Source organism: Hyperolius riggenbachi, chromosome 2 (genome assembly GCF_040937935.1).
Source record: "Hyperolius riggenbachi isolate aHypRig1 chromosome 2, aHypRig1.pri, whole genome shotgun sequence".
NCBI classification, from domain to species: Eukaryota; Metazoa; Chordata; class Amphibia; order Anura; family Hyperoliidae; genus Hyperolius; species Hyperolius riggenbachi.
In genome coordinates this window covers 528,402,369-528,956,275 of record NC_090647.1, presented here as the reverse complement: position 1 = coordinate 528,956,275, position 553,907 = coordinate 528,402,369, and the positions used below count along the sequence as shown (strand labels likewise).

At 44.8% G+C, this 553,907-nt stretch overlaps 4 protein-coding genes across 22 annotated transcripts in view; 3 read left to right on the top strand and 1 right to left on the bottom strand.

The window, feature by feature from the left end:
* EPHA6 (EPH receptor A6) overlaps positions 1 to 53,809 on the top strand; it is a 1,277,595-nt gene extending 1,223,786 nt beyond the window's left edge. For 10 of the 16 annotated variants that reach the window (XM_068270648.1, XM_068270650.1, XM_068270649.1 and 7 more), the window contains 4 exons: positions 16,931 to 17,080; positions 34,345 to 34,538; positions 45,434 to 45,583; positions 48,781 to 53,809. In XM_068270648.1, coding sequence (XP_068126749.1) covers positions 16,931 to 17,080; positions 34,345 to 34,538; positions 45,434 to 45,583; positions 48,781 to 48,895 — 609 coding nt within the window. In that variant the 3' untranslated portion in view covers positions 48,896 to 53,809. The remainder of the gene's footprint in view (positions 1 to 16,930; positions 17,081 to 34,344; positions 34,539 to 45,433; positions 45,584 to 48,780) is intronic. The other 6 variants (XM_068270656.1, XM_068270657.1, XM_068270659.1 and 3 more) reach the window with 1 other exon arrangement.
* Positions 53,810 to 132,902: 79,093 nt separating this feature from the next.
* Positions 132,903 to 223,331, top strand: ARL6 (ADP ribosylation factor like GTPase 6). 3 transcript variants are annotated; one of them, XM_068270639.1, is made up of 9 exons: positions 132,903 to 133,052; positions 138,756 to 138,894; positions 166,773 to 166,834; positions 173,172 to 173,240; positions 180,018 to 180,112; positions 204,902 to 205,031; positions 206,696 to 206,751; positions 207,783 to 207,795; positions 222,825 to 223,331. In XM_068270639.1, exons 2-9 carry the CDS (start codon positions 138,772 to 138,774, stop codon positions 222,856 to 222,858), a joined length of 582 nt encoding a protein of 193 aa, XP_068126740.1. In that variant the 5' UTR covers positions 132,903 to 133,052; positions 138,756 to 138,771; the 3' UTR covers positions 222,859 to 223,331. The 3 variants fall into 3 exon arrangements, with proteins under 3 accessions (XP_068126740.1, XP_068126742.1, XP_068126741.1); XM_068270641.1 differs by lacking the exon at positions 207,783 to 207,795; XM_068270640.1 differs by lacking the exon at positions 132,903 to 133,052 and having other exon boundaries at positions 138,641 to 138,894.
* On the top strand, positions 222,869 to 517,507 carry CRYBG3 (crystallin beta-gamma domain containing 3). Of its 2 annotated transcripts, XM_068270638.1 has the most exons (23): positions 222,869 to 222,956; positions 226,784 to 226,885; positions 341,956 to 342,025; positions 361,887 to 362,290; positions 393,656 to 400,340; positions 414,466 to 414,513; positions 420,548 to 420,663; positions 425,950 to 426,097; positions 436,296 to 436,429; positions 439,653 to 439,767; positions 442,346 to 442,381; positions 442,487 to 442,626; positions 444,313 to 444,439; positions 454,890 to 455,032; positions 472,582 to 472,708; positions 474,851 to 474,883; positions 483,684 to 483,793; positions 486,934 to 487,060; positions 489,295 to 489,434; positions 504,589 to 504,712; positions 508,122 to 508,280; positions 509,860 to 510,019; positions 512,652 to 517,507. In XM_068270638.1, exons 2-23 carry the CDS (start codon positions 226,839 to 226,841, stop codon positions 512,738 to 512,740), a joined length of 9,282 nt encoding a protein of 3,093 aa, XP_068126739.1. In that variant the 5' UTR covers positions 222,869 to 222,956; positions 226,784 to 226,838; the 3' UTR covers positions 512,741 to 517,507. The 2 variants fall into 2 exon arrangements, with proteins under 2 accessions (XP_068126739.1, XP_068126738.1); XM_068270637.1 differs by lacking the exons at positions 222,869 to 222,956; positions 226,784 to 226,885 and adding an exon at positions 262,633 to 263,428.
* A 23,343-nt stretch (positions 517,508 to 540,850) lies between these two features.
* RIOX2 (ribosomal oxygenase 2) overlaps positions 540,851 to 553,907 on the bottom strand; it is a 29,132-nt gene continuing 16,075 nt past the window's right edge. Inside the window, exons 5-10 of the mRNA XM_068266150.1 lie at positions 553,402 to 553,505; positions 552,026 to 552,128; positions 550,648 to 550,837; positions 548,695 to 548,780; positions 547,772 to 547,864; positions 540,851 to 543,241 (exon numbers count right to left, since the gene is read on the bottom strand). Coding sequence (XP_068122251.1) covers positions 543,071 to 543,241; positions 547,772 to 547,864; positions 548,695 to 548,780; positions 550,648 to 550,837; positions 552,026 to 552,128; positions 553,402 to 553,505 — 747 coding nt within the window. The 3' untranslated portion in view covers positions 540,851 to 543,070. The remainder of the gene's footprint in view (positions 543,242 to 547,771; positions 547,865 to 548,694; positions 548,781 to 550,647; positions 550,838 to 552,025; positions 552,129 to 553,401; positions 553,506 to 553,907) is intronic.

Here is a 553,907-nt window from a genome sequence, read left to right as displayed (position 1 = left end):
ATTGTAAAAATTAAGCACTTTTTATTACATTATTTTCACTGGAGTTCCTCTTAAAAGCATCAAGAAACTTTTTTTTAAAGAGCATTTATACCCAATTATAGAGTCATTCGTATAAGGGCACTTTCTTTTGCTCTCAAAAAAGTCTTATCAAGACAATAAAAATAACAGATTTTTCTTTCCATACATTAGTGAATTGGGTTAATCTAGGATGGAGATCGAACCAAACATTAAAGTTGTAATCACAACACTGTATACCAAGAAATTAGTATAAGTGTCTAGCGGTAAAGAGGTAATGAGGAAAACAACTCAAAACTAAATCTATAAATGGAAATGAAATTCAGAAATTAGTAATTAGAGGAAGAGCTATTTTTCAGTCTACTCTGGCAGGAGGAGCTGGTGTCTTGTGCTTGTTTTTAGGAGGAAATTGAGACTATAATTGGGAACTGGGGGGGAGTTTAGACACTCATGCCAAGTATCCATGACGGTATTAGTATTGTCCTGGAGGTAGCTGGTCAGATATTCATTTAGACATACAGTATACAGTTTATTTTTGAAATTAATTCCATTCCAAATCTTCAAGCAATGGAAATTCAGGTGGCTGCTAAAAATGTCCGAAGTAACTTATTCTCTGAATGGCTTAAATTGGGAATGTTTAAATGTTTATAAACTCTGGACCAAATATGCCAAAAAGTTCCAAGTGTTTGACAGCCTCTAGAGCAGGGGTCTCAAACTCGCGGCTCGCGGGCCATTTGCGGCCCTCGATACAATATTTTGTTGCCCGTGCTGGCAAAATCTTCCTTATAGTTCGCTTCAGTGCTCCCAAGTAATCCGCTGCATCCCTGCCGCTAAACGAGGGCTGCAGAGCCCCCAAATCACCCGGGGGGGGGGGGGGGGGCAATTTGCCGGCATTTCCTGGAAGGGGCAGAGCTTTCAGCTTCAGCTCTGCCCCTCCTGACGTCAATCGCAGCGCATCGCCGCCTCTGCCAGCCCCTCTCACTCTTCCTTCACAGAGAGGGGCAGGGAGCGGCGGCGATGCGCCGCGATTGACGTCAGGAGGGGCAGAATGGGAGCACAGAAGCGAACTATAAGGTAAAATAGGCAAAATAGTTCGCTTCATTGTGAATTTGATTTTGAAATAAAAATCAATGCAAGGGGGGGAGGCGGGAGCTGCTGATTGACTTTTTTTGTGAAATCTCTGCGGCCCAGCCTCATCCTGACTTTGCCTCCTGCGGCCCCCATGTAAATTGAGTTTGAGACCCCTACTCTAGAGCAATTCAGATCAACACTATTAAAAAATTTGGATCTTCTAACTGGGGTCAAGTATTTACAGTGTAACACCTTAACTGAGCTTTCAATAAGATTAACATTACTGGAACACTTAACTGTATTCAATCACAATTTTGATTCCATTGATCAAAAGAGATAGCGTTTCCCATTGGGATTGCGTCCTAGTCTGAGTCAGGAGATCAGCAGAAATCATCGAGAATTTATATATTATAGAGGTAGTAGTAGAGAGGAGTGAGTGTGAAAAATGTGCCTTTTCTAGAATACCTAGTTTAAAGGGAAGAGGCGACTAATCGTGTCATTTTATGATAAAAGGTACTTTTTATAATAATTTTGAGAAACACTCATCTATGGGATGAACTGGTCGCTAATAATGACCACATCTGACATCTAGTGGTGTAATGGATCTTTGCAGGTGACTAGACGTCAATGCTGCTAGCCTCAAGCAAAAAGATGGAATTGTATTTAGTTCACCAAGAAAAAGTTACATTCATAAGAAATTGGATACACTGAAAAATGATCAAGAAGATGTCATCATTTTAAACGGGTTCATTTGTAAAAGGCTGCTATCTGAAAACTGATCAGTTACTTTAAAGGGAATCTGAAGTTAAAATAAACTTATGAGATAATGATTTGTATGTGTAGTACAGCTAATAAATAGAACATTAGTAGCAAAGATATGAGTCTCATGTTGTTTCCAGTACAGGAAGAGTTTAGAAACTTCCGTTAATATCTATGCAAAAGAGCTTCTCTGACCAACATAATCAGAGAGTTCAAAGAAGACAGTGCTGTTTTCTGAAGCATTTATCTCAACTTGTCTCTCACAGTTTCTTGTTTAAGGTTTTACTGCAGGGCAGTTCAAAGGGCCATCAGCTCTGCTCTGTTTCATAGTTTAAAATGCAGAGCGTACTTTGTAAAGTAACTCTTAGAGAATGATCTGACGTTATAAAAATAACGATATATAACTGAAAATAAAATTGAGACTCTTTTCTTTGCAACTAATGTTCTATTAATTATCCGTACTACACATACAATTCATTATATCATACTTTTTTCAGCTTCAGTGTCACTTTAAAATCCTTATTTATATAATGCTTTATATAATGCTATATAACTTTATAGATAAGTGACTGAATAGTGTACTGTTTATTTAACCACTTGAGGACCACAGTGTTAAACCCCCCTAAGGACCAGGCCTTTTTTTACTACCATGGCCACTTAAGGCCTCACTGCAGGACATGAGCGCACAGCCTGCGCGCGGTCTCCTGCAAAACAGAGCCCCAGGACTTTACGTGAGGCGGTCCTGGGGCTGCTGCAGCGGCCACGCCCAACGACGCTATCGGCTAGTAGTTAAAGAGACACTGAAGCGAGAATAAATCTCGATTCAGTGCTTATATTCAGCAGGAGCATGTGTGCCCCTGCTAAACCGCCGCTATCCCGCGGCTAAACGGGGGTCCCTTACCCCCCAAATCCCCCTCTGCAAAATGAACGACCAACTTGGTCGTAGATTTTGCTGCTGTTGAGGCAGGGCTAACGGCTGCAGCCCTGCCTCTTAGCGCGTCTATCAGCGGCGCAACAAAGGAAGACTGAGAGGGGCGGGGGAGAGGCGGAGATACGTGCTGACAGACGCGCATGAGGCAGGGCTGCGGCCATTAGCCCTGCCTCTATGCGGAAGAGATCCCCGGCGAGGACGGAGGGGATTTGGGGGGTAAGGGACCCCCGCTGTGCGGCGTGATAGCGGCGGTTTAGCAGGGGCACACATGCCCCTGCTGAATTTGAGCTCTGAAGCGAGATTTATGCTGCCATGTTTATTTCCTTTTAAACAATACCAGTTGCGTGGCAGCACTGCTGGTCTGTTTGGATGCAGAAGTGTCTGAATAACACCAGAAACAAGCATGCAGCTAATCTGTCAGATCTGACAAAATGTCAGAAACACCCGATCTGCTGCATGCTTGTCCAGGGGCTATGGCTAAAAGTATTAAGCCCTATCTACACGATACGATTCTTTGTACAATTCGATTACGATTCTATTTACGATCCCATTAAATCCGGCATGTCCGATCAGGATTGCAAAAGAATGTCAAATCAAACTGAATCGAATCCCGATCGGACATGTCGGATTTAATCGGATCGTAAATAGAATCGTAATCGAATCGCACAAAGAATTGTATCGTGTTGATGGGGCTTAAGAGGCAGAGGATCAGTTGGATAGCCAGGCAACATCCGAGGTGAAAATTAACTGATGAGAAAAACAATTGTATCTATCCTCAGTCTCCTAAAAATGACTTTTTTTTTTAGATATCCCACAGTTTTATTTTACAGTTAAATCTAGTTTTTAAGTTTTTACTGTTTCATTGTCTCTGCTCAATGACACCTTCATTATAGTATGCCAGAATCTATGAATTATTAAGCCTTTTGTCTATTGCTGAAAGCATTAGAGGCAGAAAGTCAGCAGGGCTGCCAGGCAACTGGTATTGCTTAAAAGGAAATAAACATGGCAGCCTCCATATACCTCTCTCTTCAGTTGCCCTTTAAGCTCCATACTCACCACCCGATGGGTTCAGCGAGGTCCCCTTGATGACGGTCATTAGTGATGACTCTTCTTGCTGGCGGGTACGCATGAAGTCAAGCGACGTTATTTATCATCAAATAATGACCGTCATATCGGATCTCTAAGATAACCAACGACTCCTGTAGTAAGTACCGCGATCGCTTGAAGTCTCGTTTGCGCCCGTCCTGTAATGTCATGTGACTTTGCACTTACCCTGCTGGCAGGAGGAGGTGTAGCTGACGGAAATTTTCCCGGAATCACGGAAATTTTCAATGGTGTTTTTTTCTGTATGTGTTTTTGTAGAAACTATTTGCAATCCAATAGTTAAGGACTGCCTTTCATAGACTGGAGGACATTATTGTTAAGGAAACTAAGGTATGGTGGGATTTGTCTAGTCTAAAACAGTATGTGGCAGAGGAAATAATTCCTCGTGGACTTCGCATCAAGAAAGTCCCGACTACCATTTACTCGGAGCAATTCGTTACGGAGTGGAATGAGATTCTCACAGATTGCTCTTTAAGACTGATGCGCCTTATTATTGTTTACGAGGAGAACAAACTCACTGAACTTAGATCAAAGGTCATTGATATCAAGAATAGTATAGGTACATCTTACAATGTTGAAATGTACAGTGACCTTAACAAAAAGATGCTAGATAACATTTTTAAGCTTGAAATGATGATTACAGAAATGAAGCGCTCCAAATATATGCGAGATACTGAGGATTATGATAAGAAAATAGTATATGAATGGGGGCGCTGGGAGGGGGCACCCAAGTCACCCATGTCATATCGACAACGATCACGGTCACGAAACAGGCGGCCCAATCCAAGAAGGGTGAGTTTTAGCTCCCCTGAGGCCACAGAGGTCCAACCTGTCCATTCGGTTGGTCAAGCACATGTGCGAGGGGCGGAGGGTGGTGGGGTTGATGCTTCAAAAAACGGGGGGGGCCAACCAACCTACTACCAGAAACCCAAACGTTACAACAGGAGGGGCAGGGGGGGAAGAGGAGGACGAGGAGAGCAGGTGTCAAGAACCGTAGACTAAGTCACTTTTCTTCAGACTTGGAACAGGTTACCAATGTTGTGAATTTGTCTAAATATGCTCTTAATGAATCTGAAATAAAGGTACTATCCAAGGGATTGTCATTCTCTCCCACTCATCATTTAAATGTTTTTGAGACCATACTTGATGTAAATCGATTTGTCAGATCTCTACTTCTGAGGAAACATTTTGGGGATGTGGGGCAGGGTAGAGGTGTATCACATATTTGCGACATACCCGACATTGGTAACTTTACAGACACCCGCTGCAGATGGATGTTGGATGCTCTCTCATCAGCTAGCGGTGGTCTAGTTACCCCAGAGGATGTTGAGTCGATCCGGGTGAGAAACCCGGACTTCTATCCTTATGCCTCCAGGTCCCCATGTGTTGATACCTTTCAGGATCTGGTGGAGAGGGATCTTTTGCGGCTGTCGAGGGGGCCTCTCTGTGCGGTCGCTTCCAATCTCACCTCTGAGGAGCGTGCTGCCCTGAATAAACTGCAGAATAATCATGATATTATCATACGCAATGCAGACAAGGGTGGCTCGGTGGTGGTTTTGGATAGGGACGCGTATCGGATGGAGGCTCTCAGACAGCTGGGGGATGTTGATACATATTTGGGCCTAAAAATAGATCCCACCCCTGAATTTAAAAATAGACTATGTAGTCTTCTTTCCTGTGGGGAAACTATGGGGGTCATTGATTCTAGACTAAGGAATTTCTTGGAAATTAAATCCCCCATCATTCCCATTTTCCACCACTTGCCTAAAATTCATAAGCCGGGCTCTCCCCCAGAGGGCAGGCCCATTGTGGCTGGCATTGGGTCCCTGGGGGAGCGCCTAGGCTCCTGGGTCGATTCCCTACTCCAGCCTTTGGTTAGACGCCTTCCAGGCTATCTAAAGGACACTAAACATCTCCTAGCCAGTATGAGAAGTGTGGAGTGGAGGACTGACTATATATGGATTACAGTAGATGTCAAGTCTCTGTACTCCTGCATTCCACATAGTTTGGCATTAAAGGCGTTGGACTTCCACCTCTCCAGGTACTCCGATTATTCCGAAAATCTCCGTGTGTTCATTCTTATGGCCGTCGAGTACCTCCTGGCCCACAATTACTTCATGTTTGACGGCAGTTTCTTCCTCCAGAGACGGGGCGCCTCGATGGGCGCCAAATTCTCACCATCCCTTGCTAATCTATACATGGGGTGGTGGGAGGAACATCGCGTCTTTGGGGGGGACTGCCGTCTACTGGAGGATGTTGTGTGGTACGGGAGGTATATCGACGACCTTCTGATTATCTGGAGAGGTGATGCCCCCAGTGCAGTTTCTTTGGTTGAATACTTCAATCAGAATAATTTAAATCTACAGTTCACATACACAATAGAGACTATGTCCATTAATTATTTGGACGTTACCTTGTGTGGCGATGTGGACACTAGGTCTGTCAATACCATAACCTACAGGAAACCGTGTAGCGGCAATGTAACTCTTAGGGCAGACAGTTGCCACCCGGCACATACCATTCGAGGCATCCCTGTTGGCGAATTTGTAAGAGCCAGACGGAATTGCTCGAGGGAGGATCATTTGCCGGGAGAGTTGGACATTGTCGAGAGACGATTGAAAGCTCGTGGCTATCCATCTAGGTTAATTAAGAGGGGCAGACTCAGGGCCATAGAAAGGTCACAATTGGACCTATTGCAGAATGAGGGCGGCTTGGCCCAAGATCAATGCAAGCCAACTTTCGTCACCACTTACTCAACAGAGTACAGGAGTGTGACCAACATTATCTCCAAATATCTTCCCATTTTGGAGGGAGATGTGGGTCTCTCCCCTGTCCTGAAAGATGGTGTTAGATTTTCCAGCCGACGGGCTCCCACCTTAGGACAAATGCTCTCTCCCAGCCTATTCACATCTGGTGCTACAACGGACACTTGGCTGACAGTCAAGGGATCCTATAAGTGTGGGATCGCGACATGCAGGTATTGCCACTTACATAATAAAACTAAAACAGTTGTTTCTGCCTATAGTGGCCAAATTTACAATCTTAAACAGTTTATTAATTGTGGCACCTGCTATGTAGTGTATCTAGTTGACTGCACTTCTTGTTCTGTACAGTATGTCGGTTGCTCCACCAGGCCTCTAAGGCAAAGAATAGCCGAACATTATCTGGGGGCAGGGTGGTCCACTACCAACATCTCTAACGTAGCCAGACACTTTAGGGAGGTGCATAGGGGAGACATGAAAGGTTTCCGGTTTCAAGGAATAGAGAGAGTCATGTCACCAAAAAGAGGGGGAGACTTATACAAAATTCTCCTTAAAAAGGAGGCCATGTGGATACACCGCCTGGGGACCAGGTTACCCCATGGCCTTAATGCAAGGTGGGACTTAGCGCTCATCACGCATTAGCTTGGTTTATTTCCCTGTCTTCCCTTCCCCTCCCCCCCTCCCCTCTTTGGACTGTTTCTCCCCCCGCCTCCCCCCCCCCCCTCCCCTCCCTTCCCCCCTCTCCTCTCTGTGAGTGGGACACCGTCACCTGCATATATATATACCTTGATCTTTCCATCCACGGATAGGGCCCACATGTGTCTTATATGCTTATATGCTTCCATGTTATGTTGTGATTGATCACGCTGTTGCTTTTTGCCACTTTTTTATCCATTTTTTGGTACATTACACTCTGTATCTTGTATTTTATATTGATTTTAATGCATAGTGTGTTTGCCTCTGTATGGGTTTTCTCACAGGTAATCACCTGTCTATCACACCCAGACCACCTTTTCAACTCCCCCCTTTTTGGGGTGGGGCTTTGAGTGGCTGGAGTGGGATATCCTCCTATATATAGGAGCTTTGCCATTTTGTAACCAGCTATGATTAAGAGCTGAGACAGCTCGAAACATGTCAGCGTTGTGATGCATGTGCATATTTTACATTGGATACGTCCTAAATAAAACTGTTTCTGGAATCCTGGATTGGTGCGGACCTTTTTGCTGTACTCTGTGGACTTAGCTGATCCGATCGAGCACACTCCAGTGTATGCACCCAATGGTAATTCACATGCAATGAGCAAAGTTATGCTGAAAATTAGTCATCTAATAAACTATTTAAAAAATCAGATTCATATGGGAGCAAGAGGTTCTCTGTAAAGCATCGTAAAACAATACAAATCTCATAAAGCCACAATCATTAACACAGCTGAAGTGTTACTTTTGACAAAAGCCTGGTGTGCATTTCACGGTTCACTGCCTGCTTCATTGGAGGCAAATAATTACATATAGTAAAAGTCGTGCTGAGTCAATAAAACAATCTAGGAGCCAAACATAATGTAGGAAAAAGAACAACTGGACTACTGTATCCAAAACAATGCATGCTATCCCAGAGATGAATGTTGCCATAGCATGGTGTCCACTTACTCAGCGGCATGTAACACGGGCATCACCCATATGCTATTCAGCACTATTGTTAGGGCGACGCCTATCTGTGGAATTATATTAATTTTTTAGATATACTAAGCAGTCCAGCTACTCTGTCGCCTACATTATATTCAGTTCCTGGGTTGAGATTATGTTAGTGACACAGCAAGACTTTTATTGTATGTAATTATTTGCCTCTGATGAAGCAGGCAGTGAACCGTGAAACGCTTTTGTCGACTGTAACACTTTGGCTGTGTTTATGATTACGGTTTTATGAGATTTGTATTGTTCCATGATGCTTTGTAGAGAGCCTCTTGCTCTCATGTGAAAATAAATGGAATGATGTATTTAAAGCTTATTATGTATTAAAAGTTTTATGTGGGCTACTTGTACCGTCTTAAGATAGCCAAACGAGTATTGATTTTTCTGACAGATTCCCAGCCAATTCGATCACTCTAAAATCCTCTCTAAAATAAATAAATAAATAACTCGTCAGCACTAAACTGTAGGTAAAAATTCATTTTGAGTATCTTCTTATTTGCTGGGGCTTTAAAGTGTACTTGGGATGAGGGGATCAAGAGGATTTTTACTTTCCTTGGGGGGTTTTCCAGCCACCTGTAGTCATTAAGCTCTCTTAAAGTGGATCCGAGACAAACTTTTGCAGTTTTCATTTTTGTGTCCCTTACATATAGTTTCGGGGCATTCTTCCCCCCCAAATGCTTGTTTTTTTATTACATTAACAGATAATACTAATGTAAACTACTGGAGCCACTCCCAATTCCTCCAACGCCTCGGCGTTCAGTCCCATGCTGCAATTAATCATGGGAGCTGAGCCCGGCGAGGAGGATCCTCCTATTCTCATTTGCCTACCCCACTGTGCGCTGATTGGTGGAGGCGCACAGTGGGGCTGGAGCAGAGGCAGGAAGCCGATGGGCGAGGAGGGGGCCATGGGCAGCACGCATTGGCATCTCAGTGGGCAGCCGATTCCACTGTAGCTGTGGGACGTGGAGTTCACAGGCTGAGGAGTGGAGATACAGAGCAGCTTTGCCTGTGTGTGTGATGACAAGCAAAACATGGCCGTGCTAATTGTATCACAAGAACTGATCATATAATGTAAATGCAGTTTGCTGCTGGATTTACTGTGTAAACCATCTAAATTTTAGGTAAAATATATAGACAAGTTTCTAGCTATAGTTATTTTTTATCTCGGATCCGCTTTAAGGTGGCCATACACTTATAGATTTGCAGCAGATACGACCAACAGATTTCTGTCAGATGCCTGTCAAGTCGTATCTGACAGGAATCTATCTGATGTGGGCCACACACTAGGAACAGATTTCCAATAGATTTCAGAATGAAATCTATTGGAAATCAATCTAAATGCATTATTGGACCATTAGATCCAATGCAACTCTATGAGCCAGATCGACCTAGATTTTCCATCCTGTCAAATAGATCAAATCGGCCGCAAATCGATAGATTTGATAGAATCGATTTCCGATCAATGCCATAGAATCGATCGATGGCTGTGTATGGGCCCCTTCAGTGACCTCTTGGTCCGCTCTGCTGTGCTGCTGTTACCCCCATAAAAGCCCAGGACTGACTAGTGGGCATCCGCTGTCCCGGCCACGCACCTCCTCAATCGCACTTTCCAGGCTGGGAGAGTTCTGCGCATGCGCAGTTCTTACAGACTTGTAACTGCGTATGCGCAGAAAACTCCTGGCCATGGAAGCGCGGTCGAGGAGACGCGCAGTCCAGAAGAGCGCATCAGAATCAGAATCAACTTTATTCGCCAAGTACGGCAGGCGCCGCACCCGGAATTATTTGTGGACACATGGCAATGGCAATTTACAATGGTGCAATAATGACAAACATGAAAAACAATAATAGCAGTAATGCAACAAATAACACTCTTGGTGCGTTTAGGCAAGACAATTTATTGAGCCAGACATGGCACGTTAGCATGTGGAGCAGTGCAACCAGCCGCGGACATCCCGGGAGCTGCGTACTCTCGTCCGCTGGGGCGGCTTAGGGAAATTTGCGGGTGTCAGTTTAGAGAGAGCTTGAGTTGAGTAGGAGGACTGCTTGGGGGAAGAACGTGTTTCTATGCCTGGTTGTTTTGGTGAGAATGGACCTGAAGCGGCGGCCTAAGGGAAGGGGGTCGAAGAAACAACTGCCAGGGTGGGAGGGGTCTTGCATAATCCTATTAGCCCTGGAGGTGATTCTAGCTGTATGGAGGAGGTCCAGGGGGGGCAGGGGAGACCCGATGATCCTCTCGGCTGCACTGATTACTCTCTGGAGTTTGTGCTTGTCTTTTGCATTTGCCCCGGAGTACCAGACGATGATGGAGGAGCAGAGGACAGACTCAATGATGGCAGTGTAGAAGTTAGTCATTAGTTCCCGCGGCATTCCAAACTTCCTCAGCTGCCTGAGGAAGAACAGCCTCTGCTGGGCTTTCTTTTGTGTTACGGAGGTGTTCGCATCCCACTTCAAGTTGTCAGTGATGGTGGTACCTAGGAACCGAGCGCTGTGTACCCTGGAGACCTCAGTGCCATCAATTAAGACCGGGCTGTGGGGCGGAGCATTCCTTCTAAAGTCCACAATCAGTTCCACAGTTTTTGCCGTATTTAGTACGAGTTTGTTTTCCTTGCACCACCTGTGGATCTGCTCGATTTCCTTACGGTATTCATTCTCCCCTTTTTCGTCAATGAGCCCTAGTATGGTGGTGTCATCCGCAAACTTGATGACTTTGACAGAGTTGGCAGTTGAGGTACAGCTGTTCGTGTACAGGGAAAATAGGATTGGTGAGAGCACACACCCGCATGCGCAGTAGTCCCTGAGTTGCAGACTTTAGTTTGGCTGGACACAGAGGGAGCCAACTGACTACAGGCAGCTGGAAGAAGACCCAAGTAAGTAAAAGTCCTCTTGTTCTCTTCGTCTCAGGTTAGCTTTAAATACATTATTGATGAGGAGAAAACTCAGGAGAAAAGCTCATTGAATACGGGCAATATACTTTGGTCCTCTTACATAAGGTGCGAATACACCTGTGAAGTGTGTCGCCCGTCGAGAATCGGAACCCAATTCCCCTGGGCAAAAATCGCTGGGCTGGGCTGCACAGACGCGTGTCAGCTGTGTAGGTGACAATGTGTACAGTTGCTATGCGGGGTTGGAGGGGATGTCAGAGCAGCATGTGCATGACGTCATGCAGAGGGGGAGGAACAGTAGGATCAAAGAAATTGCCCGCCACTCGGGTCAGTTGATCCGCCAGGCGGTACGCTTTCTGGTCAGCGGTTTGGGGTCGTGGGCTGCTGTACACTAAGGTTTTAGTGCTGTAACGTTCAAAGAGTCATTACTTCTCTTTGTATTTTAGCTCAGAAAGGCAAGTTTGTCAGGGTTGCTGTTTAGAATTAAAGGGACTCTGTAACAAAAGTTTCAGCCTTATTTCTTTTATCCTATAAGTTCCTATACCTGTTCTAATATGATCTGTCTTACTTCAGCCTTTCCTAGTTGCACAGTGGCTGTATTATCTCTGTTATATAATCTAATCTTTCCTTTGTCAGCTTTGTCAGCTGAGGCAGGAATGTGCTGCTCTGCTGTGATAGGTAGAAGTTATACACCCCCTTCCACTCCCCCTCCAGGCTCTGCATTAATCACACACTGAGCTTCTCTCAGCCTATCACATGCTGGTTAAGAGCCATGTTTTTTGTTTGTAAACACTGCCTAAAAGTGGCAATTACAAGCCAGGATTGCAGCAGGGAGTGGCAGAAACAGCACAGAGGGGCCCAGGAGAAAATAAGGAATAGAATGGTATGCTTTTTATTGTAAGAATTTTAGAGTACAGATTTTCTTTACGTCTTAGGCTTGGTTCACACTTGTGTTAGTGGCAAACGGATCCATGAAAACGGTCAATCGGATCCGTTTGCGTTCCGCTGCTTCCGTTACATTTCCTCGAATGGATGGATGTGAACTGATCCATTTGCATCCGTTCTGATCCGTTCCCTTCTGATCTGGGAACTTTTTTAGCACTAATGTGAACCGGGCCTTAAAATGAAGCCCTTAAACTGAACATAAAAATCTGACAATCAGTTCTATGTTATCATTACCTATTATTATTATTATTTTGTATTTATATAGCGCCAACATATTACGCAGCACTGTACAATGTATATATATATATATATATATATATATATATATATATATATATATATATCTTGTCACTAACTGTCCCTCAAAGGAGCTCACAATCTAATCCCTACCATTGCCATATGTCTATATTATGTAGTGTAAGTACTGTAGTCTAGGGCCAATTTTTTAGGGGGAGCCAATTAACTTATCCGTATGTTTTTGGAATGTGGGAGGAAACCAGAGTGCCCAGAGGAAACCCACGCAGACACAGAGAGAACATACAAACTCTTTGCAGATAGTGCCCTGGCTGAGATTCGAACCAGGGACCCAGCGCTGCAAGGTGAGAGAGCTAACCACTACGCCACCGTGCACATACAAGTAATCATCTTATTAGTTTTTCACCTCAGTTTTGCTTTAACTGAATCAAAACCTGTGCTTACATGGCCATCCAAAGCAAAGGATGGTAATAATAATGCATTCATCTGAAAAGGGCGCCTGGAAAAAAGGGCGCCTCCTGTAGCCGAGAAACGTAAATTCGAGTATAAAAGGACACCGGATTTAGCTGAGTTTTTTTCTGGCTATAAAACGGCGTTGGATATAGCCAAAAAAAGTAATATAGCCGAGAAAATTCATTACCAGGGGCGTAGCAATAGGGGGTGAAGAGGTTGCAACCGCATCGGGGCCCTTGGGCCAGAGGTATTAGCTCTCTATTGGTCCTGTGCTCATAATAATCACTTCTATTGATACTTTGAATAGTAGTAATCATGAACAAACGTTTCCCCATCCCCTTCTTGCACCTCTGACACTGTAGTTGCCATTGGCAGGTTTTGGTGCGCCATATCAATTGTTATGTATTTAGTGCTTGGGGGGCCCCAATGTAAAATCTGCATCGGGGCCCACAGCTCCTTAGCTACGCCACTGTTCATTACTATGACCTAACGTCTCCCTACTACACAGAATGCTCCCCTTGTGGTGCCTAACCCTAAGACCCCGCCTCCTTGTGGTGCCTAACCCTAAGACCCTCCCGGTGGTGCCTAACCCTATGACCTTAATCTTCCTCGTGATGCCTAATCCTACACCCCCACCCCCGGGGGTGCCTAACCTCAGCTATATCTGGTGCCCTTTTTACACAGACAGCTCAGGCGCCCTTTTCAACTGATACCAGTAATAGCAGCAGCAATAATCACATTTCCTGGCTGATAGCGACACATATATTCTCCTTTCTCAACAACACTTTTTTTTCCGTTTCATGGCAGTTTATCTGTTGTGGAGTTAAAAGCGTTGAGAAATTAAAACCTCTACAATTCGGAGAAAAAAAAAATAGAAGTGAATTAATATTTTAAGATGCACGATGCACTTTCTCTTGTCAGGCGTCTCCCACGACATTCTTCCACTTAATTGATCATAACAAAAGCATAATGAGACAAGAAAGTGCTGCGAGGAAAGGACTACGTTTAATACTTTCTTTATGCTCGGTGGAATTTGAGAACTGTTGAAAGTGAACTTCTCTCTCTCCGGCGACGGCCCTATAGCATGGCACCTGAACTCTGACACGGCGGCTGGGAGGCCCAATCACACGGCACCTGAACTCTGACACGGCAACGGCTGGGAGGCCCAATCACACGGCACCTGAACTCTGACACGGCGGTTGGGAGGCCCAATCACACGGCACCCGAACTCTGACACGGCAACGGCTGGGAGGCCCAATCACATGGCACCTGAACTGTGACACAGCGGGGAGACCCATGTCACGTCTGTCTTCCAGAAGTGATGCGCCGCGTGGCTCGGTCCGCGTGACACTCGTATCCTCATTAGTGCAGATCCTTGACAGCCCTCTGAAATTTGTCATTTAATTATACGCCGGGGCTAATTCAGCATTGTCACAAGCCAGAAAGCACTAAACAGCCCAATTCATAAGCGTTTCAATGGCCGGGTTAATGCCGTCTATTGCTCAGGCATCGCATTAGCATTTTTCTCCGGGTTGATTATGGTTTTATAAGCAGGGCAGGAATGTGCCATCGACCTGCTCAGCAGAGAGAACGCTTGTTATCTGTGAGGACTTCTTGAGGAGGAAAATGACAGGTCTGATGAATCCTCTTCAGCGCTTGGATCATTTAGGAGTCTATCCAAATGGCGAGCAAGCAGAGAATGTGTCACAAATAGCTTGTCAGGATTATACAAGCCTGCTATAGCAAGACAACTGCAGCTACTGAAATAATTCAGGCACCCAAGACTATAAAAAATTAACCAAATGCACAATGGGAGTGTAAAGATTTACACCCTACGTCCTAAACTCCGCCCCACAACACAGGCTACACCCCCAATCCCAGCCTTTATTTTCTTACATCACTTCAAGTACATGAACCTAGCAGCGGTGTCATTAAAAGAGTGAGCCTGCCCAGCAAAATCTTGGATAAGGCCCTTCTATTTTAATAATAAAAAAAATTATAATAATTATATACCGTATATACAGTTTATGGCCCTTGTTACCTTACAAAACCGTCAACACACAATCGGAGGCAGGGCTACACATTATCAGGGGCTACACACAACTAGGTCACAACCTTACATTGCCGCAAGCCCACCACCCACCAAGATGAGAAGAGCAGGCAGCAAATGGCAGTTTGTATGGCAGCTAATGCGCTGCAGGGGCAGAGGGAGGAGGATGCAATACCCACACCGCCCTCCACTCTACTCTCATTTCCACAGGAGGCACTGATTAGCCTTGGACCTTCGCCCCTAACTATTTGCCTACAGCTGCCAAACTGGAGTCGTGTGGTGAGTGAAATCGCTCTCTGGCGGCTCTGCTGAGAGAGGGGACATTCAGGAAGGGAAGGGAGCCGTCTCATAAGGCGCCTGTGGGCACGTGCCTACAGTGTCTTATGGTAAATCTGGCCCTGTGTGTGGCAGCTACTGCTAAAGCCAGTTGCATGTGGTAAAGTATTAGACATGGAGAGAATCCAAAGACATAACAAAATTTGTTTAGGTGGTACCTAAAATGACTAACTTACAAGATTTCTTTGCAAGCTTTTCGAAAACGTCGTTTCTTCGGGCATGTTTCAGAACTGGATCGGTACCATACAACTTTGCTGTTATGTCTTTGGATTACTGCGAAAGAAAATACAAGTAATGTAAAAAACAAATACAAAAAAAAAAAAATATTAAGCATGGGACAACACGTTATGTGGCTTCCGCCACTTCCTTATAAATTTTGGTGTTCAGAAATTCATTCCAAATTCACCCAAACACCGTTCTTCAGCACCATTCATCACCGAACCTGCAGACTTGGTCAGGGAGAGGGAGAGTTCAATCATTTGGACTTCATGGCACGTTTCAACTCGATACGTCCTCCTTCAACTTTGGAGCCATGAAGCACAAGTAAGTGAACTCCCCCGTCCCTGTCCACAGGCTCAGTGCTGAACGGTGCTGAAGTGTGGTGTTCAAGTGAATTCGGAACAATGTTCCAAATGATGTTCTGTTTTTGAACACCACACTATTTCTTATGTCTGTGTGTGAATGGACAGATTCACCAGAAGTATTACTCTCACGACTAACAATGGCCGTAATTACCAAATTTTGTACAGATTTATGAATGTATTCCACGTTTTTGAATTCTGGATGAGCGTTGTAATAAAAGCGCAGGAGATTTGGATAAATGTCTAGTAAGCATGCTCAAGGAACATTAAAATTGTAAGCGAAACTGCAAAAAATTCTAAGCAAAATTGTTATGGAATTTACAAGTGGGAATCAAAGCTCACCTTTTCCAACAGGCATACATTCTAACTTAGGCCATTCCTCCTTCGACCTCACGTCTAGTTTTACTCCTTACTAAATAAACACGCCCTGCCTGTATGTATACTGCATGCTTCCCCACCTCTTGTTTCCTCCCATTCCTTTAGATTCAGGGCTCTCTCACCCGCTTGTGTCTTGGAATTTGTTATCCATTACATAGCTCACACTCTGTTATACACCCCACTGCAGCCAAATAAAAGTCTATGGGGCCGTTCATACCGACACAATGTGACACGATACAACGGAAGTGACGAGTCTATGGCGGAGCAGGGTCTTTTAAAAATGTACGCGGTGGTGGTGCACCGCACAGAAGTGTAATTTTACAATACGCTTCCGTGCACTTCCGTATTTCCGAAACAGGAAGTGACCCCAAGAGAGTGTCACTTCCTGTTTGGCTGTCAGCCAGAAGGGTATTACCGCATTATTAACACAGTAATCCCCGAAGGCCTGTTTTTGGCAGTGCGGTGTGGCCCCCGGGCTGCACCGCACCGCTAACGCCAATCCTTAGTGTGCAACCGGCCTCAGGATCAGGTGTTTCATCAGTTTTCACTTGCATCAAGCCAGAGTGTTTGCAATCTACTGTTTACGGGATGACCTAGCTTTTGTATTAATATGTGCGAGGAGTTAGAAAGAACTAATTATATATGTATGGTTCATATTTAAATGACTCCTCCCATCCAAATTCAGACTCATACGTTTAAACCTACAAATTCTACTTTTAGGGAGGAAAAATTCCGATTCGATGGACGGCACCAGAAGCGATCGCTTATCGCAAGTTCTCCTCTGCCAGCGATGCCTGGAGCTACGGCATTGTCATGTGGGAAGTCATGTCCTATGGGGAGCGGCCATACTGGGAGATGTCCAATCAGGATGTGAGTAACCTTACTGCGCTTTATATTATTAGATTTTCCTGTGACCTATTTCACTTAATTGGTTTCTGTAATTAGCTATTGTTATAATGAGTCTTAAGCCTGTCACCAAACTTTCAACGAGAAAAGTTATTTTGCCGGAAGTACCAGACCTAGACCTCGAGAACAAGAAGACTAGTGCTGAAGAAAGGCAAGTTTGGGGTTAGGCGGTTACTGGTGCCCCGCCCCCCCCCCCCTCCGATGCGTGCATGAAAAAGGGCACAGTGAAAAAGGCTTGGCTTGATAATGAAATGGCCCAGGTGGATAACGAAATCTGATATCGATAAACATCGTTGTCAACCTTGGTTAATGATAAATACTATTGTAATTACAGACGGGAAATAATAATGAAAAGATATTAACGTTAAAAATCATTACGTAATTCAACAATACAGCTTAACCCAACCCTACTCTCACACAGAACCCTTCCCTGGTGATGCCTACAACTAGCCACTCCCCTGGTGGCGCCTAACCCTAATTACCCCCCCTCCCCCAACCCTAATTACACCCCCTGGTGATGTCTAACCCAAACCCCCCTACGGTTGTGCCTAACCCCAACCACCCCCCTGATGGTGCCTAACCCTAACCACCCCCCTCCCTCCTGGTGTTGCCCAAAACTTTTATTCTTTTTCTGCCGTACTAACGATAATTGCATTAAAGTCTATGGCGGTGCCCTTTTCGTCCACCCTCAGCTGACGCCCTTTTTTCCTGCTACCCCTCAGACCGGGGCTGGTGCAGTGTCTCCGGAGGACAGGCACAAGTCGAGACATCGGAATGTCTACAGACATCCTGCAGCTCACCGCACCATGCTGCTGCCTGCACTATGTGCTGCCCCGCCCCCTTTCTTTACCAGTTATAGTTGACTTTGGATGTAGCAGTAGTGTGTTTGCAAATTATGGAGCAGCTCTGGTGAACTTGATAGAGCCCAGAGCCAGGTATGAGCCAGGTATGAGTACAGCCCTGTGCCCCTGCTGTGTGCTAGTAAAGAAGGAAGTCAGCACCATGCAGAATGCTTCAATTTCCGTTTCGTTGATGTTGGCTGTCCTCATGGTTATCTGTATTCACTGAATATGCTGCAGAGGCCATTGGATACAGTTACAGCTATTCTATAGAAGCCTTTCTTCTCCTTGGGAGAGTATCTGTTTTTTTGTTTTTATTTTCGCTTCAGACTCCCTTTAACATCCTGTGTTTACCAGTACTGTGGCAGTCAGCTGACACAGGTGAGGGATCAAATTACAACTTGTGCTTAGTTATAGATGAGGGGGAATTAGACAGGCTAAACTCTATAAATACATACCGGGTGGATTTCTCTGTTTTCCTTCTGTCCTGTGCAAGAGTTCAGGTCCACTTTAACAGCAAAAACAATCTCAGTTTATACTTGAGTATATATGGTAAGTGCATTTGATTGTCCCCTTGCAAGCTGCATACAATTTGCTTTAAATTTGCATGAAAGACAGATTATCAGGATCTCAATGTCTGTCTCTACTGATCAGACCATATTTTAAAGCATACCCGAGGCAAAACCCAGGTCAAAAGTTAAATACTTGCCTAAGGAGAGTGGAGCCTCTGGATGCTGTGGAGGCTCCCCACGCTGTCCGTTGGTTCACCGTTGCTGAGCGCGGACCTTCCAAAGGAATCCAAAAAGCTCTTGTTGGATTCTATGCTTGTGACCGCGCTCCTCTTCAAGTACGGGGCCACTCCAAGCCTGAGCTATGAAGAGGAGCGCGGCCACGATGTGCAGGAGGGTCCTGGGTAGCGGCGGAGGATGGCATGGAAAGCCTCTAGAGCAGGTGTCCCCAAACTTTTTCGGTCACGGGCCAGATCAACATACTTCAGACTGCTGGGGGGCCGGAACATACATAAAATGATGTTGAAAAACATTACATTGAATCTAGGTATTGATTGCCCCAATCATGCCCGAAGGAGAACTCCCAGCAGCAGCCATTCAGTCATGCGGCACCCAAAGAAACTCCTTGTGCACCAAACGGTGAAGCATACCCAGGTGACAACCTGCCGTCCACCTGATGCAGAATTGGATGCCAGCGAATGACTGCCTGCTGGCTTCTACAGTATGTGGATGGGTGGGTATATGCGGGCCGCTGATATTTAACAGTGCAGTGGGCCACATCTATAAATTATACATTTTGTGTTTGGAGGCCAGTGAAAAAGCTTCAGGGGGCCACAGGCCATAGTTTGAGGACCACTGCTCTAAAGGATCCAGATGCTTTCCTCTCCTTAGGTAAGTATTTCATCTGAGGTTCACCTCAGTTTACCATAATGCTGGGTACACACGTTACGTTTTTTCATGCAATAGATGGATCAGATACATAAAATCCGTCATGTCCGATATTGCTCTCGACCGTTTCCGCGCTCGATTTCTCATAGCGGTGAATGGAAAAAGATAAGAAAAACGAATGAAGATAAGAGAATCGAGCGCAGAATCGAGTGCAAATTCGTGCTGCCAAAACGATCGGGTTGGAGAGTCGCACTAAAAAACATAATGTGTATACCCAGCATAAGACCTTTTTATTAGACCAACATATAATTACAGTAGTAGCAGTAGGGTATTGTTTCAATTCTGTGAGTATTGTGTAAACAAGGAGTCTTATCTCAGCTAACAACCTCACACCCCATTTAGATGTTCATCTTAATGACTTTGTATTTATGCTTGAAACAAATCTATGTATCCCCTTTTGATGTTGCATGTATAGAGCTGTCTGTTCCAACAGCTTGCGAGCAAACAGGATTGAAGTCTGATGAAGGCTCCACAGCCAAAAGCTTACTTTTATTCTTTTAAGTTAGCCAGTAAATGGTATCATCCTGATCCAAAACTTCTTGATATAATTAGTGTCACTTTAAAGAGAACCCGAGGTGGGTTTCTGACATCAATATTAGGACACAGATGCACATTCGGCATACAATGCCCAGCCTCTGTGTCCTTACAGTGTGCCCCCAGGCCCCCCTGCGCTCTGCTGTCCCCCAATATAAAAACTGCCAGGCTAGCGAGACACAGATTGTCGCTAGTCGGCTGTTTAGCTTTCTGCTGCCACTCACCACCGCTCCCCCGCCCCCCTGTATAGCACGGCTCCCTGCCTCAGTACGTTCCCTCCCCGCCTCTGTAAGCCAATTGGAGGAAGCTTACGGAGGCGGGGAGGGAAGGGATACAGGCAGGGATCCGTGCTATACAGGGGTCGGGGGAGCGGTGGTGAGTGGCAGCCAGAAGGTAAACAGCCGACTAGCGACAATCTGTGTCTCGCTAGCCTGGCAGTTTTTATATTGGGGGACAGCAGGGGGGGGGGGGGGGAGACTGGGGGCGCACTGTAAGGACACAGAGGCTGGGCATTGTATGCCGAATGTGCATCTGTGTCCTAATATTGATGTCAGAAACCCCCCTCGGGCTCTCTTTATGGCCCCTTTTACACTTGCATTGAAAACCTACGTTGTGTTATCCTGTTTTATTGCAGGGGAATGCAACAGCAATGCAAGGCAATGGGGCATAGCACACTTACCATGTCGCGTCACATTGCACCGGAAGAGTCAACAGCGCATTACCGGGCGACTTCCACGGCAATGCAGTGGCGGAAGGCATTGAAGTCAATGGGCAACACATAAATTTTAATGTTGAGCGGAACGGGAATACAACAGGGATCCCTGGGAATCCCAATGACATACTTTCTGTCCAGTAGGGATTGCGTCACTGGGCAAGGGGTGGGGAATCCCAGTGACATACTTCCTGTCCAGGAGGGAGTGCGTCACTAGGCGAGGGGCGTGCGGGGGAGCGGGTCTACGCATATGACTCTGTTGGCGCACTCTGCTGCAGGGCCATATGTTAGTCATTTTTGCGTTGTGGTGGGATGCGACAGGAGCAACGTATCCCACCACAACACAAAAACTAGATGTAAAACTGTCCTTAAAGAACTCTTCACCACTTTACAAACTAAAGTGCCATTCAGAGGGCTTTTGATTGGAAGGTGGTGTTGCAGCAACTAGAGTACTGAAACCTAACACCATAGAAACTTTGTAAAGAGACACTTTTAAGTGCACAAAAGATTGCGCCAAATGTTGCAGATCACTCCATCACCGAATAACAGGTCGCAAAACACAAAGAGGACACAGAGAAAGCCACTTTTACAGAAGAGTTGAAAGTTTTCTCAGATTAGAGGCTGTTGTTCCCCCTCAGAAGGTGCCATTTTTCCCAGAAATCACACAGAAATTTCTTCTCAGAAGTGTAACGTTCGACAAACGTTTCAAATCATTTTTTGTGTGTGTTGGTAGAAAACAAAAGTTCAGGCAGAGAGCATCTTTGACAAAGAACAACTCTAAAAGGCTTCTTTCGATCTGTAAGCGAATGTATAAATTAGTGCGCTCTGTAGGGCTCACCGATCATCTTAGAGGGGGAGGGGGGGAGCAGTTAATGGATTTCAAACAATGCTGACATAATTGCCTGGGAAAATTGAACAAAGAGCAAGGCAGGCTGTTCGCAAACGCCGCGTCTCCCGAGAGTACGAGCGGATCCAAAGGGAATGTCGCCGCATTGTTCGGAGCACTGAGGGGAAAAAAGTGCAACAATTTCCCCTCAATTTATTCATCAAAAGCCTTTTTTCATAGTTAAATCTACAATACACGCCTCCAGAGAGGGGAAACGCAGCGCGGGCGATAATTATGAGGAGATAATGGAATTACTTGGTAAATGAACTCGGGGGCCGCTGGGTTTCACCATTCTTGGCCATTGTTACACGTCGATGTTGTGGCATTATTTTTATTAAGCTGCATGAGAGAAATGCATTAGTAACTCAGTCTGATTTGCTGAAACTGTATCCTGAATCCATAGCAGTTCATTATCGCTGCGCAGGAAATATACGGTTGAATAGTGACGAGTGTGAATATCGAATAATCGTTATTTTGCTTTGTAATTACCATGTAAAATCATAATACAAAATTTTGGGGAAAAACATAATTCATTTTGTTCCTAATCGTTATCAGTGTCTGTAATTTCTCAATTACGAATTACTGGGAACAAAGCAGTCCTGGCCCCTCGCTGTTGTTCCGCTTATCTTCCTTCAGCCAATGTGCCCTTCCTAAATCTGGCCAACTCAGCCAGTTGTGGGCTACTGTGTATGCAAATTCCATTGGCTCCTGACCTCGTGAACACTGTGAGGCAATCTCATTGGCTCACATTGATCACAGGGTCAGGAACCAATGAAATCGGCTCCTGGCCAGCTCACAGAGCTCTGCTGTCATAGCGACAGCAGGGTGAGTGAGCCTAAATGACAGGGGAGCAGCATGATCGGTGGGAGAGTGGATCCGTGCGGCATGTCGTCGGTAAGCCATTTTTTGCACCAGCAGTCTCTGGTCCTTAAGAGGCTGGATCCAATGAAATTGGCTCCTGACCGCCTCACAGTGCTCTGCTGTCATACCGACAGCAAAGCGAGTGGGCTTAAGTGACGGAGAGCAGCGCGAACTTCGACACAGACTGGTCCGTGCGGCGGGACATCGGTGAGCCCCGTTTTCTAACCCAAAAGTCACTGGTCCTTAAAGAGAAACTCCGACCAAGAATTGAACTTTATCCCAATCAGTAGCTGATACCCCCTTTAACATGAGAAATCTATTCCTTTTCACAAACAGACCATCAGGGGGCGCTGTATGACTGATATTGTGGTGAAACCCCTCCAACAAGAAACTCTGAGGACCATGGTACTCCTGGCAGTTTCCTGTCTGGAAACCTTGCTGCATTGTGGGAAATGGCTGTTTCCAAATGCCAAAAAAACATGCAGCAGCTACATCACCTGCCAACAGTAAAAATGTCACCATGTAAAAAATGTCAGAATGTAAATCAGGGAGAGGAAAGATTTTACAATGGGCAAACACTGACTAAATCATTTATACATAATTATTGTAAAAATAAAGCACTTTTTTATTACATTATTTTCACTGGAGTTCCTCTTTAAGGGGTCCAGAGACTTCTGGAACTGAAGTGGTTAAACAACACCTCAAACATTTTACAACGCTAATTGCATGAGAAAATAAAATTGCTGGGTCTTTAAAACTGCCAGTATTATTGACAGACAAGCTTTTTATCACTCAGGCAAGTGGAAACAGAGCCGCAAGGCAGAGTCTCTACTAATTGCATCAGGTGAAAGTACTTTCGCCTGATTATCAGCTGCTGCTGCGACTGCTTCACTGGCAGTTAACTCCAGCGATATTTGTAATTGTATCACGCCCACGTCTGTTAAGTGGCATGAATACCGTCAGGAAATGGATTGCACAAAACTCTGATCAGCTCACAAGTTTGCAAGGTCTATATTCTCCCCCATTAGCTAGCATTTCAGAGAAAATTCCCTCCACCAGACCCCAAAAAACAGCCATCGGTGAGAATCACCATTATGAATATAGATGAGTTCTTGTCCTTTTGGGCCCACCTACAGAGCAGTACCCCTGACTCACCCCACTACAAACCCATGTTGCACAATGAAGACAAAGAAAAGCCATGTGCACCGAAAGAAAGGGTCGACTCTATACTCCCTCCAACACCAGAGCCAAAGATCCTAACAAGAGTCCAGATAAAACACACCACCAGTGATGCTCGGATACCCCTTTTTATTATTCGAGTTTGGTCGAATTCGAATAGTAAATTATTCGAATTCAGTCGAATATTCGAGTCGAATATTTTTTACTATTCGATTCGACCTCGGACTTCGAGCTCACTATTCGAGTCGGTATTCGAGCTCATTATTCGAGCTGACTATTCGAATTGGCCTTAAATAGCTTCCAACACTTGTTTTGAGGGTGAATGATGCAAGAAACATCTTTTTTTCCAAGTAACAACAGCAAGTGATTATGTGGGGATGTTCCTTTAAAAAAAAAAAAAAGGTGGAAAGAGAAGTTGTGTCCAGAATTTTGTTCAGTACTGTATATACTTCTTCTTCTTCTTCTTTATCTTCTATATCTTCTTCTTCTTCTTCTATATCTTCTTCTTCTATATCTTCTTCTATATTGTCTTCTTCATCTTCTTCTTCTTCATTTTCTTCTTCTTCATCTTCTTCTTCATCTTCTTCTTCTTCATCTTCTTCTTCATCTTCTTCATCTTCTTCTTCTTCATCTTCTTCATCTTCATCTTCTTCTTCTTCATCTTCTTCATCTTCTTCTTCATCTTCTTCATCTTCTTCTTCTTCATCTTCTTCATCTTCTTCTTCTTCATCTTCTTCATCTTCTTCATCTTCTTCTTCTTCTCCTTCTTCTTCTTTTTCTTCTCCTTCTTCTTCTTCTTCTTCTTCTTCTCCTTCTTTTTCTATATCGTCTTCTTCTTCTTCACTTATTTCTCTTTTATATTTTTTTTTAAAGAAATGCAGCTATTTTTGAGCGTAACAAATAGCTGGTTGCGCACGCATGTTGAAAGCGCCATTGTATGTGCTCCCTGGCAGTGGAAACACACAGACAGCAGGAGGTAAATTCAGCAGCAGGAGGAGGAGGATGAGTGTGTGGCAGCAGGCAGTCAATGAGGCAGGCAGCGTGACATAATAGCCCTGGTACCTAGCGGTGATACCAGGGCTGTAAATAAACACAGCAGGCAGGAGGTCCCAGACAGCGGTCGTGCAGCCCACATCGTGTCCAATACACAACTGGGACAACACAGTTTTCAACCCGGGCACCTCTGAAAAATTAAACCTTTTTTTTTATGGTTTTTTGGTTTTGTTTGTAAAACAAATTACACAGATATATAGCTATTGTTTGACGTAATAGCTGGTGGCAGAGTGGCAGCAGAATGTAATTCTTCTGTGTACCCTGGCAGTGGGAAACACAGACCGACAGCAGCAGCAGCAGGAGGAATGGAGGAGTAGTGTGAGTGTGGCAGCAGGTAGGCAGCGTGACATAATAGCCCTGGTACCTAGCGGTGATACCAGGGCTGTAAATAAACACAGCAGGCAGGAGGTCCCAGACAGCGGTCGTGCAGCCCACATCGTGTCCAATACACAACTGGGACAACACAGTTTTCAACCCGGGCACCTCTGAAAAATTAAACCTTTTTTTTTTTTTTTTTTTATGGTTTTGTAGTTTTGGTTTTACAACCAATTACACAGATATAGCTATTTTTTGACGTAATAGCTGGTGGCAAAGTGGCAGCAGAAGGTAATTCTGTGTACCCTGGCAGTGGGAAACACAGACAGACAGTAGAAGGGCAGTACACAGCAGCCCACTGTAGGTGTAAAATGTGTGGCTGCAGGCGACGTAATAGTCAAAGTGAACCAGGCTGGCTTAGTTAGCAGGAGCCAGGAGGTGGTAAAGGGTGGTAAGGCACATTAACGATGGTTCTAAGTTCCGGCAGCCAGTTCATGTCCCCCTCTCGCCGACAACAGGGGCCAGGAACTCGCCTTCCACCCACGCCTGGTTCATCTTGAGAAACGTCAGTCTGTCCACAGACTTGTGAGACAGACGTGAGCGTTTCTCGGTGACCACGCCACCAGCTGCACTGAAGCAGCGCTCGGACAGCACGCTGGAAGGGGGACAGGACAGCACTTACAGGGCGTACTGCGCCAGCTCGCTCCAGATCTCCAGGCGCTTGACCCAATACTCCATGGGATCAACAGGGGCATCGCTGTCAAGCCCGCTGTAGGACCCTATGTAGTCAGCCACCATACGGGTCAGGCGCTGGCTGTGACCGGAGGAGGATGCTGCTGCATGCACCTCCTCTCTAGTCACTGCTGCCGGAGCCTCTACAGTCCTGTAGAGCTCGTTGCTGAGAAACAGCAGGTCTGTGGGGCGCTTGCTGCTGGATGCAGGCACCTGCGGCTGCCTCTGTGCTGGCTGGACAGTGGGGGTGGAAGGCTGGGGGAAGGCTTCCTCCAAGCGCTCAACAAGGGCCTGCTGCAAGCTCCTTATTTGTTGCGCTGGGTCTCCTCCTGCAGGCGGCAGGAACTGGCTCAACTTCCCCTTGAGGCGTGGGTCCAACATCATGCTGATCCAGATCTCCTCCCTCTGCTTCATCTGGATCACTCTGGGGTCCCTGCGCAGGCACGCCAGCATGTGCGCTGCCATTGGGAAGAGGCGGGCCACGTGTGCTGGCACATCGATGGCAGTGCTGCTGTCCTCATCCTCCTCCTCTGCCGCCTCATCCTCTCTCCACCCCCGCACCAACTCAGCTGCGCTGTGCTGATCCCCCTCATCAGCAGCAAGGTCAGGGACCTCCACCAAGTCCTCCTCCTCCTCCCCCTCAGAGGTGGACTGTGCAGCTGCATGACGCTCCTGCTGGTCCAAGGCTGCCGCTCCCTGTTCCAGCAAAGCATCGAGGGCCCTGTTCAGCAGACAAACCAGGGGCACCCACTCGCAGACCATAGCATGGTCCCTGCTCACCATGTTAGTGGCCTGCAGAAAGGGAGCCAGCACTAAGCACACCTGCTGCATGTGCCTCCAGTCATCATCGGGGACGCTGGACGGGATGTTGCTGGTCTTGTCCCTTCTCTGAGCGGCGGAAACAGTGGCCAGGGCAAGGTACTGGTTGACAGCGTGCTTCTGTTCAACCAGACGCTCCAACATCGCCAGGGTGGAGTTCCAGCGAGTCGGAACGTCAAGGATCAGCTGATGGCGTGGCAGCTCCAGCTCCTTTTGCACGTCTTCCAGGCTCGCACAGGCTGCAGCCGAGCGCCGGAAGTGACGCACAACGTTCCTTGCCGTTTCCAGCAGTTCGCCCATCCCCTGGTAGGTGCGCAAGAACTTCTGCACCACCAGGTTCAGCACGTGGGCAAGACAGGGGATGTGGGTCAGGTTTCCCCTGTCTATTGCGGCAACCAGATTGGCCCCATTGTCGGCCACCACCTCTCCGACTCTGAGGCCTCTGGGGGTCAGCCAAATCCTCTCCTGCTCCTGGAGTTTGGCCAACACATGGGTTGCCGTCAGCTTGGTCTTCCCAAGGCTGACCAAGTGCAGCAGCGCTTGGCAGTGGCGGGCCTTCACGCTGCTGCTGAGGCGGGGGGTTTGGCCAGGTGTGCCGGAGGATGGCAGAGGATCGGAGGAACCTGCTGCAGTTCCCCTGACCCTGCGGGGTGGCACCACCCACTGTGTTGCTGCTGCTGCTGTGCCCGCTGCTGCTCTCCCATCCTCACCCCCTTCCACCAAGCTGACCCAGTGGACAGTGAAGGACAGGTAGCGGCCTGTCCCGAAGCGGCTGCTCCAGGAGTCCATGGTGACGTGGACCCTTTCACCAACCGCGTGCTCCAGCCCTCGCTCCACATTGGCCATCACAAAGCGGTGCAGTGCAGGAATGGCCTTGCGGGCGAAGAAGTGTCTGCTGGGGAGCTGCCAGTCTGGGGCTGCACAAGCAAGCAGCGCACGCATGTCGCTCCCCTCCTGCACGAGCGTGTACGGCAGGAGTTGGGAGCACATGGCCCGTGCCAGCAAGCCGTTCAGCTGCCGCACGCGACGGCTGCTGGGAGGCAGAGCCCTAACCACCCCCTGGAAGGACTCGCTCAAAAGGCTCTGGCGTGGCCTTTTGCTGGCACGGGAATCAGCGGACACAGCAGAGGAGGCCACTGAGGACTGGCTGCCAGAACAGGCCTCAGTGTCGGCGGCAGGAGTTGCAGAGGGGGGAGGAGCAGTGCGTTTCCGCACTCCTGCTGGTGCTGCTGGAGGAGCAGGAGGGCGGGTGGCTGCTGTTGCTGCTGCTGCTGCTGCTGAAGGCTGTGCAGTGATGGGTGTGGTGCCACTGCCAGCACCAGATGCCTTCGGCCTCTGGAACTCCTCATGCTGGTGGAAATGTTTCGCAGCAAGGTGGTTGATGAGCGAGCTGGTGCTGAACTTTAAGGGGTCTGCACCTCTGCTCAACTTCCGCTGACAGTGGTTGCAAGTGGCGTACTTGCTGTACACTGTGGGCATGGTGAAAAATCGCCAGATTGGTGACAAAAACAACCCCCTACGGCATGGAACCGCTGCTGCCTGTCTCCCTGTGGTGGTTGGGGGGGGGGGGGGCTTGGGTGCGGCTGGTGGTGGTACTGGCAGATGCTGCTGCTGCTGCTGAGCCTGAGACACCAGCAGGCTGTGGGACCTGCCTACTGCTGCCAATGCTTGCAATGATGCGCCTCCTTGCAAGGCCCACAAGCGCATCCTCCTCCTCCTCCTCAGAGCTGCTGATGACGACATCCCCTGGAGCTGGTGGCACCCAGTCTCTGTCTGTCACCGTGTCATCATCATCCTCCCCCTCCTGAAACATGTCCTGCTGGGATGATGACCCCCCAAACTCCTCTCCTGATGCATGGATGGGCTGCTTGACTGTCGCCACAGTCTTGCTGTCCAATCCCTCCTCCCCCAAAGTGCCCATCAGCATCTCCTCCTCAAAATCGCCAACAACAGCAGACAATACCCTGATGGTGCCTGGGGTAAAAAGACTGCTGAGTGACAGGTCGGCGACTGACGGTGAACTGGCCTCCTCCCCAGGCCCTGCTGGGCGGCTGCTGCGAACAGGGGTGGTGGTGGTGGTGGTGAGGGTGGAGGCCTCGGATGCAGAGCTGATGGCGGGCTGCTCATCCTCCGTCATCAGTTGCACCACAGTGTCTGCATCCTTTTCCTCAATGGGACGTTTCCGACCCGGCTGGAGGAAAATCGGAGCAGGTGCTACACGCTGCTGCTGCTGTGTCTCTGCAGCGTGAGTTGCAGATGCTCCTGCTGGGCGGCGCCCAAGGCGTCCACGGCCAGTGGCTATAGGAGGAATGTTAGCCACTGACGCTGCTGCTGCTGCGGAACTGTGTATGGTGGCGCGCCCGCGCCCGCGGCTTGCCACAATGCTGCTCCCTCTCCTCCTGATTCCCTTGCTGCCCTTCCCCTTGCCCAAACCGCGCTGGCTGCCACTTCCAGACATCTTCGATGTTTTGGGCGTACACACAAAAGTTTTTTTAAAAGGGCGGGTGAAAAGTGGGGTACTTTAATGGAGTGGGTTGGTGGGCGAGGTGACTGAGTGAGTGTCTAGTACAGTAAGTAAGTAGTAACAGTCAGGAAGTACAACTAGCAGTTACAATAATCAGTAGTAATCACAAGGAAATAGAGTGTGTGTACACTACAGACAGTGAGTGCACGCACGCGCAAACACGCGCAGGAGCTAGCCTATGAACAGAGACTGAGTGTCCCTAGTACAGTAAGTACGTAGTAACAGTCAGGAAGTACAACTAGAAGTTACAATAATAAGTAGTAATCACAAGGAAATAGAGTGTGTGTACACTACAGACAGTGAGTGCACGCACGCGCAAACACGCGCAGGAGCTAGCCTATGAACACTGACTGAGTGAGTGTCCCTAGTACAGTAAGTAAGTAGTAACAGTCAGGAAGTACAACTAGCAGTTACAATAATCAGTAGTAATCACAAGGAAATAGAGTGTGTGTACACTACAGACAGTGAGTGCACGCACGCGCAAACACGCGCAGGAGCTAGCCTATGAACAGAGACTGAGTGAGTGTCCCTAGTACAGAAAGTAAGTAGTAACAGTCAGGAAGTACAACTAGAAGTTACAATAATAAGTAGTAATCACAAGGAAATAGAGTGTGTGTACACTACAGACAGTGAGTGCACGCACGCGCAAACACGCGCAGGAGCTAGCCTATGAACACTGACTGAGTGAGTGTCACTAGTACAGTAAGTAAGTAGTAACAGTCAGGAAGTACAACTAGCAGTTACAATAATCAGTAGTAATCACAAGGAAATAGAGTGTGTGTACACTACAGACAGTGAGTGCACGCACGCGCAAACACGCGCAGGAGCTAGCCTATGAACACTGACTGAGTGAGTGTCCCTAGTACAGTAAGTAAGTAGTAACAGTCAGGAAGTACAACTAGCAGTTACAATAATCAGTAGTAATCACAAGGAAATAGAGTGTGTGTACACTACAGACAGTGAGTGCACGCACGCGCAAACACGCGCAGGAGCTAGCCTATGAACACTGACTGAGTGAGTGTCCCTAGTACAGTAAGTAAGTAGTAACAGTCAGGAAGTACAACTAGCAGTTACAATAATCAGTAGTAATCACAAGGAAATAGAGTGTGTGTACACTACAGACAGTGAGTGCACGCACGCGCAAACACGCGCAGGAGCTAGCCTATGAACAGAGACTGAGTGAGTGTCCCTAGTACAGAAAGTAAGTAGTAACAGTCAGGAAGTACAACTAGAAGTTACAATAATAAGTAGTAATCACAAGGAAATAGAGTGTGTGTACACTACAGACAGTGAGTGCACGCACGTGCAAACACGCGCAGGAGCTAGCCTATGAACAGAGACTGAGTGAGTGTCCCTAGTACAGTAAGTAAGTAGTAACAGTCAGGAAGTACAACTAGAAGTTACAATAATAAGTAGTAATCACAAGGAAATAGAGTGTGTGTACACTACAGACAGTGAGTGCACGCACGCGCAAACACGCGCAGGAGCTAGCCTATGAACACTGACTGAGTGAGTGTCCCTAGTACAGTAAGTAAGTAGTAACAGTCAGGAAGTACAACTAGCAGTTACAATAATCAGTAGTAATCACAAGGAAATAGAGTGTGTGTACACTACAGACAGTGAGTGCACGCACGCGCAAACACGCGCAGGAGCTAGCCTATGAACAGAGACTGAGTGAGTGTCCCTAGTACAGTAAGTAAGTAGTAACAGTCAGGAAGTACAACTAGAAGTTACAATAATAAGTAGTAATCACAAGGAAATAGAGTGTGTGTACACTACAGACAGTGAGTGCACGCACGCGCAAACACGCGCAGGAGCTAGCCTATGAACACTGACTGAGTGAGTGTCCCTAGTACAGTAAGTAAGTAGTAACAGTCAGGAAGTACAACTAGCAGTTACAATAATCAGTAGTAATCAGAAGGAAATAGAGTGTGTGTACACAGACAGTGAGTGCACGCACACGCAGGAGCTAGCCTATGAACAGTGACAGTGAGTGTCCTAGTACAGTTACAGTATATAACTACAATACAAAATACAATCAATCAGTAGTAAAGGACAGCAGAAATACTGGTATAGATGAGAAATAAACAGAGGACAGGAGAGAACAGCTGCCCACACAGGCAGGCCCTGAGGCCTAAAGCTGTAAGCCTGCAGCAGCTGTCTCTCTCTATGTAACACAAAAGCTACTAACTAAAATACAATGTCTATCTAACTAACAACAATATAGGTGTATATAGGAGGTGTATGTGAGCAAAAACGCTAGGTGATTGACCACAATAAAGCTCTTGCTAAGCCAAAGCACAAAGGAGCAGATCTCTCTCTGTGCAAAGTCAGGCAAGGACAGAAAAACGGAACATGGCGGCCGCTATTTATAGGGTAGGGGCTGGCCAGGGTCCCCCTCTGTGATTGGCTGCCGTCAGAGGGCCTGGGAGCCCTCTGATTGGCTCTAAGGACATCAATCTGGGCTATGACGCTATTCGAGCTCGGTATTCGAGCTCGAATAGCGCTGTTAGCTCGAATAGCGCGAATAGTGAATGGGCTATTCGAGTTCACTCGAATAGCCCATTCGAATAGCTCCAGCTATTCGGAGCTCGAATACCGAGCTCGAATAGCTGAAAAAGAGCTTGAATATTCGAGCTACTCGAATATTCGAGCTCTGCTGAGCACCACTACACACCACAGCCAAGAGCAAAGAGGACTATGTGGGAAAATGGAGGAGTGAAATAACAGTCACAGAAGCTAACCATATACCAGTCCCTACAGAGAATATAAAATGGCCCCATACCTGGAAAAGCTCCAAAACTCTCAATAGAGGCCAATCCTGAGTGTCTACATACTGAGTGCTCACAACCTTGAAATAGAGCCTGGGAGACACAGACAGACCCAGGGAGGAGAGACTATGCCAACACTATGAGCAGAAGACTCTCGAGGACAACAATCACGTCCTACTGCACTGCCCCAAATATACTGCAACCAGGAACACTTACTTTAAGAAATTGATGGAACTATTCCCAGACTTTCTCACATTAGAAGATGAGAGAAAAACATATATCTTACCGAGAGAAGAGGAATCTACAGTGACGATCGCTGCACACTATGTCACAGCATCCCACAGACTGAGAGGAGCATAAGGGAACTGTAAACCTAAAAACATCCACAGACTGCTTGGCCATTGTTCCCATACCCCACCCCCTTCCATGTTCCCCTATTCCCCCTTGCTTTGGCAATGTCTGTATGAATCTTGCTCATGCTAATAAAGCTATCTTTAAAAAAAAATATAGGTAGAGAAAAGTAGACGGGCACTACACTGCTAGTGTGCTTTCATCAAGGTATATAAATGACATTTAAAGGAATCCGGAGTAAGGCTATCTTTGATTGGATGAGTCCTTGATTTGCCGCAGTTGCCTTATCAACTACATACTGGTGCTTGCTTATTCAATTCACTGTTTCTCTTAGGTTTTCTCTTAGGATAATATTTTTCATCTTCTGTTTTTTAAATAACTTTTCAGCCCCCTGCAGTTGAGAAAGTGCCCAAAAAATAGGTGCAGATTTACAATCAGAATTATGTTGAATCTTTTCTTGCTTGCTCAGTGCAACTTACCCAGGGTCAGTTCTAATCTTTTTGCTACAATCCAACCCCCCTCCCCCCCCCCCTTTCAATTGGAAATGATAGAACAGCACCCGATAATTTAATCCACTTCACGTAATGTTCTCACATGACATGCTGCAGCTCCACACAATACACATTGGATGGCTGTGAGTCTGTGACAAACAAACTGCTCACCCTCAGCCAGTCCATTCCTCATCAGTCAGGACAGCAGTGCCACCTCCTCCCTTCTACTGTTTAAGTCAAATGAAACAATGCTGCTCTCCTGCCTCCCTTCTACTCACTCACTGTCAGATACCTCACACAGCACAACAAGCTGCTTTTCCCCTAAGATGACCTCTTCACCGCGCTCTCCTCTTGCTTCTCCTCCTACTCTGACTGCATGCTGTTAGTGTAAACACAGTACAAACATGCTGCCCTTGTTATCTCTGAGCCTGATGCAAATGTTTCACCTTGCTTCATGAGAGAACCGGCCCCGAACTTACCTGGGGCTTCTTCCAGCTCCCTGTAGTCCTTCAGGTCCCTCCATCTCTGATCAGTACAGCAGCTGTGTCCCTCTTAAAGTACTAAGTTCAGTACTTAACTATGGACAGGGAATGCTCTGAAACCTATACAGCCTTACCTGTCCTCTCTTGTACCCCTCGTTCCAGGGCCGTCAACCCCATTTAACCTCGGGCAGCTTTGAAAGCACTTTTATACCCGAGTGCTTCTGAAGACGGCCGACTCCTTACTGCGCATGCGCGGCTGAACACATTTGTGCTCACGCATGCGCAGTGTGGAGCCCCCTGTCTTTGGAAGCATTTGGAGACGCGGGTGCTTTCAAAGCCTCCTGAGGGCTTACAGAGGTGACAACACTGGAATGAAGGGTACAAGAGAAGACAGGTAAGGCTCTGTAGGATCCAAAGCCTTCCCTGTCCAACAGTAAGTATCTAACTTTTTTATTTTTCAGCTTCACAGTCACGTTTAAGTGGATCCGAGGTGAACTTTTACTCATTGCATAATTGTGTTCCTTTCCTATTGTTTATAGGGCATTCCTCAAGCCAAATACTTTTTTGTTTTTGTTTTAATACTCTAATTCCCTATAAACTACACAAGCCACACCAACAGGTTTTCAGAAAGCCTTGGCAGTAGCAAGGGCTCATGGGAGGCTCAGTCTGGGCAGGAGGAGGGGGAGGTGTTACTAGCCATTGATTTCAGAGGCAGAGGGGAGGAGGGAGGATTAGGTTTTTTAACAGGCTGAGTGCTCAAGATGCAGATAAGGTTGCCTCTGTGTAATGTTTACAAACAACATGCCTGCTATCATTGTATCACAGGAAGAGATATTCATATTCTAGTAAAGCTGTTTGCAACTAGATTTGCTGTGTAAACTATCTAAACTTTAGATAAGATATATAGACAAGTCACTTCTTATAGTTAGTTTTTTTATCTCGGATCCGCTTTATCGCTGGACAACTGAAGAAGAGGCCCTAGGTAAGTTACACTGGGCACCTTAGGTTTACTTTAAGGTTCTTTTGAAGGGCATGTTATTGATAAGTTGTGAAAATATCACCTTGGAGAAAAATTGAATTGAATAAGGGCCAATATGTTCTTAACTAGTTTTTCCACATTTGTTTGCGTAGCCATTTATTTTGTACTGTATATGTTATATGTACGATACGCTCTACGCATGGCTGTGTGACACCATACTTATTTATTTGCCTCTTTGCCCAGGTCATCCTGTCTATAGAAGAAGGCTATCGCCTGCCTGCTCCAATGGGCTGTCCGGTGACCCTGCATCAGTTAATGCTTCACTGCTGGCAGAAGGAGAGGAATCACCGGCCCAAGTTCTCAGACATCGTGAGCTTCCTAGACAAGCTCATCCGGAACCCCAGCACTCTCAACATACTAGTGGAAGATATTCTGGGGTAAGCTGTATAAAGGAAGGGTGGTGTCTTATTGTGAAAATGTATCAGACATTTACTGTGTACTTGTTCACAGTCCTGGCTGATGGAGCCTAAAGCGCACAGCCGCTGACCTCTCTCTCCCTCCTCGCTGTTTCCTCAATGCTCAGTGACGCGATTAGTGTCATTAGCAGAAGCCAGTCACTAGGGGAACAATAAGGAGTTAGAGATAGGTCTGTAGCTGTGCGCTCCACGTCCGCGCTGGAATTGAGGCATAGGTAAGCCGCTGCTTGTAGATGTGCGGGGGGACGGGATGAGCGGAGGACAAGGGGGTAAGGAGAGAGGGGTGGGCGGAGTCACCATGATCTGAAGTCTGGACTGGCAGGGAGGGAGTACGAACCTGGGAGGGAGGCTCTCGGGGCACCCAGCCTTAATGGATCCGGGGCACCATGGCAACAGGTTCGAGGGTGGTGCCCTGGATCAAACCCCCTAGCGACGCGCCTGATGGAGACAAAGAGACGTCCAGCTACCATTGTTCTTCTAGGTTATCCTTCCGCTGGATTGGTCATGTTTCCTCTTTGGAACATTAGCAAATTACAGTACATAGTACTGTCTGAGTAGTAAACAAAAAAATTCTACCAACAGTGGGCCTTATTCAATTAACGTTTCCTGAGTTTTTTTCTAGAAGATATAACTTATCGGTAAAACGTGGGGTAAAAATCCCAAAATAAGTTTGCTATTTCTATGTTTTCAAAAGCATTTCCAGTTTTTCTGTCAAAATAGTATAACACCAGCCAGCCTTCCAAACTATACTGGCAGTTAGACTTAGCGACTGCCGCTCAGGAAATGCTTTTGAAAACAAAGAAAACCCCGAGAATCCCCCATGAGAAGATGGACTAGTCCAAAACCTGTCGGTTCTGACAGATTTTAACTGCTTACTTTTTACTCTGTTCCTTTAAAGTTCTGCTTTAATAAGCTCTCAGGCTGAGGCTCATAACGGTATTATCTGAAGGAAGTGATCTTCTGCTTCTTTATCCTATTCCTTCTCCATAGGGATTCTCAGTGAAAGTGCCAATTAACAGTACAATTTTTCACTAAATGTGATCTTTCGATGCGATTTTTTACGATCGAAAATAATCGGAAGGTGATTATCCATTGTTTACATTTACTGAATGATTCTTTCTTCAAACTCGATTATAAAATCTAACTTTTGGATCGATTTTACCCTATTTAGCAATCGACCAAAGAATCGTTCCTTATCGATTGCCTTCATAAATGGCGAATTTTTCATACAATTTGATCATTCAAATTGCAAGATCGCATTTGGTGAAAAAATTGTAACATTAATGGGCACCTTTAACCTTTGCATTCATGTGTAAACAGCAGTCAGCAGATAGATGGTAAGATGGTATTCGTAATGGGTCAATTACGAGTACGCAAAATTTCACATTGTTTTTCACAATTACGCATACAGCATACTGCGTTTGTGAATCGTAATTCCGCTTGTAATTAGGCAAATACTCTTAATTCACATTCAATGCGTACAAATATTCGCATCTATTCACCAGTGTACTACGCATGCGCAGCTATTATTGAAATATTCAATGCAAAAACCCATTCGTATACTAAAAAAAAAGTGCGTTCATAAGCCAGTATACTGCACATGTGTGGCTATTATTGGAATATCCAATGCGAAAAATGCGTCCGTATGCATAAAAAAGGTTGTGCCCAAAATTACGCATAAATTATGCTAACATGCTTAATTACGGTTAGCAATTACATTTACAAGTGCATTTTTTTATCCACAAATTTAATATTATGATTGCGATGTGTAAGGCTTCACACTAAGGTAAAATCTGTAAAACCTAAACGCGTTTTTTTCCCCTCAAAAAACGAATGGCTGCAGCCAGGACCCCAATAGATGTCCCCCAGGCAGCCTGATGAGCTAGCAGCCAGGACCCCAATAGGTGTTCCCCAGGCAGCCTGAGGGGGAAGCATCCAGGACAGGGGGTAGCGGGCACAGCGGCGGGGAGGGTGGTCGCCTCCTCCTACCTCACCGTGTCCCCCATCCCCGCTCCCCCTCCAGCTATTTGCGGCAAAAGTGTAGCGAGCGAGTGAGCAGCACCTTACTTCCTCTGCTTGCCCTGACTTCCTTCAATGCCACCCTCTAGTGGATGGCATTGCCGGAAGTCACATGGCAAGTTTGCGCGCGCAAAGTTTTGCGCACACAGATTCATGTGCAAAATCAGCCGCTTCACGTCCTAAGTAGCGTGATGATAAGCATGAAGTGCGACCAGTGCCATTTGATACAGGCATCCGAGGAGGCTGGCAGTCGCACCAGTGGACGGGTAAGAGTTTACAGATCATGGCCACCGCCGGATGGACACAATGAAACATTGAATGGTTTGGGTGGGCGAAGGAGGAGGCGGCGGCGGCGCTAAAACCAACATTTTCCAGCATCTCTGATCACTGCTTTCAACTGATTTTTGACTGAAATCAATCAAAACATAGATCTGGCTGACATATTGCATCACCGATTTTCATCCAATTCAATAAAATGATTGAATCGGATGGTCAGTATTGGTATGGCCACCTTTAGGCTCCATGTGTAATTTTTCTGCTTACTAGACGGGTAAATACAGGCAAGGGTTTTATTTTCAATTGTAATGGTATGAAAATGGACAGAATATTTTTAAAACTTGTGCAAGCACTTTATTGTTGTCCTCACATGCTGTCCTGGTGACCACCATGGTGCACACTGGAGACCAGGTAGTCAGGGAGACAGGAAGTCACACAGCAAGCAGAGGAAAAATGGTAAACCCCTCTCGCTCGCTCGCTCCACTTTTGCCACAAATAGCTGGAGGGGGGAGCGGGGACGGGGGGACGACCCAGGTGAGGGAGGGGGAGGCGACCCCCCCCCCCTCCCCGCCGCTGTGCTCACAGCCTTCCGTCCTGGCTGCTGACGCCTCAGGCTACCTGGGGGACACCTATTGGGGTGACGTGAAGGATCTCCCTCCGTTTTGTGTGTAAGAATAGCCTGTGTAGACGGAGAACCGTTTTTGCACTGCTCTCCACTACCCCTCCGTGTATCAGGATCCAGATGCGTTGTGGAAAAATGCAGCAGATCCGGACTAGTGTTGGGCGAACATCTAGATGTTCGGGTTCGGGCCGAACAGGCCGAACATGGCCGCGATGTTCGGGTGTTCGACCCGAACTCCGAACATAATGGAAGTCAATGGGGACCCGAACTTTTGTGCTTTGTAAAGCCTCCTTACATGCTACATACCCCAAATTTACAGGGTATGTGCACCTTGGGAGTGGGTACAAGAGGAAAAAAATTTTTAGCAAAAAGAGCTTATAGTTTTTGAGAAAATCGATTTTAAAGTTTCAAAGGGAAAACTGTCTTTTAAATGCGGGAAATGTCTGTTTTCTTTGCACAGGTAACATGCTTTTTGTCGGCATGCAGTCATAAATGTAATACATATAAGAGGTTCCAGGAAAAGGGACCGGTAACGCTAACCCAGCAGCAGCACACGTGATGGAACAAGAGGAGGGTGGCGCAGGAGGAGAAGGCCACGCTTTGAGACACAACAACCCAGGCCTTGCATGAGGACAAGAAGCGTGCGGATAGCAATTTGCATTTTGTCGCCATGCAGTCATAAATGTAATACAGATGAGAGGTTCAATAAACAGGGACCGGAAACGCTAACCCATCACAGATGTTCATTGTTCATGTTACTTGGTTGGGGTCCGGGAGTGTTGCGTAGTCGTTTCCAATCCAGGATTGATTCATTTTAATTTGAGTCAGACGGTCTGCATTTTCTGTGGAGAGGCGGATACGCCGCCGATCTGTGACGATGCCTCCGGCAGCACTGAAACAGCGTTCCGACATAACGCTGGCTGCCGGGCAAGCCAGCACCTCTATTGCGTACATTGCCAGTTTGTGCCAGGTGTCTAGCTTCGATACCCAATAGTTGAAGGGTGCAGATGGATTGTTCAACACAGCTACGCCATCTGACATGTAGTCCTTGACCATCTTCTCCAGGCGATCGGTGTTGGAGGTGGATCTGCACGCTTGCTGTTCTGTGTGCTGCTGCATGGGTGTCAGAAAATTTTCCCACTCCAAGGACACTGCCGATACCATTCCCTTTTGGGCACTAGCTGCGGCTTGTGTTGTTTGCTGCCCTCCTGGTCGTCCTGGGTTTGCGGAAGTCAGTCTGTCGGCGTACAACTGGCTAGAGGAGGGGGAGGATGTCAATCTCCTCTCTAAAGTCTCCACAAGGGCCTGCTGGTATTCTTCCATTTTGACCTGTCTGGCTCTTTCTTCAAGCAGTTTTGGAACATTGTGTTTGTACCGTGGATCCAGAAGGGTATAAACCCAGTAATTGGTGTTGTCCAGAATGCGCACAATGCGTGGGTCGCGTTCAATGCAGTCCTAGGCCGAAGAGATCATAGCCTAGGGTCACAAAACCTGTTTATTGGGCAATTTCAATGGTGGCGAGTCTGACGTACATAAATCGCAGCAATGGCCGTTAGCAACGTCTGAATCTCACGAAATGTCTCATGCAGGTAGAAGACATATTGTTAGACTTGGGCTCCAAAGATGGGTTCCCTACATCTCTGCAAACCAGAGTTACAGGGCTCCAAATTTGGTAAAATCCCCCATAGGCTTTTATTGGGCCTCCTATTTACAGTTCCAAAATCTCACATCTTTTCAAAGGGCAATTACTCAGCAGTGGCAAATTTTCTAGCATTGTAGGGACCCTTAGGGGGAACATGACTGGTGAGTTTCGGGCCCCTAGGCCGAAGAGGTCATAGCCTAGGGTCACAAAAACCTGTTTATTGGGGCTATTTCAATGGTAGTGATGGTGACGTACATAAATCGCAGCAATGGCCGTTAGCAAAGTCTGAATCTCACGAAATGTCTCATGCAGGTAGAAGACATATTGTTAGACTTGGATTCCAAAGATGGGGTCCCTACATCTCTGCAAACCAGAGTTACAGGGGTCCAAAATTGGTAAAATCCCCCATAGGATTTCATTGGCTCCCTATTTAACTTTCTAAAATCTCACATCTTTTCAAAGGGCAATGGCTCAGCAGTACCAAATTTTCTAGCATTGTAGGGACCCTTAGGGGGAACATGACTGGTGAGTTTCGGGCCCCTAGGCCGAAGAGGTCATAGCCTAGGGTCACAAAAACCTGTTTATTGGGGCTATTTCAATGGTAGTGATGGTGACGTACATAAATCGCAGCAATGGCCGTTAGCAAAGTCTGAATCTCACGAAATGTCTCATGCAGGTAGAAGACATATTGTTAGACTTGGATTCCAAAGATGGGGTCCCTACATCTCTGCAAACCAGAGTTACAGGGGTCCAAAATTGGTAAAATCCCCCATAGGATTTCATTGGCTCCCTATTTCACTTTCCAAAATCTCACATCTTTTCAAAGGGCAATGGCTCAGCAGTACCAAATTTTCTAGCATTGTAGGGACCCTTAGGGGGAACATGACTGGTGAGTTTCGGGCCCCTAGGCCGAAGAGGTCATAGCCTAGGGTCACAAAAACCTGTTTATTGGGGCTATTTCAATGGTAGTGATGGTGACGTACATAAATCGCAGCAATGGCCGTTAGCAAAGTCTGAATCTCACGAAATGTCTCATGCAGGTAGAAGACATATTGTTAGACTTGGATTCCAAAGATGGGGTCCCTACATCTTTGCAAACCAGAGTTACAGGGGTCCAAAATTGGTAAAATCCCCCATAGGATTTCATTGGCTCCCTATTTCACTTTCCAAAATCTCACATCTTTTCAAAGGGCAATGGCTCAGCAGTACCAAATTTTCTAGCATTGTAGGGACCCTTAGGGGGAACATGACTGGTGAGTTTTGCCACTGCTGAGCCATTGCCCTTTGAAATGGTGTGAGATTTTGGAACGGTAAATAGGAGGCCCAATGAAAGCCTATGGGGGATTTTACCAATTTTGGACCCCTGTAACTCTGGTTTGCAGAGATGTAGGGACCCCATCTTTGGAATCTAAGTCTAACAATATGTCTTCTACCTGCATGAGACATTTCGTGAGATTCAGACGTTGCTAACGGCCATGGCTGCGATTTATGTACGCCACCATCACTACCATTGAAATAGCCCAAATAAACAGGTTTTTGTGACCCTAGGCTATGACCTCTTCGGCCTAGGGGCCCGAAACTCACCAGTCATGTTCCCCCTAAGGGTCCCTACAATGCTAGAAAATTTGGTACTGCTGAGCCATTGCCCTTTGAAAAGATGTGAGATTTTGGAAAGTGAAATAGGGAGCCAATGAAATCCTATGGGGGATTTTACCAATTTTGGACCCCTGTAACTCTGGTTTGCAGAGATGTAGGGACCCCATCTTTGGAATCCAAGTCTAACAATATGTCTTCTACCTGCATGAGACATTTCGTGAGATTCAGACTTTGCTAACGGCCATTGCTGCGATTTATGTACGTCACCATCACTACCATTGAAATAGCCCCAATAAACAGGTTTTTGTGACCCTAGGCTATGACCTCTTCGGCCTAGGGGCCCGAAACTCACCAGTCATGTTCCCCCTAAGGGTCCCTACAATGCTAGAAAATTTGCCACTGCTGAGTAATTGCCCTTTGAAAAGATGTGAGATTTTGGAACTGTAAATAGGAGGCCCAATGAAAGCCTATGGGGGATTTTACCAAATTTGGAGCCCTGTAACTCTGGTTTGCAGAGATGTAGGGAACCCATCTTTGGAGCCCAAGTCTAACAATATGTCTTCTACCTGCATGAGACATTTCGTGAGATTCAGACGTTGCTAACGGCCATTGCTGCGATTTATGTACGTCAGACTCGCCACCATTGAAATTGCCCAATAAACAGGTTTTGTGACCCTAGGCTATGACCTCTTCGGCCTAGGACTGCATTGAACGCGACCCACGCATTGTGCACATTCTGGACAACACCAATTACTGGGTTTATACCCTTCTGGATCCACGGTACAAACACAATGTTCCAAAACTGCTTGAAGAAAGAGCCAGACAGGTCAAAATGGAAGAATACCAGCAGGCCCTTGTGGAGACTTTAGAGAGGAGATTGACATCCTCCCCCTCCTCTAGCCAGTTGTACGCCGACAGACTGACTTCCGCAAACCCAGGACGACCAGGAGGGCAGCAAACAACACAAGCCGCAGCTAGTGCCCAAAAGGGAATGGTATCGGCAGTGTCCTTGGAGTGGGAAAATTTTCTGACACCCATGCAGCAGCACACAGAACAGCAAGCGTGCAGATCCACCTCCAACACCGATCGCCTGGAGAAGATGGTCAAGGACTACATGTCAGATGGCGTAGCTGTGTTGAACAATCCATCTGCACCCTTCAACTATTGGGTATCGAAGCTAGACACCTGGCACAAACTGGCAATGTACGCAATAGAGGTGCTGGCTTGCCCGGCAGCCAGCGTTATGTCGGAACGCTGTTTCAGTGCTGCCGGAGGCATCGTCACAGATCGGCGGCGTATCCGCCTCTCCACAGAAAATGCAGACCGTCTGACTCAAATTAAAATGAATCAATCCTGGATTGGAAACGACTACGCAACACTCCCGGACCCCAACCAAGTAACATGAACAATGAACATCTGTGATGGGTTAGCGTTTCCGGTCCCTGTTTATTGAACCTCTCATCTGTATTACATTTATGACTGCATGGCGACAAAATGCAAATTGCTATCCGCACGCTTCTTGTCCTCATGCAAGGCCTGGGTTGTTGTGTCTCAAAGCGTGGCCTTCTCCTCCTGCGCCACCCTCCTCTTGTTCCATCACGTGTGCTGCTGCTGGGTTAGCGTTACCGGTCCCTTTTCCTGGAACCTCTTATATGTATTACATTTATGACTGCATGCCGACAAAAAGCATGTTACCTGTGCAAAGAAAACAGACATTTCCCGCATTTAAAAGACAGTTTTCCCTTTGAAACTTTAAAATCGATTTTCTCAAAAACTATAAGCTCTTTTTGCTAAAAATTTTTTCCTCTTGTACCCACTCCCAAGGTGCACATACCCTGTAAATTTGGGGTATGTAGCATGTAAGGAGGCTTTACAAAGCACGAAAGTTCGGGTCCCCATTGACTTCCATTATGTTCGGAGTTCGGCCATGTTCGGCCCGAACCCGAACATCTAGATGTTCGCCCAACACTACACGTGACCCGTTCGGCCAATCACAGCGCTAGCCGAACGTTGGGGTAACGTTCGGCCATGCGCTCTTAGTTCGGCCATATGGCCGAACAGTTTGGCCGAACACCATCAGGTGTTCGACCGAACCCGAACATCACCCGAACAGGGTGATGTTCTGCAGAACCCGAACAGTGGCGAACACTGTTCGCCCAACACTAATCCGGACCTTCCGTTCAGGTTTTGAAAACAGGTCCCCGCAAACACAGACGGATCCATTTCTTTGTTTGGGTGAAGACAGCTGCTATTTTTAACATTGCTATCCGTGGCTCCGGTTTTGATCAGGTTTTAAAAACGGAGCCACGGATTTGTTTCCGGACCTTGTGCCCTAATTGTGAATTACGATGTGTAATTTTTGCCCACCACTAGGTAAGAAATCTGGCTTGTGCTTTGCACATTTGACTGTCATGAAATATCTCCACCATGCTTCACTGAACAACCTTGTCCAAGCCGCCAACGTCTGGTCAGGTTAATCTAACGGTGTACCTGAGAAGATGCTCCTGCATTCATTGTAGAGAGCGGGGATGAAAGGCAAGGTTGATAACATAATAGCATAAATGATGCGTGCTGCAAAAGGCCAGTGGAACACAGATCACAGGATCAACATCATTAAATTTCACCTACCTTGACCCGTGCGCGGAGAAGTGAGTCAACGCACAGAAATGTAAGAAACCACCTTGGCAGTTATAGCTGCTATTAATCTACATGCACAAAAGCTAGCTTATGATTAAGAAGAGTGACAATGCATAATGGCTTAAGTGTGCCCTCTGTTCAGTTGCAGGGCTATTTATTCAAGTCTTAGCTGGTCAGTGGAGTAGCAGAACGTGGCAGGGCTTTCTGTTCATTTACAGCATGCCGTTAACCTGAAGGATCTCTTAATCATGGTAATTGCAGCTATCTATAATAATAACACAGTCCTTTCAGGTGCGAGCCGTGCCCATTAGACATGGCGGTCACAGCTGTCAGCATATATGAATTCTGATTTTCGTGCGCTTGGCAGACAGCAGGAGCTCTGCTATTGGTCGGGGTCTTTGTGTTAACACATCATCAATTCATTCTAGGCTGCTCTGCGATTTAGACTCTATGGCAACGGAACTGAACGTAAGTAGATAAATTAGAAGAAAACAAAAGGTAGCAGCAGAGGAAGCAGAACTGTAGGCGAAAAGTGACACATGCAAACGCAAGGTATAAAAGTTAGCTGGCTTATCTTGCAAAAGATTTATAATCCCATCATGGTGCGCTTGTGAGCCGCACAGTCCTACCATACTGCACAGTCCATTAAGTTGGCCACACATCAGGCAATACAAGGGCAGATCGACCATGAGATAGATCTCTCTGATCGAATCTGAACAGAGAGATCTGCTGCCTGCCCGTATACTGCCGGAGACCGATCTCCTATATATTTTAGCAAAACTGCCTTCTCCCCCCCTTCCCCCAGCGTTAAATGTTGTCATAGTGATTGCAATCGCTCTACAATTGCGGTAAAATGCTGTAAATGCTAAATGTGAATTGGAGGCAACTGCAGCAGTGAGATCACTGCCATATACTGTACTTAATATTGCGCTAGTGCTTTAAAAAGCGATAGCGATCACTAGTGGTTCGATGATTAGTAGTAACCGCCTGCTAATCGCCTGAGTGAGAACAGGCCCTTAAACTTGTGTAAGCTCTTTATTGTTGTCCTCACATGCTGTCCTGGCGACCCCCATGGTGCACACTGGAGACCAGGTAGTCAGGGAGACAGGAAGTGAGAAGTAAACAAAAGAATTGTTTTCAAAGAAGTATACAATGAACAGAGGCGCAAAAAGTATAAGATTAGATTAAATGAGCTTAAAAACCAACTTAAATGGCAAAATTGAAGGAGGAAGTGGTGGTCTTACCTCCCTCAAGCAGACACGACAACGACTGCGATTCAGACAGTCAAACACATTTATTAGGAACTCCAAAAAGAAATGCAAAGCGTTTCGCAGGTTCAACCCCGCTTCATCAGGCAATATAGGGAGGAGTATCAAACAATCTGCACAAGGATTCAAATTAAGCGCTTATGATACTCTCTGCACCATTACGCTGCTGGCATCTCTGTGGCCAGATTTTACAACCTCTCTCTTGTACAGTGTACCTCAGTTGTTAAAATGTATTATATTTCTAGCTCAGTACCTATCTACTGATATTTAATAGGTTGTCAGCCTTTTATTATGTTATAATTGTCACTGCAAATGTTTCATTGCTTTCATTCATATGAGAGTGGTGGCTGCCGTATTTATTTCCTTTTAAACAATACTGGTTGCATGGAAATCCTGCTGATCCTTCTGGTCAGTAGGGTCTAAATCACACACCTGAAACATGCATGCAGCTAATCTTGTCAGATGTGTTATAGACATTTGATCTGCTTGCTTGTTCAGGGTCCATGGCTAAGGCAGAGATCACACTTGTTTTTCAGTTTTCAACTCAGCTTTTTCTGCGCACATTTTCTGCACACCAAGTGTGTTTCTATGCAGAAAAATGTGTGCTTTTTTCACAACAGTTAATGTAATTGATACAGAAAACTGACAAAATGAGCAGAATTATCATCGCAATTTTAGTATTTGCCATGGGCTCTGTCTTGCCTAGATACGCCACTGATTTTCAGAAAGCTTTCTGTCAGCAAGACTTGCAACGAGACCCAACTTGTGATCATTTTTCTTGCCTGTGTTTCTCTAGATTGCCAGAGTCACCAGGGGAAGTTCCGGAATATCATTTTTTTGTCACAGTCACGGAGTGGCTAGACTCCATAAAGATGGGTCAGTACGCCAGTATCTTCATGGCAGCGGGATTCACAACGCTGGACCTGGTCTGCAGGATGAGCATTGAGTAAGTCATACAGATGGAATAGAGAGAATATTAGAATTCTGTCAAATAAATAAAAACAAACTGGTGCCCTGCTCTATTTTGCTGGAGGCCGGGTTCACAAATGACATAGCGTGAAAAAGTAGTGTTTTAGGATGGTGCGTTTGTGATTTTACATTGCTTTTTTGGTGCGTTTTGCGGTTTTTTACGCAAATGCGTTTTTTTCATGCGTTTTAATGCCTTTGCGGTTTGCTAATGTACAACACACATGCGTTTTGTATGCCTTTTTTTATATAAATTTATGCAAATCACTAGGAAGACAACAAAAAGCGGAAACGCATGAGATCTTTATTTTTTTAATCAAAAATGCATGCAAAACGCTATGCATATGCATTACCATTGACTTTCATTATGCACGTTTTGGCAGCCATCCTGCATAATATGCAACACTACCAGCATTTGCAAAACGCATACTGTAAAAAAAACGCAGTAAAACGCAGCTTCTTCTGTGTCCTGTAGACTAACAATGCTGCATAAAACGCAGCGTTTGCTATGTGTGCACCCAGCCTTCTCAGCTTTGTAATTACCGTATTTTTCAGATCATAACACACACTTTTCTATCCCAAAGGTGTGTGTGTGGGGGGGTGGGGGAGTCACTGCGTCTTATGGTCAGACTGTGTGGCACATGCAACCCTACCCCCTCCCCCACATCCCCAAAAGTCACCGGGAGCAGTACCTGTGGAGCATCTCCAAGTACTTCTGGTTGGCCAGTGTGGGGATCAGGAAAACTGCAGGCAGCATGCCTCTGATTCAGGAGGACCCACCCTAAAGAGAATCTGTACTCTAAAATTCTTACAATAAAAAGCATACCATTCTCTTCATTATGTTCTCCTAGGCCCCTCTGTGCTGTTTCTGCCACTCCCTGCTGCAATCCTGGCTTGTAATTGCCATTTTTAGGCAGTGTTTACAAACAAAAAATATGGCTTCTAACCAGAGTATGATAGGCTGAGAACAACTCACTGTGTGACTCATGCAGAGCTTGGAGAGGGTGTGTAAAGCTTCTGCCAATGACAAGCAGTGCTGCACATTCCACACATTCCAGCCTGAGCCCGACAGAGCCGACAGAGGAAAGAAGATAAGATTTATTACAGAGACAGTGCAACTAGAAAAGGCTGCAGTAAGACAGACCACATTAGAACAGGCACAGGAACTTATAGGATAGACGAAATAAGGCTCAAAATTTTGTTACAGAGTCTCTTTAACCACTTGAGGACCCACTCTTTACCCCCCCCCCCCCTTAAGGACCAGCGCTGTTTTAGCTGATCTGTGCTGGGTGGGCTGTGCAGCCCCCAACACAGATCAGGGTGCAGGCAGAGCGACCAGATTGCCCCCCTTTTTTCCCCACTAGGGGGATGATGTGCTGGGGGGGTCTGATCGCTCCTGCCTGCCTGGGTGTTGCGGGGAGGGGCACCTCAAAGCCCCCCTCCACGGCGAAATTCCCCCCCTCCCTCTCCTCCCTCCCTTCCCCGGAGATCCGAGGCTGCACAGGAACGGATCTGTCCTGTGCAGCCTCTAACAGGCTCCTGCCTGTCATGTGACAGCGATCCCCGGCCGCTGATTGGCCGGGGATCGCTGATCCAGTACAACGCTGCTACTGTTAGCAGCGTTGTACGAATGTAAACAAAGCGGATTATTTCCGCTTGTGTTTACATTTAGCCTGCGAGCCGCGATCGGCGGCCCACAGGCTATTCACGGAGCCCCCCGCCTTGAATTGACAGGAAGCAGCCGCTCGCGCGAGCGGCTGCTTCCTGATTAATTAGCCTGCAGCCGGCGACGCAGAACTGCGTCGCTGGTCCTGCAGCTGCCACTTTGCTGACGCGCGGTATGAGTGCGCGGTCGGCAAGTGGTTAAGAAGGGTCCGGCAGATGGTTGGAGAAGTATGTTGTGGCGAGTGGCCACTAGCAGATTGAAATTGTATGAGTTGCCGCTGAGTGGAGGGAGATGATGCCCCTGGGAATGTAACAATTCCAGTACTGGTGTAGACAGGTGGCCCGGAATAGCGTTCCTTTCATATCAGACACTGCACTGGTACCCTCCGACTCCTGTCACTCCCTGCTTTTATGGAAACGCCCCCTTCTGGATTAGCTGACAGCCCTGCAGGACATGGGAATGGCGAAGACCGGACTTCTAGATCCTGCCCGTGGAGATATCGGAGCCAATAGTAATATTCTATTGTACTAATATTCTATTGTGTTCTGTTGAAATCTGGTACAGTTAGTCATTAAAGGTATCACCTAAAAAACGTTTGCTGTTATGTCTTCGGATTTAAAAGGCTGGTTGTGCTCTCCCTATAGTTAGTTTGCACTCCAGAGCCTATATACAATTAACTTTCTTTCCTGAATTCTCTCCTAAGAGATAATTTTTCAATTTTTGTTTAAAATGACATTTCAGCATTCAGTAATTGAAAAAGTACCAACAAATAGCTGAAAGCGTTATATCACAATTTTGAGTGTTTTCTTGCTGGCTGGGGGTTTAAAATTCATTTTTTGATAAGTTGTCATAATATCACCTAGGCGAAAACTCAGGAGAAAAAGTGAACTGCATATGGGTTTCTTTGTTTTCTTTGCTCCTTCTGTGGTTGGCAGGCCCGGCCCTTGACTTTTTGCTGCCTGAGGCAATCTTTAAAGAAATTGCCGCCCCCCCAAGCCGTGGGTGTGGTGGGCCACCCGAGCTGGAGGGGATAGCGGGCAGGAAGGGGGTATTGGGCCTAGCGGCGGGGGGGGGGGGTCGGACCCCCCCCCCCTCCCTCGCCTGGGTCCCCCGTCCTCCGCTCCCCTCCAGCTTTAAAAAAGTTAAGTTGCTGCCTGCAGCTATTGTAAGAGGCAACGGGCGGGGATCACTCACCTCTTCCTCGTTCCAGCGTGCGCTCCACTGACGTCACTTCCTGCTACGCCCTCCACACCCACGGACAGACGGGTGCCGCCCCCCCAGAAGTGCCACCTGAGGCAAAAGTTTCACCCCGCCTCATGGGCGGGCCGGTCCTTTGGGGTCGTCAACTCAAACTGCAACACACCAATAGCTCAGATCAGTGTTGAAAGCGGTAGTGCGTCAATTTATATTTTTTATACTTTGATATTATTACATCCCCAAAAAAACCAAACTATCTACAGCATTTTGCATACTTAATATGTATATTTTTATTTTTGTTTGTTTCCTCCCAGTGACATCCGGCGAATCGGAATAGTGCTCATCGGACACCAGAGAAGAATAGTGAGCAGTATACAGACTTTACGATTACAGATGATGCATATACAAGAAAAAGGATTTCATGTATGAAAGTAGTAGATGCAACTGTTTTGTGCCTCAGTATTTCTTTATCAGAAGATATTCTTACACTCTAGACTTATGGGGACTCTTCTCAAGAGACACGGAGAGACAAACCTGACACTTCCAGACTAATGTTTTTGAAAACTTTGCATAGATATGTCTTCAAGTTACTGACAAGTAGAATCCTGGGCCCCACAGCAAGACGTCTGGCATCTGGTGTATGGTGCGGCGTGGGTGTGGCCACCTCTTCCATTGGCTCATGGACTCTAGCGACTCCGCCCAGAGTCTAGCTTTTATCCGCTGTAGAGAAACTAAAGGGTAATGGTTTAACCAATTGGCTGAAGACCTGTTTTTTTTTTTGTTTTGTTTTTTTAGACATTGTAACCACTAATAAAAGTGTTTATTAAGTAAGAAGATACATGACTTAGTAAAGCACTGTTATAAATGAACATTAAATCCAGAACATACAGGACATGATGTATTAAGGTTCTCACAAGATGTAGATCATAAGACCTTATAAGTGATTCTGCACATCTGGCATGGGAAAATAAAGTTTGTCCACTATTAGGTGACAGCAGTTTGTAGCCCTCACTTGGATCCTATCAGGCCATAAGGAGGAACGGAACCTGAACCCTCAGTTGACATTGCTGGGCTGAGGCAGCACAGACGTGTAGTTAGCCAGAATGCTAACGATGTGTTCTTTTGTAATGTGGGGGAGGCGGCCTGAACAGAGCAAATGTGACATCACGTCGGAGGAGGGGCCATTGCTTTGCTGAATCGATTCGCGTGGTGGATCGCTGAGCGGGTGGCAGTCGGGGTCTGCTGTACCCACAACGGATTATCGGCAGAGGCGGTCATTATCAACCGTCTCAGTCAACTTTAATCTAGCTTGTGTATGGGCCTTTAGTGGTCGTGTAATTGCATCCACCCAAATGCATCCACAGTGAGAACTTCATACTAATAAGTTCAGGCTCACAGGCTGTCCTCGATTTATTTACAAAAAAGTCCCTTCTGCATGTGACAGTGACTACACAACCTCCAATTCACTAACTTTTCAGCATCTCCTGATGTGGACTGATATGACCCTGCAAAGGATTACAGACTCTTGTGCAACCTAACAAGCGATCATTTTTAATAAATCCCGTCCAGGATTGCTGGATCACTTATAATGCGCTATGATCTCCAGTCTTGCAGAACCACAGCTGACTAGGAACAAAAGGGGCACATTCAATAAACTCTGGTAAAGTTTAGGGTTGTTAGAGTTGCATAGCGTGCGTTACTCTAACAACCATGTTGCCTAGTAACGTGGATCCCGCTGATTTGGCAATGCATGCTATCTTGTCAATATACGGTAAGTAACAGTAAGATTGTAGTGCGTTCCCTGCGCATGGTAACTTTACCAGAGTTTACTGAACATGCTACAAAGTGTACCTGTAAATGCTATTGAATGCGGCAATTTTGTTCTGGCTTTCCATCGTGTGAACAAAATGAATTGTTCCCACAGTCTGGTTACCTATGAGAATATGAAGATATATATTGGGCAAAAAAAGTATAGTGGGAAGAATAAAGCAGAAATCCAGGCAAAAAAAAAGAAAGAAATAAACTAAAATCGTCCAGCAAACAGTACTGTATATAACATAAGGGTTAAAGTTTTGCAATCCAGCAACCAACGTTACACACGGTTCCTTCCTATTCTTTCTGCCTGAAGAAGGAGCAGGGAAACATGCATTTAGTTAATATTAGCCTATAGGGTGAAGCTTCACGCCTGGTGCATTTGCATATTCACATCCCTCAAAGCTCATTAGGGCTTTGTCAGTGAGTGAAGAATGTGAACTGGCAGCATGAGTCACTTGCTTCAGACTTGCAGGTAAGATAAGCAGGAAATACATGGAAAAAGCTGTCTGTAACTCTGCTGTGGCTGGGTTACAAAGTCTAACACATGTATACTTTGCTTTATATATAAAAACACAATCTACTGAAGGATTTCAGATTCTGCTCGGTAAGCTTAAAGTGGATCCGAGATAAACTTTTACTCATTGCATAATTGTGTTCCTTTTATATAGTTTATAGGGCATTCCTCAAGCCAAATACTTTTTTTTGTTTTGTTTTAATACTCTAATTCCCTATAAACTAAACAAGCCTCGCCCACAGCTCCTTTTGTGCCTTGGCACTAGAGCAAGGGCTTATGGGAGCTCAGTCTGGGCAGGAGGTGGAAGAGGAGGTTACTAGCCATTGATTTCAGAGGCAGGGGGGAGGAGGGAGGAGGAGAGGGGACTGAATTTACACACAGCCCTCAGCCTGTGACAATGTGACAAACAGAACATGGCTGCCCTCATTATATCACAGGAATAAATAATCATAAACTTTTGAAGCTGTTTGCAGCTAGATTTGCTGTGTAAACTATCTAAACTTTAGATAAGATATATAGACAAGTTACTTGTTATAGATAGATAGTTTTTCATCTCGGATCTGCTTTAAGGTGTAAGACAAACAGCTCCCTCATGTATTCCAAAGGGTTTATATTTAAGTAAAACATGCAGTAAATTAAAACCCCGGGCACAACTGTATTTCCTGTACTATATAGCAGTCAGAGCTTATTTGTGGATACGTAGAGCTGAAGACTGTGATATTTATTAGCTCTACTTGGGTCCTTCCTCTTTCAAAGAGGAACTTTAACCCAGGACTGAACTTCATTCCAATCAGTAGCCTTTCCCATGATAAATCGTTACCTTTTCTCGAATAGATCATCAGGGACATCTGTGTGGCTGATATTGTGGTGAAACCCCTCCCACAGTGTGACGTAAAAGCCATGGCCCTGACAGTTTCCTGTCTGTGAACCTCATTACATTGTGTGAAATAACAGCTGTTTCCAACTACGAAGCATGCAGTATCTCCCACTGTGCATGTATGTATTAAAAAATAACCTTTAGCCTATCACATTGTTATTGGAGATAATGACAGCTGATGCTTTCTGTTTTATTTTTTCCTTGTCTGCCAGCAGTAAAGATGATGACCTGCAGGCTCACGGTCAAACAACATGTAGGAATTACACTGCGGATATCAATCATTTTTTATCTATCATCTATTTTTTTTACCCCTACTACTATCATTCGATAAAGTTCCTCTTTAAAGTGGATCTGAGATAAACTTTTACTCATTGCATTATTGTGTTCCTTTCATATAGTTTATACGGCATTCCTCAAGCCAAATACTTATTTTGTTTTGTTTTAATACTCTAATTCCCTATAAACTAAAAAAGCCTCGCCCACAGCTTTTCAGAGAGCCTTGGCACTCAGTCCCATGTAGCAAGGGCTTATGGGAGCTCAGTCTGGGCAGGAGGAGGTTACTAGCCATTGATTTCAGAGGCGGAGGGGAGGAGCAGAGGGGACTGAATGTACACACAGGCAAGCTGATAGCATCTCCAGCCATCAGCCTGTGACAATGTGACAAACAGAACATGGCCGCTCACATTGTGTCACATGAATAAATAATCATAAAGCTGTTTGCAGCTAGATATGCTGTGTAAACTATCTAAACTTTAGATAAGATATATAGACAAGTTACTTGTTAAAGTCAGTTTTTCATCTCGGATCCGCTTTAAAGCCTGAATAACATTTCTGTTCAGCCTGCCGCAGTCCCGCCCTCAGAGCCAGCTTTTTGCTCCTTCACTTGGGATGCTTTAAGTCACACGAATGAATTTTTAAAACAGGATCTGTAGCTGCAGATGTTTTATACTGCACATAAAGGAAACATTCATGCATTCTGCTTACTAAGATATCAGATGCTATGTTTACAGTTAAACTGTGCCTGGAGATGAACGGAAAGCTTGCCTGAAAATCTAAACTTACAGCACAGCTGGTGTAGGCAGTAACTAGTATCTCCCGAAGCTCTAGACAAGAGAGAGAGAGTGAGAGAGTGAGAGCACGCACCTCTTTTATAGTAGGAAAGATTCATAGTATATTAGAACAAGCTGCAACTAATGACATTCCCTCAGGAAGTAGCACAAAAATGCTCCTGAATAACTGTGTATAGAAAGAAACTGTTTTGGTAGGACAATGATTAGAACACTGCTGCTATACAGTGTTCAGTAACTGATAGTAACTGGTTGGCAGTGGCTTAAAGAGGTACTCCAGTGAACATTTTAGTGTTGGCAGGTGATGTAGCTGCTGCATGGTTTTTGGCAGTTGGAAACAGCTGTAAACAGCTATTTCCCACAATGCAACAAGGTTCACAGACAGGAAACTGCCAAAAAAGTATGTACTTTTCTTGTGGGAGGGGTCTCTAGTGGGAGGGGTTTCACCACAATATCAGTCATACAGCGCCCCCTGATGGTCTGTTTGTGAAAAGGAATAGATTTCTCATGTAAAAGGGGGTAACAGCTACTGATTGGGATCAAGTTCAATTTTTGGTCGGAGTTTCTCTTTAAAGAGGAGCTTTAGCGAAAAGGGGAAAAAAATAAATAAATCCATTGCAAAGCAAAAAGTTAAAAAATAGAAGAGAGATCAAGAAATGATTGATATCTGCCATGTAATTTGTTTTTTTATCGGCAGTCAGCCTGCACGTAAACATCTTTACTACTTGCAGACAGGAAAAAAACAGCATTAAATGCCATGATCTATAACCACACCCCCTAACAATGTGATAGGCTAAAAGGTTGATTTCTTTTATAGCAACAAGGCTCCCAGAATGTGATGTCAGGACCTAGGTTCTGACATCACACTATGCCAGCCTTGTTGCATTGTGGAAAATAACAGCTGTTTCCAACTGACATCACACTGTGGGAGGGGTTTCACCAGAATATCAGCCATACAGCGCCCCCTGATGATCCGTTTGTGAAAAGGTAAAGATTTTTCATGGGAATGGGAGTATCAGCTACTGATTGGGATGAAGTTCAATTAGTTGTCCTTAAAAGAGAACCAGAGACGAAGCACCCTCATGTATTTTACCATATATATCAGTGGGAACATTAGAGAAAACACCTACCCTGCTCTCCGTTTCATCCTCACTGCTAAAAGTGTCTGTTATCAGCTGTGATAAGAATCCTGGACTGAGCATTCAGTCTGGCTTTGCTGGGAATGATTATAGCTGAGTCATTATAGCAGAGCCACAAGGGGGCAGGCTTAGGCTTGAAAAGACACCAGAGAAGACAGACTCAGCTATAATCTTTCCGTAGCAAAGCCAGACTGAGTGCTCAGTCAGGGATTCTTACCAGAGGTGATAACAGTCAGATTAAACAGAGAACAATGAAGCAAAGAGCAGATTAGGTGTTTACTGTCATGTTCCCACTGATTTATAAGGTAAAATACATGAGGGTGCTTTGTCTCTGGTTCTCTTTAAGGGTGAATTTGCACAGTTGTAGTTTCAGATTTATCATTACTTGTTCTTTAAAAGAAACGCCAAGCGACAGCAGGGTTCAGTCACCATTGTGAGTAAACCCTAAGACAACCCAGCAAAATATTGCAGAAAACTATAAGATCTGCATGTATGGCTTGTTCATACTGGTGACTGATAGGACCACTGGCTGAACTCACAACCAGGGATGAGGACTTATGATGGAATGAGTTGAATTCAATGGGAAGAACGGAGTTTGGAAAATCACACAAATTCCACTTAAATAACACCTTCCCCGCTGACTTCAATACATTCCACCTAAAATTACAAATTCCACTCTCCCTATTGACTTTAATGCTTTCCAACATTTTAGACTTATTTCACACTGCAAAAGGCAATCTCGATCGCCAAGCATTTAGCAACACACTCATTGCGTGACACCGCACTATCGCTTTGCCGATCGCCCCCAGTGTGAACTAGTTCTAAGTTCCAAATATTACCTTCCCCACTGACCTAAATGCATTCTACCTAAATTCCAAATTCTGCCACGTATGCCTATTCATAACATGTTCACATAAGTGAGCCACACCAGACCCGCCCATAGAATTCAAGGAAGGATAATCAACCAATCATCTCAGTCTGCCTCTGAATGGTAAGGGGAGGGGCTTTCTGTGATTCTCTGGAATGCTTGTCAAAAAAAACCCTATTAAATGTTGATCTTAACCACTTCCCGACCGCCTAACGCCGAAAGGCATCAAGTCCTGGGGCCGGGTATTGCGCCCTCCGCTCCGTCATCAGCCTACCAGCCGTGATCGCCACTATTAAACTGTCTAAGAGTGAAACCGCTGTCTATGTACAGTGTACAGATCTGCGATCTACGGCAGCGCTATACTGGGGACAGTCGTGTCACTCGGCTATCCCCTGGAGGATCAAAACAAAGGCTCGCTCTCAAAGGCTGATGACTATGAGAGACGATCCAGATGATTGGCTGTTGAGGAGGGAGGGGAAAGTAAATTTAAAAAATGAAAATAGAAATTAATTAATTAAAAAAACAAAAGCCTGCAGCAGCGATCAGAGCCCACCAACAGAAAGCTCTGTTGGTGGGCAGAAAAGGAGGGGGGGGGGGTTCATTTGTGTGGCTTTGCAGTGAGCCATCAAAGCTGCAGAGCACTTATTTGTAAAAGAAAATAGCCTGGCCACTAGGGGGGTGTAAGCCTGTGGTCCTAAAAGGCCTACAGCAATAAAAAAAAAAGCAGATATCAGATAAGTGTGAGAGGAAATGTGTTCACTGTAGATTTCTCTTCTTCCCTTATCTTTTTCTGGTGTTGATTTTTTTTTTTTTTACTTTAGACTGTCTGAATCTACTTTAGTGAAAGGGAAATCATAATATGTGCTGTCCTACTTCATTCTTGTGCTTCACAATGTGTATAATAAAACATGATGGAAAAAAAGCCAAAGAACAAAATGGCCGCATTCATATAGCCTGAGGAACACTTTAGAGTGAAACGAAAAGGGTTTTTTTCAGCTGGGTTGAGGAGAGGATAGAACATCTGTCAGGGTCACCAACTGAAGTGAACTCTCTTCAAAGGTAACACAGACATTAATATAAAAAAACTTTTCTTTTGCAGTGGGAAAATATTAGAACATCTATGAGTTAGAACATCCATGAGCTTTTTATTACAGTCTGTTTCCTCATTGCGAAGAAACTCCGCCTCCTGCATCACCAGAAGCAAGACAGATGTTCTACCCCTTCCTCATGCTACTAGCAACTAGATTAAAAATATTTCTAACTAGCATTCCATTACCAGTGGCTTTTAAAATCACACGCATAATGAAGAAAACCAAGATTTATAGGACCAATCTCTTTAAAATTGTCAACAGCTGCCTAGGTAAAGGGTCCAGATGTGAGGGCAGGAGCTATATTCACCTGAACAAACCTTTCCCTCTGCCTTACTTATTAATAAGAATATGCAAAATAGACTAACTGTTTTCCGATCCACTGTCGTACTCAGTCCAACAATGAGCAATATGGCTGCCGCTGGTGGTGCTCAACAGTGTAATGTTTAGACCATTTTGAGATGTACATAACCAATGCCAATTATACTTCCACGACGCAATCATTCTTGTAGTGGTAGGTCTGGAGTCTCATACCTTACCATTGGTGGGTGCATAACCTGGTTGTCAACCCACACCCGCATAGTAACTGGAAAGTCCAAGGTCAGTTTGCACACGGTTTTGTAATGCTGAAGTGTTTTACTCTTAAAGGAGTACTATCGATTGAAACGACTTTTTTTTTTTTTACTCTATATTAGTGTACACATTACCACTAGTGCTAAGGGCACTTTATTTATTCACCCAGGTCTCTCTCTCTCACTATCCCTGCTTAAAAATGTATTTCTCACACAGCTCATAGTAGTTTGGGTCACCCTGAGCTGCTTGGTTACTCTGTCACACAGCTCACAAATATATGTCACTGTGTCACTCACAGCATGCAGCAGACATGAGGAGAAATAGGCTGATCTGAGGTGGTAACAGGTAACTAAATGAGCTGGAATATTGCTGGAATATAACTAGCTATACCAGGAGTCTGTGTTTACACTCAGACTGGCTGCCTGCTTGAGGCATTCACTCCAGGCTGCATCCACTTTACAAGCTGCTGAGAGGGGCAGACCACTGTCTACAATTAGCATTATTAGTATCTTTATCAGTAAAGAGAAGCAAAGATAATAAACACACATTGCTAGAATCTTTAACCCCTTACCACCATATCAACAAGATTCTTTCAGCAAGGTGATAATTAAACTATAAACTGAGGAGTTGATAGCATCTCCCCTTTGCAGAGACATGGTCTAGCCTTCTGGGAGCTCAGTATTAGATACATTTTGTATCCAACACTGACGCCAAAACTGACGGAGGATTTTACAGCTGAGAGGAACAGCTGTGTGAGGAATCAAATTGCTTCTAGTACTTGCCCTAATGTGTGCTACAACATACAGCATTTAAAAATAAATGCATACATCGATAGTATTCCTTTAAGTCAACACAATAATTGACAATTGTTTCAGGGTCATGAAGGGAACCCTTCATCAGATAGTCCAGACAATACTGCATTGTATCTGTATTATCTGTACTATCTGATGAAGTGCACTCTTTGTGGCCCCGAAACAATTGTCAATTATTGTGTTGACTTATGCCGTGAAGAATAGAACACTTCAGCGTTACTAAACGGTGTGCAAACTATAACCTAGGATTTTCTCAATAATGCTTGTCGAGGATATTAGAAACCATCTCTGTTTTGTTGTGGAAGCTTGTCAGGGTCTTCTAGAAGGCTGTTTCAGATAAAAACTTGATCTGAAACAGATTAATAACTGTACCAAAAAAACAGGATGGCAAAAACCTAAAAGTTTAAAAAATAAACAAAATTGTAACAGTAGAGGAGTGTAGAAGGCTGACACTCCTCCCAATAAATGAAAATAAAATACATTTAAATAAAGCAGAAATTCTTTTTGAAACACGGCAACAAGTTTTTGTTCAGTCCACTCCCCTCTTCATTAGGTAATTGCTACAATTAAAGTAGCTGATAAACAAGAGCACCTCAAATCTGATTTATTTCACCTCTAGGCGACCGCGTCACGTTGATGGGCGTGGACACGGCGCCAGCCCCAGGACCACCTAACGCCGATTGGCGTAAAGTCCTTGGGGCGGAGTTTGCAGGGGATCGCATCCCGGATTCAATGACGGAGCTCAGCACTGCCATCAGCCTCCCAGCGGCGATCGCCACTAGGAGACTGTTAGACGGTGAAACCGTCGTCTATTTACTTAGTACAGCGCTGTGATCTACAGTAGCTCTGTACTAAGGACAGCCAAGTGACACGGAGACAGGAGTGATTGGCTGCCATAGGCTGATGCCTATGACAGCTAATCACAGTGATTGGCTGGTGGGGGGAGGGAGGGACGGGTACAAAAATAAATAAAAAATAGTAAAATTTAATAGAAAAATAAATAATTAAACATTTACTTAAAAAAACATTGGGGGAGCGATCAGACCCCACCAACAGAGAGCACAGTTGGTGGGGAGAAGGGGGGGGGGGGGAAATCACTTGTGTGCTGAGTTGTGTGGCCCTGCAGTGATACCTTAAAGCTGCAGTGGCTCCATTTGAGAAAAATGGCCTGGTCTTTAGGTGGGTTTAACACTGCGCTCCTCAAGTGGTTAAAGCCCTGTACTATTAGTTTTTGGTAGTAAGTCACACTTATGCTCCTTTTGTGGTTTTGCATTTTTTAATCTTTTTGGCATGCCTAACCTATGGACACTTACTTTCTCAGACCTAATAGGACAAGGCAGAAAGCGGAAAAAAAAGTCCTCTCCCACCCCTGCTTACCACTTGGTCCCTCTGCCTAGGCAGCCACATATTTTATCGCATGAACCTTGTTTTTCATAATGCTGGATTTCTTCCACTATGCGTGAGGTTTATTTTAGCAGCTCATGTTACTAAGCAGATCAATTGGTTCTACAGAAATTCTCCTCATGGAGAATCCACAGAGAAAAATATGAACAGTTATCATATGAACAGTTACATCAGGTGCTTAACTTGTAGCTCTCTGATTGGCTGTGTATACCAAAACAGGAAGCAGAGGCAAATCCTGTGTTCACGATCAGCCAATCGGAGTGGTACAAATGAAACACCTGATCGAACTGATCATATGCTTCTTCATGTATTCTCCTTAGGGGGAGTTCCTATAAAATAAACTGATAGCCTCTAGTAATGAAGTCCCCATTTGTGAGAATTCAGTATTAACTAATACCTATTGGATATCTGAATGGTTTAGTTTAAGCGAGACTGTGTGTGAAGATGTGAGGTCAATAAACAAAGTGTACTTTGTGAGGCCCAGGATTGAATTGTCCATGTAATCAATACTCTATATTCTTGTACTTTTACAGTTTAGAATCAGAAAAGAAAAAAAATCTTTGTCTTCTAGTGTTTTTACTTTATCTATGCCTCTCCCGAACTTTCCAGAAAAAAAAAAAAAAAAGAATGATGCAAGAATGGAAGTTTTGGTAGTACCGTAAACAGCCAGTTGAGGGCAGCACAGATAGGACTTGCCAATCCTGTGTTTTATAGAGACTATATCAAAGCACATGGTATAATAGAGAATAGGAAATAGATGATATATATAAATGTTTCAATACTCCATGTTTTATTTTCATGTATGATTATTGAATATATCTTTCTTCTTTAGTTTGCTCAGAACCACGTTGCTTTTCTTACCATTCATGTACAGCGGCATCTAGTGCCTTTTTTACAGGGTCTGTCATAATAACACTAAACTGCTGCTTCTGAATGACCCAATAAAAGTTACCCTGAAGGTCACTCAAGGTCATTTCAAGTTCACTTCTGAGCAGTGTTTTTGTACACTCCTCCAACCAAGGAGGGGAATCTCACATCTGAGTAGAGATGTCGCGAACATCAAATTTTGGGTTCACGAACGGAGAACCCGAACGTCCGCAAATATTTGCAAACAGGCGAATCTGGCGAACCACCATAGCCTTCAATGGCCAAGTAGATTTTAAAACCTCCTACAAAGACTGTTTCTGGCCACAAAAGTGATGGAAATGTGGTTTTGAGGGGTCTAACACCTGTACTGTGGCATGTCGAAGGGGGATTCATGCCAAAAGTCCCACTAAAAATTACAGAGGTGACGCAAAGTCGGGTTTTAATCCCTAAAGGGCAGAAATCACATTATGCACAGCTGTGGGTATCAGTGGGCTGTGGAGTGTCACACACAGAGAAATGCAATAGTACTATCAGAATACAGTGAAATAATAATGCACTGGAGTGGTACTGTGCCTGCAACTTAATGTAGCAACAGCAGTAGTGTGCACAGCTCTGGGTGTCAGTGGGCTGTGGAGTGTCACACACACAAAAAAAAAGACAGGAGACCGATGTGCTAGCCTTCAAAAGGGCTGTTTGGGGTGCTTTCACAGCAAGTGAGGAACAAGAACACAGGCCTAGCTAATGCTTTTCCTACCTATCTGCAGCAAGTCTGACCCTGCTCTCACTAACAGTCAGCAGCCAGCAGAGAATGAATCCAATAGGGCCACTGCAACTGCTTGCTGATAGGGGGTTGGGGGAGGGGATCCAGGAAGGGGTGCTAGCTGATTGGCTGCCATGTGTCTGCTGACTGTGAGGTAAGGGGTCAAAGTTTAGCTCAATGATGATGTATAGGGGGCAAGTCAAACATGACAAATGATTGCAAGTATGAACAGCGGAAGTTTGCAGAATACTGTACGCCGGCGAACAGTTCGGGCCATCTCTACATCTGAGTTAAAGCAAACCAGAAGTGAAAATAAACTAATGATATAATGAATTGTATGTACAGCTACGAATTAGAACCTTAATAGCAAAGAAAAAGAGTCTCATATTGTTTTCCAGTAGAGGAAGAGTTAAAAAAAACTTTAGTTGTCATCTATGCAAAAGAACTTCTCTGAGCTCTTCGACCCACTGGGGCGAATACAGTCCTGTTTTCTGAAGCACTTAAACAGCCAAGAAACAGTGAGAGACAGCTTGAGATAAGGTTTTACTGCAGGAAAGTTCAAAGGATCATTATTTCTGCTTTGTTTTATAGCTGAAAAGACAGAGGGTGGTTTTAAAAATGCAACTGTGACCGTATGATGCAATGCTATAAATAAAGCTATACAACTGAAAATAAAAAAAAAAAATGAAACTCTTTTCTTTGCCACTAATGTTCTATTTATTATATGTTACTACACATACAATTCATTGTATCATACTTTTTTTTTTTTACTTCAGGTTTGCTTTAAGGGTACACTCCGACTCTGGAGCAAACTATTGGGAGGAGAATTCACCTGGACTGCACACAAACTTTGCATTGTGCTAATCAGATGTGGAAGATTTGAATAGTCGTTCTGCAGTTAGGTATCAATCATTAAATTTCCAAATCTGATATGTCCTGTGCAAAGATCTTGCCAACCCAAGACAGTCAATGCTCTTTGCAGAGCAACAAGAACTGACAAGTTGGAATCCAGATTTCACTTCTAACGGCAATGCCTTGTGAGCTGAATCCTCTTGGAAGCATCCGTAAATCTGGAAGGGGCCAATTAGTAATGTGGTGTAATATCAAGCTTTCCAAAGCTGTAATGTCTCCACATCTCAAACCACTTCCTCGTTGTTTTTTCATCACACAATGATTTAAAGGATACCTGAACTGACATTTGACATGATGAGATAGACATGTGTATGTACAGTGCCTAGCACACTAATAACTATGCTGTGTTCCTTTTTTTTCCTTTCTCTGCCTGAAAGAGTTAAATATCAGGTATGTAAGTGGCTGACTCAGTCCTGACTCAGACAGGAAGTGAGTACAGTGTGACCCTCAGTGATAAGATGTTCTCCTTTTTATCTTTTTCTTGCTCTCAGAAACCATTTTTCTGCTAGAAAAGTGTTGGAATTTCTTATCAGTGAGGGTCACACTGTAGTCACTTCCTATCTGAGTCAGGACTGAGTCAGCCACTTACATACCTGATATTTAACTCTTTCAGGCAGAGAAAGAAAAAATTAAAGGAACACAGCATAGTTGTGTGCTAGGCACTGTACATACACATGTCTATCTCATCATGTCACATGTCACTTCGGGTATCCTTTAACACATGCTGATATATAGTAACAATTTTACTCTAAAGTGATGGAAATGGTCTCTTCACCTACACATTGCAATGGTAGAAAAGCGGCAAAAACTTGCAACGGCCCATCTACTGTGATGATAAAAGGAACAAGTGGTAAGAAGGTTCCGTTGAATGAAAGACCAGAAGAAAAAGTTGGGTAGGAGGTTTTAGGTTTACGCCAATGTAATTCTGGGCACACAGGTACAAGGAAGTCCACACTTCATCCAGAGTATCTTGAGATGTTCTTCCACCTGGGTTTCAATGGGTTTCTTAATGGGGTATGAGAAATATTCTGAAAGTATACCCAAACTTGTGTGCAGTTTTTGGTGACCTCAACAACCCAGACAGAATCCTTCCAACTTGAGTTTTTCTGGTGGTCCCAAGTTTTAAAGCACTACAGCTTTGTCCACTCCTGCAAGTTATGCATCAGTTTTCTATCAGTTTTACCTGGCTGGACTGGATATGTACACCTTTTATGTGTGAACACACCCATAGAAACACATACAAAACTGACAGGACTGGATCGGACTGGAAATGTACAGAATTATGTGTAAACACATCCATAGAAACATATACAAAACTGATGCTAACTGTGAGAAACTGACAGGACAGGAATGAACACCTTCATACAGGGGCGTATCTGGGTAATATAGCGCCTATGGCAAACACTGAAATTGCGCCCCATATCCATACTGGAGGTCTTCCTTCAGTATGGATATCCAGAGTTGTGTCCACCCCAGTATAGGTAGCAACAGGTGCCCCCCTCCCGGCATAGATATTTAGACGAGTCTCCCCCCCATGTAAGTAGCTTCCGGAGTAAAGGTTGCTAGAGTTAGCCCCCCAACTATAAGTAACAAGCGGCATCCCTCAGTATGGTAGTGGAGCACGAGAGAGGAGGGGGCAGAGGGAGGAAGGGACAGCCATGGCGCCCATGGTGCTGTGGCGCCCATGGCATGAGCCATGCCTGCACCCCTCTAGATACGCCTCTGCCTTCATATGTGTGAACCAAACCTAAAGGTGGCCACACGCCATACAATGTTTTAAATATCTGTTTCATTCAAGAATAGCAATCAATTTTTCTGACTGATTGTAACAATTCAAAAATCTGACCAATGTACCATACACCTATGTTCAATTTTTAATTGAAAGCTCAGAAAAAATTGATTGGAACTGTACATTATGTAATTGACAATCCATCACACACCATACAATTCTTCATAAAGTTGGTCTAAAACTTCCAACATGTCCAATCTCCAAAAATCGAAAAAACAGGAAATCCGATCAAATTTCTCGATTGAAAACAAAGAAAAGCTCTCAATTTTTAAGGACAATTGATCGTAATTATCGAATTGGTGAAAAAATTGGATCTTTTAATTGTATGGTGTGTGGCCACCTTAAGGGCATTATTATGGGAGATGAAAATGGAGCTAATCATTTCAAACCATTAACTGCCAGTTTACTAACACAACTGGTGGCAACTGATTGATCAGAAGCTAGTAGTCAGTAGTTAAAACTTCACCATCTAATAACAGTGATGTGGATTTTGAATCTCACTGTCATCCATACTATCACCATTTCAAATGATTTCACCATTTTAAACCAGTTCCTTGCAATAATTCCCTAATACCTTTCAGCAGGGATTTCAGGAAGTTTTGGTCAGAGCTGGTGGTTAGTGTTAGTCATAGATGAGGAGGAAGGTTAGTGTTAGGTATAAATGTACAGGTAGGTTACATTTATACCTAACAGGGATTGCTCGGAGGTGAAAGTCAGACTTGGGGATTGGTCATACATGAAGATTAGCATTAGGAATTGGTCGAGGTGAAGGGTAGACTTGAGGATGGGTTAGAAATGAAGGTCAGAATTAGGGATTGTTCAGAGGTGAAGGTTCGACTCAGGGATGGGTTAGAGGTGTTAGGCTAGTGTTAGGGATTGCTTGGAGGTAAAGGTTAGACTTGAGGATTAGTCAGAGGTGAAGACTAGCGCTAGTGATTGGTCAGAGGTAAAGGTTAGAGTTAGGGATTGGTCAGAAGTGGAGGTCAGAGATAGAGCTTGGTCGGAGGTGGAGGTCTGAGTTAGGGATTGGTCAGAGGTGGAGATCAGAGTTAGGGCAGGTCAGAGGTGAAGGTCAGAGTTAGGGATTGCTCAAAGGTGAAGGTTAGACTTGGGGATGGGTTAGAGGTGTAGGCTAGTGTTAGGGTTTGGTTGGAGGTAAAGGTCCGAGTTAAGGAATGGTCAGAGGTGGAGGTCAGAGTTAGAGTTTGGTCAGAGGTGAAGGTCAGAGATAGGAATTGGTCGGAGGTGAAGGTCAGAGGTAGGAATTGGTCAGAGGTAAAGGTCAAAGGACTTGGTTGGAGGTGAAGGTCAGAGTTAGGGATTAAACAGAGGTGAAAGTCAGAGTTAGGCATTGGTCAGAGTTAGGCATTGGTCATAGGTGAAGGTCAGAGTTAGGCATTGGTCAGAGTTAGGCATTGGTCAGAGGTGAAGGTCAGAGTTAGGTATTGGTCAGAGTTAGGCATTGGTCAGAGGTGAAGGTCAGAGTTAGGCATTGGTCAGAGTTAGGCATTGGTCAGAGGTGAAGGTCAGAGTTAGGCATTGGTCAGTTAGGCATTGGTCAGAGGTGAAGGTCAGATTTAGGCATTGGTCAGAGGTGAAGGTCAGAGTTAGGCATTGGTCAGAGGTGAAGCTCAGAGTTAGGCATTGGTCAGAGGTGAAGCTCAGAGTTAGGCATTGGTCAGAGTTAGGCATTGGTCAGAGGCGAAGGTCAGAGATAGACATAGAAGAGAAGAAGGGATTGGTTGGAGCATCAGGCAAGATTTGAGGGTTAGGGAAAGAGTAAGTCAGACGCAAGTGGGTGGTATTTTTCATATTTTTACATTCGTAGCCTGCAGATGTCATAAGTAAATTTAAGCCTTCATTCCTCACCACATTTATATATTTACACCTATCTCACATTAAATGACACCATAATACTGGTATTGATAAACAATGATTAGTGAGATGCAAATTTTAATGCAATCTGTGAGCAGATAATGCTGGTTGGCAAAAGCAAGGTTATCAATTAGCAGCAGCTAAATAAGCTATTCTGGGCCATATGCAATTCACTTTTTCAATTGAGTTTTCTCCTAGGAGATAATGTTTCATCTTCTAGTTAAAATAACTTTCCAGTACTTTTCAACTAAAAAAGTACCAAAAAATAAATGAAAAAGTACTATCAAAATTATTTTGAGTATTTTCTTGTTTTCTGGTGGCATAAAAGGCATATTATTGACAACTTTAAAAATACCACCTAGGAGAAAACTCAGGTGAAAAAGTTAATTGCATATGGGCCTCTGTGTCCCATCTTCTACTTTGACCCCGGTATGCGCCAAATCCAATTCAGGGCAGGACCTAGCCATGCTTGGGGAAATTAAATGATTCTGAAATGAGGTAAAAGCATGAGCTTTTAACGCTTTCAGTACCTGGGAAAAAAATCAGATATTTTAACTGTTAATTAATTTTATGCTGTGTTTAATGTTTTAGACCATAGATTAAATTTAAGTATGATGCCACTTTAAAAGACCACTGCCATACTGGACTAGTCCATCTCCTCATGAAGGATTCTCAGGGTTTTCTTTGAGTAGGGAGGCTGGCTGGTATCTTCCTATTTTGGTAGTTGAATTGCCATTTAGGAAATGCTTTTGAAAACAAGAAAACCCTGAGACTCCCCTATGAGGAGATAGACTAGTGCAAAACCTGTTGGTTCTGTCAGATTTTAACTGATTACTTTTTTTCGCTGTAGTAGTCCTTTGAGTGCAACTAGGAAGTTTATAAAAGTCCAACTATTCTGCTGAAGCACACTAGGAGTAGCTTGAGAGTGGCCGCTAGTGGCTCTCAAGCACTTTGAGTCCAACAGGAGAAAACCACTTTACAAGTCCTAACATCAGCACACTCTGTACTGACCTAACTGTACCTGCGGACTGTTTGGAGGAAATAGATGGTTGCGGATAATAAATAGTATGTACAGGCAATTTCCTGCTTTATATTCACAAGAAAGAATTGAAAATAATGGCTTACTTGTAAAGTTCTCGCTCATGTGTGGCATTACGGAGGTGCGGGGGCCGTGAACTGTACACATGGCTATGCATTGTGGGAAATCAAATACAAAGGTGTAATTTCTGTCTTTTAACAGCTGAGCTAATGAGTAATTGGAACTACTCAGAAACACTACTCAGAAAAGTTATATAGAACCTTCTGTACTGTACGATGTACAATGCGTGCTTGTGAAAACACAATATGCAGGATGCTGGACTGTAATGTTTGAAGGAAAGTTGTAGAGCATGGGTGTTTGATTGTGTAAAGCATGACTCGTAGAGATGAATGTGATCAGTTTGATCAGCTGATAGATTTGCACAACTCTGATTTGCTGGTCATGATCATGATCACTTACAATTGAAGAGGAAGTGGAGGGGACCTTCAGAGGCGTAGCTTGGTAGCTCTGGGCCCCAGTGTGAGTTTTACATTGGACCCCCTCAAGCCCTCTATACAGAAGAATTGATATGGAGCACCCAACCTGCCAAGGACAGCTGCAGTGCCAGAGAGGTGTAGGCTGGAGAGGGGATCAGTCTGTTAAAGCGGACCTGATCTCAGAACGTCCTCTCTGCTCTAGTAGATACACAACAGCATAATAATCTTTAACCACTTGAGGACCGCAGTGTTAAACCCTCCTAAAGACCAGGCCATTTTTTTTAAATTGGATCACTGCAGCTTTAAGGCCACGCTGCAGGGCCGCATAACTCCGCACACAAGTGATTCCCCCGCTCCTTTTCTCCCCACCAACAGAGCTTTCTGCTGGTCGGGTCTGATCGCCCCCATGTTTGTTTGTTTATTTATTGTAAATATTTATCTTATTTTTTTTATTAAATTTCCCTGTTTTTTTAAATATTTTTGTATTCCCGCTCCCTCCCTCCCCCGCCAGCCAATCCCCAGCACAGAGCTGCCTTAGATCGCAGCGCTGTACAGGTCAGTTAGACGGCGTCTAACAGTCTCCTAGCAGCGATCGCCGCTGGGAGGCTGAAGGCCGAGCGGAGCTCCATCATGCATGCGGAGATCGTGCGATACACGCCCCAAGGCCCTTACACCGATCGGCGTTAGGCGGTCTTCGGGCTGCCGCCGCGGCCACGCCCATCGGTGTGATGACGCGGTCAGCAATCGGTTAAAGAAAAACATTTATTTTTTACAGTTGATACAAATCCTAAAACAAATCTGCACAGTTTCTACTTTCTGATTGATGGAAGGGCCCCTTTTCCTTCACAGCCAGAAGGAGCAAGTGGCTGTAGAGGTGAAACACAACATGGGAGGGCAGCACACAGAAGCGGCGGAAGGGTGAGTTTACTCCAGAACCCTAATCTGAAGTAGGATCTGAAAAATGCATGGTGTGTACCAGGCCTCAGTCACACACGTGTCCCATGTTTGCAGCCAATGGAGTCACAGTAGCTGATCTACATACTCCTCCTGGGCCAATGAACAGGAAGGTATTAGAAGCTGAGGATTGTTGCTGTAGTCATCCAAGTAGCATTTTCCAAAAGTCAACAATGGTGCCAGTACTTGCTCCAAACTCCTCTCATTCCAGGTCAGCTTTCAGAGAAACTGCATTCAGCACCGTTCAGCAGGAAACTTGCCATGGAGTCGTAGCTGGTTTAGTGAAGAAAGCCCATTAATCTGTGGGAAGTGGTTTATTAAGTGCGCACTGTTCTACAAAGGCACCAGAAAGGTTGTTTTCCTGGAATGGTGCATTAGTGCAATAAAGCGCCCTCCGCGGCTGAAGTACACCGGGTCACCGCGGACGCTTTCCTGTGTTGCCAAGCACCAACTGGCTTCTGGGGTCGGAACACATTTTAAGACTTTCCAGGTGAATGCGATTGAGAATTACATAAAATGACTTCACAGCATCTGAGGTAGCGGCTCCTGCACTATATCATTTGTAAGTGGGGAGGCTTTGTCAGAACCAGCGGAAATAAAAAGCACGTTCGATGTTTGAACGTCTGTTTATCTTACGTGTTTAGAAGAGTTCCACTGGTGATGGCTTTTTGCCATTTCAAAAGTAAGGGAAATAATTGCGTGTGAGGAGGACTGTTATAGTTATTATTGTATTTATTCTTTTATATAGTACCATGGTGTTCCCTGGTGCTGTACAAAGAAAAAACCTGTACATGGATTCTTAAAGAGGCACTGTAATGACATACAGAAGAATGTACTCATTTATATAGGATACCCAATTTTACAATAAACGAATGAGATAAACAATGGTATTTACTCCTGAAAATGACTTTTAGATATCCCGCAGTTTTATGCTATGTTTAAAGACGTTAAAAAAGTGAATTTCTTGTTGTGTTTCAGCTCAATGAAACAGCCTGTCTCTTGTCTCAGCATGCTAAAATATATGAACTATTGACTTTTTTATCTATTCCCTGCTCTCAGCTTGTCTGCCAGGAAAGTTTTTCATGGCTGTAATGCTGGGAATACACGGTTCGTTTTTGAGGTGATTAGATGGTTCGATAGATAGTTTCCGATCTCCCTTTCGATCCTTTCGCAGCTAGATTTCTAACAGAAGTGAATGGAAAAAGATAAGAAAAACGAGCGGAATCGAGTGCAGAATCGAGCAGCAAAAACAATCGAGAGGAGAATCGAGCGCCGGAAACGAATCGTGTATACCAGCATTATACTTATTCCTTATCAATGAGGCAATAGCGAACAACTGTCAGTTGCATAGCTAAATATTAACTCTTTCAGGCAGAGAAAGAAGCAAAGCAACATAGCATATTTATTTCCGTGCTTGGCACTGTACATACACGTCTATCTCATCATGTCATATATCACTTAAGTTTCCCTATAATGATCCTGGTTTCAGCATTAAAAGCACTTCCTGTATATTTTTGCTGTATATTTAGTATGTAGCCCCACCCTTCCAGTGATGTTTAGCCTAGGCTATTTAGTTATGCAGCCTCCACCCAGTGCAACTTGGGAGATCAGGGCCCATATGCAATTCACTTTTTTTTTCCTGAGTGTTCTCCTAGGGGGTACTACTGTATAGCCCCCTGGAGTGTTCTCCTAGGGGGTACATTTTCAATACTGCTTCCCTGGTGGTCTAGAGTTGGCCAAACATAATGCAAAGTGGGGGAATCAATTGGGGGCAAAAAGTGAGGCCAAATCTGGCCCTCAGAGCCATCAAACTCGGCACTCAATTGGTTCTCCATCTTTACATTATGTTTGGCCCACTCTAGACCACCAGCTAAATTAGGGTTAACGCCCTAGATAATCAGGCAAGCCATATGGAGTAGGGAGGGGAAAGCACTAGACACCAAGGAACTATTTAGGGGTGAGAGGGGAACCACTAGAGCAGGGGTCCCTAAACTTTTTTGGTCAAGGGCCAGATCAACATACTTAAGACTGCTGGAGGGCCGGAACATACATAAAATGATTGAATCATTGAATCTAGGTATTGATTCCCCCCAATCATGCCCGGAGGAGAACCAGTAGCAGCCATTCAGTCACGCGGCACCCGATAAACGTCTTCGTGCACCAGGCAGTGAAGCATACTCGGGTGACAACCTGCCGTCCAGTTGGACAGCAGTGTCACCTGATGCAGGATTGGATTGGAAGCTAGCGAATGACTGCTTGCTGGCTTCTAAAATATGTGAATGGGTGAGGCCAGCACTGCTATTCTATATGCGGGCCGACGATATTTAAAGGTGAAGTGGGCCACATCTAGAAGTTATACATTTTGTGTTTGGGGGCCAGTGAAAAAACCTTGGAGGGCCGCATTCAGCCCGCGGGCCGTAGTTTGAGGACCACTGGACTAGACACTGGGGAACTGTATAGGGGAGGGGGGCCAGTAGAAACCAGGGAACTGTTTAGGAGTGAAGACCACTAAACACCAGGGAACTGTATAGGGGAGGGAGATGGGCAACCTCTAGACACCAGAGAATTGTATAGGGGTTGGATGGGGGCCATTAGACACCAGGGAACTTCATAAGGGAGGGAGGTGGCCCGCTTGACATTGAGGTTGGCCTGTGACTTGGTCCCAGTGTTCCATTTGGCCCACTTCGTATTTGAGTTTGACACCCCTGCTCTAGTGGTATAATGTTTGTATGCACTGCTTTATGTAAAACGTTTCAATTTGAAAAGTGAATTACTAAAGGAAATACACACTGTATAAATTGACACTCAACAACACAATTACTTTGTAGAATTTACTTTGAGTTTACTTGTGATTTAAGTTAATTTTTCACTAGGATGATACAGGTGATAACAATGACAGCTCTGCTCCTTAAAGAGAACCCGAGGGGGGTTTTAAAAATCCTAATTGCACTCAGAGGCTGGGTCTGCATATAATGCCCAGCCTACGTTACTATATTGTATTCCCCCATAAATCAAACCGCCGTGCTAGCGACACGTGCCGCTAGCAGGCTGTTTACGAGGCCACTGTCACTCTCGTCGCTCCCCCGCCTCCTCTATAGCACCGCTCCCCGCCTGCGTCCCTTCCCTCCCCACTGATTGGAGGGAAGGGACGCAGGCGGGGAGCGGCGTAATGGAGGAGGCGGAGGAACGGCAGAGAGTGACAGTGGCCATGTAAACAGCCTGCTAGCGACACGCTGCGTGTCACTAGCATGGCGGTTTGATTTATAGGGGCCAGCAGAGCGCAGGGGGGGTCTGGGGGAGAACAATATAGTAACAGAGGCTGGGCATTATATGCAGACCCAGCCTCTGTGTGCAATTAGGATTTTTTAAACCCACCTCGGGTTCTCTTTAAACAAATAGAGTGATAATTTAAAAACAGTGTTTACTCACCTTCCCATAACTGAACATCACTTTATGTATAAAGGTAAGTTTCAAAAATAAGCAATACCAGAAATTAGGACGTGACAATGAAAAATACTTTTTTTCACCTTGGTTTATATTTTTTTTAAATACAGTAGTAGACAAACGAGACCACTGGGCCTGTTTTAACACACCTCCTTAGGCCCGGTTCACATTAGCGGTGGCCGTCCGGAATCGCCGTGCTGGAGCCGGACCGCTTGCAGAACGGACGGAACGGACGCACGGCATAGCAATGAAAGCCTATGCGTCCGTTCACATGCGTCCGTTCTGCCGGACCGGAGCCGGACCGGAGCCGGACCGGATCCGGACTCCGGCGTCCGTTCCAACATGCGCTATTTTTTGGTCCGGCTCCTCCGGCAGCCGTATCCGGAGCGGAGCCGGACTGCACCATCCGGCCAATACAAAGCAATGAGAGCCGGAGAGCGCACAACACACTGGCTACAAAAACCGGACGTTCTACCCCACTTCCTATGCATTTTGGATGGGGACCACATGGGCCCAGCGTTCAAAGAGTGGGGCAGCAGCGATTTTCATGCTGGAGCTCTTTTTGGCAGCAACATGTCTGATATGTCTGACAAGGAGGCGAACAACGGGAAGGAGAGAATTCCCAGGTTTACGAGTAAAAAATGCCTGGATCCATGGTCCCAACTGCAGTCTCTGTATCCACGGATAGTCTCCACACGTCCACCTGTCTCCAACAATGACCCCAGACCCTTCTGCTGACCTCCCAGACCCCAGGTATTTACAGGATGTTATCTCCTTAAGAAACCGGATCCGGACCGCAACCGTGTTCACACCGCACGGAAACCGGATGCAAACGGACCGGATCCGGACCGGATCCGGATAGGAACCGTACGGATCAGGTCCGGTCCGGATACGGTGCGGTCCGGACATCCGGTGCGGTTTTTACTAAACCGCAAGTGTGAACGGGGCCTTATTTGCTAGGATAACTTTACTGCAGAACGATAAAACATTTACAGTAATTGTCTGGCAGCAGTACAGTCATTTGTAGTGCATTTTACAGCATCAGATGAGGCATTTTGCGTGGCATTACCTAACAGACGCGACACGTTCGAGAGTACACCTCTTTTACTGTCAGCAATTATCGTCTAATCAGACCTCACATTAGTATTGATTGCAAGTGAATAATTAAAACATGTCTGGAATGGTATACGGAACCTATTTATTTTTGTTATGTTTATTATATGTGTATTTTCTACTGTGTTACAGTGGGATGCCCAAACGTTCACATCCCACTGTATATTTCTAGTATGAAAACTGAACTACAGGATCACTGATTTAAAAAAAATCGTCATATTGTTTAGGTGGTTACTGCTTTATTCAAAGGGCATCCAAATTAAAGGATTCATAAAGTGAAATATTAAATCTAGCTTTACTTACCAGGGGCTTCTTCCAACCGTCATTTGGGTCCCTCGCCGCAGCTCCGGTCCTCTCCAGGGTCCTCTAAGGATGGTCGTCTCCTGCACATGTGCGGGTGTGCTGCCATGTCACCGGGGAATACTGCACCTGCACAGTGGTACTGCACTCACGCTCTTTCAAAGTAACAGCGCTCCAGTGAACACGCTTTGAGCCCTGGCGGTTCCAGTGGCTTTCAAGAGAGTCTAAAATGATTTAAAAAACCTGTTTTTATTCAGCAGGCCGCTTCAGCATTATAATCCAAACTGATTTGCTGCATTCCCGGGGCAAAACGAGGGCTTAATCCCCACGAACTCCCTGGGTCAAAATCCTTCTATCCTTCCGGGTAGAGGCAGAGCTTTGTGCAGTAGCTTCAGTCAATCTCTGCCTCTCCCTGCCCCTCTCAGTCTTCTTTCACTGGGAGAGGCGGAGATTGATTGTACTGGAGGCAGAGCTACAGTGCAACGCTCTGCCTCCCCCGGGCAGCAAAATCCACGGCCTGGAAAGTCGTGGAATCTTGCCAGGGATTTCATTGGGATAAGACCTTGTTCTGCCGCGGGAATCCGGTTAATCAGTTTGGATTATAATGCCGAAGCGTCCTGCTGAATAAAAACAGGTATTTTCTATAGCTTCAGACTCTCTTTAATGGATGTGATCCCCACTCTTTGATTGGTCCAATAGGCTGCCTGTCACTTGACTTGTCACTTGTATCATCTCAGCATAAGCATAATAGGTGTATCTTTAAAGCTGGATTGTCAGCCACAAAATCAAATTCCATTTACCCACTACTAATGGTTACTTATGTAGTCTACATGCAGTCTGCATTGCCAGCATTCCAATATAATCATAAATGTTTCTGCTGTAATGAATCTCAGTCAGCCTGGCTCTATTCTGGTACATTGCCGAGGAGAGGAAAGCTTGCTGTCTCCCCTTCTACATTCCTGCTTCTCACTGATTGGCTGAGGGCAGTTCAGTGTGAGAGACAGAGGCAGAAGGGAAATAGACCTCACCTCTCTGCAGAAGCTGCTGAAATAAGATCCAAGCTGTGCTCACTACGGATGTCATTGAATGGTTCCTGAACCGTTCGCCGGCAAACTCCTCACCCTATACTACTTTCGGGTCACTTAGAACCGTAGTAGTACGGCTGCGCTGGGCCGGCGATGCACGTCTTTGATCGCGCACCTGTTGCCGGGCACTTTCTGCACATGTGCGTGATGTCATGCGAAGAGAGTGCCCGGCAACAGGCGCGCGATCAAAGATGCGCACCGCCGGCACAGCGCAGCCGTACTACTACGGGTCATAGTGACCCGGAAGTAGTACAGGCACATAGAGATTCGCTTGCGAACTGTTCGCTTGCATCTCTAGTGCTCACATGCTGTGTTTACAAAGCAAGCTAGATATGACAGTGCAGTTTCTTAGAGAAAAAAAAAAGTAAGTGAGGAAATGACATCAGGATTGGCTTCAGTCCGAGGCAGTAAAGATATAAAATGCCTGGAACAGTTTCCTCTTTATTTACTATATAAAATTCACTGAAATAAAAAATGGAAAGTACAATACATATGTTATGTAAGCACAACATGTATTTATCTACTTATATATGTGTTTTTTCCTGGGATAGTATGGCTGTCACTGCTACTTTCAGAATGTTGTAGGAGGAGATTGAGGCTACATTGGACCAAATCCTTCGACATGTCTTTAGATCAAACATTTCGCCCAGTTCTAATTCCCAAGCATTCGTATAAGCACAGCAGCAGTTTCGTGATCACACATGCTCCTCCCCCCACCCACCGGGAAAAAGTAAGTAGGGGAGGAGGGTGCAAAAATGGATTGGAAGGGGTTAAAATATTACCAGAATTAGACGGAACTTGAACTTTTGTCTGTTTCCATTTTACACTGTATGGTAATAGAATGTAAATACATAATCCATGTATAAATAAAATATCTAGTTAAACATGCAGCCTCCCCCATTGGCCTTGCGGAACAGCTCCGGTCAGCAGCGAGCTAAACATATTACCTCTAATATACATCCTGGCGTATAGGCATCCATTACACGCGGATCAATCCCCTCTATAATGTATACATCCGTGAACAAGAATGGAATTATGTATTCCTATTCAAATGTTTCCATCAATACATATGTATTTATTTATATTCGCTCAATCGGGGGAAAGAATATAAAGTAATTATGTTCTATTCCCAGGCTACATTAACATACCATTACCGCTAAATATGTTTCTACAGAATGGAATTAATTCTCCACGTTCTACATTTGCATAAGAATTTTATCGGAATGTTCGTTCGCCCGGACCGGGGGGGGGGGGGGGGGAGAGGGGGGTGCGAGAGGCTTAGTCACGTGATCGCGTGTGAAATAGCGCATCGTTCAGGTACTTCTGGGCTGACTACACACTGGAATGTGGAAGGAGCACTAAAGTCGCTATTTGATCTTTTATATTTGAAAATCATGTGCTGAAACAAGGCAGATTACTCTTGGTAATGGCTCCCTTTTTTAACCCTTTCCACTCCTATGATGGATTATGTCCAACAACGGCCTTTTCCTACACAGGTCCTAAGGTCGGACATAGTCTGACATAGAACAAATGGCAGCAGGGAGTACGCGGTGCTATGTGACCCTGTCAATGCTCTCTGCCGAACAGTGGCATAGCTAAGTGCAAGTTTTATCTGGTTCCCCCAAGCGCTCTACATAACAATTGATATGGCGCACCAAAACCTGCCAAGGACAACCACAGTGTCAGAGGTGCAAGAAGGGGATGGGAAGCAGTGTGTTAATGATTACTGCAAAGCATTAAAGCATCTATAGAATGGATTATTACCAGCAAAAGGACTAATAGAGAGCTAATACTGCAGTTGAGGGAAGGTCCCTCGGGCCCATCTGGCCCAAGGGCCCCAAAGCGGTCACAACCTCTGCAACCCCTATTACTACGCCACTGCGCCAAAGTGGGATATGATTGTCATTTTTTGTGTTGTGATATGGCAGGAACATCACATCGCAATGCAAAAATCAAGTTTAAAACCAACCCCAATGTGTTTTTCGGAGTCAGAAAAAAACTCACATGCAAACACACATAGTGTAAAGAAAAAGCATGCAGAAGTATTAACAGAAAACTGGCAAACAAGTGTGCTTCCACCCTCAAAGTACACCTGAAATGAGAGGGGAAATGGTGACTGCCATATTTATTTCCTTTTAAACAATACCAGTTTCCTCTTCTCTTTGGCTGTAGTAGTGTCTGAATCACACACCTGAAACAAGCATGCAGCTAATCCAGTCAGACTTCAGTCAGAAAGATCTGATCTGCATGCTTGTTCAGGGTCTATGTCTAAAATTATTGAAGGCAGAGGATCAGCAGAATTTCCAGGAAATGTGCATTGTTCAAAAGGAAATAAATATAGTTACATAGTTATTTGGGTTGAAAAAAGACATGCGTCCATCGAGTTCAACCAGAGAACAAAGTACAACACCAGCCTGCTCCCTCACATATCCCTGTTGATCCAGAGGAAGGCGAAAAACCCTTACAAGGCATGGTCCAATTAGCCCCAAAAGGGAAAAAAATCCTTCCCAACTCCAGATGGCAATCAGATAAAATCCCTGGATCAACATCATTAGGCATAACCTAGTAATTGTAGCCATGGATGTCTTTCAACGCAAGGAAAGCATCTAAGCCCCCTTTAAATGCAGGTATAGAGTTTGCCATAACGACTTCCTGTGGCAACTATGGCAGTTCAGATGCTAATGTTCTTCTGCCTAAAGCACCCATCAGTGTCCTGTACTCCCACCCACCTACACACTCACTTATTTATGCACTTCTGGATTTCCCAACATGCCCCATCACAGTTTGGCTTGATAAACTGTTGAAAATCAGTTTAAAAACAGTGATTATTCTCAAATGGTGCCGCTCGCTCGTACCCGCCGCCGATCATTAGATTAATGAATGGGAACTTTGTTTCCATTTATTCATCCCACCTCTAGGCCCCCGTAATTGCCAGCATCAATCAGATGCCTGCGTCACTTCCGACGTAACACAGCCGGGCATTACTTCATATTCGGCATACTTATTGTACGCTAATAGGAAATAATGCGCGAGGACATCTTGTGGCCAAATAGTAAAATTACACCTACATACATTAGGGACTAAAATTGTTTTAATATGTATGAAAAAAGGGTTATTTTATTATTAAATTATGTGCTTGCAATTAGCGATGGATGTAAAACTGAAAAATGCACCTTTATTTCCAAATAAAATTTTGTCACCATACACTGTACTAGGGATATAATTTAAACATTGCAATAACCGAGACAAATGGGCAAATAAAATTTGTGGCTTTTATCCACAGTAGTTTAATTTTAAAACTATAAAGGCAGAAAACTGAGAAATAATGATTTTATTCCATTTCTTTCTTATTACTCCCATTAAAATGTATTTAAAATAAAATGATACTTAGCATAATGTACCACCCAATGAAAGCCTAATTGGTGGCGAAAAAAAACAAGGTATAGATCATTTCGTTGTGATAAGTAGTAATAAAGTAATTGGGGAATGAATTGGAGGAGAGCTGAAATGCGAAAATTCCTCTCGTCCATAAGGTGGAAAACCATCTGCGGGCTGAAATGGTTAATATGTGTCTGCCAGTAAAGTCTGGAGATCCTCAGAATTTCCTACTAAAAAAAAAGGTCTATTTGGCAGAAAAGCTGCATCAATGGCTCTTTTAGGAGAGAGCCTATCCAATCCAAAGGCTACAAACAACATTTAATATTGGGAGAGTCTGCTCCTAGGAAACGGGCGTGGAACCCAGCCAAGTTTACTGCTAATAATTCCACGCTGCAGGGCAGGCGGTGATAGAAATGGCAGCGAGTCTGTACAGAAACTCAGTCATGTGCTATTATACCGGCACTGCCGCCCGGACTGACATCCCGCTGCAATGCATTATTGACTTGTGTAATTCTCTTGTTACAGCGTACTGTATATCTGCTGCATTAATGTCCTCTTACAATCCGTGAAATTGCCACTGGAATGTTACTTCAGCAATAAATGTTATTGAAATAATGATCATGTAAAATCCTCTATATATGGAAATGGAAGAAATCTCTTCATCTTCGGCAGAGGCTACTTCTACAACATCATTCCCAGCCTAATCATCAGGAAACAGGCTGGACTGTTTATCTAAATATCTATCTATCTTTCCTCTATGTGCAATTAAAGGAATACCAATACATAGGTGTCAGCACGTTTGCAAACATTTTCTGAGGTGTCCATACTCTCCCAAGAGGCTTCATCCAGGGTCGGATTTATCATAAGGCTCGGTAGGCACATGCCTACAGGCGCCTGATAATGGAAAGGTGGCTCACTCCACTTCCCGAGTGCCTCCCTCCCTCCTTCTCTATGCAGAGTCCTGATGAGAGTGTAAATGAGAGGTTACTCACCCAGCTCTCTGTATTCCACTGACCAGATCTCCCTTCAGTGAGGGGCACCTCTAGCTACTTAAAACTGAGGTTTCTCTAGCTTTATAATACTTGGGGGCACTTCTAGCTACTTAATATTGAAGGTTCTTCTGGCTACAGTACCTAATACTAAGAGGAACATGTAGCTTCCTATGATGGACAAGGGAAGTAAGGGAGAAGTGACAGCTCGGTCAGCCAGCACACTTGTGGTGCAGTTTGGTGGGTGTTTGTAGGTACATGAAGGGAGAAGTCAGGACATCTGTGCCTATAGGCTCCTGTGAGGTAAATCCGTGCCTGGCTCAATCTGCTTGTAAATCAGGCCGTGACTAAAATAAGTCGGCAACCTTTGAACTGGATCTAGTTTTGACTGACAGCCGATTTGTTGTGTTTAACGCTTCATCAGAGCCGAAAACAACTGTCAGGCCATAACCTTTTACTCCTCTTGTCCCAGCTGCAACTCCATATGCTTTCCGTATGTGCTTCTAAGACATTACCAATAAAAGGCTGGATTGAACCACACCTATGTGCCTGTTTTCATTCCACTGGGAGCATATGAAATCTACCTCTAGCTTTAGAAGCACCCTGCTTTTGGTCTAGTACCAGCACTATCTCTGCTCAATACTAGAGGGTGCTGGTGTCCAAAAAATATAAAATCAATAAAAACTGTTTATAAGGAGAGGTTTGTTTGGCTTACTTCTCCTGAAGGTGTCAAAGTAGCCAAAGTGACTTGATATTCCTTAAAGGATACCTGAAGTGACATGTGACATGATGAAAGTGGGATGCGAAAGTTTGGGCAACCTTTTTAATCATCTTAATTTTTCTTTATAAATAGTTGGTTGTTATGATAAAAAATGTCAGTTAAATATATCATATAGGAGACACACACAGTGATATTTGAGAAGTGAAATGAAGTTTATTGGATTTACAGAAAGTGTGCAATAATTGTTTAAACAAATTTAGGCAGGTGCATAAATTTGGGCACCACAAAAAAAGAAATGAAATCAATATTTAGTAGATCCTCCTTTTGCAGAAATTAAGTTCCAATGAGAGTTTGGATACTGCTTGAAGGTATTTTGGAACATTTCTTTACAAAACAACTCTAGTTCATTCAGGTGTGATGGCTTCCGAGCATGAACAGCTCTCATTAGCTCACACCACAGCTTTTCAATTAAATTCAGGTCTGGGGACTGAGATGGCCATTCCAAAACGTTGTCCTTCTACCTCTACATGAATGCCTTAGTGGATTTTGAGCAGTGTTTAGGGTTGTTGTCTTGTTAAAAGATCCAGCCCAGGCGCAGCTTCAGCTTTGTCACTGATTCCTGGACATTGGTCTCCAGAATCTGCTGATACTGAGTGGAATCCATGTGTCCCACAACTTTGACAAGATTCCCAGTGCTTGCACTGGTCACACAGCCCCACAGCATCATGGAACCACCACTATATTTTACTGTAGGTAGCAGGTGGTTTTTCTTGGAATGCTGTGTTGTTTTTACTCCATGCATAATGCTCCTTGATATGCACAAATAACTCAATTTTAGTTTCATCAGTCCACAGAACCTTATTCAAAAATGAAGATGGCTTGTCCAAATGTGCTTTAGCACACCTCAAGCAGCTCTGTTTGTGCTGTGGGTGGAGAAAAGGCTTTTTCTGCATCACTCTTGCATACAGCATCTCCCTGTGTAAAGTGCACCAAATGGTTGAACGATGCGCAGTGACTCCATCTGCAGCAAGATGATTTTGTAGGTCTTTGGTCCTGGTCTGTGGGTTGACTCTGACTGTTATCACGATTCGTCACTTCTGTCTATCCAAGATTTTTCTTGGTCTGCCACTTCGAGCCTTAAAGGGATACTGTAGTGGGGTCAGGGGAAAATGAGTTGAACTTACCCGGGGCTTCTAACGGTCCCCCGCAGACATCCTGTGTTGGCGCAGCCACTCACCGATGCTCCGGCCCCGCCTCCGGTTCACTTCTGGAATTTCAGACTTTAAAGTCTGTAAACCACTGTGCCTGCGTTGCCGTGTCCTCGATCCCGCTGATGTCATCAAGTGCGCACAGCGCAGGCCTAGTATGGTCTGTGTCTGCGCAGTACACTCCTGGTGACATCAGCGGGAGCGAGGACACGGGCGTGCAGGCGCAGTGGTTTTCTGACTTTAAAGTCAGAAATTCCAGAAGTGAACTGGAGGCGGGGCCGGAGCATCGGTGAGTGACTGCGCCAACACAGGATGTCTGCGGGGGACCATTAGAAGCCCCGGGTAAGTTCAGCTCATTTTCCCCCGACCACCCTACAGTATCCCTTTAACTTGAACTGAGCCTGTGGTCTTCCATTTCCTCAATATGTTCCTAACTGACAGCTGAAATCTCAGAGACAGCTTTCTGTATCCTTCCCCAAAACCATGATGGTGAACAATCGTTGTCTTCAGGTCATTTGAGATTTGTTTTGAGACCCCCATGTTGCTACTCTTCAGAGCAAATTAAAAGAGAAGGGAAACTTACAACTGGCCCCCTTAAATACTCTTTCTCATAATTGGATTCACCTGTGTATGTAGGTCAGGGGTCACTGAGCTTACCATGCCAATTTGAGTTCCAATAATTAGTTCTAAAGTTTTTGGAATCAATAAAATGACAACAGTGCCCAAATGTATGCACCTGCCTAATTTTATTTAATTAAATATTGCACACTTTCTGTAAATCCAATAAACTTAATTTCACTTCTCAAATATCACTGTGTGTGTCTCCTATATGATGTATTTAACAGACATTTTTTATTGTAACAACCAATGATTTATACAGGCAAACCATGATGATTAACAAGGTTGCCCAAACGTTCGCATCCCACTGTATATGTTACCAAGCTGGCGGTACAATAAGTTTCTCCCTATTCCAACTTTAATTCCATGCTAAGATAAACAGACCAGACATTTGGCCATGTTTCCTGTGTAGTCTTCCCTCCCTCTAATGTTTCATGGTGTCCTTCTTTATAATGAGACAGTTCTTCCACCAGAGAAGATGGAAGAGTTAGCAAGCTTTGGTAAGAAATCTTCTCACTGCCCGGAGAATATACGGTACATTTCTCGGCTTAGAAAAACGATGAAGATCAGATCCAGCAGAAGACACACATTGTGCTATATAAACGCCTGGCACTGACAGTAGAGAGTTTCCACGCAGCTCCTTCTCACCGCTGTGTGGTTTTATTACTGCAATAATAATCCCAACGATACAACTACATGAGGATTATTATTGTGTTTTATGAGCAGTGCGCTTATCCAACATGACAGCAGAGGAAAAAATAAAAGTCAAGAACAAAAGTTCTTTGTCAGAGAAGGAAGACGAGGGCTTTAATAACATAAAACATGTTGTATGTCTCTTCCTGAACCTCGAGCAAACAATCCTATGTGAGAAGCAGGCGGCTTCCTCAGAGTCGAGCTGTGAATCTTCCCCACCGGCGATTGCACATGTGCTGCGGAAATAACTGGCTGCGACGGATGTGAAGATTAACCAGCTGAAGGAGAGGGGGATACAAATCCAAATTCAAAAAAGCATTATTGGCAGGACCAAATACATTTAGTATTGCCAAAGCAAAACATTAGCATTAGCATGGGAAGGGCAGTTGTGGGAATAAGGGAAGTGTATAGGATTTGGGGTATATAGTCCATAAGGGAGTGGAGGATATAATGGACAGTATAGGGGGCTAGATGAGAAGGGTATAGGGGGCAACATAACGGATATACAGTCCATGCAGTCTGTGGGGTATCATGTTCCTCTTGGAGGCAGCCAGGTGGCGACATATCAGGCAGCTATTTGCACGGTTGTTTCCTCTTACCCAGCAGGATGTAGTTTCCTCTCCTGATCTGTGTAGGTACAATCCAGGATGTGGGCGGAGAGTCTCTGGAAGTGGGCAGTCCTCCCCTGTGTGTATTGCTGCAGTGTCATCCTCCAGGACCCCCTGGTCACATTGCCTGCACAGTCTCTCCTCCCGGGGCTTCCATGTCTGTCTGTGTCGCCCTGTCTCTATCTCCAGGCTGTGGGCACTCAGACGGTACAGACTCAGGGTCTGTTTGTCTTTGGGGTGGTGTAGCCTCTCCGGATACGGGGCCATTGTGCACTTCCTCTGCATCTGGATGCAAGGAGGAGAAACTTCCAGATACTTCAGTATATGGAGACAGACAGAGAGGAAGGGGCTGATTCAGTAACACTGAAGTGAACTGTGGATCCCTGTGCATCAGGGCCACCATCAGAATTTTCTGGGTCCCATACTGGGCAAACCTACTGGGCCCCCCTTACTCCCCTGTGCCTCCACATGTCAAATCATAATCTGATAGGTAACTTGTAATAGCAGGTAGGTAGTAATAGGTGTATTGTAGTGGTCAGCAGGTGTGGTGAGCGTGGCCTTTTGGTGTAGCAGGCCTCCTCCAACTGCCATAATAGACTCATAAGCATACCTCCCAACAATTTAAAATTTGAAATTGGGACACGGGCCACACCCCTAACCACACACCCCAGCCACGCCTACCATAACGGTTTTTAAATATTTTTTTAAATAAACGTTGATGGCCTTATAATTTTTTATAAAAATAACCCTCATATACCCTGCCCGTGGGTGGGGAGGAGGGTAAGGGTGTCAGTGGGTGTGGAGGAGGGTGAGGATGGGTGACACTGTAAAAAAATATGACCGATGCGCCAGCCGCGCCTAAGTGGGATGCGGGATGCCGGCAATACATTACTACCTACCTCCCTCCCTTGAAATCTGCCCCCTGTGTCCCCCCCCCCCATTAGCAGAGTGCGCAGGGCAGCGGAGCGGGCTGTCATCTTACCTCCGTCCATCGATGCGTACCAACATCTGGCTTCATTCAACTTCATGTGACGTCACAGGAAGCAGATTGAAGTTGGATACCGGTACGCATCGAGGGACGCCGGTAAGATGACAGCCCGCTCTGCTGGCCTGTTCACTCTGCTAACGGGGGGAAACACAGGGGGCAGATTTCAAGGCAGGGAGGTAGGTAGTAATATATTGCCAGCATCGGCATCCCACTTAGGTGTGGCTGGCGCCTCAATCATTTTTTTTCACCCTCTCTGCCCACTGCCGCCCGGGACTTGGGGGCTCATACCGGGATAGCGGGAGAGCCCCTCAAAATCGGTACAGTCCCAACGAAAACGGGACGGTTGGAGGGTATGCATAAGGGGTGGGGCCACATGCAGGGACAGGGCCACAGCATAACTGGGCAGAACCAGAGTGGATTGCAGTCCTCCCCTGCTGGTGGATTAAAGGGAGTCTGAAGCCTAAGACTAAACCTAAGGAGGGGGAATGCTCTGGGTCCTATAAAGCCTTCCTGTTCCTCTCCTCGTCCTGCTGGCTCCCCTGTTAGCAATCTCCAATCCCATGGGTCAGAGACTGCTCCCTTTCACTGTGGATGGGCTTCAGAAGTCTTCGCAAGCACTTGGGCTCCCGAAGACTGGTCGCTCCAAACTGCGCATGTGCGAGCACCCTCTCTCGCAGTACAGAGCTGCTCGTCTTTGGGAGCACTTGGGCTCCTGATGACTGACGAAGCCTCTCGCGGCAGGAGATTTAAACAGAAGAGCCTGCGGGGGAACGAAGGGACTGGGAGAGGAATTGTAGGCTCTGTAGGACCCAGAGATGTCCCTCTACTTAGTTAAGTATCTGTTTTTGGTGTTTTATGGCTTCAGATTCACTTTAAAAGGCATTTTATTGATTAAAGGAGTTAAAGAAAAAAAAAATTAGCTTTACTCACCTGGGGCTTTCTCCCCTTGCAGCCGATTGTCCCAAGCCGACCGCTCCGCTCTGCGCCACCGTCCCTGTCTCCGTCCAAGCACGGTGCGGAGGCTGACCCCGAGGTCGTCCTCACTGCGCCTTTGCTAACCGCTGCTGCCAATCAAGCCCACGTTGTATGCGGCTTACGGCACAGAACGTAAGCCGTGTACAACGTGGGCTTGATTGACGGTGGTGGTTAGCGCAGGAGCAGTGCGGACGACCTCGGGGTCCGCCTCCGCGGTGTACGGAGACCGGGACGGCGGCGCAGAGTGGAGCGGTCGGCGTGGGACAGTCGGATGCAAGGTGCTGGAGTAAAGCTCATTTTTTTAAATTTAGGCTGATAACTCCTTTAAGTGTAAAACAATATCACCTTGGAGAAAACGTACGAGAAAATGTTAATCTAATAAGGGCCTGTGAGGTTGATGCTCTAACTAGCAGTAATATTGCCGTGCACAGACAGGACAGGGCAATATTAGTGTTAGGACGGCAGTGTATACCGTGAGTTATGCTATTAGTGCGACCCACGGGAATCAAGTACTATGAATGTAGCTACGGTAATGGGTGTTTCTAAAGTTAATGTTTGCTAGTAACGCGCGTTACCATAGCAAGGTTCACGCTATTCCAATAGCACAGTTTGAGATAATAGTGTAGTTCACACTGTGAATACATGACCCCGATGACAATGAGCAGCAGGTGCAGTTTCAGGATTAGGTCATCTAGGCCCCTAGTTTCTCAACATGCGGTACGCGTACCCCAGGGGGTACTTCTGATGGTTCCAGGGGGTACTTGGGCTTGATATACTTAACCAAGAATAACAAATTTAGAGTTTTAAAAAATGATAAATCTTAAATAAACAACACCAAAATAGTATTTTAGATACCGGTAATTAAAAGCAATAGTTAAGGCTTGGAAATTGTTTGGTACAAATTATCATGTACTATAACTGAATATATATTTGTCAAGGGGTACTTGTGATAATGTTTACTATGCTAGGGGGTACTTGGTGAATTCAGGGTTTTAAAAGTGGTACATACCAATAAAATGTTGAGAAACGCCCACCAATGGCTTAATTTGTTAAGAGAAAAGTTAACCGAACAGGGGCCCTTAGTGGGAAAACTCAGAAGAAGAGATGATGAAAGAGACTCAAATAATTCCATCGTGATGTGGCTTGGGATTAGGCCAATCAAATGCTCTCCCTGCTAATCCATATTGCAAATCCTCCCCCAATGGGCTCTATTCACAACACTGCTCATAAATGTGTTATTTATCACCTAATTGATAAAAATAACCTTTCAGCACATTTACAAGAAAAATAATCACTCAAAGTAAGTTGTTCCTTATTAACTTTATTTCAATACTAGCTGGTCGCCCGGCGTTGCCCGGGTATGTAATTGGCTAGTGTTAGCTCTGCCCACTTTTTCTAATCCTAACACACAATTACTCAAGGATGACCTAGTTTGTGAGCTTTGCGGTCTTTGGCATCAATAATTGGCATTGAAATGAAATAAATCTAATTGGCTGTGGCTCCACTCCTTTGAAAATCAATAGGTGAATTTTGATTAGCTTTTGTAGGCTCCACCCACTTTACTGAATATTAATCCCAGTCACCCAGTGACCAACTGTGCAAAGTTTGAGAACCCTACCATTGACAGAGTAAGAAAAACAAAAGTTTGCTTTCTTAAAACAGAAAGAATTTGCGATAATTCAGGTTGGAGTGAGCTTAAAATGTCTCCCAGTGCATCACTGTTGAATATATGCAAATAAACCATTGTTACCCTTAAAAGCTAAACACACCTCCAGAACTGCTGGAATGAAATGATGTGTCAGTTTGTTAATTTGTACAGAACCATAATAATCCAACATGCATACAGACTGTTTTGGATTGTTTGATCCTCATCAGTGCATGGCATGGATTAATTTGGCTCTATGCAGTAGGGCTTGTAACACCGAGAGGTACAGACTAACCAGCAAGCTCATGGTGACCCAGAACTCATTGGAGTGGGTAAGGGACTGCAATGGTCCTAAAAGCCCCCTTACTAAGATGTTAAGAAAAACAAAAGTTTGCTTTCTTAAAACAGAAAGAATTTGCGATAATTCAGGTTGGAGTGAGCTTGAGATGTCTCCCAGTGCATCACTGCTGAATATATGCAAATTAACCATTGTGCACTTAGAAGCTAAACACACCTCCAGTGTAACAGTGTAAGAATGGCTGCAGTTTATATTTTCCAGTGAAATTTGTATTCGTCTCCACCCCCTTTTTGGTTATGGGAATAAAAAGTATCCTATACTTTATTCCAGGTAATGTACTATGTGTGTGCCAAATTTAAGTTTACATTCTAGCAGTGAAATTTGTATTTTTCTCCACCCACTGATGTCCTAATGTTTCCCGGGTATGTATTTGGCTGCTGTTGGCTGTGGCCACTTTTTCTAACCCTAACACACAATTGTCAATAGTCAATGACCAAGTTTGTGAGATTTGTGGTCTTTAGCATGAATAATTTTCATTGAAATGAAACACATCTGATTCGCTGTTTGTGGCCCCACCCCTTTTCTAAATATTTAACCCCAGTCACCTATTGATCAACTGTACCAGGTTTGAGGCTTGTGCCATTAACAGTGCAAAAATGGCAGCAATTAAATATTTGCCTTGAAAATCAATAGGTGAATTGTGATGGGTTTTTGTAGACTCCACCCACTTTTCTGAATATTAATCCCAGTCACCCAGTGACCAACTGTGCAAAGTTTTAGAACCCTACAATGAATAGTGTCAGAATGGCTGCAGTTTACATTTTCCCAGTGAAATTTGTGTTTGTCTCCACCCACTGATGACTTGGCATTGCCCAGGTATGTATTTGGCTGGTTTTGGCTCCGCCCACTTTTTCTAACCCTAACACACAATTACTTAATGACCAAGTTTGTGAGCTTTGCGGTCTTTGGCATCAATAATTTGCATTAAAATGAAAAAAAAATCAGATTGGCTGTTTGGGGCTCCACCCCCTTATATAAATGTAAACCCCAGTCACGCAATGATCAACTGTGCCAGGTTTGAGACTTGTGCCATTAACAGTGCAAGAATGGCAGCAATGAAATATTCCCCTGAAAAATCAATAGGTAACTTTTGATTGTTTTTTTGTAGGCTCCACCCACTTTTCTGAATATTAATCCCAGTCTCAGTAACCAACTGTGCAAAGTTTTAGAACCCTACCATTAACAGTGTAAGAATGGCTGCTGTTTACATTTTTAATTCCAACAGAGAAAGAACATGTGTGCATCAACCAAGTGAACCTGACAAATCTGGCTTTGCAAATTTGGCCTATTGGCTAATCACGAGACATTGCTCATGCAAATAAGCATTTGCTTTCGCATGCCTAAATATGCAGGGTCAAAAACCAAAAACCGCAAAACAATCGCCCTGCGGGAATTAGTTCATGCTATACAGCACTATCCAGGGGCGCCACGAGGAGGCTTCCCATTGCCCCCATACAACCGGGGGGCCGTGGGGGTCCCAGGCACTCTTTGCAATGCAGTATGTTTCTTTCTTCTGGGGGGTGTTGGTGGGGGGGGGCGCGGATAGGTCCCCCGGCAGTAGTGTTGCACCGGGGGTCTGTGTCCCCCCCCTCGCCCCTTTTTGGTGTGTTTGCTCCCAGGATGCGCATATGCACCACAGGTAAGCAATATTCGTAAGGTTAGGGCATCTATCATTTGGGGGGCAGCGTGGATGGTTCTCTCCGGGCGTAGGCCGCGTCTGGGGAGTATGCCGTTCATGCGTTCTCGCCCCCCCCCTGTGGGGGGCAGTTGCGGCGCTCCCGGGCAGTGGATGCTTTGTGGGGGCGTTTGCGCTGCCCTTCATTTCCTGGGGGTACAAGGAGGCCTATACGAGGCGCCCCTGTTGAGATGCAAGTATTTGCGTGGGCCAACTCCTGCAGGTATGTCAGGGAGTTAGCCTTAGATCCTGCACTACTGGTAGGCGTTTGCAGTTTGCAACGCTCTGCCATTTTAATTAGACGAGAGTCAGTTAAATTTCAAATTTGAATGAGTCAATAGACTTGAGGCAGCCAATATATAAGTCAGGTGAAACTGGTTAGATGCACACACCTCTGTTTCTCCCTTTGCAATGCTGTTTACATTTTCCCAGTAAAATTTGTATTTGTCTCCGCCCACTTATGACCCTGCGTTGCCCGCTTATGTATTTGGCTGGTGTTGGCTGTGCCCACTTTCCTAACCCTAACACACAATTAATCAATTACTCAATTACCAAGTTTGTGAGTTTTGCGGTGTTTGGCAACAATAATTTGCATTGGAATGAAACAAATCTGATTGGCTATTTGAGGCTCCACCCCCTTTCTGAAATTGAACTCCAGTCACCCAATGATCAACTATACCAGGTTTGAGGCCTGTGCCATTAACAGTGCAAGAATGGCAGAAATATTACCCTTGAAAATCAACCAACTGTGCAAAGTTTGAGAACCCCACCATTAACAGTGTAAGAAAAACAAAAGTTTGCTTTCTTAAAACAGAAAGAATTTATAATAATTTAGGTTGGAGTGAGCTTAAAATGTCTCCCAGTGCATCACTGTTGAATATATGCAAATTAACCATTGTTACCCTTAAAAGCTAAACACACCTCCAGAACCACTGGAATGCAATGATGTGTTAGCTTGTTAATTTGTACAGAGCCATAATAATCCAACATGCATATAGACTGTTTTGGATTCTTTGATCCTTATCAGTGCATGGCATGGATTAATTTGGCTCTATGCAGTAGGCCTTGTAACACCGAGAGGTACAGACTAACCAGCGAGCTCATGGTGACCCAGAACTCATTGGAGTGTGTAAGGGACTACAATGGTCCTAAAAGCCCCCTTACTAAGATGTTAAGAAAAACAAAAGTTTGCTTTCTTAAAACAGAAAGAATTCGCGATAATTCAGGTTGGAGTGAGCTTGAGATGTCTCCCAGTGCATCACTGCTGAATATATGCAAATTAACCATTCTACCCTTAGAAGCTAAACACACCTCCAGTGTAACAGTGTAAGAGTGGCTGCAGTTTACATTTTCCAGTGAAATTTGTATTTGTCTCTTTTTGGTTATGAGAATCAGAAGTATCCTATACTTTATTCCAGGTAATGTACTATGTGTGTGCCAAATTTCATTCAAATCCGTTCAGCCGTTTTTGCGTGATCGAGTAACAAACATCCAAACACCCGAACTTTCCCATTTATTATATTAGTAGGATTACTTTTCTTGCCTTAATTATATCATATTTTTGCTCTTCGGGAGTTTAAAATGTAACATAGAAAGACAAAAAGAAAGAACAATCGAGAGCCCCCAATAGTGTATTTTTGTTAATATAAGGTAAGCCTGTCCCCACTCAGGCTAAGAAGTCGCTCTCCGTAGAAGAAAAATAAGGGTGTACACACCCATCCACCAGGTGGATAATGATATTTGTAGTAGTTACAGAGGCGCCAGCAGAATAAAAATTAGTAGTCTATCAAAGCCAAATAAAAAATTGGGGACTGGGGTGGATCCGTCTCCCCAATATATATGACACAACCACCATATATGGTATCCAGAAAAATATATATTTATAATCAGTACTCTACATAAAATTATGCAATGCGTTCCGCGGGTCCCAAGCCCGCTCCCTCTGAGTTACTCCTGCTCTTGTATTTGCCTGAGGTAGCGGGCTTGAGACCCGCGAAACGCGTTGCATAATTTTATGTGGAGTACTGATTATAAATATATATTTTTCTGGATACCATATATGATGGTTGTGTCATATATATTGGGGAGACGGATCCACCCCGGTCCCCAATTTTTTATTTGGTTTTAATAGACTACTAATTTTTATTCTGCTGGCGCCTCTGTAACTACTACAAATAAAATGTAACAGATAATGTAAAAATAGAGGAAAACAGGTAAAAAAGCTTTGTGAATCATGCCAATTGTGCTGAGGAGCTAGTTACTGGTAAAACCTGCATTGCATTTTGTACAGAATGTTGATGTAGCAAGGCTGATTATGGGGTAAAGCAACTGGGTTCCTAAATAAGGAAGGCAATCATTAGGAGAATACATGCAATCAGTTTGATCAGCTGATAGATGTGTAAGGTTCTGATTTGCTGGTCATGATCATGTGTTCAACCAGGAAGTCATCACAGCAAATCAAAACCTTACAGATCTATCAGGTGATCAAACTAATCACATGCTTCTCCATGAGTTATCCTAAGCCTTGCCATCGCTATTCCTAAATATACATTATAAAGCCTGCACAGCTCAGCTACAACCAGAGCTTTTTATGGTTAAAGAAGTGCAGGTATTTTATGGAGGGGACAAATGTAGGTGTGCCGCCTGGAGTAGAGATTGTTACTGTGAAATAGCTTTAATAGCTCTCTTTTGTGTCTTATCTGACACTTACCGGTAAATGTCATTTGCCGATAAGCAGGCTGGAATCAATCCAAAGTTGCAGAAGATCTACGCCAAGTCACCTCACTTTGTGTAACAGAAACCATAATCATTTTCAAGAATCTATTTGTCAGATTTTAAAGAATTAGTTAAATTAGTAAAATTTGAGATACGTTTAGGGGTTATTAACAAAACTTCATCTGAAAAAAGGTCAGGCAGTAATTTTGTCTCAAAACTTGGGAAAACGTAACCATTATGCCGGTTTTGCATCTATTTTTTGCATTGCAGTGGGATGCCCTGCTCCTGCCTCACCCCACCGCAACGCATGACAAACATCACGCCCCCCCCCCCCCGGCAGAGTGTGCTGACAGGGTCATATGCATAGCGCAACCCCCTCAGTGACGTACTCCCTGAGCTCGGGGCAGGAAGTATGTCACTGCTGGGCAGGAAGTACGTCACTGGGATTCCCGTCGGTGCACAAATGTGCACCATGACACACTGTCATTCACACTACGCACGTCGGCCAAAGACTTACAGTACACCAAGCACCATGTGTTAGAGTGAACCTCCGAACTAAAAATCTACTCAGCAGAACTGAAAAGGCTTGGTGTTTCTTTAACAGTTTCACAGCATCAGAACTTTGTATTTCTTACCAAAGCATCATTTTTAGCTGCATTTTTAGCTAAGCTCCACCCATCAAAGAAAACTGCCCGGGCTTTTTTCCCCTGATGCTGTGCAAAGCATGATGGGATTTCATATGTTGTTGTTCACGTTGCCTAGCAACTGGGAGGGGTGATCAGCACACAGGACAGTTGGAACTGTGTCTCATGCTCCCTGTCACCTCCTTTCAACTAAAAAGATGGCTGCCCTCATGAAATCAAACATTTCCCTGTTCTTTAAAAACAGGGTTGGTAAGAGATTATATTACCCATCTATTTTAATTAACATAACTAATGTAACTTAATGACAGTATGTTTGTTTAGGCTGGAGTTCCTCTTTAAAGAGAACCCAAAGTGGGATTTAATTATATTAGTGGGGCACAGAGAGGCTGGTTGTGCACACTATCACCAGCCTCTGTTGCCCTATGGTGTGCCCCCAGGACCCCCCTGCGATCTGCTGTCCCCTCCGCCGTGCTAGCGACACGCAGCGTGTCGCCAGCACAATGTTTACCTATGTGGTGTCTGTTAGCGCCGCTCCCCCGCCTCCTCTGTATCGGCGCTACCCGCCTGCGTCCCTTCCCTCCCGCTGATTGGAGGGAAGGGACACGGACGGGTAGCGCCGATACAGAGGAGGCGGGGGAGCGGCGCTAACAGACACCGTATAGGTAAACATTGTGCTGGCGACACGCTGCGTGTCACCAGCACGGTGGAGGGGACAGCAGATCGCAGGGGGGTCCTGGGGGCACACCATAGGGCAACAGAGGCTGGTGATAGTGTGCACAACCAGCCTCTGTGCCCCACTAATATAATTAAATCCCACCTCGGGTTCTCTTTAAGAGTGGTGCTTGCTGTCACAGGCTGTTGTCCTTGTGTTGCTCGGATACTTCTGGCACACCGCAAGGGACCGCAATAAGTGTGAAAGTCTCCATAGACTTCCATTGCTTTTGAAGCCCCTTGCGGCAAAACTGTGGAATGCAACAAGTGCAAAAGTAGCCAGAAAAAGCAACTTTTTCTGAAAGATAGTAGTAGGGAGAAAAACCCAAATCTCAACATAAAATGAGAAGTTAAAAAATAGAAGTTAGATCAGAAAATGATTAATGCTTTCCACGAAACTCCTCCGTGAGCCTGCAGGTTACATCTTTAGCGCTGGCATGCATGAAAAATGAACAACACAAACCTTATCTATAAATAGATATGAGCTCAGCTAATAATAGCCAATCTCCAGAACAGACATCCAGAGCTTGGCTAATCATAGCCTTTATGCTAATGCCGATTTACATTGCGGTATATGGCAAATTTATACATTTGACAAAGGCACTCGTTGAAAAAGGCCCAGGAAATAGACTGATATTCTACTACTTCATTCACATAGTAAAATATCGATAATATTTGCAGATATTTTACTATGAAATACCTCTGATGGTGCCTAACCTTAACCCCCCCCCGTGCCTAAACTTAACCTCCCCACGGTGGGCAACAGATTTTAACCCTCTTCCTGGTAGCCAACTAACCTTAAACCCCATACTTCCCCTATCATGCTCCAATGGCATCTTGTTAAAAAGGGCACCCGCTAAAACAGCAAGCTCTGGGGCCCTTTGCTATGCACATTGCGGCTACAAATAGCAGGCATGAACTGCAGTTTGCATAATGGGCAGCCCCAACGCCTGCTATTTTAGCGGGGCACTCTTTTTAACAGGACGCGTCTTGCACCCTGTTCAATTGCTTCGATCCAAATAACCTGATTGACCTGTTGTAGTAAGTGATCCTGAGTGTGGACAGGATTACCAAATATGTGTATGCAATTACAGAAAAGCCATACAAAACAGTTTATCTACGTCAATGTAACGATAGGTGTCAGCAACCAGAGAGAGAATCTGATTCTTGGCAGTCTGCAGTATCCCCAAGAATACAGATATACCTGATTATTGAGGATCTGCAGAATCGCCAATAATCAAATATGTCTAACCTCTAGACACCTGAGTGTGTAAGTGTTTTGGTGCAACAGTAATCGTCGGACCACCAGGGTAGCAGGTGGTCCAATAAGTAGAGGAGACTCTACTGCAGTCAAGGACACCTGGAGAGGGAGTCCCTGACTGATAAGGAGCAGTGTCCCCTCTGTGAAACAGGGGACCCCTGCGGGAAGGCTGGACACCCTGAGGGGGGGATACAGCCAGAAGGTCAGACAGGCCGGGTCGGCAACAGAGTATCAGATATGCAAGGTACAAAATCAGAGATCAGAAGAATAGTCAGGAAAGCTACAGGTCATAACAGATATCGGAACAAGGCCTAGTCTGAGGTGTGAGGTCCGTGATCTCAACACCCTGGAACTATGCTAGAGAAACACACAGACAGGGGTGCAGCTAAGGTTTTTGTGGCCCCAAGCGGACTGTAGGAAGCGGCCCTATCCTGCGGCGCGGCAAAAAAATGGGTGTGGCTATCCCACATAAGTGGGCGTGGCCATGACATGTGAGTGGAGCTGGAGGGCGGATTGGGGCGGGGCTGTTTGCGGGGAAAATGGATGTGGGGGTGATTGAGGCGCGCGCAGATGGATTTGGCCATGACATTGTATGGGCGGAGCTTAACCGTAGCACAGCAAATATAGCCAACTATGACCATTAAATAATAAATGCAGCAACAGTTACCCCAGACACCAGAAAATAAAAACGCAATTTGTGCAACATTTCAGCAGAAAACAAACGCAATTTGTGCAACATTTCAACAGAAAAAAAACAGAATTTGGGCCACATTTCAGCAGAAATCAAACACAATTTGGGCACATTTTCAGCAGAAATCAAACGCAATTAGGGCACATTTTCAGCAGAAATCAAACGCAATTTGGGCACATTTTCAGCAGAAATCAAACGCAATTAGGGCACATTTTCAGCAGAAATCAAACGCAATTTGGGCACATTTCAGCAGAAATCAAACGCAATTTGGGCACATTTTCAGCAGAAATCAAACGCAATTAGGGCACATTTTCAGCAGAAATCAAACGCAATTTGGGCACATTTTCAGCAGAAATCAAACGCAATTAGGGCACATTTTCAGCAGAAATCAAACGCAATTTGGGCACATTTCAGCAGAAATCAAACGCAATTTGGGCACATTTTCAGCAGAAATCAAACGCAATTAGGGCACATTTTCAGCAGAAATCAAACGCAATTTGGACACATTTTCAGCAGAAATCAAACGCAATTAGGGCACATTTTCAGCAGAAATCAAACGCAATTTGGGCCACATTTCAGCAGAAATCAAACGCAATTTGGGCACATTTTCAGCAGAAATCAAACGCAATTAGGGCACATTTTCAGCAGAAATCAAACGCAATTAGGGCACATTTTCAGCAGAAATCAAACGCAATTTGGACACATTTTCAGCAGAAATCAAACGCAATTAGGGCACATTTTCAGCAGAAATCAAACGCAATTTGGGCCACATTTCAGCAGAAATCAAACGCAATTTGGGCACATTTTCAGCAGAAATCAAACGCAATTAGGGCACATTTTCAGCAGAAATCAAACGCAATTAGGGCACATTTTCAGCAGAAATCAAATGCAATTAGGGCACAGTTCAGCAGAAATCAAACGCAATTAGGGCACAGTTCAGCAGAAATCAAACGCAATTAGGGCACATTTTCAGCAGAAATCAAACACAATTAGGGAACAGTTCAGCAGAAATCGAACGCAATTAGGGCACATTTTCAGCAGAAATCAAACACAATTAGGGAACAGTTCAGCAGAAATTGAATGCAATTAGGGCACATTTTCAGCAGATATCAAACGCAATTAGGGCCACATTTTCAGCAGAAATCAAACACAATTAGGGAACAGTTCAGCAGAAATCAAACGCAATTAGGGCACATTTTCAGCAGATATCAAACGCAATTAGGGCCACATTTTCAGCAGAAATCAAACACAATTAGGGAACAGTTCAGCAGAAATCAAACTCAATTAGGGCACATTTTCAGCAGAAATCAAACACAATTAGGGCACATTTTCAGCAGAAATCAAACACAATTAGGGCACAGTTCAGCAGAAATCAAACACAATTAGGGCACATTTTCAGCAGAAATCAAACACAATTAGGGCACAGTTCAGCAGAAATCAAACACAATTAGGGAACAGTTCAGCAGAGAGCAGATATCAAACACAATTAGGGCACATTCTCAGCAGAAATCAAACACAATTAGGGAACAGTTCAGCAGAAATCAAACACAATTAGGGCACATTTTCAGAGCTGCAAAAAGAAAAGGATTTACTCACCTGGCAGTGGCACTTGCAGAAGTCTTCTCTCCCCGTCTCCTCTCCTGGCCGGCTCCTCAGGCGCGCAGTTCCCACGGAGCTCCCTCCCTCCTCCAATCTCCCGCGCTGATTGAATCAGGGCTACGGGAAGATGGCCACCCGAAGCCCTGTATTGGAGGCATATAAATAGTCTACAGAGCAGGGCTTCGGCGGCGGCCATCTTCCCGTAGCCCTGCTCTGCTCTGCCAGCCCCGCGGGGCTGCTGGGAAACAGTGACGTCACGCCGACGTCACTGAGCCGCCGAGGCCCCTATGATCTTGAGGCCCCAAGTGACCGCTTGGTTCGCTTTATGCCTCGCGGCGCCCCTGCACACAGATGATATACAGTATTCCTAGTCTGGAGTGTGAGGGCCGTGATCTCAACACTCTGGAACTATGCTAGAGGATAACACAGATGATATACAGTATTCCTAGTCTGGAGTGTGAGGGCTGTGATCTCAACACTCTGGAACTATGCTAGAGAATAACACAGATGATATACAGTAACTGGCTAAGTGTGGATTCCCAGGTCCTCCTGGTTCCACCACACTGAAAGATTTGACTAAGGTCTGAGTGCTAACACATAGGCATTTGCAACGCCAGACAACCAGCAACTGAACAGCAAGAGATATATATAGTAAAGCCCCCCACGGCGCCGCCCAGCTCCCATCAACCAATCCCTAGCTGAGCAGGAATCAGCTGACCGCCCTGACAGCTGATCTTCCTCCTATTGGTATAAAGAGCTTGTCTTGCAGCGCGTGCGCGCGTAGCTCTCCATCTGTGTGCACTACTAGGTCCAGACAACCCAGACGCATGTTGCTGCGGGGAACGCATGTTGCTGCGGCCCCCACGCCTTTCTTCCCATGTGCACCATTAGTTCCAGATAACTCAGACGCATGCTGACGTGGACAAACTGCCGCATCAGACGCGGAATCAGCCGCCTTACTGTCAGAACACGCGGCGGCTTTTCTGCTATTCATCACACTCAACAAGGAGGAAGAGAGACGCCATAGAAGGATAAAACCTCATCAAAATCACAATAAAAGTAAAAAAAAGGAGGTGGTTTACCTCTCTAATGACATTAATGAGAATGATTTTATTTGCCCAGACAACGCGTTTCGTGGGTACTCGCCCACTTCCTCAGGCCAATACAAGTGCCACTTTAAAACAGCCAAAGAGCCAGGAGCGCCTCTCAACTAACTTTAACTACCTGTTCCCTGGCCAATAGTAAAACAACAAGTTCTGGACAGAGTGCCACTTTAAGGCAGGGGAAGTAAGAAACCCTCTTGAAGACTATGATGATTTAGTGAAGAGACTGAGTAACATCTGTTGCAAAGAATGTGATTCCAGCCCTGGCACGATCTCCGGACACCCTGTCTCAGCATTAACTACAGAAGAAGAATTTGGCAGATGTTTGCACTCCAGAAACATATCCTGCAGGTAAAATCCAGCTCGTTTTAGAATATAAGATTGCTGTCATCTGTCAGTTCTTGTCGGAAGAAGTGAGATCCGCAAGGTGTGAGTATAAATATACTTCCCACAGCTGTTAAACTCCTAGTTGACAGAAAATACAATCTGACTGTAATGAATCTTCAGTTAAGAAAGAAAAAGTTTACATTCCACGGCAGCTAAAAATATATGTCTGGTTGACCAGAATATGAAGCAGTGAATTTGGGCGCAATTTGCGGCACAGGAATTTGGGCATTGCCATGTTAGATTAGTAAATTGCTGGGTATAGCTGGTAATTTGGGCGCCAGAGGTGTCTGAGAAAAATAGTGGCGGGGGAGTTGTGGTGGAACTCCGATTCCACTACAGGGACGGTGTTGGAGGGAGATCCGAAGTTTCGCAGGGGGCCCAGTAATTTCTAGTTAAACCGCTGGTCTGGAAAAAAAAACTCCATGTCAGCCTGAGTCTAAATAGATGTTAAAGCGGATCCGAGATGAAAAACGAACTATAACAAGTAACTTGTCTATATATCTTATCTAAAGTTTAGGTTTACACAGCAAATCTAGCTGCAAACAGTTTTAATAGAATATGATTATTTATTCCTGTGATACAATGACAGCAGCCATGTTGTTTGTAAACATTACACAGAGGCAAGCTTATCTGTATCTTGAGCCATCAGCCTAATCCCCTCTCCTCCTCCCTCCTCCCCTCTGCCTCTGAAATCAATGGCTAGTAACACCCCCTTCCTTCTCCTGCCCAGACTGAGCTCCCATGAGCCCTTGCTACTGCTAAGGCTCTCTGAAACCCTGTGGGCGTGGCTTTTTTTTAGTTTATAGGGAATTAGAGTATTAAAACAAAAAAGTATTTGGCTTGAGGAATGCCCTATAAACAATAGGAAAGGAACACAATTATGCAATGTGTAAAAGTTCACCTCAGATCCACTTTAAGTAAACCAAGACTCTTATTTGTTTGCCATAAATACCTCACAATCCTTGCAATTAGTGTGTTTGGGTGAAACTTTTATATGCAAAAAAATCTCTCCACCTCCTTCTGATTGTATGTTCTAACATTGTCAAGTCAGCAGGAATAGAGTCTGAAGAGCCTGAAAAAGGCTTAAAAGCTAAAAAGCTTACTGTTATTTTTTTTTTAAATTAACCAATAAACTAGAGCTTGTAACACAATGCTTAGCTACTAAGATAAGGAATAACACACACAGTGTTTCTCTCCCTCCTGCCTCTTCACTCTCCCCTAGCTTGTGGAGTCGTGAGACACAGGCCAGGGGCTGGAATGATTTGTCTGTAAACTGTCCACACAGAAGCAGCTTACTAGCAACTAAGGTTTAAACATGCCAACAAACTGCCAAGTACATGTGTAGGTAACGTTTCTTCAATAATAGCACCATCATTTGGACAATCTGCTCTGCTCAAAAGACTCTGAGCTCTATATGTGATGTTTACATTTGGTTACTATCATTGCTGAAGTAGTTAGCCTTAATTTTATCACCTGAGTTGGGCAAAAAAACGCTAAAGATCGCCACACAAACATTACTTTTGATCACCCAAATGGGCCCCACCAGCCAACCATCATGCCCCCCCCCCCAAAAAAAAAAAATATGAAGCTGAAACCACCACTGAGAATATCGCTTTAAGTACTGATGTGCTAGTATCGGGAAAAGGAGAATACTGGTAAAGCTTCCTGACCAAGATGCAGAAGCTCTGCTTTCACTAAGACAGCAGGGCAAGTGGTTGCAACTACGGAACAGTGGGGTGAACAGCATGATTGTGCGGCGGGGAATCGTTGGACTCTACGTCCTGTCAGAGCCACACTGCCACAAGCAGATCGTAGATTCCAACTACGCTGGTCCAAAAACGGTTACGAAAAACACGAGTTATCAGGCAAGACACATCACTTTTTTTTTATGAGATTCAAATTAAACAATAACACATCTCAAAATAACACGATCATTAAAGAAAACATAACAATCAAGAAAATACAGAGATGATCCTTGTTCAAAAGTTTGTATACTCTCATCCTTAAAGAGTAACTGTTAGCCCCCAAAGTGAAATTTAAATCTCTACAGCAATGTTTTATTTAGTATTAAAGTGATCCAAAAAGCCAATGCAGAACTTAAAAATCAATATAATTTTGTTACTATGTAGCCTTTTGCCCAAGCTAATGACGCAAAGCCGCATATCTGATACTGATGAGCATGCAGAGCATACCTATGTCTGCCCGACCCCCCTCTCCCCCCTCTCCCCCCCCCAGGACCAGGTGCCGATCTATTCGCACCACAAACAGCTGACCGCTCTGACAGGGAGAGAGAGCGGCAGCACTTCCAGCGCAGCCACGGCAGAGCAGCCGCCACCGTGCATCTCTCTCACATGTCTCACATGTGACTTGGTGGCGGCTGCTCTGCCGTGGCTGCGCTGGAAGTGCTGCCGCTCTCTCTCCCTGTCAGAGCGGTCAGCTGTTTGTGGTGCGAATAGATCGGCACCTGGTCCTGGGGGGGAGAGGGGGGTCGGGCAGACATAGGCATGCTCTGCATGCTCATCAGTATCAGATATGCGGCTTTGCGTCCGGAGCTTGGGGAAAAGGCTACATAGTAACATAATTATATTGATTTTTAAGTTCTGCATTGGCTTTTTGGATCACTTTAATACTAAATAAAACATTGCTGTAGAGATTTAAATTTCACTTTGGGGGCTAACAGTTACTCTTTAATACTGTGTATTAGCTCTTTAGCATCAATCACGGCTTTTAGACTTTTGTGATAGATGTGGATGAGGAGGAACTTAATTCTCTCAGATGGTAAAGCTCCCTATTCATCTTACTAAAAGGCCTCCTATTGCTGTAAATTCTTGGGGTGTCTTGGATGACTTGCACATTTGAGATCTCTCCAAAGTGGCTCAATGATATTGAGGTCAGTGATCTGTGATGGCCACTCCATCACAGCCAAGGCTGGGTCAATTTGGCCTTTTGTTTGGTATCACTACTATGAAAAAAAAATCCAATGCATGCACAGTTTTGAGACTGATGACTGCAAACGGTCTTCCAGTATTTCTTTAAAGTGATACTGAAGCGAAAAAAATATGATATTATGAATTGTATGTGTAGTACGGATAATTAATAGCACATTGGTAGCAAAGAAAATAGCCTCATATTTTTTATTTTTAGTTATATTGTTTGTTTTATAACATTGCATCAGTCTCTAATATTTGCAATTTACACACTACACTCAGCATTCTAAATGATTTCACAGAGCAGGCTAATGAACTTTTGAACTTAACTCTGCAGAAAAACAAAATACAGTGACAGACACTTGAGATAATAAGCTTCAGAAGACAGGGCTCTCTTTGACTTTGAAAGTCAGAACTCAGATAGGCTCTTTCGCATAGATAAAAACTGGAGTTTCTTAACTCTTCCAGTACTGGAAACAATATCAGATCCATATCTCTGCTGCTAATGTTTTATTTCTTAGCTGTACTACACATACAAATCATTACATCATAAGTTTATTTTTACTTCAGATTCCCTTTAAAAACACGCTACATTCATCCTGCCATCAACCCTGACCAAATTATCTGTGACACTGTAGCCAGCGGCGTAACAAAGGCCCATTAAAGTGCCCTTCTTTTTAGCCGCAGTTTTCACAGTGGGCGGCACCAGAGCCCACTATACCAGTAATTGCCGCTAATCCTGGCTATTAGCATAGGCAACTATGGCGGCACCTATATAAATAGCAGAGGAGATGGGGATTTAGAGTGGTTTTCCTTGAATTAGGCATCGGAGTTGGAGAGGGGGCTTTAGGGTTAGGCATTGGAGAGGGGGTTTTCGGGTTAAGAATCGGAGGGGGGTTTAGGGTTAGACTTCAGAGGGGTACGTATGTTATCGTTTACTGGGAGTTTAAAAAACAGCGAAAATAATACCTGGAATAATTTACTGCATTCTACTATATTATTATGATGTAATATTTATATAGCACCGACATCTTCAGCAGTGCTTTCTGCAGAGTATATATAATCTTGTCACTAACTGTCCCTCAGAAGAGCTCACAATCTAATCCCACCATAGGTAAATGTCTATGGGCTTGATTCACAAAGCGGTGCTAACCTACTTAGCACATCTAAAGTCTTTAGACATGCTAACCAGGGTGCTAAGTAGGTTAGCACCGAATTATCTGATTCAGAAATTCGGTGCTAACCTACTTAGCACCCTGGTTAGCATGTCTAAAGACTTTAGACGTGCTAAGTAGGTTAGCACCGCTTTGTGAATCAAGCCCTATGTATGTATCGTAGTCTAGGGCCAATTATAAGGGGAAGCCAATTAACTTATCTGTATGTTTTTGGCATGTAGAGGAAACTGGAGTACCTGGGGGAACACCCACAGACATGGGGAGAACATACAAACTCCATGCAGATGTTGCCCAGGCTATGATTTGAAACGGGGACCCAGCGCTGCAAGGCAAGAGTGGTATCCACTACATCACCGTGCTGCCCACTACGTGTCACTACAGTGTCCCTTTAAATAAATCTATGGAAGGTTTGCTGATCACCTGCATTCTCCGATGTTTAGCAGCTTAGGAGAACTTGGGTAAAGTGGGTCCAAGGCGGTCCTTTTCAGCTGTAGTCTGTATTTTTACATTGAGGCCACTCTTTGAGTCGTCTTGTGCATTTCCTTATTTTCCCACAGGAGACAACTTCAGAAGCACTTTTCACAGTTGGTTTAGCTGATGAAGTGTTTCCAATTTCCATTTTTGCGAGCGCAAGAAAATACCTTGCTGAAACCACTTCATCTACAATTGTCTCCATTTTCTCTGCTTGAACTTTTATGCTTCAGCGTAAGACAGTATAAGAGCTGATTTTGTTTTGCTATTAACTGCTGAAAGCAATAGATAGACACTAACAACTCGGTATTTGCATTTCTTGAGATCTTAGTTGTTCGGAAATCGCATTTCTCAATCTTGAAAGGTTTTTTGCTTTTTTTAGTTATTCTATTGAACAAAGCTAATCTTATTTCTGCCTTTCTTTTTTCTTTTATTCACTCTTTGTCTTCTGACTTATAGTATTACGTGCTGACTTGATTTCCTTACAAAATTTAGTGCTCTGCTTTGCAAAAAGTGAGGGAAAAAATAAACAAAAACAAACTATTGTGTTTCATAATCTGTAAAAGGTAACAAGGAAAAATAGATGTATAAAGAAATGCCTCTCATGCGTTGAGGATAAAAAGGATCAATTAATTTTGTCATTAATATACCTCTAACAATCCAAACCACTAATAGGCCTATTTAAAGAGACACTGAAGCGAAAAAAATATATGATATAATTAATTGGTTGGGTACTATGAATAATTACTAGAAGATTAGCAGCAAAGAAAATATTCTTATATTTTTATTTTCAGGTATATAGTGTTTTTTCTAACATTGCATCATTCTATAATATGTGCAGATTACACAACATTCAGCATTCAAAATGATTATTTCAGAGCAGTCTGTGAACTAATGACCTCTCCTCTGGCAGAGAAAAAGTAAATAGTTAACTAACAGTTGAGATAATAAAAGTCAAAAAACAGCCCTCTCCACGACTTTGAAAGTCGTAGATTAATGGCTTTTTTGCATAGAGATAACAACTGGAGTTTCTTAACTCTTCCTGTACTGGAAACAATTAGACTGATATATCTGATCTTAATGTTTTATTTCTTAGCTGTACTACACATACAAATCATAATATCATAATTTTTTTTTCGCTTCAGTGTCTCTTTAAAGGGAACCTGAAGCGAGTAAAATTATTTTTAGTTTCAAAGACTTTTATTGAATATAGCACAAGTAGAATATATCAGATTGCGTTAACATTAGCAAGTGTCTTACAGAGTTGGAGTACAGAGCTGAAGATTGTTGTTCGAAGGATAACGATATATAGCTATAACATACAATAAAAATGAAAAAATAAAGAAGATAACAATATGTGCAATAAAACAATATGCTTAATTATGGCTTAAAGTACGATAGCTCCTAACTTGTCATGGACTGAGGAGCTATATGGGGAGACACTCTATCCCACTTAGGGGAGTATGAGTGTGGTTAGGTTCATTAATGGTACAAGGGTGGAGGCCGTCCCAGGGGGGGGGACGGGGTATATAATGGGTAATTATGCTCTCTGTATTTATGTAGGTCAAGACGGTAACGTTAATTTAATCGTAGAATTTTATATAGGCTACTTTGGATGTTATATCCTTAGGTCTCCTCTCGTATGGATCTGAAAACTCCTCTAGAACATGCCTTGTCCAGCCATGGTTGCCATACCTTGGTAAAGTGGTCAAAGTGGTCGGATATTCTAGCGTTCAGTTGTTCGCATTGCATAATATAGTTAATTCTATCATAGACTTGTTTATATTTCAGATCTGGTTGGAGCCATAAGTGAGCTATATGCATTTTTGCGGCTAAAGCAATGAATTGTGTTAGTTTATGAAAGGCATAGGGGATTTCTAATGGTTTATAGCCCACTAAGAATATCTTAGGGTCGAAATCTATAGGGATGTTTAAGTCATTTCGTATAAGTGCATGAATTTTTTTTCCATATTTTAGATGCTTTTGGACATGCCCAGAATAAGTGATATAAGGAGCCTATGTTTGGGCAACCTCGGTAACACTGGGGGGATTTAGTATTATCAAATCTATGGATTTTTTGTGGTGTCATGTAGACCCTATGGAGCAGTTTTATCGAGGTTTCGAGCCCTAAGCTATAAAGACTTCCTTTAGATAATGTTTCCATACATTCTAGCCATGTGATATCATCTAGTGCTTCTACTATATCTAGTTCCCAGTCTGCTTGGTATTTATGACGGAAAGACTGTGGTGGCTGGTTAAATATTGAATAAAGTAGAGATAGGATTCCTTTCTTGGTTGGATCATTTAGACAAATACGCTCAAATTCAGTGGTGGTAATGTTTCCCCGGTGGGTAGAGAGGGACGAGGCGAAGTGATATATTTGGTAGGTGCGGAAAAATTCACTCTGTTGGTTAGGACTAATGTCCTTTAGTTGTTGGAGTGTTGGTAATTTATAGCTATAAATGATGTCCGTTATAGTGCATAGGTTAGCATTTGTCCATTTTAGGAATGCTTGATGATTGAGCCCTGTAGGAAAATCAGGGTTCCCACAGATTTCTACTAGCATTGAGGTTTTAGACTGTAAATTATACCTCTCTCATCCCCCTCCACACACCCAGAGTATGGAAGACAGTTGGAGCTAAGTCCTGCAGCAGGGTTGATTTCCAGGTTAGAGACCACAGCAATCCTTTCCAAGTTATTGGGCGAATAATTTCATTTTCCAGTTTAACCCATGCTGGAGTTTGGTCTCCAGCATATAGGAATGGGAGGGGGGCCAATTGGGCCACTTTGTAGTAGCGCATGATATGTGGGACCGAAAGGCCTCCTAGTGATTTATGAATCCAGAGTATTTTTTTAGCTATTCTGGCCCTCCTGCCATTCCAAATACATTTCAGTATATCATTTTGGAGAGCATTCATGTCATCTCTTTTAACAGGTATAGGCAAGACTCTAAAGAGATATGTCAATTTGGGTAGGAGAGTCATCTTGACTGATGATATACGACCAGACCATGATATGTTATATTTTTTCCAGGATTCTAGTACTTTCTTAAGGGATTGGATTAGAGGAGTGTAGTTAAGTTTATAGAGATTATGGCTATTGTTTGATAAGTTAATACCCAGATATTTCAGATAATGGCTTTTATATTGGAGTTTATATTCATCTGCTATTTGTTTAGCTGATAGTGATATGAGTATTGCAGAAAAGAGCTTCTGATTTGGTGGCGTTTATTTGTAGACCTGATAGTTGGCCAAAGTGGGTTAATGTTTGAGTGAGGTTAGGGAGTGATGTGTCAGGAGAGGTCAATGTCAGTAGGACGTCATCTGCGAATAGGCTGATTTTGTTCGTGTAGTTATTGATAGTGTATCCTAATATACCTTGATGTTGGTTTATTGCACGTGATAGTGGCTCTATGGCGAGGGCAAACAAGGCTGGGGACAGTGGGCAGCCTTGTCTGGTGCCTCTGGTTATGTTGAAACTAGTACCATCTGAGCCAGGTAATTTGAGTGTTGCCCTCGGGACAGAATATAATTGGTGCAGCCATTTTATATAATTCCCTGTAATCCCTGCATGATTGAGAGTGTCAAACATGTAATTCCAGGCTAGGCTGTCAAATGCCTTTTCAATATCTAATGTTAATAGCATTAGTTTATTTTTATATCTGTTGGAATGATTAATGATGGCTATATTTTTGCGGATGTTATCCGTTGCTTGGCGTAGTGGTATGAATCCTACCTGGTCCATGGACACAAGAGCTGGAAAGAAAGTGTTCAATCGAGTGGCTAGGATTGATGTCAGTATTTTATAGTCTAAATTGAGAAGGGATATAGTTCTGTAGTTTTTGATATCAAGGTGGTGCTTATTGGGTTTGGGGATTATACTAATTTGAGCATCAAGGTATTCAGTTGTTATTGGGGTGGGTTTGATTAGGTCATTTAGAAAGTCTGTTAGGTGTGGCATTAGTTCATCTCTAAATTTTTTATAGTAACCTGCACTGAACCCATCAGGGCGCGGGGCTTTTTTAAGTTTCAGTTTTTTGATAGTTTCTGACACCTTTTCTTCACTGATTTTACTATTTAGAAAATCTACTGATTTTTTATTTAGTTTGGGGAGATTTAAGATGAGGAGGAACTGTTGGATATCTGCGTGGCTAGCATCTGGTGGGGCCTGATATAATTTTTGAAAAAAGGCCTTAAAAGTTTGGAAGATTTTGGTTGGATTGCTAGTTATGCCTCCTGTTGTTCTAATTTTGTATATATTGTTGATATTATTTGATGGCGTAGTTTGGCTGCTAGCCATGAGTCTGGTTCGTTAAGGTATTTGTATTGTCTAGCCTTTGTCCATTTTAGGGCTTTTTCCACCTGGGATGTTTGGGTTATGTTCAGTTGAAGTTGGGTGTCTTTAATCAAAGCAGCTAAATATTTACTGGGGTGTAGTTGATTTTCTATAGTGAGTCTTCTCAGTTTATAAGATAGATTATCAGCTTTCTCCTGTCTTTTCTTTTTAGCAGAGGAGGCTAGTTTAATTAAGTAACCTCTAATGGTGGCTTTGTGCGCTAGCCATATAGTTTTGTGCGACATTCCTTCAGTTTTGTTCTCTCTAAAGTAGGTAGTAAGATGGTCAGCAATGATTTTTTTATTTTCTGGATTGATCAAAAGGGATTCATTTAGCCTCCATACATAAGGAGATTTTGGGTCCTCCAATAGATCAATTCCAGCTAATATTATGTCGTGATCTGATCAGGATACTGGGATGTGTCGTATATATAAGAGAGAGGGAACCACAGAGGTAGTTGTGAGTATATGGTCGATTGGTATTGTGAATTTGAGAGTAGTGGGTATAACCTCTTTTATTACCTTGTAGTTCGCGCCAGGCGTCTACTAGAAAGTTGCGTTCTAAATTTAGTTGGAGTTGTTTCCTCTGTTTTTTAGTCAGTTTGTCTGGTGAGGGTTTGGATTTTTCTAGAGATTCCATGAGAGTGAAGTTGAAATCTCTGCACCAAAGGAATATTGTGTTAGGTTGTATGTCAATTGTTTTTTGTAGTTGGGAGAAGAGTTGGAAAGCTGCTTCTGGAGGCGCGTAGGAGTTGATTAGATAGATCCTTTTTGAGTAGAGTTCACCATGTAAAATTATAAATCTGCCTTGCGTGTCACATTCTGTTTTAGTGATATTGAGGGGCAAGGTGTTTTTTATGAGGATTGCTGTACCTCTATGTTTTTTCTGTTTTGAAGACGACAGAATATATTGTCTATATTTGGTGTGGAAAAATTTTGGGTATGAGATACTAGAGAAATGGGTCTCCTGTATGCATATTATGTCTGGGTTGAGTTTAGTCAAATGTTGGAGTACCTGCCGTCTTTTTGTGGGCGCGTTAAGGCCTCTAGCGTTTATCGAGAGGACTACTAAGGAAGTTTTGTTTTTGTCAGTAGCCATTAGTCACCTGGATCTCTTGTTTGTATGATTATTTTTATGAGCATAGTCACCCTAGTGTACCGAGTTAATGAATAGAAGAACCAAAACCGTCCTCGTACCTCTAGGGTCGTGGACATAGTAAGGATATATGGGAGTGACCCACAAACATTGGGTCCAGTCCCTATTTCCTTATTTGGGGGCAACATGGGTTATAAACACTGCATAACAGCCCTTTTTATAAACAGAAGAACTATAACCATATAACAGAAAAGATAGGCTCACAGATGAACAGTAAAAGGGAGTAACTTTGACAGCAGATTAACCTGATGACTTAGGTTTTTGAATAGCATGGGCCCACGCTGTAGTTCTCACTGAGGGGATCTCTAGTGAGAAATTATCACACTAGGTTTGATCGTCCCTTGTTCTATCTACCCCTCTCCCCCCATTAGGATAATAGGGATATTATTTGTGTCTGCGCAGAGTCCCATGAATAGCAATCTTTATAGAAAAGGCTCTGCAGGCATGTCCATGTGGTTATGTCTCCTCTCCCCCCCCCCCCCCCCCCTCGAGCCCAGTGTCTGTAGATTTACTAGCGATAGGAGGCAAAAATAACTCTATTCTGGTGTAATGAGGGAGTCTCTGAGGCCCACTGACCAGCCTCATACTGCAGGCCACATGCTTCCGAGAAGTCCCCCACACACCATACTAAAAGTAGTGTACTGCTAATTTTTTAAATAACATCACTCATTAAACATATGATCAATTCTCTGGTATGAGCAAGTTTCTAATGGCATTAAGCAGATAGTATGGTCAGCACTCTAATGGCATTATATCAGGAGGCAAACATAACTCTATTCTGGTGTGATGAGGGAGTCTCCGAGGCCCACTGACCAGCCTCATATTGCAGGCCATAGGCATCCGAGAAGTCCCCCACACACCATACTAAAAGTAGTGTACTGCTAATTTTTTAAATCACATCACTCATTAAACATATCATCAATTGTTTGGTATGAGCAAGTTTCTAATGGCATTAAGCATATAGTATGATCAATACTCTAATGGCGTTAAATCAGCAGGCGTATGCGGAAATATTAAACAGTTCTGATGTCCACATCTGGTAGCTTATAATCGATGTGTAGGCGGAAAATGTAGCGTAGGGAGGCTGTAAGGGAACAATTCCTGTAGTTGGAGATATTTGTCCGTTCCGTTTCCATCAGTTTTTTTAGGGGTGATATAGTGCGTATATCGGATGGAAGGGACTGGGTAATACGGTGTCTGGCGCATGACTTGGGGCACTTAAAGTATGGAGTCAGAGTGTCATATAGTCCCGGAAGGGGAGAGGGACAAAAAAGGAGAAACATGGTAGTAGAAAAGAGGATTTGTACAGTACATACCCATAGACTGATTCCGTAGAATTATGCAGTAGTTTAGGATAGTGGAAGGGGGGTGTAGAGCGGAGCAAATGTCAGCGCGTCATGGGAGTTGAAGATAGATTCAGCGTGAGCCTTCAGAGATAATTCCTTAAGGTAGTTATCGAGATGGCGAGGATGTGCGTGATGTGGAGGATGACGATCTTTGGGATACCAGTGTCCAAACTCTCTCCGGCCTAGGTGACTGTTGCGGTGGCTGAAGGGATGGCGATGGTGGGACTACGGCATCAATTTTCAACGAAGAGCAGATGGGTAGTCCTTCTTCCATAGATTTGATGGTGTATGAAGACCCTTGATATTGGAATGTCAGCCTGCATGGGAAGGTCCAGCGGTATGGGATGTTCTCTTTTCGTAAGGCCTGGGCGATCGGTCTCAGTGACTTTCGTTTTTAAAGTGTGCCTGGGGCTAGGTCTGAGTATAGCTGGACGGATTCCGGAACTCCCGGTAATGTCTGCAGTTGGCGGGCGGCATTCGTTAGTTGATCTTTTGCTTCATAATAATGTAGTTTCATTATTACGTCTCTCGGAAGGTCTGGGTTGCGGGGCTTTCCCAGGGCTCTGTGAATCCTATTAATGCGGAATAGGCCGGGTTCTGCTTGAGGTAGCATGGTGGTGAAGAGAGTTCCAGCCACCTCCCTAAGTGCGGTATAAGATTCGGGGAGCCCGCGAATCCTAAGATTCGATCTGCGAGCCCGATTTTCAAAGTCTTCGAGTTGCTCCTCTAATTGGGCTATTCTTACGTCTTGTGCTGTTTGTACCTTTTTGTCAGCCGCTATGGCGTCCGCCATGTTGTCGCACCGAGTCTCCAGTGTATTAACACGAGTTCCGATATCCCGGATTTCAGCGTTGATGCTGGTGACTGCAACAGCCAATTCTCTTTTGAATAGCAGTTTGATGGATGAAAGCAGCTCCGGGTGTGTTTTGGAAGAGACCTCAGCCTGCGCCTCCATTGCCTCAGAGTCTTCGGCTGCCGGGGATGAAGAACAAGCTCCGTCCGCTATTTTGGTGCTTTGTCTGGTGTTGCGCTTCTGGAAGAAGTCTGGCAAGGTTTGTGTAGAGGCTGTAGAGAACTTGGTTTTATTCTTTTTTCCTCTCTGTGACATCCTCCATATGCGGGAGTCTCTCGAAGGTGTCTTTTAGCCGGTTATAGAGTGCTTTTAGGGCGTTTCATGCAGTGTAGTCACGGAGCTCACTCTGCCTGCATCGTTCAGGCTGGCTCCGCGCATGCGCCCCCCCCCCGTAAAATTATTTTTTTAAAAACACATGACTTAGCTTCAAATGAATATTACATACTTACCTCGCTGTCAGTTCCTCTCAGAAGCTCACCGTTTTCTTCTTACAGTGATCCCTTCCAGTTCTGACAAGATTTTGTCAGAGCTGAAATATACCAGTTGTTGTTAGTTATATATCAGCAGCTGTCAGTTACAAGTGAATGTGCAAGGTAATGTCCATGTTTCCCTATGGCTCAAGTCAGTGATATAGTTTAACAGTGTGCTGACCAGGAAGCTGTTATGGGGTAATGGCCATTTTTAAAACGTAGGATAGAGAATTCCATTGATCAGTGGACAAATGGGACCGCGGAGAGGAGAAAGAGATTCAGGAGTAGACTACACAAGAGGTCAGTATTACCTCATTGTATGGTTATTTTGACTTTTTATTTTCAGTTCAGGTTCTCTTTAAAGAGACTCTGAAGTCTCGCAAAAATGAGGTTTTTCTTTTAAAAACCTCATTAACATTATAGTCTCACCTAAAACGCCGCATTCCCGTGGCTGGAAACCCCCCGATCACCCCAAACTCCCGGGGGTACAGGGCAGTCTCTTTAAAGAAGCTTCTTTCCCTCCTGTTTTTTCCTCCCACACCTCTGTTCCTCTCTGATTGGCCAATATTTCTCATGCTGAGACAATGCACTTTCTATAGTGAAGGGCGGGCAATGCATGAACAATCAAGCAGAGGAAAGTAAGGGAGGAAATTACATCAGGATTTGCTTCAAAATAGCCACAGTTAAAATTGAAGATGCTAAGAAGGATTTGCTCTTTTTTTTTTACTGTAGAAAAATCACTAAAATCAAAACGTGGACAATGCAATACATATGTTATGTAAGTAGAGATGAAGTATTTATTTACTTAGCCATGTGTTTTTTTTTAGATAGTATGGCAGACAGTTCCTCTTTAAAGCTTGTACGTATTCACTTGATGATTGCTTTGTGAGTGCCTGTTGTTAACATGTAATACAACAGAATATTGAGTTTATTTGCTTGTGATGACTTATACATGTAAGGGTGCATACAGGCCAACAATTACTGCCATCCACAGGGATCAGGGCTCAATTCCTGGAAACCAGAGATAAATATACCCCATATGTATTTAGAGAGTTTAGCCTGTCTAATTCCCCCATTATTTGTGTCTAATCACAAGTTGTAATTTGTTCTCTCCCCTGTGTCACCTGACTGCCAACAGAGAAGCTCATTTGAAAGCACAGGCTGTAAACAATATGTCTGCTTCCATGAAAGCAGGAAGTAGAAGCAGTGCAGATGTATTTCAGGATTTGTATTAGCTGTAGGAAAGAAATGTTTTTCTTTAAAGGTTTGCTGTTGCGTATCTGTTAGAGCAGAGAGGAAGTTCTTTTTTTGTAAATCACAATTTAATTAGATCATAGTCACATCTGTACAATAACCAATCATATTCCGTCATGAGTACATCTTTACTATGCGAAGACCTGGAAGCCATTCTGTAAAATATCATCTTCCACAAACAATAGGTCGGTCTCATCTCATTAATAAAGGACTTCCCGTATTCCACAAAGACCTATATTTTTCCATTTATATTAAAACCTCAGTTTCTCAGAAAGAGTAGAACAAAGAAAGAAGGAGTAGGACAGAGAGAGAGCAGAGAAGGGAAAAAAAACACACACAGCCCCATACCTGACGACTTCCAACAAGGAGTTAGAATTTAAAGTTCTCTTGTTCTTTAAGACACACTAAAACAGGCACTAAATATACCAGAGTCTGTCCCTGCTAACACTAATTCCTCCATTCTCATTATATTGTTCACCGCATCTGCTAAATCCGCCTTCCCCATACTTCATCCCCCATGCAATGCTTGGCAATAAGATACATGACCGAGGCCATGCTATGACCAAGAATTGATTTCTTTGCCTGTTTAATTTTACCGGGGAACATAGATAATAGAGCTATTTCTGGTGAGTGATTAATTTGACACAAATTAATTTCTTCATATCACTTATAAGCTATTTCCCATAAACTTTGCACCTTTTCACAGTACCACCATATATGGAGGTAATCACCCTCTCGTTGACCACATCTCCAACACGCATCCACAGTTCCCCTCTGCCATCTACAAACATGAGTTAACCATTTACCGCCATCCTAACGTATTAAAACGTCATGCTTACCGCTATTAACAGCAACATGACGTTTTAATACGTCGCGCATTCCCGCCGCTGCTACCGCCGTGTGTCCGCCGCTACCGCCGCCATTACCGTCGGGATCCCGTGCTGGGTGATTGGGGAAGAGGACTGAACAGTCCTCTACCCAATCGCAGTGCCTGGAGTGAATGGACGTGACCGCGAACAGCGGCTACGTCCATTCACATAAACAGGAAATGTAACAGTTTAATAAAGTGTAAAAAAAAAAAAAAAATGAACACGGCCTATGAGTGTTCACTAGCGCCATCTTGTGGCCAAAAAGTATTACACCTACAAAATACATACATTTTCAAGTATATACACATCATTAATAAAATTACACTTCCAACCCTCCCCCCCAAAAAAAACACTTGTAAAAAAAAAATCAGCTTAAAAAAAATAAATAAATAGTTGCCTTAGGGACTCAGCTTTTTTTATTCTATATTTTATGGGGGAAAATTAATTTTAATTTATTACATAGGGGCTTGTAATTATGGCCAGAACAAACAGAAAAATAACCACTTATATTTCAAAATAATATACTGTCGCCATACATTGTGGTAGGGACATAATCTAAACGGTTTAATTATCGGGACCACTGGGAAAATAAAACGTGTTTGTTTTATCCACAGGAGAATGTTTAATTTTAAAACTATAAAGGCTGAACACTGAGAAATAATGATTTTTTTTCTTTTTTTTCTGTTTTTCTCATTAAAATGCATTTAGAATAAAAAAATTCTTAGCAAAATGTACTATCCACAGAAAGCCTAATTGGTGGCGAAAAAAACGAGGTATAGATCATTTTCTTGTGATAAGTAGTAACAAAGTTATTAGGGAATAAAAGGGAGGAGCGCTGACAACTGAAAATTGCTCTGGTCCGTTAGGATAAAAACCCTTGGGGGTGAACTGGTTAAAGTGCGGAACCAGCAGGTCAATATTCTATAATTCCTCTCCTGGACTGTACTTAACCACTTGAGGACCACAGTCTTTCTACCCCTTAAGGACCGGCCACTTTTTTTCCATTCAGACCACTGCAGCTTTCACGGTTTATTGCTCGCTCATACAACCTACCACCTAAATGAATTTTGGCTCCTTTTCTTGTCACTAATAAAGCTTTCTTTTGGTGCTATTTGATTGCTCCTGCGATTTTTACTTTTTATTATATTCATCAAAAAAGACATGAATTTTGGCAAAAAAATGATTTTTTTAACTTTCTGTGCTGACAATTTTCAAATAAAGTAAAATTTCTGTATACATGCAGCGCGAAAAATGTGGACAAACATGTTTTTGATAAAAAAAAAAACCATTCAGTGTATATTTATTGGTTTGGGTAAAAGTTATAGCGTTTACAAACTATGGTGCAAAAAGTGAATTTTGCCATTTTCAAGCATCTATGACTTTTCTGACCCCCTGTCATGTTTCATGAGGGGCTAGAATTCCAGGATAGTATAAATACCCCCCAAATGACCCCATTTTGGAAAGAAGACATCCCAAAGTATTCACTGAGAGGCATAGTGAGTTCATAGAAGATATTATTTTTTGTCACAAGTAAGCGGAAAATGACACTTTGTGACAAAAAAAAAAGAATCCATTTCTTCTAACTTGCGACAAAAAAAAATGAAATCTGCCACGGACTCACCATGCCCCTCTCTGAATACCTTGAAGTGTCTACTTTCCAAAATGGGGTCATTTGTGGGGTGTGTTTACTGTCCTCGCATTTTGGGGGGTGCTAATTTGTAAGCACCCCTGTAAAGCCTAAAGGTGCTCATTGGACTTTGGGCCCCTTAGCGCAGTTAGGCTGCAAAAAAGTGCCACACATGTGGTATTGCCGTACCCAAGAGAAGTAGTAGAATGTGTTTTGGGGTGTATTTTTACACATACCCATGCTGGGTGGGAGAAATATCTCTGTAAATGACAATTTTTTCATTTTTTTTACACACAATTGTCCATTTACAGAGTTATTTCTCCCACCCAGCATGGGTATGTGTAAAAATACACCCCAAAACACATTGTACTACTTCTCCCGAGTACGGCGATACCACATGTGTGGCACTTTTTTGCACCCTAACTGCGCTAAAGGGCCCAAAGTCCAATGAGTACCTTTAGGATTTCACAAGTCATTTTGCGGAATTTGATTTCCAGACTACTCCTCACGGTTTAGGGCCCCTAAAATGCCAGGGCAGTATAGGAACCCCACAAATGACCCCATTTTAGAAAGAAGACACCCCAAGGTATTCCGTTAGGAGTATGGTGAGTTCATAGAAGATTTTATTTTTTGTCAAAAGTTAGCGGAAAATTGATTTTTATTGTTTTTTTCACAAAGTGTCATTTTCCACTAACTTGTGACAAAAAATAAAATCTTCTATGAACTCACCATACTCCTAACGGAATACCTTGAGGTGTCTTCTTTCTAAAATGGGGTCATTTATGGGGTTCCTATACTGCCCTGGCATTTTAGGGGCCCTAAACCGTGAGGAGTAGTCTGGAAATCAAATTCCGCAAAATGACCTGTGAAATTCTAAAGGTACTCATTGGACTTTGGGCCCTTTAGCGCAGTTAGGGTGCAAAAAAGTGCCACACATGTGGTATCGCCGTACTCGGGAGAAGTAGTACAATGTGTTTTGGGGTGTATTTTTATACATACCCATGCTGGGTGGGAGAAATAACTCTGTAAATGGACAATTGTGTGTAAAAAAAATCAAAAGATTGTCATTTACAGAGGTATTTCTCCCACCCAGCATGGGTATGTGTAAAAATACACCCCAAAACACATTGTACTACTTCTCCCGAGTATGGCAATACCACATGTGTGGCACTTTTTTGCACCCTAACTGCGCTAAAGGGCCCAAAGTCCAATGAGTACCTTTAGGATTTCACAGGTCATTTTGCGAAATTTGATTTCCAGACTACTCCTCACGGTTTAGGGCCCCTAAAATGCCAGTTCAGTATAGGAACCCCACAAATGACCCCATTTTAGAAAGAAGACACCCCAAGGTATTCCGTTAGGAGTATGGTGAGTTCATAGAAGATTTTATTTTTTGTCACAAGTTATTGGAAAATGACACTTTGTGAAAAAAACAATAAAAATCAATTTTCCGCTAACTTTTGACAAAAAATAAAATCTTCTATGAACTCACCATACTCCTAACGGAATACCTTTGGGTGTCTTCTTTCTAGAATGGGGTCATTTGTGGGGTTACTATACTGCCCTGGCATTTTAGGGGCCCTAAACCGTGAGGAGTAGTCTTGAAACCAAATGTCGCAAAATGACCTGTGAAATCCTAAAGGTACTCATTGGACTTTGGGCCCCTTAGCGTACTTAGGGTGTAAAAAAGTGCCACACATGTGGTACCGCCGTACTCAGGAGAAGTAGTATAATGTGTTTTGGGGTGTATTTTTACACATACCCATGCTAAGTGGGAGAAATATCTCTGTAAATGACAATTGTTTGATTTGTTTTACACACAATTGACCATTTACATAGAAATTTCTCCCACCCAGCATGGGTATGTGTAAAAATACACCCCAAAACACATTATACTACTTTTTCTGAGTACGGCGGTACCACATGTGTGACACTTTTTTGAAGCCTAGGTGCGCTAAGGGGCCCAACGTCCTATTCACGGGTCATTTTGAGACATTTGTTTTCTAGACTACTCCTCGCGGTTTAGGGCCCCTAAAATGCCAGGGCAGTATAGGAACCCCACAAGTGACCCCATTTTAGAAAGAAGACACCCCAAGGTATTCCGTTAGGTGTATGGCGAGTTCATAGAAGATTTTATTTTTTGTCACAAGTTAGTGAAAAATGACACTTTGTGAAAAAAACCCAATAAAAATCAATTTCCGCTAACTTTTGACAAAAAATAAAATCTTCTATGAACTCATCATACACCTAACAGAATACCTTGGGGTGTCTTTTTTTCTAAAATGGGGTCACTTGTGGGGTTCCTATACCGCCCTGGCATTTTACGGGCCCAAAACCGTGAGTAGTCTGGAAACCAAATGTCTCAAAATGACTGTTCAGGGGTATAAGCATCTGCAAATTTTGATGACAGGTGGTCTATGAGGGGGCGAATTTTGTGGAACCGGTCATAAGCAGGGTGGCCTTTTAGATGACAGGTTGTATTGGGCCTGATCTGATGGATAGGAGTGCTAGGGGGGTGACAGGAGGTGATTGATGGGTGTCTCAGGGGGTGGTTAGAGGGGAAAATAGATGCAATCAATGCACTGGGGAGGTGATCGGAAGGGGGTCTGAGGGGGATCTGAGGGTTTGGCCGAGTGATCAGGAGCCCACACGGGGCAAATTAGGGCCTGATCTGATGGGTAGGTGTGCTAGGGGGTGACAGGAGGTGATTGATGGGTGTCTCAAGGTGTGATTAGAGGGGGGAATAGATGCAAGCAATGCACTGGCGAGGTGATCAGGGCTGGGGTCTGAGGGCATTCTGAGGGTGTGGGCGGGTGATTGAGTGCCCTAGGGGCAGATAGGGGTCTAATCTGATAGGTAGCAGTGACAGGGGGTGATTGATGGGTAATTAGTGGGTGTTTAGGGTAGAGAACAGATGTGAACACTGCACTTGGGAGGTGATCGGACGTCGGATCTGCGGGCGATCTATTGGTGTGGGTGGGTGATCAGATTGCCCGCAAGGGGCAGGTTAGGGGCTGATTGATGGGTGGCAGTGACAGCGGGTGATTGATGGGTGGCAGTGACAGGGGGTGATTGATGGGTGATTGATAGGTGATTGACAGGTGATCAGTGGGTTATTACAGGGAAGGACAGATGTAAATAATGCCCTGGCGAATTGATAAGGGGGGGTCTGAGGGCAATCTGAGCGTGTAGGCGGGTGATTGGGTGCCCGCAAGGGGCAGATTAGGGTCTGATCTGATGGGTAACAGTGACAGGTGGTGATAGGGGGTGATTGATGGGTAATTAGTGGGTGTTTAGAGGAGAGAATAGATGGAAACACTGCGCTTGGGTGGTGATCTGATGTCGGATCTGCGGGCGATCTATTGGTGTGGGTGGGTGATCAGTTTGCCCGCAAGGGGCAGGTTAGGGGCTGATTGATGGGTGGCAGTGACAGGGGTGATTGATGGGTGGCAGTGACAGGGGGTGATTGATGGGTGATTGACAGGTGATTGACAGGTGATCAGTGGGTTATTACAGGGAAGGACAGATGTAAATAATGCCCTGGCCAATTGATAAGGGGGGGTCTGAGGGCAATTTGAGCGTGTAGGCGGGTGATTGGGTGCCCGCAAGGGGCAGATTAGGGTCTGATCTGATGGGTAACAGTGACAGGTGGCGATAGGGGGTGATTGATGGGTGATTGATGGGTAATTAGTGAGTGTTTAGAGGAGAGAATAGATGGAAACACTGCGCTTGGGTGGTGATCTGATGTCGGATCTGCGGGCGATCTATTGGTGTGGGTGGGTGATCAGTTTGCCCGCAAGGGGCAGGTTAGGAGCTGATTGTTGGGTGGCAGTGACAGGGGGTGATTGATGGGTGATAGGTGATTGGCAGGTGATTGACAGGTGATCAGTGGGCTATTACAGGGAAGGACAGATGTAATTAATGCACTGGTGAATTGATAAGGGGGGGTCTGAGGGCAATCTGAGCGTGTGGGCGGGTGATTGGGTGCCCGCAAGGGGCAGCTTAGGGTCTGATCTGATAGGTAACAGTGACAGGTGGTGATAGGGGGTGATTGATGGGTGATTGATGGGTAATTAGTGGGTGTTTAGAGAAGATAACAGATGTAAACAATACATTTGGGAGGTAATCTGACGGCGGGTTTGCGGGCGATCTAATGGTGTGGGTGGGTGATCAGATTGCCCGCAAGGGGCAGGTTAGGGGCTGATTGATGGGTGGCAGTGACGGGGTGACAGGGGGTGATTGATGGGTGATAGGTGATTGGCAGGTGATTGATAGGTGATCAGTGGGTTATTACAGGGAAGAACAGATGTAATTAATGCACTGGCGAATTGATAAGGGGGGGTCAGAGGGCAATCTGAGCGTGTTGGCGGGTGATTGGGTGCCCGCAAGGGGCAGATTAGGGTCTGATCTGATAGGTAAAAGTGACAGGTGGTGATAGGGGGTGATTGATGGGTGATTGATGGGTAATTAGTGGGTGTTTAGAGGAGAGAATAGATGTAAACAATGGATTTGGGAGGTGATCTGATGTCGGATCTGCGGGCGATCTATTGGTGTGGGTGGGTGATCAGATTGCCCGCAAGGGGCAGGTTAGGGGCTGATTGTTGGGTGGCAGTGACAGGGGGTGATTGATGGGTGATTGATGGGTGATTGATGGGTGATTGACAGGTTATCAGGGAAGATAGATGCATACAGTACACAGGGGGGGGGGGGGTCTGGGGAGAATCTGAGGGGTGGGGGGTGATCAGGAGGGGGCAGGGGGCAGGGGGGGGATAAAAAAAATAGCGTTGACAGATAGTGACAGGGAGTGATTGATGGGTTATTAGGGGGGTGATTGGGTGCAAACAGGGGTCTGGGGGGTGGGCAGGGGGGGGTCTGAGGGGTGCTGTGGGCGATCAGTGGGCGGGGGGGGCAGATCAGTGTGTTTGGGTGCAGACTAGGGTGGCTGCAGCCTGCCCTGGTGGTCCCTCGGACACTGGGACCACCAGGGCAGGAGGCAGCCTGTATAATACACTTTGTATACATTACAAAGTGTATTATACACTTTGTAGCGGCGATCGCGGGGTTAACAACCCGCCGGCGCTTCCGTATGGCCGGCGGGATGTTACGGCGGGTGGGCGGAGCCAGTTGCCGGGGGAATCGCGCGTCATCAATGACGCGATCGCTCCCCCGGCATGCCTAAAGGACGCGCCGCCTGAAGGCGTATTGCGGTCCTTTAGGCGTCCACTTTGCCGCCGCCCATGGGCTGTGGGCGGTCGGCAAGTGGTTAAAGAGAATCTGTACTGTAAAATTCTTACAATAAAAAGCATACCATTCTATTCATTATGTTCTCCTGGTCCCCTCTGTGCTGTTTCTGCCACTCCCTGCTGCAATCCTGGCTTGTAATTGCCATTTTTACGCAGTGTTTACAAACAAAAGACATAGCAAGTGATAGGCTGAGAGTAGCTACAGCGTGTGCAGGGGGCCTGAAGAGGGTGTGTATAGCTTCTATCCAATCACAAGCAGCACAGCACATTCCAGCCTGACTGCCTAAGCCCGACAGAGGAGAGAAGGTTATATCATATAACAGAGATAACACAGCCACTGTGCAACTAGGAAAGGCTGCAATAAGACAGAGCATATTAGAACAGCTATAGGAACTTATAGGATAGAAGAAATAAGGCTCAAAATTTTGTTACAGATTCTCTTTAAGATAGAGGACCCGTGGGTCAGGCTCAATAACTTTTTCCACCCATAAGCAGAGAAGGATTTTTCTAAAGTTCACTTCCCATTGGGAACATATGTTTTCAAAAGGATTAGGTGCCAACTCTAAAAGAATCTGGTATATTTTGAGAAAACATGTTCTGGTCTAGATTCCCCAACACACAAGTCCTCAAACCCCGAGCACTTCCCCCAAGTCTCAGGAGTTGATACGGTGGATTTAACACAACTATGTAGTTGATAATGTTGTAACCAACTCAGTGGCCGAGAGCCACTACTACCATCCGCTTTAATATCAGTAATTGGAGGTAAGGATCCATCCACCTTCAGAACAGCCTCAATCTAGGTGGACTGACAGATCACAACTTCGGCCTTGAATCCATGGTCCTTAAATATAACCACGATGTCTCAGCCGCTTTTGACACCATAGCTCCCTTAAAGATTAAACGTTCCGCACCATTACATCATGCTCGCTGGTTTGACAACTCTATAAAGGAACTAAAGAAACAGGGACGCAGACTGGAACGAAGGTGGCGCAAACATCAGTCTCCTGATGACAAACTTTCCCTAATTGCTCACCTGAAAAAATATCAAACGATGATTAACAAAAAGAAGTCCTTATTCCTGTCTCACAAAATTGCAAATGCAGCCAACAGACCTGCCCAACTCTTCCGCACGGTTGACAGTCTCTGCAATCCATCTTGCAGGAAATCCAGCATCAGACCTTCACAGGAACTGTGCGAGAAATTTGCCCACTTCTTCTCAGACAAAGTCTCCTCCATACGATCTGCCATTCAATTCACAGCCCCAGAAACCCATGCAGAGCCATATAACAGGTGCAAAAATAGCCTACCACCATGGTATGATTTTAAGGTAATCACTGAAAAAGACATCTTGGATATCCTCTCAAACCTTCGCCAGACTACCTGCGATCTGGACCCTGGCCCCACTAAGTTCATGTTGAAATGCCCTGAACTATTTACACCGGCATTCCACAAAATAGTCAACGGCTCCTTACAAGAAGGGCGGTTTCCCTCTACTCTGAAAGAAGCAATCGTCAGGCCTCTACTCAAGAAACCATCCTTAGACCCAGATGCTCTAAACAGCTACAGACCTGTCTCAAACCTCCCCTTTCTGGGAAAAGTTATTGAAAAGGCTGTCTACCTCCAACTTGAAGCCAGGCTCTCCAGAAACAACATCCTTGACCCTCTTCAATCTGGTTTCAGGAAATATCACAGCTGTGAAACAGCCCTCACCCAGATTTGCAATGATCTGCTCATTGCAAGAGACAAGGGTCAATGTTCCATCCTAATTTTGCTCGACCTCTCAGCGGCTTTTGACACAGTCGATCATGAAATCTTACTCAACAGGCTACAAGAGTACTGTGGCATAGATGGCATTGTTCTCCGGTGGTTCAACTCCTTCCTGGCTGGCAGAACACAAAGGGTAGCCTTAGGGCCCTTCCTCTCCAACCCTGTACCACTAAAATATGGTGTACCTCAGGGCGCAATATTACCCCCTTTACTGTTCACCATATACATGCTGCCACTTGGAGAAATCATACAAAAACATGGCCTGACATATCATTGCTATGCTGATGACACCCAGCTATATTTGTCATTCAAACCTGACGTCACAGACCCTACTCCACAAATAAACGCATGCTTAGCTGAGCTTCAGGAGTGGATGAATAATAATTGGCTAAAACTTAATGCTGACAAAACTGAGGTTCTTGTTATCGAGGGCCAGGGCTCAACAGCAAAGCAGCTCCAGTCTCAACCAACACCGCTAAGGATAGGGAGCTCAGACCTGAACAACTCAGACTGTGTGCGCAGCCTGGGAGTACTGATTGATGGGAAATTAAGCTTCAGGAATCAAATCTCAGCTGTTGTGAAACATTCCTTCTTTCACCTAAGGAATATTGCAAGGATTAAACACTTAATTCCTTCAGAGGATCTTCCAACCCTAGTTCATGCCTTCGTCACATCAAGGTTAGACTACTGCAACGTCCTCTACACAGGCCTGCATAAGAAAGACTTACGCCGCATGCAATTAGTACAGAATGTCGCCGCAAGGCTGTTAACGAGCCAACCCCGCCATTGCCACATAACACCAACCCTGAGCTCACTCCACTGGCTACCGATAAAATGGAGAATTCTGTTTAAGATTGGCTTACTGACATTCAAATCCTTGCACAATCTGGGCCCTGGATACCTGAAGGACTTGTTGCAACTACATCACACCCCCCACAATCTTAGATCAAAAGGACGTAACACCTTGGTCACCCCCAGAGTCCACCTCAAAACCTTTGGAGACAGAGCCTTTTGTCATGCTGCCCCTACACTTTGGAACTCCCTGCCACACCCAATCAGGACAGCCCCATCCCTGGAAACATTTAAGTCTAAACTTAAAACCTACCTTTTCAGTCTGGCATTCATGAACATCTGACTATCTCCTCTGTAACACAACCCAGCCTGAAACCCTGTATTAATCTGAGACACAGCTATGCGCTTTGAGTCCTATGGGAGAAAAGCGCTTTACAAATGTTATTGTATTGTATTGTATTATCCACCAGAACCTTTCTCAATTGTGGCCATTTCCCCCTAGAAAAGAGAAGTTCTGAGTTCAGGTCCGCTTTTAGAGGAAACAGCTATGACAGCCTCCATATCCCTCTCAGTTTAGGTGTGCTTTAAAATAATTGAGGCACTAGTGATCAAGGTTTGGAGACAAGTAATTCTTGGGTTACTAGACTCACTAAAAATATACTGACTTCAACTTCCACCTTATATTCACTTAAGATTTAAACTCAAATATTATTTTACTCTTGAAAAGAAAGGTTATGTATCTGAGTTCATTTCTATTAAATGGAATTCTGTTAAGTTGTTTCAAGTGTTGAACTTTTTTTTTATCTTGCTTTTGTGTAGTTTTATCTTTGAATTCTTTTCAACAATACAAAGAGGTGTACTAGATCTGAACTAGTAGACAAAGATGTTCTTGATTTTTCTTTTACAGTTTCTTTCTTTTATATCACATTACTTTATACTTCATAGCCTTTTGATAAAATATATAACCCCCTCATTGTTTTCATTTCTTAAGTTTTGTACTTTTGTTTAAACTAGAAGGTTATTGAATGTTTGCACCTTCTTTTAAAGGATACCCAAAGTGACATGTGACATGATGAGATAGACATGGGTATGTACAGTGCCTAGCACACAAATAACTAGGCTGTGTTCTTTTTTTTCTTTCTCTGCCTGAAAGAGTTAAATATCAGGTATGTAAGTGGCTGACTCAGTCCTGACTCAGACAGGAAGTGACTACAGTGTGACCCTCACTGATAAGAAATTCCCCTTTTTATCTATTCCCTGCTCTCAGAAGCCATTTTCTGCTTGGAAAGTGTTTTATAGTTGGAATTTTCTTTATCAGTGAGTGTTTTATAGTTGGAATTTCTTATCAGTGAGGGTCACACTGCTGTGCTGCTGCTGCTTTCACTTATTCAGTAGGAGAAGAGGAGCACACGGGGTAGAGAAGGAGACATGGGGGACATAAGGAGACACAAGGGGGACACAGCAAGACACAGGCGGACACAGGAGGTGCAAGGGGGGAAAAATAATTGGGGGAGAACATTTACAAGAGGCTCTTGGACCATAGGCAAACCAGTGAGGGATTTTCCGTGACGGCACGTCAACGTTGTGGAAGAGACTAGTACTGAACAATCTGCGCGCAAACTGTTCCTGGAAGCTAACGTCCTCCATTTGCTGCATTTGTTTTTGAATGAAAGTTGTGTAACCTGCCCGTGTTTCAGACTCTGCACAACCATTGAGCTGGTTAAATCAGCTGCAGTCTGTATATGGAAGCGTTGCCATTTTTCTCCTGTTGTACAACATGGACGCACCAGGTTTAGTATATATTTTTTCAGTTTTTTGCGCTCTAAACCAACGTGCGTCTTATAGACTGTAGTGCCTTATATGCCAAAAAATACAATACTTCACAAGGCCTCGTCCAGGAAACATTTCATGTACACTAAGTTACCTCATGCGGTAAATGATCAAAAAACTCACATGGGTTTTTTACCTCATGCAGTATTTAATTCAGTATTTTAAGGAATTGTGGTATTTCATTAGGTATTTTGATGGATTCTTGCAGTGCATGAACAATAGAAGACAGATGTGATAAAGAAGATAGCATTTAATTATACTGACAAGGAAACTGCAAGTCCAAGCTGCATAAAATGAACATAACATTTGTATCTGCTCAAATTCACTAGTATCTTATTAACCAGTTTTAATTACTACATAATAATACTGTGGATGTGTATTATATACTACACAAGAAATTATGAAAATATGTTTTTATCAACTTTCTTAGTTACCTGAACATTTTAATTTGTTTTAACATTTTCTCTACTCTGTTTCTTTCCTTCCATAACCTTACAAATGTAATTTTACAGACAGCTCCAGGGTGAGGACAAATAATGAACATTTCACTTGTTTTACCTAATGCTGTAATCTTTATTAATTGACATTTAATGAGGCATTTACCTCACTACCCTTTCCCCGAAATTAAGACATCCCCTGAAAGTAAGCCATAGAATCAGAATCTCAGAATCAGAATCTTTATTTTTGCCAAGCACGACTGGGTCGTGCCCGGAATTGGTCTTGGCACGTACAGATACAGGTAGGATAGGGTACACAGAATACATCAAAAGGATCAACACTATATCAGATATTACATACAGAGACAACATTCAACACTCAATTTACATTTACATTTCCAAATTTTTGCATAGACACACAGCACTCAGGTGTGTGAGGGATATGTGTGGCGGCAATACATGATCACGTTGTGGTGGGGAGTGCATGGTGCGAGTTTAGTGAGTTTACAGCTGAGGGGAAGAAGCTATTTCTGTTTCTAGTGGTCCTGGTGTGGATGGACCGGTACCTCCGGCCCAAAGGAAGCTGGCTGAAAAAAACGGTTGCCTGGGTGCGAGGGGTCATTTACAATCCTCAAAGCTCTGGAGCTCAGCCTTGAGTGGTAGAGGAGGTCCAGGGCAGGTAGCGGTTTTCCTATAATACTCTCCGCTGATCTGCTGACTCTCTGTAATTTGTGTCTGTCGCTGGCGGAGGAGCTGGCGTACCAGACTAGGATGGAAGAGCAGAGGACAGATGCAATTGTAGCAGAGTAGAAGCTGGTCAGAAGTTTCGGGGACAATCCGAACTTCTTCAGTTGACGGAGAAAGAATAACCTCTGCTGGGCTTTCCTCTGTATGGAGGAGGTGTTTGCCTTCCACTTCAGGTCGTTGGAGATGGTTGTGCCCAAAAGTCGGACACAGGGAACTCTTTCAACTTCTTTGTCATCGATACGAATTGGAGGGGGGGCGCTGGCGTGCTTCCTAAAATCAACAATCATCTCAACAGTTTTTGCCGTGTTTAGGACCAGCCCGTTCTCCCTGCACCAGTGGCAGATGCTCTCAACCTGGTGGCGGTACGCTTCCTCGTCATTTTTAGTGATGAGGCCGACAATGGTGGTGTCGTCAGCGAATTTGATCACTTTGACGGAGTCCGCTGTGGATCTGCAAGCATTCGTGTAGAGGGAGAACAGGAACGGCGACAGGACGCACCCTTGTGGTGCTCCTATATTTGTAATCCGAGGATGAGAGGAGATGGTGCCTAGCTTTACGACCTGGGATCTGTTGGTGAGGAAGTCTGTGATCCACAGGCATAGAGTGGGGTGGTCCCAGAGTGCGGCAAGGTTCTCCTGAAGTATTTTGGGGCTGATGGTATTGAATGCTGAGCTGAAGTCAAGAAGGAGGATCCTGGCATACGTGCCGGGTTTGTCCAGATGGTCATGGACGAGCTCCAGGCAGATATTGATGGCGTCGTCGGTGGACCTGTTTGCTCTGTATGCGTACTGGTGCTGATCCAGCAGGGCCTCAGTGGTGAGCTTGAGGAGGGGGAGCACCATCTTTTCAAGAGTCTTCATGACGACTGATGTAAGTGCCACGGGCCTGAAGTTGTTGAGGTCGGTGGCGCCTTGCTTTTTGGGGACAGGGATGATAGTGGACCTCTTGAAGCATGCGGGGACTTTCCCACTCTGAAGGGACTTGTTGAAGATGGATGAAAGAATAGGCGCGAGCTGTCGTGCGCCGGTTTTCAGGCAGGCTGGTGACACACCGTCTGGGCCAGAGGCTTTCCTGACATTTATCCTCAACAAGTGTTGCAGAACATCCGCCTCGTTCACCGGTGGAGGGGGCGAGTTTGGTCTCGGGGCCTCGGAGGCAGGGGAGGGGGGAGGTGCCTGTTGCTGTGGAGGAGACTGGTTCTCAAATCTACAGTAGAATTCACTGAGATTCTCGACGAGCTCAGCACTCGGTGTTGCGTGCTGCGGGGGAGGCTTATAGTTGGTGGCGGCCTTGAGCCCTTTCCACACAGCTCGAGAGTCACTTGAGGAGAGGTACTGTTCCAGTTTATCCGCATAGCCCTTCTTGGCAGCCCTCAGTTCTCTGTTCAGGTCATTTCTGGCCCTTCTGTATTCATCTCGGTTTCCTGACTTGTGCGCGTCCTCTTTGCTTCTGCGCAGTTTCCGTCGTTTTTTTGAGAACCACGGTTTGTCGTTAGGGTAGAGTTTAAAGGTTTTCGTTGGTATGCAGTGATTCTCACAGAAGTTAATGTATGAGGTAACATTGTCTGCAAGAACTAGCCAAGCCATAGCAAGCCCTACCCTGCAAGTAAGCCCAAGTGGCAGTAACAGGAAGAAGTATGGCAAATTGTGTTTATTACTGGAGCCCAGAGACAAAAGCTCCCATACTTCTTGTCCATAGGCTGAAGCTTGAGGACACAGTGGCATGGAGATGGGCAAAAGAAAAGTATGCAGGGGGATATTGGAGGACTCGGGCTACAGCGGAAGACAAAGAGGAGGACACAGGACAGGGGATAGAGGAGGACATGGGCACAGAGGGGAAAATCAGGAGGACACTAAAGGTACAAGGGGACACGGGCAAACAAGAGGTGGATGCAGCAGAAGAAGAGGTGGGGAAGGCAGGACGACAGCCCAGGAACTTGTGTGTTCATAGAAATATAACACATCTCCGAAAATATGCCCTAGCACATCTTTTATGCAAAAAATAATATAAGACACTGTCTTATTTTAAGGGAAACACGGTAGTAGGTATTTAAATTTTCCATGCGGTAACTTTCTAAGTGAATTGGCATCTTCCAAAATGCCCCACATGACCATCTGTAAATGCTGTCAGCGGAGGCCAGGGCTCAGCATAGTCAGCCAAACGAATCAGGTCCATACACAACAATCTGCAACACATATTGGCCTTTATGCAATTAGCATTTTCTCCTACTGTGTTTCCCCAAAATGAATACATCCCCCAAAAGTAAACCCTAGCAGATATTTCAAGCATGCTCGAAATATAAGCCCTACCCCGAAAGTAAGACCTGGCAGCAGTAAAGGGAAAAAGTATGGCAACTTGTGTTATTAGTATCTGCAAAAGATCTGTTCCTGCCAAAAATCCATTCCTGCAAATTGCAATGATAGTCTATGAGATCTGCAGATCATCATACACACATGATTTAACTGACATTCATCTGCAGATCAGATCCACCAGGATGGATTTTCAGATCTGCCGATGATTGCTTGATCTGCAGATGAATGTCAGTTAAATCATGTGTGTATGATGATCTGCAGATCTCATAGACTATCATTGCAATTTGCAGGAATGGATTTTTGGCAGGAACAGATCTTTTGCAGATACTGATCTTTTGTGTCTGTACAGCATCTGTGTGTGCAGCATCTTGCAAAGATTTTTTTTCTGATGTGGAGTTCAGCTCCATAGAAAAGACTGTGTAGAGTATAGCTCTCATACTACATGAAGGGTGGTAAGATTGGTCTGTGATCTTTCATTTTGCAAAGACTATAGTCTGATGTGTGTATGAGCCTTAACAGAGGACGATTTATCCAGCTTATAAATGGAAGCTCTCTTCTCTCACTGACAAGAGAGCAGAGAGGCTGCCTATTGTAAATAACACACACAGGTGTGTGCATAGAGGGTGCGTGGAGGGGGGTGTGCATAACAGATCAACAACACTGAAGAGTTGGAAGCCTTCAAGACACAGGGCGACAAATCCGACAGGGGAAAGATAAGTTGATTTATTACAGAGACGGTGATGGTAGAAAGTTCTGCAGTAAACGAGAGCACATTAGAATAGGTTTAGGAACTTGTTGGATAGTAGAAAAAAGGATGACATTTTTGTTACAGAGTCTCTTTAAGGTGAGATCTCTAAAGTTAACTCTTCAATCCTTAAAATAACTCCAGAATTCTAAAGTTAAAGACAGGCTGTTAATTAACTGCATGTGAAAATAACTACAGAGGAGGTAACTTAAGGACTGAAGAAATAAGATAACTCTCTCACTGTGAAAACGTATCTCTACGCCTTAATCAGACAAGATCGATGTGTGGTGGTACGTTTTTTCTTGTCTTCATCTCCAGCATGATCATAGTGAATTGAGGCCACTGTCTTATTTTCGTGGAAATACGGTAGGTCATATTTTCACAGGTTGTCAATAAAATGCTTTTTTAACCACCAGCAAGAAGAACTCAAAAATATTTGTATCTTTCAATCTACTTTCTGGTGCTTTTTCAATTGCAAAGTGCTGAAAAGTTATTTTAAAAATAAGTTAAAAAATTATCTCCTAGGAGAAAACTCAGAAGAAAAAGTTACTTGCATATAGACCCTTGTATTCTCACACCTTTCTTTAATGGCCAGCACGGTTTTCACTATTTTTTTCTGAGATTTTTATTATTTAGTATTTAAATAGCACTGACATCTTCCGCAGCACTCCACAGAGCATACTGTCACGAAGTGTCCCCCGGAGGAACTCACAATCTAATTCCTTCCATAGTCATATGTCTGTACAGTATGTATTGTGTAGCGTATGTATCGTAGTCTAGGGCCAATTTTTGGGGTGAAGCCAATTAACTTATCTGTATGTTTTTGGGATTTTCAAAAAAAACGGAGTGCCCGGAGGAAACCCACTCAGTCACAGGGAGAACATACAAACTCCTTGCAGATGTTGACCTGGCTGGGATTCAAACTGGGGACCCAGCGCTGCAAGGCAAGAGTACTAACCACTATGCCACCGTGCTGCTGAGATTTGTGTGAAGGTCGTTTTTCTGTGGGATTTAAGCAGGGAAGATAACCTTTGCTTACTCATTCCTCTGTCAGACTTGGGCCCCCATGACCGTGACCAGTTCTCGTTTCTTGGATCAATTTTGATAGGTTCTAACTACGGCAAGCACCAATTGCACCAGTATTGCCCAGTATATCCTCCCATAGGTGCCATTGTAAGCCATCAATGTTTCTCACTTCAGTTTTCAGTGTCTGTATTATTGTGGAGTATAACTAAACTAACCCTTTAGTTTTAAGCTTCCTTTAAAGAGACACTGAAGCGAAAAAAATATATGATATAATGAATTGGTTGTGTACTATGAATAATTACTAGAAGATTAGCAGCAAAGAAAATATTCTCATATTTTTATTTTCAGGTATATAGTGTGTTTTCTAACATTGCATCATTCTCTAATATGTGCAGATTACACAACACTCAGCATTCAAAATGATTCTTTCAGAGCAGTCTGTGAACTAATGACCTCTCCTCTGCCAGAGGAAAAGTAAATAGTTAACTAACAGTTGAGATAATAAAAGTCAGAAAACAGCCCTCTCCATGACTTTGAAAGTCGTAGAGATAATGGCTTTTTTGTATAGAGATAACAACTGGAGTTTCTTAACTCTTCCTGTACTGGAAACAATTAGACTGATGTATCTGATCTTAATGTTTTATTTCTTAGCTGTACTACACATACAAATCATAATATCATAGTTTTTTTTTCGCTTCAGTGTCTCTTTAAGGACACCCAAAGTGAGAAGGCTACGGAGGCTGCCATACTCATTTCCTATTAAACAATGCAAATTGTCCTGCTGATCCTCTAATAATGTAAGTTATCTTTTAAAAATATGTTGTAGTGTTTGAGAAAATCGATTTTAAAAATGCAAACAAAAAATGTTTTTAAACTAAATTTTCTGAGTTGATGATCCAATTGTATGGCAATTCGATAAAAATGATTGGTTGTAAAGAAAAATTGAAACTTTTTTTTCCCATTAGTTCAAAAAATCTGATCGAATTTTCTTTTTTTTCTTCTTTTTTTTTTTTAAATAAAAGTTGGCTGGGAGTGGTGGACTTTTCTGACCAATGTTCGGGTAAATTGAATGGTGTAGAAGAGTTGTCAATTTCTTGATTTATAGACAAAAGGACTTTTTTCAGAGTTTTCAATCTTTTTTTCCATTGTTGGGGAAAAACTAAACATGTGTGTGATACATCGACCAGGAAAATGTATTGTGCTTCTCAAATTAAAAAGACATACGAAAAATTGTATTATGAGTGGCCACCTTTAGACTTCATCAAACCAAACCACAGTTTTTAGTCTGGAAATGTTTGTGGCTTTTTGCAAACACCAAGTTGGCTTTTATGTATCTTTTGCTTAGAGCAGTGGTGCCCAACCACACTTCATATTGAGATAAATTTTGCAGGCCGGAACACATACATACAAAATTTAACCTGGGTACCTGGGTGTATGTGCAGAGGCACGGATTGGTGCAGAAATGGTAACAGAGTCAGGAGTGTTACCGGGTGTATGTGCAGAGGCACGGATTGGTGCAGCAATGGTAACAGAGTCAGCAGCGGTACCGGGTGTATGTGCAGAGGCACGGATTGTTGCAGCACTGGTAACAGTCAGCAGCGGTACTGGGTGTATGTGCACAGGCACGGATTGTTGCAGCAATGGTAACAGAGTCAGCAGCGGTACCGGGTGTATGTGCAGAGGCACGGATTGGGCAGCAATGGTAACAGAGTCAGGAGTGTTACCGGGTGTATGTGCAGAGGCACGGATTGTTGCAGCACTGGTAACAGTCAGCAGCGGTACTGGGTGTATGTGCAGAGGCACGGATTGGTGCAGCAATGGTAACAGAGTCAGCAGCGGTACTGGGTGTATGTGCAGAGGCACGGATTGGGCAGCAATGGTAACAGAGTCAGGAGTGTTACCGGGTGTATGTGCAGAGGCACGGATTGGTGCAGCAATGGTAACAGAGTCAGCAGCGGTACTGGGTGTATGTGCACAGGCACGGATTGTTGCAGCAATGGTAACAGAGTCAGCAGCGGTACCGGGTGTATGTGCAGAGGCACGGATTGGGCAGCAATGGTAACAGAGTCAGGAGTGTTACCGGGTGTATGTGCAGAGGCACGGATTGTTGCAGCACTGGTAACAGTCAGCAGCGGTACTGGGTGTATGTGCAGAGGCACGGATTGGTGCAGCAATGGTAACAGAGTCAGCAGCGGTACTGGGTGTATGTGCAGAGGCACGGATTGGGCAGCAATGGTAACAGAGTCAGGAGCAGTACCGGGTGTATGTACAGAGGCACGGATTGGTGCAGCAATGGTAACAGAGTCAGTAGCGGTACCAGGTGTATGTGCAGAGGCACGGATTGTTGCAGCACTGGTAACAGTCAGCAGCGGTACTGGGTGTATGTGCACAGGCACGGATTGTTGCAGCAATGGTAACAGAGTCAGCAGCGGTACCGGGTGTATGTGCAGAGGCACGGATTGGGCAGCAATGGTAACAGAGTCAGGAGTGTTACCGGGTGTATGTGCAGAGGCACGGATTGTTGCAGCACTGGTAACAGTCAGCAGCGGTACTGGGTGTATGTGCAGAGGCACGGATTGGTGCAGCAATGGTAACAGAGTCAGCAGCGGTACCGGGTGTATGTGCAGAGGCACGGATTGTTGCAGCACTGGTAACAGTCAGCAGCGGTACTGGGTGTATGTGCAGAGGCACGGATTGTTGCAGCAATGGTAACAGAGTCAGCAGCGGTACCGGGTGTATGTGCAGAGGCACGGATTGGGCAGCAATGGTAACAGAGTCAGGAGCAGTACCGGGTGTATGTACAGAGGCACGGATTGGTGCAGCAATGGTAACAGAGTCAGTAGCGGTACCAGGTGTATGTGCAGAGGCACGGATTGGTGCAGCAATGGTAACAGAGTCAGCAGCGCTACCGAGCAGGAGCAGCGGGCAGGAGCAAACTTTTTGAATGCCAGACCGGGCAGGGTGTGATGTATGGCCCCAAGATGGAAATTGACAGGCAGGAGCGAACTTTTTGAACGCCAGATCGGGTGGGTGTGATGTACGGCCCCTGAGATGGAGATTGATAGACAGGAGCAGTGGGCAGGAGCAAACCTTTTGAAGGCCAGTTCAGACAGGGGGTGTTGTATGGCCCCTGAGATCAGGTGGGAGCAGCGGGCAAATAGTGCGGCGTTGAGTGGGAAAGGAGAGCTGAGGAGGAGGGGATTGTGTCATACGTATACATAGCGTACTGCCATTCTCCACAGTACCGCTGTGATAGTAACCAATGGTTGGTGCTGGAACCTCCCTCCAATAGGGATAAGGTCGATTCCTATTGGAAAGAGGTTCCTGCAGCAACCAATGGGTTAGCCACTAGGTGGGTCTCTTACTATTACTGCGGTGATCACGGTGATCGGTGAACGCTGTATACAATTATATATTTTTTTAAAAAACCTGATCGTCCCCACAATTGCGCGGGCCACAAAATCCGGCTTCGCGGGCGACAAATGGCCCACGGACCGTAGGTTGGGTACGGCTAGCTTAGAGGGTTTCTTCTGGCTACTCTGTCACATGGCCCAAGTGGGTGGAGTCTTTCTGGAGATAGGCGTTCTGCAGGTTTTTCCCATCACAAACAAGGTTCCCTGGAACTATTCCAGAATAAGCAGTTTGCTCTTGGTTACCTCTTTTACCAAGACTTCGATTTTGTACGAGCGGTCATGGTGCAAGACCTCCACCATATTATGGAAGCCACTGTCCTCTTCTGGCCTTCAGTGCAGTAGAATTTTTGTATGGTGATCTTTCCCTGCTCTGCTCCAACATACTGTATTTTTCGAACTATAAGACACACTTTTTATTCCCCAAAAATAGGGAGAAAAAGTCGCTGTGTCTCATAGTCCAAATACAGGGAGCCCTTAACTTACGAATGCCTGCCAATACAAACCAGCAACCCACTGCTACATGCTGGAATCATGCAGTAATGGAACCAATCATCAGAAAGTATGGCACCAGGAAGTACAGAGGACCGGAGCAGTAAAGCGGCAGGCCGAAGCAGTGTACTGGTATATCATCAGCTGCAATGGAAGAGTAGTGCATCTACATCAGCAGGACCAAAGTGAGGGGAAGAGGAGCACAGTGGCGGGATCAGATAGTAGCTTGAGGCAGGGAACACATTTGACTGTTTTCGTGCGCGTTTTCTGCACAGAAAAACTGAGAACGCATGTTAATCAATGGGCTAGTACACACTTAATATGTTGTTCGCGCACAGAAAAAAAACTGACATTCTGCATCCTGATTCTGCACATTTTGTCAGTTTTCTCTATCAACTACATCAGCTGCTGTGAAAAAACGCGCGTGTTTTCCTGCATAGAAACACACTAGGTGTGCAGAAAAAGTATGCAGTAAACCCGCGCAGCAAACTGGAAGACAAGTGTGTTCCCTGCCTGAAATGGTAGTTTAACTGGTGGGGCAGCAGGGGATAGTGTAGCGCAGCTGAGCAGTGTAGCTTACAGACAGCTTGAGGTAGTTCTTTAAGACGCCCCTGCAAAATATGTACACCAGGTTTAGCGTTTTTTGTTGCTAATCTTCGCCCTCTAAACTTAAGTGCGTCTTATAGTCCAAGCGAGGGGGGAGGCCTTAAAGTGTACCTGAGCAGTGCAGAACACTTACTGTAAAGCGCAAGTGCAATGCTGGTCCTTCTGCTTGCCATAGACTAACATTGCTGAATAAAGTTTCCCGATCCACAAGCGTTTCTGCCAGGTGTGCACCAGGCCTCATGCAGGCTTATGCAAATGTGCGCAGCTTGCAAAAGGACAGATCAAATGCAATCGGTCCGTTTTCAAGCTGCATAATCCTGCATCAACTGAATTAACACCTGAATTATTTATTGCCCAGCAAGCTCATATTGAACCAGAACTCCACCTGAATTCTGTGCATCTCATTGACCATCCCTAGTCTCCCTGAATTCTGAAGGACACCTCGTGAACTGGCAGCTCTCCCCACAGAACACCCAGAGCTCAACAGGTTTGAGTTACCATAACCTGCGGAAGAATAAAAGAAGGGAAAGGACAGTGAAGACCCTCTGCCCTGTGTGCTGGCAGAATCACACAGCGTCAGCTCAGCTGAGCATGCGCCACCCCGCCTAGCTAGCTGCCTAACGCTACCGCGCCAATCACCGCTTCGGCTACAGCGTTATACACCAATCACCGCTCTGGCTGCTGCGCCATCCACCAATCACCGCTCTGGCTGCTGTACCATCCACCAATGTCTTCTCTCCGGCTGCTGCGCCATTCACCAATCACCGCTCTAGCTGCTGCGCATGCGCGACATTAGACGGCTGTAACCGCTACAGTGATTGGCTGATGGGAAGCACAGGCATCTCTATCAGACGAAAAAGCGTTTCCACTGTTGCCATAGTGCCCGTCACTTCCGGTACTCAGCAGCTACAATCGTGAAAGAATATTCACTAGCTCAAACCGGGATTCTGTTGCTGCAGGTGAGTGACGGGATGGTATTGTGGGGGAGAACTTTCCTCTCACGTGACACATGTTCTCATCACGTGACTCCACTGTAGACTTTCATTCATTGTGCATCTGTAGATTACTTCGTCCCTCCACACATCTTCCCCTGCCCATCTGTACACAGAGTATATACAGTGCTGTATGTCTGTTACTGAATATAGAGCATATGTCTATTCCTGAGCCCTTGTGTGTAGAAGGTACATGTGTCATTGCTTGTATATAGCACTTGTAAACGTTTGTCTCTTTCCTTTGTATATACAGCAATGTCCCCATTATTTAGAACTCGGGCAACCTGAAGTCTCAACTAACTGGCATGCCTGAGGGGATAACGGGGACTCAGTTTCATGGTTTTTTTTTTAGGCCATAAAATACCAAGAGTCCTGCGCCATCTTCTAACCTTCCTGTCGCTCCTAGCAGCCTCCCAGCGTTCGTGCATGGGTCAGGTGACACACCGGGAGCCAAGCACGGAGGATGTCGGAAAGCTACTAGGAGCTCCAGGAAGGTTAGAAGACAGGACTGGACACTCGGTGAGTATTTAAAGGCAAAACTGGACTTACATGGGGCTTCCTCCAGCCGCCAATAGCCCGCGAGGTTCCTCTGGGTCCCCTCCGTGGTCCCACTGGTGGATTTGTAAACCTGTTGACTTTGGCTGAAGTCACCCGGCACCTGGCACATCATCGTGCCCATCCCCTTAAGGGTCCTGCATGGTTCAGTTTTTCAAATACCATCAGCAGGACCCTCAGAGGTGATCCTGAGGGTACTAAGGAGCCTCACTTGCTATGGGGGGGGGGGGGGGGGGCTGGAGGGAAGCCTCAGGTAAGTCCAAATTTGCTTTTTTTTAAATCTATTCAGGGTATTAGAGATGGGAAGTTCGGATCTTTTCAATGATTCGGATGATTTGAATCGGATCATTGAAAAGATCCGGATCTTTGATCCAAATCTCGAATCATTTTTACTAGGGAAGCATTCGGGGGTGGATTGACTATCAGGACAGGACTTTACCTGTGGTGGACAGAGAAGGCGAGGGGGGTGGACACACAGAGAAGGGGAGGGGGTTGACGGACAGAGAAGGGGAGGGTGGTGGACAGACAGAGAAGGGAGGAAGTGGACGAAGAGGGGTGAGCAGAGAGCAAAAATGTTTTTGCACACATTACCCACATGTTGCAATCATATGCTCACAGTGAAAGAAAGCATTCCCCACCCCATGTCCTGTTTTCACCTCCAACACGCATCATAAATTTAGGGAGAAGTGAAGTGCAGCTGTTTAGAGCAGAGTGCAGGAGGATCATATTGCACTGCAATCACAGTGCCTGCCCTGTTACTCTAGCCCAGCACGCTGTCTGCATAGTTACTGAGCTGTGCTTCTGAGCTAAAAGTTTCCCATTTGTTCACTATGCAGCACTACGGAACAGACAGCCTAAAAGCTCTACACCTATCTGGCAGTGGCACCGATGTCCCCTCTCTCATCTACCTGTCCCTGCAAGGTTGGCTCCCCTCCAACAGAGCGATCTATCTCTGATCTGCTTCCAGGACCCCGCTACCCGCTTAGAGGGGGGCGTGCCGCTCCTGGCTCCACCCCTTTTTGATCCGAATCATTCAGTTTGGTGATCCGGATGATTCGACTCACAAAAGAGATTCGGATAAAAGATCCGAATCGTTCATGATCCGGACAACACTACAGGGTGCTTTCAGTGTGTGTGTGTGTGTGTGTGGGGGGGGGGGGGACTGGAAGGTTTTCACTTTTTCGGACAATTCCTCAAGCAACTGGTAAGCACAGATACCGGGGACTTTGCTGTGTAGTGTACATGTGTCTTATATCTCTGTGCGTATTCGTCAAACTTACATACTGCAGAATGGGTAAATTAACGTATGAATATGTATTTTAAATGAGAGCGCTTTAACGAGAACCTGAATTGAAGATTGGGTTCAGAAGCTCGTACTTGCCTAAGCAGAGTGAAGCCTCTGGATCCTATAGAAGATTCCCTCACTGTCCTCTGCCGTGACTCTCCTGCTGATCAGGGCTGTACTCCTCTTCTGGCACAAGCGCAGCAGTGCTTGTACAGTAGCACTGAACCACTTGTACACTAAGAGAAGCAAGGCCTCTATCAGATTACCAACAAGCCCTTGTCGGTAATCTTTGAAGGGTCCGCGTGTGGTGATGGTGGGCTGGAGGACGAAGAGGGAAGCCTCTATGGCAGGGGTCCCCAACCTTTTTCAGCCCAGGGACCGCTAACCAGACCAAACTTTCCTCTGGGGGGGTGGATTGCGTGGTGGAGTCGGTGTTAACGGGGGAGGAAGGGGGTTGAGTCGGGGTTAGCAGCGGGAGTCCCCCCATTTTAAGTGTATAGATGGGTAGGTAGCGTGGTATAAGTGCCCCCTGTATAGGGTATCTAGGTATAGTTGCCCCCAATATCCTAGTATAGGGAGTATAGTTGACCCTGTATAGCTAGAATAGTTGCTTAGTATAGTTGCCCCTGCATAGCTAGTATAGTTGCCCCTGCATAGCTAGTATAGTTGCCACATTCCGGACAAAGGGCTCGATTTCACAAAGCGGTGCTAACCCAGTAAAAGACTTTAGGTGTGATAAACATTGCACCATGCTGGTGAAAAGCCAGTTTAGGCGTGATAAGTTTAGATCGCGCTCAAAGTCCCGTGCGCAAAGCAGCGCCATTAAACTCTATGCGAAGTGCACCAGACTTTGCAAGCGCAAAACTTTTGATCAGCTGTGCACTGCGGTGCTAACCCAGTTGGTGCTTAAACTTATCACGCCCAAACTTATCACGCCCAAACTTATCACGCCTAAACTTATCACTCCTAAACTGATTTTAGGAGTGATAAGTGGCTTATCACCAGGGTGCTAACAGTTAGCACTGCTTTGTGAAACAAGTCTAAAGTCTTCAACGCGTTGCCCAATGAGCCGTACCTGCAGAGCGTATTATGCAGCAATGCAAGTCACTTGGCGATGCGAGAAGGGTAAACAGGAGCGCGGTGTGATGCTGTGTGCATGCGCTGATGGGCGGTAGTCCCTGAGCGGGGAGTATGTCGCTGAGCGGGGGCGGCGCTATGCATATGACCCTGTCACTGCACTGTGGTGTGATGCGGTGCACACCGTAAGTGTAAAACCGGCCTCAAAGTTACCCTTACAGTATCGGGACTAGAATTTCCACACTGGGGTAAAGATTAAGTACTGTCTGGTGTGTATCAGTAACAAAGTGAGGATATGCTTACTGTCCCTATCAAATCTTTCATTGTTCATGTCTTAAGCCGGCCACTAACGGTCCAATTACTAGCGGAAAATCGTTCGAGCGATCAAAAGTTCTGATCGGACGAAAAATCGTTCACTACACCATCAACTAACCAATCATTGCTTCCTATCTATCACGACCAACAAGAAAATCCAAATTTTGCTTCGACGAAAATTCAATCGGACGATTGTTTTTATAATCGTTCATTATCGATTGTGCCCATCAACTGAGATTATTTACAACCAATCCAATCAGAATTTCTGATCGCTCTAACGATTTTTCGCTAGAAATTGGACCGTTAGTGGCCAGCTTTTGATGAGTTATGGAAATCCTGTTACTGGTAAAAAGAGCTCTGAACTTCCTGCTTTGTGCAGATTTGTGAGACAAGTGGACAAACAGGGATTCTGGGTATCTTTTACACAAAATTCATGTAGTGTTGTCATGGTTTCCAGCAAGTTTCCTAAAAAAAAAGTTAAAGGATAACTGAAGTAAATAGAATATGGAGGCTGCCATTTTATTTCCTTTTAAACAATCCCAGTTGCCTGGCAGTCCTACTGATCTCTTTGGCTAAAGTGTTTTAATCACACACCAGGAACAAGCATGCAGCTAATCTTGTCAGATCTGACAATACTGTCAGAAACACCTGATCTGCTGCATGCTTGTTCAGGGGCTATGGCTAAAAGTATTATAGGCAGAGGATCAGCAGGACAGCCAGGCAACTGGTAATGCTAAAAAAAGGAAATAAATGTGGCAGCCCCCATATCTCACTTACTTCAGTTGTCCTTTAAGGTATCTGCAGACTGAACTTGCTCATATTATTTTGCATATTTAATGCATAGATTTTTGTACTAAATTATAGCGTAACTTGTGACTGTTGTGCAATAGGAATAATCTAGCTGCTTTCCATTTGTTTTAAAGTGAACCTGAACTGTTGCACAGGACAGAAGGAAAACTTTAGCCTATCTAATTCCCTCTCATCTGTGACTAATCACAACTGTAATTTGATTCTTCATCTGTGTCGGTTGACTGCCACGGCAGAGTGGCTGATTTGTAAATACAGGATGTTAACAATGTCTGCTTCCATGAAAGCAGGAAGTAGAAACACTACAGATTTACTGCAGGAATTCTGTAAGTTGTAACAAAGAAATGTTTTTTATTTAAAGGTTATTATGCTGTTGCTTATGTTTTAGAGTAGAGAAGAAGTTCTGAGTTCAGGTCGGCTTTAAAGGTCAACTGAAGTGAGAGGGATATGTAGGTTGACATATTTATTTTCTTTTAAGCAATACCAGTTACCTGGCTATCGTGCTAATCCTCTGCCTCTAATACTTTCAGCCATAGACCTTGAACAAGCATGCAGCAGATCTGGTGTGTCTGACATTGTCAGATCTGGCTGGAATAGCTGCATGCTTGCTTCTGGTGTGATTCAGACACTACTGCGTCCAAACAGATCAGTAGGACAGCCAGGCTACTGGTAATGTTTAACAGGAAATAAGTATGGCAGCCTCCATATTCTTCTCACTTCAGTTGTCCTTTAAAGAGAACCAGAGATGAAACACCCTCATGTATTTTACCATATAGATCAGTGGGAACATTAGAAAAAACACTTACCATGCTCTCTGTTTCATTCTGCACTGCACAGCTTGTTTCTTATCAGCCCTGATAAAATCCCCGACTGAGCATTCGGTCTGGCTTTGCTATAATGACTCAGCTATAATGATTCCTGAGCAGAGCCAGCAGGGGGCAGGCTTGGACTTGAAAAGACATGAGAGAACACAGACTGAGCTATACATATTCCTGAGCAAAGCCAGACTGAATGCACAGTCCGGGGGTTTTATCAGGGCTGATAAGAAACAAGCTGTGTAGTGCAGAATGAAACAGAAAGCAAGGTAGGTGGTTTCTCTAATGTTCCCACTGATCTATATGGTAAACTGCATGAGGGTGCTTCGTCTCTGGTTCCCTTTAAGGTAGTGCTGGTCCACGTGTTTTTCTATTTTTTTAGCTGTTTATTATTGTGAAAGCAAGTTAGTATGAGTCAAAAGACAGAACCCAAATTACTAAAAAAAAACAGAGTAATTCAGCGGGTCATGGCTGTGGGTGCGTTGCGTGGGGGTCGCAGCTGTGGCTTAGTGCCCATTTTTTTAACGGGTGAGACTTCCTACTAGTGATTTATAATAGTTTTATTGTCTGTGTTTTACTTGTTCTCTGCTCATTTGACAATTGGATGAAGATTGTCTGCAGGGCAGTCTGCTCTCTGCTGCTTGTCAATCCTGATTACAATCCGCAGGCTCTTATTATAAGAGGCTTAGTCTCCTCTATACAGTCTGCATCTGCCATGACTTGACCACTCCCCTCCCCTCACCTAATGTTACCGGGACAGGCTGACGCTGAACTCCTCTCTGTACTCACAATTCTCATGTGATGTCTTGATGTCAGGTGCAGACTGAAGATCATGGGCATGTTCGACCGGCTGGCGGGCTGGCTTGGCCTGAAGAAGAAGGAAGTCCATGTCTTGTGTCTGGGGTTAGACAACAGCGGGAAGACGACCATTATCAACAAGCTGAAGCCGGCTAACGTAAGTGCAACACCGGGATTGTGTCGGATCGTATAGAGATTCTCAAGTTTCCTTTTAAACAAGCTGTTGAGATCTTTTGCTGATTTCTGAGAACTTAAAGGGACTCCGAGCTCATCTAAAAAATAAAAGTTCTACTCACCAGGGGCTTTATCCAGCCCAGTGCTGGTCGGGAGGTCCCACGCCGGCGTCCTGGCTCCTCTCCTTCTCCCCGCTCCGGAATGGCTGACAGGCCGCAGCCCGGGCGACACTCTCCCGAGTGTCGGGCTGCTTCTTCCGCATATGACGCGGATTACGTCACACGCCGGCCACCTCGCGTCATCACGGCGGCCGGCGTAAAAGTATTGCGCATGCGCGATTAAAGCGTGCATGCGCAGTACTTTCACGCCGGCCGCCGTGATGACGCGAGGCGGCCGGCGTGTGACGTAATCCGCGTCATATGCAAAAGAAGCAGCCCGACACTCGGGAGAGTGTCGCCCGGGCTGCGGCCTGTCAGCCATTCCGGAGCGGGGAGAAGGAGAGGAGCCAGGACGCCGGCGTGGGACCTCCCGACCAGCACTGGGCTGGAGAAAGCCCCTGGTGAGTACAACTTTTATTTTTTAGATGAGCTCGGAGTCACTTTAAAGTGAACCTGAACTGAGTAAAATCATTTAAAATAAACACATGGTGTATATTTCATACTTACCTCTCCGTCATTTTCTCTCAGAAGCTCACCATTTTCTTTTAACAACAACCCCTTCTGGTTGTGACAAGATTTTGTCAGATCTGAAATATAACAGTTGCTGTCGGTTATATATCCGATGCTGTCAGTTATAACTAAAAAGGACAACTGATGAGCTATGTAATGCCCATGTTTCCCTATGGCCCAAGTGGGGGATATTACAGTTTAAAGGATGACTATCGCGAAAAAAGTAGGCAGCTAAAATCTGACAGAACCGACAGGTTTTGAGCCAGTCCATCTCCTCATGGGGTATTCTCAGGGTTTTCTTTGTTTTCAACAGCATTTCCTGAACAGCAGTTGCAAAGTCTACCTAACAAAATAGTGTGTAAGTGATTAGGAAGGCCGGCTGGTATCTTTCTATTTTGGCAGTTAAACTGCGGTTCACAAAATGCTGTTGAAAACAAAGTAAACCCTGAGAATCTCCCATGAGGAGATGGACTGGCCCAAAATCTGTCGGTTCTGTCAGGTTTAACTGCCTACTTTTTCCGCAATAGTGGTCCTTTAAAGGGGCACTATTGCGAAAAATTGAAAAATGTAACCTATGTGCAAACAGACAAATAAGAAGTACGTTTTTTTCCAGAGTACAATGAGCCATAAATTACTGTGCTCCTATGTTGCTGCCACTTAATGTATGTTGTAGAAATCTGACAGAAGTGACAGGTTTTAGAATAGCCCATCTCTTCATAGGGGATTCTCAGCAAGGCTTTAATTCTTTTTAAATATATTCCCTAAAAAAGATTTAAACAATAATGCCGGCCAGCTTCCCTGCTCGCTACAATTTTTTTGGGAAGTTGGACAGAGTAACTGCCATTCACTAAGTGCTTTTGAAAATAAATAATTCCCTGAGAATCTCCTATGAAGAGAAGGACTAGTCCAAAACCTGTCGCTTCTGTCACATTTGGATTACCTACTGTAAGTGACAGCACCATAGGAGAAAAGTAATTTATGGCTCATTTTACTCTGGAAAAACGTACTTCTTGTCTGTTTGCACATATTTTAAATTTTACAATTTTTCGCTATAGTGACCCTTTAACAGTGTGCTGACCAGGAAGCTGTTATGGGGTAATAGTCATTTTTAAAATGGAGAGTGGAGAATTCCAGTGATCACAGTGGACAAACAAGACGAGGAAGAGGAGAAAGAGATTGATGAGTAGTCTACACGGGAGGTAAGTATGACGTGTGTATGTTTATTTTGACATTTCATTTTCAGTTCAGGTTTGCTTTAAAAGACAACTGAAGTGATAGGAATATGGCGGCTTCCATAATAATTTCCTTTTAAAGCGGTATAAAACCCTGACATACTATTTAATAAAAACATGTTTTCCTACTTTTTATATGCCATACGGTTATCATATTTGCTTTTGTGCATAAGTATTATTATTCATTTAGAAATTATACGTTCCCAAAGCACACTTTTTTTGTTTTCTCTGAGAGCTGACTTTGCATTGTATTTATAACTGCTTTATTCATATTCTAACGTAAGCAGAAATGCTTTTTGATTGTCTGACTTTGTTCGGCAGAGCCTGCAGTGTCAGAGAAGTGTTTATTTACATTCCTCACTTGATACAATTTAATACAAGATAACATTATCTAAGTTCGGATGCATCCAGCTTTGCTGGCAGGGAACTTCTAAGTCCTGTGTGTAACCCTTTGAATGCTGTTCTAGTAAAAAAAAAAATTGCTGGTTGCATATAATATGCTGTAAATAATCTATTAGAGCAAATAAGAAATGCTGGGTTTCATTCTGCTCTAAACAATACCAGTTGCCTGGCAGCCCTGCTGATCTATTTGGCTGCAGTAGTGTCTGAATCACACCAGAAATAAGCATGCAGCTAATCCTGTCAGTTCTGACAGAAAGGTCAGAAACACCTGATCTGCTGCATGCTTGTATTGAGTCTATGGCTAATAGTATTAGAGGCAGAGGATCAGCAGGACAGCCAGGCAACTGGTATTGCTTAAAAGGAAATAAATATGGCAGTCTCCATATCAATCTCGCTTCAGCTGTCCTTTAAGATTAGCCACTTTAGGACCAGAGCAAGTTACAATTGATGCAACACATATTGTAATATCCCCCAAAATTTCTTTTAAAGGTTACCTGCTTACAAAATAAGTACAATTACAGTGAAACTTGAAAGATTAGAATATTGTGAAAAAGTTCATTTATTTCAGTAATTCAACTTAAACCGTTGCTACTGTGGACTACAGCACAAACCATTGAGGGTGATGTCCCCATATGGTGATACAGCTTATGACGGTTTATTACTAGAGATGTCGGCGAATGGTTCGGGAACCGTTCGCCGGCGAACCCCCTCACCCTGTACTACTTCCAGGTCGCTATGACCCGGAGTAGTACGGCTGCGCTGGGCCGGCGGTGTGCGTCTTTGATCGCGCGCCTGTTGCCGGGCACTTTCTGCGCATCTGCGTGACGTCACGCTCATGCGCAGAGAGTGGCCAGCAACAGGAGCGCGATCAAAGACACGCACCACTGGCCCAGCGCAGCCGTACTACTCCGGGTCATAGCGACCCGGAAGTAGTAACGGCCCATTGAGGTTCGCCTACATCCCTATTTACTACAATAAGCAGGAAAAAAGTCCAGGTTAGCACACCATTGGAAGATGCAAGTTTCTTCAATTTATTGCTTCATCAAACGTTTGTTTGCACTATCTGAAGAAGGGGACCCGCCGTGGCCCCGAAACAATTGTCATATTTATGTGCTAATGAAGCAATAAATTGAAGAAACTTGCATCTTCCAATGGTGTGCTAACCTGGACTTTTTTCCTGCTTGTTATATTGCTGGATGCTTGGGCTCAGCATCCACAGGTTATAGCACCCACACCTAGGGTAAGGTGTGCCACCTCTACAACATAACTGCATTATTTACTACAATAAGGGGAGTGATGACCATAGCAATATTAGACATGTAAGTGATTGAGTTATACAGCTATGTTTATGTTTACATTGCATATATATGAAGGGGTATGATCTTTTAGCATTTGGGTGTTTTACACTGGGTATGGTATGTATATAGGATTGCACTTTTGGAAGTGTCACTGTATCTTTTTACACTATGCTTTAAGAAATGGGGCCCTGAAACAATTGTCACCTGTAAGTTTGGGGACTGCTGATGCAGTAAATTTGTAAGTTTGACACTTTTGCAAAATACCAGTTGTGCTGACCTGAATCTATACTGCTTTATACCCTGTTTAAGTTCATTGGTGTTCCCCAAATTTAGCATTGTTGGTTGACCCAGAAATACACATAATGTGGCAGATCCCTCACCCAAAATACACATAATGCTGCAGCATTTCCCACAAAATACACTTAATGCTGCAGCATTTCCCACAAAATACACTTAATGCTGCAGCATTTCCCACAAAATACACTTAATGCTGCAGCATTTCCCACAAAATACACATAATGCTGCAGCATTTCCCACAAAATACACATAATGCTGCAGCATTTCCCACAAAGTACACTTAAAGAGACTCTGTAACAACAAAAACCTCCCCTGGGGGGTACTCACCTCGGGTGGGGGAAGCCTCCGGATCCTAATGAGGCTTCCCACGCCGTCCTCTGTCCCACGGGGGTCTCGCTGCAGCCCTCCGAACAGCCGGCGACAGAGCCGACTGTAGCTTCAATATTTACCTTTGCTGGCTCCAGCGGGGGCGCTGTGGCGACTTTCGGCACGGAAATAGACGGAAATACCCGATCTCTGTCGGGTCCGCACTACTGCGCAGGCGCCGGAAACTTGCGCCTGCGCAGTAGAGCAGACCCGACGGCGATCGGGTATTTCCGCCTACTTCGGCGCCGACAGCCATCAGAGCGCCTGCGCAGGAGCCAGGAAGGTAAATTTTGCGTCACGGCTGTACGGAGTGCTACAGCGAGACCCCCGAGGGACGCAGGACGGCGTGGGAAGCCTCATTAGGATCCTGAGGCTTCCCCCACCCGAGGTGAGTACCCCCCAGGGGCCGTTTTGTCGTTACAGTTCCTCTTTAATGCTGCAGCATTTCCCACAAAATACACTTAATGCTGCAGCATTTCCCACAAAATTCACTTAATGCTGCAGCATTTCCCACAAAATACACTTAATGCTGCAGCATTTCCCACAAAATACACTTAATGCTGCAGCATTTCCCACAAAATACACTTAATGCTGCAGCATTTCCCACAAAATACACTTAATGCTGCAGCATTTCCCACAAAATACACTTAATGCTGCAGCATTTCCCACAAAATGCACATAATGCTGCAGCATTTCCCACAAAATACACGTAATGCTGCAGCATTTCCCACAAAATACACATAATGCTGCAGTGTTTCCCACAAACTACACATAATGCTGCAGTGTTTCCCACAAATTACACATAATGCTGCAGTGTTTCCCACAAATTACACATAATGCTGCAGTGTTTTCCACAAATTACATATAATGCTGCAGCATTTCCCACACAATACACATAATGCTGAAGCGTTTCCCACAAAATACACATAATGCTGCAGCGTTTCCCACAAAAAACACATAATGCTGCAGTGTTTCCCACAAAATACACTTAATGCTGCAGTGTTTCCCACAAAATACACTTAATGCTGCAGCGTTTCCCACAAAATACACATAATGCTGCAGCGTTTCCCACAAAATACACTTAATGCTGCAGCGTTTCCCACAAAATACACTTAATGCTGCAGCGTTTCCCACAAAATACACTTAATGCTGCAGCGTTTCCCACAAAATACACATAATGCTGCAGCGTTTCCCACAAAATACACATAATGCTGCAGCGTTTCCCACAAAATACACTTAATGCTGCAGCGTTTCCCACAAAATACACTTAATGCTGCAGCGTTTCCCACAAAATACACTTAATGCTGCAGCGTTTCCCACAAAATACACTTAATGCTGCAGCGTTTCCCACAAAATACACTTAATGCTGCAGCGTTTCCCACAAAATACACTTAATGCTGCAGCGTTTCCCACAAAATACACTTAATGCTGCAGCGTTTCCCACAAAATACACTTAATGCTGCAGCGTTTCCCACAAAATACACTTAATGCTGCAGCGTTTCCCACAAAATACACATAATGCTGCAGCGTTTCCCACAAATTACACATAATGCTGCAGCGTTTCCCACAAAATACACATAATGCTGCAGCGTTTCCCACAAATTACACATAATGCTGCAGCGTTTCCCACAAATTACACATAATGCTGCAGTGTTTCCCACAAAATACACATAATGCTGCAGCGTTTCCTACAAAATACACTTAATGCTGCAGCATTTTTCACAAAACTTAGGTAATCACTGTTATTAGATTGTTACCGAAACTTCAATGTCAAGGCTTACCCACTAACAGGCTGGCACATATTGCCATCATGAAAGACTTCAACATTCATGCTTCCTTTTGTACAAAGCCTTTGAAATGAATAATTTGCCATAAACCACAAGCAAAACCGCAGCCTGGTCATTCCTGAAATGGCTAAAATCTTGGTGGCCACATAAGTTTGGATGTAATTGTAAAACTACTCCAGAAGTGGACAAACCCAGCTTTGTCAGCTCTTCAGAATTCTCTGCCTGATACATTCTGGAGCAGTAAAAGATAGTAGTTGCAAGGTGCTGATCTTCAGTAAGCCCTACTAGTCCTCCTCTGATAGCTGACAAATTCTGCAACTAATGAAAGCAATGGCTGTTCTGCATTGTAGAGTAGGTGAAAGATCCTCCCCCCTCTTTAATTTTTGGCTTTTAAATACACTACATACATCCAAAATAAATAATGACATCAAGAGAGAGGGTTTTTTGTTTCTGTTTTTTCTTTCTTTTTTACATTTATTTTTATACCGCCAACACTTTAGCACTGTACATAGTACAAAACGAATATTGGGGAGCACAGATAGTTCATTCAAAACTCTGTATAATCAGAACATCCAACAATACAAATACATACATAGCTGATGTGTGGTTTGAGACATTACCAGTACTGGTACATGTTCTTATGATAAATTACAGCAGAATAAAAAACACTAGGAGGAGGTCCCTGCCCTTGCAAGCTTACAATCTAGACTGTAGTGTGGTGGAAACATTAGGGACGGAAACACAGGGGTAAGCGGATAAGGCAGTGAACCTCCAATGCTATATATAGCAAATTATAGGCTTGTCTGAGCAGGTTTGTTTTGAGAGAACATTTGAAGATTTCCAGGCTTCCAGCATGATGGACTGGCTGTGGGAGAGAGTTCCAAAGGAGTGGTGAGGCTTGTGAGAAGTCCTGGATTCGAAAGTGAGAGGAGTTGACTAAGTTAGAGAACTAGAGGGTCTCCTGGGAGGAGTGAAGGTTCCTGGTGGGATGGTATCTTGAGTTTAATGAGGAAATGTAGGAGGTGAACACTACAACACACCTGAATTGAATTAAAAAAAATTTTTTAGACCCTTACCTAAGTAGTTAGAAGCCTCTGAATAGCCAGAGGTTTAGAGAATCCCCATAGAGCCCACTGTTGCTGTGCAAGGTCCCGATACATCTTCTAGCCATGCCCTTAGTCATGGATGAGTGCATCTGTATGAGCATGCATTAGTAAAGTCCGCTCATGCCCAATTGAATGAAGCTAGTAGTGCACAACATTTCTGCTCTATGCACCAGCGCTTCATTCTACTGGGCATGCCCAGAGCTTACTTGCACTCAGGAATGGTATAGTACACTGTCACACTCACAGCCATTAGAAACCTATTCAACTGGCACCAGTCAAATAAGTATAGATGCACGCTGTGCTTGGATGGTGGCTTGTAAGAGAATCCATGAAGCCTCTGCACCATCCAGAGCTTATCCACTACTGAGGTAAGTATATAAGTTTATTTGTTTCTTGCTTCAGGTGTCCTTTAACCCATTAGCAGCTTCAATAGAGTTATCTCGTTTGAGATGAGTGCACCGCTTGTGACCTCAGTCTGCAGAACTCGTTGTGCTGTAAATTCTTGGAATGCTTTGATCTCTCTATGCTAGCAGAAAATATAGAAACTGAAAGCAGAAGTCCTTTGTTATTGTCTTACATTGACCCCTGGTGGTAAATGCACATTACAGCAGTACTAATTAAAAGCAAGGAAATGTAACTCATAAGAAATGGGAAAAAATTTGCAAAAATTGTCCTGGAACACTTGCAAGCCTCTAAATAAATTGGCTTCTAAAGGGTTAAGATCACAACTTTTTCTCTAATGCTGGGAATACACATTTAAACCTTCGTTTCGATTGTGCCTTTTGTCCTTTTCGATCCCGAAATAATCGACCGTAATATCACCACCCACGGTTTTAGTTTTTTTTTCGATTCTGATGGTTTCGTTTTTCCAATGATCGAAGGCTGCAAAGAAACGAAACGTAGTACAGGGACGGACGGCATAAACGAATATATAATCGATCTGAACAGCCATCAAGCCTACCATCGGCTCGATTAGATGGATAAAGAGAGATAATATCAAACATGTTCGATCACTAGTCGTTCGTTTTTGGGGTCTATTAATCGAAACTATAATGAGATTATGACTATTTTCACATACGTTTTCAACACTCGATTTGTTTACCGAACGAATCGAAGGCTAAAACGAAGGCAAAACCGAAACGTGCATTCCCAGCATAACGGTGCTTTTTATGCTTGCAGTTAAGCTTTTTTTTTTTTTTTCTACATTTTTTTTTTTTAAGCAGCTGTAATTTTATTTAACTTTTTTTTTTTTCTTACCAGTTTGCTAATTTTGCTACCTTTTTATTGTATATTGAAGTAGGCCTGAGTTGTTTGCGGAATGCTGACATATGTGATATTACTTGCGGGTGCTATTTATCTGCCGCTTTATGGAATTCTTTAATGGGTTCTGTAGTTAGAAAACCCATGAATGGCGTATAGTACAGGTAATCTTGCGGTGTACTCCATGCACTAAAGTTGAACCATTGTGTTACCCAGCGAGCAGTGAGGGATTTTACGGCCCTGAAGATTACATCTGCATGTTTTCAGTCCACAGGCAGTTAAGCACAAGTGTGTGCCAGCTGGATATACTCAGCCCGTTCTTCTGACTTCGTCCAATTATGGCACTATAAGAATCGGTGTAGGAGCCTCTGCAGTGGGATAATTGGGATTGGTTCTAACAGTGGGGCTTTTTGTGGTTACACAGAGTCACACTAAGGGCTTACATAGAGAAGGACACATGCAGTGCAGGTTTATATGATCTGTTATTAAGTATCCGAACCAGGGAAGACATGTAGTCAGCACATATGCTGTTAATGCTTTCCAGGAAAAGTCAGGAGGGCAGTGAAGATGAGTCGCTTCCCTTCACACCTCCAGTGACTTGCAGGGGAATTATTTTCATGTGATGTACTGAAATGTATGCACATTTACACATAACTTAACAAATTATCCACAGTGTCCCTTGATCTCCTTACAGCAGCAGGGACAACCATACTATCCCAGGGGGAAAAACACATAAATACTTGCTCTACTTGCATAACCGATATCTTTTACTGTCCACATTTTTATTTTAGTGAATTTTATATACTTTAGTAGTTAAAGAGAAACCTGTTTCAGGCATTTTCCATCTTTGCTGCCTCTGACTGAAGCCAATCCTGATGTAATTTACTCTCTTACTCTTCTTCTTTTTTTCTTTTTTTTCTTTTTTCTCCCAGAAACTGCACTGTCATATCTAGCTTGCTTTTTAAGTGTGTAAGTGGGAGGTAGGAAGGTGACGTGGTGAAAGGATAGATGAGCGCTTGGGTGAGGACAGGTGATATTGGACCAATGATAATCAGGATCATTTTCATTGTCTCGATATGGATCAGGATTTTAAATGCTGGGAATAGCCTCAAGTAGACTATCGGTAAAGTACAATATTGGTAATTTGTACCAATATTTTACTATAGCCTATCCTAACCTTATTCTCATACAGTCCTCCTTCTACCTATGCCTAAACCTAACCACCCCTCACCCCCTCTGATGCCTAACTCTAACTAACCTCCTCTGATGCCTAAACCTAACCGCCCTCCTCTGATACCTAACCCCCCCCCCCCCCTCCCCTCCAAGGCCTAAACCTAAACACCCAACTCCGATGCCTAAACCTAAACACCCTCCCTCCACTGCCTAAACCTAAACACCCTCCCTCCACTGCCTAAACCTAAACACCCTCCCTCCACTGCCTAAACCTAAACACCCTCCCTCCAATGCCTAAACCTAAACCCCCTCCCTCCACTGCCTAAACCTAAACACCCTCCCTCCAATGCCTAAACCTAAACACTCAACTCCAATGCCTAAACCTAAACACCCTCCCTCCAATGCTTAAACCTAAACACCCTCCAATGCTTAAACCTAAACACCCTCCAATGCCTAAACCTAAACACCCTCCCTCCAATGCCTAAACCTAAACACCCTCCCTCCAATGCCTAAACCTAAACACCCTCCCTCCAATGCCTAAACCTAAACACCCTCCCTCCAATGCCTAAACCTAAACACCCTCCCTCCAATGCCTAAACCTAAACACCCTCCCTCCAATACCTAAACACCCTCCCTCCAATGCCTAAACCTAAACACCCTCCCTCCAATGCCTAAACCTAAACACCCTCTCTCCAATGCCTAAACACCCTCTCTCCAATGCCTAAACCTAAACACCCTCCCTCCAATGCCTAAACCTAAACACCCTCTCTCCAATGCCTAAACCTAAACACCCTCCCTCCAATGCCTAAACCTAAACACCCCCCTCCGATGCCTAAACCTAAACACCCTCCCTCCGATGCCTAAACCTAAACACCCTCCCTCCGATGCCTAAACCTAAACACCCTCCCTCCGATGCCTAAACCTAAACACCCTCCCTCCGATGCCTAAACCTAAACACCCTCCCTCCGATGCCTAAACCTAAACACCCTCCCTCCGATGCCTAAACCTAAACACCCTCCCTCCGATGCCTAAACCTAAACACCCTCCCTCCGATGCCTAAACCTAAACACCCTCCCTCCAATGCCTAAACCTAAACACCCCCCTTCGATGCCTAACCACTCCCCTCCGCTGCCTAACCACTCCCCTCCGCTGCCTAACCATCCCCCTCCGATGCCTAACCCTAACCACTCCTATGCCGATGCCTAAACCTAAACACCCAACTCAGATGCCTAAACCTAACCACCCTCTCTCCAATGCCTAAACACCCTCCCTCCAATGCCTAAACCTAAACACCCTCTCTCCAATGCCTAAACCTAAACACCCTCCCTCCAATGCCTAAACCTAAACACTCTCCCTCCAATGCCTAAACCTAAACACCCTCCCTCCACTGCCTAAACCTAAACACCCTCCCTCCACTGCCTAAACCTAAACACCCTCCCTCCACTGCCTAAACCTAAACACCCTCCCTCCACTGCCTAAACCTAAACACCCTCCCTCCACTGCCTAAACCTAAACACCCTCCCTCCACTGCCTAAACCTAAACACCCAACTCCAATGCCTAACCCTAACCACCCCCCCCCCCCCTCCGATGCCTAACCCTAAGGGCCCATTTACACTTAATCAGTTGGTATGCGTTAGTGTATGTTTTTTCCATAGCAGTGCATTGATAAGAAGATTTCAGTTAAAACCCGTTAAAGAGAATACCCACCCTCCAATGCCTAAACCCTAACCACCCCCCTCCGATGCCTAAACCTTAACACCCTCCCTCCAATGCCTAAACCTAAACACCCCCCTTCGATGCCTAACCACTCCCCTCCGCTGCCTAACCATCCCCCTCCGATGCCTAACCCTAACCACTCCTATGCCGATGCCTAAACCTAACCACCCCCCTCCGATGCCTAAACCTAAACACCCAACTCAGATGCCTAAACCTAACCACCCCCCTCCGATGCCCACACCTAACCACCCCCCTCCGATGCCTAACCACCCCCCTCCGATACCTAACCACTCCCCCTCCGATGCCTAATCATCCCCCTCCGATGCCTAACCATCCCCCTCCGATGCCTAACCCTAACCACTTCTATGCCGATGCCTAGACCTAACCACCCCCCTCCGATGCCTAAACCTAACCACCCCCCGATGCCTAACCCTAACCACCCCCCTCCGATGCCTAACCCTAACCACTCCCCTCCGATGCCTAACCCTAACCACTCCTCTCTGATGCCTAACCCTAACCACCCCCATCCGATGCCTAACCACCCCCCTCCGATGCCTAACCCTAACCACTCCTATGCCGATGCCTAAACCTAACCACCCCCTCCGATGCCTAACCACTTCCTCTGCTGCCTAACCATCCCCCTCCGATGCCTAACCCTAACCACTCCTATGCCGATGCCTAGACCTAACCACCCCCCTCCGATGCCTAAACCTAACCACCTCCCTCCGATGCCTAAACCTAACCACCCCCCCTCCGATGCCTAACCCTAACCACTCCCCTCCGATGCCTAACCCTAACCACTCCCCTGCGATGCCTAACCCTAACCACTCCCCTCCGATGCCTAACCCTAAACACTCCCCTCCGATGCCTAACCCTAAACACTCCCCTCCGATGCCTAAACCTAACCACTCCCCTCCGATGCCTAAACCTAACCACTGCCCTCCGATGCCTAAACCTATCCACCTCCCTCTGATGCTTAAACCTAACCACCCCCCGATGCCTAAACCTAAGACAACCCTCTTCGATGCCTAAACCTGACTACCCCCCTCTGATGCCTAAACCTAACCACCCCCGATGCCTAAACCTAAGACAACCCCCTCCGATGCCTAACCCTAAGGGCCCATTTACACTTAATCAGTTGGTATGCGTTAGTGTGTGTTAGTGCGCATTGGTATGCGTTTTTTCCATAGGAGTACATTGGGAAGAAGATTTCAGTTAAAACGTGTTAAAGAGACACTGAAGCGAGACTAAATCTCGCTTCAGCTCTCATATATAGCAGGGGCACGTGTGCCCCTGCTAAAACGCCGCTATCCCGCGGCTTAACGGGGGTCCCTTCACCCCCAACCCACCCCCCGCAAACCTTGGTCGCAGACTTGGTCGCTTTTCCCCTCTTCCTGGAGGCAGGGCTAACGGCTGCAGCCCTGCCTCCCAGCGCGTCTATTAGACGTGCATCGCCGCCTCTCCCCCGCCCCTCTCAGTGAAGGAAGACTGAGAGGGGCGGGGGAGAGGCGGAGATACGCGTCTGACAGACGCGCGTGGGGCAGGGCTGCAGGGGTTAGCCCTGCCCCAATGCGGAAGCGCTCCCCGGCTGTACGGAGGAGATTTGGGGGGACAGGGACCCCCGTTAAGCCGCGAGATAGCGGCGTTTTAGCAGGGGCACACATGCCCCTGCTAGCTATGAGGTCTGAAGCGAGATCTATTCTCGCTTTAGACTCTCTTTAAAGAGAAACTCCAACCAAGAATTGAACTTTATCCCAATCAGTAGCTGATACCCCCTTTTACATGAGAAATCTATTCCTTTTCACAAACAGAGCATCAGGGGGTGCTGTATGACTGATATTGTGGTGAAACCCCTCCCACAAGAAAAGGAAGTACTCCTGGCAGTTTCCTGTCTGTGAACCTTGCTGTATTGTGGGAAATAGCTGTTTACAGCTGTTTCCAACTGCCAAAAACCATGCAGCAGCTACATCACCTACCAACAGTAAAATGTTCACTGGAGTTCCTGTTTAAAGAGGAACTCCAGTGAAAATAATGTAATAAAAAAAGTGCTTCATTTTTACAATAATTGTGTATAAATGATTTAGTCAGTGTTTGCTCATTGTAAAATTTTTAGTCTCCCCGATTTACATTCTGACATTTATTACATGGTGACATTTTTACTGTGGGCAGGTTATGTAACTGCTGCTAGCTGTTTTGGCTGTTGGAGACAGCTGTAAACAGCTATTTCCTGTCTGTGAACCTTGTTACATTGTGGCAAACTGTCAAAAGGTATGCGGTCCTCAGAGCTTCTTGTGGGAGGGGTTTCACCACAATATCAGTCATACAGCGCCCCCTGATGGTCTGTTTGTGAAAAGCAATCGATTTCTCATGTAAAAGGGGGTATCAGCTACTGATTGGGATAAAGTTAAATTCTTGGTTGGAGTTTCTCTTTAAGTGTGAAAGGTACGGGGCTTTAAATGAACATTTAGTCTTTTATTCTTCCTTAAAGTTTCTTCAAGATTGCGGACAACATGCGAACACAATTTCAGAATTCCAAATCACAGAAGGACTGCCTGACACGTGTTTCACCGTCAAAAAAACGCTTCCTCAGAGGCATACAGTGTACACATACATCAACTGTCGACCCTCCTGGGATATGAGACCGCAATCTGTTTAAAATCAAAGACTAGTGATCACTGACTATGTCCTGGACGCCATAGCATGTCCAGGAATGGCAAGAGACCATTCCTGGACATGCTATGGCGTCCAGGACACCGTCGGTGATCACTAGTCTTTGATTTTAAACAGATTGCGGTCTCATATCCCAGGAGGGTCGACAGTTGATGTATGTGTACACTGTATGCCTCTGAGGAAGCGTTTTTTTGACGGTGAAACACGTGTCAGGCAGTCCTTCTGTGATCTGGAATTCTGAAATTGTGTTCGCATGTTGTCCGCAATCTTGAAGAAACTTTAAAGAGACACTGAAGCGTTGTGTACTATGAATAATTACTAGAAGTTTAGCAGCAAAGAAAATATTCTCATATTTTTATTTTCAGGTATATAGTGTTTTTTCTAACATTGCATCATTCTATAATATGTGCAGATTACACAACACTCAGCATTCAAAATGATTCTTTCAGAGCAGTCTGTGAACTAATGACCTCTCCTCTGGCAGAGAAAAAGTAAATAGTCCAATAACACTTGAGATAATAAAAGTCAGATAACAGCCCTCTCCACAACTTTGAAAGTCAGTCGCAGAGCTTAATTGCTTTTTTGCATAGAGATAACTACAGTTTCTTAAATCTTCCTGTACTGGAAACAATTAGACTGATGTATCTGATCTTAATGTTTTATTTCTTCGCTGTACTACACATACAAATCATAATTTTTTTTCCGCTTCAGTGTCTCTTTAAGGAAGAATAAAAGACTTCATTTAAAGCCCCGTATTTATTCATGTGGAATTTGTATAAGATTATATGAGGGGTGGAACAACATTATTCTGCTTTTATTGTGATTGTATTGCTTTAAGTGTGAAAGGTGCAATAGAAAAACATGGACATTACTTTGAAAATCAATTTTCTTTCAGTTATAACTGAGAGCAACTGATTAAGTGTAAAAGTGGCCTAAGGGGTTGTTTTTACTACACACAGATTCTGGATGCAGAAAAACTTGACAATGAATGCCTATGGGAAATCTGCATCAGAAAAATCGCGTTTAGTGGAAAGAGGCCCATAGGATTTCATTGGTGTCAGTTATTCTGCATCCAGAATCCAGGTGTAGTGGAAACAGGCCCTTAAAGTGGCCACACACCATACAATTTTTTAAATATCTGTTCAATTTAAGAATTGCAAACAATTTTTCTTACTGTAACATTTCAAAAATCTGACCAATGTACCACACACCTATGTTCAACTTTTCCCCAATTATGATAAAAATGATTGGAAACTCTGAGAAAATTGTTTGGGCGTTGTAACGATCGGTGAAGCACAGAGAGGATCTGATTACCAGTGATCTGCAGTATCACAGTATCACAGGAAATACAGATGTATACCAGATTATACGTGATCTGCAGTATCACTGATAATCTGATATACTAGCTAACCTCTGTTCACTTAAGTAGAGTGTAGTGTTTGGTGTAACTGTAACACTTTGAGGACTGGCCTCAGTGCAGTAAGGAGAGCTGCACAGATTCCTTCCGCAAACCTGAGCTCTCCAAGGCGGGAGGAGTCAGGCTGCCAGCGGGAAGGATATACTGAAAGTAACCCTCTGACGGAAGGGTCACTTAACAGAACGAGGAACCGCCTCTAACAGTAAGGTCGGTTCTCGAGGTCGGACAAGCCAGGTCGTACACACACGGACAGATAAAGTACAAGATCAGGAGGCAAAGGCGGAGTCAAAGTACAGGCAGGGTTCAGCAACGGGGTATCAGAAATATCGGGGTACAAAATCAGGAGGCAGAAGCAGAGTCAAGGAACGAGCCGGGGTTCGGCAACAGAGTATCAGAAATATCGAGGTACAAGATCAGAGTTCAAAAGGGTAGTCAAGGCAGGCAGGAAGTCATAACAGACAATCACAATCAAACTAGTACTTTAGCTATCAAACAGAATCTAGCTAAGTGTAGGATTACAGCTCCAGCTGGTCCCGGCACACTTGCGGATCTGACTACGGATCTGGGTGCTTCCACATAAGTGATCGCACGCCAGACAAAGAGCAAGTGAACAACCAGCAGTATATATACTCTAGGACCTTTCCAGGACCTCCCTAATTGCTGGTCCAATGGGAGCAGTGGAATTTGTCAGCTGACCCAGCTGGTCAGCCGACTCCCTTCTAACAGCTATTTAAACTCTGCCTCTGTGCTCGCGCGCGTGTAAGTCTGAATCTTGGTGGACTATCAGTCCCAGCCACACCAGTACTGTCATGCAATGTATCTAGTGCGGGGGCCGCCTCTGCTGCGGATTCCGCCGTTACCAATGCGGATTCCGCCGCTCTGCCTAAGCGGCATGCGGCGGTTTTTTCGCGTTGTGACGCGCTGCTGAACGCGGAAACAGCCGCCTCACTGTGAGAGACGGCGGCTCCTCCGCGTTTCCTCACAGGCGTGTATTAATAAATTGACAATCTAACACACACCATACAATCAGAGAAATTGAAAAAAATATATCTGGCATTCCGGATAGATAAAAATCGAAAAAAAACGGGAAATCCGATCGAATTTTTCAGTCAAATGAAAAAAAAAAGCTTTGGCTTTTTTTCGGGAGATCCAATCATATTTATCGAATTGCCTCAAAATCGGATCATTTTATTGTATCGTGTGGCCACCTTCAGACAACCCTGGGCATTATCATAAGCGCCTATTGCAGCGCCAATTTTATATAATAATAAACTTTATTAGAGAAACTAAAATTCTTCTGTATTCATCTGTTTTTCATCTGTTACTTTTCCTCATTGCTTCTTTCTACTTGCCTATGTTTGATGGGATGGGTGATATCTTCAATTGCATAGGAAGAAAAGCGCTCTCTGGGCGCTTATATCATCCAAGCAAGCTCTTTACCGTCAGGATGGGTGCTATATGCAATTTCATTAGGCGATGATCCCGTCACCCGCAAGTTAGTGAATTGCATAAAGCCTTTGGACTCCTGTATCGTGTCCCTAAATACTTTGTAAGGTGGAACAAGATGTTATTACTGTATGTCTGAAACAATGCACAGCTAACATAGAGCAGAGTATGAGGCGCTCCCCAGGGCCATGTCACATGGGTGTCTCTGTTGCCATGACATTTCTCTAGAGGCGATAACATCCAGCTAACAATAGACTTTCATTAGTGATAGTATTACTCCTCAAAAAAACATGATTACTTTCAACCTCATTTTAAGAGCAGCAGGAATAAATTCATAAAACTTAACTAGAATATATTATGATAAAAGAGAAAACATCATATCATGAATATATGAAAATGTTGACAATAATGGTCAGCGATGAGAATGGATGCCAGGCACACGTTTCACAACCAGAACTTCTTCAGAGACTTTATGCAAATTCTGACATTGTCTTGTCAATACAAAGTTGTAAGTAAAGCAATGATGTGTTCTACAATAAGAAAGAAAAGGACCTGGGTTAGTTAACCAAGTCAAAGACTGAAAGTGGAGTCTCCACAAAAGTTGTGCAAGTATCTTAGTTACATCTCTCTTTAGTATGTAAAAGCCTCTGGAGACATGTCACAGCAGCAGTTATCCATGTAAAATAACACTAATGCCTTGTAGAAGCAAACTGCTCTCCTTTGTAGAAGCAGAGTACCCCTCAGGCCACTCCTATGTAGAAGTAGTGTACCTCTAAGGCTAACTAGGAGGCCACTCCCACCCACTCTGCACCTTTCCTCAGGAGATAGGCTTGCTCAGTGGCACACATAGAAGCAGAGTACCTCTCAAGCCAGTGAGGCCACACTAGGAGTCTCCTCCCACCCACTCTATTCCCCTCTCCTCTATGTGATAGGCTGGCTCAGTGGTAAAGGTAGAAGCAGAGTACCTCTTAGGCCTCACTATGAGACTCCTCCCACCCACAGATGACACAATCTCTTAAGGTGGCCACACGATACAATAAAATGATCAGGTTTTACAGAAATTCGATAAACGATCGGATCTCCCGAAAAAAATCTAAAGCTTTTTTTTTTTTTTTCCATTTGACTGAAAAATCCGATCGGATTTCCCATTTTCTTCGATTTTAATCGATCCGGAATACCAGATATTTTTCTTCAATCTTGTATAGATTGTATGGTATGTGTTAGATTGTCCGTTTATTAATATACACACCCTAGCAATTTTCTCAGTTTCCAATAATTTTTATCATAATTGGGGGGAAAAATTGAACATACATGTGTGGTACATTGGTCATATTTGAAATGTTACCATCCGTCAGAAAAAATTATTGCAATTCCTAAATTGAACAGATATTTAAATTGTATGGTGTGTGGCCACCTTTAGCAGTCTTTGCACAGGCATAAAACTGCCATGACAGTTTTTCAGAAAGGAGTGGCTAACCAACAAATGGACGTGTGAAAGGGCCTATAGGAAAGTATGGGTTCATTCTGCCTGTTTTTCGGTCTGCTGCCTTCCACCCTAGAAAACAGTCCAATAATAGATCTAGTGTAAATCCACCTTGTTATACATTCTCCACCCTTCTTTTATCCCACTTCACATAAAGCACCACGATTACAAAAAAAAAGTTGTAAAATGTAAACACATATAACTGTACATTTCATTTGAGTAACATACATTATACATTACTTTTTTCCCCATGTTACTGTCACTTACAGTAGTGAAAGTATGACAGATCTCCCAGGTTTTGGACTAGTCCATCTCCTCATGGGGGATTTCAGTTGTGTCTATATTTACAAAAGTGCTTGCCTGACTTCAAATGAGGAGGGATGGGGCAGTCATCTTTGTATAAATCCTTTCCAGGGAGAGGTTTTGTAAAGAATTAAAGCAGACCTGAACTCAGAACTTCCTCTCTGCTCTAAAAGTTACACAACAGCATAATAACCTTTAAAGAAAAAAAATTCTTTGTTACAGCTGATAGAGATCCTGCAATCAATCTGCAGTGTGTCTACTTCCTGCTTTCAGGGAAGCAGACATAGGGTAAACACCCTGTGTTTAAAAATTAGCTGCTCTGCCGAGGCAACCAGCTGACACAGCTGAGAGATCCAATTACTATGAATAGTCACAGATGAGGGGGAATTGGACAGGATGAGCGCTCTAAACATACAGGGTGCATTTATCTGTTTTTCTTCTGTCCTGTGCAATAGTTCAGGTCCACTTTGAGGTAATACTGTGAATTCCCATTAGGGGAATCCTTTCAGAACCGTCCGCTTTTTACTACCTACTGTTAGTGATGGCAGTATAGGAAAAAAGTAATTTACCGTGCATTTTACTCTGGGAGAAAATATATTTTATGTGTATGTTTTTTTAGATTGTACTATTTTCCACGATATGGATCCTTTAACCACCCCCTGGGTTCCAGAAAGGGCCTCTTCCATAACCAAAGTTTGTACATAGCAGGAACAGCTACGGCTGTCAAGCACTTCTGGCCTGCCCTCTGCATCAAGGGGGCGGAGACACATGAGGCAGACCAGGGTTGGCCCTGCCTGGGCATCTAGTGTAACGAACCACCATGTGGCACTCCCCTTTAGCTGCATGGTGGTTTGTTAAACTAGCCCGTGGTATGGTGTGATTGCAACTGGTTGGTTCAGATGCCCTCCCCTTTTTATATAATCTGTACAAACTATCTGGTTTCGTTCCCAGTTGGGCCCATGAGAATCTTATATATACAAAGGCCTGAAGAAGGGCATTACTTGCCCGAAACAAACTTGTCATTGCCTAAAACTATAACTTGCTAATTATTCCAAACCAAATTATATGCTCTGCCAGTGTCATGAAGAATTGATTAGTCCTGATTATGGTCGCTGATGCTGTATTGTGATATCCATGGAGACTGAATGCATGGATTAGACCCATAGAAAAGGGTTATTTTTATATTTTTTCAGCTAATAAAAGTGAATTGAGTTTTCTACTGAAATATTTTGTCGTGGTGTCTTGAAGAAACCATATGTCCTTGTAAAAGGATATAAGCTCTCAAAGTGGATTTAGTGCCCCCCCCCCCCCCCCCCCCCCTTGAAGGATTGTATGCTTTTTGCGCTTCCTATTTAAAGAGACTCTGTAACAAAATTTTCAGCTTTATTTCTTTTATCGTATAAGTTCCTATACCTGTTCTACTGTGGTCTGTGTTACTGCAGCTTTTTCTAGTTGCACAGTGGCTGTGTTATCTCTGTTATATGATCTAATCTTCTCTCTACGGCTCTGTCGGCTGAGGCTGGAATGTGAGGAATGTGCTGCACTGCTTGTCATTGGCAGAAGCTATACCTACCCTCTCCAAGCTCTGTATGAGTCACTCTCAAGCCTATCACACTCTAGTTAGAAGCCATGTCTTTTGTTTGTAAACACTGCCTAAAAATGGCAATTACAGGCCAGGGTTTCAGCAGGGAGTGGCAGAAACAGCACAGAGGGGCCCAGGAGGACATAATGAATAGAATTGTATGCTTTTTATTGTAAGAAGTTTAGAGTACAGATTCTCTTTAAATGACCTTTCCAAGTTATATATACAGGATTTACATCACAGGAGCCTATCGGCACAGATGTCCTGGAACCCTAGACCTCGCCCTCCATGAATCTACAAACCCCCACCAACCTGCACCACAAGTGTGCTGGCTGCCCCAGCTGTCACTCCTCCCTTACTTCCCCTGCCAGTCATAGCTACAGGTGTTGCTTAGCGTTGGGTAGCCAGAGGTATCCTCAGTATTAAGTAGCTAGTGGCGACCCCGACTGAAGGAAGAGCTAGCTCATCAGTGGAATGCCAAGAGCTGTATGAGTAACCTCTCATTTCCGCTCTGTCCGGGACTATGCATAGGGAAGGAGGGAGGGAGGCACTAGGGGAGGAGATTGCCTTTCCATAATTAGGCGCCTGTAGGCACGAGCCTACAGTGCCTTATGGTAAATCCTGCCCTGTATACATACATACACGTTTGTGGCAGCAGCACAAGAAAAGGGCTGTAAAGCCCAGCGGAAATGTAGATTTTTGTTAGGTAAGTATGTATTCACATGTAAGAATGTACCCCTCCTTTAGTGTGAATACACATGAAGCAGGAGGCTGACTTCTGATCCCCTTGAAGTAAGTTCAGTTCTTTGCTGAGCTGCAACCCGTTGGTGGTTGAGGATCAGAGTTAAGAAACTTGCTCAGTACATTAAAGTTGTGCAGCTGTAGAGATGCTGGGTTCAGAGTCATAAAATCTGCTTGCAGTTATCAGTGCATAAAAGTTTAGAGGACTCCGCTGCGTTAATGTCATCCCCGGCTTCTTGTCGCCTTGTTTACGGTACATCCACGGCAGTGCATTAGCGATGCTGAATCCTCCCGGGACCGGTGACATGACTGAAACAGTCTTCCAGCTTCTCCATCAGCACCGTCACCAGTAACCTCTGCCTAGCGCCTGTGACGAGACGCAGACATTGCCTGAATGCAGCCTCCCTTGGGACGAGAACTGGAGTAGAAAGTTTCTGATTCGCTGTTTTTATGTCCTCATTTCTCAGCAGTACCTCCTAATTACTATGAAGGGAAACAAAAATTAAGTTTCACGGGGAGAAAAAAGAACCTTTTGCTGTTTTTGTTCCTTTTCTAAACTACAACAGATATCATACTGAAAGAGTACTATGTACTGTAACACAGCACAGAGACTGTATTCGTGTGGTGTGATTTGTTATCTTAAGCTAAGTAACCACTGCAAGACTGAATCCCTGGAAACTGCAGATGAACAAAGATCTCTACCGATGGGATGTGGACAACAGTAAGAAGAGATTACCAACGATAGGATCGGTAACCACTTCATTCTATCTTGATGACTATAGTCATCCAGATAGAATCTTTTTAACTGTAACTGGATGCATAATTGCACCTAGTGTTACTGTTGCGCGCGCACACGCACCCACTGTTCATTCCCAGTGGCTTTTACAAGTTGACAATTGGTGAAGGGGAGCAAGTATTCCCCAAGCCAATTTCCGTTCCTGTAATGAATGGACATGACCCCGTTCACTGGCCATGTCCATTCATAATAATAATGACAGTAAAACAAAGAGTAAAAAAAAAAAATTAAACACTTCCTGGTAACCCAGTATAGTGTTTCTAGTGCCATCTAGTGGCAACAAAATGACATGCTCTCAATACATTTTTAATAAAAAGATGAATAAAATAAATCCCTTCCAAAGCCAACCCACGGTTACCAAACAAACTTTTAAAAAAATACATAAATAGCTGCCTGATGCTGGGCAGCATACATCTTTAGATTTTCTCTTATCAATCGAGCCGCTGATGGCTCGATTGATAATTTCCGACATGTCCGATCACCCCGCTTGATACCCGTGGGCGGCCAATAGCGGAAATCAAGCGAAAGATAAGGAAGCGCCTGCGGGGATGAGCGGGAATCGATCTGGGCGGCCGCGGGGACGAGCCCGCTGGATCTAACCATGTATGTCCAGCATTAGGGACTCAGCTTTTTTAATATGTATGTCATGAGGGTATATTACTGTTATTTTAGTAAATAACCCTGTAATTATTGGCCTGATCTGCCGACCACGTAATGCCAATGGGCGTGAATGTGGTGGCAGCCCTAGGACCGCCTAACACCAATTGGCTAAACAAAACAATGTAGAGTGCCAAAATTGTTAAGCCAAGATCCATGTCTCTGGACAAGTAAGTTGATCAAACACAAAAAGAAAAGCATCCATGACAATCAAAATCACTGAACAACCAGCTCCATCACAAAATATAAATCTTTATTAAGGGTTACACAATAAAACGTCATTAAAACCAAAAAGCAACAACAGGGTCTAACACGGGTGAGGTGGTACTACTAATACTAATATGCACCATATATATACAATATTGGTCCAATAACATATCAGCATATGTATCTTGTCTCCATTAAGGTGGTGTGTATATATAATGTAGGAACAAATTAAGAAAGAGTTATATAACAGACAGAGTAGCTGCCAGCGCCACCTATCCAATCTAACTGTACCAAAACTATCTAATCCACATGATAATTCACATGAATGTATGTGCACACTCAGATTTCAGCTCGTGCACTCACCCACAAGAATTGATGTCTGTCATCAGTCTCCCAGGGGCACGCCGTCTATCTACTCCGTACAGCGCTGCGATCTACGGCAGCGCTGTACGGGGGACAGCTGTGTTACACGACTGTACCCCTGGGAGGCAGGAGAGCAATCAGCTCTCATAGGCTGAAGCCAATGACAACCGGTTGCGCTGATTGGCTGGCAGGGGGAGGGAGGGTGGTTTAAAAAAAAAAAAAAGTGACATTTATTTATAAAATGAATAATAAACAAACACTGCACCACCAATCAGAACCCACCAACAGAAAGCTCTGTTGGTGGGCAGAAAAGGGGGGGGGGTCATTTGTATGTTGAGTTTTACAGCCCTGCAGCGAGGCCTTAAAGCTGCAGTGGCCTAAATTGAAAAAAATAGCCTGGTCACTAGTGGGATGTAAGCCTATGGTTAATACACTACTCAAAAATATAAAGGGAAAGCTTAAACAACATACTACAACTCCAAGTCAATAACACTTCTGTGAAATCAAACTCTCCACTTAGGTAGCAACACTGATTGACAATCAATTTCACATGCTGTTGTGCAAATGCAATAGACAACAGGATGAAATTATAGGTAATTAGCAAGACATCCCCCAATAAAAGAGTGGTTCTGCAGGTGGTGACCGCAGACCACTTCTCAGTTCCTGTGCTTCCTGGCTGATGTTTTGGTGACTTTTGAATGCTGCTGTTGCTTTCACTCTAGTGGTAGCATGAGACGGAGCCTACAAACTACACAAGTGTGCCAGGTAATGCTTCTCATCCAGGATGGCACATCAATGCATGCTGTGGCAGGAAGGTTTGCAGTGTCTGTCAGTGTAGTGTCCAGAGCATGGAGGCGTTACCAGGAGACAGACCAGTACATCAGGAGTAGGGTTGATCAAAGAGATGCAGATTCTTCTGAGTTTATGCAAATGTATGTAAATTTTTATGCAAATGTTTCAGTCTGGGTGGGACTTGATTGGTCCAATTTCAAGCTGCATGCATTTGCATAAAAAATTACATAAATCTGCATAAACTCTGAATTATTTGCATCTCTTTGATCATCTCTAATCAGAAGACTGGGAGGAGGTTGTAGTAGGCCAACAACCCAGCAGCAGGACTGCTACGTCTGCCTTTGTGCATGGAGGAACAGGACGATCACTGCCAGAGCCTTGCAAAATGACCTCCAGTAGGCCACAAATTTGCATGTGTCTACTCAAACGGTCAGACACTGACTCTATGAGGGGCTGATGTCCACAGGTGGGGGTTGTGCTTACAGCCAACACTGTGCAGGACGTTTGACATTTGCCAGAAAATGCCAAGATTGGCAATTCACCACTTGCACCCTGTGCTCTTCACAGATGAAAGCCGGTTCACACTGAGCACGTGTGACAGAGTCTGGAGACGCCGTAGATCATGTTCTGCTGCCTGCAATATCCCCCAGCATGACCGGTTTGGCAGTGGGTCAGCAATGGTGAGGGGTGGCATTTCTTTGGGGGCTGCACAGCCCTCCATGTGCTCACCAAAGGTAGCCTGACTTCCATTAGGTACCAAGATGAGATCCTCAGACCCCTTGTGAGACCATATGCTGGTGCAGTTGGCCCTGGGTTCCTCCTAATGCAAGATAATGTTAGACTTATGTGGGTGGAGTGTGTCTTCAGTTCCTGCAAGATGAACTTTGATGCTATGGACTGGCCCGCCCATTTGCCAGACCTAAATCCAATTGAGCGCATCTGGTACATCCTGTCTCGCTCCATCCACCAATGCCATGCTGTATTACAGACTGTCCAGGAGTTAGTGGATGCTTTAGTCCAGGTCTGGGAGAAGATCCCTCAGGAGACCATCCGCAACCTCATCAGGAGCATGCGCAGGCGTTGTAGGGAGGGCATACAGGCACGTGGAGGCCACACACACTACTGAGCCTCATTTTGCCTTGTTGTATTGAATTCAATAGGCTGTCCTTTCGCTTCCAAAACAGGGCCTTACAATTTTCCTGCCTCTAGGGCAACTTTCTTGTGGTTCCCTTGACATGTGCGGCAAACACCCCCCCCCCCCCTATGCAACCTTCTTTTCCTTGTGTAGCATCCATGTACTGCAGCACCTTTCGGCTTCATTCACAGCCTACTGGGGCAGCGACTACTGTACCTTCTGCCATGTGTTGCTTTCTCGTTTGCAGCCCCTTGTTCCATGTGCAGCAACCCCTCTTCCATGTCCAGCCCATGTTACGGAAGAACTTTGGCGAAAAGGGGGAAAAAAATGAGAAGTTATAAAATAGAAGGAATTATTGATATTCGCCATGTAATTTGTACTAGCCTGTTCCCCACTGGGGTTGTGTCTGTACGGAGACGAGTCCAGGGACTTTGCAGAGAGAATCAATAAAAAAGTAGCCCCTACTGACCATTCCAGCACAACAATATTGTTAGAAAATCTCCAAACTGTATTAATTTTAAATGCAAATGTACCCCATTAATAACAAGACTTGATCGTGAAATGTTCTTCATCCCTATGCGAATATACTTTAATACAATAATTAGATCCCACCTTGAGTGGCGCGCCAAGGAAATTAATATTGTCCTGTACTTGACAGGTAATAAATCAGTTCTAACTCGCAATGAGTTTGCCTAAGCAGAGTTACAGTGCTAGAGTCTAGACAAAAGCTATTGCCAGGTTTGTACACCATCTGCAGCAGGGGTCAGGAACCTTTTTGACTGAGAGAGCCATGAACGCCACATATTTTACAATACGTTTCTGAAGTCTTTTTGATAACGTTGGTATGCTGTTGCTAACCAATGATGAATAAAGTACTTCTTACCATTACTGCGACTTCTGGTGCTGCATGGTTTTGGTGAGGCCTTAGTAGACCGGTTGATGCGTGGTGAGCTGAATTGGGTGGGGGGGGGGGGTTTGATTCAGTTTGTAGGATGAGTTCCTCACACTTTGATTGGCCCAATAGGCTGCCTGTCAGCCTATTGGGCCAATCAAAGTGCGGGGATCTCGTCCCACAAAGTCACTGGACCTGACAGGGGCCAGGGTGGTACAATTGGAGCAGCTGTCAGTTTTGCGGGGAGTGCGAGTATGTTAGTATTGCATGCTACAGCAGTACTGAACTTACTGAAAATTTCACTCCCGCTGCAACACTAAGATTTGCTGCTTGAGCAGTGCAGCTTAGTGAATCAACCCCCTACTGATTTGTATGTGAGCCAGATGTAGCCATCAAAAGAGCCACATCTGGCTCCCGAGCCATAGGTTCCCTACCCCTGATCTATAGTGTTATTGCACTTCAATTAACTTAGGACCCTATCCCTCTGTTCTCTGTTGGGAGAAAACAAATAAGTTAAATGTGCCCTTGCCTTCCCTTTTAGACGCTCAGTAGATTATCCTTTGCTAGAGATGAGATCACCGCAGTACAGCCTAAAATGTTTCCCTTGTACGCTGTAGACTTCTGTGGAAAGAGAAAACCAATGACACAAGCATGTAAAGAATTTGAGGCGGCATAAAATAAAAAAAAGGACACCTAAAAAGAGGAAATCCTCCATATGCTTCCCACATCCACCTCTAGACTGCCGCAACTGCCTGGGACCATGTTGAAGTTTGTGCTTGTGCTCCTGTTTATGTACAAGCTCGGTTGCGCCGCACCTGCGTGCGTATGGATGGACGTGTCTGCGCACTAAGCTGAAACAGCTTGTATATGAGTAGCTTCAGCTTTATGTACAGGCACGGCAGCCTGTATTTGCGAAGTACAGCCAGTCTCACACGCCTGGGAGCATGGCCTCATGAACATATCCAAGAAGCTCTTGTCTGATATGTTCCGGGGTTCAGCGCACAGAAATGTGGGGAGGCCAAGAGGATGTGGGAAACCTCTGCAGGATCCAGAGGCTTTCCTCTTCCTAGGTAAGTATCTTTCTTTTGTTTTTTTATTGTATATCGCCTCGGGTACACTTAAGTCCTTTACACCAAATATAATTTATTCCTACAAAGATTATCTTTTTGTCAAGGCCATGCTACATCTAAAGCAACATAAGGTAGCTTATGAAGTCCAATCTAGAAGATGTCACATCACCCTAAAGGCGACTATACACAAATCAAGTGTTAGATTTTCTTGTTCTTGTGATCGATTATATAGAAAATTGAATGTAATTTTTTTTTCTGAGCCAGATAAATCAATTAATTTTCCTACAATATACAGTATTTTATAAGTAACTGTTGGCCTTGGTGAAAAATTTTGATTGATATTTGGCCGGGCTGTAGAGTCGGCTTTCAGGAGTCTGAGCAAATTTGGGTACCTGGAGTTGGATTTGGTGGTTTCATAAACTGAGGAGTTGGAGTTGGATGATTTTTGTACCGACTCCACAGCCCTGATTTTTAGGAGAAGATTGAATAGTGTATGGTGGACTGGTATAATTTTTCAAACAATTTAATCAATCAATAAAACTGATTGAATTTAAAAGATCTGGATACAATTATATGATCTATATCCACCTTCATAAATCAGATGAAGGATTTTTTTTTTTAGAACACAGAAAAAAGGTGTCTAGCTGTATCTACCTTATTTTCTTCAGTATACCAAACAGTATTGTTGTCATGGTTACATTGCAAAGGGATTCTGAATGTTTTAAAGTGTTTTTTTTTTTTGTTTTAATGTTTTTTTAAAAGACAATGAAGGTGTATGACCATGCAGTAATATTGCCATGTGCAGGGAGGGAGTACATGGCCATATCACTGATACTGACCAGCAGAGCATGGCAATATTACTGACATCGCAGTAGAAATGTAGGTTTGCACATCAAGTCCAGTGAGAGCAGAATTTATTTAACAAAAGTGAGTTTTCATTCGATATTCACACTTCCAAATCACACAATGATCTTTGTTTTTCCATTACTTTTCTCTTCCAGGCTCAGACTCAGGATATTGTCCCAACTATTGGATTCAGCATAGAGAAATTCAAGACATCCAGGTACCATATCCAACGTGCAGAGACCGCTTGGGTTACATCCGTGATCTGCAAACTTGGCTCTCCAGCTGTTAAGGAACTACAGGTCCCACAGTGCATTGCAGGAGGCAGCCACAGTCATGATTCATAAAGGCAAATGCATTGTGGGAATTGTAGTTCCTTAAAGGGACTCCGAGCTCAAAATAAATACGAAATTAGTACTCACCTGGGGCTTTCTGCAGCCCAGTGTAGGTCGGGACGTCCCACGGCGGCATCCTGGCTCTTCTCCTAGGCCTTAACAACTGGAGAGACAAATTTGCAGATCACTGGGTTACATGATGAAATAAACATGAATGTATGAAATACCAATCTTGCATAGAACTTGCCTCAGTTCCTGTTTTCACCTTCACTGTAGGATTAACAAGGGTTAATAAACCAGGGCTATACATGACAGTCTCTTTACAGTCAAATGAAAATTGAAAATGGATTGAGAACAAATATCACTAATAGACAGTTTAATGGTAACCCAGAACCACCTGAAAGATATAAAGAGCCAGATCCATCCATACCATGCACTGGTGAGGACCAAGAAGGCCAAAACCAGCTGTATGCATGTTGGATTAATGTGGCTTTGTAAAATGTATAAGCTACAGGCTCACTATACACCTGTGGTTCTGGGGGTGCAGCCTTGCTTTCAAGGGCATACAGAGCTGATTTGCATATTTGGAAGTGATGCATCTGTCGCAAAAATCTTAAAATTTAAAATATATGTAAACATACAGTATACAATTAAGAAGTATGTTTCTTTCAGATTAAAATGAGCCATACATGATTTTTCTCCTATGTTGCTGTCACTTACAGTAGGTAATAGAAATCTAACAGAACAGACAGGTTTTGGACTAGCCCATCTCCTCATGGGGGGGTTCACAGAGATTTCTTTATTTTCAAAATGCACTTAGTAAATGGCGGTTGCTCCATCCAACTGCCAAAAAAGTGTATGGAGAGCAGGGAGGCTGGCCAGCATCTTTGTATAAATCTTTTGCAGGGAGTGACTTTATAAAGAATAAAGGCCATGCTGAGAATCCCCCATGAAGAGATGGACTAGCCTAAAACCTGTCGGTAATGTCAGATTTCTACTACTTACTGTAAGTGACAGCAACATATGAGAGAAGTAATTTATGGCTAATTTTACTCACGTACTTCTTGTATGTGTTTTAAATTGTAAGATTTTCGCGACAGTTCCTCTTTAATAAGGACCTGTTAACACAGCACGTTGCATTTTTAGGCAATTAACGCCTGGTGTAGCACTTCCTACACTTTCAGTATATATAAGGTGAGCTGGTGCCTGCCACCACTGCCTGCATAACGCTGGGGGGTGGGTGGGAGAATTTAGTGAGGCGTTGGCAGACACTTGGTAGTTCCTATGAATGCTGGGGCCCTGGGGCAATTGCTCCCTTTTCCCATATGGTAGCGCTGGTGTTTTGTGCTGCCAGGAAGCAGCCTTCCTCACTGAGTATCATGTGTGCTCAGTGGGAACTTAAATATTATTCCTTCAAAATATCTCCGCAGCCAAACCTACACTCCTCAAATTTTCAGGGTAGAGAGGGGATCACTTAAACTACCTATGTGCCAAATTAGTTTACAAGATACAGAGGCGTCAAAAGAATAAAAGATAATTAAATGAACTTAAAAAACCAACTGGTTAAACAGAGGAGGCAGCGGTGGTCTTACCCCCTCCAAACAGACACAGGCAAGGACTGCGATTCAGACAGTCAACAATTTATTCGGAACTCCGAGCTCGCTGATATAATACAGATGCTGTGACTCCTACTGTATTTTGCCTAAGGAAGCGGGATGTATGGCCCGTGAAACGCGTTGCATTGTTTTTTGGAGTTCCGAATAAATTGTTGACTGTCTGAATCGCAGTCCGTGCCTGTGTCTGTTTGGAGGGGGTAAGACCACCGCTGCCTCCTCTGTTTAACCAGTTGTTTTTTTAAGTTCATTTAATTACCTTTTATTCTTTTGGCGCCTCTGTATCTTGTACACTACATTGAGTCCACCCTGGGTGGGTGGTTGTTACCCTATTTTCCTGTCTACAGAGAGCGACTTTTTATTCCTGAGTGGGGTCAGGATTGTTTTCCCCACCTGCCTATACAGTGGTTGCCTATTGGTAACCCTGGTTTGTAAGTATAAATTTAACTTCTCATTTATTTTGTTGACCCCAAGACGAATTACACTATTGGGGCTCTTGGTGTCCCTCTGCTTTATTTATGTGCCAAATTGCAGCCCAAGTCTCGGTGGGACACAAGATAGATTACATAAAGCTATCTTGTGAGCCAGCGGGATTCTGGGGCTGCAATTTGGCACAGAGGTAGTTCAGGGGATCCCCTCTCTACCCTGTAAATTTGGGGAGCGTAGGAGGTGTGGCTGCAGAGATATTTGGGCTGTTTAGCGGGGTAGCACAATTGAATAGGAGATGTGGCAGCACAGTCTCCTACTGCACATACAGGGCAGCGCAAATTTACAGGCATCGCAATCAGACACAACACAGGCCCTGTCTATGGGTGATGATTGACCAATAGGAAAAGCCCTCCCTCATCCTTTGACAAATAAGCTGTTGGTAGACGGACACGCTTGGCGGTGCCGGATCCAGTCGGGTTTTATTGTAGCTTCAGAAGTCCATTAACAAGCTGTATCTTCGAACGACGCCAACAAAATGAATAGCTTCCCAGGTGATGTGCAGTTTATTTTAGAAGTTGTTAAATATTAATTTACAGCCAGATCCACACAGAAGTGCCGGCTCTCAGGGGGTCTCCTCCAGCAGTATCGTCTCTCACTAGCCCGTTAAGTATTTTAGCAATAAACCGGCGACTGGAGCACAGCTGTTTTAACAAGGTATTAATCTACACCAGCACTTAAATCCGTAGCCGAGAAGCATTTACTATGGCGCTTCTCCTAGAGAACGGCGTTGTCCTCATCAGGTCGTCTTACAAAAGCCAGATCTTTAATGAAGCGACTTTTTCAAGCGTAATGTCTGCTCGGGACAGGCTATCGAAAAAACTATATGGAAACCAGCGATTAAGAGATAAAAAATAATGAGTCCCGCTGACATCCATATCTAGGAAAGCTCCGCTCCTAATTTATCCATCAGAGGTTTACAAGCGCTTCATTGCCCCTCCGCGACGCGCCCTAACGCCATCACCGCGGCGCATCAATCCCCTTCATCGGGACCTCTGTTTGGGCAAATTAATAACCTGACAAGTTTTATGGCAGAAAATGCTCGGTTCCGAGGGGTATACATTTTACTAATAGCAACAACCCCCCCCCCCCCCCATCACCACCGCTTGGCCAGCCGCGAGTGATAATTATGTGTCTCCCTTGGTGTCGCGCTATTTTGTGTAGATTGGATGAGCTGTGAAATGGCTTAACGAGAAGTTCTGCTTTTGCGAAAAATTGTTGTAAGAGTTATTTTTAAAAAATAATTATCTTTCTATTTCAACTTTCAGCTAGTTATGAAATCCCAAAACTACCTGCAGGGCTGCCATTCTAAATATTGTTTTTTGTTTGTTTGTTTTTTCTTTATGGTATTGCTTTGTTTAAAGGACCACTATCGCGAAAAAATAGGCAGTTAAAATCTGACAGAACCAACAGGTTTTGGGACAGTCCATCTCCTCATGGGGGATTCTCAGGGTTTTCTTTGTTTTCAACAGCATTTCCTAAACAGCAGTTTAATTGCTAAAATAGGAAGATACCAGCCGGCCTCCCTAATCACTTGCACACTATTTTGTCAGTTAGACTGCTGTTCAGGGAATGCTGTTGAAAACAAAGAAAACCCTGAGAATCCCCCATGAAGAGATGGACTGGTCCAAAACCTGTTCTGTCAGATTTTAAATGCCTACTTTTTTTGCGATAGTGGTCCTTTAAGGTGTTAGTGTGCTTTAAAAGGAACCAGAGGTGTGAGACCTATGGAAGCTGCCATATTTATTTCCTTTTAAACAATGCCTGGCAGTCCTACTGATATTGCTGGTCAGTAGGGTTTAAATCACTCACCTGAAACAAGCATGCAGATAATCTTGTCAGCTTTGTCATAGACCTCTGATCTGCTGCATGCTTGTTCAGGGTCTGTGGCTTAAAGTATTAGAGGCAGAGGATCAGCAGGACAGCCAGGCAATATCCATTATTTAAAAGGAAATAAACATGTCAGCCTCCATATCCCTCTCCCTTCGGTTCCGAAGAGGAACTTTAACCAAGGATTGAAATTCATCCCAATCAGTACCTGATGCCCCCTTTCCCATGAAAATGTGTTACCTTTTCTCGAATAGATCATGAGGGGGGTGTGTATGGCTAATATTGTGGTGAAACCCCTCCCACAGTGTGATGTCATGTCCATGGTCCTGACAGTTTGCTGTCTGTGAACCTTTGTATTGTGGGAAATAACAGCTTTTTCCTACTGCCAGGCCAGCAATATATCCCTCTGTGCATAGAACTCTCAGTAACGAACATTCTGTACAGATCACCTGGCAGAACTAAAAATGTCAGAATGTAAATCGGGGAGAGGAAAGATTTTACAATGGGCAAACACTGACTAAATAATCTAAATGAATACTGTAAACAATAAGCAATTTTGTTCATTATTTTATTTTCACTACAGGTCCTCTTTAAAAAGGAACTCCAGTGAAAATAATGTAATAAAAAAAGGTTCTTCATTTTTACAATAATTATGTATAATTGATTTAGTCAGTATTTGCCCATTGTAAAATCTTACATTCTGACATTTATCACATGGTGACATTTTTACTGTTGACAGGTGATGTCAGTGGAAGGAGATGCTGCTTGCTTTTTGGCAGTTGGAAACAGCTGTTATTTCCCACAATGCAACAAGGCTCCCACAGTGTGATGTCAGGACCTAGGTGCTGACATCACACTGTGGGAGGGATTTTACCACAATATCAGCCATACAGAGCCCCCTGATGATCTGTGAGAAAAGGAATAGGTTTCTCATTGGAAAGTGGGTATCAGCTACTGAATGGGATGACGTTCAATTCTTTGTTACGGTTTCTCTTTAAGTGTGCCGGAGGCAAACCTAAGGGCAAAAAAAAAAACCTATACTTACTTAAGAGGAGAGGAACCTCTGGATCCTGCAGAGGCCTTCCACATCCTCCTGGCCCCCGCCGTTGCCACGCACGGACCCCCAGAACATGTCTGACAAGAGCTTGTTGGATGTGTTAAGTGGCCACGCTTCTCTTCATTGCCATGCATGATTGCGGCCGTACTGAGCCTGGGCGAGAATGATGGCACCTGCGCATTGTCCACAAGCGGCTCCATGTGATTACGCAGGCGCTGCCATATTTGTTCTGGTGCAGCACTACCAAGCTTGTGCATGAAGAGGAGTATAGCCACGATTTACAAGAGGGTCCCGGGCACCGGCAGTTGTCTCGAAGAAGACGAGGGAAGCCTCTGGTGAATCCAGAGAAAAACAGGGAACACCAAGAGACCCAATAGTGTAATTCGTACTGGACAAGGTGGCAATAAATTTGTATTGCTAAATACTCACAAGTCAGGGTCACCAGCAGGCAACCACTGTAAAGGCAGGTGGGGAGATTGTCCTGACCCCACTCAGGATTAAGAAGTCGCTCTCTGTAGACAGGAAGAAAGGGTAGCAACCCTCCACCCAGGGTGGACTCAAAATTGTATACAATGAACAGAGGCGCCAAAAGTATAGGATTAGATTAAATGAGCTTAAAAACCAACTTAAATGGCAAAATTGAAGGAGGAAGCGGTGGTCTTACCTCCCTCAAGCAGACACGACAACGACTGCGATTCAGACAGTCAAACACATTTATTAGGAACTCCAAAAAGAAATGCAAGCGCTTAACTTGAATCCTTGTGCAGATTGTTTGATACTCCTCCCTATATTGCCTGATGAAGCGGGGTTGAACCTGCGAAACGCGTTGCATTTCTTTTTGGAGTTCCTAATAAATGTGTTTGACTGTCTGAATAGCAGTCGTTGTCGTGTCTGCTTGAGGGAGGTAAGACCACCGCTTCCTCCTTCAATTTTGCCATTTAAGTTGGTTTTTAAGTTCATTTAATCTAATTTTATACTTTTGGCGCCTCTGTTCATTGTATACAATCTGGGGAATCCAGAGACCTCAGTCTTCATAAGTAAGCGTCTTTGTTTTGTGTTCCAGGCAGCCTTGGGTTCTCTTTTGGCCCTGATCAATTAGGTAATACTGTATATTCCATTATTTGTTAACTATCAAATCTTGTATCGGCCCTCAATACTGAGTAATGTATTGCGCCCTAACTGTCTTCAGAGGAATTCTATAGGCCGTGAAATAACTGGTTGTCTTTATTTTTACAGCTTATCATTCACAGTTTTTGACATGTCTGGACAGGGGAGGTACCGGAATCTCTGGGAGCACTATTACAAGTAAGTGTCTGATCTGCTGTGTATAAGTGGGCTTGTGTGTCATCCTTGCGGTGGAAGTCTCCTGTCTGCCTTCCTTACAGCACTATTATATTATATGGAGCATCAAATCAAATAATCATCATGTTGATCAAAGGGGAGCTCCTCTACATCCTGCTTGTAGCCTCTTCTCTCCACCAGCGTGTAGATTTCAATAACCCAGCTCCATGCGCTTTAATCGCCGCTGAACTGAGCTGTCCAATGACAGCTGAGCACCGTGCACCGTTCAGGGATCAATTTGATTGGCTGCTGACCCTGTGGTCACTGTAAGCCGATCCCAAGGATTACACAGAATTTTTTTTTTTTGAAAAAGGCTCTGGTACTTGACAACTTTTTGGGTTTTTACCATTTAAAGGACTTCCGAGGCTAGCTTTATTTACCTGCCCCTTTATCTACCAGCCCCTAGAGGTCATTCGTGTCCCTGGCTACAGCTCTGGTCTTCTCTGGGGTCTCACGCAAGCTCAACACACACCATACAATCTTGGTTGTACATATTTACCAAATCTATGTAGTATAAGGGCCAACAGATTGAAAATACCTTGAATGATTGATTGAGTAAGCTATTATACTACATGAAAGTGGTAAGATTGAACAACCAAGATTGTATGGTGTGTGTTGAGCGTAAGGATCTTCTGTGTCTTCTGTGCATGCGCCCGCCATGCACAAAGATGCAGCCACGTCACCGGGATCATACTGGCGCATGGAGTGGGTGCTCGCATGCGCAGACGACACCAACCCATCAGGGAAGGGGGGGAGGCGATCCTTTAGAGGCTGCCAGAAAGACTCCGGAGAAGACCGGAGTGGTGGTGAGGGACACCAATGGCTCCTAGGGGCAGAAAGAAGCTCAGATAAGTAAAGCTAGATTTAATTGATTGCCTCGGAAGTCCTTTAAAAACCCTGACAATTGTGGCATTTCAGCTGTGTCATTATACAGCAGTAGTTTTTTTTTATTATTAAAGCCTCTAAAGTAATACATAAAATTGTGTGTTTTTTTGAGGGGGACAGGCTAGACTTTCTTTGAGTATCATTTTTTTTCCAAGAATTGTTTAATTATATAGGCATTTTATAGAGGAACAAAAATAGGCTTAAATGCAGAAAATACACTTTTCATTTTTACCCTTTCTAATTTTCACACAAGTGCTATGGTTCTGAAACACATCAAAATGAATTATTTGGCTCGTCCCGGTTAAAATGATAGCACATATGTCACATCTCATCACTATTTGGGCGTGTAGTGTACCATTATCGCCTGCCTGTGTGTCTCAAAGATTGGATGTGATCGCTAAGGTGCACAGTTTGGGGACCCTAGCGCAGTAGAGATACATTGCTAGGCAACAGTACAGCAATGCATCTATACAGCGTTGGCTCCCCGAGCTCTCACCCTAGTGATCGCATACAGTTGCTACGGACAACAGGCATAACTGGTGTCCACAAATTATAAAGGACAACTGAAGTGAGAAGAATTTGGAGGCTTCCATATTTATTTCCTTTTAAACAATACAAGTTGCCTGGCAGACCTGCTGATTTATTGGGCTGCAGTAGTGTCTGAATCGCACCAGAAACAAGCATGCAGTTAAAGGGAAACTGAAGTAAGAGGTAGACGGAGGCTGCCATATTTATTTCCTTTTAACCTCCTTGGCGGTAATCCCGAGCTGAGCTCGGGGTATGCCGCCACGGAGGATTTCTCAGGCCCTGGTGGGCCAATTTGGATAATTTTTTTAAACACGCAGCTAGCACTTTGCTAGCTGCGTGTCTTACCTGATCGCTGCTGATGCGCCACTACCCGCCGCGATACAGGCCCCTGTGACGTCACGACGTCGATGACGTCACTCCGTTCGTCGCCATGGCGATGGGGGAAGCCCTAAAGGAAATCCCATTCAGAACGGGATTTCCGGATGGGCTTGATCGCCGGCGGCTATCGGAGGGGTAGGAGGGATGCCGCAGGGAGGGGGGAATTATGTAGCTAGGGATAGGCAATCTACATGATAAAAAAAAAATTAGGCTAAAAAACCTCCCGCGGCCGTGCGGCTGCAAATCAATTGACCGCCAGGGAGGTTAATCAATACCAGTTGCCTGGCAGCCTTGCTGGTCTATTTCTCTGCAGTAGTATCTGAATAACACCAGAAACAAGCATGCAGCTAGTCTTGTCAGATCTGACTTTAAAGTCTGAAACACCTGATCTGCTGCATGCTTGTTCAGGGGCTATGGCTAATAGTATTAGAGTCAGAGGATCAGCAGGGCTGCCAGGCAACTGTTATTGCTTAAATGTAAATAAACATGGCAGCCTCCATATAGCTCTCTCTTCAGTTCCCCTTTAATCTTGTCAGATCTGACAATGTCATAAACACCTGATCTGCTGCATGCTTGTTCTGGGTCTATGGCTAAAAGTACTAGAGGCAGAGGATCAGCAGGATAGCCAGGTAACTGGTATTGCTTAACCATTTATGTTAAATGCACTCCTGCACGCGCGACCCCGTGCCAGCCCGGAGATCTAAGACCCCAGCAGAAAAACCTCTTTCTGAAAGAAAAAAAGTTTCCCATCCTCTTCGCGCTTCCTGGAAGCGAGAAGGACCAAAAAAAAAAAATCTCAATGTATAATAGTAAAATTACATCTACATACATTCTTCAATATAATAAACACACAATATTACATTTAAAATTAACTTCCCACACCAAAAATTACCCAAATAATAAAAAAAAAAACATAAATAGTTACCTAACGGTCTGAACTTTTTTAATATGCATGTGAAGATGGTATATTATGAATATTTTTTAATTCATACGCTTGTTAATAGTGATGAACGCAAAACTGAAAAAATGCACCTTTATTTCCAAATAAAATATTGGTGCCATACATTGTGATAGGGACAAGATTTAAATGGTGTAATAACCGAGACCAATGGGCAAATTAAATACATAGGTTTTAATTATGGTAGCATGTTTTATTTTAATGCTATAATGGCTGAAAACTGAGAAATGATTTTTTTTCAATTTTTTTCTTAATATTCCTGTTAAAATGCATTTAGAAAAAAAATAATTCTTGGCAAAATGTACCACCCAAAGAAAGCCTAAATGGTGGCGTAAAAAAACAAGATATAGATCAATTAATTGTGATAATTAGTGATAAAGTTCTCAGCGAATGAATGGGAGGTGACAATTGCTCTGTTGCATAAGGTGAAAAATCTCTGCGGGCTGAAATGGTTAAAAATAAATATATATGGTAGCCTCCATATCCCTCCTCCTTCAGTTGTCCTTTCAGACCAAGTATAGATGACAAGGGGTTAATTACTGTAGTTAGGGGTTAACACTTCACTGCACTGTCATTTTTAACTTTTTTTAAACTTTTAATGAATGATTGCTGCTACTTGCTACAGCAGCAATCATTCTGTTTTCATGGGTGCACGCAAGATTAATTATGAGTACATTTTGCAATAATTATAGATGAATAAATCCTGAAGATTCAGGCTCCCTGCACACTGCAAATCCGTATTCTGATTCTGATTTCCATTCCGATTTTCAATTCCGATTTCCCCTGAATACATTCAACAGAAAAACGGATCAAAAAAACGCAACATGCAGTAAAGATTAAAAATCGGAATCTGATGTAAAAACTGATTAAAAAGCGGAATCTGAATCGGAAATGCACGCAGTGTGCAAGAGGCCTCACAGTTGATTCCCTTTAAATGTTTCTCCCACTGCTCCTCGCACAGGTAAGATGTCTGGGCTGCCTCCGCTTTCAGTATGTCTGTAAGTGTCAGCATCAAGCACTTCAGAGTGTAGGCGGCTGATTTACAGCTGCGAGATCTACCTGCAAGTGTTTGGAAAGGCTCAGCTTCTCCCCGGCTGTATTTCTGTGTCAGGAAGTATCTCCCACATCATAAAACTGTCTCACAGAGCTCATCGTCTTGAAGGTTAAATATTTTCAGCTTGTTTACTCTAATCATAAATGTCACTCGGAGAAACAAAACTCCGCAAAGCTGCCCCGTAGTGTTCTGGGAAATGTTCAGAGCCGGCTCTCCGCTGTGTGCGGACGTAGCAGGAGGGATGATGTTATCAATGGAGGCTGCCTGGTACTTACTGCATTAAACTGTACAGAGTAGTATCACAGCCCCTAAGATATTATACCAAGTGTAATAAAATGGGACTCAGTATTTGGGCAGATCAGTCTTTTTATTCATTTTTTGACTAACGCATTAAAAGTATCACAGTGGGAAATGAATTTCCGCCTTAAAACCAAACTTGGGGCAAACAAATTAAATGCTGTATATGTGGAATGTTTCACGGTCTCAGGCAACTCGGGCACATGTGGCTTCTGGACAAATCAGACGCCGCCTTAGACTTTAATTGAAAATATTAGCAAGCCAAAGCCAAAAGGGGAATTCGGGCGCTAGGCGATGCCCGATGATTATTGCTTTTTGCAGGTTTATTCTCTTTTTTGAGCCGGCGACAAAGGGGAAATTCTGGCGCAAGTCGGCACCCAGTAATTATATTTTTTTGCTGTTTTTTTTTCTTTGAACCACCAAGAGGGGTCTTAGGGTTGGGCACCAGCAGGGGGGGAGTTTTAGGGTTAGGAGCCAGCAAGGGGGGGTCTTAGTGTAAGGGACCAGCAGGGGGGTCTTAGGGTTAGGCACCACCAGGGGGGATCTTAGGGTTAGGCACCACCAGGGGGTCTTAGGATTAGGCACCACCAGGAGGGATCTTAGGGTTAGGCACCACCAGGGGGGATCTTGGGGTTAGGCACCACCAGGGGGGGGGGGGTCTTAGGGTTAGGCACCACCAGGGGATATTTAGGGTGAGGCACCACCAGGGGAGATTTAGGGTTAGGCCTCACCAGGGGAGATTTAGGATTAGGCACCACCAGGGGGGTCTTAGGGTAAGGCACCACCAGGGGGGGGGGGGGTCTTAGGGTTATGAACCACCAGGGGAGATTTAGGGTAAGGCACCACCAGGGGGGGGGGGTCTTAGAGTTAGGCACCACCACCACGGGGGCTGTTGGGGTTAGGGCCCTTTTCCACTACACAGCTAAATCGCAAATCGCTAGTGATTTTTAAATCGCTAGGGTTGCTACTTTTATTATAGAAATCGTGAGAAGTATTTTCCACTATAGTCATTCGATTTAGAAATCGCAATCGCTTCCTGGAGCAATTTTAAGAGGGATAATGCAGTGCAAAAAATCGCAATCGCATAACAGAATGAAAAATCACAATCGCTGGCATTTGTGATTGCGATTGCTAGTGGTAAAGGGTCCTTAGGCATCGGTAGTTGACGGTTCTGTGTGAGAGTAGGCTTAGGTTTAGCTATAGTAAAATATTAGTAACAATTACCAATGTTTTACTAACAAAAATTAACACTTTAAATAGTAGAGTATCTGTAAATATACCAATATTCTACTATCGGCACTGTTCCTGGTCCTGATTTTTTTTTCATGGTGCCCTTATTTCACATACGTATGTTTCACTTCCTAAAATATAGTTAGATGGCTTCTGGCTGCTCAGCCAGATAGCACAGTAGAAATCTGACATCTGTTGCATCCACTGTATTCCTCCAGGAAAGACAAGCAGATCAGCAGCACAATGATGACTCATCACTAGGGATGGAATTGGCAGTGACATAGGTTTGCCAGCAGTGAACTTCCATCCCATAATGGCTAGCATGACCTCTGACTTGAAAGCGGTGCCAAACTCTTGCACAACACACAATGAAAAGTCTTTATTCCACATATAGTTGCTAAAGAAATTCACTGCTCTGTGGTTGTTTAGCCAGATCAATGTGTCTAATTAGTTCTTTTCAGCAGCTGTAAACAGACTGCAGAAGCTCTGCAAAGGTAGCTTTCCCCATACAGTAAACACTGAGGCTTAACACCTTCAGTGCTCCCTGCAAAGTGAAAGCAAATTGTAAACTCAGCCTTTTTTTTTCCTTAGGTTTTCCATAAATTGTAATGATATTTGTTATCACACTGTAGCTTATCTTTTAGAGCAGAGATGAAATTCCTAGTTTAGTTCTACTTGAAGTCAGCATACCAGTAGGAATGGATTTTGCTGCAGTGACCATGGTTGAAACCAGCGAACCCATTTGGACATGAAGGCTCACTAATGCCATTGGCCAGCTGACTTAAAGAGAACGTAAAGCGAAAATAAAACTTACAATATAATGAATTGTATGTGTAGTACAATTAATGAATAAAACATTAGTAGCAAAGAAAAGAGTCTTATATTTTTATTTTTAGTTATATAGCTGTTTGTTTTTTTTTGTTTGTTTGTTTTTTTATAACCTTGCATCATTCTGTCACAGTTACAGTTTTAAAACCACACTCTGTCTTTGATTTTCTCTGACTTTAAGCTATAAAACAAAGCAGAAATAATGACTTTTTAGAACTTTTCCTGCAGTAAAATCTTATCTCAGGCGTCTCTCACTGTTTCTGACCCTGTGGGTGGAATAGCTCTTTTGCATAGATAGCAACTGAAGTTTCTTACCTCTTCATGTACTGGAAAACAATATGAGATTCTTTTCTTTGCTACTAATGTTCCATTTGTTAGCTCTACTAAACATACAATTCACTATCTCATTATTTTCACAGGTTTGCTTTAAATAGAAAGTATTGTGAATTGACAGCAACCCTTTTAAAAAAAATAAATAAGTAAAAAAAGGAGACTAAAACAAGTAAGACCTCCTTTCTGTGAGCCCGCTGCTGTAAATAATTCACCCGACTATAAATCTCTTTCCTGTCTTTCCTCTCCGCAGAGAAGGCCAGGCTATTATTTTTGTCATTGACAGCAGTGACAAGCTGCGAATGGTTGTGGCCAAAGAAGAGCTGGAGACCCTTTTAAATCACACAGGTAAGATTACTCGACACCCCCCCCCCTCCTTCATTCTCATCAGACATTTTAGAGAAGCTCGTCTTGTCAGCACGGCTGACGGCTGCTACTGAAGAGCACTCTGCTCAAATGATATATGTCAGCGGTTCAAACACCTTAAGTCTTTCTTGACTGATTTTAATCTCGGCCTCTCGGGCTGTGACTGCAATACATTGCGGATCAGAGATGGACCAGCGGGCACCGTGATGGGCTGAGATGTGTAGATACAAGGAAAGGGCCGGTGCGGAGAGATTGCGGCACGTCACGCGGTGCTGACGGCAGAACAAGCGCCCCTCCGAATCATGAGTCTCAATCCCCTCTCCATACCTCATTACGCCGCTGTGTTTGCGTTCGTCTTTCACGGGTACTTTGCATGTTTACTTCTGTGGTAACATATGGATTCTAAATTAAGTTTATCAACACGGTTTGAACGAGATTTTTAAAAGCAGAAAACTGTTATTATTAATTAGAGATCACAAGCCATCTGCTGTCATTAACACCTCGCATATGAATAATAATTTACAGGAGAACTTTAAGGATGCGCATGTAAAGCCATCCTCCTAGCAGTACCAGACATTGCAATTTCTCTGAAAGCTGTTGTTTTCCTTACCTGTAATTAGTGGTGCTCAAATACCCCTTTTTAAAATTCGAGTTTGGTCGAATTCGAATAGTAAATTATTCGAGGTCATTCGAATATTCGAGTCGAATAATTTTTACTATTCGATTCGACCTCGGACTTCGAGCTCACTATTCGAGTCGGTATTCGAGCTAACTATTCGAGCTGACTATTCGAATTGGCCTTAAATAGCTTCCAACACTTGTTTTGAGGGTGAATGATGCAAGAAACCTCTTTTTTTCCAAGTAACAACAGCAAGTGATTATGTGGGGATGTTCCTTTAAAAAAAAATGTGGAAAGAGAAGTTGTGTCCTTAATTTTGTTCAGTAGTGTTACTGTATATACTTGTTCTTCTTCTTCTTTATCTTTCTTCTTCTTCTTCTATATCGTCTTCTTCTATATCGTCTTCTTCTATATCTTCTTCTTCTTCTTCTTCTTCTTCTTCTTCTTCTTCTTCTTCTTCTTCTTCTTCTTCTTCCTCTTCCTCTTCCTCTTCCTCTTCCTCTTCCTCTTCCTCTTCCTCTTCCTCTTCCTCTTCTTCTTCTTCTTCTTCTTCTTCTTCTTCTTCTTCTTCTTCCTTTTCAATATAGTCTTATTCTTCTTCTTCCTTTTCAATATAGTCTTATTCTTCTTCTTCCTTTTCAATATAGTCTTATTCTTCTTCTTCCTTTTCAATATAGTCTTATTCTTCTTCTTCCTTTTCAATATAGTCTTATTCTTCTTCACGTATTTCTCTTTTCAATTTTTTTTTTAAAGAAATGCAGCTATTTTTGAGCGTAACAAATAGCTGGTGGGCGCACGCATGTTGGAAGCGCCATTGTATGTGCTCCCTGGCAGTGGAAACACAAAGACAGCAGGAGGTAAATTCAGCAGCAGGAGGAGGAGGATGAGTGTGTGGCAGCAGGCAGTCAATGAGGCAGGCAGCTCGCCGTGACATAATAGCCCTGGTACCTAGCGGTGATACCAGGGCTGTAAATAAACACAACAGGAGGTCCCAGACAGCGGTCGTGCAGCCCACATTGTGTCCAATACACAACTGGGACAACACAGTTTTCAACCCGGGCACCTCAGAAAAATTAAACCTTTTTTTTTGTTTTAATGGTTTGTTTGGTTTTGGTTTTGCAACCAATATAGCTATTGTTTGACGTAATAGCTGGTGGCAGAGTGGCAGCAGAAGGTAAATCATCTGTGTACCCTGGCAGTGGGAAACACAGACAGACAGCAGCAGCAGGAGGAGGAATGGAGGAGTAGGCGAGCAGCTATTGTTTGACGTAATAGCTGGTGGCAGAGTGGCAGCAGAAGGTAAATCATCTGTGTACCCTGGCAGTGGGAAACACAGACAGACAGCAGCAGCAGCAGCAGGAGGAGGTATGGAGGAGCAGTGTGAGTGTGGCAGCAGGTAGGCAGCGTGACATAATAGCCCTGGTACCTAGCGGTGATACCAGGGCTGTAAATAAACACAACAGGAGGTCCCAGACAGCGGTCGTGCAGCCCACATTGTGTCCAATACACAACTGGGACAACACAGTTTTCAACCCGGGCACCTCAGAAAAATTAAACCTTTTTTTTTTTTTTATGGTTTTTTGGTTTTTTGGTTTTGCAACCAATATAGCTATTGTTTGACGTAATAGCTGGTGGCAGAGTGGCAGCAGAAGGTAAATCATCTGTGTACCCTGGCAGTGGGAAACACAGACAGACAGCAGCAGCAGGAGGAGGTATGGAGGAGCAGTGTGAGTGTGGCAGCAGGTAGGCAGCGTGACATAATAGCCCTGGTACCTAGCGGTGATACCAGGGCTGTAAATAAACACAACAGGAGGTCCCAGACAGCGGTCGTGCAGCCCACATTGTGTCCAATACACAACTGGGACAACACAGTTTTCAACCCGGGCACCTCAGAAAAATTAAACCTTTTTTTTTTTTTTAATGGTTTTTTGGTTTTTGGTTTTGCAACCAATATAGCTATTGTTTGACGTAATAGCTGGTGGCAGAGTGGCAGCAGAAGGTAAATCATCTGTGTACCCTGGCAGTGGGAAACACAGACAGACAGCAGCAGCAGGAGGAGGAATGGAGGAGTAGGCGAGCAGCTATTGTTTGACGTAATAGCTGGTGGCAGAGTGGCAGCAGAAGGTAAATCATCTGTGTACCCTGGCAGTGGGAAACACAGACAGACAGCAGCAGCAGCAGCAGGAGGAGGTATGGAGGAGCAGTGTGAGTGTGGCAGCAGGTAGGCAGCGTGACATAATAGCCCTGGTACCTAGCGGTGATACCAGGGCTGTAAATAAACACAACAGGAGGTCCCAGACAGCGGTCGTGCAGCCCACATTGTGTCCAATACACAACTGGGACAACACAGTTTTCAACCCGGGCACCTCAGAAAAATTAAACCTTTTTTTTTTTTTTATGGTTTTTTGGTTTTTGGTTTTGCAACCAATATAGCTATTGTTTGACGTAATAGCTGGTGGCAGAGTGGCAGCAGAAGGTAAATCATCTGTGTACCCTGGCAGTGGGAAACACAGACAGACAGCAGAAGGGCAGTACACAGCAGCCCACTGTAGGTGTAAAATGTGTGGCTGCAGGCGACGTAATAGTCAAAGTGAACCAGGCTGGCTTAGTGAGCAGGAGCCAGGAGGTGGTAAAGGGTGGTAAGGCACATTAACGATGGTTCCGGCAGCCAGTTCATGTCCCCCTCTCGCCGACAACAGGGGCCAGGAACTCGCCTTCCACCCACGCCTGGTTCATCTTGAGAAACGTCAGTCTGTCCACAGACTTGTGAGACAGACGTGAGCGTTTCTCGGTGACCACGCCACCAGCTGCACTGAAGCAGCGCTCGGACAGCACGCTGGAAGGGGGGCAGGACAGCACTTCCAGGGCGTACTGCGCCAGCTCGCTCCAGATCTCCATGCGCTTGACCCAATACTCCATGGGATCAACAGGGGCATCGCTGTCAAGCCCGCTGTACGACCCCATGTAGTCAGCCACCATGTGGGTCAGGCGCTGGCTGTGACCGGAGGAGGATGCTGCTGCATGCATCTCCTCTCTAGTCACTGCTGCCGGAGCCTCTACAGTCCTGTAGAGCTCGTGGCTGAGAGACAGCAGGTCTGTGGGGCGCTTGCTGCTGCTGGATGCAGGCACCTGCTGCTGCCTCTGTGCTGGCTGCTGGACAGTGGGGGTGGAAGGCTGGGGGAAGGCTTCCTCCAAGCGCTCAACAAGGGCCTGCTGCAAGCTCCTTATTTGTTGCGCTGGGTCTCCTCCTGCAGGCGGCAGGAACTGGCTCAACTTCCCCTTGAGGCGTGGGTCCAACATCATGCTGATCCAGATGTCCTCCCTCTGCTTCATCTGGATCACCCTGGGGTCCCTGCGCAGGCACGTCAGCATGTGCGCTGCCATTGGGAAGAGGCGGGCCACGTCTGCTGGCACATCGACGTCAGTGCTGTCCTCATCCTCCTCCTCTGCCGCCTCATCCTCTCTCCACCCCCGCACCAACTCAGCTGCGCTGTGCTGATCCCCCTCATCAGCAGCCAGGTCAGGGACCTCCACCAAGTCCTCCTCCTCCTCCCCCTCAGAGGTGGACTGCGCAGCTGGTTGCCGCTCCTGCTGGTCCAAGGCTGCCGCTCCCTGTTCCAGCAAAGCATCGAGGGCCCTGTTCAGCAGAGAAACCAGGGGCACCCACTCGCAGACCATAGCATGGTCCCTGCTCACCATGTTTGTGGCCTGCAGGAAGGGAGCCAGCACAAAGCACACCTGCTGCATGTGCCTCCAGTCATCATCGGGGACGATGGACGGGATGTTGCTGGTCTTGTCCCTTCTCAGAGCTGCGGAAACAGTGGCCAGGGCAAGGTACTGTTTGACAGCGTGCCTCTGTTCAACCAGACGCTCCAACATCGCCAGGGTGGAGTTCCAGCGAGTCGGAACGTCAAGGATCAGCCGATGGCGTGGCAGATCCAGCTCCTTTTGCACGTCTTCCAGGCTCGCACAGGCTGCAGCCGAGCGCCGGAAGTGACGCACAACATTCCTTGCCGTTTCCAGCAGTTCGCCCATCCCCTGGTAGGTGCGCAGGAACTTCTGCACCACCAGGTTCAGCACGTGGGCAAGACAGGGGATGTGGGTCAGGTTTCCCCTGTGTATTGCGGCAACCAGATTGGCCCCATTGTCGGCCACCACCTCTCCGACTCTGAGGCCTCTGGGGGTCAGCCAAATCCTCTCCTGCTCCTGGAGTTTGGCCAACACATGGGTTGCCGTCAGCTTGGTCTTCCCAAGGCTGACCAAGTGCAGCAGCGCTTGGCAGTGGCGGGCCTTCACGCTGCTGCTGAGGCGGGGGGTTTGGCCAGGTGTGCCGGAGGATGGCAGAGGATCGGAGGAACCTGCTGCAGTTCCCCTGAGCCTGCGGGGTGGCACCACCCACTGTGTTGCTGCTGCTGCTGTGCCCGCTGCTGCTCTCCCATCCTCACCCCCTTCCACCAAGCTGACCCAGTGGACAGTGAAGGACAGGTAGCGGCCTGTCCCGAAGCGGCTGCTCCAGGAGTCCATGGTGACGTGGACCCTTTCACCAACCGCGTGCTCCAGCCCTCGCTCCACATTGGCCATCACAAAGCGGTGCAGTGCAGGAATGGCCTTGCGGGAGAAAAAGTGTCTGCTGGGGAGCTGCCAGTCTGGGGCTGCGCAAGCAAGCAGCGCACGAATGTCGCTCCCCTCCTGCACGAGCGTGTACGGCAGGAGTTGGGAGCACATGGCCCGTGCCAGCAAGCCGTTCAGCTGCCGCACGCGACGGCTGCTGGGAGGCAGAGCCCTAACCACCCCCTGGAAGGACTCGCTCAAAAGGCTCTGGCGTGGCCTTTTGCTGACACGGGAATCAGCAGACACAGCAGAGGAGGCCACTGAGGACTGGCTGCCAGAACAGGCCTCAGTGTCGGCGGCAGGAGTTGCAGAGGGGGGAGGAGCAGTGCGTTTCCGCACTCCTGCTGGTGCTGCTGGAGGAGCAGGAGGGCGGGTGGCTGCTGTTGCTGCTGCTGCTGCTGAAGGCTGTGCAGTGATGGGTGTGGTGCCACTGCCAGCACCAGATGCCTTCAGCCTCTGGAACTCCTCATGCTGGTGGAAATGTTTAGCCGCAAGGTGGTTGATGAGCGAGCTGGTGCAGAACTTTAAGGGGTCTGCACCTCTGCTCAACTTCCGCTGACAGTGGTTGCAAGTGGCGTACTTGCTGTACACAGTGGGCATGGTGAAATATCGCCAGATTGGTGACTTAAACATCCCCCTACGGCATGGAAGCGCTGCTGCCTGTCTCCCTGTGGTGGTTGGGGGGGGGGCTTGGGTGCGGCTGGTGGTGGTACTGGCTGATGCTGCTGCTGCTGAGCCTGAGACACCAGCAGGGTGTGGGACGCTGCCAATGCTTGCAATGATGCGCCTCCTTGCAAGGCCCACAAGCGCATCCTCCTCCTCCTCCTCAGAGCTGCTGAGGACGACATCCCCTGGAGGTGGTGGCACCCAGTCTCTGTCTGTCACCGGGTCATCATCATCCTCCCCCTCCTGAAACATGTCCTGCTGGGATGAGGACCCCCCAAACTCCTCTCCTGATGCATGGATGGGCTGCTTGACTGTCGCCACAGTCTTGCTGTCCAATCCCTCATCCCCCAAAGTGCCCATCAGCATCTCCTCCTCAAGATCGCCAACAACAGCAGACAATTTACTCATGATGCCTGGGGTCAAAAGACTGCTGAATGACAGGTCGGCGAGTGACGGTGAACTGGCCTCCTCCCCAGACCCTGCTGGGCGGCTGCTGCGAACAGGGGTGGTGGTGGTGGTGAGGGTGGAGGCCTCGGATGCAGAGCTGATGGCGGGCTGCTCATCCTCCGTCATGAGTTGCACCACAGTGTCTGCATCCTTTTCCTCAATGGGACGTTTCCGACCCGGCTGGAGGAAAATGGGAGCAGGTGCTACACGCTGCTGCTGCTGTGTCTCTGCAGCGTGAGTTGCAGATGCTCCTGCTGGGCGGCGCCCAAGGCGTCCACGGCCAGTGGCTATGGGAGGAATGTTAGCCACTGACGCTGCTGCTGCTGCTGCGGAACTGTGCATGGTGGCGCGGCCGCGGCTTGCCACAATGCTGCTCCCTCTCCTCCTGATTCCCTTGCTGCCCTTCCCCTTGCCCAAACCGCGCTGGCTGCCACTTCCAGACATCTTCAATGTTTTGGGCGTATAGACAAAAGTTTTTTAAAAGGGCGGGTGAAAAGTGGGGTACTTTAATGGAGTGGGTTGGTTGGTGAGGTGACTGAGTGAGTGTCCCCTAGTACAGTAAGTAAGTAGTAACAGTCAGGAAGTACAACTAGCAGTTACAATAATCAGTAGTAATCACAAGTAAATTTAGTGTGTGTACACTCAGACAGTGAGTGCCCGCACGCAGGAGCTAGTAGCCTATGAACACAGTGACTGAGTGTCCTAGACTCCTAGTACAGTAAGAGTAAGTAGTAACAGTAAGTAGAACTAACTAATTACAATAATCAATCAGCGATCAGAAGGAAATGGAGTGTGGGTGGTGTGTGTACACTCAGACAGTGAGTGACCGCACGCAGGAGCTAGTAGCCTATGAACACACAGTGACTGAGTGTCCTAGACTCCTAGTACAGTAAGAGTAAGTAGTAACAGTAAGTAGAACTAACTAATTACAATAATCAATCAGCGATCAGAAGGAAATGGAGTGTGGGTGGTGTGTGTACACTCAGACAGTGAGTGACCGCACGCAGGAGCTAGTAGCCTATGAACACACAGTGACTGAGTGTCCTAGACTCCTAGTACAGTAAGAGTAAGTAGTAACAGTAAGTAGAACTAACTAATTACAATAATCAATCAGCGATCAGAAGGAAATGGAGTGTGGGTGGTGTGTGTACACTCAGACAGTGAGTGCCCGCACGCAGGAGCTAGTAGCCTATGAACACAGTGACTGAGTGTCCTAGACTCCTAGTACAGTAAGAGTAAGTAGTAACAGTAAGTAGAACTAACTAATTACAATAATCAATCAGCGATCAGAAGGAAATGGAGTGTGGGTGGTGTGTGTACACTCAGACAGTGAGTGCCCACACGCAGGAGCTAGTAGCCTATGAACACAGTGACTGAGTGTCCTAGACTCCTAGTACAGTAAGAGTAAGTAGTAACAGTAAGTAGAACTAACTAATTACAATAATCAATCAGCGATCAGAAGGAAATGGAGTGTGGGTGGTGTGTGTACACTCAGACAGTGAGTGACCGCACGCAGGAGCTAGTAGCCTATGAACACACAGTGACTGAGTGTCCTAGACTCCTAGTACAGTAAGAGTAAGTAGTAACAGTAAGTAGAACTAACTAATTACAATAATCAATCAGCGATCAGAAGGAAATGGAGTGTGGGTGGTGTGTGTACACTCAGACAGTGAGTGCCCGCACGCAGGAGCTAGTAGCCTATGAACACAGTGACTGAGTGTCCTAGACTCCTAGTACAGTAAGAGTAAGTAGTAACAGTAAGTAGAACTAACTAATTACAATAATCAATCAGCGATCAGAAGGAAATGGAGTGTGGGTGGTGTGTGTACACTCAGACAGTGAGTGACCGCACGCAGGAGCTAGTAGCCTATGAACACACAGTGACTGAGTGTCCTAGACTCCTAGTACAGTAAGAGTAAGTAGTAACAGTAAGTAGAACTAACTAATTACAATAATCAATCAGCGATCAGAAGGAAATGGAGTGTGGGTGGTGTGTGTACACTCAGACAGTGAGTGCCCGCACGCAGGAGCTAGTAGCCTATGAACACACAGTGACTGAGTGTCCTAGACTCCTAGTACAGTAAGAGTAAGTAGTAACAGTAAGTAGAACTAACTAATTACAATAATCAATCAGCGATCAGAAGGAAATGGAGTGTGGGTGGTGTGTGTACACTCAGACAGTGAGTGACCGCACGCAGGAGCTAGTAGCCTATGAACACACAGTGACTGAGTGTCCTAGACTCCTAGTACAGTAAGAGTAAGTAGTAACAGTAAGTAGAACTAACTAATTACAATAATCAATCAGCGATCAGAAGGAAATGGAGTGTGGGTGGTGTGTGTACACTCAGACAGTGAGTGACCGCACGCAGGAGCTAGTAGCCTATGAACACACAGTGACTGAGTGTCCTAGACTCCTAGTACAGTAAGAGTAAGTAGTAACAGTAAGTAGAACTAACTAATTACAATAATCAATCAGCGATCAGAAGGAAATGGAGTGTGGGTGGTGTGTGTACACTCAGACAGTGAGTGACCGCACGCAGGAGCTAGTAGCCTATGAACACAGTGACTGAGTGTCCTAGACTCCTAGTACAGTAAGAGTAAGTAGTAACAGTAAGTAGAACTAACTAATTACAATAATCAATCAGCGATCAGAAGGAAATGGAGTGTGGGTGGTGTGTGTACACTCAGACAGTGAGTGACCGCACGCAGGAGCTAGTAGCCTATGAACACAGTGACTGAGTGTCCTAGACTCCTAGTACAGTAAGAGTAAGTAGTAACAGTAAGTAGAACTAACTAATTACAATAATCAATCAGCGATCAGAAGGAAATGGAGTGTGGGTGGTGTGTGTGTACACTCAGACAGTGAGTGACCGCACGCAGGAGCTAGTAGCCTATGAACACAGTGACTGTCTGACTGAGTGTCCTAGACTCCTAGTACAGTAAGAGTAAGTAGTAACAGTAAGTACAACTAACTAACAATAATCTATCAGTAATCAGAAGGAAATAGAGTGTGTGTACACACAGACAGTGAGTGAGTGCACACACGCAGGAGCTAGCTAGTAGCCTATAAACAGTGACAGTCAGTGAGTGTCCTACTCCTAGTACAGTATAACTACAATACTATTAGTAAAGGACAGCAGAAATACTGGTATAGATGAGAGAAATAAACAGAGGACAGCTGCCCACAGAGGCAAGGCCCCCCTGAGGCCTAAACCTGTAAGCTTGCAGCAGCTGCCTGTCTCTAATGTAACACACAAGCTACTAACTAAAATACAATGTCTATCTAACTAACAACAATATAGGTGTATATGGCAGGTGTAGGTGAGCAAAAACGCTAGGTAAATGATCACAATAGAGCACTTGCTAAGCCAAAGCACAAAGGAGCAACTCTCTCTCTGTACAAGTCTCAGGCAAGCATGGAGAAACGGAACATGGCGGCCGCTATTTATAGGGTAGGGGCTGGCCAGGGTCCCCCTCTGTGATTGGCTGCCGTCAGAGAGCCTGGGAGCCCTCTGATTGGCTCTAAGGACATCAATCTGGGCTATGACGCTATTCGAGCTCGGTACCGAGCTCGAATAGCGCCGTTTGCTCGAATAGCTCGAATAGTGAATGGGCTATTCGAGTGTACTCGGATAGCCCATTCGAATAGCTACAGCTATTCGGAGCTCGAATACCGAGCTCGGATAGCTGAAAAAGAGCTCGAATATTCGAGCTACTCGAATATTCGAGCTCTGCTGAGCACCACTGCCTGTAATATGCCTTGAATTAGTGTCTTTTTTTTTTCCCGCTACAGAAAGTTAGTTGTATCATGGAGCAAGTTTAAATAGGAACTTTAACCAAGGATTGAGTTTTATTATCATCACTAGATCCCTTTCCCATGAGAAATCTTTACCTTTTCTCGAATAGATCATTAGGAGCGGTCTGTATTGCTGATATTATGGTGAAAGCCCTCCCAATGTGTGATGTCATGACCTTGGTCCTGACAGTTTGCTGTCAGTGAACCTCATTGCATTGTGGGAAATAACGGCTTTTTCCGACTGCCAAGCAAACCAGTATCTCCCTCTGTTCATAGAACTCTCAGTGACGAACATTCCGTAGAGATCACCTGGCAGAACTAAAGTTGTCACCGCCAGTGATACATTTCAGAATATAAATCAGGGAGAGGAAAGAATTTACAATGGCAAACATTGACTAAATATTCTTTAAATGAATATTGTAAAAAATAAGGAGTTGTATTCATTATGTAATTTTCACTACAGTTCCACTTTAAAGGGGTTCTGTGGGGGGAACCTGAGGATAAAAGCCGCCACTTACCTGGGTCTTCTACCAGCCCTCTGTAGCAGTAATGTCCCACGCCGTCCTTTTCCGATCACTTGTTCCCCGCGCCGGCCCTGGTCTAGCGCATCGTGCTGCCCAACTGCGGCTGCGTGGACGTGGCCGCTGCATGCTCGCTCCCACCCGCGTCATCGGAAGCTTACTACGCAGGCGCAGTACAAGAAAACGTCGTGCCTGCGCAGTACGCTTCCGAGGACGCGAATGGCAGTGCGCATTATTTGGCTACCAGGCGGCGGCGGGGAACTGCAGATCGAAAGAGGACGGCGTGGGACATTACTGCTACATGGGGCAGATAGAAGCCCCAGGTAAGTTGCGGTTTTTATCCTCAAGTTCCCCCCACAGAACCCCTTTAAAGGAACCCTAACATCAAATAAAAGAAAGAAATTGTACATACCTGGGGCTCCCACCAGCCCCCTTTACGCTGATTGCTCCCTCGCCGTCCTCCGCCTGGATCTTCTGCTAGGGGTCCCAGTAATTCCCGCAGTTGGAGCCTACTGCGCATGCAAAATGTGATAAAGCCGTTATTTCCCACAATGCAATGAGGTTCACAGACAGGAAACTGTCAGGGCCATGGCATCACACTCTGACATCACACTGTGGGAGGGGTTTTACCACAGTATCAGCCATACCGACGTCCCTGATGCACCATTCTAGAAGAGGTAAAGACTTCTCGTGGTAAAGGGGAAATTGACTGCTGATTGGAATGAAGTTCAATCCTTGGTTAAAGTTTTTCTGTAAAATAAAATTAAATATGTTACTTTTTAGATAAAGGCCCTGAGCTTGATATAAAATGTCACTTAGTATCAGCTTGGTGCTCTGACTTCCTCTGTTGCATAACCTCCAGCTTCATTCAAGGCATTCAGCAGATGTGTGTTACTATGGCTTCTGTACATTGAGAAAAAACGGTTAAAGTTTCCACTTTTCTAAGAATATTTTGCGGCCTTATTCCCGCCGGAGTGCTAATTTAGAGGCCATTAGCTGACACTGGCAATTGAAGTACCTGCAGGACTGTTTGGTCATCTCTGTGTAATGTAGAAAGCAGAGGTCCTGCTGCTACTGCAATTCTGCACCCGCCATCCAAGCACCTCATCTAGCAGATCAAAGCCAGCAGATTCCCTAGCGACAGATATTACACTCTGCTCTACGCTGAGAGAAAATAATGGCAGGACACTATGATGACACCCGGAATATGCCCTCTTCTTAAACAGCCGGATGCTAAGTAGGGCTGTACACGGTACTAATAAGCTGATAAAGCAGACCAAAAAGGGAATTTTAAAGTACCCCTCAACCTATTTTTTTTTTTTTTTTTTTTTCATGCATTTAATGATGTTTTATCTGTGTGGAGCCGTGACATAAGTCACAGTACCATCCTTACCCTGAAGCACCCCCCCCCCCCCCCTGTGGTCCCTGCTTTGCTCAACCATAAGATTGGAATAAGCAGATCATTGATTATGGGTGGGGATGAAGTGGCAATTCCCCTCCTCTCTGCCTGTCCTTAGAAACGCCCCTTTCACTTCAACTGCACAGAGTGGGCAGGAGAGCTGCGATGTGTGTTCGCTTCGGGATAGTTGTAAATGCTTGTGCAGCATAGTTCCTTATAGTCTGACCATAAGAAACTATGCTGCCCAAGTATTTACAACTATCACGAAGCAGACACACCTTGCAGCTCTCCTGCCCACTATGTGCACTATTGGGAACAATTCGTGTGTGAAAGGGGTGTTCCTGAGGATGAGGAGAGCTGCTACTTCCTCCCCGCCCATAATCGACATTCTGCTCAGTTGAATATTACGGCTGAGCAGAGCGGACGCCCACGTTCCTGATCCTCACTTATTGGCTGAGGGTAGTTCAGTGTGAAGCTGCTGAATTACAATCAATGCTGTGCTCACGTGTTTACAAAGCAAGCTAGGTATGACAGTGCGGTTTCTAGGTGAGAAAAAAGAGTAAGGGAGGAAATTACATCAGGATTGGCTTTAGTCAGAAGCAGTCAAAATGGAAAATGCCTGAAACAGTTTTCTCTTTATTTACTATATAAAATTCACTGAAATCAAAATGTGGACAGCAGAATACATCTGTTATGTAAGTAGAACAAGTGTGTGTGTGTCTGTGTGTGTCTGTGTGTGTCTGTGTGTGTGTGTATCCCCTGGGATAGTATGGCTATCCCTGCTGCTTTAACTACTTACTCCACAGCTCAGTATATCTACGCCACCTGTGGCATCCTCCAAGTCACCATGACGTAGATATACTGATGCAGCTTTCAGCCCTGCTGTGCACGATCGGGTGCGCTTAAGAGCGCACCCCCGGCACTATCAGCTGCAATACTAATTGGTGAAAGGGAACATGTTCCCTTGTAGCCAATTAGTCACCCCCCCCCCCCCCCCCCCGCAGATGAACGCGATCACCGCTGTAGCAAACAGCGGTGATCCTTCATCTCCCCCCTCGGTGCACAGATCAGTTGAATAAATTGAGCAGCAAGCAGCCCCTCTCCTTACCTCGTTCCAGCGAAGAGCCTGCAGCCCGAGCCTCCGATCCCGGCTCTGAACTCAGCCGCATAATGCCGAATATCCGGTCCCGGCTTGATGACGATACTTGGGACACATCTGACTATACTAGGGGGACATAAAACTGGCGGCATGGTTTTTGATCACAGTGGTGCTTTTTATTTTTAAATTGGAATTGGTAAAGACTGAGAAATAATGCATTTATTTTTTTTCCTCTTTTTCCCTTGAAAATGCCTAGAAAACAAAACATTTTGGGCTCTATTCATAAAAGGTTACCGCAAGTTTTCCGCTCAAAACAGCGGATTTTCCCGTCCATTTAGCAAAGTGGGAATTCATAAAAGCTGTTCCCGCATGAAAATCTACAATCCCCCTGCAGAGCGAGAAATTTCCGCCTTCTCCAGAGTTTTTCTAGATTTATCTAGAACAAAGTAACAAAATGGCCATTCATAAAGATTAGAGGAAGCGGTATGTGGACGGGAAATACCGCTTCCTCTGATTTTGCGGATTACATACAAGTGAATGGGACAGACCTCCCAGAGAGAGCAGTGCACGGAGGGACTCTGCCGGCTGAAGTGTTTCCGCATGCCTTCCGACAGCTTACCGCCAGCTTTCAGCGGGAGATCTCCGCTCTGCTATCGCAGCTGGCAAGATTTCTATGAATGACCACCCAGAAGTGTAAGATACCGCTGCGGTATTTTACCTCCAGGATTTTTTCCGACTCAGAAGTTTTATGAATAGAGCCCTTTGTTGGACTAAATACCCCCTATTGAAAGCCTAGTTTGTCTTGAAAAAAATGATATATATAGCAGATCATTTAGATGTAGTGAGTAGGGATAAAGTTATTGCTGATTAAACAGGGACATAGCTAAAGTGTCAAAACAGCTCTGGTCCATAAGGGGAAAACAAGGTCTGGATGCGAAGTGGTTAAATAGGATGTCTTTAGCTGTAAAACACAAAAACTGTGACGGTAAAGAGGTCGTACCATGCTTGCATTATGCATTGCGGTTTAGACAGTGGCTAGATGAGTTTAGTATGCAGACACAAGCAGCACTGCCTATTTTCCTTTCTTCCATGTTGTGTATGATTATGATATGATTCTTTGCTGCCTATTAGACCCCATTATTATACTACGTGTCATGTCAGGACTTCTTCCGTTCCACCCTGTGTGTCTCATTCCTCCCTCCCGTCTCTCGGCTGTATCCGTGACCCCCAGTCCCCTCCTCTCGTGGAGCCATGACCACAGGTCAGCTTCCTAATGGTCATTGGCGGATGAAAACTCCAAACATCAAGTAAATTGTTTCTGTCAGATGCTTTGATGTTTAAACCTCTCTCAAAGTCCCTCTTCTCCCCTGACAGAAAAATCAAAGCGCTGATATTTTCTTTCCTCAAAATTAATTTTGTTTGTCTTTTTTTTTTTTTCCCATTCTGTTTTTTTTTTTTTTCTGTCTCTGTTCTTTGTGGTGTCCTAATTCGCCTCGGTTCATATCCCTTGAGTACATTTTATTGCAGACTTCTTATATGACATCAGTAGCCTGACACAGTATTGCAAAATTGCCGTGAATCAACCATCTCCTTCTTCTGTTCTTCACTTTATGACTCCCGTAATATGTCTCGTATATCATCGCGCTGCATGCAATTTTGTTCATTTAGAGGCCGCAGCATTCTAGCACATTTTAACTGTATTCCGAGAAGAAATAAGAATTCTACATAGACATATAAAAATATGGAGATGTTTATATCCGCTACATCATAACTCGGGTACAGACTTTGGATCCAGGAACAATTTGGGCAGATTGTTTTTTTCGTTTCTGTCTCTCTGTTATTGTAAATCTAGTGTGAGCAGCTAAGGTTTAAAGGGGTTTTATGCTGTTTAAAGGGAACCTGTCACAAATAAGTATTTTAAATAATCTTACTTTCCACTCCACTAAAGGCCCTTACCCACAATGCGATTTTCCTGACAACCGTTGATTTTTTGAATGACAAACGATTGTTTCCACTATCTTGCGACGTGAGTACATATAGCGGCACGCTGCAATAAGACCGTCTTGGCAGCTCAGATCTTTAAGACCCTTGACGACTCTGCACGAAGTACCGCGATCGCTTACCTTCCTGTTTGCGCCCGTCGGGTGCTGTTATGTGTACCTGCCAGCAAGAAGATGGATCCTCACCAGGGGGACATCGCTGGATCCATCTTCCTCCACCAGCTGGTGAGTATTTGGTGAGTAACTTTAACCCAGGAGTGAACATCCTCCCAATCAGTAGCCCCGCTTTCCCACGTGAAATCTTTACCTTTTCTCAAATAGACCATCAAGGTGGTCTGTATGGGTGAAATTGTGGTGAAACCCCTCCCACAGTGTGATGTCAGGACCTAGGTCCTGAACAGTTCCCTGTCTCTGAACGTTGCTGCATAGCAGGACTAAAGATGTCACCACCAGTGAATGAATACAGAGATGGCGTAAGTGAGTTATAGAAGCACCGTGAGTGTTGTATATGTTATGGCCAGATCCCGAAATTGTCCTCTTCGGGATCTGGCCGCCCAATATCTGAGGTGGCTGAGCGATGCAGCCAATATACAAAAAACTTGTTTGTTTTTGACTTTGGCCTTCAAGAACCCAACCTGACAAGAGCTGGCCGGCCGAGTCCCGGAAATCGGTCAAGTTAAGCGGTTGCTGCAGTAGTGTCTACACGTCGCCAGGCTCCTCTAACCTCTCCACGCTGCCACTGTGTCCCGACTTCTGCTCCCCGTGTCCTCTCACGGTGATGGGAAAATCCCAGCAGCGCACCTGTGTGGCCTCTCCAGCTCTCCTTGCACCCCCTGTGTTGCCAGCATACGTTGCCTTATGAAAATATGGGCTTCTATCCGCTTGTGTCCGCATTTCTCAATCCATAACATTGATGTGTTGCTGAAAAGCATATGGAAGCACGCTAGTCAGTGGCGTAGCAATGGGGGATGCAGAGGTTGCGACCGCATCGGGGTTCTTGGGCCAGAGGGCCCCAAGGGGTCCACCCTCAATAACAGTATTAGTTCTGTATTGGTCCTGTGCTGATAATCACTTCTATAGATGCTTTAAATAGAAGTGATTATTAATACACTGTTTCCCACCCTCTCTTGCACCTCTGACACTGTGGTTGTCCTTGATCGGTTTTGGCGTGCCGTATCAATTATGTATAGAGGGCTTGGGGGGGGGGAGGCCCAATGTAAAACTTGCACCGGGGCCCACAGCTCCTTAGTTACGCCACTGACACTAGTGTCCTCACTCTCTTAGGGCTCAATTCTGTGTGCGTGATTTCAACCACGCCTATGGAAATACGATCACAGGGACATGAGAGAGTGCATAGACTGCACTGCCTGCTGTTTCGATACATGCCCTGCGATTTACTACTGAATCACATTGCATGGTTGCACGCATTTTGGCGCAGCAGTCCCATTCAATGTAAATGAATGGGATCGCTAGCGCCTCTGGAGGAATCACATCATGCAGAGCCGTGCGTGGAAATGAGCCCCAAGTTGTGTTTTGTTGCTGAATTCATGATGTTCACTACAGCGGAATTGTCGCAAGTACATTCTGTGTTAAAGGATACCCGAGGTGACATGATGAGATATATGTGCATGTAAAGTGCCTAGCACACAAATAACTATGCTGTGTTCCTTTTTTCCTTTCTCTGCCTGAAAGAGTTAAATATCAGGTATGTAAGTGGCTGACTCAGTCCTGACTCAGACAGGAAGTGACTACAGTGTGACCCTCAATGATAAGAAGTTACAACTATAAAACACTTTCCCAGCAGAAAATGGCTTCTGAGAGCAGGAAAGAGATAAAAAGGGTCAATTGTTCATAGACGTCCTTATCCTAAAAATGACTTTTTCAGATATTCCAGTTTTATTTTATATTTAAATCTACTTTTTAAGTTTTTACTGTTTATTGTTTTTGCTCAATGGCACATTCACTGAAGTATACCAGAGCTAGATAGATACAATTGTTTAGTTCATTTGTTTATTTTCACCTCGGCTGTCCTTTAAGAAGGCAAATCACACCAAGCATTGCTTTTTAGTAGGAGGGCTTTTCGCTCTCTTTTAGCCCCCATATACTTTCCTAGTGGTTTTGGGTCACCCTGAGCTGCTTGGTTACTCTGTTGCTGTATTGGCATAGGCTTCTGTAGTAACGGCTGCATTAGCAAAGGTGGCCACTAGAGGTCAGTTCACATCCATTACCTTAGGAATAAATTTGTCCTGCTACATTCAAGGTATGGTTAGCAGAGGCTAAACAGCAGCTGCAGTAAAACATGTTACACTGTTATAAATAGACCACCCACATGTATTTTAATATAATAAATGCACTTGGATCACAGGCAGAGGCGGGACAAGGTCCTCCAGCACCCAAGGCTGAGACATCAAAGTGCGCCCCCCCCCCCCCATCCCTTCCACCCCAGCTGTCACACACTGATTGCTATGGAAAACAAAAGTTTGCTTTCTTAAGCAGCCCATACACTCAGCCGATTTTCTGGCCGACCGATCGATCCCGATCGATCGATCGATTGATCGATTGCAAATCGGTTGGCCAATCGACCGATCGATGGCCGATTTCGATCGATTTCGATGGATTTCCATCGAACTTGCAGGGTGGAAAATTTAGGTCGATCTGAAGAGATTGCTTATCAGTTTGCATTGGCCTTAATGGAAATCTGATGGCAAAAAAATGCCATCAGATCGAATTTCAATAGATTTCAAACTGAAATCTATTGGAATTCTATCCTGGTAAAAAATGTTCTAAAAACGCATCAGATAGATCATCAGATGCATTTCTTATCTATCTGCTGCCAATCTGACGAGTGTATGGGCACCTTTAGAACAGAAAGAATTTGCGATAATTCAGGTTGGAGTGACCAATGCATCACTGCTGAATATATGCAAATTAACCATTGTTGCCCATGGAAGCTAAATACACCTCCAGAACCGCTGGAATGCAATGATGTGTCAGCTTGTTTGCATATATTCAGCAGTGATGCACTGGGAGACATCTCAAGCTCACTCCAACCTGAATTATCGCAAATTCTTTCTGTTCTAAGAAAGCAAACTTTTGTTATCCTTAGCATTTTAGTAAGGGGGCTTTTAGGACCATTGTGGCCCCTCGCACACTCCAATGAGTTCTGGGTCACCATGAGTCTGGTTAGTCTGTACTATACTGATTGCTATTAGACTAAGAGGGTTAACAGAAGCTGTTTTGTGCTTAACCCTTCCAGCGCTGGGCAGCTGCTGAATTGGCCTGTGCTGTATGGGCAGCCGACAGAGCTCTCTCTAATCAGAGAGAGATTTGTCTCTTGGTCGTAGCTGCCCATCATCGCTAAATGTATGGCTACCTTTAGGAATAACAACATATTTTGAAAAGGACAGGTTCTCTTTAAACCCTCTGACAGTTGTGCATTCCCTCTGTTCAATGCTCCCTGCGATGTCCCTGATAAGCACCCTCTGAACCCTGCTGAGATCCGTCATGATGATCCATCAGTCACTATAAGCAGAGCGTTAGCACTGTGTTCTGGAGCATTTCTTGTCTATGGAGGGATGAATGAGAGTCTCATTAAATCACAAGGATCCTCCATTTATTCACCTTCCATTTCCACCGGCTGAGACTATCATGAAAAAAGTGGACATCCCTCATTATGACTTTTTACCGAACTTGAGTTTCCAGAACTGTTCCAGGTGACTTTCACGGGTTATTGAAATCTTCTGTGCGTTGAATTGCTACAGCGGCAGCCGTCAGTGCTGTCGTGTTCATCGTTTGACGAGGTCAGTATCGCTGCTCATTTGATACTGGCCACAACTGCGTCAGGTTGCCGTGGCAACGGCTTGGTGGAGTGTTATCAAACTGCGATCTCCTATACTTGACAGGAGAATACAGCAAAAAGCTATAACAGCAGAAATGGGGTAAAGGTAAATTACTGCTGTGGCAAGATGTGAGGACTTATCAGTTTTCCTGCATTGCCTTAAAGTGAACCCGAGGTGAAAATACACAGATGAGATAAACCATTATATTAATCCTTCTACTCCTAAAAAATTACTTTAAGTATCCCAGGGTTTTCTTTTATATTTAAACATTTACAAAGTAGATTGAATGTTTTACCTTATCTAAACAGTGGCAGCCTATTAAGTGTCCCAGAGTTAGAAAAAGGTCAATAGTTCATGTATTTTATCTCTCCCTGCCGTCAGTTGTATTCTGCCAGGAAAACTTTTATGGCTTTAATTTTCTTATCAGTGATATATACTATATTCCCAACAAGGCATCGATAAGACAGAAGCTGTCACTTCCATGCCTAGAAATTAGCTCTTTCAGGCAGCAAAATAAAACAGCCTGGTTATTAATATGTTTTTTTACTGTACATACGCAAGTTTATGTTATCATGTCACATATCGCCTCGAGTACACTTTAAACCAATCAGATCCAAACCTGCATGGGAAAATAAGAAAGAGAAATTTTTAATCAAGATGTTAAAGAGCAATATATATCCATAAGGCAATTCTGGCACCCTCTTACACTATATGATTCTTTAACATTAATTTCATGTTCATTAATTAGCACTTCTTAAAGCAGACCTGAACTCAGAACTTCCTCTTTGCTCTAAAAAATAAGCAACAGCATAATAACCTTTATTCAGCTAAATTTTCTATGCATTTTAAAGGGAAAAACAAGGCAAAATGAAAAAAATACACTATTTCTCCAATTTCATCCCCTATAGTTTTAATATAAACACTGCTACTGTGCATAAAACCCACACATTTTATCTGCCTATTTGTCCTGGTTATCACAAGATTTGAATTATGTCCCTAGCACAAAGTATGGTGACAATATATCATTTGGAAATAAAGGTGTATTTTTTCTTTAGTGTTTTTTTTTTTCACTATTTTCACGTGCACGGGAATGCGCGGGAGCGCGCACAGCGGCAGCAGCACTGTCTGACTTATAAAAACGTCCTGGAGCCATTAAGAGGCCCTAGCAGGACATTTTTATAAGTTAGCTTGTCATTAAGTGGTTAAGGTCTTTTTTGCCACTACACACCTGAATCACAAAATCGCAAATCGCTACTGATTTTTAAATCACTAGGGTTGCTTCTTTATCATAGAAACCATGAGATGTATTTTCCACTATAGGGATTCGATTTGCAAATCGCAATTGCTTTTTGGAGTGATTTTAAGAGGAATAATGCAATGCAAATGAAAAATCGCAATCACATAACAAAATGAAAAATCGCAATCGCTGGTGTTTGTGATTTGTGATTGCGATTGCTCGTGGAAAAGGGCCCTAAGAGGACGTGGGAAACTACTAGAGGATCCAGAGGCTTCCCTCCTAAGTATCTTCTTTTTTTTACATTTACTTTATGATTTCATACAACTCAGCTGATAGAAATCCTGCAATACATCTGCAGGTGGGATCACCTGAATGTTTTGTAAAACTTCTATAGTTCTAATATGTATCCCAACAATAACCTAAACCCGACCATAACAATACAACACATTACCACTACATACTGTACCACTTCCCTAACCTGACTTGACTTTATTAAACCCCAAAACCAGGGGCGTAAGTACAAATCGTGGGGTCCCCCAGCAAAACATTGATGGCCCCCAATCTTCACTACCCCTTCCCTTGGCTACTCTTGGTGACCCTCAATGCCTGGAGGCCCATCTTGCAAGGGTCATGAGACAAGTGTGGCCATCATAATCTTCCCACCTATAACAAGTGTAGCCATAAAATAACCTGATCTGAAGCGTGGAGCCCGGTATTGGAGAGAGTGTAGTAGTAGTCTGGACCCCCTTACAGTTCTGCACCCCCCCCCCCCCTGCAGTCGCATGGGCTGCTCCCCTGTAGTTACGCCCCTGCCCAAAACCAGTGGTGATGCTTGCTATCAAATCAAAGATAGCTTTATTGGCATGTCTAAGCTTCAATACAGATTATTGCCAAAGCAGGGGGAATGGGGCACATGGGATGGGATCTCTATGAGCAACATGAAGGGCAGCTGCCAACTTTTGCAGCACATGCAATTCTGAAAAAAATAAATGTGTGTAGAGAAATTAAAATAAAACGCCTATGCAACTTTTCCCCTCTCCGCCAGAGCTGGGACAAGGTCCTCCAGCACCCAAGGCTGAGACACCAAAGTGCGCCCCTCCATCCCTCCCACCCCAGCTGCCACACACTGATTGCTATTAGACTAAGAGAGCCACAGGGCCCACAACCTCCCCAAAACCTTAACATCTAGTTATATGGCTTGCAGTCACTGCCATGTATCCCCTTTTCTTATTTCTTTCTGCTTCAAATACAATTAGGAATGACAGCTGAATGAATTCTGCGCCCCCTCCTACACTGCGCCCTGAGGCTGGAGCCTCTCCAGCCTATGCCTCGGCCCGGCCCTGCTCTCCGCTACCTTCCTTTCCTGCCCCAGGACCAGATCCAGTTATGGCCCACATGGCCGACTTAATAAAGGGTTTTACATTCTCCCCACTCAGTCATGAAGCTTAACTATGTGTGTCCTCAGGCTTCTGTATCTCTGCTGAACACAAGGCTGCGCTTTTCTGTTCACTCACCAACCTATTGCCAGCCAGTGTATTTTGTTCAGCGCTGTTACTTATAAATGCACACTGTTCTTGTGGAGCTGCAGAGGGAGGCAGAGTCTCTGTACTTGGAGGAAGCATCAAAGTGTATTGCAGAGGATATGCTGCTGCTTCCCGCTATTGTGCTCAGAAGACAGTAATGACCCGTGTGCTCGGCATTTCCTTCTCATTAGCGAGCAGGCGAGAAGATTTCACTCTCCAGCCTTGAGATGATTGGCGTTTTGGGCCGTGTAGGATGGAAACAGACACTCCCTGGAAGTTGTTCTGTTGGATATCACACAGTTATGTGCCTATTAGTGTGTGCTGCCTTTTTATGTCGGATTTTGGGTTTGAAGTTTATTCCTGTGTGTCTGATAGCGTTTAGGTATATAGAGAGGCTTGTTTGCCTAAACCAGCGCTAACAAAACTGGAGGAAAAACAACTACGAGTGCAGCCAGTCAGAATGCTTGTGTCATTTAAAGAGAACCCAAGGCGGTTTCTTGGGAGGCAGATGGAACACAGGCATGTTCTCTGCCTCATGACATGCCTCTGTGTCCCCACACCAATCTCTCTGTCCCCCACCACTGTGCTATCACCCCCCCCCCCTCCCCATCTCGGGGGTAAACATGTGGAAAAGCGATTCCCTGTTCAAAACGTCCGCCAGGAGCATTCCTGCAGGGTTTCCAGAGCTGCTTTTGGGCAGCTCGCTCTCCCTGGCCGCACCCCCTGACGCTCCCCCGCCTCCCTGCATGCTGGGAGAGAGACTCAATCTCTCCTTCCAGTGTCGTGACCCAGAGGTCACAAAAGTGAAAGTGGGCCAGTGTGGCCCACAGGAGCTGCGGTTTTGGTGGCTACCTGATCCGGGCTGAGCGGAGTTTTTTGGGGGGTTTTTATGAGCCCAATGATCCATATTTCTGAACGCTTCTTTCCGACTGATAGTATTAGTTATTATTTTCACTCTTCGTTGGTGGACCCCAATCGTTTCCGATGTATCACAAAGATTGGGCGGTTGATCATTTGGAAGATTGCACCATTAGTAAGCATCTTAAGGCTGAAATCACACAGTGCACGTTGCATAACGGTATGCACGCTTTATAATTAGCCTGAACTGCAATACAGATCAGACATAGACTTAAATCCAAAGTCTGCATGCAGCGAGTTAGAATAAAATGATCTGTTACAGCACAGAAGTGTGAACCGACTCATAGAACTGTATGGGCACTTGGCATGTAGACTTATTCTGCAACGCAACGGACGTAGTGTGAAAGGGCCCCAATACTTTTTGCCATAGACCCTGAAGAAGATAATGCAAGCATGCAGATAACAACAAACCGAAGCCTTAAGGCCCCTTTTATACTTGCAGGCCAAACCTGTGTTGTGTTACCGTTTTGCCGCAAAACCAATGATAGTCTGTAGAGACTTTCACACTTATTGCCGTCCGTTGGGGTGCGGCAGAAGTATCAGATCTGACGCAAGGACAACATCGCGTTACCGCAAGCACCGTTATTAACGCACGGTACTTGGGGTAATGGTAGTGTATGGGCGCTGCGCTGTGTGTAAACGATGGAATGCGGCATGCATGCGCAGACCGTCGGGAATCCCAGTGATGTACTTCCTGTCCAGCAGGGAGTACGTCACTGAGCGGGGGGCGGGGCTATGCATATGACCCTGTCGGCACACTCTGCCGCAGGGGTCATATGTTTGTCATATTTTGTGTTGCAGTGGGATTCGGCAGGGGCATCACATCCCCACCATAATGCAAAAAATAGGTGTGAAACCGGGATGAAGCACACCTATGTGTTCCCTGGGTCCAATTTGTATTTTTTTTATTTTAGTCAAAGCAAAAAAAACTGCATACTTTTAGGCCTTGTTTACATTAGGCAACGTGTATGGCAGTGTGTGTGGAACGCAAGCGCACCCAATCGCATGCCATCCGCGTTGCCGTGCGCTGTGCTGCTGATCCTATTCATTACAGTGAATGGCATGCAGCAGTGCGATAGCGCATTGAACTGCTGCACAGTGCTTATAGTCTGAACGTCAAAAGTGCTGTGTATGCACTTGTGATGTTCTTACTGATCACATACTATACACGCTGCCGAAATGCGCACGGAAGCACGTTTAGCGTGAACGAGGTCTAACGTTTACACTAGTTTTCAAGATGCTCTACAGAATTTCTTTAATGAACTGGTAACAATTGTGAAAAAAAGGTGAGGAGCCTGTATTTTTTTTTTTATTGTATTTGATCCTTGTGATCCTTTTCATCTAGTGCTCTCCCTCTTCCCCTATTAGTGATCTCAGCACACACAGCTTGCTGGTGTGCTTGCATGGTACATATGTAGCTACTAGCAGCTCCCTGGCAGGATTAGTTAGATGCACTATCTGTCCCAGGGAGGACGGTAAGGATAAATGCTCCTATTCCTTAGTTAGGTTTTGATGCTCTGAATGCATGCATGTTTGTGCTATGCATGTTACAGGGCCAGAGTTAGGACACATATGAGACTGGGCTACCTCTACGCGGTGTATGTGACTACGCAAGAGACTTTATTCTTGTAACGAACATACCAGCTTTTAACTTAGCTGTGGGGACAGCATTGATTGCTGCATGATTTTCGTGAATGGATTCGCATGAGTGTGCGGAAGTTCATTTTGACTTTAACAATTGTGACTATAGTGTCCTTTAGGAGCTTGCAATCAGAACTATTTTTTGTTTTTTATTTTATAAATAAAGCTATCATTGTACCATGGTGACAGGGGGGAACATACAGCCACCAATGAGACATCAGTTACAGTAATCAAAGCCTTATTTTTCATTGGCTGCTATACATTACCGCATTTTGATTTCGCTTTGTAAAAAACAAAAGTATCCCCAACAAACGCGCCTTTTCATGTCTCTCCGACCGTGTTTCAAGTATCGCACCTTTATTTTCCAGGGTTTCTGAATGCTCTTTCTTGTTAGTACAACCTGAAACCGTGTTCTAATTTCCGTTTCAATAACTTTTTTCTCTCTTTGTCCCCAGACATTAAACACAGGCGGATACCAATTTTGTTTTTTGCTAACAAAATGGACCTAAGAGACTCTCTGTCATCTGTGAAGGTCTCTCAGCTGCTGTGTTTAGAGAACATCAAGGACAAACCGTGGCATATTTGGTAATGGTTCTATTATTTTGAAGTGCGTATGTGTGCACAATAAAGATGTTTTGATTGCTTGAAGTAGCTATAAACCAGAATTCTGCTGTCCCTCTGCTGTACAATGCAGCAGCTCGAAGGCAAGGAATGTCTTCTCAGTATCCATATACTATAGCAGCGGGTAGCCTCAAGAGGCAAAAGGAGGTCATATACCAAGTTTAAAGGAACTCCTTTTAAAGGACAACTGAAGTGAGAAGAATATGGAGGCTGCCATATTTATTTACTTTTAAACAATACCAGTTGCCTGGAAGTCCTGCTGATCTATTTGGCTGCAGTAGTGTCTGAATAACACCAGAAACAAGCGTGCAGATGATCTTGTCAGATCTGACAATAATAGACATACCAACCAAGCGAAATCCCATAAAATATACCGCACCACATAAAGTAATGAAAGTATAGAAATGAGCTTAGTCACGTATCATTACAAAAATATAAAAACACTTAAAACAAGGATAGTCCGGGGTATACACAATAAATGAATAAGGATACAAATATCACAGTATAACCCATCCACTTCCTCATCCCTGAATATTGCACATCGGTATAGTATAAGGGGAGTAAAGTGCCCGTGCTAGCAGCATAAATGCAAATAAATGAGAAATAGAAAGTGCAAATAGACAAAAGTGCTTTGCAAACAGGTGAATATAAAAGTGAGAATGGTAAGTAGTGAACCAATCACCAAACAATCAATAAACCCCAGGAGGAGGTCCAGCAGGACCAACAAGCAGGATGGAAAAGATGCCCTCAGTTGAGGGAGGTGTGAAGAAGAAGCTCACCACATACAGCATGAGGGAGAGGAAGAGCGGTGTCCCCTGGACGGAGCCGTCACGATTCGCCGCCGACCGCGGCTTCAGCTGGGCATACATTGTTACCGGTATATACTGTGACACTGTATTTGTATCACAGTATATAACCATGTATGCCCAGCTGAAGCCGCGGGAAAAGTACCAAAAAATAGTTGAAAAAGTACTGCCAAAATAATTTTGAGGGTTTGTTTGCTTGCTGATGGTTTACAGGGCATTTTATCGACAAGTTTAAAAATCTCACCTAGGAGAAAACTGAAAAAGTGAATTGCATATAGGCCAACAAGTGTAGCCACAGAAACGTCTGATCTGAAGAATGGTCCCCTGTATTGGAGGGACGGAAAGTTAGTAGTTGAACACCCCCACCCCCGCGATCAAAGGGGCTGCTCCCCTCTAGTTACAGTACGTACCATGTGTTGAGAAACTAGGCTCTAGATTACTAGTGCGTATACAAGGCTCTTTCAGAAGGCTTTAATAGTCTCTGGGGAAATGAACCTCACTGTATTTGTAACCTGATTGTAACATAAAGCGGCAATGAGACCTTCATTAATGATAGGACTGACATGTTACATGTTTGCGTTTTTGTATAAAGAAATGAATGGGAAGCGGTATGAAGGTTGGAAAGCTCCCTATTCAGGGACATATTTCTAAACAAGGGCTTCTGTACAGCATTCATCAAAGAAGCTAATAATTAACTGCAGCTTAGGCAGTTTTCTGTTAAAGCAAATGCTTGTTATCTTGTCAGCTGTGTACAGTTAGTATAGTGCTTAATATGAGGCCTATTGTTCACTGTGTCCTGTGATTTGTCCTTCTCTTTGTTAGCGCGAGTGATGGACTGAAGGGAGAGGGACTCCAAGAAGGGGTGGACTGGTTACAAGGTAAGTAATGGGCATACATGTTAAAAAAAAGGCTCCGGGTAAAAAGGGTGGCAGATATAGCTGCTAGTAGAATATCAGAATTTACAGATATAGTCTACTATTTAGAGGGATCCTTAAGCCTACGAAAAAGAATCGGTTTTACTCACCTGGGGCTTCTACCAGCCCCCTGCAGCCGCCCCGTGCCCTCGCCACCAGCTACTTACACTTTCACCCGATAGGCTTACTGCGCCTGCGCAGGCTGGCCACGCGTCTCTTTCTACGTGTTCCTGTCCGCAATAGTGCCCTGCGCATGACGCTATTATGGACGGGAATGTGTAGAAGGTGACGCGTGGACAGGCCTGTCGGCGAAGTGAAATTAGCTGGCGGTGGGGGACAGGAGGATCTGATCGTGACTGTGGGGGCACGGGACAGCTGCAGGGGGCTGGTAGAAACCCCTGGTGAGTAACACTGATTTTTTTTGTGTGTACTCTTAAGTGTCTCTTTAATTTTTATTGTAGAATATCGGTAATCTTTACCAATATTTTACTGTGACCAAACCGTATTCTCACACAGAGCCCTCCCTATCGATCCCTAACACTAACCGATTCCCCCTGGTGCTGCCTAACCCAAAAACCCGATGGTGGTGCTTAGCCTCAGATCCCTTCCTGGCGCTGGCTAACCCTAAAAAAAACCTGGTGGGGCCTAACCATAATACCCCTTGCCACGCCTAACACTAAAGAGCCCAACCCCAACTTCCACTATTTTATTGGACACCCTGGCGCCCAAATGACTGTTGTTTGCTGATGAAACATATGGTGTGCCATTATCATACATCAGGTGACGTAAAAGCTTCTAATAACATTGTGCTTTATGTGGTGCCCTTTTTACCAGCGGCCGCATAAGCCCCTTTTATCTGTTTCCGGTTAGTGTGGTTGTCCTGTGGTTGTGTTGCCCCATCTCTCTCTATCACTGTCGCTCTCTCTCTGCCTCTCTCTTTCTCTCCCTCTCCTTTCTATCATTCATTTTATCATTTCCATTTCCTTTGCTATCAGATAAAATCACACAGTGAGTACAGCTGCATCCATTTGTTTTATTGTGACGCTGTCTGCATCTTGAAGACGTATTTTACAGCAGTTTGTTTTCACCATTTCTAATGTCCAAAAATAGTACTCTAAAAATGTTTTCTAAAATAAGTCTCTCTATGTCCCCCATTTTTTTATGTGGCCTGAGTGCCTTTTGCCTAACTGCAGAAACTGTTCAGTGACAGCGTGATTGTGGGAGCGTTTTTTGTTTTTTTGTTTTTTTAATATATAGCTACAGTGACCATCTTGTTTCAGCATGCCAATCCACACACACAGCGCGCAACCCAACACTCACCACACCCAGAGTAGTTTCTAGGCTAAATTGCACCCAGGACGAGGGTCTAAAAATTGTGCGCCCCCCACCCCCTGTGGACGCGCAAACCCTTAGGGCCCGTTTCCACTGTCGTGAATCTGCATGCATTTTCTGCATGCAGATTTGCATAACAAATACAAGTGGATGGGCCTGTTTACACTTGTCAGAAATCCTGTGCAGTTTTGTGTGCAGGAAAAAACCTGCACGGCAGAGCCATCAGAATATATCCTTCTGCCTGCACCTCCCTTCTTCTACTTGCCGGTCTGCTCCTGGGGTGCTCGCCCTGCTCGCACTGCCCAAGAAACAGCCCTGCCTACACCCAAAACTAAATAAGGAACCCGACCCGCAATTTGGGGTAACCCGTGGGTATCTGCGGGGACCCAACCCGATACAGGCCTCTAGCTGGGACAATACAGATTGGCCTCGATTCATAAAGCATTCCCGCATGTGGAAATGCTGAAAACAGCTGACTTTACCGACCACTTAGCAAAATTTGTATTCATAAAGGCTGTTTCCGCATGAAAAGCCGACATTCCTGAGCAGAGCGATAAATCACCGCCTTGTGCGATGATTATCGTAACAAATATAACAAAATGTCCATTCATAAAAATTAGAGCAATCGGTATGCGGACGGGGATTACCGCTACCTCGGATGTGGCGAGAAGCGTGCGGAATACATTGCAGTGAATGGGACAAACCTCCCAAGCAGCAGCAGAGAGCAGCGCACAGAGGGACTTTGCCAGCTTCTGTGTTTCCACAAGGCTCCCGACAGCCTACCGCCTGCCTACAGCGGGAAATGTCCGCTCTGCTATCGCAACTGGCAACATTTTATGAATGCCCACCCCCAAGAAGTCTGAAATACCGAGCGCGTTGTTTTCCCGCAAGGATTTACTTCACCGAACACACTTTTATGAATCGAGGCCATTGTGTTAGCAGTGAAAGCCTGGTTATTAGGGTTTTGACAAGTACAGTTTTGAAGTTGTTGGGGCTTCTTACCTTTTTAAGCAGTGTGATCCGAGCGTGGCGCCTCTGCTTTGCACCGCTCGTGCCATTCCGTTCTATAAAAAGATACTCTAAAGAAAGATTAGGATGCGTGCTTACACACATTGTAACAAGTGCTGGCGTACGATTGAGAGACACGCTGGGCACGAGTGGAAACAAACCCTAAGAGTGGGTTCACACTATGCATAATGTGGTGCTTTTTAATGTTCCTTTTAATTGCACAGCAATGCGCTGGAATGGTCCCCTTTTTTACATCATCACGTTCAGAAATGGTTTAAGAGGAAATGAGGCCCCAGGCAGGATAGCAGTTTTTGCCCATCGCTGATGGTTACTTGGCTTTTTTAGTAAGATTTGATGAGGGCTAGCATCCACCGGGCCCCTAGTCTCTCTTCAGACCCTAGGCAACTGCCTAGCTTTGCCTTGTGGATGATCCGGCTCTGGTCACGTCAGGACTATCAGGTTCCATTGTAATAACACAAGCTGTGCCTTACCGCACACCATGCATGTAATGCTTTATGAAGCAAGCGTTGCCTTGAGATGCCAGTTTTGAGATCCATTGTGGTGCGCTGCACACACATTGCAGCGAATGTAGTATGAACTTAGCTCAATGTTGGTTCTATGTGTGTGTAACCTGGGCCTGAAATGGATGGACAGAAGAAATGGTTGCACTGAGCTTCATAGCAATACGACTTCACACCTCCTAACTTTTTGAGATAAGAAAAAGGGGCACTTAAGCCACGCCCCTGCCACACTCCTAATCCCCCACGACACCCCCCCAGTCATGCATACCATAAAGATTTCATAAGAAAAATAGATACTTATATAAAAATAAGTTGTTTTTTAATTCAATCCATACTGGTCCTTTCTATCCTTGTCCATTATTTTTTTATATTACCATATGAAAATAAGAAATATATCAATTTTATTGATGGGAATAAAGTTAGGAGTCAATTAACCTCCCTGGCGGTAAGCATGGGCTATGCCGCGCAGGGGGATTTCTCAGGCCCTGCTTGGCCGATTTTGATAATTTTTTTTTTTTGCAGCACGCAGCTAGCACTCTGCTAGCTGCGTGTGCTCTCTGATCGCCGCCGCTCTGTGCCGATTACGCGGCGCTCCCCGCGCCGTGAGGCCCCCCCCCCCCCCCCCCAGACACCGTTCGCTGCCTGGCCAATCAGTGCCAGGCAGCGCTGAGGGGTAGATCGGAACTCCCAATGACGTCACGACTTCGATGACGTCATGCCGCCCATCGCCATGGCGACGGGGGAAGCCCTCCAGGAGATCCCGTTCTTTGAATGGGATCTCCTGATCGCCGGAGACGATCGGAGGGCCTGGGGGGATGCCGCTGAGCAGCGGCTATCATGTAGCGAGACTTTGTCTCGCTACATGAAGAAAAAAAAAAAGACTTTGCTGCCCCCTGGCGGATTTTTAATAAACCGCCAGGAGGGTTAAGCATATTGCAAAGTAGAAAAATACATCCATTTACAAATATCTGTACATCAGTCCTGATAGAGGGACAAGTGAGGAAGCAAGAGGGATAGAGGGATTTAGTTCTCAAAGAGGGGCTGTTCTTCCAAAAGAGGAATCAGAATCCTTTTATTTCGCCAAGCATGATTTGGGTCATGCTCGGAATTGGTTTTAGCAGCACAGAACACCTTAGACTTTGTTTACACAGACACACTGACAGTAGAAGACAGCAGTAAAATACAGCAAAAAAAAAAGATAATCAAAGTAATCATAAAAAACATGACAGTAAAGCAACTCATCAGCAGATACAGAGGCATTTCAAGAGGAGCAGCACAGAGAGAAGTAGAACACTAATATTAACATTGGGTGTGTCAGACTACGTAGGTGCTTCTCTGAGTGGCGGGCACCCCGAGGGGCTCGTACAGAGTTCAAGAGTCTCACTGCTGTGGGGAAAAAAGTGTCCCTGTGCCTTGATGTCTTGGTGGGGATGGCCCGGAATCTCCGCCCCAACAGGAGCCGTTGGAAGAAGTGATGGCCGGATCGTTGGCAATCCTTGTTGTTCTGGAACACATCCTGGCCTCATGAATGAGCTCCAGAGGGGGAAGGGGCTTCCCGATTATTTTCTCCGCAGTTCTGATGACCCTCTGGATTTTGTATCTGTCGCTGGCTGTGGCCCCAGCGTACCAGACAAGGTACAATTGAGAGCTATGACTGTCTAGTGTAGACAAAGGTTTGTGGAGTTTAAAAGTCCTTTAGCAGGAACAGATCTGAAAATGCCATTTAGTAGTACAGTAATGTTCCTTTTTGTTTGTTATACGAAGCCCCTGCAGATAGATACTATTTCATTTTTTAATCGCATAACTAGTGACTTAAGCCCGTTTAAAAATGGGCTCTAGGTCTGTCACCGCTGCCACAGAGCGCGCACATATAAGCTCCCACTCTAACTTGGCCTTAGACTGCAATGGATATGACTGTGGTAGGGATTAAATTGTGAGCTCCTCTGAGAGACATTTAGTGACAAGACTATACTGTATACACTCTGTACAGCGCTGCAGAAGATGTTGGCGCTATATAAATACTAATTAGTAATAATCATTCTGCTGTTCAGACTGCACGTGGACAGGCACAAACAGAATCCCTCAAAAGATTGCAGCCTGTGACAATAAAAGTCTGTATTACAGTAAGTGGCTGTTGTCACAGCTACTACTGAGTATTTTTAAGGCCCTATTTACATTTAATGTGTTGCATTGAGTTGCGTCACGTCCTATTTTGGCTATGCGACTTAACGCATTACAGTGAATGTTTACCATTATAAAAATCAAAAAGTCAGATACTAACCTAAGGAGAGGGAAGGCTCGGTCCTAATGAGCCTTCCCCCTCCTCTCCCGGTGCCCGGTCCCGCGCTGGATCCCCCGTGGCAGTATTCGACCAGTTCGGTCAAATACTGCCACTTCCGCAGCCTTCGGGAGCTTTCGGAAGCCTTCGGGAGCACTCGGGCTCCCGAGGACGGGCCGCTCCATACTACGCATGCGCGAGCGCCCTCTATGACGCACTCGCGCGTGCGTAGTATGGAGCGGCCCGTCTTCGGAAGCCCGAGTGCTCCCGAAGACCTCCGAAGTCCCTGCGGCGGCGGCGGACACGAACGGGGAAGCCAGCACAGCACCGAAGGCACCGGGAGAGGAGAGGGAAGGCTCATTAGGACCGAGCCTTCCCTCTCATTAGGTGAGTATCTGACTTTTTGATTTTTAAATAGGTAACCACTGGCTTTAAGTTTAAATAGGACCTTAAAGGGCCACTCCAGCAACAAAAGAAAGCAGTTAAAATCCATCTGAACTGACAGGTTTTGGACTAGTCCATCTCCTCATAGGGGATTTTGAGGGGTTTCTTTATTTTCAAAAGCATTTTCTGAAGGGCAGTAAGTAATAGTAAGATACCAGCTAGCCTCCCTACTCACTTGCATGCTATTTTAGCAGTTAGACTTTGCAACTGTTGTTCAGGAAATGCTTTTGAAAACGAAGCAAGCCCTGAGATTCCCCTATGAGAAGATGGACTAGTCCAAAACCTGTCGGTTCTGCCAGAATTTGACTGCTTACATTTTTCACTAGAGTGGTCCTATAGGTGATTTGACATACTCTAATCAAGTAGTAGCTTCTATCTATACAGACACAAATAAGGAATGCAACTGTGTTTAAATTCATACAAGTGACGTCATTCTGTCAGGTAACAGAGTTTAGATGTGCTTGTCTTTTGCCCCCTCTCCTATAGTTATACAAGCTGTTAACATGTCATCAGCAGGCAGTACTCCTTCCTGTTTATGTTCCTCTAATATTGGATTCAGGTGAATAATTACCCGACAGTCTGACATTTCTTCCTTGTCATCTGCCTTAAGCTGCTCTGACTGTGTGATTGGCAGATTTGTGGTGTCAGTCAGCGGGCACAGCTCTGCCTCTGGGCTTGTCTGTCATTTGTCTGCCTCTGAGGAGAACAGGAAGCATCACACTACAGCTCGTCAGTCACCTTCTAATTGGCACTGGAGTCAGCCAGGATAATCCTGAGAAATAATAAACAAAATGTAGAAAACTGGCAAAACTAGGTGATTACACTGATTGGCAAAAATATTCAAACCCCCTGCATAATATTATGTATGGCCCCTCTTGTGTCACAAAACCGTTCTGACCCATCATGGCGTGGTCTCCACAAGACTTCTGATGGTGTCATGTGGTATCTGGCACCAAGATATTAACAGCAGATCCTTTACAGCGGGATTGTCAGCCATAAAATCAAATTAAATTTACCCACTACACTGTGTTAATTATGCAGTCTACATCCGGACCCCGCATTGCAAGCATTCCAATATAATCATAAATGTTTCTGCTGTAATAAATCTTATCTCAGTCAGCCTGGCTCTATTCGGTACTTTGCTGGGGAGAGGGAAGCTGGTCATCTCCCCTCCCACATTCCTGCTCCTCACTGATTGGCTGAGGCAGTTCAGTGAGACATGAGGCTGAGAAGCTGCTGAAATACGATCTCTGCTGCGCTCACGTGTTTACAAAGTAAGCTAGATATGACAGTGCGGTTTCTAGGAGAAAAAAAGTAAGGGAGGAAATGACTTCAGGATTGGCTTCAGTCAGATGCAGTTAAGATGGAAAATGCCTAAAACAATTTTCTCTTTATTTACTATATAAAATTTACTGTGGACACTAAAATTCATATGTTATATAAGTAGAACAAGTACTTATATACGTATATGTTTTATTTTTTCCTGGGATAGTATGGCTGTCCCTGCTGCTTTAAAGGATAACTGAAGGGAAAAGAATATTGAGGCTGCCATATTTACTTCCTTTTAAACAATACCAGTTGCCTCTCTGGCAGCCCTGCTGAACTATTTGGCTACAGTAGTGTTTGAATTAAGCCAGAAACAAGCATGCAGCTAGTCTTGTTAGTTCTGACAATATTGTCAGAAACACCTCATCTGCTGCATGCTTGTTCAGGGGCTATGGCTAAAATATAAGAGGAAGAGGATCAGCAGGATAGCTAGGCCAAAAAAATTATTAGAGAGACTTTACCACTTAAAGCACACCTGAACTGTAAAATAAAAGTCAGATTGAACATATACAAATTATACTTACCTAGCCTACTCATCAATCTTTTTTTTTCTCCTCTCCCCCGTCATGTTTGTCCACTGTGGTTGATTTCTCCATCCTCCATTCAGGTGGGGGTGCAGGCACCAGACTGGCCATTCACAGCCACCCACTGCTCCTTTTACCATCTGGTGCCAATGGTCTTACAGATGTCACTGCTACTGACCGAGTGCAGTGATTTACTCGATTTCGGTGCCATGATCCCATCAGCACCCTTTATCCAAAAGATCAGCAGGCGGTTGTAATTGGCTGGTCTGGTGCCGGCACCCTGCATGATTGGTCGCGTACCAAAGCTTCCCTTCTGACTGGCCATGGTGATCTCTCGCCGGTGATAGGGTTTTACCATAGCATGCCTCGATAAGAGGCGACATCTCTCGTGCTTACGATGTCCTAGGAAAGTGCAGCAGGTACCACTGGTCGAATGAGGACGGGGATGTGTGGATGAGGAGGGTAGTGTGTGTGCCAGGAAGGCGAGTGGGTGAGTGGAGAGGAGGTAGGTGCCCCCGGTGGAATGAGGACGGGGATGTGTGGATGAGGAGGGTAGTGTGTGTGCCAGGAAGGCGAGTGGGTGAGTGGAGAGGAGGCAGGTGCCCCTGGTGGAATGAGGACGGGGATACGTGGATGAGGAAGGTAGTGTGTGTGCCAGGAAGGCGGGCACTAGGTGGCCTAAACTGTTTGCCCAAATGCCTCCCTCTAGATTTTGCCGCCCGAATCACGTGAATCAGGTAGTTTTATGGTAGGTTTGCCCCTGCGTGACAGGTTCCGAGTCAGCACTCCATTATCATGTTATATCACCCACTTGAGCCATAAGGGAAGCATGGACATTACCTTGCACATCAGTTGTCCTTTTAGTTAAAACTGACAGCTACTGATAATAGTGGAAAAGGGCCATAAGGCTTTTAAGCTTTCTGGAAATGGTGAGCTTCTGACAGGAACCGACGGCAAGGTAAGTATGTAATAGTATGTAATGTTCATTTTCAGGTACATCATATGTTTATTTTAAATAATTTTACTCTGTTCAGGTACCCTTTAAATGTTTAAATGCTGGATAGGAAATGATGGAAAAACTACGAATGGAGCTGTGTAAACACGCAAGCAAGCAGGGGGGAGGGGATGAGCCTCTAAAGAACTGCAGAGAGCTTGGGTCATTCCCTAGTTCCGTGTGATTTGCCTTATTAAAACAGAAGGAAATCTGCAATAATTCAGCTATAAGTGAACATTTGTGGTTACCCACAATGCACCACCACTGAATATGCAAATTATCTCTTTCCGCCCCTGTAAGCCAGGCAGGCATCCAGAACCGCTGGAGTATAGCAAGCCTATAGCTTTAAGTTTTACACAGCTACATCAAAATGTTTTTTAGTAGGAGAGCTTTTCTGTCTCTTTTATTCCCCTTATACATTCCTATAAGAAAATGGTATTTACAAATGTGTCCTTTTCATGGGCACTCTGTGGCACTGCAAAAAAATACCTAAAGCTCGCCATACAAACATGCTAGTGATGCTTTGTGCCAGCAGCACATTTCTGCTTAGGTTTTCTATACACAACACAGAGCTTATTGATAGATTTATCTCTAGCTTTTCTCTCCTGTGAATAGAATCCCCATATCAACATCACATCATGAAGAAAGGGATGATACTCGCAGCTCACACAGTCACCACTAGATGTCAGAATTGATTTACTGTTCATAAAAGCTATTGCGGCAAAATGTCACATTTTTATCTAGAGCACATCTTAAAGAATGGATCTCCCACAGAATAACAGGACCAGCTGGTATAAAAACTAAGGCTGTTATATCTTGTCTCATGTAAATGATAGGAATTCACTTTACAAAGTGGGGCACAATTTGATCCTTATACAAGTCATAGCATGTTTTTTTTTATTTGCATGTTAAAAGACGGCTACGGTAAAAAAGTAAGCAGACAGTCCATCTCCTCAAGGGGGATTCTCAGGATTTGTTTTGAAAAGTATTTCCTGAACAGCAGTTGCTAAGTCTAACTGCCAAAATAATAAGATACCAGCCAGCTTCCCTAATGATAGTTAGACTTAGCAACTACTGGCAGGAACAGGTGTGTTTTATCGCCTTGCTTGAAGGTGTCGAAGGAGGGGCCGACGCTTATGGGGGTGACGGAGTCCCAGAGAGTAGGGACAACTCTAGAGAAGTCCTGGTGTCTGGCATGGGGATGGGTGATGCTCAGAGTAGTCATGTGTAGATCATTGGAGGAGCGATCCAGTCATAGGAAAACATCCTCAGTATGTAGCCTTTCCTGCTGGACACTCTTCTCCCCCCCCCCCCCCCTCCCTGAACCTCCCAGTATCTTGTGGCACTACAAGTCCCAGTGCATGCTGGCAGCCTGACACACAGCAGGAGCAGGGATACCATACACCACCTGCCTCTGCTACTGTGTATCAGCATGCATAAGCTCTTCCAGTCGGGGAAGTCTGACCCTGGCTGGCAACTCATTAAAGGGCAGACAGCCGTGATTAAAAATGTTCCAGTCCTCCCCACATTTCAGGAGGTTACAGATACACTTCCACATGGGTGGAGCAGTTTTGTTATAATCAAGACCTCCACCTAAAGCCAAGGAATTCCATTTTGGAAATGTTGTTTTGATTTGCAGAGTTCCCCTGCCCTGAATTTAAAGAGGAACTCCAGTGAAAATAATGTAATAAAAAAAATGCCACGAAGCTGGCACCACCGAATGTAGTAAAAAGCTCTTTATTCAAACGTCATTAAAATGACATTCAGTCAATAATAAAAAATGTAGCAATGGCGAAACTGCAGATCTATGTTCAATTCAAGGAAGAAAAACAGCGTGTGTGTGTGGCACAACCCTTATAACTCAACTAGAGTGACAGATGACCTCAGGCTTCGTGACCATCCAGTGCCCTGTTTGTATGCCGCTTGCTGCTGTCAAAAAGTGCCACCCTGGCGTGTGCACTGCTCTGAATCAGAAGAAAATCATCACAGCATATTGTACGAGAGGAAAAGGATGAGCGTGCACCTTCCGTCCAAATACGTGGTTTATTGGCACAGTGGACTAGCATGTAGTATTGCAAGCGACTAAATAAGGCATACAGAAATGTGCACATTTCTGTATGCCTTATTTAGTCGCTTGCAATACTACATGCTAGTCCACTGTGCCAATAAACCACGTATTTGGACGGAAGGTGCACGCTCATCCTTTTCCTCTCGTACAAGAAACTGCAGATCTATGTTAGCAGTATGGCTTGACAAAGGACGTCAAGTTCGAAACAGCGGGCTGTCGCCATTGCTACATTTTTTATTATTGACTGAATGTCATTTTAATGACGTTTGAATAAAGAGCTTTTTACTACATTCGGTGGTGCCAGCTTCGTGGAATTTTTGTTACTGGGTCACTAGGTACTGTGACCATGAGCTAAGGCACACAAAGGTCTTCTTGCTTGGGTGCTTCTCCATTTTTGTGAATTGTGAATAAAAAAAATGCTTATTTTTTTACTAAAATTATATAAAATCTTGTAAATGTTGTAAAATACTTTCCTCTCCCTGATTTACATTCTGACATTTATCACATGATGATGACATTTTTACTGCTAACAGATGATGTCAGTGGAAGAAGATGCTGCTTGCTTTTTTGGCAGTTGGACCCAGCTGTAAACAGCTGTTATTTCCCACAATGCAATGAGGTTCACAGACAGGAAACTGTCAGGACCATGGTTCTGACATCACACTGTGGGAGGGGTTTCACCACAATATCAGCCATACAGAGCCCCCTGATGATCCGTTTGTGAAAAGGTAATGGGAAAGGGGGTATCGGCTACTGATTGGGATGAGGTTCAATTCTTGGTATCGGTTTCTCTTTAAAGGGAACCTGTACTGAGTAAAATTAAAATAAACACTTGAGGCAACTTCACATGAACATTACATAGTTACCTTGCCATCAGTTCCTCTCAGGAGCTCACCATTTTCTTCTGACAATGATCCCCTCCAGTTCTGACAATATTTTGTCAGAACTGAAATATATCAGTTGCTGTCAGTTATAGATCAGTTGCTGATGTGCCAGGTAATGTCCTTGTTTCCCTATGGCTCAAGTGGGCAATGTTACAGTTTAACAGTGTGCTGACCAGGAAGCTGTTATGGGGTAATGGCCATTTTCAAAATGGAGAACGGAGAATTCCATTGATCACAGTGGACAAACAGGATGCAGGAGAGGAAAAAGAGATTGAGGAGTAGACTACACAGGAGGTAAGTATGACTTGTGTATGTTTATTTTGACTTTTAATTTTCAGTTCAGGTTTCTCTTTAAGGCAGCGGCCTCAGATACAACTGAACTGCAGACACCTAACTGACTGTATTATTTCACTTATCACATGCAGTCTTCATTATGAGAGGGACAGCTTTAAAGCAGACCTCTGGTTTAAAAATAAAACCCACATGTCGGAAATTATCAGTTTAAACCGTCGATCTGACGGGAAATTGCATGGTGTGTACCTTGCATAAGGGGGGAGGGTGGATAGAGGGTGTATGCTGTGACCAGGCATGAGTGAGGTTTACTGCTGTTTTATTGGGATGGTTAATATTAGCATGTAGGTTATTTTGGGGTAGAGGGTTAAGGTTACTGTGATGATTCAGGGCATCGGGACCAAAACAGAAAGCAAAACGCTACAGTTGAACCTGACAGGCAGGGTAGATCGTTTATTCGGGGCAGACAATGGTTACACAACACACTAGTCATCACCGATTCTAGTAACAGATGGACTACAAATCCCAGCAATGCAGTAAATTAAGTTTGGGTTCTCTGCAGCACGCTTCTGGATAGCTAACAAGTCCCAGCAGAGCAAGCGTACTAGTCTCCCCTGCCTGATGCAGACAGTAACTAGTGGAGAAGAAACATACTGTACAAGTCTACATATATAATATGGTCAGATAATCCTGCCCACTGGCTTGTAAAACGGGCCGGACCCCCTGGTTGGTAACTTCGACCCGGAACCATCATCTATTGTGATCTCTGCACCTGTGCATTTCACCCGACTATGCCCACACCTGCGCGCTTTGTACCTCCAGGAGGCCGTGCCCCCGCCGATCTCCTGATAACATCCTGGAGATACACGCGCGGTGGAGCGCCGGGAGGGAGGGGAAAAGCACACAGACGCGTTTGCATTTTCGATTTTACGTGTGAATGAGGCCTCAAAGGCATCCCTGGTGTCTTTTTAGATCTGCATGCATGCCACTGTATCAGTCTGTACATGATCACATCTAATGCAGGGAAACCTCTACATATGTGCCCTGCTCCTTTCATCTCATGTTTTGTTTTCTTACTGTTGTCCCGCCCGCCAGTATATCAGTACCAGTGGAATGAGTAGCTAGACGGGGTGGCTCCTCCTATTGGCTGTCTCCCTTGCATGTTCATTTTACCGAATGGCTGTTTGTTAGTTACTGACAGCTCCAGGCTGGAGGGAAATACTTAACAACTGATGTTCAATAAAATCAGCTTTTTTTCTGCTTTACCGAATGCGGTAATGCTTAGTGAATAGAGTGAACATATGTGAACTGTTCGTGGGTTCGAAGGAAGTTTAATAGGTCAGTCTGCTGAAAAAGCACTGGACAGGATTCCATAACCAGTAATAAAAAAAGTTGTTCTGTTTGTTACAGTAGTTCCAGTTACTAATATATAAAAGTGACTAGCAAGCTTCCGAGCATTTAAGACAGGGGAGTCACTAGGGGAGAGCAGCCCTTGCAACTATGGGGGAGGGGAGTCGTGACTACACATTTTATGGATGTGAATTTGCTGATGGTCATGAGTCCTGTACCCAGGCAGTGAGGGTCACCAAGAAGAGGCACAGGAAGGGTTGTGGACACTAACTTTCCTGGCGGTAGCCCCGAGTCAGGCATGGGGTGGAAAAAGGGAGCCAAGAGTGGTAATCCTGAGCCTGACTCGGTTTAGCCACCGGGAGGTATGTAGCGTGGCGTGCAGGAATTTTGACTCGTCTCCCGGGGATCCAGATGCTGGCAGCCATTCATCTTCTGGTCCTCGGAGGCTCTGGATCCCTCGGGTGAGATCGCCGTTTGTCGTCATGATAGAGTAACAGCGCCACTTGGAGGGTGCTGGGCTGCCGCAGATCTCATTGCGCTATGATTTTTTTTTCCTGGTTTTAGGGTCTAAAACCGTGTGAAAAAAAAATTGTACTACTTTTACCCTAAAATCTGGAAATAATGACACCACCAAGGAGGTTAAAGGGCCCCATCAAAGTCTAGTTGGAGGGCCCCATGATTTGTAGTTCCGCCCCTAATTAGAGACCTTCCTAATGTCCTAAGAATATCCCCAGACTGGTACTCTAAAAGGCCTTCTCCCTCCGCCTCCGCCAGTCATTCCTCCTCTGCTAGCCCCATAAATCTGCAGAGCTAACTCTGGCTGCATATATGGTCTGAGGCTCCGATTATAGAGCCACTTCATCATGTTTGAGTTTTAATAGGCAGCGTTACTTTAATTAGCCGGTTACAGCGTAGATATTACTGCGCCGTTAGGCTTTTATACGGTTGCAGTACATGCTGTTTTATATGGGCTTTGAGAGCGATGCCATTTGAAGTGTTGGAAGGATGAGGCTTGTAAACGTCCGGGCCCTTAGTAAATAAATTAAAAAGGATTTTGCTCCGGATTTTACGGTTAATGGTGTTATTGATGACACTGTGATAGCACATGTCTATTAACCTCTCGCTAGCAGATCATTGTGCGGTGCTGTATGTGTAACATGGGCTTTAACCAGCTCACAGGGGCTTGGGCTCTGCTAGTGAAATGAGGAGGGCAGTTATAAATGCTGCCCGAATACCAAGGCTTTTGCTGAGCTATTATCTAAACTGAGACATCCAGATACCGTATTTTTTGGCATATAAGCCACACTTTTTCTCTCCCAAAGATGGGGAGGAAAAAATCATCGTGCCTTATGTGCCAAATGCAAGGATTCCCCGACTTACCAACGCCCGCCGATACAAACTGCCGCAATGTCAAAGACTCCTTGTACTGTCCCCATGTCTACTCTCCAATCCTCCCCTCCCCCTTCCCCGTGTTCTCCTCCCCGTGTATAATTATAAGCAGAGGCTGCACAGTTCACCTCAACCAGTGGTGATCAGAGACTTCTCTCCTCTCTTTCATTGCTCCCCTAGTGCTGGCTTCTGGTGATGATGCGATCAGCAGAAGCCGGCACTGGGGAGCAGTGAAGAAGAGGAGGGGTCTCTGATCACTGATGGTTTAGATGAGCTGTGCTGCTGCTTACATCTAATCAGGGGAGTAGAGGAGGACACAAGGTGGGGCAAGGGGACAGAAGGACACCCGTGGGGAACAGAAGGGGACATGTGAAGTACAAGAGGGACACAATAAGTGGGTGAAAACATCTACAAGACACTCCTGGACACACAAGGTTTATTTTTTTATTTTTTTTCATTTAGGCATAACTATGAATCATTGGGCCCCTCAAATTTTTGGGCCCACTTTGTTCACATCTTTATCCCTCTCCTTATTGTCACCCTGACAGCCAAGGGGTTCATCTGACAGGGGTCACTTAACGCGTACGCTAGTCGACCCTCTAAAATCGGATACTTGCCTAATAAGAAGGAAGCCTCTGGATTCTGTAGAGGCTTCCCACGCTATCCCCTGGAACTCCATTACTGCTCGCGGACCTCCAAATAAATACAACAAGAGCTTGTCTGTTTTCAGATCCAGGCCTCGCTCCTCCTCATGCACTCATGCGCCAAGTGCAGCCGTGCCTGCACAGCCATGCTCTTGCATTAAGAGGAGCATGGCTGAATCTCCCACAAGGAGGTAGGTTTCTGTCTTTTGACTCAAGGTTTACCTTCAAGCTTGACCATTATGACCCCCCCATAACAGTGCAGTCACCATGACTCCCCCGCCACCAGTTGGAATTTCTTATCAGTGAGGGTCACACTGTAGTCACTTCCTGTCTTAGTCAGGACTGAGTCAGCCACTTACATACCTGATATTTAATTCTTTCAGGCATAGACAGAAAAAGAGGAACACAGCATAGTTATTTGTGTGGTTGGCGCTGTACATACCCATGTCTATCTCATCATGTTGCATGTCACCTCGGGTATCCTTTAAAGAGAAACTCCGACCAAGAATTAAACTTTATCCCAATCAGTAGCTGATACCCCCTTTTACATGAAAAATGTGGTCCTTTTCACAAACAGACCATCAGGGGGCTCTGTATGACTGATATTGTGGTGAAACCCCTCCCACAAGAAGCTCGGAGGACTGTGGTACTCCTGGCAGTTTCCTGTCTGTGAACCTTGTTGCAATGTGGGAAATGGCTGTTTACAGCTGTTTCCCACTGCCAAAAAAGCATACAGCAGCTACATCACCTGCCAACACTAAAATTGTCTCCATGTAATAAATGTCAGAATGTAAATCAGGGATTTAAAAGATTTTACAATGGGCAAACACTGACTAAATCATTTATACATAATTATTGTAAAAATGAAACACTTTTTTATTACATTATTTTCACTGGAGTTCCTCTTTAAGATATGCTCTCTGAAGCTGTACTATATGCTTATAAACAGAGTTGTTCTTTTAATGCATCCTCTCTTCCCTTCAGACCAAATACAAGCCATGAAGACATAGGAAGATAGAAGATCTATGATCTCTGCCGCTCTCTCGCTGGGACCAAAAGAAATACTGACTGCTTACAAGGTCATAAGAAGGTCACCTGTTATATGTAGCCCCTCAGGTACACAACGTAAATCAAAAAACAGTGGAACGTGTTTATTAAAAACTAGAATTTTTATTATCAATTTATAAAGCGCCAACATACTCTGTGGCGCGGTACATAAGTATAAAGTCTCATCCTCCGGACCTTCTTTGCGCTCTGTGGAATTTTTTTTAAATTGCCCAGTTTGTAAATAAACACCAGTTTGGGGGTCGTATTAAATTATTAATTTATTCACACTTTGGAAAGTACTGTAATAAGTCTGTATTTAACTATGTGTACTTTAGTACCAAAACTATGGAATGGGAGGTTAAAGCAATATTCTGATGCGAATAATTAAGAAATGAAATTGTTGTATTACAGCTTAAACTGTATTCAATAAATAAATGAACTGAATGTTTTCTTTTATTTCTTTGTCTGACTTTTTGCCTACATACAGTAGTTTAGAAATGGCCTGTTTGGCCTCTATACTCTCACTGTCCACTTTACTAGGTACACCTGTTTAACTACTTGTTAAAGGGACTCAGAGCACCTCTCATGGGCTTGCCTTTAAGGCAGATGACTTCCGACAAAGTCGTGCTATGACCCCTCTGTAGGAGCGTCTTGCAATGGCCATGCGTGTCACTTCCTCTTCCTGCTTCATTCAGTGATGCACTTCTCTAACAGAGAAGACAGGGGCGACCCGGAAGTTATAACATAGCCAAGATGGCAGCCGCAATTTTTAAATTGTATTCAAACAAAAACTATTTGGTGTAGAACAGTGATTCAACCAACTGAAAGGGAGAGCACAAGCTACAGAATGGTATGCATCTTTAAGTACTTTGCAGTACTGGTCGGAGTCTTAAAGCCATGCCCATGAGAGGTGCTCAGAGTCCCTTCAAAGCAAGTCTGAAGCGAAACAAAAAAACTTATGATATTGTATGTGTAGTACAGCTTATTAATAGAACATTAGTAGCAAGGAGTCTCCTTTTTATTTTCCGTTATATAGCTTTATTTATAATATTACATCATTCTGTCATATTTGCAGTTTAAAAACCTCACTCTGGGCCATATGCAATTTACTTTTACACCTTAGTTTTCTCATAGGAGGTAATTTTTCATCTTTTATTTAAAATACCTTTCCAGCACTTTTCAACTAAAGGGATACCTAAAAGTATGTGAAAAAGTACTACCAAAATTATTTTGAGTATTTTCTTGCATTTTGGTGGCTTAAAGACGAACTTCAGCCTAAACAAACATACTGTCATTAAGGTACATTAGTTATGTTAATTAAAATAGATAGGTAATATAATCCCTTACCCACCCTGTTTTAAAAGAACAGGCAAATATTTGTGATTTCATGGGGGCAGCCATCTTTTTGGTTGAAAGGAGGTGACAGGAAGCATGAGACACAGTTCCAACTGTCCTGTGTCCTGATCACCCCTCCCAGCTGCACGCGCTAGGCAACGACATCAGAAATTCCATCATGCTTTGCACAGCATCAGGGGAAAAATGCCCCGGCAGATTTCTTTGATGGGGCGGAACTTAGCTTCTATGCAGCTAAAAATGAGGCTTGTGTAAGAAAAACTAAGTTCTGATGCTGTGAAATTGTTAAATAAACACCAAGCTTTTTCAGTGCTGCTGAGTAGATCTTTAGTCTGGAGGTTCACTTTAAAAGGCATTTTTGCAGAGTTAAAAATCACCTAGGAGAAAACTCAGGAGAAAGAGTTAATGGCATATGGGCCTCTGCCCTTTAAAGAGACACTGAAGCGAAAAAAAATTATGATATTATGATTTGTATGTGTAGTACAGCTAAGAAATAAAACATTAAGATCAGATACATCAGTCTAATTGTTTCCAGTACAGTAAGAGTTAAGAAACTCCAGTTGTTACCTCTATGCAAACAAGCCATTAACTCTCCGACTAAAGGTGGCCATACACTGGTCGATTTGCCATCAGATTCGACCAACAGACAGATCCCTATCTGATCGAATCTGATCAGAGAGGGATCGTATGGCTACCTTTACTGCAAACAGATTGTGAACCGATTTCAGCATGAAACCCTTCACAATCTGTTGTGGTGGTGGTGCTGCTGCCGCCGCTCCCCCCCCGCCGCATACATTACGTGCTCCGCCGGCGCGACTGCACCCGCTCGTCTCCGCTCTTCTCCGCTCTGGTCTCCGGCTCCAGCATGCTTCACTTCTTCCTGCCCGGCAGGAAGTTTAAACAGTAGAGCGCCCTCTACTGTTTAAACTTCCTGCCGGGCAGGAATAAGTGAAGGCATGCCGGAGACCAGAGCGGAGACAAGCGGGGGCAGTCGCGCTGGCGGAGCAGGTAATGTATGCGGGCTCTATTGCGTCGGTCGTCGGGCACTCGAACGCCGCTAGCGATGCGCTCTTTACCCGCCGGCGATCGACGGTAATTTTCCGCACGGAGCGATCGACGGGATCGGACGAAATGAATCGAAATTCGGCGTGTAGCGTGAACGATTGGCAGCAGATTCGATCCCAGTGGTCGAATCTGCTGTCGAAACGGCGGTAAATCGGGCCAGTGTATGGCCAGCTTAAAGGGATACTGTAGGGGGGTCGGGGGAAAATGAGCTGAACTTACCCAGGGCTTCTAATGGTCCCCCGCAGACATTCTGTGCCCGCGCAGCCGCTCACCGATGCTCCGGCCCCGCCTTCAGTTCACTTCTGGAATTTCTGACTTTAAAGTCAGAAAACCACTGCGCCTGCGTAGCCGTGTCCTCGATCCCGCTGATGTCATCAAAAGCGCACAGCGCAGGCCCAGTATGGTCTGTGTCTGCGCAGTACACTCCTGGTGACATCAGCGGGAGCGAGGACACGGCAACGCAGGCGCAGTGGTTTTCTGACTTTAAAGTCAGAAATTCCAGAAGTGAACCGGAGGCGGGGCCGGAGCATTGGGGAGTGGCTGCGCCAACACAGGATGTCCACGGGGGACCATTAGAAGCCACGGGTAAGTTCAGCTCATTTTCCCCCGACACCCCTACAGTATCCCTTTAAGTCTTGGAGAGGGCTGTTATCTGACTTTTGTTATCTCAACTGTAAGTGAACTGTTTACTTTTCCTCTGCTAGAGGAGAGGTCATTACTTCACAGACTGCTCTGAAAGACTCATTTTGAATGCTGAGTGCTGTGTAATCTGCACATATTATAGAATGCTGCAATGTTAGAAAAAACACTATATACCTGAAAATAAAAGTATGAGAATATTTTCTTTGCTGCTAATCTTCTAGTAATTATTCATAGTACACAACCAATTCACTATATCATATATATTTTTTTGCTTCAGTGTCTCTTTAAGCCATAAAACAAAGCAGAAATAATGATCCTTTGAACTTATCTGCAGTAAAACCTTATCACAAGCTGTCTCTCACTGTTTCTTGGCTGTTTAAGTGCTTCAGAAAACAGGACTGTATTTGACCCAGTGTATCAAATAGTTCAGAGAAGCTCTTTTGCATAGATAACAACTGAAGTTTTTTAACTCTTCCTGTACTGGAAAACAACGTGAGACTTTATTTTTTACTAATGTTCTATTTCTTAGCTGTACTACATACAGTATACAATTCATTATCACATACGTTTTTTAGCCTTACATTTGTTTTAACGCAAATAGCTTAACAGCCAATCACATGGAGCAACTCAAAGTTTTTGCAGTTCAAACAGAGCATCAGAATGAGGAAGAGAAGGGATCTAAAGGACAACACGACCGTAAAAAATTTAAACAACACATAGAGAATATAGATTTTACCCAGAATAACTAGAGAGGAGATGTACAGAGGAGAGAGATTGTGGAGAGCTTTGTAGGTTAGAGTTAAGAGTTTGAAATGTGTCCTCTGGTTAATTGGCAGCCAATGAAGAGCTTGACAGAGAGGAGCCACACAGGAGGACAGAGAAGAGAGATGAATGAGACGAGCAACCGAGTTCAGTACAGATTGGAGCGGTGCCAGTCGGTTAGTTGTTAGTCCACAGGCAAGATGTAGTAATATTTTACTAGTGTCCTAAGAAAGTAAAGGTTGGATGCAAGATATACTGTATTTTTGAGCTTGAGATGACAGAGTGAATGCGAGGAATAAATTAGAGAGAGGAATCAAATAATGGAAAGTTAATTTGGGTACAATCAAGATTGTATCATCAATGGGGTCCTTAAAGAGACTCAGAGATGAGTCAAGTGGCCGTTTTTTTACTTACCCCGGGCTTTCTCCAGCTCCATAAGCGCAGATGTGTCCCTTGCCGTCCTCCTTAGCGCCTCCGTTAAGTCGCATTCTTCTCCGGTATACGGCTCAGTGACGTCAGCGGGGGATCTGCGCATGCACGGACTTTCTGCGCAAGTGCAGAAGACCCCGACTGACGTCACTCAGTCAGATTGAGCCCGACTGACCCACGTACCGGGGGTTGATTTCAGCTGAACGGATGATTCCGGGAGGACGGCGAGGGATGCATCCATGCTTATGGGGCTGGAGGAAGCCTGGGTAAGTAAAAGAAAAAAAGGCCACTTGACTCATCTCTGAGTCTCTTTAACTACTTAACATCTCAGAGGGGCTCACAATCTTATCCCAACCATAGTCCTATGCTCACATAGTCTAAGAACAATTTTTGAGGGTAAAAGCCAATTAACCAATCTATATGTTTGTTTGGCATTGGGAGAACATACCAACTCTCTAAGTAGCTAGTGTCCTTGCCCAAGTTCAGGCCTAGCACCTCAGCACTACAAAGGTTGAGTGTTATCCACTATGCTACTGCACCACCCCAATTATGAGGCTAAGCTTAAAATTAGCTTCTCTCACCTTACAATACTTGCCAATGAGGGCATCTATCTTACCGTACTTCTTAACCTCCCAATAATGGAATTTGGGAGGTGAGATAAGAGAAAAAAAAAAACTAGCTTAATTTTAGTGGTAAGAACTCCATATATCTTGTTGGTTATGAATGCAAAATTAAATCCCATGAGGAGTTGTACAGAGTAACCATTCATAATCTAGCTGTAACAGTATAACAGAAGGCACCCAAATACGAATATATATTGCTAATGTAAAAAAAAGGATGGGGAGAAAGATTTACCTTCACGAATGAGTCGGACAGTATACTGTATGAACTATAGATTTTATTTTTTTTACCACTTGACGAGTTTGGTGATATTAAAGCGGTATTGTCACCATAAAAATCAAATTTCAACACCAACTAGTCTGAGTGTATTAAGTGATAAAGATGCTAATCCTGCATTCAAAACTTTTTCTGCTGTTATGGTTTGGAGTTATCACATACCTTAGGAACACTGGCCCTTTAATTGCCATTGCCATCAGTTGGCAAAACAGTTGCATGCTGGGGGCGTCTTTTTATCTATAACATATTCATCCTCTTCACTTTATTTCCCCTCTTCCCTTTATTTCCCCTCCTTCTAATGACATAAGACAGAGCACTTCCTACTATAGACCTCAGTGGGAGTGTCTCTGTAGACTCTGGGAGGAGGGTGGGTAATGAATACACAAATAGCAAGAGGAGAAAAGAAAGAGTGAGAGAGGAAATGATGTCAGGATTAGCTTCATTCAAAGGTAACCAAGATGGAAACTGTCTAGAATAAGACTCTCTGCTTTTCCCTTATAAAATTCACATGAATCATAACGTGGACAGTGCAATACATCTGTTATGTAAGTAGAGTTAGTATTTATCTATTTATATATGTGGTTTTTTTTATTTCTAGGTTAGCATGGGTGTCACTTGTTCTTTAAAGAGACTCTGAATTCTCTTTTTTTTTTTACATTTAACCCTGTTCAGCATTATATTCCAAGTGGTTGTGCCGCATTCCCCTGGCAGAAGGAGTGTTTTAAACCAGAGAAATAGACCTGCAAAGTTCACGATTGTGCTGCCCTGGGGAGTCAGAGCTTTGCGCTGTAACTCTGCCTCTTATCCAGTCAATCTCTGCGGATCTCTGCCTCTGCCCAGAAGACTGAGAGGGGCGGGGAGAGGCGGAGATTGACTGAAGTAGAGGCAGAGCTACGGCGCAAAGCTCTGCCTCTACCTGTAAATAGAATTTGCAGAGCCCAGGAATTTTGCCAGGATATTTCTCTGATATAAAACACTCGTTCTGCCGCGGGAATGCGGTGAATCCAGTTGGAATATAATGCTGAACAGGATTAGATTTAAAAAAAAAAAAAAAAAAAGAGACTTTAGAGTCTCTTTAAAGAGAAGCTGTTAGGTATAGGGTCTCAGAGGAAAAAAAAACACATATATCCGTAGCTAAATATTGGCTGTACTTACATTACATATGCATTTCACTGTCCACGTTTGGATTTCACAGAATTTTTATATAGTATTTGCAGAGAATGATGCTCCTGACATGGCAGGTTCCATGTTTGTCTTTCTTGTATGAAGCCAATTGTGATGTAATATCCTCCCTTACCCTGCTTCCTGATGATTCGACTCACAAAAAAGATCAGGATCAAAGATACTAATGGTTCATGATCCGGACAACACTACTGTGCAGTGAATATTAATTAGCCATGTGGCTAGGAACAATAGCGGACTCCTGCAGTATACTCTAACGGAACATGTGCCCTGTGAACAGCACATTGATTTTTCAGTGTTGTGAGCTGGGCTGCAAGTTACAAGCTGCTGTAACATGAGCCTGTAACTTCTCACTGTGAAAGCAGCCTTAGGGCGGAATTGGGAAATGAAGGGGCGGACCAAGGGAGTGCAGTGGGGAGAAGAAGCAGCCCCAGAATGCTTTGCAGTATCTTATGCTGCCTGCCGCCCTACTTAGGAGCTTGGGAATAAAGAGCCTTGCTGTTCAGCAAACATCAAAGTAAGAGAGATTTTTAACTTCAGTGTTGCCTTTTTGGCTTCCTTCTAAACTGTTTAACACAGGAGAATAGAGGTTTAAATTAGCTTTTGCAGCCTGACAGTTACTCTTTAAGGTTACTTTGTCAGGTCAGTGCCTGATATGTGTAAGGATATGGAATGTAAGTGAAAGACTTATATTAAGAAATAAGTCAGGTAGTACATAAGCCACAGACAAATGCATCAGCACCTGGCAATGCCTTTTCTGATATTACAGTCGCTTTGTCAAGTCAGTGTCTGTGGGTCAGATTTATCAAAGCATTACCAACAGTTTTTTCTTCTTAAACAGTTCTAAACAGCAGGGGAAAAGTTCTGCATGAGAAGAAAATTCTTAAATTCTACTTAATAGCGGAAGTTTAGTGTGAATTTTTAGAACTGTGGTATAGTTAAGAAAAGTGCAAATCCATTCCTAAACTGCCGCAGATTAAGAAATGCTTAATAGCACTTCTACACAGCTTGTGCAGTGCAGGCTAGGCTTGATTTGTGAAGTGCTCCTCCCCCCCGCTGAATCCTGTGCAGCGGATGTGTGCTTAATCCTTTCATTGTTGGGTAATGATGCAATACAGCAGATGTGTTAGTTACCTCAGCAACAGCAATTTACCTCACGCACTGCACTGTCTAAGAAACCTTTCTCCTATATACCAACAGTTTAAGAAGGAAACTGCATTATTTGATGGTTTCTTAATATGCCTGAGACAGTTCTGCACGGATTTCTAAAAACCTACCAACATTTTGTCCCAGACACGCTTGATAAATGCCCCCCTGTGTTGTGTAGGCATATGACGTGTAAGTGAAAGACTTGCCTACTGGGATATGTCAGGCAGTACATGAGCCCCAGACAAAACCTTCAACACTACCAATGCATTTCACAATCACTTCATCAGATCAGTGCCTGTGTTGTGTTTGGATATGGAGTGTAATGCTGGGAATACACGAGTCAACCCGGCGGCTCGATTAGCCGCCGGATCGACTCCCGCCGTGTCCCCGCAGGCGCCCTGATCGATTCCCGCTCGTCCCCGCGGGTGCTCCTTATCTTCCGCTCATTTTCTTCCCATTGTCCGCCTGCGGGGATCGAGTGCAGAATCGATCCAGCAGGGTATCGGACCTGTCGGGAATTATCAATCGAGCCGTCAGCGGCTCGATTGATAAGAATAATCCATCCATGTATGCCCAGCATAAGAGAAAGACTAAGACAGGCAGTACATGAGCCACAGATTAACGTATAACACCCAGCAATGCATTTCATGATATAACAGTCACTTTGTCAGGTCAGTGTCTGTGTTGTGTAGGGACAGGTAGTTTAAGTGAAAGACTTGCCTCCCAGGATGAATAAGGCAGTATATTCACCCCAGACAGATTTATTCATACCAGACAACATGTTTCGTGACATCACAGGCACTTTGTCAAGACCACTGATACAATACAAGACCCTGACTGCACAGAAAAAGGCAAGATTTTACTGATAGATAGTGGTCATTGCTCAGAGAGTTGCTCTTCGTTTTTTTTTCTTTCTTTATTGAATGAGCTTCTACAGCCTTTTTCCTGTACAGTAATAGATAACTAGCTGGCTTTTCCATTGCGGGGTATTATGCAGGGCTGAGTGCATTAAAAGCAGCAGCGTGTCTCTGCAAATTCATGCTTTAAACATGAGCAGAGCATTTTTCCCCATTTACCAGCCAGCCGTTTAGTTTATGAAAGCATCAATAATGCACATTTTCAGACCATTTGGCATGGAGTAGCAGATTATGGAAATGACTTAAACAATTTGTTTTAATGCGTAAGAATAATAGTAATTGGGATGTTTTCAAAATGTTGTATCTGTGGTAGTGGATAAAAGGCAATTACCGGGACTATAGACATGGAGAAGGTGTACCTAGCCTGCTGAGAAGGCGTAAAGGGAAAGTGTAGTGGTTTATTTGTGTAGTGTTACTCCACTATTTCCTATTCATGAACCCCCAATACTAAATACATAAGTTTAATCAAGTAAATATGAAATATTGCACAAGAATATTTCATATTTACCCATTTGACAAAAGAAGTAACAAGTTCCATGTGTAGGTTTCAGCCATATCACGCTAATTACAGAACAGACTGGCTCTCAGGGGAAGGACACGCCCCTTCCCTCTCGCACCCAGCACAGCAGACTAAGACTCCGCCCTCTGTTTCTAAAGTAATGTTCACAAGCCGATAAAGACTGCCTCAGGATTTATCATGTGTATGAGAGCCCCCCCCCCAACGTAGCTTAACGATCCAGCATTTAGTGACCCCTGAAAGAATTGTTCTCCCACCCCCTCTGCTCACCAGAAGTCACTGCAACATGAGTTGTGCATCATCGCTCCTCCGTGCTCCATAGCAACAGGCTGGTGACGCATCTACAAAAGTCGGCTCTGAACCATCGCCCGAGGGATCGAGTCTCGGTCCCTGCAGGTGACACCAGTATTTCAAAACATTCACAATTATTTGATTCTTACCACACACAGCATATCCAATTTTAATAGATTCCAGCAGTTTGATTTAATTACTTAGCGGTAATCACAAGTTCAGCTCGGGGTAGGAAAAACATGCCAGGAGCGGTATCCCCGAGCTGAACTCGTGCTAGCCGCCAGGAGGTCTATGCAGTGCAATGTGCGCAGCGGGCATTTTAACTCACCTCCCGGGGAGGATCCCAACATCGGCCGCCATTCTTCTTCCTCTTCTCCGAGGCTCTGCTTCTCCCTGGTGAGATCACCATCCGTCGTCATGACGACAGCCAGCAATCTCACTATAGGGTTACATCGCCACCCAAAGGATAGGGGAAAACTGCAGCGCTGGACCCCAGGGAGGTGAGTGCTGAGCTGCTGCAGATCTCTCCCTAGCAGCATGATTTTTTTCCAGGTTTTAGGATCTAAAAGCATGAAAAAAAATTGCACCACTTTTAGACCCTAAAATCCGGAAAGAATCATAACACCAAGGGAGTTAATGCTCCGCTATGGCCTATCGATCATCCACAACTGACCTAGATTTTCCGTCCTGTCCAATCTATACTTTTGATCGATTTTTGGTCAAAATCGATCAAATCAATTCCCATCCGATTCAATCAAGGTGATCAAATCTGCAGGGGATCTCGGTTTCAGATTTTGACCCCTTATGTGATTGTTTGATACCCCTGCTAGAGAGGCTCCCCAGGTCCTCCTCGCTCTTGTCACTCGTTGGGACCCTCCTTAACATCGAGCTGCGCAGTAGCACAGAGCTGCTTGTACTCACTTAGGTTCAGTACTGCCGCGCTTGTGCTTAAAGAAGAGGGCCACTAAGATCAGATTTTAACATGCCCTGGTCAGAAATCTGAGAGGTTCGCGAGAGGCAAGGAGGGACTTGGAGGATGCTGTGGGAGGCCTCTACAGCATACATGCCGAACTCTGGCCCAAGGGACTGATCTGGCCATCAAATTTGACCCCCAAATGGTTTCCCCACTTTGCATGATGTTTAGATCACCAGGGAAGCCATATTGGGGAGGGGGGGAGAAAGTCCTAGACACCAGGGAATTGTATAGGGGAAGGGCGGTCTCTAGACACCAGGGAACATTTTATGGGTGCAAGGTGGAACCTCTAGACAATGGAAAACTGTGTTCAGGGTAGGCAGGAGGCCTCTAGGCAGAGTGGAACTGTATAGTGGAGGGAGGGGGCCACTAGATACCAGGGAACTGTATAGGGGAGGAAGGGAGCCACATTGAGGGTGGCCCATGACTTGGTCCCAGTGTTCAGTTTTGGCCCACTTTGTATTTGGGTTTGACACCCCTGCCAGGATCCAGAGGCTTCCCTCTTTTTAGGTAAGTATTTCCTTTTTAACCTGAGCTTAGGCTCGGGTTCCCTTTAAATATTTATACTTATACTATACTTTTTTGCTAATTGTATTCAAATGTATGCAGATTGGACATGCAAAAAAAAAACAACAGTTGCTGCATTTGCATACAATTTTCATCAACTACTTACATTAGTAAGAGTACATAATTTTGAGTACAAATGCATGAGTCCCTTGTGAAGAAGCATGGTGGTGGAAATGGTGCCGCCATCTTGGACGCAGCATGTCCATACTGACTGTAATATCACCAGTTCACCTTCTTGCCACAGAGTCTATTTCTCATTTAGAAAAAACAGGTTGCCACGTCATAACAGGACAGCTAAGGAACCAAAGCCAAGAGGAAGGAAACCGAGAACGATTTCCACATCTTAACAAAATACTTCAGCAACTTGTAAACACCAGTGTTATTAACACTCATTAATTCTCATTAACACGTTGGCATATCTTCCTTACATTGGGAAACGCTAAATAGATTACTGAAAGCAAGCCTGAACTAAATTGTCCTCTACTTGATCTCATCTCTGCCATGTTCTGCGCACCTAAATAACATTATTTTGTTATTGCACCATGTCCTTTCACCTAGCTGAATACAGTTGTGTAATTGCTTTTTCTGTGTTTACCATATTTTTGGTACTACTAGACACACTTTTTCTCCCCTAAAAGTGGGGAAAAAAGTCACTGCATTGTATAATCCAAACGGGTGTGGATACAAGCTGTAGCCCCACCATGATGTTGGGGACTTTTTGTACTGTCCCCATGTCCTAGTTTGTCTCTCTGCGTCCTCCATGGTCCGGTCCTCCCCCCCCCCCCCCCCCCGAGTTAATAGCAGTGCCTCACGTGATCTGAGGGCATCTGCGGTGATCAGCGGCTTCTCCTCTCTCTCACTGTTCCCCAAGTGATACGATCAGCAGAAGTTGGCAGTAGCGTACAGTGAGGGAGAGGAAAAGCCGCTGATTGCCGTGGGCGTCCTTGGATCAGTTGAGACACGGGGCCTCTACCACTAACTCTGCACGGGGTAGGGGAGAAGGACACAGAGGAGACAAACAAGGAGTAGATGACACGACACAAAGACAATGGAGAACACTTGACAATAGAGGACACAAAGGGGCTCGAAGGAGGACTCAACAGGGACAATGGAGGACACAGGGGGACACAATAGGGCACGAAGGAGGACTTGAGGGGAACAATGGAAAACAATAGAGGACACAGAAGGACACAAAAGAACATGGAGGAGGACACAAGAGGACGGGGGGGGGGGCATAATAATTGGGCAGAGAACATCCACAAGACGCCCCTGCACCATGGATGCCCCAGGTTTAGTATATTTTTCCCCTGGTTTTTGTCCTCTAAACCTAGGTGGGTCTTATGGTCAGGAGCATCTTATAGTCCAAAAACTATGGTAATTGGGATCTGCCATAATGCTTTCTTTAGGTTACAGCTTTTACTGCTGGCAGTGTGAACAGCGCCATTTTAATGAAGAGGATCCCCAGGTAGCCACAGTACAGTGTGACTGGGTTTTAACTGTTCCTAAGAGAGGCTCACAAGCTACCAACTAGTGTTCCTACTGCAGTCTAGGACCAATTTTGAGGGGAAGCCTTACCGGTATGTTATTTTTGGGGGGGGGGGGGGGGGGGCTGGCCTGGGCCTTTGTGGCCTTCCCAGAAATCCAGCCCTGGTCAGCACTATGTAAAGTGCAATGTAGGGGTTCCTGGCCCCTTTCCCCTTCGTATGTGAGGGAGCAAAGAGTCATGCAACCAGAGAACCAGGCAGAACCATGATAAGCAATATTGTAGAAACCAGCACACTCCAATGAATAGTAAAAGAATCCACTGCGCTCTTATATATATATCAACCGGATGCAAGCCACCTCGTTTTCCAGGTGGGTCTCAGGCTTAATATGGTGTTCCACTAGGGTCCTCAGTGAATCACACCGCTCAGCAGGTATAAACTTTTTTAATCCTCATAAAACTTCAGATACAAAACATAAAAACTTCATTGCGCAGCAAGTTTTGACATTTAGCACATACTGCCGCGCTTCTCGCACCAATCTCCTACTTACAAGCTCCACAAAGAACTTTAGGCGTATCTAAACGGTGATCCTAGGACCCTGTTGGGTAAATGAATGTCTCCTTAGCGGCGTCCCGCACTACGACAATCCCCACACTCCTCGGGCTCCACTCCGTACACCGTTCCCAAGCGTGCTGATGTCACGCGTACTGGCTCCGCCCTACCAGGTAGTGGAACGAAAATCATACATGATTCCAAACATTTTTTACAAATAAATAACTTCAAAGTGGGGTGTGCGTAATTATTCAGCACCCTGAGTCAATACTTTGTGGAACCACCTTTTGCTGCAATTACAGCTGCCAGTCTTTTAGGGTATGTCTCTACCTGCTTTGCACATCTAGAGACTGACATCCTTGCCCATTCTTCTTTGTAAGACAGCTCCAGGTCAGTCAGATTAGATGGACAGCATTTGTGAACAGCAGTTTTCAGATCTTGACACAGATTCTCGATTGGATTTAGATCTGGACTTTGACTGGACCATTCTAAGGCCACATACACACATCAGACCATAGTCTTTTGAAAATGAAAGATCACAGACCAATCTTACCCCCTTCCATGTAGTATGAGAGCCATACTCTACACAGTCTTTTCTATGGAGCTGAACTCCCCATCAGAAAAAAATCTTTGCAAGATGCTGCACACAAAGATGCTGTACAGACACAAAAGATCAGTATCTGCAAAAGAGCTGTTCCTGCCAAAAATCCATTTCTGCAAATTGCAATGATAGTCTATGAGATCTGCAGATCATCATACACACATGATTTAACTGACATTCATCTGCAGATCAGATCCACCAGGATGGATTTTCAGATCTGCGGATGATTGCTAGATCTGCAGATGAATGTCAGTTAAATCATGTGTGTATGATGATCTGCAGATCTCATAGACTATCATTGCAATTTGCAGGAATGGATTTTTGGCAGGAACAGATCTTTTGCAGATACTGATCTTTTGTGTCTGTACAGCATCTGTCTGTGCAGCATCTTGCAAAGATTTTTTTCTGATGTGGAGTTCAGATCCATAGAAAAGACTGTGTAGAGTATGGCTCTAATACTACATGAAGGGTGGTAAGATTGGTCTGTGATCTTTCATTTTCCAAAGACCATAGTCTGATGTGTGTATGAGCCTTAACACTTGGATATGTTTTGTTTTAAACCATTCCATTGTTGCCCTGGCTTTATGTTTAGGGTCGTTGTCCTGCTGGAAGGTGAACCTCCGCCCCAGTCTCAAGTCTTTTGCAGACCCCAAGAGTTTTTCTTCCAAGATTGACCTGTATTTGGCTCCATCCATCTTCCCATCAACTCTGACCAGGTTCCCTGTCCCTGCTGAAGAGAAGCACCCCCAGAGTATGATGCTGCCACCACCATATTTGACAGTGGGGATGGTGTGTTCAGAACAGGCTTTCTCAACCAGGGTTCCCTGGAACAGGGTTCCTTGAGTACTCTGCAGGGGTTCCTTGGCATTTTCCCCCATCGTGGGGAAAGTATAATAGAGCACACTATAATAGGTGGTACTGTAACAAGAAGCACAAATTTGGGGGCTCAGGAGACAGTATAATGAGTGGCAGTGTAATGGGGGTAGTGAAATAACAGCCATGCATACTTTTAAAGACCATGCCTCCTGCAAAATAAATGCAGGGGTTTCTCGAGACCAAAACATTGTTTGCAGGGGTTCCTTGAGATCCAAAAGTTATATTAAGGGTTCCTCCAGGGTAGAAAGGTTGAGAAAGGCTGGTTCACAGTGATGTGCAGTGTTAGTTTTCCGCCACACATAGCGTTTTGCATTTTTGGCCAAAAAGTTCCATTTTGGTCTCATCGGACCAGAGCACCTTCTTTCACATGGTTGCTGTGTCCCCCACATGGCTTGTGGCAAACTGCAAACGGGACTTCTTTTGCTTTTCTGTTAATAATGCCTTTCTTCTTGCCTCTCTTCCATAAAGGCCAACTTTGTACAGTGCACAACTAATAGTTGTCCTATGGACAAATTCCCCCACTTGAGCTGTAGATCTCTGCAGCTCATCCAGAGTCACCATGGGCCTCTTGACTGCATTTTTGATCAGCGCTCTCCTTGTTCGGCCTGTGAGTTTAGGTGGACGGCCTTGTCTTGGTAGGTTTACAGTTGTGCCATACTCCTTCCATTTCTGAATGATTGCTTGAACAGTGCTCCGTGGGATGTTCAAGGCTTTGGAAATCTTTTTGTAGCCTAAGCCTGCTTTAAATTTCTCAATAACCTTATCCCTGACCTGTCTGGTGTGTTCTTTGGACTTTATGGTATGATTGCTCCCAATATTCTCTTAGATAACCTCTGAGGCCATCACAGAGCTGTATTTGTACTGACATTAGATTACACACAGGTGCACTCTTTTTAGTCATTAGCACTCATCAGGCAATGTCTATGGGCAACTGACTGCACTCAGACCAAAGGGGGCTGAATAATTACGCACACCCCACTTTGCAGTTATTTATTTGTAAAAAATGTTTGGAATCATGTATGATTTTCGTTCCACTTCTCATGTGTACACCACTTTGTGTTGGTCTTTCATGTGGAATTCCAATAAAATTGATTCATGTTTGTGGCAGTAATATGACAAAATGTGGAAAACTTCAAGGGGGCCGAATACTTTTGCAACTCACTGTATGTACATGAGAGAAAGTATCAATTTATTAATGACTAGTGACCTTAGCCCGTTTAAAAACAGGCTAGGTCTGTCTCTGCGCACCTACCACGCACATGCGGGCACCCGCCTGTCACACACGTCTGCTGTGGGTGTGCACCCGACGCACAAGCGCACGCACACCCGGCTGCCCGCTCGCACACCCGCCTGGCTCCCTGGCCCCGTCCCTGTCCTCCTGTCTTTGTGAGGCTGGGTCCGTGCTGCGCACATGCGCAGGACCAAAAAGCATGGACCCAGCTACACAGAGATAACTGTACGCATGGACAGTTGCCTATTATTATATAGGATTACCACATGAACAAAATGGCTAAGGTTTTGGCTGAAGGAGGACCTCCAGCATCCCCTTTGCTGTAGAAGCCCGCTGTGTTGTGGCACACTCCATTTCCTGCTACTTTTTTCTCACAGGGCAAGAGGTGTAGCTAGGATTGCTAGTCAGTGCCTGGGGACAAAGACGCTTTTGCAGCCCCCTCTGGACAAAATGGGCATGACCACATATCAGAATGTAGTCGTGGTTAGGGTGGAGTCAAATGTACAAATGTTGTTTAGCTAGCCAGGTGCCCCCTTCCACCCTATAGATAGCCATATGTGTCCCCCTTTAGATGGCCAGAAGTGCCCTCTATCCCCCCTTTAGATAGCCAGAAGTGCCCTCTATCCCCCCTTTAGATAGCCAGATGAGCTCCACTTTTTCTGCTGCTGATAATGCTTCGGCACTCCTCTGCAGAGGGAGGGAGAGAAGCAGGGGCACTTCAGGCAGCCAGCGAGCCACCTTTCATGCAGTGGGGGGGGGGGGGGGGCAGCGCTATGCTGAGCACCCTCACAGTGCCAGATCCGGGGATGTATGTCCCCCCTTGCCCCCCCTCCCCCCACCCCACCATAGCTGCGCCTCTGCACTGGACCCCATTTAGCTTGAGTAACTCTCAGTTCAATGAAGGGCAGCTATATTCACTCCACACCACCCAGCAATCACAACATATTTTCAGGAAGAACGGACAATAGTTAAGTCAACATGTATACATTTGGAGGCATGCACGTGGTATCAAGAAAATCTCTAGATATTTGTCTAGCTGAACTTTGTTCGCTGAGGCAATGGGTGAACGCTTTTTGACAGCTCGGCAAATATTACTCTTTAGTGACTCAGCCAGCCGAACCAGTTTGTCGGAATGCACGGAATCACTGCTTGTTTGCACAAGATGGCAGCACGTCCTAAAGACAACAAAGTAATGTCAGGCCAAGCTTCCTGATTCGCGGAAAGAATGTATCGATACAATATACATGTCACACAAGTTAAAGGCCGCAACTTAAACTTTATTGTCACTCATCAAAGGGGTTTACAGTGCAGGAGCCATCGGTTCTGCATTCTAGGTTTAGGGTTTGAAAAGATTCTTCTACTCACGAAAACGGGGCCGGTGTTCCAACATTTTAGCATACCTGACAGAATAGCATACAAATGCTACTGAGCATGTGCAAAGTCATGCAGGGCAGACATTAACCGAACACCGGGGTTGCCTTGTAGAAGATCTAGATCAGCTGTGTGGGTCAATTGAAAGTAAAACATTAGCAAATGAGTCCTGAACCTGCTGCTAAGTAAATATCATAAAGTCATTAGAGTGTAATGTGTCCCTCTAGAGAGTCACATTATGCCAGTAGCAGCTCAGGTAACTGCTATAGGAACCAGGGAAAAAGTGGGGACTGGTAGAGGAACTCCTTAGTAATGGGTCGTTCGCGAACAAGCCGGCTCTGAGAGCCAATTCTTTGAGGCGAATCAGAGGAGCCGATGCCTCAGCCACCCCACACAGCTTTGCTGTGCTCTGTAATAAAGGGCGCTGAGGCATGCTGGGAGATGTAGTCCTCCTCCTGTAGCTTGTAGGGGTGTATGGGGCGGAGCAGAGCAGGAGGGATTGCCCCACTCAGGGAAGCAGCCTGGAGTTGTCATGGAGACAGGGCGGGGCTTTTCTTCCGTATCTGAGTGGCATCTAATGGTATTAAATGAAGAGCCGTTTGAGAGCCATACGAGCCGGCTCTTTAATGGGGGCCGAGCCAAAAGAGCCGATGCTCTTAAAAGAGCCGGAATTCCCATCACTAGAAATCTTCAGTTTACTTTGTTATGATTAGGACATTGTTAACCCTTTAGCAGACAGTTTATTTAAAAACTTGCAAGTGCCCCAGGCCAATGTCAGGTGCGATTCTGGTGCGGAAAGTGCGGAAACGAATCCGCATGTGGAGGCGAATTTGTACGCATTTGTATGCAGATTTTTATGCGGAAACGCTCGCGGTTTGCGATTTTAACTATGTCAATGCCAGTATGCATTAACGCATGGAAAATCGCATGACGAATACGCATGCGATTTTTCTATCAGGGCCCGTTTCCACTAGAGCAAATCTACATGCGTTTTCTGCATGCAGATCCGTGTAGCCAATTATATAGGCAATGGGCCTGTTTCCACTAGCCCAAAAATCTGCACAGCAGAACCATCAAAATTTGCACACCGCAAGGCTAGTGTGCGATTCGCCTGTAATGTAATTGATAGGAAAATTGCATGGGTTTTCGTCATGTCATTTTCCATGCGTTTTCGCGTAAAAACCGATGTTAATACATACCGGCATTGACATGGTTAAAATCGCATACCACAAACCGCGAGCGTTTCTGTGTGAAAATCCACATACAAACGCCTATGAATCCGCATCCAATAACAGAGAACTTCTTCTTTCAGTTTGTACATTTTCTGGTAGTATAACATTGCATCATTATCTAATATTTGCAGTTTACAAACTACACTGTATTTTAAACTATGAAACAGAGCAGAGATAATGACCCTTTAAACTTCCCTGCGGTAAAATCTTATCTGAAGTTGTCTTTTCCTGTTTCTTTGATGTATAAGTGCTTCAGAAAATAGGGCTGTCTCTGACCCAGTGGGCCGAAGAGCTCAAAGAAGCTCTTTTGCATAGATAACAAGTGAAGTTTCTTAACTCTTCCTGTACTGGAAACAATATGAGACTCATATCTGTGCTACTTATGTTCTATTTCTTAGCTGTACTACACATACAATTCATTATATCATGAGTTTATTTTCACTTCAGATTCTCTTTAAAGCAAACCTGTGTGGTCCACTTTAGATACTTACCTCGGGATCCTACACAGGCTTACCCCATCGTCCTCAGCCAGGCCGAGCAGTGATGAGACCTCCGAAGTGTGGCCTGTGCAGTATCATGGACCTGCTTGGGCTCCAGCGAAAAAAGCTGAACCTGATCGGGTGATGGGTCCGTGTTACTGCCGAAATCTTTCAGCAATTAGTCTTGTGATGCCACCTCATTACCCCCTGGCCACAGCCCCTACATTGATAGTTAAAGTGAACCTCCGGACTAAAAATCTACTCAGCAGAACTGAAAAGGCTTGGTGTTTCTTTAACAGTTTCACAGCATCAGAACTTTGTTTTTCTTACCATCATTTTTAGCTGCATTTTTATCTAAGCTCCACCCATCAAAGAAAACTGCCCGGGCTTTTTTCCCCTGATGCTGTGCAGAGCATGATGGGATTTCCTATGTTGTTATTCATGTTGCCTAGCAACTGGGAGAGGTGCTCAGGACACAGGACAGTTGGAACTGTGTCTCATGCTCCCTGTCACCTCCTTTCAACCACAAAGATGGCTGCCATCATGAAATCAAACATTTGCCTGTTCTTTTAAAATAGGGTGGGTAAGAGATTATGTTACCTATCTATTTTAATTAACATAACTAATGTAACTTAATGACAGTATGTTTGTTTAGGCTGGAGTTCCTCTTTAACCTGTCCGGGTGTCCATACTCTTCTTCCGGATTTGCGCCGGATTTCACATTGGGCAAACACTGACTACAAACACAGAACATTTATATCGTGCTTTTCTCCTGGCAGACTCAAAGCACCAGAGCTGCAGCCACTAGGACACGCTCTATAGGTAGTAGTCTCCTACTGAATAGGTGCTGGCTTAGTGAACAGGAGGCAGGGCCGGGCTGAGGCAGAGGCTGGAGAGGCTCCAGCCTCAGGGCGCAGTGTAAGAGGGGGTGCACAATTCAGCTGTCCTTCCCAATTGTGTTTGAAGCAGAAAGAAATAAGAAAAGGGGATACATGACAGTGACTACAAGCCAGATAACTAGAGATTAAGGTGTTGGGGAGGTTGGGGTCCCTGGGGTACCTATTAGTCTAATAGCAATCAGTGTGTGACGGCTGGGGTGGGAGGGATGGAGGGGCGCACTTTGCTGTCTCAGCCTTGGGTGCTGAAGGACCTTGTCCCGGCTCTGACAGGAGGAGCTGAGATTCAAACCCTGGTCCCCTGCGTCAGAGGCAGAGCCCTTATCCAGTACACTATCCAGCCACTACTAAACTAGACTAGATCATTTATAAATGAATAGTGTAAAAAAAAAATAGCAATTGTATTCATTATGTCATTTTCACTACCGTTCCGGTTCAATATTACATTTTTGGTCCCAGTTCATGTACCCTTTAACTACTTTAGGACCAAGCAAATTGAAATCTACGCCCTGTTTTGGTGGTTACCTGGTTGTCAGGGCGTAGATTTCACTAAGCAGCCGCTGCACGCATCTGCCGTTTCCGTCGCTCCCTACCGATCTCACCACTAAAACCCGACGTCTCTCGCCATAGCTCACCGGCTCTGCCTGTCTCTATGACGGCAGAGCCCTGTGAGCGGGTCAGGAGCCAATTTCATTGGTTCCTGGCTCTGTCTTTCAATGTAAGCAACTCCCATTGGCTTACATTGATCACAGGGTCAGGAGCCAAAGAAAGCAGCTCCTGACTGGCTCACAGGAACTCTGCTGTCATAGAGACAGAGTGGGTGGCCCAGGTTCCCGATGTGCGGCGGTGATGGCGATTGCGGCGGGTATGCGTGGCGGGTATGGCGGCGGGTATGCGTGGCGGGTATGGTGGCAGGTATGCGTGGTGATTCGTAGTTATCCGTCAGTGTTCCGCCGTTTCTGGTCCTTAAGGGTGCAGAGACAACTGGTACGTAAGTGGTTAACTAGATTTTTTTTTTTCTACAATTTTTGCATTCCATATTACATATTAAGAAAGAAGCAGGAGGTTTCTGTTAGAATTTATCTAGGTCATGATATAGCCACATAGCTCTGGAGATCAGTAGTAAATCAGGTCTAGAGTCACTGACCTGGTTTACAAAAGCCACTGGGATGTAGGAAAAGTCCTGGTTGCAACATTTAGAAAAATGCGATGATGAGAACTGACGTCATTCATTTAAAGGATAACGGAACTTTTCGAGCCATGCAGGCTGTCACTGGAATTACAATAAATCTGTCTATCATGTTTATAATCAAATTTACACATGTACCATGTTTGTTTGTTTTTAACGTTTTTGATTGTGGAATTGCTCATTTTCCATCTGCTGGAATTTTGTGTCTACTTCAGATTCTCTAGTTAGTAGACACGGAGTAGTAGACTCCAAAAGTATGACGAATCTGCCCAGCAACAACATCAGCATTAAAGCGTCTCAGGTTCCATACTTACCTGGGGCTTCCTTAACCTCCCTGCCGGTTAGTTATTTTTGCCAAATAGGCAATCCTTTTTTTAAAAAAAATTTTTTGTTTCATGTAAAGCTACCAGAGTGGTAGCTACATGAAACACCACTAGAGGACGCATGTGTCCCTCTAGTGCGATCGTCGCCGGCATCAATAGCAAACAGGGGAACGCGTATATAATGCGCTCCCCTGTTTGGCTTCTCCTGTCGCCATGGCGACGATCGGAATGACGTCATGGACGTCAGCCGACGTCCTGACGTCAGACGCCTCCGATCCAGCCTATAGCGCTGCCCGGAACTCATTGGTCCGGGCAGCGCAGGGCTCTGGCGGGGGGGGGGGCTCTTCTGGCGATGCGTGCGGGCGATCGCCGCAGAGCGGCGGCGATCAAGCTGTACGCGCGGCTAGCAAAGTGCTAGCTGCGCGTACAGCACTTTAAATGGCCCAAATCGCCCCACCAGGGGCTGAGATATCTTCCTGCGCGGCATAGCCCGAGCTTACCGCCAGGAAGGTTAAAGAGAAACTCCCACCAAGAATTGAACTTTATCCCAATCAGTAGCTGATACCCCCTTTTACATGAGAAATCTATTCCTTTTCACAAACAGACCATCAGGGGGAGCTGTATGGCTGATATTGTGGTGAAACCCCTCCCACAAAGAAATTCTGAGTATGCACTCTTAGGGCTCGTTCCCACTATCGCGAATCTGCATGCGTCCAACGCATGCAGATCCGCACATGTAATGCAAGTGGATGGGCCTGTTTCCACTGTAGCGTTGTTGAGGTGCGTTTTTTTCAGCGTGAAAAAAACGCACAAAAGAGCCAACGATTTCGCCTGCGTCGGGAATCCGTGCGAATCGCCGCTAATGTATTTAATAGTAAAAACGCATGCGTTTGTTACATGCGTTTTTACCCGCGATTTTGCGTGCGATTTCGCACCTTTTTCAATTTTATTTAGCCCTGGCAGTGTCATGGTTAATTTCGCATGGCACCCTGCCATGCGAAATCGCATGCGAAATCGCGGGTAAAAACGCATGCGGAAACTCATCCGCATGCGTTTTTACAAGCGTCGGAATGCGGCCGAAATCGCGTCGCAACAGTGGGAACGAGCCTTTAGCAGTTTCCGGTCTGTGAACCTTGCTGCATTGTGGGAAATAGCTGTTTACAGCTGTTTCCAACTGCCAAAAAAGCAAGCAGCAGCAACATCACCTGCCAGCAGTAAAAATGTCACCATGTAATAAATGTCAAAATGCAAATCAGGGATTTAAAAGATTTTACAATGGGCAAACACTGACTAAATCATTTATACATAATTATTGTAAAAATAAAGCACTTTTTTTATTCCATTATTTTCACTGGAGTTCCTCTTTAAAGGAGTTATCAGGGAAAATCGCTAAAATGAGCTTTACTCACCTGGGGCTTTCTCCAGCCCCTTGCAGCCGACTGTCCCACGCCGACCGCTCCCCGCCGCTGTCCCGGTCTCCGTGCTCAGTATTCAGGCCGACCACGAGGTCAGCCTTACTGCGGCTGTGCGAAGCGCCACTGTCAGTCATGGCCACGTGGGCCGCGGCGAACTGCACAGGCGCAGTAGTTCAGCGCCTGCGCAGTTCGCCGCGGCCCACATGACCATGATTGACAGCGGCGGGGAGGGGAGCGATCGGCGTGGGATAGTGGACTGCAAGGGGCTGGAGAAAGCCCCAGGTGATTAAAGCTCATTTTAGCTATTTTCCCTGATAACTCCTTGAAGCCCCTCATCCCTCGCCATCTCCCCAGGTGGCTCCGGTCACTTGCAATTCAGCCCGAAAGCCTGGCCGAGTCGTGATCCATTGTGCATGCGTGGCCGGCCAGGCGTGCTTCCCCTTCTCGCTCCCACAGCTGAAAGCGTTCTGAGCTTGCATAGTACTACGGCACGGGCGCAGAAAGCTCCCAGGGACAGGAGCACGTCAGGGGAGTGTACCTGCCGCGCCACACATGTGCATTGAATCGTGACTCGGCCAGGCCTTCGGGCTGAATTGCTGGGGAATGGAGCCACCCAGAGATACGGCGAGGGACGAGCAGCCTCAAGGGGGCTTAGGGAAGCCCCAGGTAAGTATGGAACCTAAGACGCTCCTCCACTCAGGCACACTTTAAGCCACTCCCACTCCCAGGATTGCACACATTGTTAAAAAATAACAGCTGTGGATACAGTGCTGTATTGCTGTTCAGTGCAAACGGTGTCTTCTGCACTTCTCAGAAAATACTGACTGTTTTTGCAGTGGCATAGCTAGAGATTATGGGCCCCATAGCAAACTTTCATGGGGCCCTCAGATGTAGGCACTCTTTAGCAATGCCACCTGCCCCCACCCTATGGATAGGAGTTAATTGAGCAATTTGCATTCTCATGCAACCAGCCCTGCATATTGTTCATGGGCGCTGAGACAAAGTCAAAGGTGGAGGAACATAAGAAAGTGAATGAAAATAAGAAAAAAACTCAATAAACTTGTAATATTAAAAAAAAGGTACCACCTGGGCCCACTATGCTCCAGGGCCCCATAGCAGCTGCTATGGCTATTGCTCCGCCCCTGTGTTCAGGCTTGTTCAGACTATGAGCGTTTGCATATTTTTTAAAGCACTGGCGATATTAGAAATCGCCCTGAAAGCGGCTGTGCAATGTTTTCCTATGAGAGTGTTAACATGTGCGCGTTTCGATTTTTGACAAATCGCAAATGTGCTACATGTACCATTTTATGAGCGTTTTTGCACAGTTCAAGGTATAGGGAAATCACAAAGCGCTTGAAAATATTTAAATTGTGAAATTTTAATTAGATAGCAGAGGGAGGGGGGTGGCCTAACTTACCTTTGCTGCCGCCTATAGCTGATGCGTTCCACTTGAGGTCCACGTAACGCTACTACTTCTTCTTTCAATCCTGGAAGGAGGAAGTGGTGGCATTTTGTGAAATGCATCAGCTATAGGCAACAGCAGAGGTAAGTTAACACTCCTTTCCCGCGGGCAGCGCTATCTAATTTAAATTTAAATTTCGAGTAACTAACATCACTACTACAGAGTATTCAGAATATCCAGGGATTTCGAAAAATCTGCAATTCAAGCAGCTGCACAAACCAGACGGCACACAGAAAGCTTCTTCAAGTGATCTGTATTAACACCATACAGTTACAGAGCACACAACATGTTTCAGGCATAGCTCTTCCTCAAGTGCACCACACCTTTATACTCAGCCCATAGGAAGTCACATGACCTTTGGGTGGGGTATAAAGGTGTCATGTGCACTAAGTGTGGCACACCTGAGGAAGTCTTAAAAAAATAAGGCAGTTTTGCTTACCTATGGCTTCTACCGGCCCCCTGCAGACATCCTGTACTGGCGCCGGAACAAAACGATCCTCTGGTCCCCCACCACACCTCATTTTCACTTTCGCCAACTGATCCTGTCGCCGGCCACTGCGCGCGTGCTCGTTTTGTGCTCCCGTCGCCATGACCGCAGACACAGCATGAGAAAATCTCTACTGTGCTTGCGCAGGATGTTCCTGCCGACGGGAACGCGATTGAGGATGTGCGCAGCCAGGGCCATGCAGGCACAGTCACCAGCGACAGGCTTAGTATCGGCACTGGCACAGGACGTCTGCAGGGGGTCGATAAAAGCCCCAGGTAATTAAAACTGCCTTATTTTTTAAGACTTAAAGGAATACTATCGATGCCCAAGTGTTCGAAAAAGGCAATGTGCAAATAATGTCTAAGTAGCTGTGTAAACATTTTCCTACTTTTCATGTTAAATATCAGAGGCAAAAGCTGTAATTTATTGAGAAGCTGTGACAATTAGTTACATTTCCTCTGCTCTCTTCAGACAGGTCAGTCAGAAACACAGGACACAGGAGCTGCAGCTGTTTTCTCTGTCACACACAGAGTTACACATAGAGTTAACTAATCAAGTGTGAGGGAAATGTCCCCTTTCCTCATGGCTCAGTCTGCCTTCAGTTTTGTCAGTAAAGTTTTAAAGTATTTTGATAACAGTAAACAATGAAGTTGCTACTAAAATGTATACACCAGTACTTAGGGCCCGTTCACACTGCACGCGTTTCCATATGCGTTTTGGAAACGCGTGCGGGGGGGCCGACACGCAGGACATCAGACATTGCATAGAGTGCAATGTCTGATGTTCACACAGCATGCGTTCCGGACCTGTGCGGTCCGGGAACGCATGCTGCACGCAGATTTTACAAAAACGCGCGGCTGCCCCATTCACTTTTCAGTGATGGGATCAGCCACGCAACGCATACGAACGCGGATGGCGTGCATTTGTACGCGTTGCGGTCCGCATGCGTTGCGGTCCGCACTTTGTAGTCTGAACGGGCCCTTAGCAGCACTTCCCAAACAATTCCTGTGTCAATTGAAAGAAATATGTGAATCGATAGTATTCCTTTAAGTATCCTTTCAAGGAACAAAGGAGGCAAAGATAGGAATGTATAAACTCTAAATAGCATAGTCTCAAAAAGTATAAACTTCGAATTATAATATGTACTACATCAAAGGCTACACAGAATCCAGCCTATCACAGAGTCCCACAGTCTGATGGGCTACAAGGCAGAGGAATCCTGTCCTTACTAATAGCAGCTCAGGTTTAACAGCAAGCCTACGCCATAAAATGAGAAAAGTGTTTTATAATGTTTAAGAACTACAGTAAAACATGTTTTACAACTTTCTCAACTTGTTATACTGAACATCCAGCATGCGGCTATGTGACGTGCGTGTTATGGAGTAACTAGACTGTGCGCATTAGATAGGGCAGTTTTAAAATACTCCTTGACAAAGATGTTATATGGGAAGCAGAAAATTTGGGCACCTGCGGCAAATGTTCTATTTGGGGCAGCGCCATAGGCACTAATGCAAAATATCGGGTGCTGGGCCTGTCAAAATGAAATTTTTCGATTTGAGAATTATTGGTTTGCTAATTATGTTTTTTAAATTCCTTTTGTGAATGATAATTTTGTACATTTTGTAAATGATCATTTTTACATTTATTAAAAAAAACATATAGTTTTTGGTATTTACGCTATTTGCAGTGGAAGAAGGGGGGCTATAAGGTTGGGGGGGTTAGGGTTAGGCGTCAGGAAAGGGGGGTTCAGGGTTAGGCATCAGGAAGGGGCTGGGGTTAGGAATAGGTGTCAGGAAGGGGGGTTTAGGGTTTGACTTCAAGAAGGGGGGTTTTAGGATTATGTGTTAGGAAGGGGGGGGGGGGTTAGGATTATGTGTCAGGAAGGGGGGTTTAGGGTCAGGTGTCAGTCAGGAAGGAGGGTTTTAGAGCTAAGCGTCAGGAAGGAGGGTTTTAAGATTATGCGTCAAGAAGGGGGAGTTTAGGGTTAGGCATCAGGAAGAGGAATTTTAAAAGTCCCGGCAGTGAAGATTACTATTCCCCCTCCAGGCGCCATGGACTCTGGCAGCTATTGCAGCAATATTACGCTCTTTTAGTAATAGTAATTTGGGCTCCGTCTTTTGACAACGTTCAAATAAAAATATATATTCAGTAATCAGTATGTGCACTCGTGCATTGGTTGTGCGTCCCTGGCACAGAAGTAGGCGGTGATCACAATAATGCACCTCAACTCTGTATTTATTAAAGAGGAACCATAACGACACATAGTAGAATGCAGTAAATTATTCAGGATACCCACTTTTAGATTAAAGAAAACATAAAGCCAAAAAAGCCCCTCCCCCCTCAAAAGAAAACAGTTCAATTTACCTGGGGGTTCTACCAGCCCCCTGCAGCTGTCCTGTGCCCAAGCCATCCCTCCACGATGCTCCTGCCCTTGCAGGGCCCCTCTTTCAGCTGGATACATGGAAAAATCTCTACTACGCATGCACAGGACGCTCCGGGCAACAGCAGGTGCAGTGGCCGTTAACTCGCCCGGCTGAAAGAGGTGCAATGCAGGGGAAGGGAGCATTGTGCAGTGACAGCGATGGATGGCTGCAGGGGGCTGGTAGAAGCCCCATGTAAGTTATTTTTTTTTGGGGGGGGGGGGGCTTTGGGTTCACTTTAAATATCCTGGTTTCAGGTATTCATGAGCCAACCAATCAGAATTGATTATCCCATTTATATTGCATCAGTTGCTATTATTACATCAGTGGTGTAAGTAGTGCAGAAACATCCATAAATCCATTGCTGGTTGTGAAGAGGAGGAGGCAGCTCACATACCCCGACCAATTCTCAGGAGCAACTTTAAGTAGGAACACTTAGCCTAAGAGGCTGTAGGTCATTCATTAATAATAGAGGCCATTAGTGGGATTATCAGGTAATGATGAGCTGACATGAAGTTCATCCATCAATATAGATTCCTGAGATTGCTGATTTTCATAACAGAAAAGCAGGAAATAATTATTGTTCCATGGTGGAATTCAAGATGGACGCCAGAAGCTCTTTCCATGAGGGGGATGACGGCACGCCCAGTAACCGCAGGGCAAGTGTATTTCATCCATTCTATCCAGGTTCTGAAAGATGTATATCATATTATTCTTAAAGTGTAACTGTCGGGCATAAAATCAAAAATCATTTCTTTATTTTTATCTGGTAAACAAGTAATAAGGATGCTAACCAGGCAATCCAGAAGTTAAAAATCACTCTCATTTTTCTTTTCCATAAAACATTATTCCCCAGTTTCCCTGGCTCTTATTTGCTACATTGCTGCACAAAGGAAGTTGCAGGGCATGCTGGGTTGTCTTTTTTTTGCTGCTTTACTTTCCCCTCAGACTTAACTAATACAGCCTGATTGACTGAAGCCTCTTTCCCTCCTGTTTTGCCCTCCCACGCCTCTGTTCCTCTCTGGCCAATATTTCTCATGCTGAGACAAAGCACTTTCTATTGCAGAGTTGGGTGGGAGTTCCTGAAGACTGGGACGAGGGTGGGCAATGCATACACAATGAGGCAGAGGAGAGTAAGGGAGGAAATTACATCAGGATTGACTTCATAATACACAGTTAAGATGGAAAATCCTAAGAAGGATTTTTTCTTTTTTTTTTTTACTATAGAACAATCACTAAAATCAAAATGTGGACAGTATAATACATACAGTGGGATGCGAAAGTTTGGGCAACCTTGTTAATTGTCATGATTTTCCTATATAAATCGTTGCAGTAGGAGAACAGAGGCGCCAGTAGGATAAAATTAGGTAAAAACTTAAAAAATTTGCACGGAGGAAGCGGTGGACTCACCTCCGGAAAGCAGACAAGAATGACTGTTTTAGTAAATTATAAACACATTTATTGTAAAGTACCCCAAGGATGCAACGCGTTTCGCAGGCACAGCCCGCTTCATCAGGCAGTAAGTAGGGGACAAACAGAAATTCTGCAATATCAAGTGTAGCGCCTCTGTATAAATCGTTGGTTGTTACGATAAAAAATGTCAGTAAAATATATCATATAGGAGACACACACACAGTGATATTTGAGAAGTAAAATTAAGTTTATTGGATTTACAGAAAGTGTGCAATAATTGTTTAAACAAAATTAGACAGGTGCATAAATTTTGGCACCACAAAAAAGAAATGGAATCAATATTTAGTAGATCCTCCTTTTGCAGAAATTACAGCCTCTAAACGCTTACTGTAGGTTTTAATGAGAGTCTGGATTCTGTTTGAAGGTATTTTGGACCATTCCTCTTTACAAAACATCTCTAGTTCATTCAGGTTTGATGGCTTCCGAGCATGGACAGTTCTTTTTAACTCACACCAAATATTTTCAATTATATTCAGGTCTGAGGATTGAGTTGGCCATTCCAGAACGTTGTACTTGTTCCTCTGCATGAATGCCTTTTTGGATTTTGAGCAGTGTTTAGGGTTGTTGTCTTATTGAAATATCCAGCCCTGGGGCAGCTTCAGCTTTGTCACTGATTCCTGGACATTGGTCTCCAGAATCTGCTGATACTGAGTGGAATCCATGCGTCCCTCAACTATGACAAGATTCCCAGTCCCTGCACTGGCTACACAGCCCCACAGCATGATGGAACCACCACCATATTTTACTGTAGGTAGGTGTTTTTCTTGGAATGCTGTGTTGTTTTTCCTCCATGCATAACGCCCCTTGTTATGCCCAAATAACTCAATTTGAGTTTCATCAGTCCACAGCACCTTATTCCAAAATGAAGCTGGCTTGTCCAAATGTGCTTTAGCATACCATAAGCGGTTCTGTTGGTGCTGTGGGTGGAGAAAAGGCTTCCTCTGCATCACTTTCCCATACAGCATCTCCTTGTGTAAAGTGCGCCGAATGGTTGAACGATGCACAGTGACTCCTTCTGCAGCAAGATGATGTTGTAGGTCTTTGGTGCTGGTCTGTGCGTTGACTGTTCTCACCATTCGTCACTTCTGTTTATCCGAGATTTTTCTTTGTCTGCTTCTTCAAGTCTTAACTTGAACTTAGCCTGTGGTCTTCCATTTCCTCTGTATAACAATTTGAACAGAGGCGCCAAAAGGATAAGATCAACTATTAAAGGGTTAAAAATGCTTGGGAGGCAGCGGTGGACTTACCTCCTTTAAGCAGACACAACAAGCTGTGTATTTCAACAAAAAGGATATATTTATTGGTACACTCCAAAGGTTAATTCACAACGCGTTTCGCAGGCCTAAACCTGCTTCATCAGGCAGTAGGGGTCGGAGTACACAACAGCAATATGTCAGGAACACACCTGGCGCCTTTGTGTATCTATACCTATACATTTCCTCAGTATGTTCCTAATTGTGGAAACAGACAGCTGAAATCTCTGAGACAGCTTTCTGTATCTTACCCCTAAACCGTGATGTGAACAATCTTTATCTTCAGTTCATTTGAGAGTTGTTTCGAGACCCCCATGTTGCTACTCTTCAGAGAAACTTAAAAGAGGAGGTAAACTTGCAACTGACCCCCTTAAATACTCTTTCTCATAATTGGATTCACCTGTGTATGTAGCTCAGGGGTCACTGAGCTTATCAAGCCAATTTGAGTTCCAATAATTAGTTCTAAAGGGTTTGGAATCGATAAAATGACAACAGTTCTCAAATTTATGCACCTGCCTAATTTTATTAAAACAATTATTGCGCACTTTCTGTAAATCCAATAAACTTAATTTCACTTCTCAAATATCAGTGTGTGTGTCTCCTATATGATATATTTAACTGACATTTTTTTTCGTAACAACCAACGATTTATACAGGAAAATCATGACAATTAACAAGGTTGCCCAAACTTTCGCATCCCACTGTATGTTATGTAAGTAGAGCAAATATTTATCTACTTATATAAGTGTTTTTTTTTCTGAGGTAGTATGGCTGACAGCTCCTCTTTAAGAGGAACTGCAGTAAAAATTATATAATGAAAAAGTTCTTAATTTTTACAATAATTATTAATAAATGATTTAGTCAGTGTTTGCCCATTGTAAAATCTTTTCTCTCCCTGGTTTACATTCTGACATTTATCACATGGCGACATCTTTACTGCTGGTAGGTGATGTCTGTGGAAGAGATGCTGCTTTTTGGCAGTTGGAAACAGCTGTTATTTCCCACAATGCAACAAGGCTCCCACAGTGTGATGTCAATACCTAGGTGCTGACATCACACTGTGGGAGGGGTTTAACCACAACATCAGCCATACAGAGCCCCCTGATTATCCATTTGAGGAAAGGTAAAGATTTCTTGTGGGAAAGGCGATATCGGCTACTGATTGGGATGAACTTCAATCCATGGTTACAGTTCCTTTTTAAAAATAGCAAATTATTCTTATTACTCACAATATTCACAATTCTCTTTCTAATGCCCACACACCTGAGAATAACAAATCCAAAGGTTAATTCAGTAATCTTGGTGGATTAAAATTTTGGTAGACAGGGGGCACCAAAACATGATAAAACTTCTTCCCTCCCAAGAAGCATTCGTCAAGCATAGGATCTATTCAGAGATGTCCTGATATGTTTGTTCTGTCCTATGTTGGTTGCGTTCATTGCAGTGACACCAGATGGAAGGTGGACTTGTTATAGCTTGTCACGATCTGTCTGAGGCAACAGGTACAACCGAGCAACATCAGCACAAATGTCATTGTCCATGGCACAAACCCGTTGTGGTGTGAACCCAATCTTCTCCTCCCCATACCTCAGGAGCCAGGCCCGTGTATTACCTCAGATATAGAAGCACAGTGTTCTGTGTTTATACTATAGTCACAATTTTTGGGTAGCCAAACCCTTATGCAATCACTTGAAAAACATCTTCAGGGGTATACATTTTGTGACTGCCCTCTTACTGCTTGTGGTCTGGAGGCCTTGGCAGTTCCTATGAAACACCCTTCTGCCTCTAAAGAGGAAGCAGTGGTAGTGGACCCCAACTTGAGAGAACAGGATTTTATCCAGGGATTAGATAACTAGAACGTAGTGGTAATACAACAAGATTTGGATAAATTTATATGAAGGGAGTCTGTAAAAATCATTGTAGGTTAGAAAATGCCGCAATTGTTCAGAAGACTTAACAATGCGTTTCACCGATCTTCCCAGCTTCATCAGGAACAAAGTTTGTAAAATGCACATGCAATATGGAGGAGCACCTCCCCACACCCCACAATGACCCTCCTAGCATATAGGACACACTTTTCTCCCCCAAAATCGGGGATAAAAAGTCAGTGCATTTTATATGCCGAAGGTCTGGCCAGGTGTCCCCCCCACAAGCTCTTACCCTCACAGCCGTCTCCACAGTCCGATAGCTCCACACGGCGTCACGCATGACAGGAGCAGCTAGAGGGCACCAGGGAACCCCGGAAGTATGGAGGCCACACAGGATGAGTGTATTCAACAACGAATCAGATGTATACAGCGGCAGATATGGATGGAGGAGACGGAAGGAGGACACTGAGCCCGTCACTGGATTGGTAAGAGCATGCAGTTAGATGATAGTGTAGTCAGTGTAGCTGGCAGTGTAGTCCGTGTAGCTGGTAGTGTAGTCTGTGCAGCTGGTAGTGTAGTCCGTGTAGCTGGTAGCGTAGTTCATGTAGCTGGTAGTGTAGTTAGTGTGGCTGGTAGTGTAGTCAGTGTGGCTGGTAGTGTAGTCAGTGTAGCTGGTAGTGTAGTCAGTGTATCAGTGAGAGAAGCTGGGAGAGTAGTCATTATAGATGGTAGTGCAGTAAGTCAGTGTAGCTGATAGTGCATTCAGTGTATCTGTGAGAGTAGCTGGGAGAGTAGTCAGTGTAGCTGGTAGTGTAGTCAGTGTAGCTGGTAGTGTAGTGAGTGTAGATGGCAGTGTAGACAGTGTAAATGGCAGTGTAGTCAGTGTAGCTGGTAGTGTAGTCAGTGTAGCTGGTAGTGTAGTCAGTGTAGATGGCAGTGTAGTCAGTGTAGATGGCAATGTAGTCAGTGTAGATGGCAGTGTAGTCAGTGTAAATGGCAGTGTAGTCAGTGTAGCTGGTAGTGTAGTCGGTGTAGCTGGTAGTGTATTCTGTGTAGCTGGGAGTGTAGCTGGGATAAAGACAGTTGAGGGGGGGGGGGGGGGTCATAGGATGCCCCTGCACTATAGATAGACACACCAAGTTTAATATTTCTCTTTTTTTCCCCTGATTTTTGCCCTCTAAACCTAGGCTTGTCTTATATGCGGGTGCATCTTATATATGCCGAAAAATATGGTAAGTAGTGGCACCACCCAGCACCAAACTCATGATCACTCCACCACAGAGAGTATGTTCTGTAAATCTGGACAGTGTGATCTAGCTAGACAAGGATACAAGCGCTATTTGAGGAGAAAGGTGAGTGAGATCTGATTTGTCAGGAGTCTGCAGTGTGAGAACAGCGATGAGATTACCAGAGGAGCGATCACATATCTCGGAATCTGGGATGCGTCTCTAAGAATCGCTGCTCTGTGTTCATAATCCCTGCCATTCAAGAAAGCTGAATAGGGCTGTAACATCTGTAAGGGGATACTTCACTCCAGCATCAGAAAGCCAAAGGCTAAGCCATGTTTCTCAGCAGGTTGTGGGACAAAGTGTTCAGAACAGAACAGGTGTCTGTAGGTAGCGCGTCAGGAGGCAACTTTCTACATATGAAGGGCTTTTTAAGGGCAGACCAAAGAACCGCACATTTTATCAAGTGGACTGGCTTTAATTGTAAATATTATTTATAAAAGTTTGTTCAAAAGTCTGAAGAGTTGCTTTTTGCATACATAGCTTACTGCTCAGGGGAGTGGCCTAGGGAAGCTTCTGCCCATGGCCACATGGAAGAGTGGGATGCTGCATATGGAAGTGGCGGCCGCTAATGAAATAGGGAGGGTGAAAATATTAGGGCCCAGTCACACTGGGGAGCTTTTCACAGAGATTTCTGCAGCGCTTTGAATCGCTGGCAATCACTTGTGCTTTGGCAGTGATCTCACTGCAGTGATCTCTAGCGAAAATCAGTAATGCGGTGCATGCATCGCTTTTCTGCAATTTTGGAGATTGCGCTTCTGACCAGGGGATTTTCCTATGATCAGTGCTGCATGGGCTCTCCAGCCTGCAGCACAGATAAGGATTGAGCCAGGGCGACCAGACTTCCCCCTTTTTTCCCCACAAAGGGGAAGTCCTGCTGGGGGGGGTCTGATCGCCACCGGCTATTTCTGCTTAGCGGGGGGGGGGGGGGGCTCCTCAAAGCCCCCCTCCACAGCGATTTTCCGCCTCGCTCTGTTTCTCTCCCTCCCTTCCCCTGGGCGGCGCAGGACGGCGATGCGTCCTGCGCTGCCTCTGATAGGCTTCAGCCTATAAGATGTCGGCGATCCCTGGCCAATCAGAGGCCGGGAATCACCGATCTCCTTTACGGCGCTGCTGCGCAGCAGCGCCGTATGATGTAAACAGCGGGGATTTCTCCCCCGCGTGTTTACAATTAGCCTGCGAGCCGCGATCGGAGGCTCGCAGGCTGATCACGGAGACACCCTCTGTGAACTGACATGGAACGGCCGCCTATCGGCGTTAGGCGGTCGTTAAGTGGTAACGGGAAGTGCGATCGCTCAAAAGTCACATTTTTGTTTAATGAAGGGGGTGGTGAGGTGGCGTCACGGGGCCGATTGCCAAAAGATTTAATGCTGAAATCGGATGCGAATCGGCCTGCGGTTTAAGGCAGCCAACATATTTATCTCCTATCAGATTTTTCTATTTGTTGACCAGCTGCCAAAATCGGTAGATGTATGGTCACCTTTAGACTTTAAAGTTTACCTGAAGTGACATGTGACATGATGAGATAAACATTTTATCTATGCAAAAGAAATTTATTTTCACTTCAACTCCACTTTAATCTACCTGGCGGTATGATTATTTCTGGATTTTAGTTTTTTTTTCTGAACGTCTCAGACCCAAAAACCAGGAAAAAATCATGCTGCCAGAAAGCCAGCATCAGACCCTGCACTCACCTCCCTGGGCTTCAACGCTGCAATTTTCCCTTTGTCCTCCGGGTGGTGCTGTAACTCTGTAGTGAGATCACTGACGGCGATCTCACCAGAGTGATTCAGAGCCTCTGTGGAGAGGAAGTAGAATAGCTGACTGTATCTGGATCCTCCGGGAGGTGAGTAAAATCGCCCGCTGCGCTCCATTGCTCTGCATTGAGCTCCCAGCAGCTAGCCCGAGAGTAGCTCGAGGTTACTGCCTCCCTTAAAGAGAACCTGAGGCGAGTAAAAAAAAAGTTTTACACACGCCTGGGGCTTCCTCCAGCCCTCTTGCTGTGCTCCTCTGCCACCTGGATCCTCCGCTAGACAGCCCGGTAGCTTCGCAAGTTGGGACGTACTGTGCATGCACGGCGCCCTATCGTGCTACCGTCGCTGGGGGAGTTCTAATCCTGCGTACTACTACTGCGCAGGCACAGAATGCTCCCGGCTGTGGGTGTACAACAGGGGAGCGCATAGTTGGATGGCGCCTGCACCGACTTGAGAGATTACCAGGCCACCTACTAGAGGATCCAAGTGGCAGAGGAGGACAGTTAGGGATTGATCAGCCTGAAGGTGGCTGGAGGAAGCCCCAGGTATGTATAAAACTTTTTTTTTACTTGTCTCAGGTACACTTTAAGATGTGTTGTGTGAAGATTGTACAACGTGAGGCATGGCCGGGCTGAGGCAGAGGCAAGAGAGGCTCCAGCTTTAGGGTGCAGTGTAGGAGGGCGCACAACTCACTTATCTATCATTCCCCTATTGTGTTTGAAGCAGAGATAAATAAGAATAGGGGATACACGGCAGTGACTGCAAGCCAGATAACTAGAGATGAAAGTTTTGGGGGCCCTGAGGCACCTCTTAGTCTAATAGTAATTAGTGTGTGACGGCTGAGGTGGGAGGGATGGAGGGGCGCACTTTGGTGTCTCAGCCTTGGGTGCTGGAGGACCTTGTCCAGGCTCTGCCTGTGAGGACATCTGTATAGTGAAAATAATGGCAAAACTACAGTAGTGTGTTTGTAAAAGTTCACAAACATCTTGTAAAGTTACTATTCAGGCTCTGTTAAAGGTTCCCTCGGGCTACTTCTAACCAGTTAGACGTGTCACTGTACTTGGAATAACTTTAGAATACCTCCACTAAGCACCTCCTACACTCACAGACACTCCCTGACATGGAACACTCACTTTATCTATACGTGAATTGTAACAAAGAGATTCTGGACAGCTTCAGCTGCTACAAGGAGCTGTACCCGACACATATACAGTGAGGGAAAAAAAGTATTTGATCCCCTGCTCGTTTTCCCTGTGACCAAGAAATGTCCAGTCTATAGTTGTAATGGTAGGTTTATTGTACTAAGTTCATCTTTCGTTAGGCAATGGCATTCACATATTTATTTCATGCTCACAGCTACAATAAACCTTTTATTTTAATTATAGGCTATTTCTTGGTCAGAGGGCAAATATGGAAAAAGATTCCCTGTAGCTTCTATCGGGCATTCTGACTAAGCAAGGGGGTTGAGGACTGCCTCACAGGAGCATTATGGGAAACTATGCAGCACAGTGCACAAGTAATATTGTCTCTTTACAAATTACAAATTCCCAAAGTACAGTTTATCTGCTTTGAAAGCTGCCATTGCATTTTGTTGCATAGCTGCTCTATTTATATATTAAAAGCTGCATGGTGATCACGTCTCAGCTCTTTCTGCTTCTCAGCTCTGGCAGTTTGCTAATGTTTACTAAATGTATCTGACAAAGGAATGTAAACAAAATACGTCCAGAAGCTGCCCACTGAGGCAATGAGCTTTCCACTGCAGAACAAAGTGCTGTGTTTAACTGTTTGAATGCTGTTCTGCTACAGTTATTTTTGTGGTAGTAGATTTCATGCTGTAAATAATCTTTTAGAACAAAGAGGAAATGCTGAGTTTCATACCACTTGATAAGCAGATAAAATTACACAACAAGAAAACAATGTGGGCAGCGATCAGCATTTCTGCCTTGTAATCTGCAAGTGTTCCAGTAAGCAATGTGTAGTCACAGACAGTATACATAACCAGTGCAATAATTGCTGCAGCACACAAGGACTAAGAGTGGTCGGCAACCGCTATTTTGCGCTATTGCGCTTCCTCACAGACACATACTCTGTTCCATGGTGGGGAAAAGGCTTTTCCCCGCCATTGAACTGAGTATAGACACGTAAAGGGGTGGAATATATTAGGCAGCAAGCAAATAGTCAGTTATGGAATGTGATGTGTTGGAAGTAGGAAAAATGGGCAATAGGTAAGGACTTGATGGACTTTTAAAGGGCCGAACCGAGTTAACACAATTGAAGAATCTAAAAAAAAGGCAGTTTTTAAAGCAAACCTATATTAAAAATAAACTTACCGTATGTGTAGTACAGCTCCGAAATAGAACATTAGTAGCAAAGAAAAGAGTCTCATTTTTTCCAGTGCAGGAAGAGTTAAACTACAGTTGTTTTCTATGTAAAAGAGCTTCTCTGAGCTATTCGACCCACTGGATTGCACAGTTCTTAAAGCCAATGGGTACTAGTTTAAAAATAAAAAAGTCGGATACTCACCTAAGGAGAGGGAAGGCTCGGTCCTAATGAGCCTTCCCTCTCCTCTCCCGGTGCCCTCGGTGCTGCGCTGGCTCCTCCGTTCGCGTCCGCCGCCGCAGGGACTTCGGAGGTCTTCGGGAGCACTCGGGCTTCCGAAGACGGGCCGCTCCATACTACGCACGCGCGAGTGCGTCATAGAAGGTGCTCGCGCATGTGTAGTAAGGAGCGACCCGTCTTCGGGAGCACTCGGGCTTCCGAAAGCTCCCTTCGGCATGCGGAAGTGGCAGTATTTGACCGAACTGGTCGAATACTGCCACGGGGGATCCTGCGCGGGACCGGGCATCGGGAGAGGGAAGGCTCATTAGGACCGAGCCTTCCCTCTCCTTAGGTGAGTATCCGACTTTTTTATTTTTAAATTGGTAAACACTCACTTTAAACAGCCAAGAAACAGCGAAAGAAAGCTTGAGATAAGGTTTGAGTGCAGGAAAGTTTAAAGGGTCATTATTTCTCAAATTTTGGCCGAGGCACTGGCCACCCAAGCCCCCATGTGCTCTGCAGCTGTGGCCTAATTGGTGGCTGCTGAGCAGGGGGAGGGCCGCGACAAGGAGGGCAGCGTCAGGTGAGTCCTGATTAGGTTAGATCAAGTATTTAACACTGAGACACCCTCTCAACCCCTGAACCTGCAGCATTTAGGGCCCGTTTCCATGAGGGCAGTGAAAAGACCGTTGAACTCTCACAACTGCTTGCTGCTGCCTGGCAACTGCTTGCTGAGCACACAGTTCTCCTGCCTGTGGAAAAAGGGCCCTTATACCAGAGGTACTCTCTAATTGGCTTCTTACTCCCTTCACCTAACAGCATAGCACTATTGAAGAGCTAATACTGCGGTTTAGGGAGTGTCCCTAGTTTGCGGTTTAGGGAGTGTCCCTAGTTGGCCCCTCTGGTCCATATTACTACACCACTGGGTGGGGATTTCACACAATGACTGTGTGGTAAGGACAGTAGTTCTGATTCCATTTCAGGGACAGATAATGACATGAATTATTCAATAATAATAATAAATAATAATAATAATCCAATAATAATAATAATAAAAGGTAGAGAGGTTGGGATACACAGTGAATTGTAAGGGGCGGCACAGACCAGGCATAATGGTCATGTTGATCCATGGCCACCTCTGAAGGCACCTGCAGAGGACATGTGAGCATCAGAGCTGCACCATGGAGGAATGTCACCTGGCCTGACGAATCACAGTTTTATTGGTCTCTAAATTCCATACAACTCAAACCAACTGAGCATCTGTGCGATGTGCTGGGATCAGGGACGTAACTAGAAGGGAGCAGCATCTGCGATTTCAGGAGGCCCCGAGCTGCAGGGGGACCCAACTACTAATCTTCCCTTCCTCCAATACAGGGCACTTTACTTCAGATCAGGTGTTTTGGGAGCTACACTTGTCATGGATGTGAAGATCATGATGGTCGCACTTGTTTATGGCCCTTGTGAGATGAGCCCCAAGGCCGTGAAGGGCACCAAGGGGAGGCAAAGGAAGGGTGTGAACATTAGGGGGTGGGGGGGGCATCAAAGTTTCACTGGTGGGGCTTTATGAGTTGTAATTACGCCACTGGCCGGGATAACAAGTCCAATCCATGAAGGCCTCCGCCTTCAAACATTCTAGAATCTAGACGGATCAACTGCCGATACCGCAGGAGGCCTTCAGAGTTAGTGTAGTCGCAGATTGGGCTTGATAATGTGTGCAACGCCATAGACTTCTGTAGAAATTGTCAACACCAGGAAGGTTATTTAGGCACCAGTTAAATTGCGGCTATGGCAAGTGCTGGAGTCCTGCCATACTATTAGCCGATCTCCGGCTTCCAAAATTAGCAGTGGAGGATATGGATAGATAGCAGCGAAGGTTAATGTTCGGCATAGGTGGGGGGGGGGGGGTAGTGTCAGGTGTAGGTGGGGGGTAGTGTTAGGTGTAGGTGGGGGGTAATGTTAGGCATAGGTAGGTTGGGGGGCGGGGGTAATGTTAGGCATAGGGGAGGGGGGAAGTGTTAGGCATAGGTGGGGGGGGGGTAGTTGTAGGCATCGGTTGGTGGTAATGTTAAGCATAGGTGGGTGTATAGTGATAGGCGTAGGTTGGGGGGGATATTGGGCATAGGTGGGGGAGGGGGTATTGTTAGGCATAGTTGGGGGGGCTAGTGTTAGGTGTAGGTAGGGGAGGGGTAATATTTAAGTTACATGACAAAAGAATATCTGTAAAGTTATCGAAATCCTACTAAAGGCAAAAAGACATAGTAAAATATCTGTAAAGTTACAGATATATTCAATACATCAGGTACATCTGCACCCGTTTAAAGTTGCGGCTTATGTACGCATTCAGAGGAATGTGGGGTCCATGTCTTGGCAGGTTAGCGTTGTTGATCATGGGCACAAGGGGACCCTACACAGTACAAGCCAAGTGGTCTTAATGTTTTGGCTGATAAGTGTATTAATAAACTACTTAAAAAGTACAGGAATTCTTTCTAACCACAACAATCACCACAGACCCCCTATAATACATAGAAGCCTGAGACATCTCAACAGGGGTATGCATGCAATGGCAAGCATGAACACACAGAGACACTGTAAGCAGCAGCTGTGTGGCTTCCTGGTCTGCAGCCTGCTGTCACACTGTCCCCTCACACAAGTGTCCACACAAGGATGAACAATATTTATCATTGTATTATGTGATGGGCTCTGTCAGTGCTCTCAGCTCTTCAGTGGAGCTGCTGGGTCAGCCAGCTGTAGGGCTGCACCTCCTCCTTCTCCTCCATGCAGGGGCAGGGCCAAGGAGCAGGGGAGAGACAGGGCAGACCTCAGCTTGTCTTATTACACACTTTCTTCTCGGCAAAGTCACAGCACAGGCTGTCCTCCACTTGTTCCCTCTGTTTCCTGGAAGCCCCATGGAGGATCTCCTGGTTCTGTCTGGCTGATCTGCCAGAGCGGCTTAACTACTTGGAAACTTTAACAAACTTTGCCGTTCAGCCCGTATGTTCCCGCAGGACATCGGCGCGCCTGGGGAAGTCCTCCTCGGTGATCTCTAGGAGGACATGAGCGCTCCCAAGAGAACGGGCTCCTGGCAGGATGAGGTAGCCAAGGGCTTCTCCAGGCTCTTCTCTAGGAGCTCTTCCCAGGAGAAGGACGAGGAGGGACAGAAGAGTACAGCAGCAGCAGCAGCATCTGGGGCAGCAGAGGAGCAGCAGGACAGGAGCTTGTCCAGGCTCTTCTCCAGGGCTTCATCTCAGGAGAGGAAGGAGCAGCAGAGTGACAGCTCAGACACTGGAGAGGAGCAGCAGGAGAGAAGTCACAGTCCCTCCAGGCTCTTCTTCAGGAGGGTAACCCAGAACAGCAAAGCTGACAATGGATTGGCCAGGGGGGCTTCTGAGGAACAGGACAAGTCCAGGGGTTTGTCAAGGCTCTTCTCCAGGACCTCCTCAACCCAAGAGAAGGAGGAGGATAGCCCCAAGATCAAACTCTTCAACAGGACCTCAATGCAAGAGAAAGAGGAGAATAGTTCTAAGACTAGGCTCTTCACTAGGACCTCATCTCAGGAGAAGGCAGATGATATTCTGAGGAGTACAATTGGGGAGGAGGACCTGAACAGGTATTGCTTCCATTACTTCTGCAAACATTTCCACAGTAGTTGTCTTCTGATTTTTTTCTCACTGGAGGGGGGAGAACAGGATCTAATCAGGTTCTGGGAGAAAATGATTGAAACTGACAGCCTGATTAATTCAAGCTGTCACTAAGGCCCTGTTCAGACTGTCAGCGTTTGTAGAACACGTATAAATTCAAAGAAACGCAAGTTGAAAAACGCATGCGTTTTTCTTGCGTTCAAATGTGTTTTCTATTGAGTTTTGCACACACACACGTGACCAGGGAAACAGAAAAGAATTATGGGAACCGCAGAGGGAAATGTACGCTAAAAATGCAATAGTACGAGTTTTTGATATGTGTCCATAGACTTTCATTGCGTCCGTTTCTGTGCGTGACGCACAGAACTGCGTGCAGCAATGCGGATGAGAAACGTATGCGTCTCATACGCATACATGTGAACGAGGCCATTAGAAAACATTAGTAGCCGTTTCTGTGCATAAAATCTTTCTGTATGCGTTCTGTAAAAACGGCTAGGAACGCACATAGTCTGAACGGGCCCTTAATCATTTACTCAGAAATCTGATTAGACCCCGTGCAAAATTTAAATTCCGCCTCCTTTAGTTCTGGTTTTCGCAGATCCAAAATCTAAAGAAAGTGATACTCTAATTTCTGAACATTGGTTTTCATCACAACAATCAATATTACTGCCACTATTATGTTTACTACAATTGTATAGTAAGTTTTACTCCTCCTCCAACATTGCTCTAACTGATTTTACGACTACTGGTTTTTAGAATTAGTATTATGCCTGGTACACACCATGCAATTTTCCCATCAGATCGACAGGAAATTTACCGTTGTTTGATTATTTCCAGCATGTCCAATCTGCTTCTGATCGAGAAAGGGATCAATTTTGAGTTCAGAACTGCGCAACATTGATCCCTTGCTTGATCGTAAGCAGATCAGACATGCTGGAAATCTTCAAACAATGGTAAATTTACCATCAATCTGATGAGAATATTGCACGTTGTGTACCAGCCCTTAGAATAAGTAAACAACAAATTTCCAATGGGTTCGCACACTCTTAGATACCAAATCCAGTTTATTCAATATGGTACCATTCTGTACTGTTACCTTGACAAAGGGGACCCTGAGGGGCCCCGAAACGATTCGTTGGTTTTCTGGAATGGTGTGTCACGCATATTGAATAAACTGGATTTGGTATCTAAGAGTGTGCGAACCCATTGGAAATTTGTTGTTGACTTTAACACGGTTCAGCACCTTGACTGTGGTGTGCGATCCCATACTCTGTGCTTAGAATAAGTAATAGTAGGTTAACATTGGATCCATTTGCATCCATTAGGATCCGCACATTTTTTTTAATTTCTGCCAGTGTGAACTGGGTCTTATTATCAGTGATGGTACTGCTGTTACCAGCATAATTAGTGCAACTTAACTGTGATACACGAAAATGTTAGAACCAAGACAAATAATCTGTTTTGATAAGAACGGTAAAATCTTTTTAATGCCATTGATTATAGTCCAGCTCTGGCTAAAAATGTTCTTCCGAAATTTTGAGCAAAGTGGTTACTTTGGCATTCATATAGTGATACTCGCTCCCGCTGACGTCACCAGGAGCGTACTGGGCAGGCGCAGAACGTACTGGGCCTGCGGAATACACTCTACACGGCCACGCAGACACAGTGGTTTTCCGACTTTAAAGTCGGAAATTCCAGAAGTGAACCAGAGATGGGGCCGGAGCACCGGTGAGTGGCTGTGCGGGCACAGGACGTCTGCGGGGGACCATTAGAAGCCCCGGGTAAGGTCAACTCTTTTCCCCCCGACCCCCTACAGTACTTTTCGACGGGCGGCTAAACTGCTCGTTTGTAGGGTAATTCAGCCTCCCTGCTGCTGGCCACAAGGGCCATTTCATTTCATTTACACGCAGTTGAAGGTTTGGTAACACCGTGTTTGTCACGTCTGACATGTGATGACATTATATGGGGGTAAAAAAAGTCTGTTGCATCTGAGGACTGCAACTCACCATGCAACTTCATAGGAGCCACCTCTCCACCACTGTGCTGAGCGCTAGCAAGCACCCAGTCGGAAGTAGCTGACAGGTGATGAAAAGAGGCATTTGAAGACAAAAATTTGGTTACCTTATTTGGGTAATATCAGAACATAGTGAGGATTGTTGAAAGGTACGGTAAGTGTGATTGCGGTTTGTGTGCTTGCATCTGGAGTGAGAAATGTTTGCAACAAGTGCAGGTTTTATTGCAGGAAGTTTTCACAGCAGGTGTTTTCATTCCACTACAATAACAAAACCTGAGTTAGGCTGGCAAACATAAAACTCCTAGTAGCAGACAGTGGATAAAGTACCACTATCATGAACAAGTGTAACATTTAAAATATATACATATAAAATGTACTTCCAGAGTAAAATGAACTGTATCTAACTTTTAGCCTATGTTGCTGTCACTTACAGTAAGTGAACATCTTAGCGGTTTTGGACTAATCCATCTCTTCATGGTGGATTCTTAGTGTTTCTTTAAAAAACAAAACAAAAAAACAACACTGAAAAATAGTGCACAATCGAGTAGCGAGGCCAGCTGACATATGTGTACATCCTTTCCAGGGAGTGTTTTTGTGAAGAAAAAAGAAAATACCTAGAATCCCCCATAAGATGATGGAATAGTCCAAAATCTGTCAGATCTGTCAGCTTTTTACTACCTACTTTAAATGACAGCAACAACGGAAAAAGGTAATTTATTGTGCATTTTATATGTGTTAGTAAATCAGGGTCAGTGTGTGAGCCAGTCCAGGCTTTCTCCAATGTTTGTAAATCAGGGTCAGGTCTTGTACACATTGCGTTCAGCTCGCCTTGTCTATACGCTGTGGGCTTTTTTTCCGCGATTTTCTGTGCGTTCGCTCGCTTTTGTGGGCGTTTTTGTAAGCGATTTTGTAAAGCGCTTCCGTCTTTTGATCCGGAAAAAAAAAATCCGTAAAAATAAATACGATGTAATTTGTTTAAAAAACACTCACACAATCGATTGGCAAAGCGATTTTGCGAGCATTTTCCTATACCCTTCAATGAGGCAAATCGCCTCAAAAATGGCCCAAGCACCGTTTTTCAGAGCGGATCGCAAACGAACCGCTCTGATATGAACTCTCTCATGGAGAATCATTGCGCACGTGCTTGCAGGATGATTTTGAAAATCACCCGCGCTTAAATTTTTACAAAAACGCCTATAATGTGAACAGTGTATAAGCTAGTCCAGGCCTTCCCCAGTGTTCGTTAATCAGGGTCAGTGTGTGAGCCAGTCCAGGCTTTCCCCAGTGTTAGTTAATCAGGGTCAGTGTATAAGCTAGTCCATGCCTTCCCCAGTGTTCGTTAATCAGGGTCAGTGTGTGAGCCAGTCCAGGCTTTCCACAGTGTTAGTTAATCAGGGTCAGTGTGTGAGCCAGTCCAGGCTTTCCCCAGTGTTAGTAAATCAGGGTTCAGTGTGTGAGCCAGTCCAGGCCTTCCCCAGTGTTAGTTAATCAGGGTCAGTGTGTGAGCTAGTCCAGGCTTTCCCCAGTGTTAGTTAATCAGGGTCAGTGTGTGAGCCAGTCCAGGCTTTCCCCAGTGTTAGTACATCAGGGTCAGTGTGTGAGCCAGTCCAGGCTTTCCCCAGTGTTAGTTAATCAGGGTCAGTGTGTGAGCCAGTCCAGGCTTTCCCCAGTGTTGGTAAATCAGGGTCAGTGTGTGAGCCAGTCCAGGCTTTCCCCAGTGTTGGTAAATCAGGGTCAGTGTGTGAGCCAGTCCAGGCTTTCCCCAGTGTTAGTAAATCAGGGTCAGTGTGTGAGCCAGTCCAGGCTTTCCCCAGTGTTAGTACATCAGGGCCAGTGTATAAGCAGTTGGGCGCTGACTGCGGTGTGTTTAGTTATACACCTGCTTCCTGTGTGCCGGGATCTTAGCATGTGATATGGGGAAGTGCATTATGAAAGGAAACACTATATATAATTTCCTAGTATCCTGGCCACTGTGCCTTAAACCTGAGCTTAGCTCAACACAGATCTTGTCACCTGACCTGTACCTGTTATTATATATTTATATAGTGCAGAATTTTTATAGAGGTTAGCAATCGAATCCGTTATCGCTAACAAATCGCAAAACGCTAGGTATAACGAAACTGGTGGAAGCTGCGGCGACCATTACCATTAGTACAATCTGTATGCGTCACGATTTTCTCCTGAGTGCAATCGTGTCCTGCTCCATTTTAACTTTATGTAAAAGCTCAGGAAAATCGCACAGCATTTGCACCATTACGCTATTTTTACCACGATCCGGCAATTTTCCACTCATTTTTTTCTCCGGTGCAAATCGCAAACCGCAACACAATCGCACCGTACACCCGATAAATCGCACTCCAATCGCAGTGGTGGTAATTATAAGGAAGAGGGATCGCAGCGTGATTGCGTTTCTAAGAAAAGAGCCCTAACTGTCACTCAGAGGGGCTCACTATCTAATGTCCCTGCCAGAGCCTTGGCCAGGTAACTCCAGTGCTGCATGGTGAGAGGGCGATGCTGCGGGTTACACTGTGGGGATCCAGAGCTGTACAGACTCTTCGTTAGGCACCAGCCAAGCAGTGTGTTCTGTGTCTATGAAGAAGTGTGGAGAAGCAATGGCGGTGAAAAACAATAAGCATGCCTGCTGATTGTTGTTTAAAGATATATTTTAGCGTAAATACCGGGCTTTAGGCCTAATTTAGGTCCCACTGGCAATACTTGTAGCTATCATCACTGATCATTTTGTGTGACAGCTTTGGAACGATCACAGTGCAGACGTGCAGTCCAGTTCCGGACTAAGCTGTGTATTCTGCATAAACTAAAGTAACTGGGTGACAGCAATCCAGAGGAGAGACCAGTGGCATTAGGGCACACCTGTACAACGAACCCCCCACCTTATACCAAACCCTAATAACCACTAATACCTACCCCCTGCTCTACAAGCCTAAAACAAACCACCCCCTCCTGTAAGTGGCTAAAACCAACCTCTAAAGCTCAGCGCCCAAACGGCTGCTAGTTGTAGCTGTTCTTCTATGATTGGCTCCAACCATTAATTTTTGTGTAGTAGATGATCGACTACTAGCCGCATTGAGCGCCCAACACACCCCCTTGGGCACTCTATCACCGATAAGTAACACAAGCATCGATTAGAAGCAAATGACCTGATCTGTATGTGGTCTCTTAGGCTTGACGAGTGGCCACCAACTGAGAGGAACACGACACCCCACAGACTGTATGGACTGTATACCCCTTTTACTTCCCCCTATACCCTCCTCATCTAGCCCCCTATACTGTCTTTTATATCTTCCACACCCTTATGGACTGTATGAACCAACCCCCTATACCCTTCCCTTATTCCTACAATCACCCCTCCCATGCTAATGCTAATGTTTTGCTTTGGCAATGCTATATTTATTTGGTCCTGCCAATAAAGCTTATTTGGATTTGGCAAGACTATCCTTGTGCAGAGGTGAAATATGTCACTAGCGATATGCCTCATTGCATTATTTTCAATACCGTGCTGACATTTCATGCAATAACAATTCAAACTGACCGCTCACATTTGTAACAGCCTCAGAAACCATTTACAGGCAAGGCCCCGCCCGACCTAACCATAGTCTGACCCTCCCCTTGCTGTCTCCTACGTCTATCAACACTTACCTGTGGGAATGAAGAATCCCAAAACTGCATTTCTCCTGTCGCACAATTATATGGTGGCTGCCAAATTTAATTGCATTTTGTGTTCTGGTTTTAAACTTCCACGGAAAGCCATTGTTTTCAACCCTGAAAAACGCTGGCATTATTTAATTAATTAAACCCACAATGAAGAACAACCAGGCTAAAAATATCATGACGTTTCATGGTTTATCCTTGCAGAAGACAGGAAGGATGCAATGATTTGTGGCCCTCTGATTAAGTCACCTCCACTGCCTCTCGGACAAGTGCAATGTCATTGAACGATATTCAATAAGCTAAGGCAGTAAGTATGATGTGCCAAGTGCTGTCGTCGGTGACAGCGAATCAGAATTCACCTCTTTGCTGATTCAAGTGCACTAAAGTGAAAGCTGATTGAAAGCTATTGGTGATGGCACATACATTGCACTTAACCATAACACCTATAAAGAGCTGTCTAGGGCAATAGCCCACAGAAATATATCAAATGATTGTTTTAGGTTCCAGAATTTCTTTCTTTCTACTATACAGAATCTAATGGGAGCGAAATAAAAAGTAAGAATGCCATAAATGTCCATATAGTACTAGTATAATGTATGAGTTTCTGAGCATCATCTACTATATGCTCAATCGGGTGATTGAACAGGTGATCAAGTTGGGGTAAAGTATAATGGCAGTACTGCAGACAAGCAGCCACATACTTTGCACAGTCTGCCGACAGACTGTACACACGTCCTACTGTCGGCAGACTGTACACACGTCCTACTGTCGGCAGACTGTACACACGTCCTACTGTCGGCAGACTGTACACACGTCCTACTGTCGGCAGAACGTCCGCCCAGCCAGAGGGTCTGATGGACCCGTTGTTTGTTACAATAGTGCGTGTGTCTGCACCTTAAGACGCACCTAGGTTTAGAGGACAAAAATCAGGGGGGAAAATATATACTAAACCTGGTGTATCCTTGGTGAAGGGGCATCTTGTGGATTATTCCCCGTTGTACCTCATACCCCCTTGTACCTCTTGTGCCTCCCTGTGTCCTCCACTGTCCCCCATGTGTCCGCCTTTGTACCCATGTGTCCTCCTCTATGCACCTTTGTGTCCTCCTCTATGCACCTTTGTGTCCCAGTGTCCTCCATTAGACCCCCTGTGTCCTCCTCTATGCACCTTTGTGTCCTCCTCTATGCCCCTTTGTGTCCTCCTCTATGCACCTTTGTGTCCCAGTGTCCTCCATTTGACCCCCTGTGTCCTCCACTATGCACCTTTGTGTCCCCCTTGTGTCCTCCTCTATGCCCCTTTGTGTCCCAGTGTCCTCCATTTGACCCCCTGTGTCCTCCTCTGCATGGGCACAGTACAGGGAGTCCCCGACATTGCGGTGGGTTGGAGGTTTGTATTGGCAGGCGTTCACAAGTCAGGATCTCCCTGCATTTTGACCATAAGACACAGTGACTTTTTCCCCACTTTTGGGAGAGAAAAAGTGAGTCTTATAATCCAAAAAATACATTTTTTTACACTCGTTCGTTCTTCGATTGTATCAGCATTCGGTGTGGACAGTTCTCTTGGTGCTCCAGCTGTCTCTGTCCTAATTCACGCAGGTAATTGTAGTTTTATCTCCGAAGTAAGGCTAGATCTGGCCAAGCCTTCACTCTCTGCTCTATTAACTGTAACACCCATCACATCAGCCTTCACGGAAATGGCATTTCACTTTGAGGACGAGTGAATCCTGTTTTACCAGCATTCAGAGTGACATTTCGTTGCTGTGGCTTTTCTCCCCCTCCTTCATCTGCCATCATGATTAAAGCTAGTATCTATCACCCTCCATGCCCTCTATACAGCAGGGTGAGCAGCTTCTCCAGAAATCACAGCTGGTATAAACAGAGCCCCCAAAATACCTTCCCTGGAATAACTGCAGAAATACACAGAGCTGGGCTGGTTCGATAGTCTGCAGAGATCCAGCTGTAAAATGAGCTTTTAATTGCCTGTGAGCAACACACAGCTAGGAGCCTGTGAGGCCATAGCCCTGGCAGGGTATGAGCGCAGTGTCATGACTAATCCAACACAATGTGACTCACTGCTAACTGGACAGCATGCAAGAGGAAGTACAACTCTGCTCAGAGATGGTCTAATTCATGCAATACAGTTACTATTAAAAAAGGTTCTGTGTTTTGAGCAGTATGCTGGTATCAAGAAAAAGCCTAAAAGCTGAGAAAATGGGCCAAATGGGCCTTAAAATGGGGACACGAGTGCTGCCAATGCCTTACGAGGGCACCCAGAGGCGACACATTCACACCATGCACCATTTTTAGCACCCATGGCATCTCAAGAGCACAATTAATTGGCATGCCAACAATGTGGCTGATTGATTAAAAAAAACTTCAATTTTACCTCTTCTTTATACATTGAGGGCCCTTTTCCACTAGCAATTGCAATCACAAATCACAAATGCCAGTGATTGCGATTGCGATTTTTCATTAATTCTGTTATGCGATTGCGATTTGCGATTTTCAATTGCATTGCATTATCATTGTAAAAATCGCTCCAGCAAGCGATTGCGATTTGCGATTAGCGATTTCCAAATCGAATCACTGTAGTGGAAAATACTTCTCATGATTTCTATGATAAAGTAACAACCCTAGCGATTTAAAAATCACTAGCGATTTGCGATTTTGCGATTCAGCAATCACAATCGCTCTAGTGGAAAAGGGCCCTTAAAGGTTTAGCAGAGGGTTTTATTAGCCTGCTTCCAAGGCATGCCGACTGCAGAAGTTTCAGGCAGATAAGGACTGATGTAATTATTTTATTGCACACATTAGCAGAGAGCAAACAAAAGCTTTCATCTGCAGGGGTGGGTGGGTAGATAGGACACTATGGCCTCAATTCACTAAGCTTAACTCCTGTCTTTAATAACTCTTCTGAGCTGTTTCTACAGTTATCACCATTTATCACCATGGTGATAACTGTAGAAACAGCTCAGAAGAGTTATTAAAGACAGGAGTTAAGCTTAGGGATTTGAGGCCAATGCTTCAAACAGTTTAGAGAAGTCACAGATGCTATCTTCACATCTCTCCCTGGATAAATATTGGGCAGCTAGAAAGAGAACATGGCATCCCCTATAGCTATTCGAAACCAGGAAAAAAAGTGGTGTTTGGTTCCCTTTAAAGGCACACGTCACTTTACCAATGCTCATGTTACCTAGGTTCGCATTAGTTGTTCAATGCCTGGAACCTTGCCAGTGTGTTCAATGGTAAAATTGTGGTGTGCTCCTTGTGCAAGGAGACTTTACCAGCAGGGCTGTGGAGTCGGAGTCTGAGCCATTTTGGGTACCTGGATTCGGAGTTGAAGTCGGTGTCGGTGGTTTCATAAACTGAGAAGTCAGATGATTTTTGCACCAAATCCACAGCCCTAGTAAGTTTTAGACTAAGGAGTTGAGGAGTCAGAGCTATTTTGGGTACCTGGAGTCGGAGTCGGTGGTTTCATAAACTGAGGAGTGAGAGTTGGAGTCAGATGATTTTTGTACCGACTCCACAGCCCCGTTTACCGGACTTATGTGCATATGCCCCTAAGTATCTAAAATGGATTTACATTTTCAAGATGTGGCCTTTTTGTATATTATATCTTTTTCCGTCACATCTGAGCCTCTTTCCATACAAGTGATAGTCTTGCTAGCTTTAACAGGTGCAGTCTAGTAATGCTGTTACTGAGTCTACAGTCTACCAGAGCGCCCTGCTCCATTTGCATTCTGGGTGAATTAGACCCCTCCCCCAAATGATGTACAGTATGCAGTTTTTAGTCCCCAAGTCTACAGCCTTACACGCATCCACTCTGAGCCTCGCTTGCCATGTAATCACCATACCGCTTCATTTTTCTATGTCAACTTGTAAACGGCTCTGTAGTCAAATTCCTCAGTTTATGGTCTGCTGTAGGCTATAATGTCATTCCTGGCTGTAGACAGCTGAACAAAACATTTGTTTACTGCAACTCCCCTGAGCTCTGCCAGGCCTGAACATGTCCAGCGCTATGAGGCAGCCCCGGTGTGGACACTGCGTAGTGTTCCCAAACCTCTTGCCTTGTCCAGCTCTATAAGGCAGTCCTGGTGTGGACACTGCGTAGTGTTCCCAGATCTCTTGCCTTAGCCTGAACATGCCCAGCACTATGAGGCAGCCCTGGTGTGGTAACTGCGCAGTGTTCCCAGACCTCTTGCCTTGTCCAGCTCTATAAGGCAGTCCTGGTGTGGACACTGCGTAGTGTTCCCAGACCTCTTGCCTTAGCCTGAACATGCCCAGCACTATGAGGCAGTCCTGGTGTGGTAACTGCGTAGTGTTCCCAGACCTCTTGCCTTGGCCTGAACATGCGCAGCACTATGAGGCAGCCCTGGTGTGGTAACCGCGTAGTGTTCCCAGACCTCTTGCCCTGGCCTGAACATGCCCAGTGCTATGAGGCAGCCCTGGTGTGGTAACCGCGTAGTGTTCCCAGACCTCTTGCCTTAGCCTGAACATGTCTAGCGCTATGAGGCAGCCTCGGTGTGGACACTGTGTAGTGTTCCCAGACCTCTTGGCCATGTTCCTTTAAGGTGCCCATTCTTCAGATGGTGTATGTGCAGACCATGAGACAGATCTCTCTCTGATCCAATCTGATCAGAGAGGAATGTGTTGCCTGCCCATACACTGGAGACCAATTTCCTATAGATTTCAGTATGAAATGTATAAGAAGTTAGGATATAGGAAAAAGAGGCGCCCAGGAGTAATAAAATACTGTAAAAACAAATAAAATGAAAATAAGGTGAGGAGGCTTACCTCAAGGAAGACAAACTCACTTAAAGAGACTCTGAAGCCTCTGAAAGTGACCCTTTTTTTAGCCAGTCCTGTTAAGCATTAATGGGTTAGCTGAAACGCAGCTTTCCCGCGGCAAAACGAGGCTTTTTTTACCCCCAAATACCGGGGCAAAATTCACGACTTTCCTGGTCGTGGATTTTGCTGCCCAGGGAGGCAGAGCTTTGAGCTGCAGCTCTGCCTCTATTCATGTCAATCTCCCGCGGATCTCCGCCTCTTCCCCGCCCCTCTCAGTGAAAGAAGACTGAGAGGGGCGGGAGGGGGCGGAGATCAGCGGGAGATAGACGCGAATGGAGGCAGTGCTGCAGCTCAAAGCTCTGCCTTCAACAGGAAGGAGCCCCGCAATTTGCCCCGGGCATTACGGGGTGATTAAAGCCTTGATTGCTGCGTGATAGCGGCATTTCAGTTAACCCATTAATGCTTAACAGGACTGGCTAAAAAAAGGGTCATTTTAGGAAGCTTCAGTCTCTCTTTAATAGAAGAGTTTTTATTGCCTAAAAATAAGCAAATAAAAACTCTTCTATTAAGTGAGTTTGTCTTCCTTGAGGTAAGCCACCTCACCTTTTTTCATTTTATTTCTTTTTAAAGTATTTTGTTACTCCTGGACGCCTCTTTCCCCTATATTTTGTGCCATCACCCTCCTTTTGGAGGGAAAACATCCTTCTTGGGCCATTTACAGGTCATTTGAGGTTGTTGTTATTTTGTATCCAGAGGGAGACCACCATCAGCTCTGCCTGGTACCAGAGTGGAGTCGAGTTTGTACATCTCCACCTGCCGACAGCGGTTGGTTCCCCTTCTGCAACCCACCTTTGTGAGTATAATCTACCTTCACTCTTACAATATTTTCCTGCTACTGTGACATACTGCAGTATTTAGGTTCCTGTTGTCTGTGTTTTTTCCTCCTGTAGGGTGCAATTTTTTAATCACCTCCAACCTTCAGCCTGTATCAGAAATAAGCCTAGTGCTGCCTCCTTCTGCCTGCTCGGTGGTGGCCCCTCCTGCAAGAGACACCCCAGGCATCTGCCTGCTTTGCCTGTGCTTAAAAACTGCTCTGGCTGTGTATCACAGAGCATAGAAGCCGTGTAAATGAAAATTACCCAATTATGATTTTGCAGGGTAAGGAGCAGACATGCCAGCAGCACACGTATGGTCTCGTCGTTGTTTAGTTGGACGCAGGATGGGCCGAAAGATGGCTCACCCTGCTTTTGCAGAAAACTTGGGCGCCATGTAAAAAATGATTCCCCCCTCCGAGTCATAGCAACTCGAATTACTGTGATTTGGGGAGAAATCTCCCTGCGCCGCCATAGACTGTATAACATTACGGTGTATGGGGGTGCCCAAGTCAGGCGTTACGCAGCTGAGAGCGCATGTTGAGACTACCTGTCTCCTGCCAGCAGACTTAGGAGGTTCCAGCACATGGGACTTGGTTTTAAGTTGTACATGTTTACAACACTTTGAGATCCACTAGACTTAAAGGGGAACTGAAGAGAGAGGTATATGGAGGCTGTCATGTTTATTTCCTTTTAGACAATACCAGTTGCCTGGCAGCCCTGCTGATCCTCTGCCTCTAATACTATTAGCCATAGCCCCTGAACAAGCATGCAGCAGATCAGGTGTTTCAGTGGTTCAGACTTATAAGTCTGATCTGACAAGATTAGCTGCATGCTTGTTTCTGGTTTTAATCAGATACTACTGCAGAGAAATAGACCAGCAGGGCTGCCAGGCAACCGGTATTGATTAAAAGGAAATAAACATGACAGCCTCCATATACCTCTCTCTTCAGTTCCCCTTTAAGGCATGCTGGGAGTAAGATGGTGTGTGGTAGATTCAGATGGTGCACATTATTCTGCACAAGAAGCGTAATACAGATGGGATACCCAGTATCCATTGATCAGTGGGAAAGAGGACAATGTCTATCCATCTATGGAGAGGTTGTGGGGTTAAAGTGCCTCAATCTGCCATAATAATCACATTTATGAGCACTTCTATAAAAAGACGAATCACTGTAACCAGTAATTGTAGTTCGCCATTTATTTATCTATTGTACTTATAAAGCGCCAACATATTACGCAGCGCTGCCATGGACAAATGACTCTAGACAGTTGAATTCTGGTGATCATTGGCTGGAAAAAAAGAGAAATGGACTTCCACTAAAAAGAAATTTGCCACAGAACTAGGTTAACCATTCATGGCACTGTGCAGTATTACTGTACAGGGCTGTGGAGTCGGTATAAAAATCCAACGACTCCGACTCCTCAGTTTAGGGTTCCTCCGACTCCGACTCCTCTAATTTGCATATTACAATCTTGTTGATTGAAAGTATGTAACATGAAATTCGTCTCTTAACTGCCAACGCTTAGGAATTTTAAAAGACAACTGAAGTGAGAAGGATATGGAGACTGCCATATTTATTCCCTTTAGTCATAGACTAAAACTAGTCCTTGGTAAGAGTACTTTTAAAAGGTACAGACCGGAACAAAGAACATCTATCAGGCCCTAGGCAATGTAGCTGTGGGTACATGTAAGCAGGGCTGTGGAGTCGGTCCAAAAATCCACCGACTCCGACTCCTCAGTTTAGGATTCCACCGACTCCGACTCCTCGACTCCGACTCCTCTAATTTGCATATTACAATTTTGTTGATTAACAGTATGTTACGTGAAATTCGTCTCTAACTGCCAACGCTTAGGAATTTTACAAGACAACTGAAGTGAGAAGGATATGTAGACTACTATATTTATTCCCTTTAGACTAAAACTAGTCCTTAGTAAGAGTACTTGTAAAAGGTACAAACCGGAACAAAGAACATCTATCAGGCCCTAGGCAATGTAACTGTGGGGACATGTAAGAATGATGTGCAGGTACTCTGCAGGGGAATGAGGAGATTCTTCCTCTATTACACATTCTTCATGCGCAATCTGAACAAGTTTTATGGGTGACAGACAACACCTCTGTGTTCAATGTGCACAACATTCTCAGTGGATTCCCTGCAGCTCTGTGGGGAGAGCATATGTAGAGTATAGTACTACTGTGTAACAAAGTAAACCTGAGACAGATGAAATTAAAGTTTTATACATACCTGGGGCTTCCTCCAGCCCCCTTCAGGCTAATCAGTCCCTCGCTGTCCTCCTCCGCCACCTGGATCTTCTGCTATGAGTCCAGGTACTTGAGCCAGTCTGGTGTAGTGCGCATGCACACACACTCCGCCGCCGGGAGCGTACTACACCTGCGCAGCACTATTGCGCAGGTGCAGAACGCTCCTGACTGTGGAAGCGGCATGCGGACGGACTGCGCTGACTGGCTGAATTACCGGGACTCATAGCAGAAGATCCAGGTGGTGGAGGAGGACAGCGAGGGACTGATTAGCCTGAAGGGGGCTGAAGGAAGCCCCAGGTATGTATAAAACTTTTCTTTTCATCCTTCTCAGGTACCATTTAATTCGTAGTCACCAAACCAAATTTTAACAACATATCAAATTATTTGATTTCATCAGCAAAGGGAGTGCATACATTTGCATAAATCAGCATCAATGCAGAATTATTTCCATCTCATTGACCATTTCTATTAGTGACACGGCTACACATCAGGCTTTATACTTACAGCATAGATGTTATTTAGTATATATAAGAGATTCCTGTGTACACATCATATATACAGTCACAATCAGATGTGTATCTCTGACTTTAAAAATACGGGGACTGCTTTATTGAAGCAGCACAAGTAACTAATTTTGATTGGTTTACTTCATTTTTGTGGACTAAGCACAGCTATTACTGTATGTATACATTATTTATGATGACTATTATCTGAGAAATAGAACATTTTACCATATTTTCTATTTTAATTACAGTTTAAATTCATCAGGAGTCGGAGTCGGTGCATTTTTTTCCGACTCCAGGCACCCAAAATTGCTCCGACTCCACAACTCCGACTCCACAGCCCTGTTACTGTATTCATGTTTTTCTGGCTTTCTAAAGCAATTCTTTGCTATATGTGTCACAGTAACGTCTAATAGTTCAGGAGAAGAAAGGTGAAGATCTGTGGCCTAGGTCAGTGAGGTCAAGGAGGTCCTATCTCTTCAGGCCCCAGGTCGGTAATTGAGTAGTGAAGAATGCGTTCTGGACACGTTGCACTAGATCCTGACCTCCTGGCTCTACTCACCGGGGCAGTCCTGCCATGCTGGGGGCTGATTAATTATACCTGGAGGGAAAAGAACTGGAGCTGTTGGAAAGAACTTCTAACACATATCTAGCGATATAGGTCCAAGGTTACAAATGAAACACATACTCCCGGGATGCAATGGCTTTAGGGAACACTGATAAGATGACAGCCTCCATATTCAGTTGTCCTTTAAAATGGACCTGAACTCTTGCACAGGACAGAAGGAAAACGTAGAGAAATGATCCTCTAAAAACTGTCATATCTAGCTTGCTTTGTAAACACACGAGCACAGCATATATTGTATTTCAGCAGCTTCTCCCTTCTCAGCCTTGTGTCACACTCAACAGCCCTCAGCCAATCAGTGAGGAGCAGAAATGTGGGAGGGGCGATGACAAGCTTCCTTCTTTACCAAATAGAGCCAGGCTGATTGAGATAAGATTCATTACAACAAAAACATTTCTGATTAGATTGGAGTGTTTGCAATGCAGGGTCAGGTTGCAGGCTGCATAGTAAACACAGAGCAGTGGGTAAATGGAATTTGATTTTGTGGCTGCCAATTCCGCTTTAAGTAAAACAAAGCTTCCCTTCCAGTGGCATTTTGTAACTGGATACTTTAGCGTCTCCTCCTCCAAAAAGCACCGCTTCATTCCTCCGCTCATTTATACGAAAAGCCAAAAACCAAAACGAGGAGCGGAGATAACAGCCAAGACTTCACATCTGTACTTGGCACACAGACACATTGGCAGTATAACTCACTCCAAGGAAACAGAGCTGCGGGCAGTGCAGACGACTGTCAGCGTGAATTACTGTACATGACATGGCACAACCCGCCTGCATTATATAATATACATCGCAGGGAAATTAATGAGCTGTGAGATAATGTATAGCGCGTCGGCTTCTCAGCACTGGAGCGTTTCATTAATCAGAAGACTCCGATCAGCTCGGGGCGCGCTTTCTAATTAGGATTAAATTTGATCATATGATCTGAGTAGCAGGGAGACAAATTAGTCTTCCTGATATATGGGGCGATGCTGGAGCAGAACCAGAGCTCTGAGTCCGCGGAGGGACGACGCTGGCTGCCTGTGAAATCTGCGCGCAGAACGCTCTCCAGAAGGAAATCCGGCTTTTGGGCTGGTGCCATTATTATTTTGGCATGCCTTCAAGTGAATTCTGCACCTTCTGGACTATTAAAGGAATCCTGGAAGTGTATGGTTAGCATCCCAGCTTCTTCTGTCTCTGCTTCTCTGACTTGCTGTGTAAGCCAAATCGAGGATAGGATATCTGGGGGGCGGACAGATCTATATTCTAAAGCAGTAGACTTGTACAGAGGCGCCTAAAGAATAAAAACAAATTTTGTTTAAAATCATATAAAATGTAGTGGTGGACTTACAGTACCTCCCCAAAGGAAGAACAGAAAGTTTAGGTTTCAGTTCAATAGAAAAACCTTATTCGACTACTCCAGGGATGTCAAACCGCTCCTACAAGGGCCGAGATCCTCACACATTTTTGATACAGTTCAAATGAATTGATGGGTCTGAGTCCGGAAAGGTGGGGTCCATCAGGTAGAACACATTCCTCTCTTTCTCAGTCCATCCTAAACACTGGCATGGATCTGGCCCTCCAGGCCTGGAGTTTGACACATGTGGACTACTCCAAAATGCAATGCATTTCACAGGCACAATCCTGCTTCATCGGGCAATTAAGGGAGCAACTAGATCAGGTAAATGTGAAGCCAAGCGCCTCTATGAGAGGGGTTTGACTTAACATTTATCTGATCCAGAGGTGCTTGGCTTCACTTTTACCTGATTACAGAGGCGCTTGGCTTCACATTTACCTGATCTAGTTGCTACCTTAATTGCCTAATTAAGCAGGATTGTGCCTGTGTAACGCTTTGCACTGTGAAGTAGTCAAATAATTAATGACATTAACAATTATTGAACTGTACACATTGTACATTACCTGGAATAACATATAGGATACGTTTTATCCCCATAACCAAAATGTTGGTGGAGATAAATACAAATTTCACTGGGAAAATGTAAACTGCAGTCATTCTTACACTGTTAATGACAGGGTTCTCAAACACTGGGTGACTCGGATTAATATTCAGAAAATTGGGTGGAGCCTACAAAGCCAATCAAAATTCACCTATTGATTTTCAAGGGGAATATTTAATTTGCTGCCATTCTTGCACTGTGTTACGCTTGGAGGTGTATTCTCCACGGTCAGCGCGCGATGCATAAGCTGACGTGAAGGGGGTACACACACCAGCACAAGGAATCAGGATATCCCCAGTTTAGTGGAGGAGAGGACTGACTCCAATAGGAGATTGTGGCGCACAGAGCCGGTGCAGATCCGAACAGCCACAAACAATACTTTCGTGATAACGTCTCAGCGCAAAGTAGCGCTGAGCGCATAAACCAGGACTGAGGAGATCAGGACAGGTAGACAGAATGAACGCTTGCTTAACTAGCCACTACTTAGTGACAGCAAGCGTCCACAACAAGAAAGACTGGAATGAGGCAGCCAATGCGTTTGCAGCGATGGCGTGCCTCACAAAGACAGGACAGGATAGTCAGGAAATAGCAGGATCAAGATAGATGAACGTAACACAGATAAATATACAATAAGTATGTTTTCCTAGCGTATTACAATTACAGCTATCAATGAAACTATTTGTAACGCCTGACTAACATATGTATATATGGGCAATGAACCGATATATGACATAAGCAGGAACACTGACTAGAACTGGAGCAATACAGGGAACAGGACTCAGAAGGATTCGCTATCTCTTCGCAGAGATGAACGCAATCCACAAACGGAAACAGGACAGGATTCAGAAGGATTCGTTATCTCCTCGCAGAGATGAACGCAATCCACAAACAGGACCAGGAGCAGGATACTAACTCAGCACGGGTGATCACGATACGCGCAAACTACCAAAACGTGCTGGAAAACTGACTAACTGAACACAGGATATAAACAGTTCGTGTACGTATATATCAGCGTCACTGATGTATCAACATAACACGAATACAAGGAAAATAATAAACATGCTGGTATGCATATATATTGGCAATGAACCAATATATGATGCAAGACCAGCAAAGTATCTTTAGAACAAGAAACACGGTCTGGGGCTGAAGCAACAGCAAGACTAGCTACACTGAAACTATGATAGCCCAAGGAAACCCTGCAGGAAGCAGATCTTTATACTGAGGTCATCCAATGGGAGCAGACATGCAGATTCCCACACAGGTGAATGATAATCAGTCACAAGCTGACAGCAGGGAAAGGCAGACAAAGCTATGCAGCTTGCATGGAAAGAGATCAGAACTGCCTGAGCAGCAGCACTACTACTGCCAGCAATATCTGCTGCAGCAGCGATCATAACACACTGTTAATGGCACAAGCCTCAAATCTGGTACAGTTGGTAATTGGGTGACTGGGGTTCAGTGAGTGAACAGTTGCCAGGCAGCAACAAGCAGTAACCAGGCAGCAGCAAGCAGTTTCCAGTCAGCAGTGAGCAGTTGCCAAGCAACAGCAAGCAGTTACCTGGCAGCAGCAGCGAGCAGTTGCCAGACAGCAGCGAGCCATTACCAGGCAGCAGCAAGCAGTTGCCAGGCAGCAGTTATCAGGCAGCAGCAAGCAGTTACCAGGCAGCAGTTACCAGGCAGCAGCGAGCAGTTGCCAGGCAGCAGCAAGCAGTTGTTAGAGTTTGAGAGGCTTTTCACTGCCTTTCAACTGCTTGTGGAAAAGGACCCTCAATCTGAAATGGTTTCTTCAGCTACAGCACTGACTGGTGACTTTGGTCAGGCGGAAGGTATTTACCTACTTCTCATCCCATATGAATAAGCATGCACCTAATGATCAGAGCATGAACGTAATCTATTTTCTTTACTCTTACTGTATTAGTTGTAAACTTGGCCTCTCGTATTTGTTTGTTTGTAAAATCGGTCTATCTTTAGTTAGGCCCAGTTATATAGACACATGTGAGTCAGACCTGGGGAGCTTAAAGTCTTCAGAAGATCGGAATAAGTTATTGGTCATGGTAGCTAAATATTCTAGCAACATTGCCATTATCCAACACGCCTACAACGTGCTTTCATGCTGGTTGCTGGTTCCAGTCAGATTGGCGCTCATGTATGATAACATGAAAATGGCAGGCTGAAGCCTGGTACACACCTTCAATTATAGTTGGCCAATCACTGACCAACTTTACTACCTCCATGTAGTATATGGCCCCTTTTCCACGGGCAGTTGATAGGCAGTGAAAAGCCTCTCAAATTCTCACAACTGCTTGCTGCTGCCTGGCAACTTCTCACTGCTGCCTGGTAACTGCTTGCTGCTGCTGTGAGCAGTTACCAGGCAGCAGTGAGCAGTTACCAGGCAGCAGTGAGCAGTTACCAGGCAGCAGTGGGCAGTTACCAGGCAGCAGTGGGCAGTTACCAGGCAGCAGTGGGCAGTTACCAGGTGTGAGAGTTTGAGAGTTTTTTTGACTGCCTATCAACTGCCCGTGGAAATGGGCACTGAGCACGCAGTTCAGTTGCCTGTGGAAAAGGGCCCTTAGAACCTTTCACACTTGCTGATTGCAAAACGCTAGCGATTTTGCTAGCGTTTTGCGCTGGCGTTTTTTGGCGATTAACGCCAAAAAATCACCATTCACACCAGCCAATTTTTTAGCGATTGCATTTTGCGCTTCTATAGCACTGAAACCCGATTGCCGGGAAATCGCCTGAAAATGGTGCAGGCTACGTGTTTGCGTTAAGCGGTTTTGGGCGATTTGCGGCGATTAGTGCATAGACTTTTATTACCCTAGCGCTTTAAAAAGCGCTAGCGTTTGAGCGGTTTCCCGAAATCGCGCGGCAAACCGCTCAAGTGTGAATGGGCCCTTTTCCACAGTGAAATGCCTCTCAAACTCTCTGGAATTGTTCACACTAGGGGCGTTTTTGAGATTTTTTTTAAGCGCTGGCGATTTACAAAGTTGCCCTGAAAGCGCTTGTGCAATGATTCTCTATGACAAAGTTCACATCTGAGCGGTTCGTTTGGACCATTTTTGAGGCGATTCCGCCTCAATGGAAGGTATAGGAAAAACGCAAAACGCTCACAAAATCGCTTTGTGCAGCAATTGCGTGAGCATTTTTAAGAATAAATACATTGTATTTATTATTTTCCGGATCAAAGAGTTCACTTCCTGAAAATGCAATCGCTCTGCAAAAGGGCGCTTAACAAAACCGCGCAACGCACAGAAATCGGGGGGAAAAAATGCCTCAAAAAACTCCTATTGCGAACGGAACGCAATGTGAACAAGGCCTTAGAATTGCTTGCTGCTGCCTAGTAACTGCTCACTGCTGCCTGGTAACTGCTTGCTAAGCACACAGTTCAACTGTCTGTGGAAAAGAGGCATTTACACAGACACAATAGACACAATGCACAGGGCATGACTGTGCTGCATCACACAGAGAATTTGTGCCTCTCAGAGCCACCGTAGTTCCCGTTCAGAACACTTCAGATGAGCCGGCCAGGTCTCTTGTGTATTAGGAGCTAAATGTGGGTTTGTTTTTTGTTCTGAATATTAAAGCATGGCTGCAGGGCTCCAGCTGTGTGCGGTCTGCTGGGAGAGAAAACATTTTTTTTAAACCAGCATCCAAATAGTGATAATTAATTCAGGCTAATTGTACCATATGCAGGGTTATACATTATTGTTCATCCAGTGGAATCAGCATTTATACTTTAATTAGCTAATTATAGCTCAGTCGTCTTGTGACATAGTTCCAGTGTACTTTTGGAAAAGCAGAAAATAGAACAATTTATGTGGTCTTCGCATTTTTAACAATTGCGTACCCCTGCACAAATTTAAAAAAAAAGATGGCCTGTGTAAGGTCTGATTACAGGGTTATTTAAGTGGAAAAAAACCCAAAACAGTTTAACTTACCTGGGGCTTCTTGCAGCCCCCCCTGCAGCTGTCCTGTGCCGATGCCATCACTGAGCAACCTTCCAGTCAGCAGCGGCAACTCCCTCAAAGCTGGCTGGTTGTGGCCAATTGGAGGGCGTTGCGCATGCACGGCCTCAAGTTGCCCACACCCTGGTCGCACTCCCGTTGCCCTGAGTATTCTGCAAATGCGCAGTAGCAATTTTCCTGTACTGCGCATGCAAAAAATGCTGCTGTGCATGGGGATGGGATAAGGAGACCAGCTTTGAGGGGGTTGCTGCTGCTGACCAGAGGGTCTCGGAAGGACGGTGTGGGCACAGGATGGCGGAGGGCTGCTAGAAGCCCCAGGTTAGGTAAAGAAAACCCCTAAGAAAAAAAACCCTCTGGGGGACACTTAGAGTAGTTCCACACTACTATCGTTCCAGATCGGATCCGTGTCAAACAGATCCGGATCTGATCTGGATGGCAGGCATGTTCTGGTCTGCGCACGCGTTGAGCGCATCGGTATGTACGCGTCGCTGCTCACCTCTCGCTGCTTGTCCCGCCGCTCGTTCTGCCGCTTGTTCCCTTGCATAGCCCGGAGGCCAGCAGAAGCATGGCTCTCCATAGGCTGGAACAGGTCAATTCTGCCTAGCAACAGGAGAATTTGCATTGGTTCAACATGAACCAATGAGAATTCTTTCTGTTGCTGAGGATTCCCATTGGTCTGTTCCAGTCAATGGTGAGTCCCTGTGCCTCCTGTCGGCCTCCGGGCTGTTTAGAAGAACCGATCGGCGGTAATGGGCGGCGGGGGGCACATGAGTATACGTCATGGCGGCGCCGTGGATGCAACGAAAACGGGTGACACGGATGCAGCAACTAGCCTAGTGAGAGCAGTGTCCCTTCTCATAGGCTTGCATTGGACACATTTTACCATCCAGTCTGGGAAAATGTGTCCAGTCCGGACTCTCCGAGACATTTTCTTTCTGTGAAAGTGGAAGTGGGTCCTATTTTTAACATAGGATCCGCATCCTGCGTTTATAAAAACATATCCCACGAATAAGTTTTTAAAACAATTGTGAGCTGGTCCTTACCTCGGGAGGGGGAATCTCTGGATCCTAATCAGGCTTCATTAGGAACCAGCGCTGGAAGCCCCTGAACATCAGTGAGGTAAATATTTGCCTACCGCCATCCAGCACAGGCACAGTAGTGACTCTCCACTCAGGCTTCGGTGGAAATAGCTGAGCCCGATCAGGTCCGCTTTACTACACAGGTACCTAATTGAGCCCTTGCGACTAAGATTTTCCACAATACCTGATGGATCCTTTCAGGTGATTTTAGACAGAAATCGATTTTAATATCGATGGGGCAGCCATGCTGCAGCACCAGTTCTCTTCCGATTCGACAAAATTATCGGCCCACAAAAAAATCGAGTAATGTATGGGCACACTTATGGCCCTGTTATATGGTTATGTTGGCACGTACCAGTCAGGCTGAGCCTATGTGTTATACAGCGGTTACCCTGATCAATACATAAAGCCTTTAAAATATCTATAGATGTCAGCGAAAACAGTAAGCAGTTCAGATCTGACAGAACCGACAGGTTTTGGACTAGTCCATCTCCTCATGGGGGATTCTTAGGGCTTTCTTTGTTTTCAAAAGCATTTCCTGAACAGCAGTTTAACTACCAAAATAGTAAGATACCTGTCAGCTTCTCTACTCACTTGCACACTATTTTGTCAGACTTAGCAAATGCTTAGCTTTTTGTTCCCCAGTCGTTGTGGGACCGAGAACCTGTCATGAATACATTGTAAGGCTCCCATCTTAGTCATGCTCAAGAAAATTGATTTTGGTCGTTAAATTGGCGCTAAACATTTTTACAATCCTAGAAGTCTGTGGACAATTTTTAGACAAAAAGCATTAAGTTTAATATATGGATTATCCAGATGGACCCCTTTGACTTTATCAAACGTTCATATTGTATAATTCTATTACCACCCCATAAAATTAATAGGATATTGCAAATCATCTCAGAGTTTTATGACCTTTATAAACGTCCTCTGATGCTAGCCTTGTGCTTTTATGTGACTGTCAGACTCATTTTGTGCCCTATAATGTCTTTTTATAAGCCACTAGCTGATTGCCCGGCGTTGCCCGGGTATGTATTTGGCTGGTGTTGGCTCCGCCTACGTTTTCTAACCCTAACACACAAACACTCAATGACCAAGTTTGTGAGCTTTGCGGTCTTTGGTATCAATAATCAGCATTGAAATGAAACAAATCTGATTGGCTGTGTGTGGCTCCACCCCCTTTTCTGAATTTGAACCCCAGTCACCCAATAACCAACTGTACCAGGTTTGAGGCCAGTGCCATTAACAGTTCAAGAATGGTAGCAATTAAATATTCCCCTTGAAAAGCAACAGGTGAAGTTTGATTCACTTTTGTAGGCTCCACCCACTTTTCTGAATATTAATCCCAGTCACCCAATGACCAACTGTGCAAAGTTTAAAAACCCCGCCATTAACAGTGTAAGAATGGCTGCAGTTTACATTTTCCCAGTGAAATTTGTATTTGTCTCCACCCACTGATGACCCGGCGTTGCCCGGGTATGTATTTGACTGGTGTTGGCTCCGCCCACTTTCTAACCCTAACACACAAACACTCAATGACCAAGTTTGTGAGCTTTGGTGTCCTTGGCATCAATAATTTGTATATTCCCATAGAAATTAAACAAATTAGATAGGCTGTTTGTGGCTCCGCCCCTCTCCAGCATTTGAACCCCAGTCACCCAATGACCAACTGTAGCAGGTTTGAGGCATCTGCTATTAACAGTGTAAAAATGGCAGCAATTTAAATATTACACTTGAAAATCAACAGGTGAATTTTGATTGGCTATTATAGGCTCTACCCACTTCCCTGAATATTAATCTCAGTCACTCAGTGACCATCTGGGCAAAGTTTGGGAACCCTGAAATAAACAGTGTAAGAAAGGCTGCAGTTTACACTTTCCCAGTGAAAATTGTTTTTGGCTCCGCCCACTTTTTGTAACCTGGACACAAAGTCACTACTCAATGCCCAAGTTTGTGAGTTTTGGGGTCCTTGGCATCAATAATTTGTATTTTCCCATGAAATGAAACAAATCTGATTCACTGTTTGTGGCTCTGTCCCCTTTTCTGAATTTGAACCCCAGTGACCCAATGACCAACTGTACCAGGTTTGAGGCTTGTGCCATTAACAGTGCAAGAATGGCAGCAATTTTAATATTCTCCTTGAAAAGTGACATGTGATTTTTGATTGGCATGTTTAGGCTCCACCCACTTTTCTGAATATTAATCCCATTCACCCAGTAACCAGCTATGCTAAGTTTGAGAACCCTGCCATTAACAGTGAAGAAGGGCTGCAGTTTACAATTTCCCAGAAAAATCTGTTTTTAACTCCACCCACTTTTTGTAACCTTGACACACAGTCACTACTCAATGACCAAGTTTGTGAGCTTTTGGGTTCCTGGCATCAAAATTGTGCTAATGGAAGCAGTTTATCCAGCAAAGAAATCTGGCTGTTTTTGGCTCCGCCCCTTTACTGAATTTGAACCCCAAACACTTAACGACCGACTGTAGCAGGTTTGAGGCCTCTGCTATTAACAGTGTGAGAATGGCCGCAGTTTCAATATTCCCCTTGAAAAGCGATAGGTGAATTTTGATTGGCTGTTGTAGGCTCCACCTACATTTCCGAATATTAATCCTAGTCACCCAGTGACCAACTGTGTGAAGTTTGAGAACCCTGCCATTAACAGTGTAAGAAAAGCTGCAGTTTACATTTCCCCATGTAAAAAGTTAGTTGTTTTTGGCTCCGCCCACTATTTCTAACCTTGACATACAGTCACTTAATGACCACGTTTATGAGCTTTGGGGTCTTTGGCATCAATAAGTTGCATTTTACCATTGAAATTAAACAAATCTGATTGGCTGTTTTTGGCCCGCTCCCTTCAGAATTTAAACCCCGGTCTCCCAGTGACTGACTGTAGCAGATGTTAGGCCTCTGCCATTAAGAGTGCATGAATGGCAGCAATGTAAATATTCCCCTTGAAAATCAAAAGGTGAATTTTGATTGGCTGCTGTAGGCTCCACCCACTTTTCTGAATATTAGTCCCAGTCACCCAGTGGCCAACTGTGTCACGTTTGAGAACCCTGCCAATAACAGAATGGCTGAAATCAATCTAACAAATCTGATTGGCTGTTTGTGGCTCCACCCCTTTAGTGAATTTGGACCCCAGTCACCCAATTATCAAGTTTATCAGCTTTGGGGTCCTTGGTATCAATACTTTCTATATTCCCATTGAAAAATAAACAAAACTGGCTGTTTGTGCCTCTGCCCCCTTCCTGAATTTGGACCCTAGTCACCCAGTGACCAACTGTACCAGGTTTGAGGCATCTGCTATTACCAGTATAAGAGAATGGTAGCAGATGAAATATTCCCTTTGAAAATCAAAAGGTGAATTTTTATTGGCTGTTGTAGGCTCCACCCACCTTCCAAAATCTTAATCTGTCACCCAATGACCAACTGTGCAAAGTTTGAGAACCCTGCCATTAACGGTGTAAGAATGGCTGCAGTTTGTATTTTCCCTGTAAAAGCTGTTTTGGCTCCGCCCACTTTTTTGTAACCTTGACACACAGTCACTCAATGACCATGTTTGTGAGCTGTCAGGTTCCTGACATCAAATTTGTGTAAATGGAAGCAATTTATCCACCAAGGAAATCTGATTGGCTGTATGTGGCCCCGCCCCTTTAGTGAATTTGGACCCCAGTCACCCAATGACCGACTGTAGCAAGTTTGAAGTCTCTGCCATTAAAAAGTGTAAGAATAGCAGCAGTTTAAATATTCCCCTTGAAAATCAATAGGTGAATTTTGATTGGCTGTTGTAGGCTCCACCCACTTTCCTGAATATTAATCCCAGTCACCCAGTGACCAAGTGTGCCAAGTTTGAAAACCCTGCGAGTGTAAGAATGGCTGCAGTTGAGATTTTCCCATTTAAAATGAATGGCTGAAATTTGATTGGCTGTTTTATGCTCCGCCCACTTTTCCTGGAATTGTAACCTCGGTCACCAAGTGACCAACTGTGCCAAGTGTGGGGACTCTGGCTTGTTTACTGTGAGAATGGCAGCCTTTTAAATTTTTTCCATTGACATGAATGGGTGGAATCTGATTTGCTGTTTGTAGCTCCGCCCAGGTGTGCAGGGGGGACGCGAGACCCCCAGAACGTATCATCCCAGGTAGTAAGGGATCTGCATACCAAGTTTCGTTCAAATCGGTCAAGCCGTTTTTGCGTGATCGCGGCACATACACACACACACACACACATACACACACACACACACACACACACATACATCCGATTTTATATATATAGATTGTAGACTTATTATTACTATCAAAATGATAAATAAGAACCTTTTTTTTTCTCATTCAAAACTGGAAAAATAATGGAACAAGCATTGTCCCACAAACTACAGGTAGTCCCTGACTTACAAACACCTGACTTCCGAACGATACAAACAGTGAAAATAATGTGAATCTTGATTCTAGGAACAAGTCAAAAACATTGTTTCAAAATCAATTTTAAAAATTCAAACAGAAAATGTTTTTAAAACTGGTAAAATGACATTTTGCTGTGGTATGCTCAGGGTAAAGGGGGGCAGTGGTGACACAGTGAGGAGGCAGAGGGGGACGCTGAAGACACAAGGGAGCAGAGGTGACACTGGAGGCACAGGGGAACAGAGGTGACACAGAGGAGGGCACTGAGGAACAGAGGTGACACTGGAGGCACAGCGGAACAGAGGTGACACTGGAGGCACAGGGGAACAGAGGTGACACAGAGGAGGGCACTGAGGAACAGAGGTGACACTGGAGGCACAGGGGAACAGAGGTGACACAGAGGAGGGCACTGAGGAACAGAGGTGACACTGGAGGCACAGGGGAACAGAGGTGACACAGAGGAGGGCACTAAAGGTACAGAGGTGACACAGAGTGGGACAAAAGGTGACACAGAAGGGGAGAATAGGTGACAGAGGGGAAGACACTAGAGGCACAGGGGAACAGATGTCACAAAGATAGACAATTGAGGTTTAGAGGGACAGAGGTGACACTGGAGGCTTAGGGGAAGCAGAGGTGGCACAGAGGGGAACAATGAAGGCACAAAATACAGAGGTGACACAGACAGGGACACTGGAGGCACAGGGCTGCTGTCAGGGTCATGCGGCAATGATCTCACCTGGTCTGGGGGTCCTTGAGGTATCCTCCGTGCAGCCGGGCCGGATTGCTGCGGGGGAATCGGAGCGCCGTGGTTTGCCGCGGGTCGCACTTCCGGGTCGGGCTCTGGGCGGAAGCATCTGTTTGTGCGCATGCGTCTTTGGCGATGGTTTGGTCTCTGTTGCCAGGAGATGCGTGCAGAACTGGGCGGAAGCGGCGTCTGGCATGTTGTACGCGTGCGCGGCGGCAGGCGTACGTGATGACGCATGCATGGCGCCAAAGTCAATCCCAGAGCCGGCCCCCCTGCAGTATAAAAGGCAGCTGTTCACAGCACTCTGCGCTGATCTGTCTGTCAGCTAGTGTGTCTGTTCGCCAGTCCTGTTGTGTATTGTCTGATCTCCTGTTGCTGACCCGGATTGTCCTGACTACTCTTGATCTCCACTCCTCTGGTTTGACCTCGGCTTGTTTCTGGACCTCCCTGTCTGCTGCCAGCCCTGACCCGGATTATTACCCGTCTTGACCCTTTGCTGCCTGCCTCTGACCCGGATTGCCTAATTGTTCTGCAACTGTGCTGCCTGCCTCTGACCCGGATTGCCTAAACGTTCTGCAACTGTGCTGCCTGCCTCTGACCCGGATTGCCTAAACGTTCTGCAACTGTGCTGCCTGCCTCTGACCCGGATTGCCTAAACGTTCTGCAACTGTGCTGCCTGCCTCTGACCCGGATTGCCTAAACGTTCTGCAACTGTGCTGCCTGCCTCTGACCCGGATTGCCTAAACGTTCTGCAACTGTGCTGCCTGCCTCCGACCCGGATTGTTTAACCACTACATCCTCCTGTTATCTGCCACTCGGAGACATTTCAAGACTCACCTCCACATCGGGGTGTCCCCTGTTCTCCTATCCACTGTCGGGGAATTCCGGAGTGCAACCTGGTGAACAATAGGCAGCTGAAAGTCCATCGTCCCTTGCGGGGCGCTCTGGTGAACACCCGTGGGCACTTAGACTCTGCACTCTCAGGGTTCTCTCACCTCAGTGGAGTGGTCAACAGCGCACCACCGTAACAGTACAGATCAGCCACTATGGACGCCTCTGGAGGAATGTCTCCGATCGACCAACTTTGCCAGGAGATCGCTAATTTGACACTGTCCGTCCGAAAGATTGAGCAAGGCTATCAGCAGTTACAAACTCAAGTACAAGGAATTGCCACTTCACCTGTACAAAGCCCTCCTCCTAGCGTTACAGTAACTACTCCTCAGCCGGAGCCTAAAATGCCACTACCGGATCGGTTTTCGGGTGACAGGAGTAAATTTAGACTCTTCAAAAGGGCCTGCCAACTATATTTCTCACTTCAGCCAAGAACATATGCTTCCGAGGCTTCCAAGGTTGGTGCCATAATCTCTTTGCTACAGGGGGAGCCACAAGCCTGGGCCTTACAGATGATGGATCAGGGTCATGAGTCTGTTCAAACTATGGTCACTCTTTTTGAAGCGTTAGGAGAGCTCTACGATGACCCAGGCACGGCAGCTACTGCTGAAACTGCTATCCAAGCACTTCGACAAGGAAGACGTCCGGTCGAAGAATATGTCACAGAGTTTCGCCGTTGGCAGAACGACACGCAATGGAATGACGCAGCACTTCGATTCCAGTTTCGCAAGGGACTCTCTGATCAGTTAAAGGACGAACTGGCTCGGGTCGGAGTTCCTGCTACTCTTAAAGAACTTATTGCTCTCTCAATCCAGATCGATCGTCGCCTTCGGGAAAGACGTCTGGAAAGAGCTGGATGTGCGTCTTCATGGACTTATCCTATCCCTAGTTCAGGTCCTCCAGCATCTTCAGGAGCTTCAGCCACAGGGGGAGATGAAGTGGAACCCATGCAATTAGGTCTGGCTCGACCTTCACTCTCAGCTGAGGAACGCCAACGACGCCTTACCTCTCGTTTATGTCTATACTGTGGAGCTCCCGGACATTTTCGACAGGCTTGCCCCGTAAGACCAGCGGGTAAGAATCCAATGTCAGGAATTGATGGGGACCTCATGAAACTCCCTATCTCTACTCATGTTCCTTTGTTTTTGTTTCTTCAGGGCCCAGACGGAATCAGCGAGATTAAGGCTATTCTGGACTCTGGAGCTTGTTCATGTTTTTTGGATGTCACCCTTGCCAAGAGTCTCCACCTTCCTCTCCGTCAAAAGGAACAGAGTCTCTCCATTCAGCTTGCAGACGGATCCGGTATCAATTCCGGTCCAATCACTCATGAAACTGTTCCCCTCCTGGTTACTACCAATACTCACCATCAAGAATACCTCAGCTTCAACTTAATCAATTCCCCGTTATTCCCAATCATCCTTAGAATGCCCTGGCTACAGGCCCATAATCCCAGCGTAGACTGGAGAACTCAGGACGTCTCATTCACTTCTGAATACTGCAAGTCATCCTGTCTCCTCCCTTGTGGCCAACTATTATGTTCGGAAGCTAAGAAATTAGACTGTATTCCTTCTGTGTACCGAGAGTTCATGGACGTTTTTGATAAGAAAGGTGCAGATAAATTACCCCCACACCGGATTTATGATTGCCCAATTGAACTTCGGCCCGGGTCAGAAATCCCGTTTGGTCACCTCTATTCTCTCTCTGAAGCTGAACTAGGGGTGCTCAAGGAGTATATAGACGAAAACTTGAAAAAAGGATTTATCCGACCTTCTACGTCTCCAGCCGGGGCAGGCATATTCTTTGTGGAAAAGAAGGACGGATCACTGAGACCTTGTGTGGATTACCGGGAGTTAAATAAAGTCACCGTTAAAAATAGGTATCCTTTGCCTCTTATCACAGATCTTTTTCAAAGAGTACGTTCTGCCAACATTTTTTCTAAACTGGATTTGAGAGGGGCGTATAACCTGGTCCGTATACGAGAAGGCGACGAATGGAAGACAGCATTCCGCTCCCGCTTCGGTCATTTTGAATATGCAGTCATGCCGTTCGAATTGTGCAATGCTCCGGCAACCTTCCAACATTTTGTTAACGACATCTTTAGAGATTTCCTCGATGATTTTATGGTAGTCTACTTGGACGACATCCTTGTATTCTCTTCATCTCTGGAAGAACATCAGGGGCATGTTAAAAAGATTCTGGGAAGACTACGTACTCATGGGTTGTATGCCAAACCAGAGAAATGTGAATTCCACAAGGAAGAGATTCAATTCTTGGGACTGCAGATTTCTTCCCAAGGAGTTTCTATGGATCAAAAGAAGGTCTCAGCAATCCTTGATTTTCCAGTCCCAACCGATAAAAAGAGTGTTCAGCGATTTCTAGGATTTGCTAATTTTTACAGAAAATGTATTAAAAATTTCTCCACAGTAGTTCTACCCATCACTCAATTGACTAGGCAGCACCACCATTTTCAATGGACAACAGAGGCTCAGAGGGCTTTCGAGGAACTTAAGCAACTCTTCACATCTGCTCCAATCCTTAGGCATGCTGATCCTTCCTTACCCTTCGTGGTTGAAGTGGATGCTTCTGATAGGGCTATTGGGGCCATCATCTCCCAGCGTTTTGGCCCAAAGGCACTTCTACATCCTATTGCATTTTTCTCAAGAAAACTTAATTCTTCAGAAAGGAATTATGATATTGGTGACAAGGAACTGTTAGCAATCAAGTCAGCCCTGGAAGAATGGAGATACCTTCTGGAAGGGGCACGTCATCCAATTCTAATCTTCACGGATCACAAGAACCTAGAATATCTCAGAACAGCTAAGAGACTCAGACCTAGACAAGCAAGATGGGCATTGTTCTTCTCACGCTTCGATTTCCATGTAACATACCGTCCAGGATCAAAAAATGTGAAACCTGATGCCTTGTCCAGAATGTATTCCACAGAATCCGAGGAAGCAACTCTTGAGTCGCCGGACACCATTTTACCAGATCATAATTTCCTCTTATCCCTACCTGAAGTTATAGACCAGATCCGTCAAGCATCTACTGTTTTGCATTCAGAGTGGAAAGATCAATTTCAATGTAAAAATGGAATTTTTTATAAAGACCATCGGATTATTGTACCTGAAACACTGCGAACATCAATACTTCAATGGAATCATGACTCCAAGCTGGCAGGTCACTTTGGCTTTAAGAAAACTCTTGATCTCGTTCAAAGGAAGTTTTGGTGGTCAACAATGTCTAAAGATTGTAAATTATTTGTGGATTCCTGTGCTACCTGTGCTAGATCCAAAACACCTAGACTCCGCCCATGGGGTTTGCTGTCACCACTTCCCATACCCACCCGCCCTTGGGACATGATCTCAATGGACTTCATTGTGGAACTTCCTCCATCTCAAGGGTTTACCACAATCCTAGTGGTAGTTGATAGATTGTCCAAAATGTCACATTTTATACCAATGAAGAAAATTCCTTCTGCAGTCCTTACTGCTCAGACTTTCTTACAAGAAATTGTCAAGTTGCATGGATTACCCTCTGATATTGTAACAGACCGTGGAGTACAGTTCACATCCAAATTCTGGAAGGAGCTCTGTTCACAATTGGGGGTTAAGGTCTCATTATCCTCAGGGTACCATCCTCAATCTAATGGCCAGACGGAGAGAGTTAATCAAGTTTTGGAGCAGTATCTTCGATGCTTTTCCTCATCAGCACAGGACGACTGGGTAACATTACTACCAATGGCAGAATTTTCTTTTAATAACGCTGTGCATTCTTCTACGGGTCAGACACCATTTTTTCTGAACTATGGATTCCATCCTACCAATATTCCTGGGGTACTGGAAGAGACTTCAGTTCCTGAAGTACAGGACAGGATTTCTAAATTAAATGAAAATTTTAAATTGGTGCGAGAAGTTTTACAACAGACCCAGCAAACAATGAAAGAACAAGCTGACAAGAAGAGAAGGAAGGGTCCAGAATTATTGTCAGGTGATATGGTCTGGTTGGCTACAACTAACTTGAGGTTACTCTGCCCTTCCAAGAAATTGGGGCCAAAGTATATTGGTCCATTTCCAGTTGAAAAGAAAATCAATGAGGTAGCGTTCAAACTTACCTTGCCAGGTTCCTTGAAGATACATCCAACTTTTCATGTCTCCTGTCTCAAAAAATATGTTCCAGACACCTTTGGGCGCTCATCCAGTAGCCCTCCACAACCAATTCTGGTAGATGGAGCTGAGGAATTTGAAGTAGAAAGAATTCTGGATTCCAGGCTCCGGTCGGGAGTGTTGCAGTATTTGGTCAAGTGGAAAGGGTTTGGTGTAGAGGAGAATTCGTGGGAACCCAGTCAAAATGTACATTCTCCCAGGTTGGTCAGAGCATTTCACAGAAATCATCCCGAGAAACCCAGACTAGAGGTCATTTGGAGACTGCCCTTAAGGGGGGGCAATGTCAGGGTCATGTGGCAATGATCTCACCTGGTCTGGGGGTCCTTGAGGTATCCTCCGTGCAGCCGGGCCGGATTGCTGCGGGGGAAACGGAGCGCCGTGGTTTGCCGCGGGTCGCACTTCCGGGTCGGGCTCTGGGCGGAAGCATCTGTTTGTGCGCATGCGTCTTTGGCGATGGTTTGGTCTCTGTTGCCAGGAGATGCGTGCAGAACTGGGCGGAAGCGGCGTCTGGCATGTTGTACGCGTGCGCGGCGGCAGGCGTACGTGATGACGCATGCATGGCGCCAAAGTCAATCCCAGAGCCGGCCCCCCTGCAGTATAAAAGGCAGCTGTTCACAGCACTCTGCGCTGATCTGTCTGTCAGCTAGTGTGTCTGTTCGCCAGTCCTGTTGTGTATTGTCTGATCTCCTGTTGCTGACCCGGATTGTCCTGACTACTCTTGATCTCCACTCCTCTGGTTTGACCTCGGCTTGTTTCTGGACCTCCCTGTCTGCTGCCAGCCCTGACCCGGATTATTACCCGTCTTGACCCTTTGTTGCCTGCCTCTGACCCGGATTGCCTAAACGTTCTGCAACTGTGCTGCCTGCCTCTGACCCGGATTGCCTAAACGTTCTGCAACTGTGCTGCCTGCCTCTGACCCGGATTGTCTAAACGTTCTGCAACTGTGCTGCCTGCCTCTGACCCGGATTGCCTAAACGTTCTGCAACTGTGCTGCCTGCCTCTGACCCGGATTGCCTAAACGTTCTGCAACTGTGCTGCCTACCTCTGACCCGGATTGCCTAAACGTTCTGCAACTGTGCTGCCTGCCTCCGACCCGGATTGTTTAACCACTACATCCTCCTGTTATCTGCCACTCGGAGACATTTCAAGACTCACCTCCACATTGGGGTGTCCCCTGTTCTCCTATCCACTGTCGGGGAATTCCGGAGTGCAACCTGGTGAACAATAGGCAGCTGAAAGTCCATCGTCCCTTGCGGGGCGCTCTGGTGAACACCCGTGGGCACTTAGACTCTGCACTCTCAGGGTTCTCTCACCTCAGTGGAGTGGTCAACAGCGCACCACCGTAACAGCTGCATAGAAGAGCTACAGGGAACAGATATGACACAGTGTTCGACTTATGGATAGAGTCAGGTTAAGAACGAATCTACAGTCCGCTATCTTGTTCATTTACCAAGGATTACCTGTACGCCCTCTCCTCCCGCACCAGTCCCAGCCCTGGCAGAAAGTTTTTGGGTGTGACGGATTTATGTTATCGTGCTGATGGGAAGGGGGGGGGGGTTGTTTAGTCACTATTTATAAAATTACAATGAGTCGTGGAGATAATAACAGCCTTTGTTCCGCACGTGGACACATCCTATCACTGCTGACAGTTTTGGGGAGAAGACGTTGGACTAAACCTGACCAAGCAAGATGTGATCTGGAGATGTCATGAGCTCGGGATGTCATAAATTGGTAGTTGAAAATCCACATCATGTTGTCATAATCATGTTTATTAACTATATACAAGAGAGTAATGACACCTTGTTTCCCAGAGTCACATGTATGCTAGTGTGATAGAGTGTTCAGCATCACAGAGAGGTACTTTAAAAGTGACCACACACTCAATGTTTCTTTTCATCGATATCCAGCCAATTAGATAATTTCATCGAATTTACTAAAAATAGATGCTGCAAACTATCGGTTGACCGATTTCTGGCCAAAATCAATCAATCAGGTTGATCATGCAGGATGAAAAATTTTGATTGGTCGTGGACTGGGTGCGCGTCACTAGTGGCATTTGATTGGATGACCAAAGAAGCTACTCTCGCCTATCCACGGTGGGGTTCCGTTCTCCTATTCTCCTCACTGACTGTTTCTTCCTGTCCTTAAAGAGACTCCGTAACAAAAATTGCATCCTGTTTTTTATCATCCTACTAGTTCCAAAAGCTATTCTAATGTGTTCTGCTTTACTGCAGCACTTTCTGTTATCACTATCTCCAGGGGCGCCGCGAGGCATAAAGCGAACCAAGCGGTCGCTTGGGGCCTCACAATCTTAGGGGCCTCGGCGGCTCCGTGACGTCGGCGTGACGTCACTTTTTCCCCGCAGCCCCGCCGGGCTGGCAGAGCAGAGCAGGGCTACAGGAAGATGGCCGCCGCCGAAGCCCTGCTCTGGAGACTATGTCTCCAGTACAGGGCTTCGGGTGGCCATCTTCCCGACCCGTAGCCCTGCATGAATCAGCGCGGGAGATTGGAGGAGGAAGCCAGGGAGGGAGCTCCGTGGGAACTGCGCGCCTGAGAAGCCGGCCGGGAGAGGAGACCAGGGAGAGAAGACTTCTGCCAGTGCCAGCCTGCCAGGTGAGTAAATTCTTTTCTTTTTGCAGCCGCAGCCCTAATTGCGAATTTGCGATTGATTTCTGCTGAACTGTGCCCTAATTGCATTTGATATCTGCTGAAAATGTGGCCCTAATTGCGATTGATTTCTGCTGAACTGTGCCCTAATTGCGTTTGATATCTGCTGAAAATGTGGCCCTAATTGCGATTGATTTCTGCTGAACTGTGCCCTAATTGCGTTTGATATCTGCTGAAAATGTGGCCCTAATTGCGATTGATTTCTGCTGAACTGTGCCCTAAATGCGTTTGATATCTGCTGAAAATGTGGCCCTAATTGCGATTGATTTCTGCTGAACTGTGCCCTAAATGCGTTTGATATCTGCTGAAAATGTGGCCCTAATTGCGATTGATTTCTGCTGAACTGTGCCCTAAATGCGTTTGATATCTGCTGAAAATGTGGCCCTAATTGCGATTGATTTCTGCTGAACTGTGCCCTAAATGCGTTTGATATCTGCTGAAAATGTGGCCCTAATTGCGATTGATTTCTGCTGAACTGTGCCCTAAATGCGTTTGATATCTGCTGAAAATGTGGCCCTAATTGCGATTGATTTCTGCTGAACTGTGCCCTAAATGCGTTTGATATCTGCTGAAAATGTGGCCCTAATTGCGATTGATTTCTGCTGAACTGTGCCCTAAATGCGTTTGATATCTGCTGAAAATGTGGCCCTAATTGCGATTGATTTCTGCTGAACTGTGCCCTAATTGCGTTTGATATCTGCTGAAAATGTGGCCCTAATTGCGATTGATTTCTGCTGAACTGTGCCCTAAATGCGTTTGATATCTGCTGAAAATGTGGCCCTAATTGCGTTTGATTTCTGCTGAACTCTGCCCTAATTGCGTTTGATTTCTGCTGAAAATGTGCCCTAATTGCGTTTGATTTCGGCTGAAAATGTGCCCTAATTGCGTTTGATTTCTGCTGAAAATGTGCCCTAATTGCGTTTGATTTCTGCTGAAATGTGGCCCAAATTGCGTTTTTATTTTCTGGTGTCTGGGGTAACTGTTGCTGCATTTATTATTTAATGGTCATAGTTGGCTATATTTGCTGTGCTACGGTTAAGCTTCGCCCATACAATGTCATGGCCGCGCCAATCTTTCGGCGCGCTACGCGCGCCTCAATCACCCCAACATCCATTTTTTCCCCGCAAACAGCCCCGTCCCAATCCGCCCTCCTGCTCCACCCACATGTCATGGCCACGCCCACTTATGCGGGATAGCCACACCCATTTTTCGCCGCGGCGCGCTTCGCGCGCCGCAGGATAGGGCCTCTTGCTACAGTCCGCTTGGGGCCACAAAAACCTTAGCTGCACCCCTGACTATCTCTGTAATAAATCAATGTATATTTCCCCTGTCAGACTTGTCGGCCTGTGTCTGGAAGGCTGCCAAGTTCTTCAGTGTTGTGGTTCTGCTATGAACTCACCCTTTCTGGCCCCTCTATGCACACTGCCTGTGTATTATTTAGATTAGAGCAGCTTCTCTCTTCTCTCTTTTCTTTTACAAGCTGGATAAATCGTCCTCTGAGCTGGCTGGGCTTTCACATACTGAAGAATTATAGACAAGGGCAAAGCTGTTTGCAGGAGAAAAACAAGCAGCCTGAAACTTCAGTGCATGAGAACTGCAGGGGGGAAGAAACACACAATGATCTCTTGAGATTCAAAAGGAAGGGTGTATACAGCCTGCTTGTGTATGGATGTATTTTCTATGTGTGGACATACTGTACATCAACCTACTTCCTGTTTTGGTGGCCATTTTGTTTGTTTATAAACAAACTTTTTAAAACTGTTTTTAACCACTTTTAATGCGGCGAGGAGCGGCGAAATTGTGACAGAGGGTAATAGGAGATGTCCCCTAACACACTGGTATGTTTACTTTTGTGCGATTTTAACAATACAGATTCTCTTTAAGAGCCTATGTAATGTAATGTAAAGGCCAAATACTAGAGAACTCTAGTGGTCTAAGTGCCCCTAGTGTCTGTCCCCTGCATTACATTACACATGCACACCAGGACTCAGCAGTGAAGGAGAAGCCAGCGGGGAGAGCAAAGACCTGGACCATGCGATAAACAGGTGAGAGTCCACTACACCGCATAAGGGGGGGATGTCACAGGGAGGCACACACAGATTTTTGGTTTCAAAATGGTTATTGACCATTTCAAGTATATCTCTCTTGAATCGTCCTACTGATGCCACCTTGTCACCTCGCCGTCCCCTGGCGCTGCCCCCCCTCCTGCCGTCCCCTGGCGCGCCCCCCCTCCCCCCCTGGCGCCCCCCCCCCTGGCGCCCCCCCCCCCCCCCCTTCGGTGCACGTGCTTGAATACTTTACCTGTCGGTGTCCGCCGCTGTTTCCGTCCTCTTTCTTTTACACACATGCCCCACGTGGTTGCCAGTGTGACGTCACATCGGATGGTCGATTAGCTGCCAAGTCACCTGATGTATAGCCACCTTGTCTGTGGTCGCATTTCCATTACCTCAGAGTTCCAGGAAGGTTAGTTGAGTATTGTAATAATCTCATAAGGCCAGGATCTTTCCTCATTGTTTCTTGTCTTTGCCATACCTGTTCCACCAAAGCAAATATTAGCTGTATTGTCGTATGCTCCTGCTGTGCTATGCGCTGTATGCGTGTTTACGGTACCCGCACTTGTTGTTTGGTGCAGGCAGATAATAGGGGCTGTGTTGTGTGTTTTGTTACTAACGGATTTGAACTTTAACAATGCTGTGGATTCTTTCTTTCAGCTAAGCATGCAGTCATAAGAGTACACATATCTACCCACAAACATATCTTTTAAAGTAGATGATGTACTCTGAGTGACCCAAAAATTTGAGGCAACCTCTAATAACGAGTTGGTCCACCTTCAGCTTTGATCACAGCCGATATTCTTCTTGGCATTGACTGTTGCTGAGAAATGTTGGCCCATGCTGACATAATGGCGGCTCTGAGTTGGGTCAGATTGGATGGTGGCGTTTCCAAGCTTTGAAGTAATCTTTCAACTTCATCCCACAAATGCTCAATAGGATTCTGGTCAGGGGACTGAGCTGGCCACGGAAGCAGGTTACAGGACAACTGTAACGAGAGTGATATGGAGGCTGCCATATTTATTTCCTTTTAAAGAATACCAGTTGCCTGGCAGTTCTGCTGATCCTCTGCCTCTAATACCTTGGGCCATAGACCCTGAACAAACATCCAGCATATCAGGTGTTTCTGACATTATGCTTGTTTCTTGTGTTATTTAGACACTTCTGCAGCCAAATAGATCAGCAGGGCTGCCAGGAAACTGGTATTGCTTAAATGAAGTAAATATGGCAGCCTCCTTATCCCTCTCATTACAGTTGTCCTTTAAACTCCGATTGATGTTCCTCAAACCAATTTGAGACCAATCAAACACGGTGGCAAGGGCCCACAACAGGTATCTTTTTCTGTGATACCAAAGGCACTCTTGATGGTCTTCTGGTGCTAAAGCCCATCCTTTGCAAAGACCATCTTGTTGTGTGTTGGGATATGCTTTGTGATGCACCTGCTTTCAACTCAGCTGTAATTTGTTGAGTTATTGCCTTTCAGCTATGAATATATATAGAGCAGCCCTCTATGCTGCTATAGCAACATAGAGGGAGCTATTGTGGCTGGGAACGCGAAGAGTCACTCGCGTTCCCAGCCTGTCGGGTCCTGGCGGCGAAACTCGGAAGTGGTCGCCGGCGGGTCCAGGAAGATCGGAGCGAGGCTGCGAGGTCACCGGACAGCTGCAGGGGTCTGAGGGAAGCCCCAGGTGAGTAAAACTCATTTTTTTATAAGGTTTACTTTTTTTTTTTTATAGATTCTTTATTTTAAAATTTTTCAAAGAAATAACAGTACATGGAAGAAAGAAATACCATTCCCAACGTCACACTGTTACATACACATCAAATTGTATATTATGCATAAACATAGGAGCCAAGCAGCAGCTCCTTTCATATCAAATACGTAACAGAGCGAGATTATGCTTGCGCACTGATACTAAGTCTGATTAAGGAACTAAATGAAAACTGTCCCCTGTGAATAAGTGGTTACACACATCTGCCCCTATGTGTATATAGAGCGAGTCTCATCTTTATGCAACAAAGCAAACAAGTATGAGGGGGCGAGGGCCCCAGGGCCCATAGGGAACAAACACCCAGTGCGCCCACCCCCTACTGTAAACATCTAAGAGACTCAGAGATAGAAGGAGACATAGTCATATCTATCAGTGTTTAATCAAGTGTATGAAGAGGTAAGTGTGCAATAGTAATATAAAAGAAGAAGAGAAAAGGCAAGGAAGAAAAAGGTAAGTTGTAGTAAAGAAGATAGAAAGAGAGAAAGAAAAAAGGAAAAAGTAAAGATACGATCTGGATCGGACGTCTCAGACTCACCTGATGGGTCTGCTGAGAAAGATTCTCTAAAAGACAACACATGTCGCAGAGTATAAGTGACGCTACTTCAACGTCAGGGTATGTAAGGGCTAATAGCCTATTCCAGGGGTTATTAAGTTTTTGAAGGTATCGGTTTCCTCGAATTCCCACCAAGGTGACCACGTACGATTAAATTGTTCTAAACGATCTTGAATGGAGTGTGTAAGATCCTCCATATATTTAATAGATTGAATCTCTCCTAACCATTCTGCAATACGGGGTGCCTGATTTGACTTCCAGTGACGTGCAATAACTAATCTGGCAGCATTAATGAGGTGTTTTGACAGTGATTTCTTATATTTACCCAGTCTCCTCGGGGTATTGTGCAAAAGGTAATATGAAGGGTCATCCGAGGGTTCTACATCTGTGATTTTAGTGATGATAGATTTAACAGCGTTCCAGAAAGGCACTATGATTGGACAGCTCCAGAAGATATGGAGCAAGGTACCCTTGTGAGCCATACATCGCCAGCACAGAGGGCTAGAATTAGGGAACATCCTGTGTATTCTATCTGGAGTGTGGTACCAATGTGTCAGCATTTTGTAGCCGGACTCCTGTATACGTGCCGATATAGATGATTTCTGGGCTAGTATGAGAATCTTTTGCCATTGAAGATCTGAAAAAGTTCTATCAAGGGAGGATTCCCATTTAGTGCGTAATGAGGTTGATGGCCCGGCATCAGAAAGAAGCAGGGAATATATTTGGGAGATACCTCGACGGACATGCCCATCCCCACTACACAGTTTCTCAAAGGGGGAGAGAACTCTGGAGAACTCCTCAGCCCTCCCAAGGCCCGAGAGAAAGTGTATGAACTGGGAGTGGGACCACACATCCAGTGAGGGGGATTTCAGGCGAGTCCTGAGGGTCGACAGAGTCGCCCAGTTACTTTTTTCAAGCAGTTGACCGGCTCTAATGGGGCCGGAGTTTCTCCATTGTTTATAAGCATTTTTACATAGTCCTGGTGCGAAATCAGGGTTATCTAGTAGAGGAGTCAAAGGTGAAGGCAGAGTAAAGAGGATATTTGATCTATTAAGTTGGCCTAAAATCTTGAGGGTGCACTCAGTCAAAGGGGAGGCTTTGACTATAGGAGCCGCTGCCTTATTGGACCATGGAAGGTGCGATAAGTGGGGCGAAACTAAATCACTTTCCATTCCCACCCATTGCTTGAGGGCACCATGTCGATGCCAGTCTACAATCCGTATGAGTGACGAGGCCCCATAATAAAGTGAAAAGTCTGGGATTGACATACCTCCCTGAATTTTAGGTAGGATCGTTAGAGCATACTTAAGTCTAGGAGGTCTATTTTTCCAAATGAATTTCTGCAACAGTACCCTAAGTTCTTTAAAATATGAAGCAGGTGCCAATATCGGGAGGGCCTGAAAGATGTAGAGAAATCGTGGTAACACATTCATTTTGATAATGTTCACTCTACCAAACCACGAGAATTTTGCTACATCCCATCTTTTCAAATCAGTCCTAATCTTAGAAAGCAGAGGGACATAGTTAAGGGCGAAGACTTCTGTAAGGTTATTAGGTATTTTAGTGCCTAGATATGTTAATGCTCGAGGGGACCAGGTGAAGGGGAAGTTGGACTCTAGTTGAGACTTTAGGGTGGAGGAGAGGCCTACATTTAACGCCTCACATTTGCTATAGTTTATTTTAAAGTTAGATAGGTCGCTGTATTTGGAAAATTCCATCATAAGATTAGGGAGGGAGATGTGTGGGTTAGTTATATAGAATAAGAGGTCATCCGCATACGCGGCGGTTTTGTGTTCAACTGTCGGGAACTTAAGTCCACCGATGTCCGGGTTTGCTCTAATATTACGGAGGAGGGGTTCCAGGGATAAAGCAAAAATAAAGGGAGAAAGGGGGCATCCCTGACGGGCGCCATTATAAATAGGAAATGATTCAGATAGTTCTCCATTTATTTTGATCCTAGCAGAAGGGGATTTATAAAGAGCCATAATGTGATCTATCATATTTCTAGGAAGGCCGATGTGCTGTAAGGTAATATTAACAAAATCCCATCGGACACGGTCGAAGGCCTTCTCCGCATCAGTGGATAATAGCATCATGGGCGAGGCCTTCGACCGTGCCCAATGTACAGCCAACAGGGTTCTAAGGGTGTTATCCCTAGCTTCACGGGTGGGTATAAAGCCAACCTGGTCAAAGTGTATTAGACTAGCCATTAGTGGGGAGAGGCGATTTGCTAAAATCTTGGCATAAAGTTTCAGGTCAGTGTTAAGTAAGGAAATGGGCCTATAGTTTGAGCAAAGAGAAGGGTCTTTACCTGTCTTGTGTATCACAGTAATATGCGATAGTAGCATGTCCGTAGGAAAAGAAGTCGGTGTATCAGGGTCGGCTGTGGAGTTGAGGGCTTTAAGAAGAAAGGGGTGTAATGAAGATAGATAATGTTTGTAATACTCCAGCGTGAAGCCATCTGGGCCTGGGGCCTTACCTGATGGAGTTTGTGAGATGGCGAGTTTAAGCTCAGAGAAGGAGATTGGTTCACCTAATTCCTCTAGCGATCCCTCCGGTACCCTAGGAAGGCCTGACTGCTTGATGTAGTCTTGTATTCTTTCTATGATGGGTGTGCCTGGTTGGCTCGGTTTCTGATTTGGTAGGTTGTATAGAGACTTATAGAATTCCCGGAACACACGGGCTATTGAGGATGTTCTGTGGTGTTTTTTGGACTTAGAGTCATTTATATGAGGAATATAGTTTGCATTTTGTTGGATCCTAAGGGCTCTAGCCAAGAGACGGCTGCATTTGTTACCGAATTCATAGTACTGGCGCTTGCACCTGGATGCAGCGTATCTGGCTTTAAAATAAAGTAGGGACTTTAACTTTTCACGCTCGGCAGTCAAAGCTTCCAGGTCGGTACTTGACATGGAGCGCTTATGGAGCATTTCCAATCTGTGGATTTCCTCAAGGGCCCTATTAATCTCCTCTGTTTTTTCTTTTTTTATCCTACTCCCCTCCTGGATTAATACTCCCCGGATCACACACTTGTGCGCGGCCCACAATGTCATAGGGGACATACCCTCTACATCATTAGCTTTAAAGTATTCGGTAATGGCTGTCTCAATCCTGTCTGCTATATCTCTGTTCTTAAGAAGAGAGGTATTGAGCCGCCATGAAAATGGGCCTCGTCTCCCTTCAAGAATGGCAATTGAGACAGATACAAATGAGTGATCCGAAAATGGGCATGTATCGATCTGTGCTAGCGATGTCAGTGACAAGAGGTTATGAGAGACAAAAATATGATCGATGCGTGAGTAGATCCCGTGAGGGGTGGAGAAAAAGGTATAGTCCTTGACTGAAGGATTTAAAATACGCCAAGTGTCCACTAGTTGCCTAGAACGTAAAGCATTTTTACATTTATAAATTAGTCTATACGGTAAGGCTGTTTTACCTGAGGAAGTGTCAAGGGCCGGATCCAAGGGAACGTTTAGATCACCTCCAATAACCAAGCTTCCTTCAGCGAACGCGTCCAGCTCCTGCAGAAAGCGCTCCAAAAAGGTTTGTTGCCCTGAGTTTGGAGCATAATATGACCCAAAAGTAAACATCTGGTTATTGATTCGACCCTTTATTATAATGAACCTACCCTCCTGATCTTTACATATTTGAATCTGGGAAATGGGGACATCTTTAGATAGCAGTATTGCTACTCCTTTTGATTTGGAGTCAGGGGAGTTGCTCAGGAAAGCATTAGGGAAATATTTGTTGTCTATTCTAGGATGATCCTCACCACGTAAGTGCGTCTCTTGGAGGAAGGCCACATGTGTTTTAGTCCTACGGAGCTCCGCAAGTAGCGCAGATCTCTGTTCGGGAATGTTTAATCCCCTGACGTTAAGCGTCTGTATTTTAAGTGATGCCATTAAATTGTGTTATTGTTTGGCATATATGCCCTACCAGGGTCCCCGACGCCGAACCAGATCGCTTAGAAAAAGAGAAAAGAGAGACAGGAAAGTAGACAACAAGGAAAGTAACAAGTACAATAAGGTGGGGAAAAAATCCCCTGATACATGCCGTGTAAAGCGCAAGCTCCACACAGCATAGTACTCTCGTTAGGCCAGTCCCCTCGTTCGTAATCGAAGAGAGGAAAATTAACGTTCTGGCCAGAGAGATGAGGAGGAGGGAATGTACCACCATCACGGATGGAGTCCATTGCCCCCGGCCACAGAATAATATGGAGCGGTTAATTGGTATCCCTTAGTATAGGACAGGTATGGAGAACTGAAAATAGTAACAACAGTTGAGAGAAAGCTTTTAGTCTTGTAAAATTACAAAAGAAAGACCCCCCTATTAGAGTAGAACGACCCCATAAAATTGCTAGCACTCCGTAGCTCCCCCACCCTCCCCCGCCTCATCATAGTATCTAGCCCAGCCCCCTCCTAGCCATCAACCTCCCCCTCCCTCCTCCCCCTCCCCATATAAGACCCTCCATGTCACCTTTGAGTGGGGCTTTATACAAAGGTTATTGATTCATCCATGACGGTGCAGTTGTTATGCAATTACATATCTTTTCAAAACCTATACAATGGGTATACCAATCATGCTTATCCTGATCACATATGAATATAGACATATAGCAAAACCTTGTTGCAAAGAGGTGACATATCAAGTGCAATTATAGATAATAAGTCTCGTGCCAAGTGGGAAGCAAGGGGAGAGAAAGGGAGGACAGAGATCCACACCCGCGGCAAAGGGATAAGCGTATCTATATCCGGAGAAGTGCCAGGTATGTGACAGTAGTGTCCCGTGCGTGAGCGTAGAACAACCATTGATGATACGGAAAGGACGCTTCTAGTGCACAAGAAATAAAGTTTTGTGAGGTGGCGTCCGCGTCCGGAGAGGAGGCAGTACATTGTGGCAAAGAGCATAGCTGGGCGTGGGGGCGAAATAAAGGGGAGCACAGGAGAAGGCCCAATCTTACTAATATAAGCTCGGGGGGGCAAAGCGGACTAGGGGTCTTACCAATAGACGGTCCCATGAGGGGGAAGAAAGAGACTCCTATGTCACTCACATGTTAGAGTCTGTTGTAGGAGAGGCGGCGTCTCTTTGTCGTCTTACGCGTGATGATTTAGGCACAGTTATGGAATCCGGGTCCCACTCGGGTACGGGGACCTGTGCGATATTCAAGGTTGAGAAGAACTCTGGTAGATCCCTAGGGTGCCGTAGCGTAAAGGAGGTCTCATTCAAGGTTGCGTAGAGGTAGAAGGGGAAACCCCAACGGTAGGTGGCCCCAGCCTGTTGCAGGGCAGTCAGTATCGGCTTCAGGGCTCGACATTGCGCCAAGGTGGAAGGTGCTAGGTCCTGATAAAAAGTGATGGTAGCGCCATCAAAGTCATATGAGCCAGCAGAGCGTGCCGCTTTCATGATTGCGTCTTTGATGGGGAAGTCATGTATGCGGCATATCACATCGCGCGGAGGTTCTGCATTGCGGGGTGTTGGGCGTAATGCGCGGTGGGCTCTGTCCATCTTTATGGGAGTGCCAACTGGTCTGTTTAGCAAGCCATTGAAAATAGCTTGCAGAGAGGGCCCAAGATCTTCTTGCCTCGTGGCCTCCGGGAGCCCCCGCACTCTCACGTTGTTGCGGCGGCTCCGGTTCTGCAAGTCCTCCAGCTGGGCCCGTGTGTGGCTCTGCAAAAGGGTTTGCTTGTCCCGGGATTCCTTCAGCAGGGCAACATCAGCCTGTAGCGTCTTCACAATGTCCTCGAGTTCTGTAACCCGCTGCGACGTCGCTGTAATGTCTGACCTTATGGCGGCAATCTCCTCTCTAGTGGACCGGACTATCTGTTCAGTCTGGCGGGTCAAGTCTTCTTTGGTTGGCATGCCCCGTAGGAATGCCCACATCTCCTCCAGCGCTGTTGTTCTATCGGAAGCTCCCGGGGAACTTGCTGGGGAGAGGCCCGAGGCCGGGGTTTCCGCCATTTTAGGTGTGCTGCTCCGGGTGACCCGCTGGGAGAAAAAGTTATCTAAAGGTCCTTTAGAGGTCTTTTGAGCCTGCCGACGTCTGCTCTGTCGTCTGGGCTTACTTGCCATACCCTGTCGGGCTTCAGCTAGGTGAATATTGAGGGCTAAACCGGCTAAGTCTCTGTATGCGGCCGGGAGCTCTGGTACCACACGTCCTCACACTTCCATGGCACGCTCCGCCCCTATAAGGTTTACTTTAACTTCTGTGATAACTACGTCATTAGAAGGTGAGCGTTTCTTATATAAGCAACTTTGCATTGTTACATCACTTTACGTCACTGTTGGACTGGTTTACTTTCAAATAAGGGGTGTCTGATTTTTTTGCCACTCATTATGAGGAAGCCTGGGTGTTGTCTGATTCCAGAGGAACGGGTGCACATGCGTGTAAAGCGTATAAAATCTATCTAGCAGGGTCCATTGGGCAAGATGAATGCTGGTTCCTAGCTAATTTTAACCTCTTGAGGACCACAGGCTTACACCCCCCTAGTGACCAGGCCATTTTTTACAATTCAGCACACTGCAGCTTTAAAGTCAATGAGAACCGCTTGAAAAAAACAAAAGGAAATACTTACCTAAGGAGAGGGAAGGTTCTGGGTCCTAATGAGCCTTCTCTCTCCTTTCCCGTTGCCCGCTCCAGCGCTGGCTCACCCGTAGCAGCATTCGACCAATTCAGTCAAATGCTGCTGTCTCCGCCACCAAGAGGAAGACTTCAGAAGTCTTTGGGAGCCCTGCGAAACAACTTAGCACATAAATGAATCTTGCCCCCTCTTCTTGCCAAGAAACAGTGCTTTCTGTTGGTGGCATCTGATTGCTGCTGCTATGTTTATTTGTTTTTTTTTATTATTTTTATATATATATATATATTTTTTTTTTATAAAAGTGTCTCCCCCCCTCTCTCCCTGAGAGCCAATCAGTGTCATTGCCTCTCATCGGCATAAGCCTATGAGAGGGATCACTTTTGGAGCCACTCGAGGGAACAGCTCAGTGACAGAGCTGTCTCCGTACAGCGCTGCAGGAGATCGCAGCTCTGTGCATATAAATACCGTCTTTCTTTTTCTATTTTACAGCCTGTCAGCCGTGATCGCAGCTGGCAGGCTGAACACGGAGCTCTGCTCTGTGTCTTGGCAGGGAATGATAGCGCATGCACGCAAGCGTTTCCTTCTAATCCCCATTCACCTCTCTTGGTGATAGGTGGTCCTGCGGCTGCCACCCTCCCTCCACCGATCGGCATTAGGCGGTCAGGAGGGGGTTAAGATACTTTACTGAAATGAATCCAGGTCAAAGGCAGAAGGCCAAAGGCAGGGTAAAGGCTCGAATTGCGTAGATCAAGCCAAGTAGGTCATTGTGTGGGTCAAGTTTTTCCTCATTGTTGGAGGAGGTTCAAGTATTTGATACCGTCCATTGCAACCTCCTATGCTCACAATGTCCTTTAGAGGTTCCAGGCTATGCTCCATGATAACATTGAAGCAGGCCACGCCTGAGCCTGAGTGGATAAAGCCATAAAGGTCCAGGCAAGCTAATGGCTGACTGGTTCCAGGCTGACTTCCCTTATAAAGAGAGAATAGTATAAAAGGTTCACAGTGTTATTTTTGAGCTCCAGTCTAATTTTACAGAGATTGAAAGTAGAAGCTAAGCTGAACCTTTGACCTATTTCATAGTACCTGACAGAGAACAGATATAAATAACGTTGGAGCATTCTGTAATATTAAGCTGTGTCTGTTGCATATTGTGGGAGGTATTAGAAGCTACAGTACGTTTTATTAGAATGGGTCTCATAGGCAAACACAGCGGGGGATTACAGCTGCCCAGAATCCCCCCTCAGACCAGGGCCGGTGCTGTGTCTGGGGACAGGCACATGTTCAGACACCAGAATATCTGCAGGTATCCTGCAGCTCACAGCACTGCCCCCTTTCTTTCCCTGCTACAGTTGACTTTGAATGTAGCAGCAGTGTGTGTACAGAGCATGGAGCAGCAGCTGTGTGAGTACAGAGCATGAAGCAGCAGGGTGTGTACAGAGCATGGAGCAGCAGTGTGTGTACAGAGCAGGGAGCAGCAGTGTGTGTACAGAGCATGGAGCAGCAGCGTGTGAGTACAGCGCATGGAACAGCAGGGTGTGTACAGAGCATGGAGCAGCAGCGTGTGAGTACAGAGCATGGAGCAGCAGGGTGTGTACAGAGCATGGAGCAGCAGGGTGTGTACAGAGCATGGAGCGGCAGTGTGTGTACAAAGCATGGAGCATCAGTGTGTGTACAGAGCATGGAGCAGCAGTGTGTGTACAGAGCATGGAGCAGCTCTGGGGAACTTAACAGAGTCAGGTATGAGCACAGCCCTGTGCCCTGCTGTGTGAATGCTTCACTTTCCCCTTCATTAGCAATGTCGTCTGTCCTCATTATTATCTGTATCCAAACTGCCCCTGATCGTTCCCGTTGTCGATCGGTAGCATATCAAACATTTAGGAAATAATTGTCAGAGCCTGTCAGTCGGATGGGAAATTACATTATGTGTATCCACCAGGGCTGTGGAGTCGGTACAAAAATCTTCCGACTCCAACTCCTCAGTTTATGAAACCACGACTCCAACTCCGGGTAACCAAAATGGCTCCGACTCCTCGACTCCGACTCCTTAGTCTGAGATTTAACAGGGCTGTTGATTTTGTACAAAAATCACCCGACTCCGACTCCTCAGTTTATGAAACCACAACTCCGACTCCGGGTGCCCAAAATTGCCCCAACTCCGACTCCTCGACTCTGACTCCAACTCCGACTCCACAGCCCTGGTATCCACCATGGTGTCTTATCATATTACCGGTATTATACTGTATTGTGCGTGGCTGAGGTAGACTTTTCAGTAATCCCCCCATTGAAAATCCTGGGTTTGCCCCTGGGTCTAACTGGATGAAGATTCTATGGATATCCTCTTCATACATCTACAGCCCTTCTGGTTTTTGCCAGACTTGCTAGATTAGAGTTACCGTGGTTTTGGCCAATATCTCTATACCTAAGTTACAATGATGTACATACCACATTCTATGACAATAGAAGAAAAAAAGTTGAAATGACTTTGTACGGGTTTGTATATAACAGGAAGTAGTTATGGCAAATTCTATATCTGCGTTTTAAGATGCTTTCCTTGCATTGAAAGATAACCATGGCTATAATTACTAGGTAATTCCAGGTGGTTTTGTTCCAAGGATGATTGCCATTTGGAGTCGGGAAGGAATTCTTTTTCCTTTGCTACTGGCTTTAGAACTGTCAGTAAACAAACATATTCCACAGAGATCACCTGCCAGTATAAGATGACCCCGCCTGTGATACATTTAAGAAAGTAAATCAGAGAGAGAAAATATTTTACACAAACACTAACTAAATCATTTGGAAATGAATGTTGTAAAATAAAAAATAAGCAATTTTATTCATTATATTATTTTGACTACAGCGCCTCTTTAATGTGAGATGCTGATTTCAGAATCCTGAAACAAAACCTATGGAAACTGATTGTAAACAGCGCTTTGTGTAGCAGTTTTGGCCGGAGAAGTAAACTTGTAAAGTGTGGGTTGTCAGGGAACACAAGTGGGCGTATTGTTATTGTGGATTCTGCAAATGATTTGAAACAAACACAACGGTGTTCATTGTTCGTCTCACACTTTCCCCCCACTTGGGCGTCCCATCATTCTCCCAACACATCTGTATGACCCCGGCACCAACAGCAGCGAGCGATGGAATCCTCCATTTGTTAACTATTTAAAGCACACTGACAATATAAAACTCAGCTACGTTATTAAAGGAAATTTCTGCGGATGAAAAGAAAAGATCTACTTACCCGGGGCTTCCTCCAGCCTTAGTGTCCCGGGATCCTGTCCGTTGGAGATAAAAACCTCACCAGGTCGGCATCTTCTGCGCCTGCGCAGAACGCTCCAGTCCATGTGAGCGTGGTCACCATCGGGGCTCGCAGGCGCAGTAGATGACAACCTAGCGTGGCCAGCATCTCCAACGGAAGGGAATCCCGGGTCCCCGGAGCTGCGGCGAGGGCACAGGAAGACTGCCAGAGCTGAAGGAACCCAGGATAAGTAGATATTTTTTTTTCTTCCTCGGACATTGGGCCTGATTCACAAAGCGGTGCAAACTTTTTCGCGGACTTTTGTGTGCGCAAAGTGCCGCGATTCGCGCGATCGCAGACTTTTGCGTGCGCAATTTGCCACCAATCGCGCGAATCGCGGCAAATTGCGCGCGCAAAAGTCCGCGAAAAAGTTTGCACCGCTTTGTGAATCAGGCCCTTTCCCTTTAATGTTAGATTTTAGTAATGAAATGATGCATTTGTCAATGGAAGCAGTCTTGAGATGATCCCATTTTCATGTTTTTTATCTGAGCGTCAGGAGAGGTGAAGGGATTTGTATATTGACACATTGCTAAAGACCCACACTCGTGCTAGATTAAAGTTGGCAAAGGCAGCACATACCTCTGTACGTTGTCTGTTCCTCTCCTTGTTCCTCCCTTACCCATAATTACCCCTTGAAAAATGTAACTTTGCAAAAGTCAAAATTTTAGACAGGAAGAGGCAGGCTTGCCATGATGTTCCCTCCTTTCACTCTCCCATTTCCTCCCCTTCCCCACCCCATTGAGTTCCCTTAAAGTGAACCTGAGATCCTGGATCCTCTGTAAGGGCTTCTGTAAGTTTGGCATGTTCTGTAAGTTAAGCCTGCTCCCCCGTTCTTAATTCAATTATGCGCTAAAGTATCCTTTAAAGTGGACCTCCAGGCTAAAGATCTACTCAGCAGCACTGAAAAGTCTTGGTGTTTCTTTAACAGTTTCACAGCATCAGAACTTTGTTTTTGTTATGGAAGCCTCATTTTTTGCTGCACAGAAGCTAAGCTCCGCCTCATCAAAGAAATCTGCCCAGGCATTTTCCCCCTGATGCTGTGCAAAGCATGATGGGATTTCTGATGTTGTTGTTCCTGTTGCCTAGCAACTGGGAGAGGTGCTGAGGACACAGGACAGTTGGAACTGTGTCTCATGCTCCCTGTCATCTCCTTTCAACCAAAAAGATGGCTGCCCCCATGAAATCACAAACATTTGCCTGTTTTTTTAAAACGGTGGGAAAGAGAATATATTACCTATCTATTTTAATTAACATAACTAATGTAATTTAATGACAGTATGTTTGTTTAGACTGAAGTAGGCCTGAAAGATAAATTGAATTTAAACCGAAATCGCGATCACCAAGATCACAATTTCGGAATCATCAATGTGGAAATTATCGCAATCACGTCATTTCCACATGGTGGAAGTCTGAAGAAGTGGCTTCAAAGTTCCCCAAAGTCCCGGCACATGCGGTCCGCAGCGTTGGGTATACCTTCCGAATGAGTCCAACGCTGTCCGTCCTCTATCGCTGTCTGCCGGCTCTTGTGCTTGGCAAAACTCCGGGTTCCTGTATGTCACATGACATACAGGAAGTATTCAGTGCATTCTAGCCTGCAGGAGGCAAAGTGGATAGACGGGCATCACTGGACTCATGCCCGAAGCTATGTCCAGAACTGATGCAGCTTGGGGGACAGAGGAGGCACAGAGAGACACAGAGTGGGCACAGAGACAGAGCGGGCACAGAGGGGGCACAAAGAGAGACACAGAGGGGGCACAGAGACACAAAGGGGGCAAGAGAGAGACCGAGAGGAGGCATAAAGAGGCAAAGGGGGCACAAAGAGAGAGACATGGGGACAGAGGGGGAACAAACAGGCACAGAGGGGGAACAAAGCTTGATTTGAAGGAAATCGTGAATCGAATCGAAATTGCAGTTTCAGACAGAAATCACTCAATTAAATTTTTTCATAAAATCGTTTAGGCCTAGACTGAAGTTGCTCTTTAAGTATAGCAGAACCTACATCATTTTGGACCAAGTGGAGCTTCCTACTATTTAGAAGATATAAGTTTGAGTATATCAGGAAACTGTATAATGTTTTAACATTTTTCAAAGTTAGCCAATAAATGGTATCACCCCGACTCAAAGGTTCCTGTCCTCACCGATGGCTGACGCAGTAGTACTTTACCGTCACTGTCAGAAGTTGCAGCTATTTCAGCTTTACACATTTGCTGAGACTCTGCTTTTCATATTCAGATTTGCTGATTGAACCGCAGCCTAAAGCTGGTTATGTCTCCCATAGCTTCACTAGACTCCAAAGTAGACAAAAAAGTTCCCAGAATGACAGGTCTTAACCTGTTATTCCTTAATTTACCTTAGGCCTTTGATTGACAATGATAATGATGTGCTGAGACATTATAACATTTTCACGATTACCATTTTGGGGCTAGGGGCAATCTGTTTACTGCTGCTTTAACGTATTTAGATCACATCCTTTAAAAGTAGAGAAAGTCATATACACACGCCTCACTTAAAGAGGAACTGTAACCAATGATTGAACTTCATCCCAATCAGTAGCTGATACCCCCTTTCCCATGAGAAATCTTTTCTTTTTCTCAAACGGATCATCAGGGGGCTCTGTATGGCTAATATTGTGGTGAAACCCCTCCCACAGTGTGATGTTAGGACCATGGTTCTGACAGTTTCCTGTCTGTGAACCTCATTGCCTTGTGGGAAATAACAGCTGTTTCCAACTGCCAAAAAATCAAGCACCATCTCCTTCCACTGACATCACCTGCCAGCAGTAAAAATCGAAGAGAGGAAAATTAACGTTCTGGCCAGAGAGATGAGGAGGAGGGAATGTACCACCATCACGGATGGAGTCCATTGCCCCCGGCCACAGAATAATATGGAGCGGTTAATTGGTATCCCTTAGTATAGGACAGGTATGGAGAACTGAAAATAGTAACAACAGTTGAGAGAAAGCTTTTAGTCTTGTAAAATTACAAAAGAAAGACCCCCCTATTAGAGTAGAACGACCCCATAAAATTGCTAGCACTCCGTAGCTCCCCCACCCTCCCCCGCCTCATCATAGTATCTAGCCCAGCCCCCTCCTAGCCATCAACCTCCCCCTCCCTCCTCCCCCTCCCCATATAAGACCCTCCATGTCACCTTTGAGTGGGGCTTTATACAAAGGTTATTGATTCATCCATGACGGTGCAGTTGTTATGCAATTACATATCTTTTCAAAACCTATACAATGGGTATACCAATCATGCTTATCCTGATCACATATGAATATAGACATATAGCAAAACCTTGTTGCAAAGAGGTGACATATCAAGTGCAATTATAGATAATAAGTCTCGTGCCAAGTGGGAAGCAAGGGGAGAGAAAGGGAGGACAGAGATCCACACCCGCGGCAAAGGGATAAGCGTATCTATATCCGGAGAAGTGCCAGGTATGTGACAGTAGTGTCCCGTGCGTGAGCGTAGAACAACCATTGATGATACGGAAAGGACGCTTCTAGTGCACAAGAAATAAAGTTTTGTGAGGTGGCGTCCGCGTCCGGAGAGGAGGCAGTACATTGTGGCAAAGAGCATAGCTGGGCGTGGGGGCGAAATAAAGGGGAGCACAGGAGAAGGCCCAATCTTACTAATATAAGCTCGGGGGGGCAAAGCGGACTAGGGGTCTTACCAATAGACGGTCCCATGAGGGGGAAGAAAGAGACTCCTATGTCACTCACATGTTAGAGTCTGTTGTAGGAGAGGCGGCGTCTCTTTGTCGTCTTACGCGTGATGATTTAGGCACAGTTATGGAATCCGGGTCCCACTCGGGTACGGGGACCTGTGCGATATTCAAGGTTGAGAAGAACTCTGGTAGATCCCTAGGGTGCCGTAGCGTAAAGGAGGTCTCATTCAAGGTTGCGTAGAGGTAGAAGGGGAAACCCCAACGGTAGGTGGCCCCAGCCTGTTGCAGGGCAGTCAGTATCGGCTTCAGGGCTCGACGTTGCGCCAAGGTGGAAGGTGCTAGGTCCTGATAAAAAGTGATGGTAGCGCCATCAAAGTCATATGAGCCAGCAGAGCGTGCCGCTTTCATGATTGCGTCTTTGATGGGGAAGTCATGTATGCGGCATATCACATCGCGCGGAGGTTCTGCATTGCGGGGTGTTGGGCGTAATGCGCGGTGGGCTCTGTCCATCTTTATGGGAGTGCCAACTGGTCTGTTTAGCAAGCCATTGAAAATAGCTTGCAGAGAGGGCCCAAGATCTTCTTGCCTCGTGGCCTCCGGGAGCCCCCGCACTCTCACGTTGTTGCGGCGGCTCCGGTTCTGCAAGTCCTCCAGCTGGGCCCGTGTGTGGCTCTGCAAAAGGGTTTGCTTGTCCCGGGATTCCTTCAGCAGGGCAACATCAGCCTGTAGCGTCTTCACAATGTCCTCGAGTTCTGTAACCCGCTGCGACGTCGCTGTAATGTCTGACCTTATGGCGGCAATCTCCTCTCTAGTGGACCGGACTATCTGTTCAGTCTGGCGGGTCAAGTCTTCTTTGGTTGGCATGCCCCGTAGGAATGCCCACATCTCCTCCAGCGCTGTTGTTCTATCGGAAGCTCCCGGGGAACTTGCTGGGGAGAGGCCCGAGGCCGGGGTTTCCGCCATTTTAGGTGTGCTGCTCCGGGTGACCCGCTGGGAGAAAAAGTTATCTAAAGGTCCTTTAGAGGTCTTTTGAGCCTGCCGACGTCTGCTCTGTCGTCTGGGCTTACTTGCCATACCCTGTCGGGCTTCAGCTAGGTGAATATTGAGGGCTAAACTGGCTAAGTCTCTGTATGCGGCCGGGAGCTCTGGTACCACACGTCCTCACACTTCCATGGCACGCTCCGCCCCTATAAGGTTTACTTTAACTTCTGTGATAACTACGTCATTAGAAGGTGAGCGTTTCTTATATAAGCAACTTTGCATTGTTACATCACTTTACGTCACTGTTGGACTGGTTTACTTTCAAATAAGGGGTGTCTGATTTTTTTGCCACTCATTATGAGGAAGCCTGGGTGTTGTCTGATTCCAGAGGAACGGGTGCACATGCGTGTAAAGCGTATAAAATCTATCTAGCAGGGTCCATTGGGCAAGATGAATGCTGGTTCCTAGCTAATTTTAACCTCTTGAGGACCACAGGCTTACACCCCCCTAGTGACCAAGCCATTTTTTACAATTCAGCACACTGCAGCTTTAAAGTCAATGAGAACCGCTTGAAAAAAACAAAAGGAAATACTTACCTAAGGAGAGGGAAGGTTCTGGGTCCTAATGAGCCTTCTCTCTCCTTTCCCGTTGCCCGCTCCAGCGCTGGCTCACCCGTAGCAGCATTCGACCAATTCAGTCAAATGCTGCTGTCTCCGCCACCAAGAGGAAGACTTCAGAAGTCTTTGGGAGCCCTGCGAAACAACTTAGCACATAAATGAATCTTGCCCCCTCTTCTTGCCAAGAAACAGTGCTTTCTGTTGGTGGCATCTGATTGCTGCTGCTATGTTTATTTGTTTTTTTTTATTATTTTTATATATATATATATATATTTTTTTTATAAAAGTGTCTCCCCCCCTCTCTCCCTGAGAGCCAATCAGTGTCATTGCCTCTCATCGGCATAAGCCTATGAGAGGGATCACTTTTGGAGCCACTCGAGGGAACAGCTCAGTGACAGAGCTGTCTCCGTACAGCGCTGCAGGAGATCGCAGCTCTGTGCATATAAATACCGTCTTTCTTTTTCTATTTTACAGCCTGTCAGCCGTGATCGCAGCTGGCAGGCTGAACACGGAGCTCTGCTCTGTGTCTTGGCAGGGAATGATAGCGCATGCACGCAAGCGTTTCCTTCTAATCCCCATTCACCTCTCTTGGTGATAGGTGGTCCTGCGGCTGCCACCCTCCCTCCACCGATCGGCATTAGGCGGTCAGGAGGGGGTTAAGATACTTTACTGAAATGAATCCAGGTCAAAGGCAGAAGGCCAAAGGCAGGGTAAAGGCTCGAATTGTGTAGATCAAGCCAAGTAGGTCATTGTGTGGGTCAAGTTTTTCCTCATTGTTGGAGGAGGTTCAAGTATTTGATACCGTCCATTGCAACCTCCTATGCTCACAATGTCCTTTAGAGGTTCCAGGCTATGCTCCATGATAACATTGAAGCAGGCCACGCCTGAGCCTGAGTGGATAAAGCCATAAAGGTCCAGGCAAGCTAATGGCTGACTGGTTCCAGGCTGACTTCCCTTATAAAGAGAGAATAGTATAAAAGGTTCACAGTGTTATTTTTGAGCTCCAGTCTAATTTTACAGAGATTGAAAGTAGAAGCTAAGCTGAACCTTTGACCTATTTCATAGTACCTGACAGAGAACAGATATAAATAACGTTGGAGCATTCTGTAATATTAAGCTGTGTCTGTTGCATATTGTGGGAGGTATTAGAAGCTACAGTACGTTTTATTAGAATGGGTCTCATAGGCAAACACAGTGGGGGATTACAGCTGCCCAGAATCCCCCCTCAGACCAGGGCCGGTGCTGTGTCTGGGGACAGGCACATGTTCAGACACCAGAATATCTGCAGGTATCCTGCAGCTCACAGCACTGCCCCCTTTCTTTCCCTGCTACAGTTGACTTTGAATGTAGCAGCAGTGTGTGTACAGAGCATGGAGCAGCAGCTGTGTGAGTACAGAGCATGAAGCAGCAGGGTGTGTACAGAGCATGGAGCAGCAGTGTGTGTACAGAGCAGGGAGCAGCAGTGTGTGTACAGAGCATGGAGCAGCAGCGTGTGAGTACAGCGCATGGAACAGCAGGGTGTGTACAGAGCATGGAGCAGCAGCGTGTGAGTACAGAGCATGGAGCAGCAGGGTGTGTACAGAGCATGGAGCAGCAGGGTGTGTACAGAGCATGGAGCGGCAGTGTGTGTACAAAGCATGGAGCATCAGTGTGTGTACAGAGCATGGAGCAGCAGTGTGTGTACAGAGCATGGAGCAGCTCTGGGGAACTTAACAGAGTCAGGTATGAGCACAGCCCTGTGCCCTGCTGTGTGAATGCTTCACTTTCCCCTTCATTAGCAATGTCGTCTGTCCTCATTATTATCTGTATCCAAACTGCCCCTGATCGTTCCCGTTGTCGATCGGTAGCATATCAAACATTTAGGAAATAATTGTCAGAGCCTGTCAGTCGGATGGGAAATTACATTATGTGTATCCACCAGGGCTGTGGAGTCGGTACAAAAATCTTCCGACTCCAACTCCTCAGTTTATGAAACCACGACTCCAACTCCGGGTAACCAAAATGGCTCCGACTCCTCGACTCCGACTCCTTAGTCTGAGATTTAACAGGGCTGTTGATTTTGTACAAAAATCACCCGACTCCGACTCCTCAGTTTATGAAACCACAACTCCGACTCCGGGTGCCCAAAATTGCCCCAACTCCGACTCCTCGACTCTGACTCCAACTCCGACTCCACAGCCCTGGTATCCACCATGGTGTCTTATCATATTACCGGTATTATACTGTATTGTGCGTGGCTGAGGTAGACTTTTCAGTAATCCCCCCATTGAAAATCCTGGGTTTGCCCCTGGGTCTAACTGGATGAAGATTCTATGGATATCCTCTTCATACATCTACAGCCCTTCTGGTTTTTGCCAGACTTGCTAGATTAGAGTTACCGTGGTTTTGGCCAATATCTCTATACCTAAGTTACAATGATGTACATACCACATTCTATGACAATAGAAGAAAAAAAGTTGAAATGACTTTGTACGGGTTTGTATAAAACAGGAAGTAGTTATGGCAAATTCTATATCTGCGTTTTAAGATGCTTTCCTTGCATTGAAAGATAACCATGGCTATAATTACTAGGTAATTCCAGGTGGTTTTGTTCCAAGGATGATTGCCATTTGGAGTCGGGAAGGAATTCTTTTTCCTTTGCTACTGGCTTTAGAACTGTCAGTAAACAAACATATTCCACAGAGATCACCTGCCAGTATAAGATGACCCCGCCTGTGATACATTTAAGAAAGTAAATCAGAGAGAGAAAATATTTTACACAAACACTAACTAAATCATTTGGAAATGAATGTTGTAAAATAAAAAATAAGCAATTTTATTCATTATATTATTTTGACTACAGCGCCTCTTTAATGTGAGATGCTGATTTCAGAATCCTGAAACAAAACCTATGGAAACTGATTGTAAACAGCGCTTTGTGTAGCAGTTTTGGCCGGAGAAGTAAACTTGTAAAGTGTGGGTTGTCAGGGAACACAAGTGGGCGTATTGTTATTGTGGATTCTGCAAATGATTTGAAACAAACACAACGGTGTTCATTGTTCGTCTCACACTTTCCCCCCACTTGGGCGTCCCATCATTCTCCCAACACATCTGTATGACCCCGGCACCAACAGCAGCGAGCGATGGAATCCTCCATTTGTTAACTATTTAAAGCACACTGACAATATAAAACTCAGCTACGTTATTAAAGGAAATTTCTGCGGATGAAAAGAAAAGATCTACTTACCCGGGGCTTCCTCCAGCCTTAGTGTCCCGGGATCCTGTCCGTTGGAGATAAAAACCTCACCAGGTCGGCATCTTCTGCGCCTGCGCAGAACGCTCCAGTCCATGTGAGCGTGGTCACCATCGGGGCTCGCAGGCGCAGTAGATGACAACCTAGCGTGGCCAGCATCTCCAACGGAAGGGAATCCCGGGTCCCCGGAGCTGCGGCGAGGGCACAGGAAGACTGCCAGAGCTGAAGGAACCCAGGATAAGTAGATATTTTTTTTTCTTCCTCGGACATTGGGCCTGATTCACAAAGCGGTGCAAACTTTTTCGCGGACTTTTGTGTGCGCAAAGTGCCGCGATTCGCGCGATCGCAGACTTTTGCGTGCGCAATTTGCCACCAATCGCGCGAATCGCGGCAAATTGCGCGCGCAAAAGTCCGCGAAAAAGTTTGCACCGCTTTGTGAATCAGGCCCTTTCCCTTTAATGTTAGATTTTAGTAATGAAATGATGCATTTGTCAATGGAAGCAGTCTTGAGATGATCCCATTTTCATGTTTTTTATCTGAGCGTCAGGAGAGGTGAAGGGATTTGTATATTGACACATTGCTAAAGACCCACACTCGTGCTAGATTAAAGTTGGCAAAGGCAGCACATACCTCTGTACGTTGTCTGTTCCTCTCCTTGTTCCTCCCTTACCCATAATTACCCCTTGAAAAATGTAACTTTGCAAAAGTCAAAATTTTAGACAGGAAGAGGCAGGCTTGCCATGATGTTCCCTCCTTTCACTCTCCCATTTCCTCCCCTTCCCCACCCCATTGAGTTCCCTTAAAGTGAACCTGAGATCCTGGATCCTCTGTAAGGGCTTCTGTAAGTTTGGCATGTTCTGTAAGTTAAGCCTGCTCCCCCGTTCTTAATTCAATTATGCGCTAAAGTATCCTTTAAAGTGGACCTCCAGGCTAAAGATCTACTCAGCAGCACTGAAAAGTCTTGGTGTTTCTTTAACAGTTTCACAGCATCAGAACTTTGTTTTTGTTATGGAAGCCTCATTTTTTGCTGCACAGAAGCTAAGCTCCGCCTCATCAAAGAAATCTGCCCAGGCATTTTCCCCCTGATGCTGTGCAAAGCATGATGGGATTTCTGATGTTGTTGTTCCTGTTGCCTAGCAACTGGGAGAGGTGCTGAGGACACAGGACAGTTGGAACTGTGTCTCATGCTCCCTGTCATCTCCTTTCAACCAAAAAGATGGCTGCCCCCATGAAATCACAAACATTTGCCTGTTTTTTTAAAACGGTGGGAAAGAGAATATATTACCTATCTATTTTAATTAACATAACTAATGTAATTTAATGACAGTATGTTTGTTTAGACTGAAGTAGGCCTGAAAGATAAATTGAATTTAAACCGAAATCGCGATCACCAAGATCACAATTTCGGAATCATCAATGTGGAAATTATCGCAATCACGTCATTTCCACATGGTGGAAGTCTGAAGAAGTGGCTTCAAAGTTCCCCAAAGTCCCGGCACATGCGGTCCGCAGCGTTGGGTATACCTTCCGAATGAGTCCAACGCTGTCCGTCCTCTATCGCTGTCTGCCGGCTCTTGTGCTTGGCAAAACTCCGGGTTCCTGTATGTCACATGACATACAGGAAGTATTCAGTGCATTCTAGCCTGCAGGAGGCAAAGTGGATAGACGGGCATCACTGGACTCATGCCCGAAGCTATGTCCAGAACTGATGCAGCTTGGGGGACAGAGGAGGCACAGAGAGACACAGAGTGGGCACAGAGACAGAGCGGGCACAGAGGGGGCACAAAGAGAGACACAGAGGGGGCACAGAGACACAAAGGGGGCAAGAGAGAGACCGAGAGGAGGCATAAAGAGGCAAAGGGGGCACAAAGAGAGAGACATGGGGACAGAGGGGGAACAAACAGGCACAGAGGGGGAACAAAGCTTGATTTGAAGGAAATCGTGAATCGAATCGAAATTGCAGTTTCAGACAGAAATCACTCAATTAAATTTTTTCATAAAATCGTTTAGGCCTAGACTGAAGTTGCTCTTTAAGTATAGCAGAACCTACATCATTTTGGACCAAGTGGAGCTTCCTACTATTTAGAAGATATAAGTTTGAGTATATCAGGAAACTGTATAATGTTTTAACATTTTTCAAAGTTAGCCAATAAATGGTATCACCCCGACTCAAAGGTTCCTGTCCTCACCGATGGCTGACGCAGTAGTACTTTACCGTCACTGTCAGAAGTTGCAGCTATTTCAGCTTTACACATTTGCTGAGACTCTGCTTTTCATATTCAGATTTGCTGATTGAACCGCAGCCTAAAGCTGGTTATGTCTCCCATAGCTTCACTAGACTCCAAAGTAGACAAAAAAGTTCCCAGAATGACAGGTCTTAACCTGTTATTCCTTAATTTACCTTAGGCCTTTGATTGACAATGATAATGATGTGCTGAGACATTATAACATTTTCACGATTACCATTTTGGGGCTAGGGGCAATCTGTTTACTGCTGCTTTAACGTATTTAGATCACATCCTTTAAAAGTAGAGAAAGTCATATACACACGCCTCACTTAAAGAGGAACTGTAACCAATGATTGAACTTCATCCCAATCAGTAGCTGATACCCCCTTTCCCATGAGAAATCTTTTCTTTTTCTCAAACGGATCATCAGGGGGCTCTGTATGGCTAATATTGTGGTGAAACCCCTCCCACAGTGTGATGTTAGGACCATGGTTCTGACAGTTTCCTGTCTGTGAACCTCATTGCCTTGTGGGAAATAACAGCTGTTTCCAACTGCCAAAAAATCAAGCACCATCTCCTTCCACTGACATCACCTGCCAGCAGTAAAAATGTCACCATGTGATAAATGTCAGAATGTAAATCAGGGAGGGGAAAGATTTGACTATGGACAAAAACTGACTAAATCATTTACAGTTAGTCCTCGGGTTACGAACGCCCGACTTACAAACGACCTGCTGATACGAACGGCCCGATCCCGTCGCGATGACGTCATTTCTGCGTGGGGGAAGTTTGAAGAAGCGGCTTCAAACTTCCCCTAAGTGCCGGCGCGTGCAGCAACATTCTACTCACCTCTGTACGAGTCCAACTCTGTCTGTCTTCCTCTCTCGCCATCCAGCTCCCTCTAGCCCCGTACAGCACGGCTTCGCTTCCTGTATGTCGTGTGACATGCAGGTTACTGTATGTCAAATGACATACAGGAAACTGTGCTGTACACGGCCAGAGGGCGCTGAATGCGGAGAGAGGAGGACAGACAGCGGTGGACTCAAATGAAGGTGAGTCCAGAGGGGGCAAAGTGACACAGAGGGGGCAAAGAGGGACAGAATGGGCAAAGTGGCACACAGATGGAGCACAGAGGGGACACAGTGACACAGAGGGGGCAAAGAGGGACATAATGGGCAAAGTGGCACACAGAGCACAGAGGGGGCAAAGTGGCACACAGATGGAGCACAGAGCGGGCAAAGTGGCACACAGATGGAGCACAGAGGGGGCAAAGTGGCACATAGATGGAGCACAGAGCGGACAAAGTGGCACACAGATGGAGCACGGAGGGGCAAAGTGGCACAGAGTGGGCAAAGAGGGACAGAATAGGCAAAGTGGCACACAAAAGGAGCACAGAGGGGGAAAAGTGGCACACAGATGGAGCACAAAGGGACAAAGTGGCTCACAGATGGAGCACAGAGGGGCAAAGTGGCACAGAGGGGGCAAAGAGGGACAGACTGGGCAAAGTGGCACACAGATGGAGCATAGAGGGGGCAAGGAGGGACAGAATGGGCAAAATGGCACACAGATGGAGCACAGAGGGGGCAAAGTGGCACAGAGGGGGCAAAGTGTGGGCAAGAGGAAGCACAAACGGATTCACAGACGGGGCAAAGCGGGGTTAAGGAGGAAGTACAAACGGAGGCACAGAGAGGGTACTAACAGAGTGGGGGACAAAAGGAGGCACAGAGAGAGGACATAGACAGGCACAGAGTAACAAACAGGCACAGAAAGGGACACTGGAGGCAAAGGGGGCACATAGGATGCAAAGGGGACAGAGATGGCACAGCGTTTCAACTTAAGAACGGATTCAGGTTAAGAACGAGCCTACAGTCCCTATCTCGTTCGTTAACCTGAGACTACCTGTATACATAATTATTGTAAAAATGAAGCACTTTTTTATTACATTATTTTCACTGGCGTTCCTCTTTAAGTTGGCTGACGCGGCCGATAACAACTGCCTCATCTGATAATCTGGTGTGTGTATGGCAGCCCCCAATCCGCGAGCGAACTACCCATCGGATCTACTCATCCTCAGCAATGCCAATCTCCGCTGATCCCATTGTTCGCGCCACTCCCCTGCCGTCACGTACGCACTGCTCGTTATTCCTCCGTCACCGCCCCCCCCACATAGCAACACAACGCGTTGGCACAGCTGACATGCTGGTGTGCAGCCCAGCCTAGTGATGTCACTCAAGGGGATCAGGTCCTCATTGATCCCCAACGGGTGACATCTATCGAAGGTGTATACGCACCTTTACCTCAGTAGATGGAAGTCTCTGGATCCTCCAGAGGCTTCTCACGTCCTCCTCAAGGTGGAAAAAGCTGAGATGGAGTGGCTCCATGCTACCAGGCGGTTGCTCACAGACGGGAGCGTGGCCACACACACCTCTTGACAATCTCTTTTTGACGGGGTTTGAGGAGTCCCAGTGCTGGATCGATGGAGGTGAGGGGGATGAGTGGAGCCTCTGGATTGTCCATAGAGCCTTCCCAGTTTTCAATCTGTCCCGACATTCCCTCACTGTCTTCCGTTGAAGTTATTTTGTTCTGTTAGGTCAAAAAGCTCTTCATTACCCCTCAGGCAGTCTTCGGAACCACTCACACTTCCGTACTGCGCACACGCGATTCTTCCCCCTACGGAGGTCATCATCAAATCTGAAGCAGGCTCTCCAAACCAAGCATACCTTAACCAATCTGCAAATGGATAACCAATTTCTTGACCAACAGAGGACAGCAGGTTAGACTTGGGAAACATACTGCAAGCTCTTTGACAGCATACAGGCATGCAGCGGGACAGGTTTCTTCCTGGTACAGCAGCAACAACTTGGAACTTAATGCTCATAAGACCATGGAGATGATAGTAGACTTTAGGAGAACTCCTCCCAGTCCTTCCCCTAATCATTAATGAATCCACAGTGACCCAAGTAGAGTCATTCAAATTTCTTGGGTCCACAATCTCAAAAAACCTAAAGTGGGATAACAATACTGTCACTATCATCAAGAAAGAGCAACAGAGAATGTACCATCTACAGCAGCTGAAAAAGTTTGGCCTACCCAAAAAATTAATACTGCGATCATCAAATCCATCATGATGCCATTTATGACTGTCTGGTTCAACTCATGCTCCGTACGAGAAAATGTGAGACTACAGTGCATAATCCGATCTTCAGAAAGAATAATTGGATGTAGCTTACCTTCCCTGCAGGACCTTTACGATAGCAGGTACAGAAAGAGAGCCACCACGATTGCCTCTGATCCCCCTCACCCTGCTCACTCTATCTTCCAACTTATGCTTTCAGCAGTGAGATAACAGTCAGTCACAACAAAAACTTTCAGGTACAGGAACAGCTTCTTCCCTCGGGGCGTAGCCCTGCTTAATGCAAAACCACACTAGAGCTGCTAGAACTGAAATTACAACGTAGAACCGAAAATGACGACTTCTCAACCTGTTTGCTACGACTTTACCTTATACACTTGCAATTACCTACAGTGTGTCCTTGTATTGTTTGTGTCTGTTTTGGTTCAGCAACTGCTAAGTCAAATTCCTTGTAAGCGCAAACTTATTTGGCCAAATAAAATTGATTCTGATTCTGAAGTGAGTTTCCTCCCTTTACGTTTGCTTTAATTGCTTTATGCAGTGGCTCAGAAACGTATAGGTAGAGAAACATGCATGCCCTTTAAATACGGTAATCTTGTAAAGGGTGAGGCAAATGCGAAGCTGGTGTCTCTATTCCAGCATTATCGGAAATGACAGTTGTATTCTGGCCTGCTCTTCCAGGACTCTGTCAGGAAGGGAAAGTCTATCTAGAAGAAATAGATGGCTTTTATGGGCTGCTTTTATCACTTCGTTCTTTTTGGCATTGTGCTGGGCTTCCATGTGGGTCAGTTTACTGCACAATTCTGTTATGATATAAAGTGTTGTTTATCTGTACTCTGGGTTGTGAGAAAGCAGTTAGTGTGGTGACTGATAATGTGGCCTGCAGACATGTAGAGGGGATAAGAGGTTAGTGCTGCTATTATAGGACAGCATTGCTCTCTTGTAGCTTGTTTCCAATGTTTTGATTTTTACATTTATAGGCAGCTTGTACTTTATACAGCTGATTTTTATCTTTTAAAGGAAGCCCAAAGTGAGAGGGAAATAGAGGCAGTGCATTTTCCTGACAGTTTTCCAGATTTTGACAAAAGTACACTTTTTTGTATTTCTAATGCCTGGTACACACTATGCGATATCCCGTCAGATAGACAGGTCCAATCAGTTATTTCCCACAGGTCTGAACTGATATCCACTTCTTATTGATTTTCACTTCTATACAAAATCAATCAGAAAAATTATCGTAAATCAGATCGGAGCTGTCGGAAATAAATTATTCGACTGTCAATCTGATGGAAGATTGCATCGTGTGTACTAGGCATTAAAGGGAACCTGAAGTGAGAGGGATAAGGAGGCAGCCAAATGTATTTCCTTTTAAACAATACCAGTTACCTGGCAGTCCTGCTGATTTTATCGGCTTCAGAAGTGTCTTAAAGAAAACCTGAAGCCAAAATAAACGTAGGCGATAATGAATAGTGTAGTACAGCTAAGAAACAGAACATTAGTGGCAAAGAAATTAGTCTCTCATTGTTTTCCAGTACAGGAATAATTAAAAAAAAAACTTCAGTTGTTAGACAGAGCAAAATGCTCCGATACGTGTGAGAGGTTACCTGTACGTACCATGGTGTCGGAATAAAAAGTTCAATATTGCAATCCAGCCAGTTGGTGTAGCGGAACTACCAACTATGATTCAGCACTTGATTTCCTGCTCCCATTTAGTGTGATACCGGTGAGTCCTTTTCTTGGTTATAGGGTGTGGCACCTGCAGGTCTGTCTGGAAAAGATGATGCAAATGAAGACGGCACACAAATGGCTTCAGTTGAAAGCTGTATTAGATATCATGCAGAGGCACACACACGACATGTTTCGGGCGGAGCCCTTCCTCAGGTGTCCGGAGAAGATGGTGGAGTACCTGCTGCCCCCCAAATGTAACTAATACTTGTCTCTCCCCAATGGCCCACACTGTTTAGGAATCTTCCATAAGAGGAGGTTTTTTTAATATATTTCATTAAAGCACACCTGAACTTGCCCCCAAAAGAGGGGATTTTTACTTACCTTTGGCTCTTTCCATATCCCCCCCCCAGTCTGTCAAATCCCTCTACCTCTTCTGGGTCTACTCTGTTGCGCTGCTGACAGCTCAGAAAGATCAGCTGCTGGAACTACTGCGCGTTTGCAGTCCTGTCTGTGCGCCCTACCCGATCGCTCTTCCATCACCGGGAGTGTTCTGCGCATTCACAGTTCAATCTTTCTATAACTGCGCATAACCAGAGCGCAATCGAGAAGGGTGTGTGGATGGAACTGCGCAGACCTTTTGGAGCCGGAAATGGCACAACGGAGAGCACCCATAGGACACTGAGGGGCGTGTAAGTAAAAATTCAGGTTTGCATTAGATCAATGATCAGATCCCTTTAATGCTTCATTGAGCTTAGTCGTATTCCGATATGACCCAGGCAGGGGCTGTATGGCTTATTTTTTTCTTATAGCGACATTTATATAACATTATTCAGTACTAGAGACCCTCCATCACACAACTCTTATGCGTGTATAAATATGTGTTTTGCTTTGTGATGAGTTTTAGTTTCACTATAAGCCTGTTTTCATGCTTGTCCTGGAATGAATGTAACTCATTTCCTGTGCAGGTGAGTTTTCTCCTCCAGCCCTGGATATAAGCTGAGCTAAGCTTATTCCTCAACTGCCAAAAAGTTCAGAACTTAAGTCAGATGTTGGAGCGGTCCAAGGAATAAACCTGGAATGTGTTTTGTGTTCGTCAAGAGACGTATAAATCGGCCCGCGTTTTACTCAGGGATCTCTGTTTTTCTGTTTGTGTTGTAACAGAAAATAAAATGCAAACCTTGTGGTTGCCTTCTGTGTGCTCATTGTATTACTTGGGAGAGGGTTGTGTGTCTAGGTTTCTTCTTAGCTTTCTATTGTCCTCCATGCGCATGCGCTCAAGCAAGTGCAGAAGCTGCTGATCTAGTCAGGTCGGCGGCCGCTATGGTGAGGACCCCAGGAGACTGTCTAATAGTGGAGCTGCGGCGAGGGACACATAGGCTACTAGTGGCTGGAGGAGGCCCCAGGTAAGTAAATCTGATTTATTTATTTTTTTTGCATCATGCATCCTTTAAAGGGAACCTGAAGTGAGAAGTACATTGAGGCTGCCACATTTATTTTCTTTTAAACAATTCCAGTTGCCTGGCAGCCCTGCTGATCCATTTGGCAGCAGTAGTGGGTGAATCAGACCAGAAACAAGCATGCAGCTAATCTTGTCAGATTTGACAGAAATATCAGCAACACCTCTGATCTACTTCATGCTGGTTCAGGGTCTATGGCTAAACGTATTAGAGGCAGAGAATCAGCTGGATAGCCAGGAAACTGGTATTGCTTAAAAGGAAATAAATATGGCAGCCACCATATACCTCTCCGTTCAGGTGTCCTTTAAAAAAAATGGTAACCGACCTTTAAAAAAAAAAAAAAGCCAGAGACTTACCTGAGAAGAGGGAAGGCTCTGGGTCTTATAGAGCCTTCCCTCTCCTCTCCTGGACCCCGTTGTAGCGCTGGCTCCCCCATAGCAGCATTCAACCCATTTGGTCAAATGCTGCTGTCTCCGCCGCTGAAGCCCAAGTGCTTCGGAAGATGGGCTACTGCGCACGCCCAAGTGCCTTCACTCGCGCACTCCCGCGTGCGCAGTATGGAGCTGCCTGTCTTCGGGAGGACTCGGCTCCTGAAGACTTCCGAAGTCCCCCATGACGGGATTTGAAAGGAGGAGCTGCCGTCTGGACGAGAGCGGCGGGAGAGGAGGGGGGAGTCGCCTTCCCTCTCCTTAGGTAAGTATCTGGTTTATTTTATTTTAAACAATCCCATTAACTTTAAGGAAAAGTTTTAAAGGAAACCTGAAGTGAGAGGAATACGAAGGCTGCCATTTTCCCTCCTTTATATATGGATTGGCTAAATAGGGGTTGAGCAGAATACCCTGATAGCATTTGTTTTTAAAAGTGGTGGGGACTGAAGTAATAAAACAAGTTTTCTAACCAACTCAGTTGTTCATTCGGGATTGAAGATGGCAGCTTCCGTATTCCTCTCACTTCAAGCTGACTTTAAAGTAAGCCTGAGATCAATCAAAAGAAAAAAAGAATACATACCTGGGGCTTCCTTCAGCCCCTTCAGGCTAATCAGTCCCTCACCATCCTCCTCCACCGCCTAGATCCTCTGATAAATGCCCCATACTTTCCGCCATTTAGGGTGTACTGGGCATGCGCGGCCAAAGAGTGTTCTGCACGTGAGAACACAATGCTCTAGGCTACGGGAGCGTGTGGGGGAGGGCGCAAGGCTGGACTGTGCCTGTGCCGAATGGCTGAGAGAAATAAAAAGAAACATATCCAGGCACATCGCCTCTAGTTAGGACATTAAATAAGTTATTAAGGAAAGGGAGGTGCTGAATGGGGTGTGGCTAGAAAATTAGCAAAAATCAGTAACCCTTCTCACTCTCGCATGCAAATGTTCAAACAAAGTTTTTTGGGGGGTTTTTTGGCTGAGAGAAAGGTCATCTGTAGGAGGCTCTAGGTGGTGCCGGAGGAAAGCGAGGAACCGATAAGCCTTAGGGGGGCTGGAGGAACCACCAGGTACGTATATTTTTTTCTTTTGATTAATCTCAGATCTCACACTTCAAGACATATATGTCAAACTCCGGCCCACGGGCCAAATTTGGCCCTCAGAGCCATTAAATATGGCCCTCAAGTGGTTTCCCCACTTTGCATTATGTTTGGCCCACTCTACACAACCAGAGAAGCTATATTGGAGGTGAAGCCCTAGAACACCAGGAAAGTCATATGGGGGAGGTAGAGGGAAAGCACTAAACACTATGAAACTTTAAAGGGGAGGGTGGGGGTCTCTAGACACCAGGGAACTGTATAGGGGAGGGAGGACTACTAGACATCAGAGAACCTTATAAGGGAGGAAGGTGGCCAGTAGACATTGAGGTTGGCCCACGACTAGTTCCCAGTGTACAATTTTTGGCCCGTAGCTAGGTCCCAGTGTACAGTTTCGGCTCGCGACTAGGTCCCAGTGTACAGTTTTGGCTCACTTTGTATTTGAGTTTGACACTCCTGCTTTATGGGGTCTCAACCTTGGCCTTCCGATAAAGGGATACTGAGGGCAGCTCCTACAGCTACATGAAACTAGGAAAAAAGCTGCTTGGATCCCTTTAAAGGGAACCTAAACTGAGAGGGATATGGATGTTTCCTGTTAAACAATACAAAAACATTTGCTTGGCAGTCCTGCTGATCTCTTTGGCTGCAGTAGTGGCTGAATCACACACCTGAAATCAGCATGCAGCTAATCCAGTCTGACTTCAGTCAGAGCACCTGATGTGCATGCTTGTTCAGGGGCTGTGGCTGAAAGTATTAGATACACAGGATCAGCAGGAGAGCCAGGCAACTGGTGTTATTTTAAAAGGAAAAACCCATCCTTCCCAGTATAGGTTCCCTTTAAGACGCATTAGGTATCCTCGGGCAGATGTACTCAGCAAGAAAACACAAAATCTTCTTTATACGGTTGAGTATTAGGATAATAGAGTATGCTACATAAAAGTTCTACAGTTGCATTTTAGATGTATATTCAGTTTTTGTAGCATTTCCCAGAACCACTTGGAAAGTCACTCAAAGGGCCACTTTAGATCTGTCTGCGAACAGCAGCCGTCCATATCCTCTTGTCACAGGTCACATCATATGTTTATATACATAAGCACTTAGTGCATCTGTCTGAAGGATAGGCTGCCTTTACAAATGCTACTGTTGCATATTAAATATGAATGTTCCACGGACTGGAGAAAGTCAGGCTGAGATCTGGAATCGCCATTACTCTCCAGTGGAAATTAAAAGGAGTTTAAAGCGGACATTTATAATTCATAAGTGTACAGTGGAGTTTATTGCGGGAGAGATAGGCAGGCCACCAGAGGAGTCTCGGCCAGTGTTTCTTATGCTAAATACCGCCTGAATGGGCAGGCACATAAATATTGACCCAGTCCTGCTATTTTACAGCTTTTTTATTTTATCTTTGTTTTTACTGCATAATCAATATAGCCAAAAGAAGTTTTAAGAATATATTTCTGTGCAGTGAGCTGGTAGAACAACTGTGGGGCAGCAGAATTCCCGGAAAAAAAGTAAAATAAAGAGTAAAGATCCTCCAGCAGTCATTAGTGATCTCAGCTTGCTTGATTAAAAAAGGTGAACTGTAACCAAGGATTGAAATTCATCCCAATCTGTAGCTGATATAGCCCCTTATCATGACAAATCTTTACCTTTTCTCAAAAAGATCAATGGCAGGGGGGAGGTTGGGGGTCTGTATGACTGGTATTGTGGCATTGTGGTGAAACCCCTCCCACAATGTAATGTCAGGACCTAGGTTTTGACAGTTTCCTGTCAGTGAAACTTGTTGCTTTGTGGAAAGTAACAACTGTTTCCAACAGTTAAGCAACCAGTGTATCCCTCTGTGCTTATGTGTATCTATAAAAAACAACAACCTTTTAGCCTATCACAATGTTAGTGGGTGTGGTTTCAAATAATGGCAGTTGGCACTGTCTACTTTATTGTCTGCCAGTAGTAAAGATGACAGGCAGGTTGATTGTCGATCAAACAATGTGAACAAATTACTTGTCGAATATCAATCATTTATTGATCTCTCTTCTATTTTTTAACTTCTCACTTTGCAATGTATTTTTTTTTTTTTTTTACCTTTTTCGCTTGAGTTCCTCTTTAACAGTCAAGAAGTGATCATGTGACTGCTTATTTCCTGCTTCATGCAGTCTGTTTGCAGCAGAGGTTAGGAGTGCTCTATGCAGAGGCGACAATGCAGTGTCCCATACCGCATGGATGAGGGGGTGTGTCCTGGAGTGCCTGGTCTGGACCCAGCATATTTCCCATCAGACCTAGAGGGCTGGCATCTAAATCATTAGAGTACATCTCTCGCTTATTTTTGTGTGATATACAACTGTCTACTACATTAATCAGATTTTTTTTATATTGCTGTATTAAAATTCTTTTTTATTCTGCCCGACATAGGTGTCAATTCATAAAAGGCTGTGCGGTAAAAAAAATCTGGTCGGGAAAATACCGCATTCGATATTTTAGACTTTTGTGTGCTAATTCATAAACATTTTCACAGCTGCGATAGAAGTGCAGGGATTTACCTAAGTAAACTGGCGGTAAGGCCTGGAACCCACTGCAAAACGCAATCGCTAATTGCAATCGCTAGCGTTTTGTATGAGCAGTTTGTAAGGGCCCGTTCACACTTAAAATCGCAGAACGCCGGCGATTTGCGGGAGTGATTTTCCCGCGATTAGCGCGGAAAAATCACTGGACACTGCGGCGGTTTTGGAGCGATCGCAATTAGCGTGCTATGCATGCTAATCACGATCGCAAATCGCGGAACGCTCGTCGCCGGCAAACCGCTGCATGCAGCGCGGTTGCGGTTATTGCTAACCGCAACCGCGGCAGTGAGAACACTGCCACTCGCTACATTGTGTAGTGGTTCTTGCAGAAGCGCTAGCGGTTTGCCGTGAGCGGGAATTGCGCGATTCCCGCTCAGGTGTGAACGGGCCCTAAGTGATTTGATAAGCGTTTTAGGGAGCGTTTTTAAAAAGTGTATCATTTTGGCAGCGGTTGTGTAGCGATTAGCGATTAGCTTTTTAAAGTCTGATTGATCCTTTCAGTTAATTTTCATTTTGTTACAGTGTGCAGTAACTTCAAAACGCCAGCAAAATCGCTCCCTGCAGGTTTTGATGAGCGATTATGCCAGCAATTATATACTTTACATTGAAGCGCAAACACTAACAAAATGCTGCATGTCCTGCGTTTGCGATTTTGCTAATCCCAATCGCTTCTGTGGAATTTGCACCATTCATTTACATTAGCAGAGCGTTTAGGGAAATCGCTAGCGATTGATCACGCTCCCTAAGCACTCAAAAAAATCGCTCTAGAGGGTTCCAGCCCTTACATGAGTAGAGTAGCTGTCTGAGTTGTTACATTGCTGTTATCCGTGCAGAGACAGCATTACAATATAAAAGGCATCCCCAACTTCCCTTTAGACGTGCTTTTTTACACTGCCTGTGCTTGCTCTGAATCTGTCTATTAGTCTTTCTTAACATTCTATTTAATTGCCACAGCTTACTTCAAGAAACTTTACACATGCCATGTTTTGCGGTGTTCACCTCCAGCTTAAAAACAGGAACTCAAGAGGTTAAACGCAGCCTAAGTTATTCAGGGGAAACCTTGTTTGCGCCTATCTGCTGCTGTCTGGGGGAGATCTCACTGCTTCTGCTTGTGAGTCACACAGTCCCGCACAGACTTCGCTCTCTTATCACCACTTCAAAGCAGGTGGTATTCTTCCATTCCTTTATTGCCTGTTTTAATCTTTATGAATTAACATTTACTGACATGTCTTGAGCTAGTTACCGCACAAGTCGGTGATTTACCGCACTCCTCGGGAATTTCAGCTTTTCACGCGGTAACAGCTTTTATGAATTGACATTTTCCTAAGTGCTCGGTAAAGTCAGCTGTTTTCTGCATTACCAAATGCGGTAATGCTTTATGAATCAACCCCAGAGAGTGAGGAAAATAAGTATTTGATCCTCTTCTGATTTTGATCGCTTTCCCTCTAACCAATGACTGAAAATACATGGCAACAAAGGAGTGTCTCAAGAAGATTGACATAAAGGTCCTGGAGTGGCCTAGCCAGTCTCCAGACCTTAATCCAAAAGAAAATCTGTGGAGGGAGCTGTAGGTTTGGAATTGGCAAACATCAGCCGTTTAGACCTTACTGACTTGAAGAGGATCTGCAAAGAGGACTGGGCCAAAGTTCCTCTTGAGATGTATGCAAACCTGGTGGACCAACTACAAGAAATGACTGACCCCTGTGATTGGCAAAAAGGGTTTTGCCTCCCAGTATTAAAGCTCCCCCTATATCAGACGAGGTACGGGCAGATCAACCAAGAGACAGATCTCTCTCTGATCGATTCTGATTGGAGAGAGATCTGTCAGCTGCCCACTCATCGCAGGCCAATTCCCAATCAATTTTATGTTGAAATCAATCCGGAATTGGTCTTGTGACGCTGCCCCACCCCAATGTTAAATGTGCCCCTCCCCCGGTGTACAGTACATTACCTGCCCTTGTCCGCCGCAGGCTCTGTCCTCCTTTCATACACCTGCCCTCATATGGTTGACAGAGTAATGTGGCCTGGGGTGTGATGTCCATGCACGGCAACCGTGTGGGGCGCGTGCATGGACGGAGCCCGGAGCCAGTGGTGGCCACGGACAGGTAATGTATAGTGCACTGGGCACCGAAGGGGGGGGGGCACATTGAACATTAGGGGAGACAGCATCAGGGGTTTTGTCGCAATATCGCTCTCCATTTCCGCCGCACACTCGACCGACCTCTTGCAGCATTTCCGATCAACATGCTTGGCCCGAAATTGGTCGCAACGTCGATTTGGTATACACTTGACAGCACCGATTTTCATCCAATTTGATAATAACAATGGAATCGAATGGCCGATTGGCCACCAAAGTTGCTAGATGTATGGCTACCTCTGGTCTTCTTTTGATAGGGGACTACAGTGCACAACAAGCTCTGACTTTGGGGCAGTGAGTTTTTGAGGGTTATCTTGTTGTTATTTTGTCTCTAATGCTGGGCATACACGGGTCGATCCGGTGGCCGATTAGCCGCCGGATTGACCCCCGCCGCGTCCCCGCTCGTCTGCGCGCGGATCGATTCCCGCTCATCCCTGCCGGTGCTTCTTATCACCCGCTCGATTCGCCGCTATTGTCCACCTGCAGGGATCGAGCGTGGAATCGATCCCCGCGGTGATCGGACACGTCGGATATTATCAATCGAGCCATCAGGCTCGATTGATAAACCTCCCCTCGACGCTGTGTATGCCCAGCATTACAGCTTCAATAAACTAACCACTACAATTATAGAGTGGTCATTTCTTGAGTCAGAGCAACAAGTAAATGCAGCAGGGGATCAAATACTTATTTCCCTTGCTATATAGTTCCAGTACAAAGACTTCAATAGATACTGTTTTCTGTTTCACAAAATATGGCGCAAGGTACGGTTTATATAATGGCTTGGAAACGCCCACATACCACCATGGCGTGCCTTTACCCAGACAATAGAAATGCTACATACAAACGTATACAATGGAAGAATGCAGCGATTTGTTGTGTGTATTATACTAGATGTGGCCAAACAACATTGTTACACCAACTTCCTAGAAAACATTTCACCTTCAGCGATAACAGAAATAGCTGCTGATTGAGTCAAGCTCTATAGGCCGACCTGCCGCTCCATACGGTATGTTTATGTTCTGCATTCATGGCGGAGGCAGGTCAGGAAACTGGGAACCTCTGTTTCCTCCTCCTGTTTCAGGGAGGAATATTATCTCAGATGAGAAGCAGATGAATGTAGACCGCAATGGGCATTTATTAGCAGGCCGAGCGAGTTCCTAGTAGCGTTTGTGAGAGGTTCATCCTGTGCGATTCATGTGGTTACAGATATTTGCACAGTGAAGGGAAAGATCTGCTTTGAAACGCCTTTTTCTATAATTTACCTCAGGCGTTTTCCAAAACGCCTGAGTTCCTGGCTCCATTGCTGTCTGTTTTACGGGTTCACTCCTGCTGCTGCCGCCAATGTTTCCACATCCCTCTCAGTATCCTAAAGCAGTGGAAAATCAAGCAGAGATTTCATCCCTCGAAGGCTGAGGTGGAACATTCCCGAGGCAAACTAGGCAGGTGCCTGAGTCCTGGTTGGTGTCCAGGGGCCTGTCTGTCACCTTATCTGGTACCTCATCTTAACAAAAAATCCAAATGATAACTAGTGGAAGGCAAACCTGATACCCTTCCTTAAGTCCCATTGTAATTAATTTCTCCGCCAGAGGTTCCACCGGTGTGAATATAAAGTCATTCATTTTTCATTTAAAGTGGACCTGAACTCTTGAACAGGACATAAGGCAAACATAGAGATATGCACCCTGTATGTATTTAGAGAGTTTGGCCTGTCTAATTCCCCCTCATCTAATCACCAGTGTAATATGATCTCTCAGCTGTGTCAGCTGGCTGCCTCTGCTGAGCAGCTAACTTGTCAACACAGGCTGTTAACTTTATGTCTGCCTCCATGAAAGCAGGAAGTAGAAACATGGCAGATTTATTGCAGGATTTGTATTAGCTGTAACAAAGACATGTTTTCTTTAAATGTTATTATGCTGTTGCTTATCTTTTAGAGCAGAGAGGAGGATCTGAGTTCAGGTCTGCTTTAATTTCTTTTCTATTATGTTCTATTACAATATTCTATTTGTATTACCCTTTTAATTTCTCTTCAGATATCTTTAGAGTCTGTGTAAAGGTAGGTGTTGCATGAGTTTTGCTCACCTCTGTATATTATTATTATTATTTAGTATTTATATAGCGCCGACATATTACGCAGCGCCGTACAGTGTATATATATATCTTGTCCCTCAAAGGAGCTCACAATCTAATCCCTACCATTGCCATATGTCTATATTATGTAGTGTAAGTACTGTAGTCTAGGGCCAATTTTAGGGGGAGCCAATTAACTTATCTGTTAGTTTTTGGAATGTGGGAGGAAACCGGAGTGCCCGGAGGAAACCCACGCAGACACGGAGAGAACATACAAACTCTTTGCAGATAGTGCCCTGGCTGGGGTTCGAACCAGGGACCCAGCGCTGCAAGGCGAGAGAGCTAACCACTACGCCACCGTGCTGCCCCCAATACATCCCAGTGACCAAGTTACATTTAATATATTCACAAAACTCTGTATTGCTTAAAGTGGGCTGGCCAGGCCCAGGTGTTTTACTTACAATGGGGTCCCACCGTGTCCCCTGTTTTTCCCGTGGGTCTCTGGAGCATGCGTGCCAGGCTGTTCCAGCACTACTAGGGTTCGAATCCTAGCTAGGGTCAGTACCTATTCAGTAAGGAGTTCAAGGCAAGACTCCTTAACACTGCAGGGTGGCCTCCTGAGCGCGTCCCAGTGGCTGCAGCTCTTGATTGCTTTGAGTCCGACAGGAGAAAAGCGCTATATAAATGTTCGGATTATTATTATTACTACCCTGTCCTCTGCACCAATCAGAGGGAGTCACCTCAGCGACGTGGGCGGGCATCTGTGTTTGGATTGGTGAGTGTGGTGGGGACACAGATCCTGGATGCACAGCCACTTCCGGGCCTGCAGAATAAAGTTTTATTTGGCCAGGTAAGTATGGATTTTTCAATATAAACATTGCCACCCCTACACCACTGACTTTTCTGGCATTCCGAAAACAGCAAGTCCTTGAGTGCTACTATGGGAAGGCACAGGTAATGCCACAGCTCCCAAATGTCCCTTTTTTAGAGGGACAGTCCCTCTTTGGGAACCAAATCCCGCTGTCCCTTTTTCTTCCTCATTTGTCCCTCTTCTAGGGATGATGTACAGATCTGTGTAAATATACTGTATGCATTTTTGAATGATAAAACAACATCTTTGGCTTCTAAATTCTTTGTGGTATGCATGACAAGGGGTGAAGTGAGGGTGTGGTTAGAGGTGTGGCAGGGGTGTGTCTTAAAGTATCCCTCTTTATTATCTCAAAAAGGTGGGAGGTATGTGTAGTGCTCTGTAAGGGCCTACAGTGGGGAGGGGTCTATTTACTTAGGGATGGCCCTGCTTAGGAGAACTCATGGAGAAGCATGTAATCATGATAGATAGATCATGTTTCATCAGCTGATAGATTTGTAAGGATCTAAAGGTGCCCATACACTCGTCAGATTGGCAGCAGATAGATAAGAAATGCATCTGATGATCTTTCTGATGCGTTTTTAGAACATTTTTTACCAGGAAAGAATTCCAATAGATTTCAGTTTGAAATCTATTGAAATTCGATCTGATGGCATTTTTTTGCCATCAGATTTCCATTAAGGCCAATGCAAACTGATAAGCAATCTCATCAGATCGACCTAAATTTTCCATCCTGCCTGGTCGATGGAAATCCATCGAAATCGATCGAAATCGGCCATCGATCGGTCGATTGGCCAACCGATTTTCAAACGATCGATCGATCAGGATCGATCGATCGGCCAGAAAATCGGCTGAGTGTATGGGCCCCTTAATTTGCTAGTCCTGATGATGTGTTAAACCAGGAATTCATCACTGCAAATCAGGGCCTTACAAATCTATCAGCTGATCAAACTGATTACATGTTTCTCCATGAGTTCTCCTAATCAGGGCCATCCCTATAGGGAACCAAAGACCCAAGGAGAGCCCTGAGATTGCTTTGTATGGATTCTGTGACAACTCTGGGGAGAGGTTAGTAGTTCAGGCTAGGTTCACAGAGGTCAGTTGCTTAACGCACAAGTTAAAATGAGTGTGAACTGCAATGGAGACTGGGTATAGACTTTAATGCAAAGCCTGCATGCAGTAAGTTAGAATAACGCAATCCATTATTATACAGCACCATAGAATTGTATGGGCAGTACGTTGACATGCGGAATTTCTCTGCAACGCAACTGAGCACTGTGACCCTGGCCTCAGGCTTTCTGTTGCTTTATGTATATTTGGGTAGAGGAGAGCTGAGCAGGTGAATGGCTCGTTGGTCATTGAGTATTGATTAGCTTTTTGCATCACTTTCAGTTCCAGGAAAGCTAAGAAAGGAAAAAAGAAAGTAATTACTACACTGTAAAAATATAGGTGCGACATGGAGATAAGACGTGTTTATAAATTGGGAGAAACCAACCCTGTGTCCTAGTGAGGTCACTTTAGGTTACCTTAGCATTCTGCCTGATGACATTTTCTGTAGTGGATTGTGTAGAGTGCTACTGAGTTTATTTCCATCAGGTGATCATAACACAGGCTGGGGAGCCAGGGTGAAAATATTACACCACGAAACAGGGCTGTGGAGTCGGAGTTGCGGAGTTGTTTCCAGAGCAAATTTAGGGCACCTGGAGTCGGAGTTGGTGTTGTTATAAACTGTGGAGTCGAAGTTGTTTGATTTTTGTACCCACTCCATAGCCCTGCAAATGCTGTGAAGTCGGAGTCCGAGCAATTTTGGTTACCTGGAGTCAAAGCCAGATTCGGAGTTGGTGGTTTCATAATCTGAGGAGTGATTTTTGTATTGACGCCAGAGCCCTGCCAAGAAACCCTCTCGTCCAAGTTTTATTATTCTTTAAAGAGAACCTGAACTGACAATAAAAAGTCAAAATAAACATACACTACACTACACTACACTACACATACTTACCTCCCGTGTTGTCTACTCATCAATCTCTTTCTCCTCTCCTGTGTCCTGTTTGTCCACTGCGATCAATGGAATTCTCCGTCCTCTCCTTTTAAAAATGGCCATTACCCCATAACATCTTCCTGGTCAGCACACTGTTAAACTGTAATATCGCCCACTTGAGCCATAGGGAAACATGGACATTACCTTGCACATTCAGTTGTAACTGACAGCTGCTGATATATAACTGACAGTAACTGGTATATTTCAGTTGTGACAAAATATTGTCAGAAGTAGAATGGATCACTGTAAGAAGAGAATGGTAAGCTTCTTAGAGGAACTGACAATGAGGTTAGTATGTAATATTCATTTACAGCTAAGTCATGTGGTTATTTTAAATAATTTTACTCACTTCAGGTTCCCTTTAAGGCAAACCTGTTGAAAACCTGGGCAACCATGTCTAATAAAATGAAATACTTAATCATAGGTTGTACTGCATGTTAACATGATCAGTAGCTTGTACTGTTCTTATTACCAATATAGTCGTCCTGCCTGCCTTTGGGCTAAATGAATGTAATCTCTCTGAAAATCACAATTCTATAATCTCCCCCCCCCCCCCTTCACATTTAGCTACTACTGGAAGCTGCTGTGTTGCATAATAATTTAATTATGTTCAACCAGGAAGCTTGTTAGTCTGAACAGTATTTTTAATCAGTGTCAAGGTGCCCATACATAACTAGATTTGTGGCAGCAATCTCTGGCAGATTTGATCATAATGATTGAATGTGCCAGTGATAGATGCTGCAACATGGCCTACCAATCAATTTGCACACTAGAAAGATCACGAATTCTCTGACGACCAACTGACTCCAGTCTCCACCCATGCGTAATGTGTACCCCCCAGTAATGTAATGTGTACCCCCTCCCCCGGCTCACCTACCTGCTAGTCGTCTATACCACATGATCTGATGCCATGTATGTCGTCACACACATGCCACCGAGTCACGGGGTACAGGTACCCCTGGTAGCGATAGAGAGAAGATTCGGGACACTGGAGAAGGCGTGCTGGAGAATAGGTGAGTATGGTGGGTACATATCATATTACCGGGGGAAACACATTACATGGAGGGAGACCTGGGGCTGGGCAGGAGGAGGAGGCGGCATTAGTATGGACCATGTCCTGTGTGCAGAGTGTGGCCAGCTAATAGATCCCTCTCTAATCAGATTTGATGGTCGATCTGGTTCCCAACTTGTTTACAGAAGGTCTGTACTGAAGATCTAGGTCTTATCGCTTGCAGACTGAGATAAAAGAACAGCCTGGGAAGTTTACTGCAGTAGGCAATAAAAGTCAATGGCAACGGCAGCATTGTGCATGTGCAAATGGAGAAAATCAGGTAACACGCTTCCTGTACGGCAGTGCGCACGTGACTGAGGCATAAGACGTTTCTGTTGTTACTGAATGATATAAATACAAAATAATAAAGTGGTCTTAGATGGAGCAAAAAACATTTTTCATTAAAATGGCAATAAAATAATTCCCAAAAATGTATTTGTTTTCTAGACCAACGGAGAAAAACAGCAACACAAACTCGACGATCCAAGAAAGATTATCTTCCGGCCAATCAGAGGAGGTGGGTCAGCATACATACACACCTACACAATGCACACAGACTGTATGCAGGTGGTTTATAGACTGTCTTATCTCTGCTTTATGCTACTATAACAATTATAATAGTAATACTATATAATCACTGCTAATCATGCCCTTAAAATGAATCATGCTTGTTTCTATAGCGCAGAGCTTTGTAGAGCACTACACACTCCATAAACCTCAGCTTCTGTCTGCAACTCGCTATACAATCAGTGCATTTTATGCTTCAGCTTAAAGGGAACCTGAACTCTTTCACAGGACACAAGGAAAACAGAGAGAAGTGCACCCTGTATGTTTTAGAAAGAAGAGTCTAATTCCCCTAATTTTCACGTAATCATAAGTGTAATTTGAGCTCTCAGCTGTGTCAGCACAGAAATTCTACAGTCCTCAGCAGACAGCTAATATGTAAATACAGGATTAACCCTTCGTCTGCTTCCATGACAGCAGGAAGTAGACCCTCTGCAGATTTATTGCAGGAGTTCTGTAAGCTGTAACAAAGAAATGTTTTTTTTTTCTTAGAAGGTTATTATGCTGTTGCTTATCTTTTAGGGCAGAGAGGAAGTTCTGAGTTCAGGTCCGCTTTAAAGTGAACCTGGCTGCTGGCATCTTTACTAAATAAAAGCTATTTTTCCGCACTCTTCTGAAGCAAAATTATCCACATACTTACATTTACTTTATCTCTGTACAGTCCCATTCCTCAGATGCTCCCACTTTCTGCCTCTTGATTTGGTGCTAGTCTACAGGTAGAAAGTGGAATATGTTAGGAATGTGACTTCATAGAGACACAGTAAAGGTATGCAACCAATCATGATTCAGATGAGAACATGCATTTTTTTTATTAAAACCACAACAAAATTAGGATTACACTTTTAGCACCCACTCCATCCAATATGTTTTGTTTTTGGAGGGAGTGGTGTTGTGTAGCACAGCCGGGGGGAAGGGGGGGGGATGGGGTAGTGGGGGACGACTTCTGATTGGGCAGTGGAAGCTTATCGATGAGTCATGCTGCTCCTCCCACTGTTATGTAGTAGCATTGTGCAGTGATAGGACTCAGAGTGCAACCCTCCTTCTGCCATACCAAATGCTGCTGTGTAGGGGATTACAAGTAGCCGATAGAAAAATATAAATAAACCTATATGAGATGTAATAAAATACAGTGTAAATACCTCTCTTCCTCAGGAACTGCTTCCAAAAGCTTAAATCATAATTAGGCCCCAAAACAGCATGATTAAGCAGCATATACAGTACCACTGATTTCCCAAAAAACAATAGGTGGAGTGCCCCCTTGAAAAACATTAATAGGCAGCAGATCCTCCCAAACAACTCAATTAGGGAGAGTGTAAACCAGGGGTCTCAAACTCGCGGCCCGTGGGCCATTTGCGGCCCTCGATACAATATTTTGTGGCCCTCGCCGGCAAAAGATACCTTATAGTTCGCTTCAGTGCTCCCAAGTAATCTGCCGCATCCCCGCCACTAAACGAGGGCTGCAGAGCCCCCAAATCGCCCGGGGGGCAATCCGCCGGCATTTCCTGGAAGGGGCAGAGCTTTCAGCTTCAGCTCTGCCCCTCCTGATGTCAATCGCCGCACGGATCGCCGCCTCTCCCCGCCCCTCTCTGTGAAGGAAGAGTGAGAGGGGCGGGCAGAGGCGGCGATGCGCCGCGATTGTGAAATTCCTTATGCGGCCCAGCCTCATCCTGACTTTGCCTCCTGCGGCCCCCTGGTACATTGAGTTTGAGACCCCTGGTGTAAACAATATAAATAAGTAGTATTCACCCAAGATATCTGCTTTACCGATTCTGGTGTCTCTAAATACCAGAAGAAAGTTGTCCGCTGTCATTCTGGACGTGAGGTGTCAAATAATGTAATAGGTCAGTGGGAAGTGGCCCCTAGTAATCCTTGCAGGAATAAAGGTATAACCAAAGAGAGGAAAGGCATATAACACATATTACTAAACCTGATATTTTTCTTGACTGTAAAGCTATGGGGACACTGCAGGTTATCAGTTTTCAATAACAGAATCAATTGTCCTGAGCACACAGCTTCACACCCTGATCTGTATCTTCACTTACCCTGGAGAGCGAGAAATCTCCCATAATCCCTTGCTTCTTTGTGACAGTATTATGTATAGTACAGCCGCAGGGCAAAGCCAGTTATCCTCCATACTGGTATTTTGTGCAGGTGCTGAAGCTTCAGCCTCACATGACACACTATATACATTATTATTATTGGTCATTTATGCAGTGCCATCATCTTCCGAGGTGCTGTACAATAGGAGGAACAAACAGTTGTACATAATATCCAGGCATAGAATACATGACAGTGCAGATATTGTATTGGTACGATGTTGGTTGGCATGATCGCTGTCCTGGTGAAATGAATAGCAGCTGCTACAATGCTGGGCTGCTCTCTATCTGCCAGGTCATGTGATAGTCCTTCTGTGCTTTCAGATAAGATGCACACATAATATGACTGGGCATGTGGTTATTTTTCAGCCCTCTTTAGGTCAGAAACCCACTAGGAGCGATTTTCTGAGCGCTTTGCGATTTGAAGACTCTTGCTAATGTAATGCTATGGGTGCGATCCCACTTGAGCGATGTGATTTTATAAAAATCCCCAATAGCATTGCATTAGCAAGAGCTTTTTCAAATCACTAGCGATTAGAAATCGCTTCTAGTGGTTTCTGGAATTAGGCCGGTTTTACAGCTGGCCTATGCGTTAGCAATGCAAAAAATGCCTAATGTATGACCCTGCGGCAGAGTGCACCGTCATATGCATTGTGCCACAAGCCCCCTACCCGCACCTCCCTCGCCAGGGCCGCATTGTCAGATTTACCATAAGGCACTGTAGGCACATGCCTACAGGAGCCTTATTTAGGAGAGGTGGCTCCCCTCCCCAAATGTCCCTCTACCTACTGGGAGGCTACTTAATACGGGGGTAGGGACACACCTGGCTCCCTATATTGGGGGGGGGGGTGCACACCTACTACCTAGATTAATGGAGTTAACAAATACTGGGGAAAATGTGGCTACTTAGGGTAGGAGGATGCCAACCTAATATGGGGGTGTGGCCTGAATTGAGGGGCGGAGTTTAAGGCGCAAGAATGCCTGTGCCTCGGGTTCCTGAACTGTAAATCCGGCTCTGTCCCTTGCCCAGTGATGTACTTCCTGCTGGGTTTCCCCATCATATTCATGCCGTTCTGTGCATGTGCTCCCCAGTGTTGCCTCCAACATGTTTATTCATTTCTGCCTTGCCCATTGACTTACATTGCTTCTGCCACCGCTGCGTCACCATGGAAGTCTAACAGTAACGCGCTGTTGACTTTGTGGCAGCTCAGCGGCCGATCAGGCACTTCTGTTGCGACGTGGTAAGTGTGCTTGGCCCCATTGCCTTGCATTGCCGTTGCGTTACCTTGTGGTAAAACAGGGTAAATCAACGCGGAATTCCAATGCAAGTGTAAAGGGGGCCTTATAGTTTCCACACTTAGTAAATGTTTTTGGCTCTGATCATGTTTACACCGAGGTCCGCAGTTGGAGGGTTAAATGACTTGAACACCAATATGGATTATTTAAAGGAAACCTAAACTGAAAATAAAAAGATAGCGGTTTATCTTACCTTATGCTTCTTCCAGCCGCCTGTAGTCCTTCTGTGTCTCCACCGTCATTCCGCGACCCTCCGTTCAGCTGCAGCACCCTTCTGCCAGCCGTGTGCACAGCCCTAGGCCACGCCCCTCTGATCGCACACATGTGCATAGTGGCGTTCTGTGGTTGTGCAGTACATAAAATCTCTACTGTGCATGAACGCTCCTGTCTACAGGAGGGTGATCATGAAGTGCGTGGCCCGGGACTGTGCATGCCCAGTAGCCCGCGACTGACCAGCTTTCAGAGGGGTGCTTCGGGTGATTGGAGGGTCATGGAATGACAGCGAGGGCACAGAAGGACTGCAGACGGCTGGAGAAAGCCCCAGGTAAGTTAAATTGCTCTTTTTTCACTCAAGTTACCCTTTAAATTCTTACTTCATCCTCCCAGCTTGTTTATTGTCAGTAAGGGGCATAGTGGCTTATGACATTATTCATTTTAATGGTCAGTGCTTGAATGGCGAACGCTGCAGCCACCGCGTTTACATGCCCTTGTGAGCCGGCCCTAAGTGGGACACTCTATATGGAGCAAGCTTTGCCCCTCCTATAACGTTACCAAAGCTTTCACCGGAATGCTCCAGTCAGCATCAGCTTTGTTTAAAGGGAACCTGAACCAAGTATAATTATTTAAAATAAACACATGATGTTCCTGCTAATTAATATTACATACTAATCTCGCTGTCAGTTCCTCTCAGAAGCTCACCGTTTTCTTCTTGCAACCATTCCTTCCAGTTCTGACAACATTTTGTCAGAACTGAAACATATCAGTCGCTGTCAGTTATATATCACTTGCTGTCAGTTATAACTGAAAGGACAACTGATGTGCAAGGTAATGTCCATGTTTCCCTATGGCTCAAGTGGGCGATATAACAGTTTAACAGTGTGCTGACCAGGAAGCTGTTATGGGGTAATGACCATTTTCAAAATGGAGGACGGAGATTTCCATTGATCACAGTGGATAAACAGGACGCAGGTTGTTTTTTTTCCTGGCTCACCATTGAATGCTGAAGATCTCACAACGTAAACCTGGAAAAGAGGACATTTAGCATATAAATATGCAGGCGACGCTTGGCACTAAAACTAACAAAGGCATGATAGGCAAAAAGGCTGAAAATCACTAGTGTGGGTTAACAGCCACTTGATATATAAAATAAAAATTTCCACCTTAAACACACCTGATGTTGTTGAGCTGAATGTTCCTGTTATTCCTGTAATTTGTTGGTTTATAGCGTAATCGCTCTACACATCTGCAGAACACTGCCGTGGGCCAAGTGCATGTTTTATGTATATTGAAGAATATCAAATACCTTAAAACCTGACTTACTAATCAAAGCGTCTAAGTCTGCGTGTGAAATTCCTCTACATTAGCAGCTTGTTAGCAAGCGCTGTTACAGGGGGCGGACTGTGTGACAGAAACCCGCTTCAAGGGCACGGCACAAACATATACAGCTTGATTCGGATCAGCAGCTAGGAAATCACTATCAAATGGTGGGATTTTAAGAAATATGTTTGAAAGTTGAAATAAGGCAGGTAGTGGGCACCATTGATGTGTACCTGAGGTACCATGGCAGCATGTAGAGTGTGCAAAGCCAGATGTACACTTTTTTCTGCCTTTTGGCCAACTGTCAATTGTGCTGCAGAACTCCCCTCTCATTCCATGTACAGCCCCCTTTCTGTGTGTATCATCCATGTACTGCAGCCTCCCTCCCATTCCATGTGCAGCCCCCTTTCCATGTGTAACATCCATTTACAGCAATCTCCCCCCCCCCCCCCAATTCCATGTGCAGCCCCTCTTCCATGTGTAACATCCATGTACAGCAGCCCCCCCACAATTCAATGTGCAGCCCTCTCTTTCATGTGCAACATCCATGTACAGCAGCCCACTCCCATTCCATGTGCAGCCCCCTCTTCCATGTGTAACATACATGTACATCAGCCCCCCCCCCCCCCCCCCCACAATTCAATGTGCAGCCCTCTCTTCCATGTGTAACATCCATGTACAGCAGCCCCCCTCCCATTCCATGTGCAGCTGCCTCTTACATGTGTAACATCCATGTACAGCAGCCTCCCTTCCATTCCATGTACAGCCCCCTCTTCCATGTGTAACATCCATGTACAGCAGTAAATGTTCTCCTATCCCTGGGAGAGTGGGACACGCTGAGTAATGCCGGCATATGGAAATACAGTTACTCTCTGTATCCAACATGTTTTTCCATACATCCTCTCTGATCACTGGATCAGAAACCACACCTCATCATTAATATTCAGCTATCAGCAGTCTTCATTGTCATCTGCTGTGGATGTGAATACTGTGAACAAGTTATCAGACTTTCTGACAATTTACGCAGCTGTTGTGTTAATTCGCTGTAACATTCCTGACGTGTCTCTATATGAAGGACTGGCCGAGGTCCAGAAACGCAGACAGAGGGGCGGTCTCTGCAAATTACATCTGGCTAATGATTACAATGGGGAGTCCATGCTGCTTCTCTTTTGCAGTTATGTTTAACCACTTAAAGGGAACCTGAAGCAAGGAAAATTATTTAAAATAAACACATGACGTAGCTGCAAATGAATATTAAAAAAAAGTAACCTCACCGTCGGTTCCTCTCAGAAGCTCACCAATTTCTTTTTACAGTGATCCCTTCCAGTTCTGACAATATTTTGTCAGAACTGAAATATACCCGTTGCTGTCAGTTATGTATCAGCAGATGTCAGTTACAACTGAATGTGCAAGGTAATGTCCATGTTTCCCTATGGCTCAAGTGGGCGATATTACAGTTTAACAGTGTGCTGACTAAGAAGCTGTTATGGGGTAACAGCCATTTGTAAGATGGAGGACGGAGAATACCACTGATCACAGTGGACAAACAGGACACAGGAGAGGAGAAAGAGATTGAGGAGCGGACTACACAGGAGGTAAGTATGACCTGCGTATGGTTATTTTGACTTTTGTTTTCAGTTCAGGTTCTCTTTAAGGACCACAGGCTTACACCCCCCTAGTGACCAGGCTATTTTTTACAAAAGGGTGCTCTGCAGCTATGATGGCTCACAGCAGAGTCACACAAACGAATCATCCCCTCCCTTTTCTGCCCACCAACAGAGCTTTCTGTTGGTGGGCTCTGATCACTGCTGCAGGCTGTTATTTTTATTATTATTAATTTAATAGTGTTTATTTTTTATAAATGTATACATTTTTTATTTATTTTCACTATTCCCCTCCCACCCCTTGCCAGCCAATCAGGATGATCCCTTCTCATAGGCATCAGCCTATGAGAAGGGATTGCGATCGGAGCCTCTCTAGGGGACAGCCGAGTGACACGGCTGTCCCCAGTACAGTGCTGCCATAGATTGCAGTGTTGTACAATGTAAATAGATGACGTATAACAGTCTAATAGCGGCGAGCTCCGCTCCGCCATTCAAGCGGGAATGCACGCGCTATGCAAAGCCCAGCCCCAGGACTTGACGCCTTTCAGTGTAAGGCGGACCTGGAGCTGTCACCTTCCCGATGCTGATCGGCGTTAGGCGGTCGGGACGGAGTTAAAGAGGCCCTGAAATTTGGAGCTTCCTCTCTGCTCTAAAAGATAAGCAACAGCATAATAACCTTTAAAACAAAACATTTCTTGGTTACAGCTGATACAAACCGTGCAATAAATCTGCACCGTGTCTACTTCCTCCTTTCATGGAAGCAGACATGCCATACCCATTAGCTGCTCTGCCGAAGCAGCCAGCTGAGATCAAATTACAACTTGTGATTAGTTACAGATAAGGGGGAATTGGAGAGGCTAAACCAGGGGTCTCAAACTCGCGGCCCGTGGGCCATTTGCGGCCCTCGATACAATATTTTGTGGCCCTCGCCGGCAAAAGATTCCTAATAGTTCGCTTCAGTGCTCCCAAGTAATCTGCCGCATCCCCATCGCTAAACGAGGGCTGCAGAGCCCCCAAATCGCCCGGGGGGCAATCCGACGGCATTTCCTGGAAGGGGCAGAACTTTCAGCTTCAGCTCTGCCCCTCCTGACGTCAATCGCTGCACGGATCACTGCCTCTCCCCGCCCCTCTCTGTGAAGGAAGAGTGAGAGGGGCGTGCAGAGGCGGTGATGCGCCGCGATTGTGAAATTCCTTATGCGGCCCAGCCTCATCCTGAGTTTGCCTCCTGCAGCCCCCAGGTACATTGAGTTTGAGACCCCTGGGCTAAACCCTCTAAATACATACAGGGTGCATTTCTCTAGGCTTTCTTTCTTTCCTGTGCAAGAGTTCAGGCCCACTTCAAAGAGGCACTGTAGTGACATTCAGTAGAATGCAGTGAATTATCTAGGATACCTACTTTATGGTAATTTTCCTGGTCTCAGCATCAGAAGCACTTCCTATATCTAAATATTGTTGTATATTGGTATGTAGCTCCACCCTCCATAAGGATGTTTAGCCTAGTCTGTTTAGCTATGCGGAATTCTCCCAGAGCATTCTGGGAGACCAGGTATATTTTGTACTTGCTTCGGAATTCCTTAGAGACAGACATTTCACAGAGCTGCACCTGACAGGACTAAAGATGTTGCCACCTATACTGTACCTACGGGGGGGTTAGGGTTAGGCATTAGGTGAGGGGGTAGGGTTAGGCACCTACAGGGGGGATAGGGTTTGGCATTAGGTGGCGGGTTAGGCACCCAGAAAGGATGGTTAAGGTTAGGGTAAGGTTTAGGGTAATATATAGTAAAATATCAGTGTCTTCAATTACCGATATTTTACTATTTGCGGCTCCACCCAACGTCCAGCCGTAATATTTACTCGCCACTCACCAGCCCTTCTGATAGTGCCAGTTCTTTCACAGATCTGCCATTGCCAGACACTTCTTCTGATCAGCATATCGACAGCGAGGGATGAGGGCATAGTTTGGTTGTAGAATCTGCCACATGTCTCTGCTGTGCAATTGTTCCCAGCCACGGCTGCACTCATTCAAAGGTGCCACGGCCAACTTCTCCGCACCGCACCCTCACACCTCGGCCTTGCCATGATGTAGCTCAGCTTGCATGGAGGACTGCAGTGGGTAAAGGCAGCCATACACTGGTCGATTGCCACCAGATCGACCAGCAGATAGATCCCTGTGATCGAATCTGATCAAAGTGGGATCTATTGGCTGCCTACACTGCAAACAGATTTTAAATCGATTTCACTATGAAATCAATAAACAATCTGTGGAGCTGCCGCTGCCCCCTGAATACATTACCTGATCCGGCCAGGCGCGAGTCCCCCGGTCTCCGCTGGCTCTGGGCTTCAGCTTCACTTTACTTCCTGTCGGTGGAAGTAGAGGGCGCTCTACTGTTTAAACTTCCCCCGACAGGAAGTAAGTAAAGCCAGCCGGAGCCCAGCGCGGAGAAGGGACCGAGGGGACAAGCGCCGGCTGAACTGGTAATGTATTGCCGCTAGCGTCAGGGTTTTCTGTCCAGTGCACCCCCAACATCCCTCCCTTTAGATGTACTGTAGCCACCAGGGGGAGCTCTTCTGTATAACGGGAGACAGATTTTCAAATCTAAAAGGATGCAGAAAATCCTCACATTTGTCTCCCTCCCCTGGTCTGCCAGAGTGAAGTCCCACTTTTCAGGGTTTCACCAAATCAGGGTGAGAAGCAGGGCTGTGTGTCTCTCCCTATTGGCTGCCTGTCAATGTTACAACATAGAAAGAGAGATAGAGATATTTAGAGATACTGGCTGGTCAGAGCTGGAGAAAAATACCAAACACGTTTGTTGAATTTACTGAATGCATTCATCTTTGTGAATTGTAATTTCTTGACTTTCTTGAGGTATTTACCACACAAGTCAGTAATTTACCTCACAAGTCAGTAATTTACCTCAAAAGTCCGTAACTTACCTCACAAGTTGGTAATTTACCTCATTAGAGCCTGTACACACTGCTGCGCTTGCGCCGCGCTTTTTAATCGCAAGGTCTTTTGAAAAATAATGAAAATCGTGGAGACCTGTACACACTGGTGCGATGCGCTTTTCCTATTCTCATGAAGGCTTGCAATTTAAAAATCGCATGCGATTTTAAAAGTGCAGCAGTGTGTACAGGTCCTAAGTCAGTAATTTACCTCACAAGTCAGTAATTTACCTCAAAATTCAGTAACTCACCTCACAAGTCGGTAATTTACCTCACAAGTCTATAATTTACCTCACAAGTCGGTATTCTAATTTTCTGCACGGTAACAGGTTCCGTGAATTGGAATTTGGGAAGGTGATCGGTAAAATCAACTGTTTTCAGCATTAATGAATGCTTAGTGAATTGAGGCCATTGAGTTAGGTCTGGGCCTGGCATACAGCTGGGTGCTCGGAGCATATTTTCTCAGGGTCAGGTGCTTCCCTCTCTTGGACCTCCTCCAGTTTAGTGTGAGCTCAGGTCAGAGTTATTGTTTCGCTCTGCGATGTGATTAAACGGATGTCTCCCACATCGGAGCATTAGCTGTGAATTAATTAGCTTTAATTTCCATTTGCGGACAAGCCTGGCACACAGCGTAACAATGCATCATAAAGTCTCAGTTACGCATCTGGCAAGGTCCGCGGTGTAGCGGATGAGTCACCGCCGGGCACAGGAGAGGGATACGGGCTGATTCTGCCTCACCCGAGCCAAGACAGGCCGCAGCCGTGCACAGGCGACAGATCTCTCTAACGGGCGGGAAAACACATGAAGGACTTCGCGGCAGACTGTACTTCTGCGCTGGGATCGTTCCCTGCTGGGGAGAGATGTTGCTGTGTATGCCAAGGTTGCTATTTCTCAGTGTCGTTACTTCGTAGCCTGAGGCCACTTGGAGCCTTTTATGAAACATTACAGGTATTACTGGCTCATGCTGAGGTAATCAGTCACTGGTTTGGATTGTGGATATTCTGAAAGTAGCTCTGCTGTTTCCATATTGCTATACTGGAAGGTTTTTAAAATGGAAATTCTAGAACCTGTCGGGTCGCTTGTTGCTTGGCGCAGCTGAGGTTGTTTTCCGGTGTTGGGGGCTTTTATAATCCAGCTTCAGGGACTGGTGCTAGTTCTGGTGTAGTACGCTTCTGTGTGGATTCATATTATTATTGCTACAGAATTATATTTTGCGGTTTCATCTAACGGTAGTAATTTTTTAAGGATTGTTCAGATAATCAATTAAAGGAAATCTTAAAGTGTACCTGAGATGGTACACTGTGCCTAGTTTATACTTACCTTGGCTTCCTCCAGCCCCATGAGGACCGTGGGCTCCCTTGTCATCCTCCCTGGCCAGTCTGTTGTCACAGGATCGCCTCCAGTATCTTCTACAGTACGGGGCAGTCATAGTGGTCTGTGCCTGCGCGGCCAGGCTACAAAGGAGCAGAACAAGACAATGTAAGAAGATGTCAGAGATGATCCTGGGACAATGGAGCGGCCAGGGAGGACAGCGAGGGAGCCCACAATCCTCATGGGGCTGGAGGAAGCCCCAGGTAAGTATAGATACACCCATTTTTTCAATGCCCATTAGCTTGCAACTGGCTACGACTGGCCAGTTTTGAGCTTTTTTTTTTTTTGCTTTTTTTTTTTACTTAGGTAACCCTTGAAAGGAAACCTGAAGTGGTTTGATTCATACCTGAGTATAGGGAAGGCTTTGGATACCATAGAGTCTTCCCAGTTCCCAGTCTTTGGTCTGACCCGTCAGTCCTGTGAGCTCTTTGGCACTCAGTGGGCAGCCATCTCAACTATTCGCGCCCCCAATTAATTCTAAAGAGCTGCCCGGGGAATACCGAAGAACTTGCAGGACGAATAACTTCAACCAAGGATGGCGTAGGGATGATGGGACAAAGCAAGAATCGGGAACCAGGAGGGTTTTTTTTTTTTAACAAAGAGGCATCATCATATTTAGGAGGCATTCTAACTTAGAGGAATTAAGTCATAGTGCCACAGATGGTAGCTTCGCCCCATTGGCCCATCAGCCAAGCACATACACCATATATCTAAACCTACGCTTTCTCTCATACTGACCAGGATTACTACGGCAACACCACATCATCAGTAGGGTCCGACTAGCCTGTCTCATGACAGTGTAGAGCACACATGTCAAACTCTGGCCCACAGGCCAAATCTGGCTAAATTTGGCCCTCAAGTGGATTCCCCACTTTACGTTATGCTTGGTTTGCTCTAGACCACCAGAGAAGTGTCTTATCCTATTATCAGCAACATTCCATAGAACTTGTGGATCAGATCAGCCCCGGGTTATCTCGTCACTTCGGCAGTCATTACGTGCTGCCTTCGTTCTGATGACTTGATCTGAAGGAGAATGAGGCCAACTACTCCTCCCATCAGCTGTTCTACCCAGACGTTATAACAGGCTGTACCTGGGAGCGTTGTGTGTGTAGGTTCCTGCTGGTGGGGATAAGGCTGCAGCCTGTTGGGTTTACTCAACGCAGGTGCAGGATGTGACCCCACCCACCTACAGGTTACACCTGTCCCTTTTCGAGCTTCGTCAGCGTATGCGTGGCTGGGAATTACTAGACACCAGGGAACTGTATAGGGGATGGAGGAGGGCCACTAGACACCAGGGAACTGTATAGGGGAAGGAGTGAGGACCACTAAACACCATGGGACTGTATAGGGGAGGGAAGACCACTTGACACCAGGCAACTATATAGGGGAGGAAGGAGGCATTAGAGACCATAGAGTTGTATAGGAGAAGGAGGAGGGCCACTAGACACTAGGGAGCTGTATAGGGGAGAGTAGGAGGAGCATTAGATACCAGATACATTTATAAGGGAAGGAGGTGACACTGGCCACTAGTCATTGAGGTAGGCCTGCGACTTGGTTGCAGTTTTCAATTTCGGCCCCCATTGTATTCAAGTTTGACACCCATGGTGAGGATCGAGTGTTATATTGTGCAACCTTGCAGGAAAAAAGGGTGGTCTATATCATAGGTTCTCAACATGCGGTACGCGTACCCCAGGGGGTACTTCTGATAGATCCAGGGGGTACTCGGGCTTGATATACTTAACCAAGAATAACAAATTTAGAGTTTTAGAAAATGATAAATCTTATTTAAACAACACCAAATCAGTATTTTAGCTAATTAAAAGCAATAGTAAATGCTTGGAAATTGTTTAGAACCAATTATAATGTACTACGATTAAATATATATTTGTCAAGGGGTACTTGTGATAATGTTTACTATGCCAGGGGGTACTTGGTGTGTACAGGGTTTTAAAAGGGGTATATATCAATAAAATGTTGAGAAACACTGGTCTATATGACACAACATTGCTAGGTTAGATGATAATATTCATAAGTAAAACAAGGCTATTTAGGCATGTAGAACATTAACAAGATGAAATCAAGTGAAGGACGATTTAGTTCATGCCGACTAACTGAACGTTTGTTGTAACTTCCCTACAAAACGACATCTTACTTTTTTTCTCCCAAAATAGCTTCCTTTTCTTAGCAGAAGTGTAAAGTGTAAAAAAAGCCAGACCAAATGTAACCATTTCCAATAAAGATGATTTCTGGGAAGAATAGAGCCGGCACCCAGCACAGTGTGTACGGGGAGATTTATCAAGACAATGTTGTTAGTGTCAGTGAGTCTGGAGTCGTGGCGTGTAAAAGCGACAGGCTTGTCCGTTTTATTCGGTTTATTGATCTATAAACCTCAATTCCAGGGACCTCTGGTGTCTCCGGGAGAGGCACCGCTCCCACTACTCGCTCATAAACACGTATCGTCGTACCGCTGGCCGTCTCTCCCTTCATTGCTCACCCATGAAGAGAGAAAGGCATTGTCACCTACTGACTGGCTGATCGTTAAACAGTCACCTATGGCTGATAAATGGGACCAGAAAGAACTCCCAAGCAGTTGAAAAAGCTTCCATTAATTTCCAAACTGTTCAAAAGTGCTTAAAGAGCACCAAGCGCCAGATTTTTTTTTCTTTAGTTTGTCCTGGTTTCTAATAGCTATAGGAGCTGCGAAGGTGGTGTGAAGATAGCATCTGTGACTTCTCTAAACTTTCTCAAGCACAGTGTGCTATTTCAAGGTAGCTGTCCATGAAAGAAAGGGGCTGCTGTACATAGATGATACACATGGAAGAGGGGGGCAGCACATGGAATGGGAGGGGCTGCTGTACATGGATGTTACACATGGAAGAGGAGGCTGCACATGGAATGGGAGGGGCTGCTGTACATAGATGATACACATGGAAGAGGGGGCTGCACATGGAATGGGAGGGGCGCTGCGGCACAGGAAAGGGGAACCACAACACTCTTGGCCTAGGGCCACAAAGCAGCATGAGCGAAAATGCTGATATTCTTTTTGCGTTATTTTCGCAAAAATAAATACAATTTTCAAAATATGCTCGAGTAATTTAGCATTTTTTCGCTTAAAAAAAAAATTAGTTTAGCGTTTTTCGCTTTCTGTAAGGCCTACTATGGGGAGAGAAGAAATTACTTTCTATACGTTTTCATGCAAAACACATTTCGAATATGGCAATTATTTTCGAAAATTGCTATTTAGTCGAAAATATGGCACCTGTTTTTATATTTGCTATTAGGGCAAAAACGCCAAAAATGTAGTCTATTTTTGCAGAAAAGAACGCGAAAACTGCATTTTCGATGCGAAAATGACTTAGGTGAAAATTTGCAAGCAACACTGAATAGCACTTCTTACAAGTAGGGCGCACAGATGCTTGTTGTACTTATACCTAGTTGGGGTTGGCCTTGCTTCAGATGCCTAGTCCTAGCTGTTCCTGGCCCTAATCGATACCTTTCTCCATTAGGGTACACAGCTCTATCCTCCGTGGCATTCTGAACACTTTGTGCTGCATCCACAAGTCCCTCCCACCCTATAACCACACCCCTTGCAATTGTCATGCAATTCATAAGGGCCACTCACTGGCTCCCCGTTGGTTTTCCTGCCACCCGTGTTTGTGCAACTCTGGTTCTCTTGTCATGTCCCCCTAGCGATTGACAAGCCAAAGGTGACAGTGATTAAGCATGTGTACTTCAGTCACAGCAGACACCATATTGTACTGATTTCATGTATCCATGTGTTACTTTATGGTCCGTTCCAAATGTTCTCATTACAAGTACAACGGAAACTCAATACTGCATCAACATAATAAAGAGATTTAACAAACTGATTTAATGTAATTAGATTATTCTGCAATCACAAACAGCACTTTTTAATGATGCCTGAGCCCATTTCAACAAATTCTTAATTAATGGTAATTGGACTCTAAAAACCTAGTTTAGGAAACTGAAAAAAAAAAAAAAAAAGCCTGGAAGTTTTAAGTGAGAAACTCGATTAAGCTGTTCAAAGTCAAATAATAAAATAAGGAAATATTGATGGAAATAAATTAGGTTTTTAGAGGACTTTGTTGGTTGATTTAACTACTAAAGAACTCTTCACCGAGACGGGGAGTGTAAATATCTCTATGAGGACTTATTCTGAGGACTTATTCACACTGCAGGTGTTTTCGGCGTTATTTTGCCTGCATGTGGTTTTTTAAAAAGACACCGCGTGTAACATTTTTGAGGCGATTCCGCCTTAATGGAAAGTGTAGGAGGAATGCAAAACGCTCACAAAATCGCTTTGTGTAGCGATTGCGTTCGTGTTTTTAAGAATAAATACATTGAATTTTTGCTTTTCCGGGTCAAAGAGTTCACTTCCTGACTTGCGTCAGAGAGTGAATTACAAAACCGCTCGGCAAAAACGCTTCCAAAACCGCTAAGCACAAAAATGAATCACCCACCTAAGCGCCGGGAATCGGAAAAAAAAGGCGCCTCAAAAACAGCCCAATGTGGATGGACACGCGAGCCGAACGCAATGTGAACAAAGCCTTAAGATGACCATACATCAGGCGACTTAGGGGCCAATCGACCATCCGATTCAATTATTATAATCGAACCGGATGAAAATCGGTGCCGCCAAGTGCATGCCCGATTGACGACCCAAGCAATTTCAGGCCAAATTTGGTCACATTTATCGGCCGGACATGCTGTAAGATGTCAGTCTGTCATGGTCGGTTGGGTGCGTGGCATTAATGGCGAGCAAAATCACAACGAGCGACAGACGCGACAAAACCCCTGACGCTGTAAAAAAAAAAAAAAAAGTAGGCTACCCGATCTGGGGGGCTGAGTGGATCAAGTAGCCGCAAATACTGCAGTTCCTGTGGGCTGCAATGGCCAATTTTCATTTTTGTGACCTCTGGGGTCACGACACTGCACGACTGTGTGTCTCTCACAGCTTGCAGGGAGGCGGGGGAGAAGCAGGGGGCGCAGCCAGGGAGAAAGAGCTGCCCAATGACAACTCCAGAGACCCTGCAGGAACGCCCCTGTGAGGCATTTTGAACAGGGAATTCCTCTCCCCTGTGTTTACCTCCAAGATAGTGACAAATCTTGTCGGCAATCTCGGGGCGGCTAAAGCGCGGCGGTGGGGGGTGGGGGGGGGCAGAGAGTGGCGTCTGGGGGACACAGAGGCATGTCATGAGGCAGAGAACATGTCTGTGTCCCATCTGCCCCCCATCTGCCTACCTCGGGTTCTCTTTAAGAAACTTCAGTTGTTATCTATGCAAAAGAGCTTCTTTGAGCTCTGCGACTTTATAAAGTCCTGGGCAGCATAGTCTTTTGAAGCTTTTATCTAAAGGCGCGTACACATGAATCCTTTTGTAAATGGGTGAACTTGCTTTATGAGTCCCCCAAGGCTAGGGTATGTACAAATGGTTGGATCTCTGAGCTCTTCTCCCTAAAACGAGGCACACGTCAGGGGTGCCCTCTCTCTCCTCTACTGTATGCTCTAGCTGTTGAGCCCTTGGCATGCCGTGTTAGGTCCCACCCTCAGATTTGTGGCTTTTCCACTGCACACACGGAGGAAAAGATAGGGCTCTATGCCGATGACACGATCCTCTACCTTGCTGACCCTGGAGAGTCGTTGTCCAATGCCCTAGACACTATTGAAGAGTCAGGTTATTATTCTGGTCTTAAACTTAATAAAACCAAGTCGGTTCTTATGTATATAGATCGACCCTCTGTCGAAATCCGCCCACTTAACCATGAACTTCGTATAGTTCAATCCTTTAAGTATATTGGGGTCCAAATTAGTCTGCCTCCCTCCACATACTTACACACAGAAGTCCTCCCTCTGATACAATTGGTCCAATCCAAGTGCAAAACTTGGTCCAAGCTGTATCTATCAATTACAGGTAAAATTAGTCTGGTTAAAATGGTGTTGTTGCCCAAAATCCTATATATCTTGCACCAATCCCCTATTTACATTCCAATGCACTTTTTCAAGCGCCTTCGCTCACTCATATCTTCATTTGTATGGAACAATTAACGTGTTAGAATTAAGCACTCCTTGCTTATTAATCCCAAAGATATGGGTGGCCTTGCTCTTCCCTCAATGCAACATTATTACCTTGCGGCCCAAATGCAGCATATGGCCCCCTGGTTTGTAACAGGTGGACTATACAACGCTGAGGCCTTGGGATACAGCTTGGACCCCACCAAAGACAGCGTAGCCTTGGATACTATTAGTGGAGTAAGGCACACCCAGTACACCTCAAACACTATTCTAGTACAAGCCCATAATACCTGGAGACAGGCTAGTATGATGTACCCAGCTCATAAACACGATCCACATACCCCGTTGTGGAATACCCCCTAAGCTCCCTGAATTCACTACAATACCAGATCCTTTATACTGGAAGAGAGCGGGAATACATTTTCTGGGACAAATAGTAGACCAGGGGAAATTAATATCCATACCCAATCTTAAAAAGCAGTTCCCATCTTTTACCCCTCAGCAGTTCCGTTACACTCAATTACAGCACGCCTTTAATAGGCAATTTAAAAATGTACAAGTATGTATTGCTCCACACCCTCTCCTTGCAATACTTAAAAAAGGCCCCACCAAACACCTTATTGGTGACTTATATAAGGAGATGGTGTCGAGCGGTGCAATGGATCATATGGATCCAGTAAAAGAAAAATGGTCCAAAATGGGATTAACACTGCAAAATGATGACTGGGAAGATGCACTGGAAGCACCCCAAAAAGTCTCCATATGTATCAAAGACAGAGCCACGCAGGTGTATATACTGCACCAAGCGTACCTCACTCCAGGTAGACTAATTAAATATAAAAGAGATGCCTCAGATAACTGTCCCAAATGTGGATCTCAGTCTCCTACATTTCTCCACTTGATATGGCAGTGCCCGCCCGTTAAAGCCTTCTGGCTACAAGTGGTGAATTTTATACATGACAAAATGGGCTGCCCAGTAACACTCGACCCCACTTTGTGTGTGCTGAGTATTATCTCTGACGAGGGTTTACAACCAAATGTCAAAACATTTATCCATGAAACCCTATTCGCAGCTAGGCAAGAAATAGCACTGGGCTGCTTAGCAACCTCACCCCCCTCTTTTACTTTATGGCGGAAGAGGATAAGCAGGGGTCTCCCCTATAAAAAACTGGTATATCAACATCGTGATCGCTTGAAGCAATTTCACTTAATCTGGGATAGATGGAAAGACAGGTCCTGATTCTAGCTGCACTAATTAACTGCTGCAGATGTGTAGGAATATCTTTTGCACTTATAGGTCACAATATCCGTCAGAAGTGGACTTTCTTAGTCTTAGCATTATATATTATCAACATGTACATGTATTTACACCCTCAAATGCGGTATGGAGTTCACCCGTTTATCTAAAATGTGCATGTTGTTGCTGTTCTATTCTACAACTATGTAAGTATAAGTGTGGAATACCCTGTATTGACTACAATGCCATTCAACGACAGATCAATTTGTTAACCTGTATTATGATTGTTGCCCAGAATGTACCTTTGTATACCATGACATTCCTTTTTTTTTTTTACTGATCAATAAAACCTTTTTTTGTTTTAAAAAAAAAAGACGCGTACACACGCCGGATTCCAGTAAACGACGGGTCTTCAGACCCGCCAGCGGGGCAGCCGTTCTAGCGACAGTTTTCCTTTGTGTACAGTCTGTCAGCAGCGGATCTGTCAAAACCAGCCTTATCAGCCTGCCGACAGACTGTACACACAGAAAAACTGTCGCTAGGACACACAAAAAAACTGTCGCTAGGACAGCCGCCACGCGGGCAGGTCTGACGACCAGTCATTTGAATAAATCAGGCATGTGTACGTGCCTTTAACTGTCTCTCATTGTTTCTTCTTTGTTTATGTTTTTCTGCAGAGAAAAGTTAAAATTGGCTGAAGGTGGCTATAGACCTGACGACAAAGAGACAAATCCCTAATCGTATCTAAAGAGAGATGTCTTTTGGTCGATTGTCTGATGTATGGGCACCTTTAAGGGGCCCATACAATAAACAATTTTCCAGCCGATATACAGCAGATTCGATCACTGTGATCGAATCTGCTGTGAAATTGTTGCGCAAACGCTGACCGAACGATCGATTTACGTCTGAAATCGATCGTTCCCGTCTATCCGTCCGTGCGGAAGATTTCGCTCGATCGCCGGCGGGTCGGGAGTGCATCGATAGTGCGTCGATAGCGGCGTTCGAATGTCGGACGACCGACGCTAGCGGCAATACATTACCTGTTCCGCCGGCGTGTGTCCCTGCTCTCTCCGTTGTCCCTTCTCCGCGCTGGGCTCCGGCTGGCTTCACTTACTTCCGGTCCCGACAGGAAGTTTAAACAGTAGAGCGCCCTCTACTGTTTAAATTTCCCCCGGCAGGAAGCAAAGTGAAGCTGTAGCCCTGGAGCCCATCGCGGATAAGAGACAGCGGCCGGATCAGGTAATGTATGCGGGGGGGGGGGGGGGGGGGGTCGGCGGCAGCAACTGCACAGATTGTGAATCGGTTTCATAGTGAAATCGATTCACAATCTGTTTGCAATAAGGCCAGCCAAACGATCCCTCTCTGATCAGATTCGATCAGAGAGGGATCTATCTGTTGGTCGATCTGATGGCAAATCAACCAGTGTATGGCCACCTTAAGTCTGTTGTGGTGCAATGAACTATATCATTGGTTCAACAGGTTCAGATCTACGTGTAGCGCGTGGCAGGAATAGACCCCTCTCTGATCAGGTTCTGTTCAGAGAGGGATCTATCATTTGGGCACATGGGGGGGGGGGGGGGGGGGCAATCTGTTAATGTATGGCCTCCTAAGGGTGGGATTTAGGTTTCAGCCTGTGAGCACACTATGTACACTATGCATTGTTTACTGCAGATCATGTGACCCTGTTTATTTTTGTGCAGGTAAAGGAAGATGACTCCCCCGGCCCCCATCAACAGAGCAGCTCCCAGCCTGACGTGGAGAAGGACAGTGAATTCCGGCAGAACGTCAGAGTTCTGGACAGCGAGAAGCAATCCAGGGAGAACTTTTTCCATTTTATAGGGAACCTCTTCAATTTCTCAGCAAAGGCTTCCCCGGGAAATGGAAAGCAGCCTCCCAGCAGGCCGGACCCCTGCGAGGAACATGAGGACTCACAGGTTATAAATAGCCTGCAGGAGCAGACACAAGACGATCCCACCAGTGACACGGAACACACAGGAGAGTTTAGCCCGGTCCCCTTCACTGACGGCGATATGGAGAATCCTACCGAGACCCTCACTGAGGCGAGAAGACAAGAAGATCCAGATACAACCACTCTCAGGCCAAAGTGAGTAACCGGGGATGTCTGCAGTCATTCCTATTATTATGTAGAGACGTAAGTCACTTAAGGGGGAACTGAACTCTTGCACAGAACAGAAGGGGAGAGAGAAATGCACCCTGTATGAATTTAGAGAGTTTAGCCTGTCTAATTCTCCCTCATCTGTGACTAATCATAAGTGTAATTTGATCTCTCCCCTGTGTCACCTGACTGCCACAGCAGATAAGCTCATTTGAAAGCACAGGATGTTAACCATAGGTCTGCTTCCATGAGTCAGGAAGTAGAAACACTGGAGATTTATTGCAGGATGTTGATCAGCTGTAACAAAGAAATGTTTTTTCTGTAAAAGGTTATTATGCTGTTGCTTATCTAGAGGAAGTTCTGAGTTCAGGTCTAAAGTTACATACACACCGGTCGTTTGGAAAAATCAGACGTGTGACTGTGTATGTACCTTAAATAAGGCAAGGTAAGATTTCAGAGATACACAGCAAATAGATAACTATAGCAAGGGGCACACTTGTGTCCGCTGTGATGCAACACGTGCAGTGCAGCATACAGGCCACGCTTCGCTCGGTAAGGCACTGCATGCCGCACGTTAGCCCCTTGGAAGTAATAGCAGCGCAAATGTAACAGTGTGAAAGCCTCCATAGAAATGAAATTGCATGGCGTTTTGATGGGATTATATTGTCTGTTGCTTGTGTGATAGGAACCTCATGTTCACCAATAATATATGGATCAAGTGCCTTAGTTCATTGCCTACTTTATTAATTGGTTTTGTTAAAAGTGAATATTAAAGGACCAATATGAAAAATTTTAAAATTTAAAATGCATGTTAACACATACAAATAAGAAGTATGTTTCTTCCAGAGTCAAATGAGACATACATTACTTTTCTCCTATGTTGCTGTCGCTTACAGTAAGTAGTAGAAATCTGACAGGTTTTGGACTAGTCTATTTCCTTATGGGGGATTCTCAGAGTTTTCTTTATTTTCAAAAGCACTTAGTGAATGACGGTTGCGCAGTCTCAACTGCCAGAATAGTGTGAAAACAGGTGGGGGGACCTTTTTCTTTGTATAGATCCTTTACAGTGAGTGTTTTTAAAAAGAATAAATTAAATACTGAGAATCCCCCATGAAGAGATGGACTAGTCAAAGATCATGGACTAGTCAAAGACCAGCAACACAGGAGACAAGTAATTTATGGCTCATTTTACTCTGGAAGAAACATACTTCTTATTGGATTGTGTTGACATGTATTTTAATTTTCTTCACAATAGTGGTCCTTTAAGCTCCACATACTCCATGCTAACGCCACATAATAGCGGCTGTACGGATGACATAACGTTACACCGTGATCGAGTGTCAGTGGGTGTGTGAAAGTGTCTCCCCATTGTGTGACTTTCCATTGTTCGTATTTCCGCTGAGAGGGAAAGGATTGTCATTAAGTGTAATTTGTCTTGGCTGCACGCCGTAGTGTAATCGGAAATGGTGTTTTCAAGCAGTGTTCCCCAAGATTATTTCCATGTGTGTCCCCGTATGGAAGTCACCCCGTGTATAAATGATGCACAAGAATTACTTATGTCTTTTCCTGAACAAAAATGCTTATTTGTCATTTCTAAAACTCAAATGTTATACTTTTAAAGAGAACCCGAGGTGTGTTTAAAGAATATTATCTGCATACAGAGGCTGGATCTGCCTATACAGCCCAGCCTCTGTTGCTATCCCAAACCCCACTAAGGTCCCCCTGCACTCTGCAACCCCCCATAAATCACAGCCATGCTGTGAGGCTGTGTTTACATCTGTAGTGTCAGTCTCAGCTGCTCCCCCGCCTCCTGCATAGCTCCGGTCCCTGCCCCCGTCCCTTCCCTCCAATCAGCAGGGAGGGAAGGGATGCAGGCGGGTACTGGAGTTCTGCAGGAGGCGGGGAGAGCAGCAGACTGACACTATAGAGATAAACACAGCCAGCTCTGACAAGCTGTTTGTCAGCAGCGTGGCTGTGATTTATGAGGAATTGCAGAGTGCAGGGGGACCTTAGGGGGGTTTGGGATAGCAACAGAGGCTGGACTGTATAGGCAGATCCAGCCACTGTATGCAGATAATATTCTTCAAACCCACCTCGGGTTCTCTTTAAAGAGAAAAGGGAACCCGAGGTGGGTTCTAAGAATGCTATCAGCAAACAGAGGCTGGGTCTGCATATACTGCCCAGCCTCTGTTGCTATACTGCTCCCTCCACAGGCTCCCCTGCGCTCTGCTTGGCCCCTATAAATCAAATGCCGAGCTGTCGACACACAGCGTGTCACAGCCGGCTGTTTACATCTGCATCTGTCAGTGTAACGATCGGTGTAACACAGAGAGGGTCTGATTACCGGTGAACTGCAGTATCACCGAGAATGCAGAATATACCCGATTATTGGTGATCTGCAGTATCACCGATAATCAGATATATACTCTAACCTCTGGACACCTGAGTAACGAGTGAGTGTTATGCAACAGAAATACTTTGAGTACACACAGAGGAATGTTCCTTCCGTAGGCCTAGACTCTCCCGAGGGAGGAGCTAGGCTGAGAGTAGGAAGGACAGAGTGTGAGTGACACCAGTGAGGGTGTCACTAACAGGTCTGGGAACTGCCTCTAACAGTAAGGCCAGTTCTCGAGGTCGGGCAAGCCAGGTCGTTAACACACAGACAGATGAGGTACAGATTCAGGAGACAGATACGGAATCCAATGGACAGGCAGAGTTTGGCAACGGAGTATCAGAAGTAGCAAGGTACAGAATCAGGAGGCAAATACAGAGTCCAGGAACGAGCAGGGTTTGGCAACAGGAGATTAGAAGTAGCAAGGTACAGAATCAGAGTTCAAAGGAATGGTCAGGCAAGCAGAAGGTCATAACAAATAATACAGTTCAAATTCCTAAAGCTAAGGTGTGAGATCCTTGGCCGTCAACACCTTTGGAAACTATGCTAGTACACAGATACAGACAAGGTCTGAGTGCTACCACGTAGTGATCGCAACGCCAGACAACCAGAGAATGACCAGCACCCAGTATATATACTTCAGTGCTCTCCAGCACCTCCCTTAATCGCTGGACCAATGAAAGATGCTGCAAATGTCAGCTGACCTTCCTCTGACTGCCATAAAAGCCCTGCCTCTCTGCGCGCGCACGCGTCCTCCCAAACCAGTGTGGACTATCAGTCCCAGCCACACCAGTCATGTGTTGTAATGTAGTTGCCGTATGGGATGCGGAATCCGCCGCCACGCTGTCCGAGCGTGCGGCGTTTCCTCCGCGTCCCACCTCAATGAGAGAGGCTGGCCTATGCGTACAAACCGCCGCGTCAGACGTGGCGGTTTCTCTGCGTTCCTCTATGCCAGACGCGGAAACAGCCGCCTCATCTTGCGTCCATGCGGCGTCTTTTCCGCGTTTCTTCACAGTCAGTCTCTGCCGCTACCCCTCCTCCGCTGATTGGAGGGAAGGGACTCAGGTGGGGACCAGAGCTATGGAGGAGGCAGGGGAGCAGCAGAGACTGACAGATGCAGATTTAAACAGCCGGCTGTGACACGCTGTGCACTGACAGCACGGCGGTTTAATTTATGGGGGGCAAGCAGAGCGCAGGGGGGCCTGTGGGGGGAAATGTATAGCAACAAAGGCTGGGCAGGATATGCAGACCCAGCCTCTGTGTGCTGATAGCGTTCTTAGAACCCACCTCGGGTTCTTTTTAAAGCCCTAGTTCAGCATCCTATTTTGCATATGATAGTAAATTGGCATTATCTAGCAGCACAGATCAGATCACCTGACCAAGTCCAACTCCTTCCACTGCTGAGATAGACTACTGCAAATACAGTGGGCAGCTCTACCCTGTTGTACTGTCATTTGCATACAAGAATGTTTAACCCTTTCAGGGAGTAAAATAAAATAAAAATAGCTTAGCGTATTTGTATGCAGAAATGGCTCTGTACATACAAATGTTTACCTCATCATGTCACTTGTGGGTTCAGGTACCCTTTAATGGACACATCCAAAATCGTTTTAAAAAGCAAAAATCTACTTACCTGATTCCTCCAGCCCCTGGCAGCCGCCCTGTGCTTTCACCGCAGCTCCGGTAGAAGAGGCCTACTGCGTTCCACTGTGCTGCTCACGTAGTCGCGCTAACATCGTCCGGACTGTACTGCACAGGCGCAGTAGTTCTGCGCAGTACAGTACGGATGACGTCAGTGCAACTCAGTGAGCCGCATGGTGAAGTGCAAGCAGATGCCGACCTGACAAGGTCGGCATCTGCACCGGAGGGGACCGGGAGCCACCGGAGCTGCGGCAAGGGCACAGGACGGCTGCCAGGGGCTGGAGGGAGCCCCAGGTAAGTGGATCTTTACTTTTTATGTATCCTGGACCTCCCCTTTAGAGCGGATCCGAGATGAAAAACTAACTATAACAAGTAACTTGTCTATATATCTTATCTAAAGTTTACATAGTTTACACAGCAAATCTAGCTGCAAACAGCTTCAAAAGTATATGAATATTTATTCCTGTGATACAATGAGGGCAGCCATGTTCTGTTTGTCACATTGTCACAGGCTGAGAGCCGGAGATGCTATAAGCTTGCCTGTGTGTAAATGCAGTCCCCTCTCCTCCTTCCTCCTCCCCTCTGCCTCTGAAATCTCTGGCTAGTAACCTCCTCCCCCTCCCCCTGCCCAGATTGAGCTCCTATAAGCTCTTGCTACTGTCTGAAAATGCCAAGGCACTGTGAAAAGCTGTGGACGAGGCTTGTTTAGTTCATAAGCAATTAGAGTATTAAAACAAAACAAAAAATGTATTTGGCTTGAGGAATGCCCTATAAACTATATGAAAGGAACACAATTATGCAATGAGTAAAAGTTCACCTCAGATCCACTATCCGAGATGAACTTTTACTCATTGCACAATTGTGTTCTTTTCCTATTGTTTATAGGGCATTCCTCAAGCCAAATACTTTTTTGTTTTTGTTTTAATACTCTAATTCCCTATAAACTAAACAAGCCCTGCCCACAGTTTTCAGAGAGCCTTGGCAGTAGCAAGGGCTCATGGGAGCTCAGTCTGGGCAGGAGGAGGGGGAGGTATTACTAGCCAGAGAAGGGAGGAGGAGGGGGGATTCGTTTTTTTTCACAGCCTGAGTGCTGATGATGCAGATAAGCCTGCCTCTGTGTAATGTTTACAAACAACATTGCTGCTGTCACTGTATCACAGGAAGAAATAATAATATTCTATTAAAGCAGTATGCAGACAGATTTGATATGTAAACTATCTAAACTGTACATAAGATACAGTATATAGACAATTTACTTGTTATAGTTAGTTTTTCATCTCAGATCCACTTTAAGGGCCATTCTGTTTCATAGTACATCTTTCGTCACCCACTGGTACAGTGGTAGGAGTGTTATCATTCAGGCTGGGATCGCACTAGGCAGTGCAGAAAACCATGTGTTTTCTGCACTGTGTTTGTATTTTTTTGCATTTTTGTATGCATTTGTGTTTTTAAATTTTTTTATTTTTTTTTACGTTTTGTGTTTGCATTTTTTATTAATTCCCCTAATCAATAGAGTAAAATATCATAACCTAATTTTAAAAAAAACTAATGTAAAAAAGCATTCCCCTGCGTCTCCATTGAGATACATTATGTTCATTTTATATGCGTTCTAGAAAATTATGCAGCCAGTTGTGCGTTTTCAAAACCACACAATTTAAATGGCACATACTGTATATGCGTTTTTACATGCGGCCCCTAGACTTGCATCGTTTTCCACAACGCTAGTGTTTCTGCCTAGTGTGTTCATAGCCTCAAAAACAAAATCACTGGTATTCAGCTTTAAAAGGAATCCGAGGGGAGAGGGATATGGAGGCTGCCATATTTATTTTTTTCTAAAAAATACCAGTTGCCTGGCAGTCCTCCTGATCTTGTGTGTCTAATACTTTTAGCCATAGACCCTGAACAAGCATGCAGCAGATCAGGTACTTTGACTCCACCTACTCAGGTGTTACTGGATTAGCCATATGCTTGTTCCAGGGTTTTAACTCTGACACTTCTTATGCCAGAAGATCAACAGGGCAGTCAGGCAACTGGCATTGTTTACTAGGAAATAAATATTCAGCCTCCATCTCCCTCTCACCTCAGGTTCCCTTTAAAGGACATCCGAAGTGAAAATAACCTGATGAGATAAACAATTGCATCTCTCCTCCTTCTCCTAAAAAGGACTTTTTATCCCACGGTTTTATTTTATATTTAAATTAGTTTTTTAAGTGTTTACTGTTTCACTGTCTCTTTTCAATGACACGTGCATTGAAGTATGCCAGAGCTTAAATCTATGAACTATTGATTCTTTTTATCGCTTTCCTACTCTCAGAAGTCATTTACTGACAGGAAAGTGTTTTATGGCTGTAATTCCTTAGCAGTGAGGGTTATGCTATAGTCTGACCCAGTCCGACCCGGACAGAAACTGTCACTTGCATGCCTGATGTTTAACTCTTTCAGACAGAGAAAGGAAAAAAGGAACACAGCATAGTTATTTGTATGCTAGGCACTATACATACACATGTCTATCTCATCATGTCACATGTCACCTCGGTTGTCCTTTAAGTAAAAGGTCCAATAAGACAAGGACACCTGAGCCAGGCCAGCTAGCATTGTAAAGTCACCGAATGCGTCTTCAAGGTATCCATTGAACAGGAAATGCCGCAGTCTCATGGAATGTGCGAATCACAGATCATATTTCATTAGCTAGCACTTACTGAACATTTTATATGTGCTGCATAAGGATATTGAATTCACTGTTGAAAGCATTTTTTTTCTCTAATAAATAACATTAAAAAATGTTAATCCAATAGAAATTGATCAGCATAAGTGAGGCAGAAAAAAGTAAGTGTAGCATAATAAAGTTAGAAATAAATGATGAACAATACGGAATGAATGGACTGTGAGCGCGGGATCTGTCAATACACTGCTGTTTGGAGTTGGTGCTTTTGCCAGCCAGATATGGGTATTTAAAGGGAACCTGAAGTGAGAGGTATATGGAGACTGCCATATTTATTTGCTTTTCAGCAATGCCTGTTGCCGGGCTGTTCTCTTATCCTCTGCCTCTAATATTTTAGCCATAGACCCTGAACCAGCGAGTGGCTCCGATATCTCTGTGGGGAGAACTTAGCACTCTCCTCTCCACTCTCCTAAAGCTGGCCACTAATGATACGATCTTTTTCATCCAATCTTACCATTTTTATGTAATATAAGGTAACTGCCTAAATTATCTATTCAATATATTCACTCAGTGTACCCTTCTACTACATAGATTTGGTAAAACTGGATGAAAAAGATTGTATGGTTAGTGACCAGCTTTAGTTTTGCAGCAAGTAGGCCCACTCTGATCTGCACTACAAGTGAAAGTAGCCTGTACTGCACTACACATGCTACCAGGAACATGATCGCTAACAAGGGAAGAGATATCCAGGAGTGAGTTGAGTCCCGAGGGAGGACGGTGACGATACTTTTATCGGTGATTGCAAAGTGGGCGTGGTAACACTGCTTCCTCTTGTTTAGGTTGACATTATTCCTCATTTTCTCCAGGGTACTTATTTGTTCAGTTCTGTTTATCCAGCGCTGGCATCCATTTTGTCTTACAAATGTTATCAGGCATCATCGTGCCTGCAACCAGCCTGAAGAGAGCAGCCAATCGTGGGTTTCACGCTGACATACGACGCATGCGTCGCCCACTGTTTACTATATCCAGAGTCAGCGTCATGTAGGGCCCAAAAACCATGTTTACTATAACAGAAGTTTTATTATACCAGGCCTTACTCCCAAAGACTTCTAATGGAGATTGGCCGGGACCTGGACAGGTAGTTTACTATACCTGAAGGTTTACAATACCCGAGTTTATTATAACGAGATTATACTGTATAAGCATCCTCATGGAGATTGTAATGTAGAAAACAAAGACATTTTACATTTTTGTAAGCAATTTGTACCAAATGAATTTGATCCAGTTAATGCCTCCTTGTAGTCTGTTGTTTCCAAAAGACTTGTGCTGAGAGAGATTATAAACTTGCCAAGTATTGTCTCATGAAACCAATGCTTGTTTGGCTAGCTTCACACTAGAATTAGGCATCAGTGTTTTCCCATCGCTGGCAAAATGCCTGCGGAGAAGAGTAATGCTCGCGTTCACACTAGTGTTTGGTGTCGACATTCGAAGAACATCATGTTTGATAGGCACTTTCACTAAACGTGGAGAGGGATGACTCAGCAGAATGGAGCTGGGTTGACTATTGTGGCCTGATTTGTTCTTTCTGAAGTAAGTGGTGATGACTGGACTTGTGAGAAAAACAGGCCTGTGAGAAAATAAAAGACCATGATCATTTGCATGGTGGAAAAGTGTCGATCCTTGATGGTTACCCGTAACCTCCAATTATCTGTGGGATGAGAGAGACTAGGAGCCCAGTGGTGCAGTATTGTTGGACAAAGGGAGTTAAATAAGATCACTTGTGTAAGTAATATACTCACAAAGGTGGGTTGCAATGGCTTGCCACCACCGCCAGAGCCTGCAGCAAAATAACCGTCCCAGGTCTGTTGGTGCAGAAGCTGCTCATTCGCTCTCCAGAATAAGTTCGTTACTTGGGACCCTTAGGGTCCTTAGGGTAAGGACTGTACTAACACTGGTGGAGTGGCCATGAATGATATGTAACTAGTGGTTGTTATGTAGATGAGAAGGGTAGCGACTTACCTCCTCAGAAGAAAATACCATAAGTAATGAAAAATATATTTTGTTCTTCATGCACGTTGACTTGGAGGGAACATTTTCCACCTCTGCAGATGCTCCGTCGAGAATAATAACCAGTCCACATGACCTTCAACATGGGAAGGAGGTGAACCTTGTGGAGGGCCAATGAAATAGCAATATAAACCCCTGGACTTCATTACCAGATGCTCCAGAGGGCAGCATGGAGCTTGTCCTAAGAGCTCTTGTTGTCAATGGCAGTGGACATGGTATTTTGTGGGGCGGGGGAAATTTGCCAATCCCCTCCTCCCCCAGCTGAGCACTCTTATTGCTGATAGGCATAGAGTGGTAGTAAACAGAGCTGAGGGGGACCTGCACATTTGTGGGGTCTCTTACTGTTCAACAGCCTCTTTGTCTACCAACAGAAGCTGATATGGCTCAAGTGAGGAACCTCGTGCCATTGGTGCAGAACATTTTGTGTTAGTCGCATAGTATGTTCAGCACCTGGGAAAGCTCTCCTGCTCTGCCAATTAGGTCAGACAGTCACACTAGATAACAAGCAGTGCGAGAGTCATATGGCGTCTGGTTAGCATAAAAAATCAGGCTTGTAATGAGTTGCTGTACGCTGTTCTAATTAATGTGTACCATACAACATCCTTATTGAGCTTTAGTGAATCAACACAGTGAATCATCAAAGTCTTTTCATGGTGTAACTTAAAACTTTTTGCTTAGCTAATAACTAATGTGGTAGAATTATACGCTATTAGTGAAAGGAGCTGTGCAAACAGAAGGTATGTATGGAATCAGGATTGTAAGTGTTGTTGAGACATATCTTCTGTTGCAGCTGAGTTCCTGAGCTCAGCTACACTTGGTCATTCCCGGAGTGCATCTCAATACTTTTGGAACCAGAGCTTTCTGTCATACTGCCCCTACCGTTTGGAATTCCCTACCACACCCAGTAAAGACAGCTCCATCCCTTGAGGTATTCAAATCCATACTGAAAAGCCACCTGTTTAGCCTGGCATTTGCAGACTTATAGAATTCTTCCTCTTTACCAATCAACCATTTACTGGTCTGAGCCATGATTATGTGCTTTGAGTCCTATGGGAGAAGAGCGCTTTACATATGTTATTTGTTGTTGTTGTTGTTGTACACTCGGGGGGGTGGGTGTACTCTGTCTAAATCCTCCCCCCCCCCCCCAAATTGGCATTAGGGGCTGCCAAATTCGCCTGACATCCCACTAGGGGCCCCCACAGGACTTCTTACAACTTTTATTTGGTCCCCAGGACCCCTGAAGTGTAGCGACTCACCTGTTCCGTGCGACGCATGCACCTCCATTAGTCTGTGGCTCCCTGCACTCCCATCTTCATCCTCTCAGGGGCGCCTCTCCTCCGTGATCCCGCATATGTTTTTACATATAGCAGTTTAGCATGCCCCAGGTCACATCGGAGAGGCACGCTGAGAGGATGGAAACCGGACTGCACGGAGCCATGGACATATCAAGGAGAGTGGGCCTACTGTATCAGGTGAGTCGCTACACTGCAGGTACTCAGGGACCAGGAAAAAGTGTGTGTGTGTGTGGGGGGGGGGGGGGGGGGGGGCCTGGGAAGGGGGCTGGCAGTGCTGGAGGGTCCTGAGGCAATTGCCCTGGTTGCCTTTATGGTAATGCCGACCCCCGACTACACCATTACTAAGCATCCAAGCTGTCATTTATAAGTGGGCCTCTACTCCTTACCTCATGTTTGTATAAATGACTATGGCTATATTATTTTCCTTTTCATGTAGGCAGCACTATCTGTCCAGTGTGTCTGTCAGATGAAACCACATCGCTGTCTGACTCATGAGTCGGTGGTGTGTCTCTGACCTCATGTAACTCAGTATGCCCTCTTGGGTCAGTGGTTGGCCGCGGGACGTTGTGAGATATTCTTACCACCCATAGAGATCACATTATCATAGAGAGATCAGTTTATGTAATCTACTGAGAAGGGCTTCTGGATGTTATGAATAATACCTCAGACCTCGTACCCATTGTTTTGTTGGCACAGTCTTGAAAAGTCAAATAGTCTGCAGTTATAAATTTGTACAATATTTATAGGATATATATATATATATATATATATATATATATATATATATATATATATATATATATATACACTGTATATATATACATAGCATTTCATTAGAGTTTAAAGGGGAACTATAGTGAAAATAACAAAATAAATACATTTGCTTATTGTTTACAATATTCCTTTGTAGAGTATTTAGTCAGTGTTTGCCCATTGTAAAATCTTTCCTCTCCCTGATTTACATTCTGAAATCTAACCCTGGTGGTGACATCTTTAGTTCTTCCAGATGATCTGTACGGAATGTTCATTACTGAGAGTTCTATGCAAAGAGGGAGATACTGCTTGCTTGGCACTTGGAAAAAGCTGTTATTTCTACAATGCAACGAGGTTCACAGACAGGAAATTGTCAGGACCATGGTCACGACATCACACTGTGGGAGGGGTTTCACCACAATATCAGCTACAAAGACCCCTCTGATGAGTTATTCGAGAAAACTAAAAGATTTATCATGGTAAAGGGAATAATGGCTACTGATCCCGGGTTAGTTCCTTTTTAAGGGTGCCAAGTTTTCAAGCTATCGCTCACTGGACAACATTGTTTCCAGAAGTTCAGGCGTATAACATTGGGACTAAAATGCATATTTTATTGTCAAATTCCCCAAAAATACAAAGGCTGTGTGCCAGAGCAGGAGACTCAGGATACATCAACCATGTAAAGGAATTGCCAGTGCAAGCAAATAAGAAATGCACAGGAGATCGGTGATTGTTTTGCCCCTATATTACTGTATCATGGGTCTCCCTGCTTTGTCAGGGGCCAATAAACATTTACTGTTTCAAGGGACTGCTTGGTTCATTAGAGGCCAATAAACAGTTACTGTTTCACAGGTCTCTCCGCTTCGTCAGAGGCCAATAAACAGTTACTGTTTCATGGTTTTCCCCAATTCATTAGAGGCCAACAAACAGTTACTGTTTCACAGGTCTGTCCGCTTTGTCAGAGGCCAATAAAAAGTTACAGTTTAACGGTGTTCCCTGCTTCATCAGAGGCCAACAAACAGTTGCTGTTTTACATGTCTCCCCGCTTTGTCAGTGGCCAATAAACAGTTACTGTTTCACAGGTCTCCCCGCTTCGTCAGAGGCCAATAAACAGTTACTGTCCTTCCCATGCCTAACCCTAACTCTACCCCTAACCCTCATCACACATTCACTCATACGTAATAGGCTCACTTCCATGCCAACATCTGACCATCCCTCCCTAAGCATCCCCCTCACCTAACCCCAAGCACCCCATTCTTAACCATGTCTCCCATTGGCTGGAGCTGCACAGGGACTACATTAATCTGGCAGAATCACCTGTCTAATTCCCCCTTATCTGTGACTAATCACAAGTTGTCATTTGATCTTTCCCCTGTGTCAGCTGACTGCCACGGTAGATAGGTAATTGGTAAACACAGGATGTTTAACCCTATGTCTGCTTCCATGAAACAGCAAGTAGACGCACTGCAGGTTTATTGCAGGATTTGTATCAGCTGTAACAAATATGTGTTTTTCTTTAAAGGTTATTATGCTGTTGCTTATCTTTGAGAGCAGAGAGGAAGTCCTGAGTTCAGGACCGTTTAATCCAACAAAAAAGAAACATTCTATAAGCAGTGTTAGCATATGAATTGCTCTGCTGCTGCATGTTTGTACAGGGAAGGACAGTAAAATACTTGTTCATGTTTCCTTATGATCCTTAGTGCGGGTCACTTCCTACCCTTCCCTTTAGCTGCAATTAACACACTTCATTAGCTGGAATCATTGACTTGCAGCGCATTAGAGAGTCATTTCATGGGTTTGGTTCAGCTTCCAGAGGAAATGACATGCACATGTGCACAAGAATAGCTGATGGGATCACACAGGGTGGCTTCCCGTGTAATAGCGGCAGAGCAGGTGGGATTGAGCACGTATGCAGCTTCTAGTGCAGATAGTGCAGTGCCCCAAAACTGGATTGTGAGCTCCTCTGAGGGATAGTTAGTGGCAAGACTGTACACTATATGAAGCACTGCAAGAGACGTCAGCACTGTGTACTGGACAGCTAATACAGCACTTTATGATTACATAGTCATGTCACTGATTGACCTCACAAGAGCTCATAATGTAATCCCACTATAGTCATAGTCTAATGTCCTACCATATAATTATTATGTATTTGTATAGCACTGACATCTTCTGGCGCACATTACAGAGTACACAGTCATATCACGGCCTGTCCTCATAGGAGCTCACAATCTAATCCCTACCATAGTCATAGACTAATGTCCTACCACATTATTATTATCATGTATTTATATAGTGCTGACATCTTCTGCAGCACATTACAGAGCAAATAGTCATGCCACTGGCTGTCCTCAGAGAAGCTCACAATGTAATCTTACAGTCTTATGTCCTACCATATCATTATTATGTATTTCTATAGCACTGACATCTTCTGCAGCACTTCACAGAGTACATAGTCATGTCATTGACTGTCCTCAGGAGCTCACAATCTAATCCTACCATAGTCATTGTCTTATGTCCTACCACATTATTATTATCATGTATTTATATAGCACTGACATCTTCTGCAGCACTTTACAGAATACATAGTCATGTCGCTGACTGAGCTCACAATCTAATTCGTTGCCATAGTCATAGTCTTATGTCCTACCACATTATTATTATCATGTATTTATATAGTGGGGACATGTTCTGCAGAACTTACAGAGCACATAGTCAGGGTACTGTCCTCAGAGATGCTCACTATCTAATGCTTTCCATAGTCATAGTCTAATGTCCAACTACGTTATTATTATGTATGGTATTTATGTAACGTTGACATCTTCTGCAGCACTTTAACCACTTGCGTACCAGCAGTCTCTGGTCCCTTAAAAGGAACCTAAACTGAGAGGAATATGGATGTTTCCTTTTAAACAATATCAGTTGCCTGGCAGTCCGGCTGCAGTAGTGGCTGAATCACACACCTGAAACAAGCATGCAGCTAATCCAGTCTGACTGCAGTCAGAGCACCTGATCTGCATGCTTGTTCAGGGGCTGTAGCTGAAAGTATTAGGGACACAGGATCAGCAGGAGTGTCAGGCAATTGGTATTATTGTAAAAGGAAAAATCCATATCCTCCTCAGGTTAGGTTCCCTTTAAGAACCAGAGACTGCTGGTACCAAAAAAAGAGGCCTACTGACGTCTCGCCGCATGGACCCGCAACTCTCGGCATAGATTCTGCTCAATCATTGCTGCAGGTCGCTATGACAGCAGGGCTCTGTGAGCCGGTTAGGAGCCGATTTCATTGGCTCCTGACCATGGAAGCCAATGAAATTAAAATAAAGGACAAATGAAGCAAGAGGGATAAGGAGGCTGACATATTTATTTCCATATAAGGAATACCAGTTGCCTGGCTGTTCTGCTGATCCTCTGCCTCTAATACATTTAGCCACAGACCCTGAACAAGCATGCAGCAGATCAGGCGTTTCTGACATTATTGTCAGATCTGAGGCTGCATTTCCACTTGTGCGGTGCGGAATCGCCGGGGAAATCACCGCAGACGAAATCGCATGCTGGTGCGATTTTGCATGCGTTTTTTCCCGCGATTTTGCATGCGATTTCGCATAGGGTAGTTGCTGGGCGATTTTAACCATGTCACTGCCTGTGTAAATTAACATTACCTCCTATGCGAAATCGCGGGCAAAAACGCATGCCAAGACCGCATGCGATTTCCCTATCAGATACATTGTATGCGATTTGCTTAGCGGTGTGCGGGGAGCGAATTCTGACGGTTCTGCCGTGCAGATTTTCCCCGCACACAAAAACGCTCTGCACAACGCACAAGTGGAAACAGGCCCATCCACTTGTATTGGCTGTGCGAATCCGCATGCGGACAACGCATGCGGATTCGCTATAGTGGAAATGGTGGAAAACATCTGTATCGATGGTGCAGTGAGTCTATGCATTGCATGTTCAGTAAATTTTGTGTGTTAATGGGCATAGCCTAAATGTTGCTTACACTTATGTTCCCCAAGATGTTTAGATGGGTAGACATTGGATTGTAGTGCCCAAAATGATGAACTTGGACTTACCCCGAGGGGTTAATTCAGAAGTTGATCAGCTGATCGAAGAGGAGGGTTTGTTAATTTGGGTGTGGTCTAATGATGTTCATAAGGTGCTGTGTTGGTGAGGTTGCATGTACACTTGAGGAAGGGGGAAACCCCGAAACATGTCGTGTTTGCTACTAATTTGATAAACGCAAGTTTATACGCCAGTTGAGTGCCTCCTTCATTTCTACAGGGAGTGCAGAATTATTAGGCAAATTAGTATTTTGACCACATCATCCTCTTTATGCATGTTGTCTTACTTCAAGCTGTATAGGCTCGAAAGCCTACTACCAATTAAGCATATTAGGTGATGTGCATCTCTGTAATGAGAAGGGGTGTGGTCTAATGACATCAACACCCTATATCAGGTGCGCATAATTATTAGGCAACTTCCCTTCCTTTGGCAAAATGGGTCAAAAGAAGGACTTGACAGGCACAGAAAAGTCCAAAATAGTGAGATATCTTGCAAAGGGATGCAGCACTCCTAAAATTGCAAAGCTTCTGAAGCGTGATCATCGAACAATCAAGCGTTTCATTCAAAATAGTCAACAGGGTCGCAAGAAGCGTGTGGAAAAACCAAGGTGCAAAATAACTGCCCATGAACTGAGAAAAGTCAAGCGTGCAGCTGCCAAGATGCCACTTGCCACCAGTTTGGCCATATTTCAGAGCTGCAACATCACTGGAGTGCCCAAAAGCACAAGGTGTGCAATACTCAGAGACATGGCCAAGGTAAGAAAGGCTGAAAGACGACTACCACTGAACAAGACACACAAGCTGAACCGTCAAGACTGGGCCAAGAAATATCTCAAGACTGATTTTTCTAAGGTTTTATGGACTGATGAAATGAGAGTGAGTCTGGATGGGCCTGTGGCTGGATTGGTAAAGAGCAGAGAGCTCCAGTCCGACTCAGACGCCAGCAAGGTGGAGGTGGAGTACTGGTTTGGGCTGGTATCATCAAAGATGAGCTTGTGGGGCCTTTTCGGGTTGAGGATGGAGTAAAGCTCAACTCCCAGTCCTACTGCCAGTTTCTGGAAGACACCTTCTTCAAGCAGTAGTACAGGAAGAAGTCTGTATCCTTCAAGAAAAACATGATTTTCATGCAGGACAATGCTCCGTCACACGCGTCCAAGTACTTCACAGCGTGGCTGGCAAGAAAGGGTATAAAAGAAGAAAAACTAATGACATGGCCTCCTTGTTCACCTGATCTGAACCCCATTGAGAACCTGTGGTCCATCATAAAATGTGAGATTTACAAGGAGGGAAAACAGTACACCTCTCTGAACAGTGTCTGGGAGGCTGTGGTTGCTGCTGCACGCAATGTTGATGGTGAACAGATCAAAACACTGACAGAATCCATGCATGGCAGGCTTCTGAGTGTCCTTGCAAAGAAAGGTGGCTATATTGTTCACTGATTTGTTTTTGTTTTGTTTTTGAATGTCAGAAATGTATATTTGTGAATGTTGAGACGTTATATTGGTTTCACTGGTAAAAATAAATAATTGAAATGGGTATATATTTGTTTTTTGTTAAGTTGCCTAATAATTATGCACAGTAATAATCACCTGCACACACAGATATCCCCCTAAAATAGCTAAAGCTAAAAACAAACTAAAAACTACTTTCAAAAATATTCAGCTTTGATATTAATGAGTTTTTTGGGTTCATTAAGAACATGATTGTTGTTCAATAATAAAATTATTCCTCAAAAATACCACTTGCCTAATAATTCTGCACTCCCTGTATTTATAGTGGAAATGAGCCCTGACAAGATTAGCTGCATGCATACATGCTGGTGATATTCAGCCGCTACTGCAGACAAATAGACCAGCAGGACTGCGAGACAACCGGTATTGTTTAACCATTTCAGCCGCCCAGACGTGATCCTCACGTCCAGGCGGCTGCTCTGCTGCGTTGCCACGCGATCGCGGACGCGCTCCCGTGCTGTCCCCCGGTAGCCCTGGGATCAAAATATGCATTTGAAGGGGGTATACTACGGACATTTTTTAAATTATAAGCTTTTAAATAGTGATGGACGCAAAACGGAAAAAATGCACCTTTATTTCCAAATAAAATATTGGCGCCATACATTGTGATAGGGACAAAATTTAAATGGTGTCATAACCGAGACAAATGGACAAATAAAATACATAGGTTTTAATTATGGTAGCGTGGATTATTTTAAAGCTATAATGGACGAAAACTGAGAAATAATGAATTTTTTCCATTTTTTTCCTTATTAATCCTGTTAAAATGCAATTATAAAAGAATAATTCTTAGCAAAATGTACCACCCAAAGAAAGCCTAATTAGTGGCGGAAAAAACAAGATATAGATCAATAAATTGTGTTAAGAAGTGATAAAGTTATTAGCGAATGAATGGGAGGTGAAAATTGCTCTGATGCATAAGGTGAAAAAGCCCCGCGGGCTGAAACGGTTAAAAGGAATTAAATATGACAGCCTCCATATTCTTCTCACTTTAGTTGTCCTTTAAAGAGGAACTGTAACCAAGGATTGAACTTCATCCGAATCAGTAGCCGATACCCCCTTACACATGAGAAATATTTAGCTTTTCTCAAATAGATCATCAGGGGGCGCTGTATGGCTGATATTGTGGAGAAACCCCTCCCACAGTGTGATGTCATGTCCATGGTCCTGACAGTTTCCTGTCTGAGAACCTTGTTGCATTGTGGGAAATAAGTAATTTTATTAATTATGTTATTTTCACTACAGTTCTTCTTTAAGCATTTCTGACAGAACAGCTGAGAGTTGAGACTCCTGGCATCAAATACTGTAATTTCCTGACTTCCCAATGCAGCCCAGCAGTGTTCCTGGCAGTAGTCGGGGGAACGGGGGCTTCTATAGTAGTACACCACAGATATTTCCTATGGTGCACGCCGCATTGTTACTGACCCGCTCCCTGAGCATCCTTTCATAAAATGGCACATTTTATTACATTACAATTCATGGATGTGATTTCATTAGGATGCCAAGAGTGTGTATATTGTGATCCGTTAGTGCGAGCGACATCTGAATAGCTTGTTTAGGTCATGCCGGTGAACTGTATAATCCGGAAGGAGAGTAGCGAGGCGGTGCTGGGACCGGTTTCCTGTCACCCGGCAACATGAAAGCGGGAATCAGAGGGGTCAGCTGACACGGCTCTGTGGAGGGAAGCCCATGCTTGAGCACTTGTCCTGCCTGTTTCAGCACATTTACCAGGATAATAGTCACTCAGTATCAGCCAATCCGCAGTTCATATCACAGCACAGACTTTATTACAGCTGACCAGGAAGCAATACAAGCCTATATATTCAGAGTTAAATACTCCGACATTAAAAAGGGACATTATACTTAAAGTGACACTGAAGCGAAAAAAAAACGTATGAGTTGTATGTGTGGTATGGATAATAAATAGAACATTAGTAGCAAAGAAAAGGGTCTCATATTTTTATTTTTAATTATATGGTTTTTTTCTATAACATTGCATCAGTGCAGTTTACAAATTACACTCTGCATTTTAAATGATGAAACAGAGCAGAGCTAATGACCCTTTGAACTTCACGACAGTAAAACCTTAAAGCAACAAGAAACAGTAAGAGACGGGTTGGGATAAGTGCTTTAGAAAACATGACTGTAGCCAACCAAGCTTGGCAGGAGAGCTCAGGGGAGCTCTTTTGCATAGATAACAATTGAAGTTTCTTAACTCTTCCTGTACTGGAAAACAATAGGAGACTCATATCAGTGCTACTAATGTTCTATTTTTTAGCTGTACTACACATACAATTCATTATCTCATAAGTTTATTTTCACTTCAGATTCCCCTTAAGAAAATAATAATCTATTCAGTTCAGTTCTCTATATTGCAAGGATGAACAACAGAACAACAGATAGGATTTAAAGCATACCTGAGACAACAAAATGCATCTCTATGGAGACTTGCACACTGACACAGTGCACCGGAGGTATCAAAATCACTGCAATGCAGAGGAAAGGTTGCAGCATGTTACCGCATGATAACATACTTCCTGCTCATCAGTACGTCACTAGCTGGGGATGGCACTATACATGTGATCCTTTTACTACTATGGTGCAGGGCTATATGATGGCTGATATCTGCAGTGCTTGTGCCACATTGCACCGTTAATATTAGGTAACTGGCGTCAGGTGTGGAGAGAGAGGAGGTTAGTGTTAGGCAGAGGATAGGGGCAGGTTAGTGTTAAGCAGAGGAGAGAGGGAGATTAGTGTTAAGGTGGCCACACACGATACAATAAAATGATCCGATTTTACAGTAATTCGATAAAAACGATCGTATCTCTCGAAAAAATCGAAAGCTTTTTTTTCATTCGACTGAAAAATCCGATCGGATTTCCAGTTTTTTTCGATTTAAATCGATCAGGAATGCCAGATATTTCTCTTCAATTTCTACTAAAGATTGTATGGTGTGTGTTGGATTGTTAATTTATTAATATACACACTCTAGCAATTTTCTCTGAGTTTCCAATCATTTTTATCATGATTGAGGACAAATTGAACATAGGTGTGTGGTACATTGGTCATATTTTTGAAATGTTACAATCAATCAGAAAAATTGATTGCAATTCTTAAATTGAACAGCTATTTAAAAATTGTATGGTGTGTGGCCTCCTTTAGGGAGAGGAGAGAGGGAGTTTAGTGTAAAGCTCAACACACACCATACAATCTTGGTTGTACAGATTTACCAAATCTATGTAGTATAAGGGCCAACAGATTGAAAATAACCTGAATGATTGATTGGATAAGCTCTTATACTAGATGAAAGTGGTAAGATTGAACAACCAAGATTGTATGGTGTGTGTTGAGCCTTAGGCAGAGGAGAGGGGGAGATGAGTGTTAAGGTGGCCACACACGATACAATAAAATGATCCGATTTTACAGCAATTCGATGAAAACGATCATATCTCTCGAATAAATCGAAAGCTTTTTTTTCATTCGACTGAAAAATCCGATCGGAATTCCCGTTTTTTTCGATTTAAATCGATCCGGAATGCCAGATATTTCTGTTCAATTTCTCTAAAGATTGTATGGTGTGTGTTGGATTGTAAGTTTATAAATATACATACCCTAGCAATTTTCTCAGAGTTTCCAATCATTTTTATCATAATTGGGGAAAATTTGAACATAGGTGTGTGGTACATTGGTCATATTTTTTAATTTGTTACAATCAGTCAGAAAAATTGATTGCTATTCTTAAATTGAACAGATATTTAAAAAATTGTATGGTGTGTGGCCACCTTTAGGCAGAGGAGAGAGGGAGTTTAGTGTAAGGCAGAGGAGAGGGGGAGTTTAGTGTTAGGCACAGGAGAGGGGGAGGTTAGTGTTAGACTGAGGAGAGGGGGAGGTTAGTGTTAGGCACAGGAGAGGGGGAGGTTAGTGTTAGACTGAGGAGAGGGGGAGGTTAGTGTTAGGCAGAGGAGGGGAAGGTTAGTGTTAGGCAGAGGAGAGGGGAGGTTAGTGTTAGGCAGTGGAGAGGGGAGGTTAGTGTTAGGCAGAGGAGAGGGGAGGTTAGTGTTAGGCAGAGGAGAGAGGGAGGTTAGTGTTAGGCAGAGGAGAGGGGAGGTTAGTGTTTGGCAGGGGAGAGGGGGAGGTTAGTGTTAGGCCACACAGAGGGGAGGTTAGTGTTAGGCAGAGGAGGGGAAGGTTAGTGTTAGGCAGAGGAGAGGGGAGGTTAGTGTTAGGCAGTGGAGAGGGGAGGTTAGTGTTCGGCAGAGGAGAGGGGGATTAGTGTTAGGCAGAGGAGAGGGGAGGTTAGTGTTAGGCAGTGGAGAGGGGAGGTTAGTGTTAGGCAGAGGAGAAGGGGATTAGTGTTAGGCAGAGGAGAGGGGAGGTTAGTGTTAGGCAGTGGAGAGGGGAGGTTAGTGTTAGGCAGAGGAGAGGGGATGTTAGTGTTAGGCATAGGGGAGAGGGAGGTTAGTGTTAGGCAGAGGAGAGGGGAGGTTAGTGTTTGGCAGGGGAGAGGGGAGGTTAGTGTTAGGCCACACAGAGGGGAGGTTAGTGTTAGGCAGAGGAGGGGAAGGTTAGTGTTAGGCAGAGGAGAGGGGAGGTTAGTGTTAGGCAGAGGAGAGGGGGATTAGTGTTAGGCAGAGGAGAGGGGGGGGGGGGTTAGTGTTAGGCAGAAGAGAGTTTAGGGTTAGGCATGGATAGGGAGATTAGTGTTATGACTATCCTACATGTACCTCAATAGATATGTATCAAATCTAGTCTCACAATGGTACAAATGAAATCAGAGATGCTAGGCTCTGCCCAGTTACCGAAGTGAAAGAAATAGTGTGCAATATGCTTTAGAAAACATATGTGTACATCCTGTTCACTCATAAAGCAAAGCTCATAGTTTTAGGTGACGGTCTCCTTTAACACTTCCCAAACCCCCTTTTATATTCCAATGAAATCAGTTTTCTGCGGATCGCTGTGCATCTTGTAAATAAAACATACATCCTGCAGGGTTATATCTGCCAGCACAATTGATTGTATTGACAGCGGACCGTTTTAGAGGCTGCACATTAAATATTTAAGCCTTTCTTTATGTGTCTGTTGTGAGGTAGCCACTTCAATACAATAGGTACGCTTCAGAAGAACTTTATGTCTTTATATAGAGTTAAATTAAGCCATAAATTAAAGATTGGTTGTAATCATTAGTTCAGTGGTTCCAGACCGACTTTTTTTTCGTATTGTTTAAAGAAGAACTGTGATAAAAAACAGTGTAAATACCCTCTTCACCCCACAGGCTATTTTACCCTTACAGCCAAGAGCCATTTCCCCCTGTCAGTGTTCCTCCCTTTCATTTGGCCATAACTTTATCACTGCTTATCACACCTAAATGATCCGTATCTTGTTTTTTTTCGCCACAAATTACAGGTTAATAAAATTGCTTATTTTTACAGTATTTACTTATACATTATTTAGTCAGTGTTTGCCCATTGTAAAATCTTTCCTCACCCCGATTTACATTCTGAAATTTATCACACCTGGCAACATCTTTAGTCCTGCCAGGCGCATCACTGCGGAATGTTTGTTCCTGAGAATTCCGAACCCAGTGAAATTAATTGTTTATCTCAACAGTTTACAGTCTTATTTAAAGGGAAGCTTAAAACGGACCTGAACTCAGAACGTTCTCTCTGCTCTAAAAGATAAGCAACGGCATAATTTTTTTAAAAGAAAAACTTCTTTGTTACAGCTGACACAAATCCTGCAATAAATCTGCTTCCTACTTTCATAGAGGCAGACATATTGTTAACATCCTGCGTTTACCAATTAGCTGCTCTGCCAAGGCAAAGGAAATTCCTGAGCTGACATAGCTGAGAGATCAAATTACAGTGCGCAGATGAGGAGGAGTTTACACAGACTAAACTCTCTAAATACATACAGGGTGAATTTCTCTCTGTTTTCCTTCTGTCCTGTTCAAGAGTTCAGGTCCGCTTTCAGTGACAAGAGACATAATGAGGCAGACAAGTGTATGTGCAGTGAATAGCACACAATTCACTATGCTGTGATGCTTTTATTCTTTCTCTGCATGAAAGAGTTAATATGCAGCTAAGCAACTGATAGTTTTCCTCCAATCAGTACCTCCCGTAGTCTGACTACTGATAAGGCATTATGCTGGGAATACACGGCTCGATTCTGAGACATTTAGATGGCTCGATTGATCATTTCCGACACATCCGAACTCCGGCCCGATCGTTTCCGCGCTCGATTCTGCATGGCGGACAATGGGAAAAGATAAGGAAAAAGAGAGGAAGAGAATCGCCTGCAGAATCGAGCGGGGAATCGATCGAGCGGTAAAATCAAGCCGTGTATGCCCAGCATTACAGCCATAAAATACTTTGCTCTAGGAAGCCCAGTTCTCTGCCAGGAGAGGATAGATTAAAAAAAAGTCAATAGTTCATATATTTGATCATTTTTAGACACAGAGACCGACAGTTACATTCATCTAAGGCAAAACAATAAATCTGCTGTTTTTAAAGGGGAACTGAAGAGAGAGGTATATGGAGGCTGCCATATTTATTTCCCTTTAATCAATACCAGTTGCCTGGCAGCCCTGCTGGTCTATTTCTCTGCAGTAGTATCTGAATAACACCAGAAACAAGCATGCAGCTAGTCTTGTCAGATCAGACTTTAAGTCTGAAACACCTGATCTGCTGCATGCTTGTTCAGGGGCAATGGCTAATAGTATTAGAGGCAGAGGATCAGCAGGACAGCCAGGCAACTGGTATTGCTTAAAAGGAAATAAACATGGCAGCCTCCATATACCTCTCTCTTCAGTTCCCCTTTAAGTTTATAACATAAACTGTGGGATATCTAAAAGTCATTTTTAGGAGTAGGAGGATAGATACAATTGTTGATCTCTTCATTTGTTTCCACTTAAAGGACAACTGAGAGGTATATGGAGACTCCCATATATATTTCCTTTTAAGCAGGGCTGTGGAGTCGGAGTCGAGAAGTCGGAGTCGGGGCAATTTTGGGCACTCGGAGTTGGAGGTGGAGTCGTGGTTTCATAAACTGAGGAGTCGGAGTCGGGTGATTTTTGTACAAAATCCACAGCCCTGTTAAATATTAGACTAAGGATTTGAAGTCGAGGAGCCGGAGTTGGGGCCATTTTGGTTACCCGGAGTCGGAGTTGGAGTCGTGGTTTCATAAACTGAGGAGTTGGAGTCGGAAGATTTTTGTACCGACTCCACAGCCCTGCTTTTAAGCTATACCAGTTGCCTGGCTGTCCTGCTGATCCTCTGCCTCTGGTACTTTTAGCCATAGACCCTGAACAAGCATGCAGCAGATCAGGTGTTTCTGACATTACTGTCATATCTGACAAGATTAGCCATATGCTTGGTACTGGTGTTATTCAGACACTACTGCAGTCAATTTCGATCAGCAGGACTGCCAGGCAACTGGTATTGTGTAAAAGGAAATTAATATGGCAGCCTCCATATTCTTCTGTGAGTCCCATGCTGTCCTCCTGTGGTCTGCCATTCAGCCGCAATCACTCCCGGTAATTGCTTCAGTCGCGTTAGTCTGGGTCTTCTGCTCATGTGCGGGAAGTCCGTGCATGCGCAGAAGACCCAGACTGGACGCGGCTGAAGAAATCGTTTATGGGGCTGGAGGAAGCCCCGTGTAAGTATTGAATCTTTACATTTAATCATCTCTGGTACACTTTAATTTTCACTTTAAGAGCAGTCATATACAGGGGTTGGACTAAATAATGGAATCACCTTGAAAATCAACAAAACATATTTGAATATGGTGTAGGTCCACCTTTTGCGGCAATTACAGCCTCAATTCTCTGAGGTATTGATTCATACAAATTGTGAATTGTTTCCAAAGGAATTTTAGCCCATTCTTCAGTTAAAACACCCTCCAGTTCTTTTAGAGACGATGGCGGCGGAAATCGACTTCTTACTTGAATCTCTAATAACGACCATAAATGCTCAATGATGTTGAGGTCTGGGGATTGTGGTGGCCAGATGAGATGCTCAACTTCATTAGAATGTTCCCTGTGCCATTCTTTAACAATTCTAGCTGTATGGATTGGGGCATTATCATCTTGAAAGATGGCATTCCCCTCCGGAAACAGTTCTTGAACCATAGGATGAACTTGGTCGCTCATAATTCCTAAATAGTCTCGGCTGTTAATTCTTCCATGAAGGGAAATCATTGGCCTGGCGGATTTCCAAGAAATAGCACCCCAGATAATCACAGAACCCCCACCATGTTTTACGGTTGGTAGAAGGCAGTCTGGATGAAATGCTTCTTTCGGTTGTCTCCAAACGTACACTCGGCCGGTGGTCGGAAATAAGGTAAACGATGATTGGTCAGAGAAAATCACATTTTTCCACTGCTCGAGGGACCAATTCTGGTGGTTTCTACACCACTCTAAACATGAAACATTGAAACATTTGTCTTTGAGAGTAGAGGTTTTCTAATTGTAGTTCTTCCGTGGAATCCAGATTTGTGCAGCTCCCGACGAACAGTTTTTGTGAAAACTAGGTTCTGTAGGTGTTCATTCAGCTCTGCAGTGATTTTAGGAGCCGTGGTCTTGCGAGCTTTTCTAACAATTCGATTTAGAGTCCGACGGTCTCTCTCAGGCAACTTCGACTTTCGGCCACAACTGTGCTGTGCTGAGGACGTTTTTCCTTCTCTTTCAAAGGCAATCATTACTTTTGAGACAGTACCTCTTGAAATGCCAAGCATTCGGGCAGTTTCTGTTACAGTAGTGCCTGCCATACCAGCACCAACAATTTGGCCTCTGAAAGTCTGAGAGATCTGCCATTTTTATAAATTATAACTAATTTTGGTTTAAATATCTGAAAAAACTCCAATTATTTTAATTAAACATATCAAATAACAAAAATAATAAACAAAACAAAAATGTACCGTATTTTTTGGACTATAAGACACTCCTGACTATAAGACGCGACTAGGTTTTGAGGACAAAAACCAGGGGAAAAAATATATACTAAACCTGGTGCATCCATGGTGAAGGGGCATCTTGTGGATCATGCCACCTTTGTACTTTATGCCCCCTTGTACCTCTTGTGTCTCCCTGTGTCCTTATCTGTCCCCCTTGTGTCCTCCTGTGTCCCCCATGTGTCCTCCTCTATGCCCCTTTGTGTCTCCCTGTGTCCTCCTCTGCATGGGCACAGTACAGGGAGTCCTTAACCTCCCTGGCGGTAAGCCCATGCTGAGCACGGGCTATGCCGCCGGGAGGCACCGCTCAGGCCCCGCTGGGCCAATTTGCATAATTTTTTTTTTTCTGCACGCAGCTAGCACTTTGCTAGCTGCGTGCAGTGCCCGATCGCCGCCGCTACCCGCCGATCCGCCGCTATACGCGTCGCTGCAGCCGCACCCCCCCCCCCCCCAGACCCCGTGCGCTGCCTGGCCAATCAGTGCCAGGCAGCGTTGTGGGGTGGATCGGAGTCCCCTTTGACGTCACGACGTCGGTCCGGCCATGGCGACGGGGGAAGCCCTCCAGGAGATCCCGTTCTTTGATCGGAGGGGCTGGCAGGATGCCGCTGAGCAGCGGCTATCATGTAGCGAGGCCTCGTCTCGCTACATGAAGAAAAAAAAAATTTAAAAAAAAGAAACGTATTTGCTGCCCCCTGGCGGATTTTGACTAACCGCCAGGAGGGTTAATATTGTGGTGGGTTGGAGGTTCGTATTGGCAGGCGTTCATAAGTCAGGAATTTGCTGCATTTGGGCTATAATACACAGTGACTTTTCCCCACACTTTTGGGGGAGAAAAAGTTAGTCTTATGGTCCAAAAAATACAGTAACTTATGTCAAGTTTTGATTGCTTAAAACATGCCAAAATGTTAGGTGTTTCCATTATTTTGTCCAACCCCTGTAATTTGCAAGTGATCTGTGCAGGTATTCTGAAAACCGATTATAGAAGAGTGTTTACAGTATATGATCACAGAAAGTCATACCTGCCCAGTAATGTGTGTAACGCTATTCTGTATGGGAGGGTCAGGCTATGTCCATGTTATTCTAGAGAGCTTTGGTTTCAGGCAGATCATTTTCACCTTCTGCAGAGCGGAGTTTCGTGTCTGTGCAGTGCTCATCCTCAGCGGTTAATTCCTTGGATTGCGGCGCTGGAGTGAGCAGGAGCTGGCTGAGCTATTCATAGAGCTCGTAGATCTGCCTGTGTGAGTTGGACGCAGTCCAGAGCTATACACTTGATGCCATCTCACTCCTGACGTGATTTGTTTAGCCATACAAGCTGCAAAGAGATTGATCTGAGCTGTGACGGCACGCATATGGGGAAGTGCAACTTACAGGCTGCTGGAAAGCTTTATAATAAGGCTTATTCCTGTATAAATGTTTATTAAGGCTGCTTTCACAGTGGGACGTTACAGGCGCACGTTAGAGCAGCCTGTAACGCAGCCCACCGCACAGTAATGAAAAGTCAATGGGCTGTTCACAGTGCCCACGTTGCGTTACATTGTAACGCTGCACGTCAAGTGCTGCGTGCTGTACATCATAAGCGGCTAAGCCATGTTAGACTGTTTGCACATGCTCAGTAATGTTGGAGGAGGAGGTCTCCCCTCCTCCTCCTCGGCCAGCCACATGGCTAATTAATATTCACTGCACTCAGTGACGTGCAGTGTTTACTTCCAGAGCGGCCGCTCTGTGCGGCGATTGGCCGGGCAGGACCACGTGATGCCGCATGCGTCCAAGAGTACGCATCACGGCATCACGGACGCCAGAGTGAGCTGCACAACGCGGCTCAGTCTGACGTCCACATCCAACACCACCAGGCCTTGCGTTAGGTGCACGTTATGCGACCATAACGTCCCCTAAAACGCAACGTCCTGGTGGGAAAGTAGCCTAAAACTCATACAGGTCATTTAAAGCGGACCTGAACTAAGAACTTCATCTCTGCTCTAAAACATACGCAACAGCATAATAACCTTCTAAGAAAAAACATTTCTTTGTTACAGTTGATATAAATCCTGCAATACATTTGTACTGTTTCTACTTCCTGCTTTCATGGAAGCAGACATATTGTTAACATCCTGTACTTTCTAAGGGCTTGATTCACTAAAACAAATAGCATGACTTATCAGAGTTAACACGCCTTACCAGAGTTAACACACCTTATCAGAGTTAACATGCCTTATCAGAGTAGCATAGCGAGTGCTACGAACGTATGCCTGCTAATTGGCAATGTCGAGAGCTCCATTCGTCCTGCCCTGAGCCCCTGCGGGTCCAATCACTTTAAAAGATATTAACCCCGCAGTAGTTCTGCGCCTGCGCAGTCCGCTCCGGCCCACGTGGCGGTGATTGACAGCGCCGATCACGCGGCGCAGTAAGGTCGCTCTGACGTCATCGCCGGGGACCGGGATGGACCTGCGGCGAACGGCTGAAGGGAGAGCTGCGGCGAGGGACGTGCTGGGAGCTTGGAGCTGGAGGAAGCCCCTGGTGAGTAGCGCTTATTTTCTTAATATTTGCCTGACAACTCCTTTAAAAACGCAGCGGAGATAAAGCTCCCCGAACAGCAGAGATGTAAATATTTACCTTCCCGGCTCCAGCGCAGGCGCAGTATCGGCCCTCCACCTCAGAGATAGGCGGAAATAGCCGATTGCTGTCGGTTTGCCTTACTGCGCAGGCGCAAGTCGCCTGCTCAGTAGAGCGGACCCGATGGAGATCAGCTATTTTTGCCTATCTCCGTGCGGTAAGATGCAACTGCGCCCCCGCTGGAGCCAGGAAAGGTAAATAAATCAGCGCTTGTCAGCCTTGTCGAGGGAGGATTCCGGGCTACTTCGGGGGAGCCAGCGCTGGACTGCCTGCAGCTACAGGGGAGGGGAAAGCCTCATTGGGAACCTGAGGCTTCCTCTTCCTGAGGTGAGTACTCCCCAGGGGAATTTTTTTTTTGTTACAGGGTCTCTTTAAGGAGGAAAAGTCTGTGCAACACTGGGCATGTGTGAGTATGTTCCATACATGCCCAGAAGAATAAGGTTACTCATGCACGGCTTTTTTCCTCCATGCACGAGTGCTTCTACTGAACATGTGCGGACCTTACTTGAGCATGCCCAGTTTGGATGCGTTCGTCCATGGCCGTGAGCACAACCAGGAGAAACCCACTCGACTTGCTGAGTGGATTAGGTATAGAGGGACTCAGCACTGGAACTGTGAGCTGTAGAGGGCCCAGGAAGCCATCCAAAGGCTTCCCTCTACTGAGGTAAGTATCTAAATGTTGCTTTATTTTTTTACTTTACCATAGTTTTAATTTAATTAGGCTCTCACGTGTTTCCAAAATTTTAGCACATCGACCCAATAACGTCTGTACCAGGGCTGTTTTTCCTCTTTGTTGACTGCAAGGTGTTCACATTTGTCCATAGCCTTGTCTAGAGCACCTTGACCTGCTGCATGAATGCAAATCCCATTCCCATCCAGTACAGAGAAAACAAGCAAGGTCACACATTCAATTAGTCTCGTTACTTAAGCATGACTCACATTTTCCGAAAAAGTTAATGGCCCATTATTGCAATTGTGTGTAACGGTAAACCGGCGCTCTCGTTCCTGTTTTTTTTTTTTTTTGCCTTCAGCAGAAGAAAGTGAAACATAATAATATAAACAGAATATTGCGGCCAGATGCCCTCAGCTTATAGGACTATTTTTCCATCTCTCTGGCAGGCATCCCAGCATAACACATTTGTGACATAGGAAAACAGCTCCGGCCGTTTCTGCAGTCAGGATACAGGAAAAGACGGAAACATAATAAATAAGGAGGCTTTAGAGCGCAAATATATAATGTGTGACCTTCCTTTTCCTCACTCTGGCTTATCTAATAACGAGGGATCACATACTGACAGTACTTCCCAATACCCCTCATTGTAACCTGCTCAGCACTCACTGGCCTGTCTCACTCGGCTGCTACTGCAATTAAACATTTTCAATCCTATGTCAGACTATGTCCAACATAGACATTTTCCAATACAGACTCAATGTCGGACACGGGAAGAAATGGCTGCTGCCTGGGCCGTTTTTTTTTTAGCTAAAGGCATTCCAGGCCATTGCCTGGAGTGCCGTCGGTCCAGGGAGGTGCCATGCCACCCCAAATTAAGCCCATCCCAAATAAAGCCACAGCCTCCTGCAGGTGTTTGACCACATGCTTCTGCTGCATGTGTGTAGCAGGAAACTTGGTGTCCTGAACAGAAGCATACCAGGAGAGCAGACATCATAAGGTCCAGATAATGTGCCTTGTTCTGTCTCGCTTTGTGCCTCCTTCTGTCCTCCTGTGTGCCTCCTTCTGTTCCCTTGTTCCTCCTTCTTTCCTCCTGTGCCACCTCTGCAACCCTGTGTGTCCCTCTGTGCCTCCTTCTGTCCCCCTGTGCCTATTTCGGTGCCCTTGCGCCTCCTTCTGTGAAGCAAATAGATAACAAGAAAGTCAAATATTTCAAGGTACATTTCACCTTGCTATTCAAGTAAAATATTTTAGGAGTAGGATTAGAGATATAGAGCCTCACTTTTCTCAAAGTTTTCTCCTAGGAGATAATTTGTCATCTTCTGTTTTAAATAACTTTTCAGCACTATGCAACTGAAAAAGTACCAAAAAGTAGGTGAAAAAGTAGTCAGAATTATTTTGAGTATTTTTTTGCTTGCTGGTGGCTTAAAGAGAGTGTGAAGCGAGAATAAAACTCGCTATTTCCCTTATATTCTACATGGGCATGTTTGCCTCTGCTAAAATGCCGCTATCCCGTGGCAGAACGGGGGTCCTTTACCCCCAAATCCCCTCCGTGCTGTGCGGGGAGCGCTTCCTGCTTGAGGCAGGGCTAACGGCCACAGCCCTGCCTCTCAGTTCGTCTATCAGCGCTGATCGCCGCCTCTCCCCCCGCCCCTCTCAGTCTTCCTTCACTGAGAGGGGCGGGGAGGAGGCGGAGATCCTCATAGCTCTGCCTCCATGAGCAGCAAAATATACAACCAAGTTGGCCGTGTATTTTGCAGGGGGGGTAAAGGACCCCCGTTCTGCCGCGGGATGGCGGCGTTTTAGCTGGGGCAAACATGCCCCTGCTGAATATAAGGGGAAAAGCGAGTTTTATTCTCGCTTCAGAGTCTTTTTAAAGGGCATTTTAAGTTGTGAATATACAACTAGGAAAAAACTAAGAAGAAAAAGTTGAATAAGAGCCACAAGCCCATATGCAATTCCCTTTATCTCCTGAGCTTTTTCCTGTGAGATCATTTTTCAATAACTTTCCAACACTTTTCAACTGAAAAGTAGGTGAAAAAGTACTAACAAATTTATTTTGAATATTTTCTTGCTTTCTGGTGGCTTAAAGAGAACCTGTACTGAGTAAAAATATTTAAAATAAACACATGAGGTAACTTCAAATGAACATTACATAATTACCTTGCCATCAGTTCCTCTCAGAAGCTCACCATTTTCTTCTGACAATGATCCCTTCCAGTTCTGACAATATTTTGTCAGATCTGAAATATATCAGTTGCTGCCAGTAAAATATCAGTTGCTGTCAGTTAAAGCTGAGAGGAAAACTGATGTACCAGGTAATGGCCATGTTTCCCTATGGCTCAAGTGGGCGATGTTACAGTTTAACTGTGTGCTGACCAGAAAGCTGTTATGGGTAGTGGCCATTTTCAAAATGGAGGACGGGAAATTCCCTTGATCACAGTGAACAAACAGGACGCAGGAGAGGAGAAAGACACTGAGGAGTAGACTACATGGAAGGTAAGTATGACTTGTGTATGCTTATTTTGACTTTTAATCTTCAGTTCAGGTTTTCTTTAAAGGGCATTTTATTGACAAGTTTATAAATTTCACCTAGGAGAAAAGTCAGGCGAAAAAGTTAATTGCATATGGGCCACAGTTGTTCATCAGTTTATTCTCATTTCAGGTTTGCTTTAAGCCTATAGCATTTACATATGTGAATGTAAAATCCCCCTATAACACTTTTAACCATCTAAATATTTTTGGCAGGCTGAACAACTGTCCAGATGAAGCCCCAGCAGTAACATACGGCACCTACCGAGGATCTCGGCGAATCAGGAAGCTTCTCAAGAGACGGGCCGATGTGAATTCACCAATCCCAGAGAAAGAAGAGACTAGTGAAAAAGAAATAAGTAGCACGGGAGATGGTGACACGGAGAACTGTCATACGTTACAGGAAAGACTGAACATAGAGCCAGTTTCATATAGAAGTTCAGAGAGTGAGGTCTCACCAAAACTTTTTATAAAGATGAAGATGCAACCAAAGACTAAAGTTCCATTTCAAAACATTGACTTTACTTCATGTGAGGTTGAGAACTTGAGAAAAACCACAGAAACCAGTACACCAATTTCAAATAGCTTAGAAGCAAATCTTGTTGAAGGTTCAGACATTTCATTTCATGTAATGCCAAAAACTGAAGAGATCTTAAACATACCTAAACAATTAAATGCTGAAGTAAATACAAACATTTCACTAAATAATGACGAAGCCTTAAAGATCTCAGTTCCTTCACAGACAAGTGTAGAAATGAGCTTAGAAGACCTAGAACAAAACAATGATGTGAGCCTAACCAGTTCTGAGCACCTGAAAATAAATTTTGAGAAGACATTTGACATTTCTCTGGATCGATTGACACCTATTGAAGACATCTCAATAATTTCTGTCACACTGCAAGAAGATTCAAAGAAAGGATCAAACATGGAGGATTTAGAACCAAACAGTTTACAGCAGAACTTTGAGGAGTGCTCACCAGTTTCTGGTGATCTACGAAGCAAAACTGAAGAGAGGTCAGGAGAAAACATCCAGACAAATGTTGAAGAAGCTTGTAAGGTTCCAGAGCTGTCACCACCCAACACTGATGAGATTTCAAGGAATAAAAGTGAGCTAAAGACAGGTTTTGAAGAAGGCCCAGACACAACTCATACAAGCTTCATGGATTTACAGGTACTACCCTTAAAGAATGCAGAAACTGTAAACACATCAGAAAATATAAATCTGAATTCCAAAGACATTTCAGAAATTCAAGAGAATCAACAGAGAAGTGTTGAAAGTGCCTCGGGGACTGCATTTGACCCGTGTGCAAAGACAATAAAGACTACCTGTGTTGCACAAAGCCGACAAGAAGATGAAGATCTTCATATTAATACTGATAGTACCAAGGCGTCAAGTAAACCTCCAATGACCCTCAAGCAAAAACTGAAGAAAGCTGAAGAGTTCTCAAAGAGAAAAGTGGATACTGTAAGCCCTGTATCGGAAAGCACAGACATTCCTAACAGATTTTTAATGTCTGACAAAGCCTCAACTATAGAGAGGACTTGCAATGCAAGGGAACACCTCGATAGTCCACAGAATTTAGCGAACCATTTCATACAGCTGAATGAAGTAGATCATTGGGAAACTACAGAAAGTCTACCATTAAACTTCCAGGAAAATGGAAAACTTCCAGAAGAACCTCCACCAATCTTAGCAGAAAGTACAAAGACCAGACAAGATTTACAGATTTGTGGAACATTACATTCTAACATCACAACATGCCTACAGCAAAATGCAGATGAAAGCTCAAAATGTAAAGAAGATGTGCCTTTTAATGCTTCAATAGAATCTCACCAACAAATTAGGGAAACCCCACCCGTAAAACAACAGTTATTCACCAATGGGGATTTAACAATGAGGGAGGGTTGGAAACCAAATGGACCTAATAACACAATCATTTCAGAAATGTCACTAGTAAATGCACCGCTAAGTACAAAGGCAGAACTTGAACCAAAGGCAGAAGGAGGGCCAAAGATTGCAGAACAGGAGCATCCAACGTCACTGATTATGTCAAATTTTTCAGCAGTTCTGCTAGAAGAATTTGACCCAATATCAGAGACAGCCCCAAAAACTGCAGAACAACAAGAAACAGGTAAAAAGGTAATGCCCAATATTTTTGAAGTTCTCCAGTCAGAAAATTCTAAACCAAAAGCAAATGAAACTCCAAAACCTACAGAAGATAAACAACCAAACAGACAGGTAATATCCGATGTTACAGAAATTCTGCAGTCAGAAGAACCTGACGCAAAAGTAGAAGAAATCCCAAAAGCTATAGAACAATCACCAAACAAAGAGGTAGTGGCTAATATTTCAGAAGCCCTAGAGAAAGTACCTCAACCAAAAGTAGACAAGACCCTCAAAAGAACAGAAGAGACACAGGTAATATCTCATGCCCCACAAGCTCTACAGGTAGAAAAAGAAGAAATCACAAAAAACCCAGAACAACAAACAAGCACAGAGGTTATAGCTAATCTTGCAATAGATCTACAGCCAGAAGAGCCTCAAGCAGAAGCAAAGGAACCCTCTAAAACTGCAGAAGTTGAACAATCAAGTGGGCAGGCAATATCTGATATTTCAGAAGTTCTACAGCCAGAAGACTCTGAAACAAAAGCAGTGGAAATGCATAATTATGCGGGACCACACCAACCAAATAGATTGCTAATTACCAGTATTTCAAAAGATCACCAGCCAGAAGAATCTCGAGCAAAAAAAGAAGAAATCACAAAAACTTCAGAACAAGACACAAACAGCAAAGTTATAGCTAATTTTACAGACGATCAACAGAAAGAAGAGCCTCAAGCAAAAGCAAAGGAAACCTCTAAAACAAGAGAAGACAAACAACCAACTGGACAGGTTATATTCAATATTTCAGAAGTTCTAGACCCTAAACCAAAAGCACAAGAAATGCACAAATCTGCAGGATCACAACAACCTATTAGAGAAGTAATTCCCAGTATTTCAGAAGATTTACAGCCAGAAGAATCTCAAGTAAAAACTGAGGAATCTCCAAAAACTACAGATTATGAACAACCAAACAGAGAGGTATTAACTAATATTTCAGACGTTCTACAGCCAGTAGAGTCTCAACTACAAACAGAGGTAATCCCACAAACCACAGAACAGCAACAACCAAATGGAGAAGTAATAGCTAATAGTTCAGTGTATATACAACCTAGAGAACCTCAAACAGAATCAAAGGAAATCCCCAAAACTTCAGAACAACAATCATACAGAGAGGTAACCATTAATGTTCCAGAAGTTCTAAAGCCGAAAGAATGTGAACGAAAAGCAAGGAAAATCTCAGGAACTGCAGAGCAGCCACATTCACACAAAGAGATATCTAATATTTTGGACATACCACTTTTACAAGAATCTGAACCAAATGCAGAAGAGATCTCAGAAATGACTGAACTAAATCAACCATCTAGAGAAGAAATATCTTTTATCTCCGATATTCTACAGGAAGATACAGAGGGCATTTTAAGGGAAAATATAGCTCCGAAAGGAGATATACCAACTTATATTTCAAATTTGAACCTGTGCACGTGTACTCTACCTATCACCAGTAATGTTGCTGCTCATACAGAATCAGAAACTGAGGAACAGGAAAGTCCAAAAGTTTCAGATCTTGCAAATAATTCTTCAGTCGATGAAAGTAAAGTTAATGTAGTAGCTAGCTCTGGCACAATAAATGAATTTAAATTGCTGTCGCCTCCTACGGATAGCATTTCTAAGACTATTGAAATGAATGGCAATGCACATGAAGATATAATTTCTGGTAACCAGCCTGTGTCAGAACTTTGCTTAAGAAAATGTTCATCTCTTGATAAAACTCAGGTAACGGAAACCGTCAGGACTGTTTCATTTGACAATGGCATAGAGTGTCGATCACCTTCTCCAGCAGTTTCTGGAACACCTTCTTCTCCTGCAGATGGCATTGACTTAAGATGTGACAGCCCTCTTCCTCTTTCAGATGCCATTGATTCGGGAATGGTTTCCTCACAAGCCTACACTCCAGAAGAGCACATGCCAGTAAAAATATCCGAAATAGACAGCCAAATTATATCTGATTCCTTTGCAATTGTCCAAGAGGCAGAAGAAACTAGTCATACTGAAAATGTAGATAGCACGTTCCCTCCAGTAATTATATCCAAAGAGTTAGCAAGATTAATAAATGCACCATTAAAAGACGAAGGAGAAAGAAAAAAAGGTGAAAATATTTTCCCTAGGATTCAACGTGTATCTCTTGTAGACAGCTGTGAAAAAAATGTTGATGATGTATCAGGTAGATTTTCTGTCCATGACAGGATGAAAACAAACTTGAATTCAGATGTTTTTGTTACAAAAGTGTCAGTGAAGTCTGTTAATGTTGAAGAAGTAAAACTTTCTCCCTTCGGTATCTGTTCAGATATTATATCTGTAAGTAAAACTGAAAGTCCACATTTTGAAAAAGAGTTGATACACTTACCAACCACGTCACCTCCACCCACAGTGTCAGAACTTGACGACATATTCAAGGATCGTCAACCAGGTCCTGAAAATGCTGATGGAACTATAAACACTCCATCCGATAAAAGAAAAAAAGACGTAACTGTGAATAACGTGTCTTTTCAGGAACCGGGCCCACTTCCGGACATCAGAAATTATGAAGACTCTGATCATGGTTCGTACATGGAAGTTGAGAGGGTTTTGTCATTAAACAAGAAAAACGAGGCAATTGCAGATGTTATAAATATTTTTCCAAATGATTTTATCAGCAACAATATTCAACAATACCCATTTATCCAAAAAGGATTACCAACAATATCAGAAAAGTCACCTGATGAACTTATAGAAAACCTTAAAAATAACAACTTGACCATGGATACACGTGATGACTTCATCAATATATCGGTCCCGGCTAACACCACCGAAAATGATTTACCGAGTGGGTCATTACTGTCTAGTGATTCCCCCTGCAAGCTAAGAAGCTGTGATTCAGAATTCCACTCAATGGAATATGTGATTAATAAAGAACCACGAAACTCAAGTAATGTAATTCTTCATTCTACATTACAAAATGATGTATATTTTGTAGATGACATAGATTCATCAGGTTCCACAACTCCAAGAGCAATTCACAGCACTGAGCAATCAGATTTATCCAATGAAACGTTTGAAGAGAAAGCAAATGAAATTATTTTCTCTGTGTTGCATTCTGCCATTGATGAGCTTCATAGCTTAAATAAAAATCACATAAATGCACCAAGTTTAGCAACAGTCAAAGAAAAACTAATCGAAAATAATCTTCTCCAGCCGTTAGATGGACTTTCTACGAAGGATGACAAAGGACTTTCAGAAACTCCCACAAAAAATAGGCAAAGTTTGAGCAATGATCCTGCTGTGGCTGTAGCAACAGCAACCGTAAAGGAAGTTATAGGCTCACAGGAGTTTATAAAAAATGGGATGGACATTAATATTGACAGAAATAATGTAACAGGAATACATGAGGTCAAAGAAGATGAAACAGTAGAGAATGTGAGACACTCAAACCAAAAACATTCCTTGCTAAACACTGGCCATCCTGTAGACCTCAGCTCCTATGAAGTCAATTCCAATGAAATGTTACCAAGATATAAGCCCTGGAGCAATACATTGGAGCAAACAAGCAATGTAGTCAACGAGTCTCTAGATAGTAGTAACTTGGAAAGTACAAACGATATGGAGGAAAGCCTAAGTTATTTTAATCACTCACCTATAGAGGGAACAAACAGTGAAGTCAACAGGCAAGTTGACAACTTCTATAATTCTGAAGATGAGATACAGGGAGATGTGGGAAACACAAATGTGAGGTTTCATCTTGAAGATCTAAGCGACTGTTCATCTAAGTCACTTGAAACTGAAGGTTCTATGGAGGAGGCTATTATTATCAGTTCAGCTGATGAAGGTGAGAACATGCGCACTTCAGGACCAGAATATCTTGACCCGTTTCAGTTTTTGTTATACAGCAGTAAATATGTTGAAATAGTAAGCGATGATGAGTTAGGAGAGGATGATCCTAATGCACAGGATAACGCATCTGACTTATTTTTGACGGTACCATCAAGACGCGTGAAGGTCTATCCACTGTCTCTGTCTCCAATATACGAAGATGACAGCGCTTGTGAAGATGTTGTGTCCAGTGAAGGCTCGCCAATGTGTAAAGAAGGAGCAGCAGCAAGCAGTAGTGCCAGTGATCACACATCAATATTATCTCTGTTGCAGTCTGTTTCAGATCGTTTAAAGGAGGCCAACTTGAAAGCATCAGGCATTGAAGCAGCTGCTTTCAGTGACCAGGATAATAAGGACACATCAGGGAGACAAGGAGACATAATTACTTCAGCTAAGTCAAATCTTGATGCTCAGAAACGCACAGAGGATGAAAAAACATCTGGAGGAAAAAGATCTGGTTTGTTCATTACAAAGACAGAAAACAGGCCAAATCCAACCTCGGGTCGTCAGTCATTACTCCTTAACTTGACTTCTCAGTCTTTTACAAATAGTTCAAAAACTCCCCCAGACACCAATTCAACTCCATCTGTTTTAAGTGAATCGTCTCCTTCTCCAACAAGTGAATCCACCTCCAGTTCCAATAAAGACCTCACGCCAAGTGGAGCTTCATTCAATTCACCTTCTCCATTACAGATGCTGACAGATTCTGGATGGTCGATTCTGAAACCCGATATTGAAGCCAAATCACGACTTTCATCCAAAAGTGTTTATTATCAGTATTTCCATTCTTCTCAGAACAGTTTGCTTGGAGAAGAAAAAGAAAGCCCTACTCAGGAAAAAGTAGAACTACTTACCGAAAAAGAATCCAGGGAAGCAGAATATTCGATAACGGTAAGAACCTTTGATTTCAAGATCTTTGCTTGTCAGACCATACAGCTTTTATGTGCAGTATAAAAGAAAACAATTTCTGGTGTGTGCGCTCCCCTAGAATGAAAACTCCTCTAGTGATTAAATGTACCACTGTCTAGATGGTTCGCTACACTGTGGGGGGTATTACCACCCTATAGCTGTAAATGTTGTGAAATAGTATAGTGCTTAACACCTATCAGTGATCAATTGAACAGACATACAGAAAATACAGAATACAACATTAAGCAGCATAAGAACACTTTGATATAGATCATATAGTCCAACATATAATGTCCACTACGTTAATGCTTATCCAGGCTGGATCCCATTAAATAGTCAAAAGTCCGCTCACCAAATCAGTAGTGTTGCTGAAAATGTACCTGCTTGTTGCAATCAATGTGTTACAATGTAAAATAAGAAAGAAGTATTGAATCAGGATGATATTATTTAATGGCAAACTTAGAAGAAAATGAGTAAACTTTCAGCTATAATGCCTTCCATAACCGAAAGCTTACTCCTTTTCTTCTAAGTTAGCCAATAAATGGTATCATCTTTATTCAAAACTTCTTTGCTTTACTGATGGCTAAACGGTACAATGCTCCAATGTAGAATAAGGTCCTTAAGATTTTGCAATAATCATTGTAAAGTGCTCTAAATAGCTTCTTTGTAAGGGTCCCTGACCTTAAAACTAAATACTCACCTGACGACCTAGGAAGATGGATCACAGCAATGTCTCTCGACACCGAGCACTCCCTGATCCATCTCCCTGCAGCCGGGTACATGCGATGGCACCAGCACACAACTGGCACAAACAGGAAGTCAAGCGATCGCGGGTTTTTTTGTGCAGTTGACGGGGGATCTTAAAGATCCAATCCGCCGTGATGGCCGTTATTGCAGCGCATTGGCAAACATCATTTGTGTTATGGAGCGCCTGTACCCACATTGCGGGATTGTGGAAGCGCTCAGAAAAATCACCGGTCGTTAGAAAAATCACGTAGTGGGTACGGACACTTAGCGGCATGCACACACGTACTGTTAGTGTTATACATTGGAACAGAGCTTGGTCCTGATGGTGTAACTGTGAGGGACGAGTGCCATACACCCATGTCCATCTGCTATAGCAGAGCAACACTTACTGTTGCTATGGGGATGGGTTGCAGTGGGTGGTTTAGCAGAACACTATTGCCAAAAATCGAAAAGTTTAAGATACATGTGTACACATTCATTAAGAAGTACATTTCTCCCAGAGTAAATTGCATTATAAATTACTTTTTTTCTATGTTACAGTTGCTTACCGTCAAAATCTGAAAGGTTTTACACTAGTCCATTCCCTCATCAATGATTCTCTGTTCCTCCTTTATTCTATAACAAAGCACTCCCTACTAAGAATATAGACCATACATGTCAAACTATGGCCCGTGGGCCAAATCTGGCCCGCAGAGCCATCAAATTTGGCCCTCAAGTGGTTTCCCCACTATGCAGTAGGTTTGGCTCACTTAGAAACACCCGGAAAGTTTTATATTGGAGGTGAAGCCCTAGATCACCAGGGAAGCCATATGGTGAAGGGAGGGGGAAAAGCTAAAGACACCAGGGAACTGTATACAGGAGGGAGGACTACTAAACACTAGGGAACTGTATACAGGAGGGAAGACCACCAGACACCAGGGAACTGTATAGGGGAGGGAGGGGGCCACTAGACACCAGGGAACTGTATAGGGGAGAGAGGACCACCAGACACCAGGGAACTGTATACAGGAGGAAGGACACTAAACACCAGGGAACTGTATAGGGGAGGGAGGACCACCAGACACCAGGGAACTGTATAGGCTAGGGAGGCCAATTAGATACCAGGGAACTGTATAGGGGAGTGACGGGGGCACTAGACACCAGGAAATTGTATATGAGAGGGGAGCCATTAGAAAGCAGGCAGTTATATAAGTGGGAGAGGTGACCACTAGACATTGAGGTTTGCGTGTGACTTAGTCCCGTGTTCCGTTTCGGACCACTTTGTATTTAAAGCGGAACTGTAGATATAAAATAAACACGTTGTTTCACTTACCTGGGGCTTCCCCAAGCCCCCAGCAGCTGTCCTGTCCCGCGCCGCTCCTCAACGAGTCTCCGTTCCCCCGCCGCCACTCAGTCCCGTACCTCGACTTGTAAGTAGAGGCCAGCGCGGCTCTGGCCAAGTGTATCCATTCTTCGCGTTCCAATCTGCAATAGCGGGGAATGCGAAGAAAGGATACGCATGGCCAGAGCCGCGCAGGCGCAGTGGCCCGGCGGCGAAACCGAAAGTAAGCTGGCGGCGGGGAAGAACGGAGGCTCGTTGAGGAACGGCACGGGACAGGGCGGCTGCTGGGGGCTTGGGGAAGCCCCAGGTAAGTGAAACAATGTGTTTATTTTATATCTACAGTTCCGCTTTAAGTTTGACAACCCCTCCAACCCCTGTAGACTTGGATGTCCCTCACTGTCGTCTTCCTCGGTCATTCACCTTGGGTTACCCTCTAACCTTCCCGGTTACAGCTGATCTAAACAAAGATGTTAGACAGCCTCTCTACTCACTTGCACAATATTTTGCCAGCTGGACTGAGCAATTACCATTCAGTAAGTGCTTTTAAAAATATAGAAAGAAAACTGCAAATCCCCAATGAGTAGATAGGCTAGTCCAAAACCTGTCAGATTTGTACTGGTTACTGTACACGAAATGTACTTCTTGCACGCATGTATTTTAAATTTAACTTTTTTTAGCCATTGCGATCCTTTAAAGCGGACCTGAACTCAGAACTTCCTCTCTGCTCTAAAAAATAAGCAACAGCATACTAACTTTTAAAGAAAAACATTTCACTCCTCAGTTTATTGAAACCACCAACTCTGACTCCGAGTACTCAAAATTACTCCTTGACTCCGATGCCGCAACCCCGGTTACAGCTGATACAAATTCTGCAATTAATCTGCAGTGTGTCTACTTCCTGCTTTCACGGAAGCAGACATAGGATTAACACGCTGTGTTCACAAATTAGCTGCTCTGCCGAGGCAGCCCGCTGACACAGCTGAGAGATCAAATTACAGTGTTGATTAGTCACAGATGAGAGGGCGTTAAACAGGCTCTTCTTTTTAAATACAATAGAGTGCATTTCTCTGCACTCAGGTCCACATTAAGGTGGAGAACAGTGCACTTGAAGGTCACTGTTGTTTGGAGTTCCAGAGTGGGGACACTTGTACATTTGCTGGATCCCTGGCCAAGGCAGCCATCCACACCTGTCTTGGCTGAGTTTAGTATAGCATGTGTATAAAGCTTAAGTCCTACTTTCATAGCTTTTATATGAGGGACACACCTTTGGCTTTGCCTAATCTGATTGTAAACAAAATGCAACATGAGGAATACTGATGCCACACACTTCCATTCTGACCATTCAGTGACACTTTCTGCTTGTTCTAACAATAGCATCCATACAAAATTAAACTGCCATACTAAGAACAGTCAATTAATTATAATTGGCTTCAATCAAGTGTGACAATAGATGAGCGACCAACTATCTTAAAGCTGAGAATCCTTTGTACTGTATGCAAACTTAATGTTTGTCCCAGAAAAAAAAAACAGCAAAAATGAACAGCACTGTTCTTTAGCAGAAATACAAATACCTTTTTTTGTTCCGTCCACCACAGACATGTAGTTCTCAGAGAGGGACCTGTCTCAGAGCACATATCAAATCCTCTATCAAATCCTGGAGTGGATCTACTGAGATCACACTGTAGAGGGGAGAAATCTGAGGCTAAAATTGGAATACTACAAAATACAATTAAATTAATTTAAAGGGAAGGCCCAGGATAAATAAAAAGTAAAAATCTACTTACCTGGGGCTTCCTCCAGCCCCTGGCAGCCGTCCTGTGCCCTCGCCGCAGCTCTGGTGGCTCCCAGTGCTGATGTCGACCTCGCCAGTTTGTCTGATGTCATACAGACTGTACTGCGCAGGCGCAAAACTACTGCACCTGCGCAGTACAGTCCGGATAACGTCAGCGCGACTACGTGAGCTGGAACGCAAGTAGGCCTCATGTACCAGAGGGGACTTCAGGCCACTGACGGGGAGTGGAGCTCCGGTGAGGGCACAGGACGGCTGCCAGGGGCCAGAGGGAGCCCCAGGTAAGTAGAATTTTACTTTTTAATAATCCTGGGTGTTTCCTTTAAAGGGAACCAACAAAACGACTTCAAATGCAGAATTCACTGCTTCCTCAGTATACATTGGAAGTTGCTTTGATAATCTTAAGTCTCCTATCTACTAATATATTGCCTAGCCATCAGGGTGCACTTTGCTTTCAGTATTACCTGTTAAGGTGACCATACATACAGAATTCTAGTCATTCAACTAATAAAACAGTTGATCGAAATTAGGATTGATTGGTTAAAAGATCATCCAATGGACAGTTTGTTCAAGCAATCACTTATGTTTCTATGAATACCAGTTGAAGCTTTGATCGGTACAGTTGAAGCTTTCACATTTCTGCCAGTTCTGCCTGTTTTTGATTGACAGAAAGATGGCTCAGATGATGTGTTTGTTATGTTTGTGGCATCCGATACTGTTGTTTAATCAAGAATATGATAGGAGGGAACAGTTATGCTGTATCAGCGGAGGGCGAGAAGAGAAAAGGCCTGATTATAAGCTGATCTATACCATGCTGCTGGTGTCATGTAACTAAGGAGAAAGGGAAAACTGATAACCCAAGAATATTACATTACTGATATTGACATAACTTTGAATACATTCAAAGCCCCTATACCAGCAAAAACTTGCTTATAGCACAACTATAAATAACCAATAACCAAGCATTATAAAACTACAATGTTCAATGTCTTATACTTCCTACCAGATCACCTGAAAATAAGTCACTACATTTGCCTGTCTACAAAATCCTAGGTAACACTGTTTATTCATCTCTGAGCTAAAAAGGGCTACAGAGTTTAAAATCAATGGCAGCAAACCCCCCTCCTTCCCCCGGGGAATTCAGCTGCAGAACTACAGAGTAAACATGTGTAAAATAAATTGCAGGAGAAGAGAGAGGCAGCAGTGAGTAAAGTATAGAGTCTGTGCGTGATGGACACAAATAAACTGTCTTAACAAACAGAAGAGATAGATAAATAAAATGTGTGGGTTCAATGTACAATATAACTGTTTACATTAAAACTAAAATGGATAAAAATAGATAAATAGTGTATTTTTTCTTTTGCCCTTTTCCCTGTTTCCTTTTAAAATGTATGTATATATATTATCACAAAAAGCCTAATTTGTCCTAAAAAAACAACAAAAAACATATAAATCATTTAGGTGTAATTAATAGTGTTAAAGTTATTGCCAAAGTAATCAGAGCTGCGCTGAACTGTGTAAACTACCGCTGTAGTAAAGTGGATACCGTGTGAGCATTTCCCTACTTTTCATGCTAAAAATCAGAGTTAAAATATCTATGTTACTTTGTTTAAGTTTTAGCAGCCTTGGAATAAACCATTAGAAGAGTTGAGTGTGTGTTTTATGTGAAGTGTGACATCAACCATTACCGACCCCTGCACTTTTCAGAAAGGTACAGTGTGGGCTCCTTTCCACTGAAAATCATTCAGCAGATAAGAGATACTGTACATAACTTTCCTTCTGCTTAGCGTGGCACGAGGGTTTCATTGCAAGGCAAATCTTTCTTAAGCCCTTGCCCTCCCTCTCCAGCCGTATAAGATAAGAATACCTAATGTTTTTGTTGTTGTAATGGGTTACCCCTCTTCCTGTGTCCAATGTAGGGGTGCTGTCTTCTGAAAGGGCCCACGATAAATACCAGCCACAGATAGCCACTAGAAGAATATGGGTAAAATTACGTATGTTGTACTAGTTAATTCCAATAGTAAAATAGTCAAATTGTAAAATATCGGTAATCTTTACCAATATTTCACTATAACCTAACCTAATCTTCTCCTAACACTAGCTCTCCCTCTTGATGCCTAAAACACAGGGCTGCTCAAAACCGGAACCAGGAGACATCCGGATAGTTCTATCCGGATATCTCCCAGTAAACCTGGGGGGGGGGGGGGGGGTCAATCTTACCTGTCTGACATCTTCTTCGTCCGTCCCTCAGCGCTTCCCACGATGCGCTCCAAACGGCGGTCACGTGATTACAAACACTTCCTCCTTCCGGGTTGAAGGAGGAAGTGTTTGTACTCACGTGACGCGCGTGGACCGCATCGTGGGAGGTGCCGAGGGACGGACGAAGAAGACGTCAGACAGGTAAGATTGACACCCCCCCCCCCCCCGCACAGGTTTACTGGGAGATATCCGAGTAGCAACTAACCGGGTATCTCCCGGTTCCGGATTTGAGCAGCACTACTAAAATATAACCGCCCCCCCCCTCCTCGAACCCCCCTCCCCCTGGTGCCCCGGTGGTGACTAACCTTCAACCATCCCCCACCGTCTAACCCTTTCTGCTGATAGTCTCTGCACCACCGTAGGTGGCAATGCTTATGCGATAAATCAGTGGGCACCAAGGCCACTCATTATGCAAACTGTGGCTACAAATAGTGGGCGCAAAGCCATTTATACCTGCTTCAGTTTTAAGAACCCTAAAAAATGAGTATGCTTGTCAATAAAAAATCTTTTGTTTGGCATATATGTATTTTTATACATACCACAAAGTCCCTGGTATCTGGCACCGGCGGAGATAGCCGTATGCCGGATACATGTGCCTGCGGGTTGCTTGAGCCAGCCTAAAAAGCACAGACCCCCCTCCCCCGCATCAGTAAATACTTACCAAGCCTCCAGAAACATCTTCTAAAGCTTCCTGTAGCTCCTGGCAGCTTTCCGGCATCCTCCAAGTACAGCTCCTGGCGTGTCACCTGACCAGTGTCAGGTCACATGACCGGCCGGGACCCATGCACAGAGGCAGAAAAGCCGATAGGATCTACAGGAAGCTTAGAAGAGGCGCTGGAGGCTCGGTAAGCATTTTAATCCCTGCAAAATCTATCCTGTCCCCTCTATCCCGTCACAGGCATGCCGGTTGGTTGAGACTTCCGGTTGCCCGATTTCCGGATAACAGGGACTTTGCGGTGTATGTATTTTTTCATACAAACGTTGGCACACAACCTCCCAGTGAGTAGAAGCAGCCATTGCCTTTCCGGATTATCCAGCATACTGCTCCTCATTAGTGTGACTGTACGACTGTATGATGGAAATGTTAATTGAATATTATGGAGGAGGATCAAATGTAGCAGGATTTTCCGAGGCAATTACACAGTTCTGCTTGTGGATTACGCTCCCAGTTGTATCTCCTGCTGTAATATCGGCTGCCAGTAGGAAGCCTTTTGTGGCAGTGACTTAACAGAAAGACATCTGTTTTGGGAACCGTTTATCATTTTGTGATAAAACTCTGGAGAGCGGTGACAGGAGTGGAGGAACTCCTTCTCAGAATGAATTCTTAACTGCAGTTAAATGAATGCTCCCGTAGCTCAAATTCTGCTGGTAGATAGTGCTGTGAAAAATTAGCCATACCCAGGGCGGGATTTCTGGAAAGGCCACTGAGGCCTGGGCCTTGGGCGGCTGCTGCACAAAAAGAGAGGATGCTGAAGAAGAGGATGCTGGGGAGAAAGAGAGAGGCTGTAGTACATTGGGGCAGCTCAATGTAGCGCAACAAAAATGGGCGCGTGCTACACAGGGGGAGCCCGCTATGGGAACTGCAGCTACCATTAGAGGGTGCAAAGCATCTACTTTTGGTTGCATAGCGGGCAAACATTTTTGTTGCGGAGGGGTTTAGTTGTCCTGGTGAGTGATTATTAGTTATCAGGATGGGGTGTCATCAGTTGTCCGGAAGGGGGCTATTAGATGTTGGGATGGGGGGTTATTAGTTTCCTGGGGGGGGGGTTATTAGTTGCCCAGGGGGTTATTAGTTGTGGGGAGGCTATTAGTTGCCCGGGGGGGGGGACTTATAAGATGCTCGGGGGTTATTAGTTGTGGGAAGGTTATTCGTTTCCTGGGAGGGTTATTAGTTGCCTGGGAAGGGGGGTTATTAGTTGTAGGGAGGCTATTAGTTGCTGGGGGTGGGTTTATAAGTTGCTCGGGGGGTCATTAGTTGTGGGGAGGCTATTAGTTGCCCGGGGGGGGGGGACTTATAAGATGCTCGGGGGTTATTAGTTGTAGGGAGGTTATTCGTTTCCTGGGGGGGTTATTAGTTGCCCGGGAAGGGGGGGTTATTAGTTGTAGGGAGGCTATCAGTTGTTGGGGGCGGGTTTATAAGTTGCTCGGGGGGTCATTCGTTGTGGGGAGGTTATTAGTTTCCAGTGGATGAGTTATTAGTTACCCAGGGGTGCTATTAGTTACCCAGGGGTGCTATTAGTTGCCCTGGGGGATATTAGTTTTCCACCAGGGGAGGATTCTGGGTAAGAGTAGGGAGAAGTTACATCATAGTGAAATATTGGCACATATTATTGATATTTCATTATATCAGTTAAGTTGTAGAATATCAGTAGATTTACCGATTTTTGGCTGGAAATCGATCTAAATTACGATTTAACGGGCATGTTGAGACTTCGATCTCTTTATCACAGTGATCAGATCTGCCAGGAATCGACTGGTATTGGTCTGTGCCTGTGCAGTACGCTCCTGGTGACATCAGCCGCAGTGAGGACACAGCAACGCAGGCGCAGTGGTTTTCAGACATTAAAGTCTGAAATTCCAGAAGTGACCCGGAGGCGGGGCCGGAGCATTGGGGAGTGGCTGCGCGGGCACAGGATGCCTGCGGGGGACCATTAGAAGCCTCGGGTAAGGTCAACTCTTTTTCCCCCGACCCCCCTACAGTATCCCTTTAAGGTTCCTCTTCAATAGTAGCTTTATTGATATACGTGTAGACTTTGTGTTTCGTGGATATATACCCACCCTTCTTAGGATGGCAAAATGCCTGCAATGATTAAACAGACAACTCTAACTATAAAAGTCACTACAGTATAGTAATATAAACCTGCACAATAATCATAATCACAATCATCTCTATTCATCCTAGTGGCTATAAAAGCAGCATAAAGATATAAACAAAGATAATAAGCATTGGTCAGCAGAATGTATGCCACTTCTAGTCGCCCTCACAGTTTTAAATATACAGTAATACTCAAACATTATAGCAGATTAGGAAATAATATTATCCTTAGATGTTGTTCCTCAAGCTAAACCATCTCAATTCAAAACTGCATTTCAGACAAACTAGGAAAGATTATTTTATAAAAGCCTTTACAGCATAAAAATGTGTATGTCAATATACATGAAACAATAATATCAAATCATATTTACATGTTTGTATTAGCTATAAGGATACAAAGATTCCCCTTTGCAATAATATGTGAACACTACTGTATATGTAAAGGACAACCGACCCAAGGCAACGCTCAGATAAGCTCAGAGGTCTGTTCATGCAGGATCCACACACCTCTGTGCGTTGTCCATTCCTCTCCTTGTTTCCCCTGGTCCCTGAACTCACTCTTTGAAAAATGTGAGTTTTAGCTTAAAGAGGAACTCCAGTGAAAATAATGTAATAAAAAGTGCTTAATTTTTACAATAATGATGTATAAATGATTTAGTCAGTGTTTGCCCATTGTAAAATCTTTCCTCTCCCTGATTTACATTCTGACATTTATCACATGGTGACATTTTTACTGCTAGTAGGTGATGTCAGTGGAAGGAGACGCTGCTTGCTTTTTTGGCTGTTGGAAACAGCTGTTATTTCACACAATGCAATAAAGTTCACAGACAGGAAACCGTCAGCACCATGGTACTGACATCACACTGTGGGAGGGGTTTCAGCACAATATCAGCCATACAGAACATCCTAATGATCCGTTTGAGAAAAGGAATAGATTTCTCATGGGAAAGGGGGTATCAGCTACTGATTGGGATGAAGTTCAATTCTTGGTTGCGGGTTCTCTTTAACATAAGCAAGAGGTGGAGATTAATAATATTTACAGTGGAGGTGCGCTGGACATATGCACTTTCACAAATTATGGTTCTTATTTGATATACCAATTTATTAAAATTGTGTCAATACACTAAAATGCAGCATGGTACTTATCCGTTAGCCGGGCGCATCCTCTAGGTGGCGACAAAACTCCACCAGAGTTACATCTTTCCCTACTATCCATGTCGGCCTGGAGGGGGAATAGTAATTAGCGCCACCTGCCGGATGCGCCCGGCTAACGGATAAGTACCTGCAGCATTTTTTAGTATATTGACACCATTTTAATAAATTGGTATATCAAATAAGAACCATAATTTGTGAAAGTGCATATGTCCACTGTAAATATAAATACTATTGCCTTTTTTGGAAGGTGGAATAAGGTTGAAACTCCACCTGGCAGGTCTAGAGTTGAGCCGAAATTTTCGTAATTTCGCATTACTAAAATTACGCATGCGAAATTTGCGATTACGATGCGAAATTACGGTAGCGTAATTGCCATTAAAATCGTAATTGAAAATACCGTAAGCGTAATTTTCAACGCGTAATTTTGCGTTTCGTTCATGCCGTAATTTCGCATTTAACGCTACCGTAATTTCGCGTTAAACCGTAACGCTCCGAATAATATAAAAAAGCCGCCGACTTTAAGGGTTAATAGCAAAGCCCCCTTAAATGCTAAGAGCCTCAAATTTGGAGAATATATTAAGGAGATCAGGAGGAATAAGAGGAAACATTTTTTTTCAAAAAGACCTTATAGTTTTTGAGAAAATCGATGTTAAAGTTTCAAAGGGAAAAATGTAAACATTTAAAAACCCGCCGACTTTAACGGTTAATAGCAAAGCCTAATTAAAGTTTAGGAACACCAAATTCCCAGGGTATATTAAGGGGATCAGTGGGAATAAGAGGAAAAAAAATTTTTTCAAAAAGACCTTATAGTTTTTGAGAAAATCGATTTTTAAGTTTCAAGGGCGAAAATGTCTTTTAAATGCGGAAAATGTCAGGTTTTTTTGCACAGGTAACAATAGTGTATTATTTTCATAGATTCCCCCAAGTGGGAAGAGTTTTACTTACTTCGTTCTGAGTGTGGGAAATATAAAAAAAAAACGACGTGGGGTCCCCCCTCCCAGACCTCTTTAACCCCTTGTCCCCCATGCAGGCTGGGATAGCCAGAATGCGGAGCACCGGCCGCGTGGGGCTCCGCACCCTGACTATACCAGCCCGCATGGTCCATGGATTGGGGGGTCTCGGAAAGGGGAGGGTCAGCCAAGCTTTCCCCTCCTCCTCCGAGCCCTTGTCCAATCCAAGGACAAGGGGCTCTTCTCCACCTCCGATGGGCGGTGGAGGTGGAGGCCGCGATTTCCTGGGGGGGAGGTTCATGGTGGAATCTGGGAGTCCCCTTTAAAAAGGGGTCCCCCAGATGCCCACCCCCCCTCCCAGGAGAAATGAGTATAGAGGTACTTGTACCCGTTACCCATTTCCTTTAAGAGTTAAAGTAAATAAACACACAGACACTTAGAAAAAGTATTTAAATTGAACAAAAAACATAACCACGAAAAAAGTCCTTTAATATTCTTAATTAACCATTAATACTTACCTGTCCCTTTAAATAAATGATCCCTCGCAATATCCTCGGAAATGTTCTATCAGTTACAATGTAACAAAGTTATTACAATGTAACAACTTTGTTACATTGTAACTACGCCGCACCCGACGTCACTCACCGCCGCCGCCGCGTCTGTGCTGCAGGACCCGACAGAGCTCTGAGCTATAGCTCAGAGCTCTCTAAGCATCTTTGTATTTGGGCTCCAAGGAGCCCCATTGGTCCTTAGCAGACCTTCAGTTCCTTCTGATTTAAAGGAACCCCATTGGTCTGCTAAGGACCAATGGGGCTCCTTGGAGCCCAAATACAAAGATGCTTAGAGAGCTCTGAGCTATAGCTCAGAGCTCTGTCGGGTCCTGCAGCACAGACGCGGCGGCGGCGGCGGTGAGTGACGTCGTGTGCGGCGTAGTTACAATGTAACAAAGTTGTTACATTGTAATAACTTTGTTACATTGTAACTGATAGAACATTTCCGAGGATATTGCGAGGGATCATTTATTTAAAGGGACAGGTAAGTATTAATGGTTAATTAAGAATATTAAAGGACTTTTTTCGTGGTTATGTTTTTTGTTCAATTAAAATACTTTTTCTAAGTGTCTGTGTGTTTATTTACTTTAACTCTTAAAGGAAATGGGTAAGGTGTACAAGTACCTCTATACTCATTTCTCCTGGGAGGGGGGGTGGGCATCTGGGGGACCCCTTTTTAAAGGGGACTCCCAGATTCCACCATGAACCTCCCCCCCAGGAAATCGCGGCCTCCACCTCCACCGCCCATCGGAGGTGGAGAAGAGCCCCTTGTCCTTGGATTGGACAAGGGCTCGGAGGGGGAGGGGAAAGCTTGGCTGCCCCTCCCCTTCCGAGACCCCCCAATCCATGGACCATGCGGGCTGGTATAGTCAGGGTGCGGAGCCCCACGCGGCCGGTGCTCCGCATTCTGGCTATCCCAGCCTGCATGGGGGACAAGGGGTTAAAGAGGTCTGGGAGGGGGGACCCCACGTCGTTTTTTTTTTATATTTCCCACACTCAGAACGAAGTAAGTAAAACTCTTCCCACTTGGGGGAATCTATGAAAATAATACACTATTGTTACCTGTGCAAAAAAAACTGACATTTTCCGCATTTAAAAGACATTTTCGCCCTTGAAACTTAAAAATCGATTTTCTCAAAAACTATAAGGTCTTTTTGAAAAAAAATTTTTTCCTCTTATTCCCACTGATCCTCTTAATATACCCTGGGAATTTGGTGTTCCTAAACTTTAATTAGGCTTTGCTATTAACCGTTAAAGTCGGCGGGTTTTTAAATGTTTACATTTTTCCCTTTGAAACTTTAACATCGATTTTCTCAAAAACTATAAGGTCTTTTTGAAAAAAAATTTTTTCCTCTTATTCCTCCTGATCTCCTTAATATATTCTCCAAATTTGAGGCTCTTAGCATTTAAGGGGGCTTTGCTATTAACCCTTAAAGTCGGCGGCTTTTTTATATTATACGGAGCGTTACGGTTTAACGCGAAATTACGGTAGCGTTTAATGCGAAATTACGGCATGATACGACTGTAATGCGAAAATTACGCGAAAATTACGCTTACGTGAAATTTCGCGAAATCCTTCTTCATTACGATTATGTACTTACGGCCATAATCGTAATTACACTAATTACACGAAATTTTGCGAAATCGTAATTAGGTCATTACGCTCATCTCTAGGCAGGTCGCAGCAGGAGGCAGTTTGTTGTCTATTAGGAGAATATCAAGTGGATATTAGCACCGTACAAGATATTTAAGTGGTTGAACTCGATGGACGTATGTCTTTTTTCAACCATAATAACTATGTAACTATGTAACTGGCAGCGCTCTCCAGTGTTATTGGAAGATTAATAATATGTCCAAGGTATCCCTGGAAAAGTGTCTTGCAGTGTATATCAGGGTGGGACACCTCTAGATTTCTAACTTTCGCAAAGTTAAATTGATCGCTCTCAGATCAAATCAGAGAGGTCTGTCTGTCCCATCATTCCACCACTGTCCACTGATGAAGTTATTCAACCTGTCTGGTCGCACAGCTCTTCTGAAGTATTCATGTCCCATGTTGCATGCGTTCTTCTTGAAAGAAGGAACTTCACGTGTGCAGACCGCTTACGGTGACCAGCGAGCGAGACCAGTGCGCAGAGGGGCCACACATGCGCAGAGGCCCATGTCTTCAGCCGAAATCGCTGCTCTAACGGGGCGGAACAGAGCGCAGCCGGAGGATGCTGAGGGACTTCATCGACTACAAGGGGCTGGAGGAAGCCCCAGGTAAGTTCATTTGCTCGTTCTATTGTACTGCTCAGAGTCCTTTCAAAGGTTATTATGCTGTTGCTTATCTTTTAGAGCAGAGTGGAAGTTCTGAGTTTCGGTCCGCTTTACATTTGTAATGTGCACTCCCTTTTATTTTTGTACAGAGCTGTGTAATGAGCCAGCACTTTACCAATGATGATATTAGTAATGATATATTTGTACTGGGTGTTTAGAGACAGGATTTAAGCTAATTCTTGGCAAAAACTTTTGTCATTTCAGAACCAAGAGGATTCAGAGTCTCTAAAGTTCAATCCAAGGCCTGGAAAGGTAAATGTAATGACTAATAGTAATGATATAGGCAATAGGTATTTATATATGCAAGGCGCTCACAGGCGCACATAGATACTGTAGTGGTGGATAAAGTGGTTAATAACTATGTTAAAACCATAGGTTGTTACAAAACCTTGCTTGTTATAACGACAAAACAGTGGATTGAGGAAATGGTAGCAATAGACACCCCCCCCCCCCCCCCCCCCCACTGGTCGCTATAAGAGCCGAAAGTCTGCCATTTTCTTGTGATATGATGTAATGTATAGATAGACTTTAGCACAGAGCACTTCAGCACGAGCACTTAATGTACCCTTGACGAAGCCCCCAATTTTAGGGGGGTAAAACATGTAGGGTTATTCTGTTGGATGGTGTAACTATATCTGTCTTGCAGCGTGCAGTGAGGTTAAATCCCAGTGATGTTACCGGGGGGGGGGAGAGATAGAGTTCTATACACAGACGGAGATATTGCTTGCTTGGCAGCTGGAAAAAGCTGTTATTTCCCACAATGCAGCAAGGTTCACAGACAGCAAATTGTCAGGGCCATGGTCATGACATCACACTGTGGGAGGGGTTTCACCACAATGGCCTCAATTCACGGAGCTTTATCAAACGTTTGATAATTTACCTCATGGGTAAAATCTCATTTTGAAATCACTAAGGTGTTATATATTTATCAAATGTTTTATCGATGAAATGATCAATAAATATATAACACCTTAGTGAATTTAAAATTAGATTTTACCCATGAGGTAAATTATCAAATGTTTGATAAAGTGTTTGATAAAGCTCCGTGAATTGAGGCCTATATCAGCCATACAGAACCCCAATGATCTATTCGAAATAAGGTACAGATTTCTCACGAGAAAGGGGGCTATCAGCAACTGATTGGGATGAAGTTCCATCCTAGGTTAGAGTTCCTATTTAAAGCACACCTGAGGTGAAAATACACTAATGAAATAAACAATTGTGCTCTATCCTCCTTCTCCTAAAAATGACTTTTTAAGATATTCCAGTTTTATTTTCTATTTATATCTACTTTTTAAGTTTTTATTGTTTTTGCTCAAGGACACATTCATTGAAGTATGCCAGAGCTAAAATCGGTGAACTATTGAACCTTTTTATCTCTTTCCTGTTCTCAGAGGCCATTTTCTGCTCGGAAATAGTGTTGATCGAACACCCAGTTATTCAGGCTCAGGTTGGCTCGGTCGGACATGGTCCAGATGTGCGGGATATTGGGCCGAACACCGAGCCTAATTGAAGTCAATGGGGACCCGAGCATGCCTGCTATCCCGCACATCTGGACCATGTCCGACCCAGCCGACTCGAGCCCGAATAACTGGGTGTTCGATCAACACTACTAGGAAAGTGTTTTATAGTTGTAATTTCTTATCAATTAGGGTCACACTGTAGTCACTTCCTGACTGAGTCAGAACTGAGTCAGCCACTTACATACCTGATATTTAACTCTTTCAGGCAGAGAAAGAAAAATTAAACTTGGCACAGTTATTTGTGTGCTTGGCACTGTACACACACATGTCTATCTCACCATGTCACATGTCACCTCGGGTATCCTTTAAGTGTGTGATCAGAACTGCAAGAACTCGATTTGGCATCTGAAATTAGGTTACCTTGTTACACCCCGAAGTATTTCCATTTGCATAATCTGACTTATTGATTCTTCCGCGAGGATTTCCTCTTCTCTCATTTAAAAGCTGTTTGTTTCATTAGCGGCGCGCTGCATACTAATGGAACCCTCTCACTGTCAGAGCGCCGCCGGTTCATTACCAAACGCCAGTATAATTAACTTGTTCTGTTAAACGCCCGTCCTCGACAAATTACTCTGCGAAACAAGGCGAGCTCGTCTGAGGGTTCAAGGAGTCGCCTTTGTGATCTTTACACAACATGGCAAATTAACGTTTTCTTAGTAAACTACAAAGAAGCTGTTCTAATGTGCCACCGGCTGCTAATAAATAATCCTAATTGATTCCAGTCTGATTTATCTGTTTGTAGAACATGAGCAAGAGGCGGCGGTAAGAGATTAATAACGTGTCCTAGAGAGCCGCCAGGGGGCTGCGCTGGAAGAAAGTATCTTGCGGTATAAATCAGGGTGGGGCACCTCTAGATTTCTAACTTTCACCAGGAAGAATAAAGGCCCATACATACGTTCAGTGCATGTCACCCCTAATGATCAGAGCTCAATTGCCTAAGCTTGAGTACAAAATCAGATACTTACCTAAAGATAGGGAAGCCAATTCCAGTTTTATACCTATTCTAGATTGAACGTTTGCTAATTTAGGCTACAGGAAGAGGGGGGGGGGGGGGGATAGGGGGCTCCAGGCAGAGGCGGTCCCTTTTCTCTTCTTGCTTCTTCTTTCTTCTTCTTCTTCCTACTTCTTTCCTACAGCATAGTGTAACTGAATTTCTCTTACAATGGTCCAGCGATAAAAACTGTACTGAGATAATGAAAGATACTCAGAGAACCCAATATAGTGTAGTATGTACTGGTAATATGGGTGGGACAAAGTAAGGAATAAAGGTGGTGAATAAATCTATCTTGTATCTTGTAAGGATATGATATTAATACTCACAAACCAGGGTTACCATCCAGGCAACCAATGTAAAGGCAGGTGGGGAGATTAGACCTGTCCCCACTCAGGATTAACCTGCCTGGCGGTATGGACGAGCCTTAGCTCGTCCAGTACCGCCGGAGGCTGCCGCTCAGGCCCTGCTGGGCCGATTCTCATCAAATAAAAAGGAGCACACGCAGCCAGCACTTTGCCAGCCGCGTGTGCTACCTGATCTCCGCCGCAGCGCGGCGATGCGCCGCGTGCAGCGGCGAAAGAGGGCCCCCCCAAGCTGCCCGAGCCCAGCGCAGCCGGACCAAACAGTTACGGCCAGTGCTAAGGGCTGGATCGGAGGCGGCTGACGTCAGGACGTCGGCTGACGTCCATGACGTCACTCCGCTCAGCAAAACAAGGAGGGCCGCTCATTGCGGTCCTTCTTGTTACTTCTGATCGCCGGAGGTGATCAGAAGTACGCATTAGGAGCGACCTCTAGTGGGCTTTCATGCAGCCAACTTTCAGTTGGCTGCATGCAATAGTTTTTTTTTTAATAAAAAAAAAAAACCGTCTGGTCGCCAGCCTGGCGATCTTAATAGAACGCCAGGTAGGTTAAGAAGTCGCTCTCTGTAGATCGGAAAAAGGGCGTCCCTCCACCAAGGGTGGACTTAGAACATGTAAAGGCAAACAGAGGAGCCACAAGGATAAAAGTTGATAAAAAGTTTAGAGTATAGAGTTCAAACAAATATGTATTCACATACTCCAGAAAGTGCAACGCGTTTCACAGGCATATCCCGCTTCCTCAGGCTATGAACAGAGCATAAAACTCATGTAGGTCTAGTACAGAGCAAAGCGTCTCTGTGAACGGAGCATAAAACACAGAGATGCTCTGCTGTTCTAGGATGTCCTTGAGATGTTCAGTCATCACCCAAAAATGTATAATATACTTGTCATCTGGGAAAAAATTGTTCTGTTGCGTATAGCTATCTTCTGTTATACCATGTGAAAATTTTGTGAGGATCGGGAAAACTAATGAGAGAATTGATTGTGACCCTGGATTATGGCGATAAGGGAGGGCATATCTATGGTGCTGCACATAGCAACCAAACAGATTCCAACTTTTGTTTTGTACAGAAATATTAAAGCAGAATATGATTGGCAGACTTGGACTCTATACTTTTTACTACAAGCAACCATCACATACAGAGGATTGTTTTGAATATTTGAACTTTATGTTGAAACAAACGGCACACTTCAGATTAGCGGGTTTTTTTTCCGGATCGGAACCGGAACGTATACTGTACAAACGGAAGGGATGTGAAAGGATCCAATGTTAACCTATGGATCCAATGTTAACCTATGTATCCATTCACATGCGTACGTTGGTACGGATTTGTTCCGTACGTTCCGGTCCCTGGACCTAAAAATGCTGCAGGCCCTAATTTTCCGGACTGTTCTGCTTAGCGGAACGGATCCGGACAAAAATGCAGCAGCATTGGTGCAATGTAAAACGAATCGTTTCTTCACACTAGTGAAGAAACAGACTGTTCCACGGGGGATGGGGGCATGGGCCGCCGCGAACCTGAGCGACGGGGGGGGGGGTGAGGGAGGGTGCAGCAGCTGGGTGGGTGAGGGGAGGGTGCAGCAGCCTGGCGGGTGGGTGAGGGGAGGGTGCAGCAGCCGGGCGGGTGGCCTAGGGAGGGTTTATACATACCTAATGTTCTGTAGCAGCCGGCGGTAGAGGCTTCCCTCTTCTTCCGCCTCATGTGACTACATGACGTGTCATGTGACATTGATCAGATCCGTTTTCACTATGCGAACCGGGCCACGGACTGAGCCATCCAGATCCGGTGAAGCGGAGACCGGATCTGCTCACCGGATCCTTTTGGCTCATAAACGCAATGTGAACCGGGCCTTACAGTGGCTGACCATGGCAGGAGGTGACTGAGACTCAGCAACTTATCAGTTCTTCAGTCTCCTGTCATGGCAAGAAGCTTCTGGAAGTCTGAATTGCTCCTAATCTGTGCATGGGCTGATAGTGATGTTGGATGATGACCATAAATGAAGGCTGTTATCATGTAAACACAGTGTGCCCAGTAGTAAATCTAATTATTAAAATAAGATTAATATTAAATGTTGAACTCATTTGTTTACTGTGTGTTGTGGTATTAGGCCAACTACCCAGATCAGCTGGCTGTGATTCAGAGATAGCCAAGTTCCTTTTGATTATTCCTTCTTATGTTCATATGCGTGATAACAGTACGACTACCTTGGGCAGAATTCTTTAAAGGACAACTGTAGTGAGAGGTATATGGAGGCTGCCTTATTTATTTCCTTTTAAGCAATACCAGTTGCCTGGCAGCCCTGCTGATCCTCTTGCCTTTAATTCTTTTAGCCATAGACCCTGAACAAGCATGCAGCAGATCAGGTGTTTCTGACATTATTGTCATTGATCTGACAAGATTATCTGCATGCATGTTTCTGGTGTGATTCAGACACTACTGCAGCCAAATGGACCAGCAGGGCTGCCAGGCAACTGGTATTGTTTAAAGAGACACTGAAGCGAAAACAAAAATTATGATATAATGAATTGGTTGTGTAGTACTGATAATTACTAGAACTTTGGTAGCAAAGAAAATATTCTCATATTTTTATTTTCAGTTATATAGTTTTTTTTTATAACATTGCATCATTCTCTAATATTTGCAGTTTACACACTACTCAGCATTCTAAATGATTTTACAGAACAGGTCAGTGAACTTTTGAATTGTCCCCTGAAGAGAAAAAGAAAATACAGTGACTGACAGTTGAGATAATAAGCTTCAGAAGACTCTGCGACTTTGAAAGTCATGGAGCTCAGTGGCTCTTTTGCATAGATAACAACTGGAGTTTCCTAACCCTTCCTGTACTGGAAACAATATTAGACTTATGTCTCTGCTCCTAATGTTTTATTTCTTAGCTGTACTACACATACACATCATTATATTATAATTTTCTTTACGCTTCAGTGTCTCTTTAAGAGGAAATAAATTTGTCAGCCTCTATTTCCTCTCACTACAGTTGTCTTTTAAAGGCTACACAGACATACACAAGCACAGTTCACTTGAAAAAATATTAATAAAAAAAGTACAATTCTGTTTCCATGAGGGAGTAGCCAGGTGCTGAAAAGTTATTTTGTAGATAAGATGAATAATTATGTCCTAAGAGAAAAGTTGATAGAATAAGGGGCCGTGTGTGGTGACAGCCTCTCTGTTACAGCGTTCCGCCAGTAATGCAGCTCATACACTGTCAGGCCCGGAGACAGAGGGAATCATTGTGGAACATTTTTTTTCCGCATTACTTTGCTGTATAAATCCTCGTTTGATGTTTCTGAGGCATGGTTGTAATTTTTAAGTGCAAATGTCAAGACATGGAGAGCAAATCAACTGCCAAAAGCGCTCTACTAAATTATGTTGTATCTTAATTCAATGCAGGTGATCCTGTCAGACATTATCCATCATGAAGAGAAGATTGAGCTCAGCGGAGACGCTCTGGATGGCACGTCCTGGGAGTTCCCCAACGGAGTGAATATTCGTGTCATCAGAGGCTGGTAAGCAAAAAAAACAAAAGAAAACAGATTTTGAACTGCAACCAGACTCTGCTTAAAGAGACACTGAAGCCATCTAAGATTCTACTTTTTACTGTTCATTTATCTTTAGCAATATGAGCATAAGTGAAACGCTGCATTCCCACGGCAGAACGCTATACTTAAACCCCCCAAATACCGGGGCAAAATTCCACGACTTTCCAGGTCATGGATTTTGCTGGCCGGGGGGGCAGAGCTTTGTGCTGTAGCTGTGCCTCCATTAGCGTCAATCCCCGCTGATCACAGCCTCTCCCCGCCCCCTCAGTGAAAGAAGAAAGAGAAAGGCGGGGATCAGCGGGGATTGACGCTAAGCTCTGCCTCTATCAGGAAGCTCTCCCCACATTTTGCCTCAGGGATTTAAGGGGTTTAATGATATCATTCTGCCGCAGGAATGTGGCGTTTCACTTATGCTCATCTTGCTAAAGATAAATGAATAGTAAAAAGTAGAATTTAGGATGGCTTCAGACTCTCTTTAAAGTGAACCTAAAGCGACAGGGATATGGAGGCTGACATATTTATTTCCAGTTATATACCAGTTGCCTGGCTGTCCTGCTGATCCTTTGCCTCTAATACTTTCAGCAATAGACCCTGAACAAGCATGCAGCAGATCTGGTATTTCTGACAGTTCTTGTCAGTTCTGACATTATTGTAAGAACTGACAATATTTGCCGCATGCTTGTTTCTGGTGTAATTCAGACACTAGACAAGACAAATAACATTGATATCACCATTTTCTCCTGGTGGACTCAAAGCGACGGAGCTGCAGCCACTAGGAGGCACTCTATAGGCAGTAGCAGTGTTAGGGAGTCTTGCCTAAGGTCTCCTCACTGAAAAGTTGCTGGCTTACTGAACAGGAAGAGCTGAGATCCGAACCCTGGTCTCCTCAGAGGCAGAGCCCTTACCCAGTACACTATCCAGCTACAACTGCAGCCAAGTAGATCAGCAGGGCTGCCAGGCAACTGGTATTGTTTAAAAGGAAGTAAATATGGCAGACTTGGTATCACTCACCTCGGGTTCACGTGAAGGTAAAAAAAAGCGCCCCTAGGGCAACGCTGGGCAAACTACAGCCCGCGTGCACTGTACATTCTCCCCCCACCCTCCCTGCAGAGTCGCGAGGGGACGATTCGTGGGGGTAAACTCACCTACATAACGCTTCCTCTGTCACGTCTCCATAGTAACAGGCCGTCGCGTGACACACACCACATGACACAGCTGCGTATTACACGCTGGCTGCCAGTGTGTGGCACGCTGGCGTGTCATGTGACGCATACCACGTGACAGCCTCTTACTATGAAGACGGGATGCAGGAAGCGCTATGTAGGTGAGTTAACACCCACTAATCGCCGGCTCCGCAATCTACAGGGATGTGTAGGTGAGTTAACTCCCGCTAATCGCCCGCTCGCCACTCTGCAGGGAGGGAGGGGGGAAAGAGAGAGGAGGAGGCCAGGAATGGTAGGAATGCGGTCCGCGGAATACAGCCCGGGCCATGCAAAATTTGCCCAGACCTGCCCTGGGGGTACTTACCTCAGGAGGGGGAAGCCTCTGGATCCTAAAAAGGCTTTCCTTGCCCTCCTCAGCAGCCCCATTAAAACACTGAGACCCCCGAACAAGATCACTAGCACTGTTCTGCTCGGCTTTCTTAGGAAAAAGCTGTTCCTGATCGGTTCAGGCATGAGCTGTCTGCACATTAGTCCGGTCCCAGTCGGGCTTGGATATGTCTGCCTGTGCCCGACTAGCACACTTCAGGGTTCCCTAGCAATGGAACGAGACAGCAGAGGAGGACAGGAGAAGCCTCTTTAGGATCCAGAAGCTTCCCCTTCCCGAAGTAAGCATCAAGAAACAGTGCATTGCTAACTTCCTGGGATTGTGTTAAAGCAAACCCGAATGAAAAGTCGTCATTCCACATATAGTTGCTGAAGAGATAAGTAATTGGCTTTTGGTTAGGATGGGCATATATGACTAAGGTAGGGATTAGATTATGGGGCGTACATGTTAGTACCACATCGTTGAGTTGGGCGCAGGGTGACCCGAATGATGACTCTCCCTGCTGCTGCTAAACTCCCTGACGGTGTTAAATACTATTCCCCCTCCGAGTTGTCGCAACTCGCAGGGAGGTGTAATTCGTAGTCTGGAGATCTCCGGAGCCCCAAATTACTCTTACACCCCATGCAGCATAACATTGCTACTATGGGGCGCCTGGTTTTAGCACCCGTGCGCCGAAACCACCTGTTTCGCCTGTGGGGGACAGTCAGTGACATGGCTATGTATTTGGTAAAGCGCTGCAGAATATGTTGGTATTATATAATAATAATAGTCCCTGGTAGTGGCCTCTTCTCTGCCTTCTAATATCCCCTCTTATTAAAAACAAACCTTATACACGTTATGATAAAGTGTGCAGACATCAGTGGTATAATAAAGCCAATTTAAAAATATATTAGTGTAACTATCAGTACAAAAGTACAGAATATTCGAATTGGAATCTTCGTTGTCGTGGTAACTAGTGACTTCGGAACTGCAGAGAGAAAATCTGCATTGTGCGGGAGGAATTATTAGCCAGCGCACCGGAGGACCGGTAGGAGCAGTCGCCCCCTGTGAAATATATCACGTTCCCCCACAGAGACGCCCCATAGCAGGCTTATTAAGGCTGTTTAACATCAGTATTTATGGCGCGGCTTTGGAGTGACCACCTCATCTCTTTCTAATAATGTCTGGAAAGTGTTTATGGCGACCAAGGATTGTGCAGGATTTACGGCGCCGCTTTCCAGAGGAAATTGTTTATTTTCTATATTGGCCGTGTTTACCAAAGGGAGGAACTTAGCGGCTTAAGGGACCACTCCAAAAAAGTAAGCAGTTAAAATCTGACTGAACCGACCGGTTTTGGACTAGTCCATCTCCTCATTGGGGATTCTCAGTGTTTTTAAAAGCATTTCTTGAACAGAAGTAGCTAAGTTTAACTGCCGTTAGGGAGGCTGACTGGTATCCTAATATTTTGTCAGTTAGGCTCAACACACACCATACAATCTTGTTTGTTCAATCTTACCACTTTCATGTAGTATAAGGCTCAACACACACCATACAATCTTGGTTGTTCAATCTTACCACTTTCATGTAGTATAAGAGCTTATCCAATAATTCATTCAAGGTATTTTCAATCTGTTGGCCCTTATACTACATAGATTTGGCAAATCTGTACAACCAAGATTGTATGGTGTGTGTTGAGCCTTAGAATGAGCAACTGCCGTTCAGCTTTTAAAAAATTAATAAGGGCCTGTTTCCACTACACGCAGATTGGATGCAGAAAAACTGACTCTAATGAATTCCTATGGGCCTGTTTCCACTAAACGTGATTATTCTGATGCAGATTTTCCCATAGGCATTCATTGGAGTCAGTTTTTCTGCATCCAATCTGCATCAAATCCGCGTGTAGTGGAAACAGGCCCTTATAGACTCCAATGAATGCCTATGGGAAAATCTGCATCAGAAAAATCGCGTTTAGTGGAAACAGGCCCATAGGCATTCATTGGAGTCAGTTTTTCTGCATCCAATCTGCGTGTAGTGGAAACAGGCCCATTGAATCCCTCATGAACTTGTTGGTTCTATCATATTTTAACTGCTTACTGTTTTTTGGTGGCGTGGGCTTTAAAGGACTTCTATCATGAAAAAAAAGGAGGCAGTTAAAATCTGACAGAACCAACAGGTTTTGAGCCAGTCTATCTCCCCATGGGGGATTCTCAGGGTTTTCTTTATTTTCAACAGCATTTCCTGAACAACAGTTGCAAAGTCTAACTGACAAAATAGTGTGCAAGTGATTGGGGAGGCTGGCTGGTATCTTATTATTTTGGCAGTTAAACTGCTGTTCAGGAAATGCTGTTGAAAACAAAGAAAACCCTGAGAATTCCCCCATGAGGAGATGGACTGGCCCAAAACCTGTCAGTTCTGTCCGATTTTAAAGGACCACTATCACAAAAATCGTAACCTTTAACATACATGTAAACACATACAAATAAGAAGTATGTTTCTTCCAGAGTAAAATGAGCTATAAATTACTTTTTTCCTATGTTGCTGTCATTTACAGTAGGTACGGTAGTTGAAATCTGACAGAACCGACAGGTTTTCGACTAGCCCATCTCCTCATGGGGGATTCTCCCTCCCCTATACAGTTCTCTGGTGTCTAGTGCCCCCCACTCCATTACATTGTTCCCTGGTGTCTAGTGGCCCCCCTCCTTGCCCAGTTCCCTGGTGTCTAGTGCCCCCTCCCTCCACTATAGTTCCCTCAGGCAACTAAGCACCTGTAACTGAAAATATATAAAATGAACCTCCCCCTGTGGAGATGTACTCACATCCACGGACTACATCTCCCGGCATGCATTGTGGAGGTTGTGGGCGTGCAACTTCGCCAGGAACTTTAAAATGTGGCACAGCTGTGATCTCAGTTATAGGTGCTCAGTTGCCTTGAAATAGAAAACGTCAGTGCTACCATAGTTTAAAAGAAAATAAATCTGACGCACTGGGATGGATGAGAGATTGCTCCCGCCTCCCCCCACAACCCCCCAAAAAAGTAATTGTTAGCGCAAAATGTAATAGTGGTGCATTGTAAAAAAGTTAATTGGTTTCTGCATGCGGTCATTTGAATGTATTTTTTACTCAGCATAAAATCAGCTGTTTCTAGAACACCCCAGTGCTTGGTCATGCAAATGAAAGCTAACAACTACTATGGCTAATGACTCTGCCAGATCATGTCAATGTTGTAAGCAGGCAAAAGTCAGAAGATAGATACAAAAATAATGACGACTTTAACAATCCCCCAGACAAGACACAACATTTATATTGCGCTTTTCTCCTGGCAAACTCAAGGCGACAGAGCTGCAGCCACTAGAGCATGCCCTATAGGCAGTAGCAATGTTAGGGAGTCTTGCCCAAGTTCTCCTTACTAGATAGGTGCTGGCTAAACAGGGAGACCCAAGATGCGAACCCAGGTCTCCACTTACTATGAAGTGCTGTAGTATACCATATTAAATAAACCAGTATACATTAGATATAAATAGACATTGATATACTGTATACGGCCATAAGCGTTTGCACATGTCATGGTGTTTATACATTTCTGTGTGCCTGTATGTAGATATGTGTGTGTTTGCCTATCGGTAATGAGGTAACAATGGCTTCCAGATGGCTGTGAGAGCGATGGAGTAGATTATGTGCTGGGTCTGGCTGCATTCTCTCATTACACTGTTTATTCCTCCACCACAGCTGGATCCTGTATGAAAAGCCACACTTTGAAGGTCAGGCCCATGTCCTTGAAGAAGGAGAAGCCGTGTTACTGCACCTCTGGGACCGGCCCGGAGACGGAGCTAAGCCACATAAAATCCGCATTGGCTCAGTGAAGAGAGTGGCGAAGGTACGTAGGAACTATATGACGCTGTCCGTATGCATTGAGTTTACTCTTCTAATAACATAGGAATGCTTATGTAAACTTAATAATGCAAATAACAGCACTTCACTTAAGTGAAAATAAACTGATGATATAATGATTTGTAGGTATAGTACAGCTAAGAAATAGAACATTAGCAGCAAATATATGAGTCTCATATTGTTTCCAGTGCAGGAAGAGTTAAGAAACTTTACTTGTTATCTATGCAAAAGAGCTTCTCTGAGCTCACCGACCAAACTTGGTCGGCTACAGTGCTATTTGCTGAAGTACTTATCTCAACCTGTCTCTTAGGGCTCGTTTCCACTAGTGCGGTGCGGAATCGCCTGCATTCCACCGCGGACAAAATCGCATGCGGGTGCGATTCCGCATGCGTTTTTGCCGCGATTTCGCATGCGATTCCGCATAGGTAAGGCTGTATGCGATTTTAACCATGTCACTGCCTGAGTGAAATAACATTAATACCTATGCGAAATCGCATGCGATTTCGCGTCAAAAAACGCATGGTCACCCCGCATGCGATTTCCCTATTAGTTACATTAGCGGCGATTCGCGCACATTCCTTCTGCAGGCGAAATCTGACGGCCCTGCCGTGCAGATTTCTGCCGCACCAAAAAACGCTGCCGCAGCCGCACAAGTGGAAACAGCCCCATCCACTTACATTACCTATGCGAATCCGCGTGCAGTGCCCGCATGCGGATTCGCTATAGTGGAAACGGGCCCTCACTGTTATGGTTTTACTGCCAAAGTTCAGAGGGTCATTAGCTCTGCTCTGTTTCATAACTTAAAATGCAAAGTATAGTTTGTAAACTGCAAATTTTAGAGAATCGTGCAATGTTATAAAAAAAAGCTATGTAATTGAAAATAAAAATATGAGACTTTTCTTTGCTACTAATGTCCCATGGATTATTAGGACTACACATACAATTTATTATATCATAAGGTTTTTTTTTTCCGCTTCAGTGTTACTTTGAAGATGCACACTTATCTGACATATATAGGCCGTTTGTTTATTGGGAGTTTTAAAAACATGAACTAGAATATAATAAACCAATATCAACCACACATACATTTTCAGTGTAGTAGGTAGTAAAACACTGACAGATCTGACAAGATTCTGACTAGTCTTATCTCCTCATGGGTGTTGCTCAGAGTTATCTTTGTTTTCAAAAGCACTTACCAAATGAAAGTTGGTGAGTTCAATATAATGTTAAAGATACGTACACACGTCTGATATTTCTGAACGACTTGTCGTTCAAGCCGGTCGTTTGGACGACAATTTAGCGTGTGTACAAACGATCGTTAGACTGATCACAGCAGTTTTGACTGATCCACTTGGCGGATCCATGGACCAACTGTCATTCAAACGACAGTTAAGCTGGCCATACACTGGCTCGATTTGCCGCCGTTTCGACAGTAGATTCGATCACTGGGATGGAATCTGCTGCTAATCGTTCGCGCTACACGCACCCGCCGATCCGATTTCCTCCCGAAATCGGATCGGTCCGTCGATCGCGCCGTGCGGAAAATTACCGTCGATCGCCCGCGGGTAGGGAGCGCGTCGCTAGCGGCGGCCGATCCGATACAGGTATACATTACCTGACGCTGGCTCCCGGGCATCTTCTCCGCGCTGCACCTGCTTCCATCCCAGCATACATTAACTTCCTGTGTCACTCCAGTGACCAGGAAGTTCAAATAGAGGGCGCTTTATGTGTACACATAGTGTACGCTGGGATGCGGTGCGGGATGCTGGGATGCGGTGCAGCCCGGAGAAGAGGACCTGGAGCCAGCTTCAGGTAATGTATATGGGGGGGGGGGGACAGGCGGCAGGAGCAGCTCAAAAGATTGTGATTGGTTCCAGGCTGAAATCGATTCACAATCTGTTTGCAGTAAAGGCAGCCATACGATCCCTCTCTGATCAGATTCGATCAGATAGGGATCTGTCAGTTATACAAACGCCTTGTTGTTTGAAAGTGTATTAGTTTGATCAGTCATTTGATCTAGTCCATTGTTCTATCAAGTCCATTGATCAGTCAAACGACATGTAAATTAGCTGTAATTAGCATTTCAAACGTTTTGTCGTCTGTGTGTACAAGGAGTCTGAACTACTTTTTGTTTGAATGACAAGTCGTTCAAACGTCTGGTTTGAACGACAATCGGACATAAAATCCGACGTGTGTATGCACCCTAAGGCTGGGTTCATATTTGCGTTAGCAGTCAGGATTTTCCGGACCGGATCCGGAACATATACTGTACAAACGGAACGGACGTTTGGCAATCCAATGATAGTCTATGGATGCGTACATACTCGTCCGTTCCACGCGGACCGGATACGGACTCCGGAAACTTTTCCAACTTGCTCTATTTTTCACGTACTTTGGATCCGACCGCCGCACCCGGACCGGATCCTGACTGCACCATCCGCATAGCTGAACCAATGAGAAACGGAAAGGAGGCAACACACTGGCTATAAAAAATCTGGACGTTCTACCCACTTCCTATGCGTTTTCATGGGCCCGGCGTTTGAGGAGTGGAGCAGCAGTGACTTGTGGTTGGAGATATTTGGCAGCATGTCGGACGAGGTGAGGCCCTACACACCAAAGGACCTAATTCTACAGGTGCAGCAGCTACCTGCCTGGTGCACCCACCATCTCCTGCGAGGAGCACGCCTTCTTCCCACTTAGTATAGGTAATAATCAAAAAAGAGACAATTCCCAGGTAAAATGAGTACAAAAACACTGGATCCATGGTCCAAACTGCAGTCTCTATATCCAAGGATGGTCTCCACACGTCAGGCTGTCTCCAACAATGACCCCAGGGCTTCTGCAGACCTCCCAGACCCCAAGAATTTATATAGTCTGTATCTCTTTAAAAATGGATCCAGATATCAACCTGATCACCAACTGATGAAAAACCGGATGCAAACGGAACGGATCCGGACATCCGTTCTGTTTTTTGCAAAAACGCAAGTGTGAACGGGGCCTAAGGCAATTAGGGAGGCCAGCCATCATCTTTGTACAGATCATTTCCAGGGAGTGTTATGGTAAAAAAAAAATGAAGGCAATAGTGATAATCTCCCATGAGGAGTTGAACTAATCCAAAACCTGTCAGATCTGTCTGACTTTTATTACCTAGTGTAAGTGACAGCAACATATGAGAGAATGAATTTCTAGCTCATTTTAGTCTGGGAAAAATGTGTATCTCCTATGTATGTAAACGTGTTTTAAATGTTACATTATCCTCATTTAGTGTTCCTTTAAATAAACACTTCTAAGATTGGGAGGGAGTCTAAATGGGTTTTTTTTGTTGTTGTTGTCTTTGAAATCTCATCCACATTGCATGTGTAGGTATTTATGAAAACATGTTTTTGTTGCTAAAGAATGTGAGTGCCCTACCTGTGATACTTGTCCAACCACATGCACTGACAGGAAAATGTTCAGTGTGCAATGCAGTAATCGCTATTCATTTGTAAGATGCCGATTGTCAAAATGGACCAGAATGTTGTAGGGAAATTTAGACGCACAATGCACCCCCATAGGCCATAATGTGAATTATAGCTATAGCGGAGCTCAGGCAGAAATCTGGAAATTGGCCAGAGTTAGGACACCTACGTTTACATGGGTACTTCTGCGCAGTGTAGGTGACTAAGCAAAAGAATGCATTCCAATTGGCCGCCAGCAATAGCTGGAAGTCAAATGACATCTTTCCTCTGAGTCCATTGTGGCCTGGAGGGGAAATAGTGATGAACGCCGCCAGGACTTTCGCAGGAGCAGAGTGAGACAAATTTCCTGGAGCTGTTTTTGCATGTATGCGCTGATTGTGGCTTTCAGGGTGCAGAAAATCTTTAGAGCGATGAGGTTTCCTTGCTAGACACAGCAGCGATTACTTCCTGCCTGGCGAAGGCATTCACCACCTGAATCAGCCAGCGTGCAATTCCAAGGACTAGCAAATCAGGCCCCGTGTGTACTGTGACAGAAGTCCTCTTATGCAACCCTGAAGCCTGGCCTGAGGTGTGACCTATTGATTGAGGCAAGGTGTAGGTTCCTGTGAGGGAAATCCAGGCCTAGGCCTAGCAAATCAGGTCCCGTATCCATGTGTACCAACTGTGACAGAAGTCATTGCTGTGATGTAGTTCCTTACAATCACAATCCTTACATCAGGCCTGAGGTGTGGCCTATCGATTGAGGCGAGGCGTGATTTCACTCATAAGTTCCTTTGAAGCCATGGATACGCTCAGCTAAAACTCATTCAGATTTCTTGCGCACCTTTGTACAGCAAAATGTAATATTTACACACTGAACAAATGACTCTTTGTGAGGTTATCTGTGCTGGAAACACCGCAGTCTTACAAATATTAGTCACAAGTAGTGGATGTGCAAATATTACATATTGTTTTTATTTGAACAGTGATACAGCATGCTACCTCACACTGTTCTCAGATAGAAGCTCGTTTAAAGAATGTCAAATAGGTGTATGCAAAAATATGGGTATTTATTTACAGACTTTCATATAATCGTACAGGATTACTAATGGGAGATTTCTGTTTGTCTTTTTAGCTTTATATATTGTGCATGAGAGTTTGAATTAAAGTGAATCTGAGGTGAAAGTAAACTGATGAGATAAACAATAATATTTATCCTCCTAGTCCTATACATGACTTTTTTAAGTATCCCAGGGTTTTATTTTATATTTAAACATTAAAGCCGCATCTACACGAGTAGATGCGGCCGCGATGCTCCTTATCAATTGATAAGATCCGACAGGACGGATCTCCGCACCGCCGATTCCCTGATCGATCCCCGCGAGGGGACAATGGCAGGGAATCGTGCGGGAGATAAGCGGCGCCGGCGGGGACGAGCGGGCACAAGCGGGGAATCGAATGCGGCGCGAACGGGGACGCGGCGGGCACGCGGAAGAGGCGAGCCGCCGGATCGCTGCAATGTCCCTTCGTGTAGATGGGGCTTTACAAAGTAGGTTGAATGTTTTACTGTTTATAATCAATGGCAGCCTATTAAGTGTCCCAGAGCTAGAAAAAGGTCAATAGTTCATGTATTTTATCTCTCCCTACCCTCAGAAGTTGTATTCTGGCAGGAAACATGTGGGGTCTGGAAATCCTCTGGAGAAGCAGTAGATCTAATGTAGTACATAACAGGTGGGATCTGAAAGTCCTCTGGAGAAGCAGGAGATATAATGTAGTACATAATGGGTGGGGTCTGGAAGGCCTCTGGAGAAGCAGCAGATATAATGGCGGTACATAACAGGTGGGGTCTGGAATGCCTCTGGAGAAGCAGGAGATAGAATGGTGCTACATAACAGGTGGGGTCTGGAAGTCCTCTGGAGAAGCAGCAGATATAATGTAGTACATATCAGGTGGGGTCTGGAAGTCCTCTGGAGAAGCAGCAGATATAATGTATTACATAACGGGTGGGGTCTGGAAGGCCTCAGGAGAAGCAGCAGATATAATGTATTACATAACGGGTGGGGTCTGGAAGGCCTCTGGAGAAGCAGCAGATATAATGTATTACATAATGGGTGGGGTCTGGAAGGCCTCTGGAGAAGCAGCAGATATAATGGCGGTACATAACAGGTGGGGTCTGGATGGACTCTGGATAAGCAGCAGATATAATGTAGTACATTACAGGTCGGGTCTGGAAGGCAGATATATTGTAGTACATAATGGGTGGGGTCTGGAAGGCCTCTGGAGAAGCAGCAGATGTAATGATGGTACATAACAGGTTGGATCTGGAAGGCCTCTGGAGAAGCAGGAGATAGAATGGTGCTACATAACGGATGGGGTCTGGAAGTCCTCTGGAGAAGCAGCAGATATAATGTAGTACATAACGGGTGGGGTCTGGAAGTCCTCTGGAGAAGCAGCAGATATAATGTAGTACATAATGGGAGGGGACTGGAAAGGCCTCTGGAGAAGCAGCAGATATAATGTAGTACATAACGGGTGGGGTCAGGAAGGCCCCTGGAGAAGCAGCAGATGTAATGTAGTACAGAACGGGTGGGGTCAGGAAGGCCCCTGGAGAAGCAGCAGATATATTGGTGGTACATAATGGGTGGGGTCTGGAAGTCCTTTGGAGAAGCAGCAGATATAATGGTGGTGTACACATGCACACACACAAAATGTTGTGCATTTTACTTGTTATCTGTTTACTTGCCCACCTTCAGTTCCCCTTTAGGGCTCTTTTACACTACAGCCCTTTTTCAGTGTTTCAACGCAAAGTCGAAACTTTGCATTGACCAAGGTAAAATGAAAGTCCATAGACTTTCATTTTACCTTTCACACCCGCCGACACTGCGTTTTGATGCGTTGCAGTACGACGCACCCGGGAGCATTTTATCGTCGAGAATCTCCGTTTCCCTGTTGGGTTAATTAATTACTACTGCCACTACTCTGCATTGCACCACAGATTCCCGACGACACGCCACAGCCTATTCAACGCGTGCAGAAGAATGACTCCTGCACGCGTCGTCTAATGTGAAAGAGGCCTTATGAAGGAGGCCTCACCACTGACGTGCCACATGTCTGTCCACTAGGTAACTACAAATGTAATTTCTGATTGCCCATTGTTAGTTATAACCCTGCTCTGCTCTCTGGGATTTCATGAGCACTACAGCTACATAATGCAAAGCAGTATCTTCTGTATCCGGGTATTCATATTTATGATATTTAGAGTACCGCATTCCAGCTAAGTATACATTTACTTGCGTCTGAAAAACTAGAACTTGTGAAGAACATTTTTGCATATTTTTTCATTACACTTGGTATTGGTGTGAAATACATTTTAATAACTTAGTTAAAAGACTCATTAAAATAAAAACATTTTAAGCATATATTCAAGCAGGGAGATTGCCATGGGGACAGCAGACTTAGTTTTCAAGGCATTGGCTTTGACACTTCAAGGACATTTTAGAGCCATAATCGTAATTATGTACGGCTTGATCGTAATTATGTACGGCCGTAATTGCGAAAATGTATGTGAAATTTTGCGTAATCGTAATTAGCGGATTATGATCACCACTAGTGTAAAGCATTATCATCATTTTTCTTGTTTGCTGGGGGCTTAAAGGACAACCGAGGCGAAAATAAACGAATGAAATAAATGATTCTATCTATCTTCCTTCTCCTAAAAATGACTTTTTAAAATATTCTACGGTTTTATTTTATGTTTAAATCTACTTTTTAAGTTTTAAAGAGAACCTGAGGTGGGATTTAATTATGTTACTGGGGCACAGAGGCTGGTTGTGCACACTAAGGCCTGGTGCACACCAAAAAACGCTAGCAGATCCGCAAAATGCTAGCAGATTTTGAAACGCTTTTTGAAATGCTTCTTTTTCTGCAGCAAAACAGCTAGCATTTTGCGGTTTTGTGAAGCGTTTTTGGTGTAGTAGATTTCATGTATTGTTACAGTAAAGCTGTTACTGAACAGCTACTGTAACAAAAAACGCCTGGCAAACCGCTCTGAAGTGCCGTTTTTCAGAGCGGTTTGCGTTTTTCCTATACTTAACATTGAGGCAGAAATGCCTCCGCAATCCAAAATCTGCAGCAGCCCAGGAGTATGCGTTTCTGCAAAACGCCTCCCGCTCTGGTGTGCACCAGCCCATTGAAATACATTACCCTAGCGGATCCGCACCCGCAAGCGGATCGCAAACCGCAGCAGAACCGCTCTGGTGTGCACTAGGCCTTAGACCAGCCTCCGTTGCCCCATGGTGTGCCTCCAGGACCCCCCTGCGCGCCGCTATACCCCCCGCAGTGCTGGCGACACGCAGCGCGTCGCCAGCACAATGTTTACCTATGCGCTGTCAGTCAGCGCCGCTCCCCCGCCTCCTCCGCATCGGCGCTACCCGCCCGCGTCACTTCCCTCCTATCAGCGGGAGGGAAGGGACACGGGCGGGTAGCGCCGATGCGGAGGAGGCGGGGGAGCGGCGCTGACAGACAGCGCTTAGGTAAACATTGTGCAGGCGACACACTGTGTGTCGCCAGCACTGCGGGGGTATAGCGGCGCGCAGGGGGGTCCTGGAGGCACACCATGGGGCAACGGAGGCTGGTCTTAGTGTGCACAACCAGCCTCTGTGCCCCAGTAACATAATTAAATCCCACCTCGGGTTCTCTTTAACTGCTTGATTGTTTATGCTCAATGACACATTCATTGAAGTATGCCAGAGCTAAAATCTATGAACTAATGATCTTTTTTATCTCTATCCTGCTCTCAGAAGCCATTTTCTGCTAGGAAAGTGTTTTATAGTTGGAATTTCTTATCAGTGAGGGTCACACTGTAGTCACTTCCTGTCAGGACTGAGTCAGCCACTTACATACCTGATATTTAACTCTTTCAGGCAGAGAAAGAAAAAAAGGAACACAGCAGTAGTTATTTGTGTGCTTGGCACTGTACATACACGGCTATCTCATCATGTCACACGTCACTTTGGGTATCCTTTAAAAGGCATTTTATAAATAACGTGTGAAAATATCACCTAGGAAAAAACAACGGAGAAGAAGTGAATTAGGAGAAATAGTTTGGTTACTGTAGTGTCAGTGGATGATAGGAGCGCCTGACATGTGTAATATTCTTAGCTGTGTCCAATGAATAACATATCATGTAAACAGTCTTTCATTTCATTGACAGCGGATCATTCTCTTTAGTACTTCTGTTTGTATGAACTCAATTCATCTTTCAGCTCATAAACATTCAACCTCAGGATGAAATGAAAATCTGTTTATAGTACTTCCATTCGATTGTCCTGCTGGAAAATAACACTCGGCAACCTCATTTAATGGTGCTTACCAGAGAAAGGCCGTTTGTTAATGATTTAACAGCGTGCGCTCCTGAACCCCGTGTCCCTGCATACGCTTGCATTTTCATTACCGGTTTACTTCATCCAGTTGCTACACGGATTAGACTTTAATCATGTCGGTTCCCAGATGTATATTTTATTTAGTAACTTTAGTCGTGATTTAGCATAGTGCAGTTTTTAGTGTTTGGCCAGGCTAAACCCCAGGAAGTTATTAAAAGAAATACGAGGTTATAGACATTTGGAGGTTGCCATATTTATTTTGTTTTAAGCAATACCAGTTGCCTGGCAGTCCTGCTGATCTTTCTGGTCAGTAGTGTCTGAATCACACACCTGAAACAAGCATGCAGCTAATCTTGTCAGAATTTTGTCAGAAACATCACATCTGCATATGCTTGTTCAGGGTCTATGGCTAGAAAGATTAGAGGATCAGTAGAACAGCCAGTGTGTATGTGGTAGGTTAGATTGTGAGCTCCTCTGAGGGACAGTTAGTCATAAGACCTAATATACTCTGTACAGCGCTGCAGAAGATGTTGGCGCTATATACATACTATATAACAAAAATGGAGGTCAGAAAAGGTGCAGCCAGGCCCCTGAATATCTCGAATGCCCTAGGCAACTTCCTACCGTAATTTGCCTTATCGATAATCTGGCTCTTATGGGGGACACTTCGCACAAGTCAAGTGACATTCAGTAAGGCATCTGGCACTTTTGCAGCATTCAGGGCTGGGATCCACTAGGACAATGTTGGCAGCGTTTTTGGATCGCTGACACTCTACAGCTATTCCAAAAAATGCTTTGTCAATGTATTTCAATGGTGGGGAACCCACATTTTGAACGCTCAATGCTATTTATAGAAGCTCTGCAAAATTGCTTTGAAAAGCGAGTATGCGCCGATTTGGGGGCTGAGCGTTTGGAATTTTTTATAACGTTAATTATACTTACCAAGTGTCCCAATGTCCGTCTTCTGTCCATAGCCCCGCCCCCTAGCAGAAGACGTCACAGGGACTTCTCTGATTGGTCCTAGAGAAGCATCTATGACTTCTTCCATTAGAGGCGGGGCTTTGGATGGAAGCTGGACATCAGAACATTTGGTAAGTATAATAAAGTTTATTTAAAAAAAAAAACAACACGCCAATCAGAAGCGATGTACATCCTACTGTACAGCACTTCAAATTGGAGCAAAATGCTATAGCAATTGGCCTAGGTATCGCTGCACACAGCGACTGGGCGATTTAAAAGCGCTGCAGTGATTCCTAATGGGTTCCAGCCCATACTGTGTGATGGGAGGAGGGGAAACAGATGCACAAGTCATTTTGGAAACTGTCTATACACTTTAACCTAAGCATCTGTTATTTCTTTTCCGCAGGATTATCTCCCAGAGGTTGTAATCTCCTCACTGCAGGACACGGAAGACTCTCCCATTTATATCCGTACAGAGGTCCCGTCCTTAGAGAACCTAGTCGATAAACGTCCCCGATCGCTAACCGTCAATTCCGGAGTGTGAGTGACGCTTGTGGCAATGATAACTTTTCAAGACTTTTGTAAAATGTTATTTTTTTGATGAGGTTTAAATGAGAAAGCCAGAATCAAGACTGAAGTCTCCACTGATAAGGCCTTAAAGTAAACTTGAAATGAGCAAAGCAAAAGGATTTATACTTGAGTATACACAGAGTTTTTGGGAACAAAAAAGTGTCCCAAAACTGGTGGTCTCGGCTTATACTAGAGTCACTACCCCCATTGTGCACAAATGCAACCCCCCTCCCCCTCATAGACACAGCGGAACAGTGAGTGCTTCTGCTGTGCCTTGGGATCCTTAGACTGGCAGCGAAGCCATACGGCAACAGCTGTGTTCTGTCCTCCTTCCCAACCCCCCCCCCCCCCCCCCCCCCCGTTCTTGTGATTCATGTGGAGTGGCATGCGATCCTCTGGCATACTGGAATCCTCTCCAACATCTGAGGTCCGGGTCTCGGGCACTGCAGCCCCGTGATCGGGGGGGGGGGGGGGGGCGAGCTTTAATATATGCAGAGCAGTGAGTGCTTTCTTCTTTGCCTGTCACTCCCATCTCATTGCTATGATGCCCTCTAGTGGCTCCTCTACTCAGATGCAGTACTGCAGGGGTCAAATGCGACTGGATTGACAGGCTAAGGAGCGCAGCGCAGTGCAGACCAGTGGAAGCACTCACCACTTTACATTTGCAAAGGCCCGCCTCCTGACCACAGTGCTGCATTGACCCAGACCTCGGAAGTTAAAGAGGACTCTTGGCGGCTGTGAGTGAACCATGCAGCGATCTTCAGAGGTAACACATCTGTCGGTGGCAGGTGACAGCTGTTGCTGATGTTCATTTCTTAAAAGCAAAGGGTTTTTTTCACCTGGGAATATTTGCACAGCATTTTGTTCCTAATTGAATTGTGCAATTTTGTTTTGGCATGTCTTAGCCTATTGCTAGCCAGAATACAAGCAATAGTTGTAACTGAATGGGCTCACAGATACAGTATACGGGTCCTCCTCTAGTGATACCATCGCATCAGCTTTCCTTTAAAGAGGAACTCCAGTGAAAATAATGTAATAAAAAAGTGCTTCATTTTTACAATAATTATGTATAAATGATTTAGTCAGTGCTTGCCCATTGTAAAATCTTTCCTCTCCCTGATTTACATTCTGACATTTATCACATGGTGACATTTTTATTGCTGACAGGTGATGTCAGTGGAAGTAGCTGCTGCTTGCTTTTTTGGCAGTTGGAAACAGCTGTAAACAGCTATTTCCCACAATGCAACAAGGTTCACAGACAGGAAACTGCCAGGACCATGGTCCTGACATCCCACTGTGGGAGGGGTTTCACCACAATATTAGCCATACAGCGCCCCCTGATGATCCGTTTGTGAAAACGAAAAGATTTCTCATGTAAAAGGGGGAATCAGCTACTGATTGGGATGAAGTTCAATTCTTGGTCATGGACCGCTGTAATGTAATAGCTGATGCATTTGGTTAAGTCTCTAAGGGTTACAGAGGAACCATAAAGACAAATAGAATAATGCAGTAAATGATTTGGGATACCCACTTTTACAGTAATTTTCCTGCTTTCAGCATCAGACACGCTTCCTATAGTTATATATTGCTGTATATTGCTATGTAGCCCTACCCTCCCCACGATGTTACAGCTTAGCTGATTAGATATGCAGAATTCATATGCAGAATTCATCCCCCCATACCGCGCCATTTCCTTCCCTCGGCTTATACTCCAGTCAGTACAGTAACTTTTTCTGGTTCTTCAGGGTAAAATTGGGGGTCGGCCTATACTCGAATCAGCTTATACTCGAGTATGTACGGTACCTGTTTTTTTCTAGCCCCCTGTAGTCCATCAACTGTCTCTCTCTGTCCTCCCAGTTCCTTCAGCTTTCAGAACAGGTAAGTCTGTGTCTCGGCTGAGTCGCAGACTATTGCACGTGCGTTGTCCTGGCCGCGCACCACCTGATAGCAATCTTGTGGCTGAGAGCGTTCTGATTGTGAGCAGTTCATTCAGATTGTAACTGCGCTTGCACAGACCGCGCCCGGCCACGGTAGGGCAATCGGGTAGTGCATACTGCCAGGACCATGCATGCGCAGTGGCCCACTACCCAGCTGGTTTGTGGACTTCACAGGAGCAGATCGGCCCGGGAGGACAGGGAAGGAGCAAACTGGCTACTGGGGGGTGGAGGAAGCCCAGGTAAGTAAAAGTACCCTTGCTTTCTTCATCTCAGATTTACATTAACTATCTACAACTTAAAGGGAACCTGAAGTGAGAGTAATACAGAGGCTGCAATCTTCATTCTCTTCCAAACAATGATAGTTGCCTGACTTCTGTGCTGATGCTCCACCCCTTTGTCACTGGCCTGGAATGAGCATACAGATCAGATGCTTTGACTCTAGTGTGACTCCAGCAGCTGCTAAAGCCAAAGGCTCAGCTTGATAGCCAGGCAGCTAGCATTGTTAATAATGTAAGGGAATAAAAACGAAAGCCTCCATATTCCTCTCACTTCAAGTTCCCTTTAAAGTGGGATTATATTCATCAAGCTAATATTTCAGAACATTTGAAAGCATGCCCAAGTTTTCCCTATGCATACAATAATTTATTTTCACTGCAGAGAGCAGAAGCAGCTTGCTTATCTCTGGTCATTGGCAAAAGCAAGAATCTCCCTGTGCCTGTGTCTTCACTCGGCCCCCTCTTTTTCTGCTGAAGTGACTCAGCTGTTGCTAGGGTGATATGTCTATTCAACAGAGAGAGGGAGGAAGGGAGGCAGAGTGAAGACACATGCAGAGAGCTTCACCCAGCAATGATTACCTTTGCTGATAACCAGAGATAAACAAGTTTCTACTGCTCTCTGCAGTGAAAATAAAAAAAATACATACAGATAATGCTTGGGAATGCTTTCAAATGTTATTTTATGTAACTAAGAGTAATTACTGAAGTTTTAGTTTTGGGAGTATAATCTCAATTTAAATTCAAAATGGTGGTCACATGATCTATGGTGGCCACCTCTTCATCAAATTCAATGACCACCCTAAGCAGACAGGCTTTCAGTTATTATGACTTCCAATCTGCCATGCCGGGATGTCAAACCTGTTTCGCATTTTTCACTGACAAAGGGCACAGGATTCTGGACACACCTATGTCTTGTAATATGGAATATAGCTCAGTACTGTATAGAAACCGCATTGATAACTGCTTGAGGTCTCTCCACAGCTGGCTGGCGTATTCTGAACCACAGTATAGCGGCACGGTGTCAGTGTTAGAGGAAGGCTGCTCACTGCCACAGATTCAGGAATGTGGCGTCAAATCAACGCGGCCACTGAAAATGGTACGTAACTCATTCAAGTCATTTTTCTGTTGTGTGTATTAAAAGGGAGAGAGTTCTGATCAAATCAGCCAAGACCACTGACACTATGTGCTGCGCTGTCAGTTTTAACGCAACACACTTTGTGCACGATGCATATGGCAACATGAAAGTCCTTAGACTTCCATGTTACCATTCACACTACAGATGTGCGTTCCCATGCATTAACGCATCTGGGAGCAATTTATCGCACAACGCACGTTACCAGATGAGTACAGATGCCGATGCCTGTGCTTAGCGCACTCTGATGTGCATTCCGTGCGTTAACAGCGCATGCACGAAATCATGCTCGTGCATGCATTGTGTAGTGTGAATGAGCCCTTAGGCCTGTTACCCACGTCAAAGCACAAATCGATATCACAATTGCTCCTGATTTTTGCTAGCATTTGTAATTTTAGGAGCGATTTCTGGTGGTTTTTAAGATTTTTATTTTCATGCCAGTATTTTGAGAGCAACTGCAATTAGCAATTTACAATCTCACATTTGCAAAGGAGTCTGGGAAAAGCAGGTGATTCTGGGTAGTACAAACACAAATTTGTTCACAAATCACTTTATACAGTGATTAAAGTGTACCAGAGACAAGCATAGATACAAGATTTATACATACCTGGGGCTTCCTCCAGCCCCATCTGCACGGATCGCTGCCACACCGCCGCCTCAGCCTCGTCTGTCGCCGGTGTCGGGTCCCGTAACTTTGGCCAGTCGCAGCCAATCTGTGCAAGCTCAGTGTGCTCTCTCCGGCGGAGAATAGTACTGCGCAGGCGCAGTAGTAATCTCTGCCAGAGAGACGGAGGGAGCACACAGCGCATGCGTAAAAGTGGCCGCGACTGGTCGAAGTTACAGGACCCGGTACCAGAGCTGGAGAAGTCTGCGGACGGCAGCGTGGGAGCGATTCGTGCGCATGGGGCTGGAGGAAGCCCCAGGTATGTATAAATCTTGTATATATGCTTGTCTCTGGTTTCCTTTAAGGAGCGATTTTGCATCACACTTATCCTTTACATTGGAGCGGAGGAGACTCGCAGCATTATATATATATATATTAATATTACATTTGCTATCTGTTCCAGTGCTGCAGGTCTCCTCCATGGATCACAGCAGACTCTCTTTGTTGCCATACGCCGGCTCCCTATCACATGACCAATACGAGTCATGTGATCGGGAGCTCCGCAAAGGGCACCAGAGAGTGGTGTTGCCGTGATGCACTGAGATCCGCGGCGCTGGAAGCAGGTAAATAAGCTACACTGCATGGTAGGAGGAGGTTTGTATACCGGCGGCCTGCCTGGTCCCTTGGGGGTGGGGCTTTGGACCTGGAATCCCCATGCAATCTTTTTTTTGAAGAGGGGCCCCAGGGCAAAATAAACCTGGGGGGGCCCCCAACATATACCCCGGAACAAAAATCGGCAGTAGGGGACTTTTTTTGCAGCTGGTATAGTCAGGGTGTGAAGTCCCAATCGGTCGGAGCTCCACATTCTGGCTATCCCAGCCTGCATGGGGGACAAGGGGTTAAAAAGTTTCAGGAGGGGGACCCCACATAATTTTAAAAAAAAAATTCCCACACTCTAAACATAAAAAAAAATTGGGAAAATAGGAAAAAATGCCAGGGATCTTCATACAGCTATATTGCGGCTGTATAGCGATCCCTGGCCAAAGCGCTGCAGCTGCGTATGGACCCCCTGGAAACCCGTCAGGAAATTTATTGCGCTTTCGTTTGATACATGTAAAATTACACTACCGTTAGGTGTGCTACTAAAAGTGACATTTACCGCATTTAAAAGTATACTTTTTTTCTTCTAAACTTTAAAATCGATTTTCTCAAAAACTTTAAGTTCTTTTTGAAAAATTGTTATTTCCTCTTATTCCTAATGATCTCCTTAACATATCCTGCAAATGTAGGATTTCTAGCATTTAAGGTGGATTTGCTATTAACCATTAAAGTCGGCAGGTTTTTAAATGTGTATTTTTTTCCCTTTGAAACTTTAAAATCGATTTTCTCAAAAACTATAAGACCGATTTTAAAAAAAAATTCCTCTTGTAGCCACTGGGGGCCCCTACAAGCTCTGGGGCCCTGGGGCAGCTGCCTCCTTTGCCTCTATGGTAGCGCCGGCCCTGGCCCCATACATGATAGTTACGCCCCTGCTTGTATTGGAGCACAAATGCTCAAAAAATGGTGCGGCACCACGACTGGGATTTCAGGACATTGCAATCGCTACTGCGAGATCACCTCCATTGACTTTCATTAACCTGCGCTTCCAAAATGCTGCGGAAATCGCTTTAGTGTGGGACCCAGGCCTTAATATTGCTCTATTTTCCTACGCTCTGATCTTGGTAAATCAGCACTATGCTTTTCTCATTTTTTTCATTCATTTTCTAAAGACACCTTCCCCATCCTAACAATGTGTTGCCTGAAACAAAGCGAAGTTCACAGGCTGATCTACTGCAGACTTCCGTGGCTGGCAGTGATTGCGCTCTGTGACTTCAGCGTTCAAAGCCTAATTGTGTGGATGGAACAAATGTCTGATTAATTCTATTCCCTTCATTTTAGGGAGGATTAAAAGTGCAGATACCCAATGATCCGAAGGTAAGTGACTGAAGCTCCATGGCAACCGTGATGAATGCATAATTCTGCAGCGGGGCCTTCCCCTTTCCTATGACAGACGTCTGTAAATGAACATCTGTTTTACAGATAATTCTATATGAAAAGCCGCATTTGGAAGGGCGGTGGAGAGAGATCGCAGAGCATGTCCCCGGTGTGGGGGGGCTTCTGTGTGACGGAGAGGACGAGCCTCACCTCCAGGTTGGATCGCTCCGGGTTGTGGGTGGAATGTGAGTGCCCATTTGACAGTCTTTTGTAGAAGTTCGTAGAATGAATTACTTTCCTGGGTGGTTTATAGAGAGAAGGTTTCTGAGCAAGACCAGTAGTGGAAAAATAAAACTCTGTCTATGTAGCAACATATTTCCTACTTTTTATTACTAATATAGTTATCCTACGTGCTTTTGTCCCAGAGTAATATCACCGCTGTAAAAATCACAAGTCCCCCCAGCTTAAAGTGGACCTGAATTCTTGCACAGGACAGAAGGAAAACATTTAGAAATACACCCTGTATGTGTTTAGATAGTTTAGCCTGTCTAATTCCCCCTCATCTGTGACTAAGCACAAGTTGTAATTTGATCCTTCAGCTGTGTCAGCTGCCTGCCACGGCAGAGAGCTATTTGGTAAACAAAGGATGTTAGCAATATGTCTGCTTCCATGAAAGCAGGAAGTAGACGAACTGCAGATTTATATCAGCTGTAACTAAGAAATGTTTTTTATTCAAGGTTATTATGCTGTTGTGTATCTTTTAGAGCAGAGAGGAAGTCCTGAGTTCAGGTCCACTTTAAAGTACCAAAATGTTTGGAGCTACAATCGCGTAAATATGTTGTATGCAGCTCAATCAAACAGCCAAAAAGCTATTGGGTCAGACATTGCAGTGGAAAAGAAAAAGTAATTTTGCATTGGAATTTTTTTTTTTTTTTTTTTAGCATTTGTACATTTTGACAGCAGAGGAGCAATCAGTCTATTCAACCTATTTAAAACCGCCAATGGGATGGCTACTAGAACTGACACTGAGAGTTAGGGTACTGTCAAAGTAACATACAGGGGTGCTGCTAGGCCCAGGTAAACTAAGTGGTGGCTTGGGGCCTCATCCACAGCAAGGGACTCCCATGCTGCCACGGCTGCCCTATTTGTGACCTGTATGGCCGCTGCTGCCTCCGTCACTCACACACGGACCTTAGATCAGTGGCAACGTGAACAGAGGGGAGAGTGGTGCAGTGACCATGGAGTACACCTCCGATGTGAAAGTGAGGTCACTTCCTGCCTTTTACTGTGTACTGCTCTTCTCTCTTCCACTCACCTCTGATCTGCAAGTCTGTGAGTGTTGAAGATGGGGAGGCAGCAGGAAGCTACATACCCCCACTGGCACCAGTGCCCTATAAGGGGAGATGGGTGGCTTTGACTACCTATACTGGGGGTGGCTACCTAAATTGGAGGGAAGGTGCACCTTTGGCTACCTACCTATACTGGAGGGCTATTTTGTGGTGGGGATACCTTTCACAAGGGGCCTCTAACTGGGGGAGCTTTGTTTTACTTTGCTGACAATCCCCAGATTGTTATTTGATCACTAGTCACAGTAGATAAGACTGAAAAAAACACAACAGAGATTTTCTCTGTGCATTTTCTATGTAAATAAAAAAAACAGTCCGTTGGGTCAGTGACTGTAGAAGAGGAGAGATCATTTGCCTGACCTGATTGATTGCAATTGCAGCTCCAAACATTAAGCTGGGGAGACTTGTGATTTTTACACAGCTGATATTACTTTGGTAGTAAAGAGTAGGCAATACGTTTTTATTATATGTTATTATGCCGAAATGTGATTCCACTTTAACTTTGCCAAACATCCAATTATAGATGTTTTCTATAAAGAATTGTGCTGTTTCCTGCTGATTGAGACTGATTTTTCTTTGCTCTAGATGGGTGGGCTATGAAAAAGAACGCTATAAGGGGCACCAGTATCTGCTGGAAGAGGGCGAGTATGAAGACTGGCAGGCCTGGGGTGGATACAGCAGCGATTTACAGTCAATTCGGTATCTGCAGGCTGTAAGTACTTCTTGTCTACAAATTCTTCGTAGTGAAGCACCTATATCATCTTTGTAGGTTCTTCCTTCACTTCCACTGTTTGTTATATTTTTACTACAGAAGCCCTCATGTCATATATAGAGTAATATTTGGGGCATATGCACTGAACATTGGTAAAGTTGCCATACGCAGAGAGCACACTATAATTGTACCGTTAATCCCACTGACGAGGTAGCGCACGTTGCCGAATAAACTCGCCAACGTTGTTCGAAACATCCGGCAAGCGACAGATTTTGCCGATTGTATGACAATTGTTTGCCAAAATGTAGCCAAACGACAAAGATGAGCAACTGATATTGGGCGTTTTGTCCGATCCATCCGGTGGATCAACTCACACGACTGTTGAGCCGATATCGTGCAGTTGACCATGTGTGTACAAATGTCGTTGGAACTACATTGTTGTACCGGATGCAAACATTTTGTGCATAGTGTCATTTACGCTTGCGGGCGCAGGATTTGAATTAGTTGATCATTTGCAATATCAGAGTGCGGAAATGACAACTCTTTTCAGCTACGCCACCGGTAAAGTTGTTTCCTTGACTTTGGCCTCCTTTTTTCCACGACTTTCGTTGGACGTGTGTACGGACCTTTGGTCGAGAATTTAGGGTGTGCGTAAGTGCCCCATGAAATAATTTAGTGATCTGGCACACCATCTGGCACTAAACGGCAAACGTGTGTTTTGTTTTCATACTTACCCCGTCCATTGAAAGCCATTGCTTTTTGTGCCAACTGTTTGCCTTTTTTCTCCATGAAAAAGTGTACTCTGCTTGGCTACATCTGAGCAGCATGTTTGCTTTGCGCTTATTCCCTGCAGTGTCATCCTAACCAACAAACAGTGATCATTAGGGGCGACGCCGTTTTGACATCTGTACACAGCAAGAGACTCTGTAACAAAATGTTCATCCTTATTTCTTCTATCCTATAAGTTCCTATACCTGTTCTAATGTGCTCTGGCTTACTGCAGCCTTTCCTAGTTGCACTGTCTCTGTATTATCTCTGTTATATGATCTAATCTTCTCTCCTCTGTCGGCTCTGTTGGGCTGAGGCAGTCAGACTGGAATGTGCAGGGCTGCTTGTGATTGGATAGAAGCTATACACACCCTCTCCAGGCCCCCTGCAGGCTCTGTATGACTCACACACTCTGCTTATGTGAGCCTATCACGAGCTGGTTAGTTTATTTGTAAACACTGCCTAAAACTGGCAATTACAAGCAAGGTTTACAGCAGAGAGTGGCAGAAACAGCACAGAGGGGCCCAGGAGAACATAATGAATAGAATAGTATGCTTTTTGTTGTATGAATTTTAGAGTACAGATTCTCTTTAAGAGGATCTTTACCAAAAGTTAGTAATAGAGAAAAAGAAAATAAATCAAGACATTGCAAAGTGAGAAGTTAAACAATAGAAGAGAGATCAAGAAATGATTGATACTGGCCATGTAATTCATTTATTTTTTATCCAATGTGAGCCTGAAGGTCATCTTTACTGTTGGCAGGCATAAGAAACAAAACTGAATAGCACCAACTACCCTTATCTATAAACACACCCACTAACAATGTGGTAGGGGGAGATGCTGCTTGCTTGGCAGTTGACAAAAGCCATTTTCTTCCACAATGCAATAAGGTTCACAAACAGGAAACGGTCAGATCCAAGGCCCTGACCTCACACTGTGGGAGGGGTTTCAACACAATGTCAGCCATACAGACGTCCCTGATGATCTATTCAAGAAAAGGTAAAGGTTTCTCACAGGAAAGGGATATCAGCTACTGATTAGGATGAAGTTCAATCGTGGGTTACAGTTCCTCTTTAGATCTGCATGGCAAGCACAGCTACTCAATGGATTTTTGAACTTAAAACATTCCGTTCTAAAACAAATACTTATATTTTATCCTAATCAAAGCGATTGCTTTGAGAATTAGCCGTGATCACGTTTGGAATCAGAGGGGCCCTGAGGTGTCTTTAAGTGACACAGGATAATGTTTCCTGAAGTTTTACCGGAGGTGGTGTCCCCCCCGCAGTGCCTACTCCCAGCACTGGCATAATGCTTAACAGCCCAGAGGCTGCATGAGTCATTAATGAAGCCAAATTATACTTTACGCCTATAGCAGAGGGCATTATAAGTTTAACAACCAGGAAAAAAGTAAGTCTTGTTTGTTTTGATAATGGCTAATGTAGATTAGATTAGCCATAAAAGCGGATCGTAAAATGTAAGGCTTACATGAGGGTTATCTAGCGATGACATATGATCGCTTTATCCAAAGGTAACAAAATGACTTGCATTATACCTATCATACGGGCGTAACAATGTAAGAATCCATTGAAGAATCCGTTAAACTCATTAAGTATAATATTGGTCCTGAATTGTTAGGGTGCCCATACATCTAGCAAGGTATGGGCAGATCGACCGAGAAACAGATCTCTCTTTAAACCATTGGTGTCCAAACTTATTAGGCCAAGGGTTATATCGCGGTTCTTGAAAGTGCTAGGGGGCGAACTACTGAAATTAAACACAATTTTTGCTGATTGCTGTTAGGTACACTATCCCTGTGACATTTTGCTAGGTACTTGGAGGGACTCTCTGGCTAAGGGGGTTTGGGGTCACCTATAGCTGGCTATCTACACTGGGGCTTCTATAGCTGGCTACCTATACTGGGGCACCTATAGCTGGCTAATCTATACAGGGGCACCTTTAGCTGGCTACCTATACTGTGGCACCTATACCTGGCTAACCTATACTGGGGCACCTATAGCTGGCTACCTATACTGGGGGGACCTATAGCTGGCTACCTATACTGGGGCACCTATAGCTGGCTAATCTATATAGGGGCACCTTTAGCTGGCTAACCTATACTGTGGCACCTATACCTGGCTAGCCTATACTGTGGCACCTATAGCTGGCTAACCTATACTGGGGCATCTATAGCTGGCTACCTATACTGGGGCACCAATAGCTGGCTACCTATACTGGGGCACCTATAGTTGGCTACCTGTACTGGGGGCACCTATGGTGGGAGGGGATTCACTACAATATCAGCCATACAGACCCTGATTATCTATTCAAGAAAAGGTAAAGGGCATATCAGCTACTGATTGGGATATAGTTCGACGATCTCGCCGCTGTCTCTCCGCCACAGCTCACTTGCTCTGCCATCTCTATAACAGCACAGCCCTGTGAGCGGGTCAGGAGCTGATTTCATTGGCTCCTGACCCTGTCTATCAATGTAAGCAACTCCCATTGGCTTACATTACTATCAAGGCAGGGTCGGGAGTAAATGAAAGCGTCTCCTGAACAGCTCACTGGGTGGCTGAGGTTCCCGGTGTGGATGGCAATTGCGGCAGGTATGTGTGGCGATTCGTCGGTATTCCGCTGTTTCTTGTACAAGCTGTCTCGGGTCCTTAAGGGGGCAGAGACCGCTGGTACTTAATATCCATTGGTACCCCTTTGAATTGCATTCCCCTTTTGCTGCATAACTGGTGTTCAGGTAATCCCACAGTTTTACAAATGTGTCAGCTGACCTGACCAGTCACATGAGTTTCGCTACGAGCTCATCCCTCTACCCGGCAGGAGTGTGCCAGCTCAGCCGCTAACTGGAACGATTACCTCCAACTGTAAATATTTTTCCATGAAATACACCACGACGTAGGAAAGGTAGATTGGCTCCAAGCGTTTCATGTAATTGGTAACTATAAACGTGAATTATAAACCTTAATATAATAAGATTTCTGTAAATGAATTTATACTACCCACAGAAACTGCGTCAGTGTTACTGGTTAGATAAATTATTGCGTAAATAGTTTTATTCCTCTTCATAAATGGTTATCAAGGCGCTTAGGGCTGAAACGTCGCGTATAATTCAGGTTTTATTTGTGAGCGACTGTCTTGGTTACTGTTTAACTCTGAAAAGTACGATATGTTGGGCTCTGATAAGAACTGTCCGCTGGCATAGCTGCCGACACGCATTCCACTCGGATTAATCAGTGCTCAGATATGCCAATTAAGAACCACACAGAACCGGCGTTGCTTTTTTCCAGCGCCGCCTGTTTGATAAACAAAACAGAGGCAACAAGAATTAATCATACTGCATGAGATATAAACTATACTGAGGGCATCCCTGGCAAAGCCATCCAATACATCACACACTGTTAAGTAAACTGCTATTTTAAGTGTCAGGGTATTTATACTTATGTAGCGATTACATGTCTTTAAATGAGGCTTTAATGAATAAGGCCATATACTTTCATTATTAATCTTAGCTCTGTTTTAACCCTTATGGGTAGAGAAAGAAAGCCCATAATACAGCACCACTCAAGATATATTCAAAAATGTAACAATTTATTTCACATAATAATAATTGACATAATGGGAGATTCAAGTATGAATAAAAACAGTTAAAAAAGACCTCATAGTCTTAAATGACCAGCTGCAATAGTTCATATAGTCAATGCATAAGTTAATGATAACACATATGTAGCAAATAATCTACTAATAAATAGCAAAGATAAACCAAACTGGTGGGCAACAATTTAGAGCCCACCAGTGGTAGAACCCGGGTTCAGTAAATGTAAAGTGCTTAGTGATAATAATTGCATATAAATATATATAAAACTGTGCAATAATGATACAAAAAACAAAAAAAAACACAAACTGCATATACCAACTGTAACAATATGAGCAGCCTAATAGGTAAAGTGCATATGAGCAAGGGGTGAGAAGTGAAAAAAAGAGAAGTATACTTAGCCCAGGGTACTAATAATAAAGGCAGCTGGAAAAGACTGGGATCCCCTCAGACATTCCACCAGGTTCGCGGGCGTCACCCCGCTTTAACAGGGGGTGACGCCCGCGAACCTGGTGGAATGTCTGAGGGGATCCCAGTCTTTTCCAGCTGCCTTTATTATTAGTACCCTGGGCTAAGTATCCTTCTCTTTTTTTCACTTCTCACCCCTTGCTCATATGCACTTTACCTATTAGGCTGCTCATATTGTTACAGTTGGTATATGCAGTTTGTGTTTTTTTTGTTTTTTGTATCATTATTGCACAGTTTTATATATATTTATATGCAATTATTATCACTAAGCACTTTACATTTACTGAACCCGGGTTCTACCACTGGTGGGCTCTAAATTGTTGCCCACCAGTTTGGTTTATCTTTGCTATTTATTAGTAGATTATTTGCTACATATGTGTTATCATTAACTTATGCATTGACTATATGAACTATTGCAGCTGGTCATTTAAGACTATGAGGTCTTTTTTAACTGTTTTTATTCATACTTGAATCTCCCATTATGTCAATTATTATTATGTGAAATAAATTGTTACATTTTTGAATATATCTTGAGTGGTGCTGTATTATGGGCTTTCTTTCTCTACCCATATTGCTTCTAGTTGGGCCCTTAGCACGCTCTCATGTTTTGTTAGTGTTGCGGACGCATTGTTTTGCTATCTGTTTTAACCCTGCTCGACATTGGCACTTTCCAGTTCAGCATAGCTCCCAGCTGTCCCTCTCTTGGAGGGACAGTCCCTCTTTGGGGACCCAGTCCCCCTGTCCCTCTTTCTCCCCCATTTGTCCCTCTTTCAGGACTGATTTACAGATCTATGTAAATATATGTATTTTATCTACTGAAAAATGAGTTTTATTGACTCCAAACTTTATTCCCATCCTTTAAATTGATATATTTCTTATTTTCAAGTGTTAATATGAAGGAAAATGAACCAGGATAGAAAGGACCAGTGTGCTTTAAGTTATAAAACTTTTTTTGTGAAATCTTTATGGTATATTAGACTAGGGGTGTGCCAGGGGTGTGGCTTAAGTGTCCCTGTTTCTTATCTCAAAAAGTTGGGAAGTATGCAGTTCAGCACCAATGTCGGACATGGTCCGATACAGAAAATCATGGCTGCTGCTAGCGTCAGCCTCTTTCGATCACTTTGATCAGTGTCGGACTGGGAGGTGGAAAAGCTGAGGCAATCCACTTGCTGGCCAAGCAGCAGTAATCAGGTGTTGCCACTCACAGTGAAGACTTGCTGCAGATTACTATTGGGAGTGATAACACAGGGTTTCTGCTGTTTGGCCACCTCCCAGTCCAACACTGACTTTGATTATCATCGACCCATCATCCACAACTGCACCATGTAATTTAAATATTACGTGGGCACATGTGGGCTTGCTGCTATGGGAACTGTTGCCGGATCTATTTCTTCACGGCGTCTGGCCCCTTGGGTACCATGCTGCACCGCATAATATCATCATTGTACTGGTGTATGTGCAGGTTGGGCGGAGCCACAGCGCATGGTCTCGGGTGTCCCCCCCCCCCCCCCCCCCCTCCTCCACACTGGATAAAAGTAAGTACTGGAGAAGACATGCGTGAAAAGAAAAATGGTTTGTGGAGGGTTAAGATTAAAGAAGGCTTCTGGCCAGACCCACCATACTTGGTGTTTGCTGAGCACTGATCTACACAGGGACAAGGGGTGTGGAGGGATAGTTTACAAGTAGTGAGATGAGGGGAATGCTTTACAAGCAGTGGAACATTCCAGAAACATGTTTGTTTAAAGGATACCCGAAGTGACATGTAACATGATGAGATAGACATGGGTATGTACAGTGCCTAGCACACAAATAACTATGCTTTGTTCCTTTTTTTTCTTTCTCTGCCTGAAAGAGTTACATATCAGGTATGTAAGTGGCTGACTCAGTCCTGACAGGAAGTGACTACAGTGTGACCCTCACTGATAAGAGATTCCAACTATAAAACACTTTCCTAGCAGAAAATGGCTTCTGAGAGCAGGAAAGAGATAAAAAGGGGAATTTCTTATCAGTGAGGGTCACACTGTTGTCACTTCCTGTCTGAGTCAGGACTGAGTCAGCCACTTGCATACCTGATATTTAACTCTTTCAGGCAGAGAAATAAAAAAAAAAGGAACACAGCAGTTATTTGTGTGCTAGGCACTGTAAATACACATGTTTATCTCATCATGTCACATGTCACCTCGGGTATCCTTTAAACAGAATCTACAAGCACTGTAGATAGTTTATTATTTGTATTTATTTTATGTTCATATTGTGCTTTAGAGAGTATGTAGTTAGGTCACTAACTGTCCCTCAGAGGGGTCCATAGTCTAATGTCCTACCATATTCTTATTATGTATTTTTATAGCACTGACATCTTCTGCAGCCCTTTACAGGGTACATAGTCATGCCTCTTACTGCCCTCAGGGGGGCTCACAATCTAATCCCCACCATAAGCATAGCCTAATGTCCTACCATACCTAACTCTGTCTGCCGAGAACCTTTTGATGCAGCACCCCTCCTTTCGTATCACCACCCCCTCCCTCTAGATTGTAAGCTTTTGGCCTGACCCTAGCTCCTTGTGTATCATGCTTGATTGTTCACTCTGCCGAGAATAATGTGAACTTTTGGGACTACCACTCCAGTGTAAGATCCGGCATTGTATTACTTAATACCTGTATTGAGTTGTGTATCTTATTGCTTATTACCTGTATTGTGTTGTTGGTCACCCCTGTTATCATTGTCTGTCTGTAAACTTTGTATTGTACATCGCTGCATAATGTTATTCGCTTTAAAATAATGTTGGCGCTATATAAATCCAATAAATAATATTATTATGTATTTATATGTCACTGACATCTTCTGCAGCACTTTACAGGGTACACAGTCATGTAGTTGACTGCCTCCATAGGAGCTCACAATCTAATCCTGCCATAGTAAAACGTCCTACCATATTAATATTATCATGTACCGTATTTATCTAGCACTGACATCTTCTACAGCACTATAGAGAATACATACAGTGTCGTAGCAATAGGGGGTGCATTGGTAGCGACTGCATCGGGGCCCTTGGGTTACAGGGGCCCTGAAAGGCCCACCCCTCAAACACAGTATTAGCTCTTTATTGGTCTTGTGCTGATAATATTCACTTCTATAGTTGATTTGAATAGCAGTGATCATTAACACAGAGTTTCCCATCCCCTTCTTGCACCTCTGACACTGTGGTGCGTACGTTAAAAAGGGGCGCTGGGAAAAAAGGGCGCCGGGTTTTTAACGATAAGCATGGATAACGTTTAAAATTGTATTGTACTGTATTTCGTTTAAAATTAATGTTTTTTAAAGTAATAAATCATTAAATAATGTGCATTAAATCGGCAATTGTAAAAACGTTAATCTTTCGTTTAAATATTGAAACGTATAATAACGTTTAAAAAAAAAATTACTAAGTAACCCTCCCTGTACCTACCCCTAACCCCTAGACCCCCCTGTTAGTGCCTAAACCTAAGACCCCCCTGTTGGTGCCTAAACCTAAGACCCCCCTGTTAGAGCCTAAACCTAAGACCCCCCTGTTGGTGCCTAAACCTAAGACCCCCCTGTTGGTGCCTAAACCTAAAACCCCCTGTTGGTGCCTAAACCTAAGACCCCCCTGTTGGTTTTTTCGTTTAAAAATAATGTTAAAAAAAAAATGTACTGTTTTTCGTTTAAAAATAATATTTAAAAATGTATAAATCATTAAATAATGTGTAATCATGAGAAACAGTAATAAAACATTAAGTCTCCGGGCGCCGCTTTTAAAACGTTAGTTTTCTCCGGCGCCCTTTTTTCCTATCGGGCGCCCATTAAACGATATTTATTATAGGAGTGAATGGCGGCGCCCGATTTGTCCACTAGCCTCAGGCGCCCGAATTTACTGTTTCCCACTGTGGTTGTCCTTCATTGGTTTTGGTGTGTTGTATCAATTTTTATCTATAGCATGCTTGGGGGCCCCAATGCTAAACTTGCACTGGGGCCCACGGCTTCTTTGCTACGCCACTGAGTGCATAGTCATGTCACTGGCAGTCCTCAGAGGAGCTCACACTCTAATCTGACCACAGTCATAGTATAATGTCCTACCATATTATCATTGTGTATTTATATAGCAGTGACATCTTCTGCAGCACATTACAGAGTACATAGTCATGTCACTGACTGTCCTCAGAGGAGCTCATACTCTAATCTGACCACAGTCATAGTATAATGTCCTACCATATTATCATTGTGTATTTATATAGCAGTGACATCTTCTGCAGCACATTACAGAGTACATAGTCATGTCACTGACTGTCCTCAGAGGAGCTCATACTCTAATCTGACCACAGTCATAGTATAATGTCCTACCATATTATCATTGTGTATTTATATAGCAGTGACATCTTCTGCAGCACATTACAGAGTACATAGTCATGTCACTGACTGTCCTCAGAGGAGCTCATACTCTAATCTGACCACAGTCATAGTATAATGTCCTACCATATTATCATTGTGTATTTATATAGCAGTGACATCTTCTGCAGCACATTACAGAGTACATAGTCATGTCACTGACTGTCCTCAGAGGAGCTCACAGTCTAATCCCTACCATAGCCATAGTCTAATTTCCTATCATATTATTATTATGTATTTATATAGCAGTGACATCTTCTGCAGTACATTACAGAGTACATAGTCATGTCACTGACTGTCCTCAGAGGAGCTCACAATCTAATCTCTACCAAAGTCACAGTGTAATGTCCTACCGTATTATTATCGTGTATTTATTTAGCAGTGACATCTTCTGCAGCACTTTACAGAGCACATAGTCATGTCACTGACTGTCCTCAGAGGAGCCCACAATCTAATCCCTACCACAGTCACAGAGTAATGTCCTACCGTATTATTATCGTGTATTTATTTAGCAGTGACATCTTCTGCAGCACTTTACAGAGCACATAGTCATGTCACTGACTGTCCTCAGAGGAGCCCACAATCTAATCCCTACCACAGTCACAGAGTAATGTCCTACCGTATTATTATTGTGTATTTATATAGCAGTGACATCTTCTGCAGCACATTACAGAGTATATAGTCATGTCACTGACAGTCCTCAGAGGAGCTCACAATCTAATCTCTACCACGGTTTTATGTCCTTCAGAGCTGACCATAAGTGCTTCTATTTTTCTGGTCAATTTCAATCAAAAAGGTTAAATATGCCAGTAATCCATTGCTTCAACACGTCCAATCAATTTTCTTTTTATCTATTTTGTGCAGTTTGTTGATTGAACGTCTGATTCAACACATTTCCAAATGATTCAACAAATGTCCATGCACAGGGGCAGGCAGCATCAGAGAGGGATTGATGTCCCATAGTGTTACATTACCTAAGTAATGGGGTTGCACCAATTGTACAACACGTGCTACATGCCTGCTGTGATTAATAGTACAATTTTCCTGTGCAAGGCAACTTTGCCCGACATTCGTGCATATGCCCTATAGCGTGAGGGGGCCTAAATCTTTGTGCAGCTGGCAGTGGTGGAACTGGTACAGTTTGTAAAACATTATTTCTGTCTGTCGAATATAAAACTAGTTACTAACAAATGCCTTTTCCCGCTGCAGAACTTCTTGGAGGCCTGTGTCACCTTGTTTGAGACTGACTTTGAGGATGGCAAACACATAGATTTCTTCAATCAAGCGATCCCTGATCTGGAGCTGGCGGGATATAGCACCAGAACTCAGTGCATCCACGTTAAAAAAGGAATGTGAGTAGAGCTGTGCAGAACTACACCTGTCCATTGTCCACTTCTATGCCCCGCAATCTGACAGGGGAAGTGTATATTATAGAGTGAAACTGGTGGAAAGGCTGCTACACTCACGTTTCAACACATATGGGAGCCGGGAAGTTAAAGCCAAATCTTCAGAAGTCCAAGAAAAATCCTGCTGCACCAGATGGTGGGATGTAATCAAAAAGACCTTTATTTGTAATCCAACATCAAAGTAGCAAACAAAAGCTCGCGCGTATCGGAGCAACGGCTCCTTAATCATAGCTATGACATAGAGTATCTCACCACAATGACTGTCAGGATATATCAGGCAGCTAGTGAATGGTCAGTTCCTGACGGAGATACATTGTAAGCATGGGAATGGGCAAGTGTAAGGATCTGATCAACTTTGTCAAGGGCCAAATAATCCAATGAAGGTCGAATGGAAAACTGACGTCAACTTCATTGGCACCCAAGACTCATTGATGCATGTGGTGAGGGTTAAGACTAGCCTGTCTGGTCCCATTCCACTAGAGGGGGGAAAGGCTAACCTGTTTAGTCTGATCGCACAGGAAGGGGGGGATGACTAGCTTGTCTGGTCCAGTCCCACTGGAGGGGAGGAAGGATAGCATGTCTGGTCCCATTCCACAGGAGAGGAGGGAAGGCTAGCGTGTCTGGTCCAATCACATAGGAGGGGAGGAAGGATAGCGTGTCTGGCCCCATCCCACAAGAGGGGAGGGAAGGCTAGCCTGTCTGGTCCCATCACACAGGAGGGGAGGGAAGGCTAGCCTGTCTAGTCCCATCCCACAGGAGGGGAGGGAAGGCTAGCCTGTCTGGCCCCATCCCACAAGAGGGGAGGGAAGGCTAGCCTGTCTGGTCCCATTCCACAGGAGAGGAGGAAAGGCTAGCCTGTCTGGCCCCATCCCACAAGAGGGGAGGGAAGGCTAGCCTGTCTGGCCCCATCCCACAGGAGGGGAGGGAAGGCTAGCCTGTCTGGCCCCATCCCACAAGAGGGGAGGGAAGGCTAGCCTGTCTGGTCCCATTCCACAGGAGAGGAGGAAAGGCTAGCCTGTCTGGCCCCATCCCACAAGAGGGGAGGGAAGGCTAGCCTGTCTGGCCCCATCCCACAGGAGGGGAGGGAAGGCTAGCCTGTCTGGTCCCATCCCACAGGAGGGGAGGGAAGGCTAGCCTGTATGGTCCCATCACACAGCAGGGGAGGGAAGGCTAGCCTGTATGGTCCCATCACACAGGAGAGGAGGAAGGCTAGCCTGTCTGGTCCCATCCCACAGGAGAGGAGGAAGGCTAGCCTGTATGGTTCCATCCCACAGGAGGGGAGGGAAGGCTAGCCTGTCTGGTCCCATCACACAGGAGGGGAGGGAAGGTTAGCCTGTCTGGTCCCGTCACACAGGAGGGGAGGGAAGGTTAGCCTGTCTGGTCCCGTCACACAGGAGGGGAGGGAAGGCTAGCCTGTCTGGAAATAGGCTAGTGTAAGGACCTGAGCAACTTTAACAAAGGCCAGTTCATTCAGTGAAGATCAAATGGTGAACTGACGTCAACTTCCTTGGCAGCCAAGACTCATTGATGAATGTGGTGAGGGTGAAGACTAGCATATCTAGTCTGATCCCACAAGAGGGGAAGGCTAGCCTTTGTTACCTTTTATGATACTTCCTCCTCTGAAAGGGAGCTGTCTGGGCATTGCACTGACATACAGACAGTCTGTGTGTAGACACTGTTGAATGCTTATATTGCTGGTAGATGAAAGCTGATTAGTAGCACTTACACAATACCATCTATTGCACTGTGAATGGCCACTGGCTGGCCTTTATCTATCAGACTCACCCATAATAAAGTATCTTTCATCACTAACATGTGATTGCCCCATTTTGCTTCTCCTTTGATGTGTGATCTTCACGCTGCCTCTGTGGTGAGCACCAGACTATGTATAGACCATGTCCTCAGTTTTACCTGCCTGGGAGGGCTGCTCGGCCGGTCAGTCCAGGTTTTGTGGATGTTCTTCCCAGCTGTGCTGTGTTATTGGCACATGAGCTCTGGTTTCTTTGTGGCACAAATACCATCCGATGGTTGTAATTGATTTTATTTCGCCATTTATGTAGATTTGATGTACTGTGCAGCAATTTAAGCTACAAAGAGCCATCCGCATAATTTCCTTCCTTCGGAGGCGATGATAGCCTGATGCCAGCATGTACATTCTCTGTGTTTTTCTGATTCGCAGACATTAAACCAACAAAAGCTGATTCAGGTAATACCATTAATGATTAAAGTGGACCTGAACTCTTGCACAGGACAGAAGGAAAACAACGATAAATGTACCCTGTATGTATTTAGAGAGTTTAGCCTGTCTAATTCTCCCTCATCTGTGACTAAACACCACTGTAATTTGATCTCTGAGTTGTGTCAGCTGGCTGCCTTGACAGAGCAGCTAATTTGTTAACCCTATGTCTGCTTCCATGAAAGCAGGCGGTAGATACTGCAGGTTTATTGCAGGATTTGTATCAGCTGTAACAAATCAAATTTTTCTGTAAAGGTTATTATGCTGTTGCTTATCTTTTAGAGCAGAGATGAAGATCTGAGTTCAGGTCCACTTTAACTGTACATAGGGCAACTTGCAAGTTTTCAAAACTTTGTTTCTTGTTCAGGCAAAATTCTGTACTGGATTGGAACATTCAGCCTTTGTCCAGTTCTGATCCAGTTCTGTTTCATGCCTGTGGAATAAACCTAAAGTTTCTGAAAGCTTGCAAGAAGAGTATATTCATTTAGTCATTTAAAGCAGATCCAAACCAAACATTTTTTTAATTCAAAATATTTAGTTGCACCACTCTGACACATACAAAGATAAATAAACACTCCTTCAAGCCTATGAGCATTTCAGTGCATACTTTTCACCCTTCTCTTTCCATAACTAGAATTATACAGGTGGCAGCCATTAGCAATTCCTCCATTGCTGGACACCACCTACTCCACCAGTCTGTCGGATTCTGTCCCGGCAATATGAAAGGAATGGAAGGGTTCCTCCAATAAATGTAAAATATTTTATATTTGTCATCATGTAGCTGAACAAAGGCTGCTATTTATTATTATAATTTAGAAAATAGATTTTATTTCTGAAATCTTGTATTTTTAATTTGGGTCCACTTTAAGTTATTAACTGAATCAACTTTTATTGGTTCGATGTGTGCAGATCTTTAGCCAAGGTGTCCAGTTGGGGTTGAGGTGTTTGCATCCTTACTAGTGTCAGAGTTCAAATTCAGGAAACTGAATTTGAAAACAATCCCGCACACAACACTTCAGCACCCAAGTCGGAAGGATAAAGTATCGGAGTCACGTTTATGCCGTGAACTGCGAGTAAGTGAACTTCCTGTGACCGTGTCCACTTCTTAAGGTGGTGAAGTTTTGTTTGGTCTCTGAAATTCGAACAGCAACACTACTCCTTACCCCACCTGCCACATGCTGTTCTGTCATCCTTCCACTCTTCTCCATAGCAACAGAACATGTCACAAGGCAGTAGCCTAGGATCATATCTGTTACCTGAAGAATCAGGAAACCTACCGGAGGAAGGTCTCCGCCCAAAATATGTTCTGTATCGTCTTATAAGCTCCAATACAACTTGTTGCTGGTCACAGATTTTTGAGTGCTGTGTCTTTCTTTTGAATTGTATTGAGTGGTCTACCTGTCGGATATCTGACACCAGCTGGCTTGGCATTTGTCGGTTCTTCCTGAGGTAGAGGTAGTCTTACGTTTGCCTGAAGCATCAAGTCCTGATCTTTGCGAGCGCTGATTGATGTGCATGTGGAGGCATCATAGCAGTGGACCATACCTCACTGTGTTTTAAAAACAAGCAAGTTTCACCTTCAGCTAATGCTCAGTTCACCTTTTTAGCCCCGCACACACGCTGCGTAACCATCAGCCATGGCAATTGTGGTCTCAGCTGTCGCACTCGTGCTCCAAAATGTTGCCAGGGCAACATTAACTGACAGTATGTACAAAGCTTGAGCCAGCCACCTCTCGATCTGCCACCAGATCTACCATCAGCTCCTTCTTTGGTTGAATCTGATCAGTGTGAAATCAATTGGAAATCGCCCTAGCACCACTGCCTGCTGGGCCGCATCCCCCATGATATGTTGCATGCTTACCTGTCACACAACCGTAAAACTTAGCCTCCTCTGGTATCCGGCGCCATTTTGAATTGTCACCATGAAGTGCCTGTGCCACAACATGACAGTACATGTGGTGGTGTCATGTGGTACCGGCTCTCGTGTTGGCAATAAAAAAAAGTTGTCAGACACAGGAGGAGGCAAGGATTGCTTTTGACTGATTACAGCCAGAGAGGAATCAAAACGGGGGGCCATGTTGCAGCATCAATATCTGTCAGCATCGATCATTATGATTGATTTGGCCGGATATCAATGCTGAAAATAATATAGTAATATATGGACACCTTAAAGTGGACCAGAACTCAGAACTTCCTTTCTGCTCTAAAAGATAAACCACAACAATAACCTTTAAAGAAAAACATTTCCTTATTACAGCTAATAGAAATCCATACACCTGCAGTGTGTCTACTTCCTGCTTTCATGGAAACAGACATAGGGTTAACATGGGTGTTTATATATTAGCTGTGTCTGCCGAGCACTTTCAGATTTCTGTGCTGACACAGCTGTGAGATCAAATGACAGTTGTGGTTACTTACAGATGAGCGGGAATTAGACAGGCTCTTCTCTCTAAAAACACACAGGGTGCATTTCTCACTTTTTTCCTGTGCAGGTCCACTTTAACAATTAGCACAGTAAGGCTTTGTACACATTATAAATCGCCAGCGCTATCGCAAGCGATGAGCGATTCATTGAGCTTTTTTAAAATCACTTTTCCCTGCGCTTTGCACTTAGAAAATCGCTTTTGCACAGCAAAGTTTTTTTCACTTCCTAATGTCAGTCAGGAAGTGAACTTTTGTACCCGGAAATGAATAAATACAATCAGGGGCGTAACTAGAAATTACCAGGCCCCCCTGCAAAAATTTGGATGGGGCCCCCCTCTGAGAACCCCCCCACGTCATGAGAACAATTGTGCAGAGAATAGAAAGCTTTTTCTCTCCATGCCCACACTGCTCAAGCATTACTAAAGGACACAGCACTTGGAGAGGGGTAGAAAGGCTGGGGGTAGAACAGCTCTGTACACAAGAGCCTGCTCCCTACTGAATGGTGGCTGGATGGTGTAATGGTTAAGGGCTCTGCCTCTGACACAGGAGACCTGGGTTTGAATCTCGGCTCTGCCTGTTCAGTAACCCAGCAGCTATTCAGTAGGAGACCTTAGAAAAGACTCCCTAACACTGCTACTGCCTATAGAGCGCGTCCTAGTGGCTGCAGCGCTTGGCGCTTTGAGTCCGCCAGGAGAAAAGCGCGATATAAGTGTTCTGTGTTTTGTTTGTTTGTTTGAATAGGGATTGTCTACAAATCTTTGTCTGCAAAACTTTGTATGATTCCTTATCAGTGGCTGAGCAGATGCAGTCATTAGAACAATTGTGCAGAGAGCGGAAAGCTTTTTGTCTCCGAGCCCTTAGTTGTCAGTCTCTCAGGACAGGCCCATGTATACAATGTATGTATTCATAAAAGCGGTCAGGAAATCGATATACAAAGCGATTTGCGATTTCCCTATACCTTCCATTGAGCCAAAGCACTCAGAAAATGGTACATGTAGCGCGTCAATTAAATCCAAACGCTTACATGTGAGGCACCGTAACAGGAAATCATTGCACAAGCGCTTTTAGGGCAATTTGCAAAATCGCCAGCGCTTAAAAAAAATCAGCAAACGCTCATTGGGCTTGATTCACTAAACCGTGATAACTCATATCACGGCCGTTTTCGCGTTTGTGCGCAAAAAAGCATGCAAAAACAGCCGTGATATGAGTTATCAAGGTTTAGTGAACGAGCCCTAAGGGTTTCACACTGTATGTTACGTGTACTTCCATTACCACTCCCCGAGTTAGGAAACTGCTCTTATCTCTTGCCTTGTGCTATTGCAGTCTGAGTAACTGAGAACGCTTTCCCCCAAGTGGCATCTTCCTAGTGGATATCCGCTCTCTTCCTGATCCTCACACTTTCCCCTAATGTATAGATTTATCCAAGAGCTTTGTTAACCTCTTGGCAGTTATAAGGATACTCTCTCTGGCACAACTCCCAGCTGCTTGAGACAGTTGCTATGACTAGGAGGCAGGATGAGTAGAAGATTTATTCCTGAACGAATGGCAGGGACACTTTTCTAGTATGACTAGGACATCTGCTAACCTAATCTCTAAAGAAATAACATTTTCTGAATAAATGGGGCCTAACTGTGACAGAGCAATGTTTGTGCGTGCGAATTAGTAGCGGAAAACGCAAAAACAAATTTGCACGCGGATGCGAATTTTACCGCAAATTTTGCATATGTTAATGAGTTTGTGAATTTAACCATGTTAGTGCCTGTGTGCTTTAAATTGATTTTATGCGAAAACGCCCGCGAATTCGCAGTAAAATTCGCAGTAAGATTTGCATACGAAAACGCATGCGAATTTCCTATTAAATACATTGGGCTTGATTCACAAAGTGGTGATAACTGTTTAGCACGGGTGTGCTAAACAGTTAGCACGTGAAGTGCCATTCGCGGACTTTTGCACACGCAAAGGTCCGCGAACGCCACTTCACCTGCTAACTGTTTAGCACACCCGTGCTAAACAGTTAACATCGTTTTGTGAATCAAGACGATTGTATGCAAATTGAATTCTGAGGGCTCTGCCCTGCAGATTTTTTCTGCACAGAAAAAACGCTCAGAAATCCTGACAAGTAGAAACAGTCCCATCCACTTGTATTGTCTATGCGAATCTGCATGCAGGAAACGCATGCAGATTCGCTCTAGTGGAAATGGGCCCTTAGGGATGAGAAACTGTTGGTTACTTTGCTTTGAATTGGTACAGAGTTGTTTGGAATCAGAGTTTCTTTAACAGGTTGTTGGTTTCCACTTTCCTGAACTCCACTTGACCAAACTTCAGAAGTTACTAACAGTGGTTGCCAAGTCTACCAACCAAAGCCTGCATAGCTGACATGTTGAGGGGCTACGGTATGGGTGGGGGCTTAGTGTGGGCTGCAGTGGCTTAGTGTGGGCAGTGCAGTTGTGGCCGGTGGTTTGGTGTGGGCAGTGCAGTTGTGGCCGGTGGTTTGGTGTGGGCAGTGCAGTTGTGGCCGGTGGTTTGGTGTGGGCAGTGCAGTTGTGGCCGGTGGTTTGGTGTGGGCAGTGCAGTTGTGGCCGGTGGTTTGGTGTGGGCAGTGCAGTTGTGGCCGGTGGTTTGGTGTGGGCAGTGCAGTTGTGGCCGGTGGTTTGGTGTGGGCAGTGCAGTTGTGGCCGGTGGTTTGGTGTGGGCAGTGCAGTTGGTGGCGGTTTGGTGTGGGCAGTGCAGTTGTGGCCGGTGGTTTGGTGTGGGCAGTGCAGTTGGGGGTGGCGGTTTGGTGTGGGCAGTGCAGTTGAGGGTGACGGCGTGGTTATGGTGAGAATTGGGAGTTTCCTAGTGTTTTACTATAGCATAGGCAAAAAAAAACCTCACTGCAATTTTTTTAAATATTTTTTTATTTTCATTTTGTTGCCAACATTCATACATAATGCCACATCAGTATTCAAGCATCACATACAAGTGACGCAGTAAGAACAGTAAGCTGGGATTTTGTAGCCACAAAAATAATGAGAAAGCAATACAATCCTACTAATATAATAAATGGGAAAGTTCGGACGTTTGGATGTTTGTTACTCGATCACGCAAAAACGGCTGAACGGATTTGAATGAAATTTGGCACACACATAGTACATTACCTGGAATAAAGTATAGGATACTTTTTATTCCCATAACCAAAAAGGGGGCGGAGACAAATACAAATTTCACTGGAAAATGTAAACTGCAGCCATACACTGTTACACTGGAGGTGTGTTTAGCTTCTAAGGGTACAATGGTTAATTTGCATATATTCAGCAGTGGTGCACTGGGAGACATCTCAAGCTCACTCCAACCTGAATTATCGCAAATTCTTTCTGTTTTAGGAAAGCAAACTTTTGTTTTTCTTAACATCTTAGTAAGGGGGCTTTTAGGACCATTGAAGTCCCTTACACACTCCAATGAGTTCTGGGTCACCATGAGCTTGCTGGTTAGTCTGTACCTCTCGGTGTTACAAGCCCTACTGCATAGAGCCAAATTAATCCATGCCATGCACTGATGAGGATCAAACAATCCAAAACACTCTATATGCATGTTGGATTATTATGGCTCTGTACAATTGAACAAGCTGACACATCATTGCATTCCAGCAGTTCTGGAGGTGTGTTTAGCTTTTAAGGGTAGAATGGTTAATTTGCATATATTCAGCAGTGTTGCTCTGGGAGACATTTTAAGCTCACTCCAACCTGAATTATTGCAAATTCTTTCTGTTTTAAGAAAGCAAACTTTTGTTTTTCTTAACATCCTAGTAAGGGGGCTTTTAGGACCATTGTAGTCCCTTACACACTCCAATGAGTTCATGGTAGGGTTCTCAAACTTTGCACAGTTGGTTGATTTTCAAGGGGAATATTTCTGCCATTCTTGCACTGTTAATGGCACAAGCCTCAAACCTGCCATTCTTGCACTGTTAATGGCACAAGCCTGAAAACTGCCATTCTTGCACTGTTAATGGCACAAGCCTCAAACCTGGTATAGTTGATCATTGGGTGACTGGGGTTCAATTTCAGAAAGGGGGTGGAGCCACAAATAGCCAATCAGATTTGTTTCATTCCAATGCAAATTATTGTTGCCAAACACCGCAAAACTCACAAACTTGGTAATTGAGTAATTGATTAATTGTGTGTTAGGGTTAGGAAAGTGGGCACAGCCAACACCAGACAAATACATAAGCGGGCAACGCAGGGTCATAAGTGGGCGGAGACAAATACAAATTTTACTGGGAAAATGTAAATAGCAGCCATTCTTACACTGTTAATGGTAGGGTTCTCAAACTTTGTACAGTTGGTTACGGGGTGACTGGGATTAATATTCAGAAAAGTGGGTGGAGCCTACAAAAAACAATCAAAAGTTACCTATTGATTTTTCAGGGGAATATTTCATTGCTGCCATTCTTGCACTGTTAATGGCACAAGCCTCAAACCTGGCACAGTTGATCATTGCGTGACTGGGGTTTACATTTATATAAGGGGGTGGAGCTCCAAACAGCCAATCTGATTTTTTTTTTCATTTTAATGCAGGCTATTGATGCCAAAGACCGCAAAGCTCAAAAACTTGGTCAGTGAGTAATTGTGTGTTAGGGTTAGGAAAAGTGGGTGCAGCCAACACCAGCCAAATACATAATCGGGCAATGCCGGGACATCAGTAGGCGGAGACAAATACAAATTTCACTGAGAAAATGTAAACTGCAGCAATTCTTACACTATTAATGGTAGGGTTCTCAAACTTTGCACAGTTGGTCACTGGGTGACTGAGATTAATATTCAGAAAAGTGGGTGGAGCCTACAAAAGCCAATCAAAATCCACCTATTAATCTTTAAGGGGAATATTTTATTGATGCCATTCTTGCACAGTTAATGGCACAAGCCTCTTGCACTGTTAATCACCTGTACCTGGTACAGTTGGCCATTGGGTGATTGGGGTTCAAATTCAGAAAAGGGGTGGAGCCACAGACAATCAGATTTATTTTATTTCAATGCAAATTATTGATGCCAAAGACCGCAAAGCTCACAAACTTGGTCATTAAGTAATTGTGTGTTAGGGTTAGAAAAAGTGGGCGGAGCCAACACCAGCCAAATACATACCTGGGTAATGCCAAGTCATCAGTGGGTGGAGACAAACACAAATTTCACTGGGAAAATGTAAACTGCAGCCATTCTTACACTATTCATTGTAGGGTTCTAAAACTTTGCAGAGTTGGTCACTGGGTGACTGGGATTAATATTCAGAAAAGTGGGTGGAGCCTACAAAAACCCATCACAATTCACCTATTGATTTTCAAGGCAAATATTTAATTGCTGCCATTTTGCACTGTTAATGGCACAAGCCTCAAACCTGGTACAGTTGATCATGGGGTGACTGGGGTTAAGTATTTAGAAAAGGGGTGGGGCCACAAACAGCGAATCAGATGTGTTTCATTTCAATGAAAATTATTCATGCTAAAGACCACAAATCTCACAAACTTGGTCATTGACTATTGACAATTGTGTGTTAGGGTTAGAAAAAGTGGCCACAGCCAACAGCAGCCAAATACATACCTGGGAAACATTAGGACATCAGTGGGTGGAGAAAAATACAAATTTCACTGCTAGAATGTAAACTGAAATTTGGCACACACTAGTACATTACCTGGAATAAAGTATAGGATACTTTTTATTCCCATAACCAAAAAGGGGGTGGAGACAAATACAAATTTCACTGGAAAATATAAACTGCAGCCATTCTTACACTGTTACACTGGAGGTGTGTTTAGCTTCTAAGTGCACAATGGTTAATTTGCATATATTCAGCAGTGATGCACTAGGAGACATCTCAAGCTCACTCCAACCTGAATTATCGCAAATTCTTTCTGTTTTAAGAAAGCAAACTTTTGTTTTTCTTAACATCTTAGTAAGGGGGCTTTTAGGACCATTGTAGTCCCTTACCCACTCCAATGAGTTCTGGGTCACCATGAGCTTGCTGGTTAGTCTGTACCTCTCGGTGTTACAAGCCCTACTGCATAGAGCCAAATGAATCCATGCCATGTACTGATGAGGATTAAACAATCCAAAACAGTCTGTATGCATGTTGGATTATTATGGCTCTGTACAAATTAACAAACTGACACATCATTTCATTCCAGCAGTTCTGGAGGTGTGTTTAGTTTTTAAGGGTAACAATGGTTAATTTGCGTATATTCAACAGTGATGCACTGGGAGACATTTTAAGCTCACGCCAACCTGAATTATCGCAAATTCTTTCTGTTTTAAGAAAGCAAACTTTTGTTTTTCTTACTCTGTCAAAGGCAGGTTTCTTAAACTTTGCACAGTTGGTCACTGGGTGACTGGGATTAATATTCAGAAAAGTGGGTGGAGCCTACAAAAGCTAATCAAAATTCACCTATTGATTTTCAAAGGAGTGGAGCCACAGCCAATTAGATTTATTTCATTTCAATGCCAATTATTGATGCCAAAGACCGCAAAGCTCACAAACTAGGTCATCCTTGAGTAATTGTGTGTTAGGATTAGAAAAAGTGGGCAGAGGTAACACTAGCCAATTACATACCCGGGCAACGCCGGGCGACCAGCTAGTCTAACAATATATCATAGTTGACTTATTTTCTATAGACATCAGTATCGTCCATCATTCTGGATATTGGTCAAACTTCCATATTGACTTGTCTTAGACAAAAGTTAAGTTAAAGTGAATCTGAGATAAACTTTTACTCATTGCATAATTGTGCTCCTTTCATATAGTTTATAGGGCATTCCTGGAGCCAAATACTTTTTTTGTTTTATTTTAATACTCTAATTCCCTATAAACTAGCCCTTAACCCTTAGCTTCGGCACTCTGAGCCTTAGTAGCAAGGGCTTATGGAAGCTCAGTCTGGACAGGAGAAGGAGGTTACTAGCCAGAGATTTCAGAGGCAGATGGGAGGAGGGAGGAGGAGAGGGTAGTGAAGTTTTCACAGGCTGAGGGCTGGAGATGCACCGCAGCGTGCCTGTGTGTAATGTGACAAGCAGAATATGGCTGTTCTAATTGTATCACTGGAAGAAATAATCATATACTGTTGAAGCTGTTTGCAGTTAGGTTTGCTGTGTAAACTATCTGAACTTTTGATAAGATATATAGACAAGTTACTTGTTGTAGTTAGTTTTTCATCTCTGATCCACTTTAACAATATAACTTAACATAGAACTATTAAAAGAGGCGTAGCTGATATGAGTTAAAATTAAAATACTAAACAGTAGCCACCACTTCTGTTGGTCGAATGCAGTGGGCTTGATTCACAAAGCGGTGCTAACTGTTGAGCACGGGTGTGCTAAACATAAAATGGAAGGAGAAACACAGTACCTGGCACCAAATGCAGCAGGGCAGACACACCGGAGATGGGAATCAGAGCGTGCACGTCCAAAGTGTAGTTGTAGTACAGTGTAGTAGAAAACAAAGGAGGAGGCACCGCTTCTTTAAAATCCCTTTATTCCGGTGGGGGAAATAGTAGGTACATAGCAGTGGGGGTGTCAGATGCCTGACAGCTGTTTCGCTGGCTCAAACCAGCTTCACGTGAAGTGCCGATCGCGGTCTTTTGCACGCGCAAAGTGCCGCGATTCGCGCGATCGCGGCACTTTGCGCGCACTTCACGTGCTAACTGTTTAGCACACCTGTGCTAAACAGTTAGCACCGCTTTGTGAATCAAGCCCAGTGTGTCTCTACCCTCTAGATCTCTCTTGTCCTTATCAACATCTGTAAACCAACAACTCATGGGCCCATATCAACCATCCCAGTCATGACCCCAGTTTCCCATTATTGTATTCATAAAATCTTCAGATTCCCTAAACATATTCCAGAAGGCCCATATATTTGAGTATGACTCCTGTCTGTTTTGAGCTGTGTACATTAGGTCTTCCATACTTTGAATATGATCTATTTCATGAATTGGCTCATTCCCACCAGGTGGCTCACTAATTTTCCAATGTCTGCCCAAGAGATATTTGGCCGCATTAAGTAAATGTCGCACTATCGATTTTTTTTTTTATATTTTATTATGGCCCAGTCATTGAGATGAAGGTAACATTCAGTGCGCAGCATGGTGGCATAGTGGTTAGCGCACTTGCCTTGCGCTGGGTCCCGGGTTTGAATCCCAGCCAGGTCAACATCTCCAAGGAGTTTGTATGTTCTCCCCGTGTCTCCGTGCGTTTTCTCCCGGCACTCTGGATTCCTCCCACATCCCAAAAACATACAGATAAGTTAATTGGCTTCCCCATAAATTGGCCCTAGACCACAGGTGTCGAACTCCAGGCCTGGAGGGCCATATCCATGCCAGGGTTTAGGATGGACTGAGAAAGAGAGGAATGTGTTCTACCTGATGGACCACACCTTTCCTGATTCAGACCCATCAATTCATTTGAGCTGTGTCAAAAATGTGTGAGGACCTCGGCCCTTGAAGGACCGTTTTGACATCCCTGCCCTAGACTATGATACATACAGGATCTTCTCAAAAAATTAGCATACTGTGATAAAGTTAATTATTTTCTGTAATGTACTGATAAACATTAGACTTTCATATATTTTAGATTCAAATACACACAACTGAAGTAGTTCAAGCCTTTTATTGTTTTAATATTGATGATTTTGGCATACAGCTCATGAAAACCCAAAATTCCTATCTCAAAAAATTAGCATATTTCATCCGACCAATAAAAGAAAAGTGTTTTTAAAACAAAAAAAGTCAACCTTCAAATAATTATGTTCAGTTATGCACTCAATACTTGGTTGAGAATCCTTTTGCAGAAATGACTCCTTCAATGCGGCGTGGCATGGAGGCAATCAGTCTGTGGCACTGCTCAGGTGTTATGGAGGCCCAGGATGCTTTGATAGCGGCCTTAAGCTCATCCAGAGTGTTGGGTCTTGCGTCTTTCAACTTTCTCTTCACAATATCCCCCAGATTCTCTATGGGGTTCAGGTCAGGAGAGTTGGCAGGCCAATTGAGCACAGTAATACTATGGTCAGTAAATCATTTACCAGTGGTTTTGACACTGTGAGCAGGTGCCAGGTCGTGCTGAAAAATGAAATCTTCATCTCCATAAAGCTTTTCCCTTCACCCCCAAACACCTGACACCCCCCCCCCCGCAAAATCAACGACCAAATTGGTCATAGATTTTGCTGCTGCTGAAGGCAGGGCTAACGGCTGCAGCCCTGCCTTACAGCGCGTCTATCAGCGGCGCATCGCCGCCTCTCCCCCGCCCCTCTCAGTGAAGGAAGACTGAGAGGGGCGGGGGAGAGGCGGAGATACGCGCTGACAGACGCGCATGGGGCAGGGCTGCGGCGGTTAGCCCTGCCCCAATGCGGAAGCACTCCCCCGCTGCACGGAGGGGATTTGGGGGGTCAGGGACCCCCGTTAAGCCGCGGGATAGCGGCGTTTTAGCAGGGGCACACATGCCCCTGCTATCTATGAGGTCTGAAGCGAGATTTATTCTTGCTTCAGACTCTCTTTAAAGAAATAAAAAAAATTCAGGAGAGAAAGGAACTTCCCTGTCAGTCACCTGTTTTAAACTTACTGCAATTTTTTACTTCTATTTCAATTGTTCCTGTCATTGGTGATGGCTACCAGGGGCTTTATTCACTAACCGGCGCTAAGCCGGTTAGTGTGCCCTAAGTGTTAGTGTGCGCAAACCACAGCGTTAGGTGGTTTGCGCCCACACAGTTGAAATAATCCCGCTCACTGGTCCTTAAAAGTCACACCCGATGCGACAAAAATGATGCATCGGGTGCCCGTTAAGCAGCGCTATGATGCTCCACTTCGAGGGCACCCGATGCGTCATTTTCGTTGCATCGGGTGTGACTTTTAAGGGCCAGCGGGTGCAACGTTAATGTTGCACCGCGCACTAATACCGGCGCACCTGCGCTGCGCACGCAGTGCATGGGGCCGCACGCAAAGGCCTCGATTCATAAAGCATTTCCGCATGAGGAAATGCAGAAAGCCGCTCGCTTTACCGACCACACAGCAAAATATGTATTCATAAAGGCTTTTTCCGCATGAAAAGCCGACATCCACGAGCAGAGTGATCAATCACCGCCTTGCGCGGTGATTATCACAGCAAAAGTAACAAATGTCAATTCATAAAGATTAGAGGTAGCGGTATGCGGACGGGTATTACCGCTACCTCTGATGTGGCGAGAAGCGTGCGGAATCCGTTGCAGTGAATGGGACAGACCTCCCAAGCAGCTGCAGAGAGAACACCGCACGGAGGGATTCCGCCTGCTTCTCCGGCTTCCGCATGTCTCCCGACAGCCTAACGCCTGCCTACAGCGGAGTATCTCCGCACGCCTGTCAGAACAGGCAACATTTTTATGAATTACCACCCTGAAGGCGGAAATACCGACAGCGGTGTTTCCCCGCTCCACTTTCCCCGCTCGCAGGCACTTTTATGAATCGAGGCCAAAGTAGGTTTGCGCACACTAGCGGCCAAAAAGGGCTTTTCACACCGGCGCTAACACTTAGCGCCGGTTAGTGAATCAAGCCCCAGGAGTGTAAAATGTTCCTAATGTGCTAGAAATAAAAAAGTTGAAAAAAGAATCGGACACGACAGGCTTCTGTTCTCTGTGACATCACTCCATCCCGTCGCCCTTTGTAAGTTTCTTTTTACTTCATTGCCTTGGCCACCCTCTGACCGCTGGCATTAAGAGAGGTCTGAGAAACTCAAACAGCAGCATCAGGACCTGATTAAAAAAAGTAAGTTAATATTAAAAGTTCACCAAGTAAGTGAATTTCGCCTTCAATTAGAGGGAATAACAATATTTACAGAGTCATTTTGTCGCTATTCCGAGCTGCTAAAGCCCTATAGTGCTAGAAATTGTAATTCCCAGCTGATGGAAAACTACTACTTCATGTCATTAAGCTTTATAGTGTATTTCCTATTAATGATGCTTGGCTAATCAGTGCCCATAAAGCGGAGGTATCTTAATAAGAAACCAAGATGTACAGAGAGATAAAACTGGGGAACTGTGACACAATTAAACAAATGTTTAGTAAACCCGGTACAGATCTCACAAGTGAGTACCGGCGACGTCTGACAGACTGAGACCAGACTCTGCCACGGTCACAGCGACCAGCAGCGCTAACCAGGAAGTGACCTTCATTATACTGACAGACTGAGACCAGACTCTGCCAAGGTCACAGCGACCAGCAGCGCTAACCAGGAAGTGACCTTCATTATACTGACAGACTGAGACCAGACTCTGCCAAGGTGACAGCGACCAGCAGCGCTAACCAGGAAGTGACCTTCATTATACTGACAGACTGAGACCAGACTCTGCCACGGTCACAGCGACCAGCAGCGCTAACCAGGAAGTGACCTTCATTATACTGACAGACTGAGACCAGACTCTGCCACGGTCACAGCGACCAGCAGCGCTAACCAGGAAGTGACCTTCATTATACTGACAGACTGAGACCAGACTCTGCCAAGGTCACAGCGACCAGCAGCGCTAACCAGGAAGTGACCTTCATTATACTGACAGACTGAGACCAGACTCTGCCAAGGTGACAGCGACCAGCAGCGCTAACCAGGAAGTGACCTTCATTATACTGACAGAGCTCCGCTTCTGAAAACTGCTTTCTGATTGGCTGTTCTGGTGTGCTGCAATATTATTTTTTATTTATATAGCGCCAACATCTTCTGTAGCCCTGTACATAATACAAAACAGATATCGGGGTACAAATATATATGAGAAGTTCAAAACACTGTACAATTCGGATATCAAGTAACAAGAGTACAAATACATGAATAGTTGATGTGTGGCTGGATAGTGTGCTGGTTAAAGTGGACCTGAACTCAGAACTCATCTCTACTCTAAAAGATACGCAACAGCTTATTAATCTTTAAACATAAAACATTTCTGTCACAGCTGATATAAAGTCTGCAATAATTCTGCAAGGTTTCTACTTCCTGATTCATGGAAGCAGACATAGTGCTGACTCATAGCACGGGCGCGCTAGCGTTTTTGCCTGCGTTTTTGGAAATTCGCGATTGCGTGCAAAAACGCTAGCACGGCCGTGCTATGAATCAGCACGGTTTAGTGAATCAAGCCCATAGTGTTAACATCCTGTGCTTTCAAATGAGCTTATCTGCCATCTCTTCCATGGCAGTCAGGTGACACAGCTGAGAGATCAAATTACAACTTGTGATTAGACACAAAAGAGGGGGAATTAAACAACAGTGGCTACAGCTCAAGCGCTTTGAGTCTGCCAGGAGAAAAGCGTTATATAAATGTTCTTTATCTTGTCTGGGCTGAGACTAATTTTGGTAACGTTCATATGATAAATTACAGCAAAAAAAGATACCACAGGAGGAGGGCCCAGCCCTTACAGCTTAGAGCATGGTAGGTCCGAGACATTAGGGAAGAAGACACAGGAGTTAGTGGATAAGGCAGTGAGCTTCCATTGCGACCTACAGCAAATTATTGGCTTGTCTGAAAAGGTGAACATTAGAAGGTTTCCAGGCTCGGAGCATGACAGACAGGCTGTGGGAGAGAGTTCCAAAGGTGAGGTGAGGCTCGTGAGAAGTCTTGGATGCAGGAGTGGTAGGAGGTGACCAAGCTAGAGGACAAGAGGGTCTCTTGGGTGGGATGGTGTCTGAAGATTAATGAGGAAATGTATGGAGGGGACAACTTCAAACTGACACTGTAACAGGCTGTTGTAGTGAAACTAGAGGCCATAAAAATGTATTCTGTGCTTTTTTTTTTACCTCCCTATAATTGTAAATATCTAGTTACTTGCAATATGTAGATACTCTGTTTCTCACCGGCATCCCCTTGTGTTTAGGTGGGTGGCCTATCAGCAGAAGCACTACTGTGGCGAGCAGTACATACTGGAGAAAGGAAGATACAAGACGTATCTGGACTGGGGAGGAAGAAGCAATACCATCATGTCCATCCGGCCAGTTCTGCTGGTGAGTGTCTGTTTTCTGCACTAGGGGAAATATGTTATTGTGAGTTAGTTAGAACTGGAATTGTTTTAAATCATTGACTTCACGGTTCACCGCAATACCTAAATACTCCCGGTAATTTTGGCACTGGAACAGCCGGTAGTAGGATATCGGTATAATTACCAATAATCTACTATTGGGCAGTGGTCATTCTGATACTAAAATATTGGTAAATTTTACTGATATCTTACTATCCCTAAACCTAACCCTGTTCTAACATGAGCAATCCCTCTACCAAAACCTAACCCTAACCAACCTTCCTAACAAAAGCCTAACCCTAACCACGCCCCCACGACCACCACCGCAATATCTGCCAATATTTAACACTAATTCTAACCCTATTCAAACTTGACCTCTCTTTATCTCACTTTACCAAAGCCTATCTCTAACTGACCTTCTCAACCTAACCCCCACCCTCACCGCAAAATCTACCAGTATTTAACACTAATCCTAACCTTATTCTCACACGAGCCCCAACTCTATTGATGCCTAACCGCCCCTCACTGATGCCTAACTCTAACTGTCCCCTTTAAAGGACAAATGTAACAAGAGGTATATGGAGGCTGCCATATATTTTTTTAAAACAATACCAGTTGCCTGGCAGCCTTGCTGATCTATTTGGCTGCAGTAGTGTTTGAATAACACTAAGAACAAGCATGCAGCTAATCTTGTCAGATCTGACAATAATGTCAGAAACACCTGATCTGCTGCATGCTTTTTCAGGATCTATGGCTAAAAGTATTAGAGGCCAAGGATCAGCAGGATAGCCAGGCAACTGGTATTGTTTAAAAGTTAATAAATATGGCAGCCTCCTTATCCCTCTCATTACAGTTGTACTTTAACCAATGCCTAACCAACCCTCCCCCCCCTTCCCCAACCGATGGCTTACCCCCTTCCCCCATGCCTAACCCTAACTGCCCCCTCTGCTGATGTCCGTGCAGCCTTCACCCCTAAATACGCCCTCCAGGTGCCGGCCGCCATCCCAATATTTTTATCAGGTCCCTGCAGTGCCCAAATTACCTCCTAGGTACCGCTACAGCCGCAATTAACACTGCGGTCTATGCAGCACTGCCAGGCAACTGGTATTATTTAAGAGGAAATAAATATGGCAGCCTCCATATTCCTCTTACCTCAGCTTCCCTTTAGGTTTCTATGCAAGAATGATTAATTGCCCATCTGCATTGGAAATGCGCCTACTACACAAGCTTACTACCCATGTCACTTTAGGTCCACATTAAAGGGAACCTGAAGCAAAAGATACATGGATGCAATATTTGATTCCTTTTAAACAGTACCCGGCAGCCCTGCTGATCTGTTTGGCTGCAGTAGTGTCTGAATCACACCAGAAACAAGCATGCAGCTAATCCAGTCAGACATCTGTCAAAAACATCTGATCTGCTGCATGCTTGTTCAGGGTCTATGGCTAAAAGTATTAGAGGCAGATCATCAGCAGGATAGCCAGGCAACTAGTATTGCTTAAAAGGAAATAAACATGGCAGCCTCCATATACCTCTCACTACAGTTGTCCTTTAAAGAGAGCCTGAGGTGGGCAGATGGGACACAGAGGTATGTTCTCTGCCTCATGACATGCCTCTGTGTCCCCACACCGCCACTCTCTGAACCCACCATACTACAGCCCCCCAAAGATTGGCGACATTATTTGTCGCCATCTCGGAGGTAAACATAGGGGAGAGAGATTCCCTGTTCAAAACCCCCGCCAGGGGCGTTCCTTCAGGGTCTTCAGAGCTGTCATTGGGCAGCTATCTCTCCCTGGCCACGCCCCCTGCCGCTCCCCCGCCTCCCTGCACGCTTGGAGAGAGAATGAATCTCTCATTCCAGCGTCGTGACCCAGAGGTCACAAAAGTGAAAGTGGGCCACAGGAGCGGTGGCGAGCGGTGGTTTTTGCGGCTACCTGATCTGCTCAGCCCCACGGATCAGTTAGCCTAGTTTTTTTTTCGCGCCCACCTCAGGCTCTCTTTTTACAGTTTTTTTCAGAAGGTTTTAGCACCAGAGCTTTTCTCCAGTCTTTTATAGTGTTTGAGCTCGCAGTAGTGCAGTCTTGTTTCTGACAGATATGCTAAACTAATGGCTTTGTGTTGTTTTCAGGAGCCGCTTGGACGGAGCGAAGTGAAACACGCGGTAAGTTCTGATTTCTTCTGGCAGCGAAGGGGCAATGTTTGGAAGAGAGAGCCGTGTATGAGGGGAGCAGCTCTCTCTCCCCACTTCCCTCATTGCTCAGCCATCCCCTCATGGCTCGCACAGAACGTGGTGTGCGGGGAACGTGGGTAGAGAGAGCCGTGTATGAGGGGAGCAGCTCTCGTTCCTTCCCTCATCACTCAGCCATCCCCTCATGGCTCGCACAGAACGCAGTGTGCGGGGAACGTGGGAAGAGAGAGCCGTGTATGAGGGGAGCAGCTCTCGTTCCTTCCCTCATCACTCAGCCATCCCCTCATGGCTCGCACAGAACGCAGTGTGCGGGGAACGTGTGTAGAGAGAGCCGTGTATGAGGGGAGCAGCTCTCGTTCCTTCCCTCATCACTCAGCCATCCCCTCATGGCTCGCACAGAACGCAGTGTGCGGGGAACGTGTGTAGAGAGAGCCGTGTATGATGGGAGCAGCTCTTGTTCTGCGCTTCCCTCATCTCTCAGCCATCCCCTCATGGCTCGCACAGAACGTGGTGTGCGGGGAACGTGTGTAGAGAGAGCCGTGTATGATGGGAGCAGCTCTTGTTCTGCGCTTCCCTCATCTCTCAGCCATCCCCTCATGGCTCGCACAGAACGTGGTGTGCGGGGAACGTGTGTAGAGAGAGCCGTGTATGAGGGGAGCAGCTCTCGCTCCACACTTGCCTCATCACTCAGCCATCCCCTCATGGCTCGCACAGAACGCAGTGTGCGGGGAACGTGTGTAGAGAGAGCCGTGTATGAGGGGAGCAGCTCTCGCTCCACACTTGCCTCATCACTCAGCCATCCCCTCATGGCTCGCACAGAACGCAGTGTGCGGGGAACGTGGGAAGAGAGAGCCGTGTATGAGGGGAGCAGCTCTCGCTCCTTCCCTCATCACTCAGCCATCACTCTAACAACGACTCGCACAGAACGTGGTGTGCAGGGAACGTGTGTAGAGAGAGCCGTGTATGAGGGGAGCAGCTCTCGCTCCACACTTGCCTCATCACTCAGCCATCCCCTCATGGCTCGCACAGAACGCAGTGTGCGGGGAACGTGGGAAGAGAGAGCCGTGTATGAGGGGAGCAGCTCTCGCTCCACACTTGCCTCATCACTCAGCCATCCCCTCATGGCTCGCACAGAACGCAGTGTGCGGGGAACGTGTGTAGAGAGAGCCGTTTATGAGGGGAGCAGCTCTCGCTCCACACTTGCCTCATCACTCAGCCATCCCCTCATGGCTCGCACAGAACGCAGTGTGCGGGGAACGTGGGAAGAGAGAGCCGTGTATGAGGGGAGCAGCTCTCGCTCCTTCCCTCATCACTCAGCCATCACTCTAACAACGACTCGCACAGAACGTGGTGTGCAGGGAACGTGTGTAGAGAGAGCCGTGTATGAGGGGAGCAGCTCTCGCTCCACACTTGCCTCATCACTCAGCCATCCCCTCATGGCTCGCACAGAACGCAGTGTGCGGGGAACGTGGGAAGAGAGAGCCGTGTATGAGGGGAGCATCTCTCGCTCCTTCCCTCATCACTCAGCCATCACTCTAATGGTGCCCATACATGGTACAATTTTTTCATACAATCTTACCATTTCTATGTAGTATAAAGGTAAATGAAGTGAATATACTGAAAGGATCATTTAGGCAGTTCCCTTATATTACATAGAAATGGTAAGATTGTATGAAAAAATTGTACCATGTATGGCCACCATAACAATAGCTCTCACGCAATGCAATGTGCGGGGAACGTGGGTAGAGAGCGGTGTAAGAGGAGAGCAGCTCTTGCTCCGCACTTACCTCATCACTCAGCCATCCCCTCATGGCTCGCACAGAACGTGGTGTGCGGGTAACGTGGGAAGAGAGAGCCGTGTATGAGGGGAGCAGCTCTCATTCTGCGCTTCCCTCATCTCTCAGCCATCCCCTCATGGCTCGCACAGAACGCAGTGTGGGAACGTGGGTAGAGAGAGCCGTGTATGAGGAAGAAAGAACGTGGTGTGCGGGGAACGTGGGAAGAGAGAGCCGTGTATGAGGAGAGCAGCTCTGCACTTTCTTCATCACTCAGCCATCCTCTCTAACAATGGCTCGCACAGAACACGGTGTGTGGGGAATGTGGGGTAATTATATATAGAAGTGACCACCCCGGGTGCTCAGCGTGTGATGGTTATGAAATATGCATAACATAAGCAGCGAGAATTAATATTTCATAAACATCCTGCATTAACAGGAGCCACCGTGACTTGTCTAAAAGGTTAATAAATGCGCAATACTGTTCTCATTTTAAACTTATTTATATTTAGACATGCGTGTCTGTACTGTGCAGTCAAAAATATACAGAGCACAAATATATATATATATACACACACACATACAGTGGGTTGCAAAAGTATTTGGCCCCCTTAAAGTTTTCCACATTTTGTCACATTACTGCCACAAACATGAATCAGTTTTATTGGAATTCCTCGTGAAAGACCAATACAAAGTGGTGTACACGTGAGAAGTGGAACGAAAAGCATACGTGATTCCAAACATTTTTTACAAATAAATAACTGCAAAGTGGGGTGTGCGTAATTATTTGGCCCCCTGAGTCAATACTTTGTAGAACCACCTTTTGCTGCAATTACAGCTGCCAGTCTTTTCGGGTATGTCTCTACCAGCTTTGCACATCTAGAGACTGAAATCCTTGCCCATTCTTCTTTGCAAAACAGCTCCAGCTCAGTCAGATTAGATGGACAGCGTTTGTGAACAGCAGTTTTCAGATGTTGCCACAGATTCTCAATTGGATTTAGATCTGGACTTTGACTGGGTCATTCTAACACATAGATATGTTTTGTTTTAAACCATTCCATTGTTGCCCCGGCTTTATGGTTAGGGTCATTGTCCTGCTGGAAGGTGAACCTCCGCCCAAGTCTTAAGTCTTTTGCAGACTCCAAGAGGCTTTCTTTCAAGTTTGCCCTGTATTTGGCTCCATCCATCTTCCCATCAACTCTGACCAGCTTCCCTGTCCCTGCTGAAGAGAAGCACCCCCAGAGCATGATGCTGCCACCACCATATTTGACAGTGGGGATGGTGTGTTCTGAGTGATGTGCAGTGTTAGTTTTCCGGCACACATAGCGTTTTGCATTTTGGCCAAAAAGTTCCATTTTGGTCTCATCTGACCAGAGCACCTTCTTCCACATGGTTGCTGTGTCCCCCACATGGCTTGTGGTAAACTGCAAACAGGACTTCTTATGCTTTCTGTTAACAATGCCTTTCTTCTTGCCACTCTTCCATAAAGGCCAACTTTGTACAGTGCATGACTAATAGTTGTCCTATGGACAGAGTCCCCCACCTGAGCTGTAGATCTCTGCAGCTCGTCCAGAGTCACCATGGTCCTCTTGACTGCATTTATGATCAGCGCTCTCCTTGTTCGGCCTGTGAGTTTAGGTGGATTGCCTTGTCTTGGTAGGTTTACAGTTGTGCCATACTCCTTCCATTTCTGAATGATCGCTTGAACAGTGCTCCGTGGGATGTGCAAGGCTTTGGAAATCTTTTTGTAGCCTAAGCCTGCTTTAACTTTCTCAATAACTTGATCCCTGACCTGTCTTGTGTGTTCTTTGGACTTCACGGTGTTGTTGCTCCCAATATTCTCTTAGACAACCTCTGAGGCCCTCACAGAGCAGCAGCTGTATATGTACTGACATTAGATTACACACAGGTGCACTCTATTTAGTCATTAGCACTCATCAGGCAATGTCTATAGGCAACTGACTGCACTCAGATCAAAGGGGGCCGAATAATTATGCACACACCACTTTGCAGTTATTTATTTGTAAAAAATGTTTGGAATCGTGTATAATTTTTGTTTCACTTCTCATGTGTACACCACTTTGGGCTCTATTCATAAAACGTTACCGCAAGTTTTCCGCTCAAAACAGCGGACTTTCCCGACCATTTAGCAAAGTGGGCATTCATAAAAGCTATTCCCGCATGAAAATCTACAATCCCCCAGCAGAGCGAGAAATTTCCGCCTTCTGCAGTGTTTTTCTAGATTTATCTAGAACAAAGTAACAAAATGGCCATTCATAAAGATTAGAGGAAGCGGTATGTGGACGGGAAATACCGCTTTCTCGAAGCCTGCGGATTACATACAAGTGAATGGGACAGACCTCCCAGAGAGAGCAGCACACGGAGGGACTCTGCCGGCGTAAGTGTTTACGCATGCCTTCCGACAGCTTACCGCCAGCCTTCAGCGGGAGATCTCCGCACTTGCATCGCAGTGGCAACATTTTTATGAATGGCCACCCAGAAGTCTAAAATACCACTGCGGTATTTTCCCTCCAGGAGTTTTTTCGCCACAAATTTTTTATGAATAGAGCCCTTTGTGTTGGTCTTTCACGTGGAATCCCAATAAAATTGATGCATGTTTGTGGCAGTAATATGACATAATGTGGAAAACTTCAAGGGGGCCGAATACTTTTGCAACCCACTGTATATGCACCAAAAATGAGTACACCTCCCACATGTTTATGTACAGTGCCAACCACACAGATAACTAAGCTTGTTCCTTTTTTTTTAGTTCTCTACCTGAAAGAGTTAAAAATCAAGTATGCAAGTGACAATTTCTGTCCGGATCGGGTCGGACTGTAGCGTAATCCTCACTGCTAAGGAATTACAGCCATAACCCACTTTCCTGGCAGAAAATGGTTTCTGAGAGCAGGAAACAAATTAAAGGGGTCAATACTTCATAGATTTTAGCTCTGGCATACTTCAGTGAAGGTGTCATTGGGCACTATGGTCTCGATTCACTAAAGGGTGATAACTGCTTGCACAGTCAAAAAGTCATTTTTAGGAGAAGGAGCATAGATACAATTGTTTATCTCATCAGTGTATTTTCACCTTGTGTTTCCTTTAAGCATTGGGTACCCCCCAGAATTACACTAAATCACATTAGGTAGGTAGATAGATAGATAGATAGATAGATAGATAGATAGATAGATAGATAGATAGATATCAAAAATAGGCCATACTTGTGCAAAAATACTAAATTATTCTTTTTTTTTTTTTTTATGAGTTTGTCCATTTACTTGCCAGTGCTTATGTAGTTATACTAAAAATTAAAGAAACCAGTTTGATGCAAAATGCTGTAAAAAGGCCAAAAGTGCCTTCAAAGATGAACCTGGCCCCCTGATGAAGCCGATTACACAGCGAAACATGTTGGCCTGATACACTGCATGGCCATGCCACTAGCCTTACATCCAATTAGATGAGTCTCCCAGTATAACTGTAGGGATTCTATTACTCTCCATCCCTGCCTGCGCGTCTGTTCCCAATGACCTTGCGGCATACACAGGCTGCTTATGCAGATGGAGAAAGGCCCTGGTAGGAGCGCAACAGCGGGCAGGTTAGTGCACTTCGCTGCTGACACTGGGCCCAGTGGAGCTGAGGGCCTGCCAGTCGGATTGGCAAGACCTCGGGGCCTGCAAGTCGGCCCTGCAAAGCTGTGAGGATTTATTAAAAATATATTTGCAGTGTGTGGCAGTAATGGATCCCTTCTGATCAGGTTTTCTGTCAGAGTGGATCTATCTTGTTGGTGGAATCTGGTGACCATCTGCCACCTTAAAGAGGAACTTCAGCCTACACATTTTGTCTTTAAGTTACATTAGTTATGTTCATTAAAATAGATAGGTAATATAATCTCTTACCCACCCTGTTTAAAAAAACTGGCAAATGTTTGTGATTTCATTGGGGCAGCCATCTTTTTGGTTGAAAGAAGGTGACAGGGAGCATGAGACCCAGTTCCAACTGTCCTGTGTGCTGATCACCCCTCCCAATTGCTAGGCAACATGAATAACAACATCAGAAATCGCTTCATGCTTTGCACAGCATCAGGGGGAAAATACCCAGGCACTTTAATGAGGCGGAGCTTAGCTTCTGTGCAGCTAAAAATGTGGCTTGGGTAAGAAAAACAAAGTTCTGATGCCGTGAAAGTGTTAAAGAAACACCAAGCCTTTTGAGTGCTGCTGAGTAGATTTTTAATCTGGAGGTTCACTTTAAGCCATAATACTGAGCACTGTACTTCTCATTAGTAATTCACTCCCTTTCAGCAAAGGTGGCCATAGATCTAGTGATTTGGCTGTACAATCAACCATTTGATTTGATCATTTTATATACCGTAATCGAGAGGGAATTGAGTGTGTTACAGTGCGCTTAATCGATGAACAGTGGCTGATTTCATGTCGAATCGACCTGCTTAGCCAGTCCAGCAGGGTAAAAGATATTGGCTGATTGCACAGGAATCGGTTACTGTTCACATGTCATTCTATTGACTCTGAATCGATTTTTGCATTCAGAGCATGGAGACACAACATCGGTCAAATTGACTAGAAAAGGTGAATCGCATAAGATATTGCTTGTAGTGTGTGGGGCAGTAGTTCATCGACTTTCAGTCAACTATACTGAAGTCGGTCGAAAGTCGATTGCTTTATCGATTGAATCAGAATCGCTAGACATATGGCTACCTTAGTACTACAGTATTTAGAAATCACAAGCAATGGACAAATTGTCTTTGCGTGTCGTCGCTTGTTGAGGTTCACACCTCGGTCAGCGTTCTTGTGAACTGCAGCAGTTTGGATGCGCTTTACATAGATAGAAAGATAAGATATTATCGTCGTATCTCATGTACCACTTTGTGCTGCAGGTCTTTTCGAGGTGTGAACATACCCTTAAAATGACTTCTATCAGATACGCTGCGGTACATCTGGTACAGTCTAATCGTAAATTTAGACAGAAACTAGCCAGAAAGACATACAGTAAGATATTCAGCTGATACTGCGCTTTATCTAGAATTTGTTTTATATCCAGTATTTCAAGTTTCCTGCTTGACAGTCATTATCATAACTGAGCTTCAGTGAGATGAAAAAAGAAAACACATTCTTTAGCATGAAACACACCTGGAAAATGTAAAGAAAACATATCGCTGAGCTGGCCTATAGGAGAGACAGAGATTCAGTGTGAAGTATATGGAGACTGCCTATCACGCTGGGGGGTGAACAGGTACAGGTATAAACAACAAGAGTTGAAATAATTACATTTATAAATAAATAGTGAAACTGTACAAATAAGGTACCAGACTATACCGGATGTACATATATACCTAATACACCTCCTGCGTGAGGTATATTTTGAAACAGAATGGCACAGAGGGCGACATCACAATCGGGGCAGTAGAAGTGTGATTTCTTTCTGACTTTTTTCCCTTTGCTATCAGTCTTAGGCAGCAGGCAGAGAGTAGTCAAAATCCAGGCAGAGGTCAATGCAAGCGGCAGGCAGCGAGTAGTCAAAACCCAGGCAGAGGTCAATGCAGGCGGCAGGCAGAGAGTAGTCAAAACCCAGGCAGAGGTCAATGCAAGCGGTAGGCAGAGAGTAGTCAAAACCCAGGCTGAGGTCAGTGCAGGCGGCCGGCAGAAAATAGTCAAAATGCAGGCAAAAGTCGGTAAGTGTAAGGCAGAAGCACTTAGCTCAAAAGCAGTTGGGAGCCAAATGGCTATATTGTTAACATCCTGTGCTTTCAAATGCGTTTATCTGCCATCTCTGCCATGTCAGTCAGGTGACACAGGGGAGAGATCAAATTACAACTTGTAATTAGAGACAAATGAGGAATTAGACACAGGCTAAACTTTCTATATACATGCATGCAGGCAGCATTTCTCTCTGTTTACCTTCTGTCCTGTGTAGCAGTTTGGGGTCCAGATGGGGGGATCAGACAGCTGATTGCACGCGGGACCCAGGAATCAAACTGGAGCAGCGGTATCAGCCAGCCCGAGCTGAGCTTGGGCTTGCCGCTTTCAGCTTCTGTGACTCAGGCCAAGCTCAGCTCGGGATTACCACCAGGGGGGTTTACACTATGTTTTTCACGGCACACACTATCTGCGACGATCGTTCCTTTTTGAACGACTGCCATGCTGGATTAAATCACTGAGAAATGTTTCCGATCCTCATTGACATTTGAGGGTTTTGCGGCAATTGTGTACACGATCGTTTACACTATTGTTCGTTTTCAACAGCGCCAACGATGCTTCTACATATTCTTCTCACTTTTAAAGTGATCCAAGCAGCTTTCTTTTTCTGCAGTTCATTCTGGTTTCTAATAGCTGTAGGAGCTGCTATTCCCCCCCCCCCCCCCCCCTACCCTTGCCTCTGCCCTTATTTATCTAGGGGAAGGTGTGAATGTAATCAAGGGTGACTTCTCTAAATTGTTTGAAGAACAATGTCCTATCCCCCATCCCCCTCTGCTAATGAAAGCTTTTGTTTTCTCATTCCTTATCTGGCTGCTCTTTCTATAGATGGCAGTAGAGCCACTAACAAACATTTAAAAGAAGAGGAAGAATGTAATCTTTAGTGATGAGCTACATTGTTAATACACATTTTTAAGGTGCTATTGAGATGCCATGGGTGCCAAAAATTGTGCTCGGTTCACTTTAAGAAGGCTACAGCCTCAGCCTGTAACACAAACTGCCTGTGAAACAGAAAGTTCCCAGCGGACTGCTGAGCAGGAATTTTAGGAATCATTTCACATTCAGTGATCATCAAGCTTATGGACAGAAACATATTTAGCAGTGGCGTTTCCCCAGATCTAGGGGGACAGTGGTGCTCGGAGCAGGGCTTCACATTGATTACGGCTGTACATAAAGAAGATCACCTGGTCTCATAATGATCACACCATTCATGTTAGGCTGCATGTAGCTGGATTAGCTGCGTCCCAGAGTTGTGTTACAATTACAAGGATGTGTATTTTATTTTCACAGATAAAAGCTTATGAACAAGTGAACTTCCAAGGAGAGAGCCTGGACCTCACACAGCGGGTGTCAGAGTTCCCCTCCTTCATGCCCAAGTCCTTCAAGGTCTTAAGAGGATGGTAAGATCAGTAATATCATAGTCATGGGTGTTACAATAGCCCCTGAGATGGTGGTGGGTGGGCATCCGTGGTGGTGGTGGGACTTCCGTGCACTTTGTATTTCCGCCACAGGAAGTGAACGCTAGAGAGCCTTATTTATAGTTTGGCTTACAGCCAGAAGTGAGATAACCGCGCATTGCCGCAGTAATCTCCAAAGGCTATTTCTATTACAGTGCAATGCGATCATCCATTAGGACCGCACCTATAATGCTGGTTTCTAATGTGAAACTGGCCTGAGAGTTCTATGCACAGAGGGAAATACTGCTTGCTTGGCAGCTGGAAAAAGCCGTTATTTCCCACAATGCAATGAGGTTTACAGACAGCAAACTGTCAGGACCATGGACATGACATCACACTGTGGGAGGGGTTTCACTACAATGTCAGCCAAACAGCCCCCCTGAAGATATACAGTGGTGTGAAAAACTATTTGCCCCCTTCCTGATTTCTTATTCTTTTGCATGTTTGTCACACTTAAATGTTTCTGCTCATCAAAAAACGTTAACCATTAGTTAAAGATAACATAATTGAACACAAAATGCAGTTTTAAATGATGGTTTTTATTATTTAGTGAGAAAAATAACTCCAAACCTACATGGCCCTGTGTGAAAAAGAAATTGCCCCCTGAACCTAATAACTGGTTGGGCCACCCTTCGCAGCAATAACTGCAATCAAGCATTTGCGATAACTTGCAACAAGTCTTTTACAGCGCTCTGGAGGAATTTTGGCCCACTCATCTTTGCAGAATTGATGTAATTCAGCTTTATTTGAGGGTTCTCTAGCATGAACTGCCTTTTTAAAGGAATACTTAAGTCATTTAAAAAAAATGACTTTTACTCACCTGGGGCTCCCCTCAGCCCCCTGCAGCTGAACGGTGCCCTCGCCGTGTCCCTCTGATGCGGCTGGTCTCGCAGGCGGCCACTTCCGGTCTGGCCGTCACCGGCCGACAGGCTGTGAACGCGGCTGATTGTCCGCGTCCCCGGACGCAATAGCATTGTAGAAGGCGCTATTGCGTCCGGGGATGCGGATAATCAGCCGCGTTCACAGCCTGTCGGACGGTGACGGCCAAACCGGAAGTGGCCGCCGGCGAGACCAGCCGCATCGGAGGGACACGGCGAGGGCACCGTTCAGCTGCAGGGGGCTGAGGGGAGCCCCAGGTGAGTAAAAGTCATTTTTTTTAAATGACTTAAGTATTCCTTTAAGGTCATGCCACAACATCTCAATAGGATTCAGGTCAGGGCTTTGACTAGGCCACTCCAAAGTCTTCATTTTGTTTTTCTTCAGCCATTCAGGGGTGGATTTGCTGGTGTCTTTTGGGTCATTGTCCTGCTGCAGCACCCTAGATCGCTTCAGCTTGAGTTGACGAACAGATGGCCGGACATTCTGCTTCAGGATTTTTTGGTAGACAGTAGAATTCATGGTTCCATCTATCACAGCAAGCCTTCCAGGTCCTGAAGCAGCAAAACAACCCCAGACCATCACACTAACACCACCATATTTTACTGTTGGTATGATGTTCTTTTGCTGAAATGCTGTGTTACTTCTACGACAGATTTAACAGGACACGCATCTTCCAAAAAGTTCAACTTTTGTCTCGGCGGTCCACAAGGTATTTTCCCACAAGTCTTGGCAATCATTGAGATGTTTTTTAGCAAAATTGAGACGGGCCTTAATGTTCTTTTTGCTTAAAAGTGGTTTGCGCCTTGGATATCTGCCATGCAGGCCATTTTCGCCCAGTCTCTTTCTTATGGTGGAGTTGTGAACACTGACCTTAATTGAGGCAAGTGAGGCCTGCAGTTCTTTAGATGTTGTCCTGGGGCCTTTCGTGGCCTCTCGGATGAGTTTTCTCTGCGCTCTTGGGGTAATTTTGGTTGGCCAGCCACTCCTGGAAAGGTTCATCACTGTTCCATGTTTTTGCCATTTGTGGATAATGGCTCTCACTGTGGTTCGCTGGAGTCCCAAAGCTTTAGAAATGGCTTTATAACCTTTACCAGACTGATAGATCTCAATTACAGTACTTTTGTTCTCATTTGTTCCTGAATTTCTTTGGATCTTGGCATGATGTCTAGCTTTTGAGGTGCTTTTGGTCTACTTCTCTGTGTCAGATAGCTCCTATTTAAGTGATTTCTTGATTGAAACAGGTGTGGCAGTAATCAGGCCTGAGGGTGACTACAGAAATTGAACTCAGGTGTGATAAACCACAGTTAAGTTATTTTTTAACAAGGGGGGCAATCACTTTTTCACACAGGGCCATGTAGGTTTTGAGTTTTTTTCCTCACTAAATAATAAAAACCATCATTTAAAACTGCATTTTGTGTTCAATTATGTTATCTTTGACTAATAGTTAACAGTTTTTGATGAGCAGAAACATTTAAGTGTGACAAACATGCAAAAGAATAAGAAATCAGGAAGGGGGCAAATAGTTTTTTACACCACTGTATTTGGGAAAAGATAAAGATTTCTCATGGGAAAGGGGGTATCAGCTACTGATTGGGATGAAGTTCAGTTTTTACATTTTTCCCTCTGTCTATTCTAGCTAAATAAACAGTATTTAATTAGAACCTGAACTGAAAATAAAAAGTCAAAATAACCATACACGGGTCATACTTACCTCCTGTGTAGTCTACTCCTAAATCTCTATCTTCTCTCCTACATCCCATTTGTCCACTGTGATCAATGAAATTCTCTGTCCTCCATTTTGAAAATGGCCATTACCTCATAACAGCTTTATGGTCAGCACACTGTTAAACTGTAATATCACCCACTTGAGCCATAGGGAAACATGGACATTACCTTGCACATTCAGTTTTAACTGACAATTGCTGATATATAACTGACCGCAACTGGTGTATTTCAGTTCTGACAAAATATTGTCAGAACTGGAAGGGATCACTGTAAGAAGAAAATGTTGAGCTTCTGAGAGGAACTGGCTGTGAGGTAAGTATGTAATATTCATGTGCAGCTATGTCATGTGTTTATTTTAACTAATTGTATTCGCTTCAGGTTCCCTTTAAATATATGAAGGTGAATGGGGCTTAGGTTCCTGGGTTTTTTTTTTCATGTTGTAGCTAATAAAATCTCTGTCATCTCTTTGTGCCTTGCAGCTGGCTCCTGTGTTACCAGGCAGACTCAGGTGACAATGTGTGTGTGCTGGAGGAGGGACACTTCCCTGACTTAGCTTCTTGTGGATGTCCAACAGCTGAGATCAAATACATCCAGCCAATAGATTATGTAAGCATCTCTGTGCATTGTGTCACATGCTCATTGTCTTCCATTTAAAACATGTCACAACAAAAGCAGCGATTGTCTGTCACTGCCAGCCTGCGGCTTTCACAGGTTCTTCTGTTTATTCATGCAAACTAATTCTCCTGAACACAGTTTCACTGTACCCAATGTGCTTAAAGGATACCCGAACTGACATGTGACATAATGAGATAGACGTGTATGTACAGTGCCTAGCACACAAATAACTATGCTGTGTTCCTTTTTTTCTTTCTTTGCCTGAAAGAGTTAAATATCAGGTATGTAAGTGGCTGACTCAGTCCTGACTCAAACAGGAAGTGACTACAGTGTGACCCTTACTGATAAGAAATTCCAACTATAAAACACTTTCCTAGCAGAAAATGGCTTCTGAGAGCAAGAAAGAGGTAAAAAGGGGAATTTTTTTTATCAGTGAGGGTCACACTGTAGTCACTTCCTGTCTGAGTCAGGACTGGGTCAGCCACTTACATACCTGATATTTAACTCTTTCAGGCAGAGAAAGAAAAAAACACAGAATAGTTATTAGTGTGCTGGGCACTGTACATACACATGTCTATCTCATCATGTCACATGTCAGTTCGGGTATCCTTTGAAGCGGACTTGAACTCAACATTTCCTCTCTGCTCTAATAGATACACAACAGCATAATAATCTTTGAAGAAAAACATTTCTCTGTTGCAGCTGATACAGATCCTGCAATACATCTGCAGTGTGTCCACTTCCTGCCTTCCAGGAAGCAGACATATTGTTAACATCCTATGCTGTGAAATGAGTTTATCTGCCGTAGCAGTCAGCTGACATGGGGAGAGATCAAATTACAGTTGGGCTTAGTCACAGATGAGAGGGAGGGTGCACTTCTCTCTGTTTTCCTTCTGTCCTGTGCAAGAGTTCAGGTCCACGTCAAGGTGGCCATACACCTGTCTCGATCTGCCATCAGATAAGGTCCCTCTCTGATCGAGATTTATACATTAATGGGGCATTGTCCCCACTAATGTAAGATGTGCCCCTTGCAGTAGACTTTACCATCTCAGTGTCAGCCGCTGGCCCGGTTCTGCCGACACTGACAGATAGGCTGGTTTCACAGTGGGAGGTTAAAGTCCCACGTTATAGCAGCCAGTAATGCAGCCTAACTCACAGCACTGTAAAATCAATGTGCTGCTCACAGTGCACACGTTGCGTTAGGGTATAACGCTGCACGTAAAATGAAAGTGCAGCATGCTGTACGTTATACCCCTATAGAGCTGCGTTAGACTGCTTGCACATGCTCAGTGACTAGCCACATGGCTAATTAATATTCACTGCACTGTGGTGACTCCTGGTGGGACTCATAGTGTTGTCTGGATGATGAACGAATCGGATCTTTTTTGTGAGTCGATTCATCTGGATCATCACAATGAAAGATTCGGTTCACAGTGGATGTCTGTCTGGAAGAAACAGCAACATACAGAATGTACAGTGCAGGGAAAGTCCTGTCCTGCTAGTCATTTCACCCCCAGTCTGCTTCCTTAGTAAAATGATTCAAATGATTCGGTTCAAAGATCCGGATCTTTTCAATGATCCGATTCGAATGATCCGAATCCTTAAAAAGATCCAGACTTCCCATCACGATCCTGGAGCAGCTGCTTTGAGAGTCGCTGCTCAATCTGACGTGCAACTTCAACACCGCCATGCGTTGCGTTAGGGGCACGTTATGCGACCTTAACCTAAAACGCAACGTCTTGGTGGGAAAGAGGCCATAAAGTATACTGTACGGAGGAAGGGGGAATTTACACTAGGAGACAGTGCCGGGGGCGGTAAAGGATGATTCCCAAGAGATTTCATGCTGAAAACAATCGGGAATCGGCCTGTGGTGTATGGGCAGCCAACAGATCTGTCTCTCGGTCGATCTTCCCATACATCGTTTGATGTATGGGCATCTTTACCACCCTACACACTGCAGACTGATTTCAGAATGAATCTATTGGATATCATCCTTGTGCCGCCTCCCTGGCTGCCCCGCCCCCTGACTTCCTGTTCTGGACAACAGCCCTCCCTCTGCCTCTGTTTTCTTGGCACCTGTCATGATAAATCAGCTTGTGTCTATTTGTTTGCTCATGCAGTTTAATATGACCCATGATATTATTGTAGTACACTTTGTGACATTTTTATACGTAGGATATTGTGTGTGGCGTAAATATTTATAACGTGTCATGAACTGATTTCAGGTCTTTGCGGAGCCGTCCATCAGTTTATTTGCGCTGGATTCCTGTGAGGGGCGGGAGTTACATTTTGAGGAGTCCGTCACCTCTGTTCTGAGCGAAGACCTTCACTTCTATACCCAGTCTGTGTGGGTGCGGAGGGGACTGTAAGTATCGCTGTACTATTCTGCTGCTCTACAGACCTCTCCTATATAAAGGACTTAAGGTTGGGTAACGGACTGATAAAGAGGAACCGTAACGACAGTAGAATGCAGTAGATGATACAGCAGACCCACTTTTATGTTAAATATCCTAGTTTCAGCATCAGAAACACTTTCTATAGCTATATATTGCTATATATTGATATGTAACCCCACCCTCCCACTGAGACTTAGCCTAGACCGACACCCCCCCCCCCCCCTTCCTTTCTAGGAAAGCAGATATTTTTTCTACTGGCTTTAGAACTCTCAGTAAATGAACATTCCACAGAGATCACCTGACAGAACAAAAGATGTTAGAATACACAAAATCTGATTTTGAGACTAATAAACAATTAAATAGAAATGTTTATGAAATATATTAACATACCGTAGGTGCTGAAAAATAAAAAGGATTTGAATCTCAAGCAAAGGAGGGAGAAGGCACCAGTAAGCATGCAATCCCTCTGCACTGGTATCTACTTGTCTGCAAGGATCAGCCTCTCGCTACTTGATGTAGAGTAATTAATGATACATATAAAGATTATTAAACCCCACCACCGACCCTACATGTTTCAACCCCTCAGTGGGGGGCTTCGTCGGGAAAAGTGCCCAGTGACAAGGTGCAAGCGCTAAAGACAATAATTACAAAGACTAAAAATGTTTAGGTCTGTAATAAATTAAAAGAAAGTAAATCATGAAGAGGGAAGAGTTTATAACGGGAAAACACTGAATAAATAATTTATAAATTAATATTGTGAAAAAAAATTAACAATTCTATCCTTTGTGTTATTTTGCCTACAGTTCCTTTTTAAAAGATTGCATGTTCAGCTTACTGTAAATTGCACCATTATCAACGTCCTCACAAATGCCACAACAGTAGAAGTCAGAACAGAGCGTACTAGACTCCTTCCTGGCAAACATTAGTGATTGGCCCACAGTGGGCATACCACAGTATGTCAGTACCTCTGGAGCTGGCTCTATATGCATAGATCCTCCTTTAGAATGTGACATGTGTAAGTTGGCACTACCCACTTTGCCACCAGAAAAACAATGTAGCTCCATGGCTACCCGGCCACATACCGCAGTCTGGCAGGGAGGTAACTGAGTAAGTAACGTTCATTGCCACTATGTAGTCTTAGGTACTATAGTATGTCCGTACTCTTGTACCTCTGGGGCTGTCTTTATGCATAGCTCCGGCCTTAGGAAGTGACGTATGTAAGTTTGCACCGCCCACTTTGCCACCAGAAAAACAATGTAGCTCCATGGCTACCTGGCCACATACCGCAGTCTGGCAGGAGAGTAACTGAGTAAGTAACTTTCTTTGCCACTATGTAGTCTTAGGTACCATAGTATGTCAGTACTCTTGTACCTCTGGGGCTGTCTTTATGCATAGCTCCGGCCTTAGGAAGTGACGTATGTAAGTTTGCACCGCCCACTTTACCACAAGAAAAACAATGTAGCTTCATGGCTACCCGGCCACATACCGCAGTCTGGCAGGAGAGTAACTGAGTAAGTAACTTTCTTTGCCACTATGTAGTCTTAGGTACCATAGTATGTCAGTACTCTTGTACCTCTGGGGCTGTCTTTATGCATAGCTCCGGCCTTAGGAAGTGACGTATGTAAGTTTGCACCGCCCACTTTACCACAAGAAAAAACAATGTAGCTGTGTGAGTACCCGGACACATGCCAACGTTTTGCTAGAAGGTAACTGAGTAAGTAGCGTTCACTGCCACTGTATAGTTGTTTGTGGGGGCATTTTAATAATGCAGTGTCTTCTAAAAGGTAATGGGTTGAGCTTTATTTTTGGGCTGATGCTTTAACTCTTGAAGGTATATCTCTTGAAGAATGATTTACTCTGTTTTCTTAGCATGCACGGTGTTACTTTGTGAAGGTCTAGTGACCATGTGGCGTCTCTAACAGTCATCATATGACATTCAGCTACAGGAGTAATTGCCACCTTCAAACTAAACAAATTGTGAAAGGAAATGTTGAGCATTCCTATGGCCGGTATTTGGACCCGCCTGTTTGTACATGCTTGTAGGAGTCACCCGTCCGGATTAAGCCTTGTGTCTTCATGTGAACTCTGCCGTACTGCATTATTTGTTTTGTAACAGCGAGAAATCCTTCTTACCTACCCAAGACCACAAGACCTGTTTTCAGAATCTACAGATTTCAAAATACTTTTTTTTCCTGGGGGGGATGACTAACCAACCTCATCAAAAAATAGGTGGGAAAAGTACCACCAAAACTATTCTGAGTATTTTCTTGTTTGCTGAGGGCTTAAAAGGCATTTTTATGGATAAGGGGTGAAAATATCAACTTGGAATAAACTTAAAGAAAACCTGTAACTAAAAAAAAGTTACCCTGTGGGGTACTCCTTTCAGGTGGGGGAAGCCTCCGGATCCTATCAAGGCTCCCCCCGTCCGCCTGTGTCCCACGGTGGTCTCGCTGTGCCCCTCCGAACAGCGGGGATTTAAATATTTACCTTTCCGCCTCCAGCGCAGGCGCAGTATTGACTCTCCGCTTTGAGATAGGCGGAAATAGCTGATTGCTGTCGGTCTGCTATACTGCGCGGACGCAAGTCTCCTGCACCTGCATAGTAGAGCAGACCCGACAGAGATCGGCTATTTCCACCTATCTCCGTGCTGAGAGCCGCAGCAGCGCCCCCGCTGGAGCCAGGGAAGGTGAATATATCAAGCCTTGTCAGAGGGAGGATTGCCGGAGACTTCGGAGGAGCCAGCGCTGGACTGCCTGCAGCAACAGGGGAGGGGGAAGCCTCATTGGGACCCTGAGGCTTCCCCCTCCTGGGGAACTTTTTTTGTTATGCTGGGGATACACGGTGCGTTTCTGTACCGTGTATCGGCCAGCTGATAATATTCAGCTGGCCCGATCATGCCGCTCGACCCCCGCCGGCGGACAATGGCAGGGAATCGAGCGCTGATAAGGAAGTGCCGGCGGGGGCGAGCGGTAATCGATCCGCGCGGACGAGCGGGAACGCGGCGGGGACGCAGCTGGGGTCGATCCGGTCCGGTCGTCCCGTGTATCCCCAGCATTACAGAGTAAATTGTAAAGTAAATTGGATAAGGGCCAATGAGCTTGAAATTAACATATAAGTGACCATTAACAACGGTGGGCTGAGGGGACTGAGCAATTACCACGCAGGCTCTATGGGATCCTTTGGGATCTAAGAGAGTTTCTGCACCTCAGGTTTACTTTGAAGAGTAACTGCATAAAATCAAAAATCAATTCTTTATTTTTATCTGGTAAACAAGTAATAAGGATGCTAATCAGGCAATCCAAAAGTGAAAATCACTATTACTTTTCTTCTCCATAAAACATCTTTCCACAGTTCCCGTGGCTCTTATTTGGCACATCTGCCGCACAAAGGAAGCTGCAGGGCATGCTGGGTTGTACTTACTTTCCCCTCAGACTTAACTAATGCAGCCTGATTGGCTGAAGCCTCTTTCCCTCCTGTTTTCCCCTCCCACACCTCTGTTCCTCTCTGATTGGCTGATATTTCTCATGCTTCTCAAGCTACAGAGTCACACAATAACAATGCACTTTCTATTGTAGAGCTGGGTGGTAGTGTCTGAAGACTGTCTGTGTTTGCATTGGCCGCCCTCCACCCAGAGTAAGGGAGGAAATGACATCAGTATTGGCTTCAGTCAGAGGGCATTAACCACCCTGGCGTTCTATTAAGATCGCCAGGGTGGCTGCACAGCAGTATTTTTTGAATTATACTTTTTTTTAAATCATGTAGCTAGCCTAGCGCTAGCTACATGATTTCCCCCTCCCTGACGATTCCCTCCCACCCTTTCGATCGCCGCCGGCGATCAAACCCACCAGGAAATCTCGCTCTGAATGGGATTTCCTTTAGGGCTTCCCCCGTCGCCATGGTGTCAAACGTAATGACGTCATCGACGTCGTGACATCACAGGGAGTCCCGGGGGGGGGGGGTCTGTTACGCGGCGGGTAGCGGCGTATTGGCGGCGATCGTCGCCAACACGCAGCTAGCACTTTTTTTAAAAAAATTAAGAAAATCGGCCCACCAGGGCCTGAGCGGTGACCTGCGGCGGTTATGGGCGAGCTGAGCTCGTCTATACCGCCAAGGAGGTTAAGATGGCAAATGCCTGAAACAGAATTCTCTTTATTTACTATATAAAAGTCACTGAAATCAAAATGTGGACAGTGCAATACATATGCTATGTACGTAGAGCAAGTCTTTATCTACTTATGTATGTGTTTGCTTTATTTTACTCTTTACCGCCCAAGACCAATGTCACCAGCCGCCCCCTTCCATATAGGTAGCAAGATGACCCCTTCCCTCCAGTTTAGGTAGCCACATGATCCCTCCCCCCATTCCCTCTATGATAGGAAGCCTGATTACCCCTCCCCTCTCTACCTCTAGTATAGGTAGCCTGATGACCCCTCCCTTCTTTCCCTTTAGTATAGGTAGCCTGATGACCCCTCCCCTTCTTTCCCTCTAGTATAGGAAGCCTGATTACCCCTCCCCTCTCTACCTCTAGTATAGGTAGCCTGATGACCCCTCCCTTCTTTCCCTTTAGTATAGGTAGCCTGATGACCCCTTCCCTTCTTTCCCTCTAGTATAGGAAGCCTGATTACCCCTCCCCTCTCTACCTCTAGTATAGGTAGCCTGATGACCCCTTCCTTCTTTCCCTTTAGTATAGGTAGCCTGATGACCCCTTCCCTTCTTTCCCTCTAGTATAGGAAGCCTGATTACCCCTCCCCTCTCTACCTCTAGTATAGGTAGCCTGATGACCCCTCCCTTCTTTCCCTTTAGTATAGGTAGCCTGATGACTCCTTCCCTTCTTTCCCTCTAGTATAGGAAGCCTGATTACTCCCTTAATCCCTCCCCCCCCCCCCCCCAGTATATGTAGCCAGATGGACTCCATTAATCCCTCCTTTTCCCACTCCCCCCCTTTCAGTACAGTTTGCCTCCAAACTGCAGCAGCCATCAGTGTCACTCACTTCTCTGCTTGTTTTCAGTGCAGAAGCTTCCTCCTTCCCTCCGTCTCCAATGCTGCCCAAGTCCGTAGCTGCCCGCTACAACGCCAACGTGCACAGAGAGCAAGGTGGTGGCTGCTGCACAGGCAGCTAGCAGCAGAGTACCGCAGTCAGGCGCTCACCTGATCTCCCTGCATTGCAGCATTTTCAAACTTGCAAATGCTGCACCAGTTTAGTCTGCTGCTTTGGTGCCCTTGTCCCTGTGGTTCCCTAGGCCATGGCCTAGGTGGCCTTGGCCTAAATCCGGCCCTGACTGTATCTGGAGTCCGTGCGCTGTATATTTCTCTGGAGGATGATTCAATACACAGAGGTGTGCATGATCCTTTCCTGCAGTATCCTGTATTCAGTGTAACATTGCTAGAAAATTGCCGGCCTACTAACCTATAGCTGTCACTCTCTCGCCCCTGGACACGTGTCATGGCTGGATGCATGTAGAGGAGCCAGACACAGAATGTAGGTGCACACGCTTCAGGGAACGCTTTCCACGCAATTTGCTAGCAACACGTTAGCTGTATGTCTTCAGATCCGGTCTAAGCGGACGTCTGACTTTTTATTCTTTTTGAGTGATTTTTCCGTCTGCTTCATGGCGCATATTTATAGAAGGTATTTGGATTTTAATCAGACAGGTATTTCCACCATTAGCCTGGGGAGAGATTCTAAGCATTCCAGAATGGGCGATATTACCTGAGTATCAAATATGGTAGAAGGGGAGTCTGTGCGCTGCTTTTCACACGACAACTGGAAATGTCTAGTTCTGGCATGTAAGTCCGGTGCTGAGCAATACTACGTACACATTTCTATCTATAGGTTTGGTTCACTGAGGTTGAACTAAGCTGCACTTATTAACACAGATTACCAGTATTTACTGAGTGCCTGATCCATTAAAACAGTGTGAGATTTACCTCATGTGCAAGCCGGTGTAATCAGCACTGATCGTTATGTGCCGTCTGAGCCAAATACTTCTGTATGACAGTGAGGAAAGATTTCCCAGAAGCCAAGGAAGTTAACATCCAAGGAAAGCTGGAAAACAAAACAGTGTGGGGTCTCCCCCTCCAAAGTTATACCAGCCCCACTCCCCAGCTGGTAAGATGTGGTGACCGCTTGTACCATGTGACACAGCTGCATGTACTGATGTCACTACATGTGCTGGTGTCATGTGGTACAGGCATATGCTGTAACAATTCAAAAGACACCAAACAGGGGGAGACTGTGGATTTCTTGCAAGGCCATCTAGGCCATGGCCTAGGGCACCAGAAAATTCAGCCTTGTTTAGGGCGGCTGAGGGGCAGTAAGCGCTTGTAGTGTTGTGTGCAGCAAACAGGATCAAATGGCACTAATCAGCCATTCCTGCTGCAACCTCTCCACGAGTTCTGACACCACAATCCTGATGCCACGGACAGGCATGTGACTGATGCTGGCAGCAGGGTATGAAGGCACAAGTGGCTGGTGGAGATGAAAGAGCCTGGTGGTGGCGGGGCACGGCAACTTCTAAGAAATAGGGGGGGGGGGGGCAGGGGGGTTGGATGCTGTTGGGCATGGGGCAGCTGGTGATAGCGGGCCTTGGGTGGTAAAAAAATACAAATCCGGTCCTATGTGGCATGTGAGCATGCAACACTCACCACAGGCCGGGGGAGGAGGCATGTTACATGGGGTGTGGCCCGGCAGGCAGCAGCGCTAAGACGATTCCCAATAGATTTCATGCTGAAATCTGTTGGAAATCTGTCTGCATAGATTGGGCAGGCAATAGATTTCTCTCTGGTCAGATTCTTTCAGAGAGGGATCGATCTGATGGTTGATCTAGAGGTAGATCGAGGTGTGTATGGACACCTTAAAGCAGGAGGATTAGCCATACTATGCCAGGAAAAAAACACACATATATAAGTAGATAAATACTTGATCTACTTACATAACAGATGTATTGTACTGTCCATATTTTGATGTCAGTGAATTTTATAAAGTAAATGAAGAGAATTCTGTTCCTGGTGGGAACCATGTCTTTTGCCCACAGTTTGAGGCTACATCCTGATGTCATTTCTTCCCTTAACTTTTTTTTTCTTTTCTCCTCTAATCTCTGAGTCACCTCAACCTTGCTTGTAAACATGAGTGAGCAGAGGATCATATTTCAGCTATGCAGCAGTCTACTCAGCCAATCAGTGAGAAGCAGGAAGGTGGGAGGGTCATTGGCAATGGCACAGAAAAGAGTCTGTGGGACTGAGAAAATATAATAACAGCAGAGAGATTCCTGAATAGATTGGAGAGCTTGTAATTGCAGAGAAAGATTTATGGCAGCATTTTAAACACACTGCAGTGTTTAAATAGAATTTGGTTTTGTGGGTGACAATCCCACTTTAAGAGTCTGCCCTATATTTCTTACACAGCAGGGTTTGATTGGCCACCAGCTCTGCTATTAGCCTCTGCAGAATCCAACTACCTCCCAGAAAGCGCACAGCAACATTTATATTGGCTGTCCTCCTGACTATAAAGAAAACAGACAAAAGTGCTGTTATATTTATTAAATTCAGTAGTTCCTCACGTTTAAACAGCACCCTGGGTTTAATTAAGTCTGAAATTAATGAGATTGGAGGTCTAGAAAGTAAGTTATTGAAGATGACTGTATTACTGAGCCTGGATTACACTGCGGTGTATTGGCGGCAGTCCTCTGTGTTGTTATTTGAAGCCCGTCAAAAAACGAGCAATTTTTTATTAATTGTTGAAATTGCTGTGGAAGTTCCCAGGTGAGGCAGCTGGTGTGCAGTTCCTCCAGTGGATTGTGTAATCTTGTAAGAGTTTCTTTCCATGACAAATGAATCGCCTCAGGTTCACATGTCTCCATGCGGCCCCTGTCCCCAAATACCTGAGTGTGTGACAGAAACAGTAACCTCTCACACAAACCTGCTGACAGAATGTACAGCACTATTTATGTCAGAGAATCATACAAACACTAACTTCAGTTATATGTGCTATTACTTACACTGGACACCTGAAGAGAGACCGATATGGAGGCTTCCATATTTATTTCCTTTTAAACAATACCAGTTGCCTGGCAGTCCTGCTGATCTATTTAGCTGCAGTAGTGTCTTGATCACACACCAGAAACAAGCATACAGCTAATCTAGTCAGATTTCAGTCAGAGCACCTGATCTGCATGCTTTTTCAGGGGCTATGGTTAAAGAGACAGAGGATCCAAAGGACAGTCAGGCAACAGATATTGTGTGAAAAGAAATAAATATGGCAGCCTCCATATCACTCGGTTCAAGTGTCCTTTAACACTGGTTCTGCAAGGTTCTTTAACAACATGGTATTTGAAGATGGTAGCCTTAGTTTGTTGTCAATGATTTTCATTGATTTTCGGTTGCAAGAGAGATCGTACATTGGTTTGTTAACTTATTCATAAACAAGTAATGACATCACAGAGTCTCGTTATACGAGGCTGCATTTCCTCAGCTGGTTGTGCTTCTGATCGGACAGAGCCTCCTGGCTGCATTCCCTCAGCTGCACCTACTTCTCCTCGGACAGAGCCTCCTCGCTGCCTTCTAGCTGCCATCACAGGGGAAGTGACATCACACAGGAAGTTCATCACAGGAAGTGGATGAAAAATGATTGGTAATCGCACAGAAACGTGAAATGATGCGCTTCTATGCGCTATATAAACGCTCTCATTCACTTTCATTGAGCATAAAACGCTATGAAATGCATGCACCTCTGTGTTGCGCAAATGTATACTAGCGCAACGCTTATATGGAAACGATTGCAATTAAAGTCTATGTAATTTTAGAAGTTCTTGCTTAACGCACTTCAAAAAACACGCAGCGCAACGCACAGATGGAAACGAGGCCTAAATATCAGTTGGTATCTTTGGTTTGAATCTTGATCAGGACACTATTTGCATGGGGTTTCCAAGTTCTCCCTATGTTTACATAAATTTCTTTTCACATTCGAAAAACATACAGGTAATTTAAAGAGGAACTCCAGTGAAAATCATGTAATAAAAAAGTGCTTAATTTTTACAATAATTATTTATAAATGATTTAGTCAGTGTTTGCCCATTGTAAAATCTTTCCTCTCCCTGATTTACATTCTGACATTCATCACATGATGAAATTTTTACTGCTGGCAGGTGATGTCACTGGAAGGAGATGCTGCTTGCTTTTTTGACAGTTGGAAACAACTGTAAACAGCCGTTATTTCCCACAATGCAACAAGGCTCCCACAGAGTGATGTCAGAACCATGGTCCTGACATCACACTGTAGGGGGGGGTTCACAACAATATCAGCCATAAAGAGCCCCCTGATAATAATAATAATAATCTGAACATTTGTATAGCGCTTTTCTCCTGTCGGACTCAAAGCGCTCAAGAGCTGCAGCCACTGGGACGCGCTCAAGAGGCCACCCTGCAATGTTAGGGAGTCTTGCCTTGAACTCCTTACTGAATAGGTACTTGACCTAGCCAGGATTCGAACCCTGGTCTCCCATGTCAAAGGCAGAGCCCTTAACCAGTACTCTATCCAGCCACTGATGATCCGTTTGTGAACAGGAAAAGATTTCTCATGGGAAAGGGGGTATCAGCTACTGATTGGGGTGAAGTTCAATTCTTGGTTACGGTTTGTCTATAATTAGCTTCTCTCAAAATAGGCTTTCCTAGTGGACAGTGTCGTGCGCAGTGGGTTACGGGGGGGGGGGGGGGGGGGGGGCTGGGGTGCGACAGCATAGCCAGCATAGTTGCCCCAGTATAGGGAGTTTAGGTGCCCCAGTATGGCTAGTATAGTTACCCCAGTATAGCTAGTATAGAGTCCCAGTATAGCTAGTATAGTGCCCCAGTATAGCTAGTATAGTGCCCCAGTATAGCTAGTATAGTGGCCAGTATAGCTAGTATAGTCCCAGTATGGGTAGGTAGTGCCCCAGTATAGCTACTATAGTGCCCAGTATAGCTAATATAGTGACCAGTATAGCTAATATAGTGCCCAGTATAGGTAGGTAGTGCCCCAGTATAGCTAGTATAGTGACCCACTATGGCTAGTATAGTGCCCAGTATAGCTAGTAAAGTCCCAGTATGGGTAGGTCGTGCCCCAGTATAGCTACTATAGTGCCCAGTATAGCTAATATAGTGCCCAGTACAGCTAATATAGTGCCCAGTATAACTAGTATAGTGCCCCAGTATAGGTAGGTAGTGCCCCAGTATGGCTAGTATAGTGACCCAGTATTGCTAGTATAGTGCACAGTATAGCTAGTATAGTGCCCCAGTACAGCTAGTATAGTGCCCAGTATGGCTAGTATAATGCCCAGTATAGGTAGGTAGTGCCCCAGTATAGCTAGTATAGTGCCCAGTATAGGTAGGTAGTGCCCCAGTATAGCTAGTATAGTGACCCAGTATGGCTAGTATAGTGCCCAGTATAGGTAGGTAGTGCCCCAGTATAGCTAGTATAGTGCCCAGTATAGGTAGGTAGTGCCCAGTATAGCTAGTATAGTGACCCAGTATAGCTAGTATAGTGCCCTAGCGGCTGCTGTTACCTTATCGCCGCGGCCGCTTCCTCTATATTCCTTTCTGCCCGCGTAATAACTGATTCCCAGCAGGGCGCCTGGCGGCTGCTGTGATGAGCAGGAAGCAGGGCAGCGGCTTCCTGTAGCTTCGATGTGTATCGCCGTTACTATGGGAACCGCTCTCTCCTGCTTCCTGCTCATCACAGCAGCCGCCGGGCGCGCTTCTGGGAATCAGTTATTACGCGGGCAGAAGGGAATATAGAGGAAGCGGCCGCTGCGCTAAGGTAACAGTAGCGCTGGTTGCGGGTAGTGGACGGCGGGGGGGGGGAAGGGCAAGAGGACAGTCCCGCGGCCCAACTGCAAATGTCCCACGGACCAGCAGTGGGCCACGGACCACAGGTTGGGGACCCCTGCACTACAGTGTTTGTTTTGTTATTTTTGTTTTCGTTTTTACGTACTACAGTATTGTATAAATAGTTGTAAGTTGTTTCCAGCAAATGAAAAGCATGTTAAACAACAAACAAAGATTATTTATGCCAAATGTCCAGATCCAGAGTCATCCAAAAGTAAATGATTTATCCACATTTCACTATGCGACTCAACTTAAAAAAAACAAATTCAACTTACAAACAAACTCCCGTGACCTGTTTGTAAGTAGAGGAGCGCCTGTATAATCAGGACAACAAAATAGTTACAGAATAGATATGAATAATGTTCTTCCATGTGTCACACCTGTGGGAAGGGGCAGAATATGCTGACTGTAACATATCTATTTTTGCCTGACTCTCCGAAGAGCTCCTGCCTCAGGAGGATTTCTCACAGAAGAACACCATGACAAATTATCAAAAACAAAAAAAAAGTACAAAAAGTAAAAAAATGAGGTTTTGTCACATCCAAGGGCACCTTCCTCAGGAGCTCTCCATGTTGCTGTCATGTGACCCAGCTCACCTCATACCTTGTCCAAGGCTATCGGCAAAGGTCAGAGACCTGTACAGCTGTGGCCAGAGCATTTTAGGAATGCCAAGAACAACCTATGGAATGTTTTGAAACTCTGTTATGCATAATCATTTGGAACAGTGCATAATTTTAAGTTTTCATTTTGAAAAACATGCTGTTCATTATTAGGAGGTTTGTTCAGTAACATTCCAATTATACTCTAATGGTTGGTGTCTCAAAAATTATGCTGACTGCCACTTGCATCAACTATTCAAGAAAATCAGAGAAAAATATAATTTGCTGAAGTAGGTGCAGATTAAAAATGCATAAAAAAGTACTATTTTTTGACTATACAGTGCAATGTGTCATTTTAAAACCCATATAAAACCATTGTTGGGCAAGTCAATACCTGAGGTGGCTTGTTTGCCCTTTTAGATTACAAATCAAAGTCTATGAGGAAACGCCAGGCCTAATTATCTAACTATCTTTATAGCAGCCAAACAAACCATAAGGAAAGTCTGAGAGAAACATAGTGTACCTTTCAAGGAGGTTAAAAGCTCTTAGTAATAACTTCATGGTACCTGAGAGAATGACAAACATTTTGATGGACCGTAAAAAGCATTTTGAGAGAGCGTGGGACCTCTGGATAAGGTGCAGCTTTCCTTTCCACTTAGATATCTGATCTAGAGAGATTATTATTGATTTATAATGTAACTAGAAACCATGGGGCCCATAGCAACATTTTGGTTGGGCCCCACACATCGAATCTCACACACACAAAATCACACACACCAGTTTCTAGGTGGCCAGAGGTACCCCCCAGAATTAGACAACATCCCAGTATTGGTAATCAGAGGTACCCCCAGTATTAGGTAGTCCCCCAGTATTGGTAATCAGAGGTACCCCCAGTATTAGATAGTCCCCCAGTATAGGTAGCCAGAAGTACTTCCCACTAAAGGTAGCCAAAGTTGCCCCCAGTATGGGTAGTCAGAGGGGCCTCCAGTAATAGATAGCACACCAATATAGGTATCCTGAGGGGCCCCCAGTATAGATATCTACTTTTCTTTGCTTCGTTCACATTATGCTGTACGTTAGGGGGCCCACTGCGGACCCCACTATCACCGTCGGCCAATGCCACTGGACTTCCTTTGGCTATGGGCCCGCTATGGTGATTCCTACGCCACTGGAGCCAACATATTCCATGGTGCTGTACAAAGTAAGGAACAAACATGGGGTACATAATACAAACCATGGTGTACACTAAATAAAGACTCCGGTACAAAATACCAAATTGGTAATTACAGTGACAATTGCAACATGATAAATACAATGTAGAACAAATTGCAAGACACACAATGAATAACCAATTCCAAGACACAAAGGGTGAGAGAGCCCTGCCCTTGCCAGCTTACAATCTAAAGGAGAGGCGGTTGGTTTGTTCAGTGGGGTAGGAGTGTGGGGATGTCGGGTGGGCTGGGGGAGCTTTGTCTCTTCCCGTCTTCTATTTTTTTTATCTTTTTCTTCTTACTTTTCTTGGTGTTTCCCTCACCACTGACGTTCTATACTTTATTTGTAACTTCCCTTTTCACCTTGTTTATCTGTCTTTCTTTCTTTTTCCCTATTATCGTTTTTTGATATTACTCCAGTTCACTGAACGGGTTTGAGCAAAAAAATCCTGCCTGATGTGCGTTTCACAACTTTGTTTACAAAGTTGCTTCTTCAGATGCTAAGCAGATCCATGCAATCCATGACAAAACTTGTATTATCAATCCCCATAATAGTTCAGTCGCAGGGATCATGTGAAAAGCTTATAACTACATTTTTTGTAGAGGGTCGTCAAGTCGAACACGGTAAATCCAGCGCTGGAGACTTGGGCGCAGCAGCGCAGGAGATATACTGGCTGTGTCCTGCGCCCAAGTCTCCGGCGCCGTTCTCTCTCGTACGCCGTCAAGTACCTTGACCCACATCGTTATTGTGTACTATCCCTTATGTTTAAAGGCTACAACCTGAGATATGGTCATACTGACTTCTAGTACCAGGGTTCCTGTGCAATTTAACCATTTCTGCAGTCTGTTGCCCTTTGTAAATTCAAATAAAAATTTAGAAAATAAACAAAAAACACACTTAGCAAATTGCATGAAAATACATTGAAAACGTATAGAGGCTCTCAGCTATATGCATTTTCCAATGTTCCTGGTACGCAACCAAGCTTTATAAACTGCCACATGCACGCTAGCCCACTATCATCGGAAAACAAGCTATGCCCGGAAGTTAGTGCTCCCAATCGGATTGTTATCAGAAGGGTGAAAATGAGGGCCCGGAAGTGTGAGTACAAATGTTTAAAACCAATATCCTCCAAACCAATTCACCAGAACAGAACATGGACGATAATCGCGTTTTTCACTGTGGTTGGGGCACTATTTTTAGACAATTTTTCATCCGACACATATTATAATCCAAACCGATCCACCAGGACTGATTTGTGTACATGGACAATAATCCATGTCTTTTACTGACATTGGGCCACATTGTGTAGACAATTCTCGGCCGACCCACCATTTATTGTTAGTTTCTGATGACCGCAGTCTAGCATGTGTACAGAGCTTTCTAAATGCAGCTGCTACCTATTAGGACACAAATACACAAAATAAATCCTACATGTTTCACCCCCTTAAAATAGGGGCTTTGTTAGGGGTACAGAAAAGTGCTTGTGCTAGAGTGCCTAGTGCTAAAGTGCAATCATCTATCTAAACAATGAATCACATCATGTCACAAATTGACATCCTTTCAGCTCGAGTAGCAACCAGGGGTTGAAAGGCTGTCAATAAATAGGGTTTTATGTTGGGTGGTGTGTTTTGTCCCTTTAGCCATGTGAACTGAGGTGTACCCCAATTACTGCTATTGGGGTTGCCGTTAGTAACTACGCCTCAATCCTTTGTTGAGTCACTTTCACAATTGATTCTCCTGGTAAGACCAATATTTTTAACTTCTTTATTATTTAAATGTTTTATGCCTCCTTCTCCTCCAAATTGGTCCATTTTGTGTATTTACTTCAATCAGGTGTGTGTATTGTACCTATTAGGATGCCACAGGTATCAGATTGATACGTTAGACTATATTAGACAACAAGAACAGGTAGATTTTCATGAACTATGTGCTCCTGGACATCATGGTTCTTTGACTTCTGGCCACTCACTGAAGAAGCCATCTGAGATGCTTGACAACAGAAGGCAGTAGTCATCATATTCATGCTTGATCTTCTGCTGAGGAGCCTATAAGAAAGGGGTAGGGAACCTATGGCGTAGGGAATCTGGCTCTCAGACAAATCAGTAGGGGTTGATTCACTAAGCTGCATTGCTCAAGCAGCACAGCTTAGTGTGGCAGCGCAAGTAACATTTTCAAAGTAGGCACGCTACTGCTGTAGCATGCACTACTAACTTGCTCACTCCCAAAACGGATGGCCACTCCAATTGTCCTGCACTGTACCCTGTCGGGTCCAGTGACTTTGTTGAACGAGATCCCCGCACTTTGATTGGCCCAATAGGCTGCCTGTCACTGTGACTTATTGTACTTTAACAGTGTTGGTCTTACATAAAATACACACATTTATTTGTATTTAGTTTGACCCCTATTATAAGAGATTCTGACTTCCCCTAAACTTGCATACGCATTCTCTTTTAGGTGGATCGCATTTGAAGGGTCTAATTTCCTTGGAAGACAAATGCTGTTGGATCCCCAACAAATCCTAAACTGGTCACAGTTCAGCGGCTGGAAAGCCATCGGGTCTCTTCGTCCCCTCAAACAGGTAAAGGGAGGTCTGAGACGCACACAACAATCACATGGTGGCAAGCCATTAGAATATAGATAGCACTGCTCATAAAGATAAGAGGTAAACAGTCAAGTTATATCAACTCAAGACTAATAGCTATAAGCTGTCCAACGTTGAAGGCTCTCTGACAAGTACTGACCTTGGGTAGTAGATCAAATGTTAAACCCCTCTCCCCTGTCCATCAGAATAAGCCAGGATGAAGTGCTGCAGTATTATATCCCCGGCATTATCATTCCCAAAGAGACTCTGTTGTTCTCAGCACTCTAAAGCAAATTCTGCTTTGTGGATTGGTTCAGAGTAGTCTCTCCCCCCTTCCTGTATTATGCTGGATACACACGGTGCGTTCCCGCACTCGATCTCCCGCTCGATTCCCGTTGATTAGTTTATTTCCAACATGTCCGATTTGCATTTCGATGGATCGTTAGGTCGATTCGCATGTAAAGTATGCCAAATCGACCTAATGATACTTTGAAATGCAAATCGGACATGTTGGAAAAAAACGAATTGATGGGAATCGAGTGGAAAATCGAGTGCGGAAACGCACCGTGTGTATCCAGCGTTAGAAGAAGCCTGGTACCATGTTTACCATGTATGGAGGGATTACAGGATCACAAGCTCAGGGGTGCTGCTAGGCCCAGGTGAACCAAGCCGCCACTTGGGGCCTCACCCATGGCAGGGGCCTTCACCAGGTGTGCACTTTCATGTGTGGCCACCACTGCCTCACCATCGCTCACACACAGAACTCAGATCAGCGTCAATGTGAACAGAGGGAAGCAAAGTGGCACAGTGACCACGGAGTACACTTCAGACACGGAAGTGATGTCATTGCTCACTTCTTGCATTTGAAGTGTATGGCACAGTTACCGTGTACTGCTCTCTTCTTTCCAGGTCGCCTCTAATCTGTAGGTCTGTAAGTGTTTGAGACGGGGGAGGCAGTAGGAAGCTACATACCCCCACCGACACCATTGTGCTATAAGGGAGGGGGGATACACTTTTGGATACTTGTACTGGGTGTGGCTACCTAAACTGGGGCCACCTCGTCTACCTATACTGGAGTAAACGGGGAGTGCACCTTTGGCTACCTATCTATATTTGAGGGCTGCTTATTATATTTATTTTATATATTTTGGGATGGACACATTTTGGCTACCTATTATTACAGGTGAAGTGGCCTCTGACTGAGGGGGGGGGGGGGGGGGGGTCAGGAGAGATATCTCATTAGGGTAGATGTGTACAAGTGGAGTCAGAAGAGATGTCTAATTGGGGTAGGAGGATAGATGTATACAGGTGGAGTCAGAAGAGATGTCTAATTGGGGTAGGAGGATAGATGTATACAGGTGGAGTCAGGAGAGATTTTTCATTGGGTAGGAGGACAGATGTGTATAGACGGGATCAGAAGAGGTATCTCATTTGGGTAGGAGGGGAGATGTGTGTACAGGTGGGGTCAGAAGAGGTGTCTCATTGGGGTAGGAGGGTAGAGGTGGAGTCAGAAGAGATGTCTCATTGGGGTAGGAGGGTAGATGTGTACAGTTGGGGGTCAGAAGAGATATGTCATTGGGGTAGGAGGGTAGATGTGTACAGGTGTTGGTCAGAAGAGGTGTCTCATTGGGTAGGAGGACAGATGTGTAAAGGTGGGTTCAGAAGAGGTATCTCATTGGGGTAGGAGGGTAGATGTGTACAGTTGGGGGTCAGAAGAGATATCTCATTGGGGTAGGAGGGTAGATGTGTACAGGTGTTGGTCAGAAGAGGTGTCTCATTTGGTAGGAGGACAGATGTGTATAGGCAGGGTCAGAAGAGGTATCTCATTGAGGTAGGAGGTTAGATGTGTACAGGTGGGGGTCAGAAGAGATGTCACATTGGGTTAGGGGATAGATGTATACAGGTGGGGTCAGAAGAGATGTCTCATTGGGTAGGAGGACAGATGTGTATAGACGAGATCAGAAGAGGTATCTCATTGGGGTAGGAGGGGAGATGTGTGTACAAGTGTGGTCAGAAGAGGTGTCTCATTGGGGTAGGAGGGGAGATGTGTGTACAGTTGGGGGTCAGAAGAGGTGTCTCATTGGGTAAGAGGATAGATTTGTACAGGGTGGGGGTCAGAAGCGGTGTTTCATTGGGGTAGGAGAGTCGATGGTACAGTTGATGGTCAGAAGAGGTGTCTCATTGCGGTAGGAAGGGAGATGTGTGTACAGGTGGGGTCAGAAGAGGTGTCTCATTGAGTAGGAGGACAGATGCGTAAAGGTGGGGTCAGAAGAGGTATCTCATTGGGGTAGGAGGTTAGATATGTACAGGTGGAGTCAGAAGAGGTGTGTCATTGGGGTAGGAGGTTAGATGTGTGCAGGTGGGGTCAGAAGAGGTGTCTCATTGGGTAAGAGGGTAGATGTGTACAGGTGGGGGTCAGAAGAGAAGTCTCATTGGGTTAGAAGGATAGATGTATACAGGTGAGGTCAGAAGAGATATCTCATTGGGGTAGGAGGATACATGTGTACAGGTGGGAGTCAGAAGAGGTATCTCATTGGGGTAGGAGGGGAGATGTGTGTACAGGTGGGAGTCAGAAGAGGTATCTCATTGGGGTAGGAGGGGAGATGTGTGTACAGGTGGGAGTCAGAAGAGGTATCTCATTGGGGTAGGAGGTTAGATGTGTGCAGGTGGGGGTCAGAAGAGATGTCTCATTGAGGTAGGAGGGTAGATGTGTACAGGTGAGGTCAGAATAGGTGTCTCCTTGGGTAGGAGGACAGATGTGTATAGGCGGGGTCAGAATAGGTATCTCATTGGGGTAGGAGGCTAGATGTGTGCAGGTGGAGGTCAGAAGAGATGTCTCATTGAGGTAGGAGGGTAGAGGGTAGATGTGTACAGGTGAGGTCAGAAGAGGCATCTCCTTGGGTAGGAGGACAGATGTGTATAGGCGGGGTCAGAAGAGGTATCTCATTGAGTAGGAGGTTAGATGTGTACAGGTGAGGTCAGAAGAGATGTCTCATTGGGTAGGAGGACAGATGTGTATAGGGGGGTCAGAATAGGTATCTCATTGGGTAGGAGAGTAGATGTGTGTAGGTGAGGTCAGAAGTGATGCCACTGACTGAGGAGTTTCACATGTGGCTTCAGTTGTTGCATTCCTGTTACAAAACACACTACTGAAACCAGGTGATCAGCATTGCAGACCAGAAGCAGCTTATCTAGGAGTTCACCTGGGTCAGTCTCATATATTTCTCTCAAGACTTGTTCACTTTAAACCTGTCAAAACCACTTTTTTCCCACTGCTGATTCCTCACGCAGCATGGATTTTTAAAATTAAACTGATTTTCGGCCACACCGTGACTTGGCTCCAGGAGAGATGGATTTGCTTTGTGGTATTTCCTTTTCATGTCAGATGATTGCTTTGTGTTTGCAGCCAGCTGTGTACTTCATGGTGAGGAACAGACACAAAGACAAATACCTGACTGTCTCAGGGAAGACATCCGATACCCGAGCCACGTTTGTCACCGTGTCACCGAGGAACGGGCAGAGCACTCAGATCTGGTACTTCAGCCGCGGCTTCCTCAAGTCCAAGGTAAAGATTCTCACACGGAACAGCTTATTATTATTGATACGCATTTATATGGTGCTGACACGTTTCCACAACACTTTACATTGGACAATTCAGTGCAGCTTACAATCTAATGTCACCTTCTAAAAACAGAAGGTATTTGCGATAATTCAGCTTTAAGTGAGCGATTGTGGTCTCCCACAATGCACTACTACTGTGCAAATTATCTCTTTATGCCCCTAAAGCCAGGCTTACATCTAGAACCGCTGGTGTATAGTAAGCCTATAGCTTATACAGTTTACAGAGTAACATTAAAGGGAAGGTTCAGGGACTATCTAAAAAAAATAAAAATCTATTTCCACTTACCTGGGGCTTCCTCCAGCCCGTGGCAGGCAGGAGGTGCCCTCGGCGCCGCTCCGCAGGCTCCCGGTGGCCGACCCGACCTGGCCAGGCCGGCGGCCAGGTCGGGCCTCTTCTGCGCTCCATGGTGCGTTCCACGCCGGCGCGCTGACGTCATCGGACGTCCTCCGGGCTGTACTGCGCAGGCTCAGTAGTTCTGAGCCTGCGCAGTACAACCCGGAGGACGTCCGATGACGTAAGCGCGGCGGCGTGGAACGCACCATGGAGCGCAGAAGAGGCCCGACCTGGCCGCCGGCCTGGCCAGGTCGGGTCGGCCACCGGAGACCACCGGGAGCCTGCGGAGCGGCGCCGAGGGCACCTCCTGCCTGCCACGGGCTGGAGGAAGCCCCAGGTAAGTGGAAATAGATTTTTATTTTTTTTAGATAGTCCCTGAACCTTCCCTTTAACCCAACATGCAGACAGCCTGTTTCGGACTGTTGGTCCTCCTCAGTGCATGGCAGGGATTGATATGGCTCTATGGGATAGGGCTTGGACCAGAATAACAGAATACCCAAGCAGCTTTGGGTCACCCCCGAGCTTCTTGAGTATTCTGTTGTTCTGTCGAAGGAGTCACAGAACAGTAGAAGACTTGAAAATCAAGTCTGAAATCACTTTTTGGCAATCTTGGAAGGAATGTCAAAAGGAGTACCTAATTATGGCTGAATCTTTTTTTTTTCATTGAACAATAAAAACCATTATAAATCCAGTAAAGCCGTTATCACAACTTTTCAAAGCGCAAATACAATGGCTGTCAAAGTAGACAGTCACAAAATAAAAACATCAGCCGCTTCTATCACATATTAATTTAGCGCTACATAACAGTGCGAGTTATTACTGAAGGGTAAAACAGGTTGGGTAGAAGTGGTACTTCCACTTATTCTGCTGATATGGATTTTCCAGTAAAAGGAAGTATAGAAAAAGGATAAGCAAAAAGAGGTAAAGAAGATTATTCATGAATGCACCACAATTTCTTTTTCTACAGAAAACTTTGTGCATAATAAATCTAAAGAAAAACAAGATATTAGAGGCAGAGGACCAGCAGGACAGCCAGGCACTCAGCATTGTTTAAAAGGAAATAAATATGGCAGCCTTCATATCCCTCTCAGCTCAGGTGTCCTTTAATTATTGTAAAAAAAAAACTAAGCTTAATTAAACAGACTGATGTTAAAACATAACTTAGTCACCTTAATTCATCTTTTTTCAGGCAAATGATTCGTGCTTAGATGTTATCGGGGGCAAAAATATCCCAGGATCCAAAGTGTCTCTGTGGACGGAACATGGTAAAGTCCGTCAAAAATGGAAGATCGACCAGGATGGCACCATTACTTCATATATATGTGATGATCTCGTCCTGGATATTAAAGGTAGAAGATCTGGCAAACTGAATGATAGATAGCTACTAGATCAAGGGTGTCGAACCCTACTGGTGACCTTTCTCCCTTATAAAGTTCCCCCTGGTGTCTAATGCCCGGCCCCCCCCCCTCAACATCTATACAGTTCCCCAGTGTCTAGTAGTCCTCCTAGCTCCCCTATATAGTTCCCTGGTGTCTAGTGGTCCCCACTACCCTATACAGTTCCCTGGTGTCTATTGGTCCTACATCCTCTCCTATACAGTTCCCTGGTGTCTAATGCCCCCCCCCCCCCAACACCTATACAGTTCCCCAGTGTCTAGTAGTCCTCCTAGCTCCCCTAAATAGTCCCCTGGTGTCTAGTGGTCCCCACTCCCCTATACAGTTCCCCAGTGTCTAGTAGTCCTCCTAGCTCCCCTATATAGTTCCCTGGTGTCTAGTGGTCCCCACTCCCCTATACAGTTCCCCAGTGTCTAGTAGTCCTCCTAGCTCCCCTATATAGTTCCCTGGTGTCTAGTGGCCCTCCTCTATACAGTTCCCTGGTATCTATTGGTCCTATATCCTCTCCTATACAGTTCCCTGGTGTCTAGTGGTCCTTCCTCTCTCCCCTATACAGTTCCCTGGTGTCTAGTGCCCCCCACTACCCTATACTGTTCCCTGGTGTCTATTGGTCCTACATCCACCCCTATACAGTTCCCTGGTGTCTGGAGGTCCTTCCTCTCTCCCCTATACAGTTCCCTGGTGTCTAGTGGCCCCCACTACCCTATACAGTTCCCTGGTGTCTATTGGTCCTACATCAGTGCTTTCTCCTACCTCCCCCATATGGCTTTCCTGGTGTTTTAGGGCTTCACCTCCAATATGGCTTCCCTGGTGGTCTAAAGTGGGCCAAACGTAATGCAAAGCGGGAAAACCACTTGGGGGCAAATTTAATGGCTCTGAGGGCCAGATGTGGCCCGCAGGCCGGAGTTTGACATGTATGTACTAGATAACCACGGCAGTGACCAAAGTGCTAATTACTCTCAAATATGGAGTCAGCTGATCTGCTGAATTAAAGGGAATCTGAAGTGAAAATAAAGTTATGGTATAATGATTTCTATGTTTAGTACAGCTAAGAAATAGAACATTAGTAGCAAAGATATGAGTCTTATATTGTTTCCAGTACAGGAAGAGTTAAGAAACTTCAGTTGTTATATTTGCAAAAGAGCTTCTCTGAGCTCTCTGACCCAACTTGGGGCAACAACAGAACTTTGATGATGTCATGATGGATTGAATGATCGCAGTATAGAACTGCACCATTCATTTCTGTGGTAGGAGAATCTTTTTCAGTTGCCGTAGGTGGTACACCCTCTTTTGCTCTTTCTTGATGATGGTGACGGTATTGTTATCCCATTTTAAGCGTCCCTGATCGATATTCCAGATCCTGCCGGAACCAGGTGGTCCCTCTCCTGGAGTCCTTACTAGCTGTGAGTGGTACCACACTGGTGGGAAGGACCCTTCCAAAGGAGGTGTAGTGGGCAATGAAGAAGAGTGGAGGTGCACAAAAATATGTATCTCAAAGTATATGTTTTTAAAAACATAAATAAAATATTAGGTATCTTACCTCTGCAGATGAACCAACCCACTCAAATGAGGGTTTAGATCAGATCAGATTTCGAATGTCTCTCAAATCAGGATAAGTAGGATTTAGTATTGGGTAGCCTTTATTTCCCCCCTTCCCCAACCTTTTCCAGCCATGACAGAGTAAGTTGCAGTAGAGCACAGGTCTCCTGCTGAATCGTTCCCGCCTCCTGCCCAATCAGCCCCCTCCAATCTTCTGAAGCCTTCCCATTAGCACACTCACTGTTTCCCACTGGCAAGAACATACAGGCATCACTTGCCAAAGCTTAAATCTCAGTGAGTCTACAGTCTGACTCAAGTGCAACTGAGTTTAACTTGAGTTTAACCCTTACAAACCAAAAAAGAAAAAAAAGGAACACAGGTCATGTGTCAGTTCAGGTATCTTTTAAGCTTAGAATAAGTTTTACAAACCTTGTCTGACTTCAACCTGACGTGAAAATCTATGTTTAAAGGGACACTTAAGTCAAACAAAAAAAATGAGTTTTACTCACCTGGGGCTTCCAATAGCCCCCTGCAGCTGTCCGGTGCCCTCGCCATCTCCCTCCGATCCTCCTGGCCCCGCCGGCAGCCCCTTCCTGTTTCGGTGACAGGAGCTGACAGGCTGGGGACACCAGTGATTCTTCGCGTTCATAAACACATTAGCACCCTCTATGCTCCTATATGGTATATGATATATGCTATAGCAGCATAGATGGCGCTATTGTGGCCAGGAACGCGAAGAATCACCCGCGTCCCCAGCCTGTCAGCTCCTGTCACCGAAACAGGAAGTGGCTGCCGGCGGGGCCAGGAGGATCGGAGGGAGACGGCGAGGGCACCGGACAGCTGCAGGGGGCTATTGGAAGCCCCAGGTGAGTAAAACTCATTTTTTTTGTTTGACTTAAGTGTCCCTTTAAATAACAGTAAATTGCACGGTTGCAAAGTTGATGTCAACTTTATACTACAAGATAACTTTCCTTTTACACATTTAGCATGTTTAGGCCATTCCGTCAGCCTTCTCACAGCATTCCTTTCTGTTTTTGCTTCTGCTCAGGTGGAACTTACTACGATCAGAACTACTTGGTAGTGAACAGACTGCAGGAAGGCTCAGCGACACAGAAGTGGGACATTGAAATACTCTGAATACAGGCCTCGCCGAGATCAAAGCTATTCACGGCACAATCTCTGCGGAATATGAAACCCAATCCTTCCAGCTATGTTGTGCAAAGCAAAAACTACTGAAGTCGCACGTCACTGGATAAACCAATCTGCCTGGCAGGAGGCCAGGCAGACTGGAGAAGCGTTTTCTGCTTATGCTAAGGCCAGGCTACATTAGTGTGATGGCACAAAAGTGCCAGGAGGGAGCTGGGAACAGTGGCTATAGTGTCACCGGATCCTGAACCCAGCAAAGGTCGTGTTTGGGAAATATTATTTCTGTTACTGCTATGAATCTGCCAGCCGTTCGGCACTGACTCTTGTTTATAGGAGGCTGCTGTGTGCTTACACAGGACTAGACTGTGGAAAGAATGGGCTTAGCTTGTGTATCATATCGTATTCAGTGTGTACCCAGCATCCTTCAGTGTTTGACGTCTCCTGGGCAGGATTTAAATGTGCATTGTAAATAATCCAGGGATAATAGGTTGTAAGGGAAAAAAGCTTCACTAAATGCAAATAATAAGTAGTTCTTCCTTTAGGAGAGCTACATGGTTACATTTCCTATATTGCATTTCCTGATTTCTCCCTTCTTGTAGATTGGACTCCAGTGAAGTTTCTCTTGTGTCGCTTCACTTACTGACTAGAAACTAAAGGCCCGGTTCACACTGGAGTTTCGAACGGTCCTTAAAGTGGAACTAAATGGACCCAATTCTAACAGAGGTGAACAAACCCCATGTTAATCAATAGGATCTGTTCGGCACGCAAGTTTGGGGAGGCTGTGATAAATCAATTTTCCACAGATCAGTTTTTCATCCATGCAGTGTGAATCAGGCCTAAAGCCTCTGCGTGGATGAGGCCTTGTCGGCTAAAACAGTACTGTGTGTGGGACAAGGCCTAGTCCGCTTGCAGTACTGTCTGTGGGATCAGGCCTAGTCTCCTTACAGTGCTGTCTGTGGGATAAGGCCTAGTCTGCTTACAGTGCTGTCTGTGGGATCAGGCCTAGTCTCCTTACAGTGCTGTCTGTGGGATCAGGCCTAGTCCGCTTACAGTGCTGTCTGTGGGATCAGGCCTAGTCTCCTTACAGTGCTGTCTGTGGGATCAGGCCTAGTCCGCTTACAGTACTGTCTGTGGGATCAGGCCTAGTCTCCTTACAGTGCTGTCTGTGGGATCAGGCCTAGTCCGCTTACAGTGCTGTCTGTGGGATCAGGCCTAGTCTCCTTACAGTGCTGTCTGTGGGATCAGGCCTAGTCCGCTTACAGTACTGTCTGTGGGATCAGGCCTAGTCTCCTTACAGTGCTGTCTGTGGGATCAGGCCTAGTCCGCTTACAGTGCTGTCTGTGGGATCAGGCCTAGTCTCCTTACAGTGCTGTCTGTGGGATCAGGCCTAGTCCGCTTACAGTGCTGTCTGTGGGATAAAGCCTAGTCTCCTTACAGTGCTGTCTGTGGGATCAGGCCTAGTCTCCTTACTTTGCTGTGTATGGGATAAAGCCTAGTCTCCTTACAGTGCTGTCTGTGGGATAAGGCCTAGTTTCCTTACAGTGCTGTCTGTGGGATATAGCCTAGTCTCCTTACAGTGCTGTCTGTGGGATCAGGCCTAGTCTCCTTACAGTGCTGTCTGTGGGATAAGGCCTAGTCTGCTTACAGTGCTGTCTGTGGGATAAGTCCTAGTCCGCTTACAGTGCTGTCTATGGGACAAGGCCTAGTCTGCTTACAGTACTGACTGTGGGATAAGGCCTAGTCTCCTTACAGTGCTGTCTGTGGGACAAGGCCTAGTCTGCTTACAGTACTGACTGTGGGATAAGGCCTAGTCTCCTTACAGTGCTGTCTGTAGGACAAGGCCTAGTCAACTAAAGGTGCGTACACACACACTACTTCCACCAAGAAAGGGTCTGTCAGACCCGCAGGGTGGACGTTTAGCGGATCGTTCAGAAACAGCCTTATCAGTCTGCCGACAGCGTGTTCACACGTGCTACTGTCGGCTGAACGTCCGCCCAGCGGGAGGGTCTGACGGGCCCATCGTTGGCGGAAGTAGTGCGTGTGTACGCAACTTTACAGTACTGTCTGTGGGCTGAGGCCTAGTCCGCTTACTGTGGGACAATGCCTAATCAGCTAACAGTGCTGTCTGTGGGATAAGGCCTAATCAGCTAACGGTGCTGTGTGTAGGAGGCCTAGTCAACTCCCACCACTTTCCAGTCCTCCCCACCACTTACCCTTTGAATAAGAAAGTACTCACAGCTGGTACAAAAGGATTTTGAAACCTGTAGTGTAGGTACACAATTATTAGCAAACTAAACTTAGTACACACTGCCTGATAACAAGTAACTTTATTGGTGGTGTTTTTTGTCCATACGAGATCTCTGAATTATGTCACCTGTGACTCTGGGAAGATGTGGGGGATACTCATCTTGCGATGAAGGAAGATGGATCACAGCGATCCATCTTCCTGCTGGCGGGTCACACGACGTACGTGAATGAGACTTCAAGTGATCGTGGTACCTTGCTCGGGTGTCGTTGGGTATCTTAAATGTCTGAACCACCGTGACGGTCATTATCGCGGCTCTAAACGGTGTTTGTGTGATCACACGCCTGTACCCACAGAGATCGTGGAAACAACCTCTCGTCGCTCACAAAAAAAAATCGTCGGTCGTTGAAAAAATCGCGAGTTGGGTACAGACCTTAAAGGGAATCTGAAGTGAAAATAAACGTATGATATAATGATTTGTATGTGTAGTACAGCTAAGAAATAAAACATTAGCAGCAGAGACATAAGTCTAATATTGTTTCCAGTACAGGAAGAGTTAAGAAACTCCAGTTGTTATCTATGCAAAAGAGCCACTGAGCTCCACGACTTTGAAAGTAGCAGAGAGCCCTGTCTTCTGAAGTTTATCCTCTCAACTGTCTGTTACTTTAGTTTGTTTTTTTCTGCAGAGGAAAGTTGAAAAGGTCATTAGCCTGCTCTTTGAAATCATTTAGAATGCTGAGAAGTGTGTAAACGGCAAATATTAGAGAATGATGCAATGTTAGAAAAAAAATGATATAACTGAAAATAAAAATATGAGACGTCTTTGCTACTAATGTTCTATTAATTATCTGTACTACACAACCAATTCATTATATTATAATTGTATTTTTTCGCTTCAGTGTCACTTTAAGAAAGTAAAGTACACAGGGACATCCCATCTGGCTAGGTGCTTGATAGCAGAATCTCACAGGGCAGGAACAGAAGGGCAGAGCCACATTTTCACCAATTTGTTTTATTTTCAGGGTATGTAAAAGGATAAAAAAATGTTTCCCTCAGGTTCATGGTTTCGTATGTAAAGGACAACTGAAGTGAGAGAGATATGGAGGCTGCCATATTTATTTCCTTTTATACAATACCAGTTGCCGGGCTGCCTTGCTAATCCTCTGCCTCTAATACTATTAGCCACAGACTCTGAACAAGCTTTGACAGTGGAGCGTTGCAGTGCAAAGTACTTGTCTCATGGTAAAGCGGAACATCCAACTGCGATGTACAACCTAGAGGTGCAGTCTAACAGAGTGAGGCATTCCAAAAGGCCCAGGTTAAACGGCTTGTCCACATGTGCAACTCTACTGCCCGACTATCATCCAGACTTGGTCTGTTGGATAATAGTTGGGCGTGTGTACACAAGGCAAATGATTAGACGAACAACTGATAACAGGCGGTTTGCCCGATCCAACCGGTGGATCAACTCACAAGACTGTTTGGTTAATCTCGTGCAGTTGGCAACATGAGTACAAGTTGTTTGAACCACTTGTCCTTGTTTTGAGTCTGTTGTTCCGCTTGCGCGGGCAGTATGCAAATGAGTTGGGTAGTATGCAAATGAGCTGGTCATTTGGTTGGTTTGGCAGTGTGGAAATACAGGTCGTGTCAACGGGTTGTCCTGTGGTTGGTCACGTCGTCGTGTTGGTCGTGCTCTTTGTTGGATGTGTGTACCAAGCTTAACAGTGACAGTGAAGCATGCTGTATGCATAGGCTGTATGTTTCACTGCATGTGATGCAATGGTTGTGTGACTTTTGCGTTCCGTTGCGTACCTATTTTTTATAGGGAGCGCGATACAACTCCCACAGTGAACGCAACCTCAAATCTGACTGGATTTTCTGCATGCTTGTTTCAGGTGTGTGATTCACAGACTACTGATGCATGAAAGTTCAGCAGGGCAGCCAGGGAACTGGTATTGCTTAAAAGGAAATTAATATGGCAGCCTCCATATCCCTCTCAATTCAGTTGTCCTTTAAAACCTCAAAATGCTTAATTCTTTAGATTAGAAACAGCATCGCCCACCCTCGGATCGAGAAACCACAAATCCCAGCATAGCTCGCCTGCCAGGGCATGCTGGGACTTGTGGTATCTCAGAGCAACACGGGCTGCCTATAGCTTTTTATTAGATAAATAGTGTACATAGTGAAGAGAGGGAATAGGCTATATTTTTTACTGCAGGACTTTGCAGTGGATTGTAAATGTTAGCTGCCAGAACAATATATATTAGCAGAGAGAGGAAATATTTATACCAGGGCTGTAAGTAATGTTTTTGTACATGTGTAAATCCAGCTCAGAGCAATCTATAAGGAATATCTCCTATGTATATAGCGTGCAGCTACAGGATACGCTGCCTATGTAAATCTCGTATAGAACGCGTGGGGGCGATAACTCCCACCAGTGCCTTCTTTTTAATATATATTATGCCGTTGCAGATGTTGATTTCTTTACGTTTTAATAAAGTTTCTATGAACTATGCTGGTGTCTGCAGTCTTCTGTCCTAAGAGCGCAGTATGGAGAGGCCCGAGTGCTTCTGAAGACTGCCAGAGTCTCCCCAACCCGGAAGAGAGCAGTCCACAACCAATTGGTCGTGGACTGCTAATGGGGGAGCCTGCGGGGGGAACCCGGAGACCGACTGGAGAATGGGAAGGATCTAAAGGACCTAGAGCCCTCCCTCTCTTTAGGTGAGTAAAATTCGCTTCAGACTTCCTTTAAGTCTGATACACACTTGATTATGATTGGCCAATTTTGCCACCTCCATGCAGTTTGATATGCAATATAGAAAAGAAAAAGGCTGGCACTAGATGAGGGCAAATAGATGCTGGGCTCACTTGATTGAGTGCTTGATGCTACAACGTGCTCTCAGAGACATTCATTTACATAGGAGTAGAGAAGGAGAGGAGGCACTGAAGTTGCAAAAACAAGGTACCTTTAATCCACGGTGCAGACACAATTGGGATGTACAGTGCGGGTGAGGGGATGCCTGACAGCTGTTTCGCTAAGAAAGCTTCTTCAGAGGCAAGTTTAAGGAACAAAGCTGTTCCTTAAAGTGAATGTGTACCAATCTAAAAATAAAAAAGTCAGATACTCACCTAAGGAGAGGGAAGGCTCGGTCCTGATGAGCCTTCCCTCTCCCGGTGCCCGGTCCCGCACAGGATTCCCCGTAGCAGTATTCGACCAGTTCGGTCAAATACTGCCACTTCCGCAGCCGAAGGGAGCTTTCGGGAGCACTCGGGCTCCCGAAGACGGGCCGCTCCATACTACGCATGCGCGAGCGCCCTCTATGACGCACTCGCGCGTACGTAGTATGGAGTGGCCCGTCTTCGGAAGCCCGAGTGCTCCCGAAGACCTCCGAAGTCCCTGCGGCGGCGGACGCGAACGGGGGAGCCAGCGCAGCACCGGGAGAGGAGAGGGAAGGCTCATTAGGACCGAGCCTTCCCTCTCCTTAGGTGAGTATCTGACTTTTTTATTTTTAGATTGGTAATCATTGGCTTTAAACTTGCCTCTGAAGAAGATTTCTTAGGGTTGAATATTGGAATCAACTTATACACGAGGTCGACTTGTATTGGAGTATATACAGTACTTTTGAGTGTGTAGGAAAAAGTAAAAGTTGAAAAGTAACCACATGCCCCATGAATTTTGTATGCAGCACCATATCTGAGAACACAGCAGGACTATTACATGACCTGATGGATAGAGAGCAGCCCAGCATTGTAGCAGCTGCTATTTATTTCACCAGGACAGGGATTGCGTATAAAATGTGTCATGTGAGGCTGAAGCTTCAGCACCTGCACAGAATACCAGTATGGAGGATAACTGGCTTTGCCCTGCGGCTGCACTATACATAATACTGTCACAAAGAAGCAAGGGATTATGGGAGATTTCTCGCCCTCCAGGGTAAGTGAAGATACAGATCAGAGTGTGAAGCTGTGTGCTCAGGACAATTAATTCTGTTATTGAAAACTGATAACCTGCAGTGTCCCCATAGCTTTACAGTCATGAAAAATATCAGGTTTAGTAATATGTGTTATATGCCTTCTCTCTCCCATGGTATAGCTTCAAAATTATTAATCATATATACTACATATGTGAATGTCAACTTTAAAGGACACCCAAGGTGAAAATTAGTGAAATAAACGATTGTATCTATCTTCCTTCTCCTAAAAATGACTTTTTAAGATATTCCACAGTTTTATTTTGTTTAAATCTACTTTTTAAGTTTTAACTGTTTTATTGTTTTTGCTCAATGACACATTCATTGAACTATGCCAGAGCTAAAATCTATGAACTATTGACCCTTTTTTATCTCTTTCCTGCTCTCAGAAGCCATTTTCTGCTAGGAAAGTGTTTTATAGTTGGAATTTCTTATCAGTGAGGGTCACACTGTAGTCACTTCCTGTCTGAGTCAGGACTGAGTCAGCCACTTACATACCTGATATTTAACTCTTTCAGGCAGAGAAAGAAAAAAGTAACACAGCATAGTTATTTGTGTTCTAGGGACTGTAATACCCATGTCTATCTCACCATGTCACCTCGAGTATCCTTTAAAGGGAATTAATCACCCACAAATTAAGATCACATATCAGATTAGTCAAGAAACAGTGAGGTTCCTTTAACCACTTCCTGATTGAACAGGAAGTATGTGCATTTTGGACACCGAGACTAAAAATCCAAAATCCTTCGCCCCTTTCCATCCGGAACAATCTTTTTTTCCTCTGAAGATTAAATTCCTATGAACGCTCTGCTCCCCTCCCACTGTGTAAAAGCATCCTAGTAAAATAACTGGCTCCCACCCAGCAGCCCCAGGACAATGTGTTGTATGACTATGGTTAGGAAGTCAGATGGTTAGCTCATCTCGAGAGCAGGCTAATGTGAACATGTGCTTAGTAATACCTTCTAATATTCTAGGGCTTTATAAATATTAGCAACCTGGCTGCCTTCGTAGCTACCACAATGCCGCTAATGTTAGAGGATCACAAACAAAAACAGAAGACCTCAGTGCAGTGCACGCCATGGCTTCAGTAATGGCAGTGATGTAATTTGTTTAGTTACCATCTTGAAGAGCTCTTACAGTTCCTGGAAAATGTGATGAATTGAGTTAGGAAGTGCCAAGGGAGCACCGTTCAATAGTAACCAAAGGATCTGGAGCTGGGCTGAGAGCCTCATTACATTCCATGACATAACAGAGGAAGGCAGCTGCTTACTGGCAGGTCTGTCTGCAAATTCAGAACATTTCCAGCCTGGAAAACTGGGGAAATGTGTGGCTGCTTTGTCCATGAAACACACCAGGCTTGGTGTATCACAAACTTCCATGAGTCCTGCTGAGGAGCTTCAGTCCTGGATAAGTCTCCAGGCAGCCATATTGTGCCAAACTGTCTTCATAGCTTCTGTCTTTTTTTGGAGGGGCAGTCCCTCTTTGGGAACCAAATATCTCCATCCCTTTTTCTTCTTCATTTGTCCCTGTTTCTGCCAGGCAACGGCTATCTCCTGACTGATATATTCGATCTTGCCTACGGCAGGGTGGGTGACTTGTGCTGCTACGGAGATATACTCCAAACCAAGACGGGTTGTGTAAGCTCCTGCTTACTCCATCCCTCACAGGAGAGCTTAATGCCGGTGCACTCCTTCAGGCTGGTCCACCGCTCCTTGGCCACACCGTGTAACTACAAATTCGTAGAAGGAGAGAAATCACAGGCTAGAACTTTAGTTCTGTTTATTAACAATGTCGGCACGCACTACAGGTTTTGGGAGACACCCAAATGTCTAGCCTGTGGTGCAAAGTTCTAGCCTGTGGTGTGCCTTCTTCTGCGAATTTGCTGCTATGGAGATGTAACAGAAGGAAACTGTGTATATTTCAGGACACAGTTTTCCATTTTCTCCTCGTCTCCATGGCAGCACTAATGGGCCTTAACTGTCTATAAAATAAAAAATGGGAAGCACACAAAAGAAATGCGGAAGAAAAATAAACAGTTTCAATAAAAAAAAATCTTCAATTAAATAGACAAGTACATTTTTGACAAAACTAATGAAAGAAAGAGTATCGTAGCATCGGTTTGCTCTTGGTGCCCCCTGGTTTTCATACAGAAGGTACAGTTCATTTGTTGTCAATTTTCAGTAAAAACAGATTTGCTGAAAACTGATGTGAAAACTGATGTGATGTGAAAAAAACATTCAGGGCAGATTTCTTGGTCATAAAGCACCAGCTCCCCTGAGATGCTTGGTGGACTACACCCATCACCAGAGGCTGAGTTTTAATTGGGTCATAATCTTCGTCTTCTAAGGACAGCGGATTCCACACCGTTGATTCAGGAAGCCCTTCTGAATTGCTGTCATGTGTCGCCGTGTCCACTGAATCAATGTTATGGTGGCAGTTAACGAACCAAATATTCTGATGCATTCCCTGGCCAACATCTTCCAATGTGAAACGAATTCTCTAACTCTAGATGGAATAGCCCGAATCTGGAGGGTGAAGAGACCGATCATATTGGACTTTGTATCAAAGTGTGCTCCTGGTAATTTTAAGATCTGGGCAAGGGTTAACAGGCATTTCTCTAGGTTGACTCACCCCCTAAAGTGGTCCAATGTGTGAAAGAGCAAAGATACATGTAGAATAAGAGCTTAACAGGATGATCAGGAAATTGTTGAGTTCTTCCCAATCCATGGTCTCTTGGTCCGATTTAATAAATAGTTCAACAAATGTAAAGTTTAAAGCAACATCTGATCTTTCGATAACCATTGTTGCCCGTTAACGCTTCAAGTTAATTCAGTGTACCTTAAGAAGGAGTCACACTGGCTGTCATCAGGCGAGGAAAAGGCAGCTATGTCTTGATGTATGTCTCAAGCGACTTCTTGAAAACCTGGACCGGGGCATAGAGGACAGGAGGGACTTTTGTACATGGCCCAGGCATTGTCCAGCACACCACTCCCTAGCTTTAAAGAGGAACTCCAGTGAATAATGTAATAAAAAAGTGCTTCATTTTTTCAATAATTATGTATAAATGATTTAATCAGTGTTTGCCCATTGTAAAACCTTTCCTCTCCCTGATTTACATTCTGACATTTATCACATGGTGACATTTTTACTGGCAGGTGATGTCACTGGAAGGAGATGCTGCTTGCTTTTTTGGCAGTTGGAAACAGCTGTAAACAGCTATTTCCCACAATGCAACGAGGTTCACAGACAGGAAACTGCCAGGACCATGGTAGTCACAGATTCCTGTGGGAGGGGTTTGACCACAATAATCAGCCATACAGAGCCCCCTGATGATCTGTTTGTGAAAAGGAATAGATTTCTCATGTAAAAGGGGGTATCAGCTACTGATTGGGATGAAGTTCAATTCTTGGTCACGGTTTCTATTTAAGTCCCTTGCACTACTTGCTGTTTAAAGAGAATCTGTATTGTTAAAATCGCACAATAGTAAACATACCAGTGCGTTAAGGGACCTCTCCTATTACCCTCTGTCACAATTTTGCCGCTCCCCGCCGCATTAAAAGTGGTTAAAAACCGTTTTTAAAAGTTTGTTTATAAACAAACAAAATGGCCACCAAAACAGGAAGTAGGTTGATGTACAGTATGTCCACACATAGAAAATACATCCATACACAAGCAGGCTGTATGCAGCATTCCTTTTGAATCTCAAGAGATCATTTGTGTGTTTCTTTTCCCCTGTTCTCATGCACTGAAGTGTCAGGCTGTTTCTTACTGCAGAGTGCAGACAGCTTTGCCTGTATGTAATTCAGGAATGTCAAACCGGTCCTACGAGGGCCGAGATCCTCACACATTTTTGGCACAGCTCAAATAAATTGATGGGTCTGAATCAGGAAAGGTGTGGTCCATCAGGTAGAACACATTCCTCTCTTTCTCAGTCCATCCTAAACACCGGCATGGATCTGGCCCTCCAGGCCTGGAGTTCGACACCTGTGATGTAATTCCTCAGTATGTGAAAGCCCAGCCAGCTCAGAGGACGATTTATCCAGCTTGTAAAAGATAAGAGAGAAGAGAGAAGCTGCTCTAATCCTAAATAACACACAGGCAGTGTGCAGAGAGGGGCCTGGAGGGGGAGTTCATAGCAGAACCACAACACTGAAGAACTTGGCAGCCTTCCAGACACAGGCCGACAAGTCTGACAGGGGAAAGATACATTGATTTATTACAGAGAAGGTGATAGTATAAAGTGCTGCAGTAAGCCAGAACACATTAGAATAGCTTTTGGAACTTGTAGAATGATAAAAAACAGGATGCAATTTTTGTTACGGAGTCTCTTTAAGGTTGGGCATTCTATTTGCTCCTGACCTGTCCTGCTGGGGTAGGGAGGATGCACACCCATCCTGATGCTCTATTCACATTACTGTAGCATTTACTGCTCTCTGACCCCCATGTGTCTTAGTGGCTGGATAGCTGTGTGCTACGCAGAAGATAAATGCTGCTGGCCATGTGAGTGTCTCTATAGATAGCGCATTGAGACATGGAACTGTGTGCAGCCACAGTTTACCAGTGTGTTGTGCTGGGGAGGGAGCTGTTGTAAATGGAAAATCTGATAAGGTGGCCATACATGGTACAATTTTTCAATTAGATAATTTAGTTCGATTATTCCTTTAGATCGAATATAAAGATTTTTCCAGCATGTTCGATCATTTTTCCAGAAAAAACGGGATAATCGTTCGAATTTCTTGATCGAAAAAAAAAATATTTTCAACTTTCATTCAATTCGATCATTTAGATCGAATAAACGGGAAAATCGAACATTTTTATTGTACCGTGTATGGCCACCATTACTTGGATCTATTGCTGAGATTTGATCTGTATTACCATGAACTGGGGTCTTTTTTTAACATCATTTTGTTTGAACAGGAAAGGTAATATCCATACAATAATAGACAGCATCTTCAACTGCCCTCACAGGGGCGCAAAGGAGATCTAAAAACAATTCCAATCTATCATTGTAATTTCAAGCCAGTGGATGTCTAGCCCGGCCATTTTTAACCAGGTTGGTATTAACATCCAGGAGAGATGGAATAACATGACAACATATTAAACTCCACATCCCCCCCCTTCAGGCCAAGAACTGACCCTGTCTAAACAGAAGAAACCGCTAAGTACTTAATATGTATTCCAACACCTATAACAACATAACTAGGATATCTACCCAATTTCCTGGCATGTCACCTTTCTTATGATCCGTAGCACCTCATCCCAATATCTCCTGAGTTCAGGGCAGTGATCTGTAAATTTGGCTCTGCAATTCATTGCAGTCGTCTGACAGCCACAGTCATGATTCATAAAGGCAAATGCATTGTGGGACTTGTAGTTCCTTAACAGCTGGAGAGCCAAGTTTGCAGATCACTTGTTTAGGGCATTCCCAGAGTAGGTGAAGTAATGTACACCTGTTCCCACGTCCTATTCAACATCTATCATCCCCTGTTCCAAATATAATGGCCAACCGGTCTGGTGGCCTTTACCACCATGTGTACGTGGTCTAGTATGATGTCCCTCTGTAAATCATCTAAGGGGGACCCAATTTCCCTCTCCCAGGCTCTCAGAGATTACTGGGGTCTAACCTGCTAGTAGATCCTATTACTGGAGCCCGGTCTGTTATGTTCTTTGGAGGACATGCAGCCCAATGATGTTATGTTAAGGACATGGCTGGCTAATTATGTTATTTGGGGGACATGCTAAAATATTGTCTTTTGGGGAGCATGGTTGACTAATCACATACTGTCCAACTTTTTAGGATGAAAAAGAGGGACACTGTCAAAGGCAAAACTAAGCAAAAGACACATTGCCAACACCTCCAGATAATAATCTAATAAGAATTCTTGAGCAAAATGCAGATTTTCAGGCATTTTTAAAAGTTAACATTTTCCATCATCAAAAAATATGTACTCAAAACACTTAGATTTTAAAATATAATGAAACCATTAAGATGTTGCTTATTAAGTTTTCAAACTTCCAAGTAGTTAAATAGCATAGTTGGTCAGTCAGATCTTTACATAACACCACAAAATCCCCTTGAAAAAGGAACAGTAGGGTGCTATGTTTATTTGTAGGATATGATGCATAATTCTTTTTTTGGGAGGGCACATAAATTATCTGACAATTTGAGACATGGTTGCTTTGAAAAACATTCAATATACCGTATTGTCTAGTTTACAGGTGTCAGTCAAATTCAAGACCTACTGGCCAATCTGGTCTGCCTCGCCATCTTATGTGGTCCTTGAGAAGTGACCTCCTGCCATTAGAGTTCAGTGTTTCTACTCCAGCTTTGCTCAGCTGTGTTTTCACAGAGCAGAGATTGGAAATATCAACAATCAATCCTAAAATGTCCAAGAACAGAAAAGTTGGTGCTGAAGAAACATAATTTACTGAAAGATGGGAAAGCGAATATATGTTCGTGCTTCGAGAAGACAAGCTGGCATGTTTTTTTTATCTTATAAAGGCATTGTAGTGGTGACATTTTCACACCAAACACGGAACTATGTATGCTAAACCTACCCTTTAATAAAAAGCTAAACATACCCTTTAAGAAAAACATTAAATTGGCCAAAAATTAGAAGGCAGACTGCCATTGCCGCAGGAAATGTTTACTAAAGCTAAAGCTAAAAATAATGCAGTGAAAGCTAATAATATAGTGACTAAAGAAATTGCATGAGCATCAAGGTTTTTGTACGAGGGTAAGTTTTGAAGCAATGCATGTTAAGTGCATGAGCAGGTATATATTTTTATTTAGTTTAATAAAATGTACCTGAGGTGAACCTCGGGTCAAATAGCAAATACTTACGTAAGAAGATTTGGATCCCATAGAAGGACTTGTCAGATCGAAGCACCAGGCCCCGCTCCTCTTCATGCATGTATTGCACCTACATGAGTATGGCCACTCCTGCGCAAAGTCAGAGGCACTCATGCACGAGCGGGTCTGTGGTACTGCACAGGCCATGCTCACAATGATGGAGCATGTCTGAGCTCAGGTCCCTGAGCTTGGGTCCCGGTGAGCAGCGGCAAGGAGGACACGGGGGAGCCTCTATAGGATCTAGAGACATACCACTTCATAGGTAAATCTCGGGTTTACTTTAAAGCAAACCTCTGTGAGGTGTAAGAAAAGTACAGTTGCACTTGAACACAGAGGGGAGTATAACCGCAAACAATCAGAGGGCCCCGATAATCAGCGGGTTGTGGCTTTTGGACAATTTTTTGGCCCAAAATGTGTGGGTGCTTTTACGTGTGCCTGCCTATGTGTGGGGGTATCCAGTATATCTGACATGACTTTTTATAATGGTAGTAGGGGCCAGCAGGCTCAGATTAACCTCACAGGGACCTATAGGCACACAAATGTCCTGGCACCCTAGACTTCTCCCTCCATGAGACTACAACACCCCCCCCCCCCCCCCCCCGACTGCACTGCAAGTGTGCTGGCTGTCCCAGGCCAGCTGTCACTTCTCCCTCACTTCCCTTGCCATTACAGCTACGTGTCCCTTAGCATTAGGTGGCCAGAGGTACCCATAGTGTTAAGTAGTTAGTGTTCCTCTCCAAAGACGCCTAAGCCTTACCGAACCCCCAACAGATACCTAACCCTAACCGTCCTACTCCATTAATGAATAATCCTAACGTCCCCTCTGCCGCAGACCTACTGATATACGTGCTGCCACTACACATGTAAAATATTGGGTGCTCGCTATTCGTAACTGCTAATCGTATAGCAGGAGTCAGGGCTCCAGCAGACTTACCGTTACCTCTATGGGTACCATTGTTAATGAGGGTGGGGCCCGTCCATACTCAACCAGAAAGTGTCCTCCTAAGAGAACGTGACATCGCAGGACTCGGGTGTCTTGAAAATTAGAGCGCATCTGTCACAATCCCACCATATGGCTCCAGCCGTGACACACACGGTCTCTTTCCTGGGCTCTTCATAGCTGCCTGAAGAGAGTACTTGAGGGGAAAGTAAATCTGGATGAATTAAAGCATATGTTAGCGGTAATTCAGGCTGTTTTAGCTGCATAATATTTTCCATTTAATAATCAGGCTTGTTTATTGTGTTCCTGGACAGAGATCTCTGCTCATCGCTTTCCACTGAGCCGGAGCCCAGGGCCAATATATAAAGCACTGACAGTGCAAGAATACATCACGCATAGGAAAATCTCTGTTAACCCTGGAAGGCTGGAATACGTACGTTGTATATACATCTATAGTAAATTAGGATGTTATGTGGGACATCAAGGCTATGATTCCTAGTCGCATATTCATCATTCCATGCAGGGCCGGCCTTTAGCTTGGGCAACCAGAGCAGCCACTCAGGGCGTCACAATGTTCTTCTTTGAAGGGGGCGCTGACAGGGCTGACAGCCTCCCTTTCGCACTGTGCATGCACAAGCTGTGCGTTCAAGTGCACCTACCTGCTCAATGTAGAGGTACTTTAGTGGGGCCTCCCACTGTTCACACCTTCCAGAGGCGGCCTTAGGGAGGAGCAAGTGGATCGCCCCAGGCCCTGCACCTGAAGGAGGCCCCGCAGTCATGCCCACTGCGCTCGCACTGAGAGCCCCGTTCTTCCTGGTCAGCTTATGGTCAGGTGCTGACCCACTGATTTACGTCATGCGCATAGCACTCCCGGTCATGGGCGCGCAATGTTCCACTGACCCAGCACCGACCACTATGAGTCTGCAACAATCTACCTCTCACAGGACTCAGGAGCATCATATTTTGGAATTTGCTAAACAGGTATGGACTCACCAGTACCACCAACAGAATCAGAGTCAGCCAGCAAAGTTAGGCCAACAGACACAACACATATCACCCTGCCCCCTGGTGTTGTTGCAGAAAAGGCATGGGGAGCTCCCCATTCATCCTAGCACGCATCCCCAGCCAGTCTGGTACACACCCCTAGCTCCCCAGCCAGCCTCTATCTATCCTTAGCTCCCCTGCCAGCCTGATACCCATCCGTAGCTCCCCAACCAGCAGCAAGCAAAAAAATAATTAGTTTTGATAGTACTTGTCTTCTAAATTTTTTGTACTAATTCAATTGCAAAGTGCTGAAGAGTTATTTTAAAAAGATGAAAAATTTTCTCCTAGGAGAAAAAGTTAATAGCATATGGGCCCTTGCCAATAAAATTACCTTTAAACCACCACCCAGTGAGAAAATACTCCAAATTATTTTGATAGTACTTTTTCACCTAACTTTTGATGCTTTTTTCAATAGCAAAGTGCTGAAAAGTTATTTGAAAGAGAAGATGGAAAACGATCCAGGAGAAAACTGAGGAGAAAAAGTTAAGTGAATGAGGGGCCCGGACTCCACGCTTGTCTTAGGAAATGGAGAGGGAGGTTGGGTTGGGTGTACAGGACTCCAGCAGATCTGTAGGTAACCCGAAATGCCAGTAACAGAAATGGCCCAGTATACGGAAGACACATCTGGATACAATCAAACATATGTTTTACGGGGAGGAAGAAAGATCCTATAAACAGTACAGTTCAAGAGAACTTCTTAAGAGTTCTGACCATGGCATAATCACGATCATGAATAAGAAGAAGTCTTAGAAGTTGGAAATACAACAGTTTACTGCACGTCTCCCCTCCGTAAAATAGAAGTTTTATTGTATCCAGACCCCTCTTCAGAGGGCCGACATGCTCTGTGACAGATGTGAGCGGGGCCATTTTTATGCCCTGCCTGATTTAATTAGACGCAGGGCACTTCAAATGTAACAAATGTTTCTACGTTTATACAATGCGGTCTTCCGGGATGCCAGCAGATCACAGAACCCCTCCAAAAATTAGAAACAGAGATCCTATTACAATGTCTGTTGTTCTGGATGTTTTCATACAGAGCTCAGCCTCACAACATTCTGTTAGTGTAATCCTTACATCTTGCCCTCTGACTTTAAAGTAAACCGAGCACTATTTATAGAACCCAGGACATCTCAATAGCACATTAAACACGCAGACTAACAATGTGGCTGAATACTAAAAAAATTACTTCTACCTCTTTTTACATTCAAATGTTTGTTAGAGGCTTTTCATTGCCCTACTTTCATGGCCTGCCTTCCTCAGAAAGAGCAGGCAGATAAGGATTGCTGTAATTAGCAGTAGCGAAGAGCAAACAAATGCTTTCATCAGTGTGTCTGTGTGTGTGTGTGTGGGGGGGGGGGGTTAGGGGTGATAGGACGCTGTGCTTCAAATAGTTTAGAGTCACGTTTGATTCCCATGGATAAATAAGGGCAGAGGGAAGGGGGAAAATAGCAGCTCATACAGCTATTAGAAACCAGGAAAACTGCTGAAAAAGAAAGGTACTTGGATCCCTTTAAAGCAGAGGCATTTAAATAATTCTAGCTAAAAAGGTCCCAAATGTGGACGTAATCAGTAACATAATTACACTGAATGAGAGACTTTGCACTCTTCCTTTATTGCACAAGATGGCAGCAGCAGGCTGTGTTTTCAGTCAGTGCAGCTGTCAGGCCACGCCCTCATCAAATCAAGTCAAAATCGGTGATGCAAAAAGCATGCCTGATCGAGAATTCGAACGATTTCAGACCAAATTAGTTAAATGTATTCATCGTACATGCTGGGAAATCTCGGGCTGACGTGGTTGATTAGGTGCGCGGCAGCAATATCACGAGCGACGAACGTATTGGAAGCCCGGTCGCTGTCCCTCCCAGATGTTATATGTGCCCCCAGTGCCTGGGCATTAAAATACTTTATCTGTCACGCCACCGCTAGCGTACTTCTGCATTCGGGTCTCACGTGACTACCGGCATATAGCACGTGTGTGGTGGTGGTGTGTGATGTCATACACATGCCCCACATGTTATAATACCGGCAGAAACATGGGACACCAAAGCGGAAGTACAGTGGACACCCAGCAGACAGGTAAAGTAATGGGGAGCACATATAATATTTGGGGGAACGCAACCAGGGGCTGCAAGGCGGCATCGCAAGGCGGCATCACAAGGCCAATTTACGAAAGTTTTCATGCTGAAATCGATTGGGAATCTGGCTTTGATGTATGGACAGCCAACAGATTACTCTCTGATCAGAGATAGATCTGTCTCTTGGTCGATCAGTCGCTAATTCACTTGACGTATGGCCACCTTGAAGTGCCCATCCTTGATACAATCTTGGTTATACAATCTTATCAGAACTATGTAGTAGAGAGGTAAACTAAGTGAATATACTTTAAATGGATAAGTAATCCCTCATAACATAGAAGTGGTAAGCTAATACAATCAAGGTTGTATTATTATTTAAGCATTTATCATATCTTTTTACAAGATCTTCAATCTCTCTTTTGTAGTAGCATTACACTCCTCAACTATGGGTTGGAAGGTTTTGGGATTGGGGGTGGCTTCATGTTAATGCTACTGATCAAACAGCTACCGGCGTTCTGCAGTCATGTGACAAGTGGTGCCGAGAGGGAAGAGATTAACCTGACAGATGCAAGTTACATTACGCTGAAAGAATACCTTGCATGGCAGATAAGAGCATTTGTTAGGTTATGTTACTTTCTGGATGACCACTGTGGCTCTGTAACTACACCAGTAATCCATAACAAACTATGTGCCCTGTACAGGCCAATGAATCACCACTGTGGATGGCCCTGCCTAGGAGAGCTCAGAGAGAAGCATGTGATCAAGCTGATAGATTTCTAAGGTTCTCATTTGTTGGTCATGATCATGTGGTAAACCAGAAAGTCATCACAGCAAATCAGAACCTTACAAATCTATCTGGTGATAAAACTGTTTACATGCGTTTCCGCAAATTCTCCTAGGCAGGGCCATCCCTATTCACCACAGTCCAGACCACAGTCATTGTGCCACACAGCCACTCCCTCATAATAGCAAATGTTCTGCCGAGGCTGACAAATGACTGGCAGACTGAGAAGCCAATTTTCAATAAGACGCCTTTAGGGTCACAGCCAGAATCACTTCCTCAAAATTCCATCAGATACATCTTATTTAGTTAAATTCTATAATTAGACTTGAAAGCTATTAATAAACATCGATACTTCATAAAATATTACACTATTTGTCACACTTATCAAGCCTTTGCAAATTCACAGTCATCTAAAACTGATTAGGAAAGCTGCTAATTGAAAACAGCAAATTAGAATTCAACACTTTGGCAAGGCAGTAAGTGAAATCAATGCATCTGTAGGGCAATAGCTCATTCTTTATTACCGAAAGCACAGCTCAGGGAGCCCGCTTATCAAAGTACTTTAGAAAAAAATGGCTTTCTACCGCAACACATGCAATGTTCACCCTAAAGTGTCTACAGTAATATAGAACTGATAGGTGATTGAGCTCCAAGGTTTGTCCTCTGATAATGTTAACTAACTCCACACTGTAGGCCTGATTTACCGAAACTGAAGAAAACTGGCACATCTGTCCAGAGCAGCCACCTCTTCCAGGCATATTGCCCGAAGAAGAAGTGGAGCAGGCCAGTGAAACGCATGGTAAAAGGTAAGTGTTACAGTTACCTCTATTTTATATGTATTTTATTTAATATTTATTTTTTATTTAAATGAGTTATCACTTTGGGCTCATTTAAAACATACACTATATACCACTGTCATTAAAGACCTAACTTGTCTCAAAACGAGCTGCGAGAATACCTTTAAAGCATACCTGAAGAGACACGTGATGATGAGATAAACACAGGTACATACCGTATAATACTAACCCTAGTAAGAAATTCTCTGACATCCCTTTCTGTTTTCCAATACAGCAAAAGTTAAAAAAGTGAGTGGTTATCAATGCAAAAGAGCTTGTTGACAGCTTGTAGAATTCAGTTTGGTTTCCTGAAAAGTAAATAGAAGCTAAAACAGCTGAGAAATAATGAGCTAAGACTTCCAAACACAATTAGGTACCCACCTCTCGCCAATTGGAATAGGAATCTAAGTGTCACCGGTGCAGTAGTCTCAGCAAGGACCACACCCCCTGCAACACACTAGAACAATTTTGCAAAAAAAGGTAAAACAACTTTGCTGTATTGCGTATATCCAAGGAATGCATTCTTTGGACATACCCAATACAACATTATTTTGTTACCTTTTGTGTGCCATCTCCTTCTTGCAAAATTGAGATAAAGCTTCGAATGAGGTTTAAGTGCTGAAAAGTTCAAAGCGTCATTACTACTTTTTCTCTTTCAGCTTAAAAGGCAGAGGATGGATTCTATACAGCAACTGTGACAGTCTGATGCAATCTTAAAAATTAAGCCATTAAACTAAAAATAAAAATAAGACTCATTTCCAAGTTACTAATGATCTATTTATCATCCATACTACACAAGGAAACATTTTTTAATGTTTATTTTCACTTCAGGTTGACATTAATAAAATCCCGACCATTCCACCAGCATTTACAAGCAGTCCATTGTAGTGTCCGGCACATTCACATTGCTGAAAGAGCAGCATTCAATGGAGCAGAGTCTGATAATGGGAAAGGCAGTGGGCATGACAGAAGCTGAGGTGGATATACAGTAGTAGTGAAGCAATGAATATCGACCAACAGGAGCAGCTGACCATCAGGCCCAGCGCAGCTTTCCTAAGACTGCAGAGTTCCCCATGTCACCCTCCTGAGCGGACACTGAAGAAGGCGTAATATACATGCATACTTCTAACGTTCTGACTGAGCTGCACCAATCTATTGTAAATGTAATTTCAGTGTTTTGTTTTTGGCTGTATGATGGGTACGGATTTTCCGTTAGGCACTGTAGGCACGAGCCTAGAGGCGTCTGATGATGGAAAGGTGGCTCACTCCCCACCCTTAGTGCCTCTGCCCTTCTAATTGCAGAGTCTCGAGCGTGAGAGGTTACCTATCTGGCTCTCGGCATCCCACTGATGAGGTCTCCCTTTATCCGGAGGCAACTCTAGCTACTGAATACTTGGGGGCACCTCTAGCTACTTAAGACTGAGGGTACCTTTGGCTACCTAATACTAAGGGGCAAACGTGGCTTCCTACACCAGGCAGGGGACAGATAATAGCTGGTCCAGCCAGCACACTTGCAGTATCGTTCGGTGGGGGGTTGTGGATGGCAGAGCCAAGGTTGCCAGAACATTTGTGCCTATAGGCTTCTGTGATGTAAATCCGGGCCTGGCTGTATCAGATTAGAGCAGCAGTTGTTTCACTGGTTGATGTCCCAACATGGCAGCCCAATGGTAATGGTTAATTGATTTTTGGCTGAAATTAATTGAAATGATCAATCGTACATGTGAGAGTTGAGAAGTCTGGGTAATCAGCACTAATGCAACTGGAAGCCTATGTAATGCCCTCTGGTTGCATGCACTTAATTAGGATCAGTTCCAAGTAAAAACAAAAGGAGAAAAGAGAGGCACTGCTTATCATAAACGGCCCTTTATTGCATCCTGGGTAACCACAGTGGCATCAGGCTTGTCTGTCACCCCCACCGCTGATGTGTTTACCCCAGAATGCAATAAAGGGCCTTTTATGGTAAGCAGTGCCTCTCCTTTTGACTTGGAAATGATCAGTTGTACTGGCTTGATAGGGGCTGGGGCACAGCAGTAGGCAATTGCTTCCCTGCCCTACCAGGAATCTACGCTACAATTTTCCCTCCATCCTCCGGGTGGCACTGTGACCCTGTAGTGAGATCGCCGAAGATTGATTCAGAGTCTCCAAAGACAGGAAGGAGAATGGCTGCCTTGCGTCTGGATCCCCTGGGAGGTGAGTAATAATGCCCGCTGCGCGCCATTTCTCTGCATTGAGCTCCCTGCGGCTAGCCCGAGTGTAGATTGTGGTTACTGGCAGGGAGGTTAAAGCAAACATGAAGCAAAAAAATAAATAAAAAAAGTATAATACTGTTTAATGAATTGTATGTGTAGTACAGATCATGAATAGAACAACCGTAGCAAAGAAAAGAGTCTCATATTTTTCTTTTCAGTTACATGTCTTTTTTTTTATAACATTGCATCATACTGTCACGGTTTCAGGTTTAAAACCACACTGTCTTTTAAAGAGAACCAGAGACGAAGCACCCTCATGTTTTTTATCATAAAAATCAATGAGAACATGACAGTAAACAAGTACCATGCTTTTAGTTTCTTTCTTCTCTGCCCAATTACTCTGCTATCAGCTGTGATAAGAAAGCCCGACTGAGCCAGTCTAATGCTGGATCCACACGGTGCGTTCGCGCACTCGATTTCCCGCTCGATTCGCGTCGTTTATTTCCAACATGTCCGATTTGGATTTCGATGGATCGCTAGGTCGATTTGGCATACTTTGCATGCGAATCGACCTAACGATCCATCGAAATCCAAATCGGACATGTTGGAAATAAACAAATCGACGGGAATCGCTGCGAATCGAGCGGGAAATCGAGTGTGCGAACGCACAGTGTGGATCCAGCATAAGTTTGACCTGGAATCAGATTAGCTAAGTCCGTCTGCAGTGTGAAGTAATTTCAAGCCCTCCCCCTCCTGGCTCTGCCTTCCTGATTTGCATACACAGCATCACGGAGGGCTGTGATGAGAAGGGAGTGTTTGCTGCTGCCTAGTAATGCCTGCTGATTCCTCCGTGCTGCCGCCGCCGCTGAGTCTGCCGACTGCCCTGCTGATTCCTCCGTGCTGCCGCCGCCGCTGAGTCTGCCGACTGCCCTGCTGATTCCTCCGTGCTGCCGCCGCTGCTGAGTCTGCCGACTGCCCTGCTGATTCCTCCGTGCTGCCGCCGCCGCTGAGTCTGCCGACTGCCCTGCTGATTCCTCCGTGCTGCCGCCGCTGCTGCGTCTGCCGACTGCCCTGCTGATTCCTCCGTGCTGCTGCCGCTGCTGAGTCTGCCGACTCTCCTTCCAGCCTAGGTCGGGGGAAATCCAGGTCGGGGGAAATACAGGTCGGGCTAGTCTGCAGTGGGAGGATGACGTCACCGCATTAGGTCTCCCAACACTGCGCCTGCGTCCTCCACACTAGGTTTGTGCGCTGAGCAGCACATAAGCGCAGCAAGCCTAGAGATTAACATTTAGAGCTGCTCATGACCCGGAAGAAGAAGGGTATGAGCCGGCAGCCATCTTTGATTTATCCCGGGGGAAAAATGTAAAAATAAATGTACTAAGGCACACCAGAGCGGCGAAAATAGTGGTAAAATAATTTCCTCATGAAAAGCGATTGATGTGTATATATTTTGTGTGTACAACGTTCATCTCTGGTTCCCTTTAAGCTATAAAACAAAGTAGAAATAATGACCATTTAAACATTCCTGCAGTAAAACCTTCTCTCAAGCTGTCTCTCACTGTTTCTTGGCTTTTTAAGTGCTTCATAAAACAGGACTGTATTCCACCCAGTGGGTCTAGAAGCTCAGAGAAGCTTTTTGCATAGATAACAACAGAAGTTCTTTAACTCTTCCTGTACTGGAAAACAATGAGACTTTTCTTTGCAACCAATGCTCCATTTTTTATCTGTAATACACATATTCTGCAATACACATACATTATCTCATTAATTTATTTTCGTTTCAGGTTTGCTTTAAGACCCAGGCTTACTAGCGCTTTAAACAAATCTTGAAAAGCTTGCGGTACAACGCTAGTGGCTTTGCCGAGACATATGAAACAGCACTGATCTCCTACAGTCCAATAAAGGTCTTGTTAGAGAACCTGTTGGAAACAAATAGGTGTCACATAGCATAAAACAGGTCTGCACAGTACACTTGTGTGGCATGTTGCTTAGAATGAGAAGCTTGCTGTAACTGGAACTGACTTACAGTGCAACACTGCCACCTGCAGGTTATTTCTGGGCGGTGCACCACAGGTAACGAAAAACACGATTTTCCTTTCAAAAGACAGAAGAGGAAGCCTAACTCATAAAACATGGATATTTCCCCCAGGGGAGGAATATTTTTCTTACTTTTACTTGCACTCGGGGAATTTGCAAACATATATTAGCTGACTACCATAAAACAATAAGAACAGCAGGAAGTATGTTTTATGTGTGGTACTTTCAGGCCGCACTTCCTCATCAACAACTTTGTAGGAGCAAAACACGATTGGACGCGCAATTTTTTTATATTTCTATGTAGCGAGGCGATGTTCAGTGACTGATCGGTGCCTTTATAAACAGGCCCCTAATAAGCATTGGTATGCATCTGCAATGCAAGAACTAAGTCGCAGTTGGCGATGTGCTACTCTATTTAAGCCGCACTAAATGTAAGGGATGTTTGGCCTCTTTTATACCTTGCAGGGGGTTCTGGGTCATCACCATGAGCTGTCTGGGCTATCCCTCCCTTCAAAGAGAAACTCCGACCAAGAATTGAACTTTATCCCAATCGGTAGCTGATACCCTCTTTTACATGAGAAATCTATTCCTTTTCACAAACAGACCATCAGGGGGCGCTGTATGCCTGATATTGTGGTGAAACCCCTCCCACAAAGAAATTCTGAGTTCGTACTCTTGGCAGTTTCCTGTCTGTGAACCTTGCTGCATTGTGGGAAATAGCTGTATATAAACACATACAAATAAGAAGCAGGTTTCTTCCAGAGTAAAATGAGCCACAAATTTATTTTCTCCTATGTTGCTGTCACTTACAGTAAGTAGTAGAAATCTGGCATTACCAACAGGTTTTGGGCTAGTCCATCTCTCCATAGTGGGATTCTCAGCATGGCTCTTATTCTTTATAAAGACACTCCCTGAAAAAGATGTATACAAAGAAGCTGTCCAGCCTCCCTGCTCACCGTACACTTTTTTGGCAGTTGGACGCAGCAAGTGTCATTCACCAACTGCTTTTGAAAATAAAGAAATCCCTGAGAATCACCCATGAGGAGATGGGCTAGTCCAAAACCTGTCAGTTTTCTACTACCTACTGTAAGTGACAGCAACATAGGAGAAAAGCAATGTATGGCTCATTTTAATCTGTGAGAAATGCACTTCTTATCTGTATATGTTTACATACATTTTAAATTTTAAGATTTTCGCGATAGTGGTCCTTTAAGTGACTGAAGCTGTGGATCACCATGCTAGGGTAATTATGATATAGCACAGTATAATTTCATTATAGTAGGCTCCAAGGGACCAGGAAAAGTGGTTTACTATATATCAGAAGTTTACTATATCAGTAACTGTCCCAGAAATGGCCCAGCATGCCCTGGTACATTCTCTGCTGCAAAAAAACAACTCTGTCCTCCCATTGGAGGTACAGTACAAGCACTTGCACATTTGGTAGACTACAAGGTTAAGTATACCTTAGGGCTGCATAGCCAGGCTGGACAAATCACTAGTACAGTTTCCAGGGCTCCTTAAAAATTGCAGCCGTCAGTGAATAGAGGCAGCCATTTGCTTCCTGTGAGTGGCTATGATACATCCGTGGGCGGGACTTGTAGCTCGTGTCTTGCAAAACTTTCTGTTTACACTTGAGCCAATCACGAAGCCTCTCTTCAAAATGCAGCCATTCATGATAAATCACTTGCACCCCTCATGTATTTTACCATATACATCACTGGGAACATTAGAGAAAACACCTACCCTGCTCTCTGTTTCATCCTTCACTGTTCAGTTTGCCTGTTATCAGCCCTGATAAATTCCCCAAATGAGCATTCCATCTGGCTTTGCTCAGGAATCATTATAGCTGAGTCTGTCTTCTCTGGTGTCTTTTTAAGCCCAAGCCTGTTCCCTTCTGGCTCTGCTTTCCTGTTCTGTATACTTGTAGCATCACAGAGAGCTGTGATGAGATGGGAGGAGCTGCTGGTGTCGAGGAAGGAGCTATGCCTGTGTCTGCTAATATAAAAGAGTATATTGAAATATTTTTTTTTATCTATATTTGTTAGTCATAAGAGGTTTTTAGAAATGGTGATTTCATTTTGCACACAGCCCACTAAATAATATGCTTTTCTGATGAACTGTGTTCTGCATGGAGTTTTAGTATAAAAAAACAAACAAACAAAAAAAACGCCACAACAGAGCGGCGAAAATACCAGGTATAGCATTTATTTTGTAAAATCTATCGGGGGATATGTTTATTTTGTGCCAAAGCGTTCATCTCTGGTTTTCCTATGAATGGCTCTGATACCTCCGTAATACCTCAGCGGGCGGGACTTAGCCTCTCCTCTCCACTCTTAGTTTTGCAGCAAGTAGGCTCACACTGATCTGCACTACAAGTGAAAGTAGCCTGTACTGCGCTCCACGCGCTACCAGCAGCATCATCGCTAACAAGGGGAGAAATACCCAGGAGTGCATACAATCCCGAGGGAGGACTGTGACGATACTTTTATCGGTGATTGCAAAGTGGAAATGGTAACACTGCTTCCTCTATTGTTTACATTTATCCTCATTTTCCCCAGGCTGCCTATTTGTACAGTACTGTATATCCAGTGCCGTCTTACAAATGCTATCAGGCATCAACTCGCCTGTAGCCCGTCTGAAGAGAGCAGCTGACTGCGGGTTTCACGATGACATATGATGCATGCGCCGTCCACTGTTTACTATATCCAGAATCAGGGGGCCAAAAAACAGGTTTACTTTAAAGGACTTACGAGGTGACATGTGACATGATGAGATAGACATGTGTATGTACAGTGCCGAGCACACAAATAACTATGCTGTGTTCCTTTTTTTCTTTCTCTGCCTGAAGGAGTTAATCATCAATTATGCAAGTGACAATTTCTGTCTGGGTCGAGACCGGGTCGGACTGGGTCAGACTATAGCATAACCCTCACTGATAAGTAATTACAGCCATAAAACATTTTTCTGTCAGTAAATGGCTTTTAAGAGCAGAAAATAGATTAAAAGGGTCAATAATTCATAGATCTGAGCTCTGGCATACTTCAATGAAGGTGTCATTGAGCAGAGACAATGAAACAGTAAAAACTTAAAAACTAGATTTAAATATAAAATAAAACTGTGGGATATTTTAAAAAGTCATTTTTAGGAGAAGTAGGATAGATATAATTGTTTTTCTCAGAAGTAAATTTTCACCTCGTAAGTCCTTTAACAGAGGTTTTATTATTTCAGAGTTTACAATACCAGGCATTGTTCCCAAACACTTCCAGTGGAGATTATTGGCCGGGACCTGGAGAGGTAGTTACTATACCCGAATGTTTAATATACCCGGGCTTATTAGAACGAGATTATATTGTATAAAAGTATTGATTGCCACCATTCAGTACTGCATGACTTAGCTGCTGTAGGGGGCTGAACAGCGCAGTGAGGAGGAGAGACATACAAGAATAGGGGGGCTAAAAGAAGCCCAATGTAAGTAAAAAAGAAAGAAAGAAAGAAAAAAAAAAGTCTTTAATTTCACCTTTGGTATTTTTTTAAAGTGTGTGTGTGGTATGTGCGTGTGTGTGCCTACACAATTTCCTGTCTTTGTGCCTGCCTGCCTGAGCACCTGTCTACGTGTGCCTGCCTGTGTCTGTCTGCACGCCTTTCTATGTGTGTCTCTTTGTGTGCCTGTCTAGGAGTGCCTGCCTGTGCCTGTCTGTGTGTGTGTGCCTGTCTGGTATGTGTCTCTGTGTTTGTGTGCCTTCCTGTCTGTCTTTATGTCTGTGTTTGTCTCTGTGTTTGTATTTGTGTGCCTGTCTACGAGTGCCTGCCTGTGTCTGTCTGCACGCCTTTCTATGTGTGTCTCTTTGTGTGCCTGTCTAGGAGTGCCTGCCTGTGCCTGTCTGTGTGTGTGTGCCTGTCTGGTATGTGTCTCTGTGTTTGTGTGCCTTCCTGTCTGTCTTTATGTCTGTGTGTGTCTCTGTGTTTGTATTTGTGTGCCTGTCTACGAGTGCCTGCCTGTGTCTGTCTGCGTGCCTGTCTGTATGTCTGTGTATGTCTCAGTGTTTGTGTCTGTGTGCCGGTCTCTGTTATTTGCGGGGCCCACAATCTATGTAAAAAGTTCCACTTTAATTAAATTCTGCAGAAAACACAGAAAACTATCAATAAAACATTCACACCTTTTTAAATGTAATTTTTTAATAGAACTTTTTTTTCCAAGTCTTTGCAAAGTAACACACATCAAAATCTGATTTACAAACCTGCATACATTTACATCAACAAATTAGAATTGAAGACTTTGGCAGCACAGTGATTGTAAACAGTACGGCAGTAAAGTGTTCATTACTGCAGGTTGGATACAGTCCACTACAAAAACCGAATAAAAAACAAACGTACCTGTTTATAGATAAGAAGCGTTACCATCCACATGCCCTAAAGTGGCTGTGAACTTACATTTATTCCTGTAATAAAATCATTCTTCAGTCACAACTGTGTTAGCACCTTATTTTTTCCATCTAACCACAAGATGGCACTCATAAGTTTCACTGTGTGTTTATCTTCATCTCACTGCAAGCTCAAAAGGGGGTGGGGCCAACGCAGTACATTTGTTATTTTTTTTTATGTTAACAATACATTTTAACATGTAAACATTACTGATTTTTGAGTAGGTTTATAAGGGTAGGTTTGTAAATCAATAATAAAAATAGGTAATTAACTGTGCTCTCATAGGAACCGAAGTTAATAACTTTTTAACCACTTAAGGACCACAGGCTTACACCTCACTAGTGACCAGGTTTTTTTTTTTTTTTACAATTCAGCACACTGCAGCTTTAAAGTGAACCTTAAGCCGGAAAAAAAAAAAAGAAAAAAAGAGTTTTACTCACCTGGGGCTTCCCTCAGCCCCCTGCAGCTGATCGGTGCCCTCGCCGTGTCCCTCCGATCCTCCCGTCCCCGCCGGCGGCTACTTCCGGTTTCGCCGTCACCGTCCATCAGGATGGGAACGCGAGTGATTCTTCGCGTTCCCAGCCACAATATCGCCCCCGGCGGGGACGGGAGGAATCGGAGGGACACGGCGAGGGCACCAATCAGCTGCAGGGGGCTGAGGAAAGCCCCAGGTGAGTAAAACTTTTTTTTTCGGCTTAAGTGTCACTTTAACAGTGTGCTGCACGGCCATACAACTTAGCACACATATCAATCCCCCCCCCCCCTTTTCTGCCCACCAACAGAGCGTTCTGTTGGTGGGCTCTGATCACTGCTGTGGTGTTTGTTTTTTATTAAATTTATTTGTCCTTATATTTGTAATAAAATTGTCTTTTTTTTCCCTCCCCCAGAGAACCAATCAGGGCAATCCTCTCTCATAGGCATCAGCCTATGAGAGGGGATTGCGTAGTGAGCCGATCTAGGGGACAGCCAAGTAACAGGGCTCTCCCCAGTACAGCGCTGCACTAGATTGCAGCACTGTACAAGGAAAGGCCGTTTTTTTTTTATATAGTCTGCCAGCAACGATCGCCGCTGGAAGACTGTTGACAAAGCGGAGCTTGACGCTAATCGCCGTTGGGCGCTCCTGGGGGAGCCACTCTGCGGCCGCCAATCGGCGTTAGGCAATCGCAGAGTGGTTAAGGGCTCTTATTTAAGGACCTGACTGCTAACAGATCGATGTGAATGTACCATTTCAATATAATTGTGCTCAGTTAGCAATGCTATTATATTGTCTGATGCAGCGTAACACCCCAGTGTGAACGTTGCCCGACTCCCTCCTGATGCCCAACATTAACCTTCTAACCCTAAGTTAATACCCCATTCTATTCCCTAATGCAAATCCTCCAAATCTTCCCCCTCACTGCATTGTGATCTATGGTTTTAGAGTGTGGGGCTTAATCCCTCCTCCTGTAGAAGAGTATCTGCTTCCTGTAGCCGAGTTTACACTGTCTACTGACAATGTGACACCAACACCAATTACAGCATACTGAAAAGTTTGGACACAACCACCACTTCCGAGGCCTCTTTTACACTTGTGACTAGGTGCAGTACTCTCCCCAGCCACAGCTCGGTACAAAGGCCATTAAACTATTTACAAAGGGGTCACAGTAAGAGTGGTTAAAATCTGGGATATCTTACCTCAGGAAGTAGTTATGGCAAACTTTAGATCTGCATTTAAAGAGAGCTGTTTTGCTTTAATTGAGGGGCATCCACGGCTATAGTTACTAGGTAATTCCCAGGAGGGTTGATCCAGGGATTTATCTGACTGCCACCCGGAGTCGGGAAGGCAGAAAAATAAAGCAAAGTAAGACAGCCTGGTTACTAATATGTTTTGCACCGTACATACATATATTTATCTCATGTCATATGTCGCCTGGGGTACACTAATCTTTTTCTGCAACCTTTGGTGGTATTTGGCACAGAGGTTATGTTTTGACCCACGCTAGAGGACACGGAAGCACCACGGTTAGCTGTTCCTAGATGTTGATGAAAACGAGACGACTAAATGACAGGATAACAGCAAAGCTTTTGTGCGGATGAGAGAGAACCGATCGCGCTTGCACTGTCCATTCACTTGAAGGGACATCGCTTAAATGATGAGCACCATGGCTATCATTTAACACCGTTTAGACGGCCGTGTGAACCGGCCCTTAGATACCGGTGTAGGGTGATGTCACTTATGGCACATTGTGTGTGACGTTACCGTTCACAGTTGAGGAAGCATTTCCGCACATTGCGATGCAATGCGCCCTGCTGCACGACGTACGCGATTTCCTGTCAGGTTAATTTGTGCTACTGGCACAGATTCGAGCTATAACAGAGACCCCCACTACGCATTTGTGCAAGCAATGGCAAGTGCAAAAGAGCCTTTAAATCTGCTTATTATCGACCCTGAGCTGACACGGCCATGCTGAAGAAGGCACAGTGGTGTTATAGTGCTGTTTAGACACACAGCTGCATGTGCCTCTTAAAGCGGACCTGAACTCAGAACTTCCTCTCTGCTCTAAAAGATAAGAAACAGCATTTCTTTGTTACAGCTTACAGAACTCCTGCAATAGATCTGCAGTGTGTCTACTTCCTGCTTTTATGTAGATAAAGGGTTAACATCCTGTATTTACAAATTTGCTGTTGTGCCAAGGCAGTCCGCTGACACAGCTGAGAGATCAAACTACAGTTGTGGTTACTTGAAGATAAGGGGGAATTAGACAGGCTAAACTTTCTAAAAATACAGGATGCATTTCTCTCCGGTTTCCTCATGTCCTGTGCAAGAGTTCAGGCCCACTTTAATGTCAGGTTTACCATTGTAGCACCAGTGGTTGTTCAGCGATAGGTACACAACAGTCTAGATAAGGTTGCTGGCATTCGCACACAGAGAGACCAGTGAAGCATTCAGTCGTCCAGCTGGGTGTTCTCCAATAAGCCCTCAGTCCAGAGCGAGATGGCCAGGCTCTCCTTCTCACAGTCACTGTCTAGAGGAAGGGCTTTCACACACAGAGGCTTGTTCTCCCAGATGGCTCTCAGCGCATTCATGTGAGATAATGGGAACCGCAGACCGCTCACCTGCAGGAGAGGAGACAGGAGCGAGCTGAAAATAACATTCACCAACAAGTACAGAATACCAGGAAATAAAGCCGCTAACAACATGGCTTCACTGAAACACTCTACATGGAATTCAGTTGTCTGGCTACTTAAAGAGGAACTCCAGTGAAAATAATGTAATTAAAAAAAAAAAAAAAGAGCTTAATTTTTACAATAATCTATATATATAAAATCGCGCGCGTGCGTGTGACTCGAAAACGGCTTGACCGATTTGAAGAAACTTGGTACACAGATCCCTTACTACCTGGGATGATATGTTCTGGGGGTCTCGCGTCCCCCCTGCACACCTGGGCGGAGCTACAAACAGCAAATCAGATTTCACCCATTCAAGTCAATGGAAAAAAATGTAAAAGGCTGCCATTCTCACAGTAATCAAGCCAGAGTCCCCACACTTGGCACAGGTGGTGACCGAGGTTACAAATCCAGGAAAAGTGGGCGGAGCATAAAACAGCCAATCAAATTTCAACCGTTCATTTTAAATGGGAAAATGTAAACTGCAGCCATTCTTAGACTCTTAATCGCAGGGTTCTCAAACTTGACACAGTTGGTCACTGGGTAAATGCGATTAAGATTCAAGAAAATGGGTGGAGCCTACAACAGCCAATCAAAATTCACCTATTGATTTTTAAGGGGAATATTTAAACTGCTGCCATTCTTACACAGTTAATGGCAGAGGCTTCGAACTTGCTACAGTCGTCATTGAGTGACTGGGGTCCAAATTCACTAAAGGGGCGGGGCCACATACAGCCAATCAGATTTCCTTGGTGGATAAACTGCTTCCATTCACGCATTTTTGATGCCAGGAACCTGAAACCTCACAAACGTGGTCATTGAGTGACTGTGTGTCAAGGTCAGAAAAAGTGGGTGGAGCCAAAAACAGCTTTTACTGGGAACATCTAAACTGCAGCCATTCTTACATCGTTAATGGCAGGGTTCTCAAACTTTGCACAGTTGGTCATTGGGTAACTGAGATTAAGATTTTGGAAGGTGGGTGGAGCCTACAACAGCCAATAAAAATTCACTTTTCTATTTTCAAAGGGAATGTTTAAGCTGCTACCATTCTCTTATACTGTTAAAAGCAGATGCCTCAAACCTGGTACAGTTGGTCACTGGGTGACTAGGGCCCAAACTCAGAAAGGGGGCGGAGCCACAAACAGCCAATAAGATTTGTTTATTTTTAAATGGGAATATACAAAGTATTGATACCAAGGACCCCAAAGCTGATAAACTTGATAATTGAGTGACTGTATGTCAAGGTTAGAAAAAGTGGGCGGTGCCAACAACTAAATTTTTAACATGGAAGGGTTCCCAAACTTTACACCTGTATCAGGCCTCAAACCTGATAGTCAGTCAGTCATTGGGTGACTGGGGTCCAAATTCACTAAAGGGGTGGAGCCACAAACAGCCAATCAAATTTGTTAGATTGATTTCAGCCATTCTGTTATTGGCAGGGTTCTCAAACAGGACACAGTTGGCCACTGGGTGACTGGGACTAATATTCAGGAAAGTGGGTGGAGCCTACAGCAGCCAATCAAAATTCACCTTTTGATTTTCAAGGGGAATATTGCAACTGCAGCCATTCTTACTCTGTTAATGGCAGAGGCCTCAAACCTGCTACAGTCGGTCGTTAAGTGTCTGGGGTTCAAATTCAGTAAAGGGGCGGAGGCAAAAACAGCCAGATTTCTTTGCTGGATAAACTGCTTCCATTACCACAATTTTGATGCCAGGAACCCAAAAGCTCACAAACTTGGTCATTGTGTAGTGACTGTGTGTCCAGGTTACAAAAAGTGGGTGGAGTTAAAACAGATTTTTCTGGGAAATTGTAAACTGCAGCCCTTCTTCACTGTTAATGGCAGGGTTCTCAAACTTAGCATAGCTGGTGACTGGGATTAATGTTCAGAAAAGTGGGTGGAACCTAAAAATGCCAATCAAAAATCACATGTCGCTTTTCAAGGAGAATATTACAATTGCTGCCATTCTTGCACTGTTAATGGCACAAGCCTCACACCTGGTACAGTTGGTCATTGGGTCACTGGGGATCAAATTCAGAAAAGGGGACAGAGCCACAAACAGTGAATCAGATTTGTTTCATTTCATGGGAAAATACAAATTATTGATGCCAAGGACCCCAAAGTTCTCAAACTTGGTCATGGAGTAGTGCCTTTGTGTCCAGGTTACAAAAAGTGGTCGGAGCCAAAAACAAATTTCACTGGGAAAGTGTAAACTGCAGCCCTTCTTACACTGTTTATGGCAGGGTTCCCAAACTTCACTGAGTGACTGAGATTAATATTCAGGGAAGTGGGTGGAGCCTATAATAGCCAATCAAAATTCACCTGTTGATTTTCAAGTGGAATATTTCAATTGCTGCCATTTTTCCACTGTTAATAGCAGATGCCTCAAACCTGCTACAGTTGGTCATTGGGTGACTGGGGTTCAAATGCTGGAGAGGGGGTGAAGCCACAAACAGCCAATCTGATTTGTTTAATTTCTATGGGAATATACAAATTGATGCCAAGGACCCCAAAGCTCACAAACTTGGTCATTGAGTGTTTGTGCGTTAGGGTTAGAAAGTGGGCGGAGCTAACACCAGCCAAATACATACACGGGCAATGCAGGGTCATCAATGGGTGGAGACAAATACAAATTTCACTGGGAAAATGTAAACTGCAGCCATTCTTACACTGTTAATGGCAGGGTTTTTAAACTTTGCACAGTTGGTCACTGGGTGACTGAGATTAATATTCAGAAAAGTGGGTGGAGCCTACAAAAGTGAATCAAACTTCACCTATTGCTTTTCAAGGGGAATATTTAATTGCTACCATTCTTACACTGTTAATGGCACAGGCCTCAAACCTGGTACAGTTGGTTATTGGGTGACTGGGGTTCAAATTCAGAAAAGGGGTGGAGCCACAAACTGCTAATCAGATTTTTTCATTTCAATGCAAATTATTGATACCAAAGACCGCAAAGCTCACAAACTTGGTCAGTGAGTAATTGTGTGTTAGGGTTAGAAAAAATATGCAGAGCCAACACCAGCCAAATACATACCCGGGCAACGCCGGGCAATCAGCTAGTTATGTATAAATTATTTAGTCAGTGTTTGGTCATTGTAAAATATTTCCTCTCCCTGATTTACATTCTGACATTTATCACATGGTGATATTTTTACTGCTGGCAGGTGATGTAAGTGGAAGGAGATGCTGCTTGCTTTTTTCAGTTGGAAACAGCTGTAAACAGCTATCTCCCACAATGCAATGAGGTTCCAAGACAGGAAACTGTCAGGACTATGGTCCTGACATCACACTGTAGGAGGGGTTTCACTACAACATCAGCCATACAGACTGCCCTGATGATCGGTTTGAGAAAAGGTAAATATTTCTCATGGGAAAGGGGGTATCAGTTACTGATTGGGATGAAGTTGATTTCTTAGTTATGGTTTCTCTTTAAAAGTGATTCCAACTTTCCTAGACATCTCGGGCAATATCTAGGGGTGGGCAATGAAATTATCATTTGCGTGAATGACACCCCCCACCCCCCAGAGAAACAATGACATATGGTGTGTGCTCCATATAATAACTGTCCACTCCACTCTGCACATAGCAAATCTGCGGCAAATAGGAAACCGAGCCTTGCGCAGTGGGGCATTGCGCTGCAATGTTCCTGACGCATTGTAACCATTGACCTAATGTAACCGCTATGTGACGCTCACAGTGCATTATCGTGAAACAGGCCTGTTAGTCGTGAGAGAGAAGCACATTTTTGATGACTGTATAATTCACTGCATGCAGCGAGCGAAGAACATGCGGCAACAACTTTTTCATTCTGTTGCATTTCTGCTCTTACAGGGAACACAAATCCCGCTGTGAACCTAGCCTTACATTATACAAATTTGCATGTGTTGTACAAATGCATGCGATTCTAATAAGTGTGCTCCCTGCCTCCCTGATAACCAGCACGGTGGCGTAGTGTTTAGCACTCTTACTCGGCAGCGCTGGGTCCCCAGATCAAATCCCAGCCAGGGCACTACCTGCATGGAGTTTGTATGTTCTCCCCGTGTCTGCGCGGGTTTCCCTAGGGCACTCAGATTTCCTCTCACGTCCCAAAAACATACAGATAAGTTAATTTGCTTCCCCCTAAAATTGCTCCTAAACTACGATACATACATAGACATATGGCTATGGAATGCAAAAGCAGAAAGAGTTGGATAGTCGCAGTAGCTGAAACAGGTGAGATTTTAATGCACAGACACCAGGGGGGCACATATAACATTTGGGGGGACAAGGCGGCGTCAAAAGGCCGATTCCTGAGAAATTTCATGCTGAAATTGATTGGGAATCGGCCTGCAGTGTATGGGCAGCCAACAAATCACTCTCTGATCAGATGGATCAGAGAGAGATCTGTCTCTTGGTCGATCTGCCCGTACATTGCTAGATATATGGGTACCTTTGCACCTTTTAAACTGATCACCCGGTGGGACTGCGTTCGACTTACTGGAGGGCTGTCTTCAGTGTCAGAGACCATATGAGACTCCCTGTTATTGTTCAAGGCATGGAAGACATAGATCATGAGTTCCTCTGTGGGATCCTATGAAAAAAAAAAAGAAAAATAGTTAAAACAAACCTGACCAATAAAATCTAAACTTACACGCCGTGCTGGATTGCCGGGAGAAGCCTCGTTAGGATCAAGAGGCTTCCCCCTCCCGAGGTGAGGACCCCCAGAGGGGTTTATTTTCATTACAGGTTTTCTTTAAAATATTGTAGCATAGAGATGGTCTTCATTGCAAAAATATTGCTATATAAAAGGTGATCTAATATAACAAATATAAAGGACAAATTACATTTTCCATTGCACATTAAAAGTAAAAAGCTCTCTGCCTTATACAAGGTTATAGATGCCTGCATGAGTCAGGCAACAGATTTCAATTGGATTACACTCAAATTTCACCTATAGGAGATTCCCCCTTCTGCTTCTACATCCTGTTTCCTCAAATTCATTACCCAGCAACCCAGCTGCCTGGACTGAGTTCCTGGAGTTCCAGCAGGATGTGGACAGAGTAGAGGGACCAGCCCCGGTATTCTTATGCCGCATTTTTTAATGTAAAAGATATAAAACAGGGCAGGGCAAGAGGTACAAAGATGGGTTTGTGCAGCAGCCGATGTAAACCAAATTAGCCATCCGTGCCATATCTAACAGCATAAAAAGGTCAATATCTCTGCAATACTGAGTTACAGGACATCTCACTGCACAAACTAACCAACAACTCCTGGTACAATTTTCAGTATATCTCCATTACTCCAAACATTTCATAATGGGAGGAAGAACTTGCATGCTAACTAGGGCTAGCATTACTTTTGTCTACGAACTGCTCAAACACATAAATAACCTGTAGGAGGAGTCTGCAGAGATGTACTCACAAGCATTTCTGGAACCTGATCAACTGTAATGGCAGTATAGTCCCGGAACTGCAGTCTGATTGTGCTGGTTAGGGTTGGTGGTCGATCTGCAGATTAAAAAAAAACATACACATATACAACACCATAAAACTCAGATGCGTAAAGACTGTAGTAAAAATAAAGTAATGGATAAAATTGCTTTTTTGTACAATATTCTATTATAAATTAATTACTTAGTGTTTGCCAATGATAAAATCTTTCCTCACCCTGATTTACATTCTGAAATGTATCACAGATGGTGACATCTTTTATTTCTGCCAGGGGATCTGTACGGAATGTTCGTTACTGAGAGTTCTATGCACAGATGGAGATATTGCTTGCTTGGCAGTTAGAAAAAACAGGTTTTTTCCCACAATGCAACAAAGTTCACAGACAGAAACCTGTCAGGACCTTGGTCATGACATCATACTGTGGGAGGGGTTTCACCACAATATCAGTTATGCAGACTCTCTGATGATCTATTCAAGAACAGGTAAAGATTTCTCATAGGAAAGGGAGTATCCGCTACTGATTTGGATAAAGTTCAATCCTGGGTTAAAATTCCTCTTTAAGGGCTCAGTCACACTATAAGCGCTTTTCTGAGCGCTTTGTGATTGATTAGCGCTTTCTGAGCGCTTTTTAAAAATTGCTCCAATTCACTTTCATTAAAATCACGGTAAAAATTGCATAAAAATTGCAGCGATTGCGCGTTCACGTACGCGGAAAATTGCGGAGATTTTTACCATGATTTCAATGAAAATGAATGGGAGCGATTATTAAAAAGTACTCAGCTAATCAATCACAAATGCTCAGAAAAGCGCTTATGATGTGGCTGAGCCCTCAGTGATCCTATAGTGGGTTCTGGACCATCAAACAGGTGGTAAGGGGGCATACTCTGCAACGCCACTGCCTGCTGTGATTCCCAGTGCTGTATGAACTCCATCATGTCACTGTAGTCAGCAAGAATCAGAGACTCAGGACTCTCCCTAATTCCCATGTGACAGTTGCATGGTCTTTGCCTTGGCAAAAAGGCCAAGAAATAACACAATCGGGGGCAGGTGTGCAAACCGTGCAAAGAACCACCCCTCCCATGACTGGCATGCCTCCCTGTCTATCCTCTCACTATAGCTTATTGTTCAGGAAGGTTGAGAGGGAATCAATATTCTGAGTGAAAGATGAGCGAGCATGAACAATAATGCTTGCTCATCTGCAAGGGGGGGGTAATTTATGAATTCATTTTTTATTATTTTAAAAACAGGAGTTTAATCTCTCTTCAAAGTGTACCTAAAAACAGGCAAAATAAAAATATGCATACCTGGGGCTTCCTCCAGCCCCGTTCAGGCTGACAGGTCCCTGGCCGTCTTGATCCTCCGCTGAGGGGGCCGGGGTGAATTGTGGAGAATCCAGACGGCCTGGGAAGGTGGCGAGGGACCGAGCAGCCTGAAGGGAGCTAAAGGAAGCCCCAGGTATGTATATATTTTTTTTTTTTTCAAACTCTCGGGTTTCCTTTAATGACAAAGGGGGGCAATTAAATCATTACATGGCTTATATGAGGATTAGCAATGTTTTCCTTGAATTAATTCAATGCGCAAAGTGTTTATTCTGTTTATTCCTGGGGTCTTTTGAACTATACCAGTGATGGGCAAACTTGGCTCTCCAGCTGTTAAGGAACTACAAGTCCCACAATGCATTTGCCTTTATGAATCATGACTGTGGCTGTCAGACTCCTGAAATGCATTGTGGGACTTCCTTCCTTAAAAGCTGGAGAGCCAAGTTTGCCTATCACTGAACTTTACTCAATTTGTTAGGAGATCAAAAACAATGAACAACAAGCAAAAACACACAGAGAAAGTCAGGAAGAGAGCAGGTACTTTTTCACACCACTGCAGATATACAGTATGCACAGAAGGGAGGCAGTTGCTATAGACAACATACTAGATTTCTTTGGGATTCCTTTCTGTCCCCGGTGCAGTGATGACCCTGTATTCACATAGGGGGGCAGTCTGTGGCCTATGAAGTCCCGGAGCATCTCACATGACCGCAACTTGCATCCTCCCTCAATCCTATCAGCCAAGTTCCTCAGGAGACCAGCCAAGGTGCCTCGCGCACCAGAAGGGTCTAAAAGCTAAAACCACAGTGTACAATATATCAGAGGTCACATTATCACACATACAAAAATAGCAAATACTAGAGCAGATTCAGACATTACAGGAAATACTATTTTTAAGACTAACTCCGGTGAAGCATTAAAATATTGCACTTAAAGGAAACCTGAGACTAACTGAAACAAAAAATGTATACTTACCTGGGGTTTCCTCCAGCCCCCTCAAGGCTGACTGGTTCCCTCGCCGTCTTCCCAGGCCGCTAGGAGGCCTAGTAACTCCTCCAGTCAGGGTGTACCATACACACACGCCCCATCATGCTCCCGTCACTGGGAGGATTCTGTGCCCGCCCAGTAATACTATATAGGCGCAGAACACTCGCTGCCATGTGAGCGCGACGGGGGACTGCACCAACTGGCGGAGGATCCAGGGGGCCTGGGAAGACGGTGAGGGACCGATCAGCCTGAAGGGGGCTGGAAAGGATCTGGAAGAAGGCCAAGGTAGGTATAGATTTTTAATTTTTTTTAATAAGCCTCAGGTACACATTAAAGAGGAATTTAACTAAAGGAAAAAAAGAAGCTTTGCCCATATTGCGCCCACAGCATTATACCATTTTTAAAAATTTTGATAAGTAGGCTGCTGCATCAAATTCAGGCAACTGCCATCTTTAAAAACACAAAAAACGCACAAAAACACAGAATCGCAAAGATGCAAACGCTTGTGTTTTTTTCTGCAATTTTGCCTGCTCGTCCTTCCAGATTGCCTCGATTCCTCTTTCTGTCCCGGAATAGCTGTAAGTCGCGGGCAGTAGTAGGTGCAGTACGCTCCTGGCAATAGAAGTGCGATGGGGATGTGCGCTTACGGCCAGGCCACACCTGCGCAGTATGCATTGACTGCCAGGCGGCCCAAGAGGACCGAGGGAGCGAACAGCCAGAAGGGGGCTGGAGGAAGCCCCAGTATGATTTTTTTCCATCTCAGGTGTGTTTTAAAGGAGAGTGCTTACTAAGCCTCTTTGCAAAATGTGACCCCCAACTGCAGCTGACACCACTCAGTGGGCAATAGCGGTGCTGGTTTACTGAACAGGAAGAGCCAAGATTCGAACCCAGGTCTCCTGTGTCAGAGGCAGAACCAGTACACTATCCGCCCACTACAAACTATCTAGCCATTGCTCATCAAAAACTCTAACATCTAAAAGGTGGTGAGACTTGTACCAGTAACTGCTGCAGAGGGATTCCCTTCCTCAGCTCCACACTCTCCTTCCCTCCATCGTGCAGGAGCGCCGGCATCAGGTCCTGCAGGTAATCTGCCCAGCAGCTGTAGACGAGATACAAGCACAACCATTCCCAATCAGCAAGGAGAAATACTTACTGCTTTACTGCAAGCTAGCTTAGCAATTAAGGGCCCATATGCAATTATCTTTTTCTCCTGAGTTTTCTCCTAAATATACCCTCTTGACATGCATATTAAAAAAGTTCAGACCCATAGGTATTTATAGTTTTTTTTAAAATTGTAATTTTTTTTTTTTTATAAAAAAAATTATTTTGGTGTTTTTTGGAGTGTGGGAGGTAAACAGTTAATTTTAAATTTCAGTAACTTCCCCCCCCCCCCCCCCCCCCCTCGGCCTGCAAGCAAGCGATCACACTTACAGGAAGCGAAGGGAGGACGTTAAACTTTTTTTTTTTCTTTAGAATGATCGCCGTTTCTCATAGAAGTAAGAAGTCTTTCTAACGGGGACTTGCTCCCCCATTCATTGATCTCCAGGCTAACAAGTGGCGGCACGGGAGCGCGTGCGATCAACCGCGGGGTCGTGCAGCAGCAGCCTTTTGGATGTAGCAGCTACGTCCAAAAGGCTTAACTAGTTAAACAATACCAGTTGCCTGGCAGCCCTGCTGATCTTTCTGGTAAGAAGGGTCTAAATCACACACCTAAAGCAATCATGCAACTTATCTTGTCAGATTTGTCATAGACATCTGTTCTGCATGCTTGTTCAGGATCTATGGCTAAAAGTATTAGAGGCATAGGATTAGCAGGACAGCCAATCTGCAATAGTTAAAAGGAAATAAATATGTCGGCTTCCAAACCACTCTAAGTTCACACGTGCTTTCACGTCTTCCAGACCAAGCTGCTCAGTCCCTATAATACAACAACGAACCTTTTCGACAAAATAAATAGAATAACCCCCCCCCCCTTTTTCAAGGAGGGTCATAGGGCTGACAGGCATTACTTACCTTCGAGGGGCTGTTCCCTAGCGCCACCCCCATCTGTATGCAGTCCGCCAGCTTCTCCAGGGAGACCAACAGGTGCTGCTGTTTCAAGGTTCCACTGCAGTGTCATGCATCCCCGACCACTGCAATGCATGCTGGGAGATGTACTTACATTTAGGGACTACATCCTCCAGCATGTATTGCAGTGGCAGGGAAGAAGCAACATCGCAGCAGGTACTCCAAACTGTTGCAGCTGCTGGTCTGGCTGGAGAAGGTGAAGGAGCCCATACAGATTATTATTTGGTACTTATATAGAGTATAGAGCCAACATCTTCTGCACAATAAAAGAAAAGGAACCAGACTACAAAAGTGATGCAGCTTACGTGTTTTGATAGGTGCTGATGGTCACATGGGTGGAGTGAGCACAGCCTGCAGGGGTGTCGGCCTGATGAATGACTCCTCGTGGGAAATACAGCAGGTCCCCTTCCTGAGAGAAAGATGCACAGCTTTAAATCCAGGTGCTATAAAGCCTATTGTGGCTAGGAACACACTAGGCAGAAACACTAGGGTTGCGGAAACGCTAGCGTCTTTGCCAATAATGAAAGTCTATAGGCCGCATGTAAAAACGCATATATATGGGTGTTTTACATTGTGCGTTTTCAAAAAACGCACAACTTGCTGCATAGTTTTCAAAAACCGCATCTAAAACCAGGGCTGTGGAGTCGGTACAAAAATCAGGGGCGTTGCTAGCCTCAAAGATCAGTGGCACATGCCCCGAATCTATTCTGGGGTCCCCCGGATGTCCCCCAGGCTGAGTCAGCTGTGGTGCCTCAATGGCTGGCCTTTCTGGGAGCTGTGGTGCCTCAATGGGGGTTGTTGGGTGCTGTGG

Excerpts from the sequence above, each read along its gene's own strand:
- CRYBG3 (XM_068270637.1), top strand. The coding sequence starts at position 262,875 with ATGAGCGCTCCCAAGAGAACGGGCTCCTGGCAGGATGAGGTAGCCAAG. Across the intron at positions 426,098-436,295 it reads CAGTGAAGAGAGTGGCGAAG|GATTATCTCCCAGAGGTTGT; the intron begins GTACGTAGGAAC and ends TCTTTTCCGCAG. Across the intron at positions 472,709-474,850 it reads CCATCCGGCCAGTTCTGCTG|GAGCCGCTTGGACGGAGCGA; the intron begins GTGAGTGTCTGT and ends TGTTGTTTTCAG.
- ARL6 (XM_068270639.1), top strand. The coding sequence starts at position 138,772 with ATGGGCATGTTCGACCGGCTGGCGGGCTGGCTTGGCCTGAAGAAGAAG. Across the intron at positions 138,895-166,772 it reads ACAAGCTGAAGCCGGCTAAC|GCTCAGACTCAGGATATTGT; the intron begins GTAAGTGCAACA and ends TTTCTCTTCCAG. Across the intron at positions 166,835-173,171 it reads GAGAAATTCAAGACATCCAG|CTTATCATTCACAGTTTTTG; the intron begins GTACCATATCCA and ends TTATTTTTACAG.